Source organism: Pseudorasbora parva, chromosome 16 (assembly GCF_024679245.1).
Source record: "Pseudorasbora parva isolate DD20220531a chromosome 16, ASM2467924v1, whole genome shotgun sequence".
NCBI lineage: Eukaryota > Metazoa > Chordata > Actinopteri > Cypriniformes > Gobionidae > Pseudorasbora > Pseudorasbora parva.
In genome coordinates this window covers 13,146,670-13,689,115 of record NC_090187.1, presented here as the reverse complement: position 1 = coordinate 13,689,115, position 542,446 = coordinate 13,146,670, and the positions used below count along the sequence as shown (strand labels likewise).

The 542,446-nt window shown below is 40.9% G+C and overlaps 4 protein-coding genes and 1 long non-coding RNA gene across 5 annotated transcripts; all 5 read right to left on the bottom strand.

The window, feature by feature from the left end:
- Positions 1 to 95,444: 95,444 nt before the first annotated feature.
- Positions 95,445 to 116,112, bottom strand: LOC137043262 (uncharacterized). The gene is made up of 15 exons (XM_067419456.1): positions 113,175 to 116,112; positions 112,449 to 112,605; positions 112,117 to 112,306; positions 110,996 to 111,088; positions 109,946 to 110,038; positions 108,865 to 108,957; positions 108,048 to 108,140; positions 107,369 to 107,461; positions 102,411 to 102,503; positions 101,668 to 101,760; positions 100,953 to 101,045; positions 100,229 to 100,321; positions 99,497 to 99,589; positions 98,672 to 98,764; positions 95,445 to 96,132 (listed from the first exon to the last, which is right to left on the bottom strand). Exons 1-15 carry the CDS (start codon positions 113,278 to 113,280, stop codon positions 96,073 to 96,075), a joined length of 1,536 nt encoding a protein of 511 aa, XP_067275557.1. The 5' UTR covers positions 113,281 to 116,112; the 3' UTR covers positions 95,445 to 96,072.
- Positions 116,113 to 117,144, bottom strand: LOC137043785 (uncharacterized). The gene has a single exon (XM_067420204.1). It carries the CDS (start codon positions 116,902 to 116,904, stop codon positions 116,113 to 116,115), a length of 792 nt encoding a protein of 263 aa, XP_067276305.1. The 5' UTR covers positions 116,905 to 117,144.
- Positions 117,145 to 124,158: 7,014 nt separating this feature from the next.
- spon1a (spondin 1a) lies at positions 124,159 to 405,320 on the bottom strand. The gene is made up of 16 exons (XM_067419702.1): positions 404,846 to 405,320; positions 403,321 to 403,427; positions 376,123 to 376,256; positions 350,285 to 350,358; positions 346,187 to 346,309; positions 338,205 to 338,353; positions 191,811 to 191,875; positions 163,463 to 163,664; positions 143,337 to 143,477; positions 142,834 to 142,909; positions 138,723 to 138,905; positions 133,002 to 133,172; positions 131,819 to 131,986; positions 129,584 to 129,748; positions 127,258 to 127,524; positions 124,159 to 124,648 (listed from the first exon to the last, which is right to left on the bottom strand). Exons 1-16 carry the CDS (start codon positions 405,084 to 405,086, stop codon positions 124,485 to 124,487), a joined length of 2,430 nt encoding a protein of 809 aa, XP_067275803.1. The 5' UTR covers positions 405,087 to 405,320; the 3' UTR covers positions 124,159 to 124,484.
- Positions 229,577 to 233,332, bottom strand: LOC137043426 (uncharacterized). The gene is made up of 4 exons (XR_010898477.1): positions 232,791 to 233,332; positions 232,434 to 232,532; positions 232,117 to 232,163; positions 229,577 to 230,081 (listed from the first exon to the last, which is right to left on the bottom strand). It is a non-coding gene; the product is annotated as an uncharacterized lncRNA (long non-coding RNA).
- LOC137043750 (uncharacterized) lies at positions 290,256 to 293,351 on the bottom strand. Its single transcript, XM_067420168.1, has 5 exons — positions 293,150 to 293,351; positions 291,637 to 292,688; positions 291,473 to 291,542; positions 290,983 to 291,157; positions 290,256 to 290,421 (listed from the first exon to the last, which is right to left on the bottom strand). The coding sequence occupies exons 1-5, from the start codon at positions 293,349 to 293,351 to the stop codon at positions 290,256 to 290,258; spliced, it is 1,665 nt and encodes a 554-aa protein (XP_067276269.1).
- Positions 405,321 to 542,446: the final 137,126 nt, after the last annotated feature.

Below are 542,446 nucleotides of genomic sequence, written 5' to 3'. Positions count from 1 at the left end.
CGGCTGAGTGAAGAGTGACAGTGATGAGCGCTGCGTTTTACTCAAAGTTGAACATTCTTCAACTCTCGGCGACCAGTAAAAAACGCTGAGCGCTCAGTGCGTGAGCGTGAAATACACCCTCAGCGCCTCGTTGCACTCCAGGCGTTCTAAAAACGCGGCGCTCTCATTGAAAACAATTGAAAACGCCAGCCAGCAGCGTGAAAAAACGCTTTGGTAGACACACGGCCTAACGGCCGTTTCACACATATTCCGTCTGCATTGCGTGTGCGGTGCGTGTTGCGTGTGCGTTGCAGGAGCCCCACACCCTGTAGTGCTTTCACATATGCTGCGTTTGCAGTCCGCAACTGATCCGCTGTTGCATACCACAAACACAGCATTTATTCATTATTTTTTACTTAAAATCCAAAAGTTTTCACTGAACATGGCTCGTCAGAATTCCAATTCTCTTTGTTTACTCTTTAAATAGAAGTCAGGTTACGTAGCCTACTGCATTTAAACAACATTTTATTAAATTCATTTATTTATATTGTAATAAAGTTCGTTCATGGGAAGGAAGGAGGCGGGAACCGGCGAACGTTCAACAACATTTATTAATTCAAAAGAAAGAAACAAAATGAAAGTAAAACCGCGGACAGCCCCTCACGGACGACTGCCCGCAAACACACACAAAATAAAACGTGGGCAGCCCCTCACGGACGACTGCCCACAAACACATAAACAAAACTAAACATAAAATTCCAGGCCTGGTCCTCTCTCGTCTTCCGCTGTCCTTGCTCCTCCTTATATGCTCCCGTCACATGGCCGCGAGACGAGACCGGTGTGCCACGCAGCTGGCACTCGTGAACGTTAATCACCGGCCCGCTCTCGCGGTCCCTCGCCCCGCTGCTTGCCACACCACATACCCCCATCGCCCCTCGCAGGCCGGGGGGCACTCCCGAGACGGCGCTCTACTCCCCCTCCCCCCCTCTCCCGGGGGGGCCGATCACGGTGGCCGCGGCACCTGGGGGTAAGGACAGAGAGGCGAGAGAAATGTAGACGGGAGCACGAGGAGCCCACGGAGCCCGCGGACGAGAGAGGGGAGAGAGGGAAAAAAGAAAGAAGGGAAAAAAAAAAAAATTCTGGTCCGGTTCCCAGACACACTGCCGTTTGGCCCTCCGCCCGCCGAGAGGCTCTTCCTCGCGGTGCTGTGCGATGGCACTGGACGCCTGGTGGGCCGCTCGATCCTCCTCCGCCCCCTGGCGGCCGGCGGTGACTCCTCCTTTCAAGGGACCCGGCAGCGAGCCCCGCGCTCCCTGCTCCTCCCCTATCAGGCGGATGGCAGCAGGCTCCGGCCCCTGGCAAGCGCGGCGACTCCTCCGCTCCCTCTCGGACGGCAGCCACCCCACCTCGACCCAGGGGCACGGCAGCGAGGTCTCTGTCCCACCTTTCCCGCTCCAGCACCATCGCCTCGGGCAGCCCTCGCGGTCTTTCCTCATCCGCGCTGCCCGAACTCCTCAGCACCGCGATCCTCCTCAGCAGCGAGGGCTCTCCGACAGCGCGTCCCTCCTTCCTCCCGGGCTTCGGCACCAATGTAATAAAGTTCGTTCATGGGAAGGAAGGAGGCGGGAACCGGCGAACGTTCAACAACATTTATTAATTCAAAAGAAAGAAACAAAATGAAAGTAAAACCGCGGACAGCCCCTCACGGACGACTGCCCGCAAACACACACAAAATAAAACGTGGGCAGCCCCTCACGGACGACTGCCCACAAACACATAAACAAAACTAAACATAAAATTCCAGGCCTGGTCCTCTCTCGTCTTCCGCTGTCCTTGCTCCTCCTTATATGCTCCCGTCACATGGCCGCGAGACGAGACCGGTGTGCCACGCAGCTGGCACTCGTGAACGTTAATCACCGGCCCGCTCTCGCGGTCCCTCGCCCCGCTGCTTGCCACACCACATATATACTTTAGATTTAGCTCACACAAGTGGCAAAACATTTAAACATAGGTTATAGCCTTAAATCACAAACATTTTAAATTAGAAACTTACCATAGTCTATTCAAAAACAGCCGACTCTCGTCTTTTCTTTCGTTTTTACACCCTTTTAAAAGAAATCCTGCAGGTCAAAAAGAACTTTGCTTTTCACCTCCAAGAAAGTACGAGTGCTATCCATTATGGCACATTTTTTTTTTACCTAAATGCCAGGTAAGGTGTCATTTTGTTGCTTTACTTGAGAAAAAAAGCCATGTCGACTTTGAAACAAGAGTATATTTTAAATGATATGCATCTGTGGTGAAATTACTAGATTTTCGCGTCAGTACATGTTTATTTTAATGCAAACAATGTTCTATCACTTTAATGCAGCAACGCAGCGCAGCAAAAAATAGACTCGGTACGAAAACGATCCGTGCACTGCTGCAGACGCAACGCACCTGGAACGGACTGACGGACCGCATCCGCGTGCAGTGTGAAAGCTGTCATCCGTTAACATGGGTACTGAAAAAAATACGCACCGCACACGCACTGCAGACGGAGTATGTGTGAAACGGTGTGAGGGTGTGCACAGTGCATCAGTGCACATGGCAACAGGACACCCTAGGCCGAAGGCCGATTATCAACTTTGTGGTCATCTCATCTGACCTCCGGCCGTATGTCTTGGACACTCGGGTAAAGAGAGGGATGGAGCTGTCAACCGATCACTACCTGGTGGTGAGTTGGATCCGATGGCGGGGTAGGAAGCTGGACAGACTCTGCAGACCCAAACATACTGTGAGGGTCTGTTGGGAACGTTTGGCTGAACCCCCTGTCAGAGAGATCTTCAACTCCCACCTCCGGCAGAGCTTCGACCGGATCATGCGGGAGTCTGGAGATATTGAGTCCGAATGGACCATGTTCTCCATCTCCATTGTTGACGCAGCCGCTCGGAGCTGTTGCCGTGAGGTCTCCGGTGCCTGCCTAGGCGGCAATCCCCAAACGTGGTGGTGGACACTGGAAGTAAGGAATGCTGTCAAGCTGAAGAAGGAGTCCTATTGGGCCTGGCTGGCTTGAGGGGCTCCTGAGGCAGCTGACAGGTATTTGAAGGCCATGCGGACAGCAGCCCGGGTAGTTGTGGAGGCAAAAACTCGGGCCTGGGAGGAGTTCGGTGAGGCCATGGAGAAAGACTATCGGTTGGCCCCGAAGAGATTGTGGCAAACTGTTCGACGCCTCAGGAGGGGGAAGCAATGCCCTACCAACACTGTCTAGAGTGGAGCTAGGCAGCTGTTGACATCAACTGGGGATATTGTTAGTTCAGTTAACAAGTGTGTCTCTATAAGTGCAGACATTTTGAAAATAAGAGCCTTTATGAGCATGTGGATCAGATCTGCATCGATGCTGGTCTAGGAGCTCATGGCGGTCTGTGTCGAAGCGAGGGGCTCCAAGAAATATTTTGACCACTCGCTGCCGGACACGGCTGTAGAGAGGCTGTCTTCCTCCTCCTTTGGTGATGGCCCACTGAAGGAAACAGAGCAGGCCGCTGCGAAGGAGGGGTGCTGTTCTTCCTGGGTGAAGGTGACTGGCGAGGGCGAGGCACGTGGGGAATCATCAGGCATGCAGTCGCTCAGTAGCTCAGGTGGCCTCTGGTCACGACGCTTCTTCCAGCGCGGCCCAGGGGCAGAAGGATGGACCTGATCGAATCTCGTTATACTCGGGGCAGCCGATTGAGGAGAGGGGCTCTGTAAGAGCCACAGGAAATGCAAGGCATTTGAAACAACGCTGCGCGCTCTTTTAGAAAGTAGCGAAAAAAGGATATAGTGCCGGATGGTGTAGCTGGAATGGCAGAGATGAAGGTGGAGACCGGGGGAATCCGACGACCTCACAGCTGCAGGTTTTGCTGGTTGCTTCTTCGACAGCGGTTGCTTCTTCCGGAGGTCAGTGATGGTATCGCTGAAGGAGATAAAATCTGAATCAGGCGAATCAGGGTCTAATATAGCCTCCAGTATGCTAATTTAAGTCCCTTTTCGACAGGCTCTCTGGAGTGCTCCCATTGGCTCGATCCTCTCAGCCGCCTCACCATAGGTTCCTGCAGTTGCCGTGGCCCGGCCAATCAGAGCGCTCCATGCGCCATGCTATTGCCGTGCAGCGACACGGCGCCTAAAATAGATACCTTTATTATTAAAGTTTTGCTTCATATTCTCAAGAAAAGGAGTTTTTCCCATACGCAATACCAGGAACCTCTCGATAGTGAACACGATTCCTGGCTGCATGTCATTATCCATGGATCACTGAATCTGTGGTAAGTTGTAAGGACCACTATATCGAGCCCAACCTTTAGTTTAATCTGACAATCATTTGCTCAACTCACCTTTTCCTCTATTTACTGCAGTCAGGCAGCAGCTCTTCTGCCACTCAGCCCCTGTAGAGGGTGGGGGAGATCAAATCAGTGAATGATGTGACGGAGGATTTTTTTTAGGCGTGACTTTTTACTCCGCCGAGTCGAAGTACTCTCAGAAGTGCTATTCCGCCATACATTTTAGTTCTCCTTTTTAATCCACTTAGAAAAGCTCCACGTTTTATTTTGTCACCATACTTGATCATTCAACTATTCGTGTAACTGTATTTAAATAGGGAAAACGTGGAGGTGTTTGGTACTTCTAACTTGATCTCTGTTTGTAACCCTATGTCACATGCCTGTCCTGTCGTGTGTGCACTTGTGGGTTTTGTTATGTTGAGCATGTGCTCGTGTCCCTGTCAGTTCCCTCCCCCTTGTTATCTGATTATTGGTTAATTTGCCCCACCTGTTCTCCCTCATTATCTGCCTTGTTTGTTCCCTTTATAATCTCCTTGTGTTTGTCAGTCTGTGTTGGATCCTTGTGTAATGTCTGCGTCTCCCGTTCTCCCTGTGATTCTGTTGGTTTGTTTAAGTTTATATTTTATTATTCTATTGTGTGTTTTTCCCCCTCGTGGGTTTTGTTTTGAGTTTATGTTTATTTTGTAATAAATTATCTTTCTCTGCACTTGAGTCCTCGCACCTTTTCCTTTGTCTGTGACGTGATAATTTATTACAAAATAAACATAAACTCAAAACAAAACCCACGAGGGGGAAAAACACACAATAGAATAATAAAATATAAACTTAAACAAACCAACAGAATCACAGGGAGAACGGGAGACGCAGACATTACACAAGGATCCAACACAGACTGACAAACACAAGGAGATTATAAAGGGAACAAACAAGGCAGATAATGAGGGAGAACAGGTGGGGCAAATTAACCAATAATCAGATAACAAGGGGGAGGGAACTGACAGGGACACGAGCACATGCTCAACATAACAAAACCCACAAGTGCACACACGACAGGACAGGCATGTGACACCCTAGTGAATGAACTGGGCTTAGTGGGCTAAGCTAAATGCTATCAGATCGTCACCGCGTGTCAGAGCGATTAAGTGCACGCACTGAGACGAGAGATGTATGTATCAACTCATTTTAGTTAAGGGAATAACATAGTTTAATATGAAAAAGCGGTGAAGTATCCCTTTAAGGGACCGATGTACAGACTAGCATTTTCTCACTGGAGTGGTCATATGCCAGTCTCCCATGGACGCATGTACGACAGCTAAAAATAATAGTGTCACTTAAAGTGTATAATTAACTTGGGATACATTATTTGAAGTAGGCCTACTATCTATGTCTTGTCAAGCCATGCCTTAGGCAAAGGTCCTGTCAAAAGGGCCTGATTTCACAATAATGATGCGTGTTCAGGGGTAACCTGTGCAAATTATGATTAGAGGACGATAAAAAGTAGTTTTTAATTAAAAAATATTTTACTTTAAATCTGAGGAGAATTCTTTTCCATCACACTAATATAGCCATAAATGCTGAACTTAAACTGTCTATGCAATGTGCTATACACTGATTAATTCTTGGCTGACAATTAACGCCTGGGAGCTATGAACAAATCTCTGATGATATTTTAATATTGCTTACATAATTTTACTCCCAGATAAATCCCAGGTTACTATGCAGCTCATGAATAAGTATAGACTTTAATTTATTCTTAATTGGCATGGCAATGTTATCTCTTCCAGTTTCACTGTGAACCTTGTACAATATTGTTTAATTAAAACTCAGAGATTCACAATAAAAGCAAGATTACAAGATCACATTTCCCTGAGGAAGGATTATAGTATCATTCATAAAGTGTGGTGTATAAACCCAGAGAGTTATTCATGAATTGTAGTCAAACCAAATAGTTAATCGTACACATGCACTCAAAAAAAATTTCTAGCTGATTACTCAGTTTATTTAATTAAAATAAGCTGAAACAATACAAATCTTTAGTTTTTTACTTAATTGCCATTGTACTCAATTGTATTACGTTAATTTAATAAAATTTGGAAAATGTTAAGTTAACCTAAACCTTTTGTATTGGGACTACATGAATCATTTATGTTGCGCTGACTGAACTAGGCAGTGTATTTATAGTTCCCAGCATGCTTTGCATAGGGATGAATCAGGAGAGTAAATGTTGACAACTGGCTGGGTGATGAATCTGATGATTAATATTTCATGTAATTATATATTTTTTTCTTCTGTGAAATGCGTTAAGTTGCACAGAATCTGGAAAACAAAGAAATAAAAAGCCAGATCTAGGACCTGCCTGTACAGTTTAAGAAGTGGTTATTTTGTTGAATAGACCAGTGCTGAATCCAAAATTGCCCCCTATAACCTCAAATAGGGCATTATTTAAGGGGACATCCATTGTCCTAAACAATGGACATGTTCGAGTGCACTCATTCAATCCCACACCGCAATAAAGAGTGTAGCTATCGCCGATGTACACTCAACAGCTGTCGGACTTTACACACTCGTTTTCATTCACACCTTCAAGTTAACTGTATTAGTGGACTAAAGTATGGAACAGTGAATGAGGGTTTAGGGGGCAATTTTGGATTCAGCCCTGGAGAACGACAGATGACGTCAAATGCTGAGATTTTCACTAATCAACTGAGACTTCACTAATCAACTATTTGTAAACCACGCAAGAAAAATTAGAAATCTAGCCAAAATCGAATTTTCCGTGCATTAATCTAAACTAAACAAAAGTATAAAAGGGCCGTTTGATCTTTCTTTATTCCATTACAAATTTGAAATTAAATGATCAGATGGTGCTCCGTTCGACTTTTCTGACATTCTTTACTCTTCCTTGATGATGACCTCTGGTCTACTTTCGCTAAGATCTGAATTTCTGCGGTTTGAATTTTAGAATATTGCATTTGATGATCTGAATTTCTTTTTCATCTGAAATCTTGAATCTGTATTTTAAAAAACTGAATATTTCCAGTCTATTAGTTCAGAACAAAATATCTGCTGTTTGAAAATACATGTCTATACAATTTCGACATAAAAACATTTCAGATGTGTTCAATTTCAAATGTTCTATATTCAACATTTAACAATTCAAATTCAGAACTATGTAAAATGCAGCATAATATTCAATTTTGTTTACACTTGTCAATAATTCAGATTTATAGAATTCAAATTCAGACCATTCTGTCATATTTCTAGCTCCATAGAAAATAGGCTACAGCATATTTTGTTCTGTACTGGCTGTGCACTATTTCAAAATCGATAATTATGTTGTTTTTTATTTTCACAATTAGGCCTATATCTGCATTTATGATAACCTACAGACTTTCAAACACAAAAATGTAATTTATTAATATGTATTTGTGTCAAAATGACATTATCTTTTACTATTCTATTTAGCCTGAAAACGCTTCCAACACGCTCGCGTGTCATGTGAAAAATAGGTGTCTCTTTTATTTCTAGCATGTACGCGTTTTCCGCGCGTCACGCAGGCAGGGTGCAAGCTTCAAACTGTTCATGGGAGCCAAAATAAAAACAGACATGCCACACAGCCAAGACGCTCACGGCACACTTTCAGTGTGTCTCCGGCCTTAGTTTTAATAGAAAAAAAAACATCTTAATTTGAGACAGTTCCCACAGTCTAAATATGGTCATCAGTCCTACTCCTCTTTATCTAATTGGTCTGATATGATTTTTTGAGTAGTTTTGACTAAATTATTTTAAGTTCATACAACAAGATTACAACAAATAATTTCAAAATAATTAGATTTTGTTGGAAAACGTAAATTCATTTTGTGGAAAAGTTTTTCTTAATTTAATTATGTTTGTTCAACAACTTTGTGTGAGTGTGGGATCGATAGCCTGCAATGTATTGGCCATGGATCCGGGATGCTTCCCAGTTCTCAGATATTTTGATTAAAATTTAAGAAATATATTAAGAAGATATTAAATTATATAAAAAATACTTTAAAAAAAAAATACTAAATCAATTACAAATGTATTTTTATGAAAACATTTTTTTTTAGATAAATTAACTTTTTTTAAAGATAATTTAACCATATTTATTTGTTAAACTCCAACAATTCAGGTTTCGAGATACTGTACATATTAGACTGTCAGAATTTTAATTCTAGGGTGAACTGTTCCATTAATAACCAGGTTATAATATCTGAACACTAAACACATTAGAGACACTCTTAAATGAAGACTTCAATCTTACGAATAATGAATATCTATTTATCTAATATGACTTCTTACCTGTAAAGTTACAATAATCATAATAATACACTGTCTGTTCGTCGGCCAGAGGATAACTTTTTTTCTCCATTCTGGCCCTGAAAGAGTTTTGGTTCCTTGCCACCATCACGTTTGGCTTTTGGGTTGATCAGTTGGGGACACTTAAATTTCAACTATATTACTGATCTTGCTCGCATTGACCCTATATGATTATTGAAATTAGCTGGATAACATCACTGTTTTCTCTAGCGCGACTGTACAGCCAAATCAAGTTCTGTTGCAATGTTTTCCTGTTGACACTGTGAAGCTGCGTTGAAACACTTAGACTTGTAAAAAGCTCTATATAAATAAAGGTGACTTAACTTAATTTAAATACTTGCTTTCTCTTCAGCTGGGTGCAGCATAACCCTCCCCAAGGCTTGTCGTTACCAGACTCCCTGCTGATGGCTGACAGAAGCAGACCTGCCAACCCTGTTAGTGGGGTGGTGCCTCCTGAGTGTTGTGGGTTACTGCACCTGTTAACATTGCTCCTCACTCTTTGTGGAGAATGTTCACACATCTGCCTGTGTGTGTGAAGTGACAGTGCCAGTGGCTCTGACAACTTGTTTCATGGCAACAATCACTGCAGGTTTGATGAATGCTTAAAAAGGCTTTATCTCATACAGATATCCCTATCCTTGAGACATATATCACTGCACAAAATTTGTTTGTGCAATGCTGACTTTAAAGACCAGACAACCTCGAGTACCACAAAACGCCACATTATTACATTTAATAAAGTGCAGTTTGTCTTCCTACTCACAAAGACATTTATGCTTAAAAGTCATAGGATCTGTCTAGATCTTTTTAGCAAAGCAGCAAAACAAGACTATTTTGGCAGAATCCTAAAGAACAAGAGGAAAGAGTTCACAGCCTTTATTGAACCACTTAAAATGGTTTGTTATTCAAATTCTTGAGCTCTCTATTGGTCATTGATATAATGTATTGACCATTTCTATGTAGGTGTCTTAGTAAATATATTTATTGAATCAGATAAAGACAAAATAGCAAGCCATTGACCCGGTGAAAGCACTCAAAGGAACTTGCAAGCATGTATTGCTTAGTGATGTATTGGGGAATAAAAGAGTGAAAAAGGAATTTCTGCAGACAAATTGTATGACATTATTGTCAGTTCTGTTCCTTGGAGAGTTTTTATTTTTTATTTATTTTATGTTTTTCTCATTTGTTGTGTGTCCTGTTAAGCTCCTAAACCCATAAGGGTTAACATGCCATGCTAATTACCTAATTTTCTCTGTATTTAAACCTATTTCAATTTTCTCTGTATTTAAACCGTTTTCAGTTAAGTTCGGTCAGTCCTCACCTACACTGTAAAACAAAAAAGTTGAGAAAACTTAAAAGTTTAATGCAAATTGCTGCAGAACATTTTGAGTTCCCTTTCGGGGAACTCGAGCTGCGTCGAAACGCTGTGAGAACGCCTCTGCGTAAATGCGTCGTGAAGCGCGTGTAGAACCAATCCATCGGGAGATCGATCGTCGCCGACTTGATGACGTCGCCGACGTGATGACGTCATCGACCGGAGACTATAAAAGGTCCGCGAACACAAACAGGAACTAGCTTCTGTGCCTTCAGTAAGCGATCTGTGTGAACCTGTCTGTCTATTTGGTGTTTTTGTCTGTCCATTAGAGAGAATTTTCCACCTTTGTTAAATATATCTGATATATATTTTATAACATAAAGAGAAAAAGGAGATTATGGCGAGTGAACAGCATTTCACAGTGTGTTCATCCCTGCCCTCCCCTCAAGATATATATATTGCGTGTGGGAAACACACTCATTGTGTATGGCTGTTTGGGAGCGCAGCACGCTCAGGCAGCCCTTGAGGGGGCCGCTTGCGAGCATTTTTTGAGCGGCTTCCGTTAAGAATGCTGCGCTCCCGCCGGGCACTCTTCGAGGAGGGTGCTTCGGCTCGTGTTCCCCGCGGCTCGGTCCCGCTGCTGCCGAGGCAGAGCGGTGGCTTCAGTCGTGGGGTTCACACATGGACTTTACAGAGGGGTTTGAGACGGGCCCAGCCTTATCTCAGCCCTCACCTGTATCGTCCAGTGTCTCGTCTCGGGGTTTGGAAGCCCGCTCTGCGGTCTCTTCCTCCCCGGGCGGGGCACCGGTGCTCCAACTATCCAGCTCTGAGGAGGTGGACGTTGAGAGCATCGCGACTGAAGACTCGCCACTTCAGTCACCCGCTAGTGAGTTGAGGTTCTCACGAGAGCTGTGGCCAGGTTAAATATAAAAATAAGAAACGACTGGCTGGCTGAAATATCTGAATCCCATCGAAATCAGAGAAAACGAAATTAGATGAGCGATTCCTGCCCTCTTGTGCAAAGCATCAAAGTCATGCCGTTCTTCCCTGACCTGCACACCGAGGTGTCTAGGTCATGGAGGAAACCGGTATCATATAGAGTGTTCAGCCCACATACATCTGCATATAGTAATATATTTGGGCTGAGACACTCTGGTTATGGGGCGATGCCGAAGATCGAAGAGACGCTTGCGAGCTATCTCTCGCCTTCAGCTGCATCGTCCCTGGCATTTCCCCTCCGAAGGAAATCGGTGCTTACCTCAGCACACGGTACCCGTCTTCCTTCGGTGCCCACAGGGGGCCGTGCTGCTAACCCCGCCGCAATGTCAGGACGCAGAGGGTCTCCGCGGGCCACCTGAGGGTGGTCCGCCCCCTCCTCGGAGGGCATGCGAGCAGTCAGGTCAGGTGTTCCCTGCCGGTTCGCCGTTTCAGGGCACTGCACTCGCTGCTCAAATTACACCAGAGGCCAGCCTCGAGAGGCTGGTTCCCTTAGTTTCCCCTCCGTGGGAAGACAGTGCTTACCTCAGCATACAGTACCCGTCTTCCTTCGGTACCCTCAAGGGGCCGCGCTGCCAACCCCGCCGCAATGCCGGGGCGCAGACGGTCCCCGCGGGCCACTCGAGGGTGGTCCGCTCCCCCTTCGGGGGGCTCCCGAGCAGTCAAGTCAGTCGTTCCCTGCCGGTCCGCCGCTTCAGGGCACTGTGCTTGCTGTTCAAAGTACACCAGAGGCCAGCCTCGAGAGGCTGGTTCCCTTAGTAGATTTTCTAGACTAATGGAAACGTCTATTAAATATATCTCGTTGGGTCCTGCAGATAATCGAAAGGGGGTATGCCATTCAATTTAAAGGGCGGCCACCTCCTTTCAGCGGTGTCCTACCTACAGAGGTGGGCCCGGAGCAGGCTCTGGTGAGGGCACAGGAAGTAGAGACACTCCTGCGAAAGGGGGCTATAGAAAGGGTTCCTCCTCCCGGCAGGGAGTCTGGGTTTTATAGCCGTTACTTCATCGTGCCAAAGAAGGATGGGGGCTTACGCCCGATATTAGATCTGCATCTCTTAAATCGCTCAGTGGCCAAGCTCAAGTTCAAGATGCTCACACTCAGACAGATTGTGTCGCAGATCAAATCGGAGGATTGGTTTGTCACCATAGACCTCAAAGATGCGTATTTTGTCTCCATCCTTCCACATCACAGGAAGTTCCGGAGGTTTGCCTTCGGGGGAGAGGCATACCAATATCGTGTACTTCCTTTCGGTCTAGCTCTGTCACCCCGCACATTCACCAAGTGTGTGGATGCAGCTGGCGCCGTTGCGTCTGCAGGGCACCCACATACTGAATTATATCGACGACTGACTGATTCTAGCGAATACAGAACAGATGGCGGTTCAGCATCGAGATGCTGTTCTCGCACACATGTCGAAATTGGGGTTGAGGCTGAACGCCAAGAAGAGTGTGCTTTCTCCGGCCACTGTAGTGGTGGCTCAAAACAAAAGGGTTCTCCCCGAGGGGAAATACGCTCTGCACGATCAAAGTCACGCGGCGATGCCTACGTGCTCTGGTCATGTGGAAAAACCCGGGGTTTTTATCTCAGGGTCCCGTGTTAGGGGCTCATGTTCGTCGCGTAACGCTAACGACAGATGCCTCTCTCACGGGCTGGGGGGCGACCATGAGTGGTCGCTCATCCCAGGGTCTATGGCAGGAACATCAGCGGCACTGGCACATAAATCGGCTAGAGATGCTCGCAGTGTTTCTTGCATTGAAACAGTTCCTGCCCGACCTCAGGGGCCACCATGTGCTAGTCAGGTCAGACAACACGTCGGTGGTCGCCTATATAAATCACCAGGGGGGTCTGAGGTCCCGTCCGTTGGACAAATTGGCACATCGGATCCTCCTGTGGGCCCAAGGGAAATTGCTGTCAATCAGAGCAGTATATATCCCGGGGGTCCTGAATCAGGAAGCAGACAGCCTGTCGAGGCAGGGGCCGAGGCCCCGGGAATGGAGACTCCACCCAGAGGTGGTGGAGCTCCTATGGAAGGTATATGGGAGAGCAGAAATAGACCTATTTGCTTCGGCGGAGAATTCTCACTGCCCGCAGTGGTTTTCTCTGACCCATCCAGCCCCACTGGGGTTGGATGCCATGGTACAGGAGTGGCCGAGGCTACCTCTGTACGCCTTCCCCCCGATTGTCTTGCTTCCAGGAGTTCTGGAGAGGGTACGCCGGGACGGGGCCCAGGTACTTCTAGTGGCTCCGTACTTGCCGACCCGAGTATGGTTTTCGGACCTGATATCTCTCCTGGGAGGCTCTCCGATGGAGATTCCGACCAGGAGGGATCTACTCTCTCAGGCGGGCGGGAGATTCCTGCACCCACGCCCGGAGATGTGGAAACTGTGGGACTGGCCTCTGAGGGGGCTAGGCTCATAGAGGAAGGTCTCTCGGCCGAGGTCGTAGAGACCATCCTTCACTCCAGAGCTCCATCCACGAGGAAGCTGTACGCTCTGAAATGGAAACTTTTCTCAGCATGGTGCAGAGAACGCCAGTGGGACCCAGTTAACTGCCCGGTTGGTACAGTGCTGGAGTTCCTGCAGGCAAGGTTCTCGGCAGGGTTGACCCCCTCCACAATAAAGGTGTACGTGGCGGCCTTGGGTGCCTTCCACGTCCCTTTCGGTGGAGTGTCTTTGGGAAGACACCCTCTAATTACACGCTTCCTCCGTGGCACTTTGAGGTTGAGGCCGGCTATGCACTCGAGGGTCCCAGCATGGGACTTGGCCATTGTCTTGAGGGGCTTGTCTGGGCCACAGTTCGAACCTTTAGAGGAGGTTTCGGACAAGTTCCTCACCCTAAAAACCATCTTTCTGTTGGCCATTTCATCTCTCAAAAGAATAGGAGATATTCAGTCCCTGTCTGTAGCACCCTCATGTTTAGAGTTTGCGCCTGGGATGGTGAAAGCCTTTCTGCATCCCAGGCCGGGTTATGTCCCCAAGGTTCCTACGAGCCCACGGGGCCCCATCACTCTCCAAGCCTTCTGTCCTCCTCCGTTCTCGACGTCAGACCAGGAAATATTAAATCTGCTGTGCCCTGTTAGGGCATTGGATACATATGTCCACAGAGCTGCCCTGTGGAGAAAGACTGATCAGTTATTTGTCTGTTTCGGGCCCCCTAAGAAGGGGGCCCCTGTATCTAAGCAGAGGATGAGCAAGTGGGTGGTCGAGGCCATTTCACTTGCTTACGAGGCGGCCGGGCAGCCGTCTCCACTGGCTGTCCGGGCGCATTCTACAAGGGGTATGGCTGCTTCGAAAGCACTTTTGTCGGGGGCTTCCCTCCATGATATTTGCAACGCGGCCGGATGGTCGTCTTCATTAACCTTCGTCAGGTTCTACGAACTAGACCTGGCATCTACTGTTGGGGCGCAGGTACTCTCGTAACCGTGTGCGTTTCGGCTTCACACATACGAGACACTTGGTCCTATGGCGATGTGGGTATAAGCGTTCTCACAGCGTTTCGACGCAGCTCGAGTTCCCCGAAAGGGAACGTCTCAGGTTACGTATGTAACCCTAGTTCCCTGAGGGAACGAGACGCTGCGTCGCCCTGCCATACTCCCGGCGTGCCCGTGATCACTTACTTCAGGCTTTATCAGAAGCTAGTTCCTGTTTGTGTTCGCGGACCTTTTATAGTCTCCGGTCGATGACGTCATCACGTCGGCGATGATCGATCTCCCGATGGATTGGTTCTACACGCGCTTCACGACGCATTTACGCAGAGGCGTTCTCACAGTGTTTCGACGCAGCGACTCGTTCCCTCAGGGAACTAGGGTTACATACGTAACCTGAGACGTTTTCTCAACTTAGGGTCAATAGTTTATCTCAACTTTTTTCATGTTAAATAGTTGAATAAACTTTAAAAGCTGAATTTGTCATACAAAACAAAAGTTGGATTTTTTACAGTGTATGCACATTTGTTAAAGGGTTACTTCACTGCTTTTTCATATTAAACTATGTTTTTCCCTTAACTAAAATGAGTTGTTACATACCTCTCTCGTCTCAGTGCGTGCACTTAATCTCTCTGACGTGCGGTGATGATCTGATAGCATTTAGCTTAGCCCACTAAGCCCAGTTCATTCACTATGGAACCAAACATCTTCCCTCACATCTCCCTATTGACAGAAATGAGAGAGTGAGGGGGAGGTGTGAGGAAAGATGTTTCGGCCGGGACTTTTTACTGCGCCGAGCCGAAGCACTCTCAGAAGTGCTAATCCGCCATACATTATAGTTCTCCTTTTTAATCCGATTAGAGAAGTACCACGTTTTATTTTGTCACCATACTTGATCATTCAACTATTCGTGTAACTGTATTTAAATAGGGGAAACGTGGAGGTGTTTGGTACTTCTAACTTGATCTCTGTTTGGTTCCATAGTGAATGAACTGGGCTTAGTGGGCTAAGCTAAATGCTATCAGATCATCACCGCGCGTCAGAGAGATTAAGTGCATGCACTGAGACGAGAGAGGTATGTAACAACTCGTTTTAGTTAAGGGAATAACATAGTTTAATATGAAAAAGCGGTGAAGTATCCCTTTAAAGGGTTACATCAGCGATTAGCATATGGCTTTGTATCAGTAAAAACCCTGGAGTATAATCAAATGATTCCAAAAAAAATTCCTCCCGTGACGCAAATTGACGAAGTTTGCGTCATCTTTGGAATGTTTGGCCAGAGGCTAAAGACTACAGCCAGCAGAGGGAGCCATTTCCAAAAGTTTTCAACCCGCACATGGGGGATGGAGATCTCACTCACAGCCCAGGTCGCAGCTGCCGGATTTAATTTAAACGGATGCTAAGCAATGTAATTGTTTTAACTTCTCAAATTAATTTCTATGAAAGGTAAGCTTCCAAAGTAATGAACTGAAAACGCGCCAGACTTAACACGCGTTGTGAATGTGGTCGCGATTACCTCAGCTCTCATCACGAGAGCTCATTAGCTCATTTATGACATTAAATGTAATCTGACTCCTGCAGCATTAGTGCTGTGAGACTTAGATGGCAACTCGATCGTTATATTGAACAGACACGTTCAGTATTTAATTGTAGTGTCTGTTCTCTCAGTCACTGTGTAATCCAGAAGTGGTGGCTTTGGGAATGGCCTCACAGGGCAGCGAAGTATTCTGGGAATTGTAGTCTTTCATCCCCATGAGACAAAAATAAATGTTCTGTCTTTTTTCAGTCTAGAAGGCACCAAATTCAAAAATAATTTCACATTTCTACTACATTAATGACCCAGTTTAAATACAGATTCATCTTTCCAGCGTTGAAGTACCCCTTTAAGAGCTGCTTCCTTTCAGTCGGTCACATTCGATGTATATCGGATGTAACCAACGAATTGCGATCACTTCAGGGAGCCCCTATCAGCTTCGAGATAAAGAGAACTGGCAAATGGCCATTGGCGTGTGTGCTTTGCATATCGGAACACGCCCCACGGGTATAAAGCGGAAGCGATCGCCTTGCACCATTGTCATTCACTTCGGAGCCGAACAGCTTTCAGGTCGAAGACTTAACACTGCTATTCAGTGAGAGAGAGAGAGAGAGAGAGAGAGAGAGAGAGAGAGAGAGAGAGAGAGAGAGAGAGAGAGAGAGAGAGAGAGAGATAAGAGGAAGCTTGTGTTGGCGTTACAGCACACAACAGCGCGACTGCAGCAAAAACAACTGCTGCTTTCACAGCATTTCAGTGAGTGCAAGACAAAGGCTGCACTATTCCCTGTGTGTTGTCGCAGTTTTCCCTGGGTGCTTCAGCACATTTAAAAGAGTGTTTACTCACAAAATAAGCAACATGGGTGTGACACTGTGTTTTTTTTTTTTCAGATGTCAGTCCACCCATGCATTTCTGGATGCGGTCGTTCCCTCTCACCCGCTGATGGTCACAATTGCTGCCTCACGTGTTTGGGCGTTCAGCACACTGAGGCGGTGTTTATGGATAGTTCATGTTCCCACTGCGGTAACATGACTATCTCGGAGCTTAGATCGAGACTTGCCTATCTTTGGTCCCCCTCTGCATACCTCGATCTAGTGCTATTCCTGCCCAACAGCAGGATAGACCTACTTCGACAGATGCCCAGGGTGATTGGAGGATTACCTGCCGCCACCCCCGCTCCAACCCCAGCTCAGCAGTAGCCTACATCTCGCTGTGGCATGGAGCTGGCCGGGAAGGATGTCCAGCCCGCTCAGGGCACTGCCAAGCCAGGTGGCAAGCGCCGTCGCAAGAGACCCAAGAGAGTGCATCTGTCAGTGTTCGGCACTCCCATGCCTCGTCATCCTCAGATGCCACTCTGTTCGCCTGCAGGGGATGCCAGCTGTTGGGACGCACTCAAGTGGCCTTCCCTCACTCGCACACCCCTTAAGTGGAAGCAGTTAAGTGTTGCGCAGTACACGCAGACCCCACTTTGGACCAGCAACAGGCCATCCAAGTCTGGTCCCTGCATAACGCTTCACCGCAGGAATGTCTATGGTGCCAATGGTCCCACTTGCATGGTCCCTGGGAGCCTGGCTAGTGCTTCCCAGACCGTCTCGCTGGCTCATTCATACAATTAGACTCAGCTATGCGATTCAGTTTGCATCCCCCCAAGTTCAGGGGCATTCACTTCACCTCTATGTCAAAGGAGAATGCTCCCGTGTTCTGGGCAGAGTTTACGGTCCTACTGGCAAAGGACGCGATAGAGCCGGTCCCTCTAGCTGGGATGAAGACCAAATCTCAAGCTTCCTGGCGGATATCTCTGCATGGATGAAAAAAACATCACCTGCAGCTCAACTTAGCAAAGACTGAGCTCCTCGTCTTCCCTGCTAATCCAACCTTACAACACAACTTCCCCATCCAGCTAGGTTCATCTTTGATTACCCCTTCAGGTTCGGTCAGAAAATTTGGAATAATCTTTGATGACCATCTGTCCTTAAAAGACTACATTTCAAAGACAGCTTGGTCATGCAGGTTTGCATTGCACAACATCAGGAAATTCAGACCGTTCCTTACGGAGCATGTAACACAGCTTCTTGTCCAAGCCCTGGTAATTTCTAGACTTGACTATTGCAATGCGCTTCCTGCTGGACTTCCATCAAGTGCAATCAAAACGCTGCAAATTATCTAGAATGCTGTGGCACATCTTGTCTTTAATGAACCCAAAAGGGCTCATGTCACACCTCTTTTCAACTTTTCTGCCCAGATAAAATGTTGCGTTCCCATTGCTCCCATGAGGGAGCATGGCGTTCGCATCCTCAACTACCTCGACGACTGGCTAATCCTTGCCCAGTCGCGAGGGCAGTTGTGCGAACACAGGGAGATTGTGCTCAGTCACCTCAGCCAGTTGAGGCTTCGGGTCAACTGGGAGAAGTGCAAACTTTGCCCCACGTAGAGGATCTCTTTTCTCGGGATGGAGCTGGATTCGGTCGCCCAGACTTCTCGCCTCACAGATGAGCGCATCCAGTCAGTGTTCCAAACGCAGAAAAGCGGTACCACTGAAAGATTTTCAGAGGCTCCTGGGGCATATGGCATCCGCAGCCGCAGGCGCTTCAATTGCTTCATATGAGACCTCTTTAATGCTGGATTCACGATCGAGTTACGGCAATACCATAAGTGCATTCTCCACATGGTAACTCACTCTGGGCATGATGTGTCTTAAGTAGCACATTCCCGGGGCATACTTTCCCAGCATTATCCAATGGTCTGTTGAGTGGGTCTTGCGGAAAATCAGTGTGACTCTCCATGCGTAAGTTTTTCACGGTTACGTATGTAACCCTCGTTCCCTGAAGGAGGGAACAGAGATCCACGTCCCGTCGCCACAGTTGCTGTACCATCACTGCAGAGTCTCTAGTTAGTGAAAAACTATTGTGCCTAGCGATTGCTTCCACTTTATTTCTTCCACTTGGACGACATTGGCCTGGCTTACCAGGTTCAGGGCTTGGCATGCCCCCTTGGGGTCAAAGCACACTCCACTAGAAACATAGCTGCCTCTTGAGCGTTAGTGCATGGCGCCTCACTGACAGATATTTGTAGAGCTGCAGGCTGGGCGACACAAACACATTCGCCAGGTTTTATAATCTGTGAGTGGAGCCTGTGTCCTCTCGTTTACTCGCCCCAGATGGCCAGTAACTGGACACACGCTGGTGTCTTCAATTGCTGTGCCATTCCCCTCCTCAATGGACCGGATATGTGCGCTTATATTCGCTCAGTTCAGCCTCGCTGAAGGCCCTGAGTTCCTCCAACGCTGTTGATGCCGGCACCAAAGTAAATGCCCAAATGGTCCCAGCCCTCATGCCAGGCTAGGTGCCCGTGTGCACGGTTCCCCTGCAGGCCAATCATCACGTGTATTCTCCACGGTAAGTCTCCTTGAGCATGTGTCTTCCCTTGGCAAGACCCTTGCCACCCCTGGGGTTGAAAAACTTTTCCACCTGCAGCTGAATACTCCAGGTTCTTCCGTATGCATCCCAGACGTGGGTCATACGTGTATTCCTAAGTCCTCCCTACGGGTAGGCGCTGTGATTGCATGTCGTCTTAAACTCCAAGTCAGGGTGCTCAGGTCAGCCCAGGTCCAGGATGCTGGAAGACAGCGCTGTGGCGTGATTAGACTGGACCCCCATTTCGTCAGTACTGACATAACTCGTAGTGTACTGACTGAAAGGGAACGTCTCGGTTATGTATGTATCCCTCGTTCCCTGAAGGTCCCCATGCCACATCTGCTGTGCTGCTGGGATGGCCGGGGCGGTAGGAGTTAACGTAAATGTGCGACTGCTATGCAATGCCATTTATACCCAAGCTGTGGGGCGGGCTTGAATTAGGCAAATTCCGCAGACCCATGACATTTCAATGTTATTGGATAATTTTGATTGAGATTGAAGGCAGCTGGCTTTCTAAGCGAAACTCCCATTTCATCAGTACTGACGTAACGTCTCCGTTCCCTTCCTTCAGGGAACGAGGGTTACATAAGTAACCCAGACGATTGCCACCACAATATGATTAGATAGGAAATTAGATAGGAAGATGTAATGCCTACATAAACTTTGGTTTATGAGCGGTGAGTAAGTAGGTCAAGTGCAGATCATTAACACCTGTTAATGTCTGTTTGCAGTAATTGGCGTGGAGAGACAGCATTTAAGCCACAGCAGAGGAGAGAGTGCCAGAGAGAGAAAAGGACTGGGACTGCTGCTGAATTATACTGCTTACCGAGAGACTGAGTTTGATCAAGAAAGTAGCCGCGTTTCCAATACCCTTCAAAATGTGCAAACTGAAATTGCGAATTGAAAATACGCCCAAAGGAAAGCAGCAATTTCACGAAAACTCCCATATATCGTAACATTTTTTACGCTCTAATGAGGTGGTTTTTCAGGTAATTCGAAAAAGGACATATTCGCAAAACTGCAATGGAAACGTTTTTTTTCGCATTTACATGTGCGGTGACGCATTGCTGCAACATAGGGCCTATAAAGCCTATTATATTTTCCACTCAATTGTGTCATAATAACAACTTAACAAGATATAATGTAGTTAAAAGGACATATATTTTGTCTTAATAAGGACAGTGGCGTAACTTTAACCTAGTAATGACGGACCCCGGTGCAACCACAAATAATATATAGGCCTACTGTAATTAATTATGATGATGATGATGATGATGATGATGATGACTGTGAATCACTGTGAGCTCAGCCGAGCCCCATGATGTTCTAGATGGAGGAGGAGGAGGAGGAGGAGGAGGAGGAGGAGGAGGAGGAGGAGGAGGAGAAAGAGGTCTCCTTGAGCAAGGTTTTTTGTGCTGGTTTGTGGAGCGGAGATACCGGCGACCTGAACATTCAACAATTTGATTTCCTGGAAGTTAGTCATGATGCGGGTTTGGGCAGGCCAAATGCTGCAAGATCTAACAATGGGAAGAGGTAAGCTGCTGGTTTTATACCTTGGTATTAGTTGAAAGATTAATAGATGGGCGTACTCCTCAAAAAATTACATTTAATAACTGCACTTGTCATTCTCCTCTACCCTGTCAGTCACCCCTGACTTCCAAGCTCCTTTTTTTTAACTCCCCTTGTTCCATCTTGCCTCATGGGGAGAATGATCTCCAATGCTATATCTTCACTATCAACTCCAAGTGATCTTCTTGTCTTAGTGTCTTCTCCTGGTCATCCCCTATGTGCTCCTCATCTCGTCTGCTCCACAGTGTGTGTGTGTGTGTGTGTGTGTGTGTGTGTGTGTGTGTGTGTGTGTGTGTGTGCACATTACACTCCCCTTGAAATAGATATGACTCTAGCAACCTGGCCTCACAGAATTCCATGTAATGAACATGGCTCCTTAACTCAAAATAGAGTTTTAACTGCCAAAATGACGATCCAATCAACCACTCTGTGAACAGACACATTCAACTCAGTCGTATTCATTAAATTGATACACACGACTCTTTAGCAGGACACAATTGGTCACAAGACACACAAGAGCCAATGGCATTTTACAATCAAAGCTGACTTGTTCAATGTTCTTGAGACATACGAAAGCCAATGCTGTCAAAGTTGATGTAAAGTTTCTTTGGACGGCAATATTTGAAATGTGTTTATGAACTTTGGTGGATGGAGATGCTGATCGCTTCTGGGGGATTTTCTTCACACAAATAAATTGGAGGTCCTCAGGACACTTGGAATATTTTTACTTTTTGAATAAATTGTGCCTGCAGTTGTATCTGCCTGTTATATCCTGTTTTTATAATAAACAAATAGGTAGGGTTTGGGTTACGTGTTCCAAACGTCTCTGCATACCGTAAATAAAAAAAGAAAATAAATGTAAATAAAATTATGCTGGCTGATTAAATCCAGATTCACACTCCATGTCATAATGGCAAAATCATAATTTCAATCATAGTCCAATATATATTTTCATCATGATGATAGCCATGCCCAATGCGTCTGTATACTGTCATTTATTTACAGAGGCATCACTTTCACGGACTTATCATGGAATTGTCAGTGATTCTGTGAAACTGCCACAGATTTTAAGTTAAGGGGCCATGTTCATTTAATGGAATTATGTGAGACCAGGACTTTAGTTATCATTCAGTTTGGTCTCTCCATGATCTGTCATCAAAGTCACTATTCACCTACATTGCCTGCATTGATCAAGCAGAATTCATAATTAAACTTATGATTGTGTACTGTCATTTTGCCTCTCTTGTTCCTGTGTCTGTGTGTATCCTGACAATTATCACATTCATGTTAGCACTTATTCCAAATATAGTGCCTTCCACAGGGATAGATGTACATGACAATGACGTCAGACATAATTGATATGCCATGTTTGGATTGATTACAATCATGGGTGCTTTGAAAGTGATAGCTACAGTCCCTATTCATTTGTTTACGTATGGGAAAGAGGAGCTTTTGCCAAATTTCTCTTTTTGTGTTCTACAGAAGACATACAATGGGTTTATAACAGCATAAGAATGAGAAATAATTATTTGGTTGACTAACCATTTATGTAGATGTCACAAGTTATTTCATCTGAGTGCTAAGTGAAGACCTGGGCAATTTGTGAAAAAATAAAAAAATAAATAATTAAAATAAAAATAAAAAATAAACCTGATTTTAGATATGCCCCATCTATTTATTATTATTATTACTTATTAATTTTTGAGCTGATATCCTGCATTTAAAAAAAAATGGCAGCAGTGGAACATGCATCCATGTTTACAAGTTAATTACTAATTCATAAATGGTTCATCACTTATTTAAAACTCTTGTTGTACTCACTGTTGTACAAAGGATATTGGCAGGATGGATTTTTTTACTGTTTTTTTATTTTTATTTTTTATGACTGAACACTCTGAAACTCGATTTTCATTGCAAAGTAAAATGTTCAGCAATAACTACAGTCAGGGCCTAATATTAACACTCGCCAAGTGTGAAGTGTGAGAACATGAACAAATGTGAACGACACTCAAGACAATTAAAGGGCCAATGCTGCATCGCTTGAGTGGAAAATAAATAAAAAAAGACAGGTACATACTCAATTATGTTTAAAGGGAATGTAAATAGGGAACATAATGCATGTGTATCATATTGGATCCATGCATTCAGTCTTAAAGTGACAGCAGCCTAATATTTTTTTTTCTGGCATCTCTTTTTAAAACAAACAAAAGACTCTTTGGTTAAAGGTAGGGACACACTAAAACAACACCACAGAACTATCACTGATGAAAGCCGACTGTGTTGTTTCCTTGTGTTGTCCGTGTCGTGGGAAAAAGCTGCCCTTAAAGGTCCCATGGCATGGATTGTTTTTGTGATTATTATTTTATAATGTTTCCTGGGGTGTACTTATATTGTTAGTTTTTACATACATGTTTTTTTTTTTCATAATTTAGAAATAAAAGGCAGTTTTTCTATACTGATATTAGCCCTCTGGCATGAATGCTCTGTTTCAAGGGGCGTGTCTGTTAAGAGACTTCAGTGAAAACACCCACTGTTGTAATTGGCTGACATTTTTGCATTTGAAATGAGATTATGTGCAGAGGGGCCGTGGTTCAGTCAGGCGTGAGAGAGAGAGAGAGAGAGAGAGAGAGAGAGAGAGAGAGAGAGAGAGAGAGAGAGAGAGAGAGAGAGAGCGAGAGAGAGCTGAGGAAAGATTGCTGAGGAAGCGATATTGTACCGAGTTTTTGAGAGCGAGAGCTCTGAATAAACACGAGTGAACTTTGCAATGTTATTTCTCTCACAAAATGCTTTTACCACAGCTGACAACAAACATGACATCGACATGAATACAGTAAGAGCTTCTGTTGAGCATAAGGAGCAGCCCAACATCATTCAAACAGCCGTTTGGGCGAGTGTGAACTGCAGATATACGTGTGATTGACCAATCAAAACATTATAAAGAGTGTTCTTTGATCGCTCTCTGTAGTTTAATCATTTAAATAACAGATTTTTATGCTGCTAACCGAAATGGCGTTAAGTTGGTGGTTTTAGTCACTGTCTTGATTCACTGATGCATCAAGACAGCCAGCTGCAGGACTGACAGTATTAAACGATTTGGAAAGAAAGTCTGCGTAAACTTGAAAGATTAGCTACACATCAGAACTCACTGACATTATGGCATTAAGGAGCACTGTTACTCACTGTTTGTGGCGGTGCTGTCGAATCCATATGGTAAAGCCTGTGCAGTTCTGACATCCACGGATAAACTGAATCCATTCTCTACTAATTATCTTGGCGGGCAAAGCAAAGGAAGTGGTGGTAACCTTTCCTGGTATGACGTCAAGATCAGATTGTCTTGGCACTCATTTTGTCAAAGGCAGAGAAAGACAGCCAGAACTTGCAGATACACAAACCTTACTGTTTTGAATATCATGATGAACCCTTTCTTTAGTGCACTCTGCTCATGTTAAAAATGAAATATTCACCCAGGAACACTCAGTAAGATGACATAACATTATAACAGCCGATCATGTTGATGTGTCCTTGGTGTCCCTCATTTTTACAGTGAGGACTAAACAGTGTTATTTTTCATTGTATTACTTTATTGAATTTCTGTATCTAATAATACATAATTTTTACTGGTATCTAAAACGTGGGTGTCATAACTGTCTGTTTTTGAAAAAAATGTTTCATGGCTGGTAAAAGATATTTATGGCCTGGTAGTTTTATTTAGTCACTGGCCACTGGCAGGTGTAAAATTTAGGTCCCGGCTACTGTCCCTGTTTGTCATACAAACTCATGTCACACTAATTCAATTCATAAATTAGCTTGCTGACTGGCAGCCAATTCAGGGCACCTGTAAGGATGAAACTGCTGACTCATGGATTTCACACTTTTTCTTTCTGTGAAGGTGTTGGAGGCCACATACACTTGTGTGGCAACAGCAATCTTTGTTCTTACTGTTTCAAAGGAAAAGGTGTCATTCAGTTGAGTTAATATTGTTTTAGACTGACATTGTTAAAGGGTCATGCTAAACTTATGGATTTTTAAGAGTTTTATGTTTTCTAAAGTGTACTTAGAAAGTTAGTATAATTTTTAAATAAAAAATAGTGTAATAGATATAAAAGGCAATTTTCTACCCTGATTTTAGCCCTCTGATTGGAACGCTCTTGTTGGACGAGGCATGACTGCTGTCAGACTTCAATGTAAACACACACTGCTGTGATTGGTTAATATCTTTGCATAAGTGCTGTCAAAATTAAAACGCAAAATAATTTTAACGGCACAAATTTTAATTAATGTGTGATTAACGCAGCGCTCGTTTTCTGTTTGATCCGTGGCCTAGCCCGTATTTGGAGAAATTAAGATAATACACGTAAAGGAAGCAGCAGCAAACATTAATAGGCCCTGTGTTATAGGTCCTGTGTTTCTCAGAGCGGAAGTCATCATAGTTGGGTTAACTTTTATAGGTCGAATAAATGTAAATGTAAAATTATGTAGAATAAACACATGACAGTTCAATCTTTTTAACATTAGTTGCAAGGAAACTGTCAAAAGCGCGTTACCGAAATTTAAATAAAATTAATATTAATGAATCCGTACTCTATATCCCCAGGAAAGATGTTGATAATTTTGATAATGAAATAAGAAAGGCAAATTGGTTTGAAATGGTAAATTATAAAGACAGTGATGCAGCTTCTAGTGAGTTGATAAATATGTTTCAGCAGGTTGTTTTTAAATATTCTAAAGGAAAAAAGATAAGGTCTAAAGTCAAAATTCCTTTACCTTGGTTAAATGCTAATCTTTGGAAGTTGATGAAAACTTGAGTTTCAGCATTAAAAAAGTCCCATAAAACGGGATTTCTAACTGATCGCCTGATCTATAATGGACTTCGAAACAAAGTCATTCAACAGCTAAGACAAGCAAAAGCAATATTTTATCTGAATATAATTAAACCAGCAAAGGGCAATTCAAAAACCTTTGGCAAACTATAGACAAATTAACTGGAAAGATGCAAACTAAAACTGGACTAATAGAGCTGAAAATATATGATGAAAATCACAAGGATGGTCAAATAGTTTCAAACCATTTTAATAAATATTTTATTGATTCAGTGAATTAAATTATCCAACATGATTCTGGATTACCTCATCCCTGTTGATCACCTCAGCTCTCCATTTATGATCATGAGCCTCTGTGTTTTAAACACATTGATTATTCTCTAAAACAGATAAAATAATGTAATCCTTATCGAACTCAAAAGTTAAGGATTTCTGGAGGCTTGATAGCTCTCTCAATGAAAAAACTTAGGGAGATTTTAACACCAGCTATCACATATATTGTGAATAAATCTATTGATGAAAGTATCTTCCCCAGTGTCTTTAAAAGAGCAGTTATATCCCTAATTTATAAATCTGGAAGCAAAAATGAAATAAGCAACTACAGACCTATTAGTATATTGGCTGTAGCATCTAAAATTCTTGAGAAAGCCATTGTAGAGCAGCTAACCGATCACTTAAATTGTAATAATTTGTTGCACTCTATGCAGTTTGGTTTTAGACATAACCATTCAACTGAGGCAGCTTGCTGCTATCTGGTAGAAAATATAAAGGCCAACTTGGACAGAGGGGGCACGGTGGATGCCGTGTTTCTGGATTTGCGAAAAGTCTTTGACATGTTAAATCACCGTGTCCTCCTGTCTAAGCTTTCTAAGTATAATCTGTCTTTGGAGACATTGCGTTGGATACAATCATATCTTTCAAATCGGATGCAATTGTGCATATGAAATGCTGTTTTTGGCGTGCATATGATACGCACTTTATGGCGTATTATACATACGAACCCCCCAACCCACTATCCTAAACCTACCCAAGAGAGCGTGTCATATATACGCCATAAAGTGCGTATCATATGCACGTGAAAAACAGCGTATCATATGCACGCCAAAATTAGTTTTGGCGTATACATTCCACGACATTGCACACTAATACTATTTATACGCATTTATGTGTGATCGGGTTGAAAATGCAGTGTCCTCCTTGAAGTCCTGCAAAACTGGGGTCCCACAAGGATCAATTCTGGGACCATTGTTGTTCAGTATTTACATCAATGATCTACCAGCTGTGTGCAAGGGCGTAGAGATCATCATGTATGCAGATGATGCCGTCATCTATGTACATGAGCGGGATATGGAGAAAGTGTCCACTAAATTATCCTCAACCATGGACGAAATAAGTAATTGGCTGAAATCTTCTTGCTTAACGCTAAATATTGAAAAAAAACTGTTGGAATGTATTTTTAAAAAGTCCAAAAAAGTAACAAAAATGCCGAACATTTATTTTAATGGACAAAAAAATTACATTGTGACAGAGATAAAATTTCTAGGTGTCCATTTGGACCAAACTCTAAGTTATTCTTGTTTGTCTGTCTTTGTTTATTATTACCAGCAGCCATACCACCCTGTAGCCCAAGATGAAACCCCTGGTTTCCCACTGAAGCTAAGCAGGGCTGAGCCTGGTCAGTACCTGGATGGGAGACCAACTGGGAAAACCAGGTAGCTGCTGGTAGAGGTGTTAGTGAGGCCAGCAGGGGGTGCTCACCCTGTGGTCTGTGTGGGTCCTAACACCCCAATATAGTGATGGGGACACTATACTGTCAAAGAGCACCGTCCTTCGGATGAGACGTTAAACCGAGGTCCCGACTCTCTGTTGTCGTTAAAAATCCCAGGATGTCCTTCGATAAAGAGTAGGGGTGTAACCCCGGCATCCTGGCCAAATTTGCCCATTGGCCCCCAGTCCTCCTAATAATCCCCATATCCTGATTGGCTTCAACACTCCTCTCCACCATTCAGCTGGTGTGTGGTGAGCGTTCTGGCGCAATATGGCTGCGTTCTGGCGCAATATTCCCCCTTCTATGTAAAGCGCTTTGAGCGCCTAGAAAAGCGCTATATAAATGTAACAAATTATTATTATTATTATTAAATTGTCTTTATTACAATTGTGTCTTCCTTGTGCTGATAATACAGAAGAGACTATACAAGTTAGAAATTTAACCAATCTTTCAGATAAATCAGCTGACCAACTCTAAACACTTTACATTCATTCTAAATGATTGGACAGCATCCTGTTTTGAGTGTTCTCATAGAGCCAAGGTAAAAGACTAAGTGAGGGAGAAGGTGGTCATCTGATGTACTCATAACCATACCCTAGGTGACGGGTGATCCAAAAATCACAACATCAGCGGTGACGTGAGTACCAATCACTACCTTACTTAGGCCCCATTTACACCGCATGGTTCAAGTGACCCAATTCCGATTTTTTCCTCTCATGTGGCACAGATATGATGGATATGACATGTGCATGTGTAAGCAGTAAAAAAACGCGTGAATTCCGATATCCTCATATCGGATTCAGGCCTCACTCATATGTGGTAATAAATCCGATATGAATCAGATGCGTGCATTCGCGTCTGCCATGTAAGCGGTCAAATCGGATATTCCCCAGTAAATGCTAGTCGTACGTCATTGAAAAAAGGACGAAGGCGAATGACGTCAACTCAGGTGGACACAAACTGCGATCCAGTGTTGCCAAGCCCAAAGTTTTTATGTGGAATTGGGCTACTTTACTTTTGTTGTGAAAACCTGGCAACCCCGTCAAGGGCTCTCCTCTTTTTCTCCGCCTTACGAGAGAAATGTTTTGCCGACCTTAAAAGATGTCAGGAACAGTCCCTTTAACCGGTTAAGAACGTCTTGGGCTGTTTTTGCCAGTGTACAGTGTAAATGCAAATATCGGATACGGGTCGCTTTTGAAAAGATGATGTAAGCGGGTCGTCAAAAAAATCGGATATAGTCACCAAATCGGAATTGTGCATCAAGACCTTCAGTGTAAATGCAGCCTCAGTGTCCTTGGATGGACGAAAGTAAAATCACTACAGTAGTCATAATAACGTGGATAGAATTACAAAAAACATCAGTGCCTAACAACGTAATGTAGAGTTCAGTAGGAGATTAGAGGGAAGCAGCAGTTTGTCATCACCTCTAGTAGAGCATGATCATTTTTGGTACATTTTTGGAAATACAGTTCTTAAGCTGGAGTGATTTAAGTCTATAGCAAAAATAAAAGCTCAGTTGGGATGTGCAGAGTGTTGTTTGTTGATAGCTGCATGCCATTTTTCCAAACACTAGTTTGACATTAGTGTCTGGAGGAAAATAAACTGCAGGCACAACAATAACTGAGAATTATCTTGGCAAATAGAAGGGCCTGTACTTGATCATAGCCAATCTTTCATTTGAAATCCATAGTCCTAGCATCTGTAAAACAACATTCTTCCGTCTTAAAAATAGAATTTAATCTAAATTAAGACATATGCTCTAAATGGTAAATATTGAAAGGAGAGTTCATGCATTCATGACCTCAATGCAAGATTCAAGGTTCTACTGGATGGTAGAACTGGAAGAGGAAACGCTGCCCATAACACCTGATGAACTTGTTACATAATAAGAAAGATAGCATCTATGCTAATATTAGTCTCTCTGTTTAAATCCCGAGGTTTATCATAGTCAGCCAGATCTAGATCAGATGGAGGACCTGCACCTAGACAAGACCATAATGCAGCCCTAAAGAAGTGTCAGCAGAGACTGTGTCAAGTAGACTCTTCCCTGTGAAGGCCTCATCAACATGACAGCCAGTGGCACTGAACTTCAACAAACCCTTCTCCATACCTGAATGCTGAATCCGATCTTTAACTAAATGGAACTGGTTTAAATATTTGTAATGTTCCGATTCCAAATGACTTCTGACCTGTAATGCTACTTGAATCATAATAATGCACTGCTTTTTTGTTGGCCAGATGAGATATCTGGCTTGCTTAGTTGGGGACACTTGATTTTCAATAATAATTGCAGAAATAAAGATTTAACATTTTTGTGTGATTTAAGGGGAAATATAAAATTGCAAAATTAGGCATGTTGGGTAGCAGAATTTCAGTGATTTCACTCACAAATGTAAAAAACATCGAATGGTTCATTTGCAGGATGTACAGCTTATGTAGTATCTTGAGTGTGTTTTTCAATGCTTGGCAAAAGCTTTACTTACTTTGACTTACTTTCAACTTGACCAAATGTTAATTTGCAAATGCAGTAGTAACCTATCTTGGGAAAAAGTTTGGTAAAGGACCAGGGTTGCCAACTTTTAAGTTCAGGTTGGAGTGAGATTTTTTGGGGGCCGGGGGGGGGGGGTAATGCTTTTGATCTTGATTCAGTATCAGTTTATATCTAGTATATATACTGTACATAATAATATGTTTGTTTTGGCACTAGTTTAAAGATTTCTTGGGTCAAATTATATGTGCCATTCCTTAATATTCACTTGTGACTGCTTATATAAGTATCATTATTCATTAAAAAGATTAGGATGCAAGTTATTTAAGTTTTGAAAATTCACATTTAAAGAAATCTAGTGTTTGATCATCATATCTAAATATTTATTAGAATGCAAAGACTGCAATATATTTTTGAGCAACTAGATTAGATACATGTATATTTATTAAAGAGCCATAAGGCACCTAATGGCATTACAAATAAACATTAATATTTTTTAGCCACAAAATGACTCTAATTTGCCTCTTTGAATTGGAATTCTCCATTTTAATATTAATTACTACACTAATTGTAATATAAATTTTAGAAGAAATACAAATATTAGAAGAAAAATATTTTAAGTGGTCATTTATTGAAAATAATTGTTGCACAAATAGTATTTAGTACCAAAAGACCTCCTCAAAATATTCAATAAATATAATTTAATGAGTATGAGTGTGACCTATTAGTAAGGAATACCTGAGGGCTGAATACAAGAATAACATTAATGTTAACAATGTTGCATCTCTATCACTCTCCATAATAAAACGATCCTGTAAATATGGCTGACTTAATAATCAATAAACACTAAGCTGTACTGTTTACCAAAACTTGCAGCAAACATCTATATGGTGAAACTGTTGTGTATCCGCTTAAGCCATTTAAATTAATTGGCACAGCGCTAGAAGTATTGAGCGCTCATGGGCCACGTGACCAGCGCGCGCCGCAGGGAGACGAGAGCATGCAACTCCGCTTTTCAACGCCTCTGGCTTTAACATTATGCCACATTAGCGCCAAAACGCTATTTATTGTTTGAATTTCATTAAAACACAATTAAAAAAATTAAAGCTTATAGCTTTGTTTAATATCAAAAGCAGGTTTGGCAATTTGGCGTGAGATTGAGTTGGGCGGAGTGAGAGCGTGAGACAGAGCCTGAAAGCGTGAGAATCACGCCAGATGCGTGAGAGTTGGCAACCCTGAAGGACAAGTGCGATCAATTGAAGCTAAAATTTTTGCTATGTTAGAGTTCCATACTCCTACAAATAAATGTCAGTTAAGTCGGTTCCTGGGAATGACTGGCTATTACAGACTGTTCTCTAGAAATGTTGCGGTATTGTGTCTTCCCTGACTGATCTTCTCAGTGCCTGTAAAAGTTTTGTGTGGACTCCAGAGTGTGAATGTGCATTTCTAGCAGATAAATACATTCTCTGTAATGCCCCAGTTCTCTCTGCACCAAATTTTGAATTACCTTTCAAGTTACAGGTTGATAACAGTGCTATGGGGGCAGGAGGATGCTTGAGGTGTAGATCTTTCTGTATCTTACTACTAAAAAAGAAATTCAAAGTGTCAGCTTCATCAAGAAGGAGGCTTTGCTAACTTTGCAACATTTTGAGGTTTACATGGGTGGTGGCAGCACTTGGTTAATGCGCTGGTCTTTAATAATCCAGGAATACAACCTAGATATTAAACATCAAAAAGGTTCTGAGAATGTGGGGGCAGATACCTTATCTAGAGTGTATAGTCTACTTACAAATCAGTGTATTTGTAAATGTAATTGTATTTGTAAGGGTGTGTATGCTTGTTGTGTCTTCGTCAATAAGTTAAAAGTGTGTTTTATATATTGTCTTTCGTGTCACTAAAAAATAAATATATATTGGCAATTCATTTAATATTGCTGGGTAAAAAGTAACTAGTAACTAGTACTCTGAGTAGTTTTTGAGAAGAGTAATTTGTACTTTTAGTTAAGTACTATTTTGACACAAGTACTTTTACTTGAGTATTTTTTCCGAGAGGTATCAGTACTTGTACTTGATTACAAACTCTCAGTATTCTTTCCACTTCTGGAAAATGGAAAATTTCCATTTCCATCTCAAGCTGAATACTATCCTCTCACTTTCCTTTCTTTTACTTAAGTTTGTTTTCTTTCGGTGAATCTTGTGTTCCAAGTTTTGCCACAAAGTTTCCCTCAACAAATCTACTGTGAGCACGCTTCAACTTCAAGAAACACCCACAAGACTTTTCATCCAGCCACCAACACGTGATTGGCTTCCCGCAACATGACATCATGACTTTACATAAACATACACACAATTTTTTAAAGCCAAATAGTGTGTTATCTGTATGCATTTTGAGCTATCCGCATGTATGTCTACGCCGAAACTAACCATCATCTCTGCATGTATGTCTAGGTCATGTGATTCTGCATATTTATGGGCCAAGTGGGCATGGTTTTGATCTGGGAACACATATATGGGTCTTGCATGAAATATTTATGTGCTGAGTGGGCATGGGTTTGATCTAGGGACACATATATTACGTGGGGGAGAGGACGCTGGCGTTGTCTGTTCGCCGCTTCTCCACCCACAACAAATCATGTTAATGTACTATTAGATTTACATTTTATTTTATTTCCTTATGTTTGTGACTAGTCTAACAGTCAGAGCTACAATTGGGACTGTTGCTGATTGCTGGCAGCCACTGAGAGGTCGTTGTTCGTCGTTTCGCCGTTTTCAACCGCTTCTCTAATGTTTACGTTTGAATTGCTGCGGTTGGTTTCTGGTTTGGAGGACATTTGATGTTTCTCGCCGCGGGTGCTCACTGGTGGTCTCCCTTGGGCTTGGGCTGCATGGTGGCTGAGGTTTGCACCGGGCTAGCGTCATCCGGGCTCTCGTCGTCGGCGTCCGGCATGATGTTGGGATGTTCTGCTTCTCGGCTGCGCCGCTGTTTCCGTCCTGCATTGCGACCGTGGAGCGGCTTGGACATCTGCGCCGGCCCCGGTGTGTCCACAGAAGTGCCCGGAGGAATGTTCTGCCTCCTGCATGGTGCTGCAGCGATCCCCATCGTTTGAATCATCGTGAAGAAGACCCATCATCTGGTCTTCAGCTGTCGTGCCTCGGCGATGTCATCGGGACACTGCCGCTGGGAGAAATCTGAAACATGGAGTGGACCACAGTGTGCTGCGAAGCTAACAGTGTGCTGCGGAGCTAACAGAGACTTCCACCATCAGCTGTTTTCTGTTCACCATCAGCTCTGTTTCTGTTCACCATCAGCTCTGTTTCTGTTCACCATCAGCTCTGTTTCTGTTCTGTTTTCTGTGTTGGTTGATTGTTTGTAGTATTCTATATTTTTACTTGTTATTCATTTTTTGTTGTTATTCCCCCCCCCCCCCCCCCCCCCCCTGTTGCACTTTGAGATTCTTCGGAATGAAAAGTGCATTATAAATAAAATCTATTATTATTATTATTATTATATATGGGTCTTGCATGACATATTTGTGGGCCAAGTGGGCAGGGTTTTGATCTGGGAACACATATATGGGTCTTGCATGATATATTTATGGGCCGAGTGGGCATGGGTTTGATCTGGGAACACATATATGGGTCCTGCATGGAATTTGTATGGGCCAAGTGACCATGGGTTTGATCTTGGAACACATATATAGGTCTTGCATGACATATTTATGGGCCGAGTGGGCATGGGTTTGAACTGGGAACACATATATGGGTCTTGCATGGCATATTTATGGGCCAAGTGGGCATGGGTTTGAACTGGGAGCACATATATGGGTCTTGCATGACATATTTATGGGCCAAGTGGTCACAATTTTGATCTGAGAAAACATATATGGGTCTTGCATGACACATTTATTTGCTAAGTGGGCATGGGTTTGAACTGGGAACACATATATGGGTCTTGCATGGCATATTTATGGGCCAAGTGGGCATGGGTTTGAACTGGGAGCACATATATGGGTCTTGCATGACATATTTATGGGCCAAGTGGTCACAATTTTGATCTGAGAAAACATATATGGGTCTTGCATGACACATTTATTTGCTAAGTGGGCATGGGTTTGATCTGGGAACACATATATGGGTCCTGCATGACATATTTATGGGCCGAGTAGGCATGGGTTTGATCTGGGAACACATATATAGGTCCTGCATACAATTCTTATGGGCGAAGCAGGCATGGTTTTGATCTGGGAACACATATATGCGTCTTGCATGACATATTTATGTGCTGAGTGGGGATGGCCGGATGGGTTTGATCTGGGAATGCATATATGGGTCCTGCATGGCATATTTATGGGCTGACTGGGGATGGCCGGATGGGTTTGATCTGGGAATGCATATATGGGTCCTGCATGGCATATTTATGTGCTAAGTTGGGTTTGAACTGGAAACACATGGGTCCTGCAGCAGAGGCGCAAAGTAACTATGTAGGCCTGTTGAGTTATGTAATTACTTACTTTACAACCTTTAGTAACTTGCAGTAACTCTACATGTAGGCTAATCAAGCATGTTGAGATTGAGTAATTGTAACTTAATACATGTTAGTAACCAAAGAACAAACATTGCATAGATCTTTTGTCAAAACAATCCATCAGTCATTTTTGTTAGTTGTGCAGAAAATGAAAAATGTAACTTCCCAAAAATTTAAAAAACATCAAAATAGGTCAAAGTTTATGCTGTGTTGAATTATGCTGATTAGTGGACTCTCAGAAAAGTTGCAGGCCTACTGTAACACTTCAAATAATAGCCCAGTCCCAGACCCCTGTCCCTTGGGGAAGAAACATATTTTATGGAGAGAAAACAGTATCAAAACTTTCCACAAATGTACATGAGAGATCCACATTCGCGTGTACCAATCCACAAATGCACGCGAGAGATCCACATGCGCATGCACCAATTCACAAATGCACGCGAGAGATCCACACACACAAAGCAATCCACAAATGCACGTGAGAGATCCACATGCGCACGCACCAATTCACAAATGCACGTGAGAGATCCACACACACAAATCAATCCACAAATGCATGCGAGAGATCCACACACACAAAGCAAACCACAAATGCACGCGAGAGATCCACACACACAAAGCAATCCACAAATGCACGCGAGAGATCCACATGCGCACGCACCAATTCACAAATGCACGCGAGAGATCCACACACACAAATCAATCCACAAATGCATGCGAGAGATCCACACACACAAAGCAATCCACAAATGCACGCGACAGATCCACACACACAAAGCAATCCACAATCCACACACAGCAATTATATGCATTATTGTCTTTAGTCTTTTTTCACAATCCACAAATGTTTTATCTGTAAAAACTGTTAAAAACACACCAAACTCAGGAAATATCATATTAATACTGTCTTAGTGCATTAAGCCACGTAAGCGTTTCCATGGTTTTCTATGGGAGAAAAACGCTTAACGTGTAATAAAACAGGTTGCGTTCATATTCTGGGCTCACCTGATTTTTTGTGCATAGTATACTCAATTAATATGATATTTCCTGAGTTTGGTGTGTTTTTAACAGTCTAATGGCCAATTCGCACGGGATAAGACATCTCAGTAAAACTAGCAGAAGTGGGAGGAGTAACTCGCTTTACGCACCTCCTTGACGTCATGTGCGTATGACGTTACCGTTATCACGTGAGCAAACACAACCTGAGCGCCAGTCTGAACTCCGTCTCCAATATATATGTGTGTTTTAATAAACAGTTAGGTCCAGTCTAACGATTCTGATTGGATTATGTTGGTAATAGACACTTTCCTAGAGCTAAAATGTGTTGTGCCTCTAATAAGTGCTTTTGATCTTCTTTTTGCTTTAAATGATATGCGGAAAATACTGGACATTTTCCACAGATTTGTCCCACCACCTACAACGCAACCGAATGCTTCAAGCGCCTCCATGGTCGCAAAAAGTGCTCTTTTTTAACTTTTAAACAGGAAATGACGGAATTTTACCATACATTTTTACAGCAGGTCTATTCGAACAGGATTAGTATAACCTGAGGTAATTTTTCCGGACCTTTTTACAGAAGGTTAAAGTCTCGGTAATCTTTACTGACATTCTCCGTAATGATTACCGAGATGGCACATTCGGACGGGACTAAAATCACCGAGAACCTCTGGTAATAATTACTTTACCCCCACGTCCCCACGTTAAACTAATCCAGTCCGAATAGGGCTTTAGTGCATTAAGCCACGTTAAGCGTTTTTCACGTTAAGCGTTTTAGCTGTGGAAAATCAGCCAGTAAATCGCATGCAACCCATAGCAACGTGCTATGGCAACACTTAGACCGACTGATAAGAAAAAATAAACAGACATTTTCCGACGTTTGAGCCATTCGTTAATATTATACACATTGTCATGTTATTATAAGTCAAATTTATTTTGTTTTATTGACCACAAATATTATCATTCACATTTGTCTGAGAGGGGCACTTTTGATTTATTTTGAAAAAGGGCTAGGGCTCGAGCACCCAAAGCTCCCCCCTCTGACCGTGCCTGCCCTGTTCAGTCTCACACTTGGCACAGCACTTGCGATAGTACTGAGCCTAGTAATGACCAACAGTTACAGAAATCATTTTAAAGACTTAAAAGCTTTCCTGTTATCTGAATGTTTTTTTTTTAATAGGCTATATATTTTCTGATCTCATGTTGAAGAATAAAAAAAGGTTTGTTTTCTATATTTGTATTTATGTATAAGATATTTAGTGAAAAATGTTTAGACCTCAGTTGTCTCACCAAGTCAGAAAACAAAATGAATTTAGCCCTTTGGAAGATTCAGTTCGAAAGGCCGGTAAGCGCCCTCATACAGGTAAGAACACTGTATAGCATCTTTGGGACAGATACGGATAGGCTTCTGTGCATTTGTGAATCAAGGCCACGGAACGACAGTCTCAAAACATTCCACAGGTACAAAAGCGCATATTCAGGGGCATTCTAAGAAGAACACCAATGCAAAAGACTCGTGATTTACTGTGCATTAAATTACAGGTGTGTAATTTACACATATTTAAATGTGTGTGTGGATCTCTCGCTTGCATTGGGGATTGCTTTCTGTGTGTGGATCTCTCGCGTGCATTTGTGGATCGGTGCGCGCGCATGTGGATCTCTCGCGTGCATTTGTGGATTGCTTTGTGTGTGTGGATCTCTCGACAATTGTCATGAATAGCGCTTCCCTGGCTCATCCTCCGGACTGCCGGAGGGAGCCATCACCGGAATACTGAGGCACGATCATTCGGACTCCAACTCCCATGGGCCCTCATTCCTAGGACTGATTACACTCACACCTGCACTGCATCACACACCCTATTTAAGACACACACATGCATCACACATTTGCGAAGTCTTGATTTGCTACGGTTGTCATTTCTGAGGGTTTTCCTGTGGACTGATTCTTTGTTATTGCCTGGACTGTTTGTTATCTGTGATCCTCTGCTGCCTGCCCTGAACCTTGCCTGTACCCTGGACTGTGATTGTTAGCCGCCTGTCTTGATCCTTGCCTGTGACCCGTCTCTGATCCTTGCTGCCTGCCTCGACCATTGCCCATCCCTGTTTACGGTATTGCTTTATCCCTGTCTGTTATTCTGCTGTCTCAAATAAAGCTGAAAATGGATCCACTCCCTGTTGACCCTTCATTACAGAAGACTTCGCCAACCAGCGACCCTGCAGCTTGGTCGCAGATATCCAACGATTTATCCGCACAGGCCAATCAGCTAGCGACGCATCACCACCAACTGAGCCGCCTAACATCACTCACGGAAGAACTGGTAAAGACGCTACAAGACCTACGCGTCCAACCTGTTGAAGCTGCCATATCATTGCCCACTGCACCCACCATGCCTGCATCTCCCGCTTCACCCGTGGTGAATCCCCATCTGGCCCTGCCAGGGAAGTTCGATGGCACGCCAACCAAGTGTAAGGGATTTCTCCTCCAATGTTCCCTGTATGTTAATCAACAACCCTCTCTGTACCCCACTGAGACCAGTCGCATATCCTTTGTCTGCTCACTGCTTACCGGCAAAGCGCTGGATTGGGCCACTGCTGTCTGCAGAGATGACAACTCAGTATTCCCCTCATTTGCGGTGTTTCTACAACGATTCAGAGAAGTATTTGAACACCCCGCAGGGGGCCAAAGTCCAGGCGATCAGCTGCTCTCTCTCACTCAGGGCAAATCAACAGCGGCTGAATATGCTCTACAGTTTCGCACGTTGGCAGCACAGACTAACTGGGTGGAGGACACCTTGAAACTACTGTTTCGTCGAGGTTTAACCATGGAATTGCAAGCAGAACTCGCCTGCCGGGACGAAGGTAGTGCTTTGAACTCATTCAGCTCAAGCCCCAAACCCATGCAGCTTGGTTACACGCCTCTTCAACCAGAAGAGAGAGAGAGGAGACGTCAAATGCACCTGTGCCTATACTGCGGTCAGGCTGGTCACTTCAGAAGTCAATGTCCTGTTCGTCCTACACCTACCGGCTCCAAGACTGTGAGTTCCTTCACTCACCCTGATTAATAATAATAATAATAATAATAATAATAGATTTTATTTATAATGCACTTTTCATTCCGAAGAATCTCAAAGTGCAAAAATTAGTGATTACTCATCCTCCTGTCTCAAGATTCCCGTTCTAATCACTTTCAACAAACAGGTGGTTACCACGCAGGCCCTACTAGACTCGGGTGCAGCTGGGAATTTCATATCTGACACTTTGATTAAAGAACACAACATTCCCCTAACAGACTGCCATTTTCCATTAACAGTGGAGGCGTTAGATGGAAAACCGATTGGAGGAGGAAGAGTGGCCCACATCACCAAGGAACTCAGACTACAAATAGGAATTCTTCACCATGAACGCATTCAACTCTATGTCATTCACTCACCCAACAACCCCATCATCCTTGGTCTGCCATGGCTCCGTACTCATAATCCGCATATCTCCTGGAAGAGGGGACAGATTCTGCAGTGGGATGCCTCCTGCCATAAGAGCTGCCTACAACAAGTAACTCCCCTGCCTATCCAAACAGTCAAGCTGGACCAGGTCAATCCAGAGAAACCTAATATCCCGGCCGAATATGCTGATTTAGCGGTGGCCTTCAGCAAACAAAGGTCGACTGAATTACCCCCTCATCGCCCAGGTGATTGTGCCATTGAACTAATTCCAGGTACCACACCCCCTAAGGGCAGAATCTTCCCACTGTCACAGCCCGAATCCGCTGCTATGAAGACTTACATTGAAGAAGAGTTAGCCAAGGGATTCATCCGACCATCCACATCACCTGCCGCATCAGGGTTTTTCTTTGTGAAAAAAAAGGATGGGGGACTACGACCCTGTATCGATTATCGGGGCTTGAACGACATCACCGTCAAGTTCTGATACCCTCTGCCTCTGGTACCCGCTGCCCTCGAACAGTTAAGACAGGCCAAATATTTCACTAAACTAGATCTCCGCTGTGCGTATAATCTCATACGCATAAGGGAGGAAGACTGCGTTCTCCAACACCACTGGCCACTACGAGACCCTCGTCATGCCATTCGGGCTTTCCAACAGTCCGTCAGTCTTCCAGTCCTACATCAACGACGTGTTCAGAGATATGCTGAATCGCTGGGTCATAATCTATATCGACGATATTCTCATATACTCCAGGTCGTTGGAGGAACACATCCAGCATGTCCGGGCTGTTCTGCAGAGACTTATTCAGCATCAGTTATATGCAAAAGCTGAGAAATGTGAGTTTCACCAAACCTCTACTTCTTTCCTGGGGTACATTAGCAGTCGAGACGGGGTCGCTATGGATGACAACAAAGTTAAAGCAGTCCTGGACTGGCCCAGACCGCGCACGCTCAAAGAACTACAGAGGTTTTTGGGCTTTGCGAACTTCTACAGGCGGTTTATAAGCAAATTCAGCAGTGTGGCCGCTCCACTAACTTCCATGACAAAACGCCAAACCTCTCGTCTACACTGGTCCCCAGAGGCTGAGGAGGCCTTCAAAGAGCTTAAAGAACGGTTCACCACGGCACCCATTCTCCATCACCCAGACCCTGAGAAACCCTTCATAGTGGAGGTAGACGCCTCTAGCACAGGCATTGGGGCCATTCTATCTCAACGCCAAGGTACCCCTGAGAAAATGTTTCCCTGCGCCTTCTACTCCAGGAAGTTATCTGCAGCAGAACGAAATTATGATGTGGGTGATCGAGAGTTATTGGCGATGAAGGCAGCGCTGGAGGAATTGCGCCATTGGCTGGAGGGAGCCCAACATCCATTCACCGTGCTCACAGATCACAAAAACTTAGAATACCTCCGCTCTGCCAAACGCTTGAACCCTCGACAGGCCCGATGGGCTATGTTCTTTACCCGCTTTCAGTTCAAAGTGACTTACAGACCTGGGTCTAAGAACATCAAGGCCGACGCATTATCCCGACAGACTGACCAGGTAGAGAGATCGGACACAGAGGAAACCATAATCCCCAACTCACTCCTCCTAGCGCCAGTTCAATGGGATGTGATGTCAGAGATTACGCAGGCCAACGAACAGTCCGCTCCACCAGCAGCATGCCCACCGAACTGAACGTTTGTTACAGCTTCTCTAAGGGATAAACTGTTGCATCACGTCCACGACTTACCCAGTTCCGGTCATCCAGGCATCACCTCCACTCATAATCTCCTACAGAACCGGTTTTGGTGGAACTCCATGTTTGCTGATGTAACCCAATTTATCCACAACTGCAATGCCTGTCAAACCTCCAAGACCCCTCATCTGTCTCCAGCAGGTCTGCTACATCCATTACCCATTCCTCAACGTCCCTGGTCACACATCGCCATAGACTTTGTCACCGATCTCCCCATATCACAGGGCAACACCTCCATTCTCACTGTCATAGACCGCTTCTCAAAAGCCTGTCATCTCATTCCACTGCCCAAGCTCACCACTGCATTTGAGACCGCTGAGTTACTCTGCAATTTCGTATTCAGGTTTTATGGACTACCTGAGGACATAGTGTCAGACAGAGGTCCACAGTTCACTTCTCGAGTCTGGTCCGCTTTCTTCAAGAAATTGAACATCAACGTCAGTCTCACGTCTGGCTACCACCCAGAATCCAATGGACAGACAGAGCGGATGAACCAAGAATTCACACGCTTCCTCCGCACATACTGTCAAAGAAACCAGACTGAATGGAGTCGATACCTGATGTGGGCTGAATACACTCAAAACTCCCTCAGAAAACCAGCCACAGGGATTACCCCTTTCCAGTGCATTTTAGGCTATCAACCCCCTCTGTTCCCGTGGTCAGGCGAACCCTCTGACCTACCGTCTGTAAACGAATGGTTGCACAGGAGCGAGGAGACTTGGGAGCTGGCTCATCATCATCTCCAACGTGCTGTCAGAAGACGAGGTGCAGGCCAACCGACGTCGGCGACCGAATCCCCAGTACACTGAGGGGCAGTGGGTCTGGCTATCCACCAGAGACCTACGTCTACGACTTCCATGCAAGAAACTCAGTCCCAGGTTTGTAGGGCCCTTTCAAATCATAAAACAAATTACACCTGTCTCTTTTCGGTTGAATCTGCCTGCTAACTATCGTGTATCTCCCACTTTTCATGTTTCGCTGCTGAAACCCTCCGGGGGTCCGAGAGGGGAATGTACTGATGTACTGTAAGTGATGATGTGTCAATGATTTACCTCAGACATGACCGAGAGTGAGCTTCAGTGTATTCACGCATCGCGCTCGGACTACAGAGAATGTGCTCAATGTAAACGGAATTTTCTTCCGACCTGGTGTCCAATATTGTTAAACAGAAAATATGGCAGCTTATAGGCAATAACGTCCCCGGTTACGTATGTAACCTTAGTTCCCTGAGAACAGGGAACGAGACGCTGCGTCAGCTGACGCTACGGGGAACGCCTTCAGCGTGACAGGTGTCTGAAATCGCTATCAAATCACAATCCTACTGACCGTCGGCAGCTGGTGACGTCATCACCGTGCGACCAGGAAGTATAAAAAGGCACCGTGCCAACATGACAACATCCGCTTCGTCTGAAGGGACTGTGGGCAGGCACACCTTGAAGCATGGCCATGTGACGCAGCGTCTCGTTCCCTGTTCTCAGGGAACTAAGGTTACATACGTAACCGGGGACGTTCCCTTTCGAAAGGGAACTCGCGCTGCGTCAGCTGACGCTACGGGGAACGATATACCCACGCCGCCATGCTGAGGGGAGTGCACGCCCCTTACTGGCAGTGAGAACTGCCTGGACGAGTGTTCGCGGAAAGTCTGAACCACTCCCCCTCTAGCCACACAGGCTGCCAGTGACATCATTCCCTACGGTCATAGCCCAAGCTATATGCCTAAGAGAGAACCTAAACAAGTTTTAACTGAGGTTTCCTACTCTCGGCTTGCTCGAGGGCCTGGGACCTACTACTTTCGAAGGAAGGAGTCCCTTAAGGGAATGTGGCTAGGGGACCCGAGGGCGCCACCAGCCGTCACTAATTCGGGAAAACCCTTCACCGAATGCCACCAGGGAGGCCTCACCTGGCATCACTTCTGTGGGACACCCCAGCTTGGCCAACCCTGTCTGTCAAAACAGAGCCTCCGGACATCGCTCTACTTATGAGCATCCAGACTGAGGGACTGCAAAAGTGGCAGTGTCCTCCTCAGACCGGAACTCGGAGACGGGAATCCTGGAGAGCAGTACTCAGCTTAGTGCTTCTTACCCTTGCCATCGAGGGGAGTCTCTTCTACTCGATCCTAGGATCTACTGAGCACATTTATTACAGGGGTGCTCAGGAGGCCTAAAAAAGGCCTATGGACTGATCTACCCGGGAGGCCCCGAGGGGGGCCTGCCCATCTGATCAGACTCAAGCGGCCGTAAGCTCGCAGACGACCCTCAATGAGGGGAGCTCTCAAGCCAGCTTGGTAGGTAACCCATGCTGTAGGCTAGCCAGTCCCTGTCCTGAAGGGACTGCGCAGCAGAAACGGAGTCTCGTTGTGCTAGGGCATAAGCCCGCCCTTGAGTTATACCGGCGCAGGCCGGGACCCACCGGCGGGCAGCCGCTAGCTGTCAGCCCAAAGCCAGTTATACGTTCCTGTTCCAAGGAACCGTTTCCCCTCCAGGGAGGCCATGAGGCGCCTCCACCCAGCACCGTTAGTGTTAGCTGTTTGCTGTTAAAAGCCGCAGGAAGGTGGCTTTACTGGTTCCTCAGGGGGCTCATGAGGCTATAACGCCAGAAGCCACCCACGCTAATGGCTAGCGTGTCACCGAGACCTTAGTCCGGGAATCCTCTCCCAAAAAGGCCCAAAGAGGCCTGACAGCATGATACACTGGCCTAACGAGCGTCCCAGCTCGGGGCTCACCCTCAGGCGGCCTGCAGGCAGGTGGCTTTACTGGTTCCTCAGGGGGCTCATGAGGCTATAGCGCCAGAAGCCACCCATGCTAATAGCTAGCTTGTCACCGAGACCTGGTCCGGGAATCCCTCCCAAAAAGGCCAAAAGAGGCCTGACAGCATAATACACTGGCCTACCGAGCGTCCCAGCTCGGGGGCTCACCCTCAGGCGGCCTAGAGCGGCCTACTTCCTGTCAGCCAACGTGCAAACTGTTGGGAGCTGTTGTGTTCCCGGGGCTCGCCTCCAGGGAGGCCTGTTTGATGCCTACGTACAGTCCGGTCTTTTTAGGGCGGCCCGGAGAGGCCTATTGCCGAATGGCAGTTCCCTATTAGATTGGTGACATACGGTGCTTATCCGATGGCAAATCCCACCGGAAAACCCCGCAGGGCTGGGAAACGATCATAGGACGGCCTGAAGCGGCCCGTCCCTGATAGCAGACTATGCTAGCCGCCTGGCTAGCACCCGCGCACACTGTTGCAAGACCTGGGAACCGGGGCTCACCCTACAGGCGGCCTCAAGCGGCCTAGATCCTGTCAACCAATGGTCGGAACCCTAGGTCACCCCCTCAGGGGACGCCATGTGAGGCGTGCTGAAACTCAGCGAGCCCTTAAAGTCGGGCTGACAGTGGCTGTCTGCTGGCTGATGAGGACTGGGTATCCAGTCACTACCTGGGGACTCATCCCCAGGGAGGCCGTTAGGGGCCTACTTATGACGAGGTTTCTGCTGCAGCCGACATCGTTGGGGAGAACCCTCCCTGCTCACATGGGCCACGATGTCGGAACTCACCCGCAGGGAGGCCTACTGAGGCCTACCACCTGACCCAGAGTTAACTGCCTGGACTGCCTCGGCTGGCGTCTCCCGCCAGCCAGCCTTCTATAGTCGGTCCGCCCCAGCGGCCCATAGCAGCCTTCTGCGACGGCGCAGTCTCTCAGGCAGCGCCTACCAGCGTGGACCTAAAACACAATGCCCACAGCAGTGCACTCAGCATAAAACGCCTTGAACCCTCTAAAGCGAGGGGAGTACAACTTACGCCACCTGCCTCCAGGGCGGCCGTCTGGTCGTCCAGCGGTCCGCCGTCCGCGCAAGGGCGTCAGCCGTGACAGTGTTTCGACTCCAGGGGAGCATCCTACCAACCGATGCTTTCAGATGGTTGCGAAGTACAGCTCGACCCGAGCCTAAAAGGTGAAGCAGAAGACACAGAGCAGAAAGTGAAAGATATTGAACACACACAACCGGCCATTTCCTGAACCAAGCCGGGGGGCCGCCCAGAAGTGGCGGCCGCACTAGCTCTGGGGGGCGGGGCTAGCAAAACCAGTCTGACTGCGCACCGCGAAGAGACGCCTACCCTGTCCCCACGACCACTGGCTGAGTCGCGATTCATTCTGCTATACACCTTTTTGCATTAATAACAACCCCCAAATGCAGAAGGGGGGTGGGCATTGGCCGGACGACCCTACTACGGGGAGGCCGGGTAGGGATACAAAGCTCCTGCGGGGATACCGACAGGAGCCCGGGGCAACTGCCAGGGCGATATGCCACCGCGAGACGCCACCGTCATCCCATCAACTGCCTAGGCCAACTTGATGCACTAGCATCGGTCTGATAATCCCACAACAACGGCCCTAAAAAGGACTGGGACAGACCTTACTGTAGTTCATGCGCTAGCCTAACCTCACAAATTCATCTAGATATTTCACTAGCAGAGGTGCCAACGCTACCCAGAGGTGGCTACAGCTAAAAACGTTCGCCAGGAGAACATATGTCAGTTTATATCGCCGCTACATGCCCGCGGCATGTGCGGTGGCCTCAACTGCTCATATTACACATATCCAGAAGAGAAAACAGCCTTATAAACTACTGTTGCTACACTAGCAAACATACAGCCTACATAAACACACTGTGTTTATACAAACATCGTTCTAGCCACCTTTACCGGGGAACTACAGGCCCACTTCTCCAACTGTTACACTTTTCTTCATCTTTTGTAGACAAAATATCCCTCAGGGAAGCATAGAGTCCAAACATACGGCATTGAAAGAAGAATGTTTGCCCTAAAAGGGGACTCACCCGCTATCTTCAGTGCCTCATCGCTTCATGTAACATGCATGCTTCGGCGCACTAACCTGAGGGCGGGGCGCTTTATTCTCACCTCCGCTCATCATCAGCCCGCGCGGCCTGGTGTAAAGCGCGCCCGGGGAGAAAACAGAAAACACAGAAAAACAAAGGAGGGGACACAACATCACTTCCGCGCCCTCGGGGGCGGAGACTCACCACCTCGCTTCCGGCGCTGGAAGCGGTTCTTCTCCCCGATGTCCCTCCTCCTGTTGCGGGTGTCCCGCCTCTTCCACGTCCTACTCCTCCACGGAGGGGGCGCACGAGAGGCCACGCTACTGCGTTGGCCCATTTTCTTTTTTTTTTTTTTTTGATGGGCCAGGGACACCCTCCTGCCTGGGCGCCACCCCAGACCTCAGCGGAATACACGTTCTATACACGGGGCAGGATGGCTGGGAGGATTTGGCCTCAGCCTCATTTTCCTCCTCATCCACAGCCATCCTCTGATCGACTGGAAAAGCACGGGCTGACGAAGAGGAGGAGTCTCCATCCGACTCCTCCTCCGTCCGCCTGCTCTCGCGACCTGGCTGATCGTCTGTGAGCACTGTGTTCTCCAGACGATGAGCCAGATCCATCCGGGAGCCCCAGGACAAACGGCGCCGTTCAGCCTCGGCATGAGCGGGACCGCTCCCAGATGCTGGCTCTTCTTCCCTCGAGAAGAAGACCAAGCGAGAGCGGAGCGTCCTCAGTCGGAAAACGCTCGCAGTTTGCGCAGGAAGCCCCCTCGAGAACCTCCCGCGCGTGCTCTTCCCCCAGGCAGAGCACACAAAGGGTGTGCGTGTCCCCAGGCTTGAGAAACCTGGGACACGGATCAGCGCACTTCCTGTACGCTCCCTTAGATTTACGTGTGCACTTCATTTCACTTTAGAAAGACTTTCTAGCGAACCAGACAAAACAGTCCCTGAAGACGAAAGGATGTTGTCATGTTGGCACGGTGCCTTTTTATACTTCCTGGTCGCACGGTGATGACGTCACCAGCTGCCGACGGTCAGTAGGATTGTGATTTGATAGCGATTTCAGACACCTGTCACGCTGAAGGCGTTCCCCGTAGCGTCAGCTGACGCAGCGCGAGTTCCCTTTCGAAAGGGAACTGCTCTTTTGGTTTAGAATATTAATGATAACCATTTTCTTTCCCTATTAATGTTTGCTGCTGCACCCTTTACGTCTATGGCTTATCCCGATTTCTTCAACTACGGGCTACGGATCAAACAGAAAATGCGCACTGCGTTAACACGCATTAATAAATTTAGTGCTGTTAAAATGAATTTAATAATCACAGTCATGCCAGCTGACGGTGACATCACGTGCATTTCCTCTGTTAGGCTCATTCATAATGAAGCCAGCAAAGCAGTTAACGTTTGTAATTTTTTTTACGAATTTACGAATTTTACTGTATTTAATTATTATTTAGTGTTACGTCCATGGACATATTTTTCCATGGTTGCTCTGAAATTGGTTTTATTCAGCTGTGTATATACCTGTGTGGGCGTGGTGAGATGCCATGCACCTGTGTAATGCTTTGTGGCCATGTCTCTCTCTTCTCTCTCTCTCTCTGCTCCTCACAGGCATGATGACACACCTGTAGTTCGTTATGTCAGTGTGTTTGGGGCTGAGAGTGGAGCTTATAATGCCATTTGGAGGTGTGCTGCAAGGGGACACACTTCTCTTCTGCTCCTAACTTAACATTGGTGCAATTGTTGGGTGAGAGCTTGAGGTTTTCTTGTGATGAGTTGGCTAAGTGTGCTGTGGTGATCAAGCGCTTTACCTTTTTCTTCTTAATTTTGTTTCTTGTTAAAGATTGGTGTAAACTTAAAAGGGATGTGTAGAGGGAGAGTGCCTTTTACTTTGACTATCATGTCATCCCTGTTTTTGGTGCAGTCAGTTAAGGGAAGTTTTTTTTGTTTATTTTTCCCTCTTCTTTTGAGTAATTGAGGTAAGTTAGCTGCTCCAAAATTTTGTTAGTTGATCCTTTTTTTTTTTTTTTTTTAGGCCTTGCTCTCCCCTGAGCCAGTGCTTCCAGATTGTCCTCTGTTAAACATACTGTTTTTTTTGTAAATAAATTCCTACTTTTTCCTGCAATTAAGCAGACTCGTGAGAATTCCTTCACTCTGGGAGCGGAGATTGAAGTGTTACCTTTTATTTTATTATCAATAATTTTCATTTTCTTTGTTAATTCCCCAGACCAACCCCTAGACAAAAAGGGGGTCGTAAGATTTGGTCACGAAGTTCTTAGGACATATATAAGGGGCCTTTGTACAAAGGCCTTGTTTCACGCTCAATGTTAACAGTCCATTCGGAAAGCACTGCTGCTGTGACTTCGAGGATAACTTCATATCAGACATTCACAAATTGAGGTAAGTTGAAATATGTTGCCAGAAAAATAACACCGCAGATTGCAATGCAAACATTTTAGCTTACAACATGTGGAAATGTTTTACTTGAATAAATGATTTGAAGAGATGCAAGTGTGAGAAAAAAATGAAAATGGACTTATGCTCCTTTGTCTTTAGGTGCCCTGAAGACCGTGGAGAGCAGAGGGCTGCAAGAGCCCAAAGAGAAAGCGTGTCCACCACACAGACGCCATGAGTGTATTTTGTATTAATGTATTTTTTTGTTGAGATATTTTTAATTGTATTTATTTTTGATTTCTTTACCGATATGTAGTGACATTACTTTTTTTTTCTTTCTTTCTCCGATGTAACAATTTTGTATTAATGTGTTTTTTTTTTTTTTTTTTTTTTAATGTATGTTGTGACATTGATGTTTCTTCCAGTGGCAATATTTGAAATGTATTAATCTTTGGAGGATGGACTTGACGTTCTGATTGCTTTTGGAGATTTTCTTCACACAAATCAATCTTTTGGCTTCAAAACACTTGAGATATTTGTACTTTCTGATTAATTTGTGCCTGCAGTTGTATCTGTGTCTTATATCCTGTTTTATAAAATACACAAATGGGTAGGTTAAGGGAAGAGTTTGTGGTACACGTTTAAAATGTGTCTGAATAGCTCTGTGTGTGTGTGCACTGTAAACCCTAATGTTGTCTTTACTTAAACAAATTAAATAATCGTGACTAAATATTACTAGTTTAGTCCAGAAACTCACAAATATAAGTTAGTAAAATGTATTCACCTACACAATTCAAACTTAAGATTTCAAGTTGTATGAACTCAAAATCATAGCTAATTAAAACAGCTCACTCTGGTCTTGCTTTGATGTGATTGGCCATGCCAGGAGTTCTGTGGGGCAACAATAACTAATTCACTGATTGGAGGACATTTACAAAAAGCGGTAATTTTCTCCTCGTCTGTTGCTGATTCAAGTTAAAGCTACACTGTGTAAATGTTTTAGTTTATTCTTAGCTAAAAACACTTAGTTCTTAAATATGTGCTCATTAACGTATATTTACTTTTTTCAATCAATAAAGTATTCTCGTAAGTTTATAATATGCCATTGAAAATACATACAGGTGAGGGGTTTGAATGCCGGTCGCCATCTTGAAAGTACACTTAAATTCCATAAGTAAAAATCTGTAAGTTACTAAACCTAATATGTGTAATATGTGAACTAACTTATAACTAACCAGACTGACTTTATTTCTGTTATAAATAATAGTTTCTGAAAATAGTTTCTGTTCTGAAAATAATAGTTCTGTTAGAAGTCACCATGATGGAGATATAAGTGTTTGCTTTAGTTGGGCTCTTGTCCCTTGATTATGTACAATTACTGTTTCTCTGGCTGCTTTGTGTTTGTGAGACACATTTGTTATGGAACACAAAGTCAAAAGAAAATATCATCAAGTTATGATGTTTATTCATTGATGATAACATCATCATGTATTGACAGAATCCATGATCTCATACAGAGTCTAATGCTCTGGTTGTTGAAGCGGTTATTAATAGTTTTGAAGAATTAATAATAATAGCCATGAGATCCTTCACTGTTATGGTAATTGAACTTTTTTTTTTTTATGTGGATGAAATTTCTAAATCTACGGCATTAGTTAGACATACACAGACATCAAGAGTCCGTGTATGAATCTCTACAATAGTGACAATCAAAACAACAGATCAACTCTGAACATAAAGCTAGCTACAAAAACATCAGAAGAAAACAGCAAAAGTAAAAGCAAATAGTAAGAATAAAAAAATCAAAAAAAATATTCACAATTCAGATGCATAATTTATTCATGCCGCAATGCATGTTGGGACCCATTGGGAAGTTTTGATTGGTTGTACCCTGCATGGTGTATTAAACTGTGTATACAGTTTGGTGAACTCAGCAATTTAAGTACAGTGAACGTGAGCACCAAGTTAAGTGAACATAAATATATAAGTTTTGGGAGACTCCATTACTCAATTGAATTGAAAGAGTTTACTCCAATCAATTGAGTTAAATCAACTTATTAGGGTTTTTGTGTGTGTGTGTGTGTGTGTGTGTGTGTGTGTGTGTGTGTGTGTGTGTGTGTGTGTGTGTGTGTGTGTGTGTGTGTGTGTGTGTGTGTGTGTGTGTTTGTGTGTGTCCACAATGTAAATAAATTTATGAACATACAAAATTATTTTGTTTTGCAAATGTAATAATGCAGTTTATTTCTTGAGATGGGTAAATTTAGGGTGTGTGTGTGTGTGTGTGTGTGTGTGTGTGTGTGTGTGTGTGTGTGTGTGTGTGTGTGTGTGTGTGTGTGTGTGTGTGTGTGTGTGTGTGTGTGTGTGTGTGTGTGTGTGTGTGTGTGTGATGGGTAGGTTTAAGGGTAGGGGCAGTGTAGGGGGATAATGTTAGAATGTTTATAAACACACTAAAAAGCGATTATGCATCCTGAGAGCACGCCAAAATGGCATACGAATTGGCATGTCATATATACACCATTTCATGAGATCAGTCTGCTTCCAGAGACATCCATCAAAGATAGGCAAGACCCTCAGCAAATCACCCCAGGGGAACCCCTGCAGCCAGAACTGAAAAGGCAATGCAAGTAACCTCCAGATTCTAAACTGAACCGGTGAGGTTACACTTTATTTTGATAGTCCACTTTAGACATTCTACTAACTATAAGTAACTTTGCAACTACATGTCAGCTAACTCTCATTAGAGTATTAGTAGACTGTCAGTAGACTGGTAGGTTACGGTTAGGTGTTAGGGTTCGGATTAGTAGAATAAGTTGAATAGTAGTTGCCAATTTACTTATATTCAGTAGAATGTCTGTTGGGGGACCGACAAAATAAAGTTTCAGTAAATATTAATCAGAAAGTCTACAAATACTCGAATGACAGTTAGTTGACATGTAGTTGCAAAGTTACTTATAGTTAGTAGAATGTCTAAAGTGGACTATCAAAATAAAGTGTTACCCATTTTTAGGTTATGTGTTATAAATGCAATTGGTAAAAAATTCATAATTTTTCTCTCTTAAAACTCATTTTTTCCTCGCTTTATTCCTTTCTGCAACGCGTGTGTGTGTGAGTGTGTGTGTGTGTGTGAGAGAGAGAGAGAGAGAGAGAGAGAGAGAGAGAGAGAGAGAGAGAGTGTGTTTGTGATAAATATTAATTCTATGAGTTATCAATAAAATTTTGATTGTAGTTAAAGATAAGTGATCTTGTGTTATGTGCTTATACATTTAATATCTTAAACTGCTGATCTAAGTTATCTTGCTGTTAAATAGTGTTGTTACTATTGTGTGGATATTCATATCCACTGCAGAGTTGATAGTTACGGCCTGTTTAAATGAACACTATCATTCGACCAGACGAGTCATTTGCTAGGCCATAAAATAGACTCTTTCATCTATCTATCTATCTATCTATCTATCTATCTATCTATCTATCTATCTATCTATCTATCTATCTATCTATCTATCTATCTATCTATCTATCTATCTATCTATCTATCTATCTATCTATCTATCTATCTATCTATCTAACTAACTATCTATACTTATTGCAACATGCATTGTTTATTCTAATCTGTAGCATGGAGAGACAAACCATTACCTTTAAAATTAACTAAAATATAATCTAAATCAAAATATGGAAATTGCCTCCATTGTTTGCTCTTCACATTCTTTGTGTAAGTTAGAGCATTGTGATGTTCAGTTTCCATTGTCTCCGACAAGCTTTCTGAATTATTAAAGCTATTGTCAAACAGTTTGTGTCTTCCCTGGAGCAATGTAACATCGCGGTCATATATGCTTTCCACATGAGTTCCACATTGCTGTTTCCTGCCTGCAAATAAACACCAAAGGACACTGACATCACATTTTATGAATTATTTGGAACTTTAGAATAACATTCTTCAGACATCATGGCTAGATTTGAGGACCTTGTGCTACAAATCACAATGGATTAAAGCATAGAAAATAATTGGTTTTATTGTTATTATTTATTAGGTTTTTTTCCTAATAAAAGAGACTTTCACAACCAAAAAACCAAACAGGTGATGGGCCCTACTGACTTTCATAGTATTTTTTATTCTTTTTTCTTCCATTCTGAGGACAATGGGGTCAGTTACTCTCATTGTTGTGCTGAGGACTATAGGAACACCTTTATACTTTATAATTTATACACCTTTATACTCTACTCAAGTAGAGTTGAACTACTCAAAGCGGTCAATCATGCAGCGGACAGATTACACTGGTCCTAGAAACGAGAGTCCGCCAAAAGCTTAAAATTAGCCTCTTTGCCGAGTTAAAAAAATATACATCACATCTTTGTGCCCTCGACGTCAGCCCATTCGACTATTGTGTGTGTGTGAAGGCACACGTTATATGATGCTGTCTCCGATTGCGGGCTATCTCTCTCCTGGGAGCGCATCATCATTTCAGTCAGTGAGTCAGGGTGGTACTGCGCTGCACACAATGGCTGTGTTACAGGCATACCAGGCTGATCTAATGAAAGATTTAAGCACAACCTTTCATTCATCCAGACTGTGTTTACTTGTCTGATTTATATTTTGGCGCATTTAATGCTGAGGAATTAAATTATAATATTAATCTAATTTGAGAAGTTAGATGTTTGTATTAATACATAATCGGGTTGTTCTGAAGCTACATTTGATTCTGAGGAATTAAATAGTGAAATAGCCATCTAAAAAAAAAAATGGACTTTGAGAGTGCCATCTCTGAGTGCTTCACCAATGATGATAAGGCATGTGAGAAGTTACTTCGAGGTGGTGACTAGTGCAGTGGCCAGATGCAGAACCTACTGAAAGAAAGGCTCAAAAGCTGTCTTATTAAAAACCTGACCTCAGGACATTTGTTAAAAAAAAAAAAAAAAAACATTTGTGTGCCCAGGTCTTTGGGGGTGTGTACCCTTGGTACGGGGCATGTAAAAATGCATCAATCGATTTGTCCCCGACACCCACACGAAACCACTGTAACATCCTCACCACCTCTGGTGATTCAGGGTGCAACTTTTTCCAGTAAAATGTTAAATGTTCTGTGGCTCCCTTCTAAAGGGAATAAAGGCATGACGTATGTAATGCGGCAGGTTGGTCCTCTTTCCATACATTCATCAGATTATATAGTTTGGCTATTCATGCTATTCCAGGCTCACACATCCTTGAGTCAACATGGCAAGCTCATAACTGAGACTTCTAGCGTGCTTGTGAGCACACACATCATGCAAAACTAGGTCCATATAATAGCCAACATATACTCACATTTCTAGAAGCACTCCATAATACAGTTGTACAGGACAGACCAGATCAGCCCAGGTTTGTGGTGGTATGGGATAATGTCAGTTTCCATCGGGCTGCTCTTGTCCAGGACTGGTTCGCCAACCACAATCAATTTGAAGTCGTATACTTGCCCCCTTACTCACCATTTTTAAACCCTATCGTGGAATTATTTTCGGCTTAGGATGGTGTGTATATGACCACCAACCACATGCCCGCTGCCTCTTCTGCAGGCAATGGAACAGGCCTGCGGTAACATTCTGGTGACAGCAATCTATGGATGGTTTCGACATGCAAGGGGATATTTTCCCTGGTGCCTAGCAGGAGAAGACATTGCTTGTGATGTCAAGAAGGTCCTGTGGCCCAGGTATGCACAAATTTCCATGATTTTCTGTATAATATAGTGTTTTGTCTATTATTATTATTTATTTATTTATGAAACATCCAGGATAAGCGCAAATTAGTACCATTTCTATTAGCCGTTTCACCTATAATCTCTGTTTTGTGTAAACAATGAGAGACATACACGCATGAGAGATCCACTTCTGGTGCTTTCCGCGCTTGCGCAGACTAAAGCCAGAATGCACGAATGTCACAACAGGAAACACGCACGCGCGCACTCGGATCAGTCGGACGTAGTGGTGTACAAGAGGTAAAAATGATATAAATACTATTTGTTTTCTCAGTGTGTATTTACGATGGGGGATTGTTTAATTTTGACTTCTCTGTGTATGCTTTTTGAGGTGGTGACCATAGACCTGCATTATGTGAGGCACAGACAAGAACGGTTTGACCTAAAATGATCAAAATTGAAACTACTGGGGAAACAAATACTCCTACATCTCGGATGCCCATGAGGTAAGCTAAAACATATCAAAATTTAATTTCAAAGTGAACTTTCCCTTTAACTTTTTGCGGATATAAAAGTGCAATAGGGATTTTCCTATCCTGTCTGTGCTGTTGTACTAAGGTTTTTATTTTTATTTTTTTTGAATGTAGTGAGCTATGCATACAGCTATCATCAAGATGTATAGGTCCCAGATGCTCTGAGGAAGAGTCTGTAAAATCGATGATCCATCCATTTATGCCTAATAATTATTTAATGAAGAATAGTGTGTCATAATGGCAACAAACCACAATATATTAAATTGGCAGACATTTGTTCAACCTTATCTTTAGACATGAGTAATTTAACACACACAATGACAATATATATCATTGTGTGCTGTACTGTACTTTCCTTTGTCGACTGCATAAGTGAATTAGCTTGAGAGATACATCTTTTGTGTGTGTGTGTGTGTGTGTGTGTGTGTGTGTGTGTGTGTGTGTGTGTGTGTGTGTGTGTGTGCGTGCGTGTGTGTGTGTGTGTGTGTGTGTGTGCGTTTGTGTTGTGTGTGCTCATTTTGCAGAGTGAGCACTAGTAAACCCATTAGGTGGCCTTGAACAGCAGAAGGCAGCGATTAACTTTGGTAAATGGATCATTTCCACACTGAGTGTTCCTCTGTTTGACTGCCTCTTCTCATCGCCTCATGCTCATCCCAAGGGAGCTTAAGTACACTGCCTGCACAGAAAAACTGAATGGAATTACGGATAAAGGACAGTAAAACTCCCCTCCATTTCATCTCATGATTATTTAATCTCTGAATGACCACAGTAAGAATCACTGGATGTGTGGTAGACCACAAAAACACACTTATATTTATTCAGTAATGCATTAACTTTTACGATTTAAGAATACACACTAACAATGAAACAAATCAACAGTGCATTTTGCACATTTAACATCTACAAAATATAGGCCATGAACTCTTCACTAAAACAAGACAAAAAATGCTTATCAATGGTATAATTTAAGACAAATAAATGTAAACCAAGTTGTATTCTTTGAAACCCATTCTCAGTATCTTAGATTCAGTTACTTCTCGAGTCAATAAGTCAGTTTAACACAGTAGAAAAAATAGATGAGCCCTGGGTGCAGAAGGAGAGCTGATGGGACAAAACGACACTATACGCTTCGGAGGCTGCGCCAGAGCCGTAGCGACGGCTGGAGGGTGGATGGAGCCAGACAGAGCTGAAGGGCTGGATCAATAGAATGTAGTGGATGGCTCGGAAGTATCTGGCACAAATATGGCGACATCCAGGTGACGTCTGGAGCAGAGTAAGGGAGGAGTCAGGTGATGGGCCGAGGAGGAGTGACATGATCTACGTTTGAAGGCGGAGATGGGGAATCCACTCGCCCAGGTGAAGCTGGATAATGGCAGGCGCAAAGTGGATCCCCACCACTGAGAGAAGGCAGAGGAAGAGGAGCCCAGGGGCGGACAAGAGACGGCGGGGGGTGGGTATAGGAACTGATAGGAAGAGGAGGTGAAGAGGCAAAAGAGGGATGCTGGGTGGAAACACTGAAGACACAGGCAATTCTGAGCTGGGCAGGACTAGCGATTACAAAGACAAATTCTGAACTGAGTGGAATCAGTGGGGATGGAAGAAAATATCAAAATAATGCTAATTCTCAGTGTGTTTTCAGCTCACCCTCAGTTTTTTTAATTCCATTCCCATTAAAGGGTTACTTCAACGATTAGCATATGGCGGTAGAAACCCTGGAGTATATTCGAATGATCATGCTCCCCCCTCTCATATCCCCCTGAGATGAGAGATTTATGCATTTAATTTCTGGAAAAATTACTCCGGTGACGTAAATATCGTCAATTTGCGTCATCGTAAAATGCTTGGCCAGACGCTAAAGACTACAGCCAGCAGAGGGAGCTATTTCCGCATGTTTTCAACTAGCGCATGGGGGATGGGGTCACACTCACAGCTCAGCTCGCAGTTGCAGGCATTCATGGAAACCGCGCAGCTGGTGGAGCAAAGTGAGTATTCTTTCTTCTCAAGTTAATTCCTATGAAAGTTAATCTTCCAAAGGCATGAACTGAAAATGTGCTGGACTGAACACGTGCTTAGAACTACTGCTGCGAGCGTGGACGTGTTAACCTCAGCTCTCATCACGAGAGCTCATTTATCTCATCACGATGTGTGTAATCTGACTCGTGCTGCATTTGTGCTGACATTTCCTCAGCGGCTAAATCACAATATATTGAACAGACAAGTTCAGTTTTTAATTGTGTTGTCTGTTCTCTAATTGAACTGATTTTATGAAGATGAATGCGATGGTGTGGAAAGTAAAAGTGATTCAGTAGCGGTGGCTTTGGGAGTGGCCTCAAAAGGCAGCGGAGTATTCTGGCAAATGTAGTCTTTCATCCCAATGAGACAAAAACACATTGTCTGTCTTTTCTCATTCTAGAAAGCACCAAATTCAAAAATATTTTCACATTTCTACTACATTAATGACCCAGTTTAAATACAGATTCATCTTCCCAGCACTGAAGTACCCCTTAAACTACAAGCACTACCACTGTGGTACACGGTTTTGCCGGACCACACACCTGTTCAGACTTGTGATGGGGCTCAGGCTCTGGGGCGATAGTTGGCTCTTTCCTTACTGCAGGCTCTGGCTCTCTCATCATGGCCAGTGTGATGGGTTTCAAAGTGCAAGTTTTTGAAAGCGAGACCGTTATCGTGTCTGTGTAAACAACAAAAATGCACATCTCTGAAACGTAAGTGACTTAATGCGCATACATATTGCATGTTTAGACTACACTAAAGGTGTGTGCATTTAGCGTAGTCTGTTTTGTAAAAGAATAATTCTGTATGTTTGCATAGTCTGCTTGGGTCCAGAGAGAGAACGGATCATATGCACTAATCTGTAATTCTTCAGAATTAATGGTGAATATCCACATTAAATGACATTGCTAACTTCTCTTACAAAACAAAACAAAAAAAAAATGCAGTAAACTGCAGTACAAAGTAGTATAACTGCAGTACAATGAAGTACAGCTGTAAATTTGCAGAATAATGAAGTATAGATGAAATATGCTGCACACTCTGCATTTTATCACAGTACATTGAAGTTCAACAGCAGTAAAATTGCAGTACAAAAAAAGTACAAATTGCAGGCTGATATTATATAAAAATATTCTGTTAATGGACTTAATGAAGTATAGATGCAATATAACTGCAGTACAGTAAAGCACTGTAATGCATGGTGAAGACTTTTCATGCAAACATTTCTCTGACTTTTTTTGTTTCTTTTCAAAGTAGCTTTTTAGTCTTTTTGTCAGGCTCCCATATTTATATTCTTTAATTTCACTTTAATGGCAATGAGATCCTTTTAGCAGCCATTAAAAGGAAACTGCTGACCCTATCGGTCACATTTGGTTTCAGGTTTTGATTCTTGTTTCACTTTTATTTTTGTAATTTTGCCTTTTTGTAAAAAGCCATGTTTCCTGGTTCTTTTCATGTGATCTCCTTGCCCTCTTGTGATCATGTGATGTGCTTCCCTAGTTTAATGTTTTTGTTCTGATTGGTTCCTTTGTCTATGTATCATGTTCTCATTGGTTGGTTTAATCACATTTCATACTGAGGTCATATCTCCACACTGAGGTGTCTAGTTTTCAACCCCCACACAGCAGTTTACAGTAACATCACAGGGTTGAAAAAACATGGTTATGGTGCGATGCCGAGTGTGGAAGAGACGCTCGCAACCCATCTCTCTCTCGATTCGGCATCGACCATTAAAGCTCCTTCTTTACCCACTAAGCCCCTGAGAGCTATATCTACTTTAGTGGGTAAATCGTACTCAACAGCAGGTCAGGCCACCTCATGTCTGCATTATATGGCTATAATGCAGGCATACCAGGCTGACCTGCTAAAGGACCTGGGGGAAAGTGATGAGATTGGGGCTGACTTTAGAGGCTCTAGAGAGGGTGTGCCGGGACGCGGCCCGTCTGCTACTAGTAGCCCCGTTCTGGCTCGCCCATGCCTGGTTCTCAGACATTGTGTCTCTTCTCGACGGCTCTCCACTGGTGCTCTCTCCGCTCAGGAGGGACCTTCTCTCTCAGGTGGGCGGGGCCATTCTGCACCCTCGCCCAGAGCTGTGGAAACTGTGGGCTTGGCCTCTGAGGGGGCCCAGCTCATAAGTTCTGGTCTCTCAACTAAGCTTATTGAGACCATTATCTAGAGCAGGGGTTTTCAAACTGGGGTCCGGGAACCCCTAAGGGTCCTCCAGAATGTTCTACGGGGTCCCCAGAAAATTTCAAAGAATAAAAAGACAAAGCAATAATGGATAAAGTTCTCTCATTTCTTGTTGTATACATACTTTCCAGAATTAAATACATTTGCTTTGCATCGTTCTAGTGAGTTTTTCTCACTATAGCCCCCTATATCTCGCTCACTGGGGTTGTAAGGCAAAAACGTAAACTGCTTACATTTATTGTGAAATTTGCTTACACAAATCTTTTTTTTTTTTGAAAATTTTCTTCAGATTTATATATCCAATATTAAGTATAGCCAATTTAAGTTGGGAAACAATATGTTGTATTTATAAATTTCACATTTAATATTTATCTAACAGTTAAAATGTTTTTTCTTAGTTAAAAATAGATTGATTTTAGGAAGGGGTCCCTCATAAAGGTTCATCACATTTGGGGGGTCCTTGTCAAGTTTGAAAACCCCTTCTCTAGAGCTCCCTCCACAAGCAAACTATATGCTTTGAAATGGAGACTCTTCACCTTATGATGCAAAGATCGCCTGTGGGACCCGTTTAACTGCCCTGCAAGCGCGGTGCTGGAATTTCTGCAGGAGAGATTCTCCTCTGGGTTAGCCCCTTAAAGGTGTACATGGCGGCTTTAGCGGCTGACCACCCTCCTTTGGGTGGGGTTTCTCTGGGTCGACACCCACTGGTTACCTGTTTCCTTTGTGTCACTTTAAGGTTAAGACATGCAGTACGCAGCAGGAAGCCGGCCTGGGACTTGGCTGTTGTCCTTCAAGGCCTTTCAAGGGCTCCCTTTGAGCCTCTGAAAACAGTTTCTGAGAAGTTTCCCTGAGTGGGAACGAGACGTCACCCAGCCATACTCCCCTCTTGCCCGCTAGCATCTTGCTTCAGTCTCTTTACAGAAGCTGGGGGCGTGTGTTAGCCAGCAGGCTTTATAGTTTCTGGGTCTATGTTTCTGTTTCTGGTGTGCAAAGACAGAAAACGCAATGCAGCTGCCCCGCGGCTGATAGTATGACAATAGAAACGCCACACTCACGCCATGCTTGCAGTGTGTAGCCAGCCTGAAACCGGCCTTAGTGTTCGTGTAAGCAGAATAGTTTAATATGAAGTTCCAAAGGGGATAATTCACCCAAAAATGAAAATTCCAAACTTAATGTGTCTTAATCATATATATATATATATATATATATATATATATATATATATATATATATATATATATATATATATATATATATATATATATATATATATATTAGGGGTGTAATGGTTCACAAAATTCACGGTTCGGTTCGATACAATACACTGGTGTCACGGTTCGGTTCGGTACGGTTCGGTATGTTTTAGATACAGCAAAAAGAAAAAATTGGCAGAAATTACCTTTTTTTATTATTTTTTTTATTAAAACTAACAAAGTATGATTTTTTTTTTAATGATTTTACCCATCTTCTATGTAGTTACAGGAATAAGACATTAGCTCTTTACATTAGCGTGTGCGGTGCGTGTTGCGTTGCGTTGCAGGAGCCCCACACCCTGTAGTGCTTTACATATGCTGTGTTTGCAGTCCGCAACTGATCCGCTGTTGCATATCACAAACACAGCATTTATTCATTATTTTTTATTTAAAATCCAAAAGTTTTTACTGAACATGGCTCGTCAGAATTCCAATTCTCTTTGTTTACTCTTTAATAGAAGTCAGGTTACGTAGCCTACTACATTTAAACAACATTTTATTAAATTCATATTTATATACTTTAGATTTAGCTCACACAAGTGGCAAAACATTTAAACATAGTTTATAGCCTTAAATCACAAACATTTTAAATTAGAAACTTACAATAGTCTATTCAAAAACAGCCAACTCTCGTCTTTTCTTTCGTTTTTACACCCTTTTAAAAGAAATCCTGCAGGTCAAAAAGAACTTTGCTTTTCACCTCCAAGAGTGCTATCCATTATAGCACTTTTTTTTTTTTAACCTAAATGCCAGGTAAGGTGTCATTTTGTTGCTTTACTTGAGAAAAAAAATGCGAACAATGTTCTACCACTTTAATGCAGCAACGCAGCGCAGCGCAGCAAAAAATAGACTCGGTACGAAAACGATCCGTGCACTGCTGCAGACGCAACGCTCCTGGAACAGACTGACGGACAGCACCCGCGTGCAGTGTGAAAGCTGTCATCCGTTAACATGGGTACGGAAAAAAATACGCACCGCACACGCACTGCAGACGGAGTATGTGTGAAACGGGCATCAGGTCTCATATCCGCGGCTATAAATGGACCACTCGCCGCGTGATGTCTTTTGTCATTTGAATAAGTTGGAAATGTCTGTCTAAATGCTGCGGGGATAGTTTGTGGGATAGTTTGTGGCTGTTTCTCCTTTTTATCGTCTTGTTGTCGGCGTAAAGACAACAAGATCGTCTTGTTGTCGGCTTTGATTGACATGACATGAATTATTCCCGCTGCCATCAGCAAATGCGACATACCGTTGTTTTTTAATCCATCAATCTTGCCAACACCATCATAGCTTACCAAGAATCCAAAGTTCACCCAAACACCAGACCTGTTGGTTATTGGAGGATCTTCTATTTCTGGTTTGTTAAACGCAATAGCCATTTTGCCACGAGCATTCAGCGCGTAGCCTACTGAGTAAGCGAGCACCTGACTGAGCAGCCTAAAACATATTTGGTGTTTTTTTTTTTCCTTTCACTTCGGCGGTGTCAGGGGCATTGCCTGTTATGTCGTTTTGGTTATTGGGCTACCTTGTTGAACGCATATTATTATATTTCATACACTTTTTTATTTTCCAAATCTAATTAATTAGTCCAAGAACCGTTCGGTACATAATGCGTACCGCGTACCGAACCGAAAGCGTACTTAGTACGTGAATAATAGTACTTTCGTTTGTGAATAGATGCGTAACGAAACAAAGTGTACCTCTCATTTTCTTACACAGCGCCCACCTATTGTCCGTTAATTAGGCTCTAGGGTAGGCTCTGCATTGGGTAGGCTCTGCATTGGCCTACAGCACATTGTATATAACTAACAGCAATATATACAATATATACATAACGTATATATATAACGTGCTTTTAGTTTTTTTTTTTTTTTTTTTTTTTTTTTTTTGATAGCCTAATTATGTATTCATAAATGGTCAGGGGATTGGTGAACGATTTGGATTGTGACCTATGTGTTTAGTAGGCCACAGTCATAATACCATTGCAGTGTATAAGAGATCATGTGGACGCAATGCACTCCACTTCTTTGCAGAGCAGCTTGAGTGATTCCCCAGTAGAGCAGAACTATGACATTCTGTTCTCTCGACAGTAGAGACGGTGCAGACTTGTTAGAGAGCTGAGATGCTATTCAAATCCTGATAAGCGTAAGGGAGTCACCTGATGGGATGTTAGCTATGCTGAGATCCCCCCAACGCACCTCCCAGCTCTCAGCTCATCTTTGGAAGAATAGATTGATGGTCGCCTCCTCCTCTTTTGTGTGGGATTTCAACTTCCCGCTTAGAGAATATATGCACACATAACACACTGGCGAACACACAAACACTTGTCACGGTATGAGGAAAGCTGTTGCCACAGAAACACACAATGATGTCAGCCACAGGCAATAACGTTTGATCACGCAGAGCAACAATGCAGCCAAAGCCTAAAATAAATTATGCTTGCCTGCAGTTTACTAAGCCAGAAATAGATTTTACAGTGTCCTGATATGTGTGGCGAATTCTGCTGTTATCTCCGAGGAGCAATTTCACCTTGCAGCTAATTTTTGGATTGGTTTGATCTCCTGCACGTAACTGGTTTATTCCAGTCATGACACCTCACAGGTAGCTTCGCCAAACTGTCAAAGGTGTTGCATTTCTGATTCGATTCTAATATACAGAATGGATATCTTTTCCTCATCTCTGTGGAACACAAATGAACTGCTGGAGCTGGGTGTCGTTGTCATGGTGACATGAGGCTTGATGAATGGCAGTGCAATCGTGAGCTCTTATTTTTAATTGGTTTATTGTGAGAACTCAGTCTATCTCACTCTATCTTCATTCCACAAGTTCCAATTCATTATCAAATGAAGAAGCATGTTTTGCTCTGAGACAAGCTCATATGTCTAATAGCGTTCAGCCAAACATATGTAAACATTCATGTAGTTATGGCTACGATTCACTGGCAGTCACACTGCTAGATATAGATCAGCTACATTGCCATGTCATGTTAGTTTTAGAGTCTTCATTTCAGGTATTATCCTTTATTTTTGACAATTTAACCCTTAAATGCAGACGTCATTCACTACCCTGCTCCTCATTATTTTTTATTAAGTTAGACATCAACCTTCTTAGTATTCTTCAATCAATCCATTGTAAACAATATGACAAGAAAAAAAATAATAGAAATATAACTGAATGCCTCTTTTTTCAAAAGTTTCTTGTCAAAATTGTATAGGGTCACTAACGACCCGAGGTGTGTAGGATTGTACGTATATTTTTTTTTGCACAATGATAAATTAATCTGCAATGACGAAATAGGGCGCAATTCACCTTAATTCCACAAGGTGGCTATGTCTGATACACAATGATGAAGTGACGTTTCACTCATAGTTACCTCTGACAGAAAACGAAACAATAATAATTATAATCTGCAAAACTTTAAATGGCTTAGTGATTTATTGCAGAGAGGAAGTACTAAACACAATCAAATATTAGTGTCAGTGTCACTTGATGATGGATGTGCTCAAGAAGCTGTCAGTGATCAAAATATTAATTGAAGACGTTGAAAAAGAGTTTGGAGTATATGCTTGAGATCGCGAATATGAGGCAGATGCTGAATATACTGGTAAACGAACTCTGAAGAGGACAGATGATGATGGAATTAAACATCTGCTCAAACTGAACCCTTCCAAGCTTCAAAAGGTAACAAAATGTGTTTTATTTTATTCTTCTGTAATTGCTAACGGAAATTTTTGCTGACAAAAAAACGGTCGCTAACGACCCGAATATGTAAGAATGTTTGGCGAAACAGTCATGTATTTAAGGGTTAAGCTTTACATAAGAGGAACTCAATGAATGTATGGCCCATGGGTTAATTTCATCTTCATGTATTATTCACAATTGAAAACAAACTGTGACAATCCAGCAAGACAGGCCATGATGCTGTTAATTTAACTTTTTTGTAGTATGACAATGCCAGCGTTTCACAAAATAGTTATTTTCCTTCAACCATCTCTGTAGTGTAAGAAAATGTATAAATGTCTTAATAATCGTTTACACACTTTATATAAATGTATTATTTCAATAAATTATGTGTTTTTTTGTTTGTTTTTTTTCGGTGGGGAATTCAACCTAAATGCACACTGAGTCATGGAGGAAACAAGCGTATAAATCATAAATGAGATTTTTTGTGTGTAAATTGTAAAAATTCAGAAGGATGTGATAGCACGTTTAAGAAGTAAGGTTATTGTGGGGATATAATATACAAATTGTATGCTATAAAAACCATTATGTCCCCCAAAAAATAGTAAACCTGTGTGTGTGTGCTTGTTTTTGTGACATATCAGGACAAAAATGTGTATAATAACATGTGTATGACATAGGTATTACAGAAAATGGTGACATATCAGGACATTACCCCATGTCCCCACTTTTCAAAATGCTTATAAATCACACAGGATGAGTTTTTTTGAAAAAGTAAAAATGCAGAATGTTTCCTGTGATGGGTAGGTTTAGGGATAGGGGCAGTGTAAGGGGATAGAAAGTACGGTTTGTACAGTATAAAAACCATTACGCCTATGGAATGTCCCCGTGTGTGTGTGTGTGTGTGTGTGTGTGTGTGTGTGCGCGTGTGTGTGCGCGCGTGTGTGTGCGCGTGTGTGTGTGTGTGATCCTGAAAAGCCAGACAATCATGCACTGTCTTCCCACCAACATCTGGACTTGACAACACACAACACATTAATTTTAATGGGATGGTGTTGAGAGAAATGCGAGCTTTGCTTTAGGATAACATTGGGATTAGTATGAAAGCACAGAAAATGCTTCCCATCACAGAAGAAATAAGAAACAACAACTGTGATCATGAATGTTTTATATCAAAATCTCATTCCCACAGTCATCATCACTTAGTTTGTGGAAGAAACTTTATGTATGCACTAGTTGCCATATCAACACTATATACAGAAAAAAATTGCGCCAGAATACATATTTGGAAGTTATCAGCAGAGGTGGAAAGTAACGAATTACATTTACTTGCGTTACTGTAATTGAGTAGTTTTTCTGTGTACTTCTACTTTTTTTAAGTTATTTTAAAAACCTTTAATTTTACTTTTACTTATGTACATTTTGAAGTATTGTACTTCGCTACATTTTAAACCACATCCGTTACTGAGTAAAAATAAATAATTAAAGCAAAGAGGGGAGAAAAAAAAAAACACAATCCGGAAACGACTATATTGAATGTGATGAATGACTATCATGAATGACTATCATGAACATTAACTTTACATTATAACGTAGAATTCAAGTAATACACGCAAACTGATGGATGAATGAAAAACTCGAAAGTAGAGCTGTGGGCATAGAATAAATCAAATCGCGACATGGTCTGTGAATATTAAAGAACAAAACATATGAATATATGATCTGCTTGTTCTGTCGAACTAAAATATATATTTTATTTTAATCTTATAAGTTGAGATCATTCTTTAATGCTGATCTAACCAGCAATAGAAACGAGCCAGAGTTTAAATCCAAGTCGCGCATATTATTATATTAATATATCACGTACCTTTTAAAGGTACATTTGACCTTTCAAAGGTAATTTGCTCATGTTACAATGTGCCCCCTCACATGTTACAATGTACCCAACCTATGGCATGTTGTCACAGTTCACTTAAATTCTTTTGGGGTAAATCAAGAAAAAAGTATGCACTGTATTAATGAAACAAAACCACATAACTGTTTTAGACATGTGTGCAATTCATGTAAAAAATAAATACTCTAATAATAATAAAATATTTTATTTATAACGCACTTTCCATTCCGAAGAATCTCAAAGTGCAACAAAGGGAAAAAATAACAATAAAAATGAATAACAAGTAAAAATATAGAATAATACAAACACTCTACCAACACATAACAGTTAAAAGCTTTTCTGAACAGAAAACAGAGCTAATGGGGGAAGTATCTGTAAGCTCCACATTACATTACCTTTCTCCCAGTGCTAGAAGCTCTATTGCCACATATCCCCAATTCAGCTGGGTCCTGATGACGTCGTTGAGGCATGACAGCTGATATATCCTGTCTCATGCCAATTACTGCAACAAGAGACAGATGTTCATCATTTGCACTTGACCCACTTGCTCGTCCTCTAAATATTTTTCCCGTCACAGACCTAACTAGGCCTGTTTCGCCCTCTTTCGCCTTCAGAACTGCCTTAATTCCATATGGCATTGATTCAACAAGGTGCTGAAGGCATTCTTTAGAAATGTTGGCCCATATTGATAGGATACCATCTTGAAGTTGACAGAGATTTGTGGGATGCACATCCAGGGCACGAAGCTCCCGTTCCACCACATCCCAAAGATGCTCTATTGGGTTGAGATCTGGTGACTGTGGGGGCCATTTCAGTACATTGAACTCATTGTCTTGTTCAAGAAATCAATTTGAAATGATTCAAGCTTTGTGACATGGTACATTATGGAAGTGTACATGGTGGTCATAAAGGGATGGACATGGTCAGAAACAATGCTCAGGTAGGCTGTGGCATTTAAACAATGCCCAATTGGCAATAAGAGGCGCCATTACATGCCATTACACCACCACCACCAGCCTGCACGGTGGTAACAAGGCATGATGGATCCATGATCTCATTCTGTTTACACCAAATTCTGACTCTACCATCTGAATGTCTCAACAGAAATCGAGACCAGGCTACATTTTTCCAGTCTTCAACTGTCCAAGTTTGGTGAGCTTGTGCAAATTGTAGTCTCTTTTTCCTATCTGAAGTGGAGAAGAGTGGTCCGCGGTAGGATCTTCTGCTGTTGTAGCCCATCCGCCTCAAGGTTGTGCATGTTGTGGCTTAACAAATGCTTTGGTGCATACCTCGGTTGTAACAAGTGTTTTTTTCAGTCAAAGTTGCTCTTCTATCAGCTTCAATCAGTTGGCCCATTCTCTTCTCACCTCTAGCAACAACAGGGCATTTTCACCCACAAGAATTCCACATACTGCATGTTCCCTTTATCGAGGGAACTCGCACTGCGTCGTCGAGTGATGACACTCTAGGAACGAACTACCCACTATGCCACACTGTGATCACGTTTGTCCCAGTGTGAAGCTGGGGGACCAGGCACACTAAGGACACGAGCACTTAGCTGCCATGCGTCGCTGGGAGTTGCAGGCTGTTGAAACTTCGGACCTCCTCCACTGGGGAGACCTCTCCAATAAACTCTTAGAGCTCTGCCAGCAGAGCAGAAGTCGTCATCCCTCTTCCCCCGTCACGTGAGGTGGAGGATGGAAGGCCTGAAGAACCACTGACTGTGCCACATTAGATGGCACCTTAGGCACATAGCCCGATCCCTTTCCTAGGATGTAAGATGGCCTTCACTCTGCCAGAGGGGAAACTCCAGGCCGGTTGGCGTGATAGCCAAGGCCTTAAGATTCCCCCCCCCCCCCCCCCCCCCCAGAGGGTGGATAGCAAGGAGAAAAGCCACCTTGTGGGTCAGGTTCCTTGCCTCGGCCGACTCCAGCGGCTCAAAGGGGGCCTCAGCCAGCCCTTCGAGCACCACTGCCAGGTCCTAGGTTGGGACTCTGGAATGAGCCGCAGGCCTCATCTCGCGATCTTGGAGAAACTCCAGCACTGAAGCCACTGGGCAGTTAACTGGGTTCACCTCACGCCCTCTACACCAAGTCGAGTAACACATTCCACTTTAGGTTGTACAGTCTCCTGGTGGAAGGAGCTCCGGAGCTGAGCAAGGTCTCAACGACACCAGTTGACAAATTTTCTAGAGTTTCTATTTTCCTGGAAGTGAAGGCTGCCATGAGAGCTTATCAACTGCACGGTTGAGCATGCATGGAATATGGAAATGGCATGAAGCAACCTCATATGCTTCTTACTTCATAGGAGGAATTGGCAGAAGAGTTGCGAAAATGCAAAACAGACAATCAGTAATTGGATTGTCCAGGCTATAGCAATGGCTTATCAAGTGCGCAACGTGCCTTCACCTATAGCCGTGAGGGCTCATTCTAGCAGGGGCATGGCCTCCTCGGTAGCCCTCCTTTCAGTAGCCAAACTCTCATCTCGATGATGCTGTGTCTTGTCTCGTTGCTACACCTATCGTCGGAGCACTCGCTTCTTCTCAGTAAGCTAACTGCGCTATGTGCGGAATTCCTTTGTACCTTCCGGTTATGCCATCACTTGCTACGTCATGACGCAACACCAATCAGGATTGGCCTTTTTTCATTCACGCTTCAGGAGCACCACGCTGGGGGCGTACTCCAAACTGTCCTCTCGATGACGCAGTGTCTCGATCCCTCTTGGGGAACATGGGTTATAGTTTTATTGTTTTATTGCCGTCTTTCCCTGTAAGTTCTGCTGATAACACAGCTTCATCAACGTACTGTTCTGTCGTATCTTCGTTCTAGTAACTGTGTCTCAGATTATTGCCTTGGAGGTCTGAGAGGCCTTGCTGGCTGATCTGTTTCCACCGGCTGTCACCTGTTTGATTCTAGTGAGTGTAAATCAGTACTGTTGCTGTGTCCCAAAGTGAAGTGTGCGCACTTCGAAGGCCGCATTTGCAGTGCGATTACGTCATAGCGGCACTACGAAGGCTGTCCAAATGTGAAGGCTGCACCCTCTGAAGGCCGCATTTGAAGTGCGAATGCGTCACAGCGGCACTACGAAGGCTGTCCCATAGTGAAAGCTACACATCTGAAGGTTTTATTTGAAGTGCGATTGCGTCACAGACAAAGACTGCCGCAATTCATGTGCGACTTCAAAATGCGCCCCTTCGGTTCTCAGGAAAAGGAAGGGTACTGCAAGGGTACATGTGGTGTGACAGGCAGCGGGGCGAGGGAACGAGAGATGAGACCGGTGTGCCATGCAGCTGGCACTTGTCAACACTAATCACCGGCCCGCTCTCGCGGTCCCTCGCCCTTCCCACACCTTCCCACAACTTCGCAGCCTTCCCTATCCCAGAATTCGTATCACACTGGTGGTTCGCATTCCCGCGGCACTCGACCAGATTTCCCAGTTAAAGAGGGTATAGCGGTCGGTAACTCAAGTGTAGACTGGATAGAACAGCCTTTCTCAAACTTTTTTCAGTCAGGGCACCTTTCAAAAGTGCATAAAATTTCAAGGCACCCCAGTTTTAAATATATTTTTAAAACACTGCATAACCCAAATTTAAATGCAAATGTCCTGTTTATTTAGACAGGACAGTAATGAACAGAGCATAATACTCTATTTCAAAGTAAAAACTGTCCGGTTCTTGTGAGGCTTTTCTTTTTAAAAAACGATCCATGCTGCTGTTGCTTGTTTCTTGCTCTTTGTGAAATCAAATGTATTTTCGCGGTAAAATTATAAAACAATGTAGCCAACTGCACAGTCACGCGACACCGGTGGGGACGTCATGACAATTACTGATGTGAGACGGATTTTTATGGTTAATTTTATATTATATTTATCTAAAATTAATTTACAATTTTATTAATCCGCTCATATGTTTAACCCTTTCACACGCAAATGTAAAACATTCTGGCTGACCCCCCCAGCGTGAGTTTTTCAAAGCGACCGTTAATAATGTGTCACTTTATGGTTTCCATGGTGGCGTGTCATTGCTTGTCATGTGACACACCGCAGCAACAACAGAGCTGAATGAATGATGATCTGCTTTTATGTCATTTTTCCTTTTTATTCAAAATATTCACAAATTTGTTAGATATGGCCTGAATTATCTGATATTCCGATTGTCAAATATATACAAGTGGAAGTGTTTTGTTGTTTAAACACCTTAACGATTGCGTTAGTTGAGCTGTATGCACGATGGGCGCCGCCATCACCGCCGCAGGCGCAGTTCAGGAAATCGGATCTGTTGGATTTACAAGACGTGAATTCATCCACTTCTCCCAAAATACATAAAAGTAAGTGGCAGGTGAACTGGGAGAAGAATAGAGTAAACTTTAAAGTTACTGACACAATGTGTATCTGATATGAATAAAACTAATTATAATGGAAAGGATTATTATTGCCTCTTCATTTTTCATCATTGTGTATTTTACAAACTCTAAATGTATTGTTTTTTTTAGTACGTATATGTCTCTGGCTCAGTGCAAGCCAACGCGAAAGCACATTTGAATGAACGTGATGCACTGACCGTTCTAATCACGTGTGAATGTGTGATCGCACGTGCAAAAGAGAAACAAAGAAGAATAATGTATTTATATAAATTGAAATATATTTTATATATGAAATTTCTGATTTTTTTTTTTAGCCTATGTAATTTTTTGGCGGCACCCCTGACACAGTCAGGGGGCACCCCAGTGTGCCGCGGCACCCACTTTGAGAAAGGCTGGGATAGAACACAACAGCGCAAGCGCTTGAAGTAAATAAAACGTTTAGTGCATTTGCACAGTTCCCAGTTCCCTGCCCTGAGGAACCAAGATCAACTTTAATTTCCCAATTTTTAGTTGCATAAATTCTATTTATTTCTCAACCATTTTCTCAAGAAGAGGAATCAGTCCATTATCACGCTTTTCGCTGTTTCTTTCTTTTTTTAATACACTTTCTTTAAATAGCCTTCAAAATTAAATCTGCGTGGGGCTGTATTTTCGTCCCGCTCTCGCTATTCCACACCGCACCATTCCGCTCACGCGTAAAATTCACTCCATGCTCACCTGCTATAAATTATTTTATTCCCGACCAAACTGATCCAGCTAAATTTAGATTTTGTTTCCAGAATCTATCTTTTAAATTTCCCTTACAGAACGAGAGACACTGGGGATAGGAATTGTCCGTGCAATCATTTATTTTTCTTATAGCCTAGGCTATAGCTACTGTTAAAACCATAGCTAAAAAAAAAAATCACAGAAAAATAGGCTAAATCAAATGTGACATCTGTCACTCAAAAATATAAGAAAAAATGCAAATAAACGACAACTGCTGACTTAGATGCTAAAATAAAGTATGAACGAAGTACCGATTGAAAACTATTCTTTTTTTACTTTGAACAAAATTGAAAATCATTAACAAGACCTTTTTTCTCAAAATATTCTCATCCGTCTTTCGGTTGAGACATTAAACCGATGTCTCTCTGTGGTCGTTAAAAATCCCATTGCCAATTGGCCCCTGTCCATCATGGCCTCCTAATAATCTCCATATAATGATTAGTTTAATCTCTCTGTCTCCTCTCCACCAATCGGCTGGTGTGTGGTGAGCGTTCTGGTGCAATATGGCCGCCGTCACATCATTCAGGTGGATGCTGCACATTGGTGGTGGTGGAGGAGATTCCCCCTTCTATGTAAAGCGCTTTGAGTGCCTAGAAAAGCGCTATATAAATGTAACAAATTACTATTATTATTAATATATTCAATAATTTTAGCGATTCTCAGTTGCTAAATCTACAACATAAAAAAAGAGATCAAATTAGCATAGAATCAACTTTTTGGAAGCATAATTACAACATAAATTGAATTAGCATTAAAGCCTAAACATTGTATTTACAATATGATTGTAAAAGATGTGTATAGATTTAATAACACATCTTTTATGCTCCTATTTTTTGGTTTGGACTAATGCCCCTCAAAATTTCTGTGAACGGCCCTGCAGACAAGACTGTCAGGGCAGGACCCTGACAACTATTCACAGTTACTATAATAAGCAGTTCCTTTAGTGAGTATGCATAACTTCTCCTTGTGGCAGTATTGATCACTAATATTAAATGACACTATTATTAAAGTCAATGTGGTTAGAAGGGTCTTGGAAGGGTTGAGCTCACTCCCTTTGGCGGTCCCTTGACGTTCTTGATTATTTTGGAGGCAAAGTAGTATTGGGGGCATTTTTCAATGTACTGTACCATTTAAGTGACCCTGGACCACAAAATCAGTCATACGGGTCAATTTGTTGAAATTGAGACAATCCATCACACAAAAGCTGAATAATTAAGTGTTCCATTGATGTATGGTTTGTTAGTATAGGACAATGTTTGGCCCAGATACAACTATTTGAAAGGATGCAATCCTCAACTATTCTGAGGATGCAAAAAAACAAAAAAACATCTAAATATTGAGAAAATCACATTTAAAGTTGTCCAAATGAAGTCCTTTGCAATGCATATAAATACTACTAATAATTTAGTTAGTTCACCATCACCCATGCAACTTATGACTGGTTTTGTGGTCCAGGGTCACATATATGGTTGTTTAAAAAGTATATAGACAATAAAATCAATTTGCCATCACTGTAAAATGAATGCTTATATTCAAATCAGAACACTGATTTGTAATATGAGCATTATGGGTAATGTGTAGCGCTGCTGGCATGCTTGTGTTTTGGAATTCAATGTGGGTGATGTATGCAAATTAAATGCTGTTTGAAACAGAGCTGAGATTGTCGGTGTGGGAGATGGAGCCCTACCATTTGTGTGGACTGAAATAATGTAATGCAGAGGTTTTAACTGGTTTTATTTTAGTAGTCTAAAATAATAAAAAAATAATAATCTTATATAAATATATTTTCCTAAATATTTAGGATAATCCTTTGGTTCAAGTTATAAGGTAATACATTTCTTTTAAGGATGTCCAGCATTTGTGAGAGCATTTCCCAGCTATTGACACAAATGTTTGTGTTCCCTATATCGAGGGAACTTCGCACTGCGTCGGAACGACGATTTGGGGATACTCCCTTAGCATGAACGCGTCTGAAGTATGAATGAAACTAGTCCAATCCTTATTGGTCCTACGTCATGACGTAGATGTGACGGCATACCCGGAAGCTATAAAGGGGAGCCCGGCGCATAGTAGCGTCAGTTATCGCTCTTCAGCATATCGCTCTGTGTGTGTTTGAACATTGTCTGTCTATTTATTGTTGTCTGTCCCATATAAATATATATATATATATATATATTCAGTAAAAAAGAGACCTAAGAACGAAGATAATATGTCTAGTTCTGAGTTTAAGAGGTGCGTGCATCCGTGTCCCCGCTACATCTCGGGAACGGACACGCACTCTCTTTGTGTACAGTGCCTGGGCGTTCAGCATGCTCAGGCGGCTCTCGAGGGAGCCGCCTGCAGCCACTGCGAGCTGCTGACGCTCAGGGTGCTGAGGTCTCGGTTGGCGGTCTTTGACGAGGCCGGCCAACCACGCGAGCCCCGTGGTTCTGGGCCTGCGTCCGCTGAGGCGGCGCGGCGTCGCAGATCATGGGGCTCGCAGCTGGACGTATCAGCGGAGATTGAGACTGCCGAGGCACTTTCTCAATCTTCCTCTGATAGTTCAGAGATTCTCCCACCTCGTGTGGAAGCCCGCGAAGCGGCTTCTTCCCCCGGGGTGGAGAATCAGATGTTGATTCTCTCCGGATCCGAGGATCCGGAAGATATCAACATCGAGGCGGGTGGGGCCGCATATATGTCACCACCGCACCCACCCGCCCAAGAGGAGCTTATCGAGGTACTGACTCGTGCCGTGGCCAAGTTAAATATCGATTGGCCACAAGAGAGGCAGGAAGTCCAGCCATCCAGCAGGCTGGACGACCGGTTTCTCTCGCGCCGGGCTCAGTCGCCTCGCCGGGGCTTGCCGTTCTTTCCGGACCTGCACAACGAGTTGTGTAGGTCCTGGAATAGACCATACTCCGCGCGCATATCCAACCCCCCAGTATTAGATTATGCTAATGTTATGGGTGCGCGCGAGGCAGGCTACGGGACGATGCCGCGGGTGGAAGATGCTCTCGCGAGCTATCTGTCACCCGAATCGGCATCGTCCCTAAAAGCCCCGGTACTGCCCACCAAGCCATGCAGGGACACATCAGCGTTGGTGGGCAGGGCATATATGGCGGCGGGTCGGGCTGGTAGTGCTCTGCACACCCTATCGATATTGCAGGCGTACCAGGCCGACCTATTAAAAGAGCTTGACGAGGGAGAAGGTCCCTCCCCGGAGGATGTATTAGAGCTTAGGAAGGCTGCTGATCTGTCTCTCCGCGTCACCAAGGAGACGGCCCGTGCCATCGGCCGCTCCATGGCCTCTATGGTGACAGTGGAGAGACATCTGTGGCTAAATCTGTCGGGGATGAAGGAGAAAGATAAGACTTTTCTCCTAGACTCCCTGATCTCGCCTTCTGGCCTGTTCGGCGACGCCGTTAATTCGGTCGTCGACAGGTTTCAGGAGGCGAGGAAACAGTCAGCAGCCTTCCGACAGTTTCTCCCTCGTCGGCCAAAACCAGCAAAGGCTGCCACTAGTGGGCAGCCGCAGCCGTCAGCCAGCTCCTCGCACCGTCAGGTGCAAAAAGAGAGCGTCGCTTCTAGAGCCCCTCCTCCGGGAGCTTGGCAACAGAGGCGGCGCTCTCACCAGCAGGCTTCCGTGCAGAAGGGCGATCTAAGGAACGTCCTTCTCGCTAAGAAGGCTGCTGGGAAGAAGTCCTAGCTGTGGTAGGGCTTCAGAGAGCGGTCCCCCTCGCGCGGGAACAACCGAGGTTGTCTCTCGCGCGACGCTCTCGAAGGGAAAACGATGTGGTAATCCCGCCGTCACAGACGCTTCGGGCCACATCGTTTTTCCTAGGGCACGTTTCGATCCAGTCGCCTCGAGTAAGACCTGCGACTGGGCGGGACGAGTGTCCAAATATCGGAAATCGTATTTCGTCCCCTGCCGGGCATCCGCTTCAGGGGACGGGAAACGAGACTCAAATAACACCCGAGACCAGCCTCGAGAGGCTGATTCCCTTAGTAGATTATCTCGGCGCATGGAAATGCCTTCCGAATATATCCACATGGGTCCTGCGTACTGTAGAAATAGGGTACAGACTGCAGTTCGATCACCCCCCGCCAAAGTTCAATGGGGTGACATGGACTGCAGTGGTGCCAGAGCGGGTTCGGGTAATGGAACAAGAAGTAAAATCCTTGCTGGCAAAGGGGGCCATAGAGTGGGTCCCGCCGTCAGAGAGGGAGGCCGGGTTCTACAGCCGGTACTTTATAGTTCCAAAAAAGGATGGAGGGCTTCGGCCGATTTTAGATCTGAGGTATCTGAACCGGTCTCTGAGGAGATTCAGGTTCAAGATGTTAACCATTCCCACGATCGTGAGTCAGATCCAGCCCAAGGACTGGTTCGTCACGATAGATTTAAAAGACGCCTATTTTCATGTCTCCATCCTTCCATGCCACAGGAAGTTTCTGAGGTTCGCTTTCGGGGGCGAAGCGTACCAATATTGAGTGCTTCCCTTCGGTCTAGCTCTTTCCCCTCGCACGTTTACCAAATGTATGGATGCAGCTCTGGCTCCATTGAGACTTCAGGGCATCCGAATACTAAATTACATCGACGACTGGCTTATTCTGGCCCAGTCGTCCGAAATGGCAGTTCAACATCGAGATGTAGTTCTAGCACATATCCAACGCTTGGGGTTGAGGCTCAACACAAAAAAGAGCGTGTTGGCGCCAGCCCAGAAAACGACCTTTCTGGGGGTAGTATGGGATTCGGTTTCGATGCGGGCGCAACTCTCCCCCGCACGAATCAAGACCATTCTGGCGGTAGTCTCAAGAATAAAGCTAGGCCAGAGTATCACTGTGAAACACTTTCAGATAGTGTTAGGGCATCTAGCGGCAGCATCCAACATTATTCCGTTCGGCCTGCTACATATGAGAGCTCTACAGTGGTGGCTGAAAACCAAGGGGTTTTCCCCCAGAGGGAACCCATTCCGTATGATCAGAGTCACGCACAAATGCCTTCGGGCTCTAGGTATATGGAAGAAAGCTTGGTTTCTGTCCCAAGGGCCAGTCCTGGGAGCATCATGTTGCCGGAAAACCGTTTCAACAGATGCTTCCCTAACTGGTTGGGGCGCGGTCATGGAAGGCCGCTTTGCGAGGGGTCTATGGGAGGACCATCATTCGACCTGGCACATAAACTGCCTGGAAATGATGGCGGTTTACAGGGCTCTCAGGAGTTTCCTCCCAGAGCTTCGCGGGTACCACGTTCTAGTCCGTACAGACAATACGGCTGTCGTGGCATATCTGAACCACCAGGGGGGGTTGAGGTCGCGCCCGCTATGCAAACTGGCGCATCTCATTCTTCGCTGGTCACAAGACAGACTGTTATCCCTCAGGGCAATGTATATCCCGGGGATACAGAATCAGGGGGCAGATATACTATCGAGGCAAGGGCTGAGGCCCGGGGAATGGCGGCTCCACCCAGAGGTGGTGGAGGCGATTGTCAGGAGGTTCGGCCCAGTGGAAGTGGATCTGTTTGCGTCTCGAGAGACGTCCCACTTTCCACTGTGGTTCTCCCTCACGCACCCAGCCCCGCTGGGGTTGGACGCCATGGTACAGACGTGGCCGAGGCGGCGTCTGTATGCATTTCCCCCCGTCGCTCTGCTCCCAGGGGTCCTGGAGAGGGTTCGGCAACAGGGAGTCAGTCTCCTTCTGGTAGCTCCTTGTTGGCCGACTCGGGTATGGTTCTCGGACATAATAGCGCTGCTGGCGGATCACCCGTGGCAGGTCCCTCTGAGGAGGGACCTCCTATCACAGGCGGGGGGCACAATATTTCACCCCCGCCCCGAAATCTGGAACCTCTGGGTCTGGCCCCTGAGGGGGCCAGGTTCCGAGAGGAGGGCCTGCCGGCAGACGTTATAGAGACCTTACTTAGCTCTAGGGCCCCGTCTACTAGGAGATTGTACAGCCTCAAGTGGAATGTTTTCGTCACTTGGTGTAGAGAACGTGAGGTGGACCCAGTTAACTGCCCAGTGGCTTCAGTACTGGAGTTCCTCCAAGATCGTTTCTCTGCAGGGCTTACCCCGTCCACACTTAAGGTGTATGTGGCAGCTATTGGAGCTTTCCACGCTCCGTTAGGTGATGGGCCTTTGGGTAGGCATCAGTTGGTTGTACGCTTCCTTCGTGGGGCGCGTAGGTTAAGACCTGTAGTGCGTACCAGAGTTCCAACCTGGGATCTGGCAGTGGTTCTCGAAGGCCTGGCTGAGGCCCCCTTCGAACCACTGGAGACAGCAGAACCTAAGAATCTAACGCTTAAAGTGGCGTTCCTCCTAGCTATTACCTCTCTCAGGAGAGTGGGAGATCTTCAAGCTTTGGCCATCACGCCAACCTGCTTGGAGTTTGCCCCGGGAGGAGTAAAGGCCGTACTCCACCCTAGGCCAGGGTATGTGCCGAAGGTTCCATCCAGTACGGTCAGATCTTTGGTTCTTCAGGCTTTTCATCCTCCGCCCCATGTGACGGCGGAAGAAGGGAGATTATTCCTTTTGTGTCCAGTTCGGGCCCTAAGGATCTATCTGGAAAGGTCAGCTCAGTGGAGGAAATCAGATCAACTTTTAGTGTGTTTTGGCTCACCCAAGAAAGGGCTGCCTGCGTCAACCCCTACTATCAGTAATTGGATTGTGCAGGCAATAGCCTTGGCATATCAGGTGCGCAATCTGCCTTCACCTATTGCCTTGAGAGCCCACTCGACTAGAGGCATGGCCTCTTCGGTGGCCCTTCTGTCCGGAGTCCCTATGCAGGACATCTGTGAAGCGGCTGGCTGGGCTACTCAGCACACATTTATAAGGTTGTACAGCCTACACCTCCCTGCGACCCCCGGCGGCAGGGTACTCCAGTCCTGATTGTGCCTGGTCTCCAGCTCACAATAGGGCAGGCGTATCCTTGGTGTGGCCTAGTGGGTACTCGTTCCCCAAATCGTCGTTCCGACGCAGTGCGTAGTTCCCTCGATATAGGGAACGGCTCGGGTTATGTATATAACCCTTGTTCCCTGAGAGGGAACGAGCACTGCGTCTCGTCGCCACACCGCGTATCGCCTGAGAGCATTATGCTTCATCGCGATAATTGACGCTACTATGCGCCGGGCTCCCCTTTATAGCTTCCGGGTATGCCGTCACATCTACGTCATGACGTAGGACCAATAAGGATTGGACTAGTTTCATTCATACTTCAGACGCGTTCATGCTAAGGGAGTATCCCCAAATCGTCGTTCTGACGCAGTGCTCGTTCCCTCTCAGGGAACAAGGGTTATATACATAACCCGAGCCGTTTTCACTGTTATAGTGGTCACTATTATGCATCTTCTAAAAGAGAAGAGAATCAAACTATATCATATGTAAGCAGATGCATTTCTAAAATAATGCGATCATCATTAAACAGCAAATAAATAAAAATTGCCTAAAATTACTGTACGAAATGTCAACCCAGGCTGCGGTATAGGACTTTGCAAGCTTTGGGGTGTTGACGAACTCAATCTACTTCATCTGTGATCATCGTTCTGAATCAGGACAAAGTCTTGGAATGCATGAAGCTAGAGTACTTTTGTATGTTTTTGTTTGTTCTTTCTTTTGACATATTGCATGGTCAGGTATTTGTACAACCAAATATTCTGGGGGTCATCAAACTTTTGTGAAAATTATCAAAAATGCTGTTGGTGGCTGGTAACTGTTGTTTTTTTTCAAAATGCTGGCAGGGAATGAGCTAATCACATTATATAATTTAATTTGTATAGCTATCAACCAAGCTCAATTTATAACTGAACATTGGTCTGGGGAGTTTGCTCTGTAATTTCTACCACACAAGATGCGTGATCAACTGGCATTATTCGAATAACTCTGTACGCAATTAAGTAGTCCTTCAACCAATCAGACCACAAGAGGCGTGATCAACAGGCAATGACCCATCATTTCTCTGTCTGTCACCATGGATATGCCAGCCTGCCATTGGTTCCTGCAAAAGTGTAATAGGAGCAGAAATGAATGTACAGGTTTCCAGACTGAGTTGCAGGGTGAAATCTAATGTCCCCAATTTACCCAGTCTAGACTTGAATGCAAATTTAAAATAATATCTTCTCCTTCTGCTTCATCCTCTTTTTCATCCAATCCTCATACTGTACACTCCCGCCATTTGGCAAGTGGAGTATTAATACATACCATAGTAAAAAGACTATTGCTCACAAGTTGTTTTGAATATGTATATAACCGGTATATATTTACAGAGCCAACACAAGAGAGTTTACATCTGAATACTCAGAATTACTCAGACAGTTTTTAATATAGAGATATATAGGCTAAAGCATAAAACTAAAAAAATTGTAATATTTAAAATCTGAGGCTATGTCCAAAACTATGAATTTTATAAAACATTTTCTAAGACCATGTTGGGATTTTTTTTTTTTTTTAGAGATGATGCTATCAAATAAGTTTGTTGGCCTGCATACACTTTTGCAGTCTTTTGTCTAATGTCTGGCAAGGAGAACCGGTCAACTAATGCTACAATGTGATCACTCAACGATCGTTGAATATTAAATTGAATATGAATATTTTGTTTTTTTAACAGCCATTAATCAAAGGCATTATAACATGTATGCCTGCCTAAATGGCCTATTAACAGTGCAGTATTTCATTAAGTAATCTACAATTATTTAAAGTCTTTCTTAAGAAAAAAAAAAAAAACTAAAAAACTAAACAAAAAGCACATTGTGTGATTTATTGTAACAAAATAGACAAAGCTCCTGGTCCAACAGGTGCATTAGAGCTTCAGTTAGCATAAAGCTACATAACACAATTTAAAAGACTAAAATTACACCTTCACTCTATATGTCATGTAGACCACCATCAGATGTTTGTATCGGCTTCCTGTCGCGACCTACTGGGGATTTCATTCTTATAGGGATGTTAAAACATGTTATATTTATCATTTTATATGGAGCTAATCGCTACATCTGTTTGTAGTCATAATGTAAACATCCATCATTGATAGAAAATAGACAAAATCACATGAAAAATTACACCAAACCCTTATTCCATAGTTACCGTGTGTTTATAAGCTTCTTAGTTCACGCGAAGAAATGTAGAATAGGCTCGTTCTTCACAGAGACGGAATGAGAAAGTAAACACACTGGAGTGCGTGATGCGGGAGGGCAGTATTGAGCATATCAGATTATTGACAGCTTAGTGAGTGAACACACGACTCATATCTGATGTGAATCAGGAAGATGACAGACAGAGAGGGCTCTGTACAGGTTTCAGTTCTTTCAGATCGCATAATTCCGTGAGAAATTAATAGAATTGGTATTCTGTATAACAAAATATTTTGCAAACATGTGATAATAAATCAATATTTAAACTGAGAGCTAAACTGAAAGCTGTTCTTTGCAAGCTGTCTGGACACAACTAAACCGCTGCAGACGAGAGAGAATTAATGTGCGTGTGCTATTCCATTCAAAATATTGTTGATACCGGATCGATTATTTTGCACTCCTAATATAAATTAAGAAATTAATGTCACTGCAACCCAGTTTTCTCATAAACAGTGTTCAAATATTGAAACTGGAATCTCTCTAATGATACTGATTTTGTCCAGATAAAGTAAGAATGTGATGTATTCACAAGCAGTGAATGTTGAACAACAGTAATCTGGGGCCATCTGCGATCTTTGGCACGCAAGGGGTTAAGTGAATCCCTATTCTTACACAGTGCTGTACAGATTGTATGTCTCGTCTCTTACAGGGCAAGTAATTGTCCTGACTTGTGCCAACGGTATGCAAAGTACAAGTCATATGTTTCCCACTTCATTAGGAATAGACAGTGTCTCTGTCCCAGAGCAGCAAACCGAGTGGAAAACGAGCATTGGTGCCCCTTTCACAATTGTCAAATGGCAGGTTAAGCCAGCCTTGTTGCCTTGGGTGGTGAGCATGATAGAAAAAGGCTACATGCCTCAGTTTGCACGAATGCCACCCCGCTTTACCAGTGTGGTGATGTTGGACCAGGGTGCAATGATGCTCTAGACGGAGATACATTCACTGCTTGCAAAGTCAAGTCAACTTTATTTTTTTTTAACTGAACAACATTTTTCAAAGCAAGCAATAGCGGTGGTACGCCCCGAGTTAAAAGAGAAGCAGGTTTAGCAGGTCAATATTTTCTGGTCCCAAAAAAGCCATTTAAAGATAGCTTCTCATCACTTGTGCTTTCTGAGGTTTGCCTTAAAGCGTGGTTTACCAGCTGGAAGTCATACCAGACACATCCTTTATTCAAGCCAGTGAGTGAAATGCTGTGGTTGATGACAGTGGCCTCAGCTGTTTGTCATCTGGGCCTGCTATACATGAGACCACTTTAGATGTGACTGAAAGATGTGACATGAATCATGACTTCATGAGCACTCTATCCTACTGGTTTGACATTGCAGTCATGCAGTGATGCACGACTGGGGAGTCTCAATGGGCATAGTGGTTATGAAGGATGGTGGTCACAACAGATGCATCATCATCCGGCTGGGGAACCCTGTGTGATTGCAGACCGGCCTTTGGCACATGAACAGGTGTACAGAAGGCATGGAACAGAAGGCATGGAACTGTTTATCTAGCCATTCGCTGTTTTGTTTCATATGTTTGTGACAGTCATCTTCTCATCTATACGGCAGTGTTGGGCAGGCTAACTACATTTTTCAGTAGCGTTGTGGTAGCGTTGCTGTTTTCTCAATGAAATAGCTTTTCAGTAGCGAAGCTCTTCTGTTAATCAAGTAGTGCGGTAGCGTCCACACAAACTAACGTTACATTTCCCCAAGCATTTCTGAAGATCAAGCTCAAATTGGAAACACAACTGAAAAGTCGCGGATATACTTCACTTTCTACGTTCCTTTCTGCCTAGTGCAGACGCGCACAGATGCGCGCGCGAGTCTTTCAAAGTGCTCATTTGGCAGTGAGCACGTAAAGACGGGATAGGCGATCTAGTTGACGTTTTTTTTTTCCTAGCGCTCAATTCACTGTTGCATGCGCATCGTCCGCGCGGTGACAAAAGAGAAACTGCAACGTTTTAAAATCTATTGTGTCTCTTGTATAAACAACTCTTGTTAAAAGTATCGGGGTCCAGCCTGACCACCTCTTGATATGAATGAATGAATGAAACTTGTTTCATGTGTGTGGGAGACACACACACACACACACACACACACACACACACACACACACACACACACACACACACACCTTTAATATGGGCAGTTCATGTTCCCATTCACCTAAATTACGAAACTGAGATCAATTTGTTTGTGTCAGAAGAGAGAACCCACTGCCTGCTGTTCTTTTCCTTTAATGCACACTCCCTTGGGAGGGGACGCGCTGTTGAACCACTGGCCCTAAAAGCGCAAAAATACATTTTCTCCAGTGAGAGCCCTACTGAAAAATGTCAGGATGGAGCAGGAGATGTATTGTCTGGCTATCACCAGACCAAGATCAATTTAAGATTGAACATTGTTCTGGGGAGTCTGCTATGTATTTTCTGCTGCACAAGAGGAGTAATAAACAAGCATAATTCAAATGACTCTGTATGCTATTGGATAGTCATTTAATCAATCAAACCACAGGATATTTGGATCAACAGGCAACGACCCATCTCTTCTCTATCTGTCATCGTGTTAAACCCATCATTAGCGCGCCAGGTGGATAAGCCAGTCTGGGATTGGTTCCCGCAAAAGTGTAACAGAAACAGTAGAAATAATGTACAGGTTTAATTTGAAGGTCGAAACCAAAACTGGGTTCACCCAGTCTAGGAGATCTAGCTTTTAGTTGCATTAAAATGTCCCTACCAGCCACATTTCCTGGAGCTGATGATCATAATGAGGACCCAGTGACTTGTCCTGTCATATTTTTGATTTCTGCAAAACCACTTGGACTGTGGGTGCTCACCATCTACACACACACACACACACACACACACACACACACACACACACACACACACACACACACACACACACTCACACTAACTTACTAAGACAAAAGACACAACACTATTTCAGCAGCTTATAGGAAATAAGCTGTCTGTGATTTATATATTATATTATATTATATTATATTATATTATATTATATTATATTATATTATATTATATTATATTATATTATATTATATTAATTATATTATAATTAGGGGTGTGAAATAACATTAAAAATACTGATGTAATTGGAAGTAAGTCTTCCATTTTTAGAGTGATGCACAATCTGCTTTACTCTTTCAAACGTTTAGTAGCAGTCAGCAGCTCATTAATTCTTGATGAGTTTAGTATCAGCTGACATCTGATGTTTATTTCAGTATTTCACACTGAGATCAAATTAAATAGTGTAAAGATTATGCGTATTTGGTGTGCTGTCCGGGGGATGGCTCTGGGCTCGGAATTTGGCCCGAACCCAGAGTACCCCCCTCCGTGATAGAGATACTCTAGAACCGGGACTGAAGTGTATTATAGATTGTGTTGACATCTAATAAGAGGTTTTTTTTAGAATCAAGTGAGGAGATGGGGTGGTGGAGGGATGATAAAATGAAAATGGTCAACGAAAGAAGGTAAATCTGCTGTATATATACACACTTCTTATCTTTGATTAGCTTGATGTGCTACACTTGTGTTTAATTAGGTTTAATTATCTGCATGTGCTCCTCCCGAAATGTTGTTAAAAAAAAACATCACTAAATATAAAATACATCTGATATCCGTAACAGTTTCACTCACTTTGGACTTTTTTTTTTAATTTTGTATCAATACAATTTCTCCCGGCCTAGTTTTTTTGTCATGTTTATTCAATTGTTTTGTCATTCAGTTCAGGTGTGTTTAATTAATTATCCTTAATTGCCTATGTATTAAGTTCCCTTGTGTATGTTCATTGTTCTCATCTATGTCTGGATGTGTGATATGCTACTCTCTTTATGTGAATTTCCGTGTGGATTTATTAAAGACTGCCTTATTAGCTTCATCTTTGTCTTCATGTGTGTTCTAGCAATGACAGAATACCTGACCCATAAGTGATTAACATGACAAGATATACTATATTGCCAAAAGTATTGGGATGACACCCCTCCAAATCATTGAATTCAGGTGTTCCAACCACTTCCATGGCCACAGGTGTATAAAACAAAGAACCTAGACATGTAGATTGATTCTAAAAATATTTGTGAAAGAATGGGTCGCTCCCAGGAGCTAAGTGAATTCAAGCTTGGTAATAGGTTGCCACATGTGCAATAAGTTAATTTGTGAAATTTCCTCACTACCAAATATTCCATGGTCAACTGTTACTGGTATTATAACAAAGTGGAAGCAATTGGGAAAAACCACAATTCATCCACGAAGTGGTAGGCTTTAAATCACAGAGTGTGGTCAGTGCATGCTAAGGCACACAGTGAGCAGAATTTGCTAATATTCTACAGTCAAGTGGCTACAGACCTCCAAACTTTGTGTGGCCTTCTGATTAGCTCAAAAACAGAGCGTACAGAGTTTCAAGGTATAGGTTTCCATGGTTGAGAAGCTGCATCCAAGACTTATATTATCAACTGCAATACAAAGCATTTGATAAAGTGGTGTAAAGAATGCAATCACTGAACCCTAGAGCAGTGGAGAAGTTTTCTCTGGAGTGATGAACCATTCTTCTCTGTTTTCTCTTGAGTGACGAATCACGCTTCTCTGTCTGGCAATCCGATGGACAAGTCTGGGTTTGGTGGTTGCCAGGAGAACGGTACTTGCCTGACTTCATTTTGCCTAGTGTAAAGTTTGGTGCAGGGGTGTTATTTTGTGGAGTTGTTTTTCAGGGGTTGGGCATGGCTCCTAAGGAAGCATACCAATACATTTTTGACAATTTCATGCTCCCAACTTTGTGGGATTGCCCCTCCCTGTTCCAACATGACTGTAAGGTCTGTAAAGACATGGATGAGAAACTGCTGACTTTAATGGACTGTTGTTTAGATATGTTATATATATTCAGATAATAATATTTTTTTCAATGGATTTTTTAACAATAATAATTTTAATAATAAAAATAATACAGTTATTTTAAACTAATAATAAAAGTTAAATTACTAGCTTCTAATTACATCTTCAACTGTAATTCGATTACTATATTAATTACTCTCTCTAAAAAGTATTGCATTACTTATTAAAAATTACTTTCTAAATGACAAATTGTCATGAAACATAGAGGCTGACAACAGGAATGCAGGTAATGGATGTTAATTTAACTGGGTAAGCAGATTTTAAGTAACTCAGAATTTTAGCTTCCCTTTCGAGGGAACTCTAACAACACTTTGGGGACGCTCACTTAGCGTTGTGCATCTGAAGTATGAATAAAACTATTCCAATCCTAAATTGTGTTGTATTATGAAATAACATGTTACGGCATAACCTGAAGCTACAATTGCTTGCTTTGCAGATTGTGGGGTTTGCAAATGGATCTGCTGCTGCACTTTCTCAGTCTAAGCATAGAGGCAGTTGCAGTGAATGAGAGCTCGCCACTTCATTCACCTGAGTATGAGAACGGAGCATGCTAGTCAAATCTTGAGAGGGCTGTCCTGATGTGATAGGTCTGAGATTGCGCTCTTTATACAGACTGGAACATCAGATTATCCTGTAGTCCCAGGGGAACTGTTGTCTTGATGTATGCCCTGGTGACCAGAATCAGGGAGCAGACGCCTGTCGAAGCAGGGGCTGAGGCCCGGCGAAATGAAGACTTCACCCAGATGTGATGAAGGCCATATGCGTGAGGTAAAGCCCAGTGGAAGTGGATCTATCCATCTTGAGAGACGTCCCACTGTCCACTGTGGTTTTCTCTCATGAATCCAGCCCCTCTGGGGTTGGATGCCATGGTGCAGACATGGCCGAGTCTACAACTGCATGCATTTCCCCTGATCGCTCTGCTCCAGAGAGTCTTGGAAAGGTTCCAACAAGAAGGGATCAGTCTACTTCTAGTAGCCCTTTTGGTCAGTCCGAGTATGGTTCTCAGAGATCATGCTGTCTCAGGCAGGGGGCACAATATCTCACCCACGGCCAGAGTTGTAGAATCTCTGGGTCTGGCCCCTGAGGGGAAATCGATACCAAGAGGGTAGCCTATCGGAAGGTGTGGTCAAGACCATACTTAACTACAGGACTCCTTACACTAGTAATGTACCATGGCTGCCCGAGACTCCGGATCCGCCATGTCAGCCCGAGACTCCTGATCTGTCATGGCCGTCCGAGACTCCTGAACTGCCAAGGCCACCCGAGACTCCTGATCCGCCATGGCCGCCAACACTCCTGATCCACCATGGCTGCACGAACCTCCTGATCCGCCATGGCCGTCCGAGACTCCTGATCTGCCATGGCCGCCCGAGACTCCTGATCCGCCATGGCCGTCCCGATACTCCTGACCCTTCATGGCCGTCCCGAGACTCCTGATCCGCCAAAGTCGCCCGAGGCTCCTGACCCGCCAAGGCCACCTGATGTCCTAGTCCCACCCTGCATGTAGGTCTCCAGGGCTTTCTTTCTTAGTATAATCTTATTTTCTGGTGCACTGCCATCACTATTATCAATAATTTAACTAATTTATTATACAATATTATCAACATTATTATATTAATAGAAGCACAGCAGATGAAAAGATCTAGAACTAACATCCTTATATAATGTGACAATGAGAATTGTCTAAAGGCTTCCTATACTGACACGTTCTAGCTGCAGAGAATGCAGGCAAGAGATACTCCATTTAGCCCAGTCAATGTCAATGGTTATGAGAAAACACCTGCTGTCAAGCACGCATTATTCACAAGAGAAAAATAAAACTGTATGAGCAAGTGAGAGAAAATTATTAGTCAATTCTCAAACCATGTAACTATCTTTTAGTCCAAAGAAATTTCTATATGTTTAACACAAATGTCAACAGACATCACTATGAAAAAAATCTAAAAGACTCCCAGCTAAGGCGTAACAGTGTTACCATAGCGACAACAATTTATAATATTTAATGTGCATACTGAATAATTTAGTCATACTCCCAAAACACACACACATGCACACACACACACACAGAGAGAGAGAGAGAGAGAGAGAGAGAGAGAGAGAGAGAGAGAGAGAGAGAGAGAGAGAGAGAGAGAGAGAGAGAGAGAGAGAGAGAGAGAGAGAGAGAGAGAGAGAGGGGCCATTATCTCTTTTTTAAATTAGTTTCTTAGGAGAAACTGTACACTGATATTGTTGTGTAATTATGTGTCCATATAAGCAAAATGAGACCGTACATGTGTTTGTTTGCCTGTTTGTATTTGCTATGGCAGAGTACAGCGCAGCACGAGCTCAGGAAACAGAATTTGTCAAAGAGACTGCAGCTTCTGAGGGCTAAGACCATCACTAACATTCCCATGGCAACCGCATTCAAAAGGTTCATCACAAACTATTGCAGGCTCATGGTAATCAGGTTAGTAATAAAGACTGCAGTTCTGAACTACACTTGATGGGTTTTCTATTTCCATTCATGCCCTCCCCCATTCACCATGATCTACTTTGTACCAGTGTTTTGTTGCCCCTCAGTGTTAAGAGTGTGAAATGCATTTCAAGATTGAGACACAGGAACTTCTAGAGACACTGCTTCAAAAAAATTAACATTCTGTCAATGTCAGATCATTCGAATATACAAAGCCATATGCTAATTCCTGAAGTAACCCTTAAAAAACATTTTTCCCAAAGGTTTTTTTTTAAATCTCTTTAAGTGCTGCCTTTTCCCCCATTCTGAACCTTTTACTCCATGTGTGGGGTAAAAGGCCCACCTTACCGCCGCAAATGTTCAGAAGATTTTTAAACACTTTTATGATTTATTTGTAATTTATTTTTCAGCAAACATAGAACACGGGAATGGTGAAAAGCACATTATGTGCCTTTAGCCCCTTAACTGACTTAGCCAGAATTGCCTTTCACACATTTATGCAGGCCTTTCCACACCTGTTCTGTACAAGTGCCATAAACATTCTCTACATAAACTTGTGAAGTTTTTCAGTGTGTAAATAAGTGTGGAGTTAGCCAAATTGCAAAATCACACATAGTTTACAGGCACATTTGCAGCATGAACTTTTACAAGAATGGTTGTGGCACATCCCTTTATATGCTTGATCAGACAGTGATAACTGTATCGGAGTTAATAACAGTCAATGGCATAGATAAACAAGTCTTTACCCAGCCAAAATTTGAATGGTCCAAACATTGAACATTCCATGTATTGATACCTCCCTCTAGTGGCCAAGCACAAGACACACAGCCGAAAAGGAAATTGTTTTTAAAATTATTTTTTAAAATCAAATCAAATAATAAAGAAAAAGGGAAAAAAAGTGTTTGGTTTATGAGGACGCAAATGTATATAATGACTTGGGTATTACAACATAAACAGGGTTTTTGAAGACACTTCCTTTGTCCTTGTAAACCAAATGGCTTAAAGAAACCAGCTTTGTGTGATGGTAGGTTTAGGGGTCGGGTAAGGGAATAGAAGATACGATTTGTATAGTATAAAAATCCCCTGTGATAAAAAAAAGAGTCCCTGTGAATCGTATATTGAAGTGTGTGATTTGAAAAACAGAGAACAACCTTGCTAAAACTGTTGTTTTTGTTTGTTTGTTTGTTTGTCTGTTTTTTATTTATTTTTGTTTTTTCTTGCAGGTGTCCGAGAACTATTGTGTGATTGGTCAGACATTTAAAGTAGGCGTGGTTAATGTGGAGAAATGCAGATAATCAGCACCTGCTTTTCTCTATGGAATGTACTGGCCAGAACGAACTTTGTTCTTGTTCTTGTTCTTGTTCTTGCCACCTCGAGAAAACAAACAAATGTCTTTGTTCTTGCAGAGTATGTTCCAAGCTTTAGTGAGCACCTCTCCTTTACCAAGATAATCCATCCACCTCACAGGTGTGCCTTATGCTGGCCACAATAAAAGCCCACTCTAAAATGTGCATGGAATGTATCTGGAATGTTGGTCCACCCCTCTTTAGTGGCTGTGCAAAGTTGCTGGATATTATCAGGATCTGGAACACGCAGTCGTATACACAGATCCAGAGCATCCCAAACATGCCCAATGAGTGACATCTCCGGTGAATGTCAACTCACTCTTTGGAGACGGCTTATGGTAGAGAAATGAACATTCAATTCAAGGGCACTAGCTTAAACTCAGCGTTTATATTAATGTTCAGTGTAATACATTTATCATAATGTAAAAATTGTTATTACATATGAGCTCAAGATTTTTTTTTACGTTTTGAGGAAATAATTAGATTATGAAAATGTTATTACAGCAATAATGGGGGGGGGGGGGGTATGATTGCATGGAGCAAGAGCAAGCTATGATCGGGATGTGCAAATAGCTGTAAACTAAACTAAAAGTGTTTCAAAATTCCCAAATGCATGTAGCGATTCATAAATGCACAAAAAAGTAATTCATAAATGCACAGAAAGGGATTCACAAAGAAATGGCAGGCAGAGTTGGGTTTGTGACATAAAACCTGTTTTATTTATTTATTTATTTATTTTGCAAATATAATTTTATTAATTTTTGTGAATCTCTTTACATTTATTTGTGAATCTCGATCTATATATTTGGGATAATGCAAAAAGTAAAACCCCATACCTGCACCCACAGCACAATGCTATTTTTTTTTTACAAAATAAATAATAGGTTCGCAATTAAATGTTACCTTGCTGTTTTACATGAATATTATGACATGAGTGAAGCACAATGCTTTATTTACAAAATAAATAATAGGTTCGCAAATAAATGTTACCTCGCAGCCATGAAAACAAAACATTCATGCCGAATGAGATACTTCATTTACATCTCTCAAGATTTGGGAAAATAAAGATTCCATGTCCAGTAGAATAAAATGGAGTAAGCCTATTGTTAAATTCGTGAAAAATCGGGTGACCAGATCATAAAGTCTACCTCTCTCGTTCGGCATGAATGCTATGTTTCCATGGCTGCGAGGTAACATTTAATTGCAAATCTATTATTTATTTTGGAAATAAAGCAGTGTGCTTCACTCGTGTCATAATATTCACATAAAACAGCATTCACATGCAAAAAAAAAAAAAAAAATGTTGTGTTACTCAGCCACCGCTACTCAACCACGTTGGTGGTGCGGTTCACGTTCACTGGCACAGCTAGACCACGCAGTGGTAAAAATGTGCCACCCTCACAGCCCTAGCTATCACTGTATTATTCAGAAAAGACAACTAGAGGCGTGGATCCCTTTAAACACATGCAGTTCTGTTTATTCTTCCAGCATCCTTTCTCTACACCACCTCACAGCATATAACCCTCACCCACTGCCCCCTAGAGCCTATATGCAGGAACTGCTTAACATGCAGAATTACAAATCTATACATTTAAGCAACTTGAATATTACATCCCTCTTCTTTGAAAGCTTGGCATGCTATGTCAATGAACACCATATGGCAACTGTGCAAATGCTTATGATATACCAATGCAATAATCAGTATACAAGAGAACAAAAAGTAAACAACATAATTATATCAAAGAGATTGACAAACTGGATTTTTTCAATATAGGGCAGCAATCTACACCCTTTACAATTATAGATCAAGGATGACTCTTGGTTTCACTTCATGTCCTGCTCTGGTAACATTCCGTGGAGCAGCAGAATTATTGTTATTTGTGTCTGTCTGCTGAGGTTGATCCATGAGCACTGTGGGCTGAGTCCTCGGAGACATTTCAGTCTCGTCAGTGATAGGCTGTGCTTTATCTTGCAAAAGGTGACGACGATTCCTGCGGAAGGCTTGGCCCTGTGCAGACAACACATGGTAAGACCTGAAGGTGTCAGCAGGTTTTATAACTACAGCAGGCTTCCATTTACCCGACTCCTGAATTGGGACATGTTCCCCAGCCTGTAGCGGTGTGAATTTGCTGACATGTTATAGTACTTCCCTTGACATTGTTGCTTTTTTTCACGCCTTGCATGAACATCATGTTCACTGACAGTCTCAGGCTACAACTGTTGGCTGGTAGTTGATAAAAGGGAGCGTTGTCTTCTGCTCATCCGTAGTTGGGCAGTTGATCAGAAACCATCCACTGGGGTGTTCCTATACTTCAATAGACTGATATATGGGTCTTTCTTGTCCGCTTTTGCTTTGTCCATTAGTGATTTGGCAATTTGTCCTGCCTTCTCACTAAGCCCATTGCTCTGTGGGTAATGCAGGCTGCTAGTGACATGTACAAAGTCCCACGTCAAAGCAAAGTTGTTGAACTCTTTTGAGCTGAATTGAGGCCCATTGTCTGATATAACCTTCTCAGGAATCCCTTGTGCTGCAAATAATTTTCAGTTTCAGAATCACTGCAGGAGCAGTGGTGCTCTTGAGCTTTTCCAAATCAAAGTATCGGCTGTTGTAATCAACCACCACTATGTAGTCATCACTATTCCAAGTGAATAAATCAGTACTGACAGTTTGCCATGGCCGGTTTGGTATAGGATGGAAATGAGAGGCACTTTTGCATTGGACATTCAATATCCAAGGCAAATGGAGCACTATTCAACCATGCTGGCGATCTGTTTGGACATACCAGGCCAAAAGAGACTGTCTCTAGCACATTGTTTCAATTTCTCAATTCCCATGTGGCCTGCATGAATGTGTTTAAGCATCTCTTCTCTCAGCTGTATGGGAATTTTGATCTTTTCTCCTTTGAAGACCATACCGCCCATCTCCAATAACTCATCCCTATGATTCCAGTATTCGAGGATGGCTGTAGGGCATCTGTTTCTTCCGGTAGGCCATCCTTCTTTGATTATTCTCTTTAGTGTGGACATTTGCAATGACTTTCTCGACAGTGTGTCAGCAACTGGAATATTTTTCCCAGGAATGTGTACAATGGTGAAACTGTACTTTTGCAATTGCCAAATCATCCTTTACAGTCTTGGTGGTGCTGCAGCAAGTGACTTTCTGAGGATCGCCTCCAGAGGTTTATGATCAGATTCCACTGTTATGTGTCATCCATAAACATATTGATGGAATCTTTTGCAACCCCAGAGGATAGCCAGGAGCTCTTTCTCGATCTGAGCATAGCTTATTTTGGAGTCTGTGAGTGACTTTGAAGCATATGCTAATGGTTTACCTTCCTGCAACAACACTGCACCTAATCCATTTTTGGAGGTATCAGCTTGCAGTGTGAGGTCTTTGCTTGTGTCAAATAAATGTCTTTCATCTTTTGGAAGGCTGCATCATGTTGCTTGTCCCATACAAACTCATTGTCATGCCACATTAGATGTCTCAGAGGTGCATCGATGTCAGCCTCCACCTTGTGAGTGTCTGGTTGGATTCCATCTTTGGAAAGACGGTGGCCGAAATATCTGTCTTCTGGAACGCACACAGTTCTTTTCTCTGTATTAAGGTGCACCTGTTGCAGACCTTGGGGGTCTAGAGGTGGATCCATGCCGAGGCAAGATGGGGACATTGTCTGACCGAGAGCCTGTGCCGTGAACTTTGTGGCCAGTAGGGCGTATTCTGTTGACGAGCACACTTCATCCCTTATCTCTGGATCAAAATCACCCTCGTGCAGATCTCTCAATGCTTTGTCCTGGTAGACTTGCAGGGCAGCCATTGCATGCAGGGCAGAGGCAGTCTGGGCAGTGGTGTTGTAAGCCCTTGTCATCAGTGACGAGATAAACTTACACAACCTGCACGGAGCCTCTGATGATTTCTCTAGGTGGCGTCATTTTGTGGGCATAAATGCAACGCATGTTCTGGCTGAAAAAGGTGGAGTCTCCTCATGCACTTCTGGGAAGAAAGGAACCAGGGAAAAGTGCGGCTATGTGTCATGCTCCAACCCTAGAAAACAATTGTACAACTACAAATGATCAGGGCTAGGCATCTGGTCAAGCACGATGCTCGCTGCCACCCAGGGAAGCATGGCTGCCAAATCAGCATCAGCCTAAGACTGGGCTGTGGGGTGGAAACCACAGACCAATACCCGTGGGTGGAAGCCCACATAAGTCATCGGCCTCGGAAGGCATAATCCCGTCCTCCAATGCTTCGACTGACAACTGATTACCCTTTTAAAAAATAGTCTTGACTGCAATGTCCCCATGGCTATGTTCTAGCAGTGAGAGCAAGAACCATCCTCGCATGTCTCCGTGTGAGCTCAGGCATTCAAGGCAGCGATTGTGTCCAACCAAGTCAGATAAAAATTCCCCACACACAGAAAGAAACGGGCAGAGCAGCATCTTTAAAAAGACGCAATCCACCATGTAGCTCTTACAGAGGAATTTTCTCATTCTAGAAGGAAATGCCTCTTTCAGACAACCACTGGAGTACCATGGGGATCTCATCGCACTCTTCTGTGCACCCAAGAGAGAGAGAGAGAGACCAAAATACGCTCTTAATCCAGCACATACTGTATACATAGTACTCTATAATCAGAGACACAAATCAGAAATACAAATACCTGTATGTCCAGGGGAATGGCTGACATGCAAATTCCACTTGTCAATTTCCTTGTTTCTCCCAAGAGTGACCCCTAGTGTCAGTTTTGACACAACGTTGAAGTGACTGATAGAAATGGATCATGATTCTATGCATGCTAAAACCAATGTGATTTATATTTATAACTGAGAGTGCACAGTCAAAAATAGTTTGTTCAATTAATTAATTAAATTATTTTTTTTATACATTTTATAATTAATTAAGTAATTTTAGATCTCCTCTAAAGACCTAGAGGAGAACTAGTCCCCCGATTAAGGATTAAATCCCCCTGGATTCTCCCAATGATTTTTTCTTGATTTCTGTCACAGATGAAGGTTGGGTTCCTTGTCACCGCCACCTCTGCCTTGCTTAGTTGAGGACACATAATATTTAGCAATATTATTGATTTAACTGTACTGACACTATTGAATGAGAACTGAACTGAGCTTGACAATGCCATAACTTTTTTTTTTGGTAATACTTTATTTTAAAGTTAGGGCCTTAAACAAAGCCTCACCCTAACCCTATAGTAAGTACATGTAGTTATTATTGTATAAGTACAGTGTAACATGAAAACCTTATAATAAAGTTTGTAAAATGTAGTTAACTAAAACTTGGAATTTGGCCAGAAGGAATTGGGCTGTTGGATGGATGCAGAACAATGTCAACTGTCACTATATATAGGCCTCCTCTCAGACAGATTGGATAGATCATTTGAACTAGTTCCTCTCAAATCATGCTAATAGGCTTTATGCAGCAGGAATCGTGACGTGTTTCCGACTACATTCTCTACTGGGCTAACAGTTTCCAGTTCTGTCTTTACATCTGACGCTAAACCTCGCGAGATAGTTGGGTATAGCGCTTAACTTAAAAGCAAAAAACATTTCTGGTTGTTAGTATATATAGTTTTTGGGGCGGCAGTGGCTCAGTGGTTCATGTAGGTTGTCTACAAACCAGAAGGTTGGTGGTTCAATCCCTGGTTCCACCTGACCAAGTGTCGAAGTGTCCATGAGCAAGACACCTAACCCCAGCTGCTCACGACGAGCTGGATGGCGCCTTACATGGCTGACATCGCCGTCGGTGTATGAATGGGTGAATGTGAGGCAAAAATGTAAAGCGCTTTGGATAAAAGCTCTATATAAATGCAGTCCATCCATCCATTTCCATTTAGTTTTTGACGTCTTAACCATGGAGAAAAAGGTTTTCCGATACCAAAAGCTCACACACCAAACACCAGTCTTTAGTCAGTGTGGGGACCGAACTCACACACCAAACGCCAGTCTTTGGTCACTGTGGGGACCGAACTCACACACTAAACGCCAGTCTTTAGTCACTGTGGGGATCGAACTCACAAACTAAACCCCAGTCTTTGGTCACTGTGGGGACTGAACTCACACACCAAACACCCGTCTTTGGTCACTGTGGGGACCGAACTCACACACCAAACGCCAGTCTTTGGTCACTGTGGGGACCGAACTCACACACCAAACGCCAGTCTTTGGTCACTGTGGGGACCGAACTCACACACTAAACGCCAGTCTTTAGTCACTGTGGGGACCAAACTCACACACCAAACGCCAGTCTTTGGTCACTGTGGGGACCGAACTCACACACCAAACACCAGTCTTTAGTCAGTGTGGGGACCGAACTCACACACCAAACGCCAGTCTTTAGTCAGTGTGAGGACCGAACTCACACACCAAACGCCAGTCTTTGGTCACTGTGGGGACCGAACTCACACACCAAACACCCGTCTGTAGTCAGTGTGGGGACCGAACTCACACACCAAACACCCGTCTTTGGTCACTGTGGGGACTGAACTCACACACCAAACACCTGTCTTTGGTCACTGTGGGGACTGAACTCACACACCAAACGCCAGTCTTTAGTCAGTGTGGGGACCGAACTCACACACTAAACGCCAGTCTTTAGTCAGTGTGAGGACCGAACTCACACACCAAACGCCAGTCTTTAGTCACTGTGGGGACCGAACTCACACACCAAACACCCGTCTTTAGTCAGTGTGGGGACCGAACTCACACACCAAACACCCGTCTTTAGTCAGTGTGGGGACCGAACTCACACACCAAACACCAGTCTTTAGTCAGTGTGAGGACCGAACTCACACACCAAACACCCGTCTTTGGTCACTGTGGGGACCGAACTCACACACCAAACACCCGTCTTTAGTCAGTGTGGGGACCGAACTCACACACCAAACACCCGTCTTTGGTCACTGTGGGGACCGAACTCACACACCAAACACCAGTCTTTAGTCAGTGTGGGGACCGAACTCACACACCAAACACCCGTCTTTGGTCACTGTGGGGACTGAACTCACACACCAAACACCTGTCTTTGGTCACTGTGGGGACTGAACTCACACACCAAACGCCAGTCTTTGGTCACTGTGGGGACTGAACTCACACACCAAATGCCAGTCTTTGGTCAGTGTGGGGACCGAACTCACACACCAAACACCAGTCTTTAGTCAGTGTGGGGACCGAACTCACACACCAAACACCCGTCTTTGGTCACTGTGGGGACTGAACTCACACACCAAACGCCAGTCTTTGGTCAGTGTGGGGACCGAACTCACACACCAAACACCAGTCTTTAGTCCGTGTGGGGACCGAACTCACACACCAAACACCCGTCTTTGGTCACTGTGGGGACTGAACTCACACACCAAACGCCAGTCTTTGGTCACTGTGGGGACCGAACTCACACACCAAACACCCGAACTCACACACAAAAGACAATCTGCAGTACTTTAGACAAAACAGGAGCTCCAATTTGCTCCATGCTTTAATTGATTTTGTAGATGTTTGTTTTATATGTATAAACAACATTGTTAGTACTTTTCAAGGTTGAGTAAAAAAATGTGTAATACAGTATATGACATTTTCAAAACTCATAACATCAGTACGTCACCATAGCCAAGTCAAGAAACATTAGCTTAAAACATTCATGAAGATGTTCACAGTAAACACTATACGAGTTTAAAAAAATTATGAATTACTAAAACCCTTCATGACCAACACTGCATTCTCAAGTAACTTTAGCATTAAAGTCTACCATGCCTGCGTTTATAGAAGAAAAAAATATATACATTTGAAGCAGATAAGGATTATACAATAATATGGAACTGATGGTCTATTTAGTTATAACCATGTGACTATGGACGCTTGTTTTAAAGCTATAAAAGCTTGTTTCTACCAATGAACAATTTAATCTGCCAGTGTGCCAATGAATGTGTCAGATCTTTTCTGTTTAGAGCGGAGATTTTTGATGTAAAATTTAAGTGTGGACCACTCTCTATTTTTAAGTGCAAGTTCCGCCTCTTTACACCTCATGCAGTCCGCCTTTCCTGGAATTTTGCGGTTGTTAATAAACCTCATCATATGCGCCTCCACAGCCTGTATCTCATGTTTGTTCCAGGCCGTCTTCTTAACGTAACCTGTGGGGGGAACACATTAGCATTTTACTCATGAGAAGCACTTGCATCAACAATGCATCAACCAGTGGTTTTATTTCACTGAGTGGTACAGTTCAGTACAGTACGGTTGGGTAACCCTGATCAGGCTTGTGTTTTCACTGCCAATAGTACCCTTACTTGGTAGGCGGGGTGTATGCTGGAAAGCACGACATTTTTGTTAATGTCAGTTTTAATGAACAATAATATCCATTATAAAAGGTATAAGTACAAAGTATAAGAGTCTTATATAAGAAGAAATAAATAAAGCAAGCAAAGATTTCAGTCAAAGTATGCTACAAAATCAGCGGTGTGCTATCGTAAAATTCAAAATAAATATATAAAGTTAAATATCATTTGTGCTCAGTCAAAACGTCATGACCAGGAACAAATAGATTCATGAGCCCACAAATGCATGTTAAAGGGTTAGTTCACCCAAAAATGAAATGTCATTAACTCCTCTCCCTAATGTCGTTCCACACCCGTAAGACCTCTGTTCATCTTCACACACAGTTTAAGATATTTTATATTTAGTCCGAGAGCGTATGCAAGTGTATGCACACTATACTGTCCATGTCCAGAAAGGGAATAAAAACATCATCACAGTAGTCCATATGAGACATCAGTGGGTTAATTAGTCTCTTGAAGCATCGAAAATACATTTTGGTCCATAAAATAACAAAAACTACGACTTTATTCAGCATCGTCTTCTCTTCCGCGTTCTACAAAAAAAGATTCAAACGGCCATGAATCAGTGAATCGATCAATGATTCGAACAAAAACTACGACTTTATTCAGCATAAATAAAAATATCACTGCTGCTTTGAGTACTGAACTTTTTGATTCTGTTCACAGCTGAACTGCTCCGGACTGGCAAAATCTGTAACTTTTCTTCTTTACCTTTTGGTGAAGCAGTAAAGCTCATGCCACTATCTGATGTGTAACTCTCTGATGTGTCAGGAATGTACTCTTCCTCACTGACAGATAACTCATCTTCACTCGATCCATCTGAGTACTCAGCAATCTTCCATCTAGCCTTGAAAGACAATGACCATTCAGTTAATTTTATCCTCTATCATAGGCTATTCTCTATTCTATTCTGTTCTGTTCTGATCTGTTCTGTTCTGTTCAAGCTATTCAAGTAATTAACACTTACTCTGGTGTTTTTTGCTCTTTTGGATGTTGTGGTACAAGCGGAATGTTGTTCACTAATTGCAAATGGTGCACGATTCCTTCTGATGTCATTTTGAATGTCTGTATGGTCATCATCACTGTTTACACTGGAATTTTCAAAGAGATCATCCGAATCATCACGGATCTCTAAAAACAAAAACATCACAATGAAAAGTTTTAAATTATCTAAAAAAAGTATGTTTCTCATATAATGAAAAAGAACTGTTGCCTTTTTTACACTTTAAAATGAATGTGTAAAATCTGTATCTTTTAAGTCAACATTTGTTAAACGCTCTATCCATGTCTATCAATTTAAAGGGATAGTTCCCTCAAAAATGAAAATTCTATCATTAACATTACTCATCCTCATGTTGTTCCAAACCCATAAGACCCTTATTCATCTTCAGAAAACAGATTGAAATAATGTTGATGAAATCTGAACTTTTGCCTGTCATTCTAACTCCAGATGGAGAGAAAGAAAGCACTTGGATATCACCAAAAATATCTTGTGGCCAAGAATGTCTTATGGGTGTGAAACGACATGAGGGTGAGCAATTAATTAAAATTAAAATTTTTGGGTGAACTATCCCTTTAACCAAACAGGTCGTGAACCATTACCAAACAATATTAAAAACAAACAATATAGTAACCAAGCACCTTAAGACTATTCTAGTGAAATTAGAAATTATACACCTCTGACTATAACTTAATATTGCAATGAAATTGTATTAGACAATTGTAGATTGTACATCAGAATTATACAGTTAGTTATTAATTGGATTTTTAGCTGTGTTGTATTTTATGCACAATAAACGACTGGAGAATTCCCATGTCACTAGATGCATTTTAATTAAGACCAATCAAAATAAACCGCATATGTACGAAATTGTTGAATTATTCACAATAGCAACTTGCATTTAGAAAACATATTTTAAGGTGGTCCAAAATACTTTTATTTGTCCTTTTAAATGTACTTCACATTATTCAGCTAAAAATAATGCAATTTCGGTATGAGAAGATAGAGACAGACAGATAAAGAGGCACAGACAGAGACAGACAGATATAGAGGCACAGACAGATAAAGAGGCACAGACAGAGACAGACAGATATACAGGCACAGACAGATAAAGAGGCACAGACAGAGACAGACAGATATAGAGGCACAGACAGATAAAGAGGCACAGACAGATACAGACAGATAAAGAGGCACAGACAGATAAAGAGGCACAGACAGAGACAGACAGATAAAGAGGCACAGACAGATAAAGAGGCACAGACAGATAAAGAGGCACAGACAGATATAGAGGCACAGACAGATAAAGAGGCACAGACTGATAATAAATACACATACCTCAGCTGTGAATCGTGAAGTGCTTGCAGTAGTTACAGAATCCTCAGAGCAGTTCTCTATGGCTGTCATGTTGTCATCATCCTTGCATGGAGGCTGTAATAAAGTTATATAAAAAATAGTTACAAGTCTTTACTTATTAGACAAGGTCCCCACCATGCCAAACCTGTGAAGTGTGTGTACCAAAGGGTTTGAATGACTTTCCTAAAACTACAGGTCCCCACAATGCACATTACACTGGAAACAGTGTGTAAGACTTTCCAATGTCAAAACCAAATATAAGAAATTAATAGACAGACAGATAAAGAGGCACAGACAGATAAAGAGGCACATACAGATAAAGAGGCACAGACAGATAAAGAGGCACAGACAGATAAAGAGGCACAGACAGATATAGAGGCCCAGACAGATAAAGAGGCACAGACAGATAAAGAGGCACAGACAGATATAGAGGCACAGACAGATATAGAGGCACAGACAGATAAAGAGGCACAGACAGATATAGAGGCACAGACAGATAAAGAGGCACATACAGATATAGAGGCACAGACACAGACAGACAGATAAAGAGGCACAGACACAGACAGACAGATAAAGAGGCACAGACAGATAAAGAGGCACAGACAGATATAGAGGCACAGACACAGAGAGACAGATAAAGAGGCACAGACAAGGACAGACAGATAAAGAGGCACAGACAGATAAAGAGGCACAGACACAGACAGACAGATAAAGAGGCACAGACACAGACAGACAGATAAAGAGGCACAGACAGATATAGAGGCACAGACAGATAAAGAGGCACAGACAGATAATAAATACACATACCTCAGCTGTGAATCGTGAAGTGCTTGCAGTAGTTACAGAATCCTCAGAGCTGTTCTCTATGGCTGTCATGTTGTCATCATCCTTGCATGGAGGCTATAATAAAGTTATATAAAAAAATAGTTACAAGTCTTTACTTATTAGACCAGGTCCCCACCATGCCAAACCTGTGAAGTGTGTGTACCAAAGGGTTTGAATGGCTTTCCTAAAACTACAGGTCCCCACAATGCACATTACACTGGAAACAGTGTGTAAGACTTTCCCATGTCAAAACCAAATATAAGAAATTAATAGACAGACAGAAAGAGGCACAGACAGATATAGAGGCACAGACAGATAAAGAGGCACAGACAGATATAGAGGCACAGACAGATAAAGAGGCACAGACAGATAAAGAGGCACAGACAGAGACACACAGATAAAGAGGCACAGACAGATAAAGAGGCACAGACAGATAAAGAGGCACAGACAGATATAGAGGCACAGACAGATATAGAGACACAGACACAGACAGACCGATAAAGAGGCACAGACAGAGACAGACAGATAAAGAGGCACAGACAGATAAAGAGGCACAGACACAGACAGACAGATAAAGAGGCACAGACAGATAAAGAGGCACAGACACAGACAGACAGATAAAGAGGCACAGACAGATAAAGAGGCACAGACAGATAAAGAGGCACAGACACAGACAGACAGATAAAGAGGCACAGAGATATTAAATACACATACCTCAGCTGTGAATCGTGAAGTGCTTGCAGTAGTTACAGAATCCTCAGAGCAGTTCTCTATGGCTGTCATGTTGTCATCATCCTTGCATGGAGGCTGTAATAAAGTTATATAAAAAAATAGTTACAAGTCTTTACTTATTAGACAAGGTCCCCACCATGCCAAACCTGTGAAGTGTGTGTACCAAAGGGTTTGAATGACTTTCCTAAAACTACAGGTCCCCACAATGCACATTACACTGGAAACAGTGTGTAAGACTTTCCCATGTCAAAACCAAATATAAGAAATTAATAGACAGACAGAAAGAGGCACAGACAGATAGAGGCACAGACAGATAAAGAGGCACAGACAGATAAAGAGGCACAGACAGAGACAGACAGATAAAGAGGCACAGACAGATAAAGAGGCACAGACACAGACAGACAGATAAAGAGGCACAGACAGATAAAGAGGCACAGACAGAGACAGACAGATAAAGAGGCACAGACAGATAAAGAGGCACAGACACAGACAGACAGATAAAGAGGCACAGACAGATAAAGAGGCACAGACAGAGACAGACAGATAAAGAGGCACAGACAGATAAAGAGGCACAGACAGAGACAGACAGATAAAGAGGCACAGACAGATAAAGAGGCACAGACACAGACAGACAGATAAAGAGGCACAGACAGATATAGAGGCACAGACAGATAAAGAGGCACAGACAGATAATAAATACACATACCTCAGCTGTGAATCGTGAAGTGCTTGCAGTAGTTACAGAATCCTCAGAGCAGTTCTCTATGGCTGTCATGTTGTCATCATCCTTGCATGGAGGCTGTAATAAAGTTATATAAAAAATAGTTACAAGTCTTTGCTTATTAGACAAGGTCCCCACCATGCCAAACCTGTGAAGTGTGTGTACCAAAGTGTTTGAATGGCTTTCCTAAAACTACAGGTCCCCACAATGCACATTACACTGGAAACAGTGTTTAAGACTTTCCCATGTCAAAACCAAATATAAGAAATTAATAGACAGACAGAAAGAGGCACAGACAGATAAAGAGGCACAGACAGATATAGAGGCACAGACAGATATAGAGGCACAGACAGATATAGAGGCACAGACAGATAAAGAGGCACAGACAGAGACAGACAGATAAAGAGGCACAGACAGATAAAGAGGCACAGACACAGACAGACAGATAAAGAGGCACAGACAGATAAAGAGGCACAGACAGAGACAGACAGATAAAGAGGCACAGACAGATAAAGAGGCACAGACACAGACAGACAGATAAAGAGGCACAGACAGATAAAGAGGCACAGACCGAGACAGACAGATAAAGAGGCACAGACAGATAAAGAGGCACAGACACAGACAGACAGATAAAGAGGCACAGACAGATATAGAGGCACAGACAGATAAAGAGGCACAGACAGATAATAAATACACATACCTCAGCTGTGAATCGTGAAGTGCTTGCAGTAGTTACAGAATCCTCAGAGCAGTTCTCTATGGCTGTCATGTTGTCATCATCCTTGCATGGAGGCTGTAATAAAGTTATATAAAAAATAGTTACAAGTCTTTACTTATTAGACAAGGTCCCCACCATGCCAAACCTGTGAAGTGTGTGTACCAAAGGGTTTGAATGGCTTTCCTAAAACTACAGGTCCCCACAATGCACATTACACTGGAAACAGTGTGTAAGACTTTCCAATGTCAAAACCAAATATAAGAAATTAATAGACAGACAGAAAGAGGCACAGACAGATAAAGAGGCACAGACAGATAAAGAGGCACAGACAGATAAAGAGGCACAGACAGAGACAGACAGATAAAGAGGCACAGACAGATAAAGAGGCACAGACAGAGACAGACAGATAAAGAGGCACAGACAGAAAAAGAGGCACAGACACAGACAGACAGATATAGAGGCACAGACAGAGACAGACAGATATAGAGACACAGACACAGACAGACAGATAAAGAGGAACAGACAGAGACAGACAGATAAAGAGGCATAGACACAGACAGACAGATAAAGAGGCACAGACAGATAAAGAGGCACAGACAGATAAAGAGGCACAGACACAGACAGACAGATAAAGAGGCACAGACAGATAAAGAGGCACAGACAGCTAAAGAGGCACAGACACAGACAGACAGATAAAGAGGCACAGAGATATTAAATACACATACCTCAGCTGTGAATCGTGAAGTGCTTGCAGTAGTTACAGAATCCTCAGAGCAGTTCTCTATGGCTGTAATGTTGTCATCATCCTTGCATGGAGGCTGTAATAAAGTTATATAAAAAAATAGTTACAAGTCTTTACTTATTAGACAAGGTCCCCACCATGCCAAACCTGTGAAGTGTGTGTACCAAAGGGTTTGAATGACTTTCCTAAAACTACAGGTCCCCACAATGCACATTACACTGGAAACAGTGTGTAAGACTTTCCCATGTCAAAACCAAATATAAGAAATTAATAGACAGACAGAAAGAGGCACAGACAGATAAAGAGGCACAGACAGATATAGAGGCACAGACAGATATAGAGGCACAGACAGATTTACATTTTACATTTACATTTAATCATTTAGCAGACGCTTTTATCCAAAGCGACTTACAAAAAAGGGGAGAGTAATAGAAGCAACGGAACAGACAAGGCCAAAAACCTGTAAGAGCTGTAAGAAATCTCAATTAATTAGCACAATACACAATTTTTTTTTTTTTTTTTTTTTTTTTTTTTTAAAGACAGACATCTACAACAAAAACTCACGTCCGCACAGTGCCGAACACTGGATTTTGATAGCTAAGATAGCTACAACCCATTAGGACTAAGGCTGTTGCCCCAGCTGTTGTCGTTAATGCAGATTCAGTGGCCCAATGGGTTGGTTTTGTATTGTAGCTAAACGCGCAGCAATAGCCATCTACAACAAAAACTCACGTACGCAATATACAGAACACTGGATTCTGATAGTTAAGATTACTATGTAACATACCCGCCTGAAGGCGCAAATCCGGATGAGAGACGTAGATATGATCCCGGAGTGTACGCTTTTGGTCGTTGCTGTGGTGATCAGTAAGTGCTATTCTGTATTGGTCAAGTGCAAATGGAAAAGATGTGTCTTAAGATGTTTTTTAAGAATGGCTACAGACTCGGCAGCACGAATTGAGATCGGCAGGTCATTCCACCAAGTAGGAACGGTCCAGGAAAATGTCCGTGAGAGCGATTTCAAGCCTCTTTGGGATGGAACCACGAGGCGCCGCTCGTTCGCAGAACGCAAGCTTCTGGAGGGTGTGTAAGTCTGAGCAAGTGAATTTAGGTATATTGGTGCCGAGCCAGAGGTTGTTTTGTAGGCGATAACTAGTGCCTTGAATTTGATGCGAGCAGCCATTGGCAACCAGTGCAGTTTGATGAAGAGAGGCGTAACATGCGCTCTCTTCGGCTCATTAAAGACCACTCTCGCCGCTGCATTCTGGATCAGCTGCAAGGGTTTGATAGTGCATGCTGGAAGCCCAGCCAGAAGAGCATTACAATAATCCAGTCTGGAGAGAACAAGAGCTTGAACCAGGAGTTGTGCAGCCTGTTCTGATAGGAAGGGTCTAATCTTTCTAATGTTGTATAAAGCAAATCTGCAGGACCGGGCTGTTGCAGTAATGTGGTCAGTGAAGTTTAACTGGTCATCAATCACAACTCCAAGGTTTCTTGCTGTCCTTGATGGAGTTATGGTCGATGAACCAAGCTGAATGGAGAAATTTTGATGAAGTGCTGGGTTGGTTGAGAAAACAAGTAATTCTGTCTTTGCAAGATTGAGTTTAAGATGATGCTCTTTCATCCAGTCAGAAATGTCTGTCAGACAGGCAGCGATACGAACACTGACTGTAGGATCATCTGGTTGAAATGAGAAGTAGAGTTGAGTGTCATCCGCATAGCAGTGATAGGAGAAGCCGTGTTTCTGAATGACAGAACCTAATGATGACATGTAGATGGAGAAGAGAAGTGGTCCAAGGACTGAGCCCTGGGGAACCCCAGTAGCTAGATTATAAGACTTAGACACTTCACCTCTCCATGACACCCTGTAGGACCTACCAGAGAGGTAAGACCTGAACCACTGGAGAGCAGATCCTGAGATCCCCGTCCTCTTAAGTGTTGACAGGAGGATCTGGTGGTTAACTGTGTCAAAAGCCGCAGACAGATCCAGCAGAATGAGCACTGAGGATTTGGAAGCTGCTTTTGCCAGTCTCAGTGCCTCAGTTACCGAGAGCAAGGCCGTCTCAGTCGAATGGCCGCTTTTGAAGCCGGATTGGTTGTTGTCTAGGAGGTTGTCCTGTTCAAGAAACCTAGAGAGTTGATTGAACACAACTCGCTCAAGGGTCTTTGCAATGAAAGGTAGAAGGGATACCGGTCGGTAGTTTTCTAAAAGTGCTGGATTCAGAGAGGGTTTCTTAAGCAGTGGGGTTACCCGAGCCTGCTTAAATGCTGTGGGAAAGGTTCCCGTGTGAAGAGAAGTGTTGACAATGTGAGTGAGTGCAGGAGTGATTGAAGAAGAAATAGCCTGAAGGAGGTGAGTGGGAATAGGATCAAGTGGACAGGTAGTAGGGTGATTGGAAAGGATGAGTTTAGAAATATCTGCCTCGGAGAGTGGAGAGAAGGATGGAAGCGTGTTCGTGTTAGTTGTTGAGATGTGCGTGTCAGTTAGTGATGAGGAGAACTGTTTGCTAATGAGAGCTGTTTTGTTGGTGAAAAATGATGCAAAGTCATCAGCTGTAAGAGTTGATGAAGGAGGGGGAGGAGGTGGACAAAGGAGAGAGGAGAATGTTTTAAAGAGTTGGCGAGAGTCAGAGCAATTGTTGATTTTGTTGTGGTAGTATGTTGTTTTAGCAGTGGAGACATTTGTAGAGAAAGAAGAGAGAAGAGACTGATAAAAGGCAAGGTCAGTATTGTTTTTAGATTTATGCCATTTCCTCTCTGCCGCCCTGAGTCCAGAGCGATGTTCACGGAGAACTTCAGACAGCCAGGGGGCAGATGGGGTGGGGCGGGCTGGTCTGGATGAAAGGGGGCAAAAACTGTCTAAGGAGGATGTTAGAGTGGAGCAAAGAGTGTCAGTAGCACTGTTAGTGTCCAGTGCTGAGAACTGAGCAGGTGGAGGGAGTGAAGATGAAACCATAGTGGATAGGCGAGAGGGAGAGAGTGAGCGTAGATTACGCCGAAAGGTAATCTGTGTAGGAGTATGTTTTGTATCAGGAGTCAGTATGAGGTTAAGAGTGATGAGAAAGTGGTCTGAGGTGTGTAATGGAGTAACTAAAGTGTTGTCTGTGGAGCAGTTGCGTGTGTAGACCAGGTCTAATTGGTTACCTGATCTGTGAGTAGCCGTAGTAGATACTAACTTAAGGTCAAATGAAGTCAGTAGAGTGCTGAAGTCTGCAGCTAGGTGTTTATCAAGATGGATGTTGAAGTCGCCAAGCAGAATCAGTGGAGTGCCATCCTCAGGGAAGCTAGAAAGTAACACATCCAACTCCTCCACAAAGTTACCGAGGTGACCTGGAGGACGATAGACCACTACCACATGGATTTTAACAGGGTGAGTAATAGTGATTGAGTGCGATTCAAATGAATTGGCCGGTAGAGACGGTAATGGATCAAATTTCCAATCATTCGAGATAAGCAAACCAGTTCCCCCACCCCTCCCAATAGGCCGAGGAGTGTGTGAAAAAGTATAATTGCTTGAGAGTGCTGCAGGAGTGGCAGTGTCCTCTGGTTTGATCCAGGTCTCAGTTAGGGCCATGAGGCTAAGCTGAGAATGAGTCCCAATAGATGAAATAAAGTCTGCTTTGTTTACAGCCGACTGGCAATTCCAGAGACCAATTGGAATAAAGAGTAAAGTAGCAGAGGATGTTAGGAGATAGCGCAAATTATTAGGATTACGGCGTCTCGTGCGTACGGAGCGTGATTTACGAGTGCTAGTAGTTATAGTTGAGATTTGAAAGCACATGGTGAAAAGGCCAGATAGGAATTAGAGCTGAACACAAATAATGAAAAGGAAGATGATGCTCAAGTGCCTTGCCGGGGTCCTTGCTCGGGAGGAGTTGCACTGGGAAGAGTTGAAGTCTTTACACTCGTCGGTCTTCACACAAGGAGGGCTTCACACTGCCGCTTCCGCTGCCGCGGACTATCACGCTATTTATACTCACTTGAGTATCGTTATTGAAAGCAGCTGGGAACGCCCCCAACAAACTCGCTTCCAACGTGGCAATGACCAAACAAATGCTAACTCAACAAATGCTAACTCCCACACACACCCAGAGAATATACCCAAACTAATAATACACACCTCAGCACTACACAGACACACTTATCCAACAACAAATGAACAAACAATCAAATGAGAAAAGTTACAAACACTTACAGAGTAGTTGTCTATCAGTCAATTGAATTGCTTCTCTCTAGCCAAAATGTTTCAAACACACAAGGCTTTTAATACCTCGCTGGCCACGCCCCCAACAAACTCGCTTCCAACGTGGCAATGACCAAACAAATGCTAACTCAACAAATGCTAACTCCCACACACACCCAGAGAATATACCCAAACTAATAATACACACCTCAGCACTACACAGACACACTTATCCAACAACAAATGAACAAACAATCAAATGAGAAAAGTTACAAACACTTACAGAGTAGTTGTCTATCAGTCAATTGAATTGCTTCTCTCTAGCCAAAATGTTTCAAACACACAAGGCTTTTAATACCAGACAGATAAAGAGGCACAGACAGATATAGAGGCACAGACAGATAAAGAGGCACAGACAGAGACAGACTGATAAAGAGGCACAGACAGATAAAGAGGCACAGACACAGACAGACAGATAAAGAGGCACAGACAGATAAAGAGGCACAGACAGAGACAGACAGATAAAGAGGCACAGACAGATAAAGAGGCACAGACACAGACAGACAGATAAAGAGGCACAGACAGAGACAGACAGATAAAGAGGCACAGACAGATAAAGAGGCACAGACCGAGACAGACAGATAAAGAGGCACAGACAGATAAAGAGGCACAGACACAGACAGACAGATAAAGAGGCACAGACAGATATAGAGGCACAGACAGATAAAGAGGCACAGACAGATAATAAATACACATACCTCAGCTGTGAATCGTGAAGTGCTTGCAGTAGTTACAGAATCCTCAGAGCAGTTCTCTATGGCTGTCATGTTGTCATCATCCTTGCATGGAGGCTGTAATAAAGTTATATAAAAAATAGTTACAAGTCTTTACTTATTAGACAAGGTCCCCACCATGCCAAACCTGTGAAGTGTGTGTACCAAAGTGTTTGAATGGCTTTCCTAAAACTACAGGTCCCCACAATGCACATTACACTGGAAACAGTGTGTAAGACTTTCCCATGTCAAAACCAAATATAAGAAATTAATAGACAGACAGAAAGAGGCACAGACAGATAAAGAGGCACAGACAGATATAGAGGCACAGACAGATAAAGAGGCACAGACAGAGACAGACAGATAAAGAGGCACAGACAGATAAAGAGGCACAGACACAGACAGACAGATAAAGAGGCACAGACAGATAAAGAGGCACAGACAGAGACAGACAGATAAAGAGGCACAGACAGATAAAGAGGCACAGACACAGACAGACAGATAAAGAGGCACAGACAGATAAAGAGGCACAGACCGAGACAGACAGATAAAGAGGCACAGACAGATAAAGAGGCACAGACACAGACAGACAGATAAAGAGGCACAGACAGATATAGAGGCACAGACAGATAAAGAGGCACAGACAGATAATAAATACACATACCTCAGCTGTGAATCGTGAAGTGCTTGCAGTAGTTACAGAATCCTCAGAGCAGTTCTCTATGGCTGTCATGTTGTCATCATCCTTGCATGGAGGCTGTAATAAAGTTATATAAAAAATAGTTACAAGTCTTTACTTATTAGACAAGGTCCCCACCATGCCAAACCTGTGAAGTGTGTGTACCAAAGGGTTTGAATGACTTTCCTAAAACTACAGGTCCCCACAATGCACATTACACTGGAAACAGTGTGTAAGACTTTCCCATGTCAAAACCAAATATAAGAAATTAATAGACAGACAGAAAGAGGCACAGACAGATAAAGAGGCACAGACAGATATAGAGGCACAGACAGATATAGAGGCACAGACAGATATAGAGGCACAGACAGATAAAGAGGCACAGACAGAGACAGACAGATAAAGAGGCACAGACAGATAAAGAGGCACAGACACAGACAGACAGATAAAGAGGCACAGACAGATAAAGAGGCACAGACAGAGACAGACAGATAAAGAGGCACAGACAGATAAAGAGGCACAGACACAGACAGACAGATAAAGAGGCACAGACAGAGACAGACAGATAAAGAGGCACAGACAGATAAAGAGGCACAGACCGAGACAGACAGATAAAGAGGCACAGACAGATAAAGAGGCACAGACACAGACAGACAGATAAAGAGGCACAGACAGATAAAGAGGCACAGACACAGACAGACAGATAAAGAGGCACAGACAGATAAAGAGGCACAGACACAGACAGACAGATATAGAGGCACAGACAGATAAAGAGGCACAGACAGATAATAAATACACATACCTCAGCTGTGAATCGTGAAGTGCTTGCAGTAGTTACAGAATCCTCAGAGCTGTTCTCTATGGCTGTCATGTTGTCATCATCCTTGCATGGAGGCTGTAATAAAGTTATATAAAAAATAGTTACAAGTCTTTACTTATTAGACAAGGTCCCCACCATGCCAAACCTGTGAAGTGTGTGTACCAAAGGGTTTGAATGGCTTTCCTAAAACTACAGGTCCCCACAATGCACATTACACTGGAAACAGTGTGTAAGACTTTCCCATGTCAAAACCAAATATAAGAAATTAATAGACAGACAGAAAGAGGCACAGACAGATAAAGAGGCACAGACAGATAAAGAGGCACAGACAGATATAGAGGCACAGACAGATATAGAGGCACAGACAGATAAAGAGGCACAGACAGATAAAGAGGCACAGACAGATATAGAGGCACAGACAGATAAAGAGGCACAGACAGATACAGACAGATAAAGAGGCACAGACACAGACAGACAGATAAAGAGGCACAGACAGATAAAGAGGCACAGACAGATAAAGAGGCACAGACAGATAAAGAGGCACAGACAGATAAAGAGGCACAGACAGAGACAGACAGATAAAGAGGCACAGACAGATAAAGAGGCACAGACAGAGACAGACAGATAAAGAGGCACAGACACAGACAGACAGATAAAGAGGCACAGACAGATAAAGAGGCACAGACACAGACAGACAGATAAAGAGGCACAGACAGATAAAGAGGCACAGACAGAGACAGACAGATAAAGAGGCACAGACAGATAAAGAGGCACAGACAGAGACAGACAGATAAAGAGGCACAGACAGAAAAAGAGGCACAGACACAGACAGACAGATATAGAGGCACAGACAGAGACAGACAGATATAGAGACACAGACACAGACAGACAGATAAAGAGGAACAGACAGAGACAGACAGATAAAGAGGCACAGACAGATAAAGAGGCACAGACACAGACAGACAGATAAAGAGGCACAGACAGATAAAGAGGCACAGACAGTTAAAGAGGCACAGACACAGACAGACAGATAAAGAGGCACAGAGATATTAAATACACATACCTCAGCTGTGAATCGTGAAGTGCTTGCAGTAGTTACAGAATCCTCAGAGCAGTTCTCTATGGCTGTAATGTTGTCATCATCCTTGCATGGAGGCTGTAATAAAGTTATATAAAAAAATAGTTACAAGTCTTTACTTATTAGACAAGGTCCCCACCATGCCAAACCTGTGAAGTGTGTGTACCAAAGGGTTTGAATTACTTTCCTAAAACCACAGGTCCCCACAATGCACATTACACTGGAAACAGTGTGTAAGACTTTCCCATGTAAAAACCAAATATAAGAAATTAATAGACAGACAGAAAGAGGCACAGACAGATAAAGAGGCACAGACAGATAAAGAGGCACAGACAGATATAGAGGCACAGACAGATATAGAGGCACAGACAGATAAAGAGGCACAGACAGATATAGAGGCACAGACAGATAAAGAGGCACAGACAGATATAGAGGCACAGACAGATAAAGAGGCACAGACAGATATAGAGGCACAGACAGATAAAGAGGCACAGACAGATATAGAGGCACAGACAGATAAAGAGGCACAGACAGATATAGAGGCACAGACAGATAAAGAGGCACAGACAGAGACAGACAGATAAAGAGGCACAGACACAGACAGACAGATAAAGAGGCACAGACAGAAAGAGGCACAGACAGATAAAGAGGCACAGACAGATAAAGAGGCACAGACAGATAAAGAGGCACAGACAGAGACAGACAGATAAAGAGGCACAGACAGATAAAGAGGCACAGACAGAGACAGACAGATAAAGAGGCACAGACAGATAAAGAGGCACAGACAGAGACAGACAGATAAAGAGGCACAGACACAGACAGACAGATAAAGAGGCACAGACAGATAAAGAGGCACAGACACAGACAGACAGATAAAGAGGCACAGACAGATAAAGAGGCACAGACACAGACAAAGAGGCACAGACAGATAAAGAGGCACAGACAGATAAAGAGGCACAGACAGATAAAGAGGCACAGACAGATATAGAGGCACAGACAGATAAAGAGGCACAGACAGATAATAAATACACATACCTCAGCTGTGAATCGTGAAGTGCTTGCAGTAGTTACAGAATCCTCAGAGCAGTTCTCTATGGCTGTCATGTTGTCATCATCCTTGCATGGAGGCTGTAATAAAGTTATATAAAAAAATAGTTACAAGTCTTTACTTATTAGACAAGGTCCCCACCATGCCAAACCTGTGAAGTGTGTGTACCAAAGGGTTTGAATGGCTTACATAAGAGGTGTCATGATTCCATGATTACATTAAGGAGTACTTGATTTAAAAAAATATATGATTACTTGTTTAACTGTCGATTAACTGGCAAAATACCTAAAGTGGTTCATTCTATGGATGAGAATCCATGAAACGCATTAAACCGCTTTTCTACGGCTGCACTATGCATTTAAACCATTTTAAACTCTTACTTTAGCAAAGTGCTATTGTGAATTCACTAAGTCCACTATTCCATTAAATAAAAGATAAATTAAATTAAACCTTGACTAACACAGGATAATATATTATCTTACTAAATATTCTGTTCATTGAAGTTTGCATGTTTTGACGGCCACATATTCTTGTTCAGGAAGTGACAGTAGCCGTAGCAATTCTGTTGTACAGAAATGGCCAAATGTGAATGATCAAGTGAACATTTGAATTAAATTGTTGTTTAGTCAGTATTTTTTAAATATTACATATTTTGACATTTTTGTTTAATAAAACCATACAACTTGATTCAAACTTTAAAACCATAAAACAATGCTTTGATACTTGATTTGAACCAAAATTATTATTGCTTCATTGCTATTATATATGTATTTTAAGCAATTTTAAAGGCTTTTATTCCCTCACATACATTTATCACCACAAAAAAAAAAAAAAAAAATTATTGTAGTGGTGTCATTGCATCACCTGTTAACAATGCCATACCCGCATAGAAACGTCATAAATTTTATATATATGCAATGACACCACTACAATGGTTAAAATTTCTTATTTGAATTAGAATTTCTTTGGTTTCAAACATAGTTGGAAACATTTGGGATAATGTAGGGAGGTCAACAAAAATATAGAGCATTGTTCTAGTTGTTTATTTATATACTTTATCCATTTCCTCTACTATACAAATTATAAAAGTTGTCAAATTTTGCCAAACCTTTCTCCAAGGCCAGTGACTTCCTCCGTAGTCATGTGCGAGTTCCTCTCCAGAAATGATATCTCTTGCAGCGAATAGGCACAAACAAGGTTTTCCCTCAACGATAATCCTTTTCATTGTACAATTTGGGTTTATGTGATCATCATATATAAGGCGGCCAAGGGAGCCATCCTCATGAGTAGCATCAATGCTTCAGGAAACAAAAAATAATCATTTTGTCTAATAAACCACAGCAAGACAAATTTGAATGTGAACAAAATGAAATTAACTTTTTTACTGTAAATTTTAAAGTGTATTCATTAAACAAACAAACAAAAAACAAAACACCCTACCTCCACTTCTTGTTCTGCCAGATGAAGTCAAACATAAAAAAAGTGTCATGATTGGCCTCTCTTCTTTTTTCAGCTTCAATTAAGGTGATCGTTTCTCCCCTATATTCGACAACAAAATCTCCTTTAATAAAAGGAATTAAGGCAAACACTCCAAAACCTGAAAAAAGGGGGGAGTGGGAGAGAGAGAGACAATTGAATTCCTTGCAGACATGTAACTAATACATTTATGGTAAGTAAAATGTAAACAACTTTTAAGCTTTGTAATAGTTTAAGTTAAACTGTTTAACCAATGTATTCAACATGCTTTCACAATGCATGCTTATTTCTTTCATTAATTACAGATACTATCACAAAGAGCAATTTAAACTGCTGAAACAAACAATATTCTTTATATTCCAATGGACCCAAATTCCATGAAATAATCATGGTTACTTATTTAGTATTTTTTAAACCACTTAAATCATAGTTAAAACATATGTTATTAACTTTATATTTAACACTCATGTTACCAATAAGAAACGAGTCCTGCTAGCAATACTAGGCTCTGCTATAAGTTTTCATCATGGTAACAAAAATAAGAAATAGCAGATTCATAATTAATTGGTGGAAGATTTCCTATTCATGGCTATGATATATATTTATATTTCCCGGGCCATGTTGGGAGCGCCGTACTTCTAATCACAATCCAGTCACAACAACAAAGTTCTTTACAAACCTAACAGTTACCTTTATAATCGTTTATGTGTTTGGCCTCCAGTGCGTCGGTCTTGTCGATGCCACGGAGAACATGATCTTCCACTTCTTTTAATGGTTTTATTCTTCTCTGTCTCATTTCAACAGGCCGCCTCTCGTCGTTCCTCTGGTTCCAGTGATTCAGCGATGTCACGCGGTCGCGCAATCTCCCAACACGCCGCAGTTTATAACACTTACAATACGCAGTAACATGCACATGTAAACACTTCAAATTGTATAATGATGTGAAGTTTTAATTTATCAATAGTTCATTCGACACATTCAATATTATGATTCTGATAAAAAACGTTAACGTTAATTAATCTCATTAGAAAACTCCATTGCATCAACATTCTTAAAAATAATTCGAATTTGTGATGTTTATTTATTGAATTATGTAATTTAATATTTACAAGTAGGTTAATTACCTGTAAGAATGTACTTTCCCCGTTGGCAGACACTGTTTTAAGAGTTTTTTTGTCGTTTAATTAAGCGATTCGCGCATGAGCAGTTGAAAAAATGTGTACCTTCATGTATTACGTCATATCTGTGTGCATAGGTGCAGTTCCGCGACCAGGCTACAGGGGCGCTGTAGAGCAGTGCAGCCACACACACTCATACACAAAAGTCCGGTTTTTGTTCATGGAGGGGATCATTAAAAAAAACTGCAGTAGGCATATCAGCACCGCCTCCTGAGCCGATTACAAGCAAAACATTGTGGGGACCGGCGATTTGGTCCCCACTATGTTTTTGGTCCCCACTATGTGAGTGTGCAAACGTGTTGAGGACCCCACTATGTAATAAAAACAAACACACACACACACACACACACACACACACACACACACCACACACAGATGATTCGGTGGGCGTGTTCCTTTTTCTGGTTAGAGCAGAAAACAGGCTGTACACAAAACCTGTTTATTCTGCCGAGGTCGATCCCTGGGTGCTTCAACACCTAAAAGAGCAAATTTTCCTCACAAAAAGAGCTACACGGGTGACATGCCGTCCTTTTCAGGATGGCTTTCCACCCGTGTGTTTCTGGATGCGGTCGTTTCCTGTCGCCCGCTGATGGTCACAAGCGCTGTATCACGTGACTGTGCTTAGATCATGCTGAAGCAGCGTTTGTGGATAGTTTGTGTTCCCACTGCGGGAACATGACTATCTCGGCGCTTAGGTCGAGACTCGCCTACCTCTGGGAAGGAGGAGGCCCCCTACCCATAGCTCCATTTAGGTCTATTCCTGCCCAGCAGAATAGACCTACTTTGACAGATGGCCGGGGTGACCTGAGGATCACAGTTAGGGCAAACCCGTCGAGTGAGCCTCCGTGGGATCCTAATCCCTCACAAGCGCCGCAACCGGTGGTGCTTCCGGATGACCCAATCGGCCCCCCACATGCACGGCCGACGGTGTCGTTTGGGGCACCTGCGGACGACCAGATGTTGATCGCTGTATTGGAGGGGGAGTTTCAGTCCTCTGGGGATGAAGATTCGGCTGTACTGCCTCCCTCTGGGAGAGTGGCAACGGTCGAGTCGGACCCGGAGTTGACAGCTGTGCTTTCCCAGGGACGTCGAAAAGGTTGGGCTTGAGTGGAACCCTCCACTACATCCCGAACCTTCTAGGTTGGATGATTGGTTTCTCGGAGCGAGCTGTGCTGGTTCTCAGCATCCCGCCCCGGTACCTTTCTTCCCAGAGGTGCATTAGGAGCTGTCTAGGTCGTGGTAGGTCGTGCTCGAGCACCTCAGCTAGTGGGGGCTTCAGGTCCACCGGGAGAAGAGCAAAGCCTGCCCGGCGCAGAGGTTCCCTTTTCTCAGTATGGAGCTGGATTCGGTTGCCCTGACAGTGCGCCTCACCGAGGAGTTCAAATGCAGGACGGCGGTCCCACTGAAACAATTTCAGAGGCTCCTGGGGCATATGGCATCTGGAGCGGCAGTCATGCCGCTCAGGGTGCTCCATATGAGACCGCTTCAACGCTGGCTACATGGCCGAGTCCCGAGGTGGGCGTGGCACAGTGGATCCCTCTGTGTCTTAGTTACACCAAAGTGCCACCAAACCTGGGTGCCCCAGGGTGGTCTGACCCTGTGTTTCTATGGGCGGGAGTGGCCCTAGAACAGGTATCCGGGCATCCGGTTGTCTCCACGGATGCCTCATCCACCGGCTGGGCTGCCACGTACAACGGGCTTGCGGTTTCAGGGCCTCAACTGCAATGGCACATCAACTGCCTAGAGTTGTTAGCAGTTCGTCTTGCCCTGAGCCGTGTCAAGACGCAGCTCCAGGGCAAGCACGTTCTGGTCCATACGGACAGCACTGCGGTTGTACATTTACATTACATTTACATTTAATCATTTAGCAGACGCTTTTATCCAAAGCGACTTACAAAAAAGGGGAGAGTAATAGAAGCAACGGAACAGACAAGGCCAAAAACCTGTAAGAGCTGTAAGAAATCTCAATTAATTAGCACAATACACAACACATTTTTTTTTTTTTTTTTTTTTTAAAGACAGACATCTACAACAAAAACTCACGTCCGCAAAGTGCCGAACACTGGATTTTGATAGCTAAGATAGCTACAACACATTAGGACTAAGGCTGTTGCCCCAGCTGTTGTCGTTAATGCAGATTCAGTGGCCCAATGGGTTGGTTTTGTATTCTAGCTAAACGCGCAGCAATAGCCATCTACAACAAAAACTCACGTACGCAATATACAGAACACTGGATTCTGATAGTTATGATAACTATGTAACATACCCGCCTGAAGGCACAAATCCGGATGAGAGACGTAGATATGATCCAGGAGTGTGCGCTTTTGGTCGTTGCTGTGGTGATCAGTAAGTGCTATTCTGTATTGGTCAAGTGCAAATGGAAAAGATGTGTCTTAAGATGTTTTTTAAGAATGGCTACAGACTCGGCAGCACGAATTGAGATCGGCAGGTCATTCCACCAGGTGGGAACGGTCCATGAAAATGTCCGGGAGAGCGATTTCATGCCTCTTTGGGATGGAACCACGAGGCGCCGCAGAACGCAAGCTTCTGGAGGGTGTGTAAGTCTGAGCAAGTGAATTTAGGTATATTGGTGCAGAGCCAGAGGTTGTTTTGTAGGCGATAACTAGTGCCTTGAATTTGATGCGAGCAGCCATTGGCAACCAGTGCAGTTTGATGAAGAGAGGCGTAACATGCGCTCTCTTCGGCTCATTAAAGACCACTCTCGCCGCTGCATTCTGGATCAGCTGCAAGGGTTTGATAGTGCATGCTGGAAGCCCAGCCAGAAGAGCATTACAATAATCCAGTCTGGAGAGAACAAGAGCTTGAACCAGGAGTTGTGCAGCCTGTTCTGATAGGAAGGGTCTAATCTTTCTAATGTTGTATAAAGCAAATCTGCAGGACCGGGCTGTTGCAGTAATGTGGTCAGTGAAGTTTAACTGGTCATCAATCACAACTCCAAGGTTTCTTGCTGTCCTTGATGGAGTTATGGTCGATGAACCAAGCTGAATGGAGAAATTTTGATGAAGTGCTGGGTTGGTTGAGAAAACAAGTAATTCTGTCTTTGCAAGATTGAGTTTAAGATGATGCTCTTTCATCCAGTCAGAAATGTCTGTCAGACAGGCAGCGATACGAACACTGACTGTAGGATCATCTGGTTGAAATGAGAAGTAGAGTTGAGTGTCATCCGCATAGCAGTGATAGGAGAAGCCGTGTTTCTGAATGACAGAACCTAATGATGACATGTAGATGGAGAAGAGAAGTGGTCCAAGGACTGAGCCCTGTGGAACCCCAGTAGCTAGATTATGAGACTTAGACACTTCACCTCTCCATGACACCCTGTAGGACCTACCAGAGAGGTAAGACCTGAACCACTGGAGAGCAGATCCTGAGATCCCCGTCCTCTTAAGTGTTGACAGGAGGATCTGGTGGTTAACTGTGTCAAAAGCAGCAGACAGATCCAGCAGAATGAGCACTGAGGATTTGGAAGCTGCTTTTGCCAGTCTCAGTCCCTCAGTTACCGAGAGCAAGGCAGTCTCAGTCGAATGGCCGCTTTTGAAGCCGGATTGGTTGTTGTCTAGGAGGTTGTCCCGTTCAAGAAACATAGAGAGTTGATTGAACACAACTCGCTCAAGGGTCTTTGCAATGAAAGGCAGAAGGGATACCGGTCGGTAGTTTTCTAAAAGTGCTGGATTCAGAGAGGGTTTCTTAAGCAGTGGGGTTACCCGAGCCTGCTTAAATGCTGTGGGAAAGGTGCCCGTGTGAAGAGAAGTGTTGACAATGTGAGTGAGTGCAGGAGTGATTGAAGAAGAAATAGCCTGAAGGAGGTGAGTGGGAATAGGATCAAGTGGACAGGTAGTAGGGTGATTGGAAAGGATGAGTTTAGAAATATCTGCCTCGGAGAGTGGAGAGAAGGATGGAAGCGTGTTCGTGTTAGTTGTTGAGATGTGCGTGTCAGTTAGTGTTGAGGAGAACTGTTTGCTAATGAGAGCTGTTTTGTTGGTGAAAAATGATGCAAAGTCATCAGCTGTAAGAGTTGATGAAGGAGGGGGAGGAGGTGGACAAAGGAGAGAGGAGAATGTTTTAAAGAGTTGGCGAGAGTCAGAGCAATTGTTGATTTTGTTGTGGTAGTATGTTGTTTTAGCAGTGGAGACATTTGTAGAGAAAGAAGAGAGAAGAGACTGATAAAAGGCAAGGTCAGTATTGTTTTTAGATTTATGCCATTTCCTCTCTGCCGCCCTGAGTCCAGAGCGATGTTCACGGAGAACTTCAGACAGCCAGGGGGCAGATGGGGTGGGGCGGGCTGGTCTGGATGAAAGGGGGCAAAAACTGTCTAAGGAGGATGTTAGAGTGGAGCAAAGAGTGTCGGTAGCACTGTTAGTGTCCAGTGCTGAGAACTGAGCAGGTGGAGGGAGTGAAGATGAAACCATAGTGGATAGGCGAGAGGGAGAGAGTGAGCGTAGATTACGCCGAAAGGTAATCTGTGTAGGAGTACGTTTTGTATCAGGAGTCAGTATGAGGTTAAGAGTGATGAGAAAGTGGTCTGAGGTGTGTAATGGAGTAACTAAAGTGTTGTCTGTGGAGCAGTTGCGTGTGTAGACCAGGTCTAATGCGGTTGTAGCGTACATCAACAAACAGGGTGGTCTACGCTCCCGTCGCATGTCGCAACTCGCCTGCCATCTCCTGTTATGGACTCTGAAGTATCTGAGGTCACTTCGTGCCACTCACATTCCGGGCCGGCTCAATCGTGCGAGCCGACAAGCCCTCAAGGCAGCCAGTGGTTCTGGGAGAGTGGAGACTCCATCCCCAGGTGGTCCAGCTGACTTGGGATCACTTCGGGGCTGCACAGGTAGACCTGTTTGCCGCCCCAGACACGGCTCATTGCCAGTTGCTTTATTCCCTGACTGAGGGGACCCTTGGCACGGATGCGCTGGCACACAGCTGGCCCCGGGGCCTACGCAAATATGCGTTTTCCCCAGTGAGCCTTCTTGCACAGACACATATGCGTTTTCCCCAGTGAGCCTTCTTGCACAGACACTGTGCAAGGTCAGGGAGGATGAGGACATGGTTCTCAGAAATAGTGCTCCTTGCGACAGCACCTCCTTGGCCCATTTCTCTGAAAAGGACCTCCTGACTCAGAGACAGGGTACCCTCTGGCACCCGCGTCCAGACCTCTGGAAACTCCATGTCTGGTCCCTGGACGGGACGCAGAGGTTCTAGGCCACAATCACTTCCGTTAAAGCTCCCTCTACGAGGCACCTCTATGCGTTGAAGTGGAACCTGTTCATCGACTGGTGCTCTTCTCACCGAGAATACCCCCAAAGAAATTCGGTCGGGGCCGTGCTTTTCTTCCTAAAAGACGGGTTGGAGAGAAGACTGTCTCCCTCCACCCTCAAGGTGTATGTGGCCGCAATCACTGCCCATCACGAACTAGTAGAAGGTAAGTATTTGGGGAAGCACGACCTGATTGTTAGGTTCCTGAGGGGCGCGAGGAGATTCCCTTCCGACTCCCTTCCGGGACCAGGTGGTGAACCTGCAAGCGCTGCTTTCGGAGAAGGCAGACCCAGCCCTGGCTTTTCTCTGTCCTGTCCGAGCACTTAGGACGTATGTGAATAAAACACAAAGCTTTAGGACCTCAGAGCAGCTCTTCGTCTCTTACAGAGGACAACAGAAGGGAAAGGCTGTCTCCAAGCAGCGGATGCCCCACTGGATAGTGGATGCCATTTTCTTGGCTTATGAGTCCCAAGACATGCCCTGCACACTCGGGATTAGAGCCCACTCCACCAGGGGTGTAGCCTCTTCCTGGGTGCTGGCTCATGGCGCCTCGCTGACAGATATTTGTAGAGCTGCAGGCTGGGTGACACCCAACACGTTCGCTAGATTTTATAGCCTACTTAAAGAACCGGTATCTTCCCGTGTACTCACTTCTCATAGTCGGTAGCACCGAAGTGCCCGTTCTAGTGTCGGCTTGCTGCGCCACTCCCTTCCTCATGGAACGGATATGTGCGCTTATATGCTCCAGTCGAGTTCCCAAGAATGGCGAACCCTGTTGAGTCCTCCGCAACTCATGGCAGTCAGACGTGGCGGAGCGTCTGACGCCAGGTCTAACACTCGTATGCGGTGTGGAACTTGTGTTAGGCTGGGTTCCATATGTAGTGACCTCCACGGCGGTCCCATATGTGTATTCTCCACGGTACGGCTCCTTACGGCGAGCCCGTGTCTTTCCCTTGGCAGAGCCCGCTCTGCCGTCTCAGTGCAGTGACTGTCCCCCACCCAACAGGGCCGGGTCCACCACTGGGACTCCCGTATGTAGTACTGCCCACGGCCAGTCCATACGTGTAATTCCACACGTTATCTCCTTCGGGGGAGTGTGGCTTCCGCAGCGGCCTCCAGGGGCATGCTTTCCCAGCGTTATCCAATAGTCCACTGATTGGGTCTTGTGGGATGGCAGCGTGACTCTCCATGCAGGAAACTCCCCGCCCGTTGAGACGGGGTCCGAGAGACTCCCCCAGGGCGCAGGAAGTTGTAGTAACTGTGGCGTTTTCCATAGGGATCTCAATTCGTCGGTCTAAGTCTGACGTACGTCGAACATGACCGAATGACAGGGAACGTCTCAGTTACGTATGTAACCCTGGAGACGTACGTCCCATCGCCACAGTTGCTGTACCTTCGAGCCACGGTTCGGCTCCTACGTGAAAAACCACTGTGCGTGCCGATCGCTTCCGCTTTGTACCCGCGCAGCGGGGCGGGGTGCGATATGCAAAGCACGCACGCCAATGTTCATTGGCCCGTTTTCTATATCTCAAAGCTGATAGGCGCTCCCAGAAGTGATCCCAATTCGTCTGTCTAATTCCGACGTATGTCTCCATTCCCTCCTTCAGGGAACGAGGGTTACATACGTAACCAAGACGTTTTCCACCAATGTGGAGACAACTCTCTTTCTTCAGCCAGCCAGCGGTGTGACTCCGGGGCTGATGCGCTATGCCATCGCAAGGGTCCAACGCAAATTCTGTTTTCAATCTGCTGATAAGATGATTGACCTCATGGTCAGCAGGACCAGCCTCCACAATGAGAATACAATAATATTATCCTCCATATAACTCAATGTAAAAGTTGTTGTTGTTGTTGTTTTTTTTTTTTTTTTGCACAGGCCTATCTAAAGGGTTAATGGTGCCACCAGTTTATCAACAGAAAAAATTACAAATGTTACCTCTTCCCAAAAGGGAAAACCACCAACAATCAAAAATGCATGATTACATGATGTCATGGCTTTGCTTTAATAAAAAATAAAAAATGTAGTTATAATAGAAGTAAATGGGGCAAAACAGCCACAAACTGTAAATGAGGGAGAACTAATTTAATTCTGATGCTGCACAAAAATTAACAATGCATCAAATTCAATGTTGTTTCTAATCTTTGACAATTTCAAGACTTGAGGTTAAAAAAATCCAGTCCACAATCACATTTTATAATGAAAATAAATCTTAGAGTTAAAATCATGATTTTTCCCCCCGCCATGAACATAACAAAAGGGTAGTGAATTTGCCCAAAGTGTACTGTTGAGTGTTCTTTTTTTTTTTTTTTTTTTTTTACATTACAAAGCATTTCCCAAAATATGTGTCATAATAAGATTTGTCACCTAAAATCATTGTTTGCTGAAACGGAGAAAGTGATAGCCAAAATAAGACTCAAAAATACCCCATAGCGGATGAAAACATCCCCAACAGCATATATGGGTTAACTAAAAAGTGTTAGTTAGAACCACTGTTGGATTTTACAGTGGGCACAAACATTTTTTGGGGGGATCATATGATTAGTGGGATTATATAACAAAACATTTTGCGCAAATAATCAGAAAATTAATTAGGCACTTTGTTACATTTCCTTTTATTGTAAAGAGGAAATATTCAAAAAGTATGAATCATGTCAGAGGACCAACAAGGAAGAGAGACAACTACAAAACATCTACGCAAGACTTTGGTAAGAATAATTTCTTATAAAAAATGGATTTATCAGAAGGGCTGATAAAACCTAAGCAAATCAAAACCCAACAAATTAACATTTCAGTTAAAAGGTCTTACAGTGGGGAACAAAATAATAACAGATCAGTGAGTCCTAGACAGAACTCATTTCAAACATGAGACATAGAAAATCCTGGAATGGCTAGTTATATGTGCTTTAGTTCAGGAAAATTACACACCAAAATTGAATCACATGAGACAACAGTTCCATTACTTATTTGAATAGGAATAGGCTAATAGCCATTGTCATTAAGAACCGTATATTTTCCCACAACAGTTTTACAGTAATCTTGCAAACGTAAGTACAGCTGATTTGCATACATGGCAATACTTCAGGGCAGAGAACATGTTAAAATCAAACATATTATCAGATCTAGGGGTTGATTACAATAGGGCAACTATATGGACCCCTCCCCCTCCCCCCTCCCCCCTCCCCCCTCCCCCTCCCCCCATTTAACTGCAGATGTTACCTGTACTGTACGTCATATTGGCTTTAAGTGAATTAAGTCTTACTATTTAAGTGAATTAATGTCTTAAGTTCATTTGTGAGTGACTTTTGAGTCGCAAATGTTTATGCTGGAAGGGATTTGTCAGTGAAAAACAAATGTCTGCTTCCAAAAACTCATAACCCAAAAACAATAATGATGTAATTGTTAACTTTTTTCTACATTTTGTTTGAAAGTATTTTTTTTTCTACATTTTGTTTAAAAGTAATATCTAGTGTTGTTATGTTTCCCCAAAATTTGAAGATATTGAAAACATAACGGAACTGTATGAATGTTATTGCGTTAGACAAAATATATAAAACCATGAACTATTTATTTTAAACACTACATTCTAAATCATTGCACACTTTTCACTTTTACAAGTGTCTCTTATGATTTAAATGATTAATCAATAGATGTAATGTTCATTATTTTGTATTTGCAAACTTTGCAAAGATGTTAGTGTGACAATTATTTTATTTATTTATTTTGTATAAGGGAACAAGTTAAAGTGATAAACTATAAACTTGTTTTTTGCTAGGACACTTGTGTGATACCAGCTGGTTAAAAGTCAATAAAAAATAAATAAAAAAAATCAAATTGAAGTAGGCTATAAGAGAAGGACTAACATCATTTGTTTGAGAAAGCCCTTTGGTTTGATAATTTATCTTCGAGTGCAAAAAAATAAAAATAATAAATACAAATAAAAATAATAAAAAGTGAGACTTTTAAGTAGGACTAAGTATCAGATTTTGCTTGGGCATTTGATTGTGCATTAAAATGATCGTTTGATCTCATCATACCTCTTATGTATTTTAAGTGTGGTTTTACCATTTTATTTGCATTTGAATAGACAATAAAAAGTGCAACATTGACAGCATCTAAAATGTAAATTATTTATGTATGAAGAACTTTATAGACACACATTACGAATCCTTATTTATAAATATTCAAATCTTGGAATTGACTGTTTGATTTTGTATTTATGATCAATTAAACATTTAACACAGTTTACTCGTTTAACTAATTTGAAATTGTAACATTTAATTCTGTTCTTTATGACGTATTGTGCCAACTTGTCTTAATCAAAGGATTACATAATGTTAAAAAAGACTTCTTTCAAAAACCTTAAAATTAATATTAATATATTTCTGTAATCATTTACCATTAATTGTCATGGTATGTTGTTTTGCTGCGGGACTCAAATGTTTTTTTTTCTCAATATGCTGTGACTCAAAATTACCATAAAATATACATAAAAGCAGAGATGACTGAATGCAACACAGTTTGTTATAATTGCAACAACAATTAGCATTAACTATCTATTTAATGGTATTTTGAAACTAAACTTGTCATTATACATTTATTTCTGTCTGCTATGTTTTATATATTATTTTTTATACTCTATAAAAGTGATTATTGTTTATGTTTGGTGGTGGGGTCAAGGGATCTAACATCTATAAAAATGGTAAAAATGAAACGATACATATATTTATTTCTATATCTGTAAATACATATTCATGTTTACATTATTTAGAAGCTGTCAATAGTTCCATATTATAAGTATCTATCCTTAATTACAAAAATTATGTATTTGTACATTTGTGTACCTTTTGTCTAAATGTTACAAGATAATACCTTTGTTTAAATAGTATACAAAACATTTTCTTTTCTTTTTTTTCTTTTTTTTTACATATGTGGTAATTTTAGCATTGATTTTCAAATATCTTAAATGAATTGTTTGCTTTCATCTAAATGTGGCTCTTCTGATTACTTTGATTACAGTTTGAATGTAAACATGTGTATGTGTCTTTTTTTTCTTTCTCCTGGCCTGTTCGTATAATAGCTAGAAACCAATAAGGAAAACATAAAACATATTTTACATACCATTATGTCTTTGATCTGTTGTGAATGTGATTTTAAAAGTCTTTTTATTGTGTAATTTTGGAAGGATAATATTTTCTGTTTGTGTGTTTGTGTGTGTACAAGTATACAAGAAGAAATTGTCTTAAATTTCATGTCAGAACACAACATTTTAAAGCAAAGGGCTGTTACTAATAAATATTAATGCATATTAATACATCTGAATTGTACAGTTCATTGCAACTCTAAGCACCCTCCCTCTTGTTTTCCATCTGTTTACAGGCAAGACAAGGCCTGGGTCACTATAAATTCTAGAAAACAAAAGTCAAAATAACAGACTGCCTGTTGCAGCTTTCCAACCCTGAACAGAGTGCATTAAATTACTGAAAGACATTGTGTCACAGTCTGTTCATAATCTAGATTGGGTCCCATCCCACAAGCCCACTCAGTACAGCCCTAGCAGGGGTGGACATTGCAGGCCCGTATCTCCTTTCGGTCTTTACAGCTATTTAGTTTTGCATTTTTGAATCTCTTCTTGGCCGTCATTAGCCGCTCCTGGATTCCTCCACCACACAGCTTGGTACAGTCAGTCCATCCAGACCACGGCTTCATTTTGCATCCTTTTGGAAGAAATTTAGACCGGATACAACTGCTGTTAATGGCAGTAAAATCAGTCAATAAACTGAAATTCTGTTCAGTGACATTCTCTGTAGTAAAGGAGAGCTTCTACATCTGTAGTTGTGATGCTATTAAACAGAATTACTAACAGAGAACGTTAGCATCTGCACTGATGATGTTGTGATGATGATTTTCAAAAAGAGAGTTGGCATATGTAGTCTCAATAAAAAAACATTTAATGAAAATGATATGACTGATGAAATAAAAAAAGAGCCCCAGTATCCACAGTGTCAATGTAATGATACAACATTTCAAATGGGGAGTGTCTGAATCTGAAGTGTCTATGTTTTAATGGCAATTTACTAAAAAAAGGGTGTAGTGTCAGTGTCTGAAGTGGTAATGTTATGATCAGGGTTAGGGAGTAAAGGAATACATGTAACTTAGTTATGTATTTTAAATGGGTGGTAATCAAATTACAGTTAAATCTGAAAAGTATTTCAGATCACCAAAGTGATTACTTTGTATTTTAATGTAATTTATTTAATTTAAACTTTAATATAAACTACAATGGGCAATTCATGTAAACAGCAATTGGTAAAGACTTTATACAAATGGAAAACAGAAACAATGAAACACAATGCATTAAGAGCAGGGGGTGAAACTTTTGAACAGGATTATGTGTACATTTTTCTTATTTTGTTTAAAGCTCATATTTTTTTCTTTTAGTACTGCCCTTCAGAAACTAATAACCACATGCTTCCCAAAAGACAAAAACAATGTATGCAGTTTATCCAATTCAAAAAGTTCACACACCCCAGATCTTAATGCATTGTGTTGCCTTCTTGAGCATTAAATACAGTATATATATATATGATCAACCAATCACATGCCAGTTGCTTTAATGCATTTAGGGGTGTGGTCCTGGTCAAGACAATCTCCTGAACTCCAAACGGAATGTCAGAATGGGAAAGAAAGGTTTTTGGGTGAAAGGCAATTTTGAGTGTGGCATTGTTGTTGGTGTAAGACGGGCCGGTCTGAGTATTTCACAATCTGCTCAGTTACACAGATTTTCACACACAACCATTTCTAGGGTTTACAAAGAATGGTGTGAAAAGGGAAAAACATCCAGTATGCGGCAGTCCTGTGGGTGAAAATGCCTTGTTGATGCTAGAGTTCAGAGGAGAATGGGCCGATTGATTCAAGCTGATAGAAGAGCAACTCTGACTGAAATAAACACTGGTTACAACCAAGGTATGCCCCAAAGCATTTGTGAAGCCACAGCACGCACAACCTTGAGGGGGATGGGCTACAACAGCAGAAGACCCCACCGGGTACCACTATTCTCGACTACAAATAGGAAAAAGAGGATACAATTTGCACAAGCTCAACAAAATTGGACAGTTGAAGACTGGAAAAATGTTGCCTGGTCTGATGAGTCTCGATTTATCCATCATGCCTTATTACCACTGTGCTGGCTGGGGGTTAGGGTTGCACGATTTGGGGAAAATATATAATTGCGATTAATCTGGGTAAAATTGCGATTGCAATTTAAAATGCGATTATTGTTATTATTATTTTTACAAATGAAAAGTGTGTGTGCATTTTGTGTTTTTATATTAATGTGACTAATAATAATTATCAGGATTATTATTAATGCTAAAATATATATATAAAAAGGAAATATTACCATTACAATAACATTTTCATAATTACAAATAAAAAATAGTATGTCCGAATAAATATAACAATGTAATATTAATACTAATTATTATTTTTGTAATATTTTACAGAAAACTTATTTTACAAAAAAAAAAAAAAAAAAAAAAAAACTGCTTGGTTAACTAATATGCAGACAGCCTATGCATAAAAAATATTAGAAAAGTCTAAGCCTAAGGAGTTATTGTAAAAATAAAAATAAGATTCATTATATATATATATATATATATATATATATATATATATATAATGTGTGTGTGTGTGTGTGTGTGTGTGTGTGTGTGTGTGTGTGTGTGTGTGTGTGTGTGTGTGTGTGTGTTGTTTATCTGTGATATCAATTTCTTAAAGTCTGTCTTTAATATGAAATATGAACCTCTTGTGCATCGAATCGAGTATTTAAACTGAATTCAGAATCGAGTATTTAAACAGACCATGGTATATATATATATATATATATATATATATATATATATATATATATATATATATATATATATATATATATATAATGTGTGTGTGTGTGTGTGTGTGTGTGTGTGTGTGTGTGTGTGTGTGTGTGTGTGTGTGTGTGTGTGTGTGTGTGTGTGTGTGTGTTGTTTATCTGTGATATCAATTTCTTAAAGTCTGTCTTTAATATGAAATATGAACCTCTTGTGCATCGAATCGAGTATTTAAACTGAATTCAGAATCGAGTATTTAAACAGACCATGGTATATATATATATATATATATATATATATATATATATATATATATATATATATATATATATATATATATATATATATATATATATATATATTCATCTGGGACGGCATGAGAGTGAAAAAATGATGAGAGAATGTTTAGTTTTTAGTTAAGTATTGCTTTAACAGAGACGACAGTGCATGTTCACCTGCAAGCTCATCTGCACTCTCTTCCCTTCCCTGTTTGTTCCTCCTATTCTTACGGTCTTCTTTGCGTCTTTTCCTCTCTTCACTGTTTAAGCCGCCTTGATTACACTTCTTGATCTTGCATGTTTTTCTCTGTATGGTCTCAGGACATGGATCTCCTCCAAACTGAGGCTCCATGGTGATTATGCGTGTGCGAATCAAGTGACCCTTCCCGCAGGACTTACTGCACTCTGACCACTCAGACCATTCTGACATCTTACAGTCCATCGCTAGAGAGAGAAAGACAAATTAAAAGAGACAATATTCAAGCACAAGGAGATAATTGAATTGAATGGTTTCAAAGGCTGTCATTTTGTTTTTTTATATTTTGTCAGTTAGACACTGCCCATTCACACAACATTGATTAAATATATATTTCTGTATTTAATAAAAACATGTGTCTACTGACTGAGTTTATGTCCTATGAAACGTGTAATCTTGTTAACAAATAACATGATGTTTTGCATTCATTACAAATTTAAAGCAATACATTTATAGTTAAAATACACACTGATATGGAAGCAGCAACAATAATTTGACAAAATGTTTTATTCATATCAGATACATATTGAATAGGCAACTATATAGTTTACTCTATTCTTTTCCCAGTTCACCGGTCACTTACTTTCATGTACTTCAGGAGAAGGGTGAATTGAATTGATGTAAATTATTTGCATCTTCGATATTTTGATTATCTGAATAACTTTGCAAGCTAACATGCCCATTGCACATTATAGATAAAACAACAACAACAACAACAAAAAAAAAACATTATAAAGGGTTTTAAATGTCAAAACCGTTTGAAACCCTGACATTTTTCACTTTTATATGCTAGAGAGTACTATTGTGCATCTTTTGAATGAGTACAGAATCTCCTGCCCATCCCTATAGAAGTCGTTATTTATTTATTTTTTGCGCACAAATGCTATTCTCGTCACTTCATGAAATTATTGTAGAGCCACTGTAGTGAGATGTTTTTTTAAAGATGTCTTTAGTGCCTTTTATGGGTCTTGAGAGAGGAAATTACATTGGTGTCAATGGAGGCCTTTCTGAGCCATTCCAGATTTCAACAAAAATATCTTCATTTGAGTTCCGAGGATGAACGGAAGTCTTACGGGTGTTGAACGGCATGAGGGTAAGTAATTAATGACTTGAATTTAATGACTTGAATGAATTTTCCTTTTTGGGTTAACTAACCCTTTAAAATCGTCCATATGACATATGATTCATTTAATTTGAAATGTATGAAGCGATAAAAATAATTTGTGTGCAAAAATCAAACAAAAATAACAACTTTATTAAACAATTTCTTCACATCTGTGCCAGTCTCCTACGCTGTTGACGTAGTAAAACAGTACAGCACTTCAGAGTTACGTCAGAGCTACGCCAGCACATCGGCTTGCTATTGGCATATGCTTTTCACATGAGCACTTCTGTCTATGGAGGGGCTTGAGAGTTCTTGTATTTCATCAAAAATATCTTAATTTGTGTTCCGAAGATTAACGGTTTTACGGGTTGGGAACGACATGAGGATGACATGAGGGAATGTCATTTTTGGATGAACTAACCCTTTAACTAATGTTGTGTTAAAGTGTTACCAAGATCTCATTATCTCAAAAAGAGATAATTAAGTATTCAAGTAAAATAATATGTATATGTTTGGTTTTGTATGTTTCTAAAGGGTTCTTCACTCAGACAAGTACGAATTTAGAACGTACAGCATGATTGAGAGAGTGATATACATAGTTCAATAGTTTAATATACAAGTTGACTGTGTATCGTGATAATCTTCAGCCCTGTTTCTGGAGATACATCCTGCATCACAGTTTACATAACATCAGAGATTAGAATAGAGGTCAGAGATTATGAGTTTGTGTCCAAAACCATAGCATGTTGAAGTGTGTCCCACAGATACCTGGATGGTCTGCTATTTTGGGTGAATTTTCAAAGTGTAGATCCATGCATACTCTAATGGCTAATATTGCCACTTAATATTTGCTTTGAAGGAGGATTCATAATATTAATAGTTGAAGCTACATAAATTAATAAAAAGAACTACATGTTTGACATGTGTCCTTATAAACCAAATGGCATTAAAAAAATACTTAACATAACAGGTTTTTGTTGTTGTTTTTTTTATCAAAAAATGCCAAAAGTTTTGTGTGACAGGATAGTTTAGGGGAATAGAATTCCCCTAAACTAAAAGCCATTGCGCATAGGGAGGCCCCACAAACCACATATTCAAGAATGTCTGTTTGGTATGATAGAGGAAGAGTATGTGCAACTCACGACACTCTGGCAGCATGCATTTCTCCAACTGTTCCAGATCCTCACTGCATTCTCCTAACTCTGCAGGTGATTTTAGAATGCGCTGACGTGTCCGTGTTCCTTTACCACATGTCACACTGCAGTCACTCCAGTCCGACCACGGGGACAGTAAACATGGGATAGTATCTATACAAAAAAAAAAAAAAAAAACTTGCAGCATAACAACACAGGACTGGAAGGATGATGATGTGTATTTTGTATAAATGGCCATGTATTCTGCTTGAATATGGTAATGTTGGCATGTGAATATATGTGTGAATATCGTAATGTGAATGTTTATGTATGTTATGTTAAAGTCCCACTGAACCGGAAGTAGCAAGTGAGTTTTCTTCAGTGCTGTGACGCTTTTCCAAGTGAAATTGAATATTGAACAGAGGGCAGGGTTTTACTTCAGCGCTCCTCCTCTCCATCTCTCGCTCATAGCAGACGAATGGTAGAGGGGAGTGGTTACACATTTTAAACCGCAAGCCGTCAAACTGACATCATCTGAGAAGGAACGCTGTTTCTAGACAGAAAGTAACTTTTCAGATTTTGATTAAAGATTACTACGGCAAACAATTGTTTTCTGTGTATTAAATTGCATGGATTAATTGTTCACCCTAAGACCTGTAATATGTCCTAACAAAGTAAAAAATATTTTTTTGATTTAATGCGGACTTTAATATTCACATACATGTATGTGTATTAACACATTACTAAATAGTGTATGTTTGTGATTTTTGTATTTGAATATGTTAAAGTGCACGGTACATGTGTTCACTACTTGTGTTTTGTGTGAAAATATAGTTATGCATATGTGTAAACTGATCAGGCATAACATTATTTACCACCTTCCTAAAATTGTGTTGTTCCCCCTTTTGCTGCCAAAACAGCCCTGACCCGTCGAGGCATGAACTCCACTAGACCCCTGAAGAAGTGTCGTGGTATCTGGCACCAATATGTTAGCAGCATATCCTTTAAGTCCTGTTGTGAGGAGGGCCCTCTATAGATCGGACTTGTTTGTTCAGCACATCCCACATATGCTCGATTGGAATGAGATCTGGGGAATTGGAGGCCAAGTCAACACCTCAAACTCTTTGTTGTGCTCCTCAAACCATTATTGAACAGTTTTTGCTTTGTGGCAGATCACATTATCCTGCTGAAAGAGGCCACAGCCACCAGGGAATACCGTTTCCATGAAAAGGTGTACATGGTCTGCAACAATGCTTAGGTATGTGGTACGTGTCAAAGTAGCATCCACATGGATGGCAGGAACCAAGGATTCCCAGCAGAAGATTGCCCAAAGCAATGCCTCCTCCAGCTTGCCTTCTTACCATAGTTCATCCTGGTGCCATGTGTTCCCCAGGCAAATGCACCCGGCCATCCATGTAAAAGAAAATGTGATTCATCAGACCAGATCACCTTCTTGCATTGCTCTCCGGTCCAGTTCTGATGCTCATGTGTCCCCTGTTGGCATTTTCGGCCATTGACAGGGGTCAGCATAGGCACCCTGACTGGGCTGCGGCTGTGCAGCCCCATTAGCAACAAACTGCGATGTACTGTGTATTTTTGACCCCTTTCTATCAGATCCAGCATTAAGTTCTTGAGCAATTTGAGTTAAAGTAGCTTCTGTGTTTGATTGGACAACATGGGCCAGCCTTCTCTCCCCACAAGCATTAATGAGCCTCGGCCACCCATGACCACATCGCCGGTTCACCGCTGTTCCTTCCTTGGACTTTTGATAAATACTGACCACTGCAGACAAGCAATATCCCGCAAGTGCTGCATTTTTGGAGATGCTCTGACCCAGTTGTCTGGCCATCACAATATGGCCGTTGTCATACTCGTTCAAATCCTTACATTTGCAGGTTTTTTTTTTACTGCTTCTAACACATTAAGTTTGTGGACAAAATGTTCACTTTCTGCCTATTATATCCCACCCACCAGCAGGTGCCATGATGAAGAGATAATCAGTATTCTTCACTTCACCTGTCTGTGGTCATAATCCGATGCCTGATCATTGTATATGTAATTGTGGACCACAACTGGACAAATTTGGCCATGTATGTATATGTATATTAAATAATGTCCACATAAACATTCACATACATGGCTGGAAATCTGTTAATGTTCCTGTGAATGTGTGTGAATATGTTAAACTGGATGTACATGGAAGTGCATAATTATATGGGCATGCTTGTGAGTACTGGCACTTACGGCATTCTGGCATCATACACTTCTCAGCTTCCACCACCTCAGCCCCACAAATGGAGCCATCAGACGGGGGCATCTTCACCATCCGTTCTCGTCTTTTCATGCCAAGCCCACAGGTGGCACTGCATATATCCCATTCACCCCATTCAGTAACCAGGCAACTGCTTGGAGCTACACCAGTAGAAACATATAGTAGAGTGAATTCAGTTTGATGGAACATTCAACCTGAATTCACCCCTACATGGCATTAAAGTGAAGAATGTGTCAGTGGGAGAAGCCTACAAAACAACTTTTGGCCTATTATTAAAACATACTGAAAGGGATTGGTTAATCTCAGACAGTTAAATGCTAAATCATTATACACGCAAAACTAAGGTTTCATTTAGGTTATTAAAGTGATTTACAGAGACTCGTTTGGGAGTGTTTTAGTTTTAGTTTTTTTGTTTTGTTTTGTTTTGGTGAAATACATTTTCCCCCTCTGTCAGTAGCAGGGAGTTCACATAAAGGTGTGGCCTTTATGGCCAGTCACATGATGGCTAAAAAATGTCTGCACGTATAAAGCAAAAGCGAAAACATTTTGTTATTATTCTGTGGTTGAATGCAACAACTAGATGGATAAGAATGTCAACTCTTAAACCTTCAATGACCAGATATGTCATTCTCTAACCTCCTCTTCATTAAATTATACATCAAGCTTCTTAGTATTCCTCAATCAATTAATTACAAACAATATAAGAAGAAATATATATAAGAATGCCTGTTTTCCCATAAATGTTTGTGTAAAAATTGTATAGGGTCACTAATTACCCCAAAGTGTGTTACAGTGTAACTATATTTTCGTAAATATACATCTGCTCAAACTAAACCTTTTCAAGCTCCAAAAGGTGACAAAAAACTTTTTTAATTCTTCTGTAATTGGTAGAGTAATTTCTAGGAATAAAGAAAGAGATACACCAGTGTTAGATATAGACCCGGGTTGCTAAATAATGATTGGTGAAACATTCATGCATTTAACGGTTAACAGAAAGGCAGAGTATATTAGACTATATTAGGTTATATGGTTATAGTGCCTTTTGAAATATCTACATGATTTGTCAGGACCTTTGAGAATTATAGCTAAACTAAATATCTGTAATGTGTAACATTTTTCAATAAATCTGGCTTCCAACAGATAAATAATACTCACAGCAGTCCTCATTGACTGTGCATGGCTCTGTCTCTTCAGTGGGAAGGGTGCAAGCAAAGCCATCCTCAGGAAACTGTTTTACATAGCGCTCCCTAGAGCGCACACCTGCACCACACGACAGACTGCATGGTGACCATGTGATCCATTCGGACATCATGCATGTGGAAGCATCTGTAAAAGTCCAGGATCACTTTGTTACTCGTCCTTATTCAAAAATCTTTTCACATTCAACCATCAGACATGCTAGAAAATCCATATAAATTTAGCTTGAAGTGTTAGCTGTTTTGTATATGGGGCCTGGTAAAGCTGGTAGAACATCTTGGTCAAGAGCCCTACTAGAACAATCACATCATACTTACTTAAGGAGGGCAATTATTATTATTTTTTTAATATGGTAGCCAATTTATTCACAGTCTAGTTACTTGTTCTACAATACAGATATCACCTTCAATATTTACCAGCAGGACATGAGATCTTTTTAACTTTTTTCTTAAACCAATTTAGCCTTTCTAAACCCTATTCAATTTTCTAATATACATTCATTAACAATGCTCACTCATCTGTGAAATTTAATCAAGAACGTCGATAATTGCTAATATTACTTAATCTTTAGTTAGATGGTCAAGACGAAAAGTATATGCTGCAAAGTTTGGACTTCTCTCTTCTTTCAAATTACCGGCATTTGTTCTGCTTGATAAAAGGTTGCTTATTGAATCATTAATAAAACCATCAGTAAATATGGTACCCTGGAGGTCACTTATACAGTATATCATCGATAATGGATGTTGCCACCTCAGTAAACACTAAAGAAAAACCTGATCTGTCCACTCACTAATCTGTGGATTGCATTAGACGGCAGGGGTGTTTTGTGTGTGTGTGTGTGTGTTAACAAAGAGTCTGTCTATCTATCATCTATCTATCTATCTATCTATCTATCTATCTATCTATCTATCTATCTATCTATCTATCTATCTATCTATCTATCTGTCTGTCTGTCTGTCTGTCTGTCTGTCTGTCTGTCTGTCTGTCTGTCTGTCTGTCTGTCTGTCCGTCCGTCCGTCCGTCCGTCCGTCCGTCCGTCCGTCCGTCCGTCCGTCCGTCCGTCCGTCCGTCCGTCCGTCCGTCCGTCCGTCCGTCCGTCCGTCCGTCCGCCCGCCCGCCCGCCCGTCATATATATATATATATATATATATATATATATATATATATATATATATATATATATATATATATATATATATATATATATATATATATATATATATATATATATATATATATCTGTCTATGTCTCTCTGTCTGTCTGTCTGTCTGTCTGTCAGTCATTTATATATATATATATATATATATATATATATATATATATATATATATATATATATATAGTTAGTGCCTGCATGGATTTGTCGAATGAGGAATCTATGTAAATATCTCTATGAACGCGACGGGACTTTGACCTTATTCAAACGGAAGTAATGCCATTGGGAATACTAGATGAGATTCGTCTGATATGAGGTTAAAAACCATAAATACTGTTCAGTTTCTTGCAGAAACCGATCGTTTTGTGTCTTAAGACATCAATGTGTCACCACGAGCCACAGGGTTTAATATGGATTTGTATGTCTATGTGTTTTTACTCTCATAGAAATACACCTCATTGACATGCATTATACGAGCAACGGTTGGAGTAAAAAATCTCCATTTGTGTTCTACTGAAGAAACAAACATACCTAAATCTTAGATGCCTTGGGGTAAGCAGATAAACATTTTTTTTTTTTTTTTTCATTTTTAGGAGAACTATCCCTTTAAGGACTACAGCTAAGTCCCATGACAGGATCTTGATTCTAACGGTAGGCCTCTGTTGTCTGGCCCCACGAACAAAGCGAGTGAGCAGAGGACGTTTCCCTAATGGCACCCCGTTAATCAAGGCGCAGCAAGCTGATGAAGCGGCCACATAAACCTTGTGAGTGGCGGGGTATGTGCCTGCTGATAATTCTCCTACAGGAAGCCCAGAACTAAAGCAAACTGGCAGTTAACTGGATCTGCATTACATGCAGGGCACCATATTTCAAAGACACCACATTTATTACATAGCCCTAGCACTGAGAATGGTCTCAATAACTTAGGTGATAGCCCAGTATCCCTCAGTTGGTACCTATCAGGGGTCAAACATGAAGGTTGGGCTGGGGGTGAAATATTGTCCCCTGCACTCTCAGTCAGAGGCAAGCTCTGACTAGAACTCCCAGGAGCAGAAGAACCAGGGGGAAACGCATACAGGCACATTCAGAGCCATGCATATGCGATTGCATCCATAACCAGGGGGACATTGAGTGAAGTAGAATGAAGTAGAGGGGACATTGCATTGTCTGGTTGGGAGCCAAGAGGTCCACCTCTGCTTCATGAAATCTTTCCTAGATTTTCTTCACTACCTGGGAGTCTTCACCTCGCACATCAGCCACAGCTTAGCTTTTAGCGGGTCAACAATAGCTAGGATACTAAGAACAATAATACCCACTTTAAAACCCACCCACATCTGCCCCTAGATCTCACCCTAGTGATGGCAAGAACAGAAACACTAAAACTAGTACCAAACTAAACACAACTACCAAACCCTAAACTTATAACTCTCTATACACTCACCAAGTCTCAACCACTAAAGGAACCAGGAAAGCTCAATCATCATTCTTTCCCATCCTCCTAGCCAAAATCAAAAAGCCCTCATGTCTGATTCCAACTAGTTGAAGAATTATGATCTGACATATATCTCTCATCTAAATGGCTATGGCCAGATCAATTCAAACTTTACCGGGCCGTGGCACAAACTATAAGCTCTAACAGCTCATTGTTTGCAGAGATTTCATAGGAGGGGTTGTATCAGATTTAGTTGCAATGTCTGATACCGACTCCATATCTAGTGGCCAATGTCGAAAAAATTAATTCAATGCGAGGATCAACTTAAATATTTTGATTTAGTTTCACCAAGCAAAATTACAAAAATATAGCATATTTGATAAAATATAAAAAATATAGCATATGTCTTAGCAGTCAAAAAAGGGTGCCTTTCAATTAGCAGTTGAGTAGGTTAACACTCTATCTAGAGTGAACTTGAGTAGTAAATAAACCCATCCAATATACAGTATCTGCACCAAGTGCATTTTTTTAACATGACGCACCACAACTTTTTGAGGCTGTCTACATTGGACATCTCAAAGTACATAATATAAACTGTAACATTTGTCCTTTTTAATAGGTGCATAATGATAATGTATGACATTCAAATATCTATTTTAGCTTGTTGCCTTGCAATGCCTTGTTCCTTTTGACATATTCATGACCTGTTTAATTGATGAAGATCTAAATGCAGTAAGATTAGGCTTTAACGTCTGTCAATTAAGCTAAATGTCTTTTCCCATGTATCATGTCAGCCGTGGTCCCACACCAACTAGATTTGACTGCACTGAAACTATTTAAAAAAAACGAAACTGGACTATGACAACTGTTTTCTGCAGAGCGGATTTATTTGAATCGAGCTGAATTGAACTAATTTATTAATTAATCATCTTTACAACTGAACTGAATCCAAAGTTAACTGACTTCAGCTGAACACTGAAATCTTTTTAGAGCTACTTCACAGCCGAATTGAACTCATTGCTGAATCATTATATTCCTGTTAATCACTGTAAACCTGTATAAAGCACTATACAAATACAGGTGACTTGACCAGACCTGATACAGTAGCCAAGGCCTAAACTCTTGCCATAGGTTGAGCTAGAAATGGATTGATGAGCCCGATCTCACGAAAATGCCTATAAATAGTATGTGTGCAATCTCGTGGAATGTATATGACAAAATGGGTTTTGGCATGCATATGCGGCGTTTTTCGCGTGCATATGATACGCACTTAATGGTGTATTATACATACAAAACACCCACCCCACCACCTCCAACTTACCCAATAGCGTGTCATATGCATGCCATAAAGTGTGTATCATATGGACGCGAAAAACTGCATAGCATATGCATACACATTCCACAAGATTGCACAATCGTACCATTGATTACCATGCGGATTGATAGATCTGAGCGGATCGCTGTCAATGTTTTGATGGTGCCTGGGAGGCAAACAAAGCTTACTATAAATAGATATACTATAGACTTACTACAACAGCAGAAAAGTGTGATCAATGAGTTGGAAACTGATATGCATTATCTTTGGTACACATGCTAACATGTTCTTTAAATATTAATCATACGGATAAACAAACATGTTCGCCAGCAGCCAACCAATTTTTAGCATTTATCCCAGTGTGCTCCCGGTGAGAGATGCTGAACAAACAGTAATACGATGCAAGGACACCAATCTGATGTACATAGACAACATAAAATATAAATAAATAAAAAACTGTCAAGTTAAATTAGGGTATATTTACATGTCAAAGTTTTTTTTTTCTATCCCTAAGAAAACATTGTCAAAATGATCCCTGTTCCCGTGGAGCTGTGAAAATAATACACTGCTGTATTTTGTATGGTAGGCCTGTAGTTGGTGATGTCACTTTGTAAAGAAACATAAAGTGCCTGTAGACTGAACATGTAGTATGCATTTTCTGTATGCATACTACATGTTCAGTCTACAGGCACTTTGTGTTTCTTTACAATCATACATACATTATTTGTGTGCATACTACATTGTGTAAATGTAGTATGCATTTACTACAAAAGTAGTAGGCCAGCAAAAAGCCATTGATGTTGTGTAAATGAATGGCCAAAAAGCATAAAAAGGTTTCAGTTTTTATTTGAAAATGGTGTCATGTAAACAACTGGATACTATTTTAACGATCAGAGAGTATGTTCTGAAATGCGTGGTACAGGTGCACTCAGGGTGTATCAGAATCCACTTTTGCTAGTTCAACGATGGACAGAAATAACAATGGTCCAAAAGGCTTGTAGTTATGGGTGTGTTTTGGGCATAACATGCAAGAAACCAATCAGAGTCGCATCTCCCATTTCCTTTAAAAGCCAGTTGGGTTGCACTACGGCAAATTCACTATTTACATGGTGGAATTTGTAAGCGGAAAGACCAAATGTTTATCCAGAGAGGAATCATTTTATTAATGAATTATTATTTATTTAATTTATTAAAAATGTTTGTATGCTGCTGTGCATCCATGTGTGTGTAATAAGCAGAGTTCATGCGAGTTTTGCACCCTCCTATAAGAACATTACTAACGTGCCCTTTAAATATCACAAAAAATACTACACTATTGACTATAGACCAGGTTTTTTATATTCAATGTCACAGTCGATTTCAGTTGCCTCAAAATAGCAATGCGTCTGAACAAACCTCGTTTTCTGACCAGCACGCCCATGGGCGAACAGATGTGCGCAAGTGCATTTGATATTTAAACAATGCTGGACATGAAAATTATGACTGTGCTGCGCTGAAACTAGCAAAAAACACTTGCCTGCTGTCGCATTGAGCTTGGTGTGTATGATAGGGCCCTTATATCTCTGCATTCATTCTATTGCACCCTGTCATGCTGGTTTTATAACAAGAACATGTCCTTTGTGGATGGCCCCTTAGAAGGCTGCCTATGTAGACAGTAGATGGCAAGGCTCATCACTATGGTTTTAAAAAGAGCTTTGAATATGAATGACAATATCTTCCATGTTCATTTACATCTGGGGAATGAAACCCTGAATTTGTGTGTGTTTGATTCTTACCCTCATCACTGCAGCCAGGCCCCATGCAGGGCTCAAAGTCTTGTGTATGTGGACAGGGCACGCTGAGATCCAGCTGTGCCTTCAGCATTCTCTGCCTCATCCTCTTTCCCTTCTCACACGTTGAGGAGCTGCACGCAGACCATGGAGACCAGTTGGAGTAGATACATGTCTCCGGAGTGTCATCTGACCAAACATAAATAATTAAGAAGTGAGTGGATAAAAAGTTTGATAATAAGACATTTCCATTTGTTACCATTTTGAAAGCTCATAGAGAGAGTAACCATGAGAAAGAAAAAAAAAAAAACTTCAGTGAGATCAAATGGAGAGAAAACATTGCTTAAATCTCTAAATTTTTTACAGAGATCTCTTTTGGAGTTGAAAGGAAAAATATGCTCACTGAGATTTGCTAAGATGCTAAAGTCAACAATCAAAAATATTAGAGACTTCAATATGAACTCTTTAACATTAAATTATCCCAATAACATATTATCTGAGATAACCACAAATGTAAATGAAGTCATTATGAGGTCCGCTTTAACATAATGCTTTTGTTGATTGCCACAAAAAAGATATTGGCTTTCATAAGTTTACTTGACTCTGCGTCAGTAGTGAATGCTAAGAGAACGTCTCGGGTTATGACTATAACCCTTGTTCCCCGAGAGGGAACGAGACACTGCATCGCCTTGCCACGCCTCTCCATGCCTGGGAGTGATTTACTTCATTGCGAAAAGGCTAGCGCTATTGTGATATGGCGTCCCTTTATACTTCCTGGTATGCTGTCACTTACTACGTCATGAGGTAGCACCAATCAGGATCGGTCTTAGTTTCTCATTCATGCTTCAGATGCGTCACGCTGTGGGCGTTCCCCAAAGAGTCATTTTACAACGCAGTGGGAGTTCCCTTGAGAAGGGAACACCCTCCGGAAGTGTCACCATTACCTTAAAAGATTGGGCTATCGCTCCTTAGGTTTCTATTCTTCAGGAATAAGATATTTTTGTCCATGCTACCTTCAGAGTTTTACTGTGTTTCAGTGGCTCACCTGTTCTTGATCATCTACAGAGGCTAGATCTGAGAATAAACTTTCAGAAGACTGTTTTGTTGCCGAGGCAACAGACTGTATTCCTAGGGGTGGAACTGAACTCATGCATGATGCAAGAGTGATTGTCTACAGCCTTTCATTTCGCCTTTGTCTGAATTGATTCAGAGCAGGGTGAAACATTCTTCTAGGTCTGTTCGCAGGCTTATGGGTCTCATGGCAGCAGCTTCAGCAGTGGACCTGCTTCATATGAGACCGTGTCTGTGGTGGATGAACAATTTCTCACCACACACTCACCCAAGTGTTGGGAGCAAATACTATCAGTGACATTGTAAAAAATGGCTTTTTTTGACTCTGTTCCTGTGTTCCTTTGGGCAAAGCAGCTTATGAAGGTCACATAGCCTAGAATCTGGAAGGGGATATATATTTGTGTCACATAAATTACCTGAAAATTATGATGTTTTTTTCTAATTTTGAGCTATTTCCTTTCAGACATTCATGAATCCCATATGGTTTGATGTATTTATTTTTTTATTTTTTAATTTTTTGAGGTGCAGAACAAGTTTATTTCACTAAGGGCTGGATTTGAGCGAGTTTGACAAGGGCCAAATTGTGATGGCTAGACGTCTGGGTCAGAGCATCTCCAAAACTGGAGGCCCCACCTTGAAATGTATTTGTGCTTTTACGGGTCTAGTGGAGTCTGCATGACAGCTTTCACATTAGTAGTTGCCCCCTTCCGGGACCCTGTTCCGAACTACCAGTGTAAAAATGCCCTCAGGGTCCTTGGTTCATGAAGTCTTATTGTGTTCCCAAAGTATGTATTTTTATTATCATTTGTTTTTGAGAGATATTTTAGAATACGTAAGAATGCACAATGTTAGAGTTAGCCTAATATCTTTAGACCAAGACAAATCATTTGGTCGTGTGGATGATTAGTATTTGTTTCATGTTTTAAAGTATTTTGGTTTCGGTCATAAGTTAATATCATGGATAAGATTGTTGTATAAAGGATCATTGAGTATGATAACAATAGGGGTTGGGTTAAGTGTACCAGTTAAAATACAAAAAGGAATAAGACAAGGCTGCCCAGTGTCTGGCCAACTGTACAGCTTAGCAATTGAACCCTTGCTGTGTCTTTGCTTAGGGGTAAACTAAAATGTTTAACTATAAACAGTAGTTTAAGAAAAGAGTCATATTGTCCACATATGCTGATGATATTACTGTAATAGTTCAACAGCAGGAAGATGTACAGAATTTAAATGGGGCTTTGGAAATCTATGAAAGGCATGGATTTTTTTTTATTTTGTATAATGTTTCCTGAGGTGGACTTATATTGTTAGTATGATTTTACAACAAAAATGTAATCATTTAGAAATAAAAGGCATTTTTTTCTATACTGATATTAGCCCTCTGGCTGGAATGCTGTGTTTCAACACTCTCAGAAAAAAAGTTACAGTGCTGTCACTGGGGCACCCTAAGGTACAAAAGTGAAAAGAAACATCTTTGTACCTTACTTACCCCTGATTGGTACATATTATTACCTTAAAAGGTACACATCAGTATTTTAAGAGTGCAAAATAGTACCTTAAAAGGTACATAGTAGTACTTTAAAGGTACATATTAGTACCTTTTCAGTTTTGTACCTTAAGGTACCGCCCCAGTGACAGCAATGCACCTTTTTTTTCCGACAGTGAAGGGGCGGGTCTGCTGTGAGACATCAGTGAAAGCACCCACTGTTGTGATTGGCTGACATCTTTGTATTTGAAATGAGATTACGTGCAGAGGGGGCGTGGTTTAGTCAGATGTGAGCAGAAGGGTTTAGTAGAGGCGACAGGGTTTAGTAGAGAAGGTTTGTGCGAGGTTGTCTAGTTGGCAATGGTGGCCAACCATCTCATTGCCTCAATGATTTGCCATAAATTGATGCTTGTAGATCCACCAGTGATGTTAGATATTTTTTGGTCTGGTCAGCTTGGGCTAAGAGCTGCTGCTCTCTGTATTCCTTTTCAAGAAGGGGTACAAGGACTGATATCCGAGCTAAAATTATGGCTTTTTGACTGCAGGCTATTCAGCGCTTTCTATATCACCAACATCTGGAAAGAACTAATGTGTGCTCTTTTACACTAGGCTGGATGAATGGGTCTAGACAAACAGCTGGCCAACATGACCCCAAAGAAAACTCCTTTAAGTGAACTTAACCATTTTTAGCTCAATGTTTTGGATTAATGGCAATTGTTTTCTGCCTCGAGAATGATCAAAACTAGGTCTGTTGCTGTTAACAAATCTCTCTTTTTTTAATCTATTTTTTTCCCGTTGAGATTCTGAACTCTGTGACCATTATGTCAAGTTTGTTTTTTGCTGGAATATCCTTGTTTCGGTATCTACGAAAAGGAAATAAGTCGATTGAAGCTAAAGAACTTGCTCAAATGTAGCTTCAGGTCTGTGTGTGTCTGCCAAATGAGTGCTAAAGGACCCATAAACTTCCTTTTTCAGCTAAATCATTTCTGTTCAGGAGATAAGAGAGACATATTCTTGTTCGGAATATATTTTTATAATACAGTTTTTTGATGAATAAAAGATTATCAAGAGAAAGATCCTGCAAAACTGATATATGTTTATGGTGGGTTCATATTTCTGGCAGTCCTTGTACACAAAATCCATTAAGAAGAGAGTGGGAGATCACACATAGCATGATTGAATCCTTTAGTTGGTTATGGTTGTCTTATTTGTATTCAAAACTGTGATTCATATATTTATCGATGTTATCACCTAAAAACTTTTAGTTAAGGGCTGGAGTCTATGAAGTTAATGGGTTTGTTTAATGTTTCATTGTTTAATTATGGCCCAAAGTAAATTGAAGAGAACACTACAATCATTATTAATTTTCTTTATGGAATGGTGGTTTGTGATTTGATGTTTTAGAAAAAAAGAAAGATTAAAGGAGGTGAATTGATCCTATTCTATAGACAAAATGTTTAAAAAAAGAAAAAGAAAACAAGGTAGACAGTGGAGTAAGTGAAGTATCTATCTCTCTTTCTCTCAAGGTTGCTTTTGACGAAAAGATAAAGAGATGCAAACCTTCTTCTTTTTCCTCCTGGGCAATGTCAGCCACAATGTCATCCACATTATCAGGCACAATGTTGCACTGCTCACCCTGCAGACATCAGAAAGCAACTTAAACTTTTAAACAGAGTGTAATGATTTCCCGGATTCAATCATATTCTTCTGCACGGTGATGTAATTTGATTCACTATTGCTATCTGATTGAAAACTGCAGAAAAAGATGACATGTTATACTTTTCCTTGTGTTTGTCCTAATTCCCATACAATATAAAGTAATCTAACTCTCTCTCAATAAAGGATGCATGACTTTCAATACTTTCAGGACACTGTTGTGACATGCTGGCTTCATAAATATGTATAATCTGTTGTTGTTTTCTAGTTATTTTAGCTCTCAGTTTATAGACATTTATGACATGAATAATGCAGAGATATTTTGCACAGCAATACAAACTAAAAATGCAACAGCTAAGTACATTTTCTTTTGAAACAATTTTTCAAAGACAAGTAAAGAAACAAACCTTGCGGGCAATTCTCTCCACAACAATTCTGGCCACAGGAGTGATTGCGCCCCCCTCTGGGTCATAGAAAGGGCTCTGCGGATGGTCTAAACTTGTGAGGGGACGAATTTTCTCCTGAGGTACTGTAGGCTTGTTGGGAGACTAAATAAATAATAAATAAGGCACATTAAATACATAAATATATATAACTACATTAGTCATATTAAAACAATATCAGTTGCATGAATTAAAGGGATGGTTAAAACAAAAATTATGTCATTTACATGTATTTTTTTTAATACATTTTTTGTGAATTGTTCCTTTAAGCTTTGCAATATAAATCAAAATAAAACAAAACCCAATTAAAAATCCAAAGGGATGTTATTTATACAGTGAGTCAAACCAAAATGTAGCTAAACGACTTTGTGTCAGATCAAATGCATCTTGATAATGTCATATAACTTTTAAAGGATTGCAATAAACCAATCAGCTGTTAAATTTAAGTACATAATTAAATTATGCCAATTTAGGTCAACCAATTACAAAAGCAACGCTTATCCTGTGTTCCAGGCAGGTTTTTGAGCCCGTTAGTTACGATTTCAAACCATGACTCATGACATTGTAGCGTCCCAGGCAAAGTCACGAAATCCAGAAGCCAGATGTAAACAAAGCATCCCGGACGTTACGGTGCTTATGCTTATTTACAATCATTTCTATCACCAAAGGTGCTTACTTTTAATGTTAGACTTCCATAAACACCACATCCATAGGGGCTGCCATTGTTGTTTCGCGGGCTCTGTGACATCAGAACTCATAATTGGGAGTACACCGATCAGTTCACGGGTGGGAAGTCACAGGTTTAAAGGCTGTTCCCTTTCGGGGAACTCGAGCTGCGTCGAAACGCTGTGAGAACGCCTCTGCGTTAATGCGTCGTGAAGCGCCTGTAGAACCATTCCATCGGAAAAAGATCGATCGTCGCCGACGTGATGACGTCGCCGACGTGATGACGTCATCAACCGGAGACTATAAAAGGTCCGCGAACACAAACAGGAACTAGCTTCTGTGCCTTCAGTAAGCGATCTGTGTGAACCTGTCTGTCTATTTGGTGTTTTTGTCTGTCTATTATCAGAGATTTTCCACCCTTTTGTTAAATATTTCATATATTAACAGAAAAAAGAGAAAATAAAATAGATAGAAATGGCGAGTGAAAGCAGCAATTTCAGAAAGTGTGTTCCTCCCTGCCCACGCTACACATCTTCTCTGTGTTGCATGCTTGGGAGCGCAGCATGCCCAGGCAGCCCTCGAGGGGGCTGCTTGCGAGCACTGTGAGCGTATGCCACTGAGAACGCTGCGCTCCCGCCGGGCACTCTTCGAGGAGGGTGCCTCGGCTCGTGTTCCCCGCGGCTTTGGTCCCGCTGCTGCCGAGGCAGAGCGGAGGCTGCAGTCGTGGGGTTCACAATTGGATGTTGCAGAGGGGTTTGAGACGGGCACTGCCTTATCTCTGCCCTCACCTGCTCCATCCAGCGGTTCTTCTCGGGGCTTGGAAGCACGCATTGCGGTTTCTTCCCCCCCGAGAGAGCCGCCGGTGCTCCAACTATCCAGCTCCGAGGAGGTGGACGTTGAGAGCATCGCGACTGAAGATTCGCCACTTCAGTCCCCTGTGCTAGAGAAAAAAAAAAAAAAAAGTGGACTTTACAGAGGGGTTTGAGACGGGCCCAGCCTTATCTCAGCCCTCACCTGTATCGTCCAGTGTCTCGTCTCGGGGTTTGGAAGCCCGCTCTGCGGTCTCTTCCTCCCTGGGCGGGGCACCGGTGCTCCAACTATCCAGCTCTGAGGAGGTGGACGTTGAGAGCATCGCGACTGAAGACTCGCCACTTCAGTCACCCGCTAGTGAGTTGAGGTTCTCACGAGAGCTGTGGCCAGGTTAAATATAAAAATAAGAAATGACTGGCTGGCTGAAATATCTGAATCCCATCGAAATCAGAGAGAACGAAATTAGATGAGCGATTCCTGCCCTCTCGTGCAGAGCATCAACGTCCTGCCATTCTTCCCTGACCTGCACATCGAGGTGTCTAGGTCATGGAGGAAACAAGCGGTATCATATAGAGTGTTCAGCCCACATACATCTGCATACAGTAATATATTTGGGCTGAGACACTATGGTTATGGGGCGATGCCGAAGATCGAAGAGACGCTTGCGAGCTATCTCTCGCCTTCAGCTGCATCGTCCCTGGCATTTCCCCTCCGAAGGAAATCGGTGCTTACCTCAGCACACGGTACCCGTCTTCCTTCGGTGCCCACAGGGGGCCGCGCTGCTAACCCCGCCGCAATGTCAGGGCGCAGAGGGTCTCCGCGGGCCACCTGAGGGTGGTCCGCCCCCTCCTCGGAGGGCATGCGAGCAGTCAGGTCAGGTGTTCCCTGCCGGTTCGCCGTTTCAGGGCACTGCACTCGCTGCTCAAATTACACCAGAGGCCAGCCTCGAGAGGCTGGTTCCCTTAGTTTCCCCTCCGTGGGAAGACGGTGCTTACCTCAGCATACGGTACCCGTCTTCCTTCGGTATCCTCAAGGGGCCGCGCTGCCAACCCCGCCGCAATGTCGGGGCGCAGAGGGTCTCCGCGGGCCACCTGAGGGTGGTCCGCCCCCTCCTCGGAGGGCAGGGGAAACAAAAGGACGCTGAGGGTAGTCCCCTCCGAAGGGAAACGGTGTTTACCTCTGCCTACGGTACCCGTTGTCCTGCAGCGCCCTCTGGGGGCCGCGCTGCCAACCCCGCCGCAATGCCGGGGCGCAGACGGTCCCCGCGGGCCACTCGAGGGTGGTCCGCTTCCCCTTCGGGGGGCTCCCGAGCAGTCAAGTCAGTCGTTCCCTGCCGGTCCGCCGCTTCGGGGCACTGTGCTTGTTGCTCAAAATACACCAGAGGCCAGCCTCGAGAGGCTGGTTCCCTTAGTAGATTTCTAGACGAGTGGAAACGTCTATCGAATATATCTCAGTGGGTCCTGCAGATAATAGAAAAGGGGTACGCCATTCAGTTCAGAAGTCGGCCACCTCCTTTCTGCGGTGTCCTACCTACAGAGGTGGGCCCGGAGCAGGCTCTGGTAATGGCACAGGAAGTAGAGACACTCCTGCAAAAAGGGGCTATAGAGAGGGTTCCCCCTCCCAGCAGGGAGTCTGGCTTTTATAGCCGTTACTTCATCGTGCCGAAGAAGGATGGGGGCTTACGCCCGATATTAGATCTGCGGCTATTGAATCGCTCGGTGGCCAAGCTCAAATTCAAGATGCTTACACTCAGACAGATTGTAGCGCAGGTCAAATCGGAGGATTGGTTTGTCACCATAGACCTCAAAGATGCGTATTTTCATGTCTCCATCCTTCCACATCACAGGAAGTTCCTGAGGTTTGCCTTCGGGGGAGAGGCATACCAATATCGTGTACTTCCCTTCGGTCTAGCACTGTCACCCCGCACGTTCACCAAGTGTGTGGATGCAGCTCTGGCGCCGCTGCGTCTACAGGGCATCCGCATACTGAACTATATCGACGACTGGCTGATTCTAGCGAATACAGAGCAGATGGCGGTTCAGCATCGAGATGCTGTTCTCGCCCATATGTCGAAGCTGGGGTTGAGGCTGAACGCCAAGAAGAGTGTGCTTTCTCCGGCTCAGAGAACCACTTTTCTAGGTGTGAACTGGGACTCGGTAATTATGCGGGCGCAATTATCGCCAACACGCATAGCATCGATCCTGGCAGCCGCCAAAGAACAGTAGCTAGGCCGAGCCGTCACTGTGAAACGGTTCCAGAAACTGTTAGGTCTCATGGCAGCAGCGTCCAACGTGATATCTTTTGGCCTACTGTACATGAGGCCACTGCAGTGGTGGCTCAAAACAAAAGGGTTCTCCCCGAGGGGAAATCCGCTCCGCATGATCAAAGTCACGCGGCGATGCCTACGTGCTCTGGTCATGTGGAAAAACCCGCTCAGGGTCCCGTGTTGGGGGCTCATGTTCGTCGCGTAACGCTAACGACAGATGCCTCTCTCACGGGCTGGGGGGGCGACCATGAGTGGTCGCTCATCCCAGGGTCTATGGCAGGAACATCAGCGGCACTGGCACGTAAATCGGCTAGAGATGCTCGCAGTGTTTCTTGCATTGAAACAGTTCCTGCCCGACCTCAAGGGGCCACCATGTGCAGACAACACATCGGTGGTCGTTTATATAAATCACCAGGGGGGTCTGAGGTCCCGTCCGTTGGACAATTGGCACATCGGATCCTCCTGTGGGCCCAAGGGAAATTGCTGTCAGTCAGAGCAGTATATATCCCGGGGGTCCTGAATCAGGAAGCAGACAGCCTGTCGAGGCAGGGGCCGAGGCCCGGGGAATGGAGACTCCACCCAGAAGTGGTGGAGCTCCTATGGAAGGTATATGGGAGCTATTTGCTTCGGCGCAGAGTTCTCACTGCCCGCAGTGGTTTCTCTGACCCATCCAGCCCCGCTGGGGTTGGATGCCATGGTACAGGGGTGGCCGAGGCTACCTCTGTACGCCTTCCCCCCGATTGTCTTGCTTCCAGGAGTTCTGGAGAGGGTACGCCGGGACGGGGCCCAGGTACTCCTAGTGGCTCCGTACTGGCCGACCCGAGTATGGTTTTCGGACCTGATATCTTTCCTGGAAGGCTCTCCGATGGAGATTCCGACCAGGAGGGATCTACTCTCTCAGGCGGGCGGGAGATTCCTGCACCCACGCCCAGAGATGTGGAAACTGTGGGCCTGGCCTCTGAGGGGGCTAGGCTCATAGAGGAAGGTCTCTCGGCCGAGGTCGTAGAGACCATCCTTCACTCCAGAGCTCCGTCCACGAGGAAACTGTACGCTCTGAAAGGGAAACTTTTCTCAGCATGGTGCAGAGAACGCCAGTGGGACCCAGTTAACTGCCCGGTTGGTACAGTGCTGGAGTTTCTGCAGGCAAGGTTCTCGGCAGGGTTGACCCCCTCCACAATAGAGGCGTACGTGGCGGCCTTGGGTGCCGTCCACGTCCCTTTGGGTGGAGTGTCTTGGGAAGACACCCTCTGATTACACGTTTCCTCCGTGGCACTTTAAGGTTGAGGCCTGTTATGCACTCGAGGGTCCCAGCATGGGACTTAGCCTGTGTTTTGCGGGGCTTGTCCGAGCCTCCGTTTGAACCCTTGTAGGAGGTGTCGGATAAGTTCCTCACCTCAGGACTATATTCCTTTTGGCTATTTCATCTCTCAAAAGAATAAGAGATATTCAGTCCCTGTCTGTAGGGCCCTCATGTCTAGAGTTTGCGCCGGGGATTTCTCATCCCAGGCCGGGTTATGTCCCCAAGGTTCCTACGAGCCCACGGGGCCCCATTACTCTTCAAGCATTCTGTCCTCCTCCTTTCACGACGTCAGACCAGGAAGATTAATCTGCTGTGCCCTGTTAGAGCACTAGATACTATGTCCACAGAGCTGCCAAAAGACTGTGGAGGAAAACTGATCAGCTGTTTGTCTGTTTCGGGCCCCCTAAGAAGGGGCCCCAGTATCTAAGCAGAGGATGAGCAAGTGAGTGGTCGAGGCCATCTCACTTGCTTATGAGGCGGCCGGGCAGCAGTCTCCACTGGCTGTCCGGACGCATTCAACCAGGGGTATGGCTGCTTCTTAAGCACTTTTGTCGGGGGCGTCCCTCCACGATATTTGTAAACGAGGCCGGATGGTCGTCTCCTTTAACTTTTGTCAGGTTCTATGAACTAGACCTGGCATCTACAGTTGGGGCACAGGTACTCTCGTAACCGTGTGCGCTTCGGCTTCACACATACGAGACACTTGGTCCTATGGCGATGTGGGTATAAGCGTTCTCACAGCGTTTCGACGCAGCTCGAGTTCCCCGAAAGGGAACGTCTCAGGTTACGTATGTAACCCTAGTTCCCTGAGGGAACGAGACGCTGCGTCGCTCTGCCATACTCCCGGCGTGTCCGTGATCACTTACTTCAGGCTTTATCAGAAGCTAGTTCCTGTTTGTGTTCGCGGACCTTTTATAGTCTCCGGTTGATGACGTCATCACGTCGGCGACGTCATCACGTCGGCGACGATCGATCTTTTTCCGATGGAATGGTTCTACAGGCGCTTCACGACGCATTAACGCAGAGGCGTTCTCACAGCGTTTCGACGCAGCGTCTCGTTCCCTCAGGGAACTAGGGTTACATACGTAACCTGAGACGTTCCAGTGCACTTTCACAGGTAGAAGGTTGTAAAAAAACGGGTTACGGGTTGCCTGGAGCACGGCCTAATTTAGTTCAGTCTGTGGTGTAAAAGGTCGCAGTAGCAATTAAAGAAAAAACACTTTAGCAAAACAAGGTCTGGTCAAAGTGTCTGATTAATTTTGGTCCTAAATTTGGTTATAAATTAGTCCAGTGTATGAAGAATTGGTCTGGTATAATATTTCACAGTGTACTTTATTTTACTATCTTCACTTACATAAATGAACTATAGTGTTCAACACCCACTAGTAAAAATATGTCTGAATAATTTTTGGTTTGACTGCAGCTCACACAACAAAGAGACCACCATACCAAGCCTTTAGGCTTAAAAAAGAGAGATTAGCACTGCAGTCAACAGCAGCAAGGTCGCTGAGAGAGGTCGAACATAACATGCTCAACCAGGGGAGAAATACAAATTATATACACAGACCCACTCCCCAATGATGGGGGACACATACAAGTGAGGAATCCAAGGTTGTTTTAGAAGTAGATACATTTAAAATAATTTTCCTAGTTCAATAAAACATGGTTCAATAAAGTGACATAATCTGAGACAAGTTGAAGGAAAAAAAAGAAAAGAAAAAAAGAAACATTAAAAGGAAAATTATTTATTTTATGAGGTAAATGGTTACATATGTTAAAGAAATTAATTTGTATGTATCCCAAAACATCCCTTTAACCACCAAACCACACCACAAGAAAAAATAGTAACCGCTCAATATGTAAATAAAACAAACAAACTAACATTTGATCGTTATCCATTGGAATGTGTCAGTTCAAGCAGTTTTGTTCAGATCTGACACTGTATGTGTGACAGTATGTTTTGTTCAAAACGTACACAGATAGACTGACACCAGTAGATGGCAGAATCAAGCTTTGGCCATGACTGTATGGTCTCCGGTGGACCATTTCAGCTAGCAAATTACTTTTTTTTAAATTAAGTCATAATTTTTCCAGTTTTTATTTTGTTGTTTTATTAATTCAGAGAGAACTCATTTTGTGCCGTTTGCCTGGAGCATGTCTATACTAGTCACAACCTTTATTAATCAAAGACAGTGCAGTGGTGGACTGGGGTTAAAAGGTAGACTGGGACATTCATGGCACAAAGAGACCCACCACACCTGGCAACACATCTCAGTGTGCACAGAGCATTTTTAAACACAACGTACTAACATAAAACATTTAGAACACAATACAGAAATATAAATGCAATTTAAAATCTTTATTTGGAAGTGGTTATCATTAACATTAATGAATTTGACTGGCATGCTTCTTTACATTATAATTGGTATTATCTGGTGTACATAATTTAGAATTTTACACAGCTCTTTTACATAGAGGGACAGTTTAATATCACCAAAGCTCAATACCTACCATACAATCAGTCCATATAACACAATGCTCTTGTATGGTCTATAAGACTTGGAAAGTAGTGCTGAATGTGGACTGTTTTTATTATGCCTTTCTATTGGTCACAGTAATTGTCCTTTATGGAGTTTGACATCTCCTGTCATTGCATGATGGAATAGAGCTCCAATTGTCCAAGAGTATTTTTTTTTCATTTCTGAAGGATCACACTGAAGACTAGAGCAATAATGCTGAAAATTCAGATTTGGTCAGAAATAAATTACATTTTAAAAGAGTTTAAAATGCAAAACAGTTGTTTTAAAATGTAATATTTTATATTGGTGTTTTATTGTATTTTTAATCAAATAAATTCTGCATTCTTCGTTCATTTTTTCCCCCCAAAACTATTGACTGCCCACCAAAGTGTAAAATGGATGTGAACTAACACATTGCAACAAAAAAATGCTTTTTTCCCCCCATATATGACACTTTCCCAAATCAAGGGACTTGAAAGTAAAAATCCTCCCAATCAAGGGACTTGAAAGTAGCATGTAGGTTTGAGATTTTTATGAATTTCCTTAGACAAGTGAAATTACTGAAGAAAGTCTGAAAACAGATACACTAGGGTGACCAAACGTCCTGTTTTCCCAGTACATAGACATGGTGGTTATAGATAGTATATTGTAATATATCAATTTTCTATCCATACAGAGGGGGCATAGTTTAAATGTACTGAAATTATTAATGTATATTTGAGTAAACTTTTGTATATCATTGCCAGGCCAAGTGTCCTGGTTTTTGGTAATTGGTCCTGGTTTTTGGTAAAACTGCAATGTTAAAGCTTATTTTTACAACCCGGATTCTGGAAAAGTTGGGGCACACTATTGTCTGGCTGTTACCAGACCAAGCTAAACTTAAAATTGAACATTGGTCTGTGGAGTGTGCTCTGTATTTTCTACTGCACAAGAGGCATTATTCAAAAAATTCTGTACGCAATTGGATAGTCCTACAACCAATCAGATCACAAGAGGCGTGATCAATGGGCAATGACCCATTGTTTCTCTATCTGTCATCGTGTTAAACCCGTCACTAGTGGGTCAGGTGGTTAAGGCAGTCTGTGATTGGTTCCCGCAAAAGTGTAACAGAAGCAGTAGAAATTAATGCACAGGTTTCCAGACTGAGTTGCCGGGCAAAATCAAATCGCTGGCAGATCAGGGTGGGTTTACCCAGTCTATTCGCTTTTTAAATTTGAATAAAAAAACAACTAAAAGACTTTCAAATCACATGAGTCAATATTTTATTTACAATAGAACATAGATAACACAACACATATTTAAACAGAGAAATGTTGAACTTGTATCCACTAAAAGAGCTCATTTCAAACTCCATGCCTGTTACAGATCTTATAAAAGTTGGCACTGGGGCAAGACATGCCTGAAAAAGCAAGGCATGTGGAAAAGATTCAGCTGGGAAAGCATCTAGCAACTAATTAAGTTAATTGATATTAGGTCTGTAACATGATTAGCTATAAAAAAGATGTCTTAGAGAGGCAGAGTCTCTCTGAAGTAAAGATGTGCAGAGGCTCTCAAATCTGAGAAAGAGTGTGTAAAAAGTAATTTAAAAACAATGTTCCTCAATGTCAAATTGCAAAGGCTTTGCAAATCTCATAATCTACAGTGCATAACATCCTCAAACAATTCAGAGAAACTGGAGAATTATCTGTGTGGGACAAGGCCAAAGACCTTTATTGGATGCCTGTGGTCTCCGGGCCCTCAGATGACACTGCATCACTCAGCGGCCTGATTGTGTCAATGACATTATTAAATGGGCCCAGGAATACTTCCAGAAACTACTGTTGGTAATCCAACACAATCCGTCATGCCATCTGCAGAAGCCAACTAAAGCTATTCTGCAAAAAGGAAGCCACGTGTGGACATGCTCTAGAAGCACTGTAGAAGCACTGTTTACTGTGGGTCAAGGCTCATTTAAAATGGACTATGTCAAAGTGGAAACGTATTATATGGTCAGACGAGTCCAAATGTGACATTCTTGTAGGGAATCAAAGATGCCATGTCCTCCGGGCTAAAGAGGAGAGAGATCTTCCAGCGTGTTATCAGCATTCAGTTCAAAAGCCACCATCTCTGATGGTATTGGGGGTGCATAAGTGTTTTGGCACTATGAGTGCTGTGGCACTATGAGTTTTTGGCGCTATGAGTTTAAGGCACTATGAATGCTGAAAGGTTTTATATTAATTTGCTTCCGTCCAGACGACGTCTATTTCAGGGAAGGCTTTGTGTTTTTCAGCAGGACAATGTCAAACCACATACTGCAGCTATTACAACAGCATGGCTTCGTCGTAGAAGAGTCCGTGTGCTGAATTGGCCAGCCTGCAGTCCAGATCTTTCACCTATAGAGAACATTTGGTGCATCATTAAATAAAAAAATAGGTCAAAGGTGACCACAAACTCTTCAGCAACTGGAAACTTATATCAGGTTGGAATGGGACCAAATTCCAACACCTAAACTCTAGAAACGTATAACCTCGATGCCCAGACGTCTTCAAACGGTTATGAAGAAAAAGTGGAAAAAGAAGAGGAGATGCTGCACGGCCCCATCCACACTTTTTTGAGACAGGCACGCAGTTTGAAATGAGCTCAATTAGTGGATAAGAGTGTAAAATGTCTCTGTTTAAACATTGATGTTATATATGTTACAATAGTCCACTTTAAACATTCTACTAACTATAAGTAACTTTGCAACTACATGTAATACACATGTATTAACTATTAACTAAAACTTTTCCACTGTTAAACTCTGTAACACTCAAGTATGGGGAACACATATTCAGTAACACTCAAGTATGGGGAACACATATTCACTATATACTAGAACTTTTGCCTCAATAAACTCCTGATTTAACTCTTATTAATAGTTAGTGAGGTTGTTTTTGTAGCATTTAAGTTTAGGTATTGGGTAGGATTAAGTGATGTAGAATAAGGTCATGCAGAATAAGGCATTAATATGTGCTTTATAAGTTCTAATAAACAGCCAATATCCTAGTAATATGCATGCTAATAGGCAACTATTTACAGTAATAGCTGTAATAGTAATACAGTAATAACTGAACATTAAAATAAAGTACTACCGTAAACTCAAAGTCACTGCTTATTTATAGTTAGTAAGGTAATTGTTAAGTTTAGGTATTAGGCAGGATTAAGGGATGTAGAATATGGTCATGGATAATAAAGTATTAATATTTGCTTTATAAGTACCAATTAATAAACAATATCCAGGTAATATACATTCTAATCAGTTAAAACATGTCAACTAAATCTCCTTATAGTATTAGTAGACTGGTAGGTTATGGTTAGGTTTTAGGGTTCGGGTTAGTAGAATAAGCTGAACTGTAGTTGCCAAGTTACTTATAGTCATTAGAATGTCTGTTGGGTGACCAACAAAATAAAGTTTTAGTAAATATTAATCAGACAGTCTGCAAATACTATAATGACAGTTAGTTGACCTGTAGTTGCAAAGTTATGAGTATAGCAAAATATAGTTAGTAGAATAGTTAGTAGAATGTTTAAAGTGGACTATTAAAATAAAGTGTTAACGTATTGTCTCGTCATGTTCAGTTGCCTACATCTTACCTCAAATTCTTCAAGCGTTACAAGGCGCCGTGCTGCTTGGGTTCTGTGAACAGTAAATCCCGCCTTCTTCGATTTGATTGTCTATCTCAAACACCCCTGATTCACTGTAGAATTTAACTGACTTCACATTTAAACTATATAATCAGTCTAAATTGTCCACAGTGTGGAACAAAGGTATGAGACCAGACTGACAAGATTTTTAAAGAATTATTAAAAATTAAACCTGAGAAAAGAAATTATCATAGATTTCAGACCGCCCTTTTGTTTGCAGTGCATGATAATGTATTATTTCCATGCAATCCAATAAATGTTGTAAAATTTGAACATACAGTGCCTTGCGAAAATATTCGGCACCATTGAACTTTGCGACCTTTTGCCACATTTCAGGCTTCAAACATAAATATATAAAACTGTATTTTTTTTTGTGAAGAATCAACAAGTGGGACACAATCATGAAGTGGAACTTTTTTTAAAAATCTAACAAATTAACTTTTTTAACAAATCAAAAACTGAAAAATTGGGCATGCAAAATTATTCGGCCCCTTTACTTTCAGTGCAGCAAACTCTCTCCAGAAGTTCACTGAGGATCTCTGAATGATCCAATGTTGACCTAAATGACTAATGATGATAAACAGAATCCACCTGTGTGTAATCAAGTCTCAGTATAAATGCACCTGCACTGTGATAGTCTCAGAGGTCCGTTTAAGCCCAGAGAGCATCATGAAAAACAAGGAACACACAAGGCAGGTCCGAGATACTGTTGTGGAGAAGTTACTGTTGGATACAAAAATATTTCCCAAGCATTAAACATCCCAAGGAGCACTGTGCAAGCGATAAAATTGAAATGGAAGGAGTATCAGACCACTGCAAATCTACCAAGACCTGGCCGTCCCTCTAAACTTTCAGCTCATACAAGGAGAAGACTGATCAGAGATGCAGCCAATAGGCCTATGATCACTGAACTGCAGAGATCTACAGCTGAGGTGGAGACTCTGTCCATAGGTCAACAATCAGTCGTATACTGCACAAATCTGGCCTTTATGGAAGAGTGGCAAGAAGAAAGACATTTCTTAAAGATATCCATAAAAAGTGTAGTTTTAAGTTTGCGACAAACCACCTGGGAGACACACCAAACATGTGGAAGAAGGTGCTCTGGTCAGATGAAACCAAAATTGAACTTTTTGGCAACAATGCAAAACGTTATGTTTGGCGTAAAAGCAACACAGCTCATCACCCTGAACACACCATCCCCACTCTGCTGTGCAAAGGCAAAAGGCCATAACTTCGTTTTTGGTCAAAAATGAATTATTGACATTTTTGAGACATTCAAGACCTTCTTTATCTTAACAGTAACTTCCAAAAACCCAGGATAAACCAAGGCAGAACACCATAAGAGCAGTTACCGCTCTTTGCCGCTCTTTGCCTCGCTCAAACTGAGTTACGGTACTCTGCCTTTGTTTACCCATGCGTCAAAATAAAGTTACGGTGCTGACATGTAGGCTAGTTATGGTGTCCCGCCTTTGTTTTACTGTCTATTAAAGTTTGCCGCTTGTAAATTATGGTGTAGCCTGTGTACTGAGTGTCATACAGGTTTTCATAATGTAGAATATTCACTCAGCGCGCCTGTCAGACAGTATGGGGCTGCCCACTGCACGAGTGTGTAGGCTACTCGAATGCCTTGACTGTCATAGTTATTGATCTGTAATGCTTTATTTTGGCCACTAGAGGTCCCCATAGGCCTCACATGACTAAACATGTGCCTTTTGTAATCTGTGTGATTGTTTTCACTTGTGTCTTAGTCTGTACTGTGTATTTAAGCTGGCCTGTTTCTGTGCATCCTCGCTTGGTTATTGTGGTTCTGAAGTCTGTGACTGATGTAAGTCTTCTCTTGTTCCAAGAAGTCCTCTGTGGTGTTTTTTGATTGTTTCCTCAGTTACTTTTTGCATATATTGGAACCTTTTTCCCTGAGTTACTGTTTTTTGAGATTTCTGACTCTTTCTTGATTTTTTGTCCTTTTTGGACTGGACATTCTCCTGTTTTTGTTATTGCCTGGAAGAAAGGGCTTTTTGGGCCCTTTTCCTTTTTGTTGTTCATAAACTCTTTTTGATTCATCCAAGCAAGCGTCTGACTATTGGGTTCAAACCTCTCCTGTGGCTCAGTGGTGGAAACTAAGACTTTCATGCCAGAGACCCGAGTTCGATTCCTGGTTCTGACAGAATAACCAAGCCACATTATGAACCCAGAGACGCCTAACCCTCAAGAACTCTTTGCCACAGTTGCTCAGCATGAGTCCACAGTTCAGCGTCATGAGACAGCCCTAGCTCAGCAGGAAACTTTGATGGCTAAACACTCACAGGTGCTGACAGATCTCATGACTTCTATTCGTCAGATCTTTGACCGGCTCCCCTCCACTCCAGCTAATGCTTCTACGGCTGCCGCTGTACCCCTTCCAGAGTCTCAAACGCTCTCTCCTTTGGCTGAACCTCGCCTACCTCCACCACAGCGTTTCTTGGGTGATCCCAGTGCATGTAATGGGTTCCTGACTCAGTGCTCTCTCACATTTGAACTACAGCCATCTTCATTTCCCTCAGATCGGGCCAAGATTGCTTACGTTATCACCCTCCTTTCTGGCAAGGCTCTCTCCTGGGCAACAGCGGTCTGGAAGGCACAGAAGTCCTGCTGTTCAAGTTATTCAGCGTTCGAAGAGGAGTTCAAGAGAGTCTTTGACCATCCCCTCAGTGGTCGACGAGCATCTAAGAGACTTCTCACCCTCCGACAAGGAAATGGCAGCGCTGCTGAATATGCTATCCAGTTTCGAAAAGTGGCAGCAGGGAGTGGTTGGAACGAAGAGGCCCTCATAGTGAGTTTTCTGAATGGTCTATCTGATGCGATCAAGGATGACTTGGCGACCAGAGAACCTGCCAGTGATCTTGAGACTCTTATTGATCAAGCAATCCGGCTAGATAATCGCCTGAGGGAACGAAACCTGCATCGCCAGTCTGTTTCCACACTGTCTGCCAGTCCAGCTCCTTTTCAAATGCTATCAGTGCCCCAAGACTCTCCAGAACCCATGCAGTTGGGTAGGGCCCGACTGTCTCCTTCAGAGCGTGACCGTCGTATGAGAGAGCGCTGCTGTCTATATTGTGGACTGCAGGGTCATTTTCGCTCGACTTGTCCCGAACTCTCGGGAAACGGCCAGTCCCGCACAGGCAAGGAAGGACTGTAACGGGAGTAACACGCACTGCTTCACCTTCCAACACTGGGCTGTCCCTTCCCATCACACTCACTTGGGGAGGCAAAAAACACCAACTCCAGGCCTTGATTGATTCCGGCGCTGCCGGGAATTTCATGGATGTTACCCTTGCCAAGAATCTCCAGATCTCCACGGATTCTCTTCCTGCCCCCCTAACGGTAACGGCCTTGGATGGAAGACCATTAGCTCCGGGGAGAGTAACCCACATCACCTCTCCTCTTTGTCTCTTCATTTACCAGCACCAGGAGAGAATGAGCTTCCACCTAATACAATCTCCTGAGTTCCCTATTATCCTTGGTCACCCCTGGCTCCTCCAGCATAACCCACACTTTGACTGGTCCACCGGCGCAATCCTCAGTTGGGGTTCCAACTGTCAGACTACATGCTTGGTCCAGAACTCTCCGGATGCTGTTCTCGAGTCGCAGGAACCCTTAGACCTGTCTCGAGTACCTACTCAGTATCACCACCTCAAGGCAGTGTTCAGCAGGAGGAAAGCCACTTCCTTACCTCCACACCGCCCCTATGACTGCGCCATTGAGCTACTCCCTGAAACCGTTCCCCCCAGAGGTCGTATATTCTCTTTGTCTCCCCCAGAACGTACTGCTATGGATAAGTACATTGACGAAGCTCTTTCGGCAAGAATCATCCGTCCATCCACCTCCCCAGCTAGAGCTGGATTCTTCTTTGTTGGGAAGAAGGATGGCGGACTTCGGCCATGTATTGATTACAGGGGCCTAAATAAGATCATTGTTCGTAACCGTTATCCCTTGCCATTGATGGGTACTGCCTTCGAAATTCTGCAAGACGCTTCCATCTTCACTAAGCTTGACTTGCGCAATGCCTACCATCTTGTGCGCATCAAACAAGGCGATGAGTGGAAGACTGCCTTCAACACACCCACTGGTCACTATGAGTACTTAGTTATGCCTTTCGGTCTTACTAATGCTCCTGCTGTTTTCCAAGCTCTAATTAATGATGTTCTCAGAGACATGCTTAATGAATTTGTTTTTGTTTACTTAGATGATATATTGATCTTCTCGAGTTGCCTCCAGGAGCATGTGAAACACGTCAGTAAGGTTTTCAGACGCCTTCTGGACAACCATCTTTTTGTCAAACCTGAGAAATGTGAGTTTCATGTGACCAACGTCCAGTTCCTGGGGTTCATCATCAAGCCTGGCCAGATACAAATGGACCCTCAAAAGGTTCAAGCAGTTGTGGATTGGCCCACCCCCTCATCAGTAAAGGAGGTACAGCGGTTTCTTGGCTTTGCCAATTTTTATCGTAAATTCATCCTGAACTTCAGTACTGTAGTGGCTCCTTTGTCTGCCCTCACTAAGGGAAACACAGCTGGCTTTTGTTGGGGTCCTGAAGCAGAGTTGGCCTTCAACAAACTTAAACACTGTTTCACCTCTGCACCTGTTCTTATTCTACCTAACCCAGATATTCCCTTCATTGTGGAGGTTGATGCCTCAGATGTTGGGGTTGGAGCCGTGCTGTCCCAAAGGGGGGAGGACAACAAGCTGCACCCTTGTGCATTCCTTTCTCACCGCCTTACACCGACTGAGAGAAACTATCATGTGGGTGATCGAGAACTACTGGCAGTTAAGCTAGCGCTTGAAGAGTGGAGGCATTGGCTTGAGGGGGCCAAACACCCATTTCAAGTACTTACAGACCACAAGAACTTAGAATACATTCAGCAAGCTAAGCGACTCAACCCCCGCCAGGCACGTTGGTCCTTGTTTTTCAACCGATTCCAGTTCATATTATCCTACCGCCCCGGCTCCAAGAACCTTAAACCTGATGCCCTGTCCCGAGTATATGTAAAGACTCCTCATGAAGATTCCATTACTCCTATTATTCCAAGTTCCAAGATAATAGCTCCAATCAGGTGGGGGCTGGAGAAGACTGTAAAACAAGCCCAGGCCCGTGATCCTGACCCAGGAGGAGGGCCTACCAACTGTTTGTTTGTCCCGAAAGCTGAACGCTCCCAGGTCCTCCAGTGGGGACACTCCACATCCCTCACTTGTCACCCTGGCACTTCTCGCACCCTTGAGTTCCTTCAGAGACGGTTTTGGTGGCCAACTATCAAGGAGGATGTCACCACATTTGTAAAGGCCTGTCCCACGTGCAACCAAGGTAAAGTCTCTCATCATGCACCCCAGGGCCTACTACACCCTCTTGCCATACCCCATAGACCATGGTCTCATCTTTCCATGGATTTTGTTACTGGACTTCCACTATCACAGGGCAACACCACCATCATGGTCATAGTGGATAGATTTTCCAAGGCTGCCCGATTTATCCCCTTGCCCAAACTACCCACAGCAAAGGAGACTGCTGAATTGGTTATGAACCATGTCTTTCGCTTCTTTGGCATCCCACAAGACATTGTCTCTGATCGTGGGCCCCAATTTTCCTCCCGGTTCTGGCGGGCATTTTGTCAATCCCTGGGAGCTACGGTGAGTCTTTCTTCTGGGTTTCACCCAGAGTCCAATGGGCAAACTGAGAGGCTTAACCAAGATCTGGAGACCACCCTGAGGTGTATGGTGGCTAACAAACCATCCTCTTGGTCTTCTTTCATCATGTGGGCAGAATACGCACACAACACCCTTCGCTCCACTGCTACAGGCATGTCTCCTTTCGAGTGCCAGTTCGGATATACTCCTCCTATATTTCCTGAGCAAGAGGTGCAGGTTGCTGTTCCCTCCGTACAACAGTTCATTAAGCGCTGCCGTCAGACTTGGAAGAAGGTCAGACACAACCTCCTTAAAGTCTCCCAGCAGTACCAGCACCAGGCTAATCGCAGGCGCAGACCTGCCCCTACTCTGCGCCCTGGTCAAAGAGTCTGGCTCTCCACAAAGAACATTCCCTTGCGGGTGGAGTCCCGTAAACTTTCCCAGAGGTTCATCGGTCCCTTCAAAATTGCCAGGAAAGTTAACCCAGTTACTTATCGGTTATACTTACCTAAGTCTTTAAATATAAATCCCACTTTTCATGTCTCTCTGTTAAAACCAGTGTTGTCTTCTCCTTTTCTTGTGACAGGTAAACCTCCTCCTCCTCCTCGTATCATTGGTGGCCAGCCAGCCTACACAGTCCACCGAATACTGAATGTCCGTCAAGTACGTGGGTCTCCGCAGTATCTTGTGGACTGGGAAGGCTATGGCCCTGAGGAGTGCTCCTGGGTCCCTGCCAGGGACATCTTAGACCCAAAACTAATTCAAGAGTTTCATGCTTCCAAGCCCAGTCGTCCTGGAGGGAACGTCAGGAGCCGTTCCTAGAGGAGGGGGTCCTGTCATAGTTATTGATCTGTAATGCTTTATTTTGGCCACTAGAGGTCCCCATAGGCCTCACATGACTAAACATGTGCCTTTTGTAATCTGTGTGATTGTTTTCACCTGTGTCTTAGTCTGTACTGTGTATTTAAGCTGGCCTGTTTCTGTGCATCCTCGCTTGGTTATTGTGGTTCTGAAGTCTGTGACTGATGTAAGTCTTCTCTTGTTCCAAGAAGTCCTCTGTGGTGTTTTTTGATTGTTTCCTCAGTTACTTTTTGCATATATTGGAACCTTTTTCCCTGAGTTACTGTTTTTTGAGATTTCTGACTCTTTCTTGATTTTTTGTCCTTTTTGGACTGGACATTCTCCTGTTTTTGTTATTGCCTGGAAGAAAGGGCTTTTTGGGCCCTTTTCCTTTTTGTTGTTAATAAACTCTTTTTGATTCATCCAAGCAAGCGTCTGACTATTGGGTTCAAACCTCTCCTGTGGCTCAGTGGTGGAAACTAAGACTTTCATGCCAGAGACCCGAGTTCGATTCCTGGTTCTGACATTGACAGCATGCGATCGCGCATGCAATCAGTAACAGTTCGCAATTATATCCATGTCCTACCTTTTCTTGTAAACCCGATAAAATCCATGGCAATGAATATCATCGGAGATGTTTAATTCACAGGCATTCTGATGACATCAATCTAAAAGTTGTCCTTTTTGGCTAGGCAATTTTCATTCAAATCGATGTAAAAGTAATTAAGCTATGTAGCCTATTTGATCATTTTTTACTAGATAAAAACATATTGCAACAAATAATTACTCTGTTTAGCCTATGATTGGCCAATCCGATCCAGTCAGCTGTCACAGAGCGTGATAGTCAAACTTAACCCTTGATTAACCAGCGGCACTATTTGCTATTTATCTTATTCCAATCCCATGCATTTTAAATTTGTGCATGATTTGTTCTTTGTTCTATTCTTTATATCTTTGCATTATATGTGTAAATGTTTACTCATTAGAAATAAGCTTATCTTGTTCATATAATTCAGTAGAGGTATTGTGTCATGTCTAATATGTTAATAATGGCATCAGAATGCAACCAAAGCACATGATATTAATAAGAAGATGGCTATAATTAATTGTAAATCATCCAAAATAAATGTCATGATAATTAGATTTTATATAGTGGTGTTACTACAATGATTTTGTAAATGGTGATCAGCAACCAAATATTGATAATATGGAAGTTAATGCCTTCCATGACTCCTCAATTTTTGCAGGCAACACAAAGGCAGAGTGCAGTAACTTTGAAATAGGGGTCAAAAGCCAAGTTTGTGTAAAAAATAAATAAAAAAATGTATGTAGATCATTTTCATTACTAAAACTTCTATGCCAGATTTCCAGTGTCCTACCTATAATTATTTTGGCTGGAAAACAAACAATCTTTAAAGTCATTTTTCTCAGTTCCACACTTCAGTGAGTTAAGGTATTTTGCCTTTGTAGGGCAGCACTGTCAAACATGGTGGTGGCAGCATCATGGTTTGGACCTGCTTTTCTTCAGCAGGGACAGGGAAGATGGTTAAAATTGATGGGAAGATGGAAGGAGCCAAATACAGGACTATTCTGGAAGAAAACCTGATGGAGTCTGCAAAAGACCTGAGACTGGGACGGAGATTTGTCTTCCAATAAGACAATGATCCAAAACATAAAGCAAAATCTACAATGGAATGGTTAAAAAATAAACATATCCAGGTGTTAGAATGGCCAAGTCCAGACCTGAATCCAATCGAGAATCTGTGGAAAGAACTGAAAACTGCTGTTCTGAAATAAAAACTGAAAAAGCATTTGCTGTTCACAAACGCTCTCCATCAAACCTCACTGAGCTTGAGCTGTTCTGCAAGGAGGAATGGGAAGAAATTTCAGTCTCTCGATGTGCAAAACTGATAGAGACATACCCCAAGCGACTTACAGCTGTAATCGCAGCAAAAGGTCGCCCTACAATGTATTAACTTAAGGGGGCCGAATAATTAGGCACGCCCAATTTTTCAGTTTTTGATTTGTTAAAGAAGTTTGAAATATCCAATAAATTTCGTCCCACTTCATGATTTTGTCCCACTTGTTGATATTTCACAAAAAAATACAGTTTCATATCATTATGTTTGAAGCCTGAATTCTGGCAAAAGGTCGCAAAGTTCAAGGGTGCCGAATACTTTTGCAAGGCACTGTACCTTTAACAAAACCTAATGAATTCTGAAATTCATGTTCACCTTCATTTCAACTGCTCACTCAAATTGCCCTGCCGGTAATGTAATTTGTGAGGACAAATTCTCTGGTAAATAAGACAAATTGCAAAACAAAAAGACTTTTGGACCCCATTGTATGTCTTTCCATGAGAGCTCACCTCATAAGTGACCCCACTGTCTGTTCCGGCATCCCATGGGATGAGGTCCTGAACCACCTTCTGGACCCAGCCACATTCTCTGGTGCAAAGGTCTTCTGATGACAGACCCACGTTCCAGTCAGGACTGGGACCCAGCATCGTCAAAAAAGACGTCAGGTGACGTGTACGGTCCACTGAGAACTCGGCTGAGGGAGCTGCTCGACTGAGGTAAAGAGAAAAATCTGATGACTTCACATTTAGATGGCATACAACACATTCATAATAGGAGAGGGAGGTAAAAGAGAGAAAAAAATAGTAAATATGATTGTTTTTTCAATTTTTTCTTTAACTAATTATTAACTACAACTTTTCCAATGGTAAACTCTGTAACACCTTAGTATGGGGAACACATATTCACTATTAACTAGAACATGTGCCTCAATAAACTCCTGATTTACTGCTTATTAATAGTTAGTAAGGTCGTTTTTGTAGCATTTAAGTTTAGGTATTGGGTAGGATTAAGTGATGTAGAATGAGGTCATGCAGAATAAGGTATTAATATGTGCTTTATAAGTTCTAATAAACAGCCAATATCCTATTAATATGCATGCTAATAAGCAACTAGTTAATAGTTAATAACTGAACCTTAAATAAAGTATTGCCGTAAACTCGTAGTCCCTGCTTATTTATAGGTAGTAAGGTAATGGTTAAGTTTAGGTATTAGGTATGATTAAGGGATGTAGAATATGGTCATGGATAATAAGGTATCTCGGTTACTAATGCAACCCTCATTCCCTGAAGGAGGGAACGGAGACGTACGTCGGAACTGATCTCAGAGACCTATCTACTTCGAGTATGTAAAAACGAGCCAATCAGAGATTGGCATGTGATCCGCGCGTTCCACGCTCTGCCCCCCAGTGCGGGTATAAATAGGAAGTGGAATGGCAAATCCATGCTTTTTTCTGCCGAGGAGCCGACTAGTGACTGGGCTCCTAGCGGAAGCGCAGCACCTGGCGACGGGACGTATGTCTCCATTCCCTCCTTCAGGGAATGAGGGTTACATATGTAACCGAGACGTTCACTTTCAGTCGAACTGACCGAAGTACTGACCTATGAATTGGGATCCCTATTGAAAACGGCAGGTGGCTGGCCCTTCCAGCGACTCTGAAATAATTTCAATGGGACCGCTGTCCTGCCTTTGAATGAGTTCAAGCAGTTCAACACCGACGGGACTTGCTCCTCCGTGAGGCGCTCAGTCTGGCTGACCGAATCCAGCTCCATACCAAGGTAAGAGATTCACTGCGTAGGACAAAGCTTGCTCTTCTCTCGGTTGACCCGAAGGCCCAACAGGCTGAGGTGACTGAGCACAACTGCTCCCGAGACTGGGCGAGAATGAGCCAGTCGTCGAGATAACACCGCATTCTCTGAGTGGAACAATGGCTGCCTCCGCGACCTTCGCAAAGACGCGAGGCGACAGGGACAACCCGAAGGGCAGGACCCTTGTACTGGTATGCCTTCCCCTCGAACGCAAAGTGTAGGAACGGTCTGTGTCGAGGGAGGATAGAGACATTAAAGTAAGCGTCATTCAGGTCGATCGCTGCGAACCAATCCTGGGGACGGATGCATTCGTTTCTGCATTAACATCCGGAACGGGAATCTCACCTTTTCCGCATCTCTCATATCTGTCAGGTTCAGCCACAGGTGGCGTTCCTGGACCACCAAGCGGCCATCGCCCTACCCAGGGAGCGTGCACTGATTTTAGGTCGCTCTTAAGGCGAGGTCCGTCGCCGCATGCAGTTTACCAGCAGGAGCACCATGGCATGCGATATTGATGTGGCTTCCGCGCAGGCTGTGTAGGCCTTGCCCGTTATACCGGACGAGAACTTACATGCCTGGGAAGGGAGACGCGGTGGGACCCCGCCAGTCCGCAGTGGTCTTGGGACACAGGTGCATCGCCACCTACCGCTCGACTGGGGGGATTCCCACGTAACCCTTTCCCGCACTGCCATCGAGGGTAGTGAGAACGGAGGAGTCCATCGATGGCAGACAAGCGCTATAGGGCAACGCCCACGACTTTGAGATCTCCTCATGCACTTCCGGGAAGAAAGGTGCTGAGAACCAGCACGGCCCGTCCCAAGAAACCAATCATCCAACCACGAATGTTCGGGACACGGTGGAGGGTTCCACTCGAGCCCGGCACTTGCGGCGGACCGGGCAAGCATAGCTGTAAGCTCTGGGTCCAACTCGGGCAATGCTGTCACACCCGAAGGGGGTAACACAGTCGAATCCTCATCCTCAGAGCCCATAAGCTTGTCCCACCAATGCTGCAAACGACATCCTGTCTTTCGCAGGAGCCCCAAAAGTGACGGCTGGTGCTCCGCGTGGGAGATCAGCAGGTCCTTCCGGAAGCTTCACTGGCACAGTGGACAGGGGAGGGGACCGAGGAGCCAACTGACCCGTCACGTTTGCCCTGACCGTAACCCTCAGGTCCCCACCCAGGTCATCTGCCAAAGTAGCAGACCTCTGCTTAGAAGCGGGAGGGCCGCTAGATCGGGGGATGCGCAAGGGTGCTCCACCTGCCTTGAGATATTGGAGTCTGGTCCTAAGCACTGCGATGGTCATATTCCCGCAATGGGAACATGACTCATTCACGAACGTCGCCACAATGTGTTGAACGCCTAAACATGTAAGACAACGAACGTGGCCGCTAAGCAGGGACAAGAAGCGACCGCACCCAGAAACACACGGTTTGAATGACATCTTGAAAAAGACGCAGGGTCAAACCGTGTTGCTCTTTTAGAATGGAAAAACTGCGTGCTGAAGCACTCCGGGAGATGACGGCGGCTGCACACAGTCCGGAAGAGCAAGCCTGTTTGAGCACTCAATAGAATGGGGGAAAAGCCCAGCGAATCAACCAAGCTCTTTTGTGAATAATGGTCGATCACTCGCTGATGAGCCGTTTCACCTGCACTGGTAGTTCTCCTTCTCTCACGAGACTCTTTTACACACTCTTCGTAGACACAGTAAGTACTGTTCGGCTTCAAAGTAGAAAGCATTGATCTGCCATTCCACTTCCTATTTATACCCGTGCTGCGGGGCGGAGCGTGGAATGTGCGGATCACATGCCAATAAGTATTTTGGGAAGACCAAGAAATAAGGCATTGCAATAGTCCAGACGTGAAGTGATTAATGCGTGAATTAAGGTTTCTGTATCAGCTATGGTGAGAGAAGATCGGAGACGAGCAATATTACGAAGATGGAAAAAAAAAGTTTGTAACAAGAGAAGAAATGTGAGGGCCAAAAGATAGATTTGAATCGAATAAAATACCAAGGTTACGAATCAATGAAGAAGGCTTAATGTGAGTTCCATTAACATCAAAATACTGGTTCATCCTTTTGACTGTGGCAGTAGAACCAATCAATAATATCTCAGTCTTCTTATTATTCAATTTAAGGAAATTCCGGGACATCCAATACTTGATGTCCCTAATACATGCAGTGAGTGAGTCAGGCAGAGATGGCCTATCAGAGCTGGTGGTGAGGTAAATTTGAATATCATCAGCATAGCAATGAAACTGAAGTCCATGCCTGCGTATGATGTCACCGAGTGGATATATGTAGATGATGAATAATAGTGGGCAAAGAACTGAACCTTGAGGAACACATTGTGTAAGTTAAGCATTAGCAGATCTAAAGCCTTGTATAGTGATATAATACTTTCTGTCACTAATATAAGAAATGAGCCAAGAATGTGCAGAGCCAGTAATGCCAATGTCAGAAAGCCTAGAGATCATTAATTAATGGCAGACTGTGTCAAAAGCAGCGTTTAAATCAAGAAGCAGCAAGATGTTTATCAGCCCTGCATCCATGAACAGAAGAATGTTGTTAAGCACCCGGAGGAGAGCCGTTTCAGTGCTGTGTGATGGGCGAAAACCAGGCTGAAAAGGTTCAAAAAGAAAATTTATATCCAAATATGATCACAATTGCGAAGCAACAACCCTTGGACTTTGCATATGAATAGCAATTGGATATTGGTCTGTAATTGTCCATGTTTAGGTGATCTAGGCCTGTTTTTTTAAGAATCAGCGTCACCTCAGCCAATTTTAGATCTGCTGGAACAACGCCGGACGACAAACTACAGTTAATCATATGTGTTATGAAGGGTGCAACCTCAGGGACACACAACTTAAGCAGAACAGTAGGTGTAGGATCAAGTTGGCCGGATGTGGAATTTAACTTTGCAATTAAATTGCGTATGGCAATTGGAGTAGTTAGAATGAAAGCAGAGAGAGAGTTTGTAGAATAAGCCGAGAATCAGCAAACATTAAGTGAACATCTGAATCACGTGCATGAGGTTTGTTTTTGGCAATGGATGCAGTGATTGACTGTAGTTTGTAAGAGAAGAATTTTGAAAAGCTATTTACAAGCCCCACAGAACCCGACATAAGTTGTGGTGGATTTGTGAGTTTGCTAACCATAGCAAGGAGCAACTTGGGCCTGCACTTGGAATTCCTAATGGTAGAGGTAAAATAAGAGGATTTTGCATCGTCAAGGGCAGTACGGTACTTATGCCAGTGTTCTTTAAAGCCAAGGAGGAGTGTACAACGAGCCCAGTTTTTTTCTGTATAGCCTTTCTAGGCAGCGTCCCTCCGTTTTTATAATTCGTAGTTAAAGAGTGAACCAGTCTAGTTTTAACAGGAGCATGACTCTCAAGTATTTGAGAAAAGGCATTATTGTATATACAGCAAATTTCTGTTGGACAGTTAGATAGTAGGCATTTTGACAAGGTAGAAGCCCTTATTGAATCAGAGAAAGAAGATGGATTTACAGAATGGATTTTACGATAGGTCAGCATTTTCTTCAGAGGTGGTATAGATATTGGAAAACTACAACTGAAGTTTATGAATTTATGATCTAAAAAAGCAAGATCAGTGCCACTAACAAGAATATTATTTAAGCCAGATGTACATATGAGATCCAGTATATGGCTCCTGGAGTGAGTAGCAAAAGTTATACATTTTGGGTTAGGTTGAAGCAGTCCAGGACAGACATCAATTCATTGCATTGAGCAGTATTTCCATGTATATTAAATTCACCAAGCAGAATAACAGATGAATAATTACCACAGACAAGATTTAGTAACATACTGATCTCAGAGAAGAAATCAGACAGCAAATCAGCATGACATTTTGGAGGTCGGCAAATCACGATTACAGCCTGTGACGATTTGCCAGACATTTTCAGCGCAATATATTCAAATGCTGTAATATCATGCAACTCTATCTTTGAAATCTTAATAGTCTCACGGCAAACTACAGCCAGCCCACCACCTCGACGATGAAGACGTGGCTGAATGAAGTAGATGTACCATGGGGGAGTTAAGAGGTTCAGGTTGAGAAGGTCATTAGGCATCTGCCAGGTTTCAGTCAGAAGTGGCATGTCCAGGTTTGTGTTAGTAATTATGTCGTGCAACACAGAAGCTTTAGAAAACAGCGAGAGAGTGTTCAGCAGCACACATCGCAGGTCTGAAGATGAACCTCTGCCATTCCAGAGGTCAGGTTTAAAATGCAATGATCTTAGATTTCCAAAGTTAGTAGATCAATTTTCCAGCTTTTTTGTGCTTGACGCACCGGTGTTGGTAGAGACAACCACAATATTATTGGAGGACAAGTGGTGATAAGTCAAAAGTTTCTTCCACGAGTGATGTATTTAGCACGGTCTGCGTAAAACTCAAGTTGTTCACACCATTTATAGGTGTCCAGAGCCAATCGAAACGACCCTTTAAATGTTCTGAGATGCGCTGCAAAGAATTTTAAAGCCATCTCGGGGAAACTAATTTGATAAACGTCATTCAATGACAGCAAAAACCAAAAAAGACCAAAAAACAAAGCCTGCAAATTGATACGTGATGACATCATCGGAGATGTGCAACACAACCTACGACAACAGTTTAATGGTTTAAACTACTTTAGCCAGAACCATATCAAATCCAGAATCCACAGAATCCAAAGAAGGGAAGGCTACCCAACCATACCAAGGATTTACACCACAGAATGATAGAGAGAGGGGAGACTCAAAGTATCAGATGTCGTGAGGGGTATGAGGATAGAAATGGAGAGGGCTCGTGGCTGATCTGTGACAGGATCACGAAAACAGCCAGGTCAGTTATCCAGAAAACTTTTTTAAGCATGTTAATCCAGGAGTTGTTTCGATGGTGTAAAATAGTCCAGTGAAATAATCCAAGAAGGTTGATGCAAAAAAAATATCCAAAAAAAAAAGCAGACGTGACAACAGCAGGCAAACAGGTACCAACGTGAAGCGGCAACACAGGTGGTTGTAACACACCTAGCGTTCTCACATTGGAAGTGACAGAAAAAGTATAAATTTGTTCCCCAAAATGAAGCCTTTGTTTGCAATTACAGAGGCCAAACATTTCCTGTAGTTTTTCACCAGGTTTGCACACACTGCAGGAGGGATTTTGGCCCACTTCTCCAGACAGATCTTCTCTAGATCAGTCAGGTTTCTAGTCTGTCACTGAGAAACACAGAGTTTGAGCTCCCTCCAAAGATTCTCTTTTCGGTTTAGGTCTGGAGACTGGCTAGGCCACGCCAGAACCTTTATATGCTTCTTACAGAGCCACTCCTTGGTTATCAGGTACTCCAGTATAGTTCTGGGGTGATTTCTTAACTTTCGTAGGATTTTTGAGACCCCACAAGGTGAGATCTTGTGTGGAGCCCCAGTCCGAGGGAGATTGACAGTAATGTTTAGCTTCTTCAATTTTCTAATGATTGCTCCAACAGTGGACCTTTTTTCACCAAGCTGCTTGGCAATTTCCCCATTGCCCTTTCCAGGCTTGTGGAGGTGTACAAGTTTGTCTCTAGTGTATTTGGACAGCTCTTTGGTCTTGGCCATGTTAGTAGCTGGATTCTTACTGATTGTCTGGGGTGGACAAGTATCTTTATGCATATATGTAAAATATCTTATTCGGGATAGCACTAAATAAAAAATAACGCATTTTGCATGATTCTTTTATATTGTTAAAATGATTCAGCGGTTCACACAATTTGTCTTGCAACTTTGTGTATAATGTCCCAGGTCATTGAAGACCTGAGGTATTTGTTTAAGAGTTAACATCATAGGCTCACTATATAAACATAATGTAGCTTTTAAAAAAAATATGAAATTAGGACATTGTCATGTAGTGGGACGACTGCTAGATCCATCTTTTGGTATCAACTAAAACCATTTGATAATCCACAATCAAAACACAAGGAAGAATACGGTGCACAGAAAAAGAAAACACACACCACTATAACATTACAGTTAAACCAATAACTGACAATGAACTACTAAAACAAAGGACTATACAAAGGAGAAAGGACTACTAACTAGAATCAGGTCTAGAGGATACTATAGACTGGAAGAGTGATATAAAGGAACAAAATCCAAACTAAGAAAGCTTCAAAGCTTCTTTTCTGACTGACAGTACATTATCACTTTTATAAATTCCATTTATACAGACTGTAGATTATATTCATTTATGACATAGATACTTGCAAAATAAATAAATAAATACATGGACATTAAAGGTGAACTATGTAGTATTTTTGCAGTAAAATATCCAAAAACCACTAGGCCAGTGTTATATATTTTGTTCAGTTGAGTACCTACAATATCCCAGATGTTTCCAACTATTTGTAAATTGTGAGAAAATTGCGATTTTAACTAAGGACAGGGACGTTGCAGCATTGCATTTGAGAGAGTCGCCTGTCAATTGCGTCATATCTGCGTTACCCTCGGTTTCGGCTTTTATTTGGCAGGAGCGCTTTATTCTTAGCAGTGTGAACAACTGAACGCACGGAGTAACGTCATAACATCGTTTTAAACACACTTTAATGTATCTAATATGATAAACAGAGCTCCATTACCTCAAAATCATAACCGGAAGAGCGGATCTGTGCAGGCGCCCGGCAAATGAGTCCCGTCCCGTCATAATAAAAGTCCCGGTATTCGCAAGGCGGGTATTTGTTTAACAATCGCTCCAGCAGCTTTGCACAGGTCCATAACACTCGGTCCTGCTCTGCTGTAGACTACAGTAACGTTAATAACCGCATGCATGAACGTGATTTCTGCCCGAGTCCTATTTTTCACCGGCTGTGATGAGAAGACCACATCTCCCAAGATGCTGCGCTCACACTTTGCGTCATCAAACTACGCATTTGTTTTGCATAGGCGCCCTCCAGTGGACAAAAGCTGCATAGTGCACCTTTAAATCCCAATTTTGAGGGCCTAAACATGCTCGAAAACTCATGAAACTTGGCACACGTCAGAAGTGATGAAAATTTACATCTGATATGGGTTTTAGAATTAGGCATGACAAAATGGCTCAATAGCGCCACCTACAAAATTTCTATAAAGTGTTGTTCAAGCTACGTTTCATGTATGTGTATGAAATTCGGTACACACATGTAACAGCCCAATGCCTATGGTAATATATATATATATATATATATATATATATATATATATATATATATATATATATATATATATATATATATATGAAAACGCAACAGGAAGTGAGATATTTAGAATTGTCTCTGCAAAAATTTTACAGTTTTTGCCATTTGCACACGCCATGCTTTAACAAACCCCTCCTAGAGATTTAATCAGATCATCATCATATTTGTACAGTCTAATCTAAAGACCTTTGGGTTAAATTGCCACACGTTTGCTGGTTCGCCATGAAACAGGAAGTTGTTGTAACTGGGCATACATTTGTTTATCTATTCTTTATCTTTAACTTTCACATGTTTTATTAGAGTCCTGACCTGAACAAATCTACATGGCAATATTCAGTTACAGTCACAGCGCCACCTGCTGGCAACAGGAAATGCCTTGTCTTACATTGTGATTAACCCCTCAGCGAGATTCAACTAGAACAACATCATATTTTGTCAGTCTAATCCTAAGGCCGTGGTGATGTTAAATCAGGAAGATCTTGAGATTTCTCTGTCTGTGGCAGCCTGACAAAGTCTGATGTTTCCTATATTTATAAATATCCTATATCCTATATTTTCCTACATGCACTCCTCTATTTGCCCGCTTAAATGCATGTCACCAACTATTTGCTGTTTTCCTGAGGTCACCAGGTGGCAGTGCTCCCAGGTGAGGAAAGGGTCCTTTCATTGCTGCTTGCAGCTTTAATTTTTGTTTATAGTTTCTGCATGGTAACACCATGTTTAACAAATTTCAATCAGTCAATCAATCAATAATTCAATTTGTTCAATCCAAACTGAGTTTAACTCTATTTCTTCACACAAAATAATAATTTACAAATATATCTCTATTTTCATAACCAAAAAAGGTTCCTTAACCATTTCCCCATATGGACAAACACATCACACACTCTTACACATGAAGATGACTACAGGGATCACATTGGTTACATTTCTGTCTGTAGGTCTCTGTAACCCCCATTTTCAGACATATATCTTTCTATTGTATTGGCTCAATATGGCTGTCAGAGATAAAGTTCACCCCTGTTAAAAGAGAGAAACGTAGCAAGCTCACGCAGTAAGGTGGACAACCAGTTAGATGTTCACAGCTGAAAGGATTACAGTGTCAAACATTTCTACATACAGAGTGTGGGGCTTGCTGGGAATTTATTGTGTCCTCAGCAGATGAACTAGTCGCCAGCACTTCTTTAACCATATCAAATAAAATGTATGAATGTTTTAAAACCAGGGCTGCCAATCAAGTACATATTTTAATTGACTTTCAAATTATTTATATGATATGTTGATAAATGAATTGCATAAATCACATTTTGCTGAGAACATTCCTCAAACAATGATAATTCAAAGACATTCAATTATTGTGCCAAACAATTTGAAATGTCTATTTTCTGCTTGGATAGATTTTAATGCTGCCTTAAGGTGCTCTCGGAATTATCGTAAATACGAGTTGCCTAGGTAAAAATTGCACATGAACGCACTCACATTTTGACACTTGAATGCAATGATTTCATCATCACGACTTGTCAAATTTCCGATGGCACGTGAAGGCAGCATTAGTCATTACCCATGTCTTCGTTGTCACATGATACTTCAGGAATCATTCAACAATTGTTTTATTATTATTCATTTTAAAATTGTAGTGTTCCTTAATATTTGGGTGGAAACTGATTTCCTTTTTTGATTTTGACTTTTTTCAGGATTCTTTAATCACAATTAATCACCCTTGTGACTGTGCAAGTATTAGGGGTGTTGATGGACTCGATCTATTCCATCTTTGTTTGATCATCATTCTAAATCTTCCTCAACCTTCATGATAATGAGGGGGATTTTATATCTGCACCTGCAAGAATGCTGCAAAGGTGCTGCAAACTCAGAGGGTCCCACCTAGGAGTTACACGTTTTCCGGAACGTGGACCTGCTCTCAGAGGGGTTATCTCTTGTGGCACGTCAACTGCCTGGAAATATGGACTGTTTCTATCGCTGAATCCCTTTCTCTCAGATCTCAAAGGTTACTATGTGTTGGTGTGGATGGACAACACATCAGTAGTCGCCTATAAAAATAACAAGGACAGTGGTGTTCACACCCCCTGTTCAGGCTAGCACAGTAGATCCTGCTCTGGGTTGATGGTAAACTGCTCCGGGACACCTCAATTTGCCCAGGGATTGCAGAAGTTCAACCAGGTGGAAGTGGACGTGCTTGAATATTAGGAGTCAACCCACTGTCCCCTTTGGTTCCCTTTCCATCCTCCAGCTCTTCTGGGACTGGATGCCATGGTTCAAATGTGGTTGAAGCTGTATCTGTACACCTTTATTCCTATCTCTCTGGCAAGTGTCCGTCAGAAGGATTTGCACTTGATTCTGTTAGCCCTGTTCTGGCTGGCCCGGATATGGTTTGCAGTTGTGGTGTCTATCCTGGAAGACTTCTTCACTGGAGATTCCAACCAGGAGGGAACTTTTTTCCTAGGCTTGGGGGACAATCTTTCACCCACAACCAGAGTTCTGGAAACTAATGGTCCTGTTTCGTGCATAGTCCTAGACGGCTGAGACCTGGTTGCAGAGTATGAATTCCCTCATGGGATCTATAGTATTAGAAGGGTTGTCAAATGCTCCCTTAAAACCCTTAGTCTTAGCCTCTGTGATGCTTATTGCATTGCCTCATTAAAAAGGATAGGAATTCAGCCATTTGTAATTAGCCATTTATCCGCCGTCTATAGTCATTGCGCCACCTAAGCTCTGATGACACACGATGACTCGCTCGCAAGATGGCGACGCCCAGCTCGTCTATACTTTAAGCTTCAGAACAGCGTATCGGAATCCTATGTGTGACGTCACGGACACCACGTCCATATTTTTTTTACAGTCTATGCATTTATATAACCCTCTAATCTGGTCATAATTGTTGTGAGTGCAACAAGCTTACTCACTAGCTTAGGATTTTAAAGTTCTTATGTACTCAACACAAAACGTCAGTGAATAAAAGTCTTGAATCCAAAGTTCTTCGTTTGACAGTTTAATTATGAATCGCACAAAATAAAAAATAAAAACTTAGGATATACTTTTCTTACAAATAAACTGTGCTGTTCCGTGTAGGTCAAAAGACTGTGTTGCTCCAAAGTCCAGTAGCTTCTGACTAATTTGCGGTGTTCTATTTCTTCTATGCTAAATCTAATAGCCAATCAAATTACATTACACTAGATCACTGGTTAACTGTTTACATTACAAATTTTTTTTTTTAACACAGGTTTTCTCAGGTTTTACTAAATGAACTTAAAATATTATTGCTTCCATAGAAAATGGCATCAACAATTGTAATAGCCTATGTTCATTAGTTGGTCTGTCCTGCTCGTGCCATCACGTTGTTCATGAGAACGGTTTGTGTTTTTGTGATCGCTATAACTCTCTAATCTTATCATAATTGTAATATGTTCGTTAGCTGGAGTGTCGTGCTCATGCTATCTAGTTGTGCTTGAGAACTGTTTGTGTTTTTGTGATGGAAGGGACTATCATTGAACATTCATTTCCATAGTATTACCATAGTAACACAGATTCCACCATAGTCGTTGCCTGTGTTACATATATGTGGGGTGGAGCTATCAAAATAAGGGCGTGTTTGTAATGGTGATTTGAAATATCAAAACTGGTTATCAGAAAGCACTTACCCCACCTTTAATGTCCACATATGCCTTTGTAATAACAAAAAGTGATTATAAAACAACACAGAATATCTGTCATACATAATTGTATGCACATGCAGACAGATATGCTTTATGAGATTGCTGCAAAAGTCAGCATACATTTGTTTCATTATTGCTTAACAAGAAAGTGAAGTCTGTTTTAAAGTCATATCTTTATTCACCCCTTTAAGAAAAATGAAATCACCCAACTCCACCCTTTAAAAGAAACACACAGACACACACAGCACAAAACAAATCAGGCAGCTAATTAGAGACTTGCATTGACAACCTATCATTTCACTGTCTGCTTGTCAGCGCACTGCTAATCAACTCAACTCAAGCTTTTCAAGGTTTCTGGAAAGAAACAGCAGAGTATGCATTAGCTGCTATTCTAAATATACAGCTACTGAACAGATCTGCAGAGAAGATGAGAAGACAACAAGAGATAAAATAAAGACAGAATATATTTCCTATTTAGTGTTTTTGGACATAATCTGCCGTTATGAAGTCAAATGATTGCACGGAGTGAGGAAAATACATTAATATCTCTGATCTCGAGCATTTTTTGCATCATACTAAGCGTTCCATGGCACTCTGAGTCAATTCAAAGGCAATTTCCTGTCTGCTCTAAAGTCCTAATGCACCCAAATATACTCGATCAGGTGAACACAGCATTATATATTTGAAATTCTCTGTGCTTGGGGGATTCTGGGAGCATTGATCCATTTAGATATTTTAAAATGTTAAACAAGGAGAAAGTAGTGCACAACACAGTATTCAAGTCAAGTATTTGAATGCATTTTGGCCGTTCATTTACACAACCACAGTGTTTTAGGGGCAACATCACCAATGCATGGATCTGTCAGGGATCATTTTGACAAAGTTGTTGTCTGTACGTGAAAAACGCTTTGGAAAAACTTTTCTAAATTTAGTACATAGTTATTGTGTAAACATAACCTAATGATGGGTACACCATAAAATAATCTGGCAGATTTTTCCCAATCCAAGGTAAAGTCCCGATTATCTTGATGGTTTTGTAGATTATTGAATCAGTATTTCCTGTGCTGTGAGGTGTGATAAAGGTCATGAACTGGCTTTTTATATACTGTTGTCTGAGGTCAACTTATGTTTTTTGCATGGTTTTTAGATTCAAGTACATGATAACTAATAAGTAATAGGCTATTTTCTACACTGGTTTTGATGCTTTTGAGGGATAACCTAGAAATCTAGGCCCACCCTAGCGGCAGCAAATCTAAACTGCCGCGAGTGTCGTCTAGCAACTCTCAATACACTTCTGAGCTGTAAAAGCCAAACTCTGGTCAGGCAAATCACATCGTGTATAGAGTCGGTGGGCGGGGCTTAACATAATGACAGCCGAGTTGCGCTTGCGTGCTACTAGACTAGTAAACACAGAGGCTGGCGAATGGCGGTCTTTCGAATTAGCTTTGACAGCGACTCTGGAAGACTTGGCGTTAAGCTTTTCTCTGAGAAAAGAACAAAGAATGGCACTGAAGTCATTCTTAAAAAGGGAAGAAGTGTTCGGAGTTTTGCCGACCGGATACGGCGAAAGTTTAATATGTCAAATAGCTCTGCTTCACCTTCGTTGCTCTGGTTGGTTGTAGCGCTATCCAATTGCGTGCACGTCGTGCAGAGGGAGTTTAAAAGACAACCACTTATGCTGCCTCTTGGATTGAGCCCTGTCAAGGTGAGTTTCCAGATCAAACATCTTGATGTGGGTCTTGCTTGTCAGGCTACAGGAGGGAGGGATTGTTTTGAAAGCGGCCGGAATAATTCTCTGACGGGGCTCAGTCTCAAAATGTTTTTATCAAATAAACACAATGATTTATCTCTCATCCAACCATGATTGATTGTGCATTGTGTTTTAATCTCAATGCCCCTCATTTATCAATCTTGCATAGAAACCGGCGTATATGTTGGCGTAAGATTATGCTTACACTCCTCTCACCGCATGATTTATGAAGCTGTGCGTACCTCTGCAATCCAGGTGTACGCAATACTTGCCCTTGATAAATGTGGCGGCCGAAAACGATCGGCATTAGAATAACACGCCCCTATATATTCAAGTCTCCGCCTCCCCCACTCCCTCATTTTACGCCATGGACAAACAGAAGACGGCAAAGAAGCGAAACTTCTCCGACGTGGAGATCGGGCGCGCTCAATCATCTCACTAGTCCACTAGTCAGGGCACTGATTAGGACATATGCCCATAGAGACCATCACCAGGGAAGTGGAAAAAAACCCAAAATTGTTTTATTTGAGAGTTAGGGATAGAGAGTTATTAAAGAGTGGGATTAAAGGCACCCACAAAAATAAAATATGGACCCAAATTACGAGTACTGTTAATATGGTGGTTGAGAAGTGCACTCCAGCAGTTTAAATAGCTGTTTGGATGATATATTACCATCACAAAGCCTTATTTTACAACACGTTTTGAAACAATTAGCATTTAATTTCGTATCATGGCACATGTATTGGGATGTACAATAGTGATGATGATGTGATGTGGAGTACCATTCATTCACATTATTAATTACATGACAATTTGTATGATTCTTATTCTTATTCTTATTCTTATTCTTATTCTTATTCTTATTCTTATTCTTATTCTTAATCTTATTATTAATGACGCTTGTTATTTAGAAGAAGAATGTCATTTTTATTGATTTTATTATTATTTAAAAGAAGATGGTCCTTTTTATTATTTTGTCAGTCTGAATTATTTTAGTCCCAGTCTGTGCGCAGCTGCCGGGCCAGACGGCCTGAAAGGTCAGATAAAGCGCACAAGCTCGCGACTGGAGGAATACATATGCCTACAAATCAAACGCTTTGGTAAAGTCACACAAATTAAACATTGACGTTTATGTTGCACAAAAATAAACACTGAATGTTGTTGTTGTTGTTGTGGTATTTAACAGTGGGTCATAGCATATCTTGTCAGTGCGTTTTGTGGTGTTAGGAATTGTTTTTCTGCGCATTTTCGCACTAACTCAAACGTGCGTACACCACCTCCTGAGCTGGTGTAGGATTTGACATGCCATATGCCAACGTCCATATTGATAAATCTCAAAGTCACCGTGGGTTTGGGTGTACGCAAGTTGTACGCTGGAAATTTGGTATACGCACTTTTGATAAATGATGGCCATTATGTCTAAATAGCAGTGTCGACCTGTGTCTCGTTTACAGATGATTATCTTTGGTGTGTTTATTGCTCAGTAACGCGATCAGTTTAACTCCACAACTCTTTGGGCGGGGCTACAGAAGCAGCGCTCACCGTTCTAATATGTCATTGATTTGAGAGCCTAATTCTTTTGGGACTGGTGTCTATAAAAGCTTTTCTTTTACTAACAAGGAAGTTTTTAGCTCTGAAACTTACATATTCTTATTTTACCATGACATTTTATATATTAAAGGCTCCTTTAATCTCAAACAATATATTTCATAATTTTAATAAATCATAACTGCTAAGGGGTGAGGATTTAATACTTAAATCGTAAATATTCAACATTTATATTTATAATCAGAAATTCTGTTGTGTGCCGGGAGCCGAAAAGGACAAACACACACACACAGCAGCACGTTCTGGAGATTATCACGTGAAACAAAACAATACCCAATCAGAAAGCATGCTAATGGAAGACTCACCTCCAGCTCGTGCTGTAACATGTAACGACTATGTTCGCACCGTCTCCATGCCTTCATCTAAACATTTTCCTTTTTCCTCCTACAAATTTTCATTTAAAGTCAAGTCTGACGAAATAGATTTTGCGGGATTTCCCATCTTCACAGGGTGTCACATCTGTTTTGTGTATGGAACTCTTTTGGACTTTTATGTTGAGTTTATCTGTGTTTCTGTGACCTGTTTCCTGTTGGTTTTTTGTAGTTATTGTAGTTTTTCATGTTGATTAGTCTCCCCAGGTGTTTTCCATTCACCAGACCCCTTGTTATCTCATTTAGCTTGTCTTCCCTGGTTGTATATAAGGACCGTTGTTTAATGTCATGCAGGTTTTCTCTGTTCCCAGAGTGTTATTTTGGTCCTTATTTTTGATCTGTATTGTTTTGTCATCATTAAATTCTCCACCGCATTTAGATCATGTGTCTCTGCCTGCTGTCGGTGTTTTCTCAGTTCTGTGACAGAACAACCGACCATAGAATGGATCCAGCAGGGAGATTGATGGTCCCCTGTCTGGTGATCCCATTTTTGGTGGTCCCGAGTTCAGAGCTTCCATGTCCTGACACAGCCAGGAAGGCTGTGCTGTTGTTTTTGTTGTGTAAGTCCTACGTGCCTGGGAGGAGCACAGGACTTTCTTCAGACACTTGGGGATGGTTATTAAGCAAGAGGAGGTGTGTCCTGAGCTGCCCAAGGTTATTGCCTCGCCATGGCTGGTCCGAGCACTGAGTCCGGTGAGTGCTCCGGCCCAAGCACCAATCCCAGAGAGGACTTTGTCCCCAGCACCGAGCCCGAAGAGGGCTCCATTTCCAGCACCAAGCCCAGAGAGGACTCTGTCCCCGACTGTATCCCAACCCAGCGCTGTCCAGTTAGCACAAACCAACTACCAGTCTGTGTCCCAGACCAACGGCCTGCTGTATTCACAGACCCGTGACCAGCCTGTGCCACCTGACAAGCCTATTCCACCAGGCCACCTGACCCGTCTGTGTCAGACTGGCCTCCTGAACTGTGTGGTCCTCCCTGGCCTCTTGAATGGTATGCGCTGGCCAGGTCTCCTGAACTTTGCGCTTTACCCTGGTCTGTCCCTTCCATTCTGGCTGATACCCCAGGTCCCATCCCGCTTCCAGTGTCCGCTCCTGACCTTCCATCCCTCCCCCTGTTCTGCCGCCATGTCACCTCCCTCCGTAACTGGTTTGGAGCATCCAGAAGCCACTTCTTTGAGGTGGGATATTTCAAATCTGTTTTGTGTCTTGCACTCTCTGGGACTTATTTTGAGTTTATCTGTGCATTGTTTCTGTGTCCTGTTTCCTGTGAGGTTTTCTTTTGTGGTTTGTCTCAGTATTATTTTGTTCCTGATTTTTGATCTGTATTGTTTTGTCATCATTAAAGGGGTGATGAATTGATAAATCAACTTTCCCTTGAGCTTTTGATATATAGAAGGTAATGATAATATAAGGTTATCCTGTAAGTGTCCGAGCTGAAAACTTCCTTTTTAGTCAAAGAAAAGCTTTTATAGACACCTGGCCAAGAAAACGACTCTGAGTTTCATCCTTACATCATCATGTGACGAAACACACCTCTACAGAACGTGTAATTCAGTGTAACCCACGGACTCATGGAGCTAATTGGATTGCAAGCCAGCAGCAATAAACATGTGGAAAAAGAAAGCAAGATATTGTGGAAGAACACATTCGCTGCATAAGCTTCCTTCGGATCATACTATTAGTAATGTGTGATACTTCATTTATTTTTAAGAAAGTTCAAGCTCACGTGGGGAAGACCGTGTACGTGTGTTCGCTTCATTTCACCACAGAATCGTTTGTAAACAAGTCTCAAGTGTCAGCTGTGGATCAGATGTTTCTCCTAAAATTCCTTACATGAAACAAATGTAGACACAAATGAGAGATGTCTAAGAGAGTCAAAACTGAGACTGTGGTGAGAGAAGTTTGGAAAATCTCTTTATTGTCTAAATTGGGTGTCAGCTTTGTCTTCCCGTGTTTCTCCTAAAATCCATTAGGAGAAATAAGAGTAGACACAACTGAGACATGAGGAATATCTAAGACTTAATTGAGCTTCTTATTTAGCTCTTGTTGTGGTATCAGCAATGTCTCAGATTTACTCTCATTTATTGTCTTGCTGTGTGTGTTTGTGTGGTTCTTTCTTTTTATGACATTGGGGGTTTTCACCTTTAATAGACAGGACCGTATGATAAGTGACCGGAAACAATGGGAGAGGTGAGAAGGGAACGTGAGAGTGTGAGTGTCTCTGGTTAAGGAGAATAATCTGACCATTTGAGTGATGTTGCTGAGATCTCTTATGAAGCTTTAGAGGAGATAAATGTAAGAGTGTGAGTGTCTCTGGTTAAGGAGAATAATCTGAGCTCAGTATGTGATGTTGCCGAGATCTCTTATGAAGCTTTAGAGGAGATAAATGTGAGAGTGTGAGTGTCTCTGGTTAAGGAGAATAATCTGAGCACAGTGAGTGACGTTACTGAGATCTCTTATGAAGCTTAAGAGGAGATAAATGTGAGAGTGTGAGCATCTCTGGTTAAGGAGAATAATCTGAGCTCAGTATGTGATGTAGATGAGATGTCTTATGAAGCTTTAGATGACATAAATGTGAGAATGTGAGTGTCTCTGGTTAAGGAGAATAATCTGAGCACAGTAAGTGATGTAGCTGAGATCTCTTATGAAGCTTTAGAGGAGACAAACATGAGAAAATGTCATTATTTTTGTCTCAGGAGAAACGTGAGAAGCAGGAGACTTAGCCTTATGTCTACATTAGATGTCCACTTAATCTAATTTCTGTCTAGGAGAAAGATGTGAGTTGAGAAGGATATCACATGTTTGATTTTCCTTTTCTCTGGAATCAAAAACAAGTGGGGAATTTTTTTTTTTTTAACACCAGTGCGAACCATCTTTTGAAAATTAAGCTCTGTCAGGATTCACTAAAGACAATTAGCAATGAAAACTCGTAGACAGTTATTTTTGCTGCTGACCTTGCACCTGAATTTGTAAGAGTTTCCCTTTAACCCTTAAATGCATACCTCGGGTCATTAGCGACCCGAGACATCATTCACTACCCTGCTCCTCATTTATTTAAAGTTAGACATCAAACTTCTTAGTATTCCTCAATCAATCCAGTTTAAATAATATAACAAGAAAAAAAAAATAGAATTAAAATTAAATGGCTGTTTTTCACTAGTTTTTTGTCAAAATTGTATAGGCTCGCTAACAACCCGAGGTGTGTAGGATTGTATGTAAATATATTTTTTTCCACAATGATAAATTAATCTATAATGACGAAATAGGGAGCAATTCACCTTTATGTCTGATACGCAATGATGAAGTCACGTTTCATTCATAGTTATCTCTGACAGAAAACAAAACAATAATAATTATAATCTGCAAAACTTGAAATGGCTCAGTGATTTACTGCAGAGAGGAAGTACTAAACACAATCAAATATTAGTGTCACTGTCTCTTGATGATGGGTGTGGTCAAGAAGCTGTCAGTGATCTAAATATTGATTTTGAAGACGTTGGAAATGAGTTTGGAGAATATGCTCGAGATTGTGAATATGAGGCAGATGCTGAATACACTGGTAAACGAACTCTGATGAGGACAGATGATGATGGTATTATAAACATCTGCTCAAACTGAAACCTTCCAAGCTCCAAAAGGTAACGAAATAGGTTTTATTTTATTCTTCTGAAAGTGTTACTCTAACATCAGGAGTTTTATATATTATCACGACAGGTAGAGGTCTATCCATGTTAAATATAGATCGGGGTCGCTAACGACCCGAATATGTAAGAATGTTTGGCGAAACAGTCATGTATTTAAGGGTTAAGATGCAAAATATATGGGAGGAAAGATTTACTAAGGTTTGTGGTAGTCGGTTTACTGGTATTTGCTCGATTAATACACACACACACACACACACACACACACACACACACACACACACACACACACACACACACACACACACACACACACACACACACATATATATATATATAAATATATATCCTAATTAAATTCATAATCGAAACCTTAATTAATATACATCTACCTATATTATTTTACTGATTCTTTCCAGTTATGATTTTGGTTAATCTAATTGATAAACCACTGATTGTTTCTTGCCTATAATTTTTATTATATTTTATTAATTTTATATTTCCTTTTACTGGAACACTAAATAATCAAGATGAATATTGCCTGAACTATCGTCTGTATTTCTTACTGAGAGAGCACGTTTATCAATATGTTTTAGGGACCTTGCCTACCTTGGAGAGACTGTGTATGTGCGCAAATATTCTGTGTTCCAGATTGGTGTTGAGGTGGTGTACAATGGGCATCCTAAGAGATGGGAGGACTTTTTGTTCTGGACAAGCTGGCGCCTGCTCGTCATGACACGTCTATGGACACGTGCATCTGATTAACTGACAATGTTTGGAAATGTACCATGACTGTGCATTTTCTCTGAGCCAATCAGAATTATTCAACTTGCAGTAATGACGTGTATAGACCTTGAAAACAGTATAAATGTTGAGAAAATGTTATGTATGATAGGCGGGGCGATGAGACGAGGAGAGAGGGAGCGCGGCCTACGAACTCCTGGTGAGACAGCTGGCTTCTGCTGATGAAACTGCAAACTATTCTTCAGTAAATTTGTCTTTAATTAATTGCACTCCTGACTCTTGGTCTTCATTTTCACTACTGGCCTTGGGTCATAAACTGTTAACCCCTAACACGTCTGTGTTCTTTAATTTGTGCATTGTCAGTAGATCACCAGCAGAACTTTCCACTCACATCTGCACTTCAATAGGATTGCTGTCTCATGCTATTTTGCCCTGTTTAGTAAATCTAATCCAAAATGAACTGTCACACAGAGAATTCTGGGTATGTCTATTCACATTTTTTGATACATTTCGGTTGCATCAGTGCAAATTATCTTATGGCATAAAAAATCTGTCAGGATTTACTAAAGACACACCGTGAAAAAAATAGCAATGAAAAGGCGTGGACAGTTATTTATTGCATGTGCATTAATTATTATTTCACAAGTTCACACTTACATATAAAGTATATGTAAAGTAGATTTAAATGCATATTTGTTGTGCTGTTTGGGGAGGGCTTCGATCTCGGAATTTGGCCCGAACCCAGAGTACCCCTCGTGTATATAAGCGGTTAGAAATAAAAGTGTGTAGAAGGGGTGGTGAAGGAATGCTGATAAACTGTCAATTAGCGCATGTAAGACGTCTGTGTATATATACATATATATACCTCTTTGCTGATTGCTGATTAGCTGAGTGCTCTCCACTTGTGTCAATTATCTGAATGTGTTTCCTCCCGAACCTTGTTAATAAAACATCATTTAAGTATGTGTATCTTCCAAAAACTGTACATTTATCAGTACTTTACTTTACAATTACATAATCATTATATAATTACAACATTTACATAATGATTCATAATAATGTACCCTCATGAGTTCCAAATTTGTACAATTTTCTTTCTTTCATGTAACACAAAAGGAGACATTTAGTAGAATATCCATACTGTAAACATCGAACATAATTGGTTCTGTGACTGATATCCATAAAAAAAAAAAAAATAATAATAAAAAAAAAAAAATTAATTGGAGTTACAAATTTGGGTTACTCAATACAAATTTTGGAGTTAAAAATCTGTCAGGATTTACTAAAAACACAATGAAAACTTAGCAATGAAAAGTGCATTTACTTGAATGTGCATTGATTATTATTTAATTTTGTATTAGTATTATTTAATTATTTTACAGTATTTTATTCGTTCACCATTTATTCGCATATGTTGAAAATGTATAACATTTTCTTTCATCCATGTAACATACAAGGATAAATTTAGCAGGATGTTAAAGGGTTACTTCAGCGAATCATATGGCTTTATATCAGTAGAAACCCTGGAGTATATTCAAATGATTGTGCTTCACTCCCTCATATCCCCCTGAGACAAGAGATTTATGCATTTTATTTCTGGAAAAAAACCTGCCGATGATGCAAATTTTGTCAATTTGTGAATTTTTGGCCAGAGGCTAAAGACTACAGCCAGCAGAGGGAGCTATTTCTGCATCCCCTGCATTCTCTTCTCTCAGACCGACCACATACATGTCCTCCTTCACTACATCCATAAACCTCCTCTGTGGTCTTCCTCTCGACCTCCTGCCTGGCAGCTCTAACTTCAGCATCCTTTTACCAATATATTCACTTTCGCACCTCTGAACATGTCCAAACCATCTCAACCTGGCCTCTCCTTATCTCCAAAACATGCTTTCCCTCTGATGTATTCATTCCTGATCCTATCCATCCTCCTCACTCCCAAAGAAAATATGTCTTTTCCTCAGTGCAACTCTGGCCAAACCACACAACAGCGCATGTCACACTACTGTCCTGTACACCTTTTCTTTCATTCTTGCTGGTACTCTTTTATCACACGGCAGAGTTGACACTTTTCTCCACCCATTCCAACCTGCCTGCACACACTTCTTTACTTCTTTTCCACACTCCCCATTGCTCTGGACTGTTGACCCTAAGTACTTAAAATCCTGCACCTTCTTTTTCCTCTTCTCCCTGTAACCTCACTGTTCCACTTGGTTCTCTCTCATTCACACACGTATTCTGTCTTTCTGCGACTAACCTTCATTCCTTTTTTTCTCCAGAGCAAACCTACACATCTCTGGATTTTCCTCAACCTGCTCCCTGCTCTCACTACAGATCACAATGTCATCTGCAAACGTCATAGTCCATGCAAACAAGCAAACAAGAAGGGGCTCAGAGCCGATCCTTGATGCAGTCCCACCTTCACCATGAAGTCCTCTGTCTCACCTACGGCAAACCTTACCACTGTCCTACTGCTCTCATACATATCCTGGACCACTATAACATACTTCTCATGCCACTCCAGACCTCCTCATACAATACCACAGCTCCTCTTTTGGCATTCTGTCATTTGCTTTCTCTAAATCTACAAAGACACAATGCAGCTCTTTCTCTCTGTACTTCTCCATTAACATTCTCAAAGCAAATAATGCATCCGTAGAGCTCTTTCTTGGCATGAAACCATACTGCGGCTCACAAATGTTCACTTCTCCCCTTAGCCTTGCTTCCACTACTCTTTCCCACAACTTCATTGTATGGCTCATCAGCTTAATATCTCTGTAGCTTCCACAACTCTGCACATCTCCCTTGCTCTTAAAAATCGGCACCAAAACACTTCTCCTCCATTCCTCAGGTATCCTCTCACTCTCTAAGACCTTGTTGGACAACCGAGTTAAAAACTCTATTGCCATCTCTCCTAGACACTTCCATACCTCCACAGGTATGTCATCAGGACCAACTTCCTTTCCTCTCGTCATCCTCTTCAAAGCTCTCCTAACTTCACCCTTTCTACTTCCTGCTCAACAATATTTGTCTCTACAACTCTTCTCTCCTGTCATTTTCCTCAATTATTAGTTCCTCAAAGTACTCCTTCCATCTGCCCCTCACTCACCTGTTACCTGTCAACACATTTCCATCTATATCTTTAATCACTCTAACTTTCTGCACATCCTTCCCATCTCTATCTCTCTGCCTTGCAACCGATACACATGCCTCTCACCTTCCTTACTATCTAAGCTTGCACACGTCCTCATAAGTTTTCTGTTTGGCCTCAGCCACCTCTATCTTAAAGCTGCAGTCTGTAGCTTTTCCTCTTTGTCGCCATCTCTGTTCGAAAACTGCAACTGCAGTTATTCACGGAATTATAAACTTTACGTGAGTTGTGCCTCGGTCGGCACAGTGCGTAGGAATCCAATATTTAGAGGAGAATGTGCAGCTGTCAGTCACTGCGCCGGTGGGGATACTGTCATTCAAAAAGACAGATTCTACTGTTTGAAATTATGACCAACATAATAATGCCATCTGGGACCTAAGTAGCTAACATCCCCTTTTGTTCTGACCAACTAAGGGGGAAAAAGCATTGCAATAAATCACGATGATTAAATCTGACGATACTTTTTCAAAATGTTAATGTTAACATCAGCAATGTGTGACAACATTTAATGTCCATTAGGGCTCCCAGTAGTTCAGTTTCCATTTCTGTGCAATGTGGAATAATGTTAGAGGTAAATTGCTTCCTCTCAGAACTAGCACAAAATAATTGATGTTTACCATAACGCACATAGCAAAACGAGAAAGGCACAACAAAGAAACTCTGTAACTGAATGAATTATGTAAAAAAGTGTGCTACTGTTACATAGCCTAATTCAACTGTTGAAATGTCTTACCTGTCCCAGCAGGAAAAAGCTGAAAAACCCTTCAAAACACGAAGTTTACGCTACCTTTAAAAGCCCCATTTTATCCTTGTTTTCGCATTGGCCCCAGTGTAAGTCGTTTCTTTTGTAGCCTTTCCAAATTCCGAAGACTTTGCATTTTACAACGGATGATTCGGAAATGGAGCAATATAACCTGCTAACGGGGACTCCTTCTTTATGTGTACAAATGTGACGCAATGACGCAAAGATATGCTTGAAATTCCAGCGGAAATCCACCAGTACCACTGGAATTAAAAACATTATTACAAGTTTACTGTTGTAAATCGAGCTATGTTAAGCAGATCGTTTTGAATACTGGCTGTTATGTACTTGCTCAAAAATTTATTTTTAATAGTTTTTAACCCTAAAAAGTTACGGACAGCAACTATCACCCTACCTATATTCTTGTCTACTTTCCTCCATCCTCTCACTCTCCCACTTCTTCCTAGCTAAACTCTTCCTTTGGATACTCTCCTGGACATTCCACCACCAAGTCTCCTTGTCTTCTTTCCTCCTTCTAGATAACACACCTAGCACATTCCTACCTGTCTCCCTGATCACTTTGGCTGTAGTAGTCCAGTCATCTGGAAGTCCCTCCTGACTACCTAATGCTTGTCTCAACTCCTTACTGAAAATCACACAACACTCTTCCTTTTCCAACTTCTACCACTTTTTCTTCTGCTCTGTCTCTGCTTTTTTCATCTTCCTCACCACCAGAGTTATCTTACACACCACCATCCTATGCTGTCTAGCTACTCTCTCACCTACCACTACTTTCTCCATCAGCTAATCTCCATCAGATTACAGCGTCTGCATAAGATATAGTCCACCTGTGTGCTCCTGCCACCATTCTTATATGTCACCCTTGATGTTCTGCAGCTTTCATATCTCATCAATGCATGGGCATAATCAAACCTGGTACCTAATGCTGTCTTATGTGTTTGTTTGTTTGTTTGTTTTTTGTTGTGCAGATAAATGTGCCATAGAATACATTTTTCTCTTTTGAGTGAAAGTGTTCATGCTTGCTGTGGACAGATTTCGGTCATTTTAAATCCCCCAATCAGAGCTTTTCTGTAAAAAAAAAAAAAACAAAAAAAAAAACGAACAAACAAAAAAACATACTATATCCAGTGTTTTACTTAAACTTTGCAATCTGGTTACCATGTGCATGTAAGCTCTCTCTCTCTCTCTCTCTCTCTCTCTCTCTCTCTCTCTCTCTCTCTCTCTCTCTCTCTCTCTCTCTCTCTCTCTCTCTCTCTCTCTCTCTCTCTCTCTCTCTCTCTCTCTCTCTCTCTCTCTCTCTCTCTCTCTCTCTCTCTCTCTCTCTCTCTCTCGGATGCGTGTGATCTAAAAAACACCAATAAACAAGTAAGCTGCATTTCAGCGATCTCCTTTGAGATTTTCTGCTTAAACTAAAGTGTAATTCAGTCGGTATGTGTTCCGTCACGACTCACTTCTCAGTGATGAACTGTAATACATTCAAGGATAGATCTCTTAACTATTTGCGATTTTGTTTGCTGAATAACTGCACTTACGCAGTCTCTTGTGTGACAATACAGTCAGTAGTTGTGTATGTGCTGTGTTATAAGGGCAGACTAATTGTGTACTATTATTAATTGTAAGCTTGTTTAGCGAAGTCAGTGAAACAGCCAATCAAAGCAGTGCTCAGCATTATTATTCATGACCCTTCCAAATAAAGTAAAATTTAATTCTAGGGACGAATACTACCTAAGCCACCTTTTACGTAGCCTAGATCAGAGAACAATTTAAAATATTGTATCAATACTTTCTATGGCACCTTTAAAGAATACAAAATCAGTTAATGAGCAACTACATAAGACCTCAGTGTTTAAAACTGTCTCCCTACCTTACCCCAATTTGCGCATTTTAACATATTTAAGAATGATTTAAGATTTTAAAAAATGATTTATAGTTTGAGCTGTTGGGTTATATTTAGCAGGAAATGTCAATTTCAATGGCACGTCCATAAACAGATAGAAGACCTGGCAAGTATATGGTGTGTGCTAAGAATTTAAACTTGTCATCTATATGGCTGTTTTTAATCTAGAAAGTCCTAAAAAGCAATCATCACTGACATCTTGGGAATCACCTGTTGTCAAAACCAAGAAACCTCAAACTGTGGAGAACCTGCAGTAAAAAAGGGAAAGTGATAGAGCCTGTGCTAAAATGAGAGTAAATATCGGCATTGGCTCTTGGGATGAGGTGACAAATCCAAGATCTGAAGGTATTGAAGATTGACACAGAGATGTTTTTTTCTTTTTCTTTTTTTTCTGCTAAACAAGTAATAGATTTTATTGGCTCAAAGGTAGCATGCAAAATTGCAGTGTGGAATCTGATCTGACTGAGCAATTGTTAGATCTAAACATCAGTAGGCTAATGTGACTTTTTTTTTTTTTTTACATTTTTTAAACATGTTGACATGTTGTTGACATTAAAAATACATGAAAGGGAGATCAATTTGCTGTTTGTTAATTTAAAAAAAAAGATCTAAATAGTTTTTATAACTTTCTATTTCTGTTTTAGTTAGTAGGCCATATCAGGTTAAGCTAATGCTTCAAATAATTTTGTTTATTTTAATTTCAGTTAGCATTTATTCAATACAAGTAATGAGAATCTTTGACTGGTTTTCGTTAACTATTATAACCCTGATACTTTACTGAATATGTGTCAAATGCTGGTCTTTCCTCATGACTATGAATTAAATGGGAATTAAATTAAATACAGTGTATTGTGTAACCAAAAAGTGAATATGTAATGTGTGACTTTTAACTATAAACAAGTTCAAAATACACATTGACTCTTATTTTGAAATGCCTGTGCCTTACTATTGCAGTTGCAGGATACACATTCAAGATCAGAGATAAAATATATATTGTTACCAACCATCTAATTAAACACCGTAAAGTAAACACTGTCTTTATTCATCAGCATTAATTCATAAACAACTGCCTGGCATAAATGTGTGCTATTCATTGATTGAAATGCTCTGAAGCGCTGTATTGCAGATGTGTGAGCCTGTAGAAGCACAATAGTTGCGTGTTTTACAGCAGTTAGAGGGCTACAATTCAAATATGTGCATATTTTACACAGGAAATCAGTTCTGACTGGATCTCTTCCCTAATCGTCTCTCCCTAACATGTTCATCTCATTTTTATTCGTTGACGAAAATGACAGTAGATTTCCGGCATCGTTTTTGTCATCCAACACTAGTTTTTATTTAGTTATCGTTTTAATTTTGTCTGTGAAAAAAGGTTGTTAATAAAAAAAATATGACAGAAATTATTTATCAGTGAAATTAACGCTGCTCAGAAGTCTGTTATGTTAATTCTGCACCTCGGACAACAGCAGACTGTGTGTCACATGTCCGCAATTTTGTATTCACAGTGAGTGGTGCCCCCATGCTGGGCCCCTTTTGCAGAGTTCTACCTCTAGAAGGGACTCCCACTGTTACTCAGTCACTTCAGGGTCCAGTCCAGGAAAGTGTGCTTCACGCATAGGCACAATACCAGTACCTACCTATTATTTAGAGGTTGATGACACTTCAGGCTCTCCACAGTTAATTTTCAGATCATATTGCCTCACACCGCCAGACCAACTTCGTATTCAACTTATGGAAAAAAACGTAACTGGTGCACCTTATGACGCCGGACATAAGCATTTTGAACTGCAAGAGACGTTACACTTTCTGCGTAAGTTGAATATGGAAGTTGGTCTGGTGGAAGCTAGATCTTTTACATCTTAGGTTTTAAATATGGATATTTTTCATATATAACCCCATAAATTCATTATAGAAGACCTTTAATAACCCCCCCCCTGTGTGGAGTACGTCTATTAAGGATTGATGCACTTCAAACTCAATGGAACCCATCACTGCCACTATGAAGCTTGGATATTTGTTAATATAACTCTGATTGTGTTCATCAGAAAGAAGAAAGTCATCTACACCTAGGGTGGCTTGAGGATGAATAAATCATGGGGTAATTTTCATTTTTAAAGTGAAGTAATACTTTAAACTGGAATATTTCCCTCTTTTACACTTTTGTATTTTATTGAAACATTCTGCAGATGAAAATATATAACACCAGAACACACACATACACACACAAACTTCGATGACAGTTACTCACACATTGAGGGGCTGCCAGGCTGGCCATTGGGCCTTCATCTTTATAACGGTTAAGACTTCGTCACCCTGTGTGATAAAAAAATAAAAAAAACAACACAAAAAGTTAATCAATATATTACTTAATTAAATGCTTAAAGTGTTTACCCAAAAATTAAAATTAGCCCATTATTTACTCACCCCCTAGTCATTCTATGTGTATATGACGTGTCTTCTTTTTAGACAAATAAAATCTGAGTTATATTAAAAAGTCCTGGCTAATCCAAGCATTATATGGCAGTGACCTCTCTGCCGATAGTTATTTTAATTTATAATGTTTTAAATATGGATATTTTTCTTACACAAACGTGCCACTTTGCTTCAGGAGGCCTTATTAACCCCCTGGAGCCATGTGGAGCAGTTATATGATGGATAGATACACTTTTATGGACTTCATAAATGAGGCAAAAGATCACTGCCATTATAATGCTTGGATTAGCCAGGACTAGGCATGTGCCGATATCAATTTTTCAAAATGTTATCACGATATACGATATTATCACGATATTGAAATAAGTTGCAAAAAAAAAAAGTGTTGCCATAGCATAACAGCTTTAAGAACTATTTTTGTAATAACAAAAATAACTGAATGTTTAAATACAATAATGCACCAAAAATATATACAGCTCTGGAAAAAATGAAGAGAAATCAATGAGAAATCAATGTTAAGTGGTCTCCGGATTTTTTTTTAGAGCTGTAAAAGTACACTTTTCAAACAGATTAAAGTGCAAAAGAATTAGGCTATAAAGAACAACAGGTAGGATTACAAATTACAATAAGGTCTCATTATTTAATGCATTAACTAAGATTGAGCAATAGCTACATTTGGTACAGAAAGTATAATGTTTTTGGTAATGTTAGTTCAGAAATACTGATCATTGTTAGTTTTATCTTAGGTCCATTAAAAAAGTGATTTTGATTTTAATGTTATTAAATAGTAACTAAGAAATTAACATTACTTAGAATAATTAATTCTTTATAAGAATTTTTCGTTGTCAGTTTGGTAATAATGAATTAACATGTTAACTAATGAAGTCGTATGTCTCAAAGTTTTACTGAACAATAACAAATAATTAGAACAGTTCTAATCATTAGGGCATGTTGTAGTCCAGATTGAAGCATAAAAATGTTTAAGTTTGAAAATAAATAGCCTATTAAGTCTTTAAGTATTAAGTATTTGGTGCTGTGATGAACAACATTGAGATTACAAAAACCGAATGAATGGCTGTTTTAAAAACTACACGCGGTTTGTTTGTTTGCGGGATTACCGGGGTAATCGCTGCATTCTGCAGTTCATCAGCATCCCTCTGCTGTCTCTGAGCGGTACTTCAGCAGCGCGTCTCGTTCATGTCAGGTTCATGTGCTTCTCATATTATCATCTGATCATCTGAGCACTTGACGCAGAATACAGCGGTGTTGAGCATTTATAAGGTTGATAGGCAAAGTATATTCTTAAGTGCATTATTTTTTTTTTATTAATTGTGAATAAATTATTATTTACAATATTTTAAAGTGCCCACGATAACAATATCGTGCATATTAATTATCGTGATAAATCGCATTATCGAAAATCGGCACATATCTAGCCAGGACTTTATGTGAACTCGTCTGAAAGAAGAATGTCATATACACCTAGGTGAGTAAATCATAGGCTAGTTTTCATTTTTGGGTGAACTAACCCTTTAAGAGCTTCCTGTATCCATGTTAAAATCACAGTAAAAAAAAGACTAAGTATTACAATACTTTTTGCAGTTTTTCTGTCTTTCTCTCATGCCATCCCTTTGTTTAGTTTTTTCTTGACAGGAAGTAATGTATGAAGCTTTCTATTATTCCTGCAGATGGAGTGATCACATCAGAGTCTCATAAAATCTGTATAAATATTTCATCCATCGCTCATGGCACGCAGGCCAGCAGTGTGTATGGCTCTCTCCCACTCAAACCTTATCAGGAGTTCATGGGAAGGGCATCACTGAAGACTTTCGAGAGGAAGGTTTTACTGCTGGGGTGGGTTAAAAGCCATCATTCTTTATCATGAAAAGACACGACACTTTGTTGAGCTTCACATATAGCATTGCTCCAGCTGTCTTACTCACCAATTTTTATATATTAAAAACACATTAATAGAATTCTCAAATAGATTAATTAGCAGAAGTTATCTCCACCATCTGTGTATGTCCATCTGCATGTGACTTCATAAAAAATGTGTGATGCTAGCAATGAATGTGCAAACATGAAAAAGTTAAGAAGTTAACTTCTGTAATGAGACATCATACTACAGTGGTTAAGTATCTATTTCTGTTGTTAGAAACACATTCAGTATTAACCACAACTTTTCCCTCAATAAACTTCTAATTTCCTGATTATCAATAGTTAGTAGAGTAGGTTTGGTAGCATTTAAGCGTAAGTTTTGGGTAGAATTAAAGGATGTAGAATAAGGTCATGCAGAATAAGGCATTAAAGGGTTAGTCATTAATGACTCACCCTAATATTGTTCCACACCCATAAGACCTCCGTTCATCTTCGGAACACAGTTTAATATATTTTATATTCAGTCTGAGAGCTTATGCAAGTGTATGCACACTATACTGTTCATTTCCAGAAAGGTAATAAAAACATAATCAAAGTAGTCCATATGTGACATCATTTAGTAGTTAATAAGTTAATTAATATTAACTAACTGATGTCACATATGGACTACTTTGATGATGTTTTTATTCCCTTTCTGGACAGGGACTGTATAGTGTGCATACACTTGCATATGCTCTCGGACTAAATATAAAATATCTTAAACTGTGTTCCGAAGATGAACGGAGGTCTCACTGGTGTGGAACTACATTAGGGTGATGTCATTTTTGGGTGAACTAACCCTTTAATATATGCTTTATAAGTAACTACTTATAAACAGTCAATATCTTAGTAATATGCATGCTAATAAGCAACTAGTTAATAGCAAAATCTAACCTTAAATAATGTGTTACTGAGATATGTACTCCAGTTTAGTTAAGCACAGTAGAGTACATTTTATTGGTCCCTGTTGGAATTACCAAATAAACTGAATCCTTGCGATCTTTATATCAAAATAACATAATCATTTTTTTTTCAACACTCACATCTCTAGCTTATTTTTATTAAATCAGAGACAAGTAACATTATGCACATTGTCAATTTAATGAGTTATGATATGCAATGCATTTTTAATTAATCTCTTTACAAACATGATTTGCTGTTAAGCCAAAGAGAAAAACAGGTTATTAATTATGCAACACGAAGTCAAAAGGTATAAATACATAGTCCTCTCAACAACTGTTGTGACAGTATTGCCAAAGAGGCCAGGGAGTGAAAGTGGGGTGTTCACAAGGAAGTTATTATCTTTGTCTTTCATGCCTGACAAGTTTAACCATAATTGCTTCTCTATAGCCACCAGAGCTGCCATATATTGGCCAGTTGACTTGGCCGAAACCTTGGTGGCCTAGAATCTGTGGCCTAGCACAGCTCTCTTATTGCACCGAGGCTCACACTTTCACCCTCATCCAGGTCTCTGATCAGGTCAGTCTGCTATTTTTGCAGAATAGAGAGTGTGCAAACATGCCATGGCTTAACCTTCTACCGAATATGCTCTACCCACCATACCGAAGTTGTTCTGACCAGCTCGATGGGTGGGTATTTAGGGAAGATGCTGACTCAGGAGAGAGATAGCTTTCCAGCATCTCTTCCACCTTGCCCCATACTAATGTTCCTTGACAAATCTTGACAAATCGGTGTGTAGATCGAGAAAAATCAGCAGGCCTCAATGAGGAGGTTGTGATCTGTATGTCAGGAAACGTAAGAGATAAGACATTAGATCTGGCAGGTGAGGGCAAATAAAAGGCAGAGCCCATCTCTAACCCCTCTGCCAGATTCATTTCCGAACCCCATGACCTGAGTCCCTCCTCTGACTCGGAAGCAGCAGGACCAGAGTTGTGAGGAACGCAAGTCTGGGTGCCCTCCTCAAAGAGCGCACGGCGGGAGTGGAAAGTTCTTAATGGTAGCTGCATACAATGCACACAGTCATCCCCTTTTAGAGCTGAGGTACTCCTTCAGCATCAGTGAGTCCCTTGAATGGAAACCCCCCTTCAGACCTAGGAGGGTAAACGTCACCCTTGCGTCAACTACCAACTAATTCATCCAGAAATTTCAGAAACCGGGAGACACGAGCATGCTGATGAACAAGAGTCCCATGGGGATTCATTTGCCGGAAGCTCTCCCTAACCCCAAAATCATCATTAGAGTCCGCTACAGGACCAGGATGGGAAGAGGTGACTCTTGGCCTTTTGAAAAAGCACAAGAGTCACTACTGCAATGTTCCCAAAACAGTGATCATGGTCATCCAAGGGAGAGAGAAATCACCTGCACCCAGGACAGAAAGGCAACTTTAAAATGTCACAATCCGCCATGTAGCTCTTTTAGAGGAATTTGCTTTTCTTTAAGTAAATTGTTTCTTTTAGACAGCCAATGATGCACACAGCGGAACTCCCTGCACTTATCTGTGCACACTGAGAGAGAACGCTGAAATGTGCCCATGGATCCAGCAATGTAGGGAGGTGAATAGAAAATCGCTTCTCTTTTTTACTATAAGAAAAGTGATGCTTTGGCTCAGAAGAACGAAGCTAAATGGATGCAGTTTACTTTTATACCCATATATCCAGGGGAGTGGCTGACATGCAAATTCCACTCACCAACTCTTCTTGGCCTTTTCCGAATGTGAAGAGCTTTATCTTTAAAAACTGTTTAGATTATAAGACTTGGCTATGGGGCACAGAGTAAGTACACTTTATAAAAACAAAAAGTCCATTACCCGTTTATGCACAGACCTTGGAAAACAGGCTTGACGAATCGAGCCACAAACGCTGTGCTAAGTGATCTAATCGATAGCAATTAAATTTGTAAAATCTAATTACATGGAAATTTTTATTTTTATTTATTATTTTTCTTTGTTGCATTCAGTGCTTTCTTCCGGAAACAACTGACCATAGGAGCTTCCAAGTCACATTTTATCCCTTAGCACAGCGTTCGTGGCTTGACTCGTCGAGACTTTTTCCCAAGATGGCACCTGTCCATAAACAGGTAATGGACTGTCTTTATAAAGTATCATCCTTTATTGTCCTTTAAGATAAATTAATTTGTTCTAAATCGAGAGAACATCTAAAGTAATTAATCTATACAGTTATTTTTTAGCTACTTGAACTATTGTGTAAGTGTACTACACTAAATAGGCATTTGTTAACATACTATCCTTATTTCACTTTTTTTTTTAGGCAAGCAGTTTGCTTTTTTTTTTTTTTTTTTTTACATTTTACATTACATTTTCGAGTGTGGATTTTAGATTGACTAATACGACCTGTTTAGACTGGTTTAGCTAGCTGACAGCTATTAGATGGTGAAGAGGGTCAAGCAGCATGGTAAGTTGGTAAACCATGGAAATCCTGTACACGTGACAGCAGTTTATTTCATTATTTCTTGTTCATAAGAGAACGTATACTAAATAGCCAGATTTGTCTCTCCTGTTTACCAACTATGCAGTTCATGCAGCAAAACTGCGATTGGCCAATGCATTTAAGCACTTTGCTTACGCTGCACAGTAAGCATTCATTTAGGATAAAGAAAGATTAAAGAAAAAGCCATTAACTGAAGCTTACTGTGGAATCTGGCTCTGAAATGTCTCTTACCTTCACAACACTGAGCACTGCACTTTAAACTGCTAACCTCTTTTGAAAACTCCTGGTTTGGGTAACATAAAAGTGCCTTAGCATGAGTTTAAATTATTTATATATTATATAATTACATATTTTATTTTTATTTTTATAAATCTCTGATATCTACATAGAGAGTATGTGGCTTATTTAACTCTTTCCCCGCCAAACATGGAATTTTCTGTTATTTTTGAGAAAACGCTTCCCCTCCAAACAATTCATTTCATGTGTTTCAGAGTTTTACTGTTAGAGATTTTGTGAGATTTTTGATGGCAAGCAGTCATTTGAAAGCCACATTTCCAGCAAAATTCTGAAAGACTGATAACACCTTGAATAACAAAATTGACTGAAGGCAGTAGATCCGTTTCTCAAATCCCTTAAGAGATACGTCAGTGAAAAAGAGAAATCTGAAGAATGGTGGTGTAGGCATCCTTTTGAGACACTGGTGACACTGTGATTATGTGTGGCTTTCAGACATTTGGCACACCTGAATGGTGTTCCCATAGTATCAGCAACTGATGCAGCGTTGAGTCCAACTATGAAAGGGGAGTTATAACAACTATTTCAACTCTTTCAAATTAAGTCAATTCTGATTGACTGTCAATGTTTTTTATTGTCCATTATCTAAAAAAACGAAATACATTGTTTCGCTGTGTAATTGTGGCATGGACTTCATTATTTTGTGAAGATGTGATTTTCATTTAGAATTATTGCTCACACTTTTTTACTGTCCAATTCTCACTATTTACTAGCTATTTATTATGACCTTCGATAAACTCCTAATTACATTGTATTAATAGTTAGAAAGGTAGTTCTTAAGTTTAGGTATTCAGTAGCATTAAGGGATGCAGAATGCAGAATTAGGCTTTAATATGTGCTTTATAAGTAGGCTACTAATAAAAAGCAGAATATCCTAGCATCCTAATAATCAAATAGTTAATACTTATTAAAACGTAATAGTTATAGTTAGTGGCATATTAAGAGTCTCAGCACAACAATAAATCAAAAAAGAAATATATAGATATTCACAGATAATCTTCATGTTATGGTTATTTCAATGACATAATCAACCTAATATATATATATATATACTTTAAATAGTTTTTGTGTTTTACTTTAAATAATTTTTGGTTGAACTACTGCTTTAATGAGAGTCAATGAATCATGCGGCATTAGCAGCCCTGCACTGTGCTTTTGAGGTCTTTACCCATGTCCCTGTTCTCAAGTGTGAATTAATATACTATATATCATTTTAATTTTATGAGGGGTTGAACATATATTTCTTAGGAAACAACTTCAACAATCAGCTCATTTTAATCCTTAATGAAACCTTTGATGAGGAGCTAAAACTAAACCCAAGCTTTTAATTGGAAGCTCCTTGCGGGAAGTTTTAGAATAACTACATATGTCCAATTACTCACTCAGCACCACAAATTAACACATACATTCTAAAACATTTAGGTTCCTGAGTTTTTAGAATTCATTAGAATAATGTCATTGTATTTCAGTATCACATAGCATCAATACCATTACAGTGCTGAACAAAGAACTAAAAAGTATTCTTCCTTGCAGGGTTATTTGTTGTAAGAGGGGTAAAGGGCTAACCTTTCCTGACGTCAACTGTGTGATCATCCAGGTTTATTGGCCAGCATTACTGAAAATATATTAAATCATTTACAAGCCACAAGACAAGAGCATTAAATTCCCCATCCCTTGGCAGGAAGCAGTTGGAAAAGTGCCATATCAGCCCTCGCAATATGGTATTGAAAAATCAATAATAAAGTGGCATGAAGACAATCAATGTTACAGAGAAGATAAAAAAGGGAAATGGGAAAGTGCAGGACATGGGAGGATAACTTGTAAATCTCCTGCCTGAGAGGTAAAAAAAAAAAAAAAAAAAAAAAAACCTTGAGCTTGGCATACATGCTTCGAAGCAATGTTTTATTACAACATGATTGTCAAGAAATGTACATATAAATGATAAATAATCTACACATAACCAATACGCATCACAAAACTATAAAGTGCATATAATATATTGATTTATTTAGATTAACCTAATATGTTTGTGTCACTGCATGAACTTACATAATTTTTTCTAACAATTCTCTCCAGTATTTTTTTTGGCTTCATAAATGTCAATATTACAAAAAGAGTGTGCCGATAACTAAGCAATATTACATGAGCAAGAGTCTGGTTGTTTTGGATATCAGGAATAAAAAACGGAGCAGTAGGAAAGACTAAGGAGAGCATGTATAATAAAATGAAACTGCAGGACCACATATTTGAAATGTGTATTGCATAAATAAATATGGAATTTATTAACTAGATTTGTTCACTATTTGCTTCCTTAAAATAAAGCATTTGTTAGCAATGTAGCTAAAACATAATTTATGAATTGTAATAATCTAAAATTGTGATTGTTTTTTGTTGTTTTTTTCTCTTTTTTTATTGGTGTCTACAGGTGGTCATATTAGCTAAATGGGCTGGTTGCATATGCCCACCATGTTGGATTTGCAAACTAGCAAATGTGTGTGCAGAAACACTTTCGGTTGTGCCTGGCACCAATCCCGAGAGCTGGATAAAGCTGGAAATTATATTTTATAGTTGTTTATAGAATCTTTTATAACACTTAAAATACTAAGATCTATATTACTATTGCATGGCATTTAAACATTTAATAACTTTATTAATATTGGCACCCTTGATAAATAAGAGCAAAGTTGTCTGTGAAAGTACATCTGAATTGTTTATGCTTTTGATCTTTAATAAAAACATGTTGTTCTTCTTTTAAAAAAATCAAAATTCTAAACTTTCATTGCAGTAAAAGACTTGGAGGCGGAATCTCATTATGATTTTTCTCTAGTACACATTGGCCACAATTATTGGCACCCAATTATTGCAGCGTCCTTTTATAACGGCTGATGAGTTTGTAGAACACATGAGAAGAATGTATCTATTGGGATTTGCCAAGGGATTTCCTGTCTCTTTTCTTCCCTGAACAAAGGACTACGTTACAGTGCACTTTTCATAGAATGCTAATTTTTTTGTTGTTGAGAGATTTATAATCTCAACAAGATGTTTCCTGGTTATGTAAAGGTTTTTACAAAACACAATCAGATAACAGTGATTATATATAATATATATTTACATTTTTGATCGAAAATATTGCTAGGGACAATTCAGTGTCACTGGATATTGCTAGGGACAAGTCTAGGGTATCTGCAGGTTTCACCAAGTCAAATTCAGGACTTTTTAAGACCTTTTTAAGACCATTATGAATTAAATTTAAGACCTATATCACACAATAAAAAAATCCCATCTCTCTCTCTCTCTCTCTCTCTCTCTCTCTCTCTCTCTCTCTCTCTCTCTCTCTCTCTCTCTCTCTCTCTCTCTCTCTCTCTCTCTCTCTCTCTATATATATATATATATATATATATATATATATATATATATATATATATATATATATATATATATATATATATATATGGTTTCTTAGCCATAACTTTGTTGCCAATGATTTTACATAGATGTTCAATGGGGTTTAGATCAGACTCTGGGCTGGCCATTTCATTATTTCAGTGTTCTCACTTTCAAGGAACTGCTTTACCCATTTTGCAGTGTGATAGGGGGCATTGTCTTGCATAAAAATTGCGGGCTGATTGGGAGATGCTCGCAGTGAAGGAACCACATGTTGCCGAAGGAGATTCTGATAAACAGGCTCTGAGGTTCTGCCATGTAGCTTTATAATAGGCCCAACTCTTGCTGCAGAAACCTCCCCAAAACCATGCCACTTCCTCCTCCATCTTTCACTGACTTCTTTGGGCACTTTGGGTTCATTCTTTCCCGAGTTTGATGCCGAACATAATGTTTCCCATCAGACACAAATAAATGAAACTTGCATTCATCACTGAAATGAACTTTGGACCATTTCTCCTCTGTTCACACAACATGCTCCTCAGCAAAGGTTAGTCTAGCCTTTTGATTCTTTCTGCTGATGAGAGGCTTGGTCACTGCAGAGTGAGCATTCAGTCTGAATTCTCTTAACTGACAAGACACTGTATGGCAAAACAGATCCTTACTGTGTTCAGCTCTGAAATGGCGAGTAATTCCAGCTGCAGTGTTGAACCGATTCCACATTGAAATTCTCTGCATTGTCATGTCCTCTCACGCATTGGTCTTGCGTACCTTTTTGGGTACTTGAATGCATTAGTATCTTTGTAAAGCTTTAATATTCTACAAATTACAGATTTGGAATGACCAACTTATTTTGCAATAGCTGAAAGGGTCATCCCTTTGGCCTTAATCTGGATAACCTGGTGTTGTAGGGTTTCAGTAACCTTAGAGTGGCTAAGTCAGTGAAAATTGGAAAGTTTGCTTCAAGTTAAAAAGGGTTTGCCAGATTATTATTGAAATTAGCGCCAAGTGCCAGATTAACAACCAAAGCTTGAAGGTATCTGAAAGTGTTCTCTAATTTTGACCAGCGTTATTTTTCATTTGTCTTATTTAAGTTGTATATACTCTACTTCAGAATATTTTGATCTCTACTGTGTGTGTGTGTGTGTGTGTGTGTGTGTGTGTGTGTGTGTGTGTGTGTGTGTGTGTGTGTGTGTGTGTGTGTGTGTGTGTGTGTGTGTGTGTGTGTGTGTGTGTGTGTGTGTGTGTGTTTATAATTAGTGGTTTTGTGAGATCAACATGACTGATTTTGTGGTGGTTACTTCCAGAAATTAGCAAAATATTTGCACATTTTATTTTTCTTGTTCTTTTCCTTTCTCCATAATTAGGATGCCCCATATACCATGTCATTATGTTATATGCCCTATAGTCACAATAGTCACATATAAGCCCTTGGCAATAAAACAAACAAAATGTATTAATCTTGTTTGGTTTTACAAAAAAAGGCTCACAAAAAATAACATGATCGCTTAGGGTGAGAAATATGACCAAAAGTAAACCACAGCAATAAGCGTTTGCTTAAAGGACAACTCCGGTGAGAAATGAACCTAGGGGTAATTAACAGATGGATACAGAGTAGATCGTTCCCTGGGATGCGTTTTCATGGAAATCGAATGTAAAGAGTTTTATCTTTAAAAACAGATTAGCTTATAACACTAGTCTATGGGGCACACAGTAATGAAATTAAATCGCTAGTTAATACCTCTAACAAGGCTCAAAATAGCCCCACACTAACACAGTAGCATAATGAGGGTCCCTACATGCAAACCGTAGCATTGAGAACTTTGTAAGAGTACAAACAGTTTAATAAAAAGACACTTTAAAAACATAGTACATTACGTGTTCACGGACAGGCGCCATTTTGGAAAACAGTCTCGACTCATCGAGCCACGAGCGCTCTGCTAAGTGATGAACTGTGACTTGGAATCTCATATGGTCCGTTGTTTCCGGAAGAAAACACTGAACACAACAGAGAAAATAAATAAATAAAACTAAAAATGTCCATGTTATTACATTTCAGAAACGTAATTCCTATCGACCAGCTCACTTAGAACAGCGCTCGTGGATCGATTAGTCGAGACGGTTTTCCAAGATGGTGCCTGTCCGTGAACGCGTAAGGCACTATGTTTATAAATTATCTTCTTATTAAACTGTTTGTACACTTACAAAGTTCTCAATGCTTCGGTTTGCATGTAGGGACCCTCATTATGCTACCGTGTTAGTGTGAGGCTATTTTGAGCCTTGTTAGTGGTATTAACTAGCGATTTAATTTTACCACCCTGTGTCTACCCTGTGCCCCATAGACTAGCGTTATAAGCTAATCTGTTTTTAGAGATAAAACTCTTTACATTCGATTTTCATTAAAACACATCCCAGAGAACGATCTACTCGGTAACCATCTGTTAATTACCCCTAGGTTCATTTCTCACCGGAGTTGTCCTTTAATATAGCTAAAATTTCTTAAGTAATTAATTATTCAAGTAAATGGTCAGTAAAACACAAAACAAACGACAATAGGACAAATAAATACAACATAAATATACTTACAGTGCTTTACGTTTGGGTAGGACTTTTTTTTTCCCCTGTTGTTGTTGTTTGTTTAACATTAACAAACATACAGGAGTGTTTATAGCCTATGCTAACTGGAACCGGAGAACTGTTAGCTGAAAAATACAACACATTTTAAGTGTCTGTGGTACAATGCGAAAGAGACTAATAACATGAAACCTGATTGTCTGCCATATAAGGCGCATGTTGGTCTCATTTGTAGTTGTAATAAAGCAAACTATAGTTGGACTAGCGAAAGAAATAACTACAACACCCAGGAATATACACATACACACCTACTAAAATGCTGCGGGAGCATTGCACTCGTCAAAATTGGCATGATATATTATTTAACTATATGCCTATTTAACTATAAAAACAAAAAAGTGATTACATTCAATACATTTGGTCTCCTGATTTTAACCGGGTCAATGACTTATAGAAGGCCATGAGGGTTTATGGTGCCATTTGGAACAGGGCCTATTTCGGTTGACAATTATAGCAAACATTAGATTGTTCCACACATAAAGAAAATGCATTTTTTACAATGAAGATTATATGTATATGAATGCATTAGTGAGGTATTGCGTGTGAATTAATTCTACCTGGCAGCGTCTCTCTACTAATAGTGAAGCTCTGAGTTTTAGTTATCAATAAATATATGCTAGAACTTTTCAGTTTCTAAGCTATTTTGTTGATGAATCACAGAACAGTGTTGACAATATATTTCTGCGCTATTGAATGGTTTGTGTGAGGCGCACACGATCTCCGCGTGATCGGCTATGTGTGCGTTGCAATGCAGCACGCATTAGTTAAGCGAGATGATTAACTTACGTGTACAATACGCATGCATTGTCCCGATCAATTTTGAGATTCCAGATGGTATAATCAAACAATTCTTGTGAAGAGCTCTCAGAGTATGCATTTATTTGTAATTTTTAACTGTGGACAACAGAGCCTGCGTGTCAGGAAATTGATCCTATTGCGCCCTCTATAAGCCAGCGACTAGTCACCGTCAAGCTAAAAGCGTCATGGCAGAGCATTAAGGTCGACTAGTCGATTAGTCGACTAGTCGGTGTAACCCCTAGAATACACTTGAGTGTTTTGTATGAATAAAGAGATTCCTGTTGATTTTCACTAAACAGCCTGGGCCACAATCAACAGGAGAAAGATTGAAAGATAATATCTGTGTATCTCAGTTTTTTTTCATTTATTGTACAGAGGTACACAATAATATAAGAATAATATAAGAAGTTTTCTTTTGTCTCTGACAGACAACAATCTTGTCTTTCATTTAAAAAAACCTTAATTATAACTAGCCAAGTTTCATACATAAGTTTCTCCTTACAATAAATGCGAACATCGGGAGTATAAGCGGAAGTTGCTAAACATGCCACGCTCGCATCGCAGAAGCTCACGGATGCCATCTTGTGCACCAGTCCCACTTAACCAATTAACCTGTGAAATGATATCAAGCACTGAAGCTTTCTTTCTTTAAATTAGCTCAAAATGACTCTCAGATATAAGTAATTACCTTGATAATCTATAAATCTATAAATCAAACACAAGCTTTACATTTTTACCTCAGTTTTATTCTCTAAGTCTTATAGTAACCGTAATTTGTTAATATGTGTCAGGAGTTATGAATATGAAAACTGGCGTTGGTACCTTTTGATTCTTTATGAGTGTCAAAAAAAAAAAAAAAAAAAAAAAGCTCCTCACGGTTGTCATGGAGACTCAACAAAACAACATCCCTCAGGGATTTTAGGGCAAAAGTGTGAAGATGTGGAGAAATATTGACTTGAATATTGATTATCATATGTTTGTGTCACATTTTTACAGAGCAAAAAAATGCCATTATCTATTACTAGTGTGATTTATAGTATGAAGTACAATTCACAGAGAAGTATTTTTCAAATCAAACAGCTTTCAGTTCGTCAATATGGTGATTTTGCATTACCAATTTGAACAATGCAAAATCTGTGTGGTAAAATATTTCACACTCACAGCAACTTTCCCAATCAACTGGATTCCTGTTGGAATGATTGGATTCTGCCTTTGAAAATTAGCTAAACAACAGTAAATGTAAGAACACCTTTCATGGGATTAAAATTCATATGTTTTGCATGAGTAAACTTCATTGTCGTGAGACTATGCAAGAAGATGGAGAAGGTAGATTAACCAAACAAATAATGATGGGGAAAACTGATGTTATATTTCAAACAGTCTATTACTACTGCAGTTTATGATTGGCACTAGGGGTGTGACGAGAAACATAGCTCACGAGACGAGGTGAGAAATTTACACAGTATTTTTTGAAAAATACTCAATGACAATATTCTTCATTGCAAGTAATATTCTTGTTTAACTAATCATCTTGTAACAAATGTAACTGACGTTCTACTATCTAAGTATGAATTACCATATGCATTGAAATACAACAATATACAAGCACTGTAAAAGGTTTTGCCACAAACTCAACTGACTGGCTTCTCTTCTGTGTGATTTCACTGTATGAGTCTCTTCAGAAATTACTGTACATAAATGATGAGCTTCCAGAACATCTTTTTGAGGCTGTGTGTGTCCTCCTAATTTAACTACTTCCCCACAAATTGAACATGGAAATAAAAACAAAATAAATAACAAAATAAATAAATAACAGGGTTTTCTTCACATTTTATTCCTATTAAGTGCAAGCAATAAGTGCAACCACAATCAAAGTGCTCTCTAAATATTCAAAGTGCAAGCAGAGATCAAGACAGAGACAAGAGCTAACAGGTGGTTATAACTACACAGCCCAGCCTAAGATAGCTTTGCTATTGGGAGGTTATTGTATGTAGTCTAAATTGAGTGCATCACAGAGCTCACATTTTACTTTAGTTTTCATGTTCGTTATTCCAAATTCTCTGTGTATAGGGAGTGGTGGTGCTGAGTGTACATTCTACAAGGGAATACATTTATCAGACGCTTAGGCTCTGCTGTGCAGCCAATCCTCCATCATGGTCTTGTTAGTCATCTGACAAGCTCTTCTACTATCATCACATGATCAGTGAATAGTGATTCCTGCAAAACTGATGTCATTTGATATCACAAGACATTTTCACTCAATGAGAAATCTCATCACATTTTTATATCACAACATCTCGTGCTCACACCCCTAATTGGCAGTATTGTAAAAGCACAAGTCACAATTCTTCTGTTCAGTACTCATGTGAAGGGCAAACTATGATGGGTGATATTTTGTCCCCAGACTAGGACTTTAAAGGCACTTATCAACAACAATAAAGCCAGCATCCCCACACCTCGGACAGACCATTTAACTCAGAGTGCTAAGTGCATTCTGACAGCCAACAAAATGCTTATTGGCAGAAAGGTATAAAAAAAGAGCATCCCAGGCTGCATTTGCACTGCAGGTCTTGATGCACAATTCCGATTTGGTGACTATATCCGATTTTTTTTGACGACCCGCTTACATCATCTTTTCAAAAGCGACCCGTATCCGATATTCCGATATTTACACTGTACACTGGCAAAACAGCCCAAGACGTTCTTAACCGGTGAAAGGAAGTAAAACAGTGTGATATGCAATGGACGCAGACAGAATGATTGCACAATGTTTTGCTATCTGCACTGTTCCACACATCTTTAAAGTCTCTAAAGTAAATTTCTCTCTTAAGACGGAGAAAAAGAGGAGCGCCCTTGACGGGGTTGCCAGGTTTTCACAACAAAACCCGTAATTGCAACTCAAAACTGTGTTAAAGTAGCCCAATTCCGCCTGAAAACCGCAGACTTGGCAACACTGGATCGCAGTTTGTGTACACCTGAGTTGACGTCATTCGCCTCCGTCCTTTTTTCAATGACGTACGACTCTCATTTACTGGGGGATATCCGATTTGACCGCTTACATGGGAGACGCTAATGCATGCATCCGAATCATATCGGATTTATTGCCACATATGAGTGAGGCCTGAATCAGATCTGAGGATATCGGAATTCATGCATTTTTTACTGCTTACACGTTCACATGTCATATCCGATCTGTGCCACATGAGAGGAAAAAAATCGGAATTGGGTCACTTGAACCATGCGGTGTAAATGGGGCCTCAGACAGCTGTTACTGTCAGAAGAGGAGGTATTTTTAAACGGTGATGGAATTACATTATGAATTATTTGTAATAATAGTGTGAATAAGTTGTATTTTAGGTTGCCAAGTAATTGGTCTTTATAATTTTGTAAATATAATGCTCAATTATCCTAAATAAATAAATAGTGTTACCACCATTATACTGAGTCTTATACTGAGAATATTTTGCTCTATATATAATGCCTTGATGCTGCGAGACAGCAAGGGTGAAAGAGTATGCCAAGCAGGTATAGTGGTCAGGACAGGTCAGCCAGTAGATCACTGATGGAGGCTGAGGATCGATTGCATCATGCTGACATCGTTGGAACAGTAGCTAAGGGGAGGTTGGGACTGGGTTGTTCCACGAGAATAAGCTGGGAAAAAGCTGACCCAAAGGAATAGCGTGGCATGGTGCAAAGGGAGGTCTGCAAAGCTGAGGAGGAAACCTGGCATGTAAAGGCTGTTGCCATGAGAAAACAGGGAAGCTGGACCAGGTGGGAGGGCATACTAGAAAGGGCTCTGACATGGCAGGACGTCAGGACAATGGAAAGACGCCAGATAAAGTTCTTGATGTGTTCTGTCTACGATGTCCTGCCTACTCCATCAAACATTCATATTTGGGGGATAGCAGAGGGTCCAGCTGCACGTTGTGTGGAAAGACAGCCAATCTTGAGCATGTCCTTTCAGCATGCTAGTCAAGCTTGGCAGATGGGAAATTCCGGTGGCGCCATGATAAGATTCTGTCTCGGTTGGCGAATGGTGTGGAATGGGCAAGGAAAAAGAGCAAACAACCAGCTGATGGGCACGTTTTATCCATTTTGTCAGGACAGGAGATAGTACTACAGCTGGGCAGAGGTGCAGAGGGGTCTTGGGCTCAGCAAATGACTGGGAGATGCGGGTAGACCTGAAGAAGCGGCTCAAATTATAGCAAGACGAGATAGCACACACTAGCCTTAGACCAGATATGGTCCTCTGGTCGAGAAGTACAAAACAGGTGGTGCTTATAGAGGTAACAGTACCCTGGGAAGAGAGGATGGAGGAGGCACATGAGTGTAAGCTCAAAAAATATCAAGGCCTTATCTTTGAGAGCCGGCAAAATGGATGGAAAGCTTTGAATCTACCAGTAGAGGTCGGCTGCAGGGTTTTGTTGGCCAGTCGCTCTGGAGAACCCTTGGATTGTTGGGGATTGAATGGATGGCCAGGAAAGGGCCGAAATACAGGCATAAACTGCATCTAATTGGATTTGGATACAGCAGGAGGTGCGGTGGCAGAGCAAACCTGTTGAAGGGCTAGCTACGGCATAGAGTGGGTGGTGGGCAGCAGGGGTAGATCTAAGACGCTGGATCTGCTGTCGAGCCCTCCCGAGATGTCGTGGGCTTAAATTGACGAAACACCTAGGAAGGGGGATGCCTACCTGATGACCTGCTGTCGCTCCCAAACTCTTATGCAGTGGAGAGATGTAGCCAAGCCTTGACATGGCCCAGGGAGAGGGCTGGTGCTTGAAAGGAGGAGAGGAGGAGAGAAGGAGAGAGGAGAGAAGAGAGAGCGATGCCACTGGCTCACAGATGGTGTAGGGCAGAGTACCTGTGAAGGTGGGCCAGTTGCGACGATCACATCATATGTGTGTGTGTGTGTGTGTGTGTGTGTGTGTGTGTGTGTGTTGCTAGCTCTGGTTAGGATGTTGCTAGGGTCTTACTGAATCTAGTAATCTGTTAAACAATATTTTTTTGGGGTAAAAGATCCTCAAATTGCATAGCTGAGTAAAGCTACAAGGTAAAGTTGATTTGAATACAAGGAACACTGTTTTAATGCTACTGTAACTATGGCTGCCAGGATATGCATATTGGAAAACATTAAATGTACAACCAATAAGTTTAATTAATTCTGATTTAGTTTTACACTGTTTTCTGTCCCTTTTATTTAGTTACCATGGCTATTCATTGTTTTATTCATGCACCACACCTGTTTCTTGTTGATTACAATGGTTTGTGTTTGCAGGCTTCCTTACATTTATTAAATAGGCTTCCAGAGTAGCCTATTTAAAAAATATAAGAATCGAAAGAAGCGGACCCACTTTGTATTAGGTGGCCTTAACTACTTTGTACTAACATTTTAATTAATCATTTGATAAAATGCACGTATTGTGTACATACATGTTTGTACATTGTACTTACATTTTAAAAGTTAGCTACATGTAATTACATCTGTAATTAATTTCTGTAGTTACATTTGTAATTATACTGTTGAAACTTCCCTTCCACCTAACCCTACCCTTAAACTGACCCATACCACCACACCTGTCCCTAAATCTACCAGTATCCCAACTCAATATCAACAAAAGTGTTTTGCAATACAATATGAACACTAAGTACATTGTACATAGTAGTTAAGGCCACCTAATATAAAGTGGCACCAAAGAAGCTTGCACAAACACAAAATTTGTTTTGGTGACAGAAGAAACGTACAAATAAAATAATAAAAAAATAAATGAATATTTTTCATTAAGATAGCAAATATTACGCTTGCTGCCCGCATCGCTTAATGTGCTGGAAGTTGCTGCCCGCATGCACAAGTCATTATTACAAGAAAGTTTCTCATTATTATGAGATGTTAAGTCATTATAACAAGTTTCTCGTTATTATGAGAAAGTTTATCATTATTATGAATTGTAAAGTCATTATTATGAGAAAGTTTTTAATTATTATGACTTAAAGAATAAAAAGAAATTCTCAACTGTGGTGAAAATGGACTTCCATATAAATCAGACTGGATTAATTCAGACTGATGAAAATTAGTGCATGTAAACACAACTATTGCACACCTAAATGCTAATACAAATCTCACATTGTATGTCACATTGGCTGTTCATCTGTGTGACAAACAGCTTGGAGCAAGATTCACTATTTATGGAAATGAACTTTTGTATTTTAGTGTGGGCTTGGCTGTCATGAAATGTTCAGAGTAATTTGTGTTTTTGCAGAACATTTACAACTATATTTATATTTAAAGTTAAATAATGTTTAAGGTTATTTATTCATGTTTAACTGTTCAAGCTTAAGCATGAATAAATAAGTGATAATACATTATTATTATGTAAATAAATTATTACATGCACTAAAAGCCCATTTTTAATAAAAGCCCATTTTTAAATATATGCAGTGTATGCTATAAACCCTTCTTTAGTTGTGATTTAAGTGTAAAAAAGTTTACACTGGCAGAGAAGAATCGTGTTACAATCGTACACACACACATCTATATTAAACCAACAGCACAATTAAAATACAACTCAAGAAAATATGAGTTGAGTAGTTGAGTCTTATCGGAATTCAAATGTCTCTTCAATATAGCAGGATTCGCGCAGCGTCTGATACTGAAGAAAGGGCCAATTTCAACCGTATTCCTGCAAGCAGTAAGTAGTGATTTTATCCACTTATTGACTGTGAAACCCATTTCGGATTAAATTGAAAGTTTCTTAGTAAGACATCATTACGATAATAATGTCCACTGTGTTGTCTAGATTCAACGCAAGATGCTATTGGAAACGTCTCGGTTACGTATGTAACCCTCGTTCCCTGAAGGAGGGAACGGAGACGCCACGTCGGAGTACCGACGAATAGGAATCTCGCTAGCGAGAGCCAATCTACTTCGAGTGTAACTAAACGAGCCAATGCACATTGGCATGCAATGATTGCACCAGCTGCCCATGCCACGCAGAGCGGGTATAAATGAGGCACAGGTGCTTGCATTAAATTAGTCTTTTGCTGAGGAGCCGAGTAGGTGAAATGGCACCCCAGCAGGGTACAGAGGACATGGCGACGGGACGTGGCGTCTCCGTTCCCTCCTTCAGGGAACGAGGGTTACATACGTAACCGAGACGTTCCCATTCAGTCGGTCACTCTCGACGCCACGTCGGAGTACCGACGAATAGGAATCCCTACCAAAGCGCCATGGCCTGTGCCCCCTTCCAGTGCCCTGTGTGAGCCTCCTGAGCTCTCTTACCTGACGAGACGGGGCTCACACAGAGAAGTCCATCACTGCTGTTCTGCATGACCTGCTCAGTGACTATTGGATAACACTGGGAAGCATGCCCTAATGGGGGGCCGCTGCGGAACCACATCATACCAAGGAGAGTTATGTGGACACAGAGCTGAGCCGTAGCCCGCCGCCGTGAGGGGGCCCCATCCCTAAAAGGAGGGCTCTCCCAAGGGAAAGACACGGGCTTCCGAGAGGAGCAACCATGGAAAAATATGTGGGATACCAGCAGGGTCACTCACATGGCCCAAGCCAATACCGGTTCTCAAGGATTCAGCGGTAGGAGGCCTGATGCCGGACGCTCCGCCAAGCCCGGCACCGAGGGCGGTGGAGGACTCACAGAGTTTGCTTCTGGAGAAAGTAAGCGCCAAGGCGCAGCAAGCCGACAGGAGCCGGGCCTCTCAGTGCTTCTACCTGTTTGAGGTGAGAACACAGGAGGAAACCGGCTCCACACGTAAGCTATAGAACCTAACGAACGTGTTGGGTTTCGCCCAGCCCGCAGCTCTACAGATGTCTGGTAGTGAGGCGCCACGTGTCAGCGCCCAGGGGGATGCACCACATCTAGTAGAGTGTGCTCGTACCCTGAGTGGACAGGGCACACCTTGTGCCTGGTAAGCCAAGGTGATGGCATCCACTAACCAGTGGGCCATCCTCTGCTTGGAGACAGCCTTTCCCTTCTGCTGGCCTCCGTGACAGACCAAGAGCTGAACTGAGGTCCTGAAGCTTGAGTTCTGTCCATGTACCTGAGTGGATGGGACAGAGCAAAGCTAGGGCTGGGTCTGCCTCCTCCAGGGGCAGCACTTGCAGGTTCACCACCTAGTCCCTGAAGGGAGTGGTGGGAACCTTGGGCACATAGCCAGGCCGGGGTCTCAGTACCACGTGGGCGTCACCCGGCCCGAACTCCAGGCACGAATCGTCGACCGAAAATGCCTGCAGGTCCCCTACCCTCTAGATGGAGGCCAATGCAGCCAACAGTAAAGTCTTCATGGACAGAATCTTAAGCTCTGCTGACTGCAAGGGCTCACATGGGGCATTCTGAAGTGCTCGGAGCACCAGAGCAAGATCCCAAGAGGGTATGGAGGGAGGTCGAGGAGGATTTAACCGTCTCGCCCCCTAAGGAACCTGACGACCAGGTTGTGCTTCCCCACCGACTTACGTCTACATGGCAGAAATAGCAGCAACGCAAACTGATGGTGGAGGGCGACAGCCTCCGCTCCAACCCCTGCTGCAGGAAGGAAAGCACTGACGCGATCGAACATCTTCGGGGGTCCTCCCGGCGGAGAGAACACCAATCGACGAACAGGTTCCACTTCAAGGCATAGGCCCGTCTCCTAGACGGTGCTCTAGCTGAAGTGATGGTGTTAACTACCTCTTGAGGTAAGTCACCTAGAACCTCCGCGTCCCGTCCAGGGACCAGACATGAAGTTTCCAGAGGTCTGGACGCGGGTGCCAGAGGGTGCCCCGTCTCTGAGTTAGAAGATCCTTCCTCAGAGGAATCGGCCAAGGAGGGGCTGTCGCGAGGAGCATGAGTTCTGGGAACCAAGTCCGGTGGGGCCAATACGGGGCCACCAACAGGACCTGCTCCTTGTCCTCCCTGACCTTGCACAGTGTCTGTGCAAGTAGGCTCACTGGGGGAAACGCATATTTGCGTAGACCCTGGGGCCAGCTGTGCGCAAGTGCATCCGTGCCGAGTGTGCCCTCGGTCAGCGAATAAAACCACTGGCAGTGGGACGTTTCAGGGGAGGCAAACAGGTCGACCTGTGCCACCCCGAACTGAACCCAGATCAGCCGGACCACCTGGGGGTGGAGCCGCCATTCTCCCGGAAGCGCAGCTCGTGACAGCTCGTCGGCCGCTCGGTTGCGCACCCCAGGGACATGAATGGCCCGAAGCGACCTCAGACACTTCTGACTCCAGAGGAGGAGATGGCGGGCGAGTTGCGACATGCGACGTGAGCGTAGACCACCTTGACGGTTGATGTACGCAACGGTCGCCGTGTTGTCCGAATGGACCAGTACATCTTTGCCCCGTAACCGGCCCTTGAGGCGGCTCAGTGCACGATGTACTGCTAGCAACTCGAGGCAATTGATATGCCACTGCAGGTGCGGGCCCGTCCAAACCCCTGACACTGCATGCCCGTTGTACGTGGCACCCCAGCCCATGGACGAGGCATCCGTGAAGACCACAGCATGCCTGGATACCTGTTCCAACGGCACTCCGGCCCGAAGGAACCCGGGATCTGACCACGGGCTGAAGGTTTTGCGGCAGGACGGAGTGATGCTCACCCGATACGTGCCGCGTGTCCACGCCCATCTCGGGACTCGGCCGTGAAGCCAATGCTGAAGCGGTCTCATATGAAGCAGGCCGAGCGGTGTTACTGCCGCCGCAGCCGCCATATGCCCCAGGAGCCTCTGAAAATGTTTCAGTGGAACCGCCATCCTGCCCTGAAACGTGTTCAGGCAGTTCAGCATCGACTGGACGCGCTCCTTCGTGAGACGCGCAGTCCGCTTGACCGAATCCAACTCCATACCGAGAAAAGAGATCCTCTGCACGGGGGCGAGTTACTCTTTTCCCAGTTGACCTGAAGACCCAACTGGCTGAGGTGTCTGAGCACCAAGTCCCTGTGTTCGCACAACTGCTCCCGGGACTGTGCAAGGATGAGCCAGTCGTCGAGATAGTTTAGGATGCGAACACCCTGTTCTCTCATGGGCACAAGGGCCCCCTCCGTGACCTTCGTAAAGACACGGGGGGACAGGGCCAGCCTGAAGGGTAGGACTTTGTACTGATATGCTCGCCCCTCGAACGCAAAGCGCAGGAACGGCCTGTGTCGGGGGAGAAACGAGACATGAAAGTACGCGTCCTTCAGGTCGATCGCTGCAAACCAATCTTGGGGACGGATGCACTCGAAAATGCGTTTCTGCGTGAGCATCTTGAACGGTAGCTTGTGAAGGCTCCGATTCAGTACTCGCAGGTCCAAGATTGGCCGTAACCCACCGGTTTTCTTGGGTACAATGAAGTACGGGCTGTAGAAGCCTGTCCTCATATCGGCTGGAGGGACCGGCTCTATCGCGTCCTTCACCAGTAGGACTGCGATTTCCGCACGCAGGACACGGACGTCTGCAGCTTTCACCGAAGTGAAGCGGACGTCCGTGAACCTGGGAGGGGGAACGCCGGGCGAACTGAATCGCATAGCCGAGCCTGATGGCCTGAATGAGCCAGCGAGACGGACTGGGGAGCTCTAACCAGGCTCGCAGAGACCGAACAAGCGGGAACATCAGGACCACCGGCGTACCCACCATGGGGCAGCGAGGTGGAATACAGGCACCGGCCTGGGGCGGCTGTCTCGTGGAGGTGGCCCGCAGTGAGGTGTGAATGTGCTGTGCAACACATACCTGATTCCACGGAGGGCAGAGGGTCCGCGAGGAGGCTGTGGTGCATCCCTGCGTCATCCGCTGCTGCCTGCTGGCGAAACAGGAGGAGGATGAGTGTGGTCCGGCGTTTGACCAGCCACAACTCTCCAAGCCCCCTGAGGACCCAGAGATAGAGGAACTGCTTTTTTTTTTTCTTTTTTTTTTGAGAGTTTGGGTACCACTGGTTGTGACCAGCGGCAGAACAGAATTTAGACTCAAAACATTCCCCGGCCCTCTTCCGGGGAAAAGCAGCCCCGCCCATCTCCAGGTCACCCGTCTCAGAGGTGATGTTTCACCGACCGCTTAAACAGCAGTAGAGACGGGTGGCGTCGTCCTCCTGCCGTGAACACAGTAGAGCAGACTGTGTCGAGGGTCCCTTTTTTTTTTTTTTTTTTGCAGGGGCGACGCCTTTGGCGACAAGCAGACTGAGGGGCGGCCCATAAGGCGCTCTGAAGCTTGATTTCCTCAGCCCGCTACCGACTGCAAAGAACTGCTGGGCTCAGTTCTCAACAGTGTCGCCGAAATGGCCACCTTGTGAGATGGAAGCATCGTGAAGCGTACTTTGACGACCACTCGCATCTCAGCAAGGCAAGCCAGGGGGCGTTTCTGGACCACAGAGGTGGACATCGTCTGGCCGAGGGCCTGCGCCATGACCTGATCACGGTTAGTCAACATGCGCAGCTCAACCCCGACTCAGAACTACCCTCGTGCATTAAGAGTGCAGGGCGGAGGTGGTCTGCGTACAGCCACCCCACCAAGGAGGGTAGTGAGGGAGGAAAAACTTATGCAGTGCTGGCCCCTCTGGAGTTCCATACTGCCAAGTTTTACATGCACATCTGGGATAGATCCCAGGAAAGCATGGCTATTGACTCTCAATCTGATTCAGCAAAGCACACACCATTACAGTGGGCTCAGCATCATCTTCATTCCCAGAGCACAACAGCCCTCTCTCCGATGTAGCGATTGACATCTGATCCTCAGCTGGAGCCCTGAATGAAATGCTAGGTTCCCCCCTAAGAAGGACCAGCAACTCCATCCAGAAGCTGCACAGCTTGCAGTGCGCTAGAGGGGGAGGGGCCCCAGGGGGTTGGATCCCCGAAGAAGCCCCACCCACCTCAGGTCACCCCCAGCCATTACACCAAAGTAGACCTCTCCTGTGGCCACCAGGGAGGGTGCTACAACGGGAAATCGGCCCGGGGACAGCGCACATAGAGCGGCGAGCGAGCGCTGGGTTGCCGTGACAACGCGCGCTGCAGCTTAGCCGCTCGACGGCACACGACACGCAGAGAAGCGAGAGGTCCGCCCGGGTTTCCCCCGGCGGCAGCTCTCGCTGATCTCCACGGTCTCCCAGAGTGTCGAGCAGACCCGCGGCTGTGCTTTTACACACGAGCCGCGGCTGGCCAACAACAAAGGGGACTCAAGCTTCCCGGAGAAAGAAGAGTCGCGACCGGCGTGCCGACGTGGTCATGTTCCCATTTGAAAACATGAACCACCCACGAACGCAGTCTCAGCATGCAGCCCAGACATGTGAAACAGTGCTCGTGGCCGTCAGTGAGGACAGGGAACAACCGCAACCAGAAACACACAGGTAAATTGTCATCTTTAAAAAGACGCAAGCTCTACCTGTGCAGCTCTTTTAGGGAAAATGCTCTCTGGGGTGCTGAAGCACACAGGGGATAGTCGCGGCGACACAGACAGGGAATTCGTGCAGCCTGTCATGCGCGCTCTCTTTCTCATAGAAGGCGATCTCTTACCAGCCGTGAAAACGGCCTTTCAGCGCTCTTAAACAGCGCACCAAACCAGCTGTGAGAACAGCCTTTGTTTTTGCTCAATAAAACAATCGAAAGTGAAAGAGAGAAATTCGACCCCGCTGCAATGCCGTCACTCCAACACCAAACGAGGTGAGATTCACCCGAAGAGCTTGACTCGTTATAATGTTAACACACGCTTGTAGAGAGTGATTTCAGGACGATCCATTCACCACTCGGCTCCGAAGCAAAAGGCTAATTTAATGCAAGCACCTGTGCCTCATTTATACCCGCTCTGCGTGGCATGGGCAGCTGGTGCAATCATTGCATGCCAATGTGCATTGGCTCGTTTAGTTACACTCGAAGTAGATTGGCTCTCGCTAGCGAGATTCCTATTCGTCGGTACTCCGACGTGGCGTCGAGAGTGACCGACTGAATGGGAACTCCAAGTAGCTCACATAACAGTTTGTCAAATTACAAAGGTTAATATTATTTCCTGCCAGTATTGTCATAAAATACAACAGTAGATACGTATGTCGATCCCTTTTGACGGATTGAAATCTAAATTAGCGTATATATCATCATTAACACATAACTCAGAAACTAACCACTTTTACTACTACTGTTTATTTGCTTACAGATTGCTCACTCGATTCTTGTAGTTAACGTCACCTGCTTCACCATCTAAGTTGAAACAATAGTCATTTGAAAAGGCTTCTAGTCAATTTGTTAAATAAATATACATTTTTGAGAACTGAAGTATGATTATTTTGCAGCGGGTGAGTAGTAAACATGACACTGACTATTGTGGCTTCTACATTACTTTGTTTGGCTAAATAAATCGACTTTTAAATCAGTACTCTACTGTCAAACTATAACGTTACTGTACAAACAACATATTTACGCGCTTGTGATTCAAAGTTGAGAAGCTATCATTGTAAAATCATTGCCATGACGGATGGTATATATTTGTTACCTGTCATTGAGCAGCAGTGGAGTGAAACAGCCAATCAGAGCAGAACTCTGCATTAATATTCATGACCCTTCCAAATAAGGCATAAAGAGAGCATTACATCCAAGGGACAATTTCTAGGGTTGTAAATGGACCTGTCAATCTGTGTCTGGACAAATTTTGACCATAAATAAGCCTAAAAAGCATATTTATGTGGGTTTCTGTTTACTGAGTCTAATATGGTTTTGGCTTTTCTCATTTATGGGATAAATATGTGTTGCTTCTCTGAATGTAAATGGGGCAATGTAAGGAAAGGAGCATTTTTGCGTTTTTTAACAGTTAAACTGGAAAAAAAAATGTTTTATTTGCTCAAGAGACTCATAATGATGAGACAGAACAGTGTGATTTGGGAAATAGAGTTTGATGGATTGTCTATGTTAAGCCATTTGAAATCCACCAGTGGTTGCATTAACATTTTATTTTCTATGGGGTTTATTCCTTGTTCTTATCAATTTGAAGACTTTAAAGGTTTTGCCCAATTTGAGAATTGCTTTTATTTATATGTATTATTTTTTTCTGTTTATGTTCCGACCAGAGCAATTGCAATACTGTTTTTTTTTTTTTTTAGATACTTTAAGTCATGTATTATAAAAAGTATTTGAACACTCATCAGACATGAATCATGTTGAGTTTCATATGCCATCATGAAAGAGACTCATTGAATTGATGAAGTCTAATGAGATTGCTGATGTGTGGAGAAGTGTTCATTTTTCTCAGAGGCAATATACTTGGGCATATGATCAAGATAATGTTTTCTCTAGCTAGGTTAGGCTTTATGGATATAGAAATCAACTTAATCTGTTTAGGGGATTGTCACTTTTAGGGTTGTCCCTGACCACAGCCTTGTAAAGTGAGTTGTTACAGTGGGCTCTATTAAGCCATAAAGTGCTTATTGGCACTATAATAACAATTTACAATTATATAACAATTAATAACAATATGTGTGAAGGGTTTTTTAGAGTTTTGAATTTATTTTAGATACAGCATTGGTGGGATTTTGTAAAAACAAGTTAGAAAGCTGTGTCAACAATATACCTTTAATGTCAAAAAAGATAGAAAAGGTTTAATTGAAATGTTAGAAAAAGAAGAAACTAATGTTGAACTTGGTAAAGCTGTCACTTTAGAGGGATAAGAAAAGGTTCTTCAAAGTATGGAAGCTGGCAAAGCACCTGGAATTAACAGGTTACCAGTTTAATTTTATAAGAAGTTTTGGACAGAGGTGAGCCTAGATTTGTTGCAGGTACTAAATGAAAGTTTAATCAATGGACAGCTACCTTTAACTCTTTCCCCGCCAAACACTGAATTTTTCGTTATTTGTGAGAAAACGTTTCCAGGCCAAAAACGGAATAATCCGTGTTTTCACTGTCATGCACTAGGGGGTGCTATTGCACATCTTCCGAATGAGTATGGATCTCCTAATGAAAACACGTGATTAAGACGCAGTAAAACAAGCGATCGTATGTAATATGCATATGCAACATAATGTGATCATCATCATTAAACAGCATATGAATCAAAACTATTTAATGTTACTGACTGAAATGTGGAAAAAGGACACTGTGCAAGCATTAGGAGTGTTGATGGACTCGATCTACTCCATCTGTGTTTGATCCTCGCTCTGAATCTGATCTGGAAACAAAAACGCGATTTTCTCAGCTTTTTGTTCAAAATGTTGCTTTTTTTTTATGAAACTTACCCATAGTCAAGAGTTGATAAACAAGTTTATGAAGCTAGAATAAAAGTTTTTTTTATTATTATTATTATTATTATTATTATTATTATTATTATTATTATTATTATTATTATTATTATTTATTTATTTATTTATTTATTTTAAAGAAGAGGGTCAGCTCATTATTTTGATATATTGCATGCTCAAATATTTATTAAACAAACTATTCTATGGGCCTTTAAAATTTGGTGAAAATGGTCAAAAACCCTGGCGGTGGCTGGCAACTTTCTATCTTTTTTTAATGCTGGCGGGGGAAAAGTTAAGTTGTAGAAGGTCAGTCCTCACATTACTGCCAGAGAAAGGTGATCTAAATGAGATTTAAAAAAAAGCTGGAGACCTGCGAGCTTGTTGTGTACTGACTATAAGTTACTTTCCAAAGTTTTGGCCAATAGACTGGGTGAAGTTCTGAGTCAAATCATTCATCCTGACCAGACTTATTGTGTTCCAGGGAGACACCTCTTTGATATTGCAAAAGCCTAACATCGGATTTTGGCCTAGTGTCCATTGACAAGAAAAAGCTTTCAACATAGTGGAACACATGTACCTATGGAATGCATTAACAGCTTTTGGTTTTAGTGATGTTTCCTTGATAGAAGTGTTGTACAATGATGTTTTGAGTTGTTTTTTTTAAATGTATGTAAATTTGTGTGCCCCCTTTAAAGTGTTTAGAGGTATCAGACAAGGCTGTGCTATATTCTGGAGTGCTGTATACTTTGGCTATAGAGCCCCTTTTAAATAAACTAAGATCAGAATTGCATTGATTATGTGTCCCTATGTACAGATATTTTTAAGTTATCGGCATATGCTGATGATTTTCAGACACAGACGAGGACGCAGAGGGATTAGTGCAAGTGCAAGTTATTTATTCATAGGTTTCAGACACAAGTAATACTTAGAGGGATGGTGACACTCAGACAAAGGACAATGATTGTAAAAATGATGAAGGTGAAGATGAAAACGACGATGAAGACAAAGATGGGTACAGATGAGAACTTCTTGGAAGGACAGGTAGTCAATGGCGGGATCGATGCAAGACCAGACAATGGGAGTGAAGGTGAGCCGGGTTGATATAGTGGTAACTGGTGATGGTGCCCAGGTGTTCAGAATGATGGTGATGGGGAACGAGTGGGCGTGACAGTGACTAATGATTGTGAGGGCGTGACAATGATAGTGTTGTTTTAATTAAAGGGTAGAGAGATGTGAATGTGTTGTTGGAGATCCTGAATGATTTTAAACTAATTTCTGCCACAAAAGTAAATTGGTCTAAGAGTGAAGCAATATTGGTTGGAAGTTGGGTTAAAATAGAGCCAGAGCTCCCAGAAGGTTTATCATGGGCCATGGAAGGTTTAAAATATTTGAGTGTTTTTAGGGGATTAAATGTTTATGCAATTTTTTTGAAGGAACTGTTGAAAAGTTTAAAGTTAAAACAGTTTGTTGCTTGTCCAAAGCACGAGTTTTGATTTTCACCAATTTAATTGCATCTGCTCTTTGGTATTGTTTAATTTGTGTGGATCCCCCACTATACTGCCAAGACTGCAATCAATTTGAATTGACATTTTTTTGGGACAAAATGCATTGGTATCAAAAGCTGTTCTGTATTTACCCCAAAAAAGAAGAGGGACATGGCTAAATGCATATACAGAGCAGAATAGAAGCCTTCAGGTTGCAATTTGATCAAAGGCTGATGACTGGACAATCACACAAGCTAGAAGTTTGCTACTAATGTTATATTGAGAGATTTAGATTTTTGACTTTGAGGGATCCTTATTTTTGGTGAATATACAAAAGATGATGAACTTGTGTACAGGGCAGGCCAGAGCAGAGTGGCGACTCAGATCGTGGGGTTTGCAGATGGACCTGGTTAGAGACGGGCAAGGGCATTCCCACAGCATCTCGATGCAGCTTGAATTCCCACTAAGGGGAACGACAGAAATTCAATATTAACATGGCTTTTCCATGAGGTTGGACAACAATACAATTAAACCTGCTCAAAACAAAAGTTTAATTTTTTTTTTTTAATTTCTTTTTACAACAGGCTTTATGTAAACTAATGTAATAAATTAATGTAAACATAAAACATATAATGTACTGGATATATCCAAATGTATTATACATTTTTATATAAATTTAATTTATGTTAGGCAACTAGGCATATATTTATTTCTAAGTATCTCATCATACATTCAGAGTAGATTATCTGCCAAGAGCAGCTTATCCGTATACCCAGCTGCACTCTTCAACATTGTTGTAGAAGCATTTAAAAAAGGTTACCTAAATCCAGTATTCAGAAAATACAGTATTGATTACACCACCATGGGTCTATATGTATACACACAACCCGATCACACATAAATGCATATAAATAGTACGAGTGTGCAATGTCGTGGAATGTATATGCCAAAACTCATTTTGGCGTGCATATGATACGCTGTTTTTCGCGTGCATATGATACGCACTTTATGGCGTATATATGACACGCGCTTGGGTAGGTTTAGGGTAGTGGGGCGTATATATGACACGCGCTTGGGTAGGTTTAGGGTGGGGGGTTCGTATGTATAATACGCCATAAAATGCGTATCATATGCACGCGAAAAACAGCGTGCCATAGACACGCCAAAATGAGTTTTGGCGTATACATTCCACGACATTGCACACTCGTACTATTTATACACATTTTTGTGAGAATACCCTGATACAATACAATAAATCTTTCAAACCCCAAATTTTAATTCACATCTGTGAAACATGAAGCATGTGTTGAGATGCCCAGGAGATAGACGTTAATCATACACAAAATAATATTGAATAATAAAATATGAATCATATATGATTTAAAAAAAAATACTTTTAGTTATTTAGTTTTGTTAAATATAATTTTAATACCAACTGTTTATGATAAATAATTTAATACCACATGAATGTGAATAATTCAGCAAAATTGTCAATGTCAAAGTATTCTGTTTTTAAATATTCTTTGCCACAACAACAAAGATTCCTTGAGCTTAACTAATGTAGACTGTGAAATTCTACTTACTGTGAGAGTTCCAAAAATGCGATGCATTTTTGTTCTAGTTAGTTTTCTGCAGGTCATATTCCTTTCCTGAAATGTATAATCAGTTCATTAGCAAGCCTTTGCAAAACCCAGGTTGCTGAATCTATTATGTTATGCATGGTCAACTAAAAGCTAAAGTTGCATCCTGCTGCTAACCTTATTATAAACTTTAGAATCCATTGAAAGGCAATCTACAATTATAATGTTCCATACTTAGATGTTTTGTGAAAGTGGGCTCTTTTCCCCACTTCAATTCAATCATCAACCCATTTCATCAAGCAAGAAGGCCCCCAGACACCACCTGTGCGTTAAAGCAAAACTCCAATAGTGTTTCTTTTAAAGCATAAAAGTCATATTACACTGTATACTATAGAATATACTATAAAATTCTATATAATTACTGTGTTGACTACAAACAAACAAATAAATAAATATATAAATAAATAAATGTGTTTAATTATTTAAAACGTTAATAAATTGCAGCTTTCTGTTTTAAGATTTAAGTGTGGTGTATAACTTTTTGCATAACTAGTGCCACCAAACAGAATTGCAACACTACTGCTTGCACTGCGTCCTGACACATTATTGGGGAATGCCTCAACGACAGCATAAGCCATCACTACTAAACTGCAAAAAAACTACACTTCTTGTTTCTAGTCCAAATATCTAAAAAATCTTAAATCAAGAAGCATTTACTAGATAAGTAAAATGAAATAAGACATTTTGTTCTTGTTTTCTAGGGGAAATAATCTAAATAAGTGAGTTTTTGCTTAAAACAAGCAAAATTATCTGCCAGTGGGGTGAGAAAATAAACCTGTGGCATTAACAACAGTATTTTATATATATATATATATATATATATATATATATATATATATATATATATATATATATATATATATATATATATATATATATATATATATATATATTTATATATATATATATATATATATATATATATATATATATATATTTATTTTTTTTAATAACACACAGAGCTGCAGCACAGCTTTTCTCTCTCTCTCTCTCTCTCTCTCTCTCTCTCTCTCTCTCTCTCTCTCTCTCTCTCTCTCTTTTTTTTTAAGACAAATCGCAAGAGAGCAAAGTAAAATACTGGAACCAGTCCCCATATGCCCCCTTGTTGAAAATGACAGAACTTAATAGATCAAACTGCATTACCATCAAATAGAAGTTTAGGCGCATCTCTTTCCTATGATACAACCATTTCACAGTCACTAAAAGCACGTAAATAATAAAATAATCTGTTGTAATCATTCTTCTCTGCAACTTTGCTATTACAGCTGAAAATCATCAGAAGGATTTATTGGCTTAATGGCACAATATACCACAGACCATTAATCAGGTTATCATACTATAAACAGATATAGCTGGCATTATGCATTTAAAGCTTTATTTGTTTCATAACCTAATGAACACATTTCAGCAGATACTTCAGCGAATGTATATTGACTACTGAATGTGCACTACAATGTTGAGCTTACTGTAAGAGTAACATAATGAGTGGTACAGGACTTGTGAACAACTTGCCCATAAGAAAGAAAATCGCAAATTGAATATCTCAATTGTCACCATAGACTGCAATGTTATTAAATGGCAAACTACATTTATATATATATATTTTTTAATCCGAAACAAAGTTGCACAACAAAGTCACAATAGTGCAGGGTTTAGACACAGATAAGGGATAACACAGACTGGCATAGACAAAGCTTGTACTAAATCCCTGGTCTATAGTGTAGCGTATTCTGGTCAAGAAAGGCCTACTTACTTGCCTAGATGACAACATCAAAATGTTCCCCATGCACATGGATCCACAAAAAATAAAAATAAAATAAAATGCTGTATTATGCTGCCAGGCCAGAAGTTGGCAATGCTACTTCATAAAACACTAACCACCTATAGACTGAACATGCAATATGCATTCACATGACATCAATGCTTTCTCAAAGTCTTTTTGTTGTTTGTACAGATATGGCAACTTTATTGTTTTCAAGAATTTACACTTTGAAACCTGAAAGCCCAAAGTTTGCATTTTTTAAGCACCCAAATGCAGTTGTACTGTCTCTATATTCCTTACTATCATGGTCAATTGTGACTGATGCCACATTACCCACTAAGCGCCTATAGTTTAGTTGCTCAAAGTATTGCAATGTTAAATTTAAAACATTAAACTGTTTACACTGTGTGTGGGTAAACTATTTTATCATTTGTAACAAATTCCAATATTTTTGTGTATAGAAAAGATGAGAGGGGCAAGCATTGAACCCTGAGGCCCTGCTGTGGTAAGTTGTTGTGACTTGAACACTGCTCTCCTCTAAGAAATATCAAAAGTTACACCTGTGTGTAGGACTGAAATAAAGAGAAGTTCTTTTGATAGATTTTGGAAACTGCTTGACTTCTGATTCTTAGATTTACCCTGACCAAAAAATAAAAATAAATAAAAAGTATAAAAAAATTAACAACAACAACAAAAACGTATTCTTACATTCTTAGTTTCAAAAAGGGTTACAACTAATTGAATTGGCAAATATGCAAAGTATCCAGAAAAACATCTAAGACTCAATGATAACTTATTTCTTATCAGTTTAACTAAGGTATGCTATCTATTTCTATTTATTAGTATTTCATGATGAATTTTAGTGTGAATTGTTAATCATACTATAAACCAGTTAATAATAACACTAACATACAGTAATATAGAGTCAGTCTTTGGGAAAGTGGATATATCTCAGATCAAACAACACTATAACGATTGCCTTTAGCAAGAGCATAGTCAAAACAGAAATAATTCTTAAAATTAAATCTATCCGTAGAGCAGCTTTATTTAAGATACTCTTGGTGGATTCAGTAAACATCATGACAATAATGATGTGTGGATGTGGCAAGCATTTGATGAGTTTACTGATTGTTTATCTGCCAGTACACTAACTCATTGGTTATTACAAATTTAAAAGTGGAAGGTATGGGCATAATGAGTAATCAGTGTGTGTGTGCGTGTGTGTGTGTGTGTATGTGTGTGTGTGTGTGTGACCTGGTAATCCCTACGTTATGGGGACAAAATGTCCCCACAAAGATGGCAATATCCGAAATCCTTGTCCTTGTGGGGACAGTTTTAGGTCCCCATGAGGAAAACATCTTATAAATCACACAGAAGGAGTTTTTTTGAGAAAGTAAAAATGCAGAATGTTTCCTGTGATGGGTAGGTTTAGGGGCAGTGTAAGGGGATAGGATGTCCAGTTTGTACAGTATGAAATCCATTACGCCTATGGAAAGTCCCCATAAAACATGGAAACACGACGTGTGTGTGTGTGTGTGTGTGTGTGTGTGTGTGTGTGGCCTGGTAATCCCTATGTTATGGGGACAAAATGTGCCCACAAAGATGGCAATATCCGAAATCCTTGTCCTTGTGGGGACATTTTTAGGTCCCCATGAGGAAAATATCTTATAAATCACACATTTGAAGTCACCAAAGTCAGTGTGTGTGTGTGTGTGTGTGTGTGTGTGTGTGTGTGTGTGTGTGTGTGTGTGTGTGTGTGTGTGTGTGTGTGTGTGTGTGTGTGTGTGTGTGTGTGTGTGTGTGTGTGTGTGTGTCTGTGGCTTCCTGTCTAACTGTATCTTCTATCTGTATTCATGAAGCAGCAAAGCAACAGCAACTGCAAAACTTGTATACAATTGGTCTCCAATTAGTCCCCTTTATAGTAGGGTCAGAAGGTGGATTGTAGTTGGCCAACATAGAAACTGCTCACAGCCAACCTGAGGTTGCTCTCTGGGTTTGTGCTGAGGATGACTCTACAAAATGACAAAAGCCACACTGTTTTCAAGAAGCCATCAACATCTCGCAGTCGAGGTAAACTAGCCAGAGGACGATGCGGTGAAGTTATATCAAAACGCTTTTCTCTTGTAACCTCCTGCCTTTAAGCGACGAGTTACATATAAAAAGCATAAAGTGCTACAACCCCTGTTGTGGGGACTCCAGAATAAGTTATAGAAACAATAAGACCGGCTACAAGATACAGTTCTTTCGCAGAATACCCTGTTTATAATATATGTTGTGTAATCTCTAAAATGTCCCCTGCATTACGAGTGCATAACATGATGATAGCAAAACCGTCATGTCTCTTATGTCTGTTTCTCATGTCTAGTGAGACTAGTCTAGTCTCACGCAACTAGATTTTATTAACGCTTAGTAAAAATAACATATGTTCTTAATGATTATTGCTATTCACACTAAGGGCATATAGCAATTTATGCTATTAACACTAAGTTTAAATGGCAACTAGATTTTATTAACACTCAGTGAAAATAGCATATTTTCTTAATGATAATTAGAAAATATAGATGTTATTTATATTTTTAATACAGCTGCTATGAAATATAATATAAAAAATATATAGATGTTATCATTAAGTATTGCTTAGTGCTCTGTAGATCAGTTTGTCCATTAAGGGCTACTGTAGAAACATGGCGGTGCAAAATGGTGACTTCACTTTAAGGGGACCTGTGGTGTATGTAGATAGAAATCTCATTTACAAGATAATAAAAACATAATGGTTCATTGTGGTCTTTATACACCACTGAAAACAAGTATGTATATTATGCATCATGGCAATGACATTTAGGGCTGCCTATATTTTGTACACCTGCACACCATTGGCAGGTAAATTCTGACCTGCGAGATTTCATAGGAAAGAAAAGGTACAGAGAAATGTTTTTTTCCCCATAGTGTCAGCTACTGATGTGTTTGCATCTACAGTTCTAATTTTTTTGTGCAGTTTATATCTGGGTGTTCTTCTGAAATTAAAAATTACATACAGGTGAATTTCAGACAGTTGACATATTGTTGTTGTGTCAGGGACTGCCAGAAATGAAAATATAAATCACATACACTCAAAATAATTGTTACTCAAACAGCTTGAACCTGCATAAATTGAAAACTAACCAAACAGGAAGACGCTACACACTGGAGACATGACAGACAGCAGAAAAACACTCCACTAAAAGAGCAGGACACATGGGTTTATTCTTCCTGTAGGGGGAATCTGCTAATTAGCTGTTGAGAAAGACTGACATTTCCTCTTGTTGACTAATTTAAAAGAAAACAATAGTAAATATATACAGTATTGGTCCACATTTTTGTTGTTAATGTTTTTGAAAGAAGGCCCTTTGTGGCGAGGTGAATGAGCGAGGGACATGGGAGGAGCAAGTGAGACCGAGGACGTGATTGCGAAGGAGCGTCACCTGCAAGCCACACTGGTCTCGAGTCCTCTCAAGAGGGAGTTCGGAGGCATTTAAGGACGAGCGACACCAGTCAAGGACGAGAGAGGACCAGGCCTGGACTTTACGCTGAGTTTTGTTTATGGTTTGTTATGTGTGTGCGGGCAGTCGTCCGTGAGGGGCTGCCCGCGGTTTACTTTCGTTTAGTTTATTTAATACAAGTTGTTGAATGTTCGCCCGTTCCCGCCTTCTTCCTTCCCATCTACGAACTTTAGTACACCCATTTGCTAATTAAGCCTGCATTTATTTGATTAAAAATACAGAAATATCATGCAATATTATTACAATTTAAAATAATGATATTGTAATATACTTTAAAATATCATTTATTTCTGTGATGCAAAGTAAAATTTTCATCAGCCAGATTGTGTCACATGATCCTTCAGAAATAATTCTAATATGCTGATTTGATACGCTGTTATTATCAATGTTGGAAACAGTTGTGCTGCTTAAATGTATTAACAGTGCTTCACTTTTTCACACATTTTGTTATGTTACAGCTATATTCCAAAATTGATTCAATTCATTCTTTTTTCCCTCAATTCTACAAACAATACAACATAATGACAACATGAAACACTGCACCAATCAGGCCTGTATTGTACAGTGGAATTATGTAATCTGCTCATTAAAAGGCACATGACAGACCGCCGGGAGTTTGCCAAAAGGCACCTGGAGGTCTCTAAGACCATGAGAAACAAAATACTCTGGTCTGTTTAAATAAAGATCGAACTCTTTGACCTGAATGGCAAGAATCATGTCTGGAGGAAACCAGTAACCGCTCATCACCTGGCCAAAACCATCCCTACAGTGAAGCATGGTGGTGGCAGCATCATGCTGTGGGGACGTTTTTCAGCGGCAAGAACTAGGAGATTGGTCAGCATAGAGGAAAAGATGAATGCAGCAATGTACAGAGACAACTTTCATGAAAAACTGCTTCATATGCTCCGGACCTTAGATTGCGGTGAAGGTTCATCTTCCATAAGTACAATGATACAAAGCACACAGCCTAGATAAAGTAATGACTACAGGACAACTCTATGAATGTCCTTGAGTGGCCCAGCCAGAGCCGAGACATGAACACAACTGAACATCTGGAGAGGCCTGAAAATGGCTGTGCACCAACGCACCCCACCCAACCTGATGGAGCTTAAGAGAAGAATAGAAGAAACTGCCCAAAGATAGGTGTGCCAAGCTTGTAGCATCTTGAAGTGACAGTTGAAAGAGCCTTGTGAGAAGTTTGTAAAGAACAACATTTATTCACACAAACACACACACACACACACCTATATATATATATACACTGTAAAACCCAACAAGTTACGGTAACTCAAACCATTTGAGGAAACCGATTGCTTCAAACCAATTAAGTTTTAAAACCATTAAGTATGAGTACTGAAAACTCATATACATTGAGTTAAATTAACTCATATTTTAGTGTTGTTTAAGTGTTAAAACTTATATTTTAGTGTTGTGTTGATCAATTATTAAGAGTAAACTGAACTTAAAGATTTTAAGTTAATTTTATTAATTCAGTTTGAATTCAGGTAACAAATCTAACTAAGTCTTAACAACTACATGGTTACTTAAATGGTTTTAGGAAACAGATTGCGGCAAATGGTTTAAGTTCATCAAACTCAAAGTGATTAAGTTACATAAGACTAAGCACAAGCTAACATTGGTACAAAATGAAGACAGAACAGGAGGGTATTTTTAAGTAATTTATTGAAATATAACATTTACATCATAAATACAGTATGCCATATGTTCACAAATATAACTAGACAAAAAATATTAGACTTTTTCACCAAATAAAACAGCACAAACATGTTTAAAAAAGTCATAACATTTAAATAACCAAACATATAAAATAAAAAAAATTATGTAAAAAGGTACGTTTCCTCAAAAAGCAAAAGCACTGTATGATCTTTAATGTACTCTAAGTGTATTGCACTGACCGAAGACTTGGCAGACATCACCACCTCATCTTTAAAGACAATCAAAGCATCCAGTGGGTTTAAAGTTAACGTTCCCTCTTCCTCCTCGACAGTAAGGATGGTGACTGTTGGCTTCTGCACCTGGTCAAGCTCCTTTTTCTATATGCATTGGAAAAAAGTTTGTATGTCACCACATATAAAAATAACCCTTGTCAGGGCAGACACCATATTTCAATTTTCATAAATAAAAAAAACGTTGTTATAAGGAACGGATTATTGTTGATTTAATTGGGCGTGTGCTTATTTAAAACCCTGTAGTTCAATTTTGTAAAGATGTTAAGTTGTTTGTCAGCAAGGTTTAATTGGGGGAAAAACATTTTCAGGGGTGTATCAGCCGAATGTTCTAGACCTTGAATTGAATGACGAATTGAATTGAATTCAAGCGATAATGCACACATTGCAAAACATTTGTTTTTCATGTCAGTATGTCATAAATAGAAAGAGGCAACAGTTTATCTGTCAAAGATTTGTCGCTCACATCACGCCGCATCCAGTGTAGACAACATAACGGACTATAAGGGGCTCTTTTGTCCTGTCGCGCTGCTCACATCCGGTGTAGACAAAGTGAAACAAGACAGATTTGATTAACAAATTTTAAATGGATAATGGCAAGACATCCTTGGTGTAAATTACGTTCTTCTTTCAGATTAATATAATCAGAGCGGTATTAATAAATGTCCTGCTTAATCCAAGCATTATAATGGCAGTAAATGGCTGTCCAAAATTTGAAGCCAAAAAAGTGCATCTATTCATTATAAAAGTAATCCACATGACTCTGGAGGGTTAATAAAGTACTTCCGAAGTGAATCGATGGGTTTATATAAGAAAAATATCCATATTTAACTCGTTATAAAATAAGAAAATAACTAGTTTCCGGCGCAACGATGACGTCGGATATAGCGTAAAAAAGCATAACAGCCACGGCGTTGACGGCGGACGCAACGTAAAAAACATAAATGATGTGACAATGATGTCGGGCGTTGCACAAGCGTTTTGAATCACGAGAGGAAATTTTTTTTACACAAACCCATCGATTTAATTCAGAAGGCCTTTATTATTCCCCCGGAGCCGTGTGGAGCACTTTTAAAATGGATGGATGCACTTTTTTGGGCTACAAATTTTGGGCTGCCATTCACTGCCATTATAAAGCTTGGACGAGCCAGGACACGTATTAATATAACTCTGATTGTATTCGTCTGAAAGAAGAATGTCATTTACACCAAGGAGGACTTGAGGGGGGGAGTAAATCAGGGTGAACGATTCCTTTAAGCTTGAGCTGAGATTGGTTTATTATGTGTCAAATAAGCTTTTGCTGTGCTCAATGAATATGCTAATGAAAGCCTAAATTAAACGTTTTGAAGACTAGATTTTCAATGGACAGATTAATAAAATTCTTATGTGTTTGGAACAATACGAGGGTTGGTAATTTATGAATCATGACTGAATTTGTATTGGCAAGTGGACTATACATTTAAGACAACTTGAATGATCAACTATCAGTCACTGTAACCACACCATGCATTTATGCTGGTGGCAGCTGAAAGGTTAACATGTTGCTAAATAAATGTAATGTAGTTTTGACATGTGTCCTACCTTGTGTCTTGAAAACATCTCCTGAATCTTCCTTTTAAATAGTAACAGACCTGCCAGGATCGTAGTTTTTTTATGATTCATGACAAGACTTCTTTCAACCACTGCAAATCTAGCATTGCCAATTACCTTACACCTTTACAAACCCAAGGCAACTTCAGGATAACTGCCAGTGAAAATATAACACACTAAATGTTTCTGTTTATATTAGGAAAGCCGACTATAACAACAACTTTCAAGACTTGACCAGTATTCTCCTGAAGCAATACAACATGACTTTGAATGATAGACAGACTGGACTTTGGACTTTAAGCCTTTTAAAAAAATCATATTGCTTCAGAAGACTTACAAGTTGTGCTAAAAGACATTTATGGTCATAATTACGTTTGCAAAAATAGCAATTCATTCAAAAATTTAAATTGAAGAACAAACTTATATTTGTATGAACATTATGTAACTGTTCATAACGTTATCATTTGCATTTTGCACAGTAACGTTACAAAATTCCATTGATTTGGTTTAATGTTAATTCTAACTTACTTACTCATAGAATTGTAGCCACGTTGCTGCCATTGCACCTTCGTCTTTGCTCTGAAAAGATTTAAAAGCATGGCAACAATGTGTTAGTGTGAGTTTCAAATGAGAAAACGTCATGAGAAACAAATAACAGTTTAAAATTTTATCTAACGTTAGCAAAACAGGATCTAAAATGCTCCTCAAGTCACTTTGTTCACCCCGGAGCTTCAGCTGCTTTAGTCAAATTAACTAGCATCACATATGATAGAGGAAACTCGAATTCGATTAACAATACATTTAAAACGGTTGTAATATAAGGAATGCGTGAGTTTGCATTAACGTTACCTTTTGCTTTAACGTAAGTTAGTTAACGTCACTGTGGCACGAGACGAGAGACATGGAAAGATGACCAACTGTCTCAAAAGCCAGCGTTTATCTGTCCGACTGTGAGAAAGCACAAACATATATTTTTTAATTCCCCGCTGACAAACTGCAGTGTAAAACAGCATAATTAACTCCAAACATTGATAACACTGGTGCAATAGCGCATTTGCTCCTAATGTTAGATTGTTTGCTGGCTAACTTTACACACAACATTACTGAGCTGGTTAATCTTCGGATAAACATAAAAGAGTTACGAAAATAACACTGAAAACGTTCAAACATGAGCGAAATATGAATAAATAAGTTTGAAACGCTTACCTTTTGTTTTTCTTGACTGTAGCGCGAGCCGTCCTGCTGTGACTGGACTGAAGGAGGGAAAATGGTGCGGTTTTTGTTACCTCGGAAACTCACTGGGATGATACTTTGACATGACTAAATGTAATGACTTTAAAAGAGCTTAATGTAAGACTGTAGGCTTAATATGAGGTAGATTAATGTATATACTATTGTTTATTTATTTATTTTATCAGCTTTTAGTCTTTCCTGTAGCTCAATGAGTAGAGCATGGCGCTAGCAACGCCAAGGTCATGGGTTCGATTCCCAGGGAAAGCAAGACTTGACAAAAATGTAAAATGTGTACCTTGAATACAATGTAAGTCGCTTTGGATAAAAGCGTCTGCCAAATGCATAAATGTAAATGTAGTTATTTAATTGGCCATAGATGTAAAATACTAGATTAAATAAATATCTGTAACTTAAACCATTAGAGTTAAAAAGTTTTAGTAACTTATTTAGATTGAGGTTTGCTTACAATAATACATTTTTGAGTTAACATCACACATATTTGTTAAGTTGAATTAACTTTTTTGGTAACATTAAGTAAAATGAACTTATTTCATTTAGTGAATTTCACTGTTAGGTTTTACAGTGTATATATATATATATATATATATATATATATATATATATATATATATATATATATATATATATATATATATATATATATATATATATATATATTAGTAAACAATTGAAGTGCCAGTTAAAATGAGCCTTGTGAGAAGTTTGTAAAGATGAAGACGAAAACAAATTGTGCCTCAACATCTCTAAGGGCAAATAGCCATTAGTTCAAAATCACAGAGCCATGTTCCCTCTCTCTGTATGCACCACACACTGAATAAATGCATGTAAATGCACTTTAGAACGTGCACTGCCTGTCTCAAGTTGTTGTTGTTATTTATTCCTTTTTATTCAATCTTATGCTTATGCTAAGGGTCCTTGCCAAAAAAATAAAGCATTAGAACTCTGGAGAACAATAAGTCTTAAAAATTACCCCAGAAAGATACGTTTAACCCTGCTTAAACTTGGTCCAATGCCTGTATGGATTGTACTTTTCAATTCTGCAAAGAAGTCTTAAGAAAGTTAGTACAATGTTTCCTGATTCCTTAATCAATGCCATCATACACAAATTAATTGAACTGAATTGTCAAGAGCTTCACCAGTTTGGGTTTTCAATGTGCCATTCCATAACACAACAGCTGCCGCTCTTAATTATATGCATGGAGCTCTGCATACATAAAATGAATGTACGTTGATTAATGCCAAAAGTGTCATTCCCTCATTCTGCACTTATACTCAATTACCTGTACATCAAAATGCAAATTGTGATCAAACCATAATTCATGATAATTAATAAAAAATAAAGGCAAAATTATTCAAGACTAAACATAGCCCGTCAGATTTAATATGACATTAGGACAAGATGGGATATGTAAAATAGATTTTGAACAGTACTCAAGAAGAGAATAATTACTTGATGTTTGTAGCAGTGAAGGCACATCTTAAATAACTTGAATTCAAATCAGCTTAAAAGGCGCACAATGTTACACCTGGAATGAAAAAGATTCAAGTGATCTTTAAAGATAATCAAGTCTATTTTTAAAGGTAAAGTGTGTAATTGCAGAACCACTAGTGGTAACAGATGGAATTGCAAAAAGTAATGACTATTCCGTATGTCTTTCTGAATAAACACATAAGTAATATATAACACAAATAAATTTCATCAAATTAAAAAGGTTCCAGTGGGAATGGGTTAGGTTAGGGGATGACAGCAACAAGACAGGTAATAAAAAAAAAAAAAAAAAAAAAAAAAAAAAAAAAAAAAAAATATATATATATATATATATATATATATATATATATATATATATATATATATATATATATATATATATATATATATATATATATTTACTTTTTTAACTACACAATATACAAAATATACACAATATACAAAATAGACAATAGTCAATATATGTGACCCGTCACGGAAACCAGGGACACAAGTTGGCAGCACAACTTTCGAGCAAAATGAGAAAGAAGGGTTTTTTTTTTTTTTTTTCAAATGATGTGATTTTCGTTTTTTTTGCAGAATCTGTTAGTTGATATTACGAAGAAGCCTCTCCATTTTTGAGAAAGCAGTATTGGTATATTTAAAAGCGTACATTTTGCGGTTGAAAGTGGCTTGTTTTCGGAGATTCTAGCACGCAGTAGGGGCGTGTCATTGTCTGTGTGTATTTCCATACGGGATAAGCAGGTTTTTGTTTCTTTTGTTACTGTCCCCGCCCTCCGAGGTAAGCGTGGCTTCTTTTTATGCAGCGCTCTGGCCGGCTCTAGCTGATATCAAAATTCAATGAAGATGGATGCCGCAAAGATGATCGCAGACGAGCTGAACCGTGGCGTTTACACCGAAAATGTTTCGAAGTACTTCTTCGACAAGCCGGATGCTTTTGAACGAGCGCTCAGGGATTCTGAAAACGATAATAAGACTGTATAATTCCCCTAATCTACAACTGAGCGAAGATGAAGACGAGGAAGAATGTATTGGACTGGCGTCAGACGAGTTGGACTGTAAGATATCAGAGGCTATATCGATAGTAACATTTGATGGGGATAAAGACAGAGAAATGGGGAAAATCCGTAGCTTTGACTGTAAATGCTACACGAGGAGAAAAGAGAACTCTCTGCATGAGAGACAGTCCTGTAGCCATAAGCTTTCTCTGGACATTATGTACAACATACGGCTGAATTCTTGAGAGTGGCAGGACATGCGACTTATTGGACATTTAGAGGCAAATAGACGCACAGTGCAAACTTCGGAGATGGTTACATCCACAAAGAAGACCCCGACAAAGAGAAAGTGTACCCGAACGACTTATTTCATTGGAGGCAACGAGATTTGCAAGAATACTTTTCTGTTTCTTATGGGGTGTGTTTCCATAAACACCAAAGTTTGTCGTTTTGTGTTCATTCTAAGAACACGTACACGTTATCTCATCTTTAGACCTTCCCATACCTACCTATTGTTCTTAACTGTCGGTTTAATTGTAATCGTTAGCATCGTATCACTTACCAAAAACCCCATTACTATAATAGGCTTTTAGATGTTAATGTTAGCATTTGCTACCCTTTATTATTAAAAGTATGCGGTCCGATTTTTCCCGTTGCGTCTGTCGTTACTAGCAAACATGCAGCTTTACAGGGGGTATGGGTTATCTAAATGAGATGTAAATGAGCCCTATTGTCACTCCCAGCAGGTGAGAACAGGTGAGAACTGCAAAACTTTAGAGGCTGTTTTCTCTCGTTTACATTTTTCTAAAGGCCTACATTCAGATGGCCACAACTTCTCCAAATATTATCAGATTTCCATGTGTTACACATCGTTGGAAAGCTTGGCGACTACACTTTCAGAATCGTTGAATAACTCAAAATGCCCCAGAACCGACTTGTTTCCCTACTTTCTGTGACTGGTCACATATGTATGTGCAGGTATGTTATATACCAGGAGTTTTCAATTAATGCAACGCTTTACATTTCATTTTTATTGGGAGAGAGAAGCAACACACATAGAGCGGAAAGGGCATTTGGCTCTAGATAAAAATAAATAAATATATAGTGCCGAAAGATCATTACAGTAAACAACCCTGAGTGCTTTTGGTTTGTACCGCTCAGTTGTTTTGAAGCGCTGCTTTATTCTGAAGAATTGGTAAATGACACAATATGTCCCACAGTCCGGATTAAACCACCATTTCAATACAAGTGTTATATACAATGCAAGGGAATGTGAATAAAAATGTATGGTATGTTAAATAAATATTAGTATAAATAGTGTTGTGTATTGGACATGTGCAGTGCACAGTGGGAGAATTTAACTGTTCATGAGGTAAAGGGCCTTTGGAAAGAAACTTTTCTTGTGTCTGGCTGATCAGGTGCTCAGTTATCTGTAGTGACAACCAGACGGCAACATTTCAAAGAGGAAGAGGCTTGGATGTGAGAGGTCCAGAGTGATTTTGCCAGCCCTTTTAATCACTCTGGATGAGTACAGTTATTGGATAGTGGGAAGGAGTGTACCAATGATTCTCCCAGCATTCCAGACTCTCCAATGTCTTCTGAGGTCTGATTTGGTAGCCGAGCTGAACCAGACAATTAATGCAGAGGACACCTTGACTGCAGAGTAGAACTTAACTAAACTGTTTTGCTGTATTGAACTTATTCCAAAATGGATTACATTCATTATTTTCCTCAACATTCTACAAACAATACCACATAATCACAACATTAAAAAGAAGTTTGTTTGAAATATTTGCAAATATATATATATATATATATATATATATATATATATATATATATATATATATATATATATATATATATATATATATATATATATAAAGACATAAGTATTCACAACCTTTGCCATGACACTCAAATTATCCTTGAGATGTTTCTACCACTTGATTGGAGGTGATCTGTGGTAAAATCAGTTGATTGGACGTGATGTGGAAAGGCACACACCTGTCCAGTGGTGGAGGAAGTACTGCATCTCAGTACTTAAGTAATCGTACAAGTGACCAGTACAAGTCATATTTACTTTAGTCAAATTAAAATTACTACAATGAAAACCCTAATAAAGTAAAAAAGTACCTGATTTTAAATGCACTTAAAGTATTAAAAGTAAAAGTACTTGCATAATTTATTCTCTTAATGACTGTATTCTAATAATTAATAGGAATAAAACAGTATGGGCTGTGGGATTTTAATTAAGTACGTTTTGGGTCAATGCAATTGTGCTTACCATCTGTCGCCAACACCATTGTAAGTTTACATTCTGACTTACAATTCTGATTATCTATCAGGTTGATCTGCAGAGTTAAATATCATATAGAGTATAAATATATATAGATTAAATATATGCTTCAGCTTTCCCTTTATATTCTTAAATTGGATCAAACAATTAAATTTAAATAAGTAACTAGGGTTGTTACCAATCAACTTAAATAATTTACACTGGATTGTGTCAATTGGTTCAAACAGCTGATTCGTTCATGAATGAGGCAGTCATTTATGAATAAGTAACTGAATCTTCGATTCAACCGATTCATTCAAAATGCTGAGTCATTCCGTAACACTGTTGCTGTGAGATGCATTATGGTTCTGATGTGGAAATATGATCTGATCTTGGAAATATTTTTGCTGCTGAAATATTTAATTGTCATATGAAATAAGGGTCATATTTCAGTTGTGATGGTATTCAGGAAAACAACATTCTCGGTCATGTGATGTTTTTTTAACTGTATTATATGTTATAAAATATATTTAAAAAAAATACTGCAGTATGTTACTGAGTTCCCATTCATTCATTCATTCATTCTGAGAAACGTCTGTGACTGACGAATGGGGGTTTCGCTTTGAAGCCTATCAACTTCGAGATCTAGAAAACACCCAATGGCAGTGCCAATGCCATGGGCTTGCGAGATTTGCATGCGTAACTCCGCCTACCCACGTGGGTATATAAGGAAGTACCTGGCATGATTGCATTATGTTTCTGCTTCGGAGCCAAGGGTTACATACCTCTTCACTCCAAAAGCCTTCTGAGTTAACTGTCAGTTTTTTGAGACGACCAGACCTTCGCTGTTGGTGTCAACAGCGCGTTCCAGCGATCGCATACTTCCTGCCAGCTGGTCAGACGATATGGTATCCAGTTGGTGTGTGGTCCTTGGACGCTTTGGCATCGATTGCGAGGTTATCCTCTCACAAAAAATGCTCACACGTGGTACGTCCTTTTCAGGATGTCTCGCCCGTGTGCTTCTGGGTGCTGTCAGTCTCTGCCGCCTTCTGATGGGAACAATCAAAGCATTTTTGGATGAGTCGTGTTCCAACTGCGGGAATATGACAATCTCCGTACTGCGGTCAAGACTCAATGACCCCTCTGCCAAACCTAATTTGAAGTCTGCCAAACCCAATCCACACCCCCCTCTAGTGCACTGGTACCCGCGAGCGTTAGAATTGAGCCTGTGTCCCGCAGGTTTCATTCAGCGCTCCACAGGACAACAAGATGTCGATCGCCACATCTCAAGGTGGGCTAGAGTCCTCTGAGGATGATGATTTGGCTGTGATGATTTGGACCCAGAGCTGAAAGCCATGCTTGCCTGGGCAGCTGCAGCGCTTGGGCTGGAGTGGAACCCTCCGCCTTGGCTGTTCGCGGCTGGATGATTGGTTTTTGGGAGCGCCGCGTCAGGACACCCGTCCTGCCACGCCCCCAATTCCTTTCTTCCCGGAAGTGCATGAGGAGGTTGGCAGTTCCTGGAGGGCCCCAATGTCCTCTCGTGAGCATTCGGAAACGTTCTCCCTCCTTTTCCCCTCGATGGTGTTGTGGCTAAAGGGTACACTGGGATTCCCCCGGTTGAGTGATCTGTTGTGACGCAACTGTGTACCCAGAGCGCCTCAGCCTGGCGTGCCAATCCTAAGCACCCCTACAAGGCCTGTAGATTTTCATCTTACATGGTGGCGAAATCCGACAGAGCTGCGGGTAGGGCTGCCGCTTCTCTGCATGCCATGGCAACCCTCCACGTGAGAGTGGAGCTGACTCAGGGCTCAGAGATGACCTGCGTGCCGCGACCGACCTCGCTCTCCGGGCGACGAAGGTTACCGCATGCTGCCTGGGCCAGGTGCTGTCCACTGCTGTGGTCCAGGAGAGACATCTATGGCTCAACCTGGTCAATATGTGGGACACCAAGCGAAAATGTTTCCTCAACGCCCCCATATCCCAGGATGGGCTATTCGGCGGCGTGGTTGAGAGCCTCGCCCAACAGTTCTCAGCTGCCCAGAAGCAGACTGAGGCCATCAAACACATACTGCCCCGGCGGCCAGCTGCTGCATCTAAAGCGCCGCCAGCACAGTCGTCTCAGCCTGCTCGCCACCAAGGGTGCCGTCCAGCAGCTCCCCCCGCTCCTGCGCAGCCACAGCAAAATACCCCCCCCCACCCCCCCCGGTGGAGGGGTGGGGGAGAATATTTTGTTCAGCTGCTGGCCCATGGGTCAGCAGCACCCTAATGTGGTTAAAGAAAGAACTGATAAACCCACCCCTGAGCAACCAGAGACTGGTGACGGCAGTGTGCGGCACCCCTGGGCCACGCCACTCTCATCCCTCTCTGTCACCAGTCCCCTCTCAGAGTTGACCCCAGTGGAACATGCATCCTTCCCTGGATTCCTCTGTCAGGGTGCAGCTGTTAACCGTGCCCCCACACCGGGACGCTACGACTCCCACGTCTGGGCCGGTAACACTGCCTCGCTGCCCCACCCGGGGTACACTGGTGCTCTGAATGACCCCACTGGTGCAGTTCCTGGGAGCCTCGCTTCAGCTTCCGGGACTGTTCCGCTGGGTCGTGGGGACCATCAGGCTCGGCTACGCGATTCAGTTCGCGCGGGCTCCTCCCCACTTCCCCAATGTCCCTGTCATGCGTGCGGAGATCGCCACACTTCTGGCGAAGGGAGGGGAAGGGCCTTAAAACCTTGACCTCAGACTGGGGCGAAGGTTCATCTTCCAACAGGGAAATGACCCTAAGAACACAGCCAAGATTACAAATGAGTGGTTCCGGGACAACTTTGATTATTCTTGAGTGACCCATCAAGAGCCCAGACTTGAACCCAATTGAACATCTCTGGAGAAATCTGAAAATGGCTCAGCACAGACGCTCCCCATCCAACCCGATGGAGCTTGAGAGGTCCTGCAAAGAAGAATGGAAGAAACTACTCAGAAATAGGTGTGTCAAGCTTGTTGTATCATTCTTAAAAATACTGGAGACTGTAATTGGTGCCAAAGGTGCTTCAACAAAGTATTTAGCAAAGTATGAGAATACTTATGTACTTAATGTGACCTTTTATTTATTTTGATACATTTGCAAAGGTTTCAACTGAACTTCTGTCACATTGTCATTATATGGTATTGTTTGTAGAATTTGAGGAAATGAATGAATTTAATCCATTTTGGAATAAAGCTGTAACAACAAAATGTGGAAAATGTGAAGCGCTGTGAATACTTTCCGGTTCCACTGTAGTAGTGGTTGCTGAAAATTAAGCTTTGCAATCACAAGAATTAAATCATATATCATGAATATGATAAGACCCATCATGTAAATGCTGATGTGATTAGTATTCCTGCAGTGTAATTTGCCAGATGGCCACTGAAGAAAAGATTTCTAAAACAACTTAATCCAAGAAACCACGAGTGGAGATATTGTCAAAAGAACTCTCTTCATCACAGTGAGTTTAAATGCAACAGCAGCCACTCTATTTTTTATTGAACTCGGTGGGTTTTAATACCAGCACTGAGTCATGATCCCTCATGAATATAATGGTTTCCTGCCCTTCACAGTATATCCATGTGTGAGTTGGTGTCTGTGTCTTTGCGTAATGTCACTGGAGTGAATACGTTTTTAAGCCTGCATTTACCTACAGAATCACTTTTAAGGATGCTTATAAATATTAAAACCTATATTAAGTTTTAATTAGTGGATGTGTGAAAGGCTTACTGCATATTTTAATTTGCTCTTGACCCGTTAAATGGGACAATATCGGCTGAAACCCCAAATCTCTCTCTGTGGGCACTCAGAGCAGGGTTCTCTTGTCTAGGAAGAATTGGCCTGTCGTGTTGGAAAGCTGAGCAGATCAGCCATGAAATTAGTTCAAGGCAGAGTAAAACTAAAAATGAACTGTGCTTTAAAAATGGCTGATGTGGTCATAAGGTTTGGTCTGAGTAAGTGTGGTTATGCTGTTTTTTTTCCAGATATGATGTATGATTTTGTATGTTATTTGTAAGGATATCAAGCAATCAATGTCAATATACAAAAAATAAATAATTAAATAAAAATAAATAAATCAATAAAATTAAATGTCCATGCAAAAAAATGGGTTGTATGTCTGCTCACAATTGTGACCAGTGGTAGTACACCAGGAGTCTAGGTCTATGGTGTTAAATCATTTACAAAATTACAAACCTTAAGCCATTAGTTTAAAGACTGGGTTAAATAGTAAACTGTGTCTGGCTCAGTTTCAAAAAGGTCAAAATAGCATTCCTATAAAATAGCATTTCTAAAGTAGCATGACTTTTAATTTCCAGTGTGACAAATGATCTGTTAGTATCATGTATTATGGCACAAATAATTAAATAAATTTACAAAATTACAAAAATTATAGGACACTGGAAGGCAGTGTCAGACAGACAGACAGACAGACAGACACATACATACATACATACATACATACATACATACATGCATACAGCGGTATCAAAAAGTACACAACAGCACTGCTTGGAATACTCTATCACACAACCAATGCCACAATCAATCTGCTTGACCTTTAATTTACAGTGTGACAAATGATCTGTAAGCGATATCAGCCTTTATCTTGCCTTTGTTATACATTTGATCAGACCAAGACATTAAGGCTTGGCTGGTTAGCAAGTCAGTTGGCAAAAAAACAAAAAGGAAGAGCTGTCAATAGCAGCAACAGAGGGGCAGCCTCCCGGGGGAATTGTTCAAACTCCTATCCACAGCCTGTAAGATAACCTTCTCCCTAGGGACGATGGGTTACAGTGATGTTGGACAGGTTGCCTCTACCCTGCGTGTCATGGCTCTGCAAAAGCACATTATTGTGTGCGTTCTTCATCAGGGTTGGTCTGCAGCGTTAGACCTGAACCTTTCCGTACTTTCATGTCTCAATTTTTCCTCTGCAGACCATTTTTATTGTTAGCCTTCAAATGACAGGCTTTTTATTATGAGGTAATAATGGTCCTTGGTCTCGCGAGTACAAATACAGGGATCTGGTCCTTTGGCACCAAGCCTGATAGGGACTTTGGGTCAACTGGGAGAAAAGCAAGCTCTCCTCTGTGTAGGGCATCTCTTTTCTTAGTGTTAAGTTGGACTTGGTCACCATGACAGCACATCTTTTCAAGACCGTACTCAGCCAATGCTAAACAGCTTGAAATTGTTCAAACGCAGGATAGCGGTTCCACTGAAATATTTTCAGAGGCTCATGGGGCATATGGCTTCCTAACTTTTGACCATGCTGCTGGGATTGCTACATATGTGATCACTGCAGCATTGGCTTCAGGCCTGAGTCCTCGAGATAGGCAGGCCTCGACACTCACAGGGACACACACCATGAGGAGGCTTTGGTCATTGATTCAGGGCAAACATGTGTTGGTCTAGATGGACAACATAATGAAGGTGACAAACATAAATCATCAGGGTGTGAACTGTGCAGCTGATGCACTCTTGATCCCCACATGGTCCAGCTGATATTGAGCGAGGCTGGGTTAAACTGACCTGTTTGCATACCACTTATCCTCCCATTGTGCTTTGTGGTACACACTCCCTCATGGTGGATGCAGTAGCCCACAGCTGGACCCAAGGCCTATGCAAATATGCCCCCCCCCCCCCCCCCCCCCCGTGAGCCTCATCGCAAGGTTAGGGAGTATGAGGAACAAGTCCTAATGATTGTCCTTACTGACCCAACCAGACTTGGTTTACAGAGGTCATGGTGCTCCCTGGTGAATCAAAGACCTTCTTTTAGTCCCTCTTTGGTGATACCCCCTGAGGAAGTTCCTTCTGGCTTAGGGGCAGAGCACAATCTGGAACCCTCATCCAAACCTCTAGAACCTCCACGTTGATCCAGCAGTGATAGATACCACCTGTCAGGTTAGAGCCCCATCTGCTAGGCATCTATATGCCGTGAAGTGGTGCATTGTCACTGTGTGGTGTGATTCCCAAGGTGGGGACCCACAGAGATGTATCCTCAGGTCAGAGCATTCCTTCCTATAGCATCCTGGCAATCAGGCCATGTCAGATATCCTATGGATATGTGCCCAAAGTTCCCACTAATCACTTTAGTAACCAACTGGTGAACCTGCAAGCATTCGCTCCTAAAGAGGAAAACCCAGCCGTGTCATGCATATATATCTGGACCGAATATATCATTTCAGACAATCTAAACAACTCAATGTGTGCCTTACCCACTTGGAGTTAGAGCTCACTACACCTGCAGTGTCACTGCCACTTCGGCTTTGGTACACAGTCCTTTGCTAACAGACAGAGCTGCCGAATGGGCTACAACCAACACCTTCACAAATTTCTGTTACCCCTTTTACACCAGAATGAACCGGGTGCTAGTTCATAGCCAGTTCTATTGTAAGTTCTAAGTTGGTTCGACTGACAAGCCTTCTAAGAACTGGTTTGGCTTTTCAGAGGCTAGAGAGCCACCACAGAGACAGGGTTTACGTCACTGTATATGTCTCTTCTTTCTCAGCAATGCTAGCAAGGCAGCGGGAAATACAATCGGCATTGTGCTGATCGATCCACGTGATATCAATACACAGTGTGAGCGATTCAAACGAAAGCATAAGAAGTCGTTTGCATCTCGCTATAACATTACTTTGATGTCATACGGCGAACGGCTTTCACAGCGCGCGCCGATGGATCCCAAAAAACCCTTCCATCAACAATGGCTCATGGCTTTATGATCATACATCGGAATAAAAATGCCGCGAATCCAACGCATTCTTGCAGCTCACCATGATTTGTATAGACAAAGATTACAATCGAATAGCTGTTATGTTGATTAGCTGCTATTTAAAAATTGCAGTCACAAGTTTGTGTTCGTCTTGTTGGTCACGGTAACCCCGCCCCCAGCCACAGACACAAGAGGTTATTACTTCTAGCCCAGCAATGTTTTGGTGCTACTTAAGAACCACTTTTTCTGGTTCGGAGCTGGTGCTTTGGGTCTGGAAAGACAAAGAACCGATTTGAAACTAGGCTCTGACTTCTAACTAGCAACTGCGCTGCCTTGTTGGAAAAGGGGTATGAATGGAGCCTTAGCTCTGAACCCTATGTAGAACTCTCGTTTGGTAAATCCTAAGGTTGTATTTTCCACATGGATACATCCACTTTGGGTGGGATGTGGCCTCTGTAGTGTTCCTAACCCTCTGGGAAAGAGAACACTTTCCAAATTAACATCCAGGTGTATGTAGCTGTGCATTTTTTAAAACTCACACTTACTGCCTTACAAAAGTAGCGCTCCTTGTCCGAGACCTGAGGTCATTTAATCTGGGCATTGGAAGATGTTAAATTTGTACTTTTCTGATATTCTTATTGGTAACTGGGGACCTCAAGAGTGAATCCCATATGTCGGTTTCAACACAGAGTATGTGTGTATGTATGTATGTAGCTGAAACGGTCGTTCTTGAAATTCCAAATCAATAACTGTAGCACAAGTGAAAATCAACAAGACTCTTTTTCAGCGTACCCCACACTCCACACTTTCCACATGTAACAATTTTGACCTGTTTAGTCATTAGTTGAAGCATTTGCTTGTCAGTGTAATGAGGTCAATAGGCAGCACATTTCCTGACTTATATATATATATATATATATATATATATATATAACACGTGGCATACAGTGGGCTCATGATGTATCATTGACTGATGAAAATATTCTTAAGAAATGTGAATTGTGAAACACATGTGTAAGCATAACGTATACATTCTATTTTAACCATAGGATGCAAGTTCTCTACCTTGTAAAGGAATTGCAAATCCTTTTGTCAATAGCATATAAGACATAAGACAACAAGTTTCTATCCTATGCCTGATACATATGACAATAAAGAGCTTTTTGACAAGGCAACTGGTATCCAGTCCTGTGATGCAATCATAACGGGGACAAAGCTGTAATTTCGGATCAACATACATACATACAGTATGTATATTCAATTTATACATATTTTCTATATGTATATCCTACTTTTCTCAATTTTTACTATTGCTAAAATAATATTTGTAACAAAGTTCTTAATGTGAGGACACGGGGGTCGGCTGGACGGTTGATGCTCTTTTATTTATCAACTCAATATCAAAAGCACACTTAGTAGTGTGGAGATTCTTTCCAACTCCAAACACTCGCGATCACTTCCGGGTCGGTACTTCCGGCTTCCGGTTTCTCAGTCCGTGTTTCAGCATCAACCGTCCGTCTCTCTCTCTCCCTGGTCTCTGGTTCCGCCGAGGTTTTATACCCTCTCCGCGCTCATTACTGGAACAAGAGACAGGTGTTATTAATCTGCGTCCAACCCACTCACTTACCGCTCGTCCCGCGGCTCTCTCTCCCGCTGCAGACCTCGCTGAACCACGCCCCCCTTGCCACATACCCCCACCGCCCGACTCAGGCCGGGGAGCCGTCCGGCCTGCAGCCCCCCCCCCATTTCTGGAGAGGAAATCGGCCACAGCCATCTGAGCACCCGGCCTGTGGACCACCTTGAATTTAAACGGCTGAAGAGCTAGATACCAACGGGTGATCCGCGCGTTGGTATCCTTCATGCGGTGGAGCCATTGGAGAGGAGCGTGGTCCGAACAGAGGGTGAACTCTCGCCCCAGGAGGTAGTAGCGGAGGGTGAGAACGGCCCACCTGATGGCCAGACACTCCTTCTCTATGGTGCTGTACTTAGCTTCCCTCTTGGAGAGCTTACGGCTAATGTACAGCACCGGCCGCTCTCCCCCCTCCACCTCCTGGGCCAGGACTGCGCCCAGCCCCCTGTCCGACGCGTCAGTCTGCAACAAGAAAGGGAGAGAAAAGTCAGGGGAGTGTAAGAGCGGCCCGCCACATAGAGCAGCCTTCACTCGGGTAAAAGCCTGTTGACACGGCTCCGTCCACTGGACCGTATCTGGTAGCCCCTTTCTAGTAAGGTCAGTCAAAGGGCTGGTGAGGTCCGAATAATTTGGTATGAACCGTCTATAATATCCCGCCAGCCCCAAGAACTGCCTAACCTCCTTTTTGGTCTTGGGTCTCGGACAGGTTGCAATTGCTGCGGTCTTATCAATTTGGGGACGCACTTGTCCATGACCCAAGTGGAAGCCCAGATACCTTACTTCCACCCGCCCAATCGCACACTTCTTTGGGTTGGCCGTGAGCCCCGCTCCCCTCAGCGACCTCAAGACCGCCCTGACATGCTGCATATGCCGCTGCCAATCGTGACTGTAAATCACGATATCATCCAGATAGGCAGCAGCATATGCGGCATGGGGACGCAAAATCCTGTCCATGAGGCGCTGAAAGGTAGCGGGCGCCCCGAACAACCCGAAAGGAAGCGTGACAAATTGGTGCAATCCAAACGGCGTGGTGAAAGCTGTCTTTTCTTTGGACAATGGAGACAAGGGGATCTGCCAATAGCCCTTTGTTAAGTCCAGCGTCGAATAAAATCGAGCCGTGCCCAACCGATCAAGCAACTCGTCAACCCGCGGCATTGGATACGCGTCGAATTTCGACACAGCGTTCACCTTGCGGTAGTCCACACAGAACCTGACTGAGCCGTCTGTTTTGGGGACCAAAACTATCGGGCTCGCCCAGTCACTGTTGGACTCCTCGATTACTCCCATGTCGAGCATTGCGCCTAATTCTTCCTGAACTACCTTTTTCTTGTGTTCAGGCAAGCGATACGGCCGGCTGCGAACTACCACGCCCGGCTCGGTCTCGATATGGTGCTGAATCAAGTCGGTACGTCCCGGTAGGGGCGAGAACACGTCAGCCAACTCCGCCTGCAATTTTGATAAATCAGTGAGTTGTAACGGTGAGAGGTGATCTCCCCCAGGGGCCAGCGCGACTGATTGTGCTTTAATGCTCGCCTCTGGCCCGAGATCATCCTCTCCCCCGATCACCGTTGCCAACAACACTGATTCCACCTCATTCCATTTTTTTAGCAGGTTGAGGTGGTATATTTGACGTGCCCCGTTCCTATCGGATCGTATCACTTCATAATCGAGCTCTCCTACCTGTCGTGCGACCTCAAACGGCCCCTGCCACTTTGACATTCATTTTGAGCTCGACGTAGGGAGTAGAACGAGCACTTTCTCTCCCGGTGTGAATTTGCGTAGTTTTGTACCCCTGTTATATGACCGGCTCTGGCGGTCCTGGGCTTGCAACAAATTCTCCCTCGATAGCCGCCCCAAGGTGTGGAGTTTTGTTCGCAAGTCCAGCACATACTGAATTTCGTTCTTGGCCAAAGAAGGCCCCTCCTCCCAAGTTTCTCGTAGGACGTCCAGCACCCCCCGGGGCTGCCGTCCGTAGAGAAGCTCGAAGGGGGAAAACCCCGTGGAGGCTTGCGGGACCTCCCGCACAGCAAATAAGAGGGGTTCTAACCACCGATCCCAATTTTTGGCGTCTTCCTGTACGAATTTACGGATCATGGATTTAAGAGTGCGATTAAATCGTTCGACCAAGCCGTCTGTTTGTGGGTGATAGACGCTTGTTCGAATGGATTTAATGCCCAATAATCCGTACAATTTGCTTAACGTGCGTGACATAAACGCCGTGCCTTGATCAGTGAGGATTTCCTTCGGAATCCCCACTCGGGAGATTAAACGAAACAGTGCGTCCGCAACACTCTTCGCAGAGATGTTGCGGAGAGCCACTGCTTCCGGATATCGTGTTGCGTAGTCCACGATAACTAGCGCAAAACGATGTCCGCGTGCGGATCGCTCTAATGGCCCGATGAGGTCCATCGCAATTCTCTCGAAGGGGACCTGCATTAATGGAAGGGGGCGCAATGGCGCTTTTGGGGCGGCCAGTGGATTCACCAACTGACATTCAGGACAAGACGCGCACCACCTGCGCACATTGTCATGAATGCCTGGCCAAAAAAATCGGGTCATTAAACGATTCAGCGTGGCCGCCTGTCCCAGGTGGCCCGCCATCGGGTTAGAGTGAGCCGCCTGGAAAAGCATTTCCCGGCGGCTCTTTGGTACTAACAACTGGGTTGTATCTACCTTTGTCTGAGTGTCTTGGGTCACTCGATACAACCGATCTTTTATTATGGCAAAATAAGGATAGGAGACAGGCAAGGCAGGTTGGAGAGACTGTCCGTCGATCGATCGGACCTGCTGGAAAGCGTTCTTAAGGGTGTCGTCCTGGGACTGCTCCAGAGGAAAGTCATCGCGGTCCGAGAGAATTAGTCTCTCAATCCCGCTCGGTTCCTCTGGAGTTGTCTCCGAGGGTCCCGGTTCAGTCTCCCCAAGCTGTACTCGCACCGCCCCCTTCCTTGCCTTTTTCCCCCAAGCGGCATCCGCACACAACGATCCCAATAAAGCCGTAAAGGCGGGCCAATTCGTCCCCAGAATTAGCGGATGCCGGAGGTGTGGACTAACCGCCACCTCTATACTATGCTTTTGCCCCCGAAATTGTATCGTGACTGGGACAACCGGATATTCCACCACATCCCCGTGCACACACCGTACCTTAACCATGCGGCTTGTATCCAATGCCCCAGGCTGCATCAGGCTTTGATGGATCGAGGTTTGGTTACATCCTGAATCCACCAAGGCCTGATATGTACCCCCCTTGATACTTACAGGAATTTGGTACTCTCCTGCTTGATCGGGGGTGGTCCGCTGGACGTCCGGGATCCGGATCATTGTCCCGATGTCCATCCTCGGACATCGGTCCACAAAATGATCCGGATCACCGCACCGCCAGCAGGCCAGCCCAGGCTTACCCGCCACCCCTGCGGCGGGGAGTGGGTTGGACAATGAGCGCGGGGAGGGCGCGGAACCAGAGCCACTATCACCCCCCATCCCCAGCAGCCCCGCCCCCCTGGGCGGAGCCCGCGAACTCCCGAGCGGTCCAGGGCCCATCCCACCCCGGCCTCTGGGGGAAATCCGAGGAGGGCCCGGAGGGCGTGACCTAGGGAGAGGGATAGGAGGAGAGGGAGACACAGAGGGGGGAGAGAGAGAGCGAGAGGTTAAAAGGGGTGCGCCGACCCCCGGGCACGCCACCAGGTGGTCCTCCGCCAGGTGGATGGCCGTCTCCAGCGACGTGGGCCGGTGGCACTGGACCCACTCGGCAGTTTTCCTTGGGAGCCGAGCGATGAACTGCTCCAGTACCACCAGATCGACGATGTGGTCCACGTCGCTTCCGCCGGCCAGGAGCCATCTGCGGCATGAGTCCCGGAGCTGTTGGGCCATCGCGAAGGGTCGGCCGGCCTCCCCCCACTCCAGGGAGCGGAACCTCTGTCGGTGTTGCTCCGGGGAGCGGCCGACCCGCTGGAGGATGGCCTTCTTTAGGTCATCATAGTCCAGGAGGTTCGCCACCGGTAGCTGTTGTGCAGCCGCCTGGGCCTCGCCTGTCAGCAGTGGTATCAGGCGCACCGGCCACTGTGCCCGGGGCCACCCGCAGGCCTCCGCGGCCTTTTGAAAGAGGTCAACAAACGCCTCTGGGTCATCCTGTGGCCCCATTTTGTGCAGGGGCACGTGGACCGGTGCGCTGGCGAGCCCGGCGGCTTCGGTGCGAGCCTCCCGGTCGATCCAGCTCCGGAACTTCTCGCGGTCCTCTTGCTGGCCTCGGACAATGGCCTCGAAGCGGCGCTCCTGGTCTGCCCGAAGGTCCAGCATGGCTTGGTGTTGGTCCTGATGGAGGACCGCGAGGGATGTAATAATGTCCGCAAATGGCGAGGCGGAGGGCGTCTGCATGGCGGCGGCGCTGTCCTACTTCCTCCCGGGTTTCGGCACCAATGTAACAAAGTTCTTAATGTGAGGAAGGAAGAGGACACGGGGGTCGGCTGGACGGTTGATGCTCTTTTATTTATCAACTCAATATCAAAAGCACACTTAGTAGTGTGGAGATTCTTTCCAACTCCAAACACTCGCGATCACTTCCGGGTCGGTACTTCCGGCTTCCGGTTTCTCAGTCCGTGTTTCAGCATCAACCGTCCGTCTCTCTCTCTCCCTGGTCTCTGGTTCCGCCGAGGTTTTATACCCTCTCCGCGCTCATTACTGGAACAAGAGACAGGTGTTATTAATCTGCGTCCAACCCACTCACTTACCGCTCGTCCCGCGGCTCTCTCTCCCGCTGCAGACCTCGCTGAACCACGCCCCCCTTGCCACAATATTATTATAATTTTTTGGTTGAACATTATTATTGCATTTTAAATATAATTGTATTCGCATCATTTATAAATTACGACTCGCTACAGAAAAATAGCATAACAGATGCACTGGATATCACTCGATACTCAAGCATAGGGATGGAAATACATTGGGAAGACAGCATGTAGTATGTGTGTGGGTTGATGGGTGGATGTGGATGTGTGAGAGGCAAGAGCACACATAGTGTGAGAAAAAGAAGAGGACAGTGTGTTGTGCTGGTATGTTTTTTGAAACGGGTGAAACGGGGGGAGGGGGGAGTGTGCATTTCAAAGTGCATGCTCAACTCTATTTCCACTTGTCTTCCATGATGTCATTAGACACAGGCAGACAACTGCGTGTGTATGTGTGTATTCTCTGTAGATAGCTGGTTAATTAGAGGAATACATCAGAGCTGTGAGTGATGACACATTGTGCTGCTACATGCCACCCTGAAAAAAAAGTCTCATGAGACCATGCTTTTTTCTACTTTTTGTCCATAAATAGTTAAGTCAAATGTCAAAATGGCTGTATTTCTGCCAACAGCTTCAAGGTATGGAATATTTTATACAGTATACTGTATTTTAACAGAATAATAAGGCAACACAGTTAGCTTCCTATGTTAGTACATGCGATGCTAAGGCTGTTCTAAGAAGCATGCAGCATAATTATTCAACAACCCAAATTACATACTATACACTAAACACTTTTACTATGCACCAAGTACTTATGAACGGTATGCAGTGGATGATGCTGTGGATGCCATTACAGATTCAATTATGCTATTTGTATGGCATTCAGAGTTGCTGCCAATGTAGAATGTCCCATGTCAGGCACTAATGAGATTCTAGTTAGGATGCTGCCAGTTTAGGCATTATACAGCACGGCATCTCACTAGTTTTTAGAACAAAGCCATAGATTTAAAAATAATAATGAATATGTCTGAAAATAACTTTAGTTGCTTATGTGCAGTTAAAAAAAAATAGCTACAACACAACCTGATCAGACTATGTATTCCATTAAGAGAATTACATTCATTTTGACCTTCATTCAATTCTCTGTCAGTAGAAAAGTGTCTCCAATTTGATGTGCTGAATAAGTCCTTATTTACTGTAATTATGTACCTTATGTACTGAATTGTTTTATTCTGAAAGAAGAGAGGACAGGTCTGTGGATCAAAGTGGCATGATAATAAGCAATGCCAGTTGCCTCTTTTTCTTGCCTCTTAGATTTATATGTCTTAAGAAGACTCATGTGATAATCTCACATATTGAGATGAAACAATAAATAATTTGACTGCCTGAGTGTTCTATAACACTTTTTCCATACAAACTATGTTGTGTAATTAGGGCCAGATTTACTAAACGACGAATTAGCATGAGAGTGCAATTCCATAAATGCGCAGATGGGAGTGGACAGTTCTGCGCGAGATATACTGATGAAACACAAATTAATAAGCACAGACGCAGCCAGATCATTTCCATAATGACCAGCGCAATAAATCTGTCTGTTTTTTTTGAATAGAGTGAAATAATGACGCAAACGCCAGTAAATTGACAAGTGCAAATCTTAATAAATTACCTTGCATGATTCATTAAAATACTCTCATCCCATAAATGTTGTGCCTGTAAGGGAAACTCCTACAAATACATGTGCAATAAGGACAGCTGCGAAAATAACTGTGTCCACAACTTTTTAAGCGCTCATTTATCAATTTATCACATTAGTAAATCCTGACAGTAGTTTTTTAATGCCAAATGAGGGTTTGCACTGGTGCAAGCTGTTAGTTAATATGGCTCTTTGAGAATTCTGTCATATAACTCAATAGAGCTCAAATATATTGTGGAACCATATGGAAAATAATTGAACTGGTTAACCAGTATGTAAATTAGAAAAACTACACTGTAATTATTTATTATCTCAATTTAATACAAGCTCAATTTATGAAAATAATATTGATGCATTCGGTCATTCATTTACTAAGGTTATACAAGTATAGTGTAACCACAAGTAACATAATGGATGACAAGGATTTCTTACAGAATGTGTGTTTTGTAATATATGCAATTAAACATCTATGACTAATTAAAAATCATGTTTTGTGTGTTTTTATAGATACTCTGTATAACATTATTAATACAAAATAAATGGTAGTATTTCAGGAAAGTTTTTGATATAAATCCAAATAAACAAAATAAATACAGCAAGTTTTAAATCTATTAAGCAAGCGATTCTACGATAAAGTCAAAAGCACAATTATATTACTGTAAGTAAATATAATTGGCTCTGCCCTAAACTTCTGAACAGACATTGCTGGCCTGGAGTTGTATGTGCAGACAAACTTTTGCCCTACCCATAGCCATACCCCTGCACATGTCATAGATTAGAGGGTATTGTTCGGGGATACTGCTATGAAATTAATCAAAATTGTCACAGAAAATTTAACCTGTTAACTGTCATCCCCTATGAAAAATATACATGAAAATGCACTATCCAAACTTAAATGGTTGCAATTCAAGAATGCTTTGGAATATAGACATAAGTTTGGTCTCATTTTAAAGAAGACAGTCAGCCGAGTATTGCTCAAGTGAAATCACTTCAAAAGTAATAGAACTTTAAATTTACTGTAAATCAAATATACTGTACTAGATATTTAATATTTAATATAAAATGTATGTTACAAAATAATTTGTACTCTAAAATTACTATCAAATCAAAGCCATATCTCTATTCAAGTTTTGTTCCAAATTAGAAGTTGATATCACAAAAATAGAAGTTCCCATGAGATGTTGTTTATGCGCTGTACCATAAATAGCCACCGGGTGTCATTGAAATTCCATTGATTTTTTTTAATGCAATATCCTGTGTCAAATGTATATATTTTTGTCCAAATATCACAAAACAGTTTTCAGATATAGAACCGTGAGACTCAGACCTTTCCGACGATATATGTTTTGTCAAGATAAGAAATTGTTTTTATTATAAAGTAGCTAAATAAATATGAAACAGGACGACACCACATGGGGAGGAGCGCTAGAATAATTTAGAGCACCGTTTCCATGGTAACGCAAAGTTCAATTTCAAAACAGTTTTCGCAGGATGAATATTGAGTTCGTAAGCTTTCGAATGCTATATAGTTTGTCAACATTAGATCAAGATAAATATAGGATATCATTTTTTTAAACATACAGTGGCAAATGGGCCCTCCAGTGGGCCAGTGACAGTTAACAGGTTAAATAACTAAAGTTGTTTTTAAAGGGTGCCTAATTTGTAGCACACAATCCTTTGCATTTTCAATTAAATTACCATTTTGATTTCTAAAAACAATGCCAATCAATTAATCGACATATTCTCTCCGTGATTTATTTTTGTAGCTTGTTTTTAAGCATACAAAATGGAGCTAAACCTTAACTTCTACCCTCATTAGTGCCTTCTGTACTGCTCACAAAACAATGCACACAATATTTAATTTAGTTTTCTACATGAAAAATCAGAGACATGTCTTATTAAGGCACAGGTCCACTGCACAACAAAAAATGCTGTGTTAATTAACATGTCTCCATAGTTTTTAAAGTCTTATTGGGAAGTAGCCCAATTAAGGTTCAATCCTTATACACCAAAAATCTTTTAATCTTCTTGTCCATGACAAAAAAAAAAAAAAAAAAAAAAAAATAGGCAATCCAAGCGGCATGGTCCAGCCAGTGCTAATTCAAGCCTTTAACTTATTCATGAAATCCATCAGGGATCCTTGGTAATTTGTCCTAAGTCTAGCTCTCTCTCATGTCACCACATGCCAAACAAAACAACAGTTGTGGCATTTTCTCCCACAGGCCTTCACTGTGTCCTTCTTCATGCTTGAAGCTTTCGAGGAAGATGCCAATTAAAATAAATATTGGGCACCTGTCAGCATTTATATTAATCATTTTGCTTGCTGGGTAATACATATTTATCAAAGCTCATTCCAAATTATGCCATTGTACCCTCACCTTCATGTTCTCTCAAACTTATATGGGTCAAAATCACTATAAAGTTCCTTTGGTGGCCTCATCAGAATCACGCAGTCATCATTAATACAATGCAAAATAATGAAATTAAGAGGTTTTATGATAAATATATATATATATATATATATATATATATATATATATATATATATATATATATATATATATATATATATATATATATATATATATATATATATATTTTTTTTTTTTTTTTTTTTTTTTTAATTTTTTATAATGCACTCAAGAATACTCCGCTGTATTCTGCATCAAAGAGACACTCACTCAGATGTACAGGTCCTTCTCAAAAAATTAGCATATGTGATAAAAGGTCATTACTTTCCATAATGTAATGATAAAAATTCAACTTTCATATATTTTAGATTCATTGCACACCAACTGAAATATTTCAGGTCTTTTATTGTTTTAATACTGATGATTTTGGCATACAGCTCATGAAAACTCAAAAACATTAGCATATTTCACCCGTCCAATAAAAGAAAAGTGTTTTTAATACAAAAAAGTCAACGTTCAAATAATTATGTTCATTTATGCACTCAATACTTGGTCGGGAATCCTTTTGCAGAAATTACTGCTTCAATGCGGCGTGGCATGGAGGTGATCAGCCTGTGGCACTGCTGAGGTGTTATGGAGGCCCAGGATGCTTCGATAGCGGCCTTAAGCTCATCCAGAGTGTTGGGTCTTGCGTCTCTCAACTTTCTCTTCACAATATCCCACAGATTCTCTATGATGTTCAGGTCAGGGAAGTTGGCAGGCCAATTGAGCACAGTAATACCATGGTAAGTAAACCATTTACTAGTGGTTTTGGAACTGTGAGCAGGTTCCAGGTTGTGCAAAAAACGAAATCTTCATCTCCATAAAGCTTTTCAGCAGATGGAAGCATGAAGTGCTCCAAAATCTCCTGATAGCTAGCTGCATTGACCCTGCTCTTGATAAAACACACTGGACCAACACCAGCAGCTGACATGGCACCCCAGACCATCACTGACTGTGGGTATTTGACACTGGACTTCAGGCATTTTGGCATTTCCTTCTCCCCAGTCTTCCTCCGGACTCTGGCACCTTGATTTCCGAATGACATGCACAATTTGCTTTCATCCGAAAAAAGTACTTTGGACCACTGAGCAACAGTCCAGAGCTACTTCTTTGTAGCCCAAAAGTGGCTTGACCTGGGGAATGCGGCACCTGTAGCCCATTCCCTGCACGGTGCACGGTGGCTCTGGATGTTTCTACTCCAGACTCAGTCCACTGCTTCTACAGGTCCCCCAAGGTCTGGAATCGGTCCTTCTCCACAATCTTCCTCAGGGTCCGGTCACCTTTTCTCGTTGTGCAGCATTTTTTGCCACACTTTTTTCTTCCCACAGACTTCCCACTGAGGTGCCTTAATACAGCACTCTGGGAACAGCCTATTTGTTCAGAAATGTCTTTCTGTGTCTTACCCTCTCGCTTGAGGGGGACCCAATGATGGCCTTTTGGACAGCAGTCAGGTCGGCAGCCTTACCCATGATTGAGGTTTTGAGCAATGAACCAGGCTGGGAGTTTTTAAAAGCCTCAGGAATCTTATGCAGGTGTTTAGAGTTAATTAGTTGATTCAGATGATTAGGTTAATAGCTCGTTTAGAGAACCTTTTCATGATATGCAAATTTTTTGAGATAGGAATTTTGGGTTTTCGTGAGCTGTATGCCAAAATCATCAGTATTAAAAAAATAAAAGACCTGAAATATTTCAGTTGGTGTGCAATGAATCTAAAATATACGAAAGTTAAATTTTTATCATTACATTATGGAAAATAATTAACTTTATCACAATATGCTATTTTTTTGAGAAGGACCTGTAAATGAGAAGTACATGGAGTGAAGGAGACACGCAGGTGAATAAAGTGCCGCTCACTGACAGCAGAGGGCACTGATGAACTGGAGAATGCGGCGATTACCCCGGAAACCCCGCAAACAAAAGCAACCGTGCTATGAAGTTTTTAAAACAGCCATTAGTTTTTTATAATCTCAATGTTGTTCATCACAGCCTCAAATACTTAATACTTAAAGACTTAATAGGGTATTTATTTTCAAACTACAACTAATTGGACTACAACATGCTATCATAATTAGAACTATTCTAATATTTTGTTATTGTTCAGTAGACATACGACTTTATTAGTTAACATGTTAATTCATTATTACCAAACTGACAATGAAAAATACTTATAAAGAATTAATTATTCTAAGTAATGTTACTTTCTTAGTTACTGTTTAATAACATTAAAATCAAAATCAAAATAACGAAGATAAAACTAACAATGGTCAGTATGTAAAGTGCAGATAAATGAAGATTTATTAACAAAAAAGTAAAACAAACACAAAACAAAACCCACAAGGAGGCGAAAAACACATAAACTAGAAATAACAGAACACAACTAAAACATACCAGAAAGGAATCATTGGGGAGATGTAGACATTGCAACAATCCGACCAAGACTGAAAAACACAAGGAGCTTAAGAAGGGAAGAAATCAAGAGGAAACAGGTGGGACAAATGAAACCAATACTGAGATAACAAGGGGTGGGGGATGGGGGGGTGGGGGGGATTGGGATCTAACAGAGACGAGCACATGCTCACCATAACAAAACTCACATGTGCACACAAGACAGGACAGGGATGTGACACAGTATTTCTTAATTAACATTACCAAAAACATAATACTTTCTGTAAAAAAACATAATAGAGCTTTTTCTGTAATAGCTCCTAAATTCTGGAACTCCCTCCCACTTCAATTAAGTCCTGTAATACTATTGGCAGTTTTAAGACAAATCTGAAAACACACTTCTACTCTCTCGCTTTTAATTCTCTTTAAACATTTTTTTTATAATATATTCTACAGCCTTATAATTTATGTTTATGTTTTATTCAATTATTTAAATGTATTGTGTATTGTGTTTTATGTATTGTCAAGGCATATTATTTCTGCCTTCCCTGTTTTAACTTGTAAAGGACTTTGGGTCAACTGTTGTTCGGTTAAATGTGCTATACAAATAAAATGACTTGACTTGACTTGACTTTTCTGTACCAAATGTAGCTATTGCTCAATCTTAGTGAATGCATTTAATAATGAGACCTTATTGTAATTTGTTACCTGTTGTTCTTTATGACCTAATTCTTTTGCACTCAAATCTGTTTGAAAATTGTACTTTTACAGCTCTGAAAAAAATTAAGAGAAGACTTAACATTGTTTTCTCAATGTAAAGTGGTCTCTTAATTTTTTTTTCAGAGCTGTATATTTTTGATGCATTGTATTATTGTATTTAAACATTCAGTTATTTATGTTATTACAAAAATAGTTCTTAAAGCTGTTATGCTATGACAACACTTTTTTTGAACTTATTTCAATATTGTGATAATATCGTATACCTTGATAAAAGCTTCAGCAATTAATCGAAACATGAAAAATTGATATCAGCACATGCATAAGTTCTCACAATAACCCAAATGTTTCCAACTATTTGTAAATTGTGAGAAAAATTGCTATTTTAACCAAGGAACCGGGATGTCTACGGGAGTCACCTGTCAATTGCGTCATTTCTGCATTACCCTCGGTTTAGAAACGCTTTACTCTTAGCAGTGTGCGACTGTCACAGCAGCCGCTGAGCGAATGCACAGAGTAAGATCATAACATAATTTTAAACACACTTAAATGCACCTAATATTACAAACGGAGCTGCGTTACCTCATACTCATGACCGGAAAAGAGGAAATGGCGCCCGCGACTGTGTCCTGTTGTCATAATAAAAGTCCTGCTGCTTGCGAGGTATGTGTTTGCATAGCAATCGCTCCTGTGGCCTTGCTCAGCACCCTAAACACTTGGTCCTGCTCTGCTTCATACTACAGTAACGTTAATAACCGCATCCATGAACATGATTTCTGCTCGAGTCCTATTTTCGAATAGGTGAAGGTGAAGACCACATGTCCCAAGATTGAGCTCAAACTTGGTGTCATCAAACTACGCCTTTGTTTTGAATAGGTGCCCTCTAGCGGACGGAAAAATTATTTTTATCATTTTATACCATTTTTTAATTTATTTTTTATTGGATGTATGTGATTTTGACATGTCAACTTCAGTGAGTGTAACATATAGTTAAATGACACAAAATTGATTCCTATTTATATTGTTGTAAACTAGTTTTTTGATAAAACAAGTCAATTTTTTTCATTTATATTCTATTTTTATAATAATATTAAACATTGTGCACGTGTCCCTGAAATTGTTGTCAACCCTGTCATTATGGGGTAACTGCCCCTTTAAGAAACCCACTGAAGTACATTGCCACTCCCTCATTTGGTCTTTCTTCAATGGAGGTTAAAACATCTGCTGCAAGTACACTAAGGGCCAGATTTACTAAATAGGGCAAATTATCTTGAGAGTGCAATTTCATAAAAGCGCAGATGGGAGTGGGAAAGTTCTGTGCGTGATCTACTGAAGACATGCAGATTTGAACAACGCAATCCACCATGTGTAGCGGTGTCTGGTTGTTGTTTTTTTTTTTTTTTTTTCACATGTCAACTCAGATCATTAAGACATAAAATTCAAACTTTAAGTAAAGAACAGTAGTGGAAGTGCCAGTGGTATATTTTATATCTGTCAGCTTTATGATAAATGAAGCAAAGCTTTTTTGTGAAAGTGTCCAAAATTTCAGTCCTTAATGGTGAGCTGATTGATGTCTAGTACATCAGAAGGGCAGCTGAGAGATTCTATTGACAGTGAATTTGATGAGACAGCAGCTGCATTGGGTTCCTCTGGCTGTCCTCCATCATTAGAGAGACTGAATATTTCACTGTTTCTCTGGAGACACCTCGCTTACCCTGTCATAAGTAGGAGAAAGCATACATTGCCCAGAGGGAAAAAGCAGCAAAAGTTCACTAAAATAGTACAGAGTCACAGAGCTTATCGTTGTGGTTGCTGATCGGGTCAGTGTGCCTGTGAACATCATGTCTGGAGCTTAGCTTTGCTCATGACTCCATGCTGGCTTTACATTAGCACGAACAGGCTGTCCGAAATCTGAAGGGAAGTGTGAAACAGCTGGACGGAGCTTACGGCTGCCTCACAGGACATGATGTCTAGTGAACGGGTGCATTAAAGTGGAGGACAGAGGAATGAGTGCGGTTTGACAGGCAGATGGTTATTCCTTGTGACAGAACATGAGGAGGATCAGCCATGTGCAGAATATAAATGAATGTCATAGAAGCAGTAGTAATTTTAATTTCCTTAAAAGAATAGTTAGTAATTAATTCAACATAGGCTCATTGGAAAAACAGGCCACTGATAAACTTTCTAAATGTACCTATACATACAACTTACTGCAGTTTCCTGCTAAAATTAATAGTAATTTAGAATTAAAGCACAAGCATATATTTTATTCCATTTCGCACAAATTAGTATTACATGCAGAACAAAAACTTCTGTTCATGCATTTATTTGCACCTTAGACCCGTAGTGACAACTTGTTTGACAGCTGTCAGACTCGCAAAGATGGATAGTGACTGGAGTGAGGACAGTAGCTTTGCAACAGAGTGGTCATCTAAAGAGGACTTTTCTCCACCACCTTCACCTGAAGTGGAGGAGGGTGAAATGTCTGTAAAAACAGAGCCTTATCAATCAAGCCGCTGGCTCAAACTGCGTTATCTCCCGATGCCGACGATGCTCCTTCCTTCATTCATTTATTCATGCTAGCGAAGCAGCAGTGCAAGAGAGAATGAGACCACTAACTAATCTATGAACATTGAACAGCCATATCCTTATACTGAATGTCACTAAAAAAGCGCAGGACCAATAAGTCCAAACCTAATAGCCGATTGCAACAGATTTCCTCAAATAAAAGACTACATATGCCAGCAGTCTAGCACGTTACGGATTTGTTGTTCGTTACCACGACAACCATTTGTGCGTCAGGGTTTGTCTGAAAGCGTCTGAAGTATGAAAATTATCTGAAGCCGTTCTTATGTGATCACGGGAATGCGCATTATGTGATCACGGGAAAACATTTCTTAGGGCGTGGTGAGCTCGTGCCAGGGGCGTAGATAATGAGCCGTTGGAAGTGCCATCCTACCTCACAAAGCACCACAACGTCCAACAGACCCTTTTACTGTTTGTATACAATGATGACGTAGCAACGTATGTGCGCGAATTTTGGCAACAAACTGTGGCGAGAATCAGCAGCATGTCAAGCTGCGTGAGCGGATTAAGCAACACAAACCGAGAAAGTTATTTTAAAAAGTTGACTTTATCAAATGGTATTCGGCTACCAGATCCGTGTACTATAGTGGAGTGGATAGAAGACGTTAGCAGATGGCCAGATTTAACTTAGTGGTCGGATATATATACGTATTTAGTTGAGAAACCGAGCGTGGACACCCGAGACAAGCATATAAATCACCGGATGCTTATGAATACGTTGTCTGTGGGCATGTACAGAATGTCCAATACAATTTTCTACATTTATTCTTATTCTTCACACCGACATACATTTATCCTTTTCCTTACATTTTATGTTATTGATTCGTGTCGACACTTCTGTTTAAAGTTTAATTTTGTAATGCTATAGTACTTTAATAGCAACTATGTTGCTTGCATACATTTCTCAGATGGTTATTTTGCAATTAAACTATTAATAAAATCATTACAAATGAAATTGATAAGTACTGTGATTATTGATATGATAATCTGGGGGTGGGGGGTACATTATACACACCAGTGGCAGCCAATGTTGGGAGGTTTATTATAAATAATTAAGTTTCAAGTGCAGTAAATGTTTTACAAATGATTTATTTTTTATGCAAGCATTTTTATGTCCTCGTTCCAATCAATGCATTTAATCGCATGCGTACCGCTGGTTCTTCTGAAACGGCCGTGATCCTGTTGGAATCCTATAAAACTTAAGCCCATTGGTGGAATAGCGATTAGTGCAACCAAAAACGCAACAGCCAGATGCTGGGAATACATTTTGATGCTGGGAAACCGTTTTGATAAACTTTCGGAGTTGCTCACACGTTAGAACCACTAGGGAACAACACCACTTCCGTTGCCAAAATGCGCACGCAACTCTTTGATCACGTGGGCTGTAAAAGGGTCTATAGACCCTTTTACTGTTTGTATACAATGATGACGTAGCAACGTATGCGCGCGCATTTTGGCAACAAACTGTGGCGAGAATCAGTTTCAAGTTTCAAGTACACCATGTATTATAGAATTAAAACAATTTATACCCAAATGTCAAAACATTTACTCTAATCAATAAACAGCATTAATAAAGCCCCAGTCTTGCGGATCTAAAAAAAGATCTAAGCAACTAAAAAAAAGTTGGTTTAGGGTTTAGTTACCCTTTAAAACAATTTTACCATAGTGCTGTCAAAGCTCATTGGACTCTTTTGACATTCTGTTTTGTTTCATTTAGTTAGTCTTTGGCTAGTGTTCCTCTTAGGTCTTCGTGCAATGCATTCAAAAAGCTAAATAATATTATTTAGCAGAAATGTCACCACAGACAGAGCCTGGGTTGTTAATTATGTACATTTCCATGTACTGATAATATATGTCTATACATACACAGTCAAACCAAAAATTATTCAGACACCAGATATCATTTTGTTACTAGTGAGTGCAGGACACTAGTTAATTTATGTAAGTGAGGATAACAAAATAAAGTAAACTGTGAAATATTACACCCAAAAAATCATCATACAGTGAACTACCAGTAAAATGTATCAAAATTTGGGATTTGGTCACACAAACATAGAATGAAACCTACTAACTTCAACTGACAAACACGTTCATTAATGTTTACTTGAAAAAAAAAAAAAAAAAAAAAAAAACTTTTTATTTTTTATTTCAAACTTGTGAACACCCACATTTAACTTTTTTTGTGTGTATGTGTGCATTATGTAGCGGTTTGTTTATGTAGGCTATAAGATATTCTAAGTTACAAAGCTCAAAGTCTCCCATAAAAGATTTATTCTATGTATAAGAGAAGCCAGATCCAGACCTACCTGAAATCCGTCAATCGAATTCTCCCTCACCTATCTACGTCACTAACAGTGATGTGCGGGTTAATATATAAACAACCTGCACACAGCCAACGTTTTCAACTAACCCGCCCGCATCTCGGACCGCAAACCAGAAAAAAAAGAAAAAAAAAATGGTACCTGACCCGCTTCCTGACCTGCATTTTTTAAAAAGTAATAAATACTCATTGTAGTGTCAATTTATTCATTTATTTCTTTTCACTTTCTTAACAATTAAGATACTGTGCATGTGTTTATCCAGTCTAATCAAAGTGTGCGTCTCTACCCCGATTTTCCCAACAAAAATTCTGCCCCCTCTCAGAAAATACATAAAACTGACATTGCTGAGCTATATGCATTTAAAAGTAGCCTATTGAAATGGTACAATGGCATTCTCAGTTCCTCAGAGGATCCTCCTTGCCAATGTATTTCATAGTAAATTGTGTCTAGTACTATATAAATGACAAAGGTTTAATAACCATCTTTATTTCAAACAACCTGACCGACCGCAACCCAAATATCATTAAAAATATTTATAGATAACTCATAACACATTTTTGATCAACATCCACATCACTGGCCACTGAGTGGAAATATTTGCATAATGCCAACCAAATGCAAATGCCAAGAAAGAAGGTGTCGCTTCCATGATTGTAGTAGTTTTGTCGTCACCATGTCTTGGAGACACTGTGTGTTTCTATGCAAGAGCAAAAACACTTTATTTACCCTTCCAAAGGTGGACACAATTAGGAATCAGGCTTTTTTTTTTCACTGTTCCAGAATAGTACAAAACAAAAGTCTGTGTGCAGCACATTTTACAGAGGACAGTTTCCTGAGTCTTGGAGAGTACAAGGCCGGCTGTGCACAAATGCTATTTCTAAAAATATGGGGGCAATTTCAACTTTGCTAGGTCAATCTGGTGCTTCTGAATCAGAGTATATAAGTTTGTTTTACTATTTTTTAAAGCATTTTCCATTTGTTGTTCTATTACACTCAATACACAACATAATGAACTTTGAAAATACCATCATATGACCCCTTTAAGGCACACACACACACACACACACACACACACACACACACACATATATATATATATATATATATATATATATATATATATATATATATATATATATATATATATATATATATATATATATATATACACTCATCTAAATGAGTATTAGGAACACCATACTAATACTGTGTTTGACCCCCTTTCACCTTCAGAACTGCCTTAATTCTACGTGGCATTGATTCAACAAGGTGCTAAAAGCATTCTTTACAAATGTTGGTCCATATTGATAGGATAGCGTCTTGCAGTTGATGGAGATTTGCACATCCAGGGCACGAAGCTCCCGATCCACCACATCCCAAAGATGCTCTATTGGGTTGAGATCTGGTGACTGTGGGGGCCATTTTAGTACAGTGAACTCATTTTCATGTTCGAAGAAACAATTTGAAATGATTTGTGCTTTGTGACATGGTGCATTATCCTGCTGGAAGTAGCCACCAGAGGATAGGTACATGGTGGTCATAAAGGGATGGACATGGCCAGAAACAATGGTCAGGTAGGCTGTGGCATTTAACTGATGCCCAATTGGCACCTAGGGGCCGAAAATGTGCAGAAAACATCCTCCACACCACCACCAGCAGCCTGCACAGTGGTAACAAGGCATGATGGATCCATGTTCTCATTCTGTTTACTCCAAAAACTGACTCTACCATCTAAATGTCTCAACAGAAATCGAGACTCATCAGACCAGGCAACATTTTTCTAGTCTTCAACTGTCCAATTTTGGTGAGCTTGTGCAAAATGTAGCCTCTTTTTCCTATATGTAGTGGAGATGAGTGGTACCCGGTGGGGTCTTCTGCTGTTGTAGCCCATTCGCCTCAAGGTTGTGCGTGTTGTGGCTTAACAAATGCTTTGCTGCATACCTCAGTTGTAATGAGTGGTTATTTCAGTCAAAGTTGCTCATGTATCAGCTTGAATCAGTCAGCTCATTCTCCTCTGACCTCTAGCATCAACAAGGCATTTTCAATTTCAAATTGTTTCTTCGAACATGAAAATGAGTTCACTGTAAAAAGCTGTTTAAAGGGCTAATGGTGCGAGGAGAGGGGGAGATGGGGACAGTTCAGCCAGTGGTGATATTCATATTACTTTCACTTTAGATAAAAATGTTCACTTTTCTACTGTCCAGTAATAATTTGGAAAGATAACAGAATGGAAGCCTACATGTTAATATAGCAATGAATGCAACCTTAATTGTGTGGAGAGGGGCAATTAAATGCCACACAGGATGTTTTTTTATTCCATAGAGTTTTTTTTTTTTTTTTTAATGTAAACATTGCCCTAAACCGTTTGACCGTTCGTTCCTATGCCTGTACGATGGATCTGTTTATAAAAGCTTTTCTTTGCCTTAGACTGTTTGACGGTTGCTCTTGCATCTCTTCCATATGTTTGCATAGTATTGTGCATGATACAGATGTATAAACATGGCACTCAAGTAAAAAAATAAAAAATAAAATAAAAATATCATCGCTAGACCTGCATATCGCATTTGTAACCGCAAAACCGCGTCCTGTGTGAATGGCCCTAAACTGATGTGCAGCACATTTTTATTTTAGTGCTTGACTGGTACATTCTGTTTGATGCATCAAAAACAAGCCAAAGAGGGCATGTTTAACTGAACTATGCTTTGCATTTTTAAGTATTAAGCTACATTATTTTCTAGCTCTGATCCATGCAATAAATGCACGTTCTTAAATGAGGAAGTTTTCAACTTTATCTGCAAGATTTGGCCTTGAATAAAGTGACCTGTATTTTTAAATTATTAAAACTATTTATTCAATCATTAATACTTAATTGTTTTGTTTTGTTTTTTGTTTTGTTTTTGTTTTGTTTTGTTTTGTTTTGTTTTGTTTTGTTTTGTTTTGTTTTGTTTTGTTTTGTTTTGTTTTGTGTGCCATGGATTTTATAAAGAGCTGGTTATGTTCTTAGGAGAAGAGTTTTGTTTTCATGTTTCCCAAAGTTTTCATTTTTCCATGTGTGTTGACATTTTAAAATACCCATTACAGCCTTCTTTATCCTGTTGTTTGTGGATATACATATGGCATATTTCTTTGTGCAGACAGAGATATTGATCTTTTATAAGATTTTACATGCCATTTTATAAACATGTATACAATAAGCACTATGCTGACAGGCTAAGTGAGTATAGGGCTATAGTGTTTGACCATGTATCTACACTCTAAATTAAGAAATGGGAAAGTAAAGTAATGAGTAGTGAAGTTACTTTTCAAATACAGTAATTAGTAAAGTAATATCATTACAATTTACAGAAGTAACTAGTAACTAATTACTTTTTTACTAACTACCCCAACACTGGAGGGCATTCATGTCCATTTTTTTTAAGGTGTCATGAACTGGCTTTTTTTTTTACAGTTGTCTGAGGTCAACTAATGATGTTTGTGTGGTTGTTACACTCAAAAACATCATAACCAAAGAGTAATATGCTATTTTCTACACTGGTTTTGAGTCATAAGCGTGAACCATGCACGTGCGCCGCCCTTCAAATGTCAAGTCGAGATGTTACAACTCCAATCAAACAACTGACATCACCCACTGTGCCCAGCCCACCATCCGTTCCCTGACCCAGTCGCAAGCACTAACCATCCCGAACCACGCATCCCAACACCAGAGAGGTGCGCGGAAGAGCCTTATTTATGCAGACCTTTTTTGACTCAATGATCTCTTTTCTTCTCACTAACGCCTCTTACGTTCGCCACGGAGAGAGCTAGGGTTGCGCTGGTGATAAACCTGCTATTGGGCCATGCAGCGCTCTGGGGAATGCCAGTCTGGGAGAATGACCATCAATGCTGCTCTTCATTCCAGGCACTCTCAGCGGAACTTGACCGTGCAGCAACGGGTCGTGAGGTGGATCACAAACTCTCGGACCTATGTCAAGGCAAGCATTCGGTGTCAGAGTACATGATTCAGTTCCGGAAATTGGCCGCTGAAAGTAAATGGAACGAGGAGGCACAATGGGACAGGTTCCTGCATGGGCTGGCTGACTGTTTACGACTAGACTAAATCTACGACATAGATATTCCTAAAAGTCCTGATGATCTGATGGATTTGGCGCTGTGCGTGGATTCAAGACTGGAGATGCAAGATCGGCGCCCCCTCATCAGAGAACCTCCAGAGCCCTTTAAGTTCCCTGGGAGAGACACGGTCAGCCCTTCCAACGATCCCGAGCCCATGCAGATGAGTTGAGCTCGGCTTTCCCTGCAAGAAAGAGAAAGCCAAAGAGCTGAGAGACGGTGTATGTATTGTGGTGCGGCAGGGCATTTCCTCAATAGTTGTCCATTAAAAGATCAAGCCCAGCAGTAGAGAGGAGGCTACTGTCGGGTGAAGCGTCATTGAGGAAATCCTGGTCCGAAACTCTCTTGCCAGGAAGAGTGCAATGGGCAGACCGGTCACATCAGTGCCAAATGTTTATGGACTCCGGAGCGGAGGGTAATTTTATGGACCATTCTCTGGCCACTCATCTCCAGATTCCAGTTCACCCCCTCAATACTCCCATCGCCGTGCACGCCCTTAATGGACAAACCCTTCCCACCAACATGCACACCACAGACTCTGTCACGGGCAATCACACTGAAACTATGACCTTTTACATCACTGACACACCCCTCATGCCCGTCGTCCACTGTCATTCCTGGCTGGTTAAGCATAATCCCAGGGTTGACTGGGGACACAGTTTGGTTTCTGTTGGAGTAATCAGTGTATGCCTCTTGTCTTGAGTCTGCTTGTTCATCTGTGTCTAGTTCGGTGTTACAGGAGGAGACAGTGAATTTGTCTAACATGCCCAAGGAGTACCTCGACCTGAAGGAAGTGTTCAGCAAGTCCAGGGCCTCTTCTCTTCCTCCTCATCGTCCCTATGACTGTGCGATAGATCTGTCTATAAAAGCTTTTCCTTGACTAACAAGGAAGTTTTCAGCTCTGAAACTTAGAGGATATTCGTATATTACCATGACCTTTTATATATCAAAAGCTCAAGGGAAAGTTGATTTCTCAATGTATCACCCCTTTAAACTAGGAAACTAGTATTTACAATAATCATGGTGGGGAGCATATAAGCCATAAGGACTTGACTAGCAAATCCATGACCCATAAGCAAGCATTGCTATTTCAGAAGCTTAGTAGTCCGAAAGTTTGGGGGAAAAAAATATATGAAGAAAGAGCTTATGAAATAGTTTCAAAATTATCTTTCTGAAGACCAGTGAATTTTTGTAACATAAAATGACACAAGTGCATTGAAACATTATTTGAGATGTTCAATGTAAATTAGCAGAAATGATTCCCTGTTAAGGAAGAAAATTAGTCCAACCCAAATGTGATGATTCCTGTGAATGGCATACTGAAAAAAGCCAGAATGTTAATCTGTTAAAATGCAGCTGCAGAGAGGAGCTAAAGTAAGAAAAGATGTTTCCCACTCATTCTGCAAATCAGACATCCTGGCCAATGCCTCATTTGCTTTGCCATCTTTAACACAATTTTAAAACCAAAACAATTACTTCATCCCCTAATAACTGTCATAACATGGCAAGCCTGAGTGGGCTAACAAGCTTTTTCTGGCAGATTGCATGCCCATCTTGTTGATGAGTTGATGAGGCATAAATAATAGCCCAAGTTCTGTTTGATATGTCATTCGTTTTATAAGGATAGGACATATAGGTTGGTTTAATTGTCTTTTGTGTTACATAAGAGCAAAACATCACCTTATTTATTAGATCAATTTAGCAGCGAAACACTCTGTAATTGCAATCATCACACTGCCCCTAGATAACTACACATGCACAAGAGCTCATAAAAGTATGACAAGAAAATTCCAGTTCGTAAGAACACATGGCATCCAACACCTCCGGACAGCCACAGGCATGCCCAGAAGGAGAGCATGAATGGTTAAGTGTGCCCAATTATTGTGTCCTGCCTTGAGGAAATGGCAACATGCTGCCATTGACTTCTGCAGGCTTTGCACGCTCTGAATTGAGATTTAATGCAACTGGGTAAAATAAGGACTGGAGAAGAGTTATCTTGATTAGATTTTTAAGGCTTTAGGTCAGCTGTGTTAGACTATAAATGTGTAGATATTTGCTTCTGAAAATCTCTTAAATTTCTTAATCAGCTAGAGTTAAGACATTAACACCACAAATAACCCCAGTGGCAAAAAACCCAATCACTGTAACACCACTAAGAGTTACCTCAATCACATGTCATGATTGTGTTGATTGTCAAGATACCAGCAGCCTTATCACCCTGTAGCCCAAGACTGGTTTCCCACTGAAGCTAAGCAGGGTTGAGACTAGTCAGTACCTGGATAGGAGACCAACTGGGAAAAGCAGGATGCTGCTGGAAGAGGTGTTAGAAAGGCCAGCAAAGGGTACTCACCTTGTAGTCTGTGTGGGTCCTAACACCCCAGAATAGTGATGGTGACACTGTACTGTAACAAGCACCGTTCTTCGGATGAGACGTTAAACCGAGGTCATGACTAGTCATTGGTCTAGTCGCACCCTAGCGGCATCAAATCTAATTTGCAACCAGCGTCGCCTAGCAACTCTCCATAGAATTCGCAAGCTGGAAAAACCTGTCAGGCTAATCGCATCGAATATAGAGTTGGTGGGCGGGCTTAACATAATGACGGCAGAGTTGTGGAGGTTCCGCGTGCTTCTTGTAAATGAAGAAGCTGGCGAACAGCACCTCTTCGAACTGGCTTTGGCTGCGTCTCTGGACGACTTGTTGTTAAGCTTTTCTTTGAGAAAAGAACAAAGAACGGCACTGAAGTCATTCTTAGGAAGGGAAGATGTGTTCGGAGTTTTACTGACCGGATACGGCGAAAGTTTAATCTATCATCTAGCTCCGCTTCACGTTGATTTGGTTGGTTGTAGTGCTATCCAGTTGCAACCATTTATCCCACACCTCGGATTGGGCCCAGTCAATGGTGAGTTTTCAGACCCAACATCTTGATGTGGGTCTGGATTGTCAGGCTAGTAAGCGCCGCATCCTGGCCAAATTTGTCCATTGGCCCCTGTCCATCATGGCCTCCTAATCATCCCCTATACATTACGATTGGCTTCATCACTCCTCTCCACCAATCAGCTGATGTGTGGTGGGCGATCTGGTGCAATATGGCTGCCGTTGCATCATCCAGGTAGATGCTGCACATTGGTGGTGGTTGAGGAGATTCCCCCCTTCTATGTAAAGCAATTTTAGTGCCTAGAAAAGCACTATATAAATGTAACAAATTAGTATTGTAATTATTATTATTATTATTATTATTATTATTATTATTATTATTATTATTATTATTATTATTATTAAGATGGAAGAATACATTACAAAATAAAAAAGGTCTCCAATACGCAATGATTTTATAATAACTTGATTATGCCACTGATCACTGCACACTCGTTCAAGTCAAATGGGAAGAAAAATAAATACTTTTAAAAGGTATTATTAGTAAAAAAGAAAATAATAATATTAATAAAAAATGTTCGCATACTGTTAATGCCAACTTCAGAAATTTTGGCTGAATTATGTATTTGTATTGTATTCTTTCTCACTTTTTTTTATAAAGCTATACTAGGTACTAGGGATGGACGATATTATCGGCACGACATCGGAATCGGCCGATAAACGCTTAAAATATAAAAATCGGCATCGGTCGATATGAAAACATTATGCTGATATGCCTTGCCGATATGATAACGTGTTGATATGTGCCTGCAATAACTCACGTGTGCAAGGAGTGCTACAGCGATAAGACCATGTCAGCACTGCGGTCATTCTTGAAGTGAAAACAAGAAAATACATTGCATGTACAGTGATTTATATTGACTGTTTTTAAATGCTGCCTTGAATTGCTGAATGCACGTACAGAAGGACGTGACCGTCGGCAGCAGATTTGCCACGTTTTCACAACAAAACTAGCCCAAAACAAGCCCAATCGCGTCTCCCCAGTCCCACTCTCTAGCGCGTGCGGCAGCCTCCATAGCAGCAGAAAGCTCCTCCAGGTCCTAGTGCCCTCCCGCTAGACCGCTATATATTTATACATGTAGTGGGTGCGCTGTTGTTACACTAATACAATGAAAAGTAGAATACACAAATAAATTGAAGTCACTTCTTGTTCTGAATAAACAAATCAGTAATGATGTCATAAATCACAAGCATGACACTTGTAAATTAAATACTTTTATATACAGTGTATTAATCTGTAATAAAATTTTACGAAATGGATGATGAAAAATAATCCAAGGAGCTCTACAATAATTGTAGAATTAAAAGACAGCATCAATGGATGTCATGCCACCCCCACTTCATGTGCACAAACGTTAAATCAAAAAATACAATATTTAGGTTACAGCTGCATCTGGGGTGAAAAATTACTGACTTTATTATTGTTATTTTCAGAGCTTTTAATATACTCTTATCATAAAAAGAACTTTATTAACATTTATTTATCTTCAACAAGAATCCTTTTAGTAAGGATACCTCAGAAATCTGAAACCAGAATGAAAAAAAATAGTTTTTGCTCAAAATGGTGTTGTTTCCAAACAAAGGGAAAAAATAAACATATATCGGCATCGGTATCGACATCGGCCAAAATGAGCTGAAAAATATCGGCATATCGGATATCGGCAAAAATCCAATATCGTGCATCCCTACTAGGTACACAATATTCACACTTAGGACCTATGGAAAAAATGACCTCAATGAAACCTATTAAAACAGCAATGTTTAAATCCTGGGTCATTTAACTATCACAATATGCAGTCTTTTTAACCCTTTACAGACATATCAACTGTACGGTCACGCATACATTTGGAAAATTATGGCAAACAGGTGTTTATGTATTTTTCTTGTATTTTGCCATATTTTTATTGTTTGGACTCCACCCTACTAACTACATAATTATGGTTTGATTCCCTACTTAATTGATACCTTGTTTGACCCTATAATTTGATGACCGATCAGCAACTTCATTCTTTTGTGTGACCGACTGAAGTGTGCAAACTGATACTGTCATCTGAAAACTGAAAAGTCCCATCCCTCCATGCCAAAATCAGACAGGTGGGTGGAGCAATAGAGCTGTAGAAGAATTTTGTCTCATCTCCTTCTTTTGACTGCATTTTTTAACACTCAAAGTAAGGTCTACCATGTCTCTACTTATAATTACTTTTGTTTTATACAAACTATTCAATCAAGTATCACAAACTATGCATAACTTGAAAGCTAAAACACTCAAGATTCGTGTTCTGAAGTAGTTTTTGCCATAAATACACCAGAAAGGAAAGGGTTAAATGAAATTCTGAAGCACTAGCTATTTAAACATTAGCATGATAAACACTGTTCTTCTTTCTTAAAACACACACTCATTTTTAATCTTATGTCGTTCAGATCAGATCGGACGAATCCACAAAACAACAGCATGCATGTCTGTGTAAGAGTCCACTCTTCAAAATGCATCCCACTTTTTAATCCAAAAAACTAAAAATCCTCTGTTATTTGCATGAGCGTTTTGCGTTATAGTAATCAATTATGACCATTCAAAGAAATATTGATTCTTATCAGTTTCTGGTAATATTCCCTGCAAGAATCCCTTCCTCTCTCCTTCAATCACAGCCTTTCTGAGAAGTTGTCATAGACATGAAGCGATTTACTAGATGCAAAAGCTGTCAATCAAGCGCCTATGGTTTTCGTTGGATAAATCCAGTCAATGTCCAGCTAATGCATTTCCAGCAAACTTTTGATGGATGGACATAGTAACCAATCAAAAGGCATCATCTTGCGCAAATTTTATGTAAACAGAAAATACTTTTGGTTATGTATTTTTTCCCATTCACAAATGGGCATGCGCCTGTCAGTTTACACGATGGTTTACACACACATCGCAGTGCAGCGCTCCATGACAGACTGTTTTTATCAACTAAATTAGTTTTTTACACTTAGTTAATTCTGTAAATAGTTGCTTTAGTTTTTCATGAACTGTATTTCCATTATAATTAGCAGTTTATTGCAGTTTTTTGCTTACTTATTTTAATAAAAATCTACTCTTAACAATTACAAAAGTTCTGATATAAAGCGACGCCTTTTATAGTTTTTTTGTTTGTTTGTTTGTTTGTTTGTTTGTTTGTTTGTTTGTTTGTTTGTTTTAAAGGACGCCTAGTCTTTTTTTTTTTTTTTTTTTTTTTTACATAAAAGCTTACTTTTTGGAGAGAATCATCCTCAAATTTGAATCAAAACATGATCAGACATTCCGTTTTATATTTAGGTTAGTTTCAGGCCCTTAAAATTAAAATCTCATATTTTTTTCCATAAGGAAAATAATATAAAAAAGTGAGTCACTTACATGCATATTTCCCCATGTTTTACTCTGTTAAGTAAATAAGACTTAATTAAAATAAGACAGTTTTATATAGACCATAGGGTTTAAGAGCTGCAGACATTTTTTTTTTTTTTGAGAATGTTGCTTTTTGAAACGACAATGTCGTTAAAATGAGAACAAACTTAAGCACATTCTCCAAAGCTTAACATTTTTAGGACAGTTTTTTATTTATTTATTTATTTTTTTACTGACAATTTTGTTCTTTAAGGACCTCATAGTAACTTTTAAATTCACACACACAAGTTAACACTTTGACACATACGATCACACCAGTGTGATCAGTCTTGGCTGGTCCCTGGAGCATATGATACGCCAGTGTGATTAGAACATTCATGCATCACGTGATCAACTGCTAAGTTCAAAGATGCTTTCACACGCTTGGCTGCCGCTGAGCCAGAGACGGATGCACTCAGCTTGTCACATACCACAACTATTCAAGGTTTTCAACTACAAAAGGTTTATTTTAGGTTTCAGTTATTACCCCAGCTATTACTAAAAACTACACAAAGGCTGCATTTACCCTTACGAAACAAAAATATATTGCAATATACTAGAATTTATATTGCAATACATTAGAAAATATATTTCAATGTATCAGAAACTTCCTCATATATTTGAAAATATATAGCAATATATGGATGGACAACCTATTGCTATATATTGATTCATATATTAAAATACATTGATATACAAACAAAACTGAATTATTTCATGTATGTTTATTGAAACAAAGTATTTTTTGTGAGTTAAGCAAGCTCCTGCATATGTTTACAGAGGTTGATTAACAATAGCCCAAATCAGATGGTGCATGACATTCAATATATTTTCTATATTTAGAAAATATTTCTATTAGGGCCGGGACTTTAACGCGTTAATTAAGATTAATTATTTACGTGACTTTAACGCGTTAATTACGTGACTTTAACGCGTTAATTAATTACGCAAAAAAATAATTTTTTTTTACCACACTTATTTTTGCACCGCGGAACGTTTTTCAATGAATGAGTTTCGACGGACCAATTATACTGGAACACCAACTAGCGCTCCGGAGTCACGACAACAACGAACCATGTGAACATGAACGAAGCTATGGAACGAAGAAGCTGATGAGACCGCTTTGCTTGGCCCCGTGGATGGGAAATTTTGTTTTAAAAAACGAAAGAATGGAAGCGTCGTCAAGAGCACGGTTGTGTGCAAGCTATACAACAAGGAATTCGCGTATCACCGCAGCACATCGAGCCTCAAATATCACAAAAATGCTTTTGCTAAACTGGCAAACATGCACTGGTCTGCTGGACTGAAATAAATAAACAATATTTTGTTGATTAAGCTTATGTATTCAGTCATTATTCAATGGTATACTAAAAATACATGTGAAAAAATTACTTCTCATTGTTCTTAGGTCAAATATTTATATGCAATTAAAATGCGATTAATTAATTACAAAGCCTCTAATTAATTAGATTAATTTTTTTAATCGAGTCCCGGCCCTAATTTCTATATTATATTTTAATCTGTTATATTTTAAAATATATGACAGACAGTGTACATTAGATTATTTCATATTTACCATGTATACAATATATATGATAATTATATACTATGTAATATAAATCAATATATTTAAGACATATGTTCCCATATAAATCTGATTATATTATCCAGTACATTGAGGTATATTATCTCATATAATTTTACATATATATTTACATATATATACAATGACTCTTCCAATATATAATTTCATCTATTGTAGGATATATTTCAATATACATAGCAATATATTGAATAGTATAATGATATGTATTTATTCAATATATGAAAACGGCAATAATTGCAGTATTGTCCCATATATTGCAATATATAACTTGCATATATAATATATTATTATTTAATATATCATATGATATATTACCATGTAAATTTCACAATATATGGAGACACATGAAATATATTGTCAACTAATATATTGAGAAATATATTGTCAACTAATATATTGAGAAATATATTTTTGTTGCGTAAGGGTACACTGAAGGTCTTGATGCACAATTCCAATTTGGTGACTATATCCAATTTTTTTGATGACCCTCGTACATCATCTTTTAAAAGAAATCTGCATCCGATATTTGCATTTACACTGTACACTGGAGAAACAGCCCAAGATGTTCTTAACCGAAAAAGGAAGTAAAACGACACGATATGCAATGGACGCAGAAAAAAAAATATTTTGCAATGTTTTGCTGTCTGCACGTTTCCACATATCTTTAAAAGTCAGCAAAATATTTATCTCGTAAGGCGGAGAAAAAGAGGAGAGCCCTTGACAGGGTTTCCAGGTTTTCACGACAAAACCCGCCCAATTGCAACTCAAAACTGTGTTAAAGTAGCCCAATTCCACAAGAAAAACCACTGGCCCCTTATCGCAGTTCGTTTCCACCTGAGTTGATGTCATTCACACTTTTTCAGTGACGTATGACTCGCATTTACTGGGGAATATCTGATTTGTCCTCTTACATGGCAGACGCAAATGCACGTATCTGAATCTTATCGGATTTATTACCACATATAAGTGAGGCCTGGATCCGATCTGAGGATATTGGCTTACACGTTCACATGTCACATGTCACAAGTGAAACTGTCACTTGAACCATGCAGGCCAAAGTTTATGTGTTTGCATACAGATCAATAGTTTTGTGAATATGACTCCAATTTGGCAAATATAAGGCATACCAACTACTGATATCTTTAACATATTTGCAGTTTATGGTAAATGTATAGAAGCATTCAAGAACAGTCCATGCTGACATCAGCAGCTGGCTCTGTAGTCTCCCCATGGCACTCAATCCCAGATGAACACCCTGAAGTTAATCATTGTGCTAAAAAGATCATTACTGCTAATTAGCATGCCTTCCTTTAATGTTTTGAGGCAAGCTTTAAAAAAAACAAAAACCTTATTTTGATATTATATTTGTTAATTTTATGAAGTGGTGTTGAAGTGGAGAAAAAGTGATGATTTAGTCATTTGTATTGTGAAAAAAAAGAAGTCAAGAAATGTCCAATAATCTATAAAAAAATAAAATAAAAAAGAAACCCGTAGCCATATCACCAGCAGTAAAAACCAGGAATTTTGTCCATAAAATGCTACAAAAATTGTCTTGGATTTCTCTTATTGCCTTAAGCACTGAGAGAAGATCTCTAGTACATTGTTTTTCTGATGCCACAACCATTTTCTTCATTGAGTCAGCACACACATAAACAGTATTAACTACAAGTGCATAGAATACTAGCCATTTCCACTTGGACACTGGTAACTGTGCTACTGCTATCGTTGTCAAGAATTAATTGATAAATACCATTTATGGTACAGCAGGGATAAAACAGCTCATACATCTTTAGTGAAAGGTTTTATTTGGATTGTGTAGGCCAGTTTGGTGATGATGGTCAAATCGAATGCTTCCCCACTTTAAGGTGATACATTGTAGAAGAACATCTACATTCTATCTGGTAAGATTTCAAATTGATTAGCCAAATGTGGACAGGAAAAACTATGCAGACACCATGTGATTGTATAGCCTCATACTGTAATTTATCAGGGTGGACAAAGATACAACTGAAAGACTAGAAAGAGTGGATGTTAACTCTCAGTTTATTTTGACCTATTTTTAACTATATATCTACTTATCTGCATTACTGCACCTATAGTATAGCTTCTGTTACTTTTTTATAGTATTTGGTGCAAGTTGTGACATCTTTGATAGAGATAAAGTGAAAATGGTTACTGATATTAACTCACATTTAAAGGTAGACTTCCATCTGGAAACAGTTATAACTTTTATTAACTTTTATTTGTCTTATTTCTCACAATTAGGGATGATAATAATATTCTGCAGGAGGAAAAATAAATCATGTTATTTTAATTTCAGATTTAAATATGATTTTGGAATACAATTAAATATAATATATAATAAATAATATTTATTTGGAATATAAAAACATGTTGATCTTATCAGTAATAAGTCACACAAAGTAAGTCTTTTCCTTTTCTTAGAGTGGCTACTGTACTGTCACTGGTCTGTATTTTGCAGACAGTTATTGCTCAATCATCTAATCGTTGTTCTGCCACATTCCAGAGAATGGCTCTGGTGAGTGCAGTTCACTGGTTTTTGTAAATTACTTCTTGCAGTGGCAGTGAAGCAGTACAATTATTGATGGATTGCTCCTACTGGTTATTAAAGCTCAAAGGCCCCGTTACACACTTCAGAAAAAATCAGTAAATTACTTTCAGGTAACGGTAACAACTATTATTTTGAAGAAGCTGGTTAAAGACAGTGATGCTGTAGAAAAAAAAAATCTGCTCCTTATTAGCTTAAGCAATTTAACCTATGATTTCATTATAGTTACATCATGTTTTAACTTACATTTAAACATTTACCCCAATACTCTCTAACACACACACACACACACACACACACACACACACACACACACACACACACACACACACACACACACACACACACACACACACACACACACACACACACACACACACACACACACACACACACACACACACACACACACTACTCATTTACTACTCATCTGCTGCAAAATAATCATACTTATGAGAACTGAAGTGCTCAAAAATGTATATTTATTTAACAAATTGACTAGAAGCCTTGTCAAATGACTATCGTTTAACCAACTGGTTTAACCAAATGGTGGAGAAGGTGACGTTAGCTACAATGATCGACTGAGCAATCTGTAAGCAAATAAACAGTAGTAGTAAACGTATAGCTTCGGAGTTGTGTTAATGATGAAATATAGGCTAATTTAGATTTCAATCCGACAAAAGGGATCAACATACGTATCTACAGTATTATGTTATGACAACACTGGCAGGAAATAATATTAACCTTTGTCATTTGACAAACTGTTATGTGAGCTACTTGGAGTTTCCAATACTAGCATCTTGCGTTGAATCTAGACAACACAGGGGATATTATCGTAATGATGTCTTACTAAGAAACTTTCAATTGAATCTGAAATGGGTTCGACAGTCAGTTAGTGGATAAAATCACTACTTACTGCTTGCAGGAATACGGTTGAAATCGGCCCTTTCTTCAGTATCAGACGCTGAGCGAATCCTTCTATATTGCCCCAGGTTAGAAAAACTCCGTGGTGAAATGGGCCGAGCAAGCGAACAACTTTGAATAACTTTGTTGCGGTATCCAATTGTAAATAAACATCAACCATGACTGTTGACATTTTTTACTGATTAGACAGCAGGATTATTACACAGTCATGCCTTAGGCTGGCCAAACTAAAGGACCATTTTAATATGTGGTTTTATCACACAGCACAATGCCAAAGATCAAAACAGCAAGTTTTAAGGGAGCATGCAATTGGCATGCTGAATGCAGGAATATCCATCAGAACTGTTGCTTGTGTATTGAATGTTAATTTTTTTACCATAAACCTTCTCCAAAGGCGTTTCAGAGAATTTGGCGCTATACATCCAACCAGCCTTACAACTGCAGACCAATTGTAACTACATCAGACCTACAACAGAACTACATCACCTCTAAGATAGTCTGAGACCAGCCACCCGAACAGCTTCTTCAGCAATCGGTTTGCTTAACCAAAGAATTTCTGCACAAACTGTCAGAAACCGTCTCAGGGAAGATTGCATGCTCGTGGTCCTCAGGGTCTCGACCTGACTGCAGTTCACTGTCATAACCGACTTGAGTTGGCAAATGTTCACATTTGATGTACAAGGCAGATGGCAGACAGCATGTATGGTGTCGTGTGGGTGAGCGGTTTACTGATGTCAACGATGTGGAGCAAGGGGCCCATGGTGGCGGTGGGGTTATGGTATGAGCAGGCATATGTTATGGACATATATATATCCATAACTAAATGATTATTAGGAACACCTGTTCAGTTTCTCATTAATGCAATTATCTAATCAACAAATCACATAGCAGGTCCACTCATCTCCACTACAAATAGAAAAAAGAGGCTACCATTTGCACAAGCTCACCAAAATTGGACAGCTGAACCCTGGAAAAATGTTGCCTGGTCTGATGAGTCTCGATTTCTGTTGAGACATTCAGATGGTAGAGTCAGAATTTAGCGTAAACAGAATGAGAACATGGATCCATCATGCCTTGTTACCACTGTGCAGGCTGGTGGTGGTGGTTTATTGGTGTGGGGGATGTTTTATTGGCACATTTTAGGCCCCTTAGTGCCAATTGGGCATCGTTTAAATCCCACGGCCTACCTGACCATTGTTTCTGACCATGTCCATCCCTTTATGACCACCATGTACCAATCCTCTGATGGCTACTTCCAGCAGGATAATGCATCATGTCACAAAGCTCAAATCATTTCAAATTGGTTTCCTGATCATGAAAATGAGTTCACTGTACTCAAATGGCCCCCACAGTCACCAGATCTCAACCCAATAGAGCATCTTTGGGATGTGGTGGAATGGGAGCTTTGTGCCCTGGATGTGCATCCCACAAATCTCTATTAACTGCAAGATGCTATCCTATCCATATGAATTAATCTAGATTACAGTTTTTCTCGATTGCTTAAACACATTTCTTGAAACTATGCCTCATATTCTCAAAACTATAAACACAAATCCATAACGTCTCACCCAGTTTCCCAAACAACCTATTTTCAGGTCAAAATGATGCTCTAAACTCAAAACCATTCACTCTTGCTGAAAAACCAAACTTTGCCCTCAGACAGGACACACAAGCCCTCAAAATCACACACACTACAACATAGTCTAACACACTGGTGCAATAAATTCAAAACAACATTTCCAAAACTGGTAAGTTATGTTACTTGTGGCTCCCCTCCTCACAAACCTTTTCACATGATGAACAAAAGACACAACCAATGGATACATTGGCACATTTTTATTCATTCATTCATACTACACGGTACAAAAAAAAATAAAAAAAATAAAATTGTATTCCGCCTCAGCCTCCCGTCTTTGGTCTGGCTCAGGCCAGAGAATCTCATCCACATCACAGGCTATATTAGCCCTAGCCTGGTAGCGGGGGTAAAATCCTCTTGCATGCCTGATCCACCCCTGGCACGCATCTACTGACACATGGCTTGGACGAGGTGAACAAGCATATAAGGTTCTCGATCATACACTTTCCACTAGTGCTGTAGTCAAGACCACCTAAACCGAGACCAAGACCAAGACTTTGAAGGGCCGAGACCAAGACCAAGACCAAGACTTTGAAGGGCCGAGACCGAGTCAAGATCAAGACCAGTGCATGTCCCCACACTTACAGTATGATAAAATGTGGAATATGCATATGATTGGCACTTCTCTCGTATAATCAACTAAACTGGCTCTAATTTCATCCGAGACTGCTTGTCTTCCTCCTCATCCTCCTCCTCCTCCTCCTCCTACTTCTCCTCCTCCTTCACCACATCCTCTTCCTCTCCCTCCTCCTTCACCATGTCCTCTTCCTCCTCCTTCACCATGTCCTCTTCCTCCTCCTTCACCACGTCCTCTTCCTCTCCCTCCTCCTTCACCATGTCCTCTTCCTCCTCCTTCACCACGTCCTCTTCCTCTCCCTCCTCCTTCACCATGTCCTCTTCCTCCTTCACCATGTCCTCTTCCTCTCCCTCCTCCTTCACCACGTCCTCTTCCTCCTCCTTCACCACCCACGTCCTCTTCCTCTCCCTCCTTGAACTCTTCCTTCATTTCTTTGTGGATCCATTGTTCCAAAGCTCAAATGAACTGACTCTGGCAATTTTATGTATCTTGAAAGTTCTGATTGATGTGTGTTAAATTTTGACTTTTAGTGTTTTCACCTGGGTAATTGTGTGCTAATTGAGCTGAAACTATGCTGACTTGAGTGATTATTGAATGCTAGTGCTTTCTAAATGACCACATGGTCTAGGCAATGAGAAATTAAGGGATTTGTGTGTAGAGTTTTGCAGTGATAGTTCAACAAATCTGACTCAAGTGTCAAAACAGGGAATAGTGTTTATAGTTTAGTGAAATGGGTGTGCTTTTTGATAAATGGCGTTATGGTTTTGAAATTTTAGTTCAAAAGCCTGGTTATAGTGTTTAAGCAATCGAGAAAAACTGTAATCTAGATTTAAAAAAAAAAAAAACTCAGTTCATGACACCTTAAAAAAAAAAAAAAAAAAAAAACTATAGCCAACCACTGTAATGTGGAATAACACAGAAAATTAGGATAGCGATTTATCTGTGGCCGTACTGCTTGAACAATATAGTTGTTTACTGTTAGAATGTGTCCATGCTGACTTTGTCACCTACTGTCCTTATAATCTCCTCAGGCAAATGCAATGCCAGTAGGTCACAGAAAGCCACAGCTTTCCTTTCCTCAGCAGCATGTTTCTTCTGATAAGCCCTCCATCCTCAGCTGTGCTAAGAAGTTGGTGTCAAGCAATCAGGTTTATTTAACTAAACAGGGGTAACACAGCTAAAATGTACACAATTCTATCTTTGCATATGTCTGTTTTTTGGTAAATCTGTCTTGAGTCTATTTAAGGTTTTAAACACTAGCATAACAGACTTTATTAGGTAAAATGGGTGGCACATGTCTGGAAGGGTTTTTTATGATTTAAATAAATAAATAAATAAATAAATAAATAAATAACCGTGTTTGTGCTTAATTGACTGTCATGGATGTCTTCTGTGATTATTCCTCTATGTTTTCCCTTAAGCTTTCATTCTTCTTGGTGGAGGTGACTGAAGGCTTTGTAATTACCATTTTATCAAATACCTGTTTTTGAATAAATTAACTATACAATTACTCAGTTAGAAGTAGCCATGGAAAATATTGATGAAATTAAATTTACATAAAATATATGCAGGCTGAAATATGCCTGTTGCCTTTTTCCATCATTTATATACACCAATCCAGCATAACATAATGACCACTGACAGATGAAGTTAATAACACTGATTATCTCTTCATCACGGCACCTGTTAGTGGGTGGGGTATATTAGGCCACATGTGTATGTGTATAAATATTTTGTCCTTGAAAGTTAATGTGTTAGAAGCAGGAAAAAAATGGCCAAGTATAATGATTTGAGTGAGTTTGACATGGGCCAAATTGTGATGGCTAAACAACAGTGTCAGAAACTGCAGCCCTTGTGAGGTGTTCCTGGTCTGCGGTAGTATCTATCAAAAGTGGTCCAAGGAAGGAACAGTGGTGAACAGGCGACAAGTCATTGGCGGCCATGGCTCATTGATGCACGTGGGGAGCGAAGGCTGGGCCGTGTGGTCCGATCAAAGAGACGAGCTACTTTAGCTTAAATTGCTCAATAAGTTAATGCTGGTTCTGATAGAAAGGTGTCAGAATACACAGTGCATCACAGGTTGTTGTGTATGGGGCCAAAAGCGGCAAAAGTGGACATCAGAACTGGATCCCGGAGCAATGGAAGAAGGTGGCCTGGTCAGATAAATAATGTTTTCTTTTACATCACATGAATGGCCTGGGTATATGTGTTTCTTACCTGGGGAACACATGACACCAGGATGCACTACGGAAGAAGGCAAGTCAGTGGAGGCAGTGAGATGCTTTGGGCAATCTTCTGCTGGGAACCCTTGGGTCCTGCCATCCATGAGGATGTTACTTTGACATGTACCACCTACCTAAGTATTGTTGCAGACCAGGTACACCCTTTCATGGAAACAGTATTCACTGGTGGCTGTGGCCCCTTAATCAGCAGGATAATGCACCCTGCCACAAAGCAACTATGGTTCAGAAATGGTTTGAGGAGCACAACAACAAGTTCAAGTTATTGACTTGGCCCTGGAATCTGTGGGATGTGCTGAACAAACAAGTCTGATCAATGGAGGCCCCTCCTTGAAACTTATAGAACTGAAAAAGATTTGCAGCTAAAATCTTTGTGTCAGGTACCACAAGACACCTTCAGGGGTCTAGTGGACTACATGCCTCAATAGGTTAGGGCTGCTTTGGCAGCAAAAGGGGGACCAACACAGTAACAATATGCCTGATGCTTTAATACAAACTAAATCTTTCTTATAAGGAAACTTTGGTCCCACTTTATATTAGGTGGCCTTAAGTACTATGTACTTACATCAAAAAATAATTACAATGTACTTACTGTATTCATATTGTATTGCAAATCACTTTCTGCTGATATTGAAGTGGGATACTGTTAGAGTTAGGGTCAGGTGTGGTGGTATGGGTAAGTTTAAGGGTAGGGTTAGGTTTAAAAAAGGGCCAACTGTGTAATTACAAATGTAACTACATAAATTAATTACAGATGTAATTACATGAAGGTATTTTTTAAAATGTAAGTACAATGTAAAAACATGTATGTACACAATAAGTGCATTGTATCAAATGATTAATTACAATGTTAGTACATAGTAGTTGAGGCCACCTAATATAAAGTGGGTCCAAATTTTTTCTGCTATTTTCAGAGAGGTTTTGCTGAAATGGAGGGAAATGCTTATCACAAAAAAAGAAAGATAAAAAAAAAGAAAAAAAGAGAAGCTTAGTTTTCATTTGATATCAATTACAATATATGATGGTACAGATCTAAACACTTCTACAACATGCCCACTACATTCACAGGTTATTAATTCCACTACCGTATAGGACAACTCCGGCAAATTTTTAAGTTTATCTTGATAGTTATATCTTTGTGAGTACAGTCTATAGAAAAAAAAAAAAAAAAAAAACGGATTAGTGCTTGCAACACAGAGTTATTACAGTTAATGCCCAGTATCAGCGGCTTGTGAGTTCATCAGATCTCTCAGCAAAAAATGACTCAGTTCAGTGAACGGTTGGAGTTACAACATATAATTCAATATTCGGAGGGACTGTCACTCATGTCAGAAAGTGAGTATCTAAAGTAACGTGTGCGATCAGCACATTTGAGACACAAACCGTTTAGAACGATTCAGTCCAATTTGGTGAACTGGTTCGCCCGGTTCACTAAAAAGAACCGGTTCAAAAGAACCGGTTAAAAAGAACGATTCGTTCATGGCCGGGTGATCCAATTGGGCTCACGAGTGAAGAAGAAATGGTTCGCGTTTGTGCCTTTCCGAATTGTAAAAATTTGCAGCGAACACTTGACTAACTTACGCAGACAAAACACAGCCGGGCCGGTTGAAGAAAAATGCCATTCCGTGGTCGAAGACGGGTGCAGCCACTGTGGAGGTAATGTAACTTTATTTATCCTTCCATTTGGACACCCGGCTTGAGGAAATATGTGCAGTAATTTAAAATAATCTTGTTCTCATGTAAGGGACCTGATTATTTTGGACAGACATTTTCATTGCATTTTGTGTCTGTTAAGAGGCACAAAGTTACCCTTTACGTTATGCCCCCAAAGCTGCTGTTTTAGCTGAGGGGGGGGGGGGGGGGGGCTCTGGGCATTAACTGTAATAACTCTGCGTTGCAAGCACCAATCCGGTTTGTTTTTTTTCTTCTATAGACTGTACTCACAAAGATATAATGATCAAGATAAACTTAAAAATTTGACGGAGTTGTCCTTCAATCAGTATACCCCTCATCAATAGGCTCCACTGGGCACGAGTAACATAACCTGCTGCAGCATTATTCTTCGCTTTCTTATCCATATACTTAACAGGGTCTGTCACATTTCCTGCTTTCTGGAATACTCCCCAGTAGGGCTGAACGATATTCTGTTTTAACATCGACATCACGATGTGCGCGTGAGCGATAGTCACATCGCCCGAACATGCGATGTGAAGGGTAGTAGCCCATGGTGTATTAAGAGAACGGTAGCACACAGTAAACACGAGTTTGTTGCTGGAGTGACATGCACGTTCCACGAGCCTGCACAGTGATTGGTTCGCTGTGCCACTGCTCACCGCTCACGGCCAAACATTCACTGCTAAAATGCGTGACGAAGAGGAACCGACCGCCGTTTCCTGGTACAAGAGTAAGAGAATTGTACTTGCCCGACGGACAAGAGCCTGATTTAAAAAAAAAAAAAAAAAAAAAAACTGGCGAATCACCAAAATGCAAGATTGTTTGTGCATTAATTTAGTGTGAGTGGCGATCGATAGTGGATGATAATATATAATGAACGCATGCATGATTTGATAAAATGGGGGAACAATTTGCGAATACAAAAATTGTATTATACTGTATTGTAAAAAACAAATGTGAGTACAGTTCACAACAGGGTTCCTCAAACTCGGCCCTGGAGGGCCACTGTCCTGCAGGGTTTAGCTCAAACCCTTATTAAACACTTTGATTTTCTAGTGCGACATTGTGATTTTCTAGTGCTCACGGCCAAACATTCACTGCTAAAATGCGTGACGAAGAGGAACCGACCGCCGTTTTGTACCAGAAATCATCTTTTTGGGACTATTTCGGCAACAAAAAGGAGGATGTTAACCAAAAAGAGGTACTTTGCATGGAGTGTCTTGTGGCCGCAAAACAAGAAAACACCACCAATTTGTCTGACCACTTAAAATGGCACCACAAAGCTCTTTACGACGAATACAAAGCAGGGCTCGACATTAACAAGGGACAAGAGTAAGAGAATTGTACTTGCCCGACGGACAAGAGCCTAATTTAAAAAAAAAAAAAAAAAAACCTAGCGAATCACCAAAATGCAAGATTGTTTGTGCATTAATTTAGTGTGAGTGGCGATCGATAGTGGATGATAATATATAATGAACTGACGATAATAAGGTCGCGCTGTTGATGCTCGTGCAGCCTCTCTAGGAGGAATTACAACAACTAATTAACATTCACTTAAAGTCACTTACATTTTAGATGCAATATTTTGTGTTTTTGTTCTATTTAAGCAGTGAAAATCGTTCACAGCAGACCCGTAACACGTCTCACTCACAGCAACAAGTGTGAACGATTCAGCGTTTGAATGAACGACTCAGTGACTCACTCATTAAGACGGTCACCTGCTGCCACCTACTGGAGGTTTAGTTTCATGTTTACACATACTTTCCAACATTTATTTTTGTCACTTGTAATGAAGCTTGCTTATTTCGGAAATTATTAATATCATGGAATGGTAATTATTGACTTTAGCCTGGATTGATGGCTCTCAATATCGCAATATATATCGTTGGTGAAAAAAATATCGCAATGTACTTTTGTTCCAATATCGTGCAGCCCTACTCCCCAGCACATTCAAGTTCAGGCTGGGACCTAGTTTGAGTCAGGGTAAGACCAGAAGAGGGTTAAGACTGCGTCCAAATGCTCCCAATGTCCTTCATTCAGGAATGTGCATGGTTGTGATCTCATGAAGACGTTTGGGGAGTGGTTTCAAATTCAGTTCCTGGATGGCCACAGCTGTGTAGAGTTTAGCTATGATGCATCATTTTTAAATTGTTGTCTATTAGTCGACTCTGTCCCCACTAAAAAACTATAGTCTAAAATTTAAGAAGTTAAGACAGTTGTGTTCAAATGAATAATACACAATAAAACAATATGCAAAAATATTTGTTAACAGAACTATGAGCTTTCTCTGTTCTTTCGTTGGTAGACTAGATTTTAAAAAATGAGGGATGGGCCACAAATCGGTGAGTACATTTTGCAAAACTGAGGCAATGGATTGAGATCGTGGGGACATGGATTATGAATTTGTGGGTGTGGATTAAAAACTGAAGCTGCGGTTTACAAATCTGAGTGCACAGATTGGAAATTCGTGGGTATGGTTTACAGGGTCGGCTCTAGCTCTTTGGTTGCCCTAGGCGAGATGGAGTTTTGCGCCCCCCCACACACACACTCACTTTTATCGTCTCTAATTCAAGCACCTCTGTTTACCTAGGCCTACCCCTAACCATGAAGCACTTATTATTAAACACTTTAGAAGCTTTATTTCCACTTTTCTAATATTTTCTCTCTTTTTATTGAAAATAAATGCCTTTCCGATCTGATATGTGATGGGAAAAGGGAATAGAGCGAGTGTGGCAGAAAGGCGGACTCGAACCTGTGATCGATATGCGTCAAAACTTGATGACATGCACCACTACAGCCGCTATAGAGAACATGGTGATTTCTGTAGTTTTGTCTATCGCAATCAATCTTTAAGTAGCCTAAAACACATCATGATTGTGTTTAATGTAAATTATTTGGCATCTATCGTTACTCCAGTAAAAAAAACAAAAAAAAACGAGAGGCTGCAGTTTTTGCTTCCGACGCTCATGTAGATTGCATACTTTTCATAACAAACGTGCATACTTTATCCATATTTATAACAAACTGGACTTTTGATATTTAAATTACATCCATGTAGGTTATAGATTATTGTCAGTGAAGTTTATGTTTGCAATATGTAGTAATACGTAGAAAACTAGCAAGTGATAGCTTAGTGACAATATTAATAATATTTATAAAATAAATATTAGTTGATAATACTAAGTAATTATATTTTGTTTGACAACGTATTGGCTGAGATAAGAAGAATAACCTCTATACTGGGCTTTCTTTCGATTTCCTTCCTTCCTTCCTTCCTTCCTTCCTTCCTTCCTTCCTTCCTTCCTTCCTTCCTTCCTTCCTTCCTTCCTTCCTTCCTTCCTTCCTTCCTTCCTTCCTTCCTTTCTTTCTTTCCGTCCCTGTGCGTGGTTTAGATGCCTCATTTTTGATGAACGCGCAAGATGAGCACTTGCCTGACCTAACGCCTGAACTAATAATCAATAATCACCATCAATTAAATCTAATAATCATGTTGATAAGTAATTTAACGGGTGGCTGAGGGGGCGCCCTATGATGATCATGTTTAATAAACATTATGTTGTATTTCGCTTGTTCCGATTCTATGCTTAATGGGAAGTAATGTGCGGCACTAGAGCACGCTCGCGCCCCCAACACAATTGTCGCCCTAGGCAACCATGTAGCTCGCCTATAGCAAACGCCGGCCCTTATGGTTTATTCATCCATAGGCATGATTTGATTAAATGGGGGAACAATTTGCGAATACAAAAATTGTATTATATTGTATTGTAAAAAACAAATGTGAGTACAGTTCACAACAGGGTTCCTCAAACTCGGTCCTGGAGGGCCACTGTCCTGCAGGGTTTAGCTCAAACCCTTATTAAACACTTTGATTTTCTAGTGCGACATTGTGATTTTCTAGTGATCCTGAATACCTTGAATACCTTGCTCAGTTGTGTTTTGATAAGAGTTGGAGCTAAACTCTGCAAGACAGTGGTCCTCAAGGGCCAAGTTTGATAAACCCTGGTTTCGACAGGAGGGGGACAAATTGCAAAAATGTTATTGTGGGTCTTGTTTTTTAGTGTTTTTCTTGCAGGTGTCTTCACAGGCTCTGTACAAATCAGATGCATATCATGCTGCTAAAAAAATCACTCAGAGATTGCTTATTTACATACATAAAACAGGCCAGGTATAGACTATTACAGCAAACAGATTTATGAAGAGAGGCACATGAATTAAAGATGAGCCAGAACACATGATTCAAATTGATGGTGTTGACAGAGCTGTGCAAAGACAGAAACATGCATAAAGCGTGTCAATCGAAGTAAAGATTGTGTGTGTACAGGTTTATATTACATTGTGTATACACATTACATATACATTGTGTGTGCATATTAAAATGGATTCATAAACTATATTGTGTTTATTTGAAAATGTAAAAATTATGAATGGTTTCTGTGATGGGTAGGTTTAGGGGTAGTGTTAAGGGATAAAAAATAGGCTGTACAATATAAAAAATCATTATACTCATGGAGAATCCCCACAAAGAAAGCATGTGCATGTGTGTACACTGTTAGACATTTAAGAGAGATTTTACAGTAACTTACTGGCAACACTGTTGCCAGTAAGTTACTGTATTTGAGATTTACAGTACAATAACCACATTTCAGTTTACAGTAACTACATGTTACTGTAATCATGTAATACAGTACCATTACTGTAAACCTTGGTTAATAGTACATTAATCCTAATCCTATTCAATTATTAATTCTTACTGAATTAGTATGTTTTTTATTTATTTTTTGTATCTGACACAATTCTTACATAATCCAAACAGACACACATATTATGAAATATGAAACTCTTTATTTAAAACATTGCAATTGCTTACATTTAAACATAATAATAATAAAAATAATAATAATTAATAGATTTTATTTTTAACGAACTTTTCATTCCGAATCACAAAGTGCAACAAAGGGGGAAAAAAAGGGAAAAAAAGAATAACAATTAAAAATATAGAATACTACAAACAATCAACCAACACAGAAAACTGAACAGAAACAGAGCTGATGGTGGAAGTCTCTGTAAGCTCATTTGTAAACATGAGTGATAACACAATCACTGAAGAATGCTGAAACTTTGGCGCAAAATAATATACATAAAAAAATAAACATGAAAAACAAATTCATTTTTTTACACAAGTAGACTCAAGTTCCATGTCTGTGCCAATTTTTGAACGAGGAATCTGGTCCATTATGGCAAGAAGTCCCTCTAAATAAGAATGATATAAAGTTAGTCATACAATTTGAGTATACACATTTTTTAATTTAGCAAAAAAAAAAAGAAATCCTATTACAATTCATCATAATGTTAAAACAGTACCTAGCTTAGCTAACACCTAGCTAAACGCGGTCTTGCATTCATGAACTGTTTTATGGAAGAGGTGATTCACTGTTATTAATATTTTGAAGAATGTACTTTGTAGTGATGCTGAACTTGATTGTATATTACAGAGGTGTTTTTGTTATTTAGCTTAATAAAAGACACTAAAGAAAACTGTCAGTACATAATAGGAGCAGCACAAACTACATCCTCCAAAATTATCATATTACTGAATCACCTCAACACGATATCACTATCTATTTAATCAAAAACAACATTGTAACCTTTTTTTGCAGGATGGATTACATGTATACTGCATTAGCTTTAGTTAGGTATCCTCAAACGTAAAAGTGTCTGTGTATACTTTACATATCCTATTAAAAAGTGTCTTACCTAGTCCAAGTTTCTCCATTCAAATTCCACTAGGTGACGAAGGAAGGATGACACTCTGTTGTTGATTGCAGTCGTCTTCCTGTTGACAACCTCCCCTGTCTTCCGGCTCACTCCAGTTTTGGCGGTGCATTTTGTTCCCTCATCTGGGTTTATCCTAACGAAAAAGCTTTAAGCAAGAGAAAATTAAGTGAATTAATAAAGATATTTTAGATTTCTTCACCCTAAGTGCCTTTGCTTTAAATGCTTTTGGTAACACTTTAGAATAATGGTCCATCATTAAATGGATATAAAAAAGTAAATTATGTAATTTACTTACCCTCAAGTTGTTCTAAACCTTTTCAAGAATGTTTGTAACAAAACAGATTGAGGCACCATTCACTTCTATTGTAGGAAAAAAAAATACTATAGAAGTGAATGGTGCCTCAATCTGTTAGGTTACAAACATTCTTTAAAATATTTTCTTTTGTGTTCAGAAGAACAAAGAAATGTATTCAGGTTTATAACACCGTGAGCAACATTATTCTAAGGTTTTACCGCCATGTCTTTTCATAAATTATATTTTATCAGCCAAAATCAACCAAAACAAACAGTTTTGGAATATTTTTGCAGATTTAATTTAATTTTATGAAAAAACATGATAAATGATCAGTTAAACAGACATAACTAAACATACAAGATAAAGATTGAATTAACAGTAATATGTGGAGAAACAAAGAGGGGTACTTACCGTTGTATGAGTTCCAGTGTCGCACAGGCAGGCTCCTGGTATTCAATGTTGAACACATAATAGCAGCTGAAGAATACAGATAAGGCATCTGCAAATCCCAGGTGCTCATCCAAAACATAGGCCACCTTTCCCTCAATGCTTACCATCCACTTTGTGGAAGAGAGAAATGTGTTCCCTAAAAAGAAAAATACAAATTACAACATTTAAAAAAAAGGTATTTGCCAATTTTAATTATTGCATGAAATGCATCTCTATGGCCCACATTGTGTTTATTGTAAAATTGAATCGACAAAATGACTTTTATGCACTGTGTAACCTCCTTGGGTAGAATTAGTGAGTGCATATTACATGCCAAAAAAAATTGTTTATCATATGTATGCGAAAGCTGCACGTAAAAACTAAATTTGGCATATAAATGTGTGTGCTATAGAGACACATTTCATGAGAATAGGCTGACAGTACACTAACATTCCTCAAAATCTTCTCTTACCAAGCATTATGAGTCTTGGCATGGTTGGAAGGCTCATGTCTTTCTCAATGGATGCCTTTGTTGCAGTTGTCTTTAAAACACAAAAAGACCTATGATTACAACATGTTTAAAATACAGCTTGAAAATAACATTTTATGTAATTTGCAATAATATTGACCACTTACATCAGCCAAAATGAAGATGGAATCTTCTTTTTCAAGGAAGTGCTTCATCAAAAGGAGTACTGCTGCTATGCTGGTCCGGTTATGCTGCATGGTCGTTGTGTCATTCTCCATGTCCCGTAGAAGACACTGAATGTCTCTGTTCTGAATCTGTCTTTGGAAGAAATCTATGATCCTCTTCCCTTTGGTTTGAAGAGCATGTCCTACTCGATCACAGATATCAATACCCGTGAGAGTTTTGAAATGGGCACAGAGTCCCCTTTTTGTAAAGAGGAAAGGCCACTGTTCTTCAATCACATTTATGCTCGGGGGAGGGCAGCTGTTTAACATGTGACGTTGATAGATGTATGTCAAACTCATTGAATTGTCAATATCTGGCATGTCCGCAACTCTGGGGCCAGCAGACTGAAATATGGCGACCATATTTTTTCTTCTGTCTTCTAAGGAGTCAATCGTCTCTCCTTCTGGGAGACATTTCGGCTGCCAATTTGTGCAGCCATAGCTGTCTACTTTGCTCCGTACTGTTTTGGTGCTAGTGCCTTCACTATGTTCTTTCGTTGTCCTTGGTCTTCGTATTCTCTCACTTACATTGTTGCGGTTAACATGCTCAATTCTTGTTTTAAGCTGATTAATAAGTGAATAGTAACCTATTCCCAACTGTTCACCTTCATCATTTGTGTCTGCAAAGGTCAAAGGATATTTTGACACAATCATTTTCGCTATCTCTACACAGGCAGCCCTGTTGGGATTTGGACAGTGTTTCTGCATGGCAGCCACCACAATTCTCACCATTGCTCGTCTGTCTGCAGGCTTAGCCCTCTGCCCTCTTAATATTGCTTGTGAGAGTGAAGCAGCCATCTTCTCCCAAGGTATCTCAAACTGACTGACCCACGAGTTCTGCGTGTTCGTAAAAGATAATCCAGTAGAGTGGGGCTGTGTATGAGGAGGTGCAAGGTGGGCATGTCCATCTGTTGGCTTAGGGTCCAAGGACGAAAAGGGCACTGCCTGTTCATTTGGCACACAGTTGACATTGGTGTCAACTCTACCATTCAGTTCTGAAGAGAATAAATACATTAACAGATATTTACAAGTGCATTTTATTTACAGTTTACATATAAGACAACTATTTTTTTTTTTTTTTTACTGGTTTTCAAAACCTGTTTTCTGCTTAACTTTTTTTTTTTTTTAATATACTGTTATACTGTTTTGCCCAAATAATTAACAATTGGTTCATTCTGTCTCTTCTGTTATTTAGAGATTGTTAATCCATTAGTTTAACCCAGTTTTTTCAACTCCAGTCCTGGAGACCCACCTATCAGAATGTTTTAGATATTCAACTAATTAAAAACACCTGATTCAACTCATCTGCTATTTAGTGTGTTGAATTGGGAGACATCTAAACATGCTTGCAGGTGGATCCCATGGACTGGAGTTTAATGTCTCAAGCTTTATTTAGAGAGATGCCTCATAAAATATATTAAACATTTCAAATTGCTTTAGATGTGCTTTTACTCACCACTTTGTTTAAAGGTTTGGATGATTTTACGACACTGTATTGGTGTTAAATGATGCTGTAAGTCATCCCTCTCAATAAAGGCAAAGTCTTCTTTCTTTGTGACTCCAACAACTGATGACAGGTGTTCAATGACACCCATCAATCTCTCATAGTCCAATTCAGGTAGCACTCTCTGAATTTCCTGAATGCATTCAGCATCCATACCTAGAAAGAAGAACACACTGAGTGATGCAAGCAAACAGTAGGGAGGTCCAAGATGTTGTACACTGGCAGTGGATAATAATCTTGCAACCTATCTGCATTAATATATGCATATTCATTATCTGACTTGCATAGGTGGTAGATTCCAAGATCAACTAACAGAACTGACTGATGAACCAAAACAACAAAGTGCACCTGTTTCTCATCAGTAAGTATGAGGGATATTTTCCCAAAGACCAATTTGTCATCAGTGTTATTTAAAACAACAACAAGGCCTTTGGTGTATTTGGTCCCTTTATAATTCACTGATGAAACCTCTAAGGTTTTGCTTTTATCCATTTCAACAGTCTTTAACAGCATCTGTATATCCCCATTGTATGTTTGTTCATCAATTTCATTTGCTTCACCAGCAACCTGAATAGGAGGTGGAAATAACTGACCACAACCCAGATATGACTGAAGAAGCTGGTGTCTTTCTGCCAGTGTCTTACTTAAGTGCAGAAAATTGTGGAGTTTTCTGGCACACTCCTTGAAATAAGAATGCTTGCTTTCAAACCTTAGTGTCCACAAGCGTATCAGCGGGCCAAATTTAAGGATAAGGTCAGGATAATGCAACAAATAATGATGCTTTGGCTTTAGAGGGTGGTCAGGGAACATGCTATTCCGTAAATATACATATTCCTCAAGCAAAACTTTCAGATAGGCAACCTCATTCTGGTTAATTTTTGGAGCACAGATGAATTCAACTATTTCCTTTAGCTTAAGGCACAACTGCCAAACCTCACTGTCCATAGGATGCTTGATCCATCTACCAACATAAACTGGCAATAACCGTAAAAGACACCAGTTCTGCGTGGCTGAACCACTGAGCTTTTTAGCATTTTCCTTAATCTCACATGGTTTGTTGTGTGAGTCACTACCCAGAAGTTTTGTCTGTGAAATGGCCTGATTTATCTGATCATAGGTGAAATGTTTTTTAGAACTGACCAAGTGTGCAATGTAGAGGGCCAAATCATTTGCCACTACTCCTTCAAAAAGGTCATGTCCAAGACATGGAGGAAGGCCCTTACAGACATGAAAAGTCTCAAGTGAGTTAAAACAGGAATCAAATTTGATTCCATCTATTAAACTATGGTCAGAGGTCAGTTGTTGAACACTGTTGTTATAATTTTCAGGTGTTCGTGGAAGGCCAAATACCAGTGGCGATTTGACAAATGTCTCTCTGTTAATCAAACAGTATCTGCAAAAATTCTTGCTACTGCTGAAATTTTCTGTAAATCCACCAACAGAGTGGGAACCGAGATTATCGCCACAAATGGCAATCAGTGATGCCTTAAGGTAGCTTCCATCCTCAAGCTGAAAGCCTGAATCCTCTAAGTCTTTTAGGTCAGCAATAAGGTGGGAAAATATCTTGTCCTGACCAAAAAATTTAAAATCCTGCTCTCTGCATAGCAAAACAAGTTGTGCTGGGTCAACAGTGGATCGATTATGTGGTAATATTTCCCCAAGTGTCATGTACATGGCCATGATTTTGTGTTTTTTTTTTCCAGAGCCTAGAGGGTTTGTAACCTCAAAGGCATCCAGGTACAATATAACTGACACAGATGAGGATTCCTGTAAAATGGCATTTTGCTTGAAGTTTTTGCCATCATTAACATCAGTTAAAACCATATCACTGTGCACATGGAGTTTAGACTGTGCATACTGGTCTTTCACAGTGGACTGCCTAAACAAGGCAGCAAGTGTATCCTTTACAGGAACATATTGACAAAAGCGTTCTTTACCACTGATATCTGTTCCTAGGTAAATCTGAGAAGGTGAAACATAATCAAAGTTTTCTTTGAAATATGTTTTCCTGGTTCTGTCTGATCTCAAGACACCTTCATTGCAAATAGTTAAAAGATCCTCTTGTTCTAGTTCCTTAATTATTTTCTGTATTTCTTCCTTAGTTATGTTTAGCCCTGTCAGTTTTTCCTCTACTTTTTTAAGCACTTGCTTCATTCCATTGCTATGGACCTCCTGAAATTCCTCAACAATGCACTGTACTGTTGTGGCTGGCAAAAGCAGTTTGGACTGTAGTTTTAAATAAAACAAGGCCAGGTTCTTTAGAAATGTCACAGAGTTCAAATCTGGGTTTGTTTCATGACAATCAAGAGATGGATAAACAGTCTCATCATGGACTTGGATGTCTTGGACTTGGACATCAGTATCTTGTTGTGCTTGTGGCTCTGCTTCAAATGACTGTCTGTGTTTCCTAGATATGTGTGTGGCAAAGGATGACCTTACTCTAAAATATTTTGAGCACCCCTCAAAAGGACAAGTGACTTTTTTGCCATTCCGTATGTGTAATCTTAAATGACTACACAATAAGGAAACATTATCGGCCACATAATCACATGCTTGAACATTGCATTTCTGGTTACCACTATGCTGACACATGTCTTGTCTCTGTGACACAGTGACAGAAGGTGGGTGATTTCTGTGCATGTGAGACTTTAATGCAGAAAACGTCCTGAAATTACCAGGACAGTGTTCCATGCCGCATGAAAACCTGAAGTTAGCCACATTTCTATGACTTTTTGCATGGGCATAGAAGGTTTTTATATTTTCAGTTTGATGGCTACAAACTTTACAGTGAAACATATTGCTTTAATTCACTGAAAATTAGGATGCTTGAGTATTATATACATGGATTTTGGACTGTAATGGATCGCTATCCTTTTTTTGAATGTACATATGACCACCAGCACTTTTTTTTCTTCTTCTTTTTTTTTTTACCTTGCTTTATTGCTGGTCTATATATTTTTTTCTTCTTATAAATTCGTAGGGTGTCTCCACTCTCCACACAGATATGTTCAGCCCCGGGACTGTGATGTCCTCCCTCAGGAAAAACTTGCGGTGCTCTGGTTCCTTTTCTAGAATATAGAATAAATCATGTCAATCCAATTATAATATTTGAGAAAGAAACAAAAATTCTACAAAAATAAATTCACCAGTGACCAACGTTAACTACAAGCTGACGGATAATATCTACTTAACCCTTTTTTGAACGACGTTATTTCCACAACTAGTGGCACGTTAATTTACTAACGTTAACTAACTTCGTCCTCATGTAATCTTAATATGCTCGATAAAATATTTTGATTTTATTGGTAAAGATAATTCAATAAAGTCTTTTAAAAAATAAAATGTTAGGTTTACATCAGTTTTAGCACCAATGCTGAAGCAAAAAATAACATTCGTTATTGCTGTCTGGGCCGTGAGCTCTCCTCGGGCAAAATTTATGATGCTGCACGGGTTCCTAATCTAAAACGTAAAATAAATCCTGTCGATACGAATGTCAAAAATCTGAAACTAAACTGTGTATAAATGAAATGTCAAAAAAATAAATAAAACGACGTTATTTTTGCAACTGTGGCCAACGTAAATTTACTAACTTCGTTTTAATGTAAAGCTTAATATGCTCGATAAAAAAATCTTGATTTTGATCAGTAACGTTAGCCTATAATTCAATAAACTCACTAAGTCTTTTTTATTTATTTATAAAACGTTAGGTTTACCTCAATTTTTAGCACCAATGCTGAACCAAATGACATTCGTTATGCTGTCTGGGCCGTGCGAGCTCTCCTCGGGTAAAATTTACGATGCTGCACAGGTTCCTAATCTGAAAAACGTAAAATAAATCCTGTCGTACGAATGTAAAAAAAAAAAAAAAAAAAAACGAAAAATGTAAGTTAGTCTATACATGAAATGTTGGGGGGAAAAAATAACTTTTTGTATAAATAACGTTTTGATGTAAAGCCTATAATATGCTCGATATTTTTTTCTTTTTATTTTGATCGTTAACGTTAATTCAGTAAACCCACTAAGTCTTTTTAAAAATAAAACATTAGGTTTACCTGTATGACCTATATAGCTTTAATGTAATGTTGTCCGGGCCGTGAGCTCTCTCCTCGGGCAAAACTTGCGACGCTGCTGGTTCTTGATATAATTCAATAAACTATTTTTTTAATAAAACGTTAAGTTTACCTCAGTTTTTAGCACCAATGCTGACAAGGTAAAATTGGGGTGCAAACTGCGTCTAGTACAATCACTTAAACGTACCTTGCTTGTTTGCTGTTCTCCTCACGGGGGATGAAAAAATCTTCTCAGGGTGTCTGGACCTGGACACAGCTCATATGTTGTCTGGAGCGCTCTCCTCGGGTGAAACTTTTAACGCTGCACTGATGGTTCCTAATCGAAATCTTAAACAAATCCTGTCGTTTCAAATTGTGCCTAAGAAGCCGTTGTGGTGAATACAGTACTGTACTTTATTTTTTTAAAATACAGTGAATCACTGTATTTGGTGTTTGACGTCACAGAAAATTCCCATGATGCAACTGGAATTACAGCTATTTACTGTAAAGAGAATTTACAGTATTATACTGGGTGATATATTGTAAATAACTGTACAAATTACAGAAATGTCTAACAGTGTAGTATATTACTCCTCAAATCTAATTTAAAATTCGGGTATGGACATGACCCTAATATGGTTAAAGGAACTGTTAAAGGATAGTGGTTAAACGAATTGCTTTGTGTGAGCAAGAGACTCGAGGTTTAGTAATCATCCACTAAGGATCTCTTCCAGTGAGATTTTAAGCACTGTGACTGGATCATTGAGTCAGTCCTTTACACTTGAGAAGCTGATAAGTCAATTTTGCGAACAAATATTTTAGACTGGTTTAGTGAACTAGATAATGAATTACTCATAATGTATAATTTTAACAAATAATCTATATTAATATGTCTAGCCATCACAGTTATGACTTGTTATTGTTATACAATGACAACCAGCATACTGTACAGACTGCAGATGTGCATTTCTGTAGATGTGCATCTGTTTACTCTGACTTCAAAATCTCCCCACCGTTGTTAAAACCAAACTACACCTGTGCCTAAAATAGCTGGAATGAGCAGTGCAGCGTGTGTGAACAGCCTAGATCAAAATGTATTTAACACAAGCAAATCCTTCAGCATTTCTGACTTTCATCTTTTCATCTCGCATGCATCCTCTGCACGCTTTTGTACATGTGTGTGTGCCTGTGTTGATGGGTGGGCATATCTGTGCCTCTGCTCAAGAGCCTTTGGGTACTTGTCACTGTGTGTTATCAGCCAGCTGCGATTGTAAACACAGCATTAAAGTGCTTTCTTCTGGTTACGAAAAATTTCTATAAAAGACTCTTCCCTTACACCAGGTGTGTCTCTGAATGCTTTCTGCATGCTTCATAAAGAAAAATACCTTAATATGCTGGTAAACCGCATGTTTCTATTTTCACAAAGACATTAGGCAAGCAGTAAAATTGACTCTTGGTAGTTTGTGGACATTGGACTAGCATGTTCCTCAAAAAAGCTAAATACATTTAGGGTGTACTCACATGCCCCCTCCCGCCTTCCTCTGATGGACTTATGTTAGTTTTATTTTATTTATTTTTTATTTTTTATTATAGCTATAAGGCACATTGTTGTGCCTTCTTTATGGAGGGAAATGTAAGGAATTATCTATGTTTTTATCTCAGTTTTTCTTTTGGGTGGGTTTGACTAGTTTTAGTTGTTACCTGTGTTTCAGATAGTTTTTATTGTTTCTCATTATTTATCACATACCCCTGTGGCTTGTTTTGCTGTATTGGTTTGTTTTTATGTTTAAACTTGTCTTGTTCAACTGTCTAAATCCAGCTCATTTCACCTTGCTTCAACCACACTGTAACAATAACTCATTTGTATATTACCCCACAGTAAGTTAAAAATTAATATTAGACCCTTGCCACACTGTATTGGCTTGTACTGTCGTAACATCTGTTTTATATAGGTGATAGTCTTTTTTTTGAATGTCACATACATAAAACTAATTTAAAATTTAGCCAATTAATTTACAGCAATTTCCATTTGTTTGTGATTCATTGGGTAATGTTTTTAAAATATATGTTTTACTTACAATTATTAATTTTTTGTAAGAATTTTATTACTAGAACAACATATTTTCATTATATAAATCGGTAACACTTTACACAATACGGTTTCATTTGTTAACATTTTAAAGTATTAAAATTAACCATGAGAAATATGTTTGCATTGTATTAGGTACAATTTGTTGATATAAATAGTTGTTCATCTTTTGTTCATATTACATCACACTAAATTAATGTTATCAAATATAACTCTTGATTTTTATAATATATTAGTAAATGTTGAAATTAACATTCACAAATATTAATACTACTGTATAAGTGCAGTTCATAGTAGGGCTGTCAAAATTAATGTATTAATAATGGTATTAATTTTATTAATGTGCAATTAATGCAGAGCACACTTTTACTGTTTGATCCATGGCCTAGCCCGTAGTAGAAATCGAGAGCAGCCATAGACATAAAATTTGCAGCAGCAAACAGAAATGGGGAAAGAAAAGGGCAAACATTAAAATTACTATTCTGAAACAAGTGACGTTATATAGCCTACATAAGCTACCATTTTTTCTGTTTAACTTTTATTTCGACTCCAGGTCGAAATAAAAGAAAAGGCCGTTTTTACACTGAGCACGATTGCTGCAGTCCAAGTCCTAGCACGAAAGTTTCCCCGCAAGCGCTGGTCAACTTGATTCTGTTGAACCCTGGTCCATTTGCATGCAGCTTACATAATCACAAACATCCAAAGGCTATTATAGAAAACAGAATGCAGGTCAATATATTAAATGAAGGGGGCTTTTTGTTGCATGCTTGTAAAGGGATTCTGGGGATATTGCGTGTGTAATTCGCAAATACACTGCAAGCTCGCTCTCGCGCATATCCAAGGTAAATCATTATCACCATCACCACTTATGTGTTTTATTGAACTATACAATCGGCTAAAATGAATGGCTAGGTTACTTTTTTGAATAAGAGCGCCCCTGGGTCTGTTTCTCACACAGTTTACGTGAATCGCGGCACAGTTCAAGTCCAACTGAACTCGGAGCACCTCCTCCAGGATTCGGGTTTTGGGTTCGGTACACTGGTGCGCTCCCATATCTGCATGACTGCTTTCACATGACCATTTTTTTAATGTGACAAACTAATCTCAAACTTACCTGGGTAACAACTGAAACCAGCTTTGTGCAACAGGCCACTGTTCTTGGATTTTCTGTTTATGTTGTTTGTTATTAAATGTTAGTTCTGCATTTGGATTCTCACTCCGCTTCATCCCTGCTCACATGTGACACTATTATTCCCCAGAGCAGAGCATTTTGATCTAAAAATAAGCAGGAGTTGAGTCTGTTTTTATGTTGTAAAATGGCCACCATACATTTGGAGGCTTAGGAAAATGGAGAGAATACCTCACCAGCATGACCAAGCAGAGGCCTGTGATGTGGCCATAGGCATGGAGGCACAGGATCTGAGTTTGTCAAGCAGCAGTATTCAGTCATCAGAACCCTCCCTCTTGCCCCAGGAGCACTTTATGCTGAGGCGTAATGGACTGCTAAATGAATGAAACATTATCATATGTAGCTCAGCAGCAGGCCCTGCTTCCCAGCTCCCCTAGCCACATGTGGATTTTGAAAACCTCTAAAGGGGTTTGGTCATTTAATGGTCCATGTTGTTTCATAAAACTGTGGTGTGGAGTTGGCAGGCTTAAAATATGGTGTGCTGCTAAACTAACTTAACAAACAAGACTAGTAAAATTAACCATCTTCCCACTACCAACTATGCTAGCCGAGGTTCACCAACATGTTTTCCTTTTGGAAATAATGGGTTTTATCCACTAACATTATAAATGCATGGACAGTGTGAGACATCTGCCTACATATAGTTTCACAAAAAAAAAAAAAATCATGATTTGTCAATACATGTTGTTCTAAATGTAATTGTACATTATGATTTTAAAAAAATAAATAAATTTAGGAACAACCGTGGGAAGGCAATCACTCATTTAGAATACTCCAAATCCATTACCAGAAGAATTATGTTAAGAAAAAATATATGTGCGTATGCAGATGTTGTGAATTATGCAGACATTTTTTTTTATTTTTTTTATGAGAAGTTCTCCTGTGTGCATAAATACAAATAATCCACGCAATTATTAGTGAATAAGACCTAATGACTATGCTATCCAGCAAATGCACTAATCAGCATAAACCTGTACCAACATGGACATTCAACAGGTTGCAGAAAATCTTCCAGGATCAGGATTACATTGTATGAATAATTAGGCTTAGGGTTGGAATTGGGGCTCTGACAAGATTTTAAAGGTGCACTATGCATGATATTTGCAGTAAAAATAACCAAAAACCACTAGGCCAGTGTTATATATTTTGTTCAGTTGAGCTCTTACAATATCCCACGTTTCCAACTATTTGTAACATCTGAGAAAATTGCTATTTTAACCATGGAACCGGGATGTCTAAGGGAGTCCCCTGTCAATTGTGTCATATCTGCGTTACCCTCGGTTTCCAGTTTTATTTGGCAGAAACACTTTACTCTTAGCAGTGTGCAACACGTGTCATGGCAGCCGCTGAGCAAATGAGTAACATCATAACATAATTTCAAACACACTTAAATGCATTTAATATGATAAACAGAGCTGCATTACCTGATACTTGTGACCGGAAAAGCGGAGATGGCACCCCTTCATAATAAAAGTCCCGCTGCTCGTGAGCTGTGTGTTGTGCAACAATCGCTCCAACGGCCTTGTTCAGCTCCTCAACACTCTGTCCTGCTCTGCTTCATACTACAGTAACATTAATAATCACATCCATGAACTTGATTTCTACCTGACTCCTATCCCATATCTTTTTAACCGGCTGTGAGGTGAAAATCATGTCTCAAGATTCTGAGCTCAAACTTGGCATCATCAAGCTATGCTTTTGTTTTGAATATGCAACCTTTAGCTGATGGAACAGTTACATAATGTAGCTTTAATTTGAGGTCTTTTTAATGTAAATTAGGTTTTGTTAATGTGTATTTTATGGTGGGCCAGTAGTGCCCAACACAACAAAGTCGCTCTCGAAGTGTGGTAAATTTAGTTTCCTTTCATTCAGTCACTCCGAGTAACGGTGACTGACCAGTGGGGGTTTCGCCAAGAAGCCAAACATCTTCGAGATCTAGAAAACACCCAATGGCAGTGCCAATGCCATGGGCATGCGGAATTTGCATAGCGTAACTCCACCCCACCAGGTGGTTCTATAAGGAAGTACGCTGGCATAATCGCATTATTTTTACCTGTTGAGGAGCCGAGACTGAACTCCCGGCCATTCCAGCAGTACAGCGGATGTGGCAGAGGTACTTTACATCTCTGTTGCCTCCTCAGGGAATGAGGGTTACATACGTCACCGAGACGTTCCCTTTCGTTCAGTCAATCTGAGTAACTTCAGTAACTGACAAATGGGGCTCCCAATTTAATCACGCCACTCGGCTGTCTTACCAATGCCCTGCGGTGGTGCGAGTGCCCTGTCATAAGACTCCCACCTATCACAGGAATTACCAAGGTAGACTGGGAAGTATATTCCAGGTGGAGATATGCTAAGATGCCTACCCTTAGAGACACATATGGACACAAACCTTAGAGAGTACACATATGACCTGCTAAGGGCTGCATATGGAAGAACTCTGAGGAACCAGCCGAAGGTGGAAATTTAACCCCACGGGTGGCAAGCTTGACATGGCAAGAGACCTGCTCAAGGTGGCTTACGGTGGAAATACACATGTGGGGTTTGCCCAGAGGGGGAACCATTCACATGGAGGCACCTGGCCGGACACAAGGGTCTAGGCTACATAGGGCAGACTTACTGGTGTTGTCGTCGACAGTGCTGGAGGAGTTCAGGGCTTCCGGAAAGCTCACCTAAGGAAAATATTGCATGTATCTACTCCGAGGAGTGGAATGGCGAGCAACATGGACACAGGCTCCACTCGGAGATTGTAGAATTTGGGAATGTGTTAGGTGTCACTCAGCCTGCAGCTCTGCTTGTGCCAGGCACTAAAGCCCAAGAGGAGGCCACACTCCGAGTGGAGTGTGCCTTGACCCCAAGGGGGCATGGATGCCCCAGCGTCTGGTAACAAACCGAAATCTTGATGGTGGTCGGCTTGTCAGTCTAGCTTTTTTGTTGTGTTGTGGCTTGATTTATTTGTGTTGTGAACTTATTTTTGCTTTTTAAATGTCTTTTTCAAACAACAAATATGTTGTTCTAAGACCAACAAACACATGCAATGTCACATTAAAGTTAGAACCTGATGGAAAAAAGTTTCAGCATGTAGATATACTATTACATTGCATAAAAAAAAACAGCAAGGTTAGCCATACCTCCGTAAACTGCTATGTCACTTTATTGTTTGTATTATTCTAGAGCATACAGATAGCATTCAGTATCTTACAGCAAACCAAGATGTTGGTTATTTTCCAAAAACAGACTTACTGTATTGTGTCTAAGGGTTTGTTTTGGAAAAGACAAATAGTCCAGCTCCAAGCTACACCAATCTGCCTGAAATATTCAGCAGTGCCCTCTAAAAAATAAGCACATGAACTCAGCAGTTTCAACTTATATCGATATTGTTATTAATACAATCAAGCTATGTTCTGCAGCACAAAATGATGCAGCTTAAAATGACAGCTTCATTTAGGCTTTATTAAGCTTTGTTTACATATCCCAAGCCCAAATTCTGTTTTTCTTTTCATAGAAGACAAAATAATTTAATAATAAAAGAAAGGATCGTCATAATACAGATTTTTATCATACACATCTTTTAGTGACCATGTTATTTTTCCCAAAAACATATTCTCTAATGAGAAAACATAACTATTTACGAGGTACCACCTTTTCAATCAATCCATACAATGTGATTTGTACTGAAACGTGCAATATAGTTTTAGAAAAAACAAAAACAAAACAAAAAAAACATAAGCATTAAGGTCCATCCAACCCCATCCCTAAACCTACTGTATGAATTAATACAAATTAGCCATAACGTGGTCACATAGTTGAGTGTATTGGACTGGTTATTGTCGTGGTTATTCATGCTGTGTGATAGCTTAACAACATAAATTGTATCACAATTACATTTCGAAAGATTTTTAATTGCTCATTTTTAATTTTGGAGCTTTCAATATGCAGGACTGGAATCATCACTATATATTTTTTTACTGATCACACTACACACACACACACACACACACACACACACACACACACACACTCACACAATCATAATTTAATGCTGTGTTTTAAGACCTACTTGCCTATGCTTTGTATCACAGGATGTTGAATCATAATAACAGATTTGCCTGCCAAAACAGAACATTTTTAGCTGTTCTATTTGAAAACACTCTTTGTTTCTTCCTAAAAAGCAACAGCTCTGCCCAGCATTATAGTTGACTTGACAAGCGCCCAAAAATCTGCCAGTTGACTGAAATTAAACAATCATCAACAGCATTATGCAGGAAAGCATTTTTTAAACAATGCCTGAGAAGGCACAAGGCCCTGAGAGAGGCATCTGCACACGAATGTAATGCATGGACAGTGAGAGAGAAAGTGAACACAAGAAAGAACCCAGTGGCAGTCATCCAAATTTCTAATGGTTTAAGACTGTCTGCGACAAGAAATCAGGATTTTTTTTTCTCGTCACTGCATTCTCCCGCACCTTAGACATCCGTTCATAGCCGTGCGGCAATAGAGAATGCTATTAGCAGGGGCTAATCATATTTCACCTATAATCATTGTTTAATATGCTGTGTATTACAGCTAACACAGGATATTTATATTTATTTATTTGATCTGAATCTGTATTTCGCCTGAGCAGTTGTACACCGGAGGTCACATTTATCAGAGGATGTTCAAAGACTGCAATCTCTTCAGTCTGATGCTTTCAAGGTTGAAGTACGGCATTGTAGAGAGGCCACTCACACACAGACACAATTGATAGATGGGACGCAGAGAGAACGTGCCCACCTGGATATCCATCTTGTTGCTAAGCCACTTATTGCCCTTTCAGAATATGTCTCTATTGAGTGTGTTCTTTGTTGACAACGTCTTTATGCAAGTCGTTACAGACAGGGAGAAAGGAATTAGTGTCTGATAGAGTTGTTTATGTGTACACAGTGCCTACATCGTTTTAGCACCCAATTCATTAAAGTAATATGAATCCGGTAATGGTGAAGACATGACCATTGGATGATTGGTTTTAATTACTAGGATGGAGAGGATGCAGCAGTCCTTTCAAGACTACACTGCCCTCAAATCATTCCACAAACACAAAAACAAAAAGAGCCAGGTACAAGAACTGCAGTTTTACAAATAATTTATAAAGTTCAGTTAAATTAAAGGTGGGGTAAGTGTTATTTCAAAACTGTTTCAGAAAAAGGACTCGGGCCGAGTGGAATAAGAAACTTGTAGCCAATCAGCAGGTAAGGGGCGTGTCTATGGTGAGAAGAGAGGCGCAGTGCAAGTCATTATTCAAAACACAGGAGTCATACAGGATGGACATTAGCCAAGAAATAACTAATATATGCAGGCTTTTGCTTAAATATGCTCGTGTGTCATGTCCGCTTGTTTGTCCATTTGCAATCGTATTGTGGCTCACTTCAGTGATGATAAAGACCCGTTAATTTCCACACTGTATGGAGCATCTAAATCCCCTCAGTGTTTCAAGGTTTCAAGTGTCAGCTCACAAAATGTGTCCGACAGATAAGATGCTATACTCCTAAAATATGTTTTTATATAAATATATATATATATATATATATATATATATATATATATATATATATATATATATATATATATATATATATATATATATATATATATATATATATATATATATGCTGCATTTATTTAGAAGTGCATTTGTGACATCAGGCACTGATGTTGGACAAGAACGCCTGGCTTGCAGTCTCCACTCTAATTTTTCCCAAAGGTGTTCTATTGGGTTGAGGGTTGAGGGTTGAGGGTGCAGGCTGTGCAGGCCAGTCAATTCTGTCCACATCAAACTCGCTCATCCATGTCTTTATGGACCTTGCTTTGTGCACCGTATTGCAGTAATGCTGGATCTGAAAGGAGCCACCACCAAACTGTTTCCACAAAGTTGGGAGCATAAAATTGTCCAAATTGGCTTGGTATGGAGCATTAAGAGTTCCTTTCACTGAAACTAACAGGCTGTGTCCAACACCTAAAAAAATAAATAAACCCACACCATAATCCACCCTCCACCAATCTGCATTGTATCTTCTTTTTTCCCCCTAGTATTTTAAGTGTTACATTATGAAAAAATATTAGTATATTCTTTTAAATTGTCATCCCTAATAAGTACAGTGTCAAATGTTATTGTGTGGGCTGATTCTAGCAACTGAAATAATTATTCAGTTCAAAAGAATATAAGTCATGTTAAACACCTTATTTATTTTTATGTAAATTTAACAAAGCTTTGAGGAAGAAATGTACAATCTGTTCAAATGATTGCTGTTGTATCTTCAATTGAGCAAGTCAAAAAATCAAGTGTTCACACCGGTCACCTTGCCGTAACCCAATTCACAACAGTAAGCTTACAATAATAAATTATAATTTGAGCAGCCAGGATGAATTTTGTGGATTTTAAAAAAGGAGAATAACTGGTTCTGCTCATGGATATCTAGTTCACTTATAAACTAGTGTCTAAAGAAAAGCTCTGGCTATCTTTCAAAGAGTCACCGCGATGAACTTTACAAACTTTGGCACATTAAGTTATTAGTAGCAGCCAGCCAATAATATTGGAGCTGTCAGTTTGAGTCAGTGTCTGCCATTTATGCAATATTTGTCAGCGAGTCAGTGAACTGTGGCTGACATTGAGACTTGCACGCAAGTATGTGTTTATTCTGTCATATGCTATTAAGTCTGGCATAATGATGAGGGAAAGAGGTGTGTTTGGAGATAAAGAGGTATTTCATATAGATCTCTATGATAAATTGATTTGAGGAACAGTGGGGCGGGGTAGAACACTGGTCATTTTCAGCATGACATCCATTAGAAGAGATCTGGGCAGTCAATTGTCTGACAGACTCATCACAGGGGCTCTCTTACAAAAGCGACAAAGAGATTACAAGATGAAGAAAAAAAAAACTCACAGCTTGTCTGCCCACCCAGGCATGGATGCTTTTTAATAGGCACCATTGATACTCATTTATACTTATTAAGCAGCAAGTGAAAAAATTTTCCTCAAATTTGATGTGTTAGAAGAAGCGTAAGAATTTGCGTAAGTTTGACCAAATTTTATTTTGGACCAAAGGACCAAATTGTATTTTGTTAGACAACTGGGTCAGAGCATCTCCAAAACTGCAGCTCTTGTGGGGTGTTCCTGGTCTGCAGTGGTCAGTATCTATCAACAGTGGTCATCCGAAGGAAAAGTGGTGAACCAGTGAAATGGTCATGGGCGGCCAAGGCTCAATGATGCATGTGGGGAGCCAAGACTGGCCCATCTGGTCCAAGCAAAGAGTTAAGCAAATGTGTAGCTCAAATTGCTTAAGTAGTTAATGCTGGTTCTGGTATAAAGGTGTCAGAAAACGCAATGCATCACAGTTTGTTGCATATTGGGATGCATAGACGCAGACCAGTCAAGAGTGCTTTTCTGCTGGGAAACTTTGGGTCCTACCATTCATGTGGACGTTACTTTGACACATACTACCTACCTAAGCTTTGTTGCAGACCATGTACACCCTTAAACTTTTTGATGATACTCTAATTATTTGACCAGCACCTATATATATATATATATATATATATATATATATATATATATATATATATATATATATATATATATATATATATATATATATATATATATATGTGTGTGTGTTCACACGCCCAGCAGCTGAGGTGCTCTCACCCCCCCCCCCCCAAAAAAAAACACACAAAAAAAAAAAAACTGCCATAGTTTTCACTCTTTTAACACCACAAAGACAGTTCACCCATCAAAATAAACCCAATTACATGAACAATAAAGGTGTATCAAAGTACATTTCCCGTCAGTCGTATGTAAACTATAGCACGCAAAGTTTTTTTTATTTAATACTACGTTATCGTATCGTGAGATGGTGGACTCGGAGCACAACACAGTCTGAAGTAACTGATCGCTTTTATGATCACCTCAATCTGCTTAAAGGTGCACTATGCAACTTTCTGTCCACTGGAGGGCGCCTATTCTAAACAAAGACATAGTTTGATGACGCAAAGTGTGAACGCAGTATCTTGGGACATGTGGTCTTCACCTCACATCATGACGGGACGGGACACATTCCATGGGCGTCTGCACTTTTCTGCTCTTCCGGTTATGATTATGAGGTAATACAGCTCTGTTTATCATATTAGATACATTTAAGTGTGTTGAAAATGATGTTATGATGTTATGGCGTTACTCAGTGCGTTTACTTGTTCACACTGCTAAGAATAAAGTGTTCCTGCCAAATAAAACCCGAAACCGAGGGGAGTGCTGATATGGCTATGCTGAAACGTCCCGGTCCTTAGTTAAAATAGCAATTTTCTCACAATTTGCAAATAGTTGGAAACATTTGGGATATTGTAGGTTTTCAACTGAACAAAATATATAACACTGGCCTAGTGTTTTTTGGATATTTTACTTCCAAAATACTACATAGTCTACCTTTAATCCTGGTGATGTCAGTGCCCTAAACGATCATATAATGGATTATTTCACATCCAAAGATGAAGGATCAGATGATGGAGAAATTACTGAAGAGGAGTTAGATTAGCTATGCTGCAGGTGCGCTGTGCTTGCTATTATTGTATTACTGCGATGCGATCTAAGCATACAAGGGGTGATCAAAGTTCAGAGACTGCCCATGTCATGATAAACAATAGAAAACGTATTTCGCTACTTACTAAGTTGCTGTCCTCTTCATGGTAACGTTAGCTAGTCCCCTTGTGCAAAGATGTAGCTCCTAAATTCTAGTTTTCATATTTTTATTTTCAGTAAGACCTTTATTTTGAAATAGCGATGAGCACAGACAAAATAAATAAAGATTTGTAGACAACCAATTTGTTTTCATGCCAACAGTTCAAAATATAACATCCAGTCAATATTTCCAGAAAAAAAGTTCTAAAAAAAAATGTGGTAAATATAAATATATAGAGTTGCCATTTGTGATGCAGCAGTGAGCTACAATGCACCTGTTCTTTTTATATTTATTAGAGGTTGAATTCAAATACTGACAAACTGCCTATACTACTTCTGAATAGTATGTGTACTTCATAAAATGTATGGAAATTATGGAAATAAATTATTTAGATCACTCAAACCATATGGAAATGGAGGCGCTCTTATATGGTCAGTAGAGCTTAGATGTCATCTAGTGAAAAAGTTTGGTACTGCGCCCAAACAAAATCTCACTGAATGCTAATTTTTTTATATATCAACCTAAAACTTGGAACACAATTTGTTCATATTTCTGGCTTTGATTGTCTTGTGGTTTTAGAGTAAAGCATGTTTTGTAAAATGCATATTATTATAAAATATTATATAAAATATTATTATAAAATATATATTTTTACATTTTCATAATCCTAAGCGTGTATAACTTTTTTTTCTATTTTATTTTCATAATTTATTTGACTTTGACTACAATAATCTGCCAATTGTGATTAGTGTTCCCTTTGGTTGGACACTTGAAACTTCATCCATATTATTCCTATTAATACAGTGATGCAACAATAAATGTTATCAATACAGTTATCTGATTCCAAAGGAAGGGAAGTTTATAAATTGGCGGATTGCTGATGTGCACTCCGGTTCACTCACTCTGCTGAGGATATTTGTGTAAGCCAAATATGCGAAGGAAACCAAGAAAAGAAAATTAGAAGTTGTAATACCATTGGCAAACTGGGCACAAATGACAGACCACAGGTTTGTTTTGTTCCACATGGTGTTTAATGTCCTTTGTACTGTATTGATCTGTCCACCTAAAATAGATTTTTGTTGATAATGATGAGGATGAAAGAGGAAGGGAGGAGATGGCTGGATTACATGATTTTGTTTGAATAAGAAATGAATGTATGAAATAGAAATCTTATAATAAAATATATTTATAAATGGCAAACCCAATTTTGCAGTGCTTAAGAAAAAGATCATGAGCATCATTAGAATGAGCATCAATGTGATATCAAAATCTAAAAATAGCAAAGCAATTAAAACAACTTCAATGTGATGTTCTTAATTTAACATTTTCATTTTCAAGTATTTATTTATGCTTGTTCAACAATATATAGATATGTACCCTCTCTGTTGTTTTTTTTTCTTCCTCTTTTTTCCTTGTTTTTGATTCATATTTTATTGTGTTCTTCTAATGTAATATGGAAGTTACCCTTGAAGGTTTTCAGTGTATGTACTCACTACCCCTAATGTGTGTGTGCACTAACGTTGATGGGTTAAAATTTTAATTTATATGCTATTTGTTTATAAGCAAAACTATTTATTTATTTATTTATTTATTTATTTATTTATTTATTTATTTATTTATTTATTTATTTATTTATTTATTTATTTATTTATTTATTTATTTATTTATTTATGTATTTATTCATTCATTCATTCATTCATTCATTCATTATATAATTTATTTAATTTATTTAATTTTATTTTAGGATAGTAGAAGTTCTAAATGGCTGGTAACCAAATTGCTCAGTAAGTGAAAAAAGTTCATTACAGACCTTACCTTTTTATCCACGTCAAGTCTTGTAATAAAAAATGCAGGTAATAAGACATATTTTAACAAGATTCATTTTAAAAAAAAATCAACATTTTAAACAAAAATGTGTATAAAACACATTTTTGTCAAAGACTACATCTAGATCAGATTCCAAATGATGATCAAACACAGAGGGAGTTTCATTAAATTGCATTAAGTAACATTAAGCAGTTTTGATTTATATGCTGTTTAATGTTGATGATCATGTCATTTTTCATATGCATCTACTAAAATACGATCGCTTGTTTTACTGTGTCTTCATCACATGTTTTGATCACAAGATTGTTTACTCATTCAGAAGATGCATAATAGCGCCCCCTAGCATCTAACAAAAACACAGAAACCTGAAAATTCTGTGTTTGGCGGGGAAAGAGTTAATTTAAATGTTTACACAAAACATTAAACAAAAATTCCATGTTGTCAAAATCAGTGGTCAAAATGTGGTCAACCGATATATATTGCCAAGGCTTATTTACTGTCTGATATTTGGCTTTTTTTATATTTGCTCACTTAGTGTTGTGAGTGGTACTTCTATTCTAACAGTTCTGAAAACCCAGTGCCTCAGCACAAATTGACAAATGCACCCACTACTGTTTATCAATAGGTCTCCAACAGGGCTCCAGTCAAACACAGAACGAGAAGCGGCAGTGACATTTGGGTTGGCATGTGTTCATTTCAAACCCAGGTTGTTATGAATTATGGCTTTTGCCTTAAAATAGTGCCTCACCTGTGTTTTGATGTTTGGCACATCGATGAACACTGCTGAAGAGACAATCTGTCGACCACTACTTTCAATCATGTCTGTCCTTAAATTACTTTATTCAACATACTGGATTTTGATAGTTAAATTAATTTTAAGACGGACAGTAATGAATGAAGTGGTTGACAGATTAAAAAAAAAAAAAAAAAAAAAAAACGATATGGTGATGAAGTTTTGCATATGGTTCTGAAGTGTCTGTGTGAGGTTCCTGTATAGTGTGACTTTTCAACCTTCCCCATTCTTCATCTCAACAGGCTCAAACAATCCTTCTCTCGGATTGTTTGATGTTTTTGCATTTAACATAAAAGGGAAGATCAATATTGTGGTCATCTTAATGAACATCTTGACAGAAAGTCTCTTCACACCCTGCATTAATTAAAAGTTTTGGCTATTAGGTTATTGCACCCTGAGTTGTGAAGGCAGGCGAGGAAAACAGATGAGAGAGAATGTAGCACTTCCTCATCAAATGGAAGAGAAAGTACCTCCAGCGCAGTGCTGACTGAATGTTGTTTCATGTCAATTCTGTCACAGTGTCAAACATCAAGCCCGTCCTTTATGTCCGTTAGTCAAGGTTCTTTTGCCGTAGAGCAAATTATTTTCTCTCTTTCTCTCTCTCACCTACGCTACTCTAACAACAACTATGGGTGTTTTTGTGCTCTGATGTCAAGTGCTAAAGCTGGGGAGTTCTGCTGGCAGAGTGAAGACAGTATTAGCTATAAATAAAGTAAATGAATCCACAGTTTCTAAGTGTTGAAACATGACAATGAACACAAATAAGCACTGTTATATCAACGGAAGTTAAACAAAATGATAACATTCTCATAACAATGAGCAATGTCACTGTCTCTTAACCAACTCAAGTTTTCTTAGAACCTTCAACAGCAGGGATGCCTTTAAAGGTGCCCTAGAATGTAAAATTGATTTAACCATGGCATAGTTGAATAACAAGAGTTCATTCAGTACATGGACATCACATACAGTGAGTCTCAAACACCATTATGTCCTCCTTCATATTTAAATCTTGTTTGTGAAAAACACCACAGAAAAACAGACGATTCTCGACATAACGCCAACTGTGATGCAATCGCTGGGGATCGTTAATATGTACGCCCTCAACATTTGTATACGGCAGCGCATGCGTCATGTGAGGATGGCGAAAAATGGCAGATCATTGAAACAGATGTTAAGTTCCAGGCTGTGCAGGGGACGTGAGGACTTTTCATGCCCTTCCCAATGAACAAAACTGTCAACAGGCATGTTTATCTATAACCGGATACCACAACAATTTAATTAAAAGTTGTTCGTTTTCTCGGCCCATTTCAAAACGGACAGTTTTTTTAACCTGGATTATTGCATGCTTCACTCAGCATCTGATAATGGAGAAGCAGCAATTCAAACTACTGTATATCCTCACGAGCAGTAAGTATTGATTTTATCCACTTATTGACTGTCTAAACAATTTTTGATTAAACTGGAAATTTCTTAGTGAGACAACATTAACGATAATATCCCCTGTGTTGTCTAGATCAAACGCAAGTTGCTAGTACAGTAACAGTAGGAAAATCCAAGTTGTATACATCAGTATGAAAAATGTCAAAGGTTAATATTTTGTCCTGCCAGTGTTTTCATACAAATCTTAAAAATACAACCGTAGATACATATGGCAATCCCTTTGGTCGGATAGAATTATAATTTAGCCTATAGGGATTTTTCATCAACAACACATAACTCAATAGCTAACTATGTTAGTTTAGTTGCTTAAAGATCGCTCACTCGATCCTTCTAGCTAACGCCATCTCCACCACTTTAGTTGAAACGGTAGTAATTTGAAAAGGCATCGTCAATAAAAATAAATAAATAAAAAAAACCTGTAGGCTACTGTTCTGTACAAACAACTTTACCCAGTTCGTTGTTTAGAGTTTGTGATTCAAAGTGAAGAAGCTATCATTGTAAAATCAAACGGTGACACATCACAGTGATTAAAATGTTTTTTTTTTAAATGCTAAAAACACAGTTGGGACTGCTGACGATATGAGTTAACGTGTAAAGTTAATATTATAGTTCACATGTAGGCTGAAGTTATAGTACTGACATTACGTTTTGCAGGTCGTATTGAAAATAAAGACTAAACTTACCACTCAAAAGCGTCCATTTCCAATCTCAAAACAATTGGTTGTTCCTCAAAATCTTTATCTTCGTCAGAAACAGGATCAAACATAGGGTTTGATGCATAAGCTCTCTACAGTATATGGTAGATGTGTTTCTGTCACTGAAATAAGTCGCACAGTGAAACTCAAAGCCAATTAAAGCCGAACTCCACATTAATATTCATGACCCTTCCAAATAAGGTAAAAACAGACCATTAAATCTTAGGGACACTTTCTGGGGTTGTAAATTAACCTGTAAAACCCTAGATGTAGATATCACATACTCTATATGTAGATATCAGGCAACAATTTAAAATATTGTTTCAACTCATTCTAGGGCACCTTTAAAATGGATAAGGTAGTAATGTGACAATCAAAGTATGATATTAAAGGTGTCATGAACTGGCTTTTTTATTTTGCTATACTGTTGTTTGGGGTCAACTTACAACGCTTGCATGGTTTTTACATTCAAACCATATTTTATATATTTTTTTACCCTGGGTTTGAGGCTCTCTCATGCATGCTCTGTTTTTATGGGTGTGATTACCGAAGACTTGGAAGTAAACGCTCATGGCTAGGATTGGATAAGATTTGCATACTTAATAAGCTTCGGCTTCCTCGTCAGTACATGTGGGAAATTGTTTTGAAAATGTGTGGGGAAACAGCAACTGAAATGAATCACCCACAGGGCTCGCAAAACATCTTTATCAAACAAACAGAATGATTTATCTCTTATCCACCTGGAATTGATTGGAATGTATTTTTTTTATTACTTGGTCCACCCAATCAGTGGATATAAGCTTGAACACGCACACACATGCACACATTATTTACATTAGTGTGTTGCTTCATTCATTAATGTAATCTCATCCTATCTGCAAACCCAGTCTCTTGTTAGAAACAAAGCCTAGGTAAACATCCCCATAGTCATTAAAAATAAAGCTCATCCATGCATTCATAATATTGGAATCTGAATATTAATGTGGCATGTTTATTGTTAAAAAGTTGTATCCGGTTTAGCTCTGTGTAGCCCTATGTCAGTGGTACGAGTCGGTGGGCTGGGCTACAGAATCAGGCATTGTTCATCTTCTGTAGAGGCGGTGTTTCACTACATGATGACGTCAAGGGTTGGCATATTCTACAATCGATCGTTTGCTGGCCTTTGTGTTAATAAAAGCTTTTCTTTGACTAACAAGTACGTTTTCAGCTCTGAAACTAATAGGATATTCTTATATTACCATGACCTTTTATATATCAAAAGCTCAAGGGAAAGTTGATTTCTCAATACATGACCCATTTAAAGGGAAGGGGGGAGCTGAAACAGAAACAGTTTCAGCTCATGTTAATCTTGAGTACCTTCATATCTCAAGACCTTCACTTAACTGCCCTTAATTGGTCCTTAGTGGACACTTTTGTCCACGGGGGTCTGAGGTGTGACCTCAAAAAATGTTTTTAAATAATTGTTATATCAATATCTTCAATAATATAAAAACTATCCATTGATGCAGTTTTTTTTTTTTTTTTTTTTTTTGAATTTATTTACCACTAAAAGTACCATTTTTATGTAAAACATATCTATTTTATATATTTATTTTTATATATTTATTAGTAACTTAATTTTAGTGAAACAAACAATTCCAGTATGTTCAGAGAGCCAAACCCTAAAAATGTGATGACATCTGGTGACCTATGTTGGTATAAAATTAATAATTTTCAGTAGCCACTAGATGGCAATAATAGTACCCAATGGCTGCAATATGCATAGCTGCATGAAGGCTGAACTCTATAAACCAATGTTTTAACGAATTTAACCTCTTAAATTTTACATTTTATCACAAGTTAAAATTGTAAATTAAAAAAAAAATAATAATTTTTTTGTTGTTTTAGACTATAAAAATATGCCAAAACATGCTTAGAAAAATCTAACCATGCAATAAGAAAATGACAAAGTAGGAGATCGTGTGTGTGTGTGTGTGTGTGTGTGTGTGCATGCATGTGTGAGTGTTTGCCACATTCAGAATGTTGTACAGACTCACACCTTCATTTCTGTGTATGTATGATCATCATTGTGTTGGATATTTTTTTTTTTTTTTTTGGACAAATAAAAATGAAAAAGCTCTGAAATCTATTAAATTCCCATTAATTCCTATGGGTGGACATTTTTGTCCACGAAGGCCCAATTAAGGAGTTTTTTTTTTTCAACCACTTAACATTGTAAAATCAAGTCAATGTATTTTTTTTTTTATGTTCAGGTGACAAACTTAGAAAAAGTAGCCAAGTCTTGTACCACTCAGATTAAGGGAAGTATTTTTAAAAATAAATAAAAAAATGCTTTTGGACAGTTTTGTCCCTAAGATCCGTAGAGTGTTAAAGGATTTATAAAAGATAAGCTGTACCGACTCTTTTCGAAAAATGCAGAGCTACAGGACGCATTAGGTCTAATCTATGTGACGAATCTCGGGACAATATCAGGAAATCGAATGCTAATAACTTCAATGTAAACATTCGTGTTGTTTACATTGTACGCTCTTACTGCCAAAAGACATTTGATGCATTTTCACTGACCGCCTGCAACGATCTGCAAATCCAATGGGCCTTGCTAATAAAACATTTGTCACTGAAAATGACAGAAACACACTTAAAAAATCAAACTGCAGCCATTGTTCCATTAATGCAGGGAAGCTGATCTAGGTTGTATTTCCCTCACAACCAAGAACACACTCCTTTGGTTAAAAAATACTTCTCGACTTGTTACCCGAACAGTGTTGGGAGCAAAGTATGTGAGCGGAGTGGAGTGGGAGCAGAGCGATGAGTGGAGCGGCAAGATTTTGAATGGAGTGAGGAGAGGATTTTTTAAAAGTCGGAGTGTTGTGGTTTTCACTCGCTCCGAGAGCGCTGCACTACCACTCCATCACGAGTGCAATTCATGCCAACGGGCCGGCACATAATTACTACATTTTTAGCGAGAGCTAGAGCTTAGATCGGCTCAAAAAAATCAAGCCCGACCCTACCTGAGCCCGTGCACCCGAGAGACCGGCCCTGCCTGACACATTAACTGTAATAATGAGCCCAAGCCCGATTTAAACCCGACCATTTTTTAATATGTGGGCGTTCTGACAAGAACGAGCCTGTAATGACTAACCAAACGCGTCAAAATCGCATCCACCACGTCTAGTTTGACGCGCGGACATTTTGAATCCATTCGTGCGTCCGCAGCATATTGGAACTCTAAATTGGAAAATCTAAACAAATAAAAAATACAACAACGGAAAAAAAAAATGCATGTTGTCTTACTTTAGGCTACACCTCTTCCCACGATATATGCACACATCAACGAAATAAAGCAAAAGATTCAAGCTGCATCTTATCATCAGCTCACGTAACATATATAGGAAACATGCTTGCAAACATTTTTTTTTTTTATTATTATTTATTTATTTATTTATTTATTTTTACAATTTGTTAGGAGTCAAATTTACATATGTGGTATAAACAACCAGATACTTCTGGTCTAAAAATAGCTCTAAAAATGATGTTCATTGTGTTTGACTGTTCAGTACTCAGGGCCGGTGTTTGCTAGTTGGTTGCCTAGGGCGATAATTGTGTTGGGGGCACGAGCGCGCTCTAGTGCCGCCCTTAGGCTTACTTCCCGTTAAGCATAGAATCGGAACAAGCGAAATACAAAATAATGTTTATTAAACATGATCATTCTAGGGCGCCCCCTCAGCCACACGTTTAATTACTTATCAACCTGATTATTAGATTGAATTGATGGTGATTATTAATTATTGGTTCAGGCATTAGGTCAGGCAAGTGCTCATTTATTGCGCATTCATCAAAAATGAGGCGTCTAAACCCGCGGATGCACAGGGACGGAAAAAGAGAAAGGAAGAAGATAAAAAGAAAGCCCAGTAAAATGTAGTTCTTCTTATCTCAGCCAATAAGTTGTCAAACTAGATAAATTTACTTAGTTTTATCAATATTATCAACTACAGTAATTCTGGACGTTTCATTGCTGTCACTTAGCTATCACTAGCTAGTTTTCTACTTATTACAAACATAACTTCACTGACAATAATCTACAATAAGCTATGGATGTAATTTAAATATCAAAAGTCTAGTAGGTTATAAATGTGGATAATTACATATCATATGCATGCTAGTTATGAAAAGTACAAATGCTCTCTAGTCTCTTAACATTCATTATAAATGCATACATTATGTTTACTTCTAGCAGGTGCATACACACACAGTAACCATTATGGTGATAGTAGGCTAGTGGTATTCGTTCTTCTGTATAGTTCCCTTTCAGGAATATATATATATATATATATATATATATATATATATATATATATATATATATATATATATATATATATATATATATATATATATATATATATATATATATATATATATATATATATATATATATATATATATATATATAAATGTGTGTGTGTGTGTTTTTTTTTTATTTTTTGGAGGGTATTGTTAATCCAGTTTATGGGTCATATATGGGTGCAAAACTCTATCGTGCCTAGGGCAACCAAAGAGCTAGAGCTGGCCCTGTCAGTACTGTTCATATTTTCATTTAAAAAGCATACATAAAAGTAATGTAATCGTTATGACGAATGATGGGTATGCTCTGTCCTGCTCTGTTTAGTGTGTGTGTCGGTGCTTTTCTGGGAAAAGTGTACATACAAAGACTTTCCCCCCTTTATGACTTCACACAGGACCATACTCGACCATACTGTATATTTTAATCACTGCTTGGATTTAAATATACAGAATGTAACTTTTCTGTTTAAAATTAAAGCAGCACTAGGTAACTTTTCAACCTTCATAATATATTTTTTAAGACTCTTGTGATGATAAATCGACTTACAATAGGTTGAATGACACGTCTGCCATAGCCTGATGGGGTCTGTATCGTTTTTAATCGTACTTTTAAACTTCGGGTTTCGGGTAGTAACCCGAGAAAAAGAAAAGAACTACAAAATTCGACTGCTTTACGGCATATACGTCACTTCCACCAACACACACACTTCCTTACATTCGGACGTGCGAGCCCAACTTTGTTCATCGGATAATATAGTCATGTCCGAAGCAGCAGAGACAAATAAGAAAGAAAAGGTTTTGTTGGAGGAAAGCAATAAGAGGAAATGAAAAAATGATGGGATTAAAAGCAGGACGAGAATCAGCATGTGACCAGCGTTTGCTCGTCGGCGTGAGCTGAAGGAGGCGCGCCCGACCGATGCTGTCATGCTTGTTACGGTGAGCTACCACTCAAACATTGAACTGAAGTATCATATAGATACTGTAAAACGGTAACCAATAGACTACTATAATGACGCTGGCTTGTAAACGTGAGTATCGTGATTATTTGGCGTTTGAAAAAAACAAAACCCATGAAATTATATTCATATGACATGCTGAAACATATGCCACTGACTGTAACGTTACCTGGGATGAAGACATTTCACACACGACGCCAGAAGAACTCCTCTTGCAGTTTTCAGGGGAACTGTTATTGCTGCACCGACCCGCGGGACGCTTTTATTAAGTTATTTGGCCCGCACCGCACCACTGTATATATTTTTACAACACGCCGCGCACCTGCGACCATTAAATAGACATACGGGGTCCGCGGGTTATGAGACGACCCGCGCATCACTAGTTCAGGGCTATCAGGGTTGTCATGTCAACAAATGCACGCGCGATGGCATCCCCTGTTGTAGGATTACAGAGCTTACGACAGTAGTTGAGGACATTATTTTTTCCAAACTGTAGGGGGACCCCGAGAGCAAAAGTAGCCAAGTGGGGCTTTAACTGCATTTAAATAGTGAGCAGTGGAAGCAACTTGAAGCACAACAACTGAACCTCAAAATAAAAAGAGTTTGCAAGCAAAAAGGCAAAGTGAAACAATAACACTTTAATAAAATAGAAATTATTATATAATGATACACTCTAAACTTATTATTTAAGGGATAAACACATTGAAGGTTAGCATGCTGTCAATTCAAGTGGTCAAATGGTTTCCTCACAAAAGTCAGTGTACTGATTTCAGTGTATTGAAGCCACTCCTCTATTGACACCTAAATAAAAAAGTGTCCTTGTCTCCAATAGGGATCCAGTCAACCACCAGACGAAAATCAGTGCACCTCAGTACACCGCATTCTGGTTGGCATGAGTTTATTTTTAAACCATGTGATGGCATGTAAGAATGATGGCTTTTGTCTTTAGAGATTAAATAGAGTTTAAGAATGTTTGTGTAACCCCCTCTGTTCGGACCAGGACTCGAACCCGGGTCTGCCGGCATGAGAGTCAGACACTCTAACAAGGAGGCTAAAGGCTGCAACCCCTAGCGTCAGTCGCTAGAGCGTCTCTTGAGGTTAGAGGAGTGAGGTTTACTCACACAGCAACTACTACTAGCTGGCCTCTGTTACATTTGAACAACTGGCATATGTATGACCACTATAGAAGAGATGTTTAAAAATACAGCTTTAAACCTGAAAAAAAAAAAAAAAAAAAAAAAAAAAAAAAAAAAAAAAAAAAATATATATATATATATATATATATATATATATATATATATATATATATATATATATATATATATATATATATATATATATATATATATATATATATATATATATATATATATATATATATATATATATATATATATATATATATATATATATATAAAAGAAGCATATTTTATGAGACTTGAAGACTTTGATTTTAGGATTTTAAGTTAGAAAAAAATAGCACATATAGAAACCGTAAAGGAGAGATAAATAAAAGAGTGCAACATGTCCAGTGTCTCATGTAGACCGCAATAGTAGAACAGACTAGCATTACTATCATCTTTATCTCTGGTGGAACCTTATTTTTGTCCATGTGGGGAGAAAACAGCAGTTGTTCAGTCAGGAAATGGAGAATTTTACAATCCATCTGAGATCCTCTGGTGGCCTGTGCCAGCAGAACCTGAGTCAGAGACAAGGCAGCCATTAAAAGCACCACAACAGCAGTCTTCTCATTAGCACCACACTGAGCTGAGGTAGCAGCCAGCTGCATACACAAATTACCAACAGGGTGAGAAGTGAGGGGAAAAAATGGTGTGGCAATACAATGACATCAGCTGCTGAGGCCATATTATTATTCAGGTCTGTACAGTGTACAGCTCAGATAGCATCAGCAAAAGGAGATTATTTTAGTGACCTCAACAAAATATTTCTGCCTATTGCCCATCTAGTATCTGGCTCTGGTATTCTGCACACAAACCTGTCACAGATTGCCTGACATGCACCGCAAAAAAAAAAAAAAAAGAGGACACTTTTTGCTTTCCTGATACGATATTTTCTACCAGCATTTGCAAACAGTATTGCAAACTTGTGTAATTGGAACTACAGCTCTCAACCTGTGGTTAGAAGCATGGTTTCTTGTTAGTATGACATGTGGACACGAGTGAAGTACAAAGCTTTCTTTCCAAACAAATAATAGGTTATCAACCAAATGTTACATTGTGAAAATATAGGCATTTGAATGTGTGTTGAATGGGAGAGGTACGTGAACCCAAAACCCGTTGGCTTTGTGTTCTGCTTTGCAATCTGGTCACCCGATTTCCCACACATTTAAAGGGTTACTTCAGTTATTTAGCATTAAGCTTTGTTTTTAAACTGGGTCATTAATGTAGTAGAAATGTGAAATTATTTTAAAATTTGGTGCCTTCTAGACTGAAAAAAGACTAGACATGTCTCATGGGGATGAAAGGCAACCACTCCTAGAATGCACTTGATTCGCTGCCCAACGAGGCCACTCCCAAGGCCACCTCTACTGGTTATATCACACCACGGCATCGGAACCGCCCCCAACATCATTGATTTTCATAGTAATACAATCATTTCTTTCAGTTAGAGAATAAACACTACAATTAAAAAACGGAACGTCTCTTTTCAATAGCATGTGAGCGAGCTGAACAAAAGTCACTGGACAAATGCAGCAGGAGAGATTTCATTCATCAGGAGAGCACAGGGTTGAGGTAAGCACAGCAGTCATTTACAGCGTGTGTTCAGTCTGGTGCGTTTTTAGATCATGCCTATGGAAGCTAAACTTTCACAGGAATTCATTGAAAAGTTGAAACACTCACTTTGCTCTGCACCGCAACGTAATGAATGCCCGAGGCCGAGCCATGTGCATTTACATTCTGTGAGTGAGATCCCTACACCTTGTTGGGGGTTAAAAACATACAGAACTAGCTCCCTCTACTGGCTGCATAGACTCTGGCCAAAGAAATCCTCAGATGATGCAAAATGACGTCATCGGAGGAAGGTTTTATTTTTTTATTTTATTTTTCAGAAATAAAGTACACAATTATCTCCTCTCAGGGGGATATGAGGGGGGAAAGTACCATCATTTGAATATACTACCGGGTTTCTACTGATACAAACTTGCTAAAAATCACTAAAATGCTAAATCACTGAAGTAACCCATTAACAATATGTGACCTGTCACGGAAACTGTAAGATATCAGAGGCTGTATCGATGGTAACATTTGATGGGGATAAAGACAGAGAAATGGGGAAAATCCATAACTTTGACTATAAATGCTACACACGGAGAAAAGAGAACTATCTGCATGGGAGACAGTCCTGTTGCCAGAAGCTTTCTCCAGACATTATGTACAACATACGGCTGGATTCTTTCGCTGCGGAAAAAGAGAGGCAGGACATGCGAATTATTGGACATTTAGAGTCAAACAGACAAACTTCGGAGATGTTTTATTTGAGGCAACGAGATCTGCAAGAATACTTTTCTGTTTCTTATGGGGTGAGTTTACATAAACATCAAAGTTTGTCATTTTATGTTCATTCTAAGAACACGTACATACACGTTATCTCATGTCTAGTCCATGTTTATACCTACCTATTGTTATTAACTGTCGTTTTAAATGTAATCGTTAGCATTATATCACTTGCCAAAAAAAAAAAAAAAAAAAAACATTACTATAATGGGCTTTTAGATGGTAATGTTAGCATCTGCTATCCTTTATAATTAATAGTATGTGGTCCAAGTTTTCCCATTGCATCTGTCGTTGCTATGCAACCATGGAGCTGTACAGGGGGAGCTTTACCGTGGGTATGGCTTATCTAAATGGGATGTAAATGAGCCTTATTGTCCCTCCCAGCAGGTGAATACTGCAAAATATATAGAGTTCTACCTTTTAAACTTTTATTAAATGCATACCTTCAAATAGCCACAACTTCTCCAAATATTATCAGATATCCATGTGTTCCATGAGGTATTCCACTGGAATAAACCTGGGTAATTACACCTTTAATTTTTAATTTACATAATAATCTTTGAATCTGTATAATATAATTCATATGTATTTGAATTGAAAAAATAATACTAATTAAAAAAAAAATTTAAATATAATTTTTTGGGAGAAAGTAAATAAATAAAAAAGCCCATTAAAAAAAAAGAAAAAAAATATAATGAGTTATTTACAGTGTACACACCAGACTTCATGCAGGGCTTTTTAAACATATTTTAATTGTCTCTCTAGATAAAAGTTTAAGTTTGTAATGGTTTATCTTCACTGTTATTTATTAAAATAACTTTTTTTTAACACAATCCTTGTTTCAAAATCAAAATACTTGCTTCGCCCCTGAAACAACTTCCCTTTTTGACAGACATCACCACTATCATTTTTTCTTCCCACTGTAATATAGAGATATTTTTTCTTGAATATTCAAATTTTGATTGAATATTCTATTTTCACATTATGAGAATAAAATGGCTAACAGATGTTTCAAACTGACTTTAAAAGTGACAAGAAAACATCTTTCCAGTGTAAGTATAAAAAAATATAACCAATCTTAAAATAAAAATTTAAAATTTAAAATAAAAACCTTCATAAAGAAATGCCTTACAAAATATGCAAACACACAGCACTATTATATGGCCATGTGGCATTTGGGTATGGAATTACACGGGTGAGAACACAAACAATCACACTCTCATTGTCGCGTGGAACCTGGGACTCTTTAGAAATAGCATAAGCATAAAGGTTTTGGAGAAAACATTAGTGTTATCTGAGCTGAATGAGATGGTTCCACTGAAGCGTGGAGATTTTATTTTCCATTTACTTCCCCACAGTGCGTCAACAATGACCTGAAAATTTATGAAAAACATTTTAGCACACAACGATGACTAGCAATGGCCTCTAGAGGGGAAGACACATCATGATGAGCTGCGGTGCAGGAAATTGAGAAGAAAGACTGCTTATTTATCAACAGGATATGGCTCTTTATCAACACCGAAACTGAGAAAACAATACAAACCAGACAGAAGGTTGGACAGATGGGAACACAGATATAAAACTTGTCTAAGATACTGAAATGGTCTGTGCTACTCAAAATAAAGCCATCATTTACAAGCCATCTCTATAGCCACACCTGTTTGTCTGGAAAATGTCCACACAAAGACTCTAGCCCCTAATTTTTTCCCCACACACTAAGCCCTGGCTGAATTTTTATTGCAAATACATACAGTAGACTATTTCTGTGTAGGTCAGCATTCTCAAGGAAGCATTTCTTGCTTCAGAGTTCAAATTCATCATAGCTGATGAGTCACCTCTGCCAGGACAAGACACTAAAGGAGCAACTAAAATATTTGGAAAAATACTGGAAGCGACAACATGAAGGGTGGGGGGAAATATTATATACACTATTCAGGCATAACTTTATGTTCACTGGTGGGTAAAGTGGATAACACTGATCAGCGATCAGAAATTACATTGACGTGTCTAATATTGAGTTGGTTCCCCTTTTGCTGCCAAAACAACCCTGTCCCAGCAAAGCACGGACTCCACTAGACCCCTTAAGGTGTGCTGTGGTATCTGGCAAAAAGATGTTAGCAGCAGATCATTCTGATCCTGTAGGGAATAATGTTTCCATGAAAGGGTGTACAGGGTCTGCAACAATGCTTAGTTAGGTGGTACGTGGCAAAGTTTTGCCAGCAGAACATTGCCCAAATCCTTGCCATCTTCTCATATTGAATCCTGGTGCCATGTGTTCCCCAGGTAAGCGACACACACAAACCCAGTAGGGATGTGCGCTATACTGGTACTGGAAAAATACCGGTATATATTTTATTTAAAACGGTCCAATATCATGATTTTGCACATTTTGGTATATGCTGCTTTTCCGAAGTTCGGCGCTGGATGGCAGCACGCTACTCAAACTGACCCGAAACAACCGGCAAATGTGACAACAACAGAGACGAACAAAATGGATAAAGCAATAAATCAGTTGAATCTCACTCAAGATGCCCAAAACTAATTAATAAAGAGAGGAGTAGAAGTGAAATTTGTGATTACTTTGCTTATAAAACTGATGAAGGACCATCAAGCCTACCCAAGAAGCATCTGTCAGTATTCTGACTTTAAGACTTCTTAAGAGATCGACAGGTCAGTGAATTATTCAAACCATCTAATTTAGACATTTATTTTCTTTTTACACTGATCAACGCACATACATAGCCTAACATAAGATCGAATATCACAAAATCTCCAGCTTTTGTTTCAACCAATGACATTTAGATCTCATAATATTTGCATGCGTACTATTGCATTTGTGTTAGACACAACCGACTGTGTTTATGTGAATACTTACTAAAGACGGACATTTTTACATAATTTTGTGTATTTGACTGTTTAAGGAAACTTAATTTGTAATGTGCGAGCTCCAAGTTACAGGCTTGTCTGTGTTGTTGTTATGAGCTCATATCTCCTGTAAATGTTATTATGAAATGCTATAAAATCGATTACATGTTCAAATGATTTCCGTTATCCATCCCGAGACGAACGTGAAATGTTGAATCGGATTATGCAGATTTCTTTAGTGTAGGTGCGATGTCTTTTGAAACCAGAAGCAATTATTTCTCACAAGAAAGTTTTCAAATGACTAATTTGATGTGATAAGCTTTGCTGATTAATTTACTAATAAACATTTGTGGTAATTTCCCACTTTCTAAACTCAAAACTTGCATAATTGTACTCATTCGCGTGCAATATACCCGCACTAATATCAGACCGTGTGGTATCGATTTAATATAGGTACTTCGTAATACCGTACCGAAGCCAAAATTGTGGTATCGAGCCATCCCTAATACCCAGCCATCCACGTGATGTAAAAGAAAACGTAATTCATCAGACCAGTTCACCTTCTTCCATTGCTCCATGGTCCAGTTTTGGTGGCCAGAGGAGAACTGGCACCCCGACTGAGCCTGGTTTCTCCCAAGGTTTATTTTTCTCCAATATGCCAACAGATGGAGTTTTGGTTCCTTGCCACTGTTACATTTGGCTTGGCTAGCTCAGTTGGGGACACTACATTTTCAACTAAATACCCGCATACATGTAATTACCAAACTACATTAATTATATCAACTAAATTACTGATCTGCCCAGATTGTTGCTTTATGATAATTGGAATGAGCTAGATGACATCACCATTTTTTCCAGAGCGGCTGTACAGCTGAATCATATTTCGTTGCATTATTTCCTCCCTCTTTCATTCTGTTAATAGTGGGGAGGGGGAGATGTGAGGGAGGATGTTTCAGCCGGGACTTTTTACTGCGTCGAGTCGAAGTACTCTCAGAAGTGCTATTCCGCCATACATTATAGTTCTCCTTTTTAATCCGCTTAGAAAAGCATCACTTTTATTTTGTGTCACCATACTTGATTGTTCAACTATTCGTGTAACTGTATTTAAATAGGGAGGTGTGGAGGTGTTTGCTCGCTTCTAACTTGATCGCTGTTTGGTACCATAGTGAATGAACTGGGTTTAGTGGGCTAAGCTAAATGCTGTCAGATCGTCACCGCGAGTCAGAGAGATTAAGTGCACGCACTGAGATGAAAGAGGTATGTATCAACTCGTCTTAGTAAAGGGAATAACATAGTTTAATATGAAAAAGCGGTGAAGTATCCCTTTAACCTCTTGAGCAATTTGAGCTACTGTAGCTCATATGTATAATCAGACCACACATGCATCAATTAGCCTTGGCCGGCCATGACCCTGTCACTGGTTCACCGTACTGCTCCTTCCTTTGACCACTTTTAACAGATATTTGACCACTACAGATCAGAACAAAATGTTCACTTGCTGCCTAATATATCCCACCCAATAACCTTTGGATATGAAGAGATAATCAGTGTTATTCGCTTCACCTGTCAGTAGCCATAATGCCTTATAGCCTGTTATATATAATATTTTCCATGTTCTCCTTGATGACAATATGCATAAATGCAGCATAAAAAAACACAGTACTCTAAACAGAAATGCAAACTCGCGATTGCGAGAAAAGTCAGATTTGTGATATAAAATGTGTCAGTTCCTTTTTTGACTTTTTTTTTTTATTCAGTGATGGAAATAAGCTTCAATAGATGTCTAATACCAAAGTCAGCAATCAGAAATCTCAAAATGGACCTTTCTAACCAAATTATACTGTATGTGTGCCATCCTCATCAATCCACCGGACAAACACAAATTATTATTATTAAAAAAAAAGAACCAAAAAAGACAGACCTGAGAGAAGAAGTGTGGTAATAACATTGTCATTAAATTATTTATTTTGCTTTTGTTTTAAATAATACAGTATTGTTAAATGTATTAAACAAATAACAGATATTTGGAATATTTTAAACGTATTCAGGTCTTTTTCAGGTCAACTGTGTACAATATAGGGCTGGAGAAAATGCTATTAATTAATTAATATTTGCAATAAATACAGCATACATTTTTTTTTATTCCTGAAGTAGCTGTGCTAATGTCTTTGACCCACATTCTTTGGATAAAATTACAATATATGATCACACTATCTGTGCAATGCTCACCCGCTCTGCAAAGCGAGAGAGAGGTAAACTGAGGATGGTCCGCATGTACCAAGCAGTGCTCCCCTGTGCGACCGATGTGTAGAACACAACGCATTGCAAACTCTGTCTGGCTGTTTGTGATCCTGTCATTAAAATGCTTGAGACACACGGGTGTAAGTGCAGAAATGATGTGATGAATGAATGTGATACTGACATACTAACTTTAAGACTGATGCTTGCATTAAAATATTGATAGCACTTGTTTTACATATTAATTATATTACTTATTTATCAAGAAATATTGTATAAAATAAACCTTAAAGTAGAAAAAGAATACTTCCAGTGATTCTCACAAATTATTTACCTATTAATGTTATTACATATTTCTCATAAAAATGAATGTGCAGAATAAAATTTTAAGCTAATAGTTCTCATTCAAAAAAAGGTTTGAAAGAGTATTACAGACACAGAAACCAAACACACTACATTACATTGAAGGCAAAACTAAATGTGACATTTCTTATCGGTTTATGTGAAAAAAAATAATAATAATTAAAAGTTATAATACATTTAATGCTTTGTAATTGTTAGTAAATGATGCATATATAATATAAACAACCATATATATATATATATATATATATATATGTTGTTACATGGTTGTTCATTTGCATGATCTTTACAACTCAATTCACAATTATGCAAGTCAGGTAACAGTGAAAACGTCCAAAAAATCTGTGATGAATGCAACTGGCACAGCACAAATATCCAAGTTGCTAGGTTGTGATGGATGTAGCTGATGACCACAACCTGGCATACTTACCACCACTGTGATTTAGGCATCTAACTCAATTCTTCAAAATTCAGAAAGTGCTCTTGACTAAAGCTGGCTAAACTGAATTGCATGTGGTCTATAATGATGAACCCTTTTACACTGAACTCTTTAGATAATTAACCTTGTTTCTTAATCCAAAATAATTTAAAGTAAAATATCTTAAAATCACAATGTGATGGACTGACCATTCAGTCGCTGGGATAAGCTCCAACATCCCCAAACCCTTCTGAGGAAAAGCAATTTGGAGAATGGGTGGTGGAAAATTAAAATAGGTGAGGCTTAATTTCAATGAGAGGTAAATCATAATTCGAAATTCCATATTTTAAAAGCCACTAGAAAGTTGAACACACATTCATTGGATAGATATGAACATAAATTAGACATCTCAGACAGATGGTGCTTCTATTCTGCTAGAGAGAAGAAAATATGTCACATTGTGGAGTTCCCACCCGCTGGCTCATTGTGCCAAAGACCCCCCACTTTCATATCATCTAATTCTAGACTTTGACCAACTGCTTCATTTCATTCTTGGAGGTAAAAGCGCATAATGATTCCTCGATTTAAGCACTGCTATTGTCATAGTGTTGCCTGTAGCTTGGAGAATGGCAAATGTACTATGAATAGTAAGAACTGTCTGATAACTGTGTATGGATTACATTCAAAATGTCCTTGAAGGTCAGTATGAATTCTAACTGAGCATTTATGAACTCTGTAGCCTTCATGTGTAATGCATTATAAAAGTTATTCATAATGTATGTTATAAATGCAAATGTTATAGATATAAAATCTTTTCACAACTAATTATAGCCAAAGTTAAAATGATTTTAATATTTGAAGATTCCTTGTTACATCTGAAATTGGTTGTTTGTCATGTGTTTTAATGCATTAAAGTTTCTAACGGTGTTTTATATATGTATATATATATATATATATATATATATATATATATATATATATATATATATATATATATATATATATATATATATATATATATATATATTATAATGTATTATGTGGTTACAATGACGAGATTATATATATATATGCTAATCTGCTATCTGCTAATACATTATTGTGTTGGTCCACTAATAGACATTGAAAACTACATGTCTTAACTTATTCTATGCCTAACCCGACCAGTCTACTAATACTCCATGAGCACTCTATAATATACTAAAGGGACCATCAAAATAAAGTGAAACCCAAAATTTATTTCTAGCTTTTTTTCGGAAGTGTCTCGGATTTGGACCCCCGCTTTTACTATAAACTGTGATTGTATTTTGATTTGATCTGATTTGACCTGTGTACAAAGTGTAAATGTCAGAGTGAACATACTTTCCAGTCGCTGCCCAAACACACGTTTCAGCCAAGACCCATATCACAACACGGATCTCTCCAGCTCTCTAGCCTCCAGTAGGATTTGTTTGCTATCTGGACCATAAAAACCCTGGGAGAATAATTATCAGTCCAACCAACTGTAAACAGTCCTGCTTACAACATACTCAAGAGCCAATGCAACACACAGCGATATGGCTCACATAACAGATCTACTGGAGAGCTGCCACACTGTGATACAGTACCTCCTTCAGGGTTTCTATCACTTGCTCAGATGAGTTTAAGTATCTTTGGTGCACTGACTTGAAGACTTAATTACCAAAGTGACATTTCCAACCATATCAGCCAATGCCATTTGGATGCCTGAAATGCATTGGTCTAAAGGGACAATGTAATTTAACTTTTTTTCAGCCCAGCTGAATGTGTTAGTAAAGCTTTTAGTACAACAAATGGTGCCTTCCAAACCTCAGTGCGCAACAATGGGATGGGGAAATTAAACATCATAAAATAAAATAAACAAAAACTAATACTCAGGGGTCCATTTTATGAAACTTATTTAGAGTAAATAAAACAGCGACTGGTAACACTTCAGTTTAGGGTCCAATTCTCACTACAAACTATTAGCTTATGAGCATGCACATTACTAGGATATTGTCCATATATTAGCAAAACAAATGAACGCCTTATTCAGCATGACCATATTCTACTAACTTAAACTAAAATATTCTACTAACATATTCTACCCAATACACTTAAAACTACCTTACTGACCATTTTTATGCAGCAGTTAGGAGTTTATTGAGGCAAAAGCCATAGCTAATAGTAAGTTAATAGTGAGAATTGGACTCTAATCTAAAGTGTGAAAATAAAATAATACAAAATGTTTTATTATCAAATGCAACAAATGTGAAAAAGCCAGATCAATCCTATTTTAAATCAAGAAAAGAATCACTCTGGTGATGTCGTAACTGTTGCTTGCTAACAGTATAGAATAAGTCATAAGCTTCACCGATTTAGTATACAAAATCACTACTAAACTCTTGTATTATTCTATTGTACCTTTACTTTTGTAAGATCGATGACAAATGGGAGTGTAAGAGGCATGGTTATTGAAACAGAACTAAGTTTAATCATCTCCCTCATCCTCTTACCTTTATCCTTTCCATGTCAATTATCAGCTGATCTTGCAAATGGAAATGCACTGTGTGTACCGGGAAACAAAAATCTGAGCCTTTCACAGATCTCCAAGAGCATCTGCACGCTCTACTGAACTTGGAGAATAAGCAGCAAGCTTGTCAGTTGCAAAGGCCTTTTCTCAGTGCTCCTCACAAATGACCTCAACAGCAGGTAATTATGATTCTCCAGTGGAGAACTAATGTTCTGATCAACCTGATCCATTTCAGCTCTGTTATCGCTGCATTTCCATAGACGCAACTTCTAATTCCTATTATTATTCTTATCAAAGTTCTTCAAGGACAGGAAGGATTATGCCCACCCAGCTGACTTATGATTAAACCATTATGTGTTTGTAGCTGTGGGTTTGCAAGTTTGTCTAAAAATACATGGGACATTTTTAGTTTTGTATAAAGATATTAATTCTAGATCCAAAAAGATATCCAGGCAGAATTTAGAAAACACATTATAAACACTGGTGAGCATTAAGATCCCATAATTATTTTACGATATACTGCATAATACTAAAACAGAAGTTCCCTTTCAGTCGGTCACGTTCGACGTACGTCAGAACTGAACCGACGAATGGGATCTTACTTTAGAGACCAATCCTACTTCGAGCATCTAACAACGAGCCAATGAAATTTGGCATGCGATCACGCATTCCACGCTCCGCCCCGCAGCGCGGGTATAAATAGGAAGTGGAATGGTAGATCAGCGCTTTCTACTTCGGAGCCGAGCAGTGCTTACTGTTTCCTACGAAGAGTGTCTGACTACGAGTCAAAGAGTGTTGAGTGAGAGAGTCTGCCAGTGCGGGTGATACGGCGCATCAGTGAGAGACCGTCTGATCAGTGATCAAGCGATCTAAAGGAACTGTTGGTTCGCTGAGCGTTTCCCATACAAACTGTTGGTTCGCTGGGCGTTACACACACACAAATACACATCACTGAGAGCTCACACAGGCTTGCAGAACGAACTGTGTGGAGCCGCGGTCATCTCCCTGAGTGCTTCAGCACACTAAAAGAGCAGCTTTCCATTCACAAAAGAGCAACACGGTTTGACCCTGCGTCTTTTTCAAGATGTCATTCAAACCGTGTATTCCTGGTATGCAACTGTTTCCTGTCCTCTTTGACGGCCACGAGCGCATGTGAGATTGCGATCGTGGGTGATTCATGTTCTGGTAAAAGAACATGGTCACGTCGGCGCGTTGTTCGTCTCCCCCTTCTCAAGGGCTCGAGTTTTCAGCGCGCCGTGTGCCGTCGAGCGGCCGGCTGACAGCGGTGGTTGTCACAACAACCGGCGCGCGTCAGTCGGCGCTCTAGATGCGCGGCCGAGACTATGAAACCTCAGATGGGGTCGAGTCCCTTCGCCTATCCCCCGATCTAGTTCATTTCTAGTGTTACTGGAAAGGGGCTACTTTGGCTGATAAGCGCTGGTGGCCTGAGGATTACAGTGGGGATTCCCCGCCGGGTAAATCCCCTCGGGCCCCCACTTCTCTATCGCATCAAAAGCATGCTGAGACTCTGTTCGTGGGTGGTACGGATTCTCTCATGAGAACACGACCACGTCAGGGCATTGTTCGCCTTAACTTCTTCATAGAGGCTTGAGCGCTCAGTGCGCTGTGTGCCGTTCTGACGGCCACGTTCACTGTCTCGCATGCCTGCTGGTAGTTGAAGGTGGAATCGCTGATCCTAAAGAGAAAAGGGCTTAGCGTTTCATTTTTGGCTCTGGCAGAGGACAGATGTCAGTTGCTGCATCGGAGAGAGGGAAATATGGAGGGTCAAAAGGGCCAAAAATGAAAAAAAAAAAAAAAAAAGTATCATTGTTTTCCCTCTCTCACTGCCCTCTGCCCTGCACGCACGAGGGTAGTCCCAGCCCAGGGGTTGTGCAGGAACTGCGTGCGGTGTTGGACCTCGCCCTATGGGTGACGTAAATCACTGCACGCTCCCTGGGTCAGGCGATGTCCACACTAGTGGTCCAGGAATAGGGGGCTAACCTGGCAGATATGCGCAAGAAAAGCCTGTCTGTCGGGCGAGGTCTGCCTCCTCGGCGGCACCATCGAGAACTTTGCCCAGCAGTTCTTGGTGGCCAAGAGCAGACGGAGGCGTTGCACCAGGGTGCCGACGACCAGCTGCTCGGTCGTCGGTCGCAGCGCCTCTGCCGGCTCGTCGCCGAGGGCATCCCCTCCTGCGTCCGCCTCCACCCTGCTAGAGCCGAGCAGCAGCCTCCACTGGAGGACCAGGGTGCCGGACGCGAGGGACGCCCAACCCGTCCAGGGCCCGCTAACCGGCAGGCAAGCGCAAGGGGACGCGGCCCTGAGACGGGCCGGCTAGGGAGAACAGGAGCTGCTCGGGGGAGACGATGTTCGCATCCCTCCCCCACCCCCCCCCCGGAGGAGGGCCGGGGGGCCCTGACTGGTTTCGGTTCTGCCACTGGCTCTCCGGAGACCAGCGGTACCCACATTTTAAGAGCAGTTTCCTCTCTCTCTGGCCCCAAGAGGGTCAGGTTGGCAGTGTGCGACGCCCACGGGCCTTGTCACTCCTTTCCTACCCTCCCGTCGCCAGGGGGCAGTTGTGTGGGCCTCGAGGACGCCCCCGGGCCTTCTCACCCACACACTTCCTCTCTCGTGAGCACTCAGTCAACACTCCGGGCCGCCCACGGGCCTCCCGGGTCGGGGCTGAGTGCTTCACTTCCCTGCCTCCGGGCAGTGGGCAGCAGAGTGGGCTCCGAGGACGCCTCCGGGCCTTCTCACCCATTCTCTGTCCAAACCAGGAGTGCTCAGGCAACACTTCGGGCCGCCTCCGGGCCTCCTGAGTCGGGCCAGAGTACTCCGCTTCGCTGCCCCACCCCGGGCACGTCTGTGGTGCGGTTGGTCCCGCTTGCACGGTCTCTGGGGGCCTGGCTAGGTCTCCCCGGGCCGTCTCGCTGGCTCATCCGTACCATCAGACTCGGCTACGCGATTCAGTTCACGCGCCGGCCGCCCAAGTACAGGGGCATCCTCTTCACCTCCGTGCGAAGCAGCGATGCTCAGGTCTTGAGGTCAGAGATCGAGGTCCTACTGGCGAAGGACGCGATCGAGCCGGTTCCTCCAGCCGATATGAAGACGGGGTTCTACAGCCCCTACTTCATTGTGCCCAAGAAGGGGGTGGGTTACGACCAATCCTGGACCTGCGAGTTCTGAATCGGGCCCTGCACAAGCTCCCGTTCAGGATGTTGACGCAGAAACGCATTTTCCAATGCATCCGTCCCCAGGATTGGTTTGCAGCGATCGACCTGAAGGATGCGTACTTCCGTGTGTCTTTCTCCCTCAACACAGACCGTTCCTACGTTTGGCGTTCGAGGGGAAAGCATATCAGTACAAGGTCCTGCCCTTCGGGCTGTCCCTGTCGCCCCGCGTCTTTACGAAGGTCGCGGAGGCAGCCATTGTTCCGCTCTGAGAACGCGGCGTTCGGATTCTCAACTACCTCGACGATTGGCTGATCCTAGCCCAGTCGAAGGACCAGTTGTGCGAACACAGGGACTTGGTGCTCAGTCACCTCAGCCAGTTGGGCCTTCGGGTCAACCGAGAGAAGAGCAAACTCTGTCCTACACAGAGGATCTCGTATCTCGGTATGGAGCTGGACTCGGTCAACCGGACTGCGCGCCTCTCTGAGGAGCAAGTCCAGTCGGTGTTGAACTGCTTGAATATGTTCAAGAGCAGGACAGCGGTCCCACTGAAATTCTTTCAGAGGCTCCTGGGGCATATGGCATCTGCAGCCGCGGTCACGCCGCTCGGATTGCTTCATATGAGACCGCTTCAACACTGGCTCAATGGCCGAGTCCCGAGGTGGGCGTGGCAGAGCGGTCAGTACCGGGTCCCAGTGACTCCTTACTACCGCCAAACCTTCAGCCCGTGGTCCAACACTTCGTTTCTCCGGGCCGGGGTGCCCCTAGAACAAGTGTCCAGGCATGCTGTGCTATTCACAGATGCCTCCGCCACCGGCTGGGGGGCCACGTACAACGGGCATGCAGTTGCTGGTCTGTGGACGGGGCCGCAATTGCATTGGCATATCAATTGCCTCGAGTTCTGGCAGTACACTTGGCACTCCGCCGCCTCAAGGGGCCGCTGCGTGGCAAGCATGTACTGGTCCGTACGGACAGCACCACAGTCGTTGCGTACATCAACCGTCAGGGTGGTCTACGCTCCCGTCGTTTGCTCCAACTCGCCCGCCACCTCCTCCTGTGGAGTCAGAAGCAGCTGAGGTCGCTTCGGGCCATTCATGTCCCTGGTGTGCTGAACCAGACAGCCGACGAGCTCTCTCGTCAGCCGACACCTCCGGGAGAGTGGCGACTCCACCCCCAGGTGGTCCAGCTGATATGGGACCAGTTCGGAGCCGCACAGGTCGACCTGGTTGCCTCTCCGGACTCGACCCATTGCCAGTGGTACTATTCCCTAACCGGGGGTACCCTCGGCACAGATGCACTGGCGCACAGCTGGCCCCGGGACCTACGCAAGTATGCGTTTCCCCCAGTGAGCCTTCTTGCACAGACTCTGTGCAAGGTCAGGGAGGACGAGGAGCAGGTCTTGTTAGTTGCGCCGTTTTGGCCCAACCGGACCTGGTTCCCAGAACTCACACTCCTCGCGACAGCCCCTCCTTGGCCGATTCCCCTGAGGAAGGACCTTCTTTCTCAGGGACGGGGCACGCTATGGCACCCGCGTCCAGACCTCTGGAATCTTCATGTCTGGTCCCTGGACGGGACGCGGAGGTTCTAGATGGACTACCACAAGCTGTCGTAGATACCATCGTAGATACTGTCGTAGATACGCTTCCCCTCTACGAGGCGCTTCTATGCTCTGAAGTGGAACCTGTTCGTTGAGTGGTGCGCTTCCCGCCGGGAAGACCCCCGAAGGTGTTCGATCAGTGTCGTGCTTTCCTTCCTGCAAGATGGGTGGGAGAGAAGGCTGTCTCCCTCCACCCTCAAGGTATGTGCTGCAGCAATAGCAGCGTACCATGATGTAGTAGACGGTAAGTCCGTGGGGAAGCACGACCTAATCGTCAGGTTCCTCAGAGGTGCGAGGAGACTAAATCCTCCTCGTCCATCCTCGATACCCTCTTGGGACTTAGCTCTAGTGCTCCGAGCACTTCAGAGCCCTCCCTTCGAGCCTTTGGCGTCTTGTGAGTTGAAAATCTTGTCAATGAAGACAGTGCTCCTGACGGCATTGGCCTCGATCAAGAGGGTAGGGGACCTGCATGCACTTTCGGTCAACGAATCGTGCCTAGAGTTCGGGCCGGGTAACTCTCACGTTGTCCTGAGACCCCGGCCCGGATATGTGCCCAAGGTTCCTACCACTCCCTTCCGGGATCAGGTGGTGAACCTGCAAGCGCTGCCTTCGGAGGAGGCAGACCCAGCCCTGGCTTTGCTGTGTCCGGTCCGCGCTCTTCGCGCTTACGTTGACCGGACCCAAAGCCTTCGGACCTCAGAGCAACTCTTCGTCTGTTACGGAGGCCAGCAGAAGGGAAAGGCTGTCTCCAAGCAGAGGTTAGCCCACTGGATAGTGGATGCTATAGTCTTGGCCTACCAGTCCCAAGACGTGCCTTGCCCGTTCGGTGTAAGAGCTCACTCCACTCGGAGTGTTGCTTCTTCCTGGGCGCTGGCTCAAGGCGCCTCGCTGACAGACATATGTAGAGCTGCGGGCTGGGCGACACCTAACACGTTTGCTAGATTCTATAGCTTACGTGTAGAGCCGGTATCTTCCCGCATCCTCGCCCCCAGGGGCCAGGAGCGCTAAGTGCCCGTTCTAAGTGTCGGCTTGCAAAACGCCACTCCCGCCCTCTGGGCCGGATACGTGCGTCTATTGTCTCCAGTTGTGTTCCCCGGGAAACCGGCTAACCCTGTCGAGCTCCTCCGTCACCCCTCCGGTGTCAGACGTTGCGGACCGTCTAACGCCAGGCCTGCACCCGTATGCTTGTGAAACGTGGCTGTAGGCTGGGTTCCATATGTAGCGGTTCCCTCACGGCAACCCCATATGTGTATTCTTCCACGGTTCCAGCTACCCTTCGGGCTAGCCCCGTGTCTTTCCCTCGACAGAGCCCGCTCTGTCGTCTCTGGGCGTGTTCTTTCCCCCCTTCAATCAGGCTGGAACCACCCCAGAGACTGCCATATGTTGCACTACCCTGCCAGGTTAGTCCTTATGTGTATTCTGCCACCTCTCCTTCCCCGAAGGACGTGGCCCCGCAGCGTACCCTCTCTCTCAAGTCGAGGTAGGCACGCTTTCCCAGCGTTATCCAATAGTCATTCTGAGTGGGTCTTGCAGAAACAGCAGTGACTGTACTCCCTGCTTGGAGCCCTGACTTCCGTACCATACTAGACGGTGCAGTGCGCTCAAGCAGGACGCTGGAAGGGCCAGCATCCTGGCGTTTTCCATAAGGGATCCCATTCGTCGGTTCAGTTCTGACGTACGTCGAACGTGACCGACTGAAAGGGAACGTCTCGGTTACGTATGTAACCCTCGTTCCCTGAAGGAGGGAACGGAGACGTACGTCCCGTCGCCAGATGCTGTGCTTCCGCTGGGAGTCCGGTCACCTTTCGGCTCCTCAGCAGAAAAAGCGCTGATCTACCATTCCACTTCCTATTTATACCCGCGCTGCGGGGCGGAGCGTGGAATGCGTGATCGCATGCCAAATTTCATTGGCTCGTTGTTAGATGCTCGAAGTAGGATTGGTCTCTAAAGTAAGATCCCATTCGTCGGTTCAGTTCTGACGTACGTCTCCGTTCCCTCCTTCAGGGAACGAGGGTTACATACGTAACCGAGACGATCTAGCTGTTTCATTCACAGAGTAACAGTTGAAAAATCATAAAAAAATAAATTAAAAAAGCATACACCTAAAAGGACTATAGCTTAGGATCATCATTTGTTTAATGTCATGACTGACTCTGGATAAGCATTTGGTGGCTAAATAAATTACCAGTTTGGATACACAATAACCCGGCATCCTTACCTTTTGACGAATCTCCTCCTCCATCTTGACCGGTGAGCCCAGTTCAGAGACCTGTTTGACGCCTTCACTGGCATAACCGCCATACTCCCACAATATATAGTTCTTCGAATGTGAAGCTCCAATGAGGGCTGACCAGTGATTGGCTCTTCCTGTTAAGGTACATAAGTTAAAATATCTTAAAATTATGAATTATAAAACTACTTAAACAATTACTTACTAAATAAACCAATTTCCATGTGTTCCTGATCATTAGTGAAATATACACATACATTTACTGTATGCGTTTGCCAGATGGTTTTATCCATTGTACATTGGGGATACACATGAGTATATTTACTGATGTGTTCCCTGGGAACCAAACCTTTGGAATAGTTTGTGCTAAATTGAACTAGAGAGACATGTGTAAGGGATGTACAGTCAACCCGTCATTATGACAAAATAAAACAGTCACAGTGATCATATAACATTTCAGGAGTAGATGACAGTGGGAGAAAAGCTGAAGGTCCAGAAATCTGTAGTGCAGGCAGAATGACGACTGACCAAGGCAAAGCTGGATGGACAATGGAGTCTGGTGGAGGCGTAACAACGATGTCCCCAGATGAAGACAAGAGGCGAGGAACCAAGGTGGAGCTGGCTGGTCAACGAGCTGAGGGGGAGTGATGGGCTCGGCAGCTGGAAGAACCCCTTTTTGGAGCAGAAGACCAGAAGACCCCAGGTAGATCCAGGCAGCAGATTGGAGTCAACTGAGGAGAAGCCAATGAAGTGAAGGGAGCCAACAGATGTGAGGCCAAAGGACTGGCTGTCTTTGGTAGAGGAGGTGGGAGAGGAAGGCTGGTGGGACAATAGGAGACGCAGGAGACTTGGAGCTGGACAGGACCAGCGGAGACACTTGAGACTTGGAGCTGGGTGGGACTAACAGAGACACAGGATACGTAAAGCCAGGCAGGACCAGCAGACGCAGGAGACCACCGGGATTATCATCTACCAAATCCTCATAACATCTCTGAAAGTCCATATGCAGCTCACCCTCAGTGGTGGGATTGTGGGCGGTACTCCATTCTGTCAAACTTCACAAGCACACCCACTGGGACAGATGATGTTGCAGGCTCAAACACCTGTTAAGACTCTTTGTTGGGCTCGGGCTCCTTGTCTGCAATGGGCTCTGTCATTGGGGTCTGGGTCAAGCTCTGGGTCCGAATTGGGGTGATGTCTTCCTCATGGAGCAGATGATAAACACCAATCAACTCCACAAATGCGAGAGAAAAAAAATCCCCTGAGGACCATAACCTGGCAGGGGTTAAGTCTCAAATTAAACGTTATGCAGATTAATTAAAGGATTATTTTACCCAAAAATGTAAATTATCCCATAATTTACTCAACCTCAAGCCATACTAGGATTATGACAGGAAATAACATGATTTTTTTTTATTATTTTTTTATTTTTTACTTGGATTCCTATATATAGGACTTTCTTATGACTTTTGATTCTTTGACTTTTCTTTCTTATGACTTTTGATTCTTTGACTTTTTCAGCCACACACAATCCAAGTAAAAAATAAAATAAAAGAAAAAAAATCATGTTATTTCTAAAATACCCTGTTATTTCTGAATGTGGAAGCGCAGAGGGTGGAGCAAAACAAAACAATGGTCATGAATTAGAAGTCTAAAACGATCATTTTTAAACATACACATAGCATGGCTTCACGGAGTGTATATATTACATAATTTTCCTTTTTGGGTAAACTAACCCTTTAATTAAATTAATTAACTGATTGCATATACCAGTATTTGATGAGAACACTGAAAAAAGTTTAGCATTTTACATAAATCTAGCCATTAAAAGAATAATCCTGCTTTTCTAATGGAGAGGAAGCATCCCTCCAATATGCAGAAGCAGTGTGAAGTTTTAGACATTTTTTGTGTGCTGTGTAGAACTACTCCATGATGGTTTCCAAAAATGTCATATAAATGGTTTCCACCTCCCACAAAATGGGATTCTCCCACAGGGGCCGGCCAAAAAACACTAGAATAGCTCTACCCAGGGCTTTTTTCAGTGTATGTCCTCAATTTGTCCCCTTAGCCAAGTCCTTCAATGGCAAGTTCCACCTTACCACAAAAAAGATTCTGCACTTAATAGAAATGTATTAGATTATGCTGCTACATTATGCTGAAGTTATGACAGACAGTCCTTCTCTGAACCACTGAAAAGAGTTTCACAAACGACACATCCTATCTGTAAAACAAGCTATGAAATTACTTCACGCATTTCTTCTAACTTTATAATGTCCTGCTCTGACAATATAGTCACCTTGTAGGAAAATCTCTACCCTGAGGTATTAAATTCTAGATCTCCCAATCTGGACCTTTAAAGCCCTCAATCTAATTTCTACTCACCAATTTAAGCTTTTCCACAGGCATGACAGACTGCTCACACTGGCTCTCTGCTTACCACATCCTCTCTGTGCCGCTAATCCGCTCAATCCGTCAGACCTGTATCAAATCTTACTGATGCGCTCTGATGTTCCAATGCTTTTTTTCATATGTCCTGCCAAACACAATCTCTCCATTTCTCCTCTCTATATCCATCAAACATATGCATATGTATTTTCCTGCAGAAATACCCTTCCTCTACTGGGTTGGCAAGATGGTTGCTTTGAAATTAAGATTCAAGGTGATATGTGTTATGGTTTAATGTTAAACACTTTCTCGTGTGCCAGTTTAGTATATAATTGGATCTACAAGTAAGCCATTTTGATTGGTTGATTTCCCAAAGAATGAAAAGACAGTGGGCAAAATAAACAAGTCCAAAGCACTCTAATTGCAATCAAGTAATATTTATTGATGGCAAATTCATATGAGCTTGTATTTTTTTTATTGATATGTTTCCATATGATCTGCTTACACTTCACTTACAGTTAGGTTTAGGAATGGACCTTCATGCTTATTTGTTTCCCCTAAAAATCATGCATTTTTGTACATATCAAAATGATTAAGTTAATTAAAATTTGCCATCAATTCGCCAAATCATAAAATAGTTATACTTCATCTTATTCTCTCATTCTAACACTCACATTCTAATCACTGTAAATTATTCTTATAGCACTATTTACAAAGACAACATTGCAATTTTACAACCCATGCATGTGTCCAACATGTCAATTTCTTTATCAGCCAATGGTGAGAGTTTGGGGTTTAATAACCTTGGGGTTTATTAAACAATGACAGACTGGAAAGTCACAATCACTAGTGCTGCTTGCCAAGGCAAGGCTTAGTAAAAAAACCTTACTCCAAGTATTGAACGCAATGATTTTATTTGAGCAACAAAGTCAAGAATATGACTGGTTGATGTGCCTCAATCATTTGATGAAAGTGGCATATGAATAAATTAAAATATGTGCTTTTGGCTTAAAGCTGTTTCTTTTATCAAGTAATTCATGCAAATACATCAAAATAAAATGATAAAGCTTACACATATTCCAGATGTTCACAGCAGTGTGCTTGTGTGTTTTTCTGTTGCATAAATGCTTTAGGATACATGTACCGGCACATGGGAATGTTTTCCACACATGTGAGAATCTTAAATCCCATGTGTTATCTACTGTACATGTATTGTACATGTGTGTGCGTGCGTCCGTGCGTGTGTGTGTGTGTTTACCCGTGTGTCTTTCTCCATTTCCTAAGCCCAAAAATTAGGGCAAAACACTTTATCAGGTTCATCTAGCTCCCAGAGTACATTCTAATCAGAGTATTGATCTGAGCTACAGAAGCTCAAGTGGAGAGTGACTCTAATCCCCAGGCTTAATTTACTCCCAATGAGACACTCTCAAGGTTATCCACACCAACCACAAAAGACAAGGAGAGAGGATAGGTGCTAAGAGCAAATAAGGAAATAACTGCATATTTAAAATCTAAACTGATGTTTGTTGCAAAATTAGCAGCCACCATATAGACATATTATGAGTATAAAATATACTGATAAAAGAGATTTAAACTACTAGTGCTGCTTGCTACTGCACAACTTGCAGTCATAATGCAAGTGTGCTTGTGAGGGACCAGCCATTGTTGTACAGTTGCTACAAATAATAATAATAATAATAATTTGGTTCTTTGGGGTGGTTGAGGTGCTATATAGGAATGTTACCATATAAAGAACCTATTAAGTCCAGTATGGTTCTTCAGTGTTTCTTCAGGGTGGTTGAGGACCGTATGAACTTGTTAAGTCCAGTATGGTTATTCAGTGGTTCTTTGGGGTGGTTCAGGACCATATGAACTTGTTAAGTCCAGTATGGTTCTTCAGTGGTTCTTTGGGGTGGTTCAGGACCATATGAACTTGTTAAGTCCAGTATGGTTCTTCAGTGTTCTTTGGGGTGGTTGAGGACTGTATGAACTTGTTAAGTCCAGTATGGTTCTTCAGTGGTTCTTTGGGGTGGTTGAGGACCATATGAACTTGTTAAATCCAGTATGGTTCTTCAGTGGTTTTTCAGGGTGGTTGAGGACCGTATGAACTTGTTAAGTCCAGTATGGTTCTTCAGTGTTTCTTTGGGGTGGTTGAGGACCATATGAACTTGTTAAATCCAGTATGGTTCTTTAGTGGTTCTTCAGGGTGGTTGAGGACTGTATGAACTTGTTAAGTCCAGTATGGTTCTTCAGTGGTTCTTTGGGGTGGTTGAGGACCATATGAACTTGTTAAATCCAGTATGGTTCTTCAGTGGTTCTTCAGGGTGATTGAGGACTGTATGAACTTGTTAAGTTCAGTATGGTTCTTCAGTGGTTCTTTGGGGTGGTTGAGGACCATATGAACTTGTTAAGTCCAGTATGGTTCTTCAGTGGTTCTTTCGGGCGGTTGAGGACTGTATGAACTTGTTAAGTCCAGTATGGTTCTTCAGTGGTTCTTTGGGGTGGTTGAGGACCATATTAACTTGTTAAATCCAGTATGGTTCTTCAGTGGTTCTTTGGGGTGGTTGAGGACTGTATGAACTTGTTAAGTCCAGTATGGTTCTTCAGTGGTTCTTTGGGGTGGTTGAGGACCATATTAACTTGTTAAATCCAGTATGGTTCTTCAGTGGTTCTTTGGGGTGGTTGAGGACTGTATGAACTTGTTAAGTCCAGTATGGTTCATCAACATTTTTGGGGGGTGGTTGAGGACTGTATGAACTTGTTAAGCCCAGTATGGTTCTTTAGCGATTATTTGGGGTAGTTAAGGAGCTATATAGCACCACTGCCATATAAAGCATCCGTTAAGCCCCTGTATAGATCTTTAAAGGTTCTATAAATCTCTCTTAGTCTCTTAGTTTAGTTGGGGAAAGGATTCATATAGAAATACACTTTCAACATTTTGCCTCCTATAACTAAATAATCCATTGCATCCACAAGACTTTTTGACCACAGAAAACCAAAAAAGTAATTCAAAACAGCTTTTGTCATGCAGTAAATTCCCATTTATAGAAAACATGAGAGTGAAGTAACATATCTTAAAATCTAAGGAGGAGAATGGGGTGGTTCATTTGACAAAGGTGCTGTAAAGCATCTTAAAAGACAGGTGCTATATAAGTTGTTCCCCTATGATTACAAGCCAATTAACCACTTTTGTTTCGAGTGTAGGGTGTTCTGAGTAGTTGATTAATGGTCAGCACAACTATGTTATACATTAAACATTAATATCCAGCTTAGCATTATAATTTAACCAAAGCTTTGGAGTCTTATGCCAGTTGCTTTATTTTATGATATTTTTCTATATAAAGCATATGCTCAAAAAACGTATTGCTTAAATGCCTCTGGCCCTCTTCATTTGTGGGTCACACTTGGCTCCTTTGTGGTCAAAAATGCTTTGACATTCCCCCAGGAAAACCAATGTAATATTTTTGTGTTCAATTGTTTTTTTGTTTAAAATTTGAAAAAATGGGGCAACAGTGGCTCAGTGGTTCATGTAGGTTGTCTACAAACCGAAAGGTTGGTGGTTCAATCCCCAGTTCCACTTGACCAAGTGTCGAGGTGTCCATGAGCAAGACACCTAACCCCAGCTGCTCCCGACGAGCTGGATGGTGCCTTACATGGCTGACGTCGCAGTCGGTGTATGAACGGGTGAATGTGAGGCAAAAATGTAAAGCGCTTTGGGTGGCCATAGAGTCTGTTAAAAGCGTTATATAAATGCAGTCTATGTACCATAAAATTTGAGGGGATTTTATTATTAATAAACTACAATTTATAAACTATTTTTCCCCATTGAAAAAAAATAACAAATAAATATTAAATAGTTGTATTATTATTTTTGTGATTGGAACAGTATTCTATGATTAAATAAATTAAAGTCCAATTTTGAAGATAGATTAGTATGGAAGCCCATTTCTGCCATAAAAAATAAGAGTTTTATTTTCAAAATTGCGACTTAAAGTCAGAATTCTGAGATATAAACTTGCAATTGCATGATATAGTCACAAATTATTTTATTTAGTGGCAGAAATGGGCTTCCATAGATTAGTCCCATCTGTTTTTAGACATAAATACTTGTTTTCATCAAGTTATGGATTTGGTTTAATACTTATACATTCTCAAATACTTTTTTGTCAAGGTTTATATTTTTGTTTGTTTGTTTGAAATGTTGATTTAAAGTGTCGTTTTTTGCACATAACATCAAAATTCAATGACAGTATACCGCAAATTAACATGTATGCTGTATCCTAGCTTAATCAATCTGGGTCTGATTGGTCTTATTTCAGCCTCTTATTTAAGTATTTTAGCCCAATTTTACCACACTGTTACAGCCACACCAGTTAATCTTTTGTGTGTATAATAGTGTTATGTATATGGTTCTGCACATGTGTAAGTGTTTGTGAGTGGGTGTCTGTTTTGCATTGGTGTATAACCTCCCATTATGTTCTTTTTTTACTGCATTGTAGCTGAATTATTGATTTTATTTCACACATTTGCACAAACAAAGAAAAAACTTGCTTTGTGTTATATTCGCGCAGGTTCTTGTGTGTGTGTGTGTGTGGGGGGGGGGGGGGGGTGGGGGGTGGGGGGGGGGGGGGTCTGACAATGAGTCAAGGATTTCATCCCGATACCTAATGGCAGTCAGGGTGTCATCTCCCATTAGTTTCCTATGTTGGTCATTTTGACTGTGAAGGAGCCATGTGTGACTTTAATTTTCACCCTTTAACATATCCTTATCATGTCCATGATTTTGTTGTATTCACATAGTTAATGCGACAAAGGTCACCAAGTGTCATCCCATTCCGACAGAGCAAAAAAAATAATAAATTCAAAACGTAAAATTAAGTCTTCTAGCCAGGGGTTAAGTCTTTATGTACATTAACAATTTAGAAGAGTACATCAAACCTACCAAGAAAAAAAAATCATTCAATGCGAGATAAAAGGCAAACGTTTGACCCTTTTCAATGCCAAGTTTTCAATGATTAGTGCAGGAGCACTAGTGAGTTCCTGACAATTCCCACTAACACGTTAGGACATAATGTAATTTACTCGAAAGCTATGTGAGTGACCTCTGTATTGCGGCAGGATTTTGAACATACACTCATAGAAAACAATGTGTTTCAGGGCACTTTATTTTAGACTCTGTCCAGCATCCCCTATCGACACACAAACATGTATACACAGACAAATTACTTATATATCACAAATAAAATATGGACTAATATAACATACCCATTTAAATAAAATGTCCAGTAACACTGGATGTTTTCCATAAGAACTGATCTATGATATTCTGCTCCCTTGACATGGCTTGATTCCCTCCCTTGTTCAATGCAAGGAAAAAATCTATGCTTGTTCATTTAGAAAAGTAACAGAAAACTTCTCCTCATCAGGGTTGCATGATGTAAGGTAACATTTGTGCTTAACATTTGTGCCTATCTTCAAAATTCAAATCATTTAGTGTCTCTTCCATTTTAACTGGGATAGGAGAAAGTTTTTTAACACTGAAAAAATTGCACACCTCACATGTCATTGAGGACATAGTGTCTTACTTGGGTAGTCTTTTGGGTGCAATTTCTCTGACCAGTTCCCGTAGAAGGTGACTCTGTATTTGGCAGTTCCACAGGCGCAGCAGTCCAGCAGTGGTTTTTCTGTGGTTTCTCCATACAGCGGCTCTAAAGGACAAGAGAGAATGGCTGGATTATTACAATTATTTATATCCAAATAGATGTTTAATTTATTATTTATTTATTATAAATAATAAGTAATTTATTATATGTTTTATTTATTTTTATTTATAAAATAATTATACTTACAAAATTTTATTTATATCTAATTATGCATATCTAAACTGCACAACAGCTCAATCACACATTCACAAAGACTTTTATTGAGTCACTAGATAGACATCATACAGTGTCAAAAAGGTAAAATATTGAACAATGCAAGATGCCCCTTGTTGCAATGTTTTGTTTGAACACAGGTCCCAGTATGGGATGTTGTTTTGTCCGAAGCAAATTGAACATAAAAAAAAAAAATTGCTTTTTTTTAATCACATTGCATTATTTTTAATTCCAGTGCCAGTGGTGTTTGACTTTATACTGATGACTATTGGTCTGGATTTTTGTTTCTTCATTTCAGCGGGGATTCATTTGAATTATTTATTTATTTATTTTTATACATGCTTTGTTTTTGGCCTGGTTGGAACATCATTTTGGGCTATGCTGTTGACTCATGTTGTGTCTGTGTTATGTATATTTTTCTTGTTATATTATTTGGTTTGTTTGTTTGTTTAGATGTGCTTTTATGTTTATACTTTAAAAAGCACCTTTATCACTATATAAAGTCAAATATATATATATATATATATATATATATATATATATATATATATATATATATATATATATATATATATATATATATATATACATATATATATATATATATATATATATATATATATATATATATACATATATATATATATACATATATATATACATATATATATATATATATATATATATATATACATACATATATATATATACATACATATATATATATATATATATATATATATATATATATATATATATATATATATATATATATATATATACATACATACATATATATATATATATATATATATATATATATATATATATATATATATATATATATATATATATATATATATATATATATATATATATATATATATATATATATATATATACACATACATACATATATATATATATATATATATATATATATATATATATATATATATATATATATATATATATATATATATATATATATATAAGCTCCTTCAGTATTATTAACTGCTGCCGCATTTCCGGAGCCAATTACCCTCCTTTATCCCAGGCTCCTCTCTTCAGTCAGGTTTTGCCATCTGATTCCCCTGAATCAGACTGAGCTAGGGTTGAACATTTTAATATTGACATTAATGCTATCTGCAATACATCATTGCTTCTGTTCTGTTTACCCTAGAGGGTTTATCACTGCTCTTCCTGCTCGTATCCATGCTAGGCTGTATGGATGCGCAGGGAGTTCTTGCCCAGAACAGAACCATACCACCAATCCAAACTATATGCTAAATGTCTATCACTTTGAGAGATAGTGATCATGACAAAACTTACTTTCCTGTAGCTTTCTATTAATCCTGAAAATCTTAATTAGTTTGTTTAGGTGCTTTTTGTTAGGGTTAGAGCTAAACTCTGCATGCATCTTTAGGGTCTTTATGAGATTGATACAGTGTCAGCTGGCTTACATGGCTGGTCACGAGATGTCAAGATAGAGGCTGTAATTTAAACAGTAAAAATCACCTTGGTCAACCATTTACACCACACGGATCATAACTGTTGACTTATTTTACTATATACAGTATTGTTCAAAATAATAGCAGTACAATGTGACTAACCAGAATAATCAAGGTTTTTCGTATATTTTTTTATTGCTACGTGGCAAACAAGTTACCAGTAGGTTCAGTAGATTCTCAGAAAACAAATGAGACCCAGCATTCATGATATGCACGCTCTTAAGGCTGTGCAATTGGGCAATTAGTTGAATTAGTTGAAAGGGGTGTGTTCAAAAAAATAGCAGTGTGGCATTCAATCACTGAGGTCAACAATTTTGTGAAGAAACAGGTGTGAATCAGGTGGCCCCTATTTAAGGATGAAGCCAACACTTGTTGAACATGCATTTGAAAGCTGAGGAAAATGGGTCGTTCAAGACATTGTTCAGAAGGACAGCGTACTTTGATTAAAAAGTTGATTAGAGAGGGGAAAACCTATAAAGAGGTGCAAAAAATGATAGGCTGTTCAGCTAAAATGATCTCCAATGCCTTAAAATGGAGAGCAAAACCAGAGAGACGTGGAAGAAAACGGAAGACAACCATCAAAATGGATAGAAGAATAACCAGAATGGCAAAGGCTCAGCCAATGATCACCTCCAGGATGATCAAAGACAGTCTGCAGTTACCTGTAAGTACTGTGACAGTTAGAAGACGTCTGTGTGAAGCTAATCTATTTTCAAGAATCCCCGCAAAGTCCCTCTGTTAAAAAAAAGGCATGTGCAGAAGAGGTTACAATTTGCCAAAGAACACATCAACTGGCCTAAAGAGAAATGGAGGAACATTTTGTGGACTGATGAGAGTAAAATTGTTCTTTTTGGGTCCAAGGGCCACAGGCAGTTTGTGAGACGACCCCCAAACTCTGAATTCAAGCCACAGTATACAGTGAAGACAGTGAAGCATGGAGGTGCAAGCATCATGATATGGGCATGTTTCTCCTACTATGGTGTTGGGCCTATTTATCGCATACCAGGGATCATGGATCAGTTTGCATATGTTAAAATACTTTAAGAGGTCATGTTGCCCTATGCTGAAGAGGACATGCCCTTGAAATGGTTGTTTCAACAAGACAATGACCCAAAATACACTAGTAAACGGGCAAAGTCTTGGTTCAAAACCAACAAAATGAATGTTATGGAGTGGCCAGCCCAATCTCCAGACCTTAATCCAATTGAGAACTTGTGGGGTGATATCAAAAATGTTGTTTCTGAAGCAAAACCAAGAAATGTGAATGAATTGTGGAATGTTGTTAAAGAATAATGGAGTGGAATAACAGCTGAGAGGTGCCACAAGTTGGTTGACTCCATGCCACACAGATGTCAAGCAGTTTTAAAAAGCTGTGGTCATACAACTAAATATTAGTTTAGTGATTCACAGGATTGCTAAATCCCAGAAAAAAAAAAATGTTTGTACAAAATAGTTTTGAGTTTGTACAGTTAAAGGTAGACACTGCTATTTTTTTGAACACACCCCTTTCAACTAATTGCCCAATTGCACAGCCTTAAGAGCGTGCATATCATGAATGCTGGGTCTTGTTTGTTTTCTGACAATCTACTGAACCTACTGGTAACTTGTTTGCCACGTAGCAATACAAAATATACTAAAAACCTTGATTATTCTGGTTAGTCACATTGTACTGCTATTATTTTGAACAATACTGTATAAGTTAGATCAGAAGGGTCCAGTTCTGCTTCTGGAGGGCCACCTACCAAAATAGTTATGTTACACCTATTTAAACAATTGTTAAATTAAAACCATTTTTACCAATGAACCAACTCATCAACGTCCTCAAGATCACTAGAAACCGGGCTGCTGGCAAGCCTTCAAGGTTAGCAAACAAAAAAGCATCACCGTAGTACAATGGATAAGAGATAGGTGGCTGTTTTTGTTTTTTAATACATGCCAATGGAAGATAGTCTTCAGTACACTGTGTAAACTGCTTTTGTGAAGCAGCAGCTTATTACCTCATAATGAATCAACAGCCTATAAGCTAATCTTCAACAACTTTGCAATTAAACATTTGATTTGGATTGATCTATTTTTGGAGTTTACACTGAAAAAGTTATGTTCTATACTATATGTGAAGTGAGACAGTGTTTAACACTGACAGCAATTCAGTGACATCAAGTTTATAATGTGATTGGTTATCAAGGCAAATAGGAACATTTTATAGGAAAAGCACTATACATTGTAAAATAACATCCCATTGAAAAACTGCTTGTAATGTGCTAAACCATCGAGCTAGGATCAATGAAAGACTCACCTCTCTCACACATCCGCTTCGTGAGTGAGCCCTCATCCTGGAATGAGATGATCTTCCTCTGAACAATACTAGCCCTAGAGATTGAGAGATGAGAGAACAAGGTAATGAAGGGAAATCAGAAAAGAAAAGAAAAGAAAAGAAAAGAAAAGAAAAGAAAAGAAAAGAAAAGAAAAGAAAAGAAAAGAAAAGAAAAGAAAAGAAAGTATAACTTGCAAATCAGCACTTTGAAAATGCAGCAATCATGAACCCCTATGGAGTGATTGTAATCCACAAAAAGAGGCACGTGCCATTGAAATGGCACTACATCACGAAAGGAAGCTGCGTCCGGAATATTACAAGCCAGCACATGTGAAGCATTTAAAAAAAAAATAATAATAAAGTTACATTCTAATGAAGTTTCTCACTAATAATTCACTAATAATAATTAAAATGTTGCTGTGCTGGTCATCCCACCAGATATTTTAATATACCAGCCAAGCTTTTCAATCAGCTTCACCATAATGATTGTTTTAGTCAACCAGAGTTTCTAGTAAACATCATAACTATACTGGCCCAGAAACTAAACTGTCACTAAACCAGCACGGATCATTATGGCATTTTAATGTTGGGCAAATATGGTCTTTTTTAGCAGAAGTAAACAGCTGATTTAAAGCTGTAAATGATCCTGGTAGCATAGTCCAAGAATACAGAGAATGTAAACAAGAGAGAAAGAGAGAGACTTTGGTCAAGTAGTTGTAATTAAAATCAGATAAGTGATTTTGGACATAGCTTAAGCTCTGGGTTCCAAAAGAGTTGGTGAAGCCTGTTTACATGATGCCATCTCATATACTTGTGGCAGCCATGGAGGTCTCTATACAGCCTAGAAAAATCTCAGAGTAAACAAAAAGTCCGTCCTCACACACTGAAGCTCTCATCTGAGGAACAGGCCTGGCATTATTGTACTGAGGCCTGGGAGCAGTCCAGGTGGTCAGTATCCAAATGACAAGGAATATGTATGAACCAGTAGTTTTTTACTCACTGCACTGGTCATTATCCATTCAAAGATGAAAGATGATGTTGGTTACGTTAGAAAAAAAAAGTGTGAAGGCATAAACTCCATTTCAAACCTTTACTAACAGCTCAACTATAATATAATATAATATAATATAATATAATATAATATAATATAATATAATATAATATAATATAATATAATTAATATAATATAATATAATATAATATAATATAATATAATATAATATAATATAATATAATATAATATAATATAATCATTAGAATGATTTCAAGCCAACATTCGAAACAGCGTGCAACATAACACAAACAATACTGGACACAGGACAGAACACAAGCAGGAACTAAATACATGGGGAAGATTAACACAAAGACAAAACAGTTGTAATGACGGTTAGTGTCCATTGTGACTGATAAGTGGTGGGAATAGAGGGTATGCATCAACGTCACTTCCCGCCGGAACACGCCCCCTCAGCCGGGGCTGAGTGGCAGAAGAGCTGCTGCATGACTGGAGTTAATAGAAGAAAACGCGAGTAGAGAAAACGATTATCAGTTTAACTAAAGGTTGGACTCGATATAGTGTTTTTTCGAGTAAAACCCTCATGTATATGCGGATGGGTCAGTGTATTGAAGCGTGTATGTGGCCGCATGTCAAGAATGGAAAACAAAAGTCTTATTTAAATTCTGAATATATTATAGACCTATTAATAAAAAAAATATATATATATTATTATCATTATTACAGTTTTTCTCAATTGCTAAAACACTATTTCTGAAACCTTGCTCCATTTTCTGAAACCATTAAACACAAAACCTCCTCTTCAAGCACTATTCACAAAACCTCTCTTGCAAAATGAAACTTTCGCCTCAAAACAGTTTTACCTGTGTTCAAAATCAAACACTGCTCTCAAATCATAAACAAAGTGATCAAAATGATAAACACTATCAAGCAATCAGTAAACAATACAGCAAAAAATAGAAAACACATTGTTCAAAACAGTTCTCAGGCAGAAGTAAATTTTTAATCTTAAAACAAATTTCATATTTTTCTGTCATTGTCTTGTGATGAATGAAAACATGTTTCATCATAGTAGCTTAAAATTGATCAGAAATTATTACTATTCTGCATTGCTTTGCAATTTTTTGTTCTTCCTCTTGCTTGTAGCCCTATTTTTACCATCTCATTCTCATGAAATGCATATACATCACAAATTGTATTTATTGTGCGATTTATACGGCACAATTATTTTTTATGTGCATATGATTTGCATTGTCACCCCATTGGGTAGGTTTAGTTGTTTGGAGTATGTGCACATAACACAATATAAAGTACATATCATATGCACACGAAAACTGCGTAACATATGCTCATAAAAACTCATTTTGGCACATAAATCACACGATAAATACAATTTGTGCTATAGATATGCATTTTCATTAGATTAGGCTGATTTTTACAGTACTGTACTCTGCGTCTTACAAGCTCGTTCTTTGTTGATATGAAACTGCAACCAGTCAAAATCTATTGAGCAGTCAGTACTGTAAACAAATGGAAAGTAACATGTTCAGGGCAATAGATTTGTTAATTGTACAGTATACAGCCTACAATGCACTGTACTTATATTGGTTGTCTCATCATTTGAAACAGGTTAAATCAGTTTTGAGTGGTTGTCTTCATTAAATGACATTGTGTTCTCTATTTGTATTTGATTGTTGCCACTTGTGTTAACCCGTATGAATGGCATGTGCATTAGAGAGCAGTATGTGTCTTGACAATGAGAATGTGTTTAGAGATTTGCTGAAAAGTCTAAGTGAGATCTGCAAATTGTGTTTTATGATGTGAAATGGTTTAAGGTATTGACAACAGACTGCACAATTAGCTAAATGAGTTCAGGCAACTGAGAAATTTGTTCAGCCGATGGGTTTTAGTGTTTTAGCAATTGAGAAAAACTGTATTATATCACCTCGACAGAGAGCACTCCCTTTATAATCACTAAAAGCTGTCACTCATTCAATAAACGCAATCTCACAAAGTTCCGATATATTAATCAGTGAAACTGGTATACAATGCATCTCTTATTTTCACAATGACTGCACTTACAGAGGATTACAGTTGCTTGAACACGTTTTGCAAAACTTCACTCGTTGTGCCAAAACTCTACACACAAGTAAACATGACACAACACTGGGAAATATACCATTCACAACGGTGTCTATCTCTACTATCAAAACCTCAACTCTGCTATCAAAACCTAACATCCCTTTGTCCAAATGTAACTCTGATGGTAAAATGATACAAACTTGCATCATATGAATACAGATAGTTAACACACTAGTCTACCAAAAATGAAAGTACTGAAATGTTATAAATGTAAAGTAAAGTAAAGTAAAATAAAGTAAAACTTTCACACTAAAGTTAAATCTCAATGGTAAAGTGCTATGTACTGTACTGTATGTTACACAAAACTACCATTTTTTTGTTTGTTTGTTTGTTTACAAAGGAGCACTAGCAACTTGCAATTTGTGATACGGTACAGTATGTAGATAGATACAGTCTGGAATGGAGAGTTGCTGTTTTCCAATCTGAATGTCCTTATGATGTATGCAACTGTGAACTGGCTAAGATGTGTAGGACTCTCTGCCCAGCTTCCCTCACTGTCAGGACATGACTTACCACATCAACCACCAAAGTTGCTCTAATATCATATTTATATTGTTCTGAAAATTGTTCTGTGTATAGCTCTTTGACCATCTCTCTCTCTCTCTCTCTCTCTCTCTCTCTCTCTCTCTCTCTCTCTCTCTCTCTCTCTCTCTCTCTCTCTCTCTCTCTCTCTCTCTCTCTCTCTCTCTCTCTCTCTCTCTCTCTCTCTCTCTCTCTCTCTCTCTCTCCCCTCAGTGCTTGCAAAGTTCTCAAAATGGCTCACTGAGGCCTATTTGTGGTTGGCTGATTGGTGTTCAGTTTTGCAAGTTAGTGCCTTCAGGTATGTATTTGAGTGGTTGCAGATGCACGATGTGTATTGTATTTTGGATACATGTGTTTTCCAAATGACACCCTGAAATTTCATTTTTGAATGAAGTGTCTTATGTATGAAATAGAGTGTAGTATGCAGGACCAAGTGTGTTGCATAAAGTCTTAAGTGTGTTGCAGAATTGCAACTTGAGTGCAAAGCAGCATTTTTGTTTAAGGTATGGGTACAAGTGTTTAAGGTATGGCAACAAAAGCTTCAAGTTGTGTTACTTTAGTCTAAGCATCGATCTATAGTGTTCAAGCAATGGGCAAAAACTGTAACATGCATTTTAACTGAACACCTGGACAAACACTTAAGCGGTGAGTGGATTCTAAATTCAACACCTGTGACTGGCCATTGCATTGTAGAAATCTACAAACATGTCTGTGATTGGCTGTATTACTCACCAATTTGAAAACACATTGGAAATGTAATCATTTGATGAGTGTAAATACACACACTGGATCTTTTGCTAGCTCCTTTTCACTAATAATATGCTATTATTACGAATTCTTACAGAGGACTACGAGGATTACATATACTAGACAAGAAGTATTGGGCTAGCCCAGAAATCTAGATGCACCCTAGCGGCAGCAAATCTAATCTGCTGCGAGTATCGTCTAGCAACTCTCAATACACGTCTGAGCTGTAAAAACCAAACTTTGGTCAGGCCAATCACATCGTGTATAGAGTCGGTGGGCGGGGTTTAACATAATGACGGCCGAGTTGCGCTGCATGCTACTCTGTCTTTTTGGCACTCAGGCAGGCTTAACCGCAGTTGCTCCAGCTGACGGGGATGTCATGTGCACACCCTCTATATGGATCAAAGTGATGACTGAAAATCAAAACAAACAGAACATACCTGTGACAATATCGTTATTGTGAATTATTTTGGCCATGGTAATCGTGTATAGTAAAATCTGATATCAGATTGGCCTATAAAGGCATTGATTAGCTGTTTAAGGTGTTTTTATTTGTGGTTGGAGCTAAACTCTGTAGGACAGCGGCCCTCCAGGACCCGAGTTTGGGGACCCCTGCTTTAAATTATTATTCTTATTTTTTCTACACTCCATTCCCCTATAATGACAAAGCAAACTAAAAATAAAAAAGGTAGTGTGATAACTTTGCAAATGCATTACCAAGGGCAGCTCAGGGCGTAGAACCGTTGCCTTCCAGCAAGAAGGCCCTTGGTTCAAATCCTGGAGGCTTTTCTGTGTGGACTTTGTGTGTTCTCCCTGGGTTGGTGTGGGTTTGCTTTGGTTTGTTCTAAATTTAGGAATTGGTCTGCATCTGAGCACAATATCCTCCATAATTTTTAAATGGAAGAAGTTTGGAACTACCACAACTCTTCCTAGACATGCTGGCCAGTCCAAACCGGTGGTCCCTCTGGATGTGCACCAGATATGTGTGGAGATAGGAGAAACCATCACTGCAACACTTTACCAATCTGGGATTTGTGGTAGAAAAAAACAGAACCTAAAAACTATAAGAAACTATATTATCTGGTCTAATGAACCTTATATCCTAGCATCACGTCTTGAGGAAACCAGGCATCGTTCATCACCTGCGCAATACCTTCCCAACAGCAAGGGTTTGAATCATTTTGTTCCTTTTTCTTTTTTTTTCTTTTTTTGAGTTATCACAAATCAGTGTTTTGCTTCAGGGAATGGAATGTATAAAAAATAAGATTTTGATTTCATGGCAACTTTAAAGAGATAATGGGAAGAAAGAGGAAAAATAGAGGCATTCAAACATTGTTTCTTGAGTTTTCCCCGATTATTTCAGTCGTCTAATTGGATTGCATTCTGCTACGGGTGGCCATGTCCAGAGTTACTCTTCCCTCAACCATATTATCTTTGATGATTTGAGGAACAAACTGGCAGTTCTTCTATTTACAGCTTCAAACTATATCTGTTTATTTTGATTGCTTTGCTTTTGAGGCAGACAGCAGAAAGTTGAGCCCCATATCCTAGTCCAACTTTACCCCTTCCACACAGCATGTCTTTTGGTGTTAAAATTAAACCTACACCACAGTCTCAATCACTATTCACCATCAGAAACATTCATTTAGAGAGATGGTGGGTGACAAACATGGGTCAACAGACCGTACACGGAACGAAAGAGACACAGAAGGACTCTAATACACTCAAACCCACCCACGCCGCCTTTTATGTTAAGGTACTGATGGTACCACTCTAATTGTCCATGCTCTAATTCAATCTCACCCCAATTTCACATATCTGAAGAAGAGCGGCTTTGGCAGAAAGCCTCCTCACTTTCCAGGGCTGGCCAGGCAATCAGCTGCGGTAATGGTTATTTAACATCCAATTTAAATTCTATCAATGAGATGTTATTAAGGGCAGACTCACTTTCCTGCTTTTACACAGCTGATGCTAATCGCCTTTCCCAGTGTGTGTGTGTCTGTGAGAGATCTTCTCAGGCCAGTGCTCAAGGCTATGCAATGCAAATTCAAGGACCCGCATCAACCCAGAAAACCACCAGGAGTGAGATTTGTCCCACTGACAGACAGTATGCAGGTTACATTTGTATTTATGCACTGTGAACCTGGAAACCAAAAAAATAAAAATAAAACCGTGGCATATAATTATACTGTAATTATTTAACCTTGTGGCTGCTAAACTGGATTATTCGTCTTGGCTTTTAGCAAAATTGCTTTTTGCGCAAGGTCTGTAATGAGCCTCCACTTGCCTAAAAAACATCTATTTCTCATTCGATGCTTCACCTTGCTTTTAGTTCAAACATTTATAAGAGAAAAATCAGTGTTTGAGAGCAGCTTGAACAGAAATTGCTTTTATTTATCTCGTTTGTGCATCAGTCCGACCCAGGTAAGGGCATTAGCTGATTTCACAATGTCATCTTTTTTATTTTATTTCAAGTAGCACCCATAAGAAAGAGAAATCACAACTTGAATTTGTTTCTCATAACCTCATAACCTGCAACTGCAATAAAATGATAACTTTTGCTGACTTATCTTGCTTTTCAGATTTGTAGTCTTTACACTGTATATAGTGATCGACTTAATACAGTGTAAATGGAGATCAAAACATTTAGTAAGCCCATTTTTCTAGAGCTTTTCAATTTTATTCAATAATATTTTATTTTGCCCTTCCTCAACATGCAGTGTTGAAGTGAGTAATGGTTGCAGCTACAAAATCAAATAGCATTTCTTTACGGTCACAGGAGACAGTGATGCACATTACATTCAGGTTTTCTCAGCTCGCCCAAATATCCTTAAATCAGGTGTAAAGAAGGCCAATGTTAAACCGTGTGTGTGTGTGTGTGTGTGTGTGTGTGTGTGTGTGTGCGCGTGTGTGCAAGGAATGTATATCTTGATCGTTATACCTTTGTGAGTACAGTCTATATAAAAAAATAAAAAAATAAAATGTATTGGTGCTTGCAACCCAGAGCTGTTACAGTTAATGCCCAGAGCCCCCACTCATCTAAAACGGCAGTTATGAGGGCATAAAGGTAAAGGGTTTCTTTGTGCCTCGTTTAGCCACTTAGCCATTGTTTAAATTCACCTAAATAGTGATTTAGATGGCTAGCTGTAGTCTCGTGCTGAAGTCCTGCTGGAAACCAGTTGTAGCCAGAAAAAGTAAATAGTCCAGTTGGGAAGGGTGTTGTGTGTGTAAAGCATGATTATTTTATTACTGCATATCTTTCCTCAAGCCGTGTGTGCCCAAATGGAAGGATAAAGAAAGTTTACATTACCTCCACAGTGGTTGCACCACAGAATGGCATTTTTCTTTAACTGGCCCCACTGTGTTGTGTCTGTGTAAGTCAGTCATCCTTGTCAAAGTGTTCGCTGCAAATTTTCGCATTCTGTTGCCACAATTCGGAAAGCCGATCATCACTCTAGTGATTCCGGTTCACAAACAAATCGTTCTTTTTAACCGGTTCGAACCAGTCGAACCAGTTCACCAAATCAAACTGAATTGTTCTAAACGGGATTGTGGAGAAGGACCGATTCCAGACCTTGGGAGACCTGCTGAAGCAGTGGACTGAGTCTGGAGTAGAAACAACCAGAGCTACAGGTGCCGCATTCCCCAGGTCAAGCCACTTTTGAACCAGAAACAGCGGCAGAAGAGCCTGACCTGGGCAACAGAGAAGCAGCACTGGACTGTTGCTCAGTGGTCCAAAGTAGGTTTTTTCGGATGAAAGCAAATTGTGCATGTCATTTGGAAATCATTGTGCCAGAGTCTGGAGGAAGACTGGGGAGAAGAAAATGCAAAAATGCCTGAAGTCCAGTGTATAGTACCCACAGTCAGTGATGTGCTGGTGTTGGTCCACTGTGTTTTATCAAGGGCAGGGTCAATGCAGCTAGCTATCAGGAGATTTTGGAGCACTTCATGCTTCCATCTGCTGAAAAGCTTTATGGAGATGAAGATTTCGTTTTTCAGCACGACCTGGCACCTGCTCACAGTGCCAAAACCACCTGTAAATGGTTTATTGACCATGGTATTGCTGTGCTCAATTGGCCTGCCAACTCTCCTGACCTGAACCCCATAGATAATCTGTGGGATATTTTGAAGAGAAAGTTGAGAGACACAAGACCCAACACTCTGGATGAGCTTAAGGCCGCTATCGAAGCATCCTGGGCCTCCATAACACCTCAGCAGTGCCACAGGCTGATTGCCTCCATGCCACGCCGCATTGAAGCAGTCAATCTCTCATCTCCTTTTGTGTAATCAATCATGTCCATTTTCAATGAAATATTGATTCTCTGACGATCCTCCGTGTACGTATGTTCCTCTAATATTAAACCCTCCCAGGTCTCTCTCCTTCATTCACAGGCTTTCTGATGACACATGATATGAAGGGAGTTCGTTACTGGCTGCTAAAGATGTCAGTCAAATGCGCCATCGTTTTTGTTGGATAAAACCAGTCAATGCCTAGCCAATATTAAGCCAGCAAAGATTTGATTGATGGACATAGTAACGAATCAAAAAACATTATTTTGCGCAGTGTTTGTGAGATATGTTGTGAGCATTAAATGAATATACCTCGTGCTTACCGTCTCCATAGCATCAAAAAGTATCTAGCGTGGCCTGCAAGTTTTAAGGCAAATACTAAATCGCACACGTGCAGACTCTATGACAGACGTTAAATTCTGTAAAAATGTAATATAGACCATAGGGTTTAAGAGCTGCAGGTCTTTATATTTGGGTATGTCATTTTCAGAAAATTCTCAAAAATAGGGGCGGAGATTAAGATGTAAGAAAAAAGGCAAATTAACTGCCAATGGGGTGAGAAAAATAATCTTGTTTCTGATTGAAATATTGTTTCTTGTTTCTGTCCTAAGCAGAAATAAGATTATTTTTCTCACCCCTTTGGCAGATAATTTAGCTTGTTTTAACAAAAAAAAATCACTTTTAGATTTTTATTTTATTTTATATTTTTATGTAGTTTTACTTATCTAGTAAATGCACCTTGTTTTAATAAACTTTAGATATTTGGACTGGAAACAAGAAAAAAAAACTAAATTTTATATATATATGCAGTAGGCATGTGCCGATATCAATTTTTCATGTTGCGATTAACAAAATCACGATATTGAAATAAGTTGGAAAAAAAAGTGTTGCCATAGCATAACTACTTTTGTAATGACAAAAATAACTGAATGTTTAAATACAATAATACACCAAAAATATATACATCTCTGGAAAAAAATAAGAGAAATCAATGTTAAGTGGTCTCTTGATTTTTTTCAGAGCTGTAAAAGTACAATTTTCAGTTTAAAGTGCAAAAGAATTAGGCTATAAAGAACAACAGGTAACACATTAATATAAGGGGCCCTATTTTAACGATCTGAAACGCAAGTGTCAAAGCGCGAAGCGCAAATAACTTTTTGGGCGGGTCTCGGTGCTGTTGCTATTTTCCCGGCGGGATAAATGGCTCTTGCGCCCGGCGCAAATCTAAAATGGGTTGGTCTGAAGTAGCTTCATTATTCATAGGTGTGGTTTGGGCATAACGTGAATAAACCAATCGGAGCGGCATCCAACATTCCCTTTAAAAGCAGGTGCGCAAGTTCCATTAGGGATTGACATTATTATGACGTATTTACCAGGCGCACGTTCTTGTAAGAGCAGCCCTTACGAAACAAAAATATATTGCAGTATATTGGAAAATGTCATGCAATACATTAGGCAATATATTCACATATATGGGAATTAATATTTATATCTTTCAATATATTGCAATATATTGAAAGCGGCAATCATTTGTATATTTTGCAATATATTACATGAATACATAATATATTTTATAATACCATGAATATATTATTTAATATATTTACTATATATTAAAATATATTTCGAGTAATATATTGGTAAATATATTTTCCTTTCGTAAGGGAGTGAAAGACAGAGAAGTTGTGTTGTATGGGGATGGGAGAAACCCACCCAAAAATAGCGTCGGTTAAACAGTTTTTTAGTTTTTCAGTTGATTTTTTTTCTTGGTTCTTGACGGACAAACCAATTTGTCAGATGATATAAATATGTCTTGCCAGTATTGGTCAAACAGGTCTGATCCTTAATTTATGAATAATTTGTAAGCTAGATTTATGCCTATTTTTTCACATCGTCGTGGCACACCACAATGTGTTAATATTTTTTTTAGTGTAACAATTTATGATTTGCAAAAATAACTGTTGCATCTGTGTAGATTTCATGAGCAAAATGTATGCGCGTTGTACACGCTATACATTATGGTCAAGCATGCGCCCTTAAAATAGCATAATGAACAACGCGCAACGCGCCACTGACTTTAGACTAGTTTTTTTCTGGTCAATGGCGCAACTGTTTAATGGAACAGCAAAATAGCACCAGGGATTGTTTGCGCCGGAACACGCCTCCTTTTTTGCGCTGAACCGCCCAGAGAGCGCAAGTTCATTCACTAGTTTAGCGACGTGCTTCTGTGGAGGGAAAAGCGCGCTTTGTGCGGGTGCAAAATAGGAATGACACATGCGTCGGTGTACAAAGTCAATTGTGCTGGGTGCAAGATAGGGCCCAAGGTCTCATTATTTAATGCATTAACTAAGATTGAGCAATAGATACATTTGTTACAGAAAGTATAATGTTTTTGGTAATGTTAGTTAAGAAATGCTGATCATTGTTAGTTTTATCTTAGGTCCATTAAAAAAGTTATTTTGTTATTAAACAGTAACTAAGAAATTAGCATTACTTAGAATAATTAATTCTTTATAAGTATTTTTCATTGTCAGTTTGGTAATAATGAATTAACATGAAGTCGTATGTCTTTTGGACAAATAATCCAAAAAAATGTAATCATTAGGGCATGTTGTAGTCCAGATTAAAACATAATGTTTAAGTTTGAAAATAAATAGCCTATTAAGTCTTTAAGTATTAAGTATTTGGTGCTGAGCCTGTAATGAACAACATTTGAGATTACAAAAACGAATGGCTGTTTTAAAAACTCCTTAACTCCAGCAGATGCTTTTGTTTGCGGGGTTTCTGGGGTAATCGCTGTATTCTGCCGTTCCATCAGCGCCCTCTGCTGTCACTGAGAGGCACTTCAGCAGCCCGTCTCCTTCACCCGTTCAGTCATGTGCAAACGCACGTTGGGCTTGTTTACATCTGAGCCCGTGTGTCCCTTTGACGCAGAATAGCGGTGTTGAGCATTTATACCGTTGATGGGCAAAGTATTCTTGGAGATATTTTTTTTATAATTGTTAATAAATTATTATTTACGATATTTTGAAGTGTCCACGATAACAATATCATGCATATTCATTATCGTGATATATCGCATTACCGAAAATCGGCACATCTATTATGCAGTGTAACATGTCTGAGAAGTACCTGGACTCAAAGGAAGTGTTTAGTAAGTATCCAGCTGCTTCTCTCCCTCTGCATTGTCCTTATGACTGTGCTATAGACCTATTACCAGGTACATTTCCGCCTAAGGGCAGGTTATTCTCGCTTTCTGCTCCGGAAAGGGAGGCCATGAAGAAATATATTTCTGATTCTCTGGCAGCCAAGATTATCCACCCATCTTTCTCTCTTTCTCTTCTTTCTCTCCAGCACGGGGTTCTTCTTAATGGAAAAGAAGGATGGTTCTCTGCGACCTTGCATTGACTATCAAGGGTTGAATAACATCATGACAAAGAATATGTATAATTTGCCATTAATCTCTTAGGCCTTTGAACGGTTGCAGGGGGCATCCTTTTTTTATGAAGTAGGATCTCCATAACGCTTATCATTTGGTTTGAGGGTTAAATGGAAGACTGCTTTTATTACACCCAGGGGGCATTTTTAATATGTGGTCATGCTGTTTGGGCTGTCCAATGCCCATTCGGTCTTCCAAGCACTCATCAAGAGACATGCTGAGAGACATGATCGATCAGTACATATATGTTTACCTGAATGATATATTGATTTTTTTCTCCGTCTCTCCAGGAACGCATTCTGCACGTCAGACTTCAGAGGCTGCTTGAGAATGGACTTTTTGTCATGGCGGAAAGGTGCATTTTTCCTGCACAGTCTGTCCCTTTCTTGGGGTTTATCATCTTGTGTGGGGGAGTGCGCATGGATCCCAACAAGATTCAGGCTGTGGTGGATTGGCCAAATCCAGAATCCCGTATTACCCTGCAAAGGTTTTGACTTTTTTCTTTTTTTTAAATGTATTGTGTTTTATTCGTGTTTTATTCGCAATTACAGCCAACTGCTCGTTAAGAGCAGTTGTTTCTTAAAAGCTTAGTTTTGGCTCCCATCCCTTGCATCAGTTTGTGGTAGGGGTTGATGCATCTGAGGTAGGGGCCAGAGTGGTTCTCTCCCAGACAGCAAGATGTACCGTTGCATGTTTTATTCCCTTCGTTTACCACCTGTCAACTGAGATTGGTAACTTGTTATTGGTAACAAAGGGTCATGCCCTCACAGCCATCAGTCACTGCCACGCCCACTCGTTCCCCATCACCATCATTCTGAACACCTGGGCACCATCACCAGTCACCACTATATCAACCCGGCTCACCTTCACTCCCATTGTCTGGTCTTGCACCGATCCCATCATTGACTACCTGTCCTGCCTAGAAGCCTTCTCCTGTATCCATCTTTGTCTTCATCATCATCGCCATCTTCATCTTTACCTTCATCATCTTCACCATCATCATCCTTCATCTGAGTGTCACCATCCCTCTAAGTATCACCTGTGTCTTAAACCTCTGATAATAAACCTTGCACTTGCACTAATCCCTCTGTGTCCTCGTCTGTGTCTGACACAGAGAGCTGTTGGCCATCAAGCTGGCGTTGGAGCATTGGTTGGAATGCCTTTTGTCATCTGAACCAGTCACAAGAAACTAGAGTACATTAGGTCTACTAAATGTTTGAAATCCTCGGGGTGATATTTTTTTCGTCCGTTTTTATCTCGTACTGTCCAAATAGCAATCAACAAGCCTGATGCTTTTTCTTCGCATTTTTATCATTCTGAGCGTCAGTACTCTCCAGATTCCATTGTTCCAACTAGTAATTTCTGTGGTCGTCTGGGAGATTGAATTGAATAATAATTCCTTACAAAGGTTAAACCCCTTGCCTGTCAACCCCTGATTTGGCAAATTGAGCATTTAGACATACTCAAAGTAAAAAGACAGCTGTTCATAAATTATTCTGCATATACATATAACCAATATATATTTAGAAAGCCAACACTTAAGAGTATACACTCTAAAAAATAATTCAGTGGCTTAGTAAATATCACAGTAATAATTAACTTTATTAACTTAATAAAATCTCTCAATATCATTTACTTGATGGTTTTAGTTAAAGATACCAAAATAATTGACTAAAAATCCAACAGTTAATTTTGTCTAAAATGTATAGTTATATTTAAGTTTTTTTCACTAAAATAATTTAGTATTCAAATAACCAATTATTTATTTTAAATATACTTAATACATTTGTGAAATTTATTTCAAAATATTTGAGAATGGAGAATTAAACCGATCTGTTTCAAGAACCACAAATATTACTTAATTAAAATCAAGATTATTAATATTTAACACACACTGAAGAAATTGAGTAAGTTTACTCGATTAAAACAATGCACCCCTCCCCCACCCTCTGACGTGACGACAGCTCGACGGTTGAGTGAGTGCGGATATTTGAATTCTCCTCAGTCACCAGAGCAGTTTCTTCTTCTCAGCGTCGCAGAATTGGGGCATTTCCTCTGTGAAATTCAAGTTTGTATGTTTTTTTTTAAATCTATATAATCATTACTGTGCTAAAAGGCATTTTATTTAATTCAAAACAACATACAGGGACAGTGTGAGTCACCTTAAGTTAACGTGTGGCGTTGGTCTTTGAAACGCCTGCTGTGTTGCTCAAAACACACAATTTTATTCGTAAAGATAATGAATATAATGAATTTGGATGATAAAATCTTATTAAAACTGGCCACTGTTTGTTTATTGTCAGGTTATGGAGTCTGGCGCCTAAAAATGAAACGCAGGACAGCGGTCTCAAGTTCAAAGTCCACCCGCAGACCGGTTAGTCCATCTCAGGCTCGGGAAACAGCGCTGATACGGTGGAAATGGGATAACAGACCGGTTGATTACACTTGAATTACTTTTAAATGTTTAATTTTTATTTCTAAAATGTTTGTTACATGAGTTTAAATGTTGTAAAATAACTGTTATTCTTTACATGTCAAAACAGTAATATATGCTGTAACGTTATTGCTGTACTCATCGACAATAAAGGCCATGTCATGTTTAAGTGTGTTTGTGTGGACTGTGGAGTATTTTACAAAGGTTTAGAGAAAATTAAAGTTATACTATACAAGTTAGTAATACTCATAAATAAAAACAGTTCATATTAGTCATAAATATTGTTTTTTAAATGCTTTTTACACAATTTTTTCTACTCAATTGAATTTGTTAATGTAACAAATGCAGTTACTCAGATCTACTTAATTTTTTTACTTACATTTACTCAGTTCTTATGGTGTCTATAATTGATTTCACTGCTTTAAAATTTACTCAATTTTTTTAGTGTAAAAATGTTTCACCAAAAAAATTGAGTAAATCACAGTATTAGTTTTTAGAGTGTACAGCTGAATACTCAGAATTACTCAGACAGTTATAAATATAGGGATATATAGGCTAAAACATGAAAACATTTTTATGTTTTTTTATAAAAACAATATATATTTTTCTTCATGTATAAAAATATTATGTGAATGTAGCATAGCGACTTATAACTACAACTATATTGAAGGCACACGTGTGGTCATGCTTTATTTAAAATCTGAGGCTGTTATGTCCAAAACTATGAATTTTATGAAACATTTTCTAAGACCATGTCTGGATTGTTTTTTTTTTTTTAGATGCTTTTATCAAATAAGTTTCTTGGCCTGAAGATACGTTTGCAGTCTTTTGTGTAATGTCTGGCAAGGAGAACAGCTCAATTAATGCTACAATGTGCTCCCTCGACGATCGCTTTACATGTTTGAATGTATGAGACCTAATCCTCATTGTTCTTTTGTTATGAATATTTTGGGGTTTTTTAACAGCCATTTTTCAAACCCATTATAACATGTATGCCTGCCTAAATGGCCCATTAAACAGTGCAGTATTTCATTTAGTAGTCCACATTATCTAGTCTTTCTAAAAATAAAAAATAAACTAAAACCACATTATGTGAATATGTTACACAATAGAAATGTTGTTCTGTATGACAAAATATTTTGCAAACGTGATAATATGTCAATATTTCACTTTTGAACTAAGAGCTAAACTGAAAGCTTCTTTGTGATCTGTGTGAACACAAATGAGCTGCTGCTAACGAGAGAGAATTAACGTGCATCTGATAATCTATTCAAAATATTGTTCATAATGAATCGATTTTAATGCACTCCTGACATAAATTAAGAAATTAATGTCACTGGAACCCCGTTTTATCATAAACAGGGTTTGATATAGAAGCTGGAGTCTTTAATCTCTCTGATGATACTGAGTTTGTCCAGATGAAGTTAGAATGTTATGTTTTAATGTGCATTGAATGTCAGTCATGTGAGGCCGATAGAGGTGGACAAAGTACAACTCTATTACTTGAGTAAAAGTAAAAGTCCTACTGGTCAAATATTACTCCGTTACAAGTGAAAGTTGTAAAAACACATTTTTACTCAAGTAAAAGTACAGAAGTATTTGTTTTCAAAAGTACTTAAGTATAAAAGTACATTTCCTTTTCTATGCCAATGCATTATTTTATTATTGTTGTGTAAATGCCCATTATGCCATCATGGTTTAAGCCATTCAGTGATGCTCCATCTGACATACTAGCATACGACTAACTTAAACTCATGTAAATACTTGTATTTAAGTTACAAAGCTCTTTACAAAGCTGCTGTCACTTTAAGGCTGAATGCACAGATCCAATACACTGCTACACATCTGATATTCTCCCAACTTTACTCTTCTCTTTCTCCCAGATGTTTATATTTTTAATATTTTATAAGACATGCACCAAGTGTATGCCAACTAAACTAATCTTGATTTTTTTTTTAAACTGAAACATACTTTCAAAGTATGGCTATGGGTGCACACACTTGTGCCTAAGAACCGTCTTCTTCCATTTTGCTATGAACAGATCAGTGTTCAAAAAAGTTGGGGAAATGTTTATGACTATAATAGTGATTCCTGATAAACTGTCTGCAACAACAACAACAAAAAAACATTTTAAAGAAGGAAAAAATCATCCGCCGACTTTCAGAGCTGCAACAGAAACGACTTTTGACCTTGATAGAAATGTAGTGGAGTAAAAAGTACGATATTTGTCTTTCAAATGTAATGAAGTAAAAGTCATATGTTTCCAGAAAAAAATAATGCTCCAGTAAAGTACAGATACTTAAAAAGTTTACTTAAGTACAGTACTCAAGTACATGTACTTAGTTACTGTCCACCTCTGGAGGCCGTATACGATCTTTGACTGGTAAGGAGTTAACATGTCCATCCAGTTGTCCACTGAGCCGTTTGTTTGAGCCTGAGAACGTGTGGTTCAATGTTATACCTGTTCCAAGATCACTGGTCATCCAGGAGTTAATCGAACCATTTATTTGGTTAAACAACAATTCTGGTGGCCTTCTATGGGTCAAGATAGTTGTGGTTTTGTTTTGGCCTTCTCAGTTTGTGCTGCTGGGAAAACTTCCAATCGACCCCAGATGGGCCTCCTGCAGCCTTTGTCTGTCTATTTGAGACCTTGGTCCCAGATTGCACTAGATTTTGTTTTGCCTATAACGGGGGCGAATGTTAGTCTTTCTTCTGGTTGTAATCCTCAGTGCAGTGGTTGAACTGAGAGGGCCAACCAAGACTAGGGTATTGTGATGTTTTGTGTCTCAGAATCCTTTGTCCTGGAGTCAGCAGTTCCCATGGGTTGAGTATGTCTATAACTCATTACCAGTATCATCTACAGGCCTATACCCGTTTTAAAGGTAGTTTAGGTTACCAGCCACCCCTTGTTCAGAACCTAGAATTCGAAATCGCGGTTCCCTCCACCCACACATTCATCCAGAGGTCCAAAGTCGTCGCACCTGGATAAAAGCTAGAACTGTCCTCCTTTAGGTCCGGGAGCGCACTAAGGCCCAGGCCGATCACCACCGGTCAAAGCCTCCTGAATATGGCATTGGTCAAAATGTGTGCCTTTCTTCTCAGAACATTCCTCTCTACACTGTTTGTAACAAGCTTGCTCTTAAATGTATTGGCCCTTTTCTGTCTTTAAGATCCTTAGTCCAGTGGTAGTCCGCCTCACACTTCCTCATCCAAATTAAAACCCATTTTTCGTTCACCTGTTCTGTCCTATATATGTCCTGGATCATCTGCCCATTGTAGTCTCTGCTACCAATGATTCACTCTTCACACATGGCTTTTCCAACCATTGCACGGTTTGTTTTACATTTTATCCTTAATAAAGGATTATTACACTTGCAAATTAATCTCAAGTAATATATCTTAAAGCTGCAGTCCGTAACTTTTTGGGGTTAAAAATTGTCCAAAATAATTTTTGAGCAAGTACATAACCAGCCAGTGTTCAAAACTATCTGCTTACCGTAGCTTGATTTACAGCAGTAAGCTTGTAATAATATTTTTAATTCCAGTGGTACTGGTGGATTTCCCCGGGAAATTCAAGCATATGTTTGCGTCATTACGTCATTACGTCACTTCTGTACACATAAAGAAGGAGTCCCAGTTAGCAGGCTATCGCATGTGAGGATGTTGGAAGTGGAGATAGCCTTTTCTATTTTCTCACACCACTTGATATAATTAAACTTATCAATTTGATGGCGGATTCAAAACGGTTCAAACGACAGTCACCAGTGACAACTGGAGATTCATCCATTGTAAAATGCAAAAGTCTTCGGACTCCGGAGTGAAAAAAAGAGACTTCACCCGGGCGATGCAAAAACAAGGATCATAAAAGGTGGCGTGAACTCCGTGTTTTGAAGGTTTTTTTCAGCTTTTTTTTCTGCTGAACAAGTAAGACATTTCAATGGTTGAATTAGGCTATGTAACAGTAGCACACCTGTTCGCTGAATTCATGCACTTAAGGAGTTTTCCTTTGTTGTGCCTTTCTCGTTTTGCTATGTGCATTATGGTAAAATCATTTATTTTGTGCTTGCTATGAGAGGGAGCTTCACCTCTACTCCACATTAATGTGTTGATATGACGATTAGAAATTAGACTGCACAGAAATGGAAACTGTACTACAGGTAGCCCTAATACACATTAAATGTAGTCACGCAATCCTGATAACATTAGCAGTTTGAAAAAGTATAATTTGCAGTTTGACGTGATATGATAAACGATCGTTAGATTAATCAATGCGATGTATTGCAATGCTTTTTTTCTCCTTAGTTGGTCAGAACAAAAGAGGATGAACTACTTACTTGTTCAGATGACATTCTTATGTCGGTCATACTTTCAAACAGTAAAGTCTGTGATTGTGAATGACAGTATCCACACCGGGTGACTGACAGCGCTTCTCCTGACAGCTGCACACTTGATTCCTCCGTGCTGTGCCGACCGAGGCACTACTCACGTAGAGTTGATAATTCCGCGAATAACTGGAATTGCAGTTTTCGAACAGAGATGGCGACAAAGAGGAAAAACTATGGGCTGCAGCTTTAATATTACTATCAATCATATAAATTAGTTCAGAGATCATCAACCCTACTCTTGGGGACCCACTGTCCTGCAAAGTTTATTTCCAACCTTCTTCAGCACACCTGCCTGTGTATTTCCTATTGGGCTTGATTAGCTTCAGCTGTCTTTAACCCTTAAAGACAAAGACTTTAACTATCCTTCTAAAATGTTTAATAACTTTTAAACCGCTAATCCAAACTGTATGCTGTAAACTGCACAATAAAGAGGAGAGTCTCTGCTTTCCATAGGTATAACATTTATCATGTATTACATAGGTGTAATATTGATCATTCAGAGGCTCTGTAGTCAGCATGGATGCGTCATCAAAATACACAGCATTGATTTGTCAAGGAAACACATGTGCATTGGTCCCCTGAGCCAAACAAAAATGATTGTTTTATCATTAGTCCCACCCACCCCGTGCCCAGATTCATTGAAACTGTCATCAGCTCAACCAATAAACACAGTGTTTGGTCTTTTGATCCACCAATCACGTTTCTCAGAAAAATGAATGTGAAAGTGGGTGTGAATTTGCGTGCATCAAAATAATCAGATATAAACGTATGCAAAGTGCTCTCTCACATAGCACAGCACACAAAAGTATAGTTCACAATCAGTATATTTCTTTATTTGTATGTAGTTTGTGTTTTACACTATTTTCACTCAGTATATTTTCCTTAATTTGTGTTTGAGAATATTATGGAAATGTAGGTTTATGAAAGCAGCCGCCCACGTGCAAACATAGCATCAGTATATTTTATTTCACTGTTTGTGGGTCACAACTTGTTGCATTGTTTGCACTTGTTTTTCATGTTCAAATTATAATATATTTATCTGAAGAATTTTTGTTGTGTTATTATATAACAATCTTTCTGTTTACTTTACTACTTGACATTTTTAGGACAAATTGTCAGTAAATAAAATACACCTGTTTTTGCTCAAAAACCTAGAAATGCCTAGAATAATGTTATAATAAATGTCTATAACATGCTGAGGGATTGTTACATGTAGACAAAAATTTAGATGTAAAATTGGGACATCAAATGAGCTAGATTGAAACTTCAGGTTCTCCTGTTTAAAATGATAAATAGCACTAACTGCTAGAATGGGTGATACAAAATAAGAAAAGTAGAGGCACGTCAGGCGCCCCAAAAATGTTCTAGGTCTTAAAGGGTTAATTAGGTAGAAGCTAAAATTTGCAGGACAGTGGGTCCCCAGGAGCAGGGTTGAAGAATTAAATAATTATACAATAACTGTATTTTCAGCCACACAATGTTTATATTAGGTTTCAAACATTGGCATACACATAAGTGCTCCCAAAAATCATGTAAAGTTTATAAAATACACAAAAATGTCAATTTAAGTTGCAATAATAACTGTATAATTGTATATAACTATAATGATTAATCCATTCTTGAGAATCAGAATATAAGATATTTCAAAATACAGTTAAAAAGACATACAGTATTTTAATAAAATATTTTGAATATTCTGAATAAAATGGAAAAGTTAAATACAAATGTCCATTAATCTCACACCAGGAACTCAACTTGAATGTGAAAGGGTCAAAATCATGTGTCATAAACAAGCAAGTTAATTTGTCTTTTTTTGGATCAAGTTTTTAATCATGAGATCTCAGCTGCAGGGGAGGTTTGGAGGGCATGAAGAAACCATTTGACACAACACAGAAAGTTTCTTGCTCTCTTTTACAATGTCAAGTTTTCCACTCTTTTGTTTTTACTTGAGAGACTGTTTGGAGTAAATAGGAGAAAGAGAAACTTTTGATTTCATGGAGCATTTCTGCTCCCAGCATCCCCTCTAGAATTCACTCACAGACAGCAAAGAGTCGAGTTCAGCAACCCCACCATGGATCTCTAATCATTACCCACACTCCACCTCTTCTGCCCTACTCCCCACCTCTCCATATCCTGTCTGCCTCAAGCGCGCCCTCTCCATCGCTCATGCTGGTTTGATGCTTCCATGTCTTACATTTTTTGATATTGCACTTTTTTCATGTCCTCTATACTCTGCCTGTCTTTTCTCCTGCTGCATTTTTTATTTGCCAACCACTGTAACACTCTTCTTTATTTTTCCATAGTTTATGTCCAAAGGAGGAACTCTGAGCTGGAGCTCAGTCCCAATTCCCTCCATTACAGGCAGTGAACCATATAAATTTATGAGATTTACAACTTATTTTTAGAATACTATTCCATATGAAAAACAAGTGAATCATGGAACAGTCATAATCTCTTCATGTTCTGTCAACTTCCTGCCTACATACCTGTACCCTGTCATTAACGTCCACTGATGATCCGCACTGTCTAATTTTGTATGGATCGTGTCCACACAGTCTAAGAATAACAAAACCCATGCGACTGATTCAGAGTAACAAAAGAAAGTTACAAATGTATTTTTTCAATGGATTTAACCAACATCCTGTAGCAGAAAAAAGCCTACAATGTTTTTAAAAGACAACATCATAAACATACTGTATTGTTTATAATGTATATATTGCAATCAAAGGTAAAATAAAATACAAATAAAAAGTGGGCCAGAACTAAATATAAATAATTCCCACCATGTTTAAATATCTTTCTTTTTGTTTCTTTTGTTTTAGTCAGTGATACTTAAGTGGGAATGTTACAACTCTTATCTGCTTCTCCATATAAACAAGGATCCGTGCATGCCAGAGCTTGGTAGGTAGTAATAATGAAATCCAATACAAAACAAACAATTGATCAGATTTTACTTTGAAACAGTCTGCATGTCTGCAAGCAAAACTGCATGGAATAGACTGCAAACAGGACAAAAGCACACACATCACTGGCAAAAATGCTCAAGTTGGGTGCACAACAAAGGAAATAATAAAACCGGAGAAGATATCAGAACACCAAGGCTCTAAAAATGATGGACTCTCACACAGGTGACGGTTTAAGCATGTAAGCTCCTAATTTTTTATTATTATTAGTACTTATTCAGTTTAAAATACTTATATAAAATAGTAGTCAAATTGCAACCAATAAAATATCATCTTCTGAACAGTGGCTGACAGCAAGGTTTTTTTTTTTTTTTTTTTTACTTTGTCACTATACTTAAGTTTGGTCAAGTATCTGTACTGAACAACTGAACATTTCAAATGTTGAAATGTGAATACATTTCAAAACATAATACTGTACAGAAACTTTTACACCAGTACATTTCATAAAAACATGTTTTTTCTTGTTATTTTGAAGAAACTGTCAGCCCCTCAGAGACGCTTCAGCAGTGCCCGATTAGTGAATGAGCGGATTCTTTTCAATTAACCTGTAACCTTAACTGTGCAAATCACACTGGACAATTCCTTTGTGAATAGGGCCAATCCATTTGCTTCTGTCCGCGAGTCAACAACTGACTAACTCAAAATAGGAATTTGAGTCTGACTCAAAATGAGCCAATAATGGAAGAACTTCAGAGTTTCAGTGCACTTGACAATTGGCGCTAAAATTAAAGCTGCAATAGGACGTTTTTAGAAAACGTTGACTTAGCCTGAAAATTTGAAGAAGTACAACTCACGGGTCAACCCCCCCCTTGCTCTCTGCAGATTTTAAAATCTTTACAACCCTCCCTCCACAGCTCCTCCCCCCATCACAACGGAGCCTGCTGTGAATGCGCAGGCCCACCGATGACGGTGGATAAACAGTTATGGCACATTCACTGGTACGGGCGAAACATCAACAATGTGATTTACATTGACTATGGTCTACCCATACTTTGACTACAAACTTGGTCCTCCAAACATTACATATTTTGTAATACATGTAATGTAACTATATGACGTTGCACTATTCCTACAAGTTATAAATAGCTATTAAGGTAATATAATGGTAACTAATGTTACAGTATGCAAGTAATTATTCTATCGAAATGTAATGCTAAATAAGGTTTGCTAGTACATTATTTCAGCAACATGACAAGCCAGTGAATTTGAATTAGTAGGTTTCAACAGTTGCATTTTACAGTTCATGACATTTTATCTATATGTTATACGGCTAGAGTTTTGACACTAAGTCAATGGGCTCTGATGAGGAATTCACACCCACAGCGACTTCGAACAAATCAAGCAGGGATACTTACTTGCCAAGCAGTAATGTGGCTAACACTGCATCAGTTTTTAATTTTTTCAGGACACGTAACGTTAGCTCCCTCCACCTCGGAAAAGCCGCTCCGATATTTACCCTCGGTTTATTTCGGGCTCTATCTAATTCTTTATTTTTGTCTTTTTTATCATCATCATCTGTCTTTTTCCATTTACCTGTTTTTTTGTATTTATTTTTTTATTTTTTTTTATGAGCAGGTGCCACTAGAGGAATTGGCAGTTTGGATTGTTTGTCCACCAAAGCTGCGGCAATTCGGTAATCTTGAATTTGAACGAACTCGCGCTGTGCATGAGAGGGGGTTTATCAGCACACACAAGCATGATTGACACTGCCAAGACACTCCCCCTGGCTCTGATTGGTTGTTTCTTACCGGTAGCGGTGTATTTCTGCAAATTGCAATAGGATCACTGGGAGGAGCCAGAGGAGCTTGTTTTTTTCCACAGATTATCTGTCTCATATTCTACTGGACATAAGGACAGGTTTAACAAATATGTAAAAAATATTTTCTTGCAAAAGTTACCTACTGCAGATTTAAAATACTAATGACAAAGGATTTATTATTGTAAATGAAAATAATTTTTATTTGGTTGTTAAAGCTACACTGTGTGATATTTGAAAAGATATATGACCATCGAGTGAATAATAGTTTCTGATCCTCTCAATTTCGATTTCCTTTCAACTCCTACGGTGGCCGAATTAGTCATGGCTTCCAGTTCGACCTCTTCGGTGAGTGTTGCTTCAAATGATGAGGTTACTTTTGAAAACTATTATAATTTGCAGTTATTTAATTTGCCAAATGATCTATGATCAAATTAATCTATGTAAAATGAATAATAGTTTTACGTTTACGTTATTTTTTACCATTTCATTGCTAACATCAGCTATCAGGTTCCCAGACGAATGCTAGCTAATCTTAGTAAAGGAACTTTTATCAGTGCTATCGTTGGCACTGTTGGCATCCGTGTTCTATGACAGATAACATGAGATTAAAATATTAATCTCATGTCATCCGTCATAGAACACGGATTTATGTTATAAGGTAAACAATACTTTTTCATCATTGACGCGAGGAAAACTATCCTAGACGTTGTTCTGGTGTTATGCACAGCACACCATGATATAATTAGCCAAGCAACAATAAAACTTCCAATATACACGAATAGGCTGAATTAATATTACCTGTCAAGAAAGAAAGCAGGAAACGTCGGCGTTCTTTTTAAAATCGTTGCTCCTCATGAGCTCTTTCCATCTTGGAAAGGCCACTCCAATATTTACTTTTGTCTTGTTGATTAGCCCGTTGCGTTGCCGTCTTAATTCTCTTTTCCGTTTCCTTTACGACTCTGATACATATCCCGCAATGTTACTAGGTCCCCGACCCGGGTCGAATTCGGCAATGTTCCGGGAATATTGCGAGTCCGACGTGGAGTGTTGAAAGGGGATTAAGAGTGATGATCCTCCATCATCATATAGCAGCCTCAAGCAATCCTCCTCTTCACATTCGACACAGTGCCATCGAGTGTAAAAACGCGAAAAGCGAAGCTTGAATTTACGGGTATTATCCCTCTTTGGCAAATGTACTATCAATATGGAGGAGCAACATGGCGACCGCCATCCGAACCCCTAACACGTATGTATTTTCAATGGTTTATTATAAAATTACGAGAATACATTATTACTTGAAAGAAGTAAATATACATTAATGAGCACATATATTTTTGAAAGAACTAAGTGATTTTAGCTAAGAATAAACTAAAAAAAGTTGCACAGTGTAGCTTTAACTAAATCTGCTGTAAGAGGGCGAGCTGTTGAAGCCCAAAGTGCTCGAATGTGGTCATGCTGTCTAAAATTGGTAGGTTTTAGGTAAAAATGTGTGACAGCAGGGCACCAGTCCAGTTGACAGAATAAAATGAAAGCTGTCATGAGAAGTCTTTTCAAGGCGATGTGCCGAAGTCCATTATAATAAAGTTATAATACTTATACTTACATAACCAAGTTTCTAATTCAGTTCATTTTGTTTCAAAAGATGGCTGTCATAGAAACTTGACAGATTCATTCAAACATACATTAAATGTAAAATAAATATGATTGTTATATGGTGCATATATTTAGCAAAATTATCCTCTCTAGAGTTATATTTGGTCAACGAATGGCTTTTCTATAAATATAAGGTATAAAGTTATGTGACATTGTTTGTAACACTGATTGAGCGATTACATGAGGCATAAGTCATACTGTATCTTTTAACATATTTTCTGATGTTCATTCAAGTTTTTTCCTTCTGTACCATAGTAAAGAGGAAGGGATGATTGTTATATATGTGTGTATAGTATTGTTATACATATCTTATTACATCAAGAGTACAAAGTGACCAACAATTTAGAACATGTTTTAAGAGGAGCAGTTTGTGTCATACCATGAAAAACGTGTTGTACCATGATCAACATAACATCATAGGCTTCCCCTTAATGTAACCCTTGCTTAAAAGGTGAGAATAGTTGTGCCACTTACTTCAGCAGTACACAGCCACTGCCTGAAGGTGGCGCTGTCCAGAACACCTGTATCCTGGTCCTCCTGCGAGGGGTGCTTTCTGTCACTGCTGGAGGGCAGTTTGTCATAAACTGTGTGTCTTCCTCGTCGATTATCTGCAGAGTGCACAAACCCATATTCATTATTACAAATGTGTACAATTCAAATATGGCTGTTTTCCTGTTACTTACGTTCTGTGTCTATTCATGTAAGAAACATAAAAATTGAAATCTTAAAATTGAAATCTTAAAAAATAAAAATAAAAATCCTATTGAAGATTTTGTTTTTTTTTCTGCCAAAATGAGTATGACAAATGAGTGATAATACCCACAATCCATCCATCCAATAACCCAAACAGCAATAAAAGAGGTGATGGATTTGTTTTGACATGGAGAGCCATGTATGGATGTCAGTGTACTTCATCTACAGCAAAAACTCTTGCCATACAATAAAGCAATAAAGTTTTCTTCTAATTTCTAAAAAAAATGAGCAACACAGAAATATTGATTCATTCCTGAATCAATAAGCTGAGAAAATTATTATTATAATGGCTGGTTTATGAATACTTTTGTTTCTTTCCTGGATCAATCGTTGTTTTTTGGTATGTAAATTTGTGAATAAATTATTAAGTGACTCAGTCATAAAGAGTTTTTACTTGCTGCCAATTGCAGAAAGTGTCACTGAAAATCCCCACCACTAATGCAGACTGCTAGATTATCTGGAACGCCATGACATATGACCTTAACATAAAAGAGCACAACATAAATAAGCAACAAATTCCTTTAGAAATGGAAATGTATGAGCTGAGTAACAGTATGAACATGCATGTAATAACCAGTAATGAGTAGCAATTGAGCATAATGTAATCTGGATTATGTATTATGTTATTACTTAATATTCACAAAATGGTGGTAAAATATTCAGAATTCACCGATTCTCCTTAATTTTTTTATTTTTTATTTTATTATTATTCTAAAAAATCCTATTGCTTAAATTATAAAAAATAAAAAATAGTGACATCAAGTTTAGTAATCGAATTAATTCAAACAATCAGTCCAAAACAGAAATAGCATAATGAAGGCCACGCTGATTACATCAGAGATATCAGAGAGAATATAGACTAGATCATTTAAGTGTGTGCTTTGCTTTAAAACACAAGCTCCGTCATATTCTGTGATTCTTTTCTGAAGAGTGCAATTTTGGTGACGTACATGAGTCGTGCATTTATGTACATACACATTTAAAGGTGATCTAGAATGGAAAACGTCTCAGGTTACGTATGTAACCATGGTTCCCTGAGAGGGAACGAGACGCTGCATCGAAACACTAGGGGACGCCTCTGCGTACCTTGTCATGAAGCACTTGTGTAATCAGTCCAATAGCGGGACGATACGTCACGGACGGGTGACGTCATCGACCAGAAAGCTATAAAGCACACCTGGACCAAACAGTCACTAGCTTCTGGAAAAAGTCGAACAAATCGATCACAGGCATGCCGGGAGTATGGCATCACGACGCAGCGTCTCATTCCCTCTCAGGGAACCATGGTTACATTTACATTTTACATTTACATTGAATCATTTAGCAGACGCTTTTATCCAAAGCGACTTACAAAAAAGGGGAGAGTAATAGAAGCAACGAAACAAACAAGGCCAACAACCTGTAAGAGCTGTAAGAAGTCTCAGTTAATTAGCACAATACACAACATTTTTTTTTTTTTTTTTTAGACATCTACAACAAAAACTCACGTATGCAAAATGCCGAACACTGGATTTTGATAGCTATGATAACAATACATACGTAACCTGAGACGTTCCCTATCTCGAGGGAACTTCGAGCTGCGTCGAAACGCTAGGGGACCTCAATACCCACGCCGCCAAAGTCCCAAATGTCTGTATGTGTGATTTAACCCAGAAACACCCGGGACCCTGGAGTAGAGGCTACGTCTAAATTGTAAAACCTCACAAATGTATGCGGAGAGGACCACCCAGCCGCATCACAAACCTCTGACAGTGAAACTCCCGAAATAAGAGCCATAGAGGCAGCCATACTCCTAGTAGAGTGGGCGCGGACCCTCATAGGTGAAGGATGTCCGACCGACTCATAAGCGAGCGAAATAGCCTCGACTATCCACTTGCTAAGCGTCTGCTTTGAAGCCGATTTTCCCTTACTGGAGGACCCAAAACATACGAACAACTGTTCTGACTTTCGCCACAGGGCAGCTCTGTGGACATATGCATCTAGGGCCCTGACCGGACATAGCAGATTTAGCTTCTCTTGGTCTTGACTAGTGAACAGAGGCGGACAGAAAGCCTGCAGCATTACTGGTCCCGGGCACGTTGGTTGGGACCTTGGGAACATATCCTTCCCTCGGGAAGAGAAATCCTTTCACCATTCCTGGTGCAAATTCAAGGCAAGAAGGTGATACTGATAGAGCCTGTAGGTCTCCTACTCTTTTCAGCGATGAAATCACTAGGAGAAACACTGTTTTTAGTGTGAGGAACTTTTCTGACACTTCCTCTAACGGCTCGAAGGGAGCCAACATAAGGCCTTCCAGCACTATGGCCAGGTCCCAAGTCGGCACCCTCGAGCGTGCCGCAGGTCTGAGCCTCATGGTACCACGGAGAAAACGCGTGACCCACGGGTGTCTCCCTAATGATGCGTTATCTAATGGATTATGATACGCAGATATCGCCGACACATACACTTTCAGAGTCAGCGGGGATAACCCTGCGGAGAATTTTTCTTGCAAGAACTCGAGAACTGAACCGGGCAGTTAACAGGGTCCAAAGTCTGGTGCGTACACCAGGCGACAAAAACTCTCCATTTGACTGCGTAAAGTCTCCTTGTGGATGGTGCTCTGGAGTGCAACATTGTCTCTATCACCTCAGTCGATAGACCCGTGTTTATGAACTGGGCCCCCTCAGGGGCCAAGCCCACAGTTTCCACAGTTCCGGGCGCGGGTGCAGTACTGACCCCCCGGCCTGCGAAAGAAGATCCCTCCTGACTGGGATTTCCCAGGGAGGACCCTCTAGGAGAGACATGATGTCTGGGAGCCATACTCGGCCCGGCCAGAACGGGGCTACCAATAAGAGCTGAACCCCGTCCCGGCGGACTCTCTCCAGCACTCCTGGGAGCAACGCCAGAGGGGGAAAGGCGTACAGACGCAGCCTCGGCCACGTCTGTACCATGTGTGAGGGAAAAGAATGCTGATAAGTGTGTCGTCTCTCGAGACGCAAACAGATCCACCTGGGCTCGCCCAAAGCGGATCCAAAGCTCCTCCACCACCTCGGGGTGGAGCCTCCATTCCCCCGGCACCACTCCCTGCCTCGACAGGGAGTCTGCCGCTACATTCAGGACCCCCGGGATGTACATCTTCCTGAGCGAGAGCATCTTGCCTTGGGCCCATATTAGCATGTGATGCGTGAGCTTCCACAACCGACGCAATCTCAATCCCCCCTGGTGATTTATATACAGGACCACCGAAGTGTTGTCAGACCGAACTAACACATGGCGGCCCCGTAGGTCTGGGAGGAAGTGTTTGAGTGCTTGAAACACAGCCATCAGCTCCAGCTGGTTTATGTGCCAGGAGAGCTGATGGCCCCTCCACAGACCTTGGGCCGAGCGGCCACTCATGACCGCTCCCCAGCCAGTTAGGGAGGCATCCGTCGTTAGCACTACGGGACGACAAGGAGCCCCCAGAACTGGACCTTGAACCAAGGATCTTTCCACTTCACCAAGGCATGTAGGCAGTGCGGCGTGACCTTGATTAAGCGAAAAGGGTTTCCCCTCGGGCAGAACCCCTTGGTCCTGAGCCACCACTGTAAGGGTCTCATGTACAGCAGGCCAAAAGGTATCACGTTGGACGCTGCTGCCATCAAACCCAACACTCTTTGAAAGTGTTTGACAGTGAGTGACTGGCCTAGCTTTATCTGGTTGACGGTATTCAGGATCGTTTTTACCCTGGGCGGAGATAGCCGAGCCAACATCGTTCTCGTGTCCCAAACTACCCCCAGAAAAGTAAAGCTCTGCTGTGGTGCCAACATACTTTTCTTTTCGTTCAACCTTAGCCCCAACACCTTCATGTGGGCAAAAACAGCATCTCGATGACAACACTAGCCAATCGTCGATGTAATTTAGCACGCGGATGCCCTGGAGTCGCAGCGGAGCCAGAGCTGCATCCACGCACTTCGTGAAAGTGCGGGGCGATAAAGCTAGACCGAATGGCAGCACTCGATATTGCTACGCTTTTCCCCCAAAAGCGAACCTTAGGAACTGTCTGTGCTGCGGAAGGATGGAGATGTGGAAGTACGCATCTTTTAAATCTATCGTGACGCACCAGTCCTCGGACCTGATGTGACACACAATCTGTTTTATTGTGAGCATTTTGAATTTTAATCTTTTTACTGCTCTGTTTAGATGACGCAGATCTAAGATAGGCCTTAACCCCCCATCCTTCTTTGGAACTATGAAGTACCGGCTGTAAAACCCCGACTCTCTGCAGTGGGGAGGGACCCGTTCTATAGCCTTTTTTTCGCAGAAGAGTCTGTACCTCTTGTTCCATTATCAGAGCCTGCTCGGGGCTTACTACCGTGGCAGTAACCCCGTTGAACACGGGCGGGTGTAACCCGCATTGAATTCTGTACCCTTTTTCTATTGTACGCAGGACCCATTCTGAGACATTCGGCAGAAGTTTCCACGCTGCCAGAAAATCTACTAAGGGAACCAGCCTCTCGAGGCTGGTCTCTGGATTTTCCTGTGTGGTCAGCCCGGTGTCCTGTAATGGATAACCGGCAGGTAGCAACCGAACTGACCGCCCAGGGGTTCTCACGAGAGGGCGCGAACATCCCCAAGCCGCTACGTTTCCGGGCGGACAAGGAGATATGTGTTCGCCGGGGAACGCCGCGCCCTGAAGCACCAATGGTGGCAGGGTTGGCAGACCGGCCCCCCGATGGCACCGGGAAAGAGCGGACGCCTCGGCGAGCCACACTTTCCCGGAGGGGACTGCCATCGGAAGCCCTGCGCTCTTGGCGTCAGGACTTCTTAGCCGAGGCCTTCCTAGCGATAATGACGGTCCTCAGATCCTTCCTACCGCGGGAAGGTCCCGGCTGAGCGCGTCGCTTTTAAATTTAAAACCCCCAATCAGAGCTTTTCTGTTAAAACACATATTCTATCCGGTGTTTTACTTAAACGTGCAATCTGGCAACTCTCTCTCTCATGCGTACAGATGATTATTACAGTATTCAGTAATAGACTACAATGTGTAAGTAATCCACCTGGCACTGATAATAACTCTGTTATACTGATAATAAAAAATATGAATTGCATTGTAATCTTCCGTGTCATTTCACTGACCCCGACTTTAAAAGCAACGTAACAAAATAAAATATGTGCTAGGTGGGTACAATATACAATAAATATAAGGTATAATTCATTGTCAATAATTGCTTTTTCTATCAGTTTTTGCTCCTTTTTTGTTATCATTATGGCTGTTCAGAAACAACTCTATCAACAGCTGTCAGCTCCAATAGTTTATATCTTAATGGAAGATGTTTTTTGTTTTTTGTCGCTTTTACATCAAACAACTTCATCCCAGTATGACTATAGGACCATAAGAATGCACTGATCTGATATAACGCCTTGTTCACCCTATATATTTTTCTTAAAATATTCACTTACATTGTGAAAAGAACCAAATGGTTGTCAATATCTTAACATTAGTTGAATACTGTTGGACATAGATGCATATTTGTGTACGTGTGTGTTTTTATCTCTGGAACTCCCCATGAGCATCCTATAAAATATTCAACTTTGAAAAGTGCTTAAGTGACCTTTGACCTCAACTATTTAGGTGACTGATGGTGAGCAAGCTCTCGTAGCAGAGGCAAAAAAATGTATTGTCAAACAAACCTTACTTGTCAAATGCTTTAAGAGCAACAGCGCATGATGCTATTCATTTAAAGTGACATTGAAGTTTGTGTGAAACTTAAATTCTGACCAACATTAATTTAATATTGTGACATTTCTAAATGAAACCGAACACTGAATAAGAAAAAATAGTGGACAGGGCCTGATTTTGTTACACCATTTCTGTTTGTTTGTTTTTTTTGTAGCAGACTAGAAGTTAGAGTGAATCATCATATCAAAGCCATTGCAGAGAAAAAGCTAATTTTCACATTTTGATAGAATGCGACATTGGGTGTATTGCAGGTAACACAGAACACTGTTCGATCATTAATGAGTAACTACACAGGATAAAATGAGTAACATACTATTAACCTTCTAGTAACTACTATTAACACACAAACACTGATTAACAAATATGTAAGTAATAGCACTCAGTTGAATTTGGTAGTTATTAGCTAATTACTGATTAACGATTATCTAATCTGTTCTCGGCATTAACATGCTGCGTTAACGTGAGACTCTTATCGGGCGATAAAAAAAAATATCGCCGTTAATCTAATTCGCAAAGTTGGGTTGGGAGCGGGGTCTATACTATGCAAGCTATTATTACTTTCACTTTGATATTTTAGAGTGGTTGTAAACCTAGCCAAATTGCACTTTAGGAGCAGAGAACGAGTCTTCGAAACTGTTTAGATGCCTATTGTGAAATTACCACATCAAACGTGATGTGCTAACATGGCTGTAGCTATGAAGCCTCCGGGTTTGCTTTAGGGAAAATTTATAGTTAAGAAGTCGACAGGACTTCTAAGGTTGTTTGCATCCTGTGCAGTGCAGAATTACTGTAGTTTACTGACTTCTTCTAGTCTTGAGTACCGCCTAAATGCACACCTTTTTTGTCATTCCAATTGAAAGATTCAGTGGACTGTTTACATGAGACGTAATCTAAACTGATCTGGGGTTTACGTGTGCTGACCATAGACTGCTGACTTGACATGTTACTCAAGGACATTCACAAAGTTGTCCCATAACCACTCCTTTGTTATTATTGCTTTGTGCTTAGGGTCATTGTCCTGTTAGAAGATGAACCTTCACCCCAGTCTAAGGTCTATAGCACACTGGTGCAGGTTTTCATCAAGGATGTCCTGTAAATTGCTGCATTCATTTCCCCCCTTGATACTGAATAGTCTCCCAGTTCCTGCCACAGAAAAACATCCCCACAAAAAGATTATTCACTGTAGGGATGGTATTGGCCAGGTGATGAGCGGTGTCTGGTTTCCTCCAGACATGGTGCTTGCCATTCAGGCAAAAGATTTCAATCTTTGTTTCATCAGACCAGATAATTTTCTTTCTTGTGGCCTGAGAGTCCTTCAGGTGCCTTTTGGCAGACTCCAGATGGGCTGTCATGTGCCTTTTACTGAGGATTGGCTTCCATCTTGCCACTCTACCATACAAGCCTGATTGGTGGAGTGCTGTAGAGATGTTTATTCTTCTGGAAGGTTCACTTTTCTCCACAGAGAAACGCTGGAGTTTTGTCACTATCGGGTTCTTGGTCACCTCCCTGACTAAGGCCCATCTCCCCTGATTTAATAACCTGGTTTATTAATAAAGTCATGCAAACACTCTTCTACTTCATATAAACTTCTTCTACTTCTGCTGCATGAGATGAGAACACATTCTTACAATTTTATTGGTCTTAAAGAGTCTATGTTTCTAATATATGTCCCTAGTATGCAAAACACTTACTGGATGCATTTAAATCTGCTCTAAGTATGTGTTTTTTGTCACCTATCACAAGCACACTTAAATTAGTCAAAAGAAAGAAGGTTAATGCGTTTACATGCCACGCAAAATCAGGGTAAGAGGCAAAAAACTACCTGTGTCGACCGGTTTATGCTTAAGCCATCTATGACCTTACTCTGATAAAAGAATAAGGGTTACCGCATTTACATGACTATGTTCGTTGTAGGTTTATTAAGCATATTCGGCTTGTAAATGCACTCACTAAATCATTAGATAAAAAGCTGAGAACAACCACTACAAAATCAACTTATTTATGCAATCTCATCAAAATCAATTATATGAAAAATCAATGATATGGTTTTTCCTCACACAACCTTGGTAAAAAATTACAAAGGATTATTATCATTATATATATATATATACATATTTTTTTTTTTATAATAATAATTATTATTATTTTAACTAGCTTAGGCATCCTCTTATAAATCTATTACCATTCAAATAGGAAATATTTCTGATGGCGGTATATTCTTTTTCTTGCAACACTTCTAATTTATTTTGACCTTAACAGTCAAAATGTCTTTTTGTCTTGCCTCACCTTCATTGTGAATTTAAATCTTTTTTACAGCTTTCTGGGTAAGATCATAGTTAGTGGTTCAAGTACTGCTGGTATCCCAGATGATGTACAAAGAAAAAAGTCTGATCTGGAAACTCTGAAGTCAAAATAACCTCTGCAGTAGTACTGTAATTAAATCATCCATTAATTATATAACAATATAACATTAAAATGCCATATAAGAAATGACAGTTATTCACTCCCAATCAAATAAATTCCATGACTCCTCTAAGTTAAATACAGTATATACAGTTCAAACCATAGCTGGCCTGTAGGTGCCATAGCATGATTAGTCACCCTAATAAGAACAAGATGCAGAACCTGTAATAAATGTTTAGGCGTATTTGCTTTGTTTAAAGCACATGTTGTTATCAAGTCCAAAGGAAAACAGTCAGTCAGTCAGCACCAGTGCCAGCTCACCTCCCAGGAGAACCCAACAAAAAGTGCTTTTAGAGCAGTCTCAAAAAATGCCTAAGAAGGCACATGCTCACAGATTTTAAATAAGCCATACTTCAAATAACCCTAGATGCAAACGGTTTCTCTGGAGGCAGAGCAAAAATAAAAAAAGAAGGAAAAAAAGCAAAAGAAAAGCCAGGCCTTATTAGGCCATATCAACCTTGAAGGCTGATGAACAAGTGAGAGTGAGAGTGAGAAAGAGTGCTGTTCTAAGTGAGTTTCACTCCAGGCACTGAATCTAAACCAGCAACCAAGTCCAGGGAGGCTGTTCGTGAGGTGGCTGGTTTGAATTGGTTGTCTCGCCAGCCAGATGAGTGCGAAAAGAGGCCTGAGTCTCTAGATTAAAGGCCCCGATATACTTGCAGTGAAGTTCTTTTTCGTTTATCATTTAGGGGTAAAAATAAGTTTGAAATATCTGCGGTATACCATTTCCGAATATGCCAAACCAACTACGCTGTTGGGAGCGGACTTTAGATGAATATTTAAATATGCGCTTTCTTCTTAATACGTAATAAACACAGCAAAAATGACAGTGGTGAGAAAACAGCCGTAAAGAAAGCATTTGATCATAGCAATGTACAATTTGTTTTTACAAGCTCTGCAATTTGTCACTCAATAAAACTTATTATAATTATTATGAAGCATAAATAAACAGAAACGGTGAATTAAATTATAGGTCTAATTCAAGCAATATTTGCATCAAATACATTATTAGTCCTAAGATTAGTCCTCATTAGTGAATAAATACATAGATCTGCATCTGACATTTGAATTCCCCAGTGGTCTGGTGGTAGATTTTTTGCAAACCATGTCAAAGTTTCCGGGTTCTAATCTGGCCTCATATCATTTTTTTTATTTTATTTTTATTAAAATTGTGTATATTATTACATTGTATATTAAGAGCATGGACACATTTGTGTGTATTTTGTTTTGTCATTTCACTCGAAACATTAAAGTCTCTCTCCGCAACAGCATTATACGATAGATTGATGCCCTTGGCTGTGTGTATGTGAAGACTGTGGTTCAAATATTGGGGGGAAATTTAGCCATTTCTAATTATTGTAGGGGAATTGTCCCCCTCAATGTCTTTTGCAGTTACGACCCTGTTTTGCACAATATATTGCTTTAAAGCAAGCAGCTAAACATTAAACATTAGAAAAACAGTGTCAGTAAGACTCTGAATTACAACTTTAATAAAGAAGCTCTCCAGAATGAAACTGGATTAAAACTCATAACACGCCAATAAACTTGCCAATGCAACCAAAATAAAGTCTTTATGTCACTTGAGTCGTACTGGTCAAAATGTTTAGCCACTGGTTTCACAGACAAGACTAGTCCCAGACTAAAATGCATGTTTTAGCTGTTTATATCATTTTAAATATGTCTGTGCCATTGTTTTGTCTCAAGATGCACTCCAGTAATTTTTTTTTTTTTTTAGGCATCTTTATAAAATTTTAAATCATTTATAAATCATGGAGAGGTCTGAAATTGTCAACGTAGTAGAGTTTAGATTCTCTACCCGAGCCCGAACCTGACCCGAACTGACCCGCGGGCCGGGTCGGGCTGAGATTTCCCTGCACTATCCTCTGTCGGAGTTTTTGTTTTTTTAATCATTAGCCTACTTTACTAGTCTAATTGGGTGGGCAGAAAGCTATGCTATAATCAGAAATTATATATATATATATATATATATATATATATATATATATATATATATATATATATATATATATATATATATATATATATATATATATATACAAGTCAGGATTAGTGTAAAAATGCGTGTTAAACTCACAGCTCGTGCAGTGATGGAGCGCAGCATTATAAACAGAAACGCTCTGAGTTAAGAGCTGCTCGCGTGAACACTGCACTTTGTATGTCTATGTAAATGTCTGAAATGTAAAATCAACATTATGCAGTAAAAATAAACCTCTGAATAGTTGTTGTATATGACAGGCGCTGAGCGTGTTCGCCTTGGCGCCAGTCAACACATAAAAGCACATTTGAACTTAGCAGTTGATCATGTGATTTAATGAACGCTCTATTCACACTGGTGCGATGGTACGCTCCAAGGACCCGCCAGGGCTGATCACACCAGTGTGATCGTACAAACAAAAAGAGTTAATAAATAGTTTTTGTCATATTGTTTGTAATTTGCATTTTTTTTTTTTTTGCTTATTTTTAAAAAAACAAAAATACAATTGAAAATCTATATTATAATTACAAAATTACATTTAAAAAAATATATTAAATTACTCATATCATTAAATAAGATTTTGGTGAAAGGTTAATGAATGATAACATGATTGATAATCTCTGTATGGATGTTCACACTGGCATGTAGTTATTATAGCAATAAGAAGAGGGAATGGTCAAAAAACAGGGCAGGAACATGCTGGCCAAGTGAATTTTTAGTAAAAAAAAAAATAAAACAATGAATAATAAGTTCTGCGGTCATATTATTCATAAAATTTGTTTTTGTTGTTGTTGTTTTTTATTGTGGTATCAATTTAGTATCGGTATCGAGGTATTTTAGTCTGGTATCGTATCAAAGTTATTTTTTGGTATCGTGACAACACTAGTGTGAGCCATCACATTCTAAATGATGCATTCAATTATAAAAATCTGTAGGACATACAATATGTGCATCAAAAAAATAAATATGACATGTAATGGGTATGATTACTGTTAAATTGGCAAATGATCTGCATGTCAAATTTTATGGGGTGAAGAAGGTGGCGAAATTGACTCAAATATAACAGTGCTTTATTTTTCAGCTACATTAGGTCTATTTAACAGTAGCAAGTCAAGAAAGAAATGAAATAATCAAATATAAAACTACTTACTTAGTCTTCACTTAACTATACACTGATTCTAAATAAATACATTTTAATTATATTTAGCCAAGCATGTGGTGGTTTTCTATTTTTCATTGTTGATTGTTTAACATTAATCACACAGAATATTAGGTCTGGCTTAAGAACTGCACGCATATTTCAGTTCCTTTCTGTCATGCCTGTGCGTATATATTTAACTCTTCTACTTCCAATGTTTACTTTAGTGTTGAAGCAGAGCTCTGCACACGCGTCCTGACACCTGCTGTCACACATCCACGCACATTAAGAAATACAGCTCATATTAGCGCTGTCCTCCTTAAAGTACCGGTACTAATAAAAATCCATATCGTACGTTTGTAATAGCAGGGTATCGCAATACTTTTCTAGTACCGTTATATCGTGCAACACTAGCTCACACAATGCAAGAATAAAAAATAAAATAAAAAAACGTATCAGTTTTGATCAGCAAGCTATGTGCATTTAGTTATTTCACAAATCGTAGACAAGTTATCTTAATCTTTTGCACATATGTACCAAAACATGTGCAATTTAGTGAAATAAGACATTACAATTTGTTGTGAAAAATAAAGTAATGATTTGAGAATTGATCAGCTGTAAGAAAAACTGTAATAAAGCATTTATTATTTAAAGAAGAAAACAACAACAACAACGCAAAATAAGGCAGTTACCTAGCCAGTAGGCAGCAAGGCAATTTATTAGGTTTTGAAACAGAGCCATGATCTGTTTCATGATCCAAATCTGTTTTTGTGTAATTTTTCCAAAGTACCACAGAAAGAAAAAAAGTCTGCAAAGCAATTCATTTTTTTCACTTTTGTCATTCAGTCACTGCAGTGGGATTCAGGTATTCGGAAATATGTTCACACTGCCTTAATCATATTTGAATTTGAATACGACCAGGAAGCATATCACTGACTGAACGACTCTGACTCAATGCTTCCTGTGTTACCTCGACAGTCACAGAGCTATACCACACATCATCCATTCAAAGAAACCCAAGGCTGGCACTAATTAACTATGGCACAAAATCAATTTCAACAGCAAATAAAGGCCCAAAAAGGAGAGAGGGTGTCTGCCAGCTCCTGGAAATAATAAGAAATGAAATAATAAATGTGACTTGCCTCTGGGTTGGTTCTGGAGGTTAATGGGAAGGTCGCTACTTGTGGTCATGAATCTTCCGGGTTTCTGAAGGAACTCTCTTCAGAGTACCCTGACAAAATCATTGACGATACCACTATTAGATGGTTTTACTATGGTACACTAGTGTTATTTTCGTCAGATGAGACAAGACGAAATATGTTCGTCAACAACCTTTTTTTCCATGACTCAGACGAAACGATGACGAGATTGCACCAATGTCCACAAACGCTGACTAAGACTAAATTAACATGCATTATTATTGACGGAAAAGTACAAGACTAAAATGTTTTGCATAAAATAAAAACTAAGTTAAAATCTCTCCTCATTTTCGTCTATAATCATCTCTACTTTTTCATCACGAGACCAGAGCTGTTATGCCTTTAAAAATATTCCCAATGAGTTTGCGCTGTTGCTCAAGTTCAGGTCTTTTCTCAGTCTTCTGTCGCTGCCATCCTGTGGCTGCAAACACAAAACTACAAGGATCAAGAAAACAGTTGCCAACTATCGCGCATTTTGCATGAGTCACACACATCAGGTTCTGACTCATGCTTTGACTCTGGCAAAGTAAATCTCACACCAAATTTGTAAAGTTTTCATATGAAATTCAAACAATAAATAGCTTTTTGTCACACTTAATGTGGCATAAAAGGTAAAGCCAGAGATGGTGAATAACAGAGTTGCAACTTGCGTTTATCTCCCTGCGGCAGTGCGCGCGGTCACATGGCTCATGGAGCTCTCAATAGTTCCAGACAAGCAGCGCTGTCTATACATTTAAATAGACAACAGCTTCACTTTACAGGTAAACAGTACAGTAATGAACATTTTGAGTTGATGTTTTGGTAGTAAAAACTATTTGTGCAATAATTTTGGTCCGTTAATGAGCACTTTATATATATATATATATATATATATATATATATATATATATATATATATATATATATATATATATATATATATATATATATATATATATTTATTATTTATATTACTATTAGTGTACTAATTAAGGTTAAAATAGAGAATTTGAATGCAAAGAGGCACATTTTGAATCGTTTTGTGGATAATATAATAATTAGAAATTAGATTTCCTTAAATGTGAAATTTGAAAAAAAATTATACCTTGCATCCTAATATTTTAATTGTATTATATAAGCACACACAAGTGAATATTAATGAATGCAAGCAAATAAAATTTAACCCAAGAAAAGTTTAAAATAGTGCTTAAAAGGGCAAATTTATTTTCCCTTATATGTACAGTAGGCTATATATACAGTCCTTCTCAAAAAAGTAGCATATTGTGATAAAGTTCATTATTTTCCTTTGCTCACCAATATTGCACACCAACTGAAATATTTCAGGTCTTTTATTGTTTTAATACCAATGATTTTGGCAAACAGCTCATGAAAACGTCTCGGTTACGTATGGTAACCCTCGTTCCCTGAAGGAGGGAACGGAGACGTACGTCAGAACTAGACCGACAAATGGGGATTACTTCGGGAGCCCCTATCAGCTTTGAGATTTAGAAAATGGGCCAATGAACATTGGCGTGAGTGCTTTGCATAGCGCACCCCGCCACGCAGCGCGGGTTTAAAGCAGTGGTGCTCACTACGAACCATTGTTTTTCACTGAGGAGCCGAACCACGGCTCGAGCTGCAGTGATAGTACAGCAACTGTGGCGACGGGACGTACGCTTGCAGGCTCACCACCTGGTCCCAGAAGGGAGTGGTGGGAACCTTGGGCACATATCCGGGCCAGGGTCTCAAGACAACGTGACAGAAGTCCGGCCCGAATTCCAGGCACGATTCGTCGACCGAAAATGCCTGCAGGTCCCCTACCCTCTTGATTGAGGCCAATGCAGTCAGGAGAACTGTCTTTAGAGACAAGATTTTTAACTCCACTGACTGCAAAGGCTCAAAGGGAGGACTCTGAAGTGCCCTAAGCACCAGAGCAAGCTCCCAAGAGGGTACAGAGGGGGGGCGAGGCGGATTTAGTCTCCTCGCGACCCTCAGGAACCTGACGATCAGGTCGTGCTTCCCCAAAGACCTAACTTTTACCAGCTCGTGATGGGCAGAAATCCGGGAACCAGGTCCTTTTGGTGGCGCCATATTGGCTCCTCGTCCTCCCTGACCTTGCACAAAGTCTGTGCAAGAAGGCTCACTGGGGTAAACGCATATTTGCGTAGGCCCCGGGGCCAGCTGTGTGCCAGCGCATCCGTGCCGAGGGTCCCCTCGGACAGGGAATAAAACAACTGGCAGTGGGCCGTGTCCGGAGCGGCAAACAGATCTACCTGTGCGGCTCCGAAGCGGTCCCAGATCAGCTGGACCACCTGGGGATGGAGTCTCCACTCTCCCGGAAGCACTGGCTGTCGTGAGAGCTCGTCAGCCACACGATTGAGCAGGCCCGGAATGTGAGTGGCACGAAGTGACCTCAGATACTTCTGACTCCATAACAGGAGGTGGCGGGCGAGTTGTGACATGCGACGGGAGCGTACACCACTCTGTTTGTTGATGTATGCAACGGCCGCAGTGCTGTCCGTACGGACCAGAACATGCTTGCCCCGGAGCGGCGCCTTGAAGCGGCTCAGGGCAAGACGAACTGCTAACAACTCTATTCTGCTGGGCAGGAATAGACCTAGATTGAGCTATGGGTAGGGGGACTCCACCTTCCCGGAGGAAGGCGAGTCTCGACCTCAGCGCCGCGATATTCATGTTCCCGCAGTGAGAACACAAACTATCCACAAACGCTGCCTCAGCGTGCTGTAAGCCCAGACACGTGATACAGCGCTTATGAACGTCAGTGGGCGACAGGGATCGACTGCATCCAGAAACGCATGGGTGGAAAGACATCCTGAAAAGGACGGCACGTCACCTGTGTAGCTCTTTTTGTGAGGAAAATCTGCTCTTTTAGGTGTTGAAGCACCCAGGGATCAACCGCGGCAGAAACAACAGGGTTTGTGTTCAGCCTGTGTTCTGCTCTCACCAGAAAAAGGAACACGCCCACCGAACCAACTGTGTGTGGTGTATGTGTGTGTGTAATTTGCTCAGTTTGCTGTGAAAACAGCAGCAGTGAGATCGCGGTCGCGCTGTCTTGTGCCGTCTGGCCAACACAAGAGCGATTTCCCCCGGCACACGCTTTCTCTCTCTCTCGTTGCTTAGATAGCAGGCACTCAGATGCTTCATCAACGCCGTTCGGCTCCGAAGTGAATGACAATGGTTTGTGGTAAGCACCTCCGCTTTATACCCGCGCTGCGGGGCGGGGTGCGCTATGCAAAGCACTCACGCCAATGTTCATTGGCCCATTTTCTAACTCTCGAAGCTGATAGGGGCTCCCGAAGTGATCCCCATTCGTCTGTCTAGTTCTGACGTACGTCGAATGTGACCGACTGAAAGGGAACCCAAAATTCCCAAACCCAAAAAAGGAAATGGGCTACAGGTGCCGCATTCCCCAGGTCAAGCCACTTTTGGACTACAGAGAACCAGCACTGGACTGTTGCTCAGTGGCAGGGGCGTCGGACTGGGGGGATAAAGGGTACCGAGTAACCAGGGCCCGAGGCAGGGGGGGCCCTTAGAAGTTAGTTTTCTATACATACACATACATGGTACGGGGGCCCAGCAAGATGGTTTGTACCCAGGGCCCAAAATTTGGTGCTACGCCGCTGCTCAGTGGTCTAAGGTAGTTTTTCGGATGAAAGCAAATTTTGCATGTCATTCGGAAATCAAGGTGCCAGAGTCTGGAGGAAGACTGGGGAGCAGGAAAGGCCAAAATGCCTGAAGTCCAGTGTCACGTACCCACAGTCAGTGATGGTCTGGGGTGCCATGTCAGCTGCTGGTGTTGGTCCACTGTGTTTTATCAAGGGCAGGGTCAATGCAGCTAGCTATCAGGAGATTTTGGAGCACTTCATGCTTCCATCTGCTGAAAAGCTTTATGGAGATGAAGATTTCGTTTTTCAGCACGACCTGGCACCTGCTCACAGTGCCAAAACCACTGGTAAATGGTTTACTGACCATGGTATTGCTGTGTTCAATTGGCCTGCCAACTCTCCTGACCTGAACCCCATAGAGAATCTGTGGGATATTGTGAAGAGAAAGTTGAGAGATGCAAGACCCAACACTCTGGATGAGCTTAAGGCCGCTATCGAAGCATCCTGGGCCTCCATAACACCTCAGCAGTGCCACAGGCTGATCACCTCCATGCCACGCCGCATTGAAGCACTCATTTCTGCAAAAGGATTCCCGACCAAGTATTGAGTGCATAACTGAACATAATTATTTTAAGGTTGCCTTTTTTGTATTAAAAACACTATTTCATCCGTATTGGTCGGATGAAATATGCTAATTTTTTGAGATAGGAATTTTGGGTTTTCATGAGCTGTATGCCAAAATCATCAGTATTAAAACAATAAAAGACCTGAAATATTTCAGTTGGTGTGCAATGAATCTAAAATATATGAAAGTTTAATTTTTATCATTACATTAAGGAAAATAATTAAGTTTATCAAAATATGCTGTTTTTTTTAGAAAGATTTTCCCTGTATATGAATTGATACTGATTGAAATCGATAAACTTAACAAAGTTGCATTCAACAAAAATCATTCATCAAGTGTATTTTCTCTGGTAATTATGACATTTTACCAATATTTGAGATTTGTGAAACACTATTTGACTGAAATGGCATTAGAAATAATCTTAGAAATAATTTTTAACTAAAACTTGACTAAAATTTATTGAGTTTTCTTTTGAGTAAAACTAGACTAAAATTATGAGACTTTTAGTTGACTAACTAAAAAAGATTGTGAATGACTAAATATGACTAAAACTAACAAGGACATTAAGCACAAGACTAATTTAAAAATAGGTGACAAAATGAACACTATGGTACACTGAAATATACCATTATATTCTATTCCATCTACCGTTCTATCCATGGTTCAAATAAGAATATTATCAAGATATTACCAAAAATGAATTATCAATATATATATATTTAAAAACAACAACAACAACAAAAAACATAGTAGCCCTTTCTGTACTTTTTGGTCTTTATAATCTGTGTAAAGTAACCCAACACAATATGTTGTAAAAATAAAAATATTACAAGTATCCAAAAGCCAGATACAGTTAACATTTAAGCCTCTTGTCTCAAAACAGATCCAACCTCATGAAAATTTTCCACAGCGCTTAAGACCCCCAGTATTAACACTAGTCTCTCCCAGTTACCAGGGTTAAAGCAGCAGAGGGGTGAAAGGTGAGTCTCTGTGTAGCGGCTCAAACTGGAAGAGTCAGTATTGGCAGTGCTCTCACTTATTAAGGGCAGAGACACGAAGGTGGGCTCTCTGGGGAAATGAACAAAAAGAACAGGGATGAGGAAGGAGAGAGATGTAGTGAGGGTGTCTCCTTGAGAGGCCAACATTTCCTTCAGGCCTCCACGGATCACATCCCTTTGGGAGTGCTGCCTACAAGGGCATGTTTTAGCCTCAGTAATTACACCAAAAGATGGTCCTAGTTCAGTTCATTACATAGGCATAATAAATAATATTTATGACTACAGGACAAGGTAGTCATAAGGACCAGCATCAATGTTGCTCATACTTAAGGCTAGGTATTCAGACAAAAACCCCAGTCTTAGGGTCAGCACACCCATGCACCACCAGAAGCTATATATAATAAAGGCAAAACTGGCCAAAAACAAACATTGAAAAACATTTTTTTTTTTAAATCACAGAGGTGGAACTTATGCATCTTCTGATGCTGTATCAACTGGACAATAAAAAACTCAAAACAATCCACATTCAGTTAAACTTTAGAATAGTGTTCTGTCATTCATGAATAACTACACAGTAACAAATGAGTAAAGCAAATCATTCTAGTAACTAATAACTTTAATTATTAAAATAACCACAATGTTTTTTACACCTCCAAGAGGACTGCTAAGAGCTATGGGTTTATAATTAATGTAAATAATGCATAGTAAATAATTCTAAAGTGAAGATCATGCTAACCCACTAGTAATGAGTGATGTCTCTTTTTGTAAGGTTTTGGATAGTTCTCGCTTTTGACGGATGTGGTAATACATGAGTCATTACAGTGGGTTACCATGATCTTTACTTTAGAATTAATTATACATTGTAAAATCATAGGTTCATTTTCATTTCTGGGGGAACACCTTGAAGTCTTATTCCATTGTAACCCATGGTGGTTAAGTGTTTTAGTCACACGAGTGCACCAGACAGTCGATGACAGCAGAGTGACACATTAAGCATATAAGTACTACCGGTCAAGATCGTAGTACCCTGATGAGCGGTGTGTTATTCCCTTTGGCGGTTGTTATCTGGGAATAACATACCACTGGAATGTGTGATTGACCAATTAGAATCTAATATTTCAAAGAGCTGAGATAACAGAGATAATTAGCTCATAATGTTATGAGGGTGTTGCTTACAGCCCAATAAATCCAAGGCAATGATAGGACAATGGTAGTTCCTTGGTCGGCCCAACAACTTTTTGGTGTATTTTTGTTTGCAGTGGAGAAGCAACATATACATTACAACTTGATATTTCCAAGTACGCTATGTCCTGTGTCTATGCCACTGTGTTATGTCATACATCAAGGACTTTGGCAGATCTTGTTACAGATTTAAGCTAGAACTCTGTGTTCAAGCAAAAAAAAAAAAAAAAAAAAAAAAGATTCTGAAAACAAAGGCTGTTCTGCCAAAAATCCCTTGCTGTTTGTTTTGGCCTCCTTATGTAATCTTCCATCATATCACATTAACAGTAACCCTAGACTGAAGCATCTAGCTTTTTTCTCTATTCAAATCAAATATTCTCTCCCACTCCTGTCCACTTTCTTGCAAGTTAGTGTTAAGTGATGCTAAGTGCTCACTTGCTTTTTTGGGAGAGTATTTCCATAGTAATCCCTTACGGAAGCTAAGCAGCAAAGAACCATTAACCTTTTGTCAGCTGTAGATGAAGTAGACAAACTTATGCATTCTAATAATCTGCAATCAATAGGAATGAAAAGCCTTTATGTCATCCTCAGTCAGACAAAAATGATCCAACTGAACTTGAGCCAAACTAAGTATTAAAACTAGTAAAACTTTTACATGAAACTGTTTACTCAAGCAAAACTCCCTTGCATGTATGCAAAGGCCAGTCCAGGATGTTACATATGCTGATTCAAAGACGATTCATTGTTGGAGGAGGAATGACCATGTAGCAATTTTTTGTTGTTGTTTTTGTTGTTGTTTTTTAATTCTTCAAATTCAAAATACGTTAGAAAGGAAAGGACACCAGTTGGGACTGTGATGCTGAGTTGCTGACACAAATGTGAATTTCTGTAATCATATGACTGGTTTTCATTGATAAGCTTCTCACAATGGTAACCAACATAAAATGACACTCTTCACACACTGCATTTGTACAACAAAATAGATATGTTCATTGCATTGCAGAGTTTCAGGTATGAAAACAGAATATGCAATATCAGAAGGAATGTATTCAGCCAAAAAAAAAAAAACATTCAGTTTGTATAATGCAGACTGAACTTGCCAAAACACTGAACCAACTAAACTAGCAAAAACAAACCATTATTCCATTATTCCGTAATCCAGATATCAGAAAGAAGAAAAAAACATCAGAACTTGTAAAAAAAAAAAAAAAGATGTGAGATGGATCCAATGCCCATTATATCACACAGTTCATGACCCATGTTTTTTTTTCTTCTTCTTTTTTTCTGATGTAGGGTTGCGTACATCAGCATACGGCTGCATGTGTAAAATGCTAATTATGCAAAAGCAACTATCCATATAATTATTAATAGCTTGAAGAAAGAGAAATGCACCGTTTCTGTCAAGTGACGAGTATTCGATCTAACTCTATTTTGACCCAGATTTGGCCCAATTTGCCATTTGGTAGAATTTAACATATTTAGACAACTGTCAACATGGACAGGTTGCATAACATGCCCTCATCTTTAAACAGAAGTATGCATGGTTGTAGAAAATACTACCCAGATTAAAATGAGTTTACTTTCAAAATATGTACACATGATTAGGGTTCAGCACACTTTTTCATTCCAACAATTGATTTCCAAATTATTTTTGTTTTTTTTTTTAATGCTGTTGTGTTGATTGCCAATTGTAACTGTAAATGTCTAATGTCTAATTTTGGACCTGAAAAAAAAACAAACAAAAAAAACATTTAAGAACCACTGTTCTACGTACATCCCACTTGCAAAACAAGAAATCTCTTTTGTGCAAGAGCAGGTTTGAGCAGAGCATTTCTGCAGGGAGCTGAGATTTATGGTTTATGTGACATTTAATGGGCCTTTTTTGTTCCGTTTCCACTCTCTGGCATAGCATGAGAGCTCGTGCGGAGAGGCAGCATATGGTGTTGATGTAAGAGCTTTGCCAGGTGTGGCTGAATCTAAGCTTGGCTCCATCACACAAAGGAAGTACAGTAGATCCCACACTCAGGCAATCAGGATGGCTGCCTTAATATAAACTAAACCATCAGCTTTATATTTGTGGAATCTTCTCTAATTCATTATCCCAAAAGGACTGTAAGGTACCTAATATTCATGAGACTTCTTAAAGGCAGCTGTAAAATCTATAATGTTTTACACTTATTGCTCTTTGGACATCAAGTATAGATTCGCAGAAATCATAACCTTTTCCTTTAAAGGGTTGGTTCATCAAAAAAATGTTTTAAAAAATAATCAATTTTCTCACCCTCATGTCATTACAAACCCATGATAATTTAGTTTATCTTCAAAAAGAAGATATTTTTAATTAAATCTAAGAGATGTCTGCCCTTTCATTGCAACTCCATGCAACTTTGACTTCAAAAGTTCACAAAGACATTGTAAACTTAATCCATATGAATTGAGCAGTTTAATTAAAGTCTTCTGAAGAGTCACATTCACTTTATATTATGAACAGATTTAATTTAGGCATTTATTCATGTGATTCATATGATCAATGCACATATATTGAGCTCAATAAATATGGTAAACATAAGCTCCACCGTACTTGCTTGACATTTCAGAGATTCTGCAAGGCTTCTTCAAGTCAAAATTTAGACTTTTTAAGACTTTTTAAGATGATTATGAATTAAGTTTAAGACCTATATCACACAATATTTTTTTTTTTTTTAAAACATCCAAAGGAAATGCAGATTCACAAAATTAATTGCAAAGCAAATTAATTCATTCAAATTAAACAAAGTAAACTTGCATTACCCCATAGCTCAATCCCACTAGGATAAAAAATTGTGGATTATGTTAGATGCACAATAGTCATACATGACAATAAAACAAACAAAGTGCATAAATCATGTTTGGTATCATACAAAAAAAAAAGGCTAATCCAATGGTTTGCTATCTAGCTTTATTAACATGATCTCTTAGAGTAGGAAATAAGAACAAATTCTTACAAATAAACCACAGCAAGAAACAATTGCATAATATAAGTAAAAAGTTATCAAGTAATTAAGTAATTAAGTAAACGGTCAGTAATAAAACAAGAACTTATACATTTTATATGTATGGTCTGTGTTTGTTGTGTTTTGGCCCCTGTACTTCCTGGTTTCAGTTGTCACATGTTCCGCCCACATGACGGTATGTGAAGGAATTTACTGAGCTAACTTGTCTGGTGAACTGGCCAGACGGTCCTTTGAACACGTTTTTTCTGTTGGGTCTAGATGAGGACACTATCCAATACATTGAACCTGATTGTACCTATCCCCTAGTTGAATCTATTAATCTGATTCTAGTCCCAAATAGTTCAGAGTCTGTCTTTGAGAAGGTTCAAGAAAGGAAGTGTTCTCCTCGTCCATTCCCCTCAGAAAAACATGCGCCCTTGTCAGGTCAACCTCTGTCAGTATCCTCCACCAATCCCTCCAGGGGGCCTGCCCATGTAGCCCTGCCTGCCCCAAGGCCCACGCGTCCGAGAAGTTGGGCCAAGGCCAAGCCCTCAATACTGGCTAGGGAGGCCACGACCACGCCAGAGCCACATGAGCAGTGGCTGATCGACTTTGGGGACTCCGCTCATAGTCTTTCGAACCCCACTCTAGCACTCCTGTACCCCGCTCCGTGCCCAATGGGCTCTGCTCCAGCCGCACACGAGCCCTCCACTTCAGCCGCCCACGAGCCCTCCACTTCAGCTCTCAGGCCCGTACCATTCCACAATCTCTCCACACCAGCCGCCCACGAGCCCTCTGCTGCGCCCTCCGCTCCAGCTCTCAGGCCCATTCCATCCCACAAACCCTCTCCACACCCTCTAAACTCCACAAAACAATTTTTGGGTGGGGGTGGGGAACGTGTGGGTGGGGCTCCTGATCCGCCAGAGGCTCCAGTTCCGCCCTTAAAGACTCCTGACCCGCCATGGCCGCCCTCGGCTCCTGACCCACCATGGCCATCCACAGCTCCACCCTGGAAGTTCCCTGTCCCGTCTGTCCTAGTGCCCCCGCCTCCAGAACTCCAGGAACTCCAGAACTCCATTGTTGTCACCTGTCCCCTAGTTCTCCCATGTTCAGTTACTCATTGTCCGGTCTCATGGTATATTAGTAGTGTTCTGTTTAGAGTTTATGATAATAAAGCCTGTCTGTTTGGAAGTCCTGGATCTCCTCATCTTTGCTGCACCAAACGCCAATATATTGCAGTATTGCAGATACAATACTGACACGCATCCCAATCTTGTTCACTCAACTTATTTATGCCAGTATGTACAAAGGCATAATTATGTGTTGATTTGATCGTTCAAGGGCAATAAGGCTAGAAATAGAAATCATTCGGTATAGGCTACTCACACAAGCACTGACAGCCGGCAAATGTGTGCGTCGAATCCACAGCCAGTCTGACATTGGTCCGTGTGTGTGTAAATTGAATTTGTGGTTAAAATTGCTTTTAATAACTCTTATTGGTGCTTATGTAAGACGGATGATGAGAAAGATTTGCCTCGCTTTCATTCGCGGAACTGGAAGAACTAGAGAAAAATTAGCAGAAGAATTGTGTGTCTGTGATACAAGCTGAAAGAGACTCGTGCCAATAACACGAAAGCTGGTTAGTTGCAATTAGGGCTGTGCGATATTGAAGAGAAATGCGATATGCAATACCTTGTTAAATAATGCAATATTTGATATGCGATACGATATTGCTATTAGTGTGTAAAATCAATTTAAATTATATATATTTTGAAATATTTAAAAACTGAGAATGATACCATTTATGTATTTCACGTTCTTTTTGGAAAAATAAAGCATTGCTACAACATCTGAATGTGACCAGCAGTGTTTTAGTCAAAATTAATGTCACAAATCTGACAATATAATTTTCAATAAGATATTGCGTACCGTTAGGATATGCATACTGCAAGTGCATTTGCGATATTTTGATAATTTTGATATGTTGCACAGCTCTAGTTGGAATATAAGCTGCATGTTGGTCTCATTTGTAGTCGTAATACAGCAAATTGTATTTACACTAGTGAAAGAAAGAACTACAACACCCCGGAATGAAAAATAAAACACACACACACACACACACACATTCTATAGCGCCACAGGGGCATTTTAATGAGCATTGGAGGTAGCATTACATGGACGTAGGAAAATTAAAATGTGTTTATGTTATGTAACATAGTTTAAAATTATTCAAGACCTATAACTCAATAATTCAGCAAATTTAAGACTTTTTAAGGCCTACAAATTTGATTTGGAAATTTGTAAAACCCCGTGGAGACCAAGCCTGGTCTTACCAGACTCTTGTACATTTAATTTGTACAGAGAGTCTGGCAACTCTCTTAAAACTCTTAAAAATAAATGTGCATACCACCTCAGTGATAAAACCTAAAACTTGTGCAATCAGATTATGATTTATTCACGGTGGAGGGGAGAGTTTTGTGATCAGGACCATGCTGCTCACGTGGTCCGTAACATGATTGTATATATATATATATATATATATATATATATATATATATATATATATATATATATATATATATATATATATATATATATATATATATATATATATATATATATATATTTACATACAATCATGTTACGGACCACGTGAGCATATATATATATATATATATATATATATATATATATATATATATATCATTAATGTACACACAGCACCCCATATTGACAGAAGAATACAGAATTGTTGACATTTTTGCAGTTTTATTAAAAAGAAAAACTGAAATATCACATATAAAAAATAAAAGGGGGTCTGAATACTTTCTATATATATACTGAATACTATATATATATATATATATATATATATATATATATATATATATATATATATATATATATATATATATATATATATATATATATATGATTGCACCAGGATTTTGACCTTCTTCGACGGAAGTAATGGCAGGCGCTGGGGAATACTAGATGAGATTATCATCAGTGTGTCACCACGAGCCACAAGGTTTAATATGGATTCGTATGTCTATGTGTTTGAGAAGCGTGCGGGAAGAGCGTGCAGAAAAAGGGCTGGCGGCCTTCTGTTAGTCATTTTGGGGGGAGATGCTCATTTTACTATTAATTAAACAAGGTTTGGATTGCTCTGGGACACTTTTGTCCTACTTTGTAAACAGTAAATATTAAAATAACAGTTGAGAAAACCCAACCACTATGAGGATGCCAGGCGGTCACTTGCAGACTTCAACAACAAACAAACTACTAAGCATTATTAGCTGTCAAAATGCTGGGATTTTATCCATATACAGAAATTATTAGTTCTTAATCTTTGTGCTTTCACTCCACATGTCGATGAAAATTGGAAGTTGTTCCTTTTGCTTCGGTTATTGATGTACCGCAGAATTTACATATCGCATAATTCTTTTTTAGAGTCTTACATAATATGATCTCTTTGTGGCTCTTGCAAACTGAATAACAGATGATGTAGCAGACATTTTCACACATAGTTAAGAACTAGAGGCTCGCTCCACAAGAGTCATGACATTCTTCCTGACCCTAGTCCTGCTACCTTTGCAGTAACGTTAGTCATGTGCAGTTGATCTTGCGCATCACACATCATTGAACATGTCAAACATCACTTTAAAGAAATATTAACATAGAGTAATAATCATGAATATTTTGAATGGGAATCGAATGAACTCGGAAACAAGTATGAGTCAATACCGCGTCCAAATGCAAACAAGTCCATGACAAGACAAAGACCATTAAAATATGGTCTCGAAACCGAGTTCAAGTCTAGAGTACAAATCTAGAGTACAAATCACTCTTCTTTTTATTTTTTGAGCGGTGATTAAATATTTTGCTTTATACTTTACAACATTTGAAGAAATGCAAAGTGCAACTGTACGGCGCTCAGCAGTGGTCAAAAAGGATATACACTTTTGAATTTTGAAGTGATATGGTCTTGAGATGTGGATTTGGACAGCAATTACATCACCACAAAACCTTGGTGTTTGTCAAAAGCAGTAGGTAATTCGGCCATGGATTTTTACGCGGGGTGGTGGGAGGCTGACGGCAATAAATAAATGTTTTTGTTTGCATCGTTCTCCGCCGCCATTACTAAACAAACTACTCAAACTAGCACACAACATCAGCATCATCATTCTCAGCCACTCTGTTTGGACCCTGTTTGGATTCTGTTTACAATGTCTTTACAAACTTTTTGAAGCGTCAGTTTTGGTTGCATGGACTTTCAATGGAGGGACAGAAATCTGTGAGCTACCCCACACAAACACAGAATGTTCCATGTTTCCATGTTTTCACTGTAATACACTAAGGGCTGCTATTACGCATCTTCTGAATTAGTACAGAATCTCCTGATCAAAACACAGGTGAAGAAGACACAAAGAAAACAAGCAATTGTTTGTAAGCAGATACATATGTAAAATAACGTGATCATCAACTTTAAACATCATATAAATCAAAACTGCCTAATGTTACTGAATGAAATGTTGTCCCAGGATGAGCTACATGACTGTCCAAACATTATGGGTGTTGATGGACTCAATCTATTCCATCTGTGTTTGATCATCACTCTGAATCGGATCTGGATGTAGTCTTTCACAAAACCATGATTTTCTCAGCTTTTTGTTTAAAATGTTGTTGTTTTTTATGAAAATTACCCATATTTAGGTGTTGATAAAGAGTGTTTTCAGAGGATAAGCTCTTTCTTTTAATATATTGCATGATCAGAAATTCATGCAACAAAATATTCTATGGGCCATTACATTTTTGTGAAAAGTATAAAAAAAATCATTGCGGTGGCTGGCAACTTTTTTTTAAAAATGCTGGCGGGGAAAGAGTTAATAACAGAATAATATATATATATATATATATTTTTTTTATTATCATTATCATTTTTTAATCCTATAAATTAAACATATAGTTGAATTACCACATGGAACAAACACTGGGCCATTTATTATATGAAATGTATGTGTGACACGTGATGCATCTCACCTGGAAATTTCCAGGATAATCCTCCTCTTGGTCACCATTGTGCCCTTCCTTCAGAGCGATAAGAGTAAAGCCTCTGAAGTACGCAGGGTTGGCTGCATACAGGGTTACTGGAAATAATCACAATAATTATTAAGGTGCATGACCTTTCTGGTTGATTTCACAGGTGATCAAAATCAATAAAACACATACAATTATATCAGGTATCTGATATAGAATTATTGGTTTCACAAGTCTGTTTGCCCCTATTATAATCTTAAACAATTTATGTAAAACTTTTCTGACTAGCTGTTTCTCAAGAAAGTGGCTTCAACTTAATCTCTGGTGTGAAGGGATGCTGAAACAGCTGATCCCAGAGCAAGGCGTGCACTGCTTATATGCCCTTAGCAGTTCATTGAAAGATTAGATGGGTTCACTCCTTCCAAAATTCCCTTTATGAACATCACTTCTTTTGTAGTAAAAAACAACAATTCTAACAACCCATGACCTGTATTTACTTTTTCTTCTTTCTATATTCCTCTGGTTTACCTACTTCTATTCTACAAAATATTTGAAAAATATTTCACATATTTTCACATAGCTATTATAACGCACATATAAACGTTAATAAAAGATATAAAACGATTTGCATAGTCAAATTATACAATCAACTATATGCAGTACTTTTTTGTAATGTAATTTGTAATGTGTAATGTAAAATCATGTTTTAGTGTAGTTAGAAAGATGCACTGTTTTTGTGTCTTATCAGACATTATCTGAAGTATTTCTTTTGTGTCTCAAAACCTTGTATGCTGTAGGCTACCTAATTAGACAGAATTTTGACACCAGGTGCACAATTTTCAGTATCATAGGGGAGAACAGGGCTAGCTGACAGGGCATTTTTTAAAGAAATATGACAATACTGCCTAAAAGAAATCAAGCCATATTTTATGACATTTGTATGTTATAAGTATTGTATATATTGTAATTTTTATAAGAGCTTTCATCAGCTACTAAACTGAACAATTAATAAAACCACCAAAACAGAAAAGGTTACTTACAAAGAATAACACAGGGTAGTTAAATTAAATATGTGACAAAATATGAATGTGACGACTTGCCTTGACCACTGTTCGTGAAATCACGTTTTACAATTAAAATCTAACAACATTCTTGCTGAATGCTAATGTGGTGTTGTGAATGCTTGTTTACCCATCAGCTTCTGTAGAAATATGATGATATGTCGTTAGCCTATTAGTTAGTTAGTATTAGTTTGGAAGAGACACCAAGCGCCCATCCAGCAAATCTGACCCATGCTAGAGCACACACATCTTGTAGGCTACAATTAAACCTTCAAAACCTCATATTTAACAAGACAACTTCCTCGCATAGCAACCCTAGTTTCCACTATCAGTTGGGCAATTTGATGTCTAAATATACTGCCTATGTATGCAGTTCGCTAGTTTCTGAGAAAACATATCCAGCGCGCACACTGTGAAGCGTCTCTGTCCGCGCCGGTGGTCCTAAAAGCTGAAACAGTGACATGTACCTCGATAAGTGCTGGCAGGATGATAATGCTCCGGGTCTCCTTCCACTCGCAGTCTGAACTCATTGAAGCCATCTCTCCTCCCTGCGGCTCCGTGCGGCTGAGCCCGCGTTATCCAGCTGCAGTAGCCGTCAGATGGAGCCGCTCTGTCCGCGGGTTCCTCCGGAACACTCGTACACACGCAGCCGGCGAACAGCAGCAGCAGGACACCGGCTCTCCACATCTCCGATCTCTTCACTTTCATTTTACCAATACGTCTTTACAGGCGTAGATGCCTAGAGTGTTTAACTCTAGTGGAAACTAAACTTGGCTGTAATAACAGGCTCCCATACGCAGATGCTGATCTCCCCGCTTTCACCGTGTTATTTTGCCATCCTGGACTGAAGAAAGAAGGAGAGATGAAGAATCGCCCGCCTGTACCGAGTGGCACACTCTGAGTGGACTGATTTTAGTGCAGCTGCCTGTCTCTTACTGACAGCTGAATAGATGCTGCCACACAAACTTCAAACAAAGACCACATGCTCCGAGCAGATATAACCTCGGTGTTCAGATATTTTGAAGATCGTCACACTTTTCCCCCCAAGTTTGTGGATGTTTGCGGATCTATATGTAGCTATAGTCCTTAATTATAAGGGTTTTTTTTTCTTTTATTTTTTTTTATTTTTATTATTGAACATTCCATGCGCACTGAATTATTTTATAGTTCATAATAGCACCTATATTTATCCTCTCTAAAACTTTTTTTAATTCAACCTTAATTTTGCCTTTTTTAAACTTTACACATTTTAAGAAATGTAATATAAAAATTGTAAACAAAATCTCAGACTAATATCAACGATGACATCATTAGGCCTATCATATTTGCACTGTGATTTTTTGACATTTTTTTGAACATTGGTCTTCTTTTAAGTCACCATTTGATACATTCTGACATTTTTGTCTTCTTTTTTTTTTTTTTTTTTTGATCAGGCAAAATAAGTCTCATTGAGAAAATTTGCAAAATGTATATTATTATTCTTATTTTCAAAGACCTACAAAATTATTTGATTTGTTGGAATCAGACAAGGCAAGGCAAGGCAAGTTTATTTATATAGAACATTTCATAGACAATGGCAATTCAAAGTGCTTTACATAGAAAGGAATTAAAATAGGGATAAAAATGCATAAGAAAAACAATACAATGTAAAGAGAATTAAACATAATAAAATGATGATAACCAAAGAAAAGAACAAAGGTAAACTTAAACAGTTATAAAAAGAGATAAGGTGCAATCATTCGGACGTACAGTGGCACAGTGCTCATTCAGTAAATGCATAGCTAAACAGATGTGTTTTGAGTCTGGATTTGAATGTGGCTACTGTTGGAGCACATCTGATCTGTTCAGGAAGCTGGTTCCAACTACGGCTGGCATAATAGCTAAAAGCAGGCTCTCCTTGCTTTGAGTGAACTCTTGGTATTTCTAACTGATTTGATCCTGCTGATCTGTTGGGTTTGTATTTAATCAGCATATCTGCAATGTATTTTGGTCCTAGCTCATTGAGTGATTTATAAACAAGTAATAGTACTTTAAAATCTATCCTAAATGTAACTGGAAGCCAGTGTAAAGACCTGAGGACTGGTATGAAATGGTCATATTTTCTGGTTCTGCTCAGAGTCCTGGCAGCAGCGTTCTGTATGAGCTGCAGCTGTCTAATGGTCTTTTTGGGAAGGCCGGTGAGAAGCCCATTACAATAGTCCACCCTACTGGTGATGAAAGCATGAACAAGTTTCTCTAAGTCTTGCCTGGAAACAAAGCATCTAATTCTTGCAATATTTTTGATATTGAGACTGAATGACTGCACTCGAACATGTCCACTATGATGTCGGACAACACTACAAATGGCCGTCCCTTCAAATAATGCCCTATTTCAGGGTATTAGGGGGTCGATTTCGGATTCAGCCCCTGTCATGGAGACTGAGCAGCCCAACATCTCGATTGAGACAACGCAGTCTGTCAGGTGTGTGTGCCCGGCCGCCGATCTGTTTGTTTAGGTGAGTTTGTGTGCACATGTATGTTTGAGTGTGTTTTAAGTACAATTACAAAGCAATTCATTGGTTTTGTTTAACTCTGAAACAATTTTCGAGTTGCGTTGTGGTAAAAATAGCTACGGGTAATGCCAGCTGATTGAGGAGTTCAACCAATCTACGTCATCAACCTAGAACGCAAACAAAATGGCGCCGCCCATGGTCCAAATATAAAATCGATTTTTTAAATAACGTAGATCTTTCATGGGTTTTCTACTACATAATTCAGTAAGAGACATCATTTATGTTATATTGAGCCATACAAGTCTCAACACCAGGGGATCCCTTTAAAATCACTCCAAGATTCCTGACTTGACTTTTTGTTATCAGAACTTTAGACTCAAGATATGCGTTCACCTTGAGAATTTAATCTTTGTTTCCAAATGTAGTGATTTCAGTTTTGTCTTTGTTTAACTGAAGATCGTTTTGGCACATCCAGTTGTTAACATCATCAATGCATTTGCGCAGGGAGTCAATGGGGCTGTAGTCATTAGGTGATAGTGCTAAGTAGAGCTGGGTGTCATCAGCATAGCTGTGGTAAGCAATATTATTATTTTTCATAATTTGGCTCAGTGGCAGCATTTACAGGTTGAATAGAAGTGGTGCAAGAATTGACCCTTGTGGGACTCTGCATGTCATGGATGTCCACTGAGACTTATGGTCTCCTATACTCACATAATAACCTCTCCCTTCTAAGTATGACATGAACCGTTTGAGGACCATCCCAAAAGCCCGACCCAGTTTTCCAGCCTGTCAAGAAGTATGTTGTGGTCAACAGTATCGAATGCCGCACTGAGGTTGAGTAGAACCAGAATTGATGTTTTACCTGTATCAGTATTTAAGTGAATATCATTTATAATCTTTATGAGCGCTGTCTCTGTACTGTGATGTGGTCGGAAACCAGATTGAATATTGTCTAAGTATCTGTTTGAGTTTAAGAATTTGTTCAGTTGATTGAAAACAACTTTTTCAATGATCTTGCCAATTAAGGTGAGATTTGAGATCTGGTCTGTATTTGCTCAATATGGAGTTATCCAGATTTCTCTTTTTCAGAAGAGGCTTAACTATTGCAGTTTTAAGGGCGGTTGGAAAAGTCCCATAGAGAAGTGAGGAGTTTACCACTTAGGAGAACTGCTTCTAAACAGTTGAACAGACATTTGAAAAAAGAAGTGTGGAGTGCGGCAAGGGCACAGGTTGATGTTTTAAGGTGCTTTACTGTGTCTTCTAAAATTTTACCGTCAATTGTTTTGAAATCAGACATAGTAATTTTCTAAAGTTTTGGTCTGATCTGTCTGACCCCAGAGCAACTCAAGGATGTGCTGATTGCCTTTCTGATATTTTTGATTTTCTCTGAGAAGAAGGAAGCAAACTTGCTACATTTGCTGTCTTTAGTGCATTTCTCTTGGAATGTGACTCGGGGGGTTTGTTAGTCTGTCTACAGTAGCAAAAAGAGTGCGTGTGTTGTTAATGTTTCTGTTTATAATATTTGAAAAGAAGGTCTGCCTAGCTTTGCCTAGTTCAACATTGAAAGCATGAAGGCTGTCTTTATAGATGTTATAATGGACTACAAGTTTTGTCTTCCGCCACTTTCGAAAATACGAAATGATCAGACAGTGATCATTGATCAGACATCCTTAATAAAAACAAAAACAAAAACAAAACAAAATATATATATATATATATAAAAAACACATGAGCTACACCTGTTTGAAGTGGATAATAATAATTAATAATAATTCATTACATTTATATAGCACTTTTTAGGCACTCAAAGCACTTAACAAAGAAGGGGGAATCTCCTCTCAACCACCACCAATTTGCAGCATCCACCTGGATGATGTGACGGCAGCCATATTGCGCCAGAACGCTCACCACACACTAGCTGATTGGTGGAGAGGAGACTTAGTGATGAAGCCAATCATTATATGGAGATTATTAGGAGGCCATGATGGACAGGGGCCAATGGGCAAGATTTTTAACGACCACAGAGTCAGGACCTCGGTTTACCGACTCATCCGAAAGACGTTTCACTTTTGACAGTATAGTGTCCCTATCACTATACTGGGGTGTTAGGACCCACACAGACCACAGGGTGAGTGCCCCCTGCTGGTCTCACTAACACCTCTACCAGCAGCCACCTAGTTTTTCCTGTAGCTCGAAATTATCCTCTGCTCATTCCGACTCCTTTTGCCAGCATGGGTCATATATGATTAGCCTTTTGCTTTTGCTTGACAACATTATCAAAAAGCTAATAATGTGTTGCCAATGTTACACAAACCATGTTCCTGTTCATCATCTCAGAGTAAGACTGCTGTCTTCTACAAATATGCATCTTTAGAAAAACTTTGAACATCATAGAAATATCAGTGGCATTTAGAATATATCTGGAAAGTATTCACAATACTTCAGATTTTGCACATTTTGTTATTTTACTGCCTTATTCCAAAATTTATATTTTTTTGTCTCAATTCTACAAACAATGCCCCAAAATGGCAATTTGAAAGAAGTTTGCTTGAAATCTTTGCAAATTTATTAAAAATAAAAAAGGTAAAAACCACATGTACATACGTATGCGGCCTTTGCCATGACACATAAAATTGAGCTCAGGTTCATCCTGCTTCCACTGATCACCCCTGAGATGTTTCTACAACTTGATTGGAGTCCATCTGTGGTAAATTCAGTTGATTGGACTTGATTTGGAAGTGCACACACCTGTCTATATAAGGTCCCACAGTTAATTGTGCATGCAAGAGCACAAACCAAGCCATGAAGTCCAAGAAACTGTCTGTAGACCTCAGAGACAGGATTGCATAGAGGCACAGATCTGAGGAAGGGTACAGTAACAATGAGAGCACTGCAGCATTAAAGATACCAATGAGCACAGTGGCCTTCATCATCCGTAAAGGGAAGAATGTTACAGCTTCGTCACCCGGCCAAACTGAGAAATCAGGGAAGGGCCTTAGTCTGGGAGGTGACCAAGAACCCGATGATCACTCTGACAGAGCTTCAGCATTTCTCTGTGGAAAGATGATAAACTTCCAGAAGCATCTCTGCAACACTCGCCAAATTAGGCCTGTATGGTAGAGTGGCCAGATGTAAGCCAATACTCAGGAAAAGGCCCATCTCGAGTTTGCCAAAAGTCACCTGAATGGCAAGCGTCATTTCTGGAGGAAAACAGGCACTGCTCAAAACCTGGCCAAAACCATCCCTACAGTGAAGCATGGTGGTGGCAGCATCATGTTGTGTGGATGTTTTCAGTGACAGGAACTGGGAAACTAGTCAGGATCAAGGGAAAGATGGTAAATCATAGATAAAAACCTGCTCCATAGTGCTCTGGACCTCAGACTGGGGTGAAGATGCATCGTCCAACAGGACAACAACCCTAAGCACACAGCCAAGAGTGGCTACGGGACAACTCTGTGAATGTCCTTGAGTGGCCCAGCCAGACTTGATAGAGCATATCTGGAAAGGTATGAAAATGGATGTGCACCAACGCTCTCCATCCAAACTGATAGAACTTTCAATGGTCCTGCAAAGAATAATGGGAGAAACTGCCCAAAAGTAGGTGTGCCAAGCTTGGAGCATCATACTCAAAGGGTGCTTTCACACCTGCCTCATTTAGTTCGGTTGAAGAATCGTACTAGAGTTCGTTTCCCTCTTTGGTGCGGTTCGTTTGGTCAGGTCTGAAAGCAGCAATCGCACTCGAGTGCGCACCAAAAGCGGACCAAACAAGCGTACCGAGACCTCCTTGAAGAGGTGGTCTCGGTACGATTTCAAACGAACTCTGGAGCGGTTTCTTTGTGGTGAGAACGTGATCCGACCTCGAACAGAACCAACTGCAAAAGTAATGATCATTTTTGGACTGAACCAGCTGCCGTAGTCGGCTGCGCTGACATTGTGTGCATATTATTACCTGATAGATCGTTGGCAATATTTTCGGGAAGATGAGCATGTCAAGAGTTAATAATTAATGCACGGCTCCTCTTGAAGTGACGAGCGATGCGCGGTCGCCGTCTGCAGTGCATTAGAACGTTGTTTTCACGTCGCATCCGCGTGTCATTATAGAAAGGTATTGTTTGCATACTGTGGTAAATACACACAGTGTAGTAGATTATGGCCAGGGACAAAACTGGCCCGCGCAGTCGTCTCTCCATAGTGTTATTATAGTTTGCTGGCTTTGCCTCTTCTGTTGGAATTTTCCCACACGTAAATTCTGACCTATCGAAAAGCAGTTTAGGAAATACGCCATGGCCAATGAGTGATGTGGATGTTGTCACGTGCGTGCGTTTTGGTTAGTTTCAACTGGTTCGGACCAAAGCAATCAGTGTGGTGTGAAAAGGGAACCAAAAAAGCTGAAAAATGCAACAATGATTGTTTGCTCTTGGTTCGGACCAAATGAACCGAACTAGAGATGTGAAAGCACCCTAAAATACTTGAGGGTGTAATTGGAGCCAAAGGTGCTTCAACAAGGTACAGAGCAAAGGCTTTGAATACTTGTGTAAATGTGATTTTTTTTTTTTTTTTTTTTTAATACATTTGCAAAGATTTCAAAATAATTTCTTACACATTGTCATTATGGGGTATTGTTTGCAGAATTGAGGGAAACATAATTAATTTACTCCATTTTGGAATAAGGCTGTAACATAACAAAATTTGAAAAAAGGGAAGCGCTGAGAATTCTTTCTCCATGCACTGTAGCTCATCATTACATCATTATATTCATCAAATACACAGGGCTCTCAAATTTTATCAAAAGTTTTGAGTGAGATTACATCTGTTGAGGGAGGAGCAACTCAAATATTTGCAGCAGCTGCCCCTCAGCCATTTCTCTCTAGTTTTGTTAGCATATACATTTTACCTACTGTTCATAATTAACCAGCACACATTAAAAATAAAAAAAATAAAAACAAATAAACAATTAGTAAGTCTGACAAAACATACAAATTCATCATTCATGTATATCAAAAATACAGAGGTGTGTGTGCGTGTGTGTGTGTACGTGTGCATGTGTGAGAGAGAGAGAGAGAGAGAGAGAGAGAGAGAGAGAGAGAGAGAGAGAGAGAGAGAGAGAGAGATAGAGAGAGAGAGAGAGAGAGAGAGAGAGAGAGAGAGAGAGAGAGAGAGAGAGAGAGAGAGAGATTTCAGCTTATGAATGGTGTTTTGTGTTGGAAGTGTTAGTTGCACATTTTGATGCACTGATGACAGGGGTAGGGGTTCCCAACTTAAAGCACTGTGGCTCAAGGCCAGCCATTTTCTGCATAATGATGGATGATAGCATTCCGTCTAGAGCCAAAATGTTCCTAGATTTGGTTTTGTTCAAACCCACCATGAACACTCTCTCTCTTTCTGCATCTTTGAAAAACAAAAGCAATGATTAATGTATGCATTGCCAGGATATAAAACATTACTGAAATGATAGCCAGAACACTCTGTTTTAAGAAAAGTAGTCTTAACATAGCTAAAATGTAAAAAAAAAAAACACTATTTCATTTATAGTAATTATAAAATAATGAAATACATCAGTAGTACTTAGTTGCAGGTAGCTAAAGCTAAGCTTAATCTTTTGATTGAAAAGCAGTTGGAGAGTTTTAGACTGCATCATTAATAATATAGCACAGACTTGGCTTTATTTCCCAACTTCAACTATCTTTGATCACAGAAACGTGATTTCGTCCAGTAATCGTAAAATCAAAATACTTAATGATCAAGATTCATCGGATCTTTGGTCTTCCAACTTCCAAATTCTACCAGAAACAAGAAAGTCTAATTTTCAATTGGTTGGTAGGTGGCATTTAACTCTGTTGAAGTTGAAACAGCTATGAACTCAACAGAGAACCTCCCTCCATATGCATGCGCCTCGTCCTCTATTTGTATATAGCACGACAAGCTATCCCTTACTTCTCAGGATGCGAAATATACAAGGTGTAGCGTGTGAGCATGTCACATCAACAGAAAAAATATATACAAGGAATAACTGGCTTATCTTGAGACTCCCCTGCTTCACAGCAGTAAATTATATGTTAAAGCCTGCCCACACTTTGACATAATTGGTTGAAAGGTAGCTTGTGATGTAAGAAATGTTTGTGATGTCTTTGTTTCATTAAGGAGAAAATACTTGTGCTGTTAAAAATAATGGTGTTTGCACACTTAGGAGGCTGTTTTCTCTACCAGATTCAAAATATGTCTTCATTATATTGTCATGTTCTACTAGACTGGCACTTTGCAACAACACAAGCTTGTTTCTGCAGCGACTTTCAGCATGTTGTTTCTTATAACAACAGTTGACGCTTACATTTTACGTGGCATGAGAAAGTCACATAAACCACACAAAATGACTGAAAGACTTAAACAGATTTCCAGAATTGCAAATGAGTGGGTTTTCAGTCCATACATGAATGTTTCTTGAAACGAATTTGTAAAAACATTCATGTAAATTTTTTTGCTGTTGTTTACACTTGATAAATCTGATCAGTTTTCATTCGGATATACACAAAAACGTACTTTGGCCTGGCAGTCTGAACATAGCTTGAGATGCCAGCAAGCATCCACTCATTCAGATTTTTTTTTTGGAGCAGAGTGGTTGCACATAGCTCTTGCTCTTTCTATTCACCTGCGATAAAAGAGTTGCAGAAGGGCAACTCTTGGTTTGCCCCTCTGCAACTGCCCTTCTGCAAGTGGTAGCATTTCCTAGTGGAAATGCTACCACTGTAACCCTCAGGTCTCCCAGAGTGTTAACTATGTTCACTGAGCATAGGCAGCAGGCTGGTTAACAACCAGTGGTGGGCCGTCAGGGCCAGCAGGGCCTTCTCTGCTGGCCCTGTCAAAATCATATATAATATATAAATATATATATATGAGTTACGATTATATTTCCAGAAAGAATGTATTTATTTTTGGTGTATTTTCCATATGTCATCATCTAAACGCATCACAGCTCCGAGGACCAGCACTAGTAGAATAGCTTGCCTTCCATTGAAGCTGCTATTTTGCATTGGACCATAGCTTTGACTGACGTGGGTCATTAGCCAATCAAAATTTGATGTGTAGTGATAGAACGGCCGCAGATGACAGGCTGCGTGCGAATGATCGATCCTGATGTCAAGCCGGTAATGTTAGCTAACAAGCAGTGTTTTTTCTGTTTCTTTGGATGTTCTGTTGGTCCGTATTCTTTTCACCATTTTCCTAAACGGTGACATGTGAGAGCAGTATCATCAATAAATAGTCAAATTGCCTTTTTGTCTTGCGTGTACTTTTTGCTTGTCCCCTTCCCAACGAACACTATGAAAGCAAAGTTCGTAGTAGTATTGCGTACAGTGCATTATTGTACTTTGTATGTGTGTGTGTGTGTGTGTGTGTGTGTGTGTGTGTGTGTGTGTGTGTGTGTGTGTGTTATGACACACAGGAGAGGGTGAAATATGAGGACATTGGCCATGTCCCCACTTTTCAAAATGCTTATTAATCATACAGGATGAGGTTTTTTTTAGAAAGTAAAAATGCAGAATGTTTCCTGTGATGGGTAGGGGCAGTGTAGGGGGATAGAAAATACGGTTTGTACGGTATAAAAACCATTGCGCCTATGGAATGTCGCCATATGTCACAAAAACAAACGTGTGGCTGTGTGTGTGTGTGTGTTGTTATGGCGACGGCGTATTGATCGTGTGTGTGTGTGTGTGTGTGTGTGTGTGTGTGTGTGTGTGTGTGTGTGTGTGTGTGTTGTTAGGGCGTGGGGCGTGTTGATCGTTAGTGAAGGCCCTGACTGAAACCCCACGGTACGCTACTGTTAACAACAGATGGTCAAGTTGACGTGTGACACTGCAGCAACTGTCCTTCCACGTTAAGCCTAATAATAATAATAATAATAATAATAATAATAATAATAATAATAATAATAATAATAATAATAATAATAATAATAACAGATTTTATTTATAATGCACTTTTCATTCCGAAGAATCTCAAAGTGCAACAAAGGGGGAAAAAATAACAAAACAAAACAATGAATAACAAGTAAAAATGGATACTACAAACAATCAACCAACACAGAAAACAGAACAGAAACAGAGCTGATGGTGAACAGAAACAGAGCTGATGGTGAACAGAAACAGAGCTGATGGTGGAAGTCTCTGTTAGCTCCGCAGCACACTGTGGTCCACTCCATGTTTTAAATTTCTCCCAGCGGCAGTGTCCTGATGACATCGTCGAGGCATGACAGCTGAAGACCAGAGATGATGGGTCTTCATGACGATTCAAACGATGGGGATCGCCGCAGCACCATGCAGGAGGCAGAACATTTTTCCGGGCACTTCTGTGGACACACCGGGGTCGGCGCAGAAGTCCAAGCCGCTCCACGGCCGCGATGCAAGACGGAACAGCAGCGCAGCCGAGAAGCGGAACATTCCAACATCATGCTGGACGCCAATGACGCTGGCCCGAATGATGCTAGCCCGGTGCAAACTTCAGCTACCATGCAGCTCAAGCCTGAGGGAGACCACCAGTGAGCAGCCGCGGCGAGCAACATCAAATGTCCTTCAAACCAGAACCAACCGCAGCAATTCAAACATAAACATCAGAGAAGCGGTGGAAAACGGCGAAGAGACGAACAACGTCCTCTCAGTGGCTGCCAGCAATCAGCAACAGTCCCAATTGTAGCTCTGACTGTTAGACTAGTCACAAACATAATAAAATAAAATAAAATAAAATCTAAATCTAATAGTACAGTAACATGATTTGTGGGTGGAGAAGCGGCGAACAGCTCAACGCCTAGAGTTTTCTCTATTGTTAACCAGCCTGCTGCCTATGCTCAGTGAACATAGTTAACACTCTGGGAGACTCTGGGAGACCTGAGGGTTACAGTGGTAGCATTTCCACCAGGCCAGTCCCCACAGACCTCCCACTCCTCTAGTGTGTTGTGTGTCGTTGAGCTGCTGGATGATGGAATGGTCGGGGTCCTTCTCACGAGGGACCCAGCATGTCATTTGACACTATGAGTGAAGAGCTGATGTCGATAGCTACATCAGAGAGCATGCTACTGTCCTCTGAAGAGGAAGATGAAGCGAAGCTTCCCCCTTCGGGCATGGTTGCTCTTGCTGAGTCGGATGCAGAGTTGACCTTGTTCTGAGTGCTCGCAGTGCCTTTTTCCCAGAAGTGATTTAGAAGGTTAAGAAAGTTTGCTCCCTCATCCACTCTCACCATACTCAATGGTTTGGCCGCCAGGAGGTACATGGAGATTCCCCAGATGGAGCGAGCAACAGCGGTGCTTACTTCCGTTTGAGCATTTAAAAGAATCAAGACAGTTGGCAGTTTAGGGTAGCCTACTTGATTTTAATTTTGTTATTTGTTTGGTTTTGTTTCTTTTCCACACTCCACAATGCTAGCACATTACATTCCCATGCATTAATTGAATGCAAATGTCAGTAATGGGTGGGAACAGAGCTTACAGAAGATAAATAAAGTTTGGCTAGATAATTAGTGAAAGACGTGACATTGAAGTCTTCCAGGTAGAACTACGCTAGAGCTCCAATTTCTCTATAGTCCATAAGCTGCTCCAGGGCATATGGTATCCAAAGCCACATTCACATTGTTTGGATTGATGCATATGAGACTACTACAACACTGGCTACACAAGATGGGCATGTTGCCACACCATACTCTGTGTGACTATCACAATGATCTGTCATTGACCTTTCAGCGCTTTTCTACTGGCGGAGTGCCCTCAAACAAGTTTTGAGGTACATTGTTGTGACAACAAATGCCTCCAGAATGGACTGGGTTAGTGAATGCAACAAGCATGCATCTCTTGGAAAGGACATCGTTGCTACAGGCCAAGCATGCCTTAGTCCAGATGGACAACATAGCAATCAGGTTACTCCATGCCATTTACGGTCTGGGCGAGCTCCCGGGAGAAAGGATACTTCATCCCCAGGTGGTCCAGATGAACTGGAGTCAATTTGGTGATGCACAGGTAGACCTGTTTGTCTCCCATGAGTCGTCCCACTGCAAGCTCTTAGCATTTGCACAAAGCTGGCCCCGGGGCCTACACAAATAAGCATTTCGCCCAGTGATGCTGCTCAGGGAGAATGAGGAACAGGCCTTGATGGTTGTGCCTTACTTACCTACCCGGATAATGTTCTTGGACCTGATGCTTGTGTCACCTGGCGGATCTCTCTAAGCAGGGACCTTGTTTCTCAGGAACAGGGCATTATTTGGCACCCATATCCACACCTCTGGAACCTACACATGTGGCTTCTGGATGGAATGCTAGGGACTTAAGCGGCTTAATCCAAAACAATAAAAAAATATGCTGAAAAACTAAAAATCCTTCTTTGTTCGCATGAGCATTTTGTGTTAATCAACCATATCCATTGTAAATTAAATACTGGTTCTAATCATTATTCTGACGATCTTCCCTGTACTTTGGAGTCTTCCAGATCTCTCCTTCAATTACAGGCTTTTTGATGACTCATTATATACAGGAAGCCCATTACTGGCTGCTAGCTGTTGATCAAAACACATGGTTTTCATGGGATAATGCCAATCAATGCCTAGCTAATGCCTTTCCGACAAAGGTTTGATTGATGGACGTAGTAACCAATCAAAAGGCATAGTGTTTGTAAGTATTATTGGTGAACACTATGGGCCTAGTTTCCATGACACCGGTGCCTACTTGCCAGATTGCACACACACACCGCAGATAGAGTTGCGCAGACTCTATGACAGGCTGCTATTATCAACTAAATTAGTTTTTTTTACACTTTGTAAATTCTGTAAATAGTTCAGTTGTTTTTTCAGGAACTGTATATCCATTATATTTGACAGTTTATTGCAGTTACAAATGTTCTGACATAAATGGCTTTTTTGAAAGGACACTCAATCTTTTCTTGACATAAAAGCTTACAGAAGCTACATTTTTGAGAGAATCATCCTCAAATTTGAATTTGAACATGATCAGACATTCAGTCTTATGCACTATTAGCACGGGATTAGTATTATCTAGGGACATCTGTGATTTAGTAATTACTCCCCCACATCTGAGTTCTGTGTGACACATTCGCACAGGATAAGCAAAGCCTGTGATTTGACTCGATTTTACTGACTTTTCTCCCGGATATGATGTCAAGACTTCATAAACAGGCATATGTATCGATATGGTTTTGATTGAAAAATAATTTTGTTTAGAGAACACGCTAAAACTGAACTGAGCACAGACCAGAGGCAGGAGTCAGATTTCATTTAACGAGTGACAAGCTGACAATAGATGGCGGAAGATTCAGTTTCAAAGCTAAATGTAAAAGCGCCCATTTAAGTGACCTTGTCATTGTACTGTTGTTATGTTTTTCATTAAGAATAGAATTAATAAAATAACCACACCATTCAATTCAATGCTCCCAAATTGATACTCATTCTAAAGTGAAAGTATAATCCGTGCGGGAATTTAAAACGGTGCACATTATGAATGCAGCCTCCATTCTTTGTGAAAGATAAAGATAGAAATGCAGCCTGACAAGCCAGACCCACATCAAGATGTTTGGTCTGGAAATTCACCATTGACAGGGCTCAATCCGAGGGGCAGGATAAACAGTTGTCTTTCAAACTCCCTCTGCACGGCGTACACGCAATTGGATAGCGCTACAACCAACCAGAGCAACGAAGGTGAAGCAGAGCTAGTTGAAAGATTAAACTTTCGCCATATCCGGTCAGCAAAATTCAGAACACATTTGCCCTTCTTAAGAATGACTTCAGTGCTGTTCTTTGTTCTTTTCTCAGAGAAAAGCTTAACTCCAAGTCGTGGTCAAAGCTGATTCAAAAGACCCTTGTTCGCCAGTTTCTGTGTTTACTAGAAGCACGCAAGCGCAACTCGGCTGTAATTATGTTAATCCCCGCCCACCGACTATACACGATGTGATTGGCCCAACCAGAGTTTGGCGTTTACAGCTCAGAACTGTATTGAGAGTTGCTAGATGACACTTGCGGGAGATTTGATTTGCTGCTGCTAGGGTGTGTCTAGATTTCTAGGCTAATAGAAATGCTCACAGGAAATAAAAACCTTGCAAAAATTATATACAATCCACCTAATCCTGGCCAAATCACAGAGATGCCGATTTGCACGAGACTACTATTATCACAGGACGTCGGTGTTCCGTGAAATATGGTAGGTAATTTGCGGGGGAATTTTTACTTTTTTTTTTTACAAATTACAGACATGGATGATTCGCAAGGGACTAAGATCACAGACATTCTCTGCAATTATTACAAATCACCAGAGGTCCCCAGATAATACAGTCCAAATAGTGCTTTAAATTTAGATTATTTTCAGGGCCTTAACGTCTCATAAATGTTTCCCTACATGGAAAAAGACAATTACATTTATATTTTACTTTGTTTTACTCTGTTCCTATACTACTTTGAGTTATTATGCCTCTTTGGTAAATACTTTTCAAGTGTCTACTTTAAAATAAGACCAGATTTAGGAATATAGTCCATAGGATTTAAGAACTGCATACATTTTTTTGGGTATGTCGTTTTCAGAAAATTCTCAAAAATAGGGAAGCTCGTTTAGAGGTTAAAGACTCTTTGTCTGTTTGTAGGTCAGCAGAAGTTTGTCTCCAAGCCAAGGGTTGTACCAATTGATAGTAAGGGTGCTTTCACACTTGGATCAATTGCCTGAATCAAACCCGAGTTCGATTGCTCTCCCCTCTCCCTGCCCCCGCTGGACTGTGTTCATATTATATTATTTGAGTCCAAACCAGGGTTCGTTTGCCTCATCAAAGCAGCAGTTGGTTATTCGGTTGCTTAGTAACGACAGTGAGTGTGAAGGCGGGGAAATGCACAGTGTTGCTTACATCATTTTTATATTTTTGTTTTTGAACCGTTGGTTTTGTTACTAAAGCTTCAGTACGCAATGTCACTTCCCTCTATCCACAAGTAGGACATTTTCAGTAAAAAGTACTCTAAAAGTTAATTATTAACTACAACTTTTGCCTCAATAAACTCTACTTACTACTCACATGGGAACTTCGGGGCTTTAGTGGGCGGTGTCATTACATACTCCATGTTAGTGGTGGGCGGGGGGCTCCATCTGGGGGGGAGCTCAGGTATTGTCGTCTCCATGGTGCATGATTTGATGGGCTGTGCTCTGAGTCTGATTGTGAGATGTTTGTAAGGTGTGGCTGGACAAGGCTATTGTCATCCTCCATTTCAACCACTGTGAACATGGATCTGATTGTCCTATCTTGGGCCAAAGAGGCAATTGACAGCACCTGACAGCAATTTTTTAACTCTTTGCCTGGCGTTCTGGCCAAGGAGGCTGTCTGGTAACTCTCTGCCCATGCTATCCAATTTTCTGCCATGTCTTCGCTGGCTCCCTCCAGCCCTTCAACCTATTATTCGCTGGCTCCACAAGCCTCTCACTCCACTTTGGTCTATTGACCTGTCGACTCCACCTGGGCTCCACTTGGGGCTGTTGTCTTTAAAGCCCCACCGGGCTTCCTCCTACATCTGGTTCACTTTGGTCATGGCTACACTGTGGGCTTTCAGTCTGCGAACTTTGTTTGGAGTTACTGCCTTTTAGTACAGTGAACTCATTGTCATTTTCAAGAAACCAATTTGAAATTATTCAAGCTTTGTGACATAGTGCATTATCCTGCTGAAAGTAGCCATCAGAGGATGGGTACATGGTGGTCATAAAGGGATGGACATGGTCAGAAACAATGCTCAGGTGGGCTGTGGCTTTTAAACGATGCCCAATTGGCACTAACGGGCCTAAAGTGTGCCCAGAAAACATCCCCACACCATTACACCACCACCACTAGCCTGCACAGTGGTAACAAGGCATGACAGATCCATGTTCTCATTCTGTTTACACCTAATTCTGACTCTACCACCTGCTTGTATCAACAGAAAAAGCGAGACTCATCAGACCAGGCAACATTTTTCCAGTCTTCAACTGTCCAATTTTGATGAGTTTGTGCAAATTGTAGGCTCTTTTTCCTATTTGTAGTGGAGATGAGTGGTACCTGGTGGGGTCTTCTGCTATTGTAGCCCATCATTGTCACTGACTGAAAGCACCTGTCAAGACATGGAGGTTCTCAGTCATTCAGGCAAAGAAACTTCAGAGAGAAGACACTCCAAGTTCACTTATAGGTTCAGTCCAAAGATGACAATGGTTTAAAACCTAATTTACTGAATCAACTGACAAAGATAATTAAATTAAATTAAATTAAAAGTGACTGAATTAGAAATTTGAGTTGTCCTTGTGGCCTTTGGGAGTTGAATAAGGGTAGGACTTGACAGTACATGTCTGACTAGGTGTGTAGAGCCGCCAACATCTTCTGTCCCAGAGGGATTATTGATGGAGTATGAGGGGATGGTATGGAGCCCTGTTCCATCAACTACAGTGAATGTGCCCCATGATCCATGGAGGGTTCAGTGATCCATGGATGAACTGAACATTGAGCAACTGATTTGGAGAAGAGTCCTTGTTTCTCCACGCTGCACCAAGCCTGCTTCTCCACCTCCACACACAGAGTTGTTGAAGTCTTTGATGTTCCCGCCATGCCTCCCACTCCCACCTCCTCTACCTCTTCTGAGTCATTTAGTCCAGAGAATTCTGCATGTTCTGTATTAGCCGTCTTTTTATATTTTTTTATGGTTGTCCTGTTACAGTTTTAAGTATATGCATCCTGAATGTTTTGTTTGGAGTTATTGTAATAAAATCTAAAACTTCTGCGAATAGATCTTGCTTAAAGGGTTACTTCAGCAATTAGCATTAAGCTTTGTATCAATAGGAACCCATGACTATAATTGAATGATCGTGAAACTGAAGCTTACTTTATCTAATAATTTAGTATTTTATGAAAATGGAGTATTACTTATCTAATTTGAATTGCAAAGCTGTAAATGTAATATTCCAACTTTCCTGTTTAAGATGTGTATAAGGGAAACAGGTATATTTAGCTCAGAGGAAAATAATTCAATAAATTCATTAAATTAGTAATTAATTCATAAGGAATTTTGAAAGAGTCACTGATTTTACGTCTGAGCAAATTACTCGTCCAGCAATGATTTGAATGGGCCATAACTAACAAAGCAGCAGATATAAATATCCAAACAATAAAGAAACACTATTTAATAGCCAGGTAAGATCAGCAGTTTAAGACATTAAGACATTTAAGACATTTCTAAGCACATAACACAAGAACATTTGTCTTTAAATACAAAGAAAACTCTATTGGATACATAAAACTAATAACTAACACAAACACACGCACACACACACACACACGCACACACACATTCATCGTTGAAAAAAGTTAGGACAGGATAAGTTTTAAGTAAGTGAAATGCTGAAAACCCAAGTTTCTACAAATATATGCATTTATTGCACATGACCTGAATGAACCATCAATCATTAATTTGCAGCAGTGGCTCAGTGGTTCATGTAGGTTGTCTACAAACCAGAAAGTTGGTGGTTCAATCCCCGGTTCCACCTGACCAAGTGTCGAGGTGTCCATGAACAAGACACCTAACCCCAGCTGCTCCCGACAAGCTGGATGGCGCCTTACATGTCTGACACCGCTGTCGTGTGTATGAATGAGTGTATGAATGGGTGAATGTGAGGCAATATGTAAAGCGCTTTGGATGGCCGTAGGGTCTGTTGAAAGCATTATATAATAGCAGTCCATTTACCATTTCATTTAACGCTCCTATCATTATTAAATTTGATATCAATGCACCAGTTCAGTTAAAATATGGAGGTATTACTTGCGTTTGTATCTTCTATCATCTTTTAATGGGGATACCCTTTTTGGTCCTTGCTGGAGAGGGGTTTTCCAGCTTCTTTGATTCACTGACAGTTTGTTGTGTCTTTGATCGATGTCTTGGGAAGCCAACCAAAGTGGCATTGGATGAAGTTTGAAGTTGAAGCAGGCTTTGCTGTTGAATCGTTGATTGAAACTTTGCAGCAAAACATAACTTAGAACATCAAACTCAACGGAAAGAAAATAAACTATGTAAAAGAAAGTAAAGCAAGACAAGAGCATTTGGATGGCTTAAATGAAATTGTTAACCCATTTTCTCTGATCTTGGGCTACTCTGTCTGGTCTACTCATTATTATCTAACTATGTCTTTGTCATACTATTTCTAACTGTCTTTGTCTAATTCTTTGTTTCTGTTCTGAGATTTTAAACTAAAATGTCTGCCCATCCTCCTGGATGGGTTCTGAACAATTAGGTATCATCTTTGGTTTAGAGGGGACTGCTTCCTCACCCCTCACTACAAATGTCTATTGGTTATAGACATGATATAGAATTATGCAGTAGAAGGATGTTTGAATGTCAGTCTGGCTATCATCCATGAATTGAATAATTCAATGTAGTTTATATGTAAAAACTGTCTCCTTTTGGATTTTATCCCTGTGTCACTCAGAGTTAATTTAAAGGTTGTTAAGAAGAAGGGGATCTGTTTTGGCACTGTGTCTTAGGGATCAAACAACTTCTGAGAGCAATTAGCAGAGCAAGTACGGAATGCAATCAAATAGTAATGTCACTGTCACTTAGGGAGCTTTCACACCTACCTTGTTTGGTCGGGATTTTTCAGTTTAGTATGAAGCAAAATTACAGGTGTGAAACCTCCCTCGGACCACGGTCCGGACCAAACAGACGAAATTTGGTCTGACGAAAAGAGGCAGTCTCGGTCCGGACCAAACTGAACAAAGGTTCGGTTCGTTTCTTGTGTGAACCGAGAAACAATGCGCGCAGCATTTTAACAGAACCGTTTGTGTAGTCAGCTCGCGTGAACAGTGTGCTTTGCTATATATATTTCTCATGTCTGTGAGACAAGTAGCCTATGCTGAGTTTCGGTTTATTTATGAGACTGCTACAGTTCATGTGCAACGCAAATGATCGCTCCGTCATGGTTTGTCTGCTATATTATTTATTAAAGCTTATGTTTTAAATTCAGGTAAATAATGAAACATTTATTAAAATTAAGTTTTCTACAAAACTTAATGAAGTGGTCAAAACTATTTCTGACCCGATGTCTTTGACATATATTGCACATCTGTGCACGTTTCATAATCAATATAGCCTAGATGACATTTAAAAATAACATTATAATATTTAAACATAACTATAAAAAAAAATACATTGTTTGGCTAAAAAAGTAGCCTAGTCTTCTCCTCCTTTCCTGTCGGAGGTTGATAAAATGTTCAATGAGGACGTTCATTTGGTGAATTTCACTCGAGTATAGTTGGTGCTGCAGATAGTAAAGCCATAATATTAACAGTATTGCCAACGATATGCGTCTGTTTATTCATTCTTGTCAAAGTTACCCGCTGAATTGACAACACACTGACATTCACACGCACGTCCGCTAACAAACCAATCAATGTTAAGATGCAGCCCACATAGATAATGACGACAGGATGCAAGTGCGTCATGTAAAGTTCTTTAGTGCGCTTGCATAACTGCAATGTGAAAGCAAACCAAAACTAACCAAATGGATACAATGTATCAAAACACAAACTTTGGTTCGAACCATGGTGCGGACTTTCAGGTGTGAAAACGCCCTTATTTAAGGCTCTATTGGATCAAATCTGATTTAGATTCTGGATCTAGATAAGAAGCTGTTCGATATCGAAACATTGTTGAAAATTATATTTTTGAGAATATGTCTGAGATTGCGAATTTGAGCCAGATACGGATGTACTGGGAAATTAGCTCTGACAAGGACAGTGATGATAGTATAAAACATCTGCTCAAACAGAGCACTTCCAAGTTCCAAAAGGTAACTAAATATACTTTATTTTATTCTTCTGTAATTGTTACTTTAATATCAGGAGAGTTTTATATTATTAAGTAGAGATCCATACATGTTAGATATAGATCTGGGTAAAGGCCTGAATATGTGATAAATATTGGCGAAACATTCATGCATTTAAGGGTTAATACAAGAGTTGTCTCAAGTTGTTGGTGAATATAAAATTAAGTCTTTAATAGTGTTATAGTGTTAGCATGATCTTTAAAGTTTGTGTTTCATTTTTAATATTTATGTAAAAATCAATGGCAACACCTCAATCGAGTAGTAATTTAACCCATTGAATTTATATTTTAACATTCCACTTTATTTCAAATCTTTACAGAGGACGTCCTTCGTGGGCTTATGTGATTTGACTTGAGGTAGACTTATATAGGCTCTAATATCCGCATTTAGGGAATCCAAGGTCCTTCAGAAGCCATTACAGGACATCAGTGTGGATGGCTGGCTCTGGTGGAGGGTGAGAATTCAAGCGTAACTCATTGGGTCTTTGTCCTCTGTTTTTTAGGCCCGCACAGCATCCGTAAGGCTTTGAAAAAATTACACACTCTGTCAGACTCTATTGAACCTCTTGCATTGAAGCCATTCAGGTCAAGTAAAGTTTACTGTGAAATCAAAGCAAACTAAACAAGTTATATGTCAACAGCCAGAAAATGTCTAATGGTCACTGATTTTCCTATTTTTTTTTTTTTTTTACTTTTTAATTTTTAAATAACAAAAAAATATCCCAGAATGAGTGTGTCAGAATTAGCTTCATAGCGTCTTGGTCCAGTGAACACTCACGGTCCATATACTGAAGCAGTGTTGTAATTAATTAATGGAGTAGGTTCACTCTACGTGATGACTGATATTTTAAATTTAATTAGTTCTCTCCCAGCTAATACAGCCGTTTTCCCATACATGATGGCTATGCGAAAGTTAGAGAAAGTAGGAGACCTCTTTTTTGGCCTTGACCTCTTCTTTAACATTGAGATGAACAAAGAGTATAAAACTTCTCATTAAAAGTTCAATATTATTTTAAAAGTATGACTTTAAAGCCAGGATGACACAGTGGCTGAGTAGGTCACTGTTTTCTGACAGCCAGGTCCCCAGTTCAAGTCCCAGCTGAATTTTCTTCGTGGAGTTTGCATGTTCTCCCTGTGTGGGTGTGGGTTTCCTCCAGGTGCTCTGGTTTCTCCTACAATCCAAATACATGTGGCATAGGTGGATAAGATGCACTAAATTGTCTATTGGTACAAATCTGCATGTTAGCTGGGATAGAATCCAGCATCTCTGGTTTAGAGAATGGATGTAGTATAATGTAGTATAGTATAAGGTAATAATAAAAAGCCGTAACACATATGAACTACAATAATGACAATGACCCAACTATCTGACTCTCTGACACTTCTACTGCTCCTGACACTTCTCTGAAACTTCAACCACAACAACCACAAGGTGGTGCAAGTTTTGAACCTGAAGCAACACTCAGACCAAACCGATGACATATTCCACACAAAACGAGGCCTCGTTTGTAATTAATCAAATGATCCTGTTAACAAAAGTCTCAAATTTGGGCTGGCTGCTTGCACGCCCATTCATTCAGATTAGTTAGAAACTGGAGTAATGTAATTCAGTTGTTTGGAAATTATTTGTAAGGACATACACCTGTCACAGTTGATGATTCATATTCATATTCATGTTCATGTTCATGTTCATGTTCATGTTCATGTTCATGTTCATATTCATATTCATATAATAGGTTAGGTCAACTTGCAAGGAAAAAAAGGTAAATAGTGCACACGTTTTACTAATTCGTTCCCTCGCTTTGCTAAATTGTGTGTACGTTTAGCTAATTAGTTCCCTACATTTGCTAAATTGTGCGCCCGATTTATAAATCGAGGTAACTAATTAGTAATACGTGCGCACAATTTATAAATTGAGGGAGCAAAATAGTAAATTGTGCGCACTATTTACCTTTTTTTTCTTGCATGTCATGTGCAGGCTCTGTAATTTTCTTTGAAATATGTGACCCCGTCTATGAAACCCCGGCTAAAGTCACAAAATGTAATTATGAGATTTTGATCGTCAAAGTGCCATAGCCATAAAAATGACACAAATAGGTAATTTGTGTTTATTGGTGTAAATGTTAAATTATACTAAGAGGGTTGAGATACAATACTCAATTTTTAATTCGTAACATTATACATACTGAAATTAGTGATTTTATCGACACTACACTTTATACTTTTGCACAAAAAAAAATATCGGATGCGGGCTCCCTAAACGTCGATTTTAATCATCTCGGGGAGGGGGGGGGGGTGGTTCATCACAACAACACCAGCTGATTCGCATGTTATTCAGTTCAGGATCTTCCTTTTTTTACCATTAGGAAGAGAAAGACATTAATATCAATCGGCACGAGCAGCAATCAGGTCATCGCAACTTAAGCCGGGTTCAGATGTCTGGCGAGATATTTTCATGGCATCGCCAATATTTTAATATTTTCTTCTTTGTTTTGTAGCTCAACATTGTGCCAATAATAACCATCTTAATTTAAAGTCATATTAGGCCTGCTATGTGTCTATTTAAAACATGTTGTGGATGGTGGTGCGTCAGATTAATGCAGTGTTTCCCAACCGGGGTGCTCCGTAAAAGGTTTCAGCACGCACTTTGCATCACGGTTCATCTCACATCTGATGTCGCATCTTTAATATAGGTTGTAACTTGAAAATAATGCTTTATATATGTTTCTGTCGATTGATAGACGTGCTGGCTCCTCAGTTATACATTACAACAACAGCGATAATAAAAGATAAATGTGGGCAAACGGTCTCCCTTAGTAAACTTTGTTTAATGCATGTGAGTGCTGCCATATCTTCGAATATGAATACGAGTGTAGAGCCAGAAGACGCGATTGAGAACTCACGTGCGATCGCGATGTGAGAAGATTTGTCTCTGTGCGGTCTTCCGAAAGCGTGCACATGCACGTCTCTCAGCGCACAACTATTGAGTTCTCTTTCAAGTCTTGCGCTTGAACGGACAAACTCACACAAGAAGTAGCCTATGTCAACATGTCCATCTTGATGAGTATCCAAGCAGACATAGTCTGAATATGCCTTAAGTGAACAGACAGTCGAGAAAGCGATACCCCTGGGTCTTAAAGGAGCAGTAGCCTTTACTGCTGTCTGTTTAATGTCAAAGAAGATAAGGAATCACTCACTGCTCTTGATTGAATAGCTTTTGTAAGTTTAATAAGGATTATTATTTAATTTAAACAGTTTAATATGCAGTAATTTTTCATTTGATTACTTTATTCAATTTATTTACCTAAAAAAACGTCTCGGGTTATGTTTATAACCCTTGTTCCCTGAGAGGGAACGAGACACTGCGTCGTGAAACGACTCTTTTGGGGAACGCCCACAGCATGACGCATCTGAAGCATGAATGAAACTAAGACCGATCCTGATTGGTGCTACGTCATGACGTAGTAAGTGACGGCATACCCGGAAGTATAAAGGGACGCCGCATCACAATAGCGCTAGCTTTTCGCGATGAAGCAAATCACTCCCAGGCATGGAGAGGGTTATAGTTCCCTTCTCGAGGGAACTCCCACTGCGTCGTGAAACGACTCTTTTGGGGAACGAGTACCCACTATGCCACAACGACCCATGCCTGCCCTAGTGTGAAGCTGGAACCCAGGCACACTTAGGACGAGAGCACCCTAGCACCTGGCGTCGCAGGAAGGTGCAGACTATAAAACCTAATGAAAGTGTGTGGGGTAGCCCAACCGGCTGCCTCACACTCCCTAGTGCAGCCAGCTCCGGACTGGACGCCATGGTGCAGGAGTGGCCGACGGAGTTCGTCTACAGCTAGTAGCCCCGTTTTTGCCGGCCCGAGCCTGGTTTTCAGACAGTGTCTCTCCTCGACGTCTCTCCCCTGGAGATTCCGCTCAGGAGCGACCTTCTTTCTCAGGCGGGCGGGGCCATTCTGCACCCTCGCCCAGAGCTGTGGAAACTGTGGGCTTGGCCTCTGAAGGGGCCCAGCTCATAAGTTCCGGTCTCTCAACCGAGGTTGTTGAGACCATTCTACACTCTCGAGCTTCCTCCACGAGGAAACTGTATGCTTTAAAATGGAGACTCTTCACCTTATGGTGTAGAGATCGCCTGTGGGACACATTTAACTGCCCTGCGAGCGCGGTGCTGGAGTTCCTGCAGGAGATATTCTCCTCCAGGCTAGATCCCTCCACTTTAAAGGTGTATGTGACGGCCCTAGCAGCCTACCACTCTCCTTTGGGTGGGGTGTCTTTGGGGCGACATCCTCTGGTAACCCGTTTCCTCCATGGGACGTTGAGGTTAAGACCTGCAGAAAATTAACAACAGTGTTAAGCATATAAGTAGTACCAGTCACGATAACTTGTAGTACCCGGATGAGCGGTGCTATTCAATTGTGGCAGTTGTTATCTGAGAATAACATACTGCTGGAATGTGCGATTTACCAATCAGAAATAAGTATTTCACAGAGCCATGTAATAAAAACTTATACAAAATTTGAAATGCATTCACTCAGTATCATTATCTAATTTTTGAGTGAAGTGGCTTTTAGAGGGTTTTGCATCTGAACTCTTCATATGGTTGTTTACATTAGACAGTCAAAAAAAATTAGCCAGCCTCCAAGGTTTTTTTAAAAAAAAAATCAAAATAGGTAGTTTTACTTGTATTACTTACATTAAAACCATGCAAATAAGCTTCTCTTAGATTTAAAAAATATATATTATTATTTGCTATTGGTATTCTCCACACTGTAAAAGCCTTGTGTTTATTCTACTATGTGTGGACATATGTAAAGTACAGGACAAATTGCATCCTGTATTTGTTTGATATAGGATGCATAATTTTGCCTGTAAATATGGGACAATTCCATATTACACGGGACGGGTGGCAACCCTGAACCACCAGGATGGCAGTGACACGGTGGCTTGGGCCCATCTTCACTGCTTGCAGCTATATTTCTTGTTGTAATTCTAAAAAGGCTAACCTGATTGTTAGTTTTGCTATGAAAAGAAAACACAGACATTTGGTGCGTGTGCTTGGCTGAGGAGCCACTGGTGTGAAGATACCATCTGCGGGATAATGACTGAAATCCCGCCTAGACAGAACGATACAGCAGCGCCGTTAGATTTTGATGGGCCTTGGACCGGAGAGACGTTCGAGACTGGAACCGGGGGGAGGCCAAAAGAGCGTCGCCCCCTATCCCCCTTATCGCACCAAAAGTTTGTGGAGAACCCTGTGCTTAAATACTCGTAGACGACCTGATTCTGGGCCAAGGTTTCGTGCGTGGCAAAGCAGCTCACTGGCTGCGATCCATTGAAAGTCAGCCGTCGATCCAACTTTTTGAAAAAAAGAAAACATGGAATTACTTCCTTTAATACTTGCAGTTCCCTATTATTTATCTCCTGACTTGTCCATGTGGGCCATATATTGGTAGAACATTTACATTTAACATTTAATCATTTAGCAGACGCTTTTATCCAAAGCGACTTACAAAAAAGGGTAGAGCAATAGAAGCAACAAAACAAACAAGGCCAACAACCTGTAAGAAATCTCAATTAATTAGCACAGTACACAACGTTTTTTTTTTTTTTTTTTTTTTTTTTATATAGCCAGCTACAACAAATACTCACGTACGGAAAATACAGAACACTGGATTTTGATAGCTATGATAACAACCCATTAGGACTAAGGCTGATGCCCCAACTGTTGTTGTTAATGCGGATTCAGTGGCCCAATGGGTTGGTTTTGTATGGTATTCTAGCTAAACGCGCAGCAATAGCCATCGACAGCAAAAACTCACGTGCGCAAAATACAGAACACTGGATTTTGGTAGCTATGATAACTATGTAACATACCTGCCTGAAGGCACAAATCCAGATGAGAGACGTAGATATGATCAGTAAGTGCTATTCTGTATTGGTCAAGTGCAATAGGAAAAGTGCAATTGGAAAAGATGTGTCTTAAGATGTTTTTTAAAAATGGCTACAGACTCGGCAGCACGAATTGAGATCGGCAGGTCATTCCACCAGGTGGGAACGGTCCAGGAAAATGTCCGTGAGAGTGATTTCATGCCTCTTTGGGAAGGAACCACGAGGCGCCGCTCATTCGCAGAACGCAAGCTTCTGGAGGGTGTGTAAGTCTGAACAATTGAGTTTAGGTATATTGGTGCAGAACCAGTGGTTGTTTTGTAGGCGAGAACTGGAGCCTTGAATTTGATGCGAGCAGCCATTGGCAACCAGTGCAGTTTGATGAAGAGAGGCGTAACATGCGTTCTCTTCGGCTCATTAAAGACCACTCTCGCCGCTGCATTCTGGATCAGCTGCAAGGGTTTGATAGTGCATGCTGGAAGCCCAGCCAGAAGAGCATTACAATAATCCAGTCTGGAGAGAACAAGAGCTTGAACCAGGAGTTGTGCAGCCTGTTCTGATAGGAAGGGTCTAATCTTTCTAATGTTGTATAAAGCAAATCTGCAGGACCGGGCTGTTGCAGTAATGTGGTCAGTGAAGTTTAACTGGTCATCAATCACAACTCCAAGGTTCCTGGCTGTCCTTGATGGAGTTATGGTCGATGAACCAAGCTGAATGGAGAAATTTTGATGAAGTGCTGGGTTGGTTGAGAAAACAAGTAATTCTGTCTTTGCAAGATTGAGTTTAAGATGATGCTCTTTCATCCAGTCAGAAATGTCTGTCAGACAGGCAGCGATACGAACACTGACTGTAGGATCATCTGGTTGAAATGAGAAGTAGAGTTGAGTGTCATCAGCATAGCAGTGATAGGAAAAGCCATGTTTCTGAATGACGGAACCTAATGATGACATGTAGATGGAGAAAAGAAGTGGTCCAAGGACTGAGCCCTGGGGAACCCCAGTAGCTAGATGATGTGACTTAGACACTACACCTCTCCATGACACCCTGTAGGACCTACCAGAGAGGTAAGACCTGAACCACTGGAGGGCAGTTCCTGAGATACCCATCGTCTTAAGTGTTGACAGGAGGATCTGGTGGTTAACTGTGTCAAAAGCAGCAGACAGATCCAGCAGAATGAGCACTGAGGATTTGGAAGCTGCTTTTGCCAGTCTCAGTGCCTCAGTTACCGAGAGCAAGGCAGTCTCAGTCGAATGGCCGCTTTTGAAGCCGAAAACCAATTTCAAACTCATACTAATGAACATCATAATTCTATTTATAAAGATAATTTAAAACCTCCAGTAGCTAGACATTTCAAAGATGCTAATTACACTGTCCATATCTGTTTGTGGTATTTACAAAATACATGCACGGTACTCCAACATTGTTCAAAGATTAGTAATGTGAAAGCCTCTGGATTTTTCAGGCTAAAACTGAACAGCCTTTTGGACTCAATGAAACATTAACCTACCTTTCTTGCTTTATTTGCAATTCTGCTCCCCCATTTGGATTTTAATTGTTAAATAGTCACTGCATTTTCAATTAATTATCCAACTGATTTAGTTAATCATCTCACCAGAGCTTTACATTTACCTTTTTTAACTGCTGTTTACCATTGTTAAAATCTTTAGCACTGTAACATTTTCTTTTTATTGTGTGTGCATTGTCCCTGTCCCATTTTTGTTAGTGCACTATTTTTGTCTCTTTTTTTTCCTTATTGATTGAATCTACACACCAAATCATATTTTTTAATTTATAAATTGCCACAGAATTATAATTTTTTCATAATCTTATCAATAAAACCGTATGTGTTGACTTTTATCCAAATACTGTATTGATTATATATAGCCTAGAAAGTGTGCAAAGGCTGCTCCCTTTACAATCATGCAATCTCCCTAAGTTCCAATATAAATAAAGTTGTCTACACTGCACAATGGATCTCTCATTTACTTTGTGTCTACACTTATTGAGAGGATTCACGAATTCGCAGAACTGAGCACTGAACAAAAGCTCCAGATTTTTTTGAGTGGATTCTGACTACTGTAAATTAAAACACCCCCGATTGGCCACTGTGTTCAATAGATCAACAAACATGTCTGTGATTGGTTACATTGCTCGCAGCAAAAACTCATTTTAAATGAAAACATTTGACAAACTCCAGTGCACAAACAAAAATACGCACACCAACGTGTACCAAATCTGTTTCGTCAATATGACAAAATGTAGCTTACTTAGCAACCTCAAGCACCCCCATACAACAAGGCCTGCCTGTATAATTCACTCTTCCTCTTCTTCTCCTTAATCAGTTTCTGTTTTCAAACTATTATGGCTGAATTAAACCAATACTTCCATGCATATTAAATGAAGGACTGGTGTAGAGTTACATTCAAGTTATTTTATGGCATGGATACATTTTCACAGGAAAAATCATGTTATTGTAATTATCAAAGATCAGTTTTAGAGGATACAATGCAGGGGGACTTTAAATAACACACCACAGTTAAAACTCTAATCAAGTAATTCAATCAAAATAAGAGTACTTTAAAGCATGTTTACAAATTTCAGTTTAAAAAAAAGTGTACTTAAGAGTGTTAAAGAGATTCAATTATGTCATCATTTACATAGCCTCAAGATGTTACGAATTTCTTATTTCGAAGAATGCAAAAAAAGAAGAAAAAAAAACCTATAGAAGTTAATGGGGCCCATCAACTGTTGGGTTACACATATTATTCAAAATATCTTATTTTGTGTTCAGCAGAAGAAGAAATGGATAGAGGTTTGGAACAACTTAAGTTTGAGTAAATTATGAAAAATCCTAGCTAAAGGTACAAATTTAGCTTTAAATATAAACTGCAGACTACAATAATAATCTTCAATGTCTTCATAACCTGCTTAGTGTTCTAAAGAGCACCACAACACTAACATTTCTATAGGCCAGGCATTTTAGGGCTCATTTAAGTATAAGTGGTTATTTTCACAGCTGGCTGAAGAAAGTGATTTATTGATGTATTAATTTTTACAGATAAAAACATGGAAAACAGCATGATACAGGCTGACAAACAATGCTTTCAACGCATGTGTAATGGTGGATAAACCTCATATGTCTCAATAATTAGTATGCAGTAGAGCACTAGAGCACATTTCTGTGTTGACACACATAGGACAGTTAACAGCTGGCCAGCCCTGCAGTTGTTTACAAGGACCCACATTAGGTTTTCAACATACAACTAGCATATCTGACCTTTTCTTAAGAGTCAGTCTTCCACTTGGCTGGGCGACCTTTAACAGTGTAGGAGAATGTTTCAGTTGTTCAGTTGTTTATGTCAGGCCTGAGGGCAAATTTCTTCTTACTGGAATCTTTAGAGAATTCCAAACACCTAACCTTTTTGAAAAATAAGACAAACACTACAATTTGGAAGCAAAAATTGTATCTGAAAATAAAAATAAAAATAACCAGTTGTCCAATTAACCATTATTATAATTATAATAATTTGCATTTTAACAGCATAACAGCATTTTTAAATTCACTGGTTTAATGGCCGCATTTGAATGCAGTTGTCACTCCTGAAGCTTTAAAGTGAATCTCCTATTTGCATCTGCAGGTTTTTTGTTGTTGTTGTTGTTGTTTGGCTATAAAATGACAAGGATTCTTGTCCTTTCCACAAAATTAGTAGCTATAAAGGTAACCATTAGTATGATTTTAACTAAGCCTTATAACAAGGGCAAAGTTTAAAGGGATAGTTGAAGCAAAAATGAAAATTATTTTAAAAATATTCTCACCGTCATATTGTTCCACTCCAATATTGTATGGGTTTGTTTCTTCTGTGAAACACAACATTTTGAAAGATATTTTAAATTGTGTCTAATGTTGTTTTCGACTTTTAACATTTGTGTTATAAACAAAAGCAGTTGAATTTCAATTTAAATGCATGACAGTTTGAAACGACGTGATGAGTAAATGGTGACCGTTTTCATTTTTGGGTGAACTACTTCTTACTACGGACAGGAAATCTCTTACACATCCAGGCATCCCATAAACCCACAACACATTTTGGAACCATATTATTTGTATGATTATCACATAAAAAGGTTTGAATCCTTAGTCTGGGACGTGATAAGTGACATGGAGTGAAGATAGTAATGGGGTGCTACTGCTAACATTTACTAGCAGTTTACTTAGCTAAGGTGGAGTAAGTGTTATTTCAAAACTGTTTTACAAAATGGACTCGGGCCATTTTTTTACTACTCCTAATACATGTTTGTTTCCTTTTTTTCATGATCTATATAACCCTTATCCGGTCATAATTGTAATATGTTGTTAGCTGGACTGTTGTCTCGTGTTCTATCGAGTTGTTAATGAGAACTGTTTGTGTTTTTTGTGATTGCTATAACTCTAATCTGGTCATAATTGTAATATGTTCGTAAATTGGACTGTCAGCTCGTGTGCTATCAAGTTGTTAATGAGAACTGTTTGTGTTTTGTTATCGCTATAACTCTAATCTTGTCATAATTGCAATATGCCGTTAGTTGGACTGTCGGCTCGTGTTCTATCAAGTTGTTCATGAGAACGGTTTGTGTTTTTGTGATGGCTATTTTCTTTTTCACAGAATATTCGACATGGATTAGTAACACCCAGATTCTACCATAATCGTTGCCTGGGTTACGTATGTGTGGGGAGGAGCTATCAAAATAGGGTTGAGACCCTTTTTGGGGGTAGGGACGTGTTTGTTTTGGTGATTTGAAATAACAGCAATGGTTACCAGAAAGCACTTACCCCACCTTTAAAGAGGACAAAACCACAGTAGCATATTTACAGGTGAAACTGACCTCCATTTGAAGCCCCCAAGAGTTCAGTAATTTTGTAATATTTTACTTCTAAACCTTTTCTTTGAGATATTTCCCTCAGCACTTCACCTTGCCGCTTCCTCCACTTCTGCGAGTCCCTTGCACTTGGTGGAATTAAAAAGTAAAAAGAATATTGTTAAAATATTTAGTAAAAAAAGAAATGAAGAGGGCATTGGAACAAAATAGTTGCCAGGCAGGGAATTCGCCTGGCTACCGATGGCCAATCTGGGCCTTTAGGCAGGACTTAAATTAAGACAAGATTATGCCTTAGTTCACTTAGGGCATTTAAGTAGCTTTTATGCCCTAGAAGAGCCACACACACACACACACACACACACACACAAAAAAAAAAAAAAAAACATTACTGGTGCATCTTGAAACAATGGCAGCGACATATTTAAATATACAACCCCAAATCCAAAAAAGTTGGGACAGTATGGAATGTGCAAATAAATAAAAAATAAGTGATTTCTAAAATTACTTTGACTTGTATTTCATTGCAGACAATATGAACACAAAATATTTCATGTTTTGTCTGGTCAACTTCATGTCATTTGTAAATATGCATCCTTTCCTGTCATTCAGACCTGCAACACATTTCAAAAAAAGTTGGGACAGTAAAATATTTACCACTTTGTAATGTTGCCATTCCTTTTCACAACACTTAAAAGACGTTTAGGGACTGAAGACACCAAGTGATGAAGTGTTTCAGGTGTAATTTTGTCCCATTCTTCCTGCAAACAAGTCTTAAGGTGGGCAACAGTACGGGGTCTTCGTTGTCGCATTTTGCGCTTCAAAATGCGCCACACATTCTCTTGGAGACAGGTCGGGACTGCAGGCAGGCCAGTCAAGTACCCATACCCTCTTCCTCCGCAGCCAGGACTTTGTAATGTGTGCAGAATGTGGTTTTGCATTGTCTTGTTGAAATATGCATGGACATCCCTGGAAAAGATATCTTCTTGAAGGCAGCATATTATGCTCCAAAATCTCTATGTACTTTTCAGATTTAATGGTGCCTTCACAGAAGTTACCTTTGCCAAGGGCACTGACACAACCCCATACCATGACAGACCCTGGCTTTTGGACTTGTTGCTGGTAACAGTCTGGATGATCCTTTTCTTCTTTGGTCCGGAGCACACGGCGTCCATTCCTCCCAAAAAATACCTGAAATACTTATTCATCTGACCACAGTACACATTTCCACTGTGTGATGGTCCATCCCAGATGCCTCCGAGCCCAGAGAAGTTGACGGCGCTTCTGGACACTGTTAACATAAGGCTTCCTTTTGGCACAGTACAGTTTTAACTGGCATTTGTGGATGTAACTACGTATTGTGGTACTTGACAAAGGTTTGCCAAAGTAGTCCTGAGCCCATGTGGTGAAATCGCTTATAGATAAATGACGATTCTTGATGCAGTGCCGCCTGAGGGATCGGAGATCACGGTTGTTCAGCTTAGGCTTGCAGCCTTGTCCTTTACGCACTGAAATTCCTCCAGATTCCTTGAATCTTGTAATTATGTTATGCACTCTTGAATGTGAAATATCCAAATCTCTTCCTATCTTTCTTTGAGGAACATTGTTTTTAAACATTTCAATCATTTTCTCACGTATTTGTTGGCAAACTGGCGATCCTCGGCCCATCTTTGCTCCTAAAGTATTAGATCTTTCTTGGATGCTGCTTTTGTACCAAATCATAATTTCAATCACTTGTTGACATCATTTTGTTTCAAATCACATCATTATTTAACCCTTTTACCTCATTACTAGCCTTAAATTGCTCCTGTCCCAACTTTTTTTGAAATGTGTTGCAGGTCTGAATGACAGGAAAGGATGCATATTTACAAATGACATGAAGTTGACCAGACAAAACATGAAATATTTTGTGTTCATATTGTCTGCAATGAAATACAAGTCAAAGTAAATTTAGAAATCACTACTTTCTTTTTTTATTTGCGTTTTCCAAAGTGTCCCAACTTTTTCTGATTTGGGGTTGTATGTCAGAGCCAGTTGCTTTCAGTTCAAACATACATTTCAGTCTTGACTAGGCTTAATATCTAAGAAACATGTGGGTACATCAGGGATGTGAATTACTTTTAATAAATTTGACGATATTACTATACTTGCGAGACTAATTGTGAGAATTTGTACTGTGTGGAAGGGAAAGTAAATAAAAACTAAAATTATTATTATTATTATTATAAAATCTCTCTCTTGGAAGTCCTTCAAAGTTGGCCATTTCCATCGTGCAGGTTGGATTTTTGAGGGGGTCCTCCAAGGCCTAAAGTACTTTTTATACTTCTACATTACATTGAGTTGGTTCAACTGATTTGTAGCTATATTGTGGGAGTCAACAGAGCATGGCCCTTATGCAGAGAGAGTTAATGTTTTTATTGTCTCCTGCCAGCAGTATATACAGTAAATGCATTTTTGAGTCGCTGATTTGCATCTTTATCACTATAGAAATACGCTTGGGTGTTAAAACCACTAAAGTGTGCATACATTTTGCAAGGTCATCTTTTATTTAATGTAAGCAATCACTGAGTCTGGAACAGAGGGACAAAAAAAAAAACATTATAAAATAAATTCAGTGATGAATAAGCATATATTATGTTTGTTTTTTTTTTTGTTTTTTTTTTGTTGCTGTTATGTGCTATGAATGGCATACATATGAAAACAGTAATACATTCTCCAATATAGATAATTGACATCTCTCTTTATGTTGCCCAGAGGCCCAGATTATTGTGTGTTCGCTCTTTTTTAAAATACCTATTCTGAGATACATAACACGGAAGCCCCTGGCATATTCCAGCAGGAGGTTTCTAGTTTGTCTGTAGCTAAGAATGATGTTTAAGTCAATGTGAAACACATGTTCCTAAATGATTTTACGTCTCGAAATCTGAAGTATTGGGCTGCATCCAAAATCACATACTCTCGAGTAAGGCAAGGCAAGGCACGTTTATTTGTATAACACATTTCATACCCAATGGCAATTCAAAGTGCTTTACATAGAAATTAATTAAAATAGTGGTAAAATATGCATGAGAAAAAAGAATAGAATGTTTACGAATTACAAATTAAAAACAAGGATAGTTAAAACAGTTTCGAAGATAATAATAATTAAAAAAAGGTCAGATCCACAATAGTGGTCTGAATAATAAAAACAAAAAAAACTCCTTCAGTTTACGGCCTACATACATGTACCATCTTAATTAGAACACCTCTCCTTCATTACTTTCTCAAACACATTTATAACATCCATTTTGCTCAGGAACCTTCTTGTTAGTAGGCAAGTAATTACTCAACGACTGCTAAAAAAGTATTATCTATACAGTCCCTGACAAAAGTCTTGTCGCTTATCTATTTTCTAGAAATACCTGATATTAACCTGACTTTTAATTAATTAATTGGTGTTAGAAATAGCTCATATGAAAAGCTAAAACCCTCCCAAATGATGTTTAATGCACTGAAATAAATAATTTTCATAGAAAAAATATTTATCATTTAATCAAGACAGAAAGGTCATTTTGTCGCCTATACAGAAATTGAACAAATTTACTGCAAATACAAAAATATGTCAGCAAATTAAGTTGTGGTGCTGTGAGATCCAAATTTAACATCTTGTATGACTTCCATGAGCTTGAAGGACTGCATCCATGCGGTTTGGCAAGGATTCATACAATTTATTGATGAAGTCATCAGGAATAGCTAAGAAAGTCTTGCATGCCTCCCAGAGTCTATCAATATTCTTTGGTTTCGTCTTCCATGCGTCCTCTTTCATCCTACCCCACATATGCTCAATGATGTTCATGTCTGGTGACTGGGCTGGCCAATCCTGGAGCATCTTGATCTTCTTCGCCTTGAGGAACTTTGATGTGGAGATGGAAGTATGTGATGGAGCACCGTCCTGCTGCAGAATTTGGCCTCTTTTATGGTTGGGAATATAAGAGGTAGCTAAGATTTCTTGGTATTTTAGACTATTGATGTTGCCTTCCCCCCTGCAGATCTCTCGCACACCCCCATACTGGATGTAACCCCAGACCATGATTTTTCCGCCACCAAACTTCACTGTTTTCTGGGTGAATCTCGGATCCAGTCTGGCTCCAGTAGGTCTCCTGCAATATTTGCGGCGACTGTGGTGTAATTCAACAGAAGATTCAGCTGAAAAATCCACCTTCTACCACTTTTCCAGAATCCATCCTTTTAGCAGGCTGTGGGCCTTGGCAAATACCACACGGTTTTTCAATTGTCTTTTGCTTAGTGCTGGCTTCTGGGCACTGATTCGACCATGGAGGCCATTTTGAGACAGAATCCGACAAACTGTTCTGGTTGACACAGGGACTTCAGGTGACCAGGTCTCGTGGAGATCTGCTGCAGTGGAAAATGGGCTTGCCTTGGATTTTTGAGCCAACAAACGGTCCTCTTGAGCAGTTGTCTTGCGGGTTCTGCCTGACCTGGGCTTGTCAAAAACGTCTCCAGTCTCTTCAAATCTTTTTTTTATCCTCTGTACTTGACGCTGAGACACATTGAAGGTGTCTGCCACATCAGCAGTGGATCTGGTCTTCAGCCTCTTGATAATCAAAACTTTAGTCTCAGGGTGAATCTTAGGCATGTTTACAGAGGTCTAGTTGCAGTTGATGTGAAGGTCTAGCGTACTGGGGTTCTTTTTATACACACTTGAGACCCAATTGATCCATTATTAGTCACAGGTGAAGCTCATATGACAAGGTGACAACACTTATGTCTTTGCAAAAATTGACTCAATGGGCTTTACCAAGCTGTGAATATTAGAATACTTTTTGAAAGTTTAGTTTTTCACTGAAACATTATCACAAAAGCTGGTGGGATTAAAATGAGCCATTTCTTGTAAAAAAAATCTTGATTAGAAATATATTTCAGCTGCACTTTAGGTCAATTTGTACACAAGCGACAATACTTTTGTCAGGGACTGTATGTAACAGAGGCCAGCTAGTAGTTGCTGTGCAAGTAAACCTCACTCCTCTGATTTCGAGACGCTCTAGCGACTGACGCTAGCAATTCCAGCCTTTAGATTTCTTGTTAGATCGTCTGATTCTCATGCTGGCGGACCCGGGTTCGCGCCCTGATCCGGACAGAAGGGATATACATGTATATATTAACCATGCAAACAAAATGAGTTGCAACGAACAAATTTTCACAAATTAGTTATTGCAATTTTCAACCACAACAAACCTTTACCATGATATATGATTTGTTGGAATCATAAATAAATAAAAATACAAATAAAATATTTGACCGAGCTACACCAGTTTGATGTTGATCGAGTCAGCAAAGTAATTTTTGTGAAAAATTTAGTTTACGTTTTATAAAGCTTCCAAAACTAAATCACAGAGGAACCATACCTTAAAATGCCCTGGTATTAAAACCAAATTTGGCACACAACCAAGTCAAAACCAAATATCAATAGGAAAATATGTATTCAACGTTTTTCCATGATACAACAATTGTTTGATTAACAATAATGAAAGACAACCTATATATTAACTCTTTCCCCGACAGCGTTTTAAAACGTCTCTGTTACGTATGTAACCTTAGTTCCCTGAATAGGGAATGAGAAGCTGCGTCACTGCTGTGGGAACGCCTCTGCGTGATTGCGTCCTGAAGCACATATGTAACCAACCAATGAGATGACAGAACATCATAGGCGGTTGACGTCAAAACCTGGAAACTATAAAGCACCCATGAACACAAAAAGAAACAAGCTTCTGAAACAGCCTGAAGTAAGCATGTAACAAGGTCCCACTGGTGATCCCCACACCAAGAAGAAGAGTTTCCACTGCAACGCATACAATTTCCTCATGGAGGGAGCTCTAGACTGTAGAATGGTCTCCACAACCTCAGTTGAGAGACCTGAACTCATGAGCTGGGTCCACTCAGAGGTCAAGCCCACAGTTTCCACAGCTCTGGGTGAGGGTGCAAAATTGTCCCCCTCGCTTGATAGAGTAGGTTCCTCCTGATCGGAGTCTCCATTGGGAGAGCCGTCCAGGAGAGACACTAAGTCCGATAACTACACTTGGCCTGGCCAGGATGGGGCTACTAGAAATAGACGGACCCCGTCCCGCTGCACTCTCTCTAGAATTCCCGGAAGCAGAGCAATCAGGGGAAATGCATACATAGGCAGCATCAGCCACTCCTGTACCATGGCGTCCAGCCCCAATGGAGCTGGAGATGTTAGGGAGAACCATAGGCGACAGTGAGCCGTCTCTGACGACGCGAACACATCTACTTCTGCCCTGCCGATGTTCTCCCACAGGAGCTTCACCACCTCGGTCTGGAGTCTTAATTCCCCAGGCCTCGGCCCCTGTCTCTACAGGCTGTCTGCTTCCACATTTAAATACCCTGGGGTGTAACCTGCTCTGATAGAACTCAATTTCCCTGGGCCCAAAGGAGTAGCTGACGAGCAAGCTTGTATAATGGGCGTGACCTCAACAACCTCTGATGTTTTATGTAGGAGACCACCGAAGTGTTGTCTGTGCGAATTAACACATGATGGACCCTGTGCTCTGACAGGAAGTGTATCAGTGCCTGAAACACTGCCAACATCTCCAGACAATTTATGTGCCAAGAACGATGATGGTCCTTCCACTGGCCCTTGGCCGAGCAACCACTCATGACCGCTCCCCGCCCCATGAGGGAAGCATCTGTCATTAGAGTGACTTGACAACAAGGAACTCCCAACACTAGGCCTTGAACCAAGAACCAAGGCTGTTTCCATATCATCAACGCACAGAGTTTCACTACCACTCGAATGATAATGCTCAGATCTAAAATGGTCCGCAGCCAGAAAATCTACTCAGGGTACCAGCCTGACTCGCGAGGGCCCTTCATGCCCCGGCACTCAGCGGGGTTGGTGGACTGACCCTGTGAGGGCACTGAAGGCAGATGGGCACCGTGTGCTGAAATGAACACTACCTGCCCCTGGAGGGGGGAAACCCTCACTGCCCTGGGCACTAAGGCGTCAGGGCTTCTTGAAATACTGTAATTATGTACATGTCTATCAGAATCGCATGCTGTCTGACACGTCTTTATGCACATGCTTTGGATCTTTCAGTCAGCGTGAGTAGGATTGCTTTGTTTACACCAGCATGAGTTTGAAATTGGTACAATTGGTACAGACTCATGCCATCGAGAATTCACTATGAATTTTCAAAAAGTTGGAATGCTATGCTATGCTTTACAGCGATACCAGACTTGTGCGTGTAAGGCAGCAGTCGCCGAGAAGCGGGCAGAGAAAAAAAATGCATTTTCACTGGACAAAGGAAACTTGCTCCTCTCAGAAAACATAACAATAAAGATACTTTTAGATGTTTAATTGCTTTTTGGAGCATTGGGATCGCTAGACAGCAGCTTAAATAACATTTGTTTTTGAAAACTTCAAAAATCAACCAAAACGGTCTTTTTTTTCTTTTTTTCTTTTTTCTTTTTTGACATGTTTTGCATCTAATCTGAAATTAGCCTGTAGACATTCCGACTCATTTTACCTGCACAGGTCACATTAGGAATGTGTGTGAAAAAAAGCATGAAATGAGGACATATATCACAAACGCAGACTCTTTTAAGACCTAGAAAATTGTAAAGATGTGTTCTCTTCTCATGCAGTAGAAGTAAAAGAGGTTCAGTCAAAACGCTGCATCTGTAACTTCATGAGGGATAATATGAGCCATAAATCTTCCGCTGATATGGTGCACGCTTTATTTAAAATCACAACTGACGTAACATTTGAAAAACTCTGAGTCAGATACGGACATTATTATTTTCTGATGTCACTACATGGAAATAAAACATCTAAAACTGATTATTTCAATAAGCTGCTTTTTTGAGTTACAACATTGCGTCCAAAATCGAATACTTGTTTTTGCACAAAAACAGTACGGCAACAGGTTGTACATACTATTCAAAAACTAACAATTGTGAATGACCAAAATGCATAAAAAGTTTTCAGATTTTAGTTAAAACTGGTGGTGTAAACGATCCCTCGTTTGCTCTGTGTGTTTAAGCCCTGTGTTCTGTTCAGTTCTTTGTCATGTCTACTTAGTTGTTATACAGCTCTGGAAAAAAAATAAGAGACTGTCACGGTTCATGAATTCACTGTCTCCTTCTGTCTGTGTTGTGTGGTGTTGTTGGAGGCGTGGTCACTGACTATTCGTCACCGATCACTTTCACCTGCTGCACCTCATTACCGGGCCCATATATTCCTGTGTCTCGCTCAGTCTTGTGTCAGATCGTTGCAGTGTGTCTTGTGGGTTCGTGGTCTTCATGGGATTGCTTCGCCTCGGTTCTGCCCGACCGCATCTGCCCTTGCCTCCCTGCTCACGGATCACCTGTGTCTGCCGGCCTCCCCGTACGGACTGCGCTGCCTCACTGCCTGGTTCCCACCTGAGACCGATCTATCTGACTTTCATGAGAGATACTGTTCTTTGATATGTGACTGAGAGAAATCAATCAATATTATTTTCGCTGTTGGAGTTGTAGGTTGAGTCCATTCTAACTGTTACAAGTTATTTCATTAAAGACTATGTTCTATTGTTTGTTATATCCATCTTTGTGCAATTTGTAAAATTCTTAAGTACTCATATACTTTACTATGCAGTGAAGCGACTTAACTGGTTGGCCAAGTGACAGTTACAATATGGTGGATGTCGTAGCTCCTAATTGCTTTCATACAACCTAAATCCATAATGTATAGAACATTTTTAACTGTCACAAAGTAAGTTCAGGTTCAAATTAAGTACCTATTTAGACAGTATATGAAATTTCGGATACAATTCATGATTAGCTTTGATTCACCTAAATACTGATCATGCACACCTGTTCCTTTTCACTATGCTCATTAAAGGTAGGGTAGGACGGACTGATCTAAAACACTTTTGTCCAAATTTGTTTAAACTTTATGTCAATACATAACTAAAATGTAAGTACTCTGAAAAGGAGAGTATAAAAACTGAGTGACTCTAGACTTTTTAATCTGCAATAAACACCGCTCATTATTTTCGTTCAAGACGAAACAAATGATTGGCTTGGGTGACTGTCACTCTCTCTCGCTACCATGGCGACCACCGCATTCGCTACAGGATCTGACCACGTGCGCGCACTCGTTTGATTTGAGCAGTTCAAGAGGCAAGAAACCTAGGCAAAATAAAGAGCATTCAAAATTCACAGTGCAGGGTTTTGCAATCAGCGAAGGCAAACAATGCAAAAAAGTTAGACAGTACGAGAAAAGGCAATGCACAGAAAGTCTTTGGATAAACAAAGAAAGCAAACGCAAGTAAATATCTGCGTGGCTTTTCAACGATGGTGAGAACTGAGGGACCTGAAAAACGACTCATTGCTGGCTGTATTTCTGCTGGACAGGTAATCTTTCATTTTGATTATACATTTTTTTGGTTTATGTTTTCATGAAGCATGTATCAAGAGCACATGAAGCTACCTAATACAGCTAGCATAACATTACTTAGCATAAAGTTACAATATTATACACTTAGCCATTAGTAGAGATGATAAATACTCAATATGCTTAGCTCAGGTTGATCGCTGTTGTGTTGAATTTCGCAAAATTAACTTTAGATAACAAAATGCATGTGTAAAAGCTAGTACACCGCATCCAGGAACTTTTTTTTAGAACTAAGTTAGCTTTAGCTACTACTAATCAACAATGCTTTCATCATGGAAACTCTTACATGCAAAACACAATATATGTTATGAATCTTACATGAAATTCATCTTCATTACAGTATAACTGATGGTATTGAAAAAACATGATGCTACCCGTTTTCTTTGCCTTATAAATATAACTAGCTCGTTACCAAATCAAAATAAAATATATTTTAAACTTTACCATTCTAGCTTGATAGTGAGTACTAAAAGACATCTTATTTGTTTATATTCATACTGATAAAGTTCGTTTTTTTTTATTATTATTTTTTTATTACATGTGATTCTGGCATGTTGTCACTACATGCACACTGCTCGTCTGAGGTAAATAATGCGTCTTCCAGCTGAGCGGTCTTTTTTCTGTATTTTGGGGTCGTGGTTTTGGAAAGAGCCCAGAAGGGAGAAGGTGGAGTGAATGGAAATAATGAGCTGTCTTTAAAACAGTCGTGAGAGGTCTACAGACACTCAATTTTTATACTTTCTTTTTAAGAGTACTTGCATTTTAATTATGTATTGATATATAAAGAAAGTTTAAACAAGTTTGGAAAAAAAGTTTTTTAACCAATTCCTACCTACCCTACCTTTAAGGACTCAATATAAACCTCCGCATCTTCATTCACTCATTGTCTGGGTTTAGTACTGCAATCAACCACACTCTTTGTTTCCTTCCTTTGTTACCTGTCACTGACTACATTTATATTTACTGACTATGTTTACGACAACAATACTCTGATTTTAACCTGATTAAGACAATACTCTGGTTAAGAAGCTACCATCAATCAATCAATCAATCAATCAACTTTATTTATATAGCGCTTTTACAATCACGATTGTGTCAAAGCAGCTTCACAGTGTCAAACAGGATAATATTGCGACAAAATTAGATTTGGCTGTACAGTCGTACTGGAGAAAACAGTGATGTCATCAGCTTATTTTAATTTATCATATAGCTACCATGTAAACAGCAATTTCTAATTATTAAAACAGAATTATAATTATAATTCATATAACAGTGTGCAAAACAGTAACAAAGCGCTCAAAAGTTGGAAGTATGGTATGCTTTTTCTTAGCGTCCGTTTCTATGGTGACTCATTGATTTTGTTGAGAGCAACCTTCTGAGTTCAGGGCTAGGGCCAAAGTGTGTTATCGGATGTTAAGGCATGTCTGCATATCCTTAGCTGTCACAATGGGGTTCTTTGTCTCTTCTTCAAGGGTGTCCTTGTTTGGCAGGCTTGACTGTGGACTGATGAAGGCTTTTTTTTAATAAAGCCTTATGACAGCTTAACTACTCCACAGCTGAGACAAATTTCAACAACTCTGAAGTCTGATCCTCTGAAATGTCTTTTGATCAGGCATTATTGCATCTGTACAAAACTTTTTTGTGACAGCAAATCATGTGGAAGGGCACATCAAACCCACTGACTCAATAAAATCTCTTTTCAAAGTCAGGGGGGTATTCTGTAAAGAAATGTTAACTTGCCGTCACATGTTCCTTGAATTCCCAGCTGATTAACCCAAATCTTGCTTACTCAAGGTATGCTGGGGGTATTCCAGAAAAAGTAATGTTAACTTGCTGTCACATTGAGGTATACTGGTTTAAAAAACAAGTCACAGAGTAGATTCAGAAAACTCACAAGACACTATCAACGGAGTGACTCAGTGAATCAGTGAATCACCATTGAAACAGATGCTAAAAAAGTGTTCCATTCTACTTAATCATTATTTTCTTTAATGGATTTTGACATAACCTACTTAATGAACAGATTTTCATGAATGCATTATGTAAAAGCAAGAAAGAGTCTGAACCAATTTCTATATTTGAATATAGAATGGTTTATTGAGATTGAGTGTATTTTTGACGAATTCTATTTGTATTACTGTGAATATTTTTTGAGAAAATAACAGCAAGACTGGAGCTGATCACTTGCACATCTTTGTCTGTCTTTATTTGATTATTCTACAGACAGCTTCAGGTTGCTGAGCACTTAACTGCTAGCTTATGCAGAGGTCCTTTACCCGCTACATACAGCTTTGAAAAAAAATTAAGAGACCACTTAACATTGATTTCTCAATGTTAAGTGGTCTCTTATTTTTTTTCCAGAGCTGTATACTATGTGCAGAGAGAATTCGCTCAATATCGTTATCTCAGTTTTTATAGGTTGTGTTTAACGGTTTTTCCATCGCATGTCTTCATAAAACTACAAACGTGGCCAAAGGAACAGGACACATGAATATTCACAGAAACAATAGGAACATAAACTCTTTAAAATAAAAGTCCATACTAAACAGGTACAACACCAGAATCATTACATGTACATGTTTTCTGTGTCAAAAATACTCCTTCTGGTTTCTCACAAGTTTGGTAAAGTTTTTTTTTTTTTTGAGTATCGGACTGTGTGAGGTCAAATGTGGCATGCGCACGGGCGCCACCAGAGCGAGAGAGAAAGTGCCCGGCCATAAATGCTGCACTGCAGTCACAGGACATAAGGAAATCAACAATGTCACCAAAGAAGTGTGTTTTTGATGGACGAAGAAGCCTCTCCGTGTTTGAGATGGCATTAATGGTATATTTAAAAGCGTACATTTTGAGGTTGAAATCGCCTTGTTTTGTCTGTGTGTATTTCCATACTGGCTTTTGTTATTGCCCCGCCCTCCAAGGGACGTGTGGGTAATTATTTACGCAGCGCTCTGGCCGGCTGTAGAGATGATCTGAGCGACAATGAAAGCGGCATAATAAGACTGAATAATAACCTTATCTACAACTGAGCGAAGATGAAAAAGAGGAAGAATGTATCAGACTGGCGTCAGACAAATTGGACCGTAAGAAATCAGAGGCTATATCGATAGTAGCATTTGACGGGGATAAAGACAGAGAAATGGGTAAAATCTGGATCTAAGGCGCATGTCATCAAGTTTTGACGCAAATTGATCAGAGGTTCGAATCCGCCTTTTGCCACACTCTCTCTACTCCCTTTTCCCATCACATATCAAATCGGAAAGGCATTTATTTTCAAAAAGAATCAAGAAAATATTAGAAAAGTGGAAATAAAGCATCTAACATGTTTATTAATAAGTGTTTCTCAGTTAGAGAGTGTGGCAAAAGGCAGATTCAAACCTCTGAAAGATATGCGTCAAAACTTGATGAAATGCGCCTTACCCCTACACTATAGCCACAGTTATGGACTTTACCCATTTCTCTATCTTTATCCCCTTCAAACAGAAGGGGATAAAGTACATCCATTACAGTACATCCACTAAGACCCCGGCAAACAGAAAGTGTGCCCGAACGACTTATTTCATCGGAGGCAACGAGATTTGCAAGAATACTTTTCTGTTTCTTATGGGGTTTGTTTCCATAAACACCAAAGTTTTTCGTTTTGTGTTCATTCTAAGAACATGTACACGTTATCTCATGTTTAGATCTTCCCATACCTACCTATTATTCTTAACTCTCATTTTAATTGTAATCGTTAGCATCGTATCACTTGCCAAAAAAACCCTATTACTATAATGGGCTTTTAGATAATGTTAGCATTTGCTATACTTTATTATTAATAGTATGCGGTCCGATTTTTCCCGTTGCGTCTGTCGTTACTAGCAACCATGCAGCTTTACAGGGGGTATGGCTTATCTAAATGAGATGTAAATGAACCCTATTGTCACTCCCAGCAGGTGAGAACAGGTGAGAACTGCAAAACTTTAGAGTCTGTTTTCTCTCGCTTAAAATTTTCTAAATGCCTACATTCAGATGGCAACAACTTCTCCAAATAGTATCAGATTTCCATGTGCTACACATCGTTGGAAAGCTTGGAGACTACACTTTCAGAATATGTATAACTTAAAATGCCCCAGAACCGTATATTACCGTATAATCACATATTAAACCTGTTCACACAAAGCACACTTATTTTCTGAAATGCGCTACTTTCCATTGTTTTTCTATGTAAACACTAGTCTGAGCAAAACCGTTCCACTAGCCACTTTTAACTTTTAGTCACCTACAATAATCCATAAATCAAATCATGGCCTCATAAACCATAAGTTAACACACACAAATGTTGACAAGCCGCTAAGCAAATACAGTTACAGTATCACATAGAGACTTACTGCTGTTGCTGCTGTTCTTGTTCAATTTCAGCCTCTGGATCAGATTGTGGATTATATATGTATAGTTGAATCTGGTTGATAGCCATGGTTTAATTAGGGTAATGATTTCTTTCCCAAGTTTAAGGATGTCACAGCTTTCAATCACTCTCAACGCAATAGCTGCACGCACTCGTGATTATTTAGCTCCGCCCACACAATACGCCTCCATCTGCTCGTTTTATTTATTTATTTATTTTAATAGATATGATAAAACATTTTTTTTTGGATATATAAAGAATGCAAATACTACTCTATAGGTACTCAATATTACCAGGTGCCGTCCGAGGCGATGGTGCTGAATTGGTTTATATTGATGGCTCAATAATCGATTATTCATTCTATGCAGGGGCTGTTTCACTCCGTTATGTGAGAAAGTGATGTTCTTTATAAAAGAAGCACTTCAGAAATAGTTGAACTTGCACTTATCATCCCAAACTGCAAACTAACTTTTATATAATTGGGAAATTAGTGCAATAAGCAACGTCATGCCTAACCAGATCATGCATCACACTAACTGGCAGTATACTTTCACTGGCCTTTGAAAGAGTAATTTATATGGTTACAATATATTTGCCATAGCGTCTTGAGTTACTCCAAAAACAGGGATGATTGCCCATGCTGCAACACATTATTGTATAAATAACACATTTCTGTTATTGGATTGCCTACTCAATAAAAACGCAACATGTGAAACTCAAAGCTTTACTCAAATTGAAGTGGCCATACTTTTGACAAGGTTACACAGCACAAAGACATTGTTATTTATTTTATATTTTTTAAGTTTACGGACAACAGTGTCCAACAAAACTAAAAAGGATATCTGGGAAAGCATAGCAATTAAAATGGCAGCATCAAGTTCTAGCCCACAGAAAGAGTGGGATGTTGTCCATAAAAAGGGGCATGATTTCGCCAGTGCAGCCAAAGCATAACGTGCTGCAGTCTAAAGAGCCTGGAAAAGAACAGCCCCGATGAGGAAAAGGCCCTGGCCTAATCATTGGGGAAGCTTCCTCACAGGGTATTTCGGGAGGTATAGATCTGAGAGCAGGTGTGGATACCACTCCAGGCTCTCAGAACAGTCCATCCTTGCCTTCTCGCATTCTCTTGCCCTCTTCCTCTGCCAACAGTGGCAGAGCTTATCTGGCACTGGTGTCACCTCGCCTGTCTGCACCTTCATCGGCCTCCACAAAGGTCGCGCATGGGAACCAGTAATCTGAGAGTGGCTTCAGAAGGTGTTCTCTCCGATGCGACTGCAGTGAAGAGCTGGTGAAGCTCGAAAAGGAGAAGCTAGATCTGTTGCAGGGATCAAGCAGTGGTTGCAGGAGGCCAATAACCTTGCCTGGGCCAAACAGGAGGTGAAAATGTTGAAGTTTCAGATTCTAGAGAAGCAATATGCTTTGTCTGAAACAAAATGTCAAAGACCAACCATTTCTGTTCTACTCATAATCCCAGGTCAAGGTAAGCATGGTTATAATGCTCAGTGGAGGCCAGTGTTGTGGAGGCCAGTTTTTTGTGTTATATTTTTTATTCAAACTATTTTGTCACATTACAGTTGAACTATCAATAGCCCAGTGACTGCAGACTCCAGAAAAGCAGACTTTCATGAATAATATTAATGATGTGGATTTTCTTAGTTTTTGTTTCATTAAACACCAATCTGATAAAACACAAACTTGCTGTCATTGATGTTGGATCTGCAGAGCATCTTTGTAATGAATTGCACAATGATCAATGGCACATAATAGTGTATGAACTCGGGCTGTACACAATTGCAAACAAAAAAGGGCAGGGAGAAAATGTCTATGTCCACAAAATAATTATGGTGGTGGTGGTGGTGGTGTGTGTGTGTGTGTGTGTGTGTGTGTGTGTGTGTGTGTGTGTGTGTGTGTGTGTGTGTGTGTGTGTGTGTGTGTGTGTGTGTGTGTGTGTGTGTGTGTGTGTGTGTGTGTGTTGGGGGTGCAAAAGAAACAATAACCAAAACAGTGTGAATAATTTAATGACTTGTTTGTACAACAGCAGCATGTAGGGCATCTCTTAGTTGTAGTGGGTTGTGGTCAGGCGCGGATTAAAGCAGAGGCTTACGTAGGATGCAGCCTAGGGGCCCCATGTGTGCAGGGACCCCAGATTGGCGAGACTATTTTATTATTATTATTATTATTTTTAATTTACTTCAGCGTAAAAAAAAAAAAAAAAATCACTGCTATTGCTATATGGGCAAGACAGTATAGCGGCAACTGGTCTGGAAAAAAATATGATAGTGTAGCACAAAACAATAAATACAAAGGTAAAAAACAAAAACATAACTAAGATGGGGTAAAAAGTCTCTAAATTGACTGGATACTTTAAGTCTGCTGAGTCTTCATCCAGTCAAAAACTACATCCACAGCAGGAGGAGTGCCAGCTACAGTAGCATCTACTTTTTAAGGATGGTTATCAATCAATCAACTTTATTTATATAGCGCTTTTACAATCAAGATTGTGTCAAAGCAGCTTCACAGTGTCAAACAGGACAGTATTGCAACAAAATTAGATTCGGCTGTCCAGTCGTTCTGGAGAAAACAGTAATGTTATCAGCTTATTTTAATTTATCATATAGCGACAATGTTGGCAGATCTGTATTATAGTTTATAGAATTAATTAAAACCTAATTCATAAATTTTATTTGTATAATTAGTTGAATAACTTTGATCATAATTTTAGTGTCCCCAACTGAGCAAGCCAAGCCAAAGGCAACAGTGGCAAGGAACCAAAACTCCATCAGGGCATGATGGAGAAAATAAACCTTGGGAGAAACCAGACTCAGTCGGGGTGCCAGTTCTCCTCTGGCCTATTAACACACCATGTATGATTATTATTCTGGCAACCTTACAGGTCAGAAATCACATTAGATCGGAATATTCAAAATTTTAGGGTATCATGCAAGAGACAGGTTTATTTAGGATGGTGCGTCGATTAACAAGAGTATGAATACATGAAAGATCGGAGTTATTGCGCCGGAGACGGGTTTTTGAGCATGACGTGCCAGTGAGGCAAATTCGGAGGAGACATCAATTGACACGGACTCAGCAGACACTCCAGGATGCATTGGTCATGTCCAGGCGCAGGTCCACCATCCGATCCGCACACGTCCCGGATCAGGGGTAAACCTCGGGATAAACAGAGAGACTAACATTAGCGTAGATGCCACTCTTTTTATTATGTAACGAGTACATCAGGTGTCATGGGTAGTGTTCCCGGTTCCGGCTGACCTAGTTAATGCAGCCTAACAATCAGTCAATTGATTTGAATAATGTAAGTTAAAAATGTTCTTTGTGTATGCCATAATAAAGAGACTGCTAGGAAGACTGTTTCAGAGTTTAGGTGCTAAATAGGAAAAGGATCGACCACCTGCAGTTGATTTAGATATTCTAGGTATTATCAACTGGCCAGAGTTTTGAGACCTCAATAGACGTGATGGAGTATAATGTGTTAAGAGCTCGCTTAAGTACTGGGGAGCGAAACCATTTAGTGCTTTGTAAGTAATAAGCACGATTTTAAAATGTATGCGATGTCTAATAGGGAGCCAGTGCAGTGTTGACAGAACTGGACTAATATGATCAAACTTCCTGGTTCTAGTAAGAACTCGAGCTGCTGCATTTTGGACTAGCTGGAGTTTGTTTATTAAGCGAGCAGGGCAACCACCCAGTAGAGCATTACAATAATCTAGCCTTGACCTCATGAGCGCATCTACTAACTGTTCAGCATTTTTCATTGAAAGCATGTGCCGTAATTTAGATATATTTTTAAGATGGTAGAATGCAGTTTTACAGATGCTAGAAACGTGGCTTTCAAATGAAAGATTGGTATCAAAGAGCACACCCAGGTTTCTCACTGACGACGAGGGCTTGACAGAGCAGTCATCAAGTGTTAGACAGTATTCTAGGTTACTACTTGTGGAGCTTTTCTGTCCAATAATTAAAAATTCAGTTTTATCTGAATTAAGTTGCAGGAAATTATTATTCATTACATTTTTTATATCAGTTATGCATTCCGTTAATCTTGTGAATTGGTAGGTTTCATCAGGGCGTGAGGAAATATAGAGCTGAGTTTTGTCAGCATACCAATGAAAACTAACGCCATGCTTCCTAATGATATCTCCCAGTGGTAGCATATACAGGGTGAAAAGCAATGGTCCTAACACTGAGCCTTGCGGTACTCCATACTGAACTTGTGATCGGTGTGACATCAATTCATTTACTGCTACAAACTGGTAACGGTCAGATAAGTACGATTTAAACCATGCCAATGCAGTTCCACTAATGCCAACATAATTTTTGATTCTATTCAGAAGAATATTGTGATCGATAGTATCAAATGCAGCACTAAGATCGAGTAACACTAATAGAGACATACAACCACGATCAGATGATAAGAGTAAATCATTTGTAACTCTAATTAGAGCAGTCTCAGTACTATAATACGGTCTAAATCCTGACTGGAAATCCTCACATATACCAGTTCTTTCTAAAAAGGAACATAATTGTGAATACACATCTTTTCTAGTATTTTTGATAGGAACGGTAGATTCACGAGTTCCCACTTACATCAAATTAAATAGAGTAAAGATTATGCGTATTTGGCGTGCTGTCCAGGGGAGGGCTCCGGGCTCGGATTTTTGCCCGAACCCAGAGTATCCCCCCCCCCCGTGGTAAAGATACTCTATAACTAGACTGTAATGTTTTATGGATTGTGATGGCATCTAATGAGGGTTTATTAAATTGAAGTGAGGAGATGGGGTGGTGGAGGGATGCCAAAATAAAAATGGTCAACGAGAGGAGGTAAATCTGTAGTATAAGTACACCTCCTATCGTTGATCAGATTGATTAGCTTACCATGCTCCACCTGTGTTTAATTAGGTTTAATTATCTGACGTGCTCCCCTTGTTAATTAGGTTTGATTAGCTGACGGCTCCGTTGTTTAATTATCTGTTAGTGCTCCTCCCGAAATTAGTTAATAAAACTTCACTTCACGAGTTCCCACTTACATCAAATTAAATAGAGTAAAGATTATGCGTATTTGGCGTGCTGTCCAGGGGAGGGCTCCGGGCTCGGATTTTTGCCCGAACCCAGAGTATCCCCCAAAATGCAAGGAGTGGAGGACAGCCACCAGAAAACCCCCAAATACGCAGAAAAATTGGTGGGCTGATAATTTGAGAGGCCTGGCTGCTAGACCAGGAGAGCCCGTGTTGCCTCGCTGCTTCGGGCGGACGGGTTCTACTGGCTGAAGGAAACTGGGCGTTGGAAGACCGATCGGGAAAGCTCTTGCCGCGTCTGAGGGGGGCTAGGCTCACTGCAACAGACGGGAAAGAACCCTACCGGACGATGGATGAGGAGAATTTTTGTAAAATTACCGATCAGGAGGGCCCTTTGCAACGTCTGAGGGGGGTCCGGCTCACTGCAACAGACGAGAAGCGAGCTCTTCCGGCTGATAAATGAGGAACATCCTCAAAATCAGAGAGGCCGATGGGAAGGCTCTTACAACATCTGAGGGGGGCCGGGCTCACTGCAACAGACGAGAAAAACCCTACCGGACGATAAATGAGGAGCGGCCTAGAATTTGGCGTACCCATCGAGAAGGCTCTTTATCGAGTCTGAGGGGGGCCTGGCTCACTGCAACAGACGTAAGACGAGCTCTTCCGGCTGATAAATGAGGAGCATCCTCAAAATCAGGGGGGCAGATTGGGAAGGCTTCTTACAACATCTGAGGGGGGCCAGGCTCACTGCAACAGATGAAAAAGAAGACCCTACTGAACGATAGAGGAGGAGCAGCCTAGAATTTGGCGGACCGATCGGGAAGGCTCTCTACCAAGTCTGAGGGGGGCCTGGCTCACTGCAACAGATGTAAGATGAGCTCTTCCAGCTGATAAATGAGGAGCATCCTCAAAATCAGCGGGGTAGATTGGGAAGGCTTCTTACGGAGTCTGAGGGGGGCCAGGCTCACTGCAACAGATGGGAAAAAAACCTACCGGCCGATTAAATTAGGAGCGGTCTTGAATAAAATTACCGATCGTAAAGGCTCTTGCAACGTCTGAGGGGGGCCAGGCTCACTGCAACAGACGAGAAGTAAGCTGTACCAGCTGATAATGAGGAGCATTCTCAAATCAGAAGGACCGATTAGGAAGGCTCTTACAACGTCTGAGGGGGGCCTGGCTCACTGCAACAGACGAGAAAAACCCTGCCGGCCAATAAATGAGGAGCAACCTTGAATTTGACAGACTGATCGGGGAGGTTCTTGCAACGTCTGAGGGGGGCCGAGCTCACTGCAACAGACGAGAAACAAACCCTAACGGCCGATAAATGAGGAGCATCCTCAAATTAGAGTGACAGATCGGGAAGGCTCTTGCAATGTCTGAGGGGGGCCCGGCTCACTGCAACAGACGAAAAACAAACCCCCACCGACCAATAAATGAGGAGCATCCTCAAATTGGAAAGACCGATCGGGAAGGTTCTTGCAACGTCTGAGGGGGGCCGGGCTCACTGCAACAGACGAGAAACTAACCCTAATGGCCGATAAATGAGGAGCTTCCTCAAATTAAGATGACCAATCGGGAAAGCTCTTGCAATGTCTGAGGGGGGCCCGGCTCACTGCAACAAACGAAAAAACCTTACCGTCCGGAGAAAGAGCGCACAACGAGATACAAACCCCACCGACCAATAAATGAGGAGCATCCTCATATTGGAAAGACCGATCGGGAAGGTTCTTGCAACGTCTGAGGGGGGCCGGGCTCACTGCAACAGACGAGAAACTAACCCTAATGGCCGATAAATGAGGAGCTTCCTCAAATTAAGATGACCAATCGGGAAAGCTCTTGCAATGTCTGAGGGGGGCCCGGCTCACTGCAACAAACGAAAAAACCTTACCGTCCGGAGAAAGAGCGCGCAACGAGATTCAACATGCGCGAAGTTTGAAAACCGTCGATCGGGGGCTCAAGCCGCATCTGACGGGAGATTAGAATCACAGCGTCAGATGAGTGAGCCCTACCAAATTGATAAATGGGGCGTCGAAATTAAAAAGAAAGACTGACCGAGGGGGCCCACCCAGCTTCCGCCAGGAGCAGATTCCTGGCATCAGATGAGTGGGTACTATCGGCCGACGGTACGGAGAAAGAGATGGGGAAACACCCGCCAGGAGAGCTTTCACAGCATTCGACGGGAGATCAATGCTCACTGCAATCGGAAAGGGAAGCTTCACCGGACGGAAAAAGAAAAGATGGATAGTGACTGAGAGGCTCTGACGGCATCCGATGGGAGATTAAGACTCATTGCTTCCAATGGGGGAGCCTCGCCAGATGGATAAGGGAGAAAATTACCCAGAGAAACTGAGCTCCTGTGGGAGCAGAGGGAACAGCACTGCTGTGGCAGTGGTGAAAATTAGCCAGAGAAACTGAGCTCCTGCGGGAGCAGAGGAAACAGCACTGCTGTGGCAGTGGAGAAAATTAGTCAGAGAAACTGAGCTCCTGCGGGAGCAGAGGAAACAGCACTGCTGCGGCAGTGGAGAAAATTAGCCAGAGAAACTGAGCTCCTGTGGGAGCAGAGGAAACAGCACTGCTGCGGCAGTGGAGAAAATTAGCCAGAGAAACTGAGCTCCTGCGGGAGCAGAGGAAACAGCACTGCTGCGGCAGTGGAGAAAATTAGTCAGAGAAACTGAGCTCCTGCGGGAGCAGAGGAAACAGCACTGCTGCGGCAGTGGAGAAAATTAGTCAGAGAAACTGAGCTCCTGTGGGAGCAGAGGAAACAGCACTGCTGCGGCAGTGGAGAAAATTAGCCAGAGAAACTGAGCTCCTGCGGGAGCAGAGGAAACAGCACTGCTGCGGCAGTGGTGAAATTAGCCAGAGAAACTGAGCTCCTGCGGGAGCAGAGGAAACAGCACTGCTGCGGCAGTGGAGAAAATTAGCCAGAGAAACTGAGCTCCTGTGGGAGTAGAGGGAACGGCACTGCTGCGGCAGTGGAGAAAGTTTAGCCAGAGTAACTGAGCTCCGTGTGAGCAGAGGGAACAGCACTGCTGCTGCTGTGGAGAAAATTAGCCGGAGAAACAGAGCTCCTGTGGGAGCAGAGGGAACGGCACTGCTGCTGCTGTGGAGAAAATTAGCTGGAGAAACTCAGCTCCTGTGGGAGCAGAGGGAACGGCACTGCTGCTGCTGTGGAGAAAATTAGCTGGAGAAACTCAGCTCCTGTGGGAGCAGAGGGAACAGCACTGCTGCTGCTGTGGAGAAAATTAGGCGGAGAAACTCAGCTCCTGCGGGAACTGAAGGAACGGCACTGCTGCGGCAGAAGAAAAAAATGGCTGAACAGACAAATGGAGAAACATGTTTGTATAACCAACTGAGACTTTTGAAATTACTGCTTGATTATTGCAGAATGCTCCTTTTAACTAGTATGAAGGAAATAACATATACTCCCTCACAATTGTGTGCAACAAATTACGATATAATCGTAGTACAGAAGCCTTGTCATTGTATGCATTTACTTGGCATAAACGAGAACTAATCATGATTGTGAACTGCTCTGAAATAAAGCGTTGTTGTTGTGAAGGCTGTAGAACGCACAGATTCTGAATGTGAAGCTCACGTTTATTTAATGAAATCATGGCCTTTGAGGTTTGCGTAATCGTGATATACGTTTTCTTTCCCCAAAATATAAGATGGCTTAAAATAATAATTATTATGCTATACAATATAGCCTACTGTAAGAAATGTGTGTTATATTTAGGAAAACAGGAGCTCCAAATTGGATTGTATTTCATGAAATGCAGCTCGTCTTGCTTCGTCCGGATTCTGACTGTTAGTTTGCAAAGTCTCTGTCCGGATCAAACTGAACGAAGGTTAGGTTCGTTTCTTGTGCGAAAGCGTTCTGTATGGTTTTAATTATCTGACCATTTACAGGAGGTTCCTTTTTATGTTGATGTAATGTTAAAAGCCTTATAGAAAGCCTTCTTTAGGTGAATTTTGTTTGTATGAATGGCTACAACTTCTAAAGATATTTCAAAGGAATTTCCAGTGTTTTTTTTTTTATTTATTTGTTTTTTTTATTTATTTATTTATTTATTTATTTATTTATTTATTTATTTATTTATTTATTTATTTATTTATAAACACACAACAACCAATATTTCCACTTCTGGTGTCATTATAAATGTAGTACTAGTGTAGTAATTAGATGTGCTTAGTTTTCACGAAAGCTCTCTCTGTTTGCTGCAGATCATTAAACTGTTACACTGCCTTAGAAGTCTGTCCAAAATCATTGACAAAAACGCTGCTTTACAAGCCATGTCTCGTAAGGCAGTGAGGTAAAGAGTCAGCTGGCTAAGTTTTTGGGAGTTACTCGCCCGAGTGACGATGCGCTGACGTCAGACGCACGTTCGTTTACGAGCCGATCAATGTCAAGAAGCAGCACGCTACAATAGTAGTGGGAAGTTCGGATCCTTTTTACTGATACGGATCTTTGAATCTTGTTCAGCAAAATGGACGAATCTTTTCTAAAGTGATCCCGTTAATTTAAGCAGAATCTAATTAAAATGTTACATGTTACATTTTCCAGCACGTTTAGTACTTCCCTGTACAGAACAAATGCGCGTGCTCGGTAAACAAATGAACGAATCGCTCTCTGAGAAAACTCGTTGTTCAAAAGATTCGGATTAAAGATTCATACAAAATGAATGAATCGTTCGTAAACGACATCACTACAGCAGGACGCGGTATGTCATGTAAGTTCTTTAGTGCACTCGCACAATTTGCAATGTGAAAGCAAACAAATCTAACCCAACATGTAAAAATAAATCGAAACATGAGCTTCAGTTCAGACCCCGGTGCGGACTTTAAGGTGTGGAAATGCCCTGAGTCGCAAATGCTTGTAAGAAGGTTGTACTCACTGTGTCCCTGTGTGACCGAGCTCATATGGGCGTCAAATTGAGATGTATTGAATCAAGGGAGAGCTGGTTCCGACTAGCGGCTTGTCTTTTTGTGATGTACGCTGTAGCATTGTCATTATCTGATTGATGTAGCCTCAAAATATCTGTATATTCACTTTCCCAGAAGTATAATTATTTGTTTATCGCCACGGTCACCGCGTGCGTGTCCATGATGTACGTATTCTCGTGGATTAAAAGTAACGTAGGTAAAGTACACAGCGATCGCAAGCTTAAAGGTGTGCCAGTAATACATTCATTATTTAAGATCGTTTTCTATTTCTTAAGACAGAAACTGTTGTAGTTTAATGTTGCAAGTCTCTGCAGTGTGCATTCTTTGATGACCGAGTGCTGCTTTCGCAGTTGACTCTGTTGTCGTGGTTCCAAAAACGCAACGTTATTAACATGCTTTTAAGACATTGATTATTGAAGTTGTTCATCGATTAGAATTGTTAGAAGACAAAATGCCAATTGTGTTTCGTAGGGAAAAGCAGAAATCTTTTACCATGAATGTTGATGAAGCGGTATGACTTGAGTTTATAAATAGCTTAAACTTTTGTTAGGAAAATACTTGTTTCTTGAGCATTTGGAGTTAGCCTAGCAGCGTGAGTGTGCATGTGGGGCGACCTGCCTGAAGCCATCCATGCCAAAATAAAAATGGTCAACGAGAGGAGGTAAATCTGTAGTATAAGTACACCTCCTATCGTTGATCAGATTGATTAGCTTACCATGCTCCACCTGTGTTTAATTAGGTTTAATTATCTGACGTGCTCCCCTTGTTAATTAGGTTTGATTAGCTGATGGCTCCGTTGTTTAATTATCTGTTAGTGCTCCTCCCGAAATTAGTTAATAAAACTTCACTTCGAGATTGGCCTGTAATTGACTAAATCTTTAGGATCAAGTTGCGTTTTTTTTAATAAGTGATTTAATTATAGCCAACTTAAAAGTTTTCGGTACATATTCTAATGTCAAGGATGAATTAATAATAATAATCAGAGGATCTATGACCTCTGGAAGCATCTCTTTTAGTAGCCTAGTCGGTATAGGGTCAAGTATACATGTTGTTGATTTTGATGATTTAACAATTTAGCCAATTCTTCTCCTCCTATAGCAGTGAATTAGTGAATTTTTTCCTCAGTGACACTACAATGCTCTGTCTGAAGTGATACTGTAGTAGATGGCTGCATGGTTATAATGTTATTCCTAATATTATCAATCTTATTAGTGAAGAAGTACATAAAGTCATTACTGCTGTGTTGTTTACAAACGTCAGATGTTGAAGCTTCCTTTATTTTTTGTTAATTTAGTCACTGTATCAAATAAAAAAAATTCTAAAAGAGTTGAGAAATAAGCAGATCTTGCAGTTTTTATGGCCTTTCTATATGCAATTTTGCTCTCTTTCCACAAATTGTTAAAAACCTCCAGTTTTGTTTTCTTCCAGCTGCATTTTTCTGGCTGCTGTTTTAAGGGCCTGAGTGTGCTTGTTGTACCACGGCGTTGGATTATTTGCTTTAATCTTCTTTAAGCGCCGGGGAGCAACTGTCTAACGTTCTAGTAAAGAGAGAGTCAATAGTTTCTGTTGCAACATCAAGTTTCTATTGGCTATCTGAAATGCTGAGGAGATGGAACTGATGAGGAAGATTATGTACAAAGCAATCTTTAGTCGCAGCAGTAATCGTCCATATTTGATGCGAGGGGATGGCTTTGTAGCCTTAGGTAAATTAAGTATACATGATATTAGGTAATAATCTGAGATGTCATCGCTCTGCTGCAGAATTTTAACAGTATCAACATTTATTCCATGTGACATCATTAGATCTAAAGTATGATTACGGCGATGAGTGGGTCCTGATACTTGTTGTGTAACTCCAATAGAGTTTAGGATGTCTCTAAATGCCAATCCCAATGCGTCTTTTTCATTGTCTACGTGGATATTAAAGTCACCAACAATTAGTACTTTATCTACTAACTCTGATACAAAACCAGCAAATTATTTGATGAAGTCTGCATTGTGCCCTGGTGGCCTGTATACAGTATCCAATACAAATGTAAAATGGGATTTATCATTTACACAACACAACGTTACATAAAACACCAAAACTTCAAAGGAATTATATTTGAAACTAAACTTCTAAGTAATACTGAAAATGTTATTATAAATTACAGCAACACCTCCCCCTTTACCTTTCAGACGTGGCTCATGTTTATAACAATAATATTGGGGGGGTGCAGTCATTTAAAGTAATGTATTCGTCAGGTTTTAGCCAGGTTTCTGTCAAACACAGCATGTCTAGGTTATGATCTATAATCATATCATTACCAATAAGCATTTTTGGAGAAAGGGATCGAATATTCAGCAACCCAAGATTTATCAATTGTTCATCCGTATTATATCTGTTGTTTATTTGTTGGACATCAATTACATTTTTACTGTTGAATGGTTTTGATGGGTTTTTTTTGTATTTACTAATTAGGGGAACAGACACAGTCTCTATGTGATAATATCTAGGTGAAAGAGTCTCTATGTGCTGGGATTTAGCTGATTTTGGTGATGTGAGACAGCTAGCAGATGGTTGGTTTAGCCAGTTTGTCTGGTTCCTGACCTGGGCCCCAATGAGTCAAGGTTTAGCTCTAAGACTATGTGCTAAATTACTAGAGAGAAGAGCAGCACCAGCCCAGGAGGGATGAATGCCGTCTATCTTCAACAGGTCAGGTCTGCCCCAAAAAACGTTTCCAATTGTCTATGAACCCTATATTATTTTGCAGACACCACTTAGACAACCAGCCATTGAGTGATGATAATCTGCTAACTATTTCATCACTACTTTTAAAAGGGAGGGGACCAGAGAAAAATACTGCCTTTGACATCATACTTGCGAGTTTACACACCTTTTTAATGTTAATTGTGGTGGTCTCCGACTGGCGAAGTCGAACATCATCCCAACGTGAAGAATAATCTTAGAGAATTTTTGATTAGCTTTAGCCAGCACTTTTAAATTTGCTTTGATGTCAGGCGCTCTGGCTTCCGGCAAACATGTGACTATGGTGGCTGGTGTCTCTTTTTTCACGTTCCGTGTATTAGATTCGCCAATAACTAGGGCACATTCAACAGGATCCTCAGTGGGTGCGTCACTGAGTGGGGAGAACCTGTTTGATGTTCTAATTGGAACGGAAGAGTGGTGTTTTGATCCGCGACTATGCTTTCGCATCGTCACCCAGCCCTGCTGCACGGGCTCAGCCGGAACCAAACAATGAGTGTTCACTAAGCTAGTCACATCCAAAGCAGTATCTAAAGCTGTTACATTCTCACTACTCTCACATAAAGCCTGGATGCGTGTCTCTAAATCTGAAATCTTCTCCTTCAGCCTGACTAATTCCTTACATTTATCACATTTGAAGCCCTGTTCGCCAACGGAGATAGATATGCTAAACATGTAGCATGCAGTGCAAGTGACAATGACAGGAGAAGAAGACATGGCTTACCGTATTTGTTGATGAATCCAAAACTTACCACAGTTGTTTGATGGAGACTATTTAATAATCTAACTCACCACAGTTGTCTAATGAACTCAGAAAACAGGAGCCCCGGATGCCGGGATGGAAAGCTACCAGGCTAGCGAAAAGCTAATGCATGGCAGGCAGGCAGCAGCAGACAGACAGGAGCAATCGATCAGGAACCAATCATTATATTTGTCTCACATTATTTTGCATTATGGAGGGCAATCAGGTATTTATTTAAATTGTATTATTAATCTGTAATTACGTCGCTCAAATAGAGCCAGCTACAGAGAAACTGATAGCCAGGCAACAGACAAGTGATAAATCCGGTGGTGACATCACTACACACATTCTACCAGCACGGTTCTAGCTAACTGTGCTGAGAATTCCGGGCTGAGAATGTTTGTAATCGTGCCTTGCTGTACCAGGCTCACGTGGAAACACAACTGGAACTATTACTTACTCTTGTTGGTTTATTAAGCTAAACCAGCTTGCAGTTGAACTGTGAATGCAAGGAATTCTGTTACTTTGCTGTTTATAATTACATATTTCCTTTTTAATTGTTTTGTGGCTGTGGTGGAAGAGGGTAATATCTTTCCACCATCTCTGTTAATTAAAGGGCTGCTTCTAAGCACTGGGCATTGTGCTTGTTTGTATTTGTGTTTTGTTTGTAATGTTCAACTTATCATTTTACATGTGGTGTGGTGGTCCACGACTTAAATGAATGCAGAGGAAACACGGTATTATTACACAAAGAGCAGCCTAGGGGCCCCTGACCACCTTAATCCACCTCTGGTTGTAGATTTATTCTTCTTTCTCCTCCTCTTCTGGCAAGGCTGCACCTGACTGCAATTTGTGCAGCATGGCTGTAACTACTGCTACTGCACAACTTTTTGGCTTCAGATGCAACCCTCTAGCTGATTTATGCAGGCATCAAATATGCATCTTCCAGCGCCCAATCGAGCACTCCACCAAGTTGCGGGTACAGATGTGGGCAATGTTGTAAATGTGCTCGGCCTGTGTGCTGAGGTTGACGAATGGATTTACCTTTAGATAGGTTTCGAGGGGGTAGCCACTTTCTCCTAGAATAATGCTCTGCCTAAAAACCCTTATTTCTGCGTCTTCCCCCACTGCCGAATTGGCCCACACAAAGCTATAATGTCTGCTACCAGGCCACTTTGCCACCACTTATGCAAACATCCCACTGCGGTCCATCACGACCTGTACAATGATAGCCATAAATCCCTTACGAAAAATTAAGGTCTGGTCTAGCGCTGAAGGGTTGTAGATGTCGACAAGGCCTATTTTACTCAGCCCATATCCATCCCTGACCACCTCCAGAAAACTCCCCACTGCATAAAAATAGAGAGCTGAAATTCAGCTGAAATTCAGCCAACAGCTGAATTTCAGGGCTGAGGGGGTAGCTCCGTCAAGTTTGCATCAACAAAGATCAACAAGATCTAAAATCTGCTGAATTTAATGGCAGGCAAATTTTATTTTGAATAGCAGCTTCTGACATGGTAGCCATGGAATGTATTACAGAAACTTTCTATCTTAGCTTAAAGGGTTTCTTTCATTAATGACTCACCCCAATGTCGTTCCACACCCGTAAGACCTCTGTTCATCCTCGGAACACAGTTTAAGATATTTTAGATTTAGTCCTTTCTGTCCTTTAAATGTAAGTGTATGCCCACTTGCTGTCCACGTCCAGAAGGTAATGAAAACATCATCAAAGTAGTCCATATGTGACATCAGTTGGTTAGTTACTCTTTTGAAGCATCAACAATACATTTTGGTCAAAAAATAACAAAAAAATATGAATTTATTCAGCATTGTCTTCTCTTAGTAATTTAATGTTGGTCACAATTCGTCAACTAACTGCAAAATCATGTGTCGTGGGAGTTAGTTATTTACCAGTATTTTATCATCAAAGCACAGCACATCCTCTGGGTCCTCCAAAAGTATCTCAACCTTCAAACTTCGCTGATCCTCATATTATAAAATTAATAAATGTAATGCTCTCTTGAAAAAGGATTTTTGTACTGTGATTTTTGCTATTGAATTTCCAAAAGGTTTGAAGTTAGGACACAGAGTTAGGATGCTTCTGTATCCATATCCACCTGTTTCTTATCCATAGTTAAGTTAAGATTATGCATTTAAGAAATGTTGTTCTGTAATAGCTTTTTTTCCTAAATGTGGTCTTAACTGAAATTGCCATGTTACCAAACAGATAAGAGCGTACTAAAGTTAAGATGTTTCTGTAATACGCCACCAGGGGACTTGAAATAGTGCACATACACTAAATGGCTCCACGGACAGCACCATCTTTGATTTAGCACAACAATTTGTTGTATTGCTGCCATAGTTTGACCAAACTCCCCACCACAATCATTCATTTTAAATAGGCTCCTAAGCCTTTACTGTCTAATAGTTTTCCAGCTCATGTACCTGTGGATAATATAATTAAAAACTAACAACCATCAGTGTAATGACTATTGTATTATTTGCACAAAAATAATAAAAATAAAATTAAAAAAACACTTAAATTAGCCTAACTGAACACTGGGTGTATATTACAACTTCAGAATTATATTTGTATATATACTCATTTAAATTATTAATAGAAACACCTGTTCAATTTATGTTGACATAAATATGTTGACATAAATGTACATGTCAGTTGCTTCAATGCATTTAGGGAGTGTGGTCCTGGTCAAGGCAATCTCCTGAACTCCAAACTAAATGTCAGAATGGGAAAGAAAGGTGATTTTTAACAATTTTGAGCGTGGCATGGTTGTTGGTGCCAGCCAGGCTGGTCTGAGCATTTCACAATCTGATCAGTTAATTGGATTTTCACACACAATAATTTCTAGGGTTTACAAAGAATGGTGTGAAAAGGAAAAAGCATTCAGTATGTGGCAGTCCTGTGGGTAAAAATGCCTTGTTGATGCTAGAGGTCAGAGGAGAATGGGTCGACTGATTCAAGCTGATAGAAGAGCAACTTTGACTGAAATAACCACTTGTTACAACAGAGGCATGTAACACAGCATTTGTGAAGCCACAACATGCACAACCTTGAGGCGGATGGGCTACAACAGCAGAAGATCCCACCGGGTACCAATCATCTCCACTACAAATAGGAAAAAGAGGCTACAATTTCCACAAGCTCACCAAAACATGTTGCCTGGTCTGAAGAGTCTCGATTTCTGTTGAGACATTCAGATGGTAGAGTCAGAATTTGGCATAAACAGAATGAGAACATGGATCCATCATGCTTTGTTACCACTATGCAGGCTGGTGGTGGAGGTGTAATGGTGTGGGGGATGTTTTCTTGGCACACTTTAGGCCCCTTACTGCCAATTGGACATCGTTTAAATGCCATGGCCTACCTAAGCATTGTTTCTGACTGTGCCCATCCCTTTATGACCACCCTGTACCCATCCTATGATGGCTACTTCCAGCAGGATAATGCACCATGTCACAAAGCTTGAATAATTGCAAACTGGTTTCTTGTTCATGACGGTGAGTTCACTGTACTAAAATGGCCACCACAGTTACTAGATCTCAACCCAATAGAGCATCTTTGGGATCTGGTGGAAGGGGAGCTTCATGCCCTGGATGTGCATCCAACAAATCTCCATCAACTGCAAGATGCTATCCTATCCATATGGGCCAATATTCTAAAGAATGATTTCAGCACCTGGTTGAATCAATGCCATGTAGAAGTAAGGCAGTTCTGAAGGCAAAAGGGGGTCAAACACCGTATTAGTATGGTGTTCCTAATAATTCTTTTAGTGAGTGTAAACTAAGATGTAAATAAGTTTTTTTGCAGTGGTGGCCACTAGTGGAGTGAACTGGCACCAGTGATAAGAATACTAATGTGTTTAAGAATACCATTACTGCAAGTTGCTTGGAACTGTGGAGTTGTATGCTCATACTAAATCATTGTAATATGAACACAGTTAATCATTATGATTTTACAGCACAATGGTGCTATATCACAGTAATTTCCTCATCACAATATATGGTATTTTTATTGAAATAAATACAACTACTGTGAATGACTATGAAAGTAATGCAACTAGAAGCAAGGAAGATACAAATTCACGCTTTTATTTTACAGTGTAGCCAGGGCCGGCACTAGCTCTATGGATGCCCTAGGCGAGATGGAATTTTTGTTATAGTAATATGTAGAAAACTAGCAAGTGATAGCTTAGTGACAATATTAATAATATTTATAAAATAAAAATTTATTGATAAGAATGATAATACTAAGTAATTTTATTTTAGTTGACAACTTATTGGCTGAGATAAGAAGACTAACCTCTATACTGGGCTTTCTTTTTTTCTTTTTTTTTCCGTCCCTGTGCATCCACGGGGTTTAGACGCCTCATTTTTGATGAACACGCATGATGAGCACTTGTCTGACCTAACGCCTGAATTAATAATCAATAATCACCATCAATTCAATCTAATAATCAGGTTGATAAGTAATTAAACATGTGGCTGAGGGGGCGCCCTATGGTGATCATGTTTAATAAACATTATGTTGTATTTCGCTTGTTCCGATTCTATGCTTAATGGGAAGTAATGGGCGGCACTAGAGCGCGCTCGCGTCCCTAACACAATTGTTGCCCTAGGCAACCTCCTAGCTCGCCTATAGCAAACGCCGACCCTGAGTGTAGCACAAGTGTAATCTCGACCACCATCTTCATATGATTTTGGCTTGTATTGTCCCAAATAATTCTGTGTTAGACTTATTCATGAATGATGTGATCCTTACTTAAAATGTGAAGAAACAGCCCTCTCATCAGAAAAGTATTTGCTAAGTTTGGATCAAATGAAAATGGTACCAAAACAGAAAATTTGGAAGCTGCAATTGGGTTGCCATCGTATATTTTGGCCACCATCTGAAGGAGGTTTAAACACCTAATGTACTGAAAGACAAAGGAAATGTATTTTGATCTATTGCTTTTTCATTTTTCAATTGACTTATTTTCAGTATGTTTTTTTTTTTTTTTTATTAAAAAACACAGGTAAAACATCCACCCAAATCAGTACACAGTACAAAACCAGACATGACCTATAAGCCATAAAACTCCAATTATTGTATGTGTCTCAAACAGGATAGTTTTATATGACACTGTTTTATTTTAATCTTGACACTCACTTTTTAACCTGCTCAGTATTAAAAGCAGTTATATATTCAGAGGGAATACATGTAAACCATTTTAACTTTAATGATACCACTTTAAATGCTCTAAGCAAACAGTGAGCTTAGGTTTTTAGGGTTCCATGACACCCTGAAAAAAAGCTAATAAATGTGTTTGAGAAAAAAAGGGGTCTGCTAAAAGCCCTGTAATTGCACCTTTCTGACAGAGAGCCTCATTGATGGGTGGTTCACTGACAAGACACAAGCCTTTTTTGAGCTGCAGAAAATTCCATTAATCATTATAGAGCAGATACAGCCTCAATATTGCTGACAAATGAGAAATAAGCAAAAACTAGAAGTGCAAAAAGACAAAGGGAATGAAAGCAAGAATAAGTGACAGTGTAGGAGAGAGGATGGAACAAAGGGAGGAAAATAATGAGAGAGAAAGGAAAAAAGAAAGATGTTTGGAACACTTACACAGTGATGCCAATGCTGGAGAAACTGTAATACCAAACATTGGTATCTTCAGCTCTCTGATTGACAGGGGTACTGCAACTATTAATTCACGAAATTCCCCTCCACCTTTTCGGAAATTATCAGGTCTATATTTTTCTGTCTATTTTTTTGCATTGTAGTATGGACTGTGAAAGAAACCAAGGTATTTGAAAATGACAGTGCATGTTTAGTCATGTAAAACATTGTAACCATTAAAAAGTTGGGACCCACTTTATATTAGGTGGCCTTAACTACTATGTACTAACATTTTAATTAATAATTTTATACAGTGCACTTATTGTGTACATACATGTTTTTACATTGTACTTACATTTTAAAAATACCTGCTGTGATTAATTTCTGTAGTTACATTTGTAATTACACAGTTGGCATTTCCCTTACCCCTAATCCTACCCTTAAACGTACCCATCCCACCACACCTGTTCCTAACTCTAGCCGTATCCCACCTCAATATCAGCAAAAGTGATTTGCAATACAATTTGAACACAGTAAGTACATTGTACTTATTTTTTGATGTAAGTACATAGTACTTAAGGCCACCTAATATAAAGTGGGAGCAAAAGTTGTAATTGCTGACATGTTCATTGCCTCTAAATACATGATGTTAACTATAACCACATTATGTTATATTATAACTTTACATTATTGCCATATGGACATTACTTTGACACACTTTGACACATAATGCTTCCTAATTGTAACACTAAAACAAGCATGTAAATGTTACAGGCTCCCAAAAAACCACATCCGTCTGGACAAAACGCTGATATGACATTTCAACACAATCACATGTTAATGCGTATCAGTAGTAAGAATGTGCAATCTCGTGGAATGTAAACGCTAAAATGAGCTTTGCCTTGCATATGCTACAAAGTTTTTTTGTTTCCCCACCAGATTTTTTATGGGCTTCTGTGTTTTCACTGTTAGACACTATTATGCATCTTCTGAATGAGTACAGAATCTCCTGATCAAAACACACATGAGGAAGAGGCAGTAAAACAAGCGATCGTATGCAAGCAAATGCATATGTAACGTGATCATCAACATTTAACATCATATACATCAAAACTGTCTAATATTACTGAATGAAATGTGGACCCAGGACGAGCTACAGGACTGTAAAAACATTAGGGGTGTTGATGGACTCGATCTACTCCATCTGTGTCACTCTGAATCTGAACTCTATCACAAAAATGAGATTTTCTTAGCTTTTTGTTCAAAATGTTGCTTTTTTTTGCCTAGAAATCGAGACGCACCCTAGCAGAAGCAAATCCGAGTTGCTGTCAGGGTCATCTATCAACTCTGTTAGTTTGTAAGCTGGAAAAACCAAACTCTGGTCAGGCCAATCACATCATGTATAGAGTCGCTGGGCAGGTTTAACAATGTTTATCAAAGTTTATTATATCAACTAGCTCTGCTTCACCTTCTTCGTTGCTCTGGTTGGTTGTAGCGCTATCCAGTTGCGTGCAGAGGGAGTTTGAAAAACAACCGTTCATCCCTCCCTCCAGATTGAGCCCTTCCAACGGTGTGTTCCCAGACCCAACTTCATCTTGATGTGGGTCTGACTTGTCCGGCTAGCTTTTTTATGAAACTTGAAGAATGCATGAAGCTATAACAAAACATTATTTACATTTTTGTTTATAAAAAGGGGGTCAGCTCTTGGCAAATGGTGGCAACTTAAAAAATAAAATAAAAAACTGGTGGGGAAAGAGTTAATCAAGTGTATACTTTTTTTTCCCTGATTTACCCCGAATGAATGGACGTGAAATGTGACAACATGTCCCACTGGTGGGGTACATTGTAACATAAGGAGTACATTGTAACATGAGCAAATGACAGCTTAAAATGTTATCTGATATAATAATAAATAAAACAATATCCAAGACAAACTAAAATATTTTGTCAATGAAATACAATGATTTTTATTTATTTTTATCATGTTTTAATCATTAAACATACTGTATACTATTTTTTGAGTTTGACATAGTTCAAAACATAATTATAATGAATAACTTCTGAACATTGCCTGTCATTTTTCAACCATTTCTCATAGTTTCTCAAAAGAATTCATAAAAAAAAATATAGCATATGATAGCATAGTTCTAACAGGGCTCATTGTACCCCACTGTGCTTTTGAACTGCTCCTTCATGTCATTTTTTTTTTTTTTTTTAATCAGAAACATTGCTACCCTGGCTAGCACTTTGTCCCAGAGCTAATTCTTCCAAGCTTTAAGCATCACTTTCTGAGTCTCATTATGACTTAATCAAAGATTATTAGTCATACTCTGTGAGTGGTAATACATGCGAGAGATTATCATAATAAAAAATGGGGGAAATAATGGCATTGGCCTATCATTGCAGCTAGCCTCTCCAATTAACATTTGCATTGGTAAGTGTTGCTAAAATCCCTATAAATATTACTCCTCAATGGTTGCAATAATTGCTAAAAGAGTTTAATTTTGAAAAAGATTGTGCTAATTTATTCATTTCCCAACTCTGACAATGAATTCTGATCATGCACCGGGTCTCTAGTGAGGATGGTTCTAGATGAGAAAATGAATATAGAATATGTACCTGCATATATTGAATGCTGATTTCAGCTGCTTAGTCAGGCATCATCTCTCAAGGTGAAGCATGTGAGCAAGCAAGAAAACCATCAGCTGAGACAGCAATTAAACTGAGAACTTACTCTGAAATTTCAAAAATATCATCGGCCCTGTCCCAAATGGCACACTAAACCCTCACAGCTTCCTCTGAGTCCGTATGTAACAATGTTCGATATAATGAGGAAGGAAGAGGACACGGGGGTCGGCTGGACGGTTGATGCTTGTCTCTTTATTTTCTCTATAACTCATAAACACACACTCAGGTGTGGAATCACATAAACACGATCACTCGATCACTTCCGGGTCGGCACTTCCGGCTTCCGGTTACTCAGTCTCTGTGAGGGGGGTTTGGCATCAACCGTCCGGGCTCTCTCTCTCCTCGATCTCCGGTTCCACTGATGTTTTATCCCCTCTCCGCGCTCATTACTAGAACAAGAGACAGGTGTTATTAATCTGCTTCCAACCCACTCACTTACCGCTTGTCCCGCGGCTCTCTCTCCCGCTGCAGACCTCGCTGAACCACGCCCCCCTTGCCACATACCCCCACCGCCCGACTCAGGCCGGGGAGCCGTCCGGCCTGCAGCCCCCCCCCCCCCATTTCTGGAGAGGAAGTCGGCCACAGCCATCTGAGCACCCGGCCTGTGGACCACCTGAAACTTAAAAGGCTGAAGAGCTAGATACCAACGGGTGATCCGCGCGTTGGTATCCTTCATGCGGTGGAGCCATTGGAGAGGAGCGTGGTCCGAACAGAGGGTGAACTCCCGCCCCAGAAGGTAATAGCGGAGGGTGAGAACGGCCCACCTGATGGCAAGGCACTCTTTTTCGATGGTGCTGTACTTAGCCTCTCTCTTCGAGAGCTTACGGCTAATGTACAGCACCGGCCGCTCTCCCCCCTCCACCTCCTGGGCCAGGACTGCGCCCAGCCCCCTGTCCGACGCGTCAGTCTGCAACAGAAAAGGGAGAGAAAAGTCAGGGGAGTGTAAAAGCGGCCCTCCACATAGAGCAGCCTTAACTCGGGTGAAGGCCTGCTGGCACGGCTCCGTCCATTGGACCGTATCTGGTAGCCCCTTTTTAGTAAGGTCAGTCAGAGGGCTGGTGAGGTCCGAATAATTTGGTATAAACCGTCTATAATATCCCGCCAGCCCCAAGAACTGCCTTACCTCCTTTTTGGTCTTGGGCCTCGGACAGGTTGCAATTGCGGCGGTCTTATCAATTTGGGGACGCACCTGCCCATGACCCAAGTGGAAGCCCAGATACCTTACCTCCACCCGCCCAATTGCACACTTCTTCGGATTGGCCGTGAGCCCCGCTCCCCTCAACGACCTCAAGACCGCCCGGACATGCTGCATATGCCGCTGCCAATCGTGACTGTAAATCACGATATCGTCCAGGTAGGCAGCAGCATATGCGGCATGGGGACGCAAAATCCTGTCCATGAGGCGCTGAAAGGTAGCGGGTGCCCCGAACAAGCCGAAGGGAAGCGTGACGAATTGGTGCAATCCGAACGGCGTGGTGAAGGCTGTCTTTTCTTTGGACAATGGAGACAAGGGGATCTGCCAATAGCCTTTCGTTAAGTCCAATGTCGAATAAAATCGAGCCGTGCCCAGCCGATCAAGCAACTCGTCAACCCGCGGCATTGGATACGCGTCGAATTTCGACACTGCGTTCACCTTGCGGTAGTCCACACAGAACCTGACCGAGCCGTCGGTTTTAGGAACCAAAACGATCGGGCTCGCCCAGTCACTGTTGGACTCCTCTATTACTCCCATATCGAGCATTGCCCCTAATTCTTCCTGAACTACTTTTTTTTGTGTTCAGGTAAGCGATACGGCCGGCTGCGAACTACCACGCCCGGCTCGGTCTCGATATGGTGCTGAATTAAGTCGGTACGTCCCGGTAGGGGCGAAAACACGTCGGCGAATTCCGCCTGTAGTTTAGAGAGATCAGTGAGTTGGGACGGTGAGAGGTGATCTCCCCCAGGGGCCAGTGCGACCGATTGGGCTTTGATGCTCGCCTCTGGCCCGAGATCATCCTCTCCCCCGATCACCGTCGCCAACAACACTGATTCCACCTCATTCCATTTCTTCAGGAGATTGAGGTGATATATTTGCCGTGCCCCGTTCCTATCGGACCGTATCACTTCATAATCGAGGTCTCCAACCTGTCGTGCGACCTCAAACGGCCCCTGCCACTTCGACATTAATTTAGAGCTCGATGTAGGGAGTAATACGAGCACTTTCTCTCCCGGTGTAAATTTGCGTAGTCTCGTACCCCTGTTATACGACCGGCTTTGGCGGTCCTGGGCTTGCAACAAATTCTCCCTAGATAGCTGCCCCAAGGTGTGGAGTTTTGTTCGCAAGTCCAGCACATATTGAATTTCGTTTTTGGCCAAAGAAGGCCCCTCCTCCCAAGTTGCTCGTAGGACGTCCAGCACCCCCCGGGGCTGCCGTCCGTAGAGAAGCTCGAAGGGGGAAAACCCCGTGGAGGCTTGCGGGACCTCCCGCACAGCGAATAAGAGGGGTTCTAACCACCGATCCCAATTTTTGGCGTCTTCCTGTACGAATTTACGGATCATGGATTTAAGAGTGCGATTAAATCGTTCGACCAAGCCGTCTGTTTGTGGGTGATAGACGCTTGTCCGAATCGATTTGATGCCCAATAACCCGTATAATTCGCTTAGCGTGCGTGACATAAACGCCGTGCCTTGATCAGTGAGGATTTCCTTCGGAATCCCCACTCGGGAGATTAAACGAAACAGTGTCTCCGCAACACTCTTCGCCGAGATGTTGCGGAGAGCCACTGCTTCCGGATATCGTGTTGCGTAGTCCACGATAACTAGCGCAAAACGATGTCCGCGTGCGGATCGCTCTAATGGCCCGATGAGGTCCATCGCAATTCTCTCGAAGGGGACCTGCATTAATGGAAGGGGGCGCAATGGCGCTTTTGGGGAGGCCAGTGGATTCACCAACTGACATTCAGGACAAGACGCGCACCACCTGCGCACATTGTCGTGAATGCCTGGCCAAAAAAATCGGGTCATTAAACGATTCAGCGTGGCCGCCTGTCCCAGGTGGCCCGCCATTGGGTTAGAGTGAGCCGCCTGGAAAAGCATTTCCCGGCGGCTCTTTGGTACTAACAACTGGGTTGTATCCACTTTTGTCTGAGCGTCTTGGGTCACTCGATACAACCTGTCCTTAATTATGGCAAAATAAGGATACGTGACGGGCAAAGCGGGTTGAAGGAACTGACCGTCGATAGTGCGGACCTGTTGGAAAGCATGTTTTAGGGTATCGTCTTGAGACTGCTCCAGAGGGAAGTCATCGCGGTCCGCGAGAATCAGTCTCTCGACCCCGCTCGGTTCCTCTGAAGCAGTTCCCGAGGGCCCCGTATCAGTCTCGCCAACCTGCACCCGCACCGCCCCGTTCCTAGCCTTGTTCTCCCAAGCGGCATCCGCGCATATCAACCCCAATAACGCCGGAAAGGCGGGCCAGTTCGTCCCCAGAATTAGCGGATGCCGGAGGTGGGGACTAACTGCCACCTCAACACTATGATTTTCTCCCCTAAACTGTATCGTGACTGGGACAACCGGATATTCCACCACATCCCCGTGCACACACCGCACCTTAACCATGCGGCTTGTATCCAATGCCCCAGGCTGCATCAGGCTTTGATGGATCGAGGTTTGGTTACATCCTGAATCCACCAAGGCCTGATATGTACCCCCCTTGATACTCACAGGAACTTGGTACTCTCCTGCTTGATCAGGGGTGGTCCGCTGGACGTCCGGGACCCGGATCATTGTCCCGATGTCCATCATTGGACATCGGTCCACAAAATGGTCCGGGTCGCCGCACCGCCAGCAGGCCAGCCCAGGCCTGCCCGCCGCCCCTGCGGCGGGGAGTGGGTTGGAATATGAGCGTGGAGGGGGGGTGGAACCGGAACCGTTATCCCCGCCCGACCCCAGCAGCCCCGCCCCCCTGGGCGGGGCCCTCGAACTCCCGTACTGCCCTGGGCCCATTCCACCCCGGCCTCTGGGGGGAATGCGAGGGGGCCCTGGAGGGCGGGACCTAGGGAGAGGGACAGGGCGAGAAGGAGAGACAGAGGGGGGAGAGAGAGAGGGAGAGGTTAGTAGGGGCTCGCCGACCCCCGGGCACGCCACCAGATGGTCCTCCGCCAGGTTGATGGGCGTCGTCAGCGACGTGGGCCGGTGGCACTGGACCCACTCGGCGGTCTTCTTAGGTAGCCGAGCGATGAACTGCTCCAGTACCACCAGATCGACGATGTGGTCCACGTCGCTTCCACCGGCCAATAGCCATTTGCGGCACGCGTCCCGGAGCTGTTGGGCCATCGCGAAGGGCCGGCCGGTCTCACCCCACTCTAGCGAGCGGAACCGCTGACGGTGCTGTTCGGGGGTCCGACCGACCCGCTGGATGATGGCCCTCTTCAGATCTTCATAATCCAGGAGGTTCGCCACCGGCAGTTGTTGGGCGGCCGCCTGGGCTTCTCCAGTGAGCAGTGGAATGAGGCGCACCGGCCACTGTGCCCGGGGCCACCCGCAGGCCTCCGCTGCTTTCTGAAAAAGATCGATGAAGGCCTCGGGATCGTCCTGTGGCCCCATCTTGTGTAGGGGCACGTGGACCGGTGCGCTGGCGAGCCCGGCAGCTTCGGTGCGAACCTCCCGGTCTATCCAGCTCCGGAACCTCTCGCGGTCCTCTTGCTGGCCGCGGACGATGGCCTCGAATCGGCGCTCCTGGTCCGCCCGCAGGTCCAGCATGGACTGATGTTGTTCCTGGTGGAGGGCCGCGAGAGAGGTGATAATGTCCGCAAACGGCGAGGCGGAGGGCGTTGGTGTAGTCATGGCGGCGGCGCGGTCCTACTTCCTTCCCGGGTTTCGGCACCACTGTAACAATGTTCGATATAATGAGGAAGGAAGAGGACACGGGGGTCGGCTGGACGGTTGATGCTTGTCTCTTTATTTTCTCTATAACTCATAAACACACACTCAGGTGTGGAATCACATAAACACGATCACTCGATCACTTCCGGGTCGGCACTTCCGGCTTCCGGTTACTCAGTCTCTGTGAGGGGGGTTTGGCATCAACCGTCCGGGCTCTCTCTCTCCTCGATCTCCGGTTCCACTGATGTTTTATCCCCTCTCCGCGCTCATTACTAGAACAAGAGACAGGTGTTATTAATCTGCTTCCAACCCACTCACTTACCGCTTGTCCCGCGGCTCTCTCTCCCGCTGCAGACCTCGCTGAACCACGCCCCCCTTGCCACACCGTACTTTTATGATGTAATGCTGCTTTGACTGCCTATCTCTAATCTTGTCATAACTGTAATATGTCGTTAGTTGGACTGTCGGCTCGTGTGCTATAGAGTTGTTCATGAGAACAGTTTGTGATTTTGTGATCGCTATGACTCTAATCTTGTCATAATTGTAATATGTCGTTAGCTGGACTGTGTGCTTGTGTAACATACAATCGAGTTTTTCATGAGAACGGTTTGTGTGTGTTTTTTGTGATTGCTGTAACTCTCATCTTGTCATAATTGTAATGTGTTCGTTAGTTGGACTGTCTTGCTCATGTACTTGCTCGTGTACTATCGAGTTGTTCACAAGAACGGTTTGTGTTTTTGTGATAGAAGGGATTACTTTTTCATTGAATATTCGACCTGGATTAGGCCTAGTCCACACGTACACGGGTATTTTTATTACCGGAGTTTTTCCTCCTCCATTTTAAAAAACAATCGCGTCCACACAAGCACGGTTTAAAAAAAATAAGAGAACGCAAAACTACGCTATGATTGGCTGCCTGATTTCCACATGGGTCCCATTCACTGCACCGATGCACAATCCATTGCACTGACTGAGGAATGGGCTCAAGTGAAACCCTTCTACAAGTTCCTTTACTTTGGACTCAGTGACAGGTAACTGTATACACAGGTGCAGGGCCGAAGTGGACTGTATAGCTTCACACACTTGCTTTACTATTTTGTATAATTGCATTCTGGCGCCTTTGTTCTGCAATACAATGAAATAACTGAACATCTGTAGGATATACATGTGATAAGCGCTGTTAGTGGAGTCCACCGCATAGAATCGACTCACGTAAATCAAAAGGAGATGTGGAAAATCTGACGTCAAACAAAGGAGAGAACGGCGCGCACTTCAATTTAAAAAACCGAAATCTCCGGTTTCACCATCTACACGACAACGCTGTAACCGGAGTTTCTAAAAATCTTCACCCTGGCCGGAGTTTTCAAAAAAGTCCGGTTTTAGTAACCGGATACAGTGTTTGCGTGTGGACGAACAGCCAAACCGCGTAGAAAAAGCTGCGGTTTTGAAAATACCCGTGTTCGTGTGGACAGGGCCTTAGATACACAGAGATTCTGTCATAGCCATTGATGCCTCTGGGTTACGCATGTGTGGGGCGGCACTATCAAAATAGGGGCGAGACCCTTTTGGGGTTAGGGGCGTGTTTTTTTTTTGGGTGATTTGAACTACCAGTAACGGTTACCAGATAGCACTTACCCCACCTTTAAGAATGAAAAAGAACATTGACATTTTGAACAAATTGACATTGACTGAAATGGCATGTAATTTTAATTGATACAAATAACATTTTAGAAAATAAAAAAATTAAAAAATTAAATGCATTTGAAACAATATAAAAAGTGTAAATTATAAAAAATGTAAAAAATAAATAAAAATAAAAATAAACATGAAAGATTTATCAACTTTCTAACCTATTGAAACAATGATTTTTGTCAGTAAATAACTTGATGAGACTGACATGTTGGTGTCATACACATCGTATGAATATAAATGTTCAACAATCCCACTAAAATAGACTACAGATCTTTAGACTACAGACTTTTTTTTTTGCTGACTGTGAAATAATTCAGTCAGTTAAATAATGGGGTGGATGGAGAGAGACGGGGAGGAGGCTGGGTGTTTGAAAGGTCAGTGGGTTGCTGATTGGACAGATTCCCAGTGAACTGTCCTCCGTGGCTAATTGAGGTTAAATGTCCTGCCATGACTCGGATACTTCAATGGACATATGTTTCAGATTTGCAAGTGTCGGTCAAAATAATAAAATGGTTTCAGACCATCCATTCAGACTGCATGGAAATTACTATATTATGACTATACTGTATTCTTGATAGTTATTCTTTATAGTTGGTCTGCAGTTCATGCTAATATTAATACAATTAGTGTTTGATTTTAATAACTTTTTGTTAAATTTTGGACAATGAAGAACCATTAAACTAGATAAGCAACAACTCTCTAGAATGATCATTGCAAGACATTGTATTGTCTTTTATTTCAAGCTGTTGTCCATAACTTTTGTCATGTTTAAAGGGTTAGTTCACCCAAAAAATAAATGTATGTCCTTAATTTACTCACCCTAATATCACCCATTAGACCTCCGTTCAAGATATTTTATATTTAGTCCAAAGGCTTTTCTGTTCCTTCAATGAAAGCAAGGCCAGCTTTAGCTCTTTGGTTGCCCTAGACGAGATGGAGTTCTCTCACCCAAAAATGTAAATTCTGTCTTTAATTACTCAACCTCATGCCGTTCCAGACCCATAAGTGGTGTTAATTTTTTCACCTATGTTTAATTTAGTCTCGTCTTAGTCTTGTTGCTAAATGTCTTTGTTAGTTTTAGTCATATTTAGTCATTCACATATCTTTTTTTAGTTAGTCAAGTTTTAGTCGGCTAAAAGTCTTGTCATTTAAGTCTAGTTTTAGTCAAAAGAAAACTTAATATATCTTAGTCAAGTTTTAGTTAAAACATTTTAGTCTTTCTATTTTACTAAGTTTCTATTTTAAAATGTTCTTGGGTTAACTTAAATTTAAAGTATCATTAAAAATGTTAGGATGTAAGTTATTAATGTTTTAAAATTTCACATTTAAAGAATTTGTCTGTTATTCCCTGAATAGGGAACGCCTCTGTGTGATTGTGTTGTGAAGAACATATGTAATCAGTCCAATAGAGAGATGGAACGTCATAGGCTGGTGACGTCATAGACCCGGAAACTATAAAGCCTGCCGGCAAACACACGCCCCCAGCTTCTGTAAAGAGCCGAAGCAAGATGCTTAGAGGGCATGCGGGGAGAAAAATTCCAAGCACGAGGGTGACTCAGAGAGAGCGTGCAAATCTCCTATTCTCTTAAGGTAAGAAATAGCAAGTAGAAAAATAGTCTTAAGTATAAGAAACTGTCTCAAGAGGCTCAAAGGGAGCCCCCGAAAGGCCTTGCAGGACAAAAGTCAAGTCCCAGGCCACCACCCTGGTGCATACTGCAGGTCTTCAACGTGCCACGAAGGAAACGGGTAACCAGAGGGTGTTGCTCTAGAGAAATCCACCCAAAGGAGAGTGGTAGGCTACTAATGTCAGGGTTCTGTCACTTTGGTCTAGCTTTCTCTTGGTTTGGTGACAGAGTCCTGACACTCCTGTATTTTGTCTTGTCTTGTGTGAGCACGCAGCTTTGAGCATGCTCGAGCTGCGTGCTCTTCTGTCCCTGTCATTTTTCTGTGTGGTGTTCGGGTCCCAGCACTTCTGTCTAGTTGGGTTTCGGTTTTGTGTTGGGATTTGGACATTCATGCTCCTTGTGTTTTGTCTTCTGTTGTGAGTGCACAGAATGAGCATTCGCTCATTCTTGTGCACTCTGTGTTGTTGTGTGTGTGTGCGCTGTCCTGTCTGTTTTGTGTTGTGTAGCATGCAGCTGGTGTTTTACTTGCTGCATGCTTGTTGTCATGTTTCGTGTGAACGTGCAGTTTGAGTTTTCATTAACTGCATGTTCATGTCATGTTTGGTGTGAGCACATGTTCATGTGTTTCTTTGTCCCATGTGCTCTCATGTCAATTGTCTAACCCCACCCACCTTGTTTCCTGATTATTGGTTCATTTGCCCCACCTGTCTTCTCCCATTACCCTCGTTTGTTTGCTCCCCATTTAATCTCCTTGTGTTTGCATTCCTGTGCTGGATCGTCGTCAAACCTTCCTCATGTTTCCCTGCTCCTGAAGTCAAGTCGAGTCAAGCCAAGCCAAGAAAAGTCAAGTCTTGTTTTTCCCCCTCGGGGTTGTTTTTGTTTGTCTTGTTTTGTTTGATTTTTATAATAAAGAGCCCATTCTTCCTGCAATTGAGTCCTCGCTCCTTTTCCACACTACAAACCGTGACAGAACGATCCAGCCATCATGAGGACTCAGCGGAGAATGGGCTCCAACCATCTACCAGCATCCACTGCCTACAGTCCCCTCTTTCAACGCATGCTCCAGGTAACAGCATTGAGTTCCCTTCGTCAACGGGGGAATGACCTGAGGGAATTTGCCCTGGAGTTCAAGAAGGCAGCGGATGGGCTGGGTTACAATGATGCGGCTCTCAAGGACTTGTTTAACTATGCCCTTGATGAGCCTATTAGCTTTTGGAGGATGTTGGGCATGAGAGATCTTTCATTTGAGGGGTTTGTGGAGTTTCTTGCCCAAAGTAGGAGGCAGTCAGCACTGCAGCAAGAGGTGCCTCATGTGGTGCACATCCTTCCTCCTTCAGACACTGAGGCCTCCAGTTCTCCAACACTCTCCTGCAGAAGGAGGAGAAAGTCCACCTCTAGCTTTGCTGCAGTTCCCCCCGAGGTGGCCGAAGATGCTGCAGCTCTCCCTGAGATGGCAGTGAACGCTTCTGTTGACCTAGAAGCATCTATCTCCATGCCATCACCGAACCAACGTAGGCGGAGAAGAAGGAAGGCTTCCTCCAGATCGTCAAGTCTGACGGTACCTGAATTTCCTGTCATGTCTGAAGAGGTTGCCCTTTCTCTCTATGTCACTGCTCTTGTGTGTGTCTGGGCCACTCACACAGCATCGGTTCCCAGCCCAGAGGCTGCCTTGAGGCCTGTTATCTGCCCAGAGACTATTCCTGAGCCAACTGTTTCCCCCTTATGTCCTGCCATGGCCCAGAGGGCTATCCTCGCCTTTTATGCCATCATTTTCCTGCGTGCCTGGGAAGCACACACCTCTCAGCTGGGTGTCTCTTGTCCTGTCTGCACTCCTGAGACCGTCCCAGAGCCCTCTGCCTGCCCGGTGTCCGCCCCAGAGCCCTCTGCCTGCCCGGTGTCCGCCCCAGAGCCCTCTGCCTGCCCGGTGTCCGCCCCAGAGCCCTCTGCCTGCCCGGTGTCCGCCCCAGAGCCCGCTCTCACCCTGATTCCAGTCTTGTCTGACCTGCTTGTCCTGCCGACCCCACTCAAGTCCCATGCTCTGCCGGTCCCACTCAGGCCTCCTGTCCAGCCAGCCTCAGTCAAGCGTCCAGACCCACCTGATCCTCCCTGGCCCTCAGCAAGGGCTCCAGATCCACCAGAACCTGCCTGGTCCATCCCTCCCTGGCCCTCAGCCATGACTCCAGATCCACTGGAGCCCGCCTGGACTGTCCCTCCAGCACCACCCTGGTCATCTGATGGGGTTCCTGATTGGCCAGAGTCACCCTGGTGTGCCCCTCTGGCTCTGCCCTGGCCTTCTGCTGGGACTCCAGACTTGCCTGAGCCTCCCTGGCTCATCCCTCCCGTCCCTCCCTGGTCCCTTCTTGAGATGTTCTGAGCTGTCCTGCTGGCTCTGACTTGGCTCCCCTCCCTCCCTCCTCTATTTGTCTCTGTGTTTTGATTTTCCTATCTTGTGTTGTCTGTGTCGGTCTTATGTTCCTGTTTTGTTTTGGTGTCCCTCTTTGGGGACGCCAGGTGGCGTCCCTTTAGATGGGGGGTAGTGTCAGGGTTCTGTCACTTTGGTCTAGCTTTCTCTTGGTTTGGTGACAGAGTCCTGACACTCCTGTATTTTGTCTTGTCTTGTGTGAGCACGCAGCTTTGAGCATGCTCGAGCTGCGTGCTCTTCTGTCTCTGTCATTTTTCTGTGTGGTGTTCGGGTCCCAGCACTTCTGTCTAGTTGGGTTTCGGTTTTGTGTTGGGATTTGGACATTCATGCTCCTTGTGTTTTGTCTTCTGTTGTGAGTGCACAGAATGAGCATTCGCTCATTCTTGTGCACTCTGTGTTGTTGTGTGTGTGTGCGCTGTCCTGTCTGTTTTGTGTTGTGTAGCATGCAGCTGGTGTTTTACTTGCTGCATGCTTGTTGTCATGTTTCGTGTGAACGTGCAGTTTGAGTTTTCATTAACTGCATGTTCATGTCATGTTTGGTGTGAGCACATGTTCATGTGTTTCTTTGTCCCATGTGCTCTCATGTCAATTGTCTAACCCCACCCACCTTGTTTCCTGATTATTGGTTCATTTGCCCCACCTGTCTTCTCCCATTACCCTCGTTTGTTTGCTCCCCATTTAATCTCCTTGTGTTTGCAGTCCTGTGCTGGATCGTCGTCAAACCTTCCTCATGTTTCCCTGCTCCTGAAGTCAAGTCGAGTCGAGCCAAGCCAAGAAAAGTCAAGTCTTGTTTTTCCCCCTCGGGGTTGTTTTTGTTTGTCTTGTTTTGTTTGATTTTTATAATAAAGAGCCCATTCTTCCTGCAATTGAGTCCTCGCTCCTTTTCCACACTACAAACCGTGACAACTAAGGCCCCTCAGGGAACTACTGATTTGACAGTGCCACCTCCCTCTTCGGATGACCCATGTGGCCCCTCCATTCCATGCACTCGGGCGGGCAGGGCCGGCCCTGACCAATTTGCTGCCCTAGGCAAGATTTTACTTGGTGCCCCTTGTATCAAGGTTTTTATATGTTGGTTGTGTTTTTATAATTTTTAAAATCAAAATAAACAAACACACACACACACACACACACGTCTAGTTCACTATCTTTGTGGGGACTCTCCATAGACGTAATGGTTTTTATACTGTACAACCTGTATTTTATATCCCCCTACACTGCCCCTGCCCCTAAACCTACCCATCACAGGAAATATTCTGCATTTTTACTTTCTCAAAAAAACGTATCCTGTATGATTTATAAGCATTTTGAAAAGTGGGGACTGGCTCACTTTCCAATGAGCCGGTTGAAAGTAACTACTATCAGCTATTACTATCCTTATGGGGACATTTGGTCTCCACAATATAAACAAGGACACACAAGCACGCACGCACGCACGCACACACGGACGCACACACACACACACACACATATATATATACAAAAATGTGTGTATACCCTCCACTAAACTATGCATGCTCATGTTTTCACCATGAATTAAACTTTAAGAAATATTTAGTGTGCATTTTATTCATTTTTTTTAGCTATTTTAGATAAACCTGTATATAAATATCATTACTAATTTCAGAAAATACATTTTAAAAATATATCCCATATATCCCCTTACAATTGCACAACTGTGTAAAAACATTAGGCTATTAATTTTTTTTATAAATGTTTATAAACAATTGACATGATGTTTTTAAAGATTCTGATCACCCAGAACAGCTGCTTACATAAAGTTTAAGATAAAAATAACTGGAATTAATTAGCAAACATACATATTTAGATAATGCATTTAGATAAACTGTTCATTCATTTCATCACTTTACCTCTGTCTTTATCCCCTTATTCCTTTATATTCTGTATCAGAGGACTTTGGTCTTTTTGACACATTGGCCATGGATCATAAATAATTAGGCAACTCTCCAACTTCACTGGCGCGAGCGAACAAGCACATTCCTGTCTGTTAGATGCGCGAGAGGCGACGCCACAACAAATTCCCAACGTTGGACACACTAAAGCACTCGCTGGGCAGAAGGAGATTGATGCGGTGGTCTGGGAAGAGTCTGGGGATTTGTTTAAGGTTTTTTTAAGGTAATATTTCGAATTAATATTAATAAAAACTGGAAAAGGGGTGGGGAAACCACCCTCACAGTCCTGAGCACACAGGCGTCAGGGCTTCTTTAACACAGCCTTCTTAGAGATAATGACACTCCTCAGATCAGTCCCAGCCCTATAAGGCTGCGCCTGAGAGCGCCCAAAGAAACACTCTGGCGACGCTCTGCTTTTGCTGTGCTCGATGGGAGGAGCTTGCACTCTGCATCTGCTGCTCTCTCACAACATTAGATGAGTCCTGGGGTTTTCGGGGAAGGAACTGCTTCAGCGCCGCTGACTGCTTTTTCTCCTCCTGGAACCTGTCGGTGATGGTGGTAATGGCGTCACCGAACAGGCCCTCAGGAGACAGTGGCGCATCAAGCAGGAAGGTCTTATCCTTCTCCTGAATCTCGGTCAGATTTAGCCAAAGATGTATCTCCATGGCCACCAGGGCTGCTATAGAATGGCCTTCACATCTGGCCATCTCCTTGGTGGCACGGAGGGCTAAATCTGCAGAGGATCGGAGCTCATGAACTACATCAGCCTCGATCTCATCACTTTCCTACAGGTCCCTCAGCAAGTCAGCCTGGTATGCCAGCATTATAGCCATAGTATGCAGACATGCGGCGACCTGACCTGCTGCCGAGTATGCTTCACCCACTAAAGCAGAAGTAGCTCTCAAGGTCTTAGTGGGTAAAGCAGGAGCTTTAACCCTCTAGGCACCATGGTCGAGTTTGCTCGACAAGATGCAGCACTGAATAAAACGGCCGATTTTGTCAAATAGGGTGTCAAATTTAATTTAACCTCTCCTCCACTAGATGGCAGACATGTCGTACTTCATCCCCGACTCAGAAAAACATCATGATTCTATAAAAAATCTACAAGCAAGAGCGCATTGAATCAGTGCAAACAAAAGCGGAACTGGTGTGTGAGTGAGCTGTTTTATCAGAGCATTGTCAACGTCAGCGAGTATTTGCATTAGATTATTATTACTCTTATTGTTTTCTAATGGCATCAATAAAGCTTACCCGCAATGAAGTGTTGGGTCTTCTATTCGCGCACCCTGATTCTGAAGGGAAATATCAGATTATGGTGATTCTGAAAGTGAAACTAACCCTAACGTTACAATAAGCACAAACGGTGAATCCTTTGCCCAATGTAGATGGTACTTTGCCCAGTGTCAGTTGTGTGGACAATGTTTTCCGGGGTCAGAGTGTTCATCGCGAAGTCAGCAGTTGTGTTAGTGTTGGGAATGCGGCGGCCACGGGAGATTTTTACCGCGTTCACCATGAAGCGCGCATCTTCTGACCAGAGCGGTGACGCAGCTCGAGTTCCCATGATCGGAAACTAGTATTTTATAATGTCAGTAAATAAAATACAGGCACCTAGTGGGTGAACCATCGGATTACAAATAAAAATTATTATATTTCCAGCCACAAAATTACTCTAAATATGCCTCTTTGCATTCAAAATTTTCTATTTTAACTGTACTCACTACACTAATAGTAATATAAATAATAAAAATATAAGAAGAAAAACATTTTAAGTGCTCATTAATGGAGCCTAATTATTGCACAAATAGTTTTTACTACCAAAAGATCTCCTCAAAAATGTTCAATAAAAGGTGTATGGTCACATTTGACCACCAATGAGCATGAGTGTGACATTATTGTTAACATGGTGTCATCTTAATCACTCTCCACTATAAAACTATACTGTAAATGTGGCTGAAGTAATAATCAATGCACACTATGCTCTACTGTTTACTTGTGTTGAACTATTGAGAGGTTCATGACCCATGTGACCGCCGCTGGGATAAGATGAACGTATGTCGCAACTCTGTTATTCAACGGCTCTGGCTTTATTAAAGGTGGGATAATTGCTATCTGGTAACCGTTGTTGATATTTCAAATCACCAAAACAAACATGCCCCTACCCCCAAAAGGGTTTCGGCCCTATTTTGATAGCACCGCCCCACACATACGTAACTAAGCCAACGACTATGGCAGAATCTGTGTGTAACTAATACAGGTCGAATATTCAATGAAAAAGTCAGCCCTTCCATCACAAAAACACAAACCGTTCTCATGAACAACTCTATAGAACACGAGCATGACAGTCCAACTAACGACATATTACAATTATGACCAGATTAGAGTTATAGCTATCATAAAAACACAAACCGTTCTCATGAAAAACTCAATAGTACACGAGCACGACAGTCCAACTAACGACATGTTACAATTATGACAAGATTAGAGTTATAGCAATCAAAAAACACAAACCGTTCTCATGAACAACTCGATAAGTTTTCAAGCTCGATAGTCCAGTTACCGACATATTACAATTATGACCGGATGCCGGATGGGTTATATAGATAAAAAGAGGAAATAAACATATATTAGGAGGATAGTATCTTACCTGTCAGACACATTTTGTGAGCTGACACTTGAAACCTTGAAACAGTGATCAGGAGATTTAGATCATCCATACAGTGTGGAAATGAACGGGTCTTTATCATCGCTGAAGTGAGCCACAATACGATTGCAAATGGACAAACAAGCGAACATGACACACGAGCATATTCAAGCAAAAGCCAGCATATATTAGTTCTTTCTTGGCTAATGTCTGTCCTGTGTGACTCCTGTGTTTTGAATAATGACTTGCACTGGGCCTCTCTTCTCACCATAGACACGCCCCTTACCTGCTGATTGGCCACAAGTTTGTTATTCCACTCGGCCAGAGTCCTTTTTCTAAAACAGTTTTGAAATAACACTTACCCCACCTTTAAGTTTGCCAAAACGCTATTTATTGTTTGCATTTCATATTAAAACTTTACAAATTTGCCATGAGATTTACTCTGCCAGAGTGAGAGCGTGAGACAAAGCCTGAACGCGTGTGCCTCACACAAAATGCATGACAGTTGGCAACTGTTTTCTTGCGCCATCTAGTTTTGCGTTCAGCAGCGCAAACTCGTTTGCAATATTTTAAAGGCATAAAAGCTCAATTTCTATCTCGTGATAAAAAAGTAGAGAAGATTATTGACAAAAATGAAGAAAGATTTTATCTTAGTTTTTATTTTATGCAAAACATTTTAGTCTAGTCTTTTTTCGTCAATAATAATGCATGTTAATGTAGTCTTAGTCAGCATTTTTGGAAATTGGTCCATCTAAAAAAAAAGTCTCGTCTCATCTAATGAAATTAACACTAGACCTCTGTTCATTTTCAGAACACAAATTAAGATAGTTTTTTTAAATCCGATGGCTCAGAAAGGAATCCATTGTCAGTAATGACATTTCCTCTCTCAAGACCCATAAAAAAGTACTAAAGACATTGTTAAAAAGTCCATCTCACTACAGTCGTTCTACAATTATTTTATGAAGCGACGAGAATAGTTTTTGTGCGAAAAAAGAAAAGAAATCTAAATAACGACTTGTATAGTGATGGATGATTTCAAAACACTGCTTCATGAAGCTTCGGAGCTTTTTGAATCAGTGTATAGATTTATGATTCGAATTCCGTGTCAAACCGCCAAATTGCTGAAATCATGTGACCTTGGCGATCCGAACCGTTGATTCGATTAATGTTTTGAAATTGGCCATCACTATACTGTTTAAGTTATTTCATTTTTTTTTCTCTCTCTTTTTGCTTCATAAAATTATTGTAGAACCACTGTAGTGACTTTGCAATGACATCTTCAGTGCCTTTTATGGGTCTTGAGAGAGGAAATGACATTGTTGCCATGCAATGGAGGCCTTTCTGAGCCATTGGGTTTCAACAAAAATATCTTAATTTGTGTTCCAAAGATGAACAAAGGTCTTACAGGTGTCGAACGACATGAGGGTAAGGAATTTTGTCAGGACCACTATCGTCAAAAAAGATTGATTGACAATTAGCATGTAGTTTGGTTTGGCGGTATGGTATATATATCTGTGTGTGTGTGTGTGTGTGTGTGTGTGTGTGTGTGTGTGTGTGTGTGTGTGTGTGTGTGTGTGTGTGTGTGTGTGTGTGTGTGTGTGTGTGTGTGTACTGTGATAGACATCATATTCCTATAGGTAGACGTGTTCAGCTGACAATCAGCGATGCGAGTTTGACTATTGTGACCTGCCTGAACTGATGCTATACGTTTGATTTAATGACAGAATTTTCATTTTTGGGTGAACTAACCCTTTTATATCACACTCTAAAATAAAAAGAGTACCCCACTCCCCATCCCCTCAGGAACAAATGAGGTGTCAGTAATTTGATTAGTTTAACATTGAGATTTTATGATGTCTCTCTGAGAGATGATAAAAAAAGCAATTTGTTGTATGAATAATACTACTTCTCATATAAGACATTTACGGTCTTTGATTTTACTACACAGTTGAACAGTTGTGACGTCTAAAAAAAATGTGTGCATTTCAATGGGTCCCAAAATTGCAATGGACTTTATCAATTCGCTTTGCCAAGTGCCATGTGGCTTATAAAAACTGCTCCTGTACACTCTAGTGAAGTTTTGGCTGTCACCTGCTGTAAGATACACCACACCAAACTTAGTGAAGGTTACGGACAAACACTGGAGATCTATGACATTCACTCAGCTATGAACACAAGCAGTTATTAAAGCTCGCCTGACAGGTGCTCCATCAGTCTCTGTACTTGTGGCCAGAGGGTGTCATGGTCCCCACCTGACAAAGAATGAGAAAGAAATAAGAGCTGTGTACTAGATACATTTATGCTGTGCAAGTCATACTGCAAGACTATTTCCAAAATAAGTTTATATAGAGTTTATATTTTTTTTAAAGATATTTATTGGTGTTGTGGGGATAATTGAGAATTAATCCCTTTAATAAAAGTTACCTCACTTTTTAGAGTACAGGTGCAGATTTAAACCAAATCTGAAGACCCAGACTTGTTGGGCTAAGAAACAGACTGCCTATTTTAACTGGAAAAGAGAAATTGCTGAAATTATTGCAGCATTCATTTCAAACAATGGGGCACATTGTTGTGTGTCTAAAGATCAGTTCAGATCCATGTAATTCTTTCAGGTAATTATAACCTTAACATGCTGGAAATAGACTGCATTCTGTAAGTTCCAGATCAAGTTTATGTTATTCCTCTCCATGTTCAACCTGTAGATCTAAGATATGTATTTGATTTCTCCATTAAAATAGATCAACATGCTGAGTTACAAACAATGTTTACTTTTTTGGGCAGTTGTGTAACGATTTGCTTCCGGCAGTGTGACTGTAAGAATTGTACACGGTTTCACATATTTGACATACTTTCAATAACTCTGTGAATCTCATACGTTTGTAGTGCATTCGGTTTTATTGCTGGATTTTTGACAGCTGCAGGCTAGGTTCTGAAAGACAAGAGCCGTGTCAAACAATGGATAGATCTTAGTGTTCATGTAATCAGTGCACACCTCTGAGAATTGATCTGGGTTAGACCTCACAACACTGCTACAAGATAAACCGTACAAGGAGCCTCATTTGTCATTCTGGATAAGAAATTGATAAAGAGGGAGGGAGGAGAGAACAAGAGTGAGGATGTGAGCAAGATAGAAGGAAAGAAAGAAAGAGGTGGAGAAAGACTTTGCACTGTCACAATCCAGAATCCAGTCTTTGTCTCTGTCATTTATCACTGAGAAAGCCTACAGCATGTTATTCTGAGCTACGAGCAGTCAGGCTGTGTCAACAGGCAAATTAATTCTCTTTTATAAGACTTCTGGTGCATGATTATATATCTTTCAGTGAGAAGAAGCCGATAACTTCTTAAGGTCACATTTGTCACTTAGAGTTAGTTTTTTTTTATTATTATTAAAAAAAAAATTTATTCACATTTCTTGATTTTACCTTATGTTTGCATCCAGTATTAAGCATCGGTAATCTGAAATGATGAAATGAAAGAATACAAGGTGGAAGCTGACCCTGGCGAGATCTCTATTTCACTCCATTAAGTGTGTCTGGCATCAGAAAGATTAATGTGTTAATATACTCTTAAGTGTGCTATCCAGATACAGGCAATAGAGCAAGTAAGACTGGAGGGCTAGAGAACTGGCTGAGTAATAACTGTAAAAATCGCAGAGCAAAATGTACATACTTCTACACACAATGCAAGAAAAAAAAACTAGCACTTATTTCATTCACATTGAAGTTTTCTTTGTGCGTGGATATAAGTTTATAAAAATGAACAACAGCCAACTATTAATTGTTTTGGAATTAATAGTACATTTAGACTGTGAAAAAGGTGAAAATCTAATGTTCATTGTTGTTTTGCAATTATCTTCAAAACCTAAGCCAATGCCAGAACACTATAGGAAATGACCTGAATGTGCAGATCAGTCACTCAACAAAACAATCACAAATCATCCTAATTATATATATATGGTCTGTAGTATTTAAACCCTAATTAATCCAGAATAAAACTCGCTGGCACATTTTTGTATTTGGCCTAACAGTTTTTCCATGGTTTTCTTCATTTAAACCTAACTTAATTTAAACCTAATATTATAGTCAATATGAATTCTAAAGCCTATATTTACTTCGGTGACTGCTTTATTCATGCTTTTAATTTCAAAGAAAAACAATATTTTTCATGCATTTTATATTCAGACCATAATGCTCACTTTTATGCTTTATTTTCTTTTTCTCTTTGTTACAATTCCTGTTATGTTTTTCCTGGTGGTATGTCTTAAGACATAGATTGTATTTTGATATTTGTTCTTGTTCCCATGGTTCTGTGTTTTGCTTTCTATGTTTACCTTGTTTCTTTAGTTCCCTTTCAGTCACTACACTATGAGTTACGTCAGTACTGACAAAATGGGGGTTTCGCTTAGAAAGCCAGCTGCCTTCAATCTCAATCAAAACGATCCAATGACATGGAAATGTCATGGGTCTGCGGAATTTGCATCATGCAAGCCCGCCCCACAGCGTGGGTATAAACGGCGTTGCATAGCAGTTACGCATTTATGTTTCCTCCCCGCTTTCGGGGAGTCTGCTATACGCTGGTGGGTGGTAATGCCCCTGTCCTGCGTGCGGAGATCGACACCCTACTGGCGAAGGGTGCCGTCGAGATCGTCCCTCCGGCCGAGATGAAGTCTGGCTTTTACAGCCCTTACTTCATTGTACCCAAGAAAGGCGGTGGGTTACGACCAATCCTGGCCCTTTGCGTCCTTCAAAGGCTTCCGTTCAGGATGTTGACGGCGGAACGCCTTTTCGGTTTGCAACGATCGACCTGAAGGACGCGTACTTCCATGTGTCCATCCTTCCCCGACACAGACCGTCTTACGGTTTGCGTTCGAAGGGCGGGCATATCCGTATGCTGTACTCCCATTCGGGCTAGCTCTTTCCCCTCGCGTCTTCATGAAGATTGTTAAAGGCAGCCCTTGCGCCACTTAGGCAGCAAGGGGTTCGCGTCCTGAGCTATCTTGAAGACTGGCTCATACTGGACCATTCTGGACCAGAGATCTGGTTCTCCACCACTTAGCTCGTCTAGGCCTTCGGGTCAACTGGGAGAAGAGCAAACACTGCCCCGTGCAGAGGATCTCTTTTGTCGGTATGGAGATCGACTTGGTTGCAAGGTGCATGCAGCTTACCGGCGAGCACGCCCAGTCACTGCTGACTTGACTCTATTAGATAGAGAGCAAGAGTGCGGTTCCACTGAAACTATTTCAGAGGCTCCTTGGGCATATGACATCTGCAGCCGCGGTGACACCCCCCGATTGCTTCATATGAGACCGCTTCAGCACAGGCTTCGCGATCGAGTCCCGAGATGGGCATGGCAGTCTGGCACGCTCCGGGTCCTAGTGACTCGGGCCTGCAGACAGACACTCACCCAGTGGTCGAACCTCAGTTTTCTACAGGCAGGTGTTCCCTTTGAACGAGTTTCCAGGCATGTTGTTGTGTCAACAGATGCTTCCACTACGACATGGGGTGCCATGTGCAATGCATATGCTGCCGCGGGCTCCTGGACAGAGAGCCAGCGCCGCCTGCATGTCAATTGCCTTGAGTTGCTGGCAGTACGGTTCGCCCTGCACCGCTTCCGAGCGTTGCTGAAGGATTAACACGTACTAGTCAGGTCGGACAACACGGCCGTTGTAGCGTTCATCAACCACCAGGGCAGTCTACAGGATCTCCTTTCTCAGAGATGGGGCACCCTGTGGCACCCAAGTCCCGATCTTTGGAACCTCCACGTGTGGCTCCTGGATGGGACACGGCAGGTTTGAGTACCCTACCACCTCCGGTGGTGGCTACCATCACTTCCGCTAGGGCCAAGTCCACAAGACAGGCCTATGCATTGAAGTGGAACCTCTTAGTCAGTTGGTGTTCTTCTCACCAAGAACACCCCTGGATATGCCCAATCGGGTCAGTGCTGTCTTTTCCCCAAGAAGTGTTGGATCGAAGGCTGTCTCCTTCCACCCTGAAGGTTTATGTGGCCGCTATTGCCGCCTTACATGACCTCTTGGACGGTAAACTGGTAAGTAGGCATGACCTGATCATCAGGTTCCTGACGGGTGCAAGGAGACTACATCCTCCTCGTGCTCCTCTCGTACCCTCTTGGTAGTTCTCGTACCTTCTCGTACCTCTCAGTAGTTCTAAGTGCACTGCAGAGGGCCACATTTGAGTCTTTGCGGTCAGTAGATGTCAGGTTCTTGTCTATGAAGACAGCGCTTCTGAGCGCACAGGCCTCCATCAAGAGGGTAGGGGACCTGCAGGCATTTTCGGTTGATGAAGCATGCCTGGAATTCGGGCCGGGTGACTCTCATGTGATCCTGAGACCCCGGCCTAGATATGTGCCCAAGATTCCCACCACTCCAGGTGGTGAACCAGGTGGGACCAGGTGGTGAACCTGCAAGCGCTGCCCTTGGAGGAGACAGACCCAGCCTTGGCACTGCTCTGTCCAGTACGCGCCCTTCGCGCTTCCGTAGACAGGACGCGGTGTTCAGGACCTCAGACCAGCTCTTTGTCTGTTATAGTGGGAAGCTTAAAGGGAAGGCTCTCTCAAAGCAAAGGTTGTCTCACTGGATAGTAGACACCATTGTTTTGGCATACCAGCAGCAGGGACGCCCATGCCCCCTTGGGGTTAGGGCACACTCCACTCGGCCTCCTCTTGGGCTTTAGCGCATGCTGCTCCGCTAACATCTGCAGAGCTGCAGGCTGGGCGACACCGAACACATTCGCCAGATTTTACAATCTCAGAGTGGAGCCTGTATCCGACTATGTACTCGCCTCTACAAGTGGCCGGTAATGGATTGGCTCAGGTGTCTTCGCTTGCTCGCCATTCCACTCCACGGACTGGATACGTGCGATATTCTTCTCAGGGGAGCTTCTCCGAAAGCCCTGAGTTCCTCCAGCACTGATGACGCTGACGCCAGTAAGTCTGCCCTATTCAGCCCAGACACTCGTGTCCGGCCAGGTGCCCCATGTGCATGGTCACCCACATGTGTATTTCCACCGTAAGCCTCCCTGAGCGGGTGTCTTCCCTTGGCAAGCTTGCCACCTCCTGGGGTTAAAAATCCACCTGCGGCTGGAACCCCAGTGATCTTCCATATGCAGCCCTTAGTGGGTCATGTGTGTATTCTTAAGTCCTCCCTACAGGTAGGCACTATGGCGCATATCTCCACCTGGAATATGCCTCCCAGTCTACCTTGGTATCCCTGTGTTTAAACGGAGGCCTTCGGCTGTACTAGTCTTACACCAGGGTACTCGTAATCGCAGAGGGATGCACTGGAAGACAGCTGAGTGGCGTCTCTGAATTGGGACCCCCATTCGTCAGTCACCGACGTTACTCGGAGTGACTGAACGAAAGGGAACGTGTCAGTTGCTTATGTAACCCTCGTTCCCTGAGAAGGGAACGGAGACATAACGTCCCTCTGCCACATCTGCTGTACTGCTGGAACGGCCAAGAGTTCCGAATAGAACGGAGATACGGAGCGCGGCAGAGTTTTAGAGGATTTTTAGATTCCAAAACACAATTAAAAAGGACAAAAACATGGCGAAGACAGTGTATACAAGATAGGCGGCTATTGAGTTTATCTTTGACACTTGGAAGGCGGCTGAGAGGGACTCTTCAGACCCAGAGACTGCATATTCAGATGTTGAGGATGCATTTGTTGCTCCCCTTGATCTAGACATGGATTGGTAAGTGAAGCTTGTCTTTTCTATGCTGAAACTGTGAGAAATGTCGGTGAAATAGGCATAGATTTAATGTTTTAGTTCAAAATACCACTGTTTCATGCATCATAATGTGTGTGTGTGTGTGTGTGTGTGTGTGTGTGTGTGTGTGTGTGTGTGTGTGTGTGTGTGTGTGTGTGCGTGTGCGTGTGTGTGTGTGTGTGTGTGTGTGTGTGTGTGTGTGTTTGTACACGCGCGTATGCATTGCATGTGTTGTTCATGTGTTTACATGCACTACATTCATGTGTTTGCGTGTGTTCAAATGTGTTTGCATGCATGTCGTTCATGTGTTCATGTGTTTGCATGCATGTGTATCCGTTCATGTGTTTGCATGTGTGTGATGTGTACATGTGTGTGTTGGCATGTGTGTAAGTAATTATTTTGTATTATTACTTCATTGTTATTTGGTTGTATTTATAACTTTAAGTGTTTATTTTGTTTTTTTACAATTTTGCTTTAACTAATGTATTATTTTATAATGGAAAATACATTTATATTTTATATTGTGAGTTTGTAATACAAGCTTGTTTAGTTTTTTTCCCAGTGTGGCTTGTACAAAAGCAAACGGGCCATCCACAACACCATCTCAGAGGGGCCGTGGGGTAAAGAAAAAGGCTCCTGAGTGAAAACTGTGCAACCCAGTGTCACAAAAAGACTTGTATGTATGTATTATAGTTTATTCTTCAAGTTTAAAGTGTTAGATTGTTTTGTTCAGTGGGTTTCTGATTTTTTTCTCAATAAAAAGCAGTAAAATGTTTTCCTGTTTTTGCAGTTTTTGCCTATTTAAATTCTATTTTCAAACTTACCACATACAGTGAGGGTCAATAACTGTAATTTATTGAAAGCCAGTTGTCTTCTGAAAAAAAATAACACCTTGCACTTGAGGATAGCACATTGTGTTATAATTCTACAGTCAAAAAAACAAAATATGTGAAAACGCCCCTTTTTAGCTTCAGGTTCTAAAGGGTTAAATGAAACAACAATATTGTTGATTATAAATTCAAAGTTTATTTTTATTTTTTTCAAAACGCTAGAAATTCATCCTTTTTATATGTAGTTGGTTTATGTATTTTAAAAAAACAACAACAAGCAACACATTTCACACGCAGCATATGACATCAGGGGTCAAGACAATTGCCGGTTACAATCGCGTTCCGGGGGGGCGGGTGGAGGATAGGGGTGTCGTAGATTGTAGGTAAGACTCACGTCCCGGTGGGGGGTGTGGGGTGTCGTAGATTGTAGGTAAGACTCACGTCCCGGTGGGGGGTGTGGGGTGTCATAGATTGCCGGTAAGACTCGCGTTCTGGATGGGATTATGTTCCGGATGGGAGAGCGTTTGCGGGGGCACCGCAGCGCGAATGAAAAGGGCACTTTCACTTTCAAAGGGGCAGGGGCGCAAGACGAGATGAGAGGATATATCGCATTTAGGCTAAAAACAGGCTCGGCACTTATAGCGGTTTGGGAAAAAAATGGCATCTTGCAGTACATTTTAAACAAGGAAATATAGTGATTTGGCATTAGATATTTATAGAGCAGACAATAGGTTCAGTACACAGCAAAATGCCATGACAAACTCATTTTTTATTTTTTATTTGGCCTTTTAAAAGGAAAGGAATGGTTTCACTTCATATATATATATATTCACATTTTGAATTTTTACTGTAGTAGCTTATGTTACTGAGTTTCTTTGTGTGAGCGGGGCTGTTTCCATTTATCCTCGAGAGTCTGCGTGAATCTCAATAGCTCAACCTTGTTACCGTCAGTTCATTGTACATTATATATTATTATCATCCATGAATTATCCGGACAAGCCTTAATCTCGAGCCCTGAAACCGATCAGAAAATGTAAAGAAAATGTAACGAAATGTTGTAGAAATGTAGTGGAGTAGAAAGTATAATAATTGCTGTAAAATCTCGGCGCAGTAAAAAGTCATGCCTAAAAAATCCTCCCTCACATCTCCCCTTCCCTTTCTCATTTCCGTCAATCGGGGGGAGGGGGAGATGTGAGGGAGGATGTTTCAGCCGGACTTTTTACTGCGTCGAGTCAAAGTACTCTTAGAAGTGCTATTCTGCAATACATTATAGTTCTCCTTTTTAATCCGCTTATAAAACCGCCATGCTTAATTTTATGTCACCATACTTGATCGTTCAACTATTCGTGTAACTGTATTTAAATAGGGAAAACATAGAGGTGTTTGGTCGCTTCTAACTTGATCTCTGTTTGGTACCATAGTGAATTAACTGGGATTAGTGGGCTAAGCTAAATGCCATCAGATCGTCACCGTGGGTCAGACCTATTAAGTGCACGCACTGAGACTTAGGAATAACATAGTTTAATATGAAAAAGTGGTGAAATATCCCTTTAAGTAAAGTACAGATACGTGGAAAATTTACTTAAGTAAAGTAACAAGGTATTTCTACTTCATTGCATTCTGCCACTGCCTGTTGGCCACAGCACATTCAAATAGCATAACAAAGCTTGATGTTTTTTTTTCTCAGCATGAGATGCAACCACTGCTACAACTTGTCTAAAGACTTACATCTGTCACAGGGCTAGACAATAAGACAGCTAGCTGACAGGCTGTGCCATGCATGCAGGTGTTTGTACAGTTCTGGCAGGTTGTGTTCACCCATGCCCAAACATCAGCTGTCAGCCCATCACCACCACATTGAGGATTAAAATGTGTATCTCCATTATTTTGAGATGATGAAGCTAAAAGATTTTTGTTGAATCCAAATGGGTTAAATTTTTTATTTTTTAGCAGAACTTTATCAACTTTATCACTGGCATTCTATCACTGCTTCACTAAAACAAAAATACAGAATTGTATTAATTAAATACTATATTTGACAGTAAAATCGGTGCAGGTACAACACAATTACAGTATCATGCTCCAGTGTACCTTCTAGCAAATTGTTGAGGCAATGACTAGAGACCAGTTTTAATCTGGGTCTATTCAAGAAACATCTTAAGGCTAAAAGTAGCTCCTAACTTGCTGATTGAGGAGAAACTCTTTAAAATAGTGTTCATGTCAGTCCTAAATGTTTGCTCTAAGAGTATTTCACAAAGTATTTAATCTCCTAAATCAGTGAAAAGATAGAGTAGTCAAGAGGACTCATAAATCTATAAAACCTATCTGCGAGAAGACACGGGACACCATTGAGGCAATAGAGCCTTGGGTGCTAAGCTTTTCTTCATAAATGCAATACATATTTGGATTTATAGATTTAATATTTGATGACATAACATAAAGGTTAATTTATGTATAGGCAAATTAATTGAATGGTGGAGATCATCCATAGCAACAACTTCAACCTTGCCCTTCTCTTAGCTTAAAGGGATAGTTTACCCAAAGGTGAAAATTACCCCATGATTTATTCACCCTAAAGCCATCCTAGATGTATATGACCCAAAGGTGAAAATTACCCCATGATTTATTCAACCTAAAGCCATCCTAGATGTATATGACATTCTTCTTTTAGACGAATACAATCTGGGGTGGTTGATTATGATTTCACTTTTTAAATTTTAGTTTGTGTGTAATGTAATGTTGTAATGTAATGTTGTAATGCATAAACAACATTAACATGTAATGACACTCAAAGTTCAAAGCAAAGGGAGATATTTTATTTTAAAGAAATTGCTTTTTAAGGGCTACAACAAACAGCTAGTAGGGACTACACAACCTTCCTCCCGGGTTAGTGACATGAATAACCCTGAAATTTACAGAAATCCTGTCCCTGGGATAACTGTCACATGCCTGTCCTGTCGTGTGTGCACTTGTGGGTTTTGTTAGGTTGAGCATGTGCTCGTGTCCCTGTCAGTTCCCTCCCCCTTGTTATCTGATTATTGGTTAATTTGCCCCACCTGTTCTCCCTCATTATCTGCCTTGTTTGTTCCCTTTATAATCTCCTTGTGTTTGTCAGTCTGGGTTGGATCCTTGTGTAATGTCTGCGTCTCCCGTTCCCCCAGTGACTTCTGTTGGTATGTTTTGAGTTTTAGTTTATGTTCTATTATGTGTTTTGCCCCCTCGTGGGTGTTTGTTTTGTATTTATGTTTTATTTGTTATAAATATATATCCTTTTCTGCACTTGAGTCCTCGCACCATTTCCTTTGTCTGTAACGTGACAGAAGGATCCAACCATACAATGAGGACTCAGCAGAGAAGTTCTCCCTCGGTGCCAGTCCCGGGGGTCCCGAGTCCGGGAATCCCGAGTCCAGACATGGCCTGGAGGGCTGTTATGGGAGGCTTTGTGGTGGCAGTCCTGCATGCTTGGGAGAAGCACAGGGTGTCATCCACAACTCCGGTGGTCCCAGTTCCGGTGGATCGTGTTCCGGTGGTCCCAGTTCCGGTGGTCCCTGTGCCGGTGGATCGTGTTCCGGTGGATCGTGTTCCGGTGGTCCCTGTGCCGGTGGATCGTGTTCCGGTGGTCCCTGTGCCGGTGGATCGTGTTCCGGTGGTCCCTGTGCCGGTGGATCGTTTTCCGGTGGTCCCTGTGCCGGTGGACTCCGTTCCGGTGGTCCCGAGTCCGGAAACGGCCTGGAGGGCTGTGATGGGATGCTTTGTGGTGGCAGTCCTGCATGCGTGGAAGGAGCACAGGGCTTTATCCGAAGCCCCGGAGGCAGTTCCGGTGGTCCCAGTTCCGGCGGATCGTGTTCCGGTGGTCCCTGTGCCGGTGGATCGTGTTCCGGTGGTCCCTGTGCTGGTGGATCGTGTTCCGGTGGTCCCAGTTCCGGCAGATCATGTTCCGGTGGTCCCAATGCCAGCAGATCGTATTCCGGTGGTCCCAGTGCTGGTGGATACTGCTGGACTGGAGAAGTTTCCCAAACGCCCTGCCTGCGCCGCTGAGGCGTCCTGCTCTCCGTGCGCCGCTGAGGCGTCCTGCTCTCCGTGCGCCGCTGAGGCGTCCTGCTCTCCGTGCGCCGCTGAGGCGTCCTGCTCTCCGTGCGCCGCTGAGGCGTCCTGCTCTCCGTGCGCCGCTGAGGCGTCCTGCTCTCCGTTCGCCGCTGAGGCGTCCTGCTCTCCGTTCGCCGCTGAGGCGTCCTGCTCTCCGTTCGCCGCTGAGGCGTCCTGCTCTCCGTGCGCCGCTGAGGCGTCCTGCTCTCCGTGCGCCGCTGAGGCGTCCTGCTCTCCGTGCGCCGCTGAGGCGTCCTGCTCTCCGTGCGCCGCTGAGGCGTCCTGCTCTCCGTGCGCCGCTGAGGCGTCCTGCTCTCCGTGCGCCGCTGAGGCGTCCTGCTCTCCGTGCGCCGCTGAGGCGTCCTGCTCTCCGTGCGCCGCTGAGGCGTCCTGCTCTCCGTGCGCCGCTGAGGCGTCCTGCTCTCCGTGCGCCGCTGAGGCGTCCTGCTCTCCGTGCGCCGCTGAGGCGTCCTGCTCTCCGTGCGCCGCTGAGGCGTCCTGCTCTCCGTGCGCCGCTGAGGCGTCCTGCTCTCCGTGCGCCGCTGAGGCGTCCTGCTCTCCGTGCGCCGCTGAGGCGTCCTGCTCTCCGTGCGACTCTGAGGCGTCCTGCTCTCACCGCGCCGCTGAGGCGTCCTGCTCTCACCGCGCCTCCCTGGCGCTCCCTGCACTGACCGCACCACCCAGGAGTCCTGCTCTCACCGCGCCTCCCTGGCGCCCTGCTCTACCCATGCCGCCCTGGCCGCCTGAACTCTGCGGGCCGCCCCGGCCACCTGAACTCGGTGGGCCTCCCGACTTCGGCGGGCCACCCTGGTCATTCGAACTTTGTGTGCCACCATGGCCTCCTGAACTTTTTGTTTTCCTCGTTCCTCCCTTGTTTACCCCTCCCTTGTCTGTACCTTCTTTGTCTGTCCCTCCCGTGCCCCCCTGGTCTGTCCCTCCCGTGCCCCCCTGGTCTGTCCCTCCCGTGCCCCCCTGGTCTGTCCCTGGCGTGCCCCCCTGGTCTGTTCCTCCCGTGCCTCCCTGGTCTGTCCCTCCCGTCCCTCCCTGGTCTGTCCCTCCCGTCCCTCCCTGGTCTGTCCCTCCCGTCCCTCCCTGGTCTGTCCCTCCCGTCCCGCCCGGGTCTGTCCCTCCCGTCCCTAGTGGAGCGTCTGGTAGCCGCTCCTTAAGGAGGGGGTAATGTCACATGCCTGTCCTGTCGTGTGTGCACTTGTGGGTTTTGTTAGGTTGAGCATGTGCTCGTGTCCCTGTCAGTTCCCTCCCCCTTGTTATCTGATTATTGGTTAATTTGCCCCACCTGTTCTCCCTCATTATCTGCCTTGTTTGTTCCCTTTATAATCTCCTTGTGTTTGTCAGTCTGGGTTGGATCCTTGTGTAATGTCTGCGTCTCCCGTTCCCCCAGTGACTTCTGTTGGTATGTTTTGAGTTTTAGTTTATGTTCTATTATGTGTTTTGCCCCCTCGTGGGTGTTTGTTTTGTATTTATGTTTTATTTGTTATAAATATATATCCTTTTCTGCACTTGAGTCCTCGCACCATTTCCTTTGTCTGTAACGTGACAATAACACAACAAAGGGGGTGAGATTATCATGACAGGATATGCTAATAAATGATTTGAAGATGGTTAATTCCACATCAGCTACATAAATTTAACAACTACCCATTCGGGAACATCTTGCTGCATTCTAATTCTTGAGTCTCTTCATCATTGTACAACTCCAAGTTGAACATAAAGGCTGAACAGTTTCATTGCCTGTCTGCATGAGGTTATCAGAGACAATGTTGTAGATTGGGTCGACAATTTCCAAAAGCTAACCAAAACCTACCCACTCCAAAAAAAAAAACAAAAAAAAAACAAAACTTTAACTGCCAAAATAATCCGATATAATTGTATTGTCATATCAATCAAGGTTAATTACAATTTTTATCTCTTTAAATTATGATGTTGATAAAATAAAATAAAAAAACATCCCAGGAATACAGATTAAAGATGACTAAAATGTCTAGGTGGAAACTGTCAAAAATATGTGTAACATTTTCAATGTCAACAGTAAGAATTAGCCCATTTAAGTGCAAAACGTGACCAATATAAGAGATCGGAAAAAGAAACAAAATTAACAGTCATTTAAAATAATGCACACACCAGGGCCAAAATGTGTCAGTCATTGATACTGTTTAATAATCCACCACCAGCAAAAAAAAACAAAAAAAAAAACAAGCCCTACTTTTTTATTGTGCTTTGCTTTGACAAAACTACAGTATGTCTTTTTCGTAACATACATATAACATTAAATATTGTTATTTAACTTAAAAAAGTAAGTAACCTGGTTGCCTTAAAATTTTGAGTTTATTGAAATTAAAAATTTGAGTTGACACAATGAAGGAAATTAGTTTAATAAATAGAAACTCTAAATATTATTGTATCTGAACCACATAAAAAATGTGATAAATCATGAAAATTGCACTATTTGTTTCACTGCGTCATCAGAAAAAACACACACATAATTACCCAATATGCTTACAAAATCTTTTAATAATCTTTTAATAAAGGTTGTCGAATCTCAAAAAAAATGTCATTGTATTAACTGAAAATTTTAATTTCAATGAACTCAAAATTTTAAGGCAACCAGGTAACTTTTTTTTCTAAATAATTTTTTACAGTGTAAATGTGTATTTGACGATGGACAGGAGTCATGGTAATATTTATAAAGTGTCTTTGAGTCACAGGTGTAATACAAGTTTGAGAGTTGGATCACTTTCCCACTCTTTACTGTAGATACAACATACTGTAATGACTTTTGAAACATGTCTAGTCTTCATGCTGTATTATTAATATTTTATAAGTATGGTTTCACTAATGATAAACGCACATTGGCATAAAGCATGCATATTTGTCCATACCCATGTCAATTAGTATTACAAACTTTAATTTAAACTTAATTTAAGATGCATTTACCTCTGATAAAAATGTGTGATTAATCGCAAATTAACTCATGACAATGATCATATGATAGCCCTAATATATGTAAGGGATAATGTACACCCAGCCGGCTGTTATTGCAGAATAAGCCCCAACTGAGTGATCAGGACCCCGACTCTTAAAGGGGGGGTGAAATGCTGTTTCATGCATACTGAGCTTTTTACACTGTTAAAGACTTGGATTCACATCCTAAACATAGACAAAGTTTCCAAAACTAATGTTGGACGTTTGATGGAGTATTTCTGTGTTAAAAATACTCCTTCCGGTTTCTCACAAGTTTCGGAGAGTTTTTTTCGAGTATGGCTCAGCTTGACGTTAATAGAACGGAAGGTCCTTGTATGGGACGTACGGGCTCTTCTCCCGGTAGGGTGCGCACGCGCGTGACTAGAGCGAGAGAGGAAATGCACACCCATAAACACTGCTCTCAAGCTGCAGATCCAGTCGTCCGTGAACACTTATGTCGGTTGTAGTCCGTGCCGCGCTCCACTTCATTCCTCCACTTTGACATTAAGCGACTTAATGTCAACGCTTCAGCACAGCATTCCGGGAAGGCAGCGCTGCATTTGAACCGATTTGAACGCAGAAATGACGGGAAGCTACACAACATCGCTTCAGTCGCATCGCAAAGTGGATCTCCACACTCCAAGAAGTGTGTTATTGACGGAGCGGTCCCAGCGATAAAGGTTCGGTCCTGCTTTGGAAGCAGCCGGTGAGTAAAACTGCTTCAAATGTCTGTGCTGTTGCTTATCGTCACGTGAATAAACATCAGTAAACGACACGATCGCGTGCTTCATCATTCAAATGCACTAATGGACTTCATTGCTGTTGTGTATGTATAGCGTTACACTAGTCTGACGTGCAAAACCGTTTTGCTTCCTACTGCTAAGGTATAGTCGCATACAGTAGTCCATAAACCGAATCATGTCCTCATAAACTGCGAGTAAAGACACACAAATGTTGACAGGCCACTAAATACAGTACATACCACAGAGACGGACGTCCTGCTGTTGCTATTTTAGCCTCCGAATTAGATTCTGGATCATATCTATTAGCTGAGATCGATAGCAAGGGTTTCTCCACGCTTGAGGATGTCCCCGCTTTGTGCGGTCATCATTCTTTAGCTCCGCCCACACGATACGCCTCCAGGGGCTCGTTTTTTCCGGAAAGACTCGGTACAGCCCATATTTCTTTTATAAATATAATAAAACTAAAGACTTTTTGGAGATATGAAGGATGCAATACTACTCTATAGGTACTCAAGATTGACATGAGATTGACTGAAACTGAGCTGTTTTTGAAGTCCATAAAAAAATGCTGCTGTCCGTCAAATAACGTGCTCCACAGCTCCGATGGGTTAGTAGAGCCTTCTGATTCGAATCGATGCGTTTGTGTAAGAAAAATATCCATATTTAAAACTTTATAAAGGAACCCGCGTTGAAGTCTTCCATTGTAGCCATGGCTGTTTAAGTATTTAACAGCCACAAGATGGCGCCAGCATTAAGCATAGAAGTAGTACCGGTCAAGATAACGCGTAGTACCCAGATGAGTGGTTGTTATCTGGAAATAACATACCGCTGGAATGCGCAATTGACCAATCAGAATCAAGTATTTAACAGAGCCATTTAATAAATACATTTAAACATATGCTAAAATACTTTCCTTGTGACAGTAAAAGTGGCAGGTCACAGGTTGACTCACCCCAGCGTTAGTGCCGTAAACATTCTGTGATTAACCACTGATTTGTTTCAGCTGCAAAGTGTACCAGTACCTCTCTGAGCTTATTGTCCATAATATGAGAAAAGAGATTTCAAAGAGGAAACTTTTGCCTTCTTCAAAACACGATAATTTACTGTTACCAACTCTGTAAAAGGGAAGTGGTAAAATTTACCACAACTAGGGTATTACAATACAACTTGGCCTGATATGTGCTATAGAAACATTACAATTCTTTTTGTAATATAAAAGCATATCAGTAAATGTTTCCTGGGTAACATGCAGGGTTGAAAAGGGCATTTTGAGACTGAATGCTCACAGAAGATTGATGAACCTGTCTGGTTTAGCCACATTATAGGGAGTTTGGAGGTTACAACAACTCCATAATATTGAGGGAAGCATTTCCTAGATGGAACTGACAAGCTCTTTATTATTGGGCAAGCTCTTCTTCTATAATAGGATTTCTCAGGATCACAAATGTATGTATAAATGTGTATCTTTTTAAAAGCAGTTTGTGATATAAGAGGTGCTTTTTCATGATGAGCCAATTCTATGCATGGCTGCTTTTCTCTTCCCATCTCCAGAAAGACGCAAACACATAAAGGAAAGGGAAAAGCTTGGATAAAAACAAAAGAACATGGATAAAAAGGCGGCAGAGTGACAAACAAAAGAACTGTAAAATGTATCAAATTAATGTTAGTAAATGGTAATGTGTTGTCCTTTGTAAGCAAACCTTTTATTTCTTTATATATTCTTGCCAAACACGGTTTGCCATGTTTGGCAAGGAGCCACGTAATTTTGAATGTTGCTAATGTCACAGCCTGGGACACTTTTAAGCTAGCTCGCATTGTATTCAGTTCAGCAATTGCATTTCTTTTCGAGTCTAGTTTTCTTGAGAGCTCTGTCCTGAGATCCAGGTGCATGTTTCTTGTCAAATGTTGCATTGGTGGTATCAAAATGTATTTTAATGTATGTTTTGCATATGCCCAACACTTTACTACAGAGCAAACAGAAAGGCTGCCCATCTTCTTCATTGACAGCAAACTGTTTCCTCCAGTCTTCCAGCACTCTTCTACCTTCGCTACTGATGCTACGACTCTTCTTGTGTGTTCCTTATTTAATTTTTCTGGGTAACACTTTACAATGCGGGTGTAAAGGTTGTTCCCTTTCGGGGAACTCGAGCTGCGTCGAAACGCTGTGAGAACGCCTCTGCGTTAATGCGTCGTGAAGCGCCTGTAGAACCATTCCATCGGAAAAAAGATCGATCGTCGGCGTGATGACGTCATCGACCGGAAGCTATAAAACGTCCGTGAAAACAAACAGGAACTAGCTTCTGAGCCTTCAGCAAGCGATCTGTGTGAACCTGTCTGTCTATTTGGTGTTTTTGTCTGTCTATTGCAAGAGTTTTTCCACCTTTTTGTTAAATATTCCACATATTTACAAAAGAAGAGAAAATAAATAGATAGATTATGGCGAGTGAAAGCAGTAACTTTAAGAGGTGTGTTCATCCCTGCCCACGCTACATCACGAGCGGGGATACACACTCTCTTTGTGTAGCCTGCTTGGGAGCGCAGCATGCCCAGGCAGCCCTCGAGGGGGCTGCTTGCGAGCACTGTGAGCGATTGCCATTGAGAACGCTGCGCTCCCGCCGGGCACTCTTCGAGGAGGGTGCCTCGGCTCGTGTTCCCCGCGGCTCTGGTCCCGCTTCCGCCGAGGCGGAGCGAAGGCTGCAGTCGTGGGGTTCACAATTGGATGTTGCAGAGGGGTTAGAGACGGGCGCTGCCTTATCTCTGCACTCACCTGCTCCATCCAGCGGCTCTTCTCGGGGCATGGAAGCACGCATGGCGGTTTCTTCCCCCCCGAGAGAGTCGCCGGTACTTCATCTGTCCAGCTCTGAGGAGGTGGACGTTGAAAGTATCGATACTGAAGACTCGCCACTTCAGTCCCCTGCTAGTGAGGAGCTAGTTGAGGTTTTGACGCGAGCAGTGGCCAGATTAAACATTGACTGGCCCACTGAAAGATCTGAGGCAGGGAGAAAACGTCATAGCAAGCTAGACGAACGCTTCCTGCCATCTCGCGCTTCAGAACCTCAGCGGCGGGGCCTGCCGTTCTTCCACGACTTGCACACCGAGGTGGTAAGATCGTGGAAGAGACCGGCATCATATCGTGTCTTCAGCCCGCAGACTTCGGTCTACAGCAACATCAGCGGGCTGAGACAGTATGGTTATGGGGCGATGCCAAAGGTCGAAGAGACGCTCGCGAGCCATCTCTCACCTTCTTCGGCATCGTCCCTTAAGGCCCCGACTTTACCCACCAGACCATTAAAAACAACGTCGGCGTTGGTGGGTAAAGCGTACTCGGCAGCGGGTCAAGCGGCTGCATGCCTGCACACGATGGCTATCGTGCAGGCATACCAGGCTGACCTGCTGAGGGATCTGGACAGTAGTGATGCTGTGGGGGGAGATATTGTCGCTGAATTAAGATCATCAGCTGATTTAGCTCTCCGGGCCACCAAGGAGACGGCCAGATGTGTTGGCCGCTCCATGGCAGCATTGGTGGCTACGGAGAGGCATCTATGGTTGAACCCCACAGACATCAAGGAGAGGGAGAAAGCCTTTCTGCTTGATGCGCCGCTTTCTCCTGGAGGCCTCTTCGGTGACGCAGTCCACACTGTCACCGAGAGGTTCCAGGAGTCGAAAAAGCAAGCTGCGGCGCTCAAGCAGTTCCTCCCTCTCCGGGTCCAGGTCCCTGGGGCTGCTGCTGATACCATCAAGCAGCCCAGACCGAGTACGAGCTCCTCACACAGGGCTCAACAAAAGCAGAGCGTCGCTGCCCGAGCTCCCCCTCAGCGTGGGGACGAGGGGCGGCGCTCTCAGACGAGGCCTTCGAGGGGCAGGGCTGATCTGCGGACAGTCCTGATCGCCAAGAAGGCCTCGTCGAAGCGTTCCTGACGCCAGAAGCGTCAGGACTCTGAGGGTGGTTCCCCCCGTAGGGAAACGGTGTTTACCCCTGCTAACGGTACCCGTTTCCCTACGGCACCCTCGGGGGGCCGCGCTGCCAACCCCGCCGCAATGCCGGGGCGCAGTCGGTCTCCGCGGGCCACCCGAGGGTGGTCCGCACCCCCTTCGGGGGGTCCCCGAGCAGTCAAGTCAGTTGTTCCCTGCCGGTCCGCCGCTTCAGGGCACTGCGCTTGTTGCTCAAAATACACCAGAGGCCAGCCTCGAGAGGCTGGTTCCCTTAGTAGATTTTCTAGACGAGTGAAAACGTCTATCAAATATATCTCGTTGGGTCCTGCAGATAGTAGAAAGGGGGTACGCCATTCAATTCAGAAGTCGGCCACCTCCTTTCTGCGGTGTCCTACCTACAGAGGTGGGCCCGGAGCAGGCTCTGGTAATGGCACAGGAAGTAGAGACACTCCTGCAAAAAGGGGCTATAGAGAGGGTTCCCCCTCCCAGCAGGGAGTCTGGCTTTTACAGCCGTTACTTCATCGTGCCGAAGAAGGATGGGGGCTTACGCCCGATATTAGATCTGCGGCTATTGAATCGCTCGGTGGCCAAGCTCAAATTCAAGATGCTTACACTCAGACAGATTGTAGCGCAGGTCAAATCGGAGGATTGGTTTGTCACCATAGACCTCAAAGATGCGTATTTTCATGTCTCCATCCTTCCACATCACAGGAAGTTCCTGAGGTTTGCCTTCCGGGGAGAGGCATACCAATATCGTGTACTTCCCTTGGGTCTAGCACTGTCACCCCGCACGTTCACCAAGTGTGTGGATGCAGCTCTGGCGCCGCTGCGTCTGCAGGGCATCCGCATTCTGAACTATATCGACGACTGGCTGATTCTAGCGAATACAGAGCAGATGGCGGTTCAGCATCGAGATGCTGTTCTCGCCCATATGTCGAAGCTGGGGTTGAGGCTGAACGCCAAGAAGAGTGTGCTTTCTCCGGCTCAGAGAACCACTTTTCTGGGTGTGAACTGGGACTCGGTAATTATGCGGGCGCAATTATCGCCAACACGCATAGCATCGATCCTGGCAGCCGCCAAAGAACAGAAGCTAGGCCGAGCCGTCACTGTGAAACAGTTCCAGAAACTGTTAGGTCTCATGGCAGCAGCGTCCAACGTGATACCTTTTGGCCTACTGTACATGAGGCCACTGCAGTGGTGGCTCAAAACAAAAGGGTTCTCCCCGAGGGGAAATCCGCTCCGCACGATCAAGGTCACGCGGCGATGCCTACGTGCTCTGGTCATGTGGAAAAACCCGGGGTTTTTATCTCAGGGTCCCGTGTTGGGGGCTCATGTTCGTCGCGTAACGCTAACGACAGATGCCTCTCTCACGGGCTGGGGGGCGACCATGAGTGGTCGCTCGTCCCAGGGTCTATGGCAGGAACATCAGCGGCACTGGCACATAAATCGGCTAGAGATGCTCGCAGTGTTTCTTGCATTGAAACAGTTCCTGCCCGACCTCAGGGGCCACCACGTACTAGTCAGGACAGACAACACGTCCGTGGTCGCCTATATAAATCACCAGGGGGGTCTGAGGTCTCGTCCGTTGGACAAATTGGCACATCGGATCCTCCTGTGGGCCCAAGGGAAATTGCTGTCAATCAGGGCAGTATATATCCCGGGGGCCGTGAATCAGGAAGCAGACAGCCTGTCGAGACAGGGGCCGAGGCCCGGGGAATGGAGACTCCACCCAGAGGTGGTGGAGCTCCTTTGGAAGGTCTATGGGAAAGCAGAGATAGACCTGTTTGCTTCGGCGGAGAATTCTCACTGCCCGCAGTGGTTTTCTCTGACCCATCCGGCCCCGCTGGGGCTGGATGCCATGGTACAGGAGTGGCCGAGGCTGCCTCTGTACGCCTTCCCCCCGATTGTCTTGCTTCCAGGAGTTCTGGAGAGGGTACGCCGGGACGGGGCCCAGGTACTTCTAGTGGCTCCGAACTGGCCGACCCGAGTATGGTTTTCGGACCTGATATCTCTCCTGGAAGGCTCTCCGATGGAGATTCCGACCAGGAGGGATCTACTCTCTCAGGCGGGCGGGAGATTCCTGCACCCACGCCCGGAGATGTGGAAACTGTGGGCCTGGCCTCTGAGGGGGCTAGGCTCATAGAGGAAGGTCTCTCGGCCGAGGTCGTAGAGACCATCCTACACTCCAGAGCTCCGTCCACAAGGAAGCTGTACGCTTTGAAATGGAGACTTTTCTCAGCATGGTGCAGAGAACGCCAGTGGGACCCAGTTAACTGCCCGGTTGGTACAGTGCTGGAGTTCCTGCAGGCAAGGTTCTCGGCAGGGTTGACCCCCTCCACACTAAAGGTGTACGTGGCGGCCTTGGGTGCCTTCCACGTCCCTTTCAGTGGAGTGTCTTTGGGAAGACACCCTCTAATTACACGCTTCCTTCGTGGCACTTTAAGGTTGAGGCCAGTTATGCACTCGAGGGTCCCAGCATGGGACTTGGCCATTGTTTTGAGGGGCTTGTCCGGACCACCGTTCGAACCTCTGGAGGAGGTTTCGGATAAGTTCCTCACCTTAAAAACTATCTTCCTTTTGGCCATTTCGTCTCTTAAAAGAATAGGAGATATTCAGTCCCTGTCAGTAGGGCCCTCATGTTTAGAGTTTGCGCCAGGGATGGTGAAAGCATTTCTGCATCCCAGGCCGGGTTATGTCCCCAAGGTTCCTACGAGCCCACGGGGCCCCATCACTCTACAAGCCTTCTGTCCTCCTCCGTTTATGACGTCAGACCAGGAAAGGTTAAATCTGCTGTGTCCTGTGAGGGCACTAGATACTTATGTCCACAGAGCTGCCCTGTGGAGGAAATCTGAACAATTATTTGTCTGTTTTGGACCCCCTAAGAAGGGGGCTCCAGTATCCAAGCAGAGGATGAGCAAGTGGGTGGCCGAGGCCATCTCACTTGCTTATGAAGCTACCGGGCAGCCATCTCCACTGGCTGTCCGGGCGCACTCTACCAGGGGTATGGCTGCTTCTAAAGCACTCTTGTCGGGGGCTTCCCTCCACGATATCTGCAACGCGGCCGGATGGTCGTCTCCGTCTACCTTCGTCAGGTTCTACGAACTAGACCTGGCATCTACAGTAGGGGCACAGGTTCTCTCGTAACCGTGTGCGCTTCGGCTTCACACATACGAGACACTTGGTCCTATGGCGATGTGGGTATAAGCGTTCTCACAGCGTTTCGACGCAGCTCGAGTTCCCCGAAAGGGAACGTCTCAGGTTACGTATGTAACCCTAGTTCCCTGAGGGAACGAGACGCTGCGTCGCTCTGCCATACTCCCGGCGTGTCCGTGATCACTTACTTCAGGCTTTATCAGAAGTTAGTTCCTGTTTGTTTTCACGGACGTTTTATAGCTTCCGGTCGATGACGTCATCACGCCGACGATCGATCTTTTTTCCGATGGAATGGTTCTACAGGCGCTTCACGACGCATTAACGCAGAGGCGTTCTCACAGCGTTTCGACGCAGCGTCTCGTTCCCTCAGGGAACTAGGGTTACATACGCAACCTGAGACGTTTTTACAACTACACCCACCCCATCCCTAAAATCAACCCAGTTAGTTATAGTGCATACACACTTAATGAGCACGTGTTAACTGGGATCAAACTCACGATCGCATGATTACATGTTGATGTATAGTGCAATGCTTTACCAACTGAGCTATGTAAAACCTGAAATATTAAGCAGATAAAAGGGAAAAATGCTTTAAAATGAAAGAGTCCTGCTGTCAATTTTAGATTGACAGCACAACTTTAGAAATCGCTCCTGTGCATTGTATGTAATTAATTAAAATATTGTCAATAGGGGCGTAACTTTAGTAAACGCTCCTATGGGTTGTATTTCAAGGAAGTGGCAAACGACCTATATAGGCGTATTGGTTGGAGGACATGTTCCTAAAAATAATAAATGATCGCCAAAATATTTATATTACAAAAAAAATTCAAACTTCATGATCACCAAAATATTTATATTACAAAAAAAAAGTTCAAACTTTATTTATTCTAAAAATTAGTTAATGCATTTTAATTTAAAAAGAAAAATAAATTTTAAAACTGGAATTTGTTTTTTAAATGTGGTTGGGATAATGCGGGCTGCATTGGCATTTGTAATGGGCCGACAGTTGAAAACTACTTTGCAAGAATAAAGATCATTATCAAGTTTACTATTCATTATTGAAAATGTTACTTACTGGGTTACTTACTTTATTTTGATCTGTTTAAACCAATAGTTTATACATTTGAATGTATTTGTGCTCATCTTTTTTAGCAGGGACGTTGCATGTGCAATACAGTGTGACAAAAAAAAACTGCATTGGGGCAAGCTTATGAATGGAAAAATACTGTTTTGTAAAGCCATTTAACTAATTACTATGGGGAAAAAAACACTGATAGCACCACATGAACAATCATCAAGCCCTTCACTAGCTGTGATAGTCTCACAAGAAGTTGAAATTCTCTAAGCATAACTAGTTTCAGGATGCTTTTCACACGTTGTGCAGATTACTTTTTTTCCGGAGCTTTAATTCTTTTCTCATTACTCAAGATCTATTTGCTGTTGTTAAAATGCGGTTTGTAATTAGATGGAGTCATTTCTCACAAGGCCTTAATATGAGGCTGTTAAGAACAAAGACTTTCATTATTTCTTTCGTGCTTGTTATCCAACCCTTGCTTTCTCATTTCCTTCATTTAAATTACCTTTAGATGCAGGGTGTCACAGTGCTTGATTTAGGTTACAAATGTGAAAAGCAAAGTTCTATGGGAGCCAAGGAAGTGATCAGAAAAGAAAGAAGTCATGGTTTACAGTGATTTTAAAGGGCTTTGTTGGGAACAATGTGGAGATGCTCAGCCAATCATAATCAAAGACCATAACTGTCCATTTTATAAATGTGCATTAGAAAGTCACCTTCTCTTTATAGTTCTTAAAAGGTTCCTTTGTCACAGTCGGACAGGGCCAACTATTTGTGTTATTCATGAGCTCATAAAATGAAATCTGAGATGTAGTGTGTTCTGTGTGAATGTTAAACCATATGAATTTTTAAAATAAATTAGCTATGATATTAAAATATAGTGAGAAGCTGTATTTTGATTAACATGGCCACTATAGAGCTCCTTAGTGCTTCCTATATTTCAAACGGGGCATATCTGAAGTGCTGCATGAAAGTTTGTGAACCATAAGCAGTTCAGTGAAAAGTTAAGATTTTTCTGTTTTTTTTTTTGCCATGATTTTCTTATTTTATCACCACCATTTGTTTATATTAAATGTCAAATGTATGTTTATCAGTTGCATGTGTTCATTTAAAGGGAATTGTGTGAGTAGCCAAAAAACTTCATGAAAAATGGATTTAGTGTATGTGCAAAAGTAAGTGAATTTGCAGCTGCATTGGTAAAGTCAAATGGGTAACAGATAATTAATAATAATAATAATAATAATAATAATAATAATAATAATAATAATATTAATAATAATAATAATTAGATACATTTATATAGCGCTTTTAGGCACTCTGAGTGCTTTTGATGTAGAAGGGGGAATCTCCAATGTGTAGCATATACCCGGATGATGCGACGGCAGACATATTGCGCCAGAATGCTCACCACATACCAGCTGATTGGTGGAGTGATTGAGTAAAGTTTAATTTTTTACCTCTGTTTTATTCTCAAAGTCTTATAGTGACCTTAATGTGTTAATGTGCCAGGAGTTATGAATATGATGATCCGCGTAAGTACCTTTTGATTGTAAAATGCAGGTCATTTGCTCCCATTCATAAAAAAAAAAAAACTCTTCTGTTGTCGTCATGAAGACTCTCGACAAAGCAACATCCCTCAAGGCTTTTACTTCAAATGTGTGCAGATGTGGAGAAATATTTATAGTTTCTCATATGTTTGAGTCACATTTCTATAAAAAGAAATATTAATTATTCAATCTTTATCCAAAATCTGCGGATGTATCATTATGAGTGCAGTAGACTGTGATGTGCTGTGTTTTCAATTCATACTGGCAGCCGGAGGGCGCTGGCAAGCTGTACTATTGCACATTCAGTCCATATATGGAACATGCAGAAGAAGAACAAACCATGTGACATTGAGCTTACTGACATAAACAAAGCTGCCAGAGATCGCTATTACATGCAGATAGACAAGTTTGAAGACAGTAAACACACAATTGCGACCATATATGGTTGGTTTGTGTTCTTTATGCCATGTTGGGTGGTTTCATAATATATTATATTTATAATGCAATGCTAATCGACATAGCTTTTAGCATTGTGTATTTGCTGTCAGATTTTTTGACCCGAAGCCACATGAGATCACAGATCATTATATAAAACACTCAACTTATAAAGGATATAATGATATGAAGTAAGTTTTTAATAAAACATGATTTTAATCTTATAAATTGTTGTTTTGCTGGTGTGCTAAGCTAACATGCTAGCTTGCCCTAAGATGCACCTGCCACTGAGCAAATACTTTATTTTTATGATTTTTTTAAGAAGTAAAACTACTGAAATTTTTATTCGCAAGAAATGCATTTAAAAGAGTCTCAGAGACTGTGAATTGAGAGGTTTGAATTGGAAATTAGGTTTGAATAGAACAGTTTGAATAGAGAGTCGTTAATAAATGCAATGCAGACAAAGGAATAATAATTAGAGCCATAACCAGGTCGCAGAGGTGTGAATGTGTGCTGAGGAGACTGAGAACTGAATGGGGCAGTTTGCCCCTCTAAACAATAGAGGCAATACACTGTATAAAAATCTCAGAAGACATGGCAATAAACATCAGTTGATTTTTTAGAGAAATCTCAAAATAAAATCACATGACATGATCTTATAAAATTCAGAGTTTTAGACTTATCATCTTCAGACTTGAAATATACCATGGTCAGAATCGTGGCTTTAGCTGTAGTGTATTTCTAGATTGCTCCAAGGCCAACTTCAATTTTGTTTTCATATTCATACAAATACATTTCTAATAACTTTACAAAACTTTGAAGCTTATTATAGCTATTTTTGATTATAACAATTATTATAATATGACTTAACAGTAAACTGCCAAGTGTCTGCTTTCAAATGAGACCATAATTATGCTTTTAGTGCAAAGGATTTATGAACTGTATCTGTTTTAGTCTGAGTATGCACTTAGGATTTTTTCAAAAGTGGGGGTGCTGGCTATCAGGTTAATTAATCAGTAAAGCAGGACAATCAAATTAGACATCCTTGGGAAAGGGGTTAGGTAACACCGTTTAAAATAGAGAGGAATTGTCACGGTTCATGGATTCCCTGTCTCACTCTTGGGTGCGTGTTGAATGTAGGTGAGGGCGGAGCCTGGGATTGGCTCATCACGCACCTGTGGCTGATCACCTGCACCAGCTGCAACTCATCACCTTCACCCTATTTAGTCTCTCTGTTTCTCTCTTGTCTTTGTCAGAGCGTTGTTGGATGTTTCCCCTTGTGTCTCCGTGTTGGTTGTCGTTTCCCCCTTCCGTGAAACGCTGGATCCCTTCCCGGATTACCTGTACCGACCTCCCGAGTCACAGCTGCTCACAGCCTGCCCGTGTCGCCAACAGAGCCTCTCTCACTGCTCTGTCTTATCCGGACTTCTTCAGTGTTCTGAGTTTTGACTTCTGTGACACTATCCGTCAAATAAACTAATTACTTGCTTTTGAATCCTGCCTCTGTGAATCCGTTACAGAACGCTCTGACCAACCATGGATTCAGCGAGTATCAACGCCCTACTGACCAGCAGCAACGAGAGACTGGACCAGCAGGAGGCGAACTTAACATACCCACCATTGCACTCAAGAACACCATTTCTGTCAACGCACTCAACGGACAAGTTCTCCCTGACATTTCATTCACCACTGAACCACTTACACTGATCACTTCTGGCAACCACACAGAACGCATTTCATTTTTCATCCTGGACTCCCCTTTGGCTCCCGTTGTCCTCGGTCACCCTTGGCTGGAGTTACACAATCCAAGGGTTGACTGGGGACAAAACTCTGTGTCTGCGTGGAGTGATAGATGTTATGAGTCTTGTTTGGTGTCTGCTTGTTCGTCTGTTTCTCGTTCTGTTTTTCAGAGTGAGACGGTGAATCTGTCTAACGTGCCTCCGGAGTACCTCGATCTGAAGGAAGTGTTCAGTAAGTCCCGAGCTGCTTCTCTCCCTCCGCATCGTCCCTATGACTGTGATAGATTTACTCCCAGGTAAGTCTCCGCCTAAGGGCAAACTATACTCTCTTTCTATTCCAGAGAGGGAGGCCATGGAGAAATATATTTCTGATTCTCTAGCCTCCAAATTCATCCGCCCTTCCTCTTCTCCAGCGGGGGCGGGGTTCTTCTTCGTGGGGAAGAAGGATGGTTCTCTGCGACCTTGCATTGATTACCGAGGGCTGAATAACATCACGGTAAAGAATACCTATCCTTTGCCGTTGATGTCTTCAGCTTTCGAGAGGTTACAGGGAGCATCCGTCTTCACGAAGTTGGACTTACGTAACGCTTATCATTTGGTTCGCATCAGGGAGGGGGATGAATGGAAAACCGCATTTAACACCCCCAGGGGGCATTTTGAATACTTGGTCATGCCTTTCGGCCTTTCCAACTCCCCAGCGGTTTTCCAGGCACTCGTCAATGATGTGTTGAGAGACATGGTCGACCAATTCATATATGTCTACCTGGATGACATTTTGATTTTTTCTTCGTCTCTCCAGGAACATGTTCGACACGTCAGACGAGTGCTTCAGAGGTTGCTAGAGAATGGGCTTTTTGTCAAGGCGGAAAAATGCGCTTTTCATGCACAGTCTGTTCCTTTTTTAGGGTACATCGTGTCATCGGAGGGAATGCGCATGGATCCCGACAAGGTTAAGGCTGTGATGGATTGGCCAAGTCCAGATTCCCGTAAGGCCCTACAGAGGTTTCTGGGGTTTGCCAATTTCTATCGGCGTTTTATTCGCAATTTCAGCCAACTAGCCGCACCTCTGACTGCCTTGACCTCTCCCCGAATGACGTTCAGGTGGTCCGATACAGCCGAGGCTGTATTCGCCAAACTGAAAAGCCGCTTTGTTTCGGCTCCCATCTTAGTCGCCCCTGATCCCACACATCAGTTCGTGGTAGAGGTCGACGCGTCAGAGGTGGGGGTAGGAGCGGTTCTTTCACAGCGCTCTCCCTCAGATGACAAGATGCACCCGTGCGCGTTTTTCTCCCATCGTCTTTCTCCTGCCGAACGCAATTATGACATTGGTAACAGAGAGTTGTTGGCCGTCAAGTTAGCGTTGGAGGAGTGGCATCATTGGCTTGAAGGGTCGGGGGTACCTTTTATTGTATGGACGGATCATAAGAACCTTGAATATATTAGATCTGCTAAAAGACTCAACTCCAGGCAGGCTCGGTGGGCACTTTTTTTCGGACGTTTTGACTTTGTTCTCTCGTACCGCCCCGGGTCTAAAAACATCAAACCCGACTCTTTATCTCGTATTTTTGATGCTTCCGAACGCCCGGTTACTCCCGAGGGTATTTTGCCAGAGAAGATAGTTATCTCTACACTCACATGGGAGATCGAAGGTCAAAGTGGCCTTAGAAGGGGTAACGCCCCCGCCCGGCGGCCCACCGAGTTGTTTGTTCGTTCCGGAGGGGTTAAGATCCGAGGTCCTCAAATGGGGTCACTGCTCCAACATTGCCTGTCATCCAGGGGTAAACCGCACTTGCAGTTTAATAAAGCAACGATTTTGGTGGCCACTTATGGCTCGCGACGTTCGCAGTTTTGTTTTGGCTTGCTCGGTCTGTGCGGTTGGTAAGACATCTAACCAACCTCCCCAGGGGTTACTTCAGCCGCTGTCTGTTCCTTCGAGACCCTGGTCCCACATCGCTCTAGATTTTGTTACCGCCCTCCCGCCCTCCCAGGGCAAGACGGTCGTTTTGACCGTCGTGGACCGATTCTCGAAGGCAGCACATTTCATTCCCTTGCCCAAATTACCCTCAGCCAAGGAGACAGCGGTATCTGTAGTAGATCACGTCTTTCGGTTACATGGCCTCCCGATGGACGTGGTCTCCGACAGAGGTTCCCAATTTGTGTCCAAATTTTGGCAGGAGTTTTGTAAATTACTAGGAGCCACGGTTAGTCTGTCTTCGGGTTATCACCCCCAAAGCAACGGTCAGACCGAGAGAGCCAATCAGGATCTGGAGAGAGTGTTGCGATGTTTGGTATCCAAGAATCCTTCATCCTGGAGCCAGCAACTCTCTATGGTTGAGTACGCTCATAACTCGTTACCAGTGTCATCTACGGGCCTTTCGCCATTTGAGTGTAGTGTAGGTTACCAGCCACCTATTTTTCCTAGTCTGGATTCCGAGGTCGCGGTCCCCTCTGTTCACGCCTTTATCCAGAGGTGTCATCGCACATGGACCAGAGCCCGTGAGACTCTGCTCCAGGTGGGAGCGCGCACCAAGGCTAAAGCCGATCGCCACCGGTCTAAGCCTCCCGTTTACGTCGTCGGTCAAAAAGTGTGGCTTTCTACCAAGAACATTCCTCTCCGCTCCGTATCTAATAAACTTGCTCCCAAATTTATCGGCCCGTTCACTGTCACCAAGATCATTAGTCCGGTGACAGTCCGCCTCAAACTCCCTCCGGCGTACAGGAGGATTCATCCCGCCTTCCATGTATCCAAAATCAAACCTGTTTTTCACTCCCACCTTAATCCGCCAGTCCCGGTTCCCCCACCGCCGCGACTCGTAGATGGGGAACCAACTTATTCGGTTAATCGCATTCTGGATTCTAGACGGAGGGGACGCGGTTTCCAGTACTTGGTGGACTGGGAAGGTTACGGTCCGGAGGAGAGAAGTTGGGTTCCTGCTAGGGACATTCTGGATCACTCCCTTATTGATGATTACAATCAACAGGTAAGGTCGGCTGGGAGCGTCAGGGGACGCTCCTAGGGGGAGGGGTACTGTCACGGTTCATGGATTCCCTGTCTCACTCTTGGGTGCGTGTTGAATGTAGGTGAGGGCGGAGCCTGGGATTGGCTCATCACGCACCTGTGGCTGATCACCTGCACCAGCTGCAACTCATCACCTTCACCCTATTTAGTCTCTCTGTTTCTCTCTTGTCTTTGTCAGAGCGTTGTTGGATGTTTCCCCTTGTGTCTCCGTGTTGGTTGTCGTTTCCCCCTTCCGTGAAACGCTGGATCCCTTCCCGGATTACCTGTACCGACCTCCCGAGTCACAGCTGCTCACAGCCTGCCCGTGTCGCCAACAGAGCCTCTCTCACTGCTCTGTCTTATCCGGACTTCTTCAGTGTTCTGAGTTTTGACTTCTGTGACACTATCCGTCAAATAAACTAATTACTTGCTTTTGAATCCTGCCTCTGTGAATCCGTTACAGGAATCAACTAAATCAGTGTGTACCCATAAAGACCAACAATGCCAAGAGGAAAGGAGATCTGAGGACTTCAGGAAGAAATTGATGACAGCCCAACTCCATCCATCCACTCTAAGACAAATGATATGATCACAACTCTACCTAGAATTGGACGTCCTTCAAGAAACACCAGAAAAATAAAAAAATGAGGTAAAAGCTGACCCACACATGACCTCTAGAGTGTTGCAGATCTCTCTGGCAGTATATGGGGTAAATGTACAATGTGCCTACAATCAGACGGAAATTGAATAGACATGACTTTTATGGGAGGATTTCTAGAAGGAAGCCTCTGCCCACAAAAAATGAACAAAGCTGCCTGTTTTAACTTTGCCAAATAGCATTTAGACCAACCATTGGGCCTTTTGGGAGTCCCTTCTCTGGACAAATGAGTCCAAAATAGATTTATTTGGTCTTAATCAAAACTGCCATGTTTGGAGAAAATTCAGCTATGAATTTCAAGAAAAGAACCTTCTCCCAAAAGTGAAGCATGGTGTTCGAAATGTGATGGTCTGGGGCTGCTTTTCTGCCTCTGGGCCTGGACGACTCCATATTATCCAGGGAAATTTGAATTCTCAGACCTATCATCAATTTATTGATGAGAAAGAATCTCCTGCGATCAGTCAGGGAGCTGAAGATGGGCTGAAAATATGATGCAATAAGACAATGACCCAAAGCATTCAAACAAAACCCCCAAGGAATGGCTTAAAAGAAAGTAGTTTCATACTCTGGATTGGCCTAGTCAAAGTCTCAACCTCAATCCAATCGAAATGTTGTGGCTAGCACTGAAGTGAGGGGTATATGCCAGATGTCCTTCCAACCTTGCATAAATGGCTGAGTTGTGCAAGGAGGAGTGGGCAACAATCCCCAAAGGCATAATGTGAGAGACTGGTCTTTGGTTACTGAAGATGTTTGGTTGAAGTAATGGTTGCAAATGGAGCTGCCACAAGCTACTAAATATAAAAGTTCACATACTTCTGCACTAGTCATATGTTCAGTTTTTTGTGAGCTAAACCTATATATATATATATATATATATATATATATATATATATGCTTTAGTGGGCCTTAGGGTCAGTGAGCCAGTCGTATTCAGGCTTTCGGAGGGAAAGTTTTACGATCCTTTGTCTCAAGCAGATCGTGCTACAAAGTAACATGTTACTATAATTCCACTACATTTACTGGTAACGCACATGTAACTAAATATTTTTTATCAAGTAATGCAATTACAATTACTGAAATTTACATGAGTTCGATATTGAAAGAACGCTGGTTTTTTAAAATCTTTCCTAGTACACAGTGTTGCAACCATTAAAATGTCAGAGTAGTTATATTTTGTTTAGATTCTTTATTAAATTAATTTAGATTGTGTTTTTTGTTACATTAAAGTTTTTATTTTTTTAAAGTGACGACCAAGCGGCCAGCAGATATGGCCTTATTTGTTGAGTTAACCCAGTGCTTTAGCCCCTCAAATCAACACTTGACTTATCTTGCCTATTATAAAATCCATAGATATCAAACACTTCAAGCTTCACAATGTTAGTTTAAATATTTACTTGCGGCTGTTTGCATGTTGGCTCTCTTTACTCATTTGCAGTGACGCGTGTTACAGTAGTGCCGTCAGATATAGCCTAGCCTATAACACGCTCTCTCACAGGTTTATTTTTTAACAATTTGCCTGAAGTCAAATTTACATATGTGGTTTAAACAATTAGGTGTATTTACACTTGTCCAGTTTCGCCTGAAATACGTCCCAGACCACCTTCTGAATTGGCTTGTTTGAGTGATCGGATTTACATCTTTGTGAATGTCTAGAAAGATTTTCGGAAGGCATTTACTTTTGGTCTTTTCACAATCACATACATATATCTGGTCAGAGAAAATTAATCATGTGAGTAGATGTAAAAAGGCCATAACTCTCCAAAATGCACTGGGAAAAAAAAGCCTGCTGCTGCTGGTGGACACTAAACACTCTACTGCTGTTGCCCTGTTTATTACAATAAATTGGTCTAAAAATAATGTGTATTGTGTTTGACTGTTCAACACTGTTTATATTTACATTTAAAAAGCAGACATAAAGTAACTAATTAATTTTAATATAAAGTAATTGGTTAATTAATTCAATTACTTTAAAAAAAATAACAAGTAACTATAACTAATTTTCAGTATCTTGGCCAACACTGGTCTAAACGGGACAATTGCATTGACAGGCAACAGCCTATGATGTCACTACCAATGTGATTGTGAGCATAAAAGGGTGCCTCTTAGGTATTAAACCAATGTGTATTTTAGTATAAAAGTGTTCCTGCCTGGGGAACACATCATCCCCTTCTTCGTCTGAAGTAGATATGGCAGGCATCCTGAAAGTATGGAAAGAAGACACAGTGTCTTGTTCCCCATTCTCTGGAAACTTAGTTTACATTTGTAACCGGAGACATTCTCTTTTGAATGGGAACTTGCACTACGTCTGAAAAAGACACAATGGGGAACAAATACCCACTCCACCACGCTGAGGAGAATGAATGTCCTTTCAGCTTTGACTAAGGACTCACAAAGCTGACTCTCCTGACTACTGTGAGAGTCAGATTCCCCAAAGGCAAACACCAGCAAGCTCTCAGTGATTCCCTACAGCCACTGCCCAAGCTACATAATCTAAATGAGGAAAGGATGTACAAGGCCAAACAGTAGGGCTCCAGAGGAGAAATCCCACCAGAATAAGGCAGAAAAATCCTTGACTGGATGAAAAATGTATCACTTTAAATACCTAAGCCAGTCCATCAAAAGGCAGATCTCATCTTATAACATAGATCTCAGCCAATAACATCATTGGCCCAGCCCTTAGGCCTAATATGCATCCACGACAACCACCTAAGTTAAAATCACAGTCAAATTGAATGCCAATAGAGAGAAGAGGGGGAAAGGCATAGGAGGAAGAATGAGGGGAGAAGTTACTGCCCTCAAAGAGAAGGAGGATAGGTATTGTTTACCCCCATCGACTCTAGAGCGATGTGAGCATCTCGAATGAACTACTACCCTAAGATCATGTTTTGCCTTCCTCACCTCATGCCTCCTCTGCGACCTGTTCCTGAGAGGAGGAGGGGCGTAATTGGCTACACTAATCCTTTAGCACTGTCTTTCAGTTTGAGAGTGGAGCTTGGTCGGCACGGAATACATTTTTAAAGGCTGCCACCTTCGCCTCCTTGAACTTATCAACCACCACCTCAACAGATGTGCAGAACAATTTGCAAGGCAAAACCAGTGCATCAAGGAGAGTGCCCTTTTCTTCTTCCCCGATGCTCTTTAGCCACCACTGCTGCCATCTCACTGTTGATCGGGTGACAGCAACCTGTTAAGTGGCCTGGGGAGAGAGAAGCGTGGTGCATTAGGAGAAAGACCCTGACCCTGGTTTAGGTCCCTCAGCAGATCTACTTGGTATGCTTGTAGCTCCGCCATAGTGTGCAAAGCAGCCCCAGCCTGACCCACTGCTATTTAAACAAGATGTCACTCTAATTAGAGGGGCTAAGATGACAGGAACTTTCAGTGTCATTGTTTCCCCGTATTTGCCTAATCAGAATGCTGAAATTGATGATTGTGCACTAAATACTTTTTTTCTTCCATGCTCTATTGGGAAGAAAGGGAAGGTTCATGTGAGTCAGGTGTTTATGTCCAGAAATCACACATCTAATCTGTCACGAGTGACTTCCTTCTCATACCTCCTAGGCAGATCTGGTCTGGCTGAGGTGCATTTCATAATCTCCAACAGTTCCCCATATGCAGGGCAGACAGGCTGAGAAGGCTCAGTTATTTTGATCTCTTCGCCTTAACCATCTCCTGCTCATCACTGGTTTGGAGGATATTAGAGTTACAGTGTAAATCAGTCATCCCTCTTTCAAACTCCTCAGCAAGCTCTGCCTGAGATCCCCACATTCTCAGTTTCCTCCTTTGTGATAGCAGGTCCTGAATCACGGGGCTCCCCCGAGAACATTTTTATTTCTATGATCTACATATGTGTATTTTAAGATGTTCGGAAGGCCAAAAAAATTATATAACAATAGCTTGAAAACCATGTCACTCGGCGCCGCTGCGGATTGAAGAACACAGTGACGCAAAGACTAAAAGACAGGACGAAGCCGTAGCCGAAGCCTCGCGCCAGTTTCATGTTTTAAAGGTTAATCACATATTTTTTTAGGGGGGGCTGAGAAGTTCATAAAAAAGGGCCTAGTGACGCCCATGGTTATGACAGTATTACTTGATCAATTTACACTAAACAGCTATCTCTGATGTAAAGATGTTTTTTTTAAACTTCAAATTAACTATGCTATAATGTTCTGCACCTGAAATAAATGAGCATGGCGTGTGGTCCGTCCAGTACTAATATTCAGTGTTTTGCTCAACGTTATGATAGAGCGACCAGCTTAGTAGAGAACAATTAACCAATAAGCAGGCTAACATAACTGTATAGTTCACTTTCTTTTTTATATTTCCTCTTTTTTCTTTTTACGATACTGAGCTCCTGATGGATTTGACCTTTTCATGATGATGAAACTTAAGCACGGATGGACGACGTTCCCTGCCGCCCTCTACATGATCTCATTTGATTACAGCAGCGCCACTATCCCCATGGCGACTTCACTCCAATAATCGCAACTAATCATAATGCCCTGGAATAGCAAAAGTACGAAATATTAGTAATAAAATATATATGAAATAACTAAAAAATCTTGTTGGGGCGGGGGCTCACGCTGCCAGAATGAATTGAAAACACAGCATATCACAGTATACTGCGCTCATAATCATACATCCGCGGATTTTGGATAAAGATTTAATAAATAATACTTCTCTGTATAGAAATTTGACTCAAACATGTGAGAATCTATCAATATTTCTCCACATCTGCACACATTTGAAGTTAAAGCCCTGAGGGAAGTTGTTTTGTCGAGTGTCTTCATGACGACCACAGAGGACTTTTTTATGAATGGGAGCAAATGACGCGCATATTACAATCAAAAGGTAGCGACGCCCAAGATCATATTCATAACTCCTGGCACATATTAACACATTACGGTCACTATAAGACTTTGAGAATAAAACAGAGGTAAAAAAATTAAACTTTAGTCTTAGATCTTTTTAATGATGTATAGTTTGTCAAGGTAATTACTTACACCTGATAGTAATTTTGAGCTAATTTAAGCAAAGAGAGCTTCAGCACGTCCTCGTCCTCGTGACGGTTATCAGGTTAAAGGATAAAGTCACAACTGTCATTTGGGGCGTATGACAATAACGGAGTATCGCAATAAAGCTTCAACTTTTTATCTTTAGAGTTTTCTAGATAAAATATTTAATATTTTTTGTCGTATTTAATGTTACATTGTAGTTGAGATTTGTAGACATGAGCTACGCGTGTACAATGCTGTATAACGTTACCTTCTTCCACAATGACTGGACATCGGACAGGCGAGGCTTCCGCTGGATCCTGAAGCCGAGCTCGTTGGTTAAAATATCTGAAAATATGAATAACTTCCCAAAAAAATATTGGAAAGAAGAGAGAAAGTGAGGAAAACGGTGTATTCGCAAACACGTATTTAGAAATGGGCTTGTGCTGTCTATAAGATAGAAGCATCCGTGTTGTAAGTCGCAGATACAGCGAGACAGCGTACAAGCAGTCACCAGGGGGAGATATGAACATATTTTTTGGGAAAAGCGGCAATAGTAGCTATGTAAGAGCTTAAAGTCACTTTATAACGGGGGCGGGGGTGTGTGTGTGTGTATAAATATAGAGTGTATAGAGTGTATATATATATACATATATATATATATATATATATATATATATATATATATATATATATATATATATATATATATATATATACACAGTCCCTGACAAAAATCTTGTCGCTTGTGTTCAAATTGACCTAAAGTGCCGCTGAAATATATTTCTAATAAAGATTTCTTTAAAAAGAAATGGCTCATTTTAATCCTACCAGCTTTTGTGATAATGTTTCAGTGAAAAACTAAACTTTCAAAAAGTATTCTAATATTCACAGCTTGGTTAAGCCCATTAAATCAATTTTTGCAAAGACATAAGTGTTGTCACCTTGTCATATGAGCTTCACCTGTGGCTAATAATGGATCAATTAGGTCTCAAGTGTGTATAAAAAGAACCCCAGTACGCTAGACCTTCACATCAACTGCAACTAGACCTCTGCAAACATGCCTAAGATTCACCCAGGGACTAAAGTTTTGATTATCAAGAGGCTGAAGACCAGATCCACTGCTGATGTGGCAGACACCTTCAATGTGTCTCAGCGTCAAGTACAGAGGATTAAAAAAAAATATTGCAGGAGACCTACTGGAGCCAGAATTTTTCCGAGATTCACCCAGAAAACAGTGAAGTTTGGTGGTGGAAAATTCATGGTCTGGGGTTACATCCAGTATGGGGGTGTGCGAGAGATCTGCAGGGTGGAAGGCAACATCAATAGTCTAAAATACCAAGAAATCTTAGCTACCTCTTATATTCCCAACCATAAAAGAGGCCAAATTCTGCAGCAGGACGGTGCTCCATCGCATACTTCCATCTCCACATCAAAGTTCCTCAAGGCGAAGAAGATCAAGATGCTCCAGGATTGGCCAGCCCAGTCACCAGACATGAACATCATTGAGCATATGTGGGGTAGGATGAAAGAGGACGCATGGAAGACGAAACCAAAGAATATTGATGAACTCTGGGGGGCATGCAAGACTGCTATCTTAGCTATTCCTGATGACTTCATCAATAAATTGTATGAATCCTTGCCAAACCGCATGGATGCAGTCCTTCAAGCGCATGGAAGTCATACAAGATATTACATTTGGATGTCACAGCACCACAACTTAATTTGCTGACATATTTTTGTATTTGCAGTAAATTTGTTCAATTTCTGTATGGGCGACAAAACTTTTGTCTTGCCAAAATTTGACCTTTCTGTCTTGATTAAATGATAAATATTTTTTCTTTAAAAATTATTTATTTCAGTGCAGTACACATAATTTGGGAGGGTTTTAGCTTTTCATATGAGCTATTTCTAACACCAATGAATTAATTAAAAGTCAGGTTAATATCAGGTATTTCTAGAAAATAGATAAGCGACAAGACTTTTGTCAGGGATTGTATATATATATATATATATATATATATATATATATATATATATATATATATATATATATATATATATATATTGTGACAAGTCTCCCGAGCTCTCATCAGCGTCGCCCTGGCAACGAACTAAAAACACCTGCACGCAATCAACACAGGCCGGACCGTCACAGCTACAGGCCATCACCACACCACATAAAAGCCTTCCCTCTGGGACACCAGTCTGAGCACGATCTCCATGCAGCACTACGCTAACGCTTGTCTATCTCTCTCACCAAGACAGCAGCCAGTGATGCTCCGGCTACACCGCCGCACCCACGTCACCGCTAGCACCAGGGCACCCGGAAGGAGGGCACCCACAGCGCACCCGCACCACTTTAGCCCCTTTCACACTACACGTCGGACCCGCAATATTCCCGGAACATTGCCGGGTCGCCTTCTGTGTGAAAGCAACCACGTCCTGGGATTGATTACGGAATTCGACCCGGGTCGGGGACCTAGTAACATTGCGGTATTCGACCCGGGACGAGCGCTGTGTGAACAAAAGCCGAAACTAATGCCGCAAAGTGTACGTAGTTCTCGTGCGACTCCTAGAGCTTGTTTTTTCATTAATACAACCCTGCAGTGCCAGAAGAGCTAGTCGGTGTTTTAAACGCAGAGAGTGTTTGTATACAAAAGAAACTAAAATTAAACAAGCAGAAATGTGCGCAAACTGGACACAAGTCGAGACCACATTCGCTCCTTACTATCCGCGCTGAAGCTGAGATCGCTCGTCCATTATACGTCACATCAGGATGTCACGTGTCAACTCGACCCGAGACCGTTAAGCTTTGTGTGTGAAAGCGCACATATTACGGTATTTCGCTGGCAGTGTGAATGGACCAAATCTAGCGGCCCGGGAACAAATGCCGGGTTGCATTATCCGTGTATTTGCTAGAATCGCAGTGTGAAAGGGGCTTATCACACAATGTTTGTTCACTGTTTCCCCAATAAATCCACCCTCTGGGGGTTTTGCACCAATTTCACCCTGCCACAATATATATAGAAAACACTCGCAATGCACACATACAGACAAAACACTTTTCCCAAACAAAAACCTAAAAAGGCTGTATGTATCATCTGGTGAAAAAAGCAATTGTTACTTTTAGTCACGGGTTTCAGACACCAGTAACACTGGGGCGTTCCCCATATTATCTTGTTCAGATGCAGTGTGAGATTCCATTCAAAAGGGAAACCTTGATTTTTCATTTCTCTTTTTCTTCCAAAAAATCACTTTAAACATTACTTATAATGCAAATCCCATAACAGAGCACTATTAAAAATCCAATATGCACTTTTTATTATAACCAATAATTTATATAGAGTTTTTCTATTGAGTGTTGAGATTATTGAGCAAAATCTATATCTATATAATCAATATATTATGTTTTAATTTCATTAATTGAAATAATTGCCTCCTTTTCTTGACCCTTGTGTGGTGTTCATATTTTTGTTACTCAGCCAGTGTTCGTGGATCTGGTGGACCCGCTGCATTTTGGGTTTTTAATTCAACAAAATCAAAAATGTTATGTTAAAATACTCAACAGATGTTTACTTCATCCCAATTACAAGCAATATAAACAGCATATATGGTTAATATTTTCTCTTTACCTTTGTTAGATCACATGTAAGAATTGCAACCTCGCGTGGGAACGGCAGGGGTAGAAACAAACTCACTCTTGTAGCTACTCTCTCACACTTACACACAATCTCTCTCACACACACACATGCACACATGGGGGGTGGGGGGGTAAAGTGTGTTCTGATATATATTTCTCACAGAAAATGAGCCAAAGGCCAATGAGTCAGTTTGAAAAAATAATTAATCATATAATTTTTCTTTCGATAAAAAAGGAAAATGGGCCCAACAGACCCGAACACCATACAAGGGTTAATATGCCTTACACCATTCAGATTTAAAGTTGCAAACTTTAAATCAATTATAAATCAAATGTATAGAAACTCAATCATATGTTGCACAAAAAAAAAGTTTCTGTTACATTTTGATCTGCACATAGATTAGATCTTGCGTACAATCTTTTTCAATCTGTGAAAATCCTGACTTGATTAACCTCCTTCCCCCTTTTCCCTCCCTCTTTTCCCTCATTAAGTATGCCGACACACACTAGGCCCTTTACTTTCATTAAAAAACACCATAAATATCCAACATTAATCACATGTAAATGCGTATCAATAGTATGAGTATCCAATCTTGTGGAATGTAAGTCAAAATGTAAAACTCAAAATGAGTTTTAGCGGGCATATGCTTGTCACGTACACACAAAGGAAATGGTGCGAGGACTCAAGTGCAGAAAAGGATATATTTATTTATAACAAATAAAACATAAATACAAAACAAACACCCACGAGGGGGCAAAACACATAATAGAACATAAACTAAAACTCAAAACATACCAACAGAAGTCACTGGGGGAACGGGAGACGCAGACATTACACAAGGATCCAACACAGACTGACAAACACAAGGAGCTTATAAAGGGAAGAAATCAAGAGGGAACAGGTGGGAGAAATCAACACTAATCAGATAACAAGGGGGAGGGATCAGACAATGACAGAAGCACAAGGCCATACTGACAAAACCCACATGTGCACACAAGACAGGACAGGCATGTGACAATGCTATGCTGTTTTTCGCGTACATATGATATGCACTTTATGCTGTGTTTGCGTATAATACACCATAAAGTGTCATAAGCATATGCACACGAAAAACTGCGTACCATATGCATAAAACTCATTTTGACGTATACATTCCACGAGATTGCACACTCGTACTATTTATACGCATTTTTGTGAGATCAGGCTCAAAAATCTGAGGGCTCCTTTTCACGAAAACTGACCAATGAAAAAGGATCAGTAGATGTCATCAGAAGTCTCCTTTGTACTGTAATCATCTGTCTAAATAATGCTGTTTGTTGTTATTTACACTTTTTTACACCAATATTTATACTCAAAACTGCATCTACCCTCAGTTACACATGTAGGTTTCTTTAATTTGATAGTTTACATTAGACATTCTACTAACTATAAGTATTTCTGCACCTACATGTCAACTACATGTCATTTGATTATTGGTAGATTGTCTGCTAAATATCTGCTAACACTTTATTTTGATTATCTGTCCATAGCTTTTTTTGAAGATTACACTTTGCAAATACATGTCAACTTAATCAACTAACCCGAACCCTAAACCTAAACCTAAACCTAAACCTAAACCTAACCCTAACCCTCACCTTACAGTCTCCTAATACTCTTAATTATACTTAGTAGAATGTCTAAAGTAGACTGTCAAAATAAAGTTTCCAAGTGAGCATTTTGAAAGTGCTCATTTGGAGAAAAGAGAAAGTAATTATTTATGATTTTCTACTTGCCTTTATATTCAGTTTTCTCTCAAAATTAAAGTAAAGACAGAAGATAAACTCAAATTGAAAGAAGAAGAAAAAAAGAAACAACAAAGTGTATTTATTTTGGTTCAGATAAATTTAATTACAGGTCTCAGCAATTTGCCAGAGATGTTGCCAAGGTAACACTAGGTGCACTTTTAGAGCAGCTTATTTGCTAGACATTTGTTATACCTTTGATTGTTGCAGTAAAAATAATTTTCTCACTATCCTTTGATAACCACTTGTGTATTTTTGAACAGAAGAGTGGAAAGCAGATAACCTTTTTACTCTTTGCATATGAACATTTAATATTGTCCGGTTCTTCTAACTGTAACCGGGCAACTGAGAAAAAACACTTTGATTCGACTAAGCCACCGGGGCTTTAATACCCATGGACAAAATTAAAAAGCACCACAAGTTCTGATAGGTCATGAAATAAAGAACAAGGACGTGATCCTCAAGCGCAATACTTTCTTCACAATCAGTAAAATCTCTGAATAAACAGCATATTTATAAACATCTAAAAGAGGATCATACTTTTATGATGTCTAATCTTTAAAATGGTATATTACCATCAGAACCCCCAACTTCTGATATATAAGGTCAGCCACGCCTGTGGGAAGAGAAAATAAATCACTAGGCCAAAGACCTACAGCCTCAAAAGCACACACAACACGTGCAGAAATGTATACAAACCAACAAATGTAAAAGTAATATAGTGAATACTGCAAATCACTTTACACTCCCAATACCCATGCAGTGCTGTAAAACCTCACGCCACATGCAGTGGAGGACAGAACCAGAAGACCCCAGAAGAAAAGCACTCCCACGCAGGCTGGTTACTAAAAGATAGGGATATGGGGTAAAAACTCCTTTAAACGTACACACATAAGCCCTTAGCGATTGGTACAAACAATAAACTTAACAAAATGAATAATAACTAAAAGGAAATAACTGCAAAACAAAACAATTAACAACCATCAACCCTTATGAAAAACTAACAAATAAATCATAAGCAAAACAGCAGGGCCTAAATAAACAACAAAGGTCCATATGCACAGAACTCCACAAAGATCTGTCAAACAGAAAAACACAAACATAACACTTTAGAAAAGCAATCAAAATAAACAATAAAAACATACAATAAAACTTGTCACGGCGCAAATCTATCAGTGTCATGACCACTTAAACACACAAAAATTATTACTTTACCAAACCTAACCATCTAATACCAACATACCTCTGCCGTAATCCAAAAGTGGACAGATTAGACTACCAATGCGGCATCATACCGCCGTAGCTAACATGCAAACCGGCGTCCTCAATTTGTATATGGTTGTACACCACCCACGCGCTCAGTCTTTTTGTTGGGAGAGGTTCTCTCTCTACAATATCAAATAAACGTACAATATGTACAATATGTAAAAAATGAATCAAACCTTCCTATTGAAGCCCTTTCGGCACCAAAACAACCATACTCATACCTCGCTATGCCGCTTCAGGATTAACACACCGTAAGGAGAAGGAGACGGGACGGAAGCCAACGTCAGGAAGTTATCCCGCCTGCTAACCTTTTCGCCATTTATAAGGCAAAATAAACATATGCCCCACCCCGTACACCCTCCTAATTATACACTTGGTCACATAACACTGATTGTGCCATGCATTTCTAAGCCGCTGATAGTAAACTATTGACATCTGTGTGGATGTTTACAAATTAATTCTAGCAACTGTTTTATACACATGCACAAAAATACTTTAATACGCTTATATTGTTGACTCATGGTGGGTTGCTAAATATGTGAATATTTAATGTTTAAAACTGCTGTCCGTAACTTTTTTTTTGTGTTCAAGATTTACAAAAAATATATAATGAGTATGTACAACATGAATCCATTTTCCAAACCGTGTTTTTGTCTTACTCTTAAAGGGTTACTTCACCGCTTTTTCTTATTAAACTATGTTATTCCCTTAACTAAAACGAGTTGATACATACCTCTCTCGTCTCAGTGCGTGCACTTAATCTCTCTGACTCGCGGTGACGATCTGCTTAGCCCACTAAGCCCAGTTCATTCACTATGGTACCAAACAGAGATCAAGTTAGAAGTACCAAACACCTCCATATTTTCCCTATTTAAATACAGTTACACGAATAGTTGAACGATCAAGTATGGTGACAAAATAAAACGTGGTACTTCTCTAATCGGATTAAAAAGGAGAACTATAATGTATGGCGGATTAGCACTTCTGAGAGTACTTCGGCTCGGCACAGTAAAAAGTCCCGGCCGAAACATCTTTCCTCACACCTCCCCCTCACTCTCTCATTTCTGTCAATAGGGAGATGAACACTGAAAGTGAAAGACCAATACAGAATAGCACTTACTGATCACCACAGCAACGACCAAAAAGCGCACACTCCTGGATCATATCTACGTCTCTCATCCGGATTTGTGCCTTCAGGCGGGTGTGTTACATAGTTATCATAGCTATCATAATCCGGTGTATTGTATTTTGCGTACGTGAGTTTTTGTTGTAGATGGCTATTGCTGCGCGTTTAGCTAGAATGTCATACAAAACCAACCCATCGGGCCACTGAATCTGCATTAACGACAACAGTTGGGGCAACAGCCTTAGTCCTAATGGGTTGTTATCATGGCTATAAAAATCCAGTGTTCTGTATTTTGCGTATGTGAGTTTTTGTTGTAGGTGGCTATTGTAGATGGCTATTGTAGATGGCTATAAAAAAAATAAAAAATAAAAAAATAAAAAAAACTTGTGTACTGTGCTAATTGATTGAGACTTACAGCTCTTACAGGTTGTTGGCCTTGTTTGTTTCGTTGCTTCTATTGCTCTCCCCTTTTTTGTAAGTCGCTTTGGATAAAAGCGTCTGCTAAATGATTAAATGTAAATGTAAAATGCATCAAAACTTGATGACATGCGCCTTACCCCTACACTATAGCCACATTTAAAGATTTTACTAGGGGTGACCCCTAATAGTCGAAGATTCGGTGCATCGATATGCAGGACCGGATTCGACCACTGATCTCATGGTCGAATCTTCGCGGGTGTTATGAAACGAGGATTATACCATTTTGGCAATATGGTTGTGCTCAATATTAGTGTTATAAAGACGTGTCGCGGCGCTGAGCGATCAAGTGCGATCCGGAGCGATCCGGTGCGAAAAAATCATTTTGATTTTTATTTATCAAAATGTTCTTTTATATATTTGTGTGATATTCTGTGTTTCGATCGCGGCCTTTAAATGTTATGAGAGAACGGTTAATTTACGAATGTGTAGTGTGATTAGTTTTGATCACTTTATTAAAAGTGGTGGCTGTGTGCCGTGTGTAAAGTACAATAAAAATAGTCTTAGCCTCCTGCTGACTAGTGTCCTGCCCTTCCCAACTCGTTTATACCGTTTGCTTTTTTCCAGTCTATGGTTTACACACACATAGATGATTCGACTATAGGTCGACCATAGAGAGAATCGAAAATTCGAAAATATCGATATAGCCTCTGATTTCTTATGGTCCAACTCATCTGACGCCAGTCCGATGCATTCTTCCTCTTTTTCATCTTCGCTCAGTTGTAGATTAGGGATATTATTCAGTCTTATTATGCCGCTTTCATCGTATCTCAGATCGTCTCTATAGCTGGCCAGAACGCTGCATGAATAATTAGCTTTGCGCCCCTTGGAGGGCGGGGCAATAACAAAATCTAGGATGGAAATACACACAGACAAAACAAGGCCATTTCAACCTCAAGATTTATGCTTTTAAATATACCAATACTGCTATCTCAAAAAAGGACAGGCTTGTCTGATTTCAACTTTTGCAACTGACTTCAGCAAAAAAGCGAAAATTAAATATTTGTGTCTTGTGTCCCAGGTTGTGTCCCTGGTTTCCGTGACGGGTCACATTTTGCATAAATTATATGATGCATACCACAATAGAATAGAGAAGGGGTGGCCAAGGTCCTGCAGAGTTTTGCCCATAACACCTTAATGAGCTTGTTCAAGTTTGATTAGGGCTGGAGAAATTTAAGAGAATTGGAGAATTAATATGTGGTTCAGGCAATATGTGCATATGCACTCTGATTATCTTCTTTGTAATACAATTTGCCATAGAACAAATGATAGATTCATGAGACCAAAGATCGCATGTTAGATATACCAAGAACCAAAATGAATTTTATCTCATGTTTAACCACAACAGAAACATCAGAGTCAGTGGCAAGCTCTTTCAAAACTCTTTCAAAGTCATCATTTGAATTCTACAGGATGTCAAAGAGACGTGTGTTTCGTTTTTTAATGCTACACCTGGAAAAAAAATCAATTCACGCCAAACTTTCTTGTGGAAGAAGAACACTGTCGTATTTACAACTGTGACAATGAGCGCTTACCAGGATCAACTAAATGCTAGATTTTTAAAAGTATGTAAGTTTATGACTCCATTGTTACAGTTACCTTGCACAACGTTCATGAAAGAACAAAATAATGCATATAGAAAACCTACAGAAAACCTTCAAATGGGATTTATGATTTATTTATCTTCAGTGTTTCAATTCACCATCTCCATGTTTTGTAACTCCCCTTTTACTGACAAAAGCAACATCCCTAATTCCAGTGACATAAGTTTTGTTGGAAATGCAGAAGCACAAACATAAGTAGATATTATATTACTAAATCATTTGATTTACCTTGTCTATGTATACAGGTCCTTCTCAAAAAAATAGCATATTGTGATAAAGTTCATTATTTTCCATAATGTAATGATACAAATTTAACTTTCATATATTTTAGATTCATTGCACACCAACTGAAATATTTCAGGTCTTTTATTGTTTTAATACTGATGATTTTGGCATACAGCTCATGAAAACCCAAAATTCCTATCTCAAAAAATTACATTATAATTATGACATTACATATTTAAATGTTCATATAACAGATTAAAGCCAAATAAATAGATGCGCCTGACCACGTCATTGCAGTCATTCTCGTCGTATATGAAAACGATATGTGAATGGCTAAATGCATACAGTAGCCTAACAATATAATAACTTATAATAACAAATGTAATATTTCTCGAGTTTTCAGCAGTTATAGCAAGAACAAAGTTTTCAGCAGTAATAACAGTAACAAATTTTACTTCAATCAATTCAGAAAAGACAATAGTTTTTGTCAACAAGTTACAGCCGAATGCAACAATTAACAATGTTACATAAATTGTTAAAATAAAATAAAAATAAATAAATGAATAAAAAACATTAGATTTGAATTTGACGTGTAACAGATAAATTCATAGAAATATGGCTACACGCGCATCATTCTTCAAAACTCTGTGAATGCGTATTCATCTACCAAAACAGTTCAAACATGGGCAAATTTCATTTATTCATTTTATAGAAGGCCATATTCAACATTTATATTTTATTTATAATAGTATTTAATAGTAATAACAAATAACTAGGCATAATATAATCTTACTTCAACCAGCTTGAAAGTTTATTCATCGACTCCATTGTCCTCTTGCCACATGCAATCTTTGGTCGAGCTCATGGATCGCTGGTTTGCATTTAGAAATACAACGCATCGACGTGAGAGGGATGCAAGCTTGATCCTTGCCTTGTGGCGGTGTTGCCGGCCAAGGAAAAAAATATTTCACTTGATGTACTTGGTGGCAGGGACAGCAAGATAAGATTTAGCCAGCTTGGATAGCCGAGGAAACATGCCCACCATTCGAGAGGATTCCCCAAGGTGAGAGTGTCAGGCATCTGAAAAAATCCTGAATCGAATCTTCACTGGCTGCTTTGTCGTCAGATTGCGCCTTTTGTAGTTACATCCAAAGAGCTCCTCGAGATCAGCCTTGAGTCTTTGTTTTTTATGCTCTATGGGCAATGCATTGGTTGTCCCACTGCAGTGGCCAACCTCCGGTGCACCTGTTGTGATAGTGAAATATGCATCAAGTATGCATCAAAAAATGGACTTTCACTATGGATTAATAGCTCACCTGAAGTTTCTGAGTTCTTTGTCTCACTGTCATGCAATAAATCGGCGAGATGGGCTTTGGCATCCTCTCTGGCTTTTTCTGGTAGAAATAGCATCCAACAAGCACGCGCTAATAGGTAGGGATGTGGCTGCTGTTTCAGAGTCCAGTTTAAACCGCATCACCAGCTGTTTCCAAACCGTCTCTTTGAATGCCTGAGTGGCTGTGAGGTCACCCGCACTGGGTCGCAGAGTATTTTCAGTCAGATTGATAATCACTGGATGTAGAAAGGACAGGCCGACATGCAGCTCTCCACATGATTGTAGTCGCCTTCGCATGCTGACTCAGTATGGGAAGCAGCTGTTCAATCAGATCCAAGCAAGATGACTTTATTGCCAGAGTTTTTCGATACTGGACATTATTTACTGCTTCGTCGGCGAGTACAGCTTGCACTGGGATTCTCTGCTCGTAAAGCAGATCCAAATTGTCAAACGTGGAATTCCATCTAGTTGCACAATCACTTTGGAGTTTTCTGCCTCAGATGGATAGCTGCTCCTGATGTGCTTTCAGTGCGTGGGTCGCCACTGAAGAGTGGCGGAAGTGGCTGACGACACGCCCCGCAGCATCAACGGCCTTTGAGACCACAGGTAAATACAAATCTGCCTTAACGGCAAGCTGTAACGTGTGTCCGCTGCAACCAAAATGGTGGGGCAAGATGTCACAGATTTCCATGGCCAAGTTCATATTGTTTGCGTTGTACTGAACTGTGCATAATGTGCACAACTCCCACTCATTAATGGTTTCTGTAAGATTCTGCGCAATGTTGACAGCAGTGTATCTCCCTGGCATGATAGTGGTGCCCAATACCATTGATTTCAACTCCCATAGGTCACTGGTGTAGTGAGCAGTTATTGTTATTTATGGATTCATGGTGCAAGAAGTCCTGAGATCAGTAGTAAGAGAGACGTTCCTGCCTTTCATTTCAGATGCAATGTCCGCTTAGAGTCGTATTTGTGGCCGATTGACACAGGATAACATTCGATGTAATGGTGTAATTGGGTTCAAAGAAGCTGATAATTCCCCTGAATCCCTCTCCTGAAACTGCAGATAGTGGTCTTATATCCTTCATTATAAAATTAACAAGTAAATCTGTTATTACCTGTCTTCTCCTCTCTGTGATCGGGCGTTTACAGGATTCACCAATGCTTGTTTGCTTTGTGGTGTGCGTCGCACTATCATTTGCCTTTGTTGTTGGATGTTTCATTCGTCGCTGGTTATGCATAGCTGTCTTACTGCTGTTGTATTTTAAAGTAGTCTTATACAATTGGCAAATTACAACATTTTTGTCATCCTTGACAATGGTCCCACCACCCTAAATCTACCCAAGAGTGTGTCATATACACGCCATAAAGTGCGCATCATATGAAAAACAGCGTATCATATAAATGCCAAAATTAGTTTTGGCGTATACATTCCACGACTTTGCACACATATATACGCATTTACATGTGATCGGGTTGGAACAAGCTACACTGAGATTTTCCAGCAAAACTTCATCTGAGTTTGAATGCGATCATTTGAATGCGAACTCACTTTGAATGCGATCATTTTGCAATGTAGTCAAGACTGTGTAAGAACATGTTTTGTATTAGAGCAGGATCATACTTTAACCCAGAGTCATCCTCTTGAAAAGCAAGGCGTTGTGGCGTTTATAGTACACTGAGCTTTTGTGTTGAGGTAATTAATTAGTTCAGTAGCATTTTTTTCTGATAATGAGAGTGAAGTATTCATCTCAGCATTGGGAATGTTAGCCCTGCCCTGCCCTTAAAGCTACACTGTGTGATATTTTCCCCTATCTAGCGGTGCAAATGTATTTGACCATCCAGTGAATATTAGTTTCTGTTCCTCTCAATTCCGATTTCGTTTTAACTCCTCCGGTGGCTGATTTAGTCCAAGATTAACATGGCTTCCAGTTCAACCTTGTCCATGAGTGCCATCGAGTGTTAAAACGCGAAAGGCAAAGCTTTATTTTACGGGTATGTCCCTCTTTGGCTAATATACTTTCAAGATGGAGGGGCAACATGGCGACCGGCATTCAAACCCCTCACCTGTATGTATTTTCAATGGCATATTATAAACTTACGAGAATGCTTTATTACTTTTTGAAAGAACTAAGTGTTTTTAGCTAAGAATAAACTAAAAAAGTTACACAGTTAAGATAACTCTGCAACTGAAGCCCTGCTTTGATAGCTCTGATGAACTACTGTCTCCTGTTCTGGATAGCCGTTATTTAGTCTGCTTTCTATCTGGCATGCAAGACTAGAAAACGAGAGCCAATCCTTCTGTCCTATTAGACCAACTGAATCGCAGTCTGCATGCGTCTGTCTATCACGTGTATTCTGAGAACCGGAGGACTAATGCGCATGGCAGAAAACAGTTCAGCTGTAGCTACTTCTCCTTTCTCTAACTGATCTTTGAGCTGTATTAACATCTTATCCAGATTCCCTTTTCTCTTTCTCATTCGATTGTTCAGAAATATTAACAGTGTTTCTCAGGAGCTGCTCAGTTTCTCATTAATCGTTAAAAGTTCAACAATGCTACCATCCTCTAATTTGTATAACTCTATATGTAGAAGGCAGTGGCTAAGCAGGCGATGTGGCTGAGGACACTTTTGATCAGTTTCATCCTGAAGACTTTTAAATGCATTTATCTTTATTTGCTTTACAGACGCAAATGTGAGTTCATATCTCACAATTATATTTTAAAATGTAATTTAATATAAGACAGTAAAAAACCTGCCAGGGATTACAGCTCAACACTGGCCAACTTTAAACACCAATTCTACAAAATCTGCATTGTAAAGGAAGTTTATTTTATCTGTACAGACTAAGCTATAACTCTCTGATATGTATTTAACCAGGCTACAACTTAACTGAGTTAAATAACTGGCTCAGTAAATATTTTTTTCATACAACTCAAATCTGCACAATCAATAACAGATTGAGAAAACTAGTATCATAAATCTGTGGAGTGGCTGGTATAATGACAGTAACAAAGCAGTTCTGTCATCCCTACTCGCTGTGGTTTGATAAATAGCTCTGTAATCCTAGTAACTCATTACACTGCATAGATGAATTGAACAGGATCCCCATGTGTGTTTGTGTAATGGTTATGCACTGTTTAGTTCTGTTTTATTATCATGGTGTTTTGGATGTCTTATTTGTCTGTCTGCCTGCGTTACCAATTAGTTTCCATGTTTCTTAATTAAGCACCTGTTACTTTTCAGTAAGTCAACTAGTCAAGTCAACTTTATTTACATAACGTTTTTTACAGTGCTAATTGCTTCAGAGCGGCTTCAAAGTGTTAAACAGGAAAATAATGCAACAGATTGTGATTCTGCTGCACAGCCGCTTTGGAGAAAACGGTGATGTCATCTAGCTTGTTTCATTAATTTGGTGATGTTATATAGCGACAATGTGGGCATATCAGTAATTTAGTTGATATAGTTAGTTTAGTTTAGGAATTAAATTAATTTAGATATTTAGTTGAAAATGTAGTGTCCCCAACTGAGCAACCATGCCAAAGGCGACTGTGGCAAAGAACATAACCACTCCTTGGTAAGATTTTTGGTAGGACTTTGATTTAATAACTTAGTTTCTTCAGTTCATGGTTCCATGCTGTCTTTGTATTATGTGGTTGTTTTGTTATTTTCCTTAGTATTATTGAACTGTTTATTTTGCTTGTCTGTCACTGTGTGCTTAAATGGATCCACCCTACCTTGACAATTTGCTTGAAGTATTTAATTTACTTCAATTATTCACCGCTGCCTGGATGTGTTTGCTACATATCCTGCATTAATTTGCTACATGGCCCGATCAGAAGATTGAGTCATATAATTGCCAACCTTCAGCTTTTTAACATGGTCACTTTGATTTGTCATTTAATAATTGTACAATTTTAGTGCAAGCAGGGAAAACTAGGGAAAACTGTTGTTCTTTATATTATTATTCTTTACATTATTAACTCTTTCAAACACATATTTATCCATTATTTCTGTAGCGCCAGGGGACGCTATGGCACATCTTCTGAAAGAGTACAAAATCTCTGGATTAAAACACAGGTGAATAAGCAGACACAAGCAATATCATATGTAAACATGCATATGTTAAATACATTAAACAGCATATAATGTCTAGGTTAAAGGGGGGGGGGGGGGGTGAAATGCTGTTTCATGCATACTGATCTTTTTACACTGTTAAAGACATGGAATCCCATACTAAACATGGACAAAGTTTCAAAAGTTAAGGTGGACGTTTGATGGGAGTATTTCTTTGTCAAATATACTACTTCCGGTTAGTCATAAGTTTCGGCAAGTTTTTTGCGATCATGCGTCCCCTTTGACGTTAATGTGGGCGGAATTTCCTTGTATGGGCCTTACGGACAATTCTACCGGAAGAGCGTGAGAGAGAGAGAGGGAGAGAGCGAAAGCAACAGGCTATGCCCATCAAAGCGCTGGCTCGTAGGCTGCGCTGCACAGGTAATGTGCACAATTAACAATGACATCAAAAAGTGCGTTTTTGGTTGCCAGACCAAGACAGTCCTGCACAGATTCCCCAAAAACCCCGCGGTAAGGCAACAGTGGATGGAATTTGCTTTTCCGGATCAGCAACTGAGTTGCGCGAATGTTTATATCTGTTCGCTGCATTTCAGTGCCGACTGTTTCATAAACAAGGCCCAGCTTGACGCCGGATTTTCCAATCGCCTAATGCTGAATGATGGAGCAGTCCCAACGATAAAGGTCCCAACGTTAGAACCGCGGGCGGTGAGTTAGACTGCTTCAAATGTCTGTGTTTTTGCCTATGCTCATATTATTATAATTAGCAGTCAGTGTTGGGGAAGCTACTCTGAAACTGTAGCTTTACAAGCTACAAGCTACTTGTAAGTTAAAGTAGTTAAGTTAAATCAAGCTACCATTTTGAAAAAGTAGTTAGCTACACTACAAGTTACGAACAAAAAGTAGCTAGCTACATTGAAACTACTTTTTATTTATTTATTTATTTTTTACAATGACAAATAACTTTGAATAATTAATGAATAATGTTATACTATTTTGGGGTTTCAAGCAATATAATGCAATGTAATTAATTTCAAAGAGTATAGTGTGAATTCAGGTTGATTGGGACACTTTTTCCCCAGTCATTTCAAAGGCAAAAACTGTCAGAATCATTTGAATAATTGATACAATAACACAATAATCTAATATAGCCTATATCTCAAACTGACTGTCAAAGTGCAACATATATAATGTCTGTTATATAATGTCTAAGTTAATAAAAAAAATTGTATTCTGCCTTTCAGTTGATACAAATATTTTCTTTTTTAGTCCCTACCAGAAAACACCATTACATCACAATGTAACATAACATGTCTTTATTTTACATGTAATTTAAATTCAACATCACTGAGCCCAAAGGCAGCAGGCATCGTGCAGATTAACTATATTTTTGAAAGAGTTCTGACTAAGTCCAACTAAAACCCAACTAAATAAATAATTAGCAAATAAAATATAAATCAACATGAAATTAGTTAATTGACAGTCTTATATATTCATTTATATTATATACAATATAACCAATCCGTCATACCACTAAGCTCCGCTCCTTACAGGCTCGTTCTCGTCAGTCTTCAGATTCAGAACCCAAAAAAGGAATGAAGCATTTGGTCGCGCTACTCCGCTACTTGCTGTATAAAGTAGTTAGCTACAGGAAAAGCTACACTGTTTTAAAGCTACACTGTGTGATATTTTCCCCCATCTAGCGGTGAAAAGGTATATGACCATCCAGTGAATAATAGTTTATGTTCCTCTCAATTCTGATTTTGTTTTAACTCCTACGGTGGCCGATTTAGTCAAAGATTAACATGGAAATCCTCCTCTTCACATTCGACATGGTGCTATCGAGTGTTAAAACGCGAAAGGCGAAGTTTCAAGATGGAGGGGCAACATGGCGACCAGCATTCGAACCCCTCACCCATATGTATTTTCAATGGCATATTATAAACTTATGAGAATACTTTATTACTTGAAAGTAAATAAACATTAATGAGCACATATAATTTTGAACAGAAAATATACTAAAACTGAAGAATAAACTAAAAAAGTTATACAGTGTAGCTTTAAAAGTGAGCTACTGACAAGCTACTGAAAAATGTAGTTAAGCTAGTAGCGTCGCTCAATCTTGATCAATCTTGAATCAAAATATTCAATTTTATCTTTAGGTTATTTTGAGACCATTCACTTGTATATTTTACCTTGTTTACTCTGTTCCTATTCTAATTGAGTTATGACTCTTCGGTAACAACATTTCACGTGTCTAGTTTAAAATAAGACTCAATTTATGAATGTAGACCATAGGGTCTAAGATAAAATTCTCAAAAATAGCGGTGCAAGTTAAGAGGTTAAATTATATTTTAGTTGTTACTGACACAGGCGATACTGTGATTTTAGTGCTTTTGGATCTGATTGCTGTCTTTGATACTGTCAATCCCTCATTGCTCCTGTCTAGATTTCAATCCTATGTGGGGCTCAAAGGTTCAGTCTTTAATTAGTTTAAATCTTATTTAACCAAGATATATTTTTCTATCAGGATTGGCAATTGTATCTCCTCTGCTGCTCATCGTGTATCTGGACTTCCCCAGGGCTCTATTCTAGCACCTTCTACATGCTTCCTTTAGGTTTGCTTGTGAGAGGGCATGATGAATCTTAACATTGTTATGCGAATGATGCCCAGATCGAGCTGTCTCTACTAATAAATTACCCTTCTGCAATTCAATATTTATTTGTTTAGCCTTGATGAGGTAAAGCTCTGATTGGCAAGTAACTTTTTAACTTTAAATGACTCAAAGACTGAAGTTATAGTCTTTGGCCCATTTGACAATTTTGTAACTATTTTAGAAAGTCTGTTAGCTTTTAATTCAAAGTCTGTACTTTGGTATTTTGTTCAGTCAGCTAATTCTAGATAAACATGTTTTGTCTGTTGATGCATCTAGCTATTTGAAGCTCTGTCTTCTTTCTAAAATTAATAATTATCTGCCTGGAAAGTCCCTTGAGATAGCAATACACATTTTTATAACCTCTCATTTGGACTATTGTAATTTTCTGTACTATGCCATTTCTAAGTCCCAGGTTGCTCTTTACAATTTGCTCAAAATGCTGCAGCCAAATTTCTTAAGAATGTTCTTACAGTTTTTCTCAATTGCTAAAACACTAAAACCCATCGGCTGAACAAATTTCTCAGTTGCCTGAACTCATTTATCTAATTGTGCAGTCTGTTGTCAATACCTTAAACCATTTCACATCATAAAACACAATTTGCAGATCTCACTTAGACTTTTCAGCAAATCTCTAAACACATTCTCATTGTCAAGACACATACTGCTCTCTAATGCACATGCCTTCATACGGGTTAACACAAGTGGCAACAATCAAATACAAATGGAGAACACAATGTCATTTAATGAACACAACCACTCAAAACTGATTTAACCTGTTTCAAATGATGAGACAACCAATATAAGTACAGTGCATTGTAGGCTGTATACTGTACAATTAACAAATCTATTGCCCTGAACATGTTACTTTCCATTTGTTTACAGTACTGACTGCTCAATAGATTTTGACTGGTTGCAGTTTCATATCAACAAAGAACGAGCTTGTGAGATGCAGAGTACAGTACTGTAAAAATCAGCCTAATCTAATGAAAATGCATATCTATAGCACAAATTGTATTTATCGTGCGATTTATATGCCAAAATTTTTATGAGCATATGTTACGCAGTTTTCGTGCGCATATGATATGTCCTTTATATTGTGTTATGTGCACGTACTCCAAACAACTCAACCTACCCAATGGG

Coding starts and splice junctions, on each gene's coding strand:
- LOC137043262 (XM_067419456.1), bottom strand. CDS start 113,280: ATGAGACAGAGAAGAATAAAACCATTAAAAGAAGTGGAAGATCATGTT. Junction 100,322..100,952: donor CTTCACGATTCACAGCTGAG/GTATGTGTATTT, acceptor ACTTTATTACAG/CCTCCATGCAAGGATGATGA. Junction 96,133..98,671: donor CTTCACGATTCACAGCTGAG/GTATGTGTATTT, acceptor TTCCCCCCACAG/GTTACGTTAAGAAGACGGCC.
- LOC137043750 (XM_067420168.1), bottom strand. CDS start 293,351: ATGGATGCTGAATGCATTCAGGAAATTCAGAGAGTGCTACCTGAATTG. Junction 292,689..293,149: donor CCAAACCTTTAAACAAAGTG/GTGAGTAAAAGC, acceptor TATTCTCTTCAG/AACTGAATGGTAGAGTTGAC. Junction 291,543..291,636: donor CCATCTTCATTTTGGCTGAT/GTAAGTGGTCAA, acceptor TGTGTTTTAAAG/ACAACTGCAACAAAGGCATC.
- LOC137043785 (XM_067420204.1), bottom strand. CDS start 116,904: ATGTCATCATTAGGTTCTGTCATTCAGAAACACGGCTTCTCCTATCAC.
- spon1a (XM_067419702.1), bottom strand. CDS start 405,086: ATGAAAGTGAAGAGATCGGAGATGTGGAGAGCCGGTGTCCTGCTGCTG. Junction 346,310..350,284: donor GAAGCGGATGTGTGAGAGAG/GTGAGTCTTTCA, acceptor CTTGTCCTTTAG/AGCCGCTGTATGGAGAAACC. Junction 143,478..163,462: donor ACAGTGGGGTCACTTATGAG/GTGAGCTCTCAT, acceptor TTATTTATTTAG/TCTCCCAACAAGCCTACAGT.